This window comes from Strix uralensis, chromosome Z (genome assembly GCF_047716275.1).
Source record: "Strix uralensis isolate ZFMK-TIS-50842 chromosome Z, bStrUra1, whole genome shotgun sequence".
Classification (NCBI taxonomy): Eukaryota; Metazoa; Chordata; class Aves; order Strigiformes; family Strigidae; genus Strix; species Strix uralensis.
In genome coordinates, this window is record NC_134012.1 from 46,325,759 (window position 1) to 46,800,126 (window position 474,368).

Consider the following 474,368-nt stretch of genomic DNA (forward strand, 5'->3'; position numbering starts at 1 on the left):
AAGATATACACGGAAAATGAGAAAACAAATTGAGTGTTCTCAGAAGAAGTGACATTTATTAGAGTCCTTGACCGTCTCTTTCCTTGGGATCAGAACCCTAGTGTGCATTCCTGAACAAACACATACACAGATTTTGGGTGAACTGCTTATTGTCCAAGTACAACCTCAGTCCTCCTGTGTTTATGTTTAGACACAATGCTGCGTGTTCTTACCAAAAGCTGAGTCTCAGAGGTCTGGAGTGATGCACCTGGCTCAACTGATCAAATGTATTGTTTCAAAAAGAAACAGAGATTTACAAGCTTTTAAGCTGGGGAGGAGATGCCTACAGGTTGAATTCCAATTGAGGAAATAACATAAGGGTGAAGAGACCTACGGTAGAAAGGATGCCATGGCAACAAGAAAGCATCAGAGAAAGTAACAGTGTTCTCTTACGGAGGGGAAGGAGGAGGAGCATTGCATTCATCTGTACGATGCTGTAGATTAAAATACTATAATTTAGTTGTTTGGGTTTTTTTTAAGAATACACTAACTTCTCTTTGCAGTAGGTGACTTAAATTTAATTCCCAGGTAGTGGTTCCATCACCAGAATGCCTCAGAAAACCGCACAATGCAGTTGAGGATTGGGATTTTTCTGTAGGGCTTGTTCAGTTTATGTGTTCTAAACAAAGTGTGTACAGCAGAGATGAATTCTTACTCCTGGCAGAACCCTGAATGAGATTCAGGTTGCAAGTGTTTGGCCAGAAGTGAAAGTCTGTATTACTCTTTGATTAATCTAAATTCCCAGAATCTTTCTGAATGTATGAGCAACTTCTTCCTGTTATCTTCTCTAAAGTACTGAAGTGGTGTATTTATACTAGTGGATTTGCATTACGCTTAAACTACTAAATTCCATAAATTGCAGGACAGATGGGAATGGTTGATTCTGAGTGGGGTTTTTATTTGTTTATTTATTTTGTGTGAGTTTCTTTTATAAAACACTATTTTTTTTTTGTGAATGGGTAGCTATTAGTTTGTGGTTTTCTTCACTGATACACTTTTTTTATAAAAGAGCATAGGATTTCTGAAATCACATTTCACTAAGAATAATTCACTTGGAATAATTTTCCAAAGCAATGCCAGAACATACTAATCTTTAAGACATTTCCCCACCACCTTTCTTTTCCTTACCCCTTGCCCCCAAACAATCCCTGAAAAAAAGTATAATGTTTAAATCCTTTTAGCAGTAGCATTAAGGCCTTGCCCCAGTATTGCCTCCCTGTTAGTGTTTTTCATGTAGTAACTTCTATTTGTCTGCCACAGTTTACTTTCTAAATGTTGTCACTGGCCTGAGGAGGACTTTTGGGGGTCAATGCTGAAGTAGGAGGCCAGCACAACTGATGCTGTGCATGTGTATTTTTTTGCTTGTGCTTCTTCCCTAATCTTGCCTAATGCCATTGTTCTGGGGTCTCAGATGATTTCTGTGCTTTTTTAATTAAGAAAGGCTAGTTTTGGTCAGTGTTGTCTGGAAACTGGCCAGGATGTGTGGACTTGCTTTCTTAAGCAGGCTAGCATAACAGCCTTTTGTAATTTGCCTTAGGGGAGAGTACTACTGTTTGCAGACAGTTTTGAATAGGTGAAAGATGATGTGGGTAATCCTTCAGCACCTCCCTGAAAACTTAGAAAATCCATTCTTCAGAGTAATTTCTGGGGTTTAACCTATGGGACAAACTTTTTTTAAACTGAGATTTATTCAAAAGAAAACACAGACTAACTCGGGGGGTATGTGTGTGCATTTGTTTTGCACAAAGGTTCTCATCTGAAAGTCTTGCAGAGCTGTTTAGGGAGGTGGTCTTCTTCAAGAAAATGAAAATTCTGCATTTTGAAGAACTAATTTCCTCCCTACTATGGCTTGATTCAGATTTTCTGTCAAATGCAGAAGTTTTAAATTAGTAATTGCACATTGTGGTTAGTAGTGAGAACAGCTGTTATTTTTCTGCATCCTTCTTATCAGGTACTGTCTACCAATGTCTGAATTTTCCAACCTTCCTTCTCCTCACATGATTGTAGAAATTGCTGATCCTGATTTTTTACACTTTTCAATGAAAAAGTAACGGGTAATAATCCTAAAAGTTGACTTTTGTTTTATTTTTTCAATCATTAATTCCTGAAGAATAATTTGTAGTCTTTATTTCTTTACCAAAACAGGGGTTTTTTATTTTATTTAGCTTGTTTTGGTATTAGTCCTTAAGTGATAGAGAGGAAGTTGTTTTATTGGCAGGAGCTAAGGATGGGAAGGATAGTTGGATCATGTTTAATTTCTTCCCATAAAGAGGAATGTGTGGCTTCTCTCTACCAAGATCTTGAGTGTCATTTGTGCTTATGGCCTCTGAATTATGTGAGTTTTTCAACCCATTTTACCCAGGGGCTGCACAGTATAGTGTTCTAGTTTAGTAAAAAAGGAACTAAATGGCTATTCTGCTGTACAGTTCTGATTACAGCAACTTTTTTTCTTTATTACTCAAAGATAAAAGTTTTTCTTACTGATTTTGAGCTGAATTTTCCCCACAGGATATTTATGGTAGCTCAGAAGCAAAATGACAAGTGTGAAATGTATGAACCCAGGAAATAATATAACTTTATTTATATGTGGCATCAATGAAATTACAGCTGTGAACCCAGTCTGTGGTGCTTTCCCAGACAGTAAAAATCAGATGGGCTGAGGACAAAAGGTTGGCAGGGAGAAATCAGCTAATTTATGGTAGACCTGAGCTACAGTTACATGTGTATGTGGTTGGGGAACAATATATGCACAGTAGTTGTTACCCAGGGAGTGAAGAGCTGGATTTCAGAGCGACTTGTGGAGCAGATTAGGGGGCCTTGAACAAAACTTAGATTGCCTTCTGGGTTCCACATTTGTGAATTTAGGAAATCAGCTGTCATTTTCTCCTTCTCACTTCTTTTGGCAAAAGCATCTTTGCCAGGAAGCTGGCCAGCCTGGTGAGGAGACTGTTAAACTAGGAGTGACACGGGAGAGAGATTACAGCCCGAAGTTAAGTGAGAAAATGGTGGGGCAAGGGCAGAAGGCAAAAGTTCAGGGTGAAGGGAACAAGGCAGAACTGGGGTGTGTTAAAACAGGACAAATGGACACCTGCCTCCAGGGTGTGTGCACATCTGCACACAGCCTTGGAGTTGAGCAGGAGGGATGAGAGATCAGCATGTGGTCATAGAACTGCAGCATCGCTGCGATATCTGTGATGTGGTGGAACAGCTCATGTGGCTGGAGAGGTGCGACAGATGGAGATGAGACCTTCAGGAAAGACAGGCAGGGAAGAGGAAAAAGGGGGCTGCCCTCCAAGGGGGGAAGGAGCAGCTCAGATGTGTGGGGCTCAGGTCTGGGTGAGACCTTGTGGGTCAGGGCCAGAGGAGAGGTTGCTAAGCGTGACACTGTGGTGGGATGTGTTACAGACCAGGGTAAGGAAGTAGGTGGAGCTTTCTCTGAAAATCCTGAAGAAGGCTCTGTGTCACAGGCCCCTGTCTTCATTGGGAACTTTAATGTGTCAGGATGTCAGCCATCCAGAAGATTGCTGGAGGGTGTCAGGGATAATTTCTTGTTATCGAATGGTCCTCCAGTCCTCGTGCAGCACACCATGCAGAGACTGTCCATAGGAAGACTGACCCATTTTGCTCATTCAAGTTATTATATTTTCTTCCAAGGAAACATCTCTATTAATCTCTTCTGCTGGCAAGCAAAAACAATTTCTCATGAGAACTTCTTGCTACACTTTCAGATGAAGGCAAGGCGGTGCAGGTGGTGTAATTGCCGGTGACAAGTGGGAGCTGCCTGCAGGCTTCTCTCTTAAAATTAGTTGGCTGAGTTTGTTCTGCAGCCCAGAAATTTGTGTGGCACAACACAGCCTGAAGGCCAAGTCATATGTGCAGTGCAGCCAGGGTGTACTCAGGTTAACTGGTACGTGGATCACTGACTCCTTGATGTGCAATCGTCTCCCTGTCAGGATCACTACAGGTGTAGAAGGTGGTACAGCGACAGTAGAGACAGATAAGGCAAGTCCTCATCACGTTCTTTGTCGTCACCAGCAAGGTCTGGTTTGTTTCAAGGAAAATGTTTTTGCTTGCCTGTTACCATTCTTTTGAAGGAACTCTCTGCTGTGTGGACTGAGCTCTGTCTCATGATAGGAAAAAATCCATAATCCTCTGTTATTAGTATGAAGTGACTTTGAAATTGCTAAATTTTGTGCTGGAGGGAAAGTTTCAGATTTTGGATTTAAATAATTCTGGAAGATGCTTATATTAGGCAGCCCTCAGAAATCCCTTTCATGCTAAATTGTTCTGTGACTGTAGCTTTAGAGAGTAGTACTCTGTACCTGGTAGAGCAGAGTGTGGCATAACTGGCTGAAGTTACATGTGATGCAAGTCACTGCAGAGCTAGGATGTGATTTTTAGCACAGAAAATGAGGAAAAAAGGAAAAAAAAAAAAAACCCAAACCCAAATGAAGAGGGGAAATGAATTCTCATTAAAATGATAAAACAGAACAATAGTTCCATTTCCACAACTCTCATCTGTTTGTCTCCCCTGAAAATGCATCAGGTGTTATTATATTGAAGACATTGTGTGTAAGAAAATACCAAGGACTGAAGTTACCTTGCTGTTTTTCTTTCTTTCTTGTGGAGATAATAATCATTAATTATTAATGTACATTCTATTCTGTATCTGAAATCAAAGTACATGTATTTCAAAAGGAGGTGGAAGTTTAATAATTAGAATGATAGTGTCAAACTCCATGGGCAGAATTTGAAAATTACTGATAATTGGGGATTTCTGACCTTATCTCATTTACTTCTTTAGGGCCTGATAATTTTTAAGTGATGGCCGTGCTTTCTTTTTAATAAAAGATTGATTTCAAACTGAACATCCAAAATCAACAGACACCTTTTAAAATCTTGAGCACTTCTAATTGGATGCTGTGGATGAACTGGTAGTCTGTGAGTTGGTGATGCAGAGGTACTGTTGTTGCTGACCACCCAGCAAAAAGCTACAACAGGCCTCTGGAGGCATGCTTTCCTGTAGGACCTTCTATCTGTTATCTGTTCTGTACACTTGGTCAGGTCATCCCTGGAAGTACTGGATTTCATTAGAAAGAGAAAAAAGTTTTAAATTACAATCAATAATTTAGGAATAAGGGAAAACAAAACCAAGTGGTGTGGGGACTTGAGTGATGCCTAGGCCTGTGACTAGGAGCATGAAAACTTTTATCTAGATCAGGAGATGCTTTTACCTTCCATGATCTCTTTTGCCAGTGAGATCTCTGTGGTCTGTTGATTTGTGTGGGTTTTTTTCTTTTTTTTTTTTTTTTTTTTTTTTCCCCATTGTAGGGGGCAACTACTGTGAGGCATGCATGTAGGCTTTTGGAATTCACCTGAAGGTTATGGGACATTCTTCTATTCATCACAGTGTAATACAGACAAGTACTTCTCAAAGTATCTGAGATGTTAATATCAGTTAAGAAAGCAGAAACACATTTTTAGACACAATTTGCACTTTTAGTCTAACACTGGCTGGAAAGGGATACAAGTATCCTATTATAACCTATTTGCTATGTTTGTAGTTGAAAGCAACTCTTTAGAGACATATATTTAACACTTCTTCTGAAGCAGCACTTCAACAATCCCATCATATTTCAAAATGAAAATAATAAAAAAAAAAAAGTCATTCTTTTCTGGTACAAGGGTTTTTTTCAGTTCTTATGTTCTTTTTGCTTTTAGATGAGATATTTGCTTTAATGACGTAATGAAAGTGTTGTGTAAGGAATATACCAAGTAGGCAATCTTCTGTTGCAACTTTTTGAAGTTTGCTGTGAATTGCAGAGAAACTGTCTTGTTATAAAGCCCTGTGAATTGCAGTGACTGCAGAGGTGCAAGAAGAAAAAAATATCATGTCTAAATAAACAAGAAAATGAAAACTTTCTGCTACTTATTGCTAGACTTTAAGTGCTTACTCTCTGGAAATAAAATGTAATGCGAAAAAGTATCTGACAGTAACGTGCTAATTTATTATAGTTATTTATTCTGTCTTTATTTCTCATTATTTCCCCTGAATGGTAATAACATGGTATTTACTGTGACTATTTTATTAGTGTTTTACTCACATATTCAATTATCTTTTTATGAACACACATCAGATAATTTTTATTTTTAGTGACCGAGCTAAGCAGGTTTATAGATCAGCTCAGGAAAAATTTAGATCTTATGAAGATAGGTGAAGCTTCAGTGATGTCAGAGTATTTATGCTTAATCCTATTAGATATTTAAGATCAAGAATAAACGAATGGAGAAATATGTATATATATATATATATATATTTATATGTGTATATGTATTTCTCAACTTCCTGGAAAATGTTTTCCCAATCTGGAAGAAAGGCAGAGGAAGTTCCTGGGAACAGAAGCTTAAGTTTAGCTATACAAATATATATATATATATATATATATATACACACCATATTTCAAGTTGCTCATGACATTAATGTTGAAATATCATTCAGTCCATAGAAGGAGTGTTAGCACTGACCTACAGTGTATTCTGGCACAGGGCTCTTTCTTACCTACCTGTTGAGCTGTTATTCTTTTGAGTGAATGAGGTCATTTGGGAAGGTGAAGATGGGTCCTTGTACCCACCCTGATGCCTTCTTCACTGGACTGGTTGGTGTGCTGAAGATCCTAATGGGATCTTCTCTCTATTTTAAGAGTAGAACTAAACAGAATCTAGCCTGGAACGTTGAAATTACTTTCCTTCTGGAAAAGCTGAAACAGGCTATAATGTGTTTCACTATTTGGTCTCATTTTTTCTTTTCATTTCGAAGACAGTTATTATGGAGAACACAAATCTGCAGTAACTTTACTTCTTCAGTTTTCTCTGGTTCTCCAACATAAGCCAGCCTTTGTTGTCAAAGGATTCCCAGGCACCAGCGGATCTTCATGATCAGATGTGCTCTAGGGATTTGCATTAGGTATCCCTCAAGAGAAAGGGATACAAAAAAAGGGAATAAACCAGAAAAGGAAATGTGGCCACTGCATGTGACTAGGTGACTTAGAATTTCCAAAGGGACTGGTGGGAAGCTTTAGGTCTCAAAAAGTTGTCAGAGGAAAAGAGTAAGGCTGTAGTAATACCAACAGTTGTCAATGACGCTTGGGGACAAGTGAAAAGCTATTGAGGCAACAAGGCACACAACAAAGAAAGGTTTTAATGATCTCAGAAATGAAGGTAGATGCAGTGAGGTCCACCTCACAGAGGTGAGCATATTTATTCTCCCATTGAATTACCAAAATTGTGACATGGATGGATTTGATTCAATAAACTGTTCTGGAGATGATGACTTTTTGATTTTAGATGTGCATTTCAGTGTGAAGTAAACATTTCCCTAATGCTTAGGTATTAGAATTATTTTAAAAGCTAATATTAAAAGACAACAGAAGAACACAGATACTGTGTTGTATGAAAATACAATTTAATCAGAATTCAAACTCTCAGCCTGTGTGGACCAGGACTACAAAGGCTCAAATTCATTCCTGACACAGTGAATTTGAAGTTGGTGGAACGTGCCCTGATGCTGAGCATATAAAACCTTTAAATATAAGAATGTAGAAGTCTAAGGATACTAGAAAGCTTTTAAAAGGTCACAGTCTTAAAATTAGTCCATATAAGCCATTAAGAAGGCAAGCCCTTTAGTTATGATTGTTCTCTGTCAGTAAATTTGCAACCTTACTAAAACTCCCTGATGGTTATTTCTCTGAGGTATTGAGAGGACTTCAGAGATGTCCTATTTCACACTATTGCATCGAGTTATGATGCAGGTAGAGCAGTAACAATTTGTCCCTATGTCAGTGCTCAAGCGGGACTGTATAGATGCCAGTTCATGTTCCAAGTAGGGTGGCACTATGCAGACTGCAGAATGAGTTGGTGAAAATCTAACCTGAGTAATTAAGACAATACAGAATTCAGTAGGTGGATTGCAATGCACAACATTCTTAAATGATGGTGCAGTAGAAAGCAGTGATTTAACTGACACACAGTGCTGCTGATCACATGATTTTTCTGCAGTAGTTAACAGAGGGTACAACTAGCAAAATACCGAAATTACTCACTGAAGGATATTATTCAAAACCTAATCAAAGAATATTTTTCAATAGATTCTCAAATAAGCAATGAATTTTGAGTCAGTACAGAAACACACTCATGATTTTGGTTCTTCAATTTTTTTCTTATTGTTATGAACAAGATGCTTCTAGGCTACAGAGATGCTATTTTGGATTTTGTTTCAGTACAGACACAAGTTCATCACTGCAGACCAAATAAACAATGGCTATGAGATACAAACTAAATGTAAGTCGCTACTTCCGTCTCTAATCTACTGACTACTGCATTGCAGTTTAGTTGAGGTACCTCAGCGGGAAAGCCATGGCAAAGTGGCAACTGTGTAAAAATGTCTGTTAAAGCAGAAAGGTGCTTTAGGTATTTCTTCTGCTTTTTAAAAGGGGGAGAGGGTAACAACCAACATCCTCACTGGTGCATACTGTTGGAGGGGTTTCTCATTTGAAGAGAAACTTAGAACCCTTTAAAGATCCTTATGTGATGTGACTTAATTTGGCTTCAGAAAAAGTGCAGTTCACCCAGCTTCTGTAGATCGCTCTTTGCACTCACCAAAATATCCTTATGCTTCTCTTTGCCCATCGTAAACACCTCTTTGTCCCACTTTTCTGGTTTCATCAGCTGTGGGACTGTCTGAACTGCCCCCAGTCCAGTCTCTCTTTTGGAGAGTTAATTGTATCTAAAAATGTCAAATTTTTCTTGGAAGTCAGTGGTTTATCTGTGTGTGTCTTTCCTGGACTGTCCTCTGTGCGTGTGTTAACTGCTCTATTCTTTCCCTCAAACAGAGGCTTTCTGCAACACTGAGACTACCATCTCTGTGCATATTTTTCTCTTCCCACTCCAATTTTTATATATATATATGTAAAGTCTTTCTGAAAGTTGAGTCATAAGGATGTGTTTATATTGTGCTAATTTTGGAGAATGAGCAGAAGTACTATTATACTGAAAAGAGTTGACTTTTTCATTGGGTTTTCGACAAGTACAGGATGCTTGAAGCATGGTCTGCACCATGGTTGATTCCGTATCTCCTACCCACTATTTCTCTTTTGGTTCCCACAGCCTTTCCTCCTTTGTTTTTAATTCTTAGAAACAGCAGTGTAGTTAATATTATGATGCCCGAACTGTTACCTGTCTCTTTCTGAGTCAGGCAAGTTGGAATGTGGGCTGGAGCTTAGTGTTGTCTCAGACCCAGTCTGCTAGAATTGAAAGGGCTAGTGAGAATATCTGGTACTCCTCTAGGTAGTCAGGGGTCCTGTGACATAAAACAAACCATTTAATGTTGAAACTAGAGTCAAGGCTTAACAAAGATGCTTGTCCAAATATGTGTGTCTGTTTGGCTTTTTCTTTTCTTTTTTTTTTTTAAACTTCTGATAAAGGTTAAAAGAATGGCCTGGCAAATTTGTATAAGGACATTTTCTATACCATTTTCAGATGCTCATTTGGCATTATAACAGGATAGCGAAGTGATTCTGAAATGCAGACAGAGGCTGAGATAGTCTCTGATAGAATTAGTCTCACAGCTCGTTTTATTTAACGTCATTATTTTGAGGGTAATCTTTAGTCTCATGCTGAAAATATCAGGTGTATTCCATTTGCATAAAGGTTACAGTATTTTTCATTTCCTGGATGCAGTGACTCTAAATTAAAGAAATTATGCAGTCTTATGAGAGTGATTTTCTTCACTTAATAATATGGCACTAGAAAGCTGTAACTAATTGTGCCTCCTGTGCTAATGACCTTGCTGAGTATGATGTTGTCATCATAGGCAGCTAGGGGGATCACAGTTTATTGCTAGCGGCTGAGGTGTGTGTACCACTAACAGCTGCATATCTCATTGCAGAATGTGTTCTAATGGAAGGAATTCAAGTCAAATTAAGAAAGTTGAGGATATTTCACTGCTCCAGTAATCTGACTAGATGAGATGCCTATACCGTTATAATCAGACCTAGTACACTGGGTCTCAAATTCATTGTGTGAAAATCTGTAAATGTTTTCTTAATTTAATTCACTAATGTCAGAACTTCAGCTGCTGTAATTGCCAGGCCTCTGGATCTTGATGTTCCCTACCTAGAAATCACTGTTTTGCTGTCAGATAGGGAAGGACTTCATAAGTCTCAATTTTTTTGAGGAAAATCAGCTGTTAAAATGTTGATTCTGCATGTGATAGATGTGTATTCATGCACAAAACACTCTTAACAGGTGTTAAGGGCTGGTAATAGATATGTAGCTGGTTCAGTGCCTAATAAAGTGGATATGGAAACTATAGCTAACACGTATCTGGGCATTGTAAAGAAGTCCTCCACTTGCCTCCACCTGCCCCTGTTCAATGGGCTTTGTTGATTTTTCTGGTATTTTCTAGATAGCCCATAGCTATAGTTCCAAGTGTACTGCTGAGCATTCAGAAATCCAGGTATATCTGGTGTACATGTGCAGATGAGAAATCTAGCATGTGCACAGTAGATCTGATAAGTCTAGAAAATAAAAGTTTATAAAGCTTTCTTGTGCACGTGTGGTACACCTGGCATCTGGTGCACTTGGACTGCTCCAAGCTTGCACACATGGTGCATACCACATCAACTGTTTTCTTCTTGAAAAACTCACATTACAGGGCAAGACTTTGTCACAAAAGCTGCAGCTGAATTAATGTATTCATTAATGAACTAATCCACCTAGAGGATTCCCAGATTTCTAGATAGAAGAGTTTGTCTTAAACACAGTCCCCCAGATTACTGTGGTTTGAAAGCGGACTCTTCTGTCAAGGTGTGTCATTGGCAAAGCCTTATGGAAGAAATGGAATATGATCTTTATAGATTTTCCAGAGGTACTTGTCAGTATGGATGGATTTTTTTTTCAAAAGGAAACTTTGGAGATAAAAGAAAAAGACTTCATATTGAGATGAGCATGTTGGCTATAAATACAATTTTTTTAAAAAATTTTTGATAACTGTATAAGACCTTTGCATTTGATAAAATATGAGTATTGCAGTTGAAGAAAATTCTTCTATGACTTTCTCATACATGCCAGCAATGAAGTAACACATTTTCCCATGCGCAGTAGGGGACCTAGTGAATTTCTAAGCATATTTGGAACAAGATAGTATATTTATATGGAATTAAAAGCAAAAAGGAAGAAAAATCTAAACTTTGTTGAAAAACTTAAAGTGTTTGCTGCTTGACTTTTTCACCTCTGATGGATACAATGGCTTTTCACATTTAAATAAAATCTTCGTGCAGTTATCAGCATACTTATAGACACTGATATTGTCCATCTTCTTGCATAGAGAAAATCAAGTCCATACACTTCCCAGGATATTGGAGAAATATTCAAAATACCTGAAATACAGATAAATGGCAATGTCACAATGGTATGTGTTTGAGACACTTTTAAGACTATATGCTAAGTAACCTGGCATAGCAGTGATTTGCCAATAATTAAGAAATATATGGAGGTGAAATTGTGCCCTGGTAGTAAGAAATTCTTTGAACACATAAGGTCTTTCAAAACTAAACATCATCTTTGTTTATATCAGAAGTATGCCACTAAGAAACCTCTCTTATGACTGATTATATTTAAGGATCAACAGTGCTGAAGTCTGGAAAGATACAGTTCTCATTGAAGAAGGAACCTTTTGTTCTTTCCCAAACTGAATTATAAGCATTGACGTGGTATATTATGAAACGCATCCTATTGTTTACTCTAAAACTCCTGGTGGGTTGATGGTGATATGGAAGAAATAGGACATTTTAAAAGTGTCTTTAAGAAAGAGCTTTTTGAGGCTCCATTGCAACAATGTAGGCAACCTGAGCCTGCTCTTTTGATTTCTTAATACTTGCTCTGAGAGATGAGGGTTTTAGTAATAATTTCAGGTAGTTTAAAGATCAAGACAAGCACCATTCACTATTTTCAAGTTGCTTTTGGAAATGTTTTTTGCAGATGTCCATTTGCTTTTTCTTTGTCTGTTTTGGAATTGTACTAGGAATGTGAGAGGACAGAAATTCTGGCCTAATCATTTGCCTTGTTTTAGTGCAAGAGAGGTCAGCAGTGAATTGCTAAATTGTAACCTCCCCAGAGGTAAGATGAAATTTGGAAAGGGAATAATCATTGGAATATATTTTAAAACATAAAAATCCAAAGAGGATTTTTGTGGACTTCTTAAACAGTCAGTACATTTGAAGTGTGTAGATGTTACAGAAGTATATAGTATTTAATTAAAAAGAAGTGTTTAAATAAAAAGTCACTCTTGGTATATACTGTTGTTATTATGTAATTTGTAGTCTTAGAAATATTTATTACAGAATTTTCTATCAAATTTGAAACCTGTCAGCAAATGTCAGCAAGAGAAGGAAAAAAAAGTCCAATAAACTTGTTCTCAACATATAGTTAGGTCTGCCCTTTAAAAAAAAAAAAAAAAAGTACTGTAGCTTTTGGGAGAGAAAAGAAACATAAAAAATTAATCTTTTTGAAGGGCATATCTCATCTTCATTCTTTTTTCTCTCCAAAAATGGACCGAAATTTATGTTTAACATAGTCATCCACTTGCCAGACTTATTGTGGGATGTGTCTGGAGAACCTTAGCACTGAAATATTGAAAACTTTTATTGCTATTGTAGAGAAGCACACAGTTTAGACATGTATAAATGTGTACAGGCTACAGCCTGTACAGTAGTAGTTGTAGACGACTTTGAAATAAAAATTTTGTAATAAAAAAAGGACTCAATACTTCAAATATTCAGACTCTTCAATTCTGAATGAGAGTTCTTTATGTTAGAATGAATCTTACTTGAGTGTGTGCAGTGCAAAAGTGTAAATCTGATGACTTTTGTATATCACATAGAAATTTCCATTCAAATGTAATTCCATTTGACAGTATCACATGAGAACTGATTAACATGCATAGACATACAAGGTTAGATTAAAGCTGTAATAATAAATAGTTTTGTTTCAGCTGTGTTGGAGAACACCTCCTGCCTTGGAAATAAATCTTGAACAGAGTCCTCAGAAAGAGGACAGAAGCTGAAGATGGTCTGGCTAAGCTGCATGGGGGAACAAGTGTTAGTCATCTGGGTTTCAAGGGACTCTATGTGCGGAATATGATTTCAAAGACTATTTCCTATCATTTCTTCTGAATTGTTGGCTCTTAAGAGTGCTCTACAGGTGCTGGAGTTCCTGAATGCTTCATTGTGCTTTTTTCTTGGCTGGAGGTTTTTTTCTCAGGTTGTAATGATTGATTTCACAAAGTGCGGTGTGGCCACTGGAACTCTTGATTTAGCCTGAATAGCATGGGGTATTATCTGTGTGCTGTCATCTCCACAAAGTCTTTCTGCCATGACACTTGAAGAATTCTGATTCCTCTTTAGTTGTGTACTCAGTATGATAGTACAAGTCAGTGGGGTTACTTTTGCTCAGCCAGGACGGTATATGGAAGTGAAGCACAAGACTGGTATGTTGGTGACCAGGCAATTGGTAAGAGGGCCTAAAACACTCAGAAGACAGAAATCTAAAAATTACTTGCATTTCTGGATTTGGCTATACTTTTTGTTCTCTAATGTAGTTATACTATGTGACTATACAGTCTACATTGTACAAAACTTGCCCTTGTCATATAGACTAATCATGGCACTCTGTTAGGCATGTGTATCCTTGAATGCCTGGAGCTGTTCTAGATATCCCAACAGAATGAGGACTGGTGCACAGGAGTGTGAGAGAAATGCAGTCTAGGCTTTTCACTTGGTCTTGGATGCATCCAGTAACAATCTAGAGGTGACTTAGAAAATTTCTTATAATTTCCCAGTTCACATATAACTGTGCAATCAAGCTTTGGCAAATTTGTAGCTGTTTGTCATTTTAACAGCTACCCTGTGATTCAGCTTAGGCTCAAGAGCTCACTTGCACAAGCGTATTTTGGCCTGTTTGGAAGCTTCATTTAAGTGAATGCCTGTTATGGTTAGAGAAGTCCTTTAGAGGCCTGCTAAAGGAGATCAGCTGCTGAGAGCTTGTTTAATGTGGACAAAACCTCAACTTATTCCAGTGTTGACTTGTATGAGATAATAACTGTAGTTTTATGAAAGTGTTAATAAAAATGTTGCTGACTTGATTTCAGTTCTTGTGAGAAGAAAAATTTTAAGCATTTTTTTATTCTGTTTTTTAACATTTGAGACTAACATAGTCTTTCCCTGTCAAAACTTAAGTTCCACAGTTCAACTATGAAATCAAAGGGAGCTGGCTTTCATTTTGAAGGCTGTTTATGCCCTTATGCTTGTTGGCCCAGTGGTCTGCCCTGACACCAACAGGGGACCAGCACTCATTGAAAGCATGGAAGGTGCCTTCTGCTTTACTCTATCTACTTCCCCATTATTTTAAGTACTACCTTATGACCCTTCCTTAAGTGTATTGATAATCACTTTAAAAGCAGCTGAGTATTTTTCATGAAGTAGTTAGCAACTATTCTTCTCAGTTCTAGTCTAAATTTATTCATGGCCTTGTTGACCTATTTGTTCCTGTTTTGATGTCAACCCTTAGATGAGATGAGGTTTATCTGGTTGGTGTTATCAGTACATGACAGCTAGAAGTTAATCTAGCTCTCGTCTTCAAACATCTTTCTCCCTCAACAGCTCTTCTCTATGCTTACTCTAAAAGCAGCAAATTATTTTTTTTTTCGTATTTTTAAACATACATGGTTCAAGACTACAGGTTACTGCTACAGAATTCCAAAATTACTTTCTCTTCTCGGTGTATTTCCTGATACATCCTAGGATTTGGGGGAATATAGATTTATAATCTAATCCCTCTTGTCACTTAACAGCTGTTGAGTGTATGATCTTGCCTTTTGTACAATGAAATGATCTTTCTTTTGTTGCTGACATGGATAAGTAGTACAGGTATTTCTGTGTGTGACTGGTGCTTTCCAAAATTCTGTCACTGACAAATGTGACTGCTGTTATTGGGACAGTTTTTTTATGTTAAGGCAACTAATGAAGCTGTGGAATAGCACTGACCTCCAGAATGATAAATGAGGAAATCTGCTGGTAACCTCCCTCTTGTCCAATGCATTTTTATTCCTAGCTACTCTTTCATGTGGTTGTTTTGACTTTCTTTAACAATTTCATTCTCCTGTAGCTTATCTAATCACTTGCTATGTGGCAGTGTATCAAATGTTTTATTACAGTCAAAAGAGATAAAATTTTACTACACTTCCCCTTTGTTCAGAAACCTGGCTCTTTTTATCTAAGGAGGCTGTTTGGTCCATCTGACATGCTATGTTTTTGCCAAATTCCTCAGATTTTTAGTCCTAACATAATGGAAACAGCTAGCTATTCTTTTTTTTCTGTGCAACTATGAAAAAGACAGGGTATTTGTTTGGGTTTTTTTCTTGTTTGAGGGGAGGAGGATTCAGGAGGCTCAGGAAAACAATGTGTGGACTAATACACTAACAGCCAACAGCACTAGCGATGGAGTTTAGTTCTGCACTTAAGTGGATTAGAAATGTAACTTTATTAAAGAAAAGAACCAGGGAGACCAAAACAAGAATGAGATATGGCATTTATATTCTCCAAGCAGCCTTTTGATTGCGATTTCATTAAAGTGTCTGCAGACTCCCACATACATGTATCTTTTCTCTTAAGTCTTCTGCTTCCACTGAAACAAGTTATAATTAAAAATGAGTCTTGAAACCTGACATATATTTGGCTTGAATAAACAGTGCCATTACATAAAATGCCAGACTTTTTGTAAAGGCAGACACTGTCATTTGTCATACAAGTTTGACAACTTAGTTGAATCTTCATACTGAAACAAAGGTGGTAAGTACTGAATACATTTGACAAATAAATTCTGCTAGCAGAGGATGGCTCCCATCCTGTCTTCTGGGGAGATTGTGCTTTCCATTCTCCTTTCTATGTATGTGAGGGCTCCTGGAAAGATATCAGTGTCATTCTGGTGAGGGAGACAAAGAAAGAAGTTCGTGATGGGGGCAGATGAAGGAGTCCAAATTGAAAGAGCTGAACCTTCTGTGTAGCAAAGGAAGTCTATATGCACAAACTAAACAGAGGAGTCTTGCAAGAGCATTACAATACATGAATAACATCAAATGTAAGTATGTGACCAAGGGCTTGATATGTCGATCTGGAACAACACAGACCCACCTTGAGAATTGTGTGATGTGATTTAGATGCTGCAGAGGACACTGTGTGATACTTTCGAGGGACCACTGCATATCCCTAAAGCTATTTCCACAGGCCAGTCACTCACACCTAACAGTAGTTTTCTTTAAAGTTTTAGTGCTAACCAGGAACTCTAGATTTACCAGGAGTGTGTAATTTGGTTTTTGCTCTGTGTCCTGATAAAAAGTTTGGGCACATCAGAATTGTGTAGCCAGACACAATCTGTTTTAGCTGTAGTGCTTCTTCCTTACTGAAGAGTGATAACCATTTGAAGGTATCTTATATTTTATTTTTATGCAGTGTTTCAAAGTCTCCATAAAAAGGTAAGGAATGTCCAAATGACAAGTATAAAAATAATTTAGGCTTTTTGTACTCCATATATACATGGCAAACAGTATAATTTGCAGGTTTTGTCCTCATTAAAACTACCTTGTGTTGCCACAGGGGAGAAAGCAAAGGAACCACTTCACTGCTGTTGACTGGGCAGGACATTGCACATACCCGTGCAGCTCTTGTGGCTGGTGGTAGGACCTTCCATTTCAGGAAGTTGCCTAGTTGAGAGTTTGCTAAGTTAAACTCTTTTCCAGGTTCTATTCTCAAAGTGGAATATAATGTAGATCTTTGCTTCTGCATGGTTACCTCAGCCATACTGATAATGATCACAGATACAAACTGTGTAATACAAATTTGTAAGATTGCATTATTTTCCCTGTTTCTTGCAAATGTTTACCTTTATGTTGCTCACTGTCATAAATTTCCTTGTTAGGGCTCAAGCGTTCTTTTCTAACCAACAGTACAGTAATAATTTTGACCACTATGTAGAAACACTTCTACAAAACTTCTACATGAGGATTTTTAAACTGAGCAATCTTTAACAGAAAAACTGGCTGTGGTCAGAGGTTATTCTGTCTGGGTGTCTTTTTCACTGCATTGTTATCACTGTATCATTTGTGGAAGACTGGTGAGCAGAGTTCTCTCAGATAAGTATCCCATGAAAACTACTTATCTTACAACATTTCTCCCTCTTACCTCTTTTCCTTAGCCTAGCACTTTGCTCCTCTGAAGGGCACTTCATAATTTTAATGAAATGGTAAATAGAATTGAACTGATTTAATGGATGGAGTGGCCAAAGAACTGAAACTATGAATTAGTGCATGAAAGTGTAATCCAATCGAGTTGAGAAAAGTCTAAGATTCTTGTTTCAAAAGCTTCTATACTTACTAAAGGCCTACTTACTGTACAGGAGCTTTAAAATATTATATTACTATTTTAATTGCGATGCATGTGCATCGTGTTTTGTTATACATATCAAGCTACTATATAATTTGGATTAAGGATTTCAGAGGTTAGGGCACTCCTAATGTTTCATAAGCTTCTTCTCTGTGTCCACTTACAATCATAAAACACAGTAAATAGAAAATTAGTGTATAGTTAAGTATTGTTGTATGCTTAGCTTTAATATTTGTGCTGGAAAGTAAATTTATTACACAGTGCTTTGTGCAAGAGTGTTTAGAAGCAGTGTTGCTAAACTGCTTATAAACAGTCATACAGTAGCACTGTTTTCCAGAGCAGAAGGTCCCTCCTGAGGGCTAATCACAAGGACAAAGCTCATCAGTGCATTATGTGGTTTAATTTAACCATCTGTATTACCTTGACATTAAAAGTAATATTTATCTGACTTTACAGCCGATTTCAGGAAGCTCAGCTGCCAAGATACAGTTTAAAGTAATCAGATAGTAGGAAGACAAAATATTCCTCTAGGTAAGGAATGAAGGACAAAGACTGGGAAAACATTCTTTCAATCCTGTCGCTAAAGTTTATGTTCCAACACTGAAAAATATCAAAGGCAATTCAAGTATTGTTTTTTAAATATGATCCGATTACTCCTACTACAGTCCTTTGAAAATAACCTTTGATAACTAGTGACACATGTGTATTTACAGAAAAAAATCCAAACCAAAACAATGGAAAAAAACATAGCTGAAGGTTAAAACTATAGTATAGAAAGAAGTAGAGACTAGGTTACCTGGCGTGGGCAGTGTCTCTAAGCAGCGGAGTGCTGTAGTTATAACAATGTTGTGGTAATATTGCAGCTATTTTCAAGAATATGGAGGAGGAGGTGGGGTTTTGTGGTGTTTTCTTGTCTGACCACTGATTATTAAATACGAACTTTTGCTTTATGGAGTATGAGAGTATGCATTATTTATGTAACAGAGTGGGCAAAAATTCAAAAGATTTAAAATGCTGGCACCCTTCCGGGAAAAGACAAGAATCCTGACATGAAGCAGATGCCTTGATTAATTTTTTCCTACAAAACTGTAAACTTCATTGTTTGATGTTGTTTTTAAACCCTCTACAGTTTGACAATAGTGGTGATTTGGCATACGTCTTACAGGTCTGTGGGTTTGTTTTTTCCAAGGCTTAATGCACACACCAGTAATGCACACATGTATCCACTCATTCTGAAAAAAATATTTTAACAATATATTCATAGTTTGCATATATGATATAGATTGCTTAACCATATTAAAACCAAGGGGAAGAGGCTTAGTTATTAATTTTTTGCATTGTGCATTCTTCCTTATGATTTCCTCAGCTGGAATCAGATCTACCAGAGTCCTTGGGACCATTAGATCTCCACTCAGCACATGGCAAGAGGGAAGCGACGGCATGATTTTCAGCACTATAGCTCACAATCACAGCTGTGTTTAGACAGTCCTGTCTGTCATTTGTACTGTATGTGAACAGATTGGGCCCCTAAAAAAGTTTCTGTACTTCATTCTGCAAGCTGGCACTCCAGAAACCAAACCCCTCTTCATAATTTGATGTGCTGTTTCCCCCGTGAAGATCTTGTGGGAGGGTTACTCTGAGCTGTGCTGCAGTGACGTGTGCTTGTGCATGGGCTTCCTCTGCTGACAGCTCAGGAATCTCTGGAGGTATTAAGGGAGATAACAGGCCCCTTTGTGCATTTTTTATGAACTCATTCTACCTATGATATAATGAGATTCTGTACCTTGTCTTTTCTGCTGTGTCATATCTTAAACCACAGGAGTCACAAGGGCAGGGAAGACAGGCGTTATTTTAGCCTAACACAATTAGACTAGAGATGTTTTCCTGCCAAAAAAGATGATCTCTTTCAATGACTGGTTTTTATAAATTCTACATAATGGGAACTGGATTTTGAAAACATCCTCTAGACTTGGTATGGGAAATTGTGTCATTTTAAAGAGAGAGTTTTTGATCTTGTGGGGTCCAGATAACCTCCTTGAATAAATTGGGCTGCTGTTGAGGCCCTAGTCAGCTTTACTACGACTTAATCTTTCACAATACTGAACTTCTTATATGCTCCATAGTTTTTTGCAAAAGGACCTTCAAAAGCTTTATCTGGAAACACTGTATCAATTTATCTGTATCAAGGTTAGCCTTTGTTACAATCCACATGGGTGTAAAACGCAGGAATCTCTTTCTACCCTTATATAAAGTATAAAAATGGAGCTGACAGGATAGCTGGGTACTATCTTGCGCTCATTGTAGCTCTTGAATTTCAGTATTCTTGATGAATACTATTGGGCCAGCTTGCTTTCATAAGAAGTCAACATTTCCCAAGGGCCAAAGTTTCATCTTATTCTATAACTTTTTGACCAAATACAGCCCCTGACTTGGTTTGTGGGAATTGGTGAAATGGCTAAGGAAACAGTTTTGGTTCCTTTTCATCAATAAGTAATGAAGTGGCAGCAAAGTCATTGTGAGAGATCCCACAGCCACAGCGGTGTTGAGACTGGCAGGCAGCTCTGGAGATTGCTCAGTCCAACCCTCAGCTGAGCGCAGGGTCAGCTGCAGCAGGTTGCTTAGAATCATGTCCATTTGATACTGAGTATCTCCAAGGATGGACACATCACAGTACTTCGGTGGGCAAGTTGTACCAATGCATATCCACCATCATGGCTGAAAACATTTTTTCTTCTCTTTAAGTGGAATTTCCTGTATTTCCATGAGTGCCCATTGCTTCTTGACCTGTCACTGGGAACCACTGAGAAGATACTTGCTTCATATTCTTTTCTCTCCCCATCAGGTATTTATATATATGGATAAAATCCCCCTGAGCTTTCTCTCCTTCAGTACCAACCCTCTCAGCCTCTCTTCATATGACAGATGGTTCAAGTCTTTCATCATCTTCATGGCCCTTTGCTGGACTCTCTCCATGTCTCTCTTGTAGTGGGAGCCCATGACTGGACACAGCACTCCAGATGTGACCTCACCAGTGCTGAGTAGAGGCAAATGATCACTTCCCTCCACTTGCTGGCAACAACTAATGTGCTCAGGATGCCCTTGGTCTTTGCTGCAACAGCATGCTGCTGGCTCTTGGTCTTTGCTGCAACAGCGTGCTGCTGGCTCTTGGTCAGCTTTGTTGTCCACCAGGATGCCCAGGGCCTTTTCTGACAAGACACATTCCAGATGGTTGGACTCCAGTCTGTGCTGGAGCCTGGAGTTATTCTTCCCCAGAGAAACTTGGCATTTCACTTTGTTGAACTAAATGACGTTTCTGTCAGCCCGTTTCTCCAGCCTGTCAAGGTCCCTCTGAATGACAACACACCCATTTGGTCTGTCAGCCACTCCTCCCATGTTTGTGTCATCTTCAAATCTAATGACAAGTAGACCTGTACAGAAAAAATTGTCTTGCTGGAATTACTGTATGAAGGCAACTTTATATCCTTTCTTAAAATGCCTCTCTATTTATGATGTTGCTAGTCTGATTCTGCAAATTGATTTTGTCAATATCTTCAGCTCTGGCTGTTGGAGGCTATCACATTCCATGCTGAGAAGGACAGATCTTCCTTCCACTGTCAGCTCAGAAGTCTTTGAAAATATAATTGAAATGGTCAATTAACATCTGAAATTGTTAACGATATTAAGAGGATCCATGAGGCTGATATTCTGATCAGATGTCCCTGATACCAGATCTGCCTGATAACTGAGCTCTCAGAGCCTATAGGTTACCAAGCTGAGAAGGAGGTCTGATCTCTGTGGTCAGTAGCATGCCAGTGTGTTGCCTTCTTTCTGGGATTTGATTGCTTGTTAAACTATATCAGACTGTATGAAATAGCTAGGGTTTTTTTTTCTTTTCCTTGAAACAGGTCTTCATTCATAATTGTATGGAATGAAAATATTTTACATGAATGTGATTTGCATTTTTTTTAAGTAAACAGTGGAACAACCCTTAATCATCTGTAGGATGCACAATAAAACGAAATAAAAAAGGGAGGGAACATTTCTGGAGGAGAAGGATCTGGGGGTTCTAATTGACAAGCAGCTGAACATGAGCCCGCAGTGTGCCCGGGTGGCCAAGAAAGCCAACACCATCCTGGTTTGTATCAGCAACAGTGTGACCAGCAGAAGTAGGGAGGTGACAGTCCCCCTGTACTCTGCACTGGTGAGGCCACACCTGGAGTATTGTGTTCAGTTTTGGGCACCTCAAAGCGAGTGCAGAGGAGGGCAACGAAGCTGGTGAAAGGCCTGGAGAACAGATCCTGTGAGGAGAGATTGAAGGAGCTGGGACTGTTTAGTCTGAGGAGGAGAAAGCTGAGGGGAGACCTCATCACTCTCTACAACTACCTGAAAGGACATTGTAGAGAGGTTGGTGCTGGTCTCTTCTCACAGGTAATTAGTGACAGAACAAGAGGGAACGGCTTTAAACTGCAACAGGGGAGGTTCAGACTGGACATTAGGAAAAAATTTTCACAGACAGAGTGGTCAGACAGTGGAATAGGCTGCCCAGGGAGGGGGTGGAGTCACCATCCCTGGATGTGTTTAAGGGTCGTTTAGATGAGATGTTGGAGGATATGGTGTAGGGGAGAACTTTGTAGAGTAGGGCTGATGGTTGGGCTTGATGATCCCAAGGGTCTTTTCCAACCTGAATGATTCTATGATTCTGTGATTTGCTTGTGGTTTATCTTTAAATGTATTCAGATCTGTGGTTTTGGACAAAGGCTATTTAGTTTTGCTTAATATTGCTCATGCAAGAGGAAATGAAGAAAACATATCTTGCACTAATTTACTAGAAGAGTATGTTGCAATTCAGTTTGAGAGGTTTTTAACAAAATGTTTCTTTGTTTCTTCTTAGAAGTCAAAGTCTGCACCTCTTCATTTCAAATAAGCAATTCTAAACCAACTAACTTGCAGTGAAATGCTCATTGCATATGTTTAGGATGTGCTTCAGGGAAGTCTTTAGGTTACACCCTTCCTTTCTTTTCAAGATGAGAGCTATTGTATTATGAGTTTTCATTCTTTGAAAATCAAAATGAGATTATAATACTTAGTGATTCTAATTCCTGGTAAGGAAGAGAAAATAGTTTACTGCGTTGAACAAGCATTAATTTACACAAGTGTATGTGAAATTAGTCTAGGCAATTTTCAAGTAAATCCTGCTATTTAAATTACCCTTTTGTTGTGTTGGTCTTTGATTGCAGGATTCTTTCAAAGCTTAAATGAAAATGCCTGAAAACCTCCAGCTACTTTTATAATCAGTGTTTGCCTGCCTGCACTGCATGGCATTTTGGTTACAGACACATTGCAAATTCAGTATAAAATAAAGTAGGATTTTATGTATAACCAGTATTGCAAAACCGATGTTAGCTTTCCAGCAAAGCAGGCCAGAATGGTCTCTGGCCGTCATCATGTGCTGCAGCCAGTCTGCAGTGAAGGCTGTTACTGAAGTTCTACATTCAACCCATCTGAAGGCCAGTGTAACTCTACTGCTGGGTAACAGCAGCTCCCTTCACCCTGACCCCTAAGGGAGCACTGCAACCTCCACCCCCTCCCTGTGTTCTCCTCTTTGGACATCTTTGAGGAAACATCTCGACTCTGTAGGGTGCTTCCCTGTGCAACTCCTGAGAAATCTGGAGCCTACTTACATTTACAGACTGAGAATTGAGCCCTGAGCATGATTTTATCCCAGTGAGGGGCTGACATGTCTTTCAGCTACTTCAAGGGCCTGATATATTCCACCTTCACACAAACAAGAAATGTAACTTCAATTTTTTTTCAGAGCACTGAAGTACTGAATCCTGCTGACTGGTAGGACTGGAGGACAAGCACAGGTGGAAAGAAACTTCTGTTCAATCAGAGACTTCTAATGGCCTCATTGAGAAAGGTATACTGATGATTAATGAAGAAAGAAAAAAATGGGTAAAAAATCAGTCTGAAATGTAAAAAACTAGAGAGAAAAGTGTATGTGTCATGTTAATATATACACCAGAGAGGAATGAAAAAATAAAATATCTTAAACAAAATATACTGAACTGCAAGTATTTCTTGAAACTTTCTGTGTTATCAGCAGGTATTGGCAACTTGTGACTTCAAATATTTAGCCCTGTATTTAGGACATATTTAAGTATGTTTGTTTAAGTTGTTTGTTGACAGCTGTTCTATATGCAGGGGAAGAATGGCAAAAGTTTCCAGCTATGTGAGTATTGGAATAAAGGAAGGAGGAATACAGCAGTGCAAGCAGGGTGAGGGTTAGATACTGTAATAGACAGGGGCTTGTAACCGAGCTGTATCCCAGCGCTTTAAGGCAAAAAGGAGGAATTGGGAAAAATAACATTGGGGCTGTATGGAGTTGCAGGTAACAACCAGTGAGTGAAAGTTTCTCAATTTTGAAAGTTACAGTTGCAGGTTATTATTTTTTTTTTTTTCTCGCAAAATACAGATGTAGTTATTGTTGCAAAGATTTTTTCAGTGGGAAGAGCTGAGATATACACGGACTCCATGGTCATGGTCCTGATGAGATAAGTTAGAATTGCAAATGTCATTCCAAAATAATCATTGCAGTGCCCTTTCTATCTAGCAAAAGGGTCATTGTGTTCTAATCCCCCAAAGGAACATTATTGTCGTGAAGTTAGTCATGAAATTACATCGCTGGCTTTAGAAGCAGTACACAGAACTGCAAGCAATTTACTGGAGTCTGTGGGGAAAAAAGAATAGCTTTCAAATCCCTTGCTGTTTTATGCAGCATATTTTTCATAAAGGTAAAAGCAGATGTTTTCCTTTTTTTTTTTCTTTTTTTCAAATGCTACAGTTGTATTATGATGTTTAAGATTTTTTTTTTACACTCTGTAAACCAGATACACTTACCTTTAGGAGATACTTGTTTTACTCTGCTCTTATAAAGACATTATTACAAGACAAAATTAGTGTCAGTGAAGATGTTATACATTTTAATGAAATATGCTTCATGCTGCAGAATATGTGAATCATTGCAAAGTGGATGTAAATTGGGAGAACCATTTGCAGCCTACCAAATTTTCTCTCAGAATTAAGCAAATGGGTCAGTGAAGATGATGGACATGTTTTGTGTGCATTAATGGAGAAAGTAAAAAGTGGCATTATGTGTTCTTCTGTAATATAATAAAGGTGGCTGGTGCCATCTTCTGGAGGTGGCAGTGATGATTTAGAGCACCTAGGATTGTAGGCTGAAAACGTGGGGTTTTTAAATGTAGTTCAGGGTGTTTCAAACAAACAAAATGTATTAGCTAGAAAGCATTGAGAGAAGACATTGTGCAGCTTAGTAGCACTTGCTTTATGTGGGACATTTAGGGTGCTTTTCCAGTGCTGGTTTTCAATTTTTGGCAGCCCTTTACTCAAGATAGATGGAAGTGTTCATCTCTTTTTCACATAAAATGATCTCATGTAAGTTATCTAACATTTTACACTAAATGCCTGGGATTCTTAATTTTTCCTTTGGGGGTATATCACTGCTGTGGTGCCAGAGCAGAGGTCTAGACTAGTTTTCCCAGGAGCTATCGCTGTGTAGAAGTGGATGTGTGGAAAGCCGTGTGGGACCAGGGTCCCGTCTGCTCTGTGAGATCACCAGTTTTGTTGTTCCTGGCAAGTTCTGGTTTTGCTGCCATTGGACAGCTGCACATTTGCTCAAGTGTATCCTTGCTTGTTTGTTCAAGTGAAAAGATGCCACATTTTCCTTAAAAAAAAAACCATGTCCTGATCCATGTTTAAATGCTGCAATTTATTCCTCTTTCTTTCATTACCTCACTTCTTTGACAACTGAGAGGGATATTGTCTTCACGGTGAACCTTTTGTAACAGGGTCATGTAACTTCTGTAATTCAGGCCTGCTACTTGCATTAATGGGCTTAGGAAACAGAACAAAACAAAATAAACACCACAAAACAACAAAGGAAGACTGTAGAGGATGTGGCTATGAGTCCTGGGGTTTTTACGGTCAGAGAGGAAGACTAGTAATTTTCTAGTCTTATTTCAGGCTTCACTGTTTAAGCCTCATTTTTTAAACTTAACTGCTTTCTTAGAATTTAGAATTAGAATTTCTTAGAATTTAATGATTCTACCTTCACTTCTCACAGTGGTTTTGAGACACAGACCTTAAGCTCTCGATGGGGAAGCTACTGTGCTTGGCTTTTAGAGGAGGTACAGAGTGACTGGGGAAAATGCAACTGCAGAACATGGTAACTGGCAGAGGTGTTTATTTTGGTTTATGTTCAAGTGCTGCACGGAAATGCAGCCCATAGTTAATACCAAAGTAAAATAATAGGTGGATGAATTTTTTTTCCTGGAGAGCATAGCTTCCTAGTTACTTGTATGGTTTGGTTTTTTGTAATATATATTTAAAATTAATATGTAGCAGATAAAATCATCTGCTTGCTGTCTTCCCTTCAGTGTTGCTTGATACTGCTGTCTATGTTGGTTACTGGAAAGCTACTTAAATACAGGCCAGAGCATCTTCTGCAAGTTGCAGCAGGAATCCCACAATTACTTTTATTTTTGTAATATGCTAGTATACAACTGGTAATGTGCAGGTGTTGCTAATGGTCTTTCTAAGCAGTAGCATATCTTCTTCCCCCCCTAGAACACTGTGTGAGTTCCCTGTCCTTAATCTCACCTTCTCAGCATATGTTAACAGTGGCACAGAGCAGTATAGCTCAAAGCCCCCATGTTCATTGTTAACAAAAGCATAAAAGTCCCAGTAATACAGCTGAACTATGCACAACTTGGTGACCCTGTATGTCCTGTAGTGTAGGCTGATTGGGCTGTAAGGTGCCGAGAGACAGTTAAATGCATCTAATATTACTTCATTTAAAACTGTGGTCTGATTTATTTGTCACTTTCTCAAAAGGTAATCTTTTCTTCAGGTGTCACTGATATTGTTGAAAGATTGTATTATGCAATGATGTAGAAATTAAGTAAGGCATTGATTAAAAACACTGCCAGTTTAAATACATGGGGAGAAAAATCGCTCCTCTAATTTGAAACACAGAGAAGTAGAAAATGAAGCTTATTACTGATATGTTGAATACAGAGAAGAAAAGTTCAGATGTCATCTATGGTTGAGCAAAATTCAGTAAAACTAATAATTAAAAAATCTCCAATCAACCCACAGTTATAATTTAATATTCTCAAGAGAACACAGGGATGGTTGAGGTCACTTTTAAAATATAAATTCTTTCACTTTGCAGAAGAAATATATTGTTAGTGCAGAAAATTATCTGAAGTCTTGTAAAGTGCTGAGTATCTCCTGATGTTTGCTTAGCATCAACTTCCGTAAGAGATGATGTTGTTTATATGTATACATATCTACATATATATAATTTCTGCAGTGTGAAACCCATATGCAAAGCCATTTATAAGTGACATTAAACAAACACAGGATGAGGACTGTGGAAGGAATACCCTCCTGAGAAATGCTGAGTATGTTCAGTCTCCAGTGGGTAGATTTTGTAAAACTCGATTGCACTTTAATGCTACAGGTGAATATTGAGATGGTTGAAAACAGCATATCCTTTCATAAATTTGAAGGGGAGGTGAAAAGAAAGTTTCTTTCCTTTGTTTTTTGAGGGGGGAATGGGATCCCAAAGTGCTCATTGACTGTAATGTTGATGGGTGCTCAGATAGTGATGACTCTGTAAATTAATTTGTGTGAGATTATGGTATAATCAGAGATATAATCATATATGATTAAATAATTATAGTATAATAGAAAGCTACTGAAAGCTCAACAGTGTATGAGGAAAATACGAAAAATTACTTTGCTTAATGATTGACTTGCCAGCTGCTACAAATGCTGTGTATGCAAGGTACTTTCACATCACATGACAAGTCAAGTTGCTTCGTTATCTGTTGATAAGTATACGTGCATGGAGGAGCATCTCCTCTGTGCAGCCATACCAGGAAATTGTTCTAATTGCTCTCTCAAAATTTTCCATTAAAAGACATAATTAATTGTGTAATCAGAATATATTGAAGTATTTTTCTGGTGAATAGTGCATGTGTAATACAGTAACACAATTATACATACATACAATATATTTTTATTAAAAGCACATACCTTCCTGCATATTTGAATTGCTTGAGCTACTTTTATTCTTTTTATTTGCATCTTCAGAGAAAAATGTCACATTCTTCTGAAAATATACATTCAGTTTAATTATAAATGTAGTAATGGCTGTGTTTACTTGTCAGCAGCATTTCATTGTTTATTTAAGAATATTTGTAACTTGGAAATTGTTCCTACTGCTCATCAGTGAAAACTGTTCATTCTATTTATTTGCCCCAGTGCAGTCTGCTTAGGTTAAAATAACAGGTTAATTAATTATTGTGGCAATTCAACAGTCAGGAGGCTTCGCGCATGAGGTCATAATTTTGTTTTTCACATCTGTAACATGAGTTTATCTTATTGCACATGCTAATCTTGGTCTTTTCCTCAGAAATATCACTAAAGAATTTACCTGTTTGTTGCTTTCAGGAGCTCGTCTGTCTTTCATTATCCTCACACCTTCTGATTCACTCAGATTGTACATCATTCCTGTTTTTCTGTTCAAATGTAGTTTAACTGCTTAAATAGTTTTGTTTGACAAAGTATTTGGCACTACTCCTTTTTAATGAAATGAAGCACCTTCAATGTCATGCACAAATTTTTATAACTATCTCACCTGCTTACTTTTTATCATTCTTGCCCAGGACTCTTTACATCAGTAATGAGGATTGGATCAACTGTCTCCATTTCCCCCACAAATGTTTCCCTGCCTCTGTCTATGAGCACAATATGTTAAACATTATTCCGAAGTCAGTTTAGCAGGATAGACTTCAAGCTTTCAGACTTAACTGTAGTCTTTTCTCCAACTGGATCTATATAAATACATGACAGATCAATGCCTACTTTTATTTATTTAATTAACATCGCTCTTTTATTCTAACATTTTTCAGATTTTTTCTCTGAGCATATGTTCTGTGGGTAAGGACAATTAGCCCTCTAGTATTTATACAATATTTGATATTCGGGGGTTTTAAAAATAAATATGTGCTTGGCAGTGCCCACATGTAAGAGAAAAATCTGGCACCAAGCACCTGCAGTTTAATCAAAGCTCAATATGAGTGCACAGTGTGCTGCAGCGTCAAAGAAAGCCAACAGGATGCTGTTGCTGGCATCACCAGCAGAGATAAATAAGTCATTATCCCACCCTACTCAGTGCTTGGCAGGCCACATTTGGAATACTGTGTTCAGTTTTGGTCCCTGCTACACAAAAAAGATGTGGACAAGCTGGAGAGGGCCCAGAGAAGAGCCACAAAGATGATCAAGGGACTGGGAAGCCTGCCGTATGAGGAAAAGATGAGGGTTAATTGGTACAAATTACTCCTGGGGAGATTCCAATTGGACACAAGAAGAAAATTTTTCACTATGAGAATTGTGAGTCAGACACTGGAATAATCTTCCCAGGGAAGTCATGGATTCCGCAAGATGGGACGCTTTTAAGATTCAGCTGGACAGGGTGCTGGGCCATCATGTCTAGACTGTGCTTTTGCCAAGAAAGGTTGGACCAGATGATCCTTGAGGTGCTTTCCAGACCGATATTCTATGATTCTACGATAAATCCATTTTATATTTTATACTGAATTATGCAGGGACATGAGGCACATGAAAATGGAAGTAATATAGTCAGGATATAATACTGACAATCATTAAGTTAGCAATGCTGCACTCAAACAAGTGTTGCAACATACATGTAGTGTGTTTAAAATCATTCTTTTACAGACCAAGACAGTTTCTTGTCATACAATTCTGGTTGAAAATCTTCAGTACATCCGTAAAACCCACGAGAGTAATCCATGGAGTGGTGATAGCTGTCTAACAGACATCACTGTTGGTGATTAATTTTGGTATTAGATTTCCTGATTTCACTTTCAAAATGTTGTGTTTTGGGCATGTAGGAGTAGATGTTTTAATATGAATGCTATATGTAAAATATTTTATTGATTTCTAGATTAGTTCCTCTTTGGGGAAGGTGTTTAGGTCTGAGAAAAATAAACAATACTGAGAATGGGGCTTTTAAATTATTTTCCAGCGTCTTTGGAATATGAAAAGAAGTTAAGAGCTCCCTTGTAGGAGAATAAATCCCTGCTCTGTCAGAGGCAGCAGCTCAGGTTCTTGCATTAAAGCAACATGTTAGGATATGGCCAACAGGATTCAAGACCAAGAGACAATGCTGATGCTGTCTTGGCTTGGCCTAGGTTCATGAAGTAAGTATGTTGTCAACTCCTGATGGGCCAAGCTCAGAATAGCTAAGATCAAGTGGGCTTTATGTACAGAGAAGGAATTTAGTATTTCAAAGACCACATTCTGGAGTGTTTAAAAATGAATGACATCTCAAAGATTACAAAGTATAATTTCAAATTTATCTTTTTCTTTTAATGTCCTTTGCTTTTTAGCAGAAGCAGTGTCTCTGAATTCCATAATGAATCTTCATTTTTGTGGGATATGTAATTTCAACTGGAAATATTGACACAGCAAATATTCACGACTCAAAAACAGCGGGAGCAAAAATATCTATTAAATATCCTGAAAGTCAAAAGTAGTTTTCATTCCTATTTAACACAAGTTGACGTATCTCAATGAAAGTAGCAGAAAGAGAACTTCCTGTTACTCTTTTATTAGCTTTTAGTCATTTATGCTTCAATAACCCCCAATAAGTGTAATAATAATTAGAAAAAAAGAAACAAAACCTCAATAGAACAAATGTGGAAGAAAAAAAGCTGATGCAGAGGAAAAAAAAAGATAATTTTAATATAGCTATCTGTGTGTGTCTGTCATTAAGCCAGTGAAAGGAAAGCACCTATTTTCAGTGATGTTTTTGTGAAGATACAACGTAGTTGAGAATGGGCCATCTAATTACTAGGACAGGACTGAATACTGTTCAGTAGTTCAGGTAAAAACAAGTAGCTTCTTCCAACAGAGGAAAAATAAGAGTTTGGGTTTTGATCTTTTACCCCTAAAGTGTGAACAGATAAGTTGCAATCAAGAAATGTGTTGAGGTTTTGTACTGCTTATCAACACCTTTGTTAAAATCAGTGGTGACTTTAATAAATACATTCAGGTGATGTGCATATTCTTAGATTAAAAAGAGTGTTCAGTAAGTCATGAGCTTTTTGAAGGCTAATGTAAAAGCTAATTGTAAGATGATAATCAGAGTGAAAGATAATTTCTGCAAACTTTCCTGTCATTTCTAGCATAGGGAATATGCTAGGAAGTGCTCCGTTAGGCATTGATGGGTATTTAACCTACTGTTTAAATGTCACTGCTTGGCTGATGTTCTTGTTGCTTCCCCTTCTTAAAGGCAGGAGCAGTGTCTGGTTTTAGCTCTTTAGGAGCAATAACTAACATTAATTGCTGAGTCATATAACATTCTGCTGCAAGAAATAAAAGAGAGACTTAACTCTTCTGACACTTGAATTGCTCGCCTTCTAAGTATTTCCCAAGTTAAAGTAATCTTTCTAATAGGTAGTACAAGCATCCCTCCCCTGTTAATGCAGACTTCAGCTAAATTTTGTGTATCTCCAAGAGGCCTCTGTTACTGTGAAGAAGCAGCTTTCCTGTACTCACCCATCTAGCGCACACCTGGTGCAGCAGAGGGGAACCTTCACTGAACAACCACTTATGCAGGACATCAGTTAAGGTGATTGTGAGAGTCCATGCTCGTTTACTGATGTATGAATATCATCCCAAAGTTATTGGAAGGTTTAACCCTTCATATATGTTTAAGAACTTTTTGTCCTTTGGCTGAAGTATTATGAAGATGTAGTGGATTGCAGCAGTATATTCAAAGTCCCGATTAATTAAGACTTTAAAAGGAAAAGTATGAACATTGGCTAACTGCATGCCACACAAGCATCCTACAGATACTGTGTCTTTTGCATATCCAGGTTTTTAATCTATCTCAATTTTATTATTTGTTTACTTCTCAGGTGATACCATAATTTTAACTGCAATTGTATGCATCTACTTAGAATCTGATATCTATCTTCTAAAAAAATTACTTGTGTTTCTGCCATCTCTTTGCTATGTTTCTGATATGACCAGTCTTAGTTACATTTCTGTAACTTTTCTATAACTTTTTAAATACTGAAGATGGTTATCCTTTTGATGACTGTTACTTCTCAGATACATTGCTTTTGATGAAACAGTGCATTTGATTTAGTGAATTCTTAAAACAGACTTGCATCACATGCAGAAAGGTAAAAGACCTGAGGAATTAGTCTAGACTGCAGATTAGACTATCACACTCTTAATTAGCTTTATTAAAGCTGTTGTGACGGCCTTCTGAAACAGAATACTGACCTGTGTAGACTAAGATAACCTAGGTATTTGATCTGTTTTTTTCCTCTCCTATATGACACATGCTTGCAGGACAGCAAGAGTTTGTGGAGACAGTGCTCTTCTCAGCAGCGACTTTCCAGTATTCAAAACTTGCTGGATGTTCGCTGCTTCAGATGTGTATAACACGGATGGGGTATGTCATTCCTTGCTTAATCTGAGCCAGATGGCTGTGGAGTTTCCTGACTGCTTCAGACTTCTGTCTACTTCCTCCTGTAATCTGACATTGGTCTCCAGCTTCGCTTGGCAGTGGTGAACAGCCTAACTTTCTTTTTGTGCAAAACTTGTCAAAAGCAGGCGACACTACTGTTAAGAAATAAAGCAACAGCACAGAAGTTAGACTTTTTGAGGGAAGAGATTTTATGTGCTAATCTAAACTTTGAAGTTGGAAGAATAATAATTAAATTTTGTTACGACCAGCCAAAAAAGCTGGATGAACTGTTTCGGTCAAGGGAAAAGAGCAAAGGGAGCTGTATCAATGAAACTGGATTTTGAAGTCATAGGAATTTAATTCCCTTCTCCCTTTCTTCCCCTAGTTTATTTGGTGAATAAAAATAACTATTCAAAGATTTCTGACCAAGCCAGTCTTGGGTACAAGAAGAGCCTAAACACTAAGAACTAACATGTATATTTTTCATCCTTCCCATATAATGGGTTTTTGTAATAAAAGATAGGTAAAATGGGCTGTACTTGGCATCTTGGGAATGTCTTTGGCTTTCTCTAATGTCTTCTGTACTCACTCATAGTTATTGAATAATTCCTGATATATAGCTGATCACAAGCCTTTTTTTGTTTTATCACAAGCTTTTATTTTTACTAAGAACCACTATCAAAGGTTTGTTCCACCTCCACCTGAGACTGGGTGATAAATATTCCTTCTTTTTGTGGGACATGTGCTTCTATATGTTTTTTAAAAAAGAACCTGTGTCCTGGTTTTGGCTGAGACAGTAAGTTTTCTTCTTTTTTGAGCAATGTGTGCTCACAACCCAGAAAGCCAACCGTATCCTTGGCTGCATTGATAAGTGTGACCAGCAGGTTGAGGGAGGTGATTTTTCCCCCTGCTCCGCTCTGGTGAGGCCCCACCTGAAGTACTGTGTCCAGCTCTGGGGGCTCCCCATATAAGAAGGACATGGACCTGCTCAAGCGGGTCCAGAAGAGGACCATACAAGGAAGAAATTCTTTACTGTGAGAGCTGCCCAGAGAAGTTGTGGATGCCCCTCCCTGGAATTGTTCAAGGCCAGGTTGGATGGGACTTTCAGCAACCTGACCTAGTGGAAGGTGTCCCTGCCCATGGCAGGGGGTTTGGAACTAGATTATCTTTAAGGTCCCTTCCTACCCAAACCATTCTATGATTCCTAGTAGCTGGTACAGTGCTGTGTTTTGGATTTAGTGTGAGAATAATGTTGGTAACATATTGAGATTTTAGTTGTTGCTAAATAGTGCTTATCCTAAGGTAAGGATTTTCCAGTTTCCTGTGCTCCGACAGCAAGCAGGTGTACAAGAAGCTGGGAGGGATCATGGCCAGGACAGCTGACCCAAACTAGCCAAAAGGATATTCCATACCACATCATGCTCACTGTATAAACTGGGGGGAGTTGGCTGGAAGGGGTGGATCACTTATTAGCTCAATGAGAGATGTGTATCTCCATGGAAAAAAGCCATTCTATTTCATCAGGCCCCATATTACCTAGAAGAAATTAAAATGAAAACTAGAAAATGACCTGCTATTTCAGAACAGTGTCTCTCATCTAGCAGAGCAATTCATGTGCTTGCTCAGGAGAGTGGGAGAATTCTCTAACTTTACTGAACACTGTTATTCAGTGCCTGTAATAGCTGTACTTTAAAATCTGTGTTTTACAAAAAACCCAAAATGTTCTTTGCTTGGCTTCTGAATGTCTTCCTTTGTTTCTTTATCAGCATGATGGATCTCCAGAAGGCGAGAGTTGATCTTAGGGCACTGACGCCACAATTGAATACACTTCTATACTAAAAGCTATTGTATATAGGATACTAAAATGTGATTTGAAAGGGTTTAGAAGCATCTTTTTTTTTTTTCTACATTGCAAGTAGAATTGATGGAAGTACTTTTTTAGTGAAGAAAGATAAAAACTTTCCTTTCTATAGTCTGATTTTTGGAAATATTCTCATAACACATTCTCATATGTTATTATGGAATTATACTGGGTTTATGTGAAATGCACTCTTTGTTTCAGTAACATTTAACATTCAAAATCATAGTTCTTTTCCAATGTTTAATAGTGTTCTACAATGCCAGTTTTTTTTCCCTGCAAGATTTCTCTGATGAAATTATATCATTCGCTGATTCTGTGATCTTTCTGCAAGTCGAGCATGAAGCATTTTTTGAACAGATAAATACTGGTTTTAAATACTAAGCTTAAAGTGATTCACTCTGTGAAAAATCTTTTGAGCAGTCTACTCGTATTTTATACCATGCAGAACATGCTGGGGGCTTATCACAGTAAGAGGGGATAGTAATTGAATTTTAGAGAAATAAAGCATATTAAAAAGGAAAATGAGCAAAAATAGTTAATTTAGGATACAAATTGAGACAGCAAATCTGTTGGTGATGGATTGTGAAGAAAGAGTGGCAGTATTTCCATACATATTGCATCCTGAAAAATCTGTTCTAGTATATAGGGTTTTTTCTGCTTAAGAGTTTTGATGAAAACAAGAGCTCAGAAGGAATATTGGTAGTGTTTTAATCACTGTATTATTTTTCTTATCAGCAATTTAAAAAAAAAAAAAAGCTCCAAACTTACATTTTTCTGGGAGATGTCTTATGTCACAAACGTGTGGACTAAGAAATCCGTATTTCATCACTTGCACACTCTCCTTATAACAAGCAGTTGAGCTTTATTCTAAAGCATGCAACTTGTTTGAAAGAACTGTTTAACACCTATAAGCATACATAAATTTGATTGAGACTAACAGACCTGTGAGGTGATGCATGCTTGGTGATGCCAAAAGCAAGTTTTTGTAATGAAGTAGTCATTGTTTGAGACTTTTAGTGATTGAGTATCTTGAATAGCCTGTCACTTTTCTTAGTGCAGCTGATAGAGTGGGAAGGGTGATGCAGGGCGTGCTGCCCTGGGACTTCATGTCCATTTCTTGGTATGAGTTGTAAAGAACTAGCATGAACAGGAAACAATTGTGGAAAGTCAGGGGAATTAAAGGCCTGTGCAGGAAAAGGGGAAGTGTGTCTTGTCAAAGAAAACATAAACTACAAACAAGCATGAAGGTGGTGGCCATAGTCACAGCAGTGGTGTCTTCTGATTGTCAGTCAGTTCTTCTGAAAGATGCTGTGGCATGACTGCCTGCATGACTTGCTTGGCAAGAAGCACCCCTGTCTTTCCCAAGACCATCTGTATTTGTCTTAGGAATGCCTTTTAAGGTTTTAAACAAGTGTTGGCTGTTTCATTGCAGCTCTCATGCTTACATACCTTTCCCATCTTTTGTCATGGGTGTGATTGAAAGAATTAAAGACATGGGATTTAATTCTTCCTCAGTAATTTTGTGGATTTGTAGGTAGAAGAAACTTGACTATGCAATCCCCAGGCAACTTGATCTAGGCTTAAAGCTAGTCTTTCTTTGAACAGGAGGTTGGACTGGGCAGCCAGTGTCTTCAAATCTAAATGAAATAAGGTTATATCATTCCATAAGTCGTATAACTAATTTGAAGAAGGTCAGGCTATCTAAAATTGTATCCTGAGTACAGGAAAAAGCAAGCACTTGTATCTTAACAGCACTTTGGTATTTGTGTCTCAATTCAGCAGAAGAAAGTGAAATCCAGTCATCTAATATAAAATTGCAAAGGAGTTTTGTAAAAGCCCACAGCTGGAGAAGTTCTTATGCAAAACAAGCTGGCAAGTGTGTGTGTCTGAGTGTGTGTCTGAGTGTGTGTATGAGTGTGTGTGTGTGTGTGTGTGTTCAATTGCTAGCTCTAGAGCTACTTTCAGTATGCTCTTGTATTATATGTATATGACAAGAGTGAATTACTGATATTGTGTCATGCTAGTTTTGCTCATATTCTTACGGGTTGCTCAGAGAGAGAAAACTTTTGCTGCTAACATTTGCCTGTGTTACAGTGACTTGGAACAGTCATTACACAAGTATGCATTAATACTTTGATAGCTCTTTCTAATAGAATTTGGCTTATAAGAACATCATTTGTTTGGACTAAATGAGAGATAGGCTATTAACTCTTCGTAAATTTATGATTAAGTGCTTGATCAGTATTAAATGTTAAACATTAAGAGATGTGTTTTGTCTATCAAATTCTATTAATGATTTCAACTATGGTCTATTAATCTAAATATCAATGTCCTACCTAGAGACTGGCTGTTCTGGAAGTTTGTCTAGTCAAATAGACAGATAGATACAATCTAATATCATCTGAAGAATCAAATTTGGATGTCTTTTGACTCTAAATACACTTGCCATCAAATTATTCTATTAGTAGCAATTGCTGCCACTAAATTTTCACATCATCTTTCTGGGAGTTTTCTGTTTGGTCGTTTTGGTTGTGTAGTGTAATGATTACTTTGAAGTCCAAACTGGTTTGTTTTCTGAATTACAGCTCTTTCTATAGCAGCTGGTAGTGGTACTGTAAATGTTTTGTGCTAGGTTTTCCCATGCAGATTCAGACACATATGCATAAATCCTGCCCCACCCTCCATCAAACGATACATTCATCAGAAATTTTCTATTTCTGTATGTGAGCCTACCCTGAATGCTTTTATTCTGAGGGACATCCCTGTAGATTTCAAATAAGGAAAATAAAGAGCTACAAGAGTATAGATCTTTTCAAATGTAGCACAAAACCAAAAGACATTCTGTTTACATGGAGATATCTTGTTTTCTTTTTCAATTTTGATCAGAATTTTGTGTAAATCAGAACATGCTTTGAATGGATGAATTTTGAGACGATAATTTAATTTAATCAATAATTTAATTATTGATGTATTAATTTCTCTGTGTTACTGGGTGAGAGTAGACACAGTACATCAAAATTTGTAGCTGAATTTCTGTCATAACATAGTGTCTGGCATCCCCCCCCCCACTTCACAGTAAATTCAGTTCAGATTTATCATTCATAATCTTAAATTATAGAAGCACTTAATTCTGACAGCCTCTAAACATGGTTTTTTTTGTTTTCATATGGATTTTAAAAAAATATCACATAACCGCCCAAAGAAGGAAAATTTTTCATTTTGGGTTAAAGGATTTCTTCCTTATGGTAATTAATACTGAATTACAGAACATAAACAATTATGGAGGAACATTAACACCAGGGTGATCATTTGCTATAATTTGAGTCTCCAGTCTTGGTAAATAAGGAAATTGATATTTCTTGACAAACCTAATTTCTTTATCATTCATGTAATTTTTATATGCAAATATCTGCAAGCTAAAAGCAGCTGGAAAATTACCTTTTTAATCTCATGCATAAATGCTTGGTGTTGTACTACAGATGGTGTGTTTGTTGTTTGGTAAACAGTATGATTAAGTTCTTACAAACTTTAGAAAACTTCTATTTTGTGATGAATATGCTGATAATGCTGTTAATGTTTTTCTAGCTGCATTTAAAGTTTATGTCTAGTATATTTTTCTGCAAGTGGTAAAAACTTAAATGGTTTGGTAGGAAATATGTATACACTCAGAGTTACCCTGATCTTTTATGTGCATAAATCTTCTATGATTATTTTGCCATTTCTCTTGATAAACTAATGTCATCTTAGTGGAAAAAATGTGTTATATATTTAAATGGATAGGCTATACAGACTGAAAATTGGAAGAAAAACTTATCTTTGGCTTTGTGCTGAAATGCACCCACCTAGAAAATACGGACTCAATATTTTTCACTTTTGTATTAAGTCACTGAGGGACTTAAATTCAAGTATGTGCATTTCCCTGTGAGCCACAACACCTGTATTGACACTCACATACTTTGCAGCGTACAACAGTTTCAGTGGAGTTTTCACAGTGCCCCAGTTCAGAGGTTTCTAGAAAGAAAAGGTGCTTCTGACATATGTTTAGGTCCCATTGATTTTCCTGTCCCCTTGTGCCATTACATAGCAATACAATTTAAGCTCCACTGGGATGACCACTTCTCTCCACTGTAGTTTGCAGCACAGCAGTTCATGGCCAGTTCCAGGGTCTGTTTTGAGGGTAGGTTCGTTTTTATGTCACTTTATGATCATGACAAATGCCCTTTGAAATCAGTTTTGCTTATGATGTTTCTTTCTGATGCTGACACATAGGCCCCCAGCAGGATTTTAACTGCTCCCCAGTGTGTTGTAACTGAGGCAGGTGGATTTTTAGGGCACATGGCTGTTAAATTTTGTGGTGAGTTGAAATCCTGGCTCTTTTTTTGGTAGCTTATCCCTACTGAGTCAATCAGAACTAGCCACAGAATGCTTCCCCTGCTGCCAGTTGCACAGGATGTGCAATAATCTGCAAACTAGCAACGCTGTGTTAAATTTAGTAATTTAAGACCAAAAATGCATCCAGCTGATGTAGATCTTCTCCTCCTTTGTTCTGCATCGTAAACATTTGAGTTCACACACATATCAGAATGGAAATGAGAGATTTAAATAATTTCTGTTTAGAATTGCTCAGCATCTTTGAGAAGTTAAAATGATTTCCAAACCAGAAATGGGCTGTGATACAAATCTTGATTTTGTAAGGTAAAATGTACTTGTTTCTTAAATAGTTCTGCTAAGGAAATGTGTGGTTCTTCAGTAAGTTTTACTCTTATCAGGAACAGAAGAAAAGACTCATTTTATTTTGTACTTCTAGCCTAAGGGAGGATATTATTTAGCTGATATGTTATGATTACTTTTTGTGCATTTGATACTTCTGATGTGCTATAAGGGGTTTCTCCTAGGACATAGGCTCATCCATATCCATACCTCAGTCAATAATTACTGCTGATGCTCTGGGAAAATCCAGCTATGATTTTAAGGAGTGTAATACCCTTCCCTATTGTCTCTTTTCAGCTAACAAATTTAAAACTTTTAGCTGAAGCCATAATTGCATGCTGTTGATTCTTGAGGTGTCAGATTAAGTTCCACATTGATGACAACTAGATATTGTTGCCTGAAGAGGGGTTAGGGAAAGCAAAGTGTACAAAAGCAGGAGAGACACTGAATGAGCAGAAAAGTATCATGTTTCAAAGAGCTCGCTCAACCTCCTGGATGGGATTTGCTGGTTTAAATATCACCCATGAAGTCAGAAGCTAATGGAGCTGAGGAATTACACGTATATTAAAACTCCATAAGTAATAAATTAAGAGAAAATCCAAGCATTTTTATCAATATGTAATAGAATTAAACATCCTGAGGTATATGCTGCAGCATCATTTTTCGCCAATTATATGTTACAGAGTTTCTAGAAACCCTCCATGAAAAATGAAAAAAGTGGGGTTTGAGCTGATTTCTGTCTAGCATTGAATAGCTGAAGGAAATAAAACATGGAGATAGTCTGTAAAGTCAGAATTATTCTATTTCCTTAAGATAAATTTTTGTGAATATAAGGTAGATTCTTGTGAATATATTAGCACAGCAAGAGTTATTACCCTCTGTGTAGGGATGGGAAGTTTTCATTTAGGACTACCAAAGCCAGACTGATAAACCTTTGTCTTGAGATAAATGACGAAGCCCTGTTTGAAGCAGAGGATTCATTAGCTTCATATGGACTAATAATTAACAGGGAGGAAAGGGATATCTAGAAACAAACACAAAAAATCTTACAGTATTTCTAGTCATAAAAAATCATGCTTTAATTATGAATTAACCAAATAGTATCTTTCTGAGTTTACAGACAACCTTACAGATTAGCTCTGAGGGAAGTAACCTCATTCATTTAGCTCTTGAAACATAAATATTATTTAGGAATTTTACAGCTAGAGAGAACGTTGTAGCAAACAAATTAAACTTTGTAAATATTAAAACCAAGGAAGTCTTTGAGTGATTATTATATAGCAGCCATGGAGGCAGATAAGATTTTCCACCTCTGTATGGAAGAACTGGAAGAATTAAGGACTTATTGGACAAAATAGTCAAGTGATGCAAACATATTTTGGAAGAGGTACTACAATCTTTGCTGCCCAGATAAGAGGTTTAGAGAACTGTGCTTGCTCCTGCTGTCTTCAAATAAAGTCATTCTTTGTATATAAGCAAAAGTAAGAGCCTGTGGATCAAAACAACTTAGCTATTCATATTCCTAGAACTAACCTCCCTTATAATTTTTCTTGCTTACTTTTTTTTGTGTGTGTGATGAATTCTGAAGTGCTTACAATGTAATCCACTTTGAAGATTTTTGCAGATTTAGATAGATTTAGGTAATCCTTTAGCAAACTAATTGGTTTAAGCTAATAAATTTAAACTAACCACAATATGGCAGCTTTTACAATATAGCTGCATCTGGTGGAGTTTAATTATAATTGCATCTTGAAAACTACAGCTGCTGTATTTCATATATTAATAGAAATTATGAGGAACTAATTAATAGAAGTACACACACAGGTGGAAAGTTATATATAAACAGAAAAGCCTTTCTGAGGTGTCATAGCTTCACTCATAAGAATAGCATTCCACAAACATTTTGAATGATGAACAAAATTTTCAGCAATCTTATCTGGAAAACAAAAATTTTTTTTTTTTATTCTCTGAGGGACACAGTTTAAGAACATGAGTGCTAAACTTTTTGAGAGGAGGAATTTCTCCTTACATATTGCGTAGGACTGTCTGGATTGAGGTAGCGTGAAGAGAGATAACAAAACAAGGTAAAATTACCAAACAGTAATGTATTTTTTATTATTTGAAGGGAAAATAGAGATGTTACTGTAATATTTACCTCCAAGAGCTAAATTTTTTCAGTTAAAATTGCCAAACATCAAGATGCAAATAAGTAAGTTGAAGATGCTGCTTTACTATGTTTTTGTCTTGATGACATGCTAGCCTCTGGCATGACTCCCAGTTATTCACATTAACCTAAGACATTTACACAGCCACATGCACCATCTATTCCACTTAGTGAAGCATCTGTCACTCCCTGATCTGCAGCGTAAACTAGAAAGTAGGATTTATTATATTTCAACATCAGGGAATGTGCCATCACTGTCTATAGTAACCAGCAGGCACAGCAGTCTTAAATGTGCCTAATAGTGCGCTCAAGTATTTTTCTCTAAGACCTGTGCATATATATACACCATACTGTGTTCATCCCCTGCTGTTATTTCAGACTTGCAAATGATCTGAATTAGTATTCCTGTGATCCCAATGGTGTTTTCACAATTTTTGCTTTCTGGTTTTGAAACAATATAGTAGCAGACTGTTGTTAAGACTGTCTGTCATAGTTACAGCCATATATGAATACAAAAGAGTCCTAATGAAATGAACAATTTCCACTGTTAATGTCATAAATAAATTGAAAGTGTGCGAAGTTGAATTTAAATGTCTGCAGAGCAATTGTGAGGTTTGAGTTGCATGGATGAATTTTCATGGACAAGATAAAGGATTGATGTAAGTGATCAGCTTGGAGTCTACTGGTTGTTAAATAGGATAGCATTTCCTGCCACCAATGTCAGAAGAACACCCCATTTTAGCATGGGCTTCACTAAGATTGGTTTGAGTTCAGAACCCTGGGTATCTTCAGCAATATGGTTCTTTCTACCCTGAATCACCATGGTCAAACTCATGAAAGAGTAGAGGGACTGATGTCTCTGACTAGCAGAAAAACCAGCTGCACTAAATTGACACTTTTCAAACCCAAGTAATGGACTTATACTTTACTCTGTAAATATCAAGTTGATGTCTTGGTTAGGAAGAATATTTGAATTGGTTCAAAGCCTGTAATAATACTTCTGTCTTCAACTGAAAAGTTAATTAATATGAGTCTTATTTTGTCTACACTCTACTTTTTCCTTCCATACTACATTATTGTAAAAGCAGAAGACAAATAAAAGTGGGAAAATGCAAACTGTCAGCTTAGAATATCTGGATAAGCTGTCATTTTTAAACTGAATTTTATCTCAAAACAGAAGTATTTGCTGCAAATTGAGTCCAAAATGCATGTTTTCACAAATGACATTTGCTGACATCTTACAGCTTTATTTAGGTGTTGTGCAACTGATGCAACAACTGACTTCTGACAGACACTGATTTGCCTTAAATCCTAATAGGCTGTATAACCCCTTAGTAACTGCACTAGTAGGAAACAGCAAAAGAACATCTCACCTGAACTGAAACTAGCTTAATTTCTGGAATGGCTTGTTTCTTGAAGGCTAAGAACAGTTGTTTAGCAGGCCGCACCTTGATGACTGTGTTCAGTTTTGGGCCCCTCCCTACAAAAAGGACATTGAATGACTCGAGCGTGTCCAGAGAAGGGCAACGAAGCTGGTGAAGGGTCTGGAGCACATGTCGTACGAGGAGCGGCTGAGGGAACTGGGGTTGTTTAGTCTGGAGAAGAGGAGGCTGAGGGGAGACCTCATCACCCTCTACAGCTACCTGAAAGGAGGGTGCAGAGAGCTGGGGATGAGTCTCTTTAACCAAGTAACAAGCAACACGACAAGAGGTAATGGCCTCAAATTGTGCCAGGGAAGGTTTAGACTGGATATTAGGAAGTATTTCTTTACAGAACGGGTTGTTAGGCGTTGGAATGGGCTGCCCAGGGCAGTGGTGGAGTCCCCATCCCTGGAGGTGTTTAAGAGTAGGGTCAACTTCATGCTGAGGGATATGGTGTAGTTGGGAACTGTTAATGTTGGGTTGATGGTTGGACTGGATGATCTTCAAGGTCTTTTCCAACCTAGACAATTCTGTGATTCTGTGATAAGGGTCTATGAAATAAAATGCAAAATCTTTCCATTTCATATTCAGGCATAAGGAGCCTGGGCATGTAATTTAGGGCCCAAAATTTGATGGGATGTGAGTATCCTTCATTGTGTCCCAACAAGTCTCTCTGGTACTCAGATTTTCTGGCTCTGCTGCTTTTTACAGGCAAATGTAATGAAAAGTGGGACAAGTCAGCACTGTACTCTCATAGCTATGTGGGTCACTGTTGTGGTTTGAGCTCAGAGGGCAACTGAGCACCACGCAGCCACTCACTCCCACCTTCCCCACAGCAATGAGAAGGGGAAAATAAGCAAAAACACCACTCACTCCTTCCTCCCCAGCTCTGGGAAGGAGGAAAGCGAAGGGCTCAGAAAAATTGAGATAAGACACGGAGGGATGACATCATCCTTGAAGGCACAGGCAAAAAACAGAATCATTAGGGGAAGAAAGAAGGACCATAAATTTAATACAGACACTAACCACAACAGACAGAATAGGACCCTGAGAAGCATTACCACATCCTCAAAATACGTTCCCCCACCCTTCCCTTCTTTCCAGGCTCAGCTTTGCTTCCAATATCTCTCTCTACCTCCTTCCCTGCAGTGGAGCAGAGGGCAGGGAATGGGGGGTGCAGTCAGTCCTGCTGCTTCTTCCACCTCAGCAGGGGGAATTCCTGGCATTCCTCCCCTGTTCCAGCGCAGTCCCCCTCTCACAGGAGACAGTCCTCCACAAACCAACTCCAACATGAGTCACTCCCACGGGCGTGTGGGTCACCCCCACGTGTTGCAATCCTCCCAGCACTGAACTTCAACAGCGGGGGCTTCTTCCCACAGGGTCCCAGCCTTCTTCGGGTGAGACCTGTCCCAGCATGGGGCCCACCAAAGGCCACAAATCAGCATCTGCTCCACCATAGACCCCCATGGGTGGCAGTGGGGCAGCCCTGCCATCTCACCACGGGATACAGGGGAGTCTCTGCTCCAGCGCACCTTCCCTTGGCTTCTCCTTCTTTCTTCCACTGACCTTGGTGTTCACACAGATGTTCTCCTTCAAATTCTCCTCACAACTCCTCCCAGTTTCCCCTTCTTAAATACGTTATCACAGAGGTTCAGCCACTGTCACTAATTGGCCCAGCCATAGTGCAAAGATGGGTCTGACTTGGAGCCAGAGGAGCTTTGAGAAACTTCTCACAGGGGGCCACTGCTGTAGCTCCCTCCCCTGCTACCAAACCCTGCTACTCACTCAAACCAGGACAGTCACACAGGTGGCTTAGCGAGTGGTGAATGCACAATGACTTAAACTTTATTCTGCCTGTTGGTGTTCTGGGTGTTGGCCATTTCTCTTGTTCCTGGATTTGGAAATTTGGTAACCCGTGTCACTCATATCTGAAGATGTAGAAATCTTAAAGCAGAACCAGCCCAAAATCTGTTATTTATGGGCCTCATCTGCAGACATGCTTTAGGCATGCATGCTTTGGCAAAATGAAATTTAGAATGCTGTAGATGTACTGATTTTGTCATAAATGATAATGTTAGTTGTCTGGGAAAGTCTCAGAGTGAAGTAGTACAATTTTCTATGGGATTGTGTCCTCTAAGCATGAAAAATGGTGATGATGTATGTTACAGTCCAGTGAGGGAGTAGGCATACTATCTAATGTATGGACTCCTTAGCCAGCTGCCTGAAGGTACATGGATGCATTTTCCTTTGACAGTTTCGTATTTATTACTTGTTTAAATAATTACTGTCACTATGACTGAAAGACAACAATTATTTCCCTCCTTTTTTTCAGTTTATTTCTTCATGCATTTCAGAGAACAGCAGAGTATAACAGCCACACTTCTTAACTTCATTTCCATTTGTCCAAGAGTATCTGCTCTAAAAAGCGGAAGTCAAGACACTGCAGGCGCTGATGTGTACTGCAAGGAAGAAAAGGGGGAAAAGCATGCAGTTGCTTTATGCTGCACGCTTAAAATTCTTGTAGTCAGGGTTAACTGAAGCATTATGAATGTGTCCAACCTTAGCCTTACCCAGTATGTTTATCCATAAGCAATTCTATTGGAAGTACACTCTAAGATAGCAGTTTTCAAAGTGATTCATTTACAATGACCAAGGTCTGTGGATTTTGGTGTGTTAGAGCAGATAAGCAGTACAACATGATTGACTTTTAAGTTCTGGCTGAGTGACTTGGTCAGTATTTACAGCACAGACAAAGTAAGACTTGGAATTTAATCACAGATTTCAGTGCAAAGAATTTCTCTTCACCCATTCCTTGAAGGTGCATTGTGATGGAAATTAGGAAAAACTCTGTCCTGGGGATATCTCTAGATAAACAGAAACAGTTGGCTGGACTTCAAATCCCAAGGAATCAATTATTGCACCAGAATATGAAACCCTATTGTCCCTTCCTGCTTAATCTCAGTGGATTTTTTAGATTGAAACTTTGCAGTATTGTTTTTGGCCCTTTTTGTGTATCACTTGTCACTTATTCCATTTGCAGAGCACAGCAATACTCTTACTGTCAAAGAACTCTATTCCTTTGACTGCTGAAGAAAATTAGTCTGCAGTCAAAGCTAGAGCATGACACCTAACTTCAGTTAAAGCTTTAGCTGAAATAAAGAGGAATTTTAATTAAGTCTTTAGATTAGAGCATACAGGGAGCAAAACCTGTTTAATCTACAGCCATCAGATGAGTGATTTTTTTTTTAATGACATGACAGATTATTAATGTGCTGCAAGATTTGTACTAAGATGTGTAAGAGATGCTTATTGGTTAGAAGCTTGAGGCTCATTAGTAAATACTTTCATTATCAGTTGAATTTAAATAACGTGTTATTACAGTTCTGTTTTTATATCCTTGAACATTGTGTGCAGACACTTGCTATGCATCTATTTCCTTTCTGATTAAAACATAATTATGTGTTATGCAGCAAATATCTAGAGTACAAGAAAAGCATGACAAATTACTTAGTAGTTAGTATTCCATCATTTTATATATTCCCAGAAAACAATGTCAGAAGACATCTTAAAGACTTCTTATTAAAATTTCATGTGAAACCTAGTCAATGGTCTGAACACTTACCATATCAGGAGAGAAATGACATGGGGTGCTTGACCCTAATCAAGCTCTTCATCTATATTTGCACTTTGAGGGGGGAAATGCAGCATCCCATTCTCAACAGTATGTGTTTCCAGTTATTAGACATCTATCAACAAATGTCACTTCACTGTAACAGATGTTTCTACTTAACAAGAACAACTTTTTATTATGGTACAGACAGAAGAGTTTTCAGTTTTCTCTATTACAGATCTAAAGGTAATAGTGTTTTCTAGAAGGATGGTAGAATATTGCATAATCACTGACATCTATCTGCTTTTTTTCTCCTAAATGTGGACTTAGAGTTGCTGATTTGCATAAGCACTGTGGAGTAATTAGAATCATAGAATTACAGAATGGTTTGCGTTGGAAGGGACCTTAAAGATCATCTAGTCCAACCCCACTGCCATGGGCAGGGACATCTTTCGTTAGACCAGGTTCCTCAAAGCCCCGTCCAACCTGGCCTTGAACACTTCCCCGAAGGGGGCATCCACAACTTCTCTGGGCAACCTGTTCCAGTGTCTCACTGCCCTCATCATGAAAAAGGTCTTCCTTATGTTCAATCTAATTCTATCCTCCTTCAGTTTAAAGCCACTTCCCCTTGTCTTGTCACTACAGGCCTTGGTAAATGTCTTTCTTTTAAGCAGCCTTTATGTACTGAAAGGCCCCATTAAGATCTCCCCAGACCTTTCTTTTCTCACGACTGAACAAACCCAGCTCTTTCATCATGGGAAAGGTGTGACAGCTCTCTGATGATTTTCATGGCCTTCCTCTGGACCCATTCTAAGAGGTCCATGTCTTTCTTGTACTAGGGCCCCAAAACTCGATGCAGCACTCTAGATGGGAGTCTCATGACAGCAGACTAGAGGGGGAGAATCACCTCCCTCAGTCTTCTGGACATCCTTTGGGTTTTTGTGTAGCCCAGGATATGACTGGCTTTCTGGGCTTCAAGTGCACGTTGCTGGCTCATATCTAATTTTTCATCTACCAGTATCCCAGAGTCCTTCTCTGCAGCAATGCTCTCAATCCATCCATTCCCCAGTCTGTATTGATACCGGTGATTACCCTGACCCAGGTGCAGGACCTTGCACTTGGCCTTGTTGATCTTCATGAGCATCACATGGGCCCTCTTTTCATCCTGTCAAGTTCCCTCTAATGGTATCCCTTTCCTCAAGATTATCAACTGCACCACTGAGCTTGGTGTCATCTGCAGACTTGCTGAAGGTACACACAATTCCACTGTCTTATGTAACTGATGAACATATTAAAAAATACTGGTCCTAGTATGGACCCTTGAGGGACACCACTCATTATTGATTTCCATTTGGACATTGAGCATTACTGTAACTCTTTGGATGTGGCTGCCCAGCCAGTTCCTTAGACATCTAAGTCCATCCATCAAATCGTTATCTCTCCAATTTAGCAGCAAGAATGTTGTGTGGGACTGTGTCAGAGGCCTGACAGAAGTCCAGGCAGGTGATAGCAGCTGCTCTTCCCTTGTCCACTGATGCAGTCACTCCTCATCCAAGGCAATTAGGTTAGTCAGGGACAATTTGCCCTTGGTGAAGCCATGCTGACTTTCTCTAATCCCCTCCCTGTCTTCCTGTCTCTTCCCATGCAGTGGGTTACAAGGCGGGTAAATCTTTTGAATTCCTCGAGAGTCTGCATGCCGGTGGAAGAGCCGGTCTCTGCTCAGCAGAGCCTCAGGGCAGGTTAAGTCGTGACAGTGACTCACAGGAACAATTGTGCTGGTGACTTTATTAACTGACCACTTTAGTGAGTGAATGGAGACAATTTGGCATTAATCAACGGATAACCATCCAGGGAAGGAATAAAGGCACTTTGGTGATGAGACTATTTTCCTCATAACCCGTCAATGAACAACTGATCACAATTTAATTCGTACAAAACTTATATACATGAATTTATATAAGAAAGAGAGAGAGCAAAAAGAGGAAAGAGAAAAAAGAGGAGGAGTGGATAGGAAAAGAGGAATCACCACCCTTGGATCCCACATTGTTGTAGAGTAGCAAGCTTGGTCTGTAGGTGGTGGGTTGACAAAGACACACATGGGGTGTTGCCTTTATGTAGTCTTTCTTATGCATATGCAATAGGTTATTCCAGAAGGTTCTCATTTTCTCTGGCTTGCACCTGCACAGTTAAGCAAGTTCTGTCTCTGGGCAACAACAGTAGGGAGGGGAAGAGAAACGGCCCACCGCCCCACCTCCACAGAGCTCTCACCCCTTCTCCCCCACACACCATCCCTCTTGAGTTGTTTGAGACATCCTCTTTATGAACAATTTCTTGTTTATGAACAGTTTATGACACTTCCATATGTTTTGACATATCTTCCAGGGGGATCTGCTCCATGATCTTACCGGGACCTGAGCAGAGGCTGACCGGTCAGTAGTTCCCAGGGTCCTTTTTACCATTTTTAAGAAGGGGTGCAGTATTCCCTTTTCTCCAGCCTCTTGGGACTTTGTCTGACTGCCATGAATTTTCAAATATGAGTGGCTTAGCAACTACATCTGCCAGTTCCCCCAGGATCCTGGGATGCATCTTATCATATCCCATGAACTTGTGTGTGTTCAGCTTCAGGTTCCTCAAATCTTGCGATGGGAGGGACTTCATTCTCTCAGTCTCTGCCTTGAGGTTCAGGGACTTGAGAGATGTGGGGAGAGATAGCAAATGAAAACTGAGGCAAAAAGATTGTTGAGTACCTCAGCCTTCTCCATGTCAGTTGCCACCAGATCTCATGTCTTATCTATGGGAGGGGGGAATAACATTTTCTTTAGTCTTTCTTTTATGGCCAACATACCTGTAGAAACCCTTTTTATTATTCTTAATGCACATGAGATTTATTTCTGTGTACTCTTATTTGCAAGTGACCATTTGCCAGGCAGATATAAAAAGAATATAATCACCTTGTTAGAATCCCTTTGTTTGAAAATCTTAGGGCAGGATGCTCAGAAGGGTTAGTGTCAGGTTTCTTACTAATAATTTGGATTTTCTTGTCATATAACACACTTCAATATACATTTCAACAGTAATACAATCATTTCCAATGAAAAGTGAGACTATGTTAGGTTGCCTTCTATATACATGGATGAAAAAATTGACCACAGATATCAAAGCTGAATCAGTACAGACTTCATAGCTGTCTTTGAAGACACATCAAGTAATGGGATACCTTTGCATGCTGTCACTCTAACAATGGCTGGGAAAGACTTATCGTGACAGTTTCACAGCAATAGCTGTATTTCAGAAGACAGCAAGGGAAATATTTTAAGTGTTTGTGCTCTAACTGTAAGGGACTGTCAGACATGCCTTGAGAACTGACTTTCACTAGCAGACATAACTCCACTTATATTGTTAAATCCTTCAGACAGTGAATTTTTTTTTTTCTGATTCTGCTTCTTCTTCAGGAAGCAGTAGACATATAAATACATTAGTTCTGTGAAACTCTTGTTTTTGTAACAGTGATCTTTGACCCATTGTGTCCTGTGAGCAAGCTGTACTTTTATACTTTAATGCTGCTTTCAAATGGACATGGTATGTGGACTGTGTGGTGATTTTACTGCCTTTGAGGACATTGTCTTTGTTCTGCTGTGTCATCCCTGCCAGAGGTGAATCAACCTCAAGCTAAATGTTAAACAACTAATTTTGTTTAAGAAAATATTCCCCTAAGTTTTGGGGGATGGGGTGTTATTTTGTTAACATCACTGATATGCTTTAAAAGGTTCTTATTTGTTACACACTAAATTTTATCTTACATTGCTCCCTGGACATCATCATTTGGTAGTGTCGTACTAAACAAAAGCATTAAAATTGGGAAGACTGCTCCTGTTGTGAAAGCTTTTGGTTTATTTTTGGGTTGTGCAGTCTTAAATAAAGATAATCATTAACAGAATTTGATTACTTTTATTTTTTCTCTAATTAGTGAAAATCTTTGTTGTTGTATTTGTACAGTTTAACGTTTAATATCATGCTAGTAACAATAAGTAATTGCTAGTGATGGACAAATGAAGAGCATAGATAAGTACTGGTCATTTGTTAGCAAACTACTACTCTGAATTACTCACTAGTGCACTAGAATAATTACCTTGAATTAACTAGTCAGACATTAGCATTAAGTGGTGATCCCACTTAATTTAAGAAATATTCCCCTAATTATTGTTAGAACAAAACTTTCAGAACCAAAAGAAATAATCCACTTTCTTCTGTACACTGTTGCCTACTAGACGTACATGAGCTCACTTTATTATCTGGTTCTCAAAATAAAATCTGAGTACATTATAGTAAAATTCAGTTCATTGGTAATACGCTATTGTTTTCAGCCAGTACAAACCTGTATTTAACTGAAGACAAAAATATTTCCAAGAGGTGTTAAAATTTTATGTTGTTTTTCTGTTTATTGCATAACTTTAGTATTGCACATAATTGTGTGTTGCTTCTTTAGTAATGATTACAAAAATGTACAGTGCCTGTTTTTCTGTTTGTTTTTTTTAATTCTAATTATTTATTTTTATTTGTTATCTTTGCATATACTGACAGATCTAAAAATCAATTCAGTAGTGAAATGATTTGTTTTGGAACTGGAAAACTTTTGGGTCATACTTAGTGATATGACAAGCCCTAAGATATAAGATCCAGGGTGAAACAGAAGATGCTTTTTTTCTTCCTCATGCTGTGTCAAAAAGTAGCACCATTAAATGAGGCAAGTCCTGTTCAAAGCCCAGGGCAGAAAACAGAACATTTTTAAGTGGTTAGGGAGAATATTCTGAGCATCTAGTCTGTTCATTTTGGTTTTATATTTAATGCTTCTGAAGTAAAATGATAGAGTTCTATGCTAAGGCACTGAAAATTCCTCAACATCTGAAATAAGAAGCTATATCGTGGACTGACATGATCTGAAGTTACCATGTTTAAGACCAATTTGAAATACAGTTTTTCACTGTTTTTGTCTAGTTCTGTTCTTAAAAACTCAGCTGAAAACTAAAATAGAGAAAATAACTGCATTTTCCTTCACCTCAAGAACAGCTTTTACAGCTATTTTAACTTCTGATTCCCTCCCAGAATTATTTAGGAAACCTGCCCCAACTACTGAGTGAATTAATAGAAGGCAGTTTCAACAGCCAGATTTTGGGTTTTGTTTTGTTTTGTTGCTTTTTGAGGGTTGGTTTGGGTTTTTTTTTTTAAATGAAGATTTTATCACATATTTCCCCTACTGATACAGAACTCCTTTTTTCAGCTTGTTTTAAATTTGATTCTCTTATGGTAGCAGTTATATAAGACTCTTCTATCTGTTGTCCACAAAAAGTTGTTTTTTTTTTTTTTTTTTCCTTGAGAAAGTCCTCCTGAACTTTTGCAAATGACACTTGAAAAAGACGTTTGCTTTTTCCAAAAACAAATTGACAACAAAAACTGCAACAGAGGAGGTTCAGACTGGACATTAGGACAAAATGTTTCACAGAAAGGGTGGTCAGACAGTGGAATAGGCTGCCCAGGGAGGGGGTGGAGTCACCATCCCTGGATGTCTTTAAGGGTCGTTTGGATGAGATGCTGGGGGATATGGTGTAGGGGAAAACTTTGTAGATAGGGCTGATGGTTGGACTTGATGATCCCAAGGGTTTTTTCCAACCTGAATGATTCTGTGATTCTGTGAAAAAAACCAACAGAGTAATGAGAAGGCATTTGATGTATATAGTGATTTCATACATCTAACAAGTCGAGTGTCCCGTTTGGCATAAATATCCTGTATATGGGGATTGTAGAGCTATTTGTAACTTAATGTCATTCTAAAAAGCTCCTCCCATGCTTAATGCTTCACTGTTTAGACAAGAGGGTGACTGTTGTAGGTGATGTGAATCTAACTGGTGATGCTCCTGTTTCTTATATTTTGAAACCACAAAATAATTTAGTCTGGGAATGATACAGTCCAAACTCCCATTCAAATTAGGGCCAACTTTCACAGTTGAATCGAACTGCTCATGGCCATGGAGCTTATGCTCAGCAGCTTCATCTTCAAGCAAAATATTAATATCCTTACATTAAAGGAATTTTAAAATGGTGGTATTAGAGGAACCTGAGATACTACATACTACATGTGAGAATAATGATGTGAACACAAATAAATAAATGTTTCGTCTTAATGTGGTAAGACTTGCATTATTGGATTTCATGCGGATTACTGATATGGATGCTAAGTGAGGGAAAAAGGCTGTGTAAACTGTGCAAGTTGCTGCTCATATGCAGTTCCTTTTTAAAGTTCTATAACTTTTTCTGTTTCAATTTTATGGCCTGGAGATAACCTGCAGTTATATGTTTTGCAAATACAATCTATCAGATTTTTATTTTATGACAGACCAGTTGTATCATTTGAGATTAGAGACTGATCTAGCCTTGAGAATTTTTGGAGAGAATATAAGGTCAAATCAACCCTATGAGGACCATTCCTCACTGTGCTTTGTAAACTCCAATTGTTTGCAGCTTAGGAATTTCTTTATATGTATAATATTTTAAGAAATTTGTATGGAATATTTTTTAATTTTAGTGTTAAATGTGAGGTTTCTGTATACATCTCTGTTAGGCTTAAACTTCCACTTGTATGTGCAACTTGATTGGGTTTGTGTTATTCTTGTGCTTCATATTGGCAGTAAAATCCCTCCATTTTTAATGAAGTAGGTGTTTAAATCTGTGTATCTTTTTTATTTTTTTTAAAAAAAAGCTCTTCTGAAAATGGCTCCTTACTGCCAGAATTTTTTTTTTTTTCTGTTTTTCAGAGGAGTCGCTTCTGATAAGTTTTGGTAGTTATGTGTCAGTCATTACTTCGGTAGAGATGTTCAAAACCTCTCTTGATACAAGGAGGAAGCAGTAAATGCTGGGAGCTGTTCCATTCATGAGACTGTTCTTACTATCTTAAACTGCAAGGAATTGACCTCTGTATGTGAGGCAAGGTCTGCCTCTTTGAATGTAGACTGAGTATCCCAAAGTAGTGATAAATTTACCTGAAAGCTATTGTGTGCTCTGGGTTCTTGTTTTCATTTTTATGTTTGAAGTGGTAGTGTTCTTCAAGAAATTTGCATGGTTTATGTGGAACACTCCTGTACCCTGAAGAAATTCAACCTGTAAACCAAGATGCTTCAGAGACCAGTGAGTTTCCAGCAAGCCTGGACATTCAGTATTTTGATGTTGTCATAATGTCTGGAAATTGCCCACTGGGATGAGCAAAATTTGAGACATGATTCTGTCATTTTCATTTGATTGACAGTTGCTAATTTTTTTGGTTATGTTACCCTTTAGCATAACTGGATACTGCACAACATTTTCCTTCTAAATGAAGGAATTAGATACACATTGCCATCATATGTGCTAGCAAAACAATCCTTGTAGTTTGGGATGAATACAGGGCAGGGGAACAGGATAAGCTGCATTTGCTGAAGGCATCCATGATTCTGCTTTCACTGTATCTGCCTTCAAAATGGTTGTTCTTGATGCTTTTCCCTTTCCAGTCATTTCTGTGCCCTCTGTGTTTTAGTAACTGCTTTTATGGAGTTTCTCTTCTCTGACTCCATACTGAACTCCCCTTTCTGTTCTGGTAGTTAATGACTATCCCATCTCCTTTGGTATGCTCATCATCAAACCTCAAAATCAGCACAATTTGTCTGCTCGGGCTTTTAGCCAGCTTCACCTCAGGAGGCCTTGTGCCTTCTCTGAAGTCTCCTGGCTTGGTTTCTACAGCTCAGACCCATCCTTATTCACCTGATGACTCTCAAAACATTTTGCCTATATGTCCTTTTCTCCCAAGGTTGCTACCATGGGTCCCCACTTCTGGTGCCTCTCTCAGAAATTGCATTTGAAATCACAGTCAGTTCCTTTCCATGCCTGAATTTTAGTAAATCTCTCCCCAGAGTTTAAAACTTTGACCACTAGCACGGAAGAGTTTTCTTAAAAACAGCACTGTAAATCACTCTATTGCATTTTCCTTCACTTTACAGTAGGCAAAACTTATTTCTGTGATATTCAGCTGTCCTTTTCTGAGCTCCCAAAATTTATTCCATCATTCAAGAGATCTCCCTTCCTGTATCTACCATGAAACTCACATCATTTGACCTCTAGAGATAGTTTAGGATTAAGTAGTCCCAGCTGCAGTGCAATTGTACCTTTTTTTGTGCCATGATGTGTTTGGCATGCAGTGTATTGAATGGAAACACTAGCACTATGCAATTTCATTCATTTCTTTCCTTTATATGATGATTTAGACTCAGTGATATTTCTGGATCCATTTTCTTATGTAAATACACCAACTGCTTTTTATTATTAATGTGAAACCTTGGAAAACAACAGTTCCTAAAGAAAATGTTTGATTTAAAAAAATGTAAAAATTGTTTTTAAAGGCTGTATAAAACCAGTTGAGGAATCTGTTTCTTCATCTTTGCTGTGAAAAAGGGCTACAGAGTTTTGCGAGTCTCTTTTGTGGTTGAAATACTTGCTTGAGAAGTTGCCCATCTAAGAAAAAAGTTATTCTTAAAAATTTTACAGTACATACTTGTTCTAACTCTCCTACAGACAGCTAAGAATTATACTGCACCCAGAATATTTTAAATTTCCTTTTCTCTTTTAAAACAACAGGATAGCACCTTTCATATAGAACACTGGCTTTCTGTTGGAGTCATAGCAAGAAAATTGTGGAATTCTGCTTTTCTGTCTGGAGCGTTTCCAAGCAGATTTTCAAATGTAGAGCCTTTTGTATGCTGTTAATTTACCTTTATTATGGATGGAACTAGAGACATCTAGTGGTTCAAATGAAAAATTACAGGTAATTCTACAGAACTGAAAATTGCGTTTAGCAGTTATCAAAATAGCACTGCAAATAGCATATGCAAAATATCATAATATCAAAATTAGCACTGAAAAAATAACTAGAATGTTCACTCTCGTTGTGAATTAATGGATTTAGTCTATTCACTTATTTATTTTTAGCATAGCAAAAAGTTGCAGATTTTTTTGACCCGCCTTGCAAAATAACTGGAAGTGCAATCAGACATTACCTCAGGTTTCAAACGACAGATATGTTAGTTTCTTCATTTTTATTTCTAGCAATACAATAGAAATCACTTCACAGAAGAAAAAAAAATCATGTATTAGTACTTACCAGAATGGGTCAGCTGCATACACATTCATGTTGCAAGTCATTGTAACCTGCTTTTGCCTTAGCACTGCTCATGTTCAGGGTCCTCTCGAGGCCACTTCAGGGCAGACTGTGTAATAAAACTGCACACATCTTCGTTTTCTCCCTATGACTGAATATCTGTAAAGACAGGTTTTGTAATGTGCAAGAATAAAGCCATTTATTTCCTGAAATGCTTGGAACTTCTGCTTTATCCAGTCGTTACCAGTCATAATGCTGCAAGGAAAACCATATTCCCAGTCATTTTGCAAAGTGATCAGCTCCTCTTTGTTTTTACTGTATATGCCAACTCTTAAGAGTAATAAAGTGATTCCTGTAGTGTATATAATCTATAGTGTATATATAATTGTGGGTTGGAATTACTCAAAAATTATTTCAATTATTTTGACTAGCCAAAAATGTAGTTTTCTATGCCTTCAAATACTTTCTCTAAGACAGTTGCAGACAAGATGCATGTACTATCTTCACCTGGACAGTGGCTGGACAGTGCCAAATTGTTTAAGGTGAAATTCTGTTTGGATATTAATAAAAGATCTTTGCCATGAAAACAGTTAGACACTGGAATAGGTTTCTCTCACCTTGGACAACAGTCCATGTGCCAGGGAGGCAGTGAAATCTATCTTTATTTGTAGGTTAGTTCCAACTATTAAAAATGCTCAGGTAACTGCTTCCTTTTTGTGTACTGTTGGCAGTACTGCTTTATTTCTAAAGTATCTTAGCATGTAACGGGCTGCTTTGTGAGATTAATGATAGGTCTTTTTCCAGGTTTTGAAGATAAGGAAATTTGAATCACAGCCTTCAGGCACTGGCTTGTAATTCTGTGATTGTGGTTAACCTTAACTGTCATCCAAAAACAGTCTCTGTTTTACACCAGTATAAAAAAAAAAAAAAAACAAAAAAACAAACAAGGAACACTGGACTTCCGATGGAGTGCTGACACAGTTCTTCCTGTTGATGGAGGTTCTTTGTTTTGCTAGGAGGAAAATTGGCCAATTAAATCCTGCTCTGCTCATTCTCCTTCTCCCACTTGTTTGGTCCAAGATAATACTACTTGCCCTTTAACTCCTTAGCACTCTGACTTTTTTGGAAAAAAAACCCACCAAAATTAAGGCCTCCTTTGTGAATTTAAAGATACTGTCAACTCATTTTCTTGTATCTACTACGTGGACATGCCAAATGGAATGTAAGAGACACAATTTCTCTTTTGCAATTCATTACCTCACAACTTTCCACTGTAAGATTTCCTTCTGCTAACAGGGAATATTCTAGAGACAAATAGTAATTTTCCTGCTGCTTACATTAATTTCTTAATCATAATCTTAACCAGCTCTGTTCAGCATCAGTCCTTCATTAGCAATCTTACAGTATTGCTGAAGATTCTTGTGACTTCATCACTATCAACAGTGTTTTGCCATTTTTTTTTAGAACTGGTGGCCGATAGCTTATGGCTTCCCAGCTCAAAAGGAGGTCTGATAAAAAGACTGCTGACAAGATCAGATGCTGAAGTTGGATCGAGTAATGCATTTGCTTTTATAACCAGCCAGAGAAGCCACAAAGAATGAAAAATACTACTTGATGGCTCTTCCTCAGTAGGCATATTTCTTATGTGATTTAGTATGACTGTTTCAGTAGATGGGAAGCAATGCATAAAACTTGTTTTGTTTTGGGTTTTTTTTAAAAAAAAGAGCAGGAAAAACTACATGGTTTTATCTGAAATTTGATGGTGGATATGGCAACACAGTGGTCTGCACATTTTGAATGATCTGTTGCTGTCTGCTGTGTTTTCTAGCTGAACAGTTTAATACTTATCTGGTTATAAACTGGACCATGGAACTGACAGGCACTTATGACCAGGAGTTCTTCTGACATTCAATTTGATAACCAAAACTTTATCTGTTCTCTTGCACATCTATCATCAGCTGCAGAAATTCCATATGAACGTAGAGATGTTTGTTAGTTTTTAATGATCAGTTTAGCAATGTTGTCTATTTACTGAATTCTCTTATGTATTTTTATTTTCTGACTTCCCTGGAAAGTTGCTCTGTGCCTAGAAGAGTGTAATATTCTCTGTCTTGCAACTGTAATAAATAGTTGCTCATAACTAGTGAGAAGTTGAAAGACTTCGTTACCTCTCTCAACCTTCTAGAAGTCTTTGGGTATATGCCATTTGAAATAGTGTATCAATATATCAGTTGCTCTGGACAATTCTCCTCTTCATTGATGAACCAGATATATTTTCTCACTTAGCTTCTCAGTAACCTTCCTTAACTGATGGTATAAACCTTTTTGAAGACATTGATGTTACAGATCTTCTTGTGTCCAGCATTTTCTGTAAAATACCTTATTTGTTTCAGCACAACATTTATCTGAATTCCAGCTTTTGCTCTTCTAATTTTGTTTACCTTTGGGGCTGCTATTTTCTGGAGTTTGAGGACTTGACTTCTTCCTGATAATTCAAAAATTTCTACAGGGAGGCTACAAATGAAAATCCAGAAAGAAAATCCACACCCTAGGGATACTGCTGTAATCCACTTGTTTATTCTTTGTTTTGTTTCTGCTTCTAGCTATTATTTGTGGTTTATCTTTGATAGAACTATTGTCAGAAAATGTTCTCACATCAATACTACTATGCTCTGATCCAACTGCCTCTTCACTGTTTCATTAAAATATGATTTTAACAATTGGGTTAAAATTATATTCTTCTATGGTGAGCTATAATTAGCACTGACTAAGATTTAAGTGATTTACAAGGCTTAAAACAAAAAGAAAAAAATGCTCTGCTCCAAAAGGGTGGGTTTATTTTTTCAGTTTTTGTGCAGATGGTGCAACAGATGTCTCCTGTCAATAATGTCTAAACTTGCAATTCTGCTTTGAAATTTTCTACATATGTAGATAAATATGCAAACAGCTTTGCAGTTTTTTGGCACAACTTGTATTAGGGAAAGACAGTAATCTATACAGGAAAGGTGAAAGCTGCTTTATGTTTATAAATTATTTTTGCTGCTACTTTACATCAGCTTGCCTGAAACATCACTGGAAGGTGCAATGCCATGGCAAAATATTCCAGGAACATTTTAAAAACAGTCTGTCAAAGCTTGCTTCAGAGATTGAAAAAAACAGACTGTTTTCTATTCACTGAACAGGTTACCCATGATGTGATTTTTGCCATGTTGTATGGTGATACAGCTCAGACTGGAACTCCAAATTCCAAATATATTTCAATTTGTTCATTTTCATAAATGACTAGTTCTGGTAAATACAGTTAAATTTTGCACATCCTGTAGGTTGGATAAAACTTATTTGATAAATCAAGATGGTTCCCTGTAGGCGTTACGGTACCTGTGTTGACAGGTGGGACTTCCCACGTGTCTCCTTTGTGTTGGAGGAGGCAGGCACCTGTCAGCAGCCTGGTAGAGATCCATCTGCTGTCTGTACCCTAGCCCTGTCAGCCTTGTGTGACCCTCCAACCAGGGAAATAGCATACTCCAAAAACATATACACAAATACTATCACTTTAAAAATATTTTAGTTAGTTAAAATCACAATTGTTCAGCTTTTTTCTGGGTCTAGATTCTCAAAAAATGGTTGTGTGTGAGCTTGCCCAAACACAGCTGAACTTGAAAATTACTTACATGTTTAAAGCTAAGTGTCTGCATTTGAAGATTTTTTGTAAGTTCAGAACTAACCTTTTTTGTTAAACTATTTTCTTTTTTGGTATTTCATTAGTGATTTTTATAGCAAGAATGTGATGCTTGCCTCCAGAATTTACTCTCTATGTCTAGAACAAAGTCAACAAAGTGTAGGAAAAGTTGTCGACAGGTCGGTACAGAAGGCTTCAGGATCCTGTGAGAGCATCACTGGGTAGGGTACCAGGGTGCTCCTTTTGCTCTTTATGAGAAAGCAGTGATGGAAATCACAGGAGATGATAGTACAAAGGACACAGTAGTGAAGGAATAGGAGGTGAATGACTATGAAATGAAGCAAGTATTTAGCAAATGGGAGCAAAGAGAGTAGTTCTAAGGTCAAAGCTGTGTGCTCCAAAAAAGAATACCTGAACAACATTTCAAACATAAACAAGCCAACAAGCCAATCACTAAGTAAATCTTTCTTTTGGTGAAGCTTTGGTAAATTGTCTGGTGTTACTTGTAAGCTGTTCTTAAACGAGAAATGTAAGACATATGGCAATTTTAATTACTACCAGGTCACTTCTTATTTGACAATAAACTAGAGCTGTGCAGAGGACAGCAGTTTTATTTGATGAAACTTTACCATTTTTCTTCAAGTAAGAAACTCCAAAGTATGAAATGGTTCTTCTTAGATTACATTTGTAGAATTCCTTTCAATCATTGTCATTATGTAGAGGTAAAGAAAAAATATTTTCCAGAAAAGAGATTAAAATCTTTTCCTGATTTTCCCTCTTTTTTCTTCTTTCTTTTTTTAAAATTTTTAAATTTTTTCTGTACTTTCTCCAGCACATTGGTCTAATGGTATTAGGCATTTAAATGTTGCATGCAACCATTCATGCACCTAGCTTGCTTTTAAAAACAGTGAACTAACTTGCTTTTCTCTTTGTCAGAGATTTGAAGAATTATGCAGAAAAATGCTTTGATGTTATGCTAAAGATTAAAATAAGAAAAAATCAATTACAACTTAAGCATCTAAACTTGTCAGAAAAGACAAATCCTTTGAATTTACACTTACAAAGAGAACGATGCCCTGCATTGTCATAAAATTATTTGCTGAAAGAAGACATTTCTTCATATTTTTCCATTAAATATTATTGAAGTACATTGGGGAGATGCAGAATTTTCTGTGCTATGTCAGCATTACCTTTTAGGTTATGGTAATGTGTGTACTCATTGTCTCTACAACTAACCTTTGAAATTTTTTCTTGGAATATTTGTTCTGAAAAAATGTGTATCTGACTACATATGGGTAATAAATAGAGACAATTTCATTCTTTATAAAGGTAACAATGCCTGGAGCATAATACCTTTGTTGTCAGAGTTGTTAGTTAAGAGTATTTTCTATTAGAGATGCTATCCAAACACAGAGTTGTTCTATGATATCTATATATATCTATCTAAAAAATTTGAATCCTAGTTGGACTTGTGACACTGCTGCCCAGGCACATAATTTGTTCTTAGTATTTCAGAGGTCTTCACCTTCTTGCCTGGTCACATTCTAAGTGCAGTTATTAGTAAAAAGAGTTTTCTTGATGTACACCTGTCTTGTACATCTTGATGTACTATCTATCAGTTTTTGTTGAATTTTTTGAAAACTGTATACTTGCAAATGATTTTCAAGTCAAAACAACTCACAGTGCATTATTTTATTTATTGGTGTTCTGCCATGCACCTTACTCAGTAAATAGTGTCAGCTCTTTATGTGGAGTAATACTTTTATTGATTTCAGCAGATTTTTGCCAACTTATCCTACTTCATAAACTGTTTCAGTCTGCATAATGAAGAACATTTGTCACATTAACTTTTGTATGTGATTTTTTTTTTTGAGTTAGCAAAGCATTTCTGTATGCTTTTCCAAGCATGATTCCTCTCCATCTCTTTGTTTTTTCAAAGAGAAGGTTCAGTCAGGTATTCTTCCATTTCCAAGAAATCTTTTAAAGCTGGGGTGTCCTTCCTCTCAGATAAGCATAGTTACAAAGAGAAATAAATTACCCTAAAATGGAGGAAGAGCTTTTTTGCATGGTGATATGTAATGCTTAGAAAGATTTAAACTTAGTATTTTCAGAAGACCGCAATTTTACATACTAAATACTGTAATGTCTTTCATAATCCATAAGCAGGATTATACGACCAGGATACTCCTCCTTTCCTCAGCAGGTGGATTCCCTTAAATGGATGCAATTGTAGCAGCTCTTGGGGAGCTCCTGTGGCTGAGCCTTCCTGGTAGAAATTTAGAGGTGGGGTGATACTCAAGTCAATACTCCCAAAAATTAATTTCTAAAGGAATAAGAGACATGGCAAAGGGAGATTTAATTTGCAGGTCTCTGACAACCTTGGTAAATCTAGGCCATAAAAAAAAAAGGGAAAATGTCGAAGTGAGACATTTCAGGTAAACTTAAGAAGTAGGGAAAGAAGGAAACAAAACCAGGAGCACTTTCTGGAGGAGTTGTTTACTATATACTCAACCCTTCACTGCTCCATTAGTGGGCCCACAGCTAGTCAAGAAATTGAACTTTTAGTCTCATAATGTGCATGAGTCCTATCAGTATTCGTATTTTTTCTAATAGAATAGACTTACAAGCAGTTATGCTCATTTTAAGTGCATATATAATTACTTACGATGTGAGACTAACAATAAGTGGCACAGTATTGGACAGTTCAGGTATCAGAACATTTAAAAGCTACAATATGAAATGAATATTGCAGAGAATATATTTAGCTTTGCAGTAAAGATGCAACCTAAACTTTTGACAGCAGAATGCAACAGTAATACAGCTGGCCAAAAACTTCAAAGAATAAAGTTAAAAATTAAAAACACGTTGGAGTAGATATAATATAATACTGTATCACCAGTACTTAAAGTGGACTTTTTTTAAAGTGCAGTACTTGAGATACTCTGACTTTAAAAAAATCACTTTAATTAATTTAATTTCAATTTAAAAAAATGGAATTAATTTTCCTGTCATAGAATTAATAATCTTTGACTTTGTAAGAGTGCAGGATAATTCATCTTTTTGCACTGTACATAATCCCACTGAAATCATGAACAGAAAGTTTTTTATTTATTGCACTGTACAGAGCAATTTATAGTAGTTGAATATAGTAAAGTACACAAAATATGTAGGCTTCATGCAGGCTAACAGTCATAAAAATAAAAGATCATATGCTTCTACTAAGAATGCCAGTATCATTCCACCTACCTACCTACTTTGCTAAATTTTAGGAGGAGGTAGTCACAGATTATAACAGCAGCAACTGTTTTCATCCATTTAAAATTACAGTAATACTTGAGACACAAACACTCAGGGAAAGTATATTTTATGACTAGGAAGGCTAGCTACAGAGACTAAGCTTTATTTCTGGCCAGGACTATTTATTTTATTTTACCACTGAGGAAAAAAAATCTTTATGCCAAGAGAAGAAGAAATTAAAAATACACTGTTGCTTAGTGCTAAAAATGAGTAGCACGAGAACAACCTAATCATACACAACCACCTTATTATGAAGTTTTAAGATCCCAAAACCATTACTTTAAATTTTTTTTTTTTTCTATAAGCACTTACTGTAAGAGAAATATGAATAGAGAAGCACCAAGACTTTATAGATAATCATCCAACAAATATATGTTTGTAGGATCATAGGATAATTAAGATTGACAGTGACTTCAGGATGTTCTGTACTCCAACCGCCTGCTCAAACCATATGAGGCAAACCTGTTTTAAGGTGTATTCCAATCTGAGAATAAGCTAAGTCTTGGAAATATTTCTTTCTCTCCTCCTTTTCCAGAAGAAAAAGAAAACTCTTTCATTAGGTTTAGAAAATGTTTCAGAAGAATAATCAGCACTTAGCTTTTAATAGTTATTTTGAATAATAATAATTCTTACCTGTGACTAGCAAGAAATATAGTCAGGGCTTAAGAATGAAATGTATGTTACTGAATGGCTGTAAAGATCTCATTTGCTTGCTATTACACTTTTAATGGTTGAGCATATTCTAAAATGATGGTATTCCTCTACTCAAGATTAAAAAATTACATTGGTGAATCCATCTTCTCATACAATGTTTGCATTGTTTTCCCTATGTCTTATTAATCTTTTTATGTTACGTAAGAAAGATATTACCAAATACAGAATAAGCACTTGGTAGAAATTAAAAGAAGAAAAAGTTCTTAACTGCCTGTATAAGATTTCTTTCTTTGGAGCCGGAGAAAATTTTCAAAGAATTTCCTAGGAGTGGAAATACAAGGAGCAACAATATGTTTTTCCCTTCAGGAAAAAATGTCCGTGTTACTAAGTGGCTCTTTTCCTTTTGCAGTCTGCATCGTTTATTGTTTTTAGTACTACCCATCCCAGGAGTATTACTTGAATCACAAGACCATATGCTGTTAAAAATGAATAATTCTATTTATTAGAAGTACATTAATTAATTCCATTCTGTATTAAATTCAGTAACTATATTTGCAGAGATATTTCTGCATGTCTAAGGATCATAGAAATTTTTGAAAATAACCCTTCTGCCTTAATCATTGATCTTTTTTGTCCCTGGATTATTCCCACTATTTTGGTAATTTTCAACAACTTTTTTTCCTCCTTTCTCCAATTCTTACTACCTTCTACAAAGATACTTTCCTTTGTGCAATGTCCCCTGTTAGATCTTGAGAATCTGTTGATAAGTAAGCAGCTAAGTTATTATGAAAGACCTATGGTAAAACCAAGCAAGCAACAAACATTTGATGGCTGAGCATACTGGATTTCTGATTTTGGGGAAGTGGAAAATAGGGAAGGACTGTGTCAGTTGTTTGTTTGTTTGTTTTCCACAAAAGCCCTATTCTAGATGCCTATTATTACCCCCTTTTTTTTCCTGTTCCCTCACCCAACTGAAGCCATGGACTGAAAACAGGTCCCTGATGATTTCTATTTTTGTTCTGTCTGGGAAACAGCCTGTATGCCACTAGCCAAGTGTGTCACTTTTATGCTTTTCCATTTTTTCTTATCTTTTTGTATCTCATTCAGTATAAATGTAGAGATAATGCAATTAATTTCTGTTGTCCTAAATTTTTACAGTGAGGTTGAACCACTGGTTAGCTTGAAGAATTAGCATCAGAAAATGCACATAGGTTTCCTGCAAGATTTGGCATATACAAAACGCTGACTCTCTGGCTCATATGACTAATCTATAAATAATATTTGTCTGAATACAATACAACTTTTTGTGGCACCAGCAACTTCCAAGGTGGTATTTCTAAGTATTAATCTCTTTTATGTGCTTGTGTCACATACGGCTCCCTATTGCTCTTGGGCTGAGGTTGAAGGATACCTTAGACTGCTTAAGAACTGCTAACTTTTTTTAATAGTTGACAGTGGTCATGCTCAGAGAAATAGGTGTATTGAGATGAGAGAGCTAAATATAGAAGACTTTTTAGTTTTTCTGAATAACTGACAGAATAGTGCTGAGAGTAGGGAAAATGAAAACACTGAAAAATACCTAAATCATTAACGCAATCGTGATTCACTTAACATGGTACGGTGTTGATTCAGTAACCAGTATTGCATTAAGATATATGGTTTTAGACTCTGCTTTTTTGTAAGTGCAACTTTTTGTAAGTGCTAGTTCTATTAACTCCTATTAACTTCTGCAGCAGCTTTTATTTGAATATTTCAGGATACTGACATTAACAATTGGATTTCCTGTAAAACTCAAAGACTATGTAACGATCACTTCAGTGGCAACTAAAACATTACCAGGGAAATAGCTATTTAAACAATGCACAGCAGTTTAGGAAATGTAGAAGATTTGACTAAGGCTATTCAAAATACCTATTTTTCCTTTAAAAGGGGATTTCAGTGGTTGCAGTTGCATGGATTACTGTATTGCATGCAACGTATGCATATTACTGTATTGCATGGAAATCTATACCATTTTGTCGAACATCCACCAGCGTTTTAGTCATAAAATTGAACATTTGAATCTTCACTCAATTAGTATGTCTGTTCAAAATCTTATGTTCATACAATAAAAATCATCTATCAGTGGAAAAACATATTGGTGTTAAGTGTGATTTTTCAAAATCCTTTCCATCCACGTTATGCAAATGCTCTTATTCTGATTTGTAAACATTTGTAACACTGTCTCTTAATATACTGATGAAGTAGCATTAATCTTCATAAAGGTATTATTCAGTGCAAATAATTTCTTTCTCATTTCTGGTCCCCATATAAAAACTGAAGCCCCATTTGACACTATGTAGTTCTGTTCTTTTAAAAAGCTGAAGTTCTAATTAGAAGATGGATCCCTCAGGCTACTTTTCTAGGTTACTCACGCATAAGAATTTATTTTTTGTGTCTTAAAGATATTTTTATTCTGCTGTTACTTTCAGAACAATATTTCAGCAGCATAATTACTAATTCTTTTCAATACCCAGGATATTCTTTCTGAAGAAATCACAAGATGAATGATTAATGTGAATAATATTTTGCAGAAAAAACAGTAATACTGAATGGAAAGTGGAATTGGGGCATAACCCTCTCCAGTTTCTGCATAAAGAAAATTCAAAGTCAGCTTTTTCTTAATTCATACTGAATTAATATACGCACTCAATTTGCATATGAGAGACTTGGGTGGGTGTTGCATTTTAGGCAGAAAGAACAACTTGTTCTGTTATCATGCAAATTGAATTTTGCTTTTTGTCAAAATGCTTCACAGCCAGATTTTATCTGCCTATTCTAAGCCTTCGTAAGAAAAAAATACACCCACTCTCTGCTAAACTTTTCCCAAGAGTTTTATGATATTTACCCCCTCACATGCTCCCACCTTTCTAGTCCATTGTCTGTGTGTTGCACTTTGTGGCAAAAATACCTTTACCTGGTAATGAATTGTAGATAGCTGGATAACATTGAGTAGTGGAAGATTTTAAGAAGGCACCTAATATTTATTTAAGGAAAATTATACAGGTATTACAATTTATTGTACTGGAATATATTTAGAACTATCAGTAGTACTAAATGATTCTTACTATATCAATTTTCTTGCTATTTTAACTTCCAAATTCACAACTACAGAAATTAAATTAAGCCTTTTCATCTGGTAAATACATTTAATGTACTTTGACTCTCAAACTGGAGTTCAGGAGTGGAGCTAGTCAGAACAACTTTGGAAATAGGTTGCTAGTTGTACAATGCATGACATTCTGGTAAAATTAACATTTGGAGTGAAAAGGACTGGAAAAATAGTCCTGATGATGCCAAATGTTCCAGTTTAACAGTTTAATGTAACAAGTTCAGAAACTATTTTTTATATAAAACTATTTTTTTTAGTAATGTGTTTTTTCATAGGAAACTGGGAGTTTTTCCCAGTGAATAGTTTGCAGTAAATGAACTCAAAGTTACCCTGTGTGCTCTCTGTGCTGAGTTAGAGAATGGACTTGGGTACAAATGTTTATAGTTCTTTGGAAAAAATAAATCACCTTTGTGTTGATTTAAATCCCAAACAAACTGACAAACCCCAATTTGGTACACTACTACAACTTTAACTTCTAAGAAAATTTTCTTTAAATTCATACTACTTAGACTTGAACATTTCTGTAAATAAAAAGATAAATAGTTTAATACAGGGAACAGTTACCTCTGCTGTCTTTACAGCATGTCTCAATACAGTCAGGAAACCATATGGCACAGCTGATGTTCAGATAACTATCTTGTTTATATATAGTTTGACCTTTTATTAATAAATGTTGCTCTGCCAGACTGGAACAACTTTCGCACTCAAAAACTGGCCCACAGAAGTGCTTTTAGATGGCAGATGGGGTCTGGCATCAAGTTCCTTTAGCAAACTTTTTACACATTTAACCTGTTTAATATAGCTAAGGATTTCTTAGCTGTGAAATCATGCTGCAGGGTGCACTTCCAGTTAGATACACAGATTCTCAAGTCCTGTAATTAAGCATTTATATTAAAGGTGATCCCCTTACAAGAGAACTGCTTTTTGTATGAGATTGCTTTTCTACAATAGTGATTGATTTATTTGAATAATACAGGTTCAAAATTCCTATAATATTAACTGTATAGAACTGTGTGTGTGTAAGCTAACTGAAGTTTAGCTCAACAAAAAACTGTTACTATAATGGAGCCATTGTTGGATACCAGGTAGTTAGGGTGGCCAAACTGTAGGACACAGCGTGTTTGTGCTAAAAACTATATCCCCTTTTTTAAAAAAATCCTCCCACCCCTGCTACTCCCTCATTCTTACTCTAATCTTTTTCTCCATTCTTTTTCTGTATTTTCTGCATTTATTATATATTGAGTTTGTCCTAGACTAAATTAAAAAGAAAAAGATATGTACATGTGTATGAGTATTAGTCTTTCAGAGTGAACATCAATGACCAATTAGTTATCTGTTATTCTCCAGTCTGTTTATCTTACTATTATTTTTTATGAAGATAATGTTCTTACTCCCATGTTTTTACAAGCTTGACACCTAAGGTTGAAACTACATGGCTCCTCCAGGACTTGGTTCATAAATCAGCTTCTGTTCTTTACATCTCCCATATTTCAAAATGAGATCCACTGCACCTGCAGAGCTAAAGTCTGGGTCTTTTCAGCATTGGGTCATTGGGGACTGCTGCCAGTGATGCCACATCTCTCAGCAGGAAGGCATAGCCTTCCTCGTTACAATTTAGTTCTTTATTTGCACAGCACTTCAGCCCCGTGATGTGTTGAACAAACACTGTAACACATGTTCAGTTCAGAGACCTATAGTGGTTGATACAACATGTACATAATTTGTACAAAATATATAAAGCCTATAAGTGAACACAGAAGTTACCACTTCAGTTAATATTTATCTTAACTGAATAATGCTTTTCAGAGTACCTTGGTACTAAGACTAGAAGACTTTTCAAAATATGAGCTCTCATTTCTCTAGGATCAGTATCTGCCAGGTCCTTTTTTTACTGGCATACAGTGTAATTGATACTTGAATTGATACATGAAATAACTAAGATCTAGCTCCTGTCTTGTGATGGAGCTTTTTAAAAGTTTGGTTTTTTTTTTTTTCTCCTTTCCCTCCTTCACATCTGGTGAGCTTTCACTGACCATGGTATTCTTGGAATCTACAATACCTGCATTGCATCAACTCAGCCTGATCTCCTCTCTTTTAAGGCTTTTATCAGAAAACTAGAATCAAAGGTATGCAACGGAAGAAATAATATGAAAGAAATAACATGAAAATGCAAGAAATAATGTGAAAAAGCTGTACCCAGTTACTGAATTCATATTTTAATATAATTGATTGCAAGTAATGTACAATGACTGTTTCAAACTTCATTTATGAGAGTAGTCACTCTTATTAGTACAACAAAGTTATTAATACAAGAGAACCCATAGGATTCATGAACCAAGTAAGTTACCTTTAAATAGCTTGTATGACACTTAGCTTTACAAGCAATATTAATTTAAAAGCCACTGGGGTAACAGAACTGTATTAATAATTTCTTTATTATTTTTACTTTAAAATATTTTTTCTGAGTAATAGTGTGGTGGTTTGACCTCAGCTAAATGCCAGGTACCCACCAAGTCACCCTATCACCTCCTCCCCTTCCCCTTTTTTTCTCAACAGGGCAAAGAGGGGAAAGAAAATAATATAGGAAAAAAAACCCCGACCCTTGTGGGTAAAACAACAGCAGTTTTAATATAAGCAAAGAGAAGCAAAGGTCCACGTGCGGAAGCAAAAAAAAGAAAACAGATTTATTCTCTACTTCCCACTAACAGGCGATGTGGGGCCTTCTCAGGAAGCAGGGCTCCAATACGCGTAGTGGTTGCCTCGGAGGACCAAGGGTGACCCACCCCCTTCCTCCTTTCTCCCAGCTTTATACTGAGCAGATGTCATATGGTATGGAATATCCCTTTGGTCAGTTCGGGTCAGCTGTCCTGGTTGTGTCCCCTCCCAAGACCTTGCCCACCCCGTCCCACTGTGGGGGGGGGAATGTTGGAAGGAGCCTTGGTGCTGTGTAAGCACTACTCAGCAGTAGCCACACCACCAGGGTGCTATCAACACCCTGCCAGCTCCCAACATAAAACACAGCACCATGAGGGCTGCTACAGGGGAAAACCAACTCTGGCTCAGCCAGACCCAGTACAAATAGATATTCAGAATTACTAAAAATACTGGATGATACACTATGCCATGTTTTTAAATGAAAATTAAATTATACAACAGAGTTACCCAGGTGTATTTTAAATCATACGGTGGATTAACTTGTATTTGAGTTAAATTTAAAGATAGCATTATTAAAACATCCTTTTTTAGATCTTTGATATGTTCTTTGATATGTTACACCACTAGGTGTCATTGCAGTTGAATCCTACGGCGTTTTATATTTACTCTGTTCTGCCTTCAGCCACTAGGTGGCATCTTTCAGTTGTTTTTAGGTACAAGGCTTTTTAATAAACTGATTTACAGAAAGCAGATTATTTTAATGCTTCATTTAATGCTACAGTGCCTCTAAAAGACTATGTACTGCAGACAAAAATTAATACGGATGTCTGAATTTTAGATTTTTAATGAAGTCTGGAAAGACAATACTCGAAAGAGAACTGAGATGTACTTTTCAGTAGTTATGCAATAGTTTTCCTTGAGGGGAGGTTTTTGGTGGTGCAGTTTCTGTGAGGGTTCAAGACACTGTGATCTGAAGAATCCTTTGAGCCTCATCAGAGAAATTTCAGGTTTATTGGAAAGAGCATGCAGTGTACTGTGCTTAGCATGGTGTTGAAAAGCATCTGTGTACTCGCTGATTTGGCATTTACCTAGCACAGTAAGTGTAATAAAACTTCTTTTAGTACTGGAACAGGTAAGAAGGCATAGGCTCTTATGCAAGTATAACCTTTCAGCAACACAAGTGTTTGCTAAAGCATTGAGAGTTTGGTTTTGTTGAAGGTTCTAGGCCTTTTCCAGCGTGGATCTCTGCAATTTTTTCCTTCACTTCTCCTCACTCCCTTTACTTTCCTGATCTCCTGCAAGCTCACCTCTTGAATGGTACCAACAAGCTAACCAGGAGACCAAGACTCCAAAGCCTTCCTCCCGCAGTCCTGGCCCCTGCCCCCAGCTCTGGGTGGGACATTTTGGCTTAGCTGTGTGGGTAGGTGTCCTGGTGGTGCCAGATGTGAGTCACCTGCAGGGAGAGATTGTTGGCATCCTTCGCATCTGCAAGCAAAACCCATCTGTGCTGAGGGTGGGAAGAAAGGCTATGCCAGCTCCTTCCTCCCTCAGGAGCCAGAAAGGCATTTTCTTCCCCTGCCCTGGTTTCCCTGTGAATCTATGCTGCCAGTTTATATGTTTGATCGTAAATAAAGCCTATGCATAGCTGGGTGGAGATTTGTCACGTTGCACAAGGGATCTTTCTTGGGCATCTTGCACTGCAGTGGCAGCTTTGCAAGTGCTTTTGCTTCTACAAAATTGGAGGCAGATGGCTACTGGGGCTCCTCTTGAAGACCCGTGAGTGGAGGCCATTATGCTGATGGGTTGTGACTCCCAGCAAAGGTGTACAAGAGGGGTGTGCACTTCTTTTATCTAAAATCTCATCTCTGCTTGTGGAGTTATTTTGGTAATACTCTTGTTAAAAAATAATTTTATTTGTTGTTTCATATTACATCAGAACAATTTTAAAGCCCGTTGAGATAGGGGAAGATGGTGCTTAGGTCTTCACACAGGCTTTAACAAGTCCCATGGGCTGCAGTGCTAAATTCAGTCTAGCTTTTTAAAATTAAAATTCAAAGAATCTATTGGTTATACATCTGTATTTACTTCACTTACCTGCAGGGGAATGTTAACTCCTTCCTCCAAAGAAAGAAATTCAACTTATCACTTGCCTTCACATATACATTGCTTTAAGTGTATTTATAAAATGTCTCTAAAATATCAAGAAATTTCATCTCCAGTGTGAAATTAATCTTCTTGTGAAGTTAATGTTGATACCTACTAAAGGTGGGTGTTTGTTCTAATTAAATAGGAGTGTAAAAAGTGTCATATGCAGTTTGGTTTTGGAGACTTTTCTTACAAAAGGAATTAATAGAAGCAGAGATAAAGCTTACAGACTGCTTGTAAACTGGCACAGGTCTGTATTCTGTTAGCTTTTTTACATTTGAATAAGCCCAAAGCACTTGATGGTTTTTAGCATACATTGCTGTGTCGAGTGTTTTCAGGCCCACCCTGTGTGTATGGTGCATTAAACCAGCCAGGGTTCCAGAATTCAAAAACAGTTGGAAAAAACCCCACCCTGTTTTTGTGGGCTGGAAGACTAGTGTAAGATCTTGATGGCTGATCACCTGCCTTTAAAAAACAAAACAAAGCAAACTCCTTTTGGCCACTGAGTAAGATATACTTTAATCCATGATCACATCCCTGGTTCTGGAAACCAGGTATTTTCTCCACAGAGTAATCACCACCTTGACTTCCTTTGCCTAAGAGTTAAAGTGCGGCCTATTCTGCAATGATTTGCATGTTACATGTAGAAGCAGAGGAATACAGTTAGCCTTAATTATTGACAAGAACACATCAGCATACTTAATGGGAGAGGTATGAACCTGTCAAGTACATCTCTTCATATCTGAACAGCAAACATAATTGGGAATACCTGAGGAAACAAGAGGAATATTATGAAGCCTCAGTGGAATGCTTTCAGCAAAAACATTTCAGTGAATTGAGTGGATTAATTAATGAAAGGTTAAACGAGCAGACTGAATCAGCAGTTCAGTCACTGATCACTCTAGTCATAATGATAAGATTGCAGTGACTTAATCCACTAGTTTATACAGTGTAGTGTCTACAGCACTTCCAGTTTATCAGTAATTGAACAACAGTTTGCTAATCCAATCTCATACTAAATCTAAAGGTATTTACTTTATTTTAGGCTGTTTGCTGTCTTCATTGTGAAATATTTTGTACCATGACCCGGCAATTTCCTCTGTGGAGGGAATGACTTCTTAAGTTCTCTTTCTGCGTTCTGTTTTAACATGGCCACTACCTGCCCCTCCAGCCACACCTGTGGCTTCTGTCCCTCGGTGCAGACTTGTCTGCAGTAACAGTCACAGGTAGTGTTGCACTGGGCAATCACGAAGAATTACACAGCTGAATCTTCTAGTTCTTGTTCTTTTGCTCCTCCTGGCTGTGTTGCTATAGCACCCAAGGACACCATTCCCATTGCTCTGAGGGCCAAGTTCTTCTTATTTGTTTCTTTGACATGATCAAGGTATATTTAGAGTGATGTGACCTTTCAATACCAAACTCTTTTTGTACTGCTGATGACTCTTCAGCACAGGTAATTTCAGCCTGCTGGTTTTTCTGTTCCTTCCCATATTTCTAAAATGCTGGTTTGTACCCAATAAAATTGTCTATATTCATTTCACTGACAATTTTAGATGGTAGGTTTCTTTTTTGGAGATTGATTTCAGGAGGAAATTACAAGTGTCCAAATAAACTCAGAAAGGGCCAGAATTTTACCTGTTCTGCTTTACTTTTACTAACTAGTAAACAAACTGTTAAGCACAATAGAAAAATAACACTTTTGTTGAGACAGAGCTTTCAGTCAGTGAACTGAACTTACTCCATATTCGAATTGTCTGTGAAAGTCTATTCCCTGCGGTACAAAATATTTTTTTGGCAGCTATTATGCAACTGCTCTACTACTCTGCCATAAAGAAAAATACAGAAGTACTATGTGAGGGAAAAAAACAGCTGTGTTTAAAATTTGGGATTTTAAAAGATGGGCTTAACCCTCCTGAACTCTCCTGCTTTCTAAGAGTTTTCAGGAAATTTTAAGGATGTAAAGCATACTTTTACTCCTGCAGGAAACCTTTAGGTAAACTGAATTCCCATCCACTGTGCAGGATTAAGAAGCATAAGGATTTTTAATACAATCTATACAATTTTTAATACAATCTATTTAATACAATTTAATACAATAATTGTATTGAGGGAATCCAGCCTCCTCAGCAGAAGACAGAGACTGGGAGAACGACCACCCCGCAATCCAGGAGACAGTCAGTGACCTACTGCATCACATAGACACACACAAGTCTATGGGACCGGATGGGATACACCCAAGGGTGCTGAAGGAGCTGGCTGGGGTGCTCGCCAAGCCGCTTTCCATCATTTACCAGCAGTCCTGGCTGACCGGGGAGGTCTCGACAGATTGGAAATTGGCCAATGTGACGCCCATGTATAAGAAGGGTTGGAAGGATGATCCAGGAAATTACAGGCCTGTCAGCTTGACTTTGGTGCCTGGGAAGCTGATGGAGCAGCTCATCCAGAGTACCATCACACAACACATGCAGGACAACCAGATGATCAGGCCCAGTCAGCATGGGTTTATGAAAGGCAGGTCCTGCTTGACAAACCTGATCTCCTTCTACGGCAGGGTGACCTGCTTATTGGATGAGGGAAAGGCTGTGGATGTAGTTTACCTCGACTTCAGTAAGGCCTTTGACACCGTTTCCTACAACATTCTCCTGGCAAAACTGGCTGCTCGCGGCTTGGATGGGCACACGCTTTGCTGGGTAAAAAACTGGCTGGATGGCCGGGCCCAAAGAGTTGTGGTGAATGGAGTTAAATCCAGTTGGCGGCCGGTCACGAGTGGTGTCCCCCAGGGCTTGGTTTTGGGGCCACTCCTGTTTAACATCTTTATTGATGATCTAGACCAGGGGATCGAGTGCACCCTCAGTAAGTTTGCAGATGACACCAAGTTGGGTGGGAGTGTTGATCTGCTCGAGGGTAGGGAGGCTCTGCAGAGAGACCTGGACAGGCTGGAGCGATGGGCTGAGGCCAGCTGTAGGAGTTTCAATAAGGCCAAATGCCGGGTGCTGCACTTGGGCCACAACAACCCCCAGCAGCGCTACAGGCTTGGGGAGGAGTGGCTGGAGAGCTGCCAGTCAGAGAGGGACCTGGGGGTGTTGATTGACAGCCAGCTGAACAGGGGCCAGCAGTGTGCCCAGGTGGCCAAGAAGGCCAATGGCATCCTGGCTTGTATCAGCAATAGCGTGGCCAGCAGGGACAGGGAAGTGATCTTACCCTTGTACTCAGCACTGGTGAGGCCGCACCTCGATGACTGTGTTCAGTTTTGGGCCCCTCACTACAAAAAGGACATTGAATGACTCGAGCGTGTCCAGAGAAGGGCAACGAAGCTGGTGAAGGGTCTGGAGCACAGGTCTGATGAGAAACAGCTGAGGGAATTGGGGTTGTTCAGTTTGGAGAAGAGGAGGCTGAGGGGAGACCTCATCGCCCTCTACAACTACCTGAAGGGAGGTTGCAGAAAGCTGGGGATGAGCCTCTTTAATCAAGTAATCAGTGATAGGACAAGAGGTAATGGCCTCAAATTGTGCCAGGGAAGTTTTAGACTAGATATTAGGAAGTATTTCTTTACAGAACGGGTTGTTAGGTGTTGGAATGGGCTGCCCAGGGAGGTGGTGGAGCCCCCATCCCTGGAGGTGTTCAAGAGGTGGGTTGACATAGCACTAAGGGATATGGTGTAGTTGGGAACAGTCAGTGCTAGGTTAACGGTTGGACTAGATGATCTTCAAGGTCCCTTCCAACATAGATGATTCTGTGATTCTGTGAATCTGACAATGGAAAGGTTGAATCATAGGAAATTTATAACTAAAAATGAACACTTCAATTTTCATTCAGAGAAATCAATTAAGAGCTCCCTATGAAAAAGGGAAAAAGAAAATAAATCTGGAACAACCCATTATGTAAGACATGTAGTTTAAAGGTCATAAAAATTGCTTTATTGTAGTAACTTCTTTATGTGTAGGCCCTGCTTTCATTTATTATCATGCTATTTGATGTGCCTCCCACAGGACTGCAGCAAATCAGTGTCTTTATGAAGCCAGTGTGTTGCCATACTGAATTATACTCTAGAAAGCAGCGGAGGTAAGGAGCTTTCAAGCAGCCTTTACTGTTCTGCCATGTTCTTATGCACTAATTCATAACAAGACACCCTGAATGTATTCCATCAAATTTGATTTTATCATGTTCAAACATGTTTGCTGTTATAACCTTGAAATGATTCTTCATGTCGGTTGTAAAGGCACTTGTGGGTGTTGTAACTGACAGGTGCTGCCATATTAAAACAGAACCAAAAATGCTTTTGCTAAACAAATAAGACGTATAAAAACAGTTCTACCATTTTTTTAACAGTATCTGTGATTTACAGAATTCCAATTATTGCTGTAATATAAATTATGTGAGAAAGATTACTTAACTGTTTTCTGGTGCCTTTCAGAGGAAGAAATCCATGATCTTTAGCTGCTAACTAATAATTAAGGAACTAGGGAATTAAGTTTCTCTTTAAAATATGCAGAGAGGAAAGTGTATAATTTGCATTAGTCTTTCATGTTTAGTATGACTTAAATAGTAAGTGACAGCATGATAGTAAAAAAACCAAAACAAGCCACACTCAGAAACTCAGCAAGTTTATTTATTCAACTAGGTTGTATTCCATATATCAGAAGTTCTTTTTAAAGAGAAAGACATTGAAGCATTTTTGTCTGACAAGTATCTTGCTAGGTAATTCTCTTACTACATTTGTAGAGTTCCTCTGTTTAATGACTTACTCTGCTTTAAATTTACAGAAAGCATCTTTACACAAAATCTTCCTAAGTAAGGCTATAGGAGACTTAAACTTCTTGGCTGTTAAGAGAGTGCCTGTTTGCAAAATGGTGTTTCCTTTCTGAAATCTAAAGGCTTTCTTAGGTGCATACATTGACTGACTTTTATGTTTTTAGAACCAGGGCCTAAGAGTGTAAATTAAGCACCCTGGGTCAGTGTTGTTACTTCATAATGACTTTCACTTATTGAAGGACTTTGTGTGACAGTGCTTAGGGTCAGAAAAGCACAATCCTTCTTCCAGAGAGCTTTTAGTTTAACATATAAGGCCTGGCTTTAGTGCACCTCATAGTTCTGCAGTGAACGTTATAGGTGCCTTGAGCTTCTTGGTTTTACACATGATTCTGTTGCAAGTATTGGCTGCCTTCTTTTTAGGAATTTCATGTATTTGATGCATTCCTGACATGTAAAGATTTTTTTGCCACATAAATACATTTTCTAGCAAAAGGCGATGTTGTATGATGCTTCAAAGATGTGTGCTGAAGCTTTGCTTCAGTATTGGCAACTGTCAGGATTTGTGGGTAAATGCTTTCAAAACCAGTGACAGAATATACTTCATACAGACTGTTTTGAATAGTTGCTCTCATGAGGTTGGGGAAATGTCTGTTTCAACTGAGCACTTAGCTTTCTGATTCCTTAATTTAACTGCAGTGCAGGTTTTATGCATTTATAATGCGGTTAAAAATAGAGGAGCAAGAACTAATGTTGTAAGAGTGATATATGCATGCAAACACTGTACCAACTCAACTAAGAACTAAAATAACATGTCAAAAATAGGTATTGTTTCTTGTGGAGGATATTTTTCCCCTATGCTAGAATATAGAGTGACATTAAAGACCAGGGAGACACTATACCACGCAGTCATCTCAGAAAGCTCAATCCAGCAGCTCCTCAAAGAGGAGAGTTAGGAGGTGCTTTGATCAGTGTCAGCACACACCTGGTAAGATGACATTATATTCTAACAGACAGAATCATGGATGGAAGATGGCAAATTTTAATCTAAAAAAAGCACATGCTTGCAACAACCACAGCACTGTCCATTACAAAAGATAAGTCTTTCCAGAAGCTACTGTTTGCTGGCAATTTTAAAATCAGAATTAGATGTTTTCTGTCATGTATGCATATGCATTCAGCAGTGACCCATTCAAGAAAGTGCTGCTGTTTATCCACACAGGAGATTGAACTAAACAACCCTTTCTGACATTTATAGATCCGGTATGAGTCTATCTGTACAGCAAGGTATTTGTGCGATGCTGGTTGATTTCATTTAGTTGCACTTAAATTTACTATTGTTGCCCACTTTTCTCTCTGCTGATGTGATTCAACTTTTCTTAGCCAAGATGTTTATTCACTGGCATGACTTGATTACTTCTCATGTTTTTATGAGAGTTGGTTCATAAGCAATAGGGTTTTTTTTGAGGAAAGCCGCTGTACCCATGATGCAGTAGGACCAGGTCCTGCTGTGTACTGAGGGAGGCTGTTCACTACTTCTGCTATGAGTATCACATTCACACTCAACACTGGGAGGATAAACTGAAGTCGAGTGTCTTGTGTTGGGTTTCGTGTCTTGTGTTGGATGAAACCCTACATCAATCCATAGGGCAGAGAAGTGATGAATGAGTTTGTAGAGCAAAAGTCAAGCACCTGTAGACATGCTTTTAGGTGGAACAATTGCCTTTACAGATATAGTTACTCAACACATATTATGCTTTCATGGATAGAAAATGTAATTTTACAAGGCAATAAAAATAATCCTTTTTTTAGAATACCAGCTTGAATGCATTTTTAAAAATATGCGGATGGAGGGAAATTCTAAGCTAAACAGAAGGATAATCCTCAGTGATTTCAGCACCATTTGTTTAGAAGAAACAATACGAATAATGTAAGAATTTGAGTTTGAATGGATACTATTGTAATGCAAGACATTTTTAAGCTGCTTAGAAATTCCCTTCTGTATTAGTTTTCTGGATCTCTATCATTAGGATTGTACAGGACATTTATTTTAATAATGCATATTTTGTGCACAGTTGTCATGTAGTTTATAAATATTTATGAACAAGTTTTTGCTGTAGTAGATTAAAAATTGTTCAAACTTGCAGGTGTCAAATTTTGGGAGATGGGCCAACATGTAAAGGGATTCTAAGTTTTGCTGTTCAATTAAGGGTAGAAAGACACTTGCAGTTCTGATTTTATTTTCAGAAAGGTTCTGATTTTATTTTCATTTTTATTTTTTGAACCTTAGAGAAGATCAAGGGTGAAGAAAAATGCAATAGATAACTTACGGGAATTGTAAAATTGCAATGGATGTGTCCAGGTTGCATGTAACTATTCAACATAGTTGTTAAATATGCTACTGCATTTGCTGAGAAAACTGCATTTTCCTGGCCCTTTTCAGTGGCTAATCTACCAGCATTATTTATTTATGCACAAGGATGACAGAATCATCCTATTAGCAATTACAAACTACAGGAAAGCATTTTTAAAAAAACCTCATGCTTTTCCTCAAGTTTCATAAATATTTAAGGGATGTGGCTAGTTTAATGTACTCATTATCTGTTTTGGCTCATGCTTTCACTTTTTCATTTTTTAAAGAATATTTACTGCAACTTTTCACTTTAAAGGTACTGGAAACTATTTATATTTAAAAAAAAACCAAAATATATATTCCACCCTTCCCCAAATATTTTGCATGTTGAAATTTGTCTCCTCGTTCATAATGCGTTGTTTCTGGTTACGTAAAGATGAGATAAGAAGGAGTTCCCTAAATTTTCTAAAAGCATAAACTCAGTGCATACCTCCAACATCTTGCAATAAGCTGGATTTATTTAAGCACCTATATTCTAGTCAGCAGTTTTGTGTTTTCTTTAGCTACTGAGATATTTGCTAATTCTTTTTCAGTTGCCTCTAAGATTTTATTTTTAGAATACAAACATGATTCAACCCTAAGAAACTGACACATTGTGAGATCTTAGAATTGAAATTACTGATGCAAATTATTGGTGACTGAAATGCTAAATGGACACTGTTTCTGTGTAGTATGTATGTTTAATACATATTGATTGTTCTCAACATGAAAATCAGTGTACGGCAAATTACTGTCAAGGTTATTCCAAGTACAATATGATATCAGGATTTATCTGTTGTTGGTAATCAGGAAAATGGAAATGGTTTGGAAGATTTCGGGATTCAAGCTCCTGTACGAAATACTGAATTTATTATCTTTCCTATTGCTACACTTCTTGCAAGCATAAACTGCTATATGGCTATCATAAAACACTTTGTTGAAGAAACACACAATTTTTATTAACATCATGTGTCTTACATGTGGAAAAAACGGGCATGTGTTACTAGGGGCTAGGTGAACAGGAGAATGTTTCTCAAAGTATTTTAAGATTCTTCATGACTGTGTCTGACAGTGCATGGTGATTTGTCTTTTTGTTTTTCTTTTTGCAGTAACATATTTGATGCTTGCATCTATTGTGAGAATGAGATGATGCTGAGTAGGCTGTTAATGTTTTATAAATTACTGTTAAAAAAGTGACACTCATGCTTTTCTAACACAGCCTGGATTCCTCTGATGGCATACTGTTTTGAACTTTTATTGGAGATTAAAGTACTGGTGGTTTAGGAGAGAAAAAGGCTGTGGAGTTTAAAAAAAAGAAAAACAAACAACCAAAGCATCCCTTTTACATCATATAAATCTTCTGTATTGTTCTGCTAGTCACTATAAAATTAATTTTAGTCTAACTCTTTACAGCTAGAATACTAGGGCAGCATTAGTTACCTATGGGAAAATTGAGAAAATATAGGAAGTACTGTACAGAATCTCATTTACAGTAGAATTAATTTAATCTCAGACTTTAAGTAGAGCATATCGGTAAAGCCTGATTTCCCCAGTATAACTTAAACACACTTCTTTCTCAACTCCTAAAATAACATAGTACTAGTGTGATACAGTGACACTGTCCACTGAACATATTTATGGGTAATAAGGTTCTGATTTAATGGTACTTTACTGATTTAACAGTGCTATACGAAATGTACATCTTTTTCAGTGGAAGAGGGGAAATGGTACAATGCAGAGATGAATCCCATCTATCCTCTCCACAGAAACATAGTACACTCTGAACTTTGCTCTGCAGAATTTGTCTTGTGAATCAAGAAACTCTGTCAGGATCTTCGTGGGTGGATACATACTCTTCTAGTATACATTGAACTGAATGACAGATGTACCCTATTTTGTGATCAGCTTTTGAAACCATTTACTTCACCTTTTCAACAGAATTACTGGAGACAAAGATTGCATTCACAGCCAGCCATGAGTCTCCACTCAGTAGGTGTTTCCTTTTGTGCCAGCAGGATGTCTGTGGCACTCTACAGATAAATTTTGAATGGCAAACCACTGAGTGAAGGAACTTGGCAGACTCAAAACAAAGTGATGCTTGTCTCAGGAAAAGCTGAGGCATGGGATGAATGTGGTGTGAACATCTGTATGTATTACCCAAGTATCACTGTTACCAGGGTAGTCAGAACATTTCAGGTTACTTTTGTGTTCTGTTTGCAAATTAAATAATAGGTGAAATAAATACAAGTTATCCTTCTGATCCACATACCCGTGGGTCTCTCCCACAAGTGGTTACAGTTTAATGTTTTGAGTAAATAAGAAAATACAGCATTGAAAGCTGCAGTTGTGCAATTAGAACTGTTGTTATCCATCCTCTCATCTTAAATGAAGCAGTGAAAATCTCATTATTGACCTTTATGATGAAAATAAAATCTCTTTTGTTTCTCTGAGTATAATTTTTTCCCACTTTCATTTATCTATGAATTTGAGTTTCAAAGTTTAGTGACTCTGTCATACCTCGTTATGAATAGATTTTGCTAGTGATCTCAAACTTACCTGGATTATAGATAACTGGCTCTTTCCATATCTAATGAATCTAATTTCCATCTCTAAAAAGGGGGCTATGAGCGTTCCTCTCTGCAGTGAGCTCTGAGAGCACAAAGAATAATTGTGCCCTGTCTTCTGGACCGCAATGGGACTTAGTCTTCCTGGTGGGCAAGAGGACTTGATAGAAGAATTAAAAATGTATGGGAATAGGGGCTTCAGTGTTATGCCTTGCTTTGCTTCTTTCTCTTTAGCATTTCCTGACCTTCCTCCCCACTTTCTTTGGTTTTCTTTCTTTTTTTGCTGATTTATTTCAGTATGACCTTGCTGCTCTTTAGTTTGTTGTATTTGTATTAAGTTACTGTCTAAAATCTCCATTCACAGATCTTGATATTAGCCATTCAAGTTAGCGGGGGATAGAAGTTGTTCTACCCCTGCTTCCCCACCCAAAACCCCAGAAATTGAGGTGAAATGTAATGAAGTTTCAGAAGACTGAAAATATGAAGTGAATGAGAGAAATAATTAAGTGAAATTAAAGAAAATATATTATTTCTTAAAAAAAGGAAAAAGGGAAACAGAGTGTTAATGGGACAACTGTAGTCAGATCAGGAGAGGAGCTACCTGGAAGAGGAGAGCTCTGAGGAGTTATTTAAAGAATGCAATAAAGAAGCTTTAAAATTGTTAGTGAGAAGGTGCATCCATGTTTGCAAGCATCAAAGAATTAAAAAAAAAAAAATAGTAAATGGGGAATGAAGTCTAGTGTCTTAACTGACACAGATCAAAGTGTGGTAAGTTTATGCATTAGGCAGTGATTGCCTTGGAGTGGACCAGCACACAAGAAGCAGAAGTGTTTAATATGGCAGAGATAATCTAGCCTCCCACAAGACATTCACAGTACTAGTACCAACTCTTTAATTTCTTAAAATACTCAGAAACACAGTTCTGTGGCATTTTACTTGTTTTTAAAAATTGAGAGTTTCTCTGAAGAGTTTAATAGTAACATTAAGCTCTGTTTTTACTAAATGTATTTTGCTGTATCTACTGAAAATTTATATTACGTAGACCTATATTTTTGCTGTAGGTAAAAATCTTTTATCATTGCCGAGCACAAAGCTGATACATAGGTTGTAAAAAGGGATGTGCGTTGCATTCATATTGTAACTTTTCAGGTCAGATGCAGCGAAAAGGTAAATAAATAATATAGATTTCTTTTTGTTTCACCCAATATTGTATAAAATATCAGTTCCCAAACAAGTTGTGATGTGAGCTAAACAGCAATATCTTGAGTATAAAAGATCAGGAAAAAATTATTACTTTAAACAGACCAAGTTAGTGGGCTCTTTAAAAAAAGAAAAAGAAAAAAAAAAGAATCTAGTAAGAAATAAAACATTGGCAGACTTATTTCTTCTAACAAGATCATTCTGAAGCAAAACTGAGCAGATTGAGACTTTTGAGCCTTAGCTCTTTGGGCATGGATGCAAGCAGTTAACCCCCTAACTATGGAAGAGGTGGTGACAGCAACGTTATGCTGTGTTTAAGGTACCACTAAGGGAGGGGAAGGTGCCAGGGTCTGAAAGGCTTATTGGTGTGAGAAAGGCAAAGCTGTCTTCAGCTGGAGGTAGTAGAAGCAAATGAAGTTGTGGAAGCCAAACTCCAAGTTCCCAGGTTCCAGACTGACACACGATGAACAGTGGATATGGTGATGTCTTTGTCTAAGGATGTGTTGGCTAGAAATTTCCACAGATTCAAGGAGAGACCAGAGAGCATAGTGGAATAAAACATTTAAAGAGGGTATGTTAAATAATCTCCAGCCTGGAAGACTGCTGAACTTGACAGCAGATAGAGGATGGAAAGTTACTTATAGGAAATCCCCAAAATGCTGACTCTTCCCAGGGTCTCTGTATCTCCCAGTGAGAAAAGAATGTTGGGCCAAATAGCGTGAGTCAGCATGTCTATTTTTGGGGAGGGGTATAGGTTTAGGGGAACAGAAGTCTGAAACTCTCAACCCCATTGCTGCATAAGGTTGCCTGTCATGTTTTATGCTAAAGACTTTCCAGTCCCAAATTCTTTATCCTTTATTAAAGGCTATATGCAATGTTATATTTCATGATTATTGATGTCCGCTGTTGAAAGCTCCCTCAAGAAGCTACGAAGCTTCTCATGTCTCTTCCACTCCATGTCAACACTTATATCGTATTCCTTGTTTTCTGCTTTAAAATCTGCAACCTATACTGGTATGATTGGAAAATTTGACTGAAGGTGTTTGAGTGTTTTGAGACCAGTGGGGGATCCAAAGGAGAGGGAGAAAGTGAGCTGTAATGACAGAGGGACAAAGAGGTTAGAGGACACTGTGGTGGAAACAGCAAGGAAGACAGGAAATTATACTGAAGCATGCTTGAAATTGTTTGTCTAAAGTGCTAGTAGGACTTTGGAAAGCCTACAAATTGGTTAGACTTTCCAAATGGAAGTGGTAAAGACTTTCCAAATAAAAAGTTGTTAAAAAAGAAGAAAATAACAAGGAATAAAGGTGCTGAAAGTCTGAAATTGCCCGTTCACTTAGGACTTATTGTTCTGGGTTGTAGAGTTGTTCTTAAATATTTTTTTAATTCAAGGAACTTCTTCAGGTAAGACACCTCTGTCAGTAATTATGAAGGATGCCTGCCCTTCAGTAGTATAAAATGTGTAATTCCTCAGTTTCTCTTTATTTTCAGGTTTGGTTTTCTTATCTGTGTTCAGCTGTGTTTTCTCTAAGAAAGGGAAAGGAAAAACTGCTCTGATGAAGGATTATATAAGGCTAAAATACTGGGCACAGTAAGAGTGGGCTCAACTTTTAAATTCAGTTGCTCATGATGTAGCTTTACCAGTGACTGTATTATAAGGAAGGCATTTTGTAAAAGACCTGTCTGATGCAGATTCAAGTCAAACAATTATCCCTCTTAGTGGGTTATGGATGATGTAGGAAGTGGCAGACATTTTTACTGTCTTGACAAGTATTTTGTACCCTAAAAGTTTTTCTTTGCTGATGAAACCTCTCTCTATTTTAGTCTTCTGTTATTTCTGACCAGTATGTCTCCCTTCTCCTTCCTTATTGTGAGTAATAGTCTCTGCATTATAGCAAAGTGGCCCTGCATTTACAGTCCTTCTGGGAGAGCCTTTGGAGTTCCCTATTTTAATGTTTAAAAAATATACAGTAGCATCTGAGTATTATCATTTCCATTATAACTCATGGGAGACATATCAGACAGCTGTGTTTACACATTCAAATTGCAGTTTAAAGTCTGAGATTTATGGTAATCCTTCTCATCTAATCAGATACTTATTCCAGCAAGAATTAAAACTGTAGAACTGTTTAGTCATTATCATTATTATTTCAGTAGATATCTATACAGCAATTAAGTAGGTTAGGAATTTTTTAATGAAATATCTTTTGGGCAGACTGAAAAGTTTCAGTTAATTTAAACCAAGACTGACTTTTGTTTTGCCTGCACTGGGTTCAGGAAAACATTTTTCATAAATGGTTACTTTAGTTAAAGTAGAGACCTGAAACCCCAGAGCTGTCAAGGGTCAGGTAATGGCTGAAGTGTTCATTGTAGATGCAGGAGATCAAGCTGATGTTTCTGTTTTACCTGATTTACAGCAGGATCTTGAAATTGCATTTTCAGCATTGCAGATTGCTATTCTGGTCAAGAGAGTGTAATGATACTCTACTATCAACCTCTTACTGGCTTGAGGAATATTTCACAATTAAACAAAGAGGAAACACTCCAAACAGGGATAATGGCAGGAGTTACAGGAAGAAGAAAATCACAATAACCATATTGGGAAGGGACAATCAGCTGGTCTGTGGAAGACGCAAGTAAATATCTTTTAAATAAATTTAAAGAAAATGCAAACATTTTTTGATCTTGTCTTGATATGGAATGCAAATGGGCCGTTCTTTGTGTTGCATTTTTAGTGTGGGTTTTGTGTTTTGGTTTTTTTTGTCTGGCTTCTGGTAGCCCATTGTACAACTTCTACTTTAGCTACACATTGAAATACAGTATTAATGGATATACTTAATGGGATACATTAACAGACATAAGATATCCTTCAGTGTTCATGTGGAATGAACGATGCATTTATGATGAATGATTGTTACTAGTACTTTCAGCTTCTTAAAATACATCTCAGTGTCGGTGTACAACTTAATTGGATAGACTGCAGTGACTCTAATATAGAGCTATAGTATTTTGAATAGTAAATCCCTTGTCCTGTGACTCAGGTTGATTCATAAATAGAGTGATAATGAGTAATAAGAGATTAAATGATAAATACAGAATTTTGAATTAATTTGTATCCTTGCATATAAAAAGTGTGAATTAGAAAATAAAGTGGAAACAATTTACATGTATGTCTTAACATGCAAAAACATTTTGTTTAACATGTCCACTTTCCTAACCTGCTTTTTTCAAATAATAGAAAAATAAAATGCATCATTTTTTGTAGAGAATTTTCACTACCAAGAAACCACTAGTCAGCAGATGTTTGAGAAGTGAGCAAAATCTAGGATATGCTTAGGTTTGAGAAAAAATAAGTATTTTTAAAGTATCTCTCTCCCTTCTCCTTTTGTTATTGCCCTCCCATGAAATTTTAATTCAGGCTGCTCCTACATCTATTACCCACTCCACTCCATCTCACCCCTAGAGGAGTTAACAACCAGGTAATGCTTTCTGCTTCAGAAAAGTTTAGCTGGTTATGTTTTGCCAAAAAAACAACATTCAGAGTAAATACTGATAAATGATGAAAAAAAAAATTCGTGTTGGTTTGCCCTCAGGCTATTTTTATTTAACTATGTAATATTTTCTGAATAATGTAATTTGAAATGGATCTACTCTGATGTTATTTCAGCCTTAAAAACCTTAAACAGGAAAAAGCAGTTAAGCGTGCACTGGTTAGGATTTTGAGAGACCTTTCCAATAATTTAGTATCAAAATTGCTCTTAGGCTCAATTACTAATTTTATCTAAGAAATATATATTTAACGTATTCCTACAAGTTTGTCCTTAAACTGCACTTGTTCAAAAGAAGAGCAGCGGCAGCAGGCCTGGATTTCAGAGCAAATAAACAGAGTGCGAGGAAGCTGCTTGCAGTCCTATTTTCAAATATGCTGAATATACAGCTGCAACTCCCAGTGTTGTCCAAAAAGCGGATTTGTCTCCCGGTGTGCAATAGATCAATAGTCATGCACTGAGGAGAGACATTGCTTATTTATTTTAGGGTTGCACAAGCCTAGGTGCTTGGTGGTTTCCCACCAATCAAGCACACCAACAGGACTTTTTGTGCTATATTTATACGCAAAACTTGCAGAGTTAGTAATTTTCCAAGTCCAGCCTCTCTATGATGATTGGTTAGTAATTTATGTACAATTATAATACTGCTGACACAATACTTCTACTACTTCGTATGCTCAGGGGAAGGGGCTTCACCTGGGCAAGGGTATTCTTGACCTGTAGGCATGATTTTTAGTATTATAATGAGGATAGTTCAGCTAAGGATACGCAGACCATGAGTTTGCTTGCCAAGCTGGTGATGTGCCCTCTTCAAGGTCTAATTACTCTGGGATGTCCTTGCTCAAAGAAGGCTATCTACTTGTTCTTCTGATTAGGGATGCCTTTGGCTTTAACATACAAAAAAACCCCATCTTTCTTGACCTAAGCACAATATTGCTACCTTGTTCTAAAAGTTTAACCTTCAACACCAGTGCTTTAGAGCCTGGATGTGAGGTTGCAGCTGAAAATCAGGCTGTAAATGAACTCCAGAAACAAAAGGGGAAGTAGTGTTCACAAACTCTTGTTTTCTGTTTTAGTAGGCGTTGATATTGTGCCACTAATTTTTTAACATACTGCTTTAATTAGCAGTTTCCTGAGGCCTCCTGTTCAAGTACTTATTTTTGCTACATTTACATAGACAGAAGGTAATGTTTTTCTCAAGCTGAAGTAGAAAAGACTACTGTGCATAAGTAGCAAATGTCTTTCTCAAGTGTCAAAAACAAACCCCCAAGGCTAGGGATGTGTGAAAGATGTTTCTTTTTAACAGCTCAGACTAAGCACGTCACTAGTTTCACAGCGAACCAGAGCACTGTGGAAAAGGATGCACTTCTAGTAGATGTGAAGACAGTCAAAAGCTTTCAGTAATTGCAAATGATATTTATTTCATTTTGAGCTTAACACAACAAAGCTTGGGGATACAGCTGATGCATACGGGTTAAGTGGATATGTTAAATGAATATTATTACCCATCTTCCAGGAAAACACATCTTATCTGAGGCTATACTAGCATCAGTCAGATTCAAGTGTTTTCAAAATATTTGATGTTAACAGCATCCTGTGACCCAGAAGGAATTATCTGATAAGGACCCAGCTAAGAGAAGGTTTGAAGATAGTTATTAAAAGAAAAAGTAACTATTAATTTTCAGTTAAGATACACTCTTACTTTAATCATGAAGAATCAAATCCTAAGCACTAGAAGCATCTCAGGTAAAAGCCTGTTTGGAGTTGGTTTAGACTATATAGGATGAATAATCTCTTTTTCACCTAATAATTTATTATTCGAAGAGGTGGTGCAAAAAAGTTGGCTTTTGAAGTATTTTTTGCCTAGATTTCTCAAACACAGTACTAGGATGGAAGCATTATTAAGATACTGTTCAGAGTTTAACAACAAGAAACATATTTCAAGTGAACACATGGATTTTCAGGTTAAGGTGATATGAATGAAGAGCATGGGGAACTACTGCACATGTAGAGAAGTCTGGATGTGATGGTGCCTCATACTAAAAAGCTACTGCAGAAATCAGATTTCTATGTAATGATGTTGAGGAACTGAAAGCACTGATGGGTGTTCATAAGCATATCTCGAGTGCAATGAAGTTAGCGTCACGCTTCTGAAATAGTACATACAGATGTCATGGAAGTGGTAAAGAACCAGAGACTTCCTTAATCCAGAGTAGTGATGGAAAGGATAAAATTGTCCAGTACAACCCAAGACAGACAAGTTCATTGGCAGCTAAATGACAGCAGAGTTTAGCTTGCACTGGATGGGCTTCTGCAGATAGAAAGCACTGCCAGCATCCATAAGGAAATTCCTTTTTCGTTTATGTGGTAGCAAGAATGATTTCAGATTTGCATAGTATAGAACAAAGCAGAAGGATCAAAAAATTCTTCAAATATTCCATGTTAGTATTAAATAAACTGATTTAATTTCATGCTAAATTGCAGTGGAATTTGAGCAGCACTCCAAGATGATGTGTTTGTGATTTATCAAAGAGTTAAGGTACATAGTGCTCTGTAGTTAGTTGGAAACTCCTGGTTTTCAGTGACATTGATGGGTCATATGATTCATGCTGCTTTCAAAAGGATTGGCAAGAATGCCATTTTTTTGATGTTTCCCTTTCTGAGTTATCACTGGAGTTGTATTCCAATCAGGCAGATCTTTTGAACTTTTTGTAACTTCACATATGTTTCTAATAAAATGACTACTGTGAGTGTAACTGTTTTCTGACCAAAATCATTCTCAGCTCCCTTTAGTTCTGCAGAGTTAGTGGGGTAGTGGAAGAAAGGCCTCAACCAATTCGTAAGGTAACTCAGACTTGGGAAAAATTGTGATTGTGAGAGGCCAAATAAGAGAAAAAAGTTCCTGGATTTCTTTTAAGTTACTGCCTAGGTTTTTAGAAAAATAATCTTTTTATTTACAAACAAGGTGGTTTAATATGAGAGTCTGTAAAGGAACATACATTTGAAACAATGGTCCTTTTTCATTAATATTTCATACTATAACTGTGTCCTCAAAGCTCTGTGACTGTGATAGTAATGATGATGGGAAAACTGCACAGGTTGTTAAAGTAACATGTCAAAAGTATTTCTAGAGGGGCCTGAGAAAAGCGTAATCTAAGCTTTGAGAAAAGCGTGGATTAGTTTTAGATAACAGCACCAGTTAAGACCATATAGATGTAGAAAATAGTGAATTAATTATAGGGATTTTCATGCTAAATTTTCATTGGGTACCTTGATTTGTGCCAGTCATAAATTAACATGTTACAATTTCTGAAGTAATTTGGGGTTCAGGAATGAATATAGATTGCTGCAAATTTGTTGATTAAATCAGGAAAGTGGGACTCGCTAACTGTGCAGCAAACACCAAAACTCACCTCCATTCACCGTGAAGCCTCTAAAGAAGGAAAAAGGCATGCTCATAGATGTATCATATGCAAAACCAATCATTAAACCAACAAGAAAGCATGTGGAAAATACCTGGATTTTTTTGAGGGCTGCACAGAATTCATTTTTGGCATCACCCATCTCAGTGGTTGTTACAGCAAACACTTAAGAGAGATTATGAGATCCATGGAGTTTCACAAATCTCTCATAGGAAAAAAGCTCAGCCTACCATCACAGACTTTAGAAGCAGAAGAAAAAGTACGGCACTAGGTCACCTACGCTAACCATGTTTCTATTAACTTTCTTGTGAGACCACCCCTATTTTGGTGTAATTCACTGTCCAAGAGGGTCCACTTGATAATTAGTGAGTTTTTACACTTTTAAACTTCATCACATTTCTCCTGGTTAATTTGATTTTATTTCTAAAAAAAGTTTTGCTTATGTTTTGTGCCCTTTTCACCAAAAAACCCCACAACAACCCAGCAACAAAATAGTCTTTCTCAGGCAAATATATCTATTGAAGTTTTAATCTGTTATCATTGAATAAGGGCAGATTAAACGAGTTTATCAGGAGAGATTAAAGGACTTCATATAAGAACAGTGTGTGGATTTGCGTTATCACATTGGATCTCAAACTCGTCAAAGTTACTGCATGTTCTTATGTGAAATACAAGACCAAAATAAAGCAGTGATATCATAGCTTTCTCAGTAATGCACAAGACATTGAAAGCAGTAATCATGCAGGCACACAAGAACTTTGACTAGTGGAGATACTGATTTTCCCTTAAGCTCCATGAATGTTTGATCACATGACTAGAACTCATTTTCCTGTCAAACCTGAATGACGTCTGCTCATGGCTGTCATCTGGCTGGTTTCCACACTGCTGCAGCATCTCTGAGCTGCCAATCTGTTTCCAAACTAGCGAGGGAAATGGTTCTGCAGAAAAAAACTCCATAAAGCTGGAGGCTCCTGGCACACTGCATGTAATCCAGGACAGACGGGTCAAGCTTTGAATTAGAGCACAAACACGGGAAATCTACCCACAGGAAATTATTATTCATTCGTGTAGTAGTAGTAGTAGTACCAAGGGAGGCTCATTAGGAATCTGGGTTGGTTGTCGTAGGAACAGTATGCATAATGATTTTTAAAAGACAGAAAACACTTTAAATCATATCAGAAGCAGAAGAGCTTAGTGATGTGAGGACTACTTATTAGTTGCATATCTGTTTTCCAGGGTGTTTTCAAGGAGAAATTAGGAACTATCCTTTCCTCTACTCTGCCAGAGAAAGCCAGAGTAAAAAGTGAAGGGATAAAGTAGGGAAGTACAGGGAAGACTTCTGTGTGGGAGCCACACTTCTCAGTAAAGGTGCCTAGCACACAGGTGGAACGGAAAAAGGCTGACATTTTTTAGAGGCACTGGGTCTACTTCAGTACATATTTAGCATAGTTCCATGTTTTTCCTACTTGCTGGTCCACCTGTTAGATTTAGAGATCCATCTGGCTGGTTTTCAAAGGTCTGGATGACACATGCTGCCAAGTCCAAAATGAAATGGAAAAATACTCTGAGTAAGAGATGGGTGTAGTTTAAAAGCTTCATTTAATTTGAAAGTCTCCCCAAAATGTCATAGCACTGGATGCTGGAATCATTTACTCTGCAGGAAAATGGCACTAGCAACAGTAGTCAACAGCTGGTTCTGATACTATTGGTGCTTAGGTGTGTTTTCAGTAAGGTGGATAAGTGAAACTGCATTATAGATACTTTAGGAATTTATCTCTAATAAAGTGCATCTGTATAAAAATCTGAATAAGCTTTTGAATGTATGTGAGGTTAAAAAAGGGAGACAGAGTGGATCAAAGTACTTATGTCTAAGAGGGCAGTCAAAAATTTCTGAAGGCTAAGCTGAATGTCTGATGAGAGACTAACTCCGGTTCAGACTGTGGGATAAAACATTCAGTGAGAGAGGCCTTTGTGGAAAAAAATAAACCAACCAACCCACAGCATTTCACCAAGCAGGTCCTTTGACATTTTTCAAAGCACAGGCTGATCAATTCTGCTTGAGACTGTATGTACTATAGAGTTCTAGAAACCAAAATCTGAACAAGAACTTATTTGGACACCACAATACCAGTACATGAAAACAGACAGAGTCAATCTATGGCCTTTGGGCAAGGCAAGTCCATTTTGAAGCAGATGCAAGAACTTACATCACTTTTGGGACCTGGCAAAACCAGCAGGCTCTGCACAGCATATAGAAAGAGCACAGTATGGTTAAAGGCATCTCTGCCAACTCTCTGGTGTAGGGAGAGACCAGAGACAACATTGAATGATGCACTGTGCAAGGGGACTTGCACCAAAATCAACCACCACCTGAGACTGCTGCTCTAAAAAACTCACTGTGGGAGGTGATCCAGATGAATGGGGTTTGAGAATCAGAAAAAACATCATTAGGCAAACTTTGCCAAAAGGGATTAAATTAAAATTAAAATTAAAAATGTGTGTTAATATACCAAATTAGACAATGGGGGTTTTAGGGTTTTTTTTCCATTATTGTTATTTAAGGGTGGATCAGTGTTTAGAAGAAAGTGACCATAAAGCACGTATACACAGCAAGGTGCTAATATGAATGTTATTAGCAACTTCTGTTATATTTTGCAGTTAGTTTTATGGAAAGAAGGAACAAAGGGAAATATAAAAATCCTCTTTACAGCCCTTTTGTATGAAATTATTTTCCCTTTGCTAATTGCCTAGTATATTTGACTTGAACATTGCAATTTGCTGTCTGCCCCTACCTAATGTGCCTGCTTGTTGCTGCCTTTAAATAGTCAGATTTCCCATAGGTTCTTATCCCAGCCAGCTTCAGAAATGCAGAATCAGAGTTTACTTACAAGCCCATTGGGAGAAGAGTTAGCAGGAGATGTCGTATGACAATAAGGCAAGTGCTCATAGACAGGCTAAATTACATTCTTTCCTGATAAATTACATCCTTTTCTTGCAAAGTATGACAAGGCAAAGAATTGTATATAAAAGTTGCTTTATTTCATATGGTCCTCTTTCTCCTCTGACTTCTGACCCTTTGAATAACAATGAGTGCTGCACAGAGCACAAATCCATGGAAACTAATCAAGTCTATGCTCTGGGTAGTCAAAGGAACAGACAAGAAAGCCTTTGGAAAATTGCTAGTGTTTCTACACTTCAAAAGTTCACGCTAAAGGTGATGTGAACTAGAAATGTATATTATCTATAGGACAGATTTGTGTGGTGCTTTTATGATTAATTGGAATAGACTGCTGCAGCCTTTCTGCTCTGCTTGTGCTAAACTGAAAGCTAGGAGTACTTAAGTAATACTATATTTATGTTACATATAAAAGCTGTATCGTTACTAATAATATAATTTTGTAGCATATGCACTATCTTTTTCTAAGGTATAATTTGCAATTCTTCTGTACACTGTAACCCAGGTGAATTATACTGTTGGGTAAAAAGTCTCAATGCATTTATTAAAATTTTCTTGTAAAAATGTAATATATCTTAACACAGTCTCTGAAAGCTTTCAGTCTCAGGATTTTTTTGTTTCTAATGATCTTTATACCCAGAAGAACTGTCTTCCACAATGAACAAATTCAGTATGGTAGGTAGATACAGAAAGCTGTGGATTTTAAAATGTACATAAGCGTTATCAATATTATATATGGGACAGGGGTTTACATGACTTGCCCACTGTTGGCTAGTTGGCAAGCATCTAATGTATGTGTAGGGAAATCCCCCAATAAACTATTTTTCACATGCTAGAAAACACACTTCTCTTTCCTCATTAACTGTAGAAAGAGCCAAGGTAACTACCTGAGATGTGGTGCCTAGCTAATATTATTGTTACCGTCCCATTCTTACTTCCTGCCTTAACTTAATTTTTATGTAAGTTGCTGCTTTGTTGCTTTGTTATTTATCCTTCAAATGAGAACTGTCAAAGACAGCATTAGGGAGAAATACAGTATACTTTGGGCTTGTGGTTACTCCCACTGCTGCTACTTCTGCTGCTAACAGAAAGAAGACACTGGATTACATGGAACAATATATGAACTACTATGGCAATTCATAAATAGGTGGTCTTGCCTACTGAGTTTGTTTTTTCCTATTTTTAGCCTTTCTTTTTTTACCCTGGGCATTCTGTAATCATCTATTTCTTAAATATTTTCCAGAGGTGAATTTTCAAATAGTGAAAAATATTTGGCAGTCATTATTTATTTATGTGGTGGAACCTTGGTAATGGGAACACTTAAAATGAAGTATTTTTAGTGACATATTTCTGACACAACATCAATATCATTCCTTCATCACAGACTTTTAATCTTAATTGCTCTTAATATAAGCACTTTGCTATAATCAATTTTTAGTCAGTGCCACCATGCCTGTGTGTGCAAAATTTATACATTTTGATACAATTTATTAGAAAACAGTAACAAGGAGCTTTAAAACCCATCCTGCCTTTATTTTCTGACACCTGTGAAATTTTCAAGACCTTCCAGATTAATTCTCTACCTGGGTTAGAGAGATGTGCATTTGCTAAAAAATAATACTGTCATGCCTGTGGTAAAGTTTCTCACTAGACCCTCCTTTAGTGCCGTGTTTACCATATCGGAGTAATCTAAGGTGATCTGGGATGTTATTTCTCTCCGTCAGTATGTGTAATGAATATTAAGGGTCCTCCAACATCTTGGTTAAGATCTTTAAGGGATATAACTCCATTTGCTTTTTGTTTACTTGTACAGTTCTACTTGGTAGGATATTATTTACTTTTTTATCTTCTGTATTATTCATCTCCTACTTGTTATTGCATTGTGGGGTTTTTTACAGCCAAAACTAAGAGAAAAATATTTTTAAAGTATAGGAAGTATAGCAATCTAGAAGACAAGAGGCTCACAGGCATCTGCAGTATCTGAGATATGTACACAGAGGAACTGAGAATTTTGAATAACCAGCTTTAACCAGACCTGAAACTTGTTGCTGAAATTAATGTTTCCCTGAAACTCTTATCTTACAGATTTTTCAGTGGGCAGCTAGACTAGGTTGAGTCAAGAAGAGGAGAAAAACATGTAAGTTGTAGAAACCCAGGTCTGATTCACTGTTTTTCATGATCCAAGACTGAGCCTCCTACTCATTCCACATCACAGTTAAATTTCCTGATCGGACATTTCTGTTCCTAAATGAGCCATATTGGTTGTAATTTGTTTACAATAAATGGGAATTTGGTGGCTTTCCCAAATCTGTGTTTTGATTTGTGATAAGTGTATTTGTCTGTGACAACCCTTAGTAGGCTTTAGTGTCTTGGTAAAATGGTGCTGTTAATGCCCTTTCTTTGACATTCTCTAAATATAATTTCCAGGTCCTTTGATACCTGCATACATGATCTGAATCATTTTGGTGTGAATCATGACTGCACCTTGTCTTGGCCATGTGTGGTGGTTTAGTCCCTGCCGGGGTCCGAGACCACGCGGCTGCTGCCCCTCCCCCACAAAGGGAGTGAAATATAAAGCCCCGGGGCTGAGATAAGGAGAGGTTTAATACAGCAGTGCAACAGCGACACAACAAACAACAATAACAATAACAGTAATAACAATGAACAGAGCAAGATATGTACCGATACAGCAGTGAGAGCAGAGAGATGGCATAACACACGCGCTCACCGATTCTCCCACGCTCCTGTGCTTGGGCGCCAGGAGGTGACGTCAGCATGGTATTGAATAACCCGGCTAGAGCTTCCCCCCACTGCTGGGGAAACTTAACCCTATCCTAGCTAAACCAGGACATAATCCACCCCTTTATTCTATACCATCTGCATCACGTCCAGCTGCCATTTAGCAATTAGCAATAACAAAGAAAAATTAATAAAAGCACAGTATAATTCACGGTGTGTTTTCACCCACAATCAAGTCCCCTTGTGGTACGCATCGGACCTCTCCATCCTTCTGCATCACCCACCAGGTGCACCCAGGTCCTTGAGCAAAAACAATTCCATGGATGGGTTTGCCTTTGCCCGGCGCAGAACTAACCCAGACCATTTTTGCCAGCAGATCCCTCATGCGCACCACAAGGACTTTATCCCCGTCTACAACACGTGGAAGTTTTGACTGAGCTGGGCCAGCTCGATTGGCAGATCCTCTTGTGTTGACGGCCTCTCTGGCGTGCCGTGTCGCCACAGGACTCGGTCTTCAAGGCCCAGGATGGTGTTCCGGGTGGTGGCGTGGGACACTGGATAAGTTTCGAGCCATCCAGTGGTTGCTTCCACCATTGTGAGCATGTGGCGCTTGCCTTGGCGGGTCTGTGGCAGTGTGATGTAGTCGATCTGCCAGGCCTCTCTGTGTTTATATTTCATCCATCGATCTTCATTCCGCTGAGGCTTCACCCATTTGGCTTGTTTGATTGCAGCACATGTCTCACATCCGTGGATGATCTCTGCGATGGTGTCAAAGGTGAAGTCCACCCCTCGATCTCGAGCCCACCTGTATGTTGCATCTCTGCCTTGGTGGCCCGAGGTCTCATGGGCCCACCGGGCTATGAACAGTTCACCTTTACGCTGCCAGTCCAAGTCCACCTGAGCTGCTTCAATCTTAGCAGCCTGGTCCGCCTGCTGGTTGTGTTGAGGTTCATCAGTGGCTCGACTCTTGGGTATATGGGCGTCCACATGGCGCACCTTCACAATGAGGTTCTCCACCCGGGCTGCAATGTCCTGCCATACTTCAGCGGCCCAGACGGGTCTGCCCTTGCGTTGCCAGTTGCTCTGTTTCCATTGCTGCAACCACATCCACAGGGCACTTGCCACCACCCACGAGTCAGTGTAGATATAGAGCCTCGGCCACTTTTCTCACTCAGTGATCTCCAAAGCTAACTGGGTGGCTTTCACCTCTGTGAATTGGCTCGATTCACCTTGTCCCTCAACAGCTTCAGTGGTTCGTTGTGTGTGATACCACACTGCAGCCTTCCATCGTTGATGTTTTCCCACAATGCGACAAGACCCATCAGTGAACAGGGCATATCGTTTCTCTTCCTCTGGCAGTTCATTATATGGTGGGGCCTCCTCAGCACGTTTCAACTCCTGTTCTGGTGACACCCCAGCATCTTTGTTCTCTGGCCAGTTTATGATCACTTCCACCAGTCCTGGGTGGTCGAGGTTCCCTATTCGGGCCCGTTGTGTTATCAACGCAACCCATTTACTCCACGTGGCATCTGTTGCATGATGTGTGGAGGGAGCCTTTCCTTTGAACATCCATCCCAGCACTGGCAGTCGGGGTGCCAGGAGGAGCTGTGTCTCAGTGCTGACCACTTCTGAGGCAGCTCGAACTCCTTCGTACGCTGCCAGTATCTCCTTCTCAGTCAGTGTATAGTTAACTTCAGAGCCTTTGTATCCCCGGCTCCAAAAGCCTAGAGGTCGGCCTTGGGATTCCCCATCTGCTCTCTGCCAAAGGCTCCAGGAAGGGCCATTCTCCCCGGCTGCGGTGTAGAGCACGTTTTTAATCTCCTGCCCTGTCCGGACTGGCCTGAGGGCTACTGCCTGGGTAATCTCCTGCTTAATTTGTTCAAAGGCTTGTTGTTGTTCTGGGCCCCATTTAAAATCGTTCTTCTTGCAGGTTACGTGGTAGAGAGGGCTCACAATCAGGCTGTAGTTTGGGATGTGCATCCTCCAGAACCCCACAGTGCCCAGGAAAGACTGAGTCTCCTGTTTAGTGGTTGGTGGGGCCATGGCTGTTATCTTGTTTATCACCTCCATTGGGATGTGGCGACGCCCATCTTGCCATTTTATTCCTAGGAACTGAATCTCCCTTCCAGGCCCCTTAACTTTCTGTCACTTGATGGCAAAACCAGCCTTCAGGAAGATTTCCATTATCTTCTTTCCTTTCTCAAAGACTTCCTCAGCTGTGTCCCCCCATACAATGATATCATCAATGAACTGCAGGTGTTCTGGAGCCCCACCTTTCTCCAGTGCTGTATGGACCAGTCCATATCAAATGGTGGAGCTGTGTTTCCACCCCTGGGGCAATCGATTCCAGGTGTACTGGATACCCCTCCAAGTGAACGCAAACTGTGGCCTGCACTCTGGTGCTATTGGAATGGAGAAAAACGCGTTAGCGATGTCAATTGTGGCGTACCACTTGGCTGCCTTCGACTCCAGCTCATACTGGAGCTCTAGCATGTCCAGCACTGCAGCACTCATCGCTGGTGTAACTTCATTCAGGCCACGGTAGTCCACAGTCAGTCTCCATTCGCCATTAGGCTTTCTCACTGGCCATATAGGGCTGTTGAAAGGTGAATGAGTCTTGCTGATCACCTTCTGACTTTCTAGTCGATGGATCAGCTGATGGATGGGGACCAGGGAATCTCGGTTAGTGCGGTACTGCCACCGGTGCACCGTCTTGGTAGCAACTGGCATTCGCTGCTCTTCAACCTTAAGCAACCCCACCACCGAGGGGTCCTCTGAGAGGCCGGGTAAGGTGGACAATTGCTCAACCTCCTCCAGGGCAGCTATACCAAAGGCCCACCAGTACCCCTTTGGGTCTTTAAAGTACCCTCTCCTGAGGTAGTCTATACCTAGGATGCACGGGGCATCTGGGCCAGTCACAATGGGGTGCTTATGCCAGTCCTTCCCAGTTAAGCTTACTTCAGCTTCTAATAGGGTCAGCTGTTGGGATCCCCCTGTCACTCCGGAGATGCAGATGGATTCAACCCCACTGTGGCTTGATGGCATCAGGGTGCACTGTGCGCCAGTGTCTATCAAGGCCTTATACTCTTGTGGTTCTGATGTGCCATGCCATCGGATCCACACCTTCCAGTAAATCCGATTATCCCTTTCCTCCACCTGGCTGGAGGCAGGGCCCCTCTAATCCTGCTCAGCATCACTCACTTGTCCTAAGAGTGATTCCTGCAAGAATGACTTCCTGGTCTCCTCAAGAGGGTCAAGCATACTGCTGGCCATTCTATTCTGTCTGGGGGATTTCCGACTGGACACTGGAGCTACGTCTCTCTTGGAAGACTCCCCTTTCATGGTGGTCTTCCCTTTCAGCTGCTGTACTCGTGCAGCTAGGGCAGAAGTGGGCTGTCCATGCCACCTCCTCATGTTTTCCCCATGGTCATGGAGGAAGAACTACAGGGTGCCCCGTGGTGTGTGTCTTCCACTGCCCTTCTCTTGGGTGGGGAAACCCCTGCTTCTGATGGCTGAGATATCGGCCCGTGCAGGTGGAATGTAGGACATGTCCTCTTCCACTTTCTGGAGCCTCTGAGACAGTTCCTCTACAGCTGAAACCCAGGCATGTTGGGAGGAAGGGAGATTTCCCTCATATTGCTGGAGCTGGCCAATCACTTTGTCCACTGTTTGAGTCTGGGTGTCTCGCCACCAGGACGCTACTGCTAATGCTTTGGAATGTGCCTCTGGTCCACTTTGCAGGAACTTCCGCCACATTGACTGTGTGCAAGGGGCCTGATCTGGATCCATTGGTGATTGCTCATCATTCAGATCACCATAGACCATGTCAAACACAGTCATTTCCCTGAGGTTTTGAATGCCTTTCTCCATGTCGGTCCACTTGCGTAACCGACATAGAGCATCATCCTTGTAGGGGTACCTCTCCCTCACACGGAGCAGGAGTCGCCTCCAAAGGCTGAGGGTTAGAGTCTATTTCCCTATTGCCTTGTCAATACCAGCCTGCTTGGCTAAAGATCCCAGCTGCTTGGCCTCTCTCCCCTCCAATTCAAAACCAGCAGCTCCACTATCCCAGCATTGGAGCAGTCAGGTGCAAATTTGCTCGCCTGGAAGGCAGCTGAAATCCTTCCGCATATCTCGCAACTCACTCAGGGATAGAGATCAGGTGGTTACCTCCGGCTCTCCCTCCTGTTCTTGTGATGGGCCTGGTTCATCACCACCCTGTACACTGCAAGGGGATTTCTTGGTATATTTGGGTTTCCGTATCAGGGCAACTGGTACTGGCACTGCCTGTCCCCCTGGCCCAGCTGCTGTACCAGTAGGTTCACTTTCAGACCCTGCAGCCCTTTCTCCCCCTTGAGGGCAGTGATCAGTGTTAAGGGCGATGCGGTAAGCATGGGCAAGCCCCCAGCACATCGCAATGAGTTGTGTTTCCCGGGGTTTGTCAGATTGGCAGCACACCTTTTCCAGATACTCCACCAGTTTATCAGGACTCTGCATTTGTTCAGGAGTGAAATCCCAAAGCATTGGGGGTGACCACTGCCTCAGGCACTTGCCCATCTTTTCCCACACACCTTGCCATTCATAACTATCTGCCCTCGGGGCAGGTTTCTGGGTAGTGCCATTATTGGAGAAGTACTGCATGGCCCAAAACAAGATCTGGCAGACATTTAGAAAGCATTGTGCTGTGAACACTGGCCAGGATGCTCCAGGGATAGCTGAAACTCTCAAAAACCGAGAGGATCTCTTCCCCTGGCTCACCCATAGCGGGGGTGAGACCCCTAACAAAAGCCCAGGCAGCAAACAGGTACAGGTTCACCCCCACAAGCAGTGATACAAGCACAGTATAAGCAGTCAGTAGCCAGTACAGCAAAACAAGACCCTTGACAGACTTTCCACCAATAACAAACACCAGCACTAGGAGCACACAGTGGATATAAGGATTAATCCAGCCCCACCACGCAAGCAAATTGGCCAGCATTGCAAACATTTCTTATCAAACAATACAAATAAAAACAAAAATTGCACCTAACAGATGACTCTAACACACCTTCTCCTTTTGTCCTTATTTCAGCCCTCTCGCTGCCCCACGTTGGGCGCCAAAAGTTGTGGTGGTTTAGTCCCTGCCGGGGTCTGAGACCATGCAGCCGCTGCCCCTCCCCCACAAAGGGAGTGAAATACGAACCCCGGGGCTGAGATAAGGAGAAGTTTAATGCAACAGTGCAACGGCAACAAAACAGACACAACAATAACAATAACAGTAACAGCAATAACAATGAACAGAGCAAGATATGTACCGATACAGCAGTGAGAGCAGAGAGATGGCATAACACACGCGTTAACCGACTCTCCCACGCTCCCGCGCTTGGGCACCAGGAGGTGACATCAGCATGGTATATGAATAACCCGGCTAGAGCTTCCCCCCACTGCTGGGGAAACTTAACCCTATCCTAGCTAAACCAGGACACCATGTGATTGGCCTTTTGATCTCTTCTAATGTTTGTCAGTTTAGCCTCCCTATTAATCTGAAAAACACTCCAGCATGCCAGAAAACACAAGACAAACTCTGAAAGTCAGTGTCATGTCCCGCTCAGATGAGGGAGACAAGTGAGTCAGATTCACAAATCCCAACAGAGTGGACAACGGTGAGACAAGTCTCAAAGTCCAAACATTTATTAACTACCCACAATGTACTAATTGGACTCACGATAATTGGCTAAGTATATAATGAATTGTGGCAAGCAATACAGTATGCCTGGCACTTCTTAATGGTAGTGAAGGAAAAAGGGGAAAAAGGAAAGGGAGGGATAGAGTGAATAGAGGAACAGAGATCACCAGTCTGAGTTTCTGCGTCGATCCGGCCAGTGAGGGTTCCAGGAGGCATCTGTCTTCTTCACTTCACTGCACTCCCCGGGCCTCCCCCCTTTTTCTCCCCCTCAATTTATACACACTTGCCTTGGGTCCATCCCCTGGGTTGACCCACATACCTACATTTCCCATATATGGGGAGGGGTAAGGGGTTTCATGGGATGATGTAATTAGCATGATCATGTTAGTCTTCATTAGTGTATTGAGGGGTGTTAACTTTAATATGCATTTTGTGGATAATGAAGCAAAGGTCATTCACCGGACAGATGGCCCTTGAAATTTGTCCAGGTGCCCCAGAGGAGAGCCGTCCTGTCTCCACAAGGCTCCCCCCTCCAGCTGCATCCTGTATTTTTCAGGCAGCCTTATCAGCTTCGACCTCCACACCATCCACCCCGTGACTACAGATTCGCCTTGCGAGTGTTTGAGGCATTCCTTAGCTCGGAGGACTTCAACTTTTATCTCTTTCTCAGGCTGTTTTTCTCAGTCTGTGTTTCTCACAGGCCTGGTTTTTCATCTCTCACACAGAGTTAAAGAACAGCCCTGCAGATACATGCTCTGGCGAAATGCCAGTTCAGGACAAGTCTGTTTGGTTTTCAAAGCAAAATCTCTTGCAAGAGGCAGCTATGTCTTATGAGAACAGCAACTTTGCTGGGAAAAAATGGTAGTCCTTTAGGCACATTTTGTATACCTGTGACCTCACCTGTGTTCTTTTTGACATGCCATTGGTCTCAGGCATCTCCTAAAGGATATTCATTTAGGATAGCGGGATATACTATACTCAGAAGACAATGTGTTATGTCTACCCTACTGTCACTTTGCTCCATCTTGTTTTGGGCCACGACAGTCTGGCAAACTGAAGACAAGGGCAGTAGTGGAGCTTAGCACTGACAGTTCTGCTAGGGTTACAATATTGCTAGTCTCTGTTCTGAAGGCTTGTGATAAGTACCTAAGTCTTTATTAAAAAAAACACATATTAAATGATACATACCAGCTTGCAGCAAGTAAGTTTGCAGCCTGTTATCCCACTAATAAGCCAAGGGTTGTGATATGTTTGTGTTATGCAGAAGGAAGTATGCAGTCATTGTGTAAATGATTTTTAAGTTGCTGTTAGAGGCAAGCCAACTTTCTGATTTATCTATGAATACATAGGATGTGTTAGGAAAAATATGTTCTCTTCCATCTTACCTCAATACTGCTATCCTCAGCTGATTGTAGCTTGTTACATGCAGATATAAAGTGAGTATGCTTAGGAAATTCAATGCTCAGGCACTCACATTTTTCTCACTGTGCAGTTTTCCAGCATTTTGCATGAACAGTGAAACTTATTTGTAAGAGGTGAGTGGAAGAAGGTGTCAGTTTTAGTTTTCTACTGAAACAAAATTGTGCTGAAAGCTGAGAATGGCTTAAAATTGCATAATTTCTAATGAAAGATGGAAATTTAATGTGTGATTCAAAATATTTCCTTTAACTTTGTTGTTGACTGATGCTATGTTACAATACAGCAATCCTAAATTACAGTAGAAAGTAATTACATTTAATGGAGTATAGAAACAGTTTAGATCCCTCTAAATTATATGACTGGACTTATTTTAATGGAACTGCATATTCTAGCCTCCATTGCTAACTATCACTTACTCTCAGAAGAAACAGCTAATAAATACCTGAAGTATATAAAGCATAAGGAAATGCCAGTATTTCTACTTAGGATCAAATTCAGCTGTTACTCTTCCTAAGACTTCAGTATATGGTGTTCATAGTGGGCTTAGCTATAGATTAGCATGATAGATTTTCCACTAGATATATTTTCCTCCATTAGGAACTATGCTTTTCTGCCCTAGAGAAGAATTCATGCACAGCTGCTTGCTGATAAACTTTTCTCAATTAGAAGCTATTTTCATGGTATAGATCCTTTCTCATGTTCCCCAAGTCTCCACTCCTACTGTTAAAGCATTAAAGAACTTAACAAAGTGGGATATGAAAAGTCATTGCCAAACAGTCAAGGCAGCTACAAACAACCTTCAGTCTAACCTGCAAAGCCATGAAAATGAATTTCTAAGCCAATGAAAGTCTAGCCTTGCTACTCCTCTCTCTAAAGGGATGCATCACAGAATGTGCACCAGAAACCTAACTTCATTCCCCTCATCCAAGGGTGCTTGCTCTTCAGTCCTTGCATTTTTAGGTGCACACCTTTACTTTCACAGCACAAGTTGTTAAGCCAAAATGGGTATGTAAAATTGGAATGCATGAAGAAAGGAGGAAAATTTGAAGTGGCAGGTTCTGAGGAAGACTCTGGCATAAAGCAGATGTGGTAAAACGCCTCCCAGTGTGCAGGATGGTAATAAGGGTATATCATTGGTGACGACTTTGTTTTTTCACTTTCAGTGTCTTGCAACAAGGCATATGTAGAGACTTGTCTGTTCCTAAAGTAGCATATCATATATCAATACTTGCATTGTATATCAAATTATATTACACACTACCCCCAGCCACTAACAGCTGCTCTGCTATGTGCTTCTGGTGGTGAATGCTTCTGTAGCTGCACCAGAAGGAACAGGGTCACAGTGTTTTATTGTAGAGTCATGTGTATGGGAAAAAAGGGGTTTATTATATAGCCCAAGAAGCTTTGTAATTAAAAATGCTCTTGGGGATTTGCTGCTGCTTTAAGCAATATCACATGAAACATGGGCTTCAGATGCATCATTTATCATTGTTCTTTCTAAGCAAACAGACAGGATGAAACAATACTTCAGACATGACTTAAATTTTGCTACCTCAGTACAATGAATACAGCTGAAGTAACAGATACAGTATTGGCAGAACAGGCTGGACACTTTGTGAGAGATTTCTTGCAAGAGTATTTTAACTGCGGGCTAAAATACCTCTTATTAAAGGAGAGGAAAACCCATCAGCATAAATGGCTTATGTCACAATATTGTGTAGATATAGTGTAATTTGTTAATCTTTTTCATAGCTCTCTGAATGGTTTTATTTGGAAAGCTAATTTGGCATGGTCAGGGACTGTGACCTTTGCTGTTCACACCACACAGGCTTCAGTGACTTGATAGGTGCAGATGCTCCCCCTGTGCAGCCTAATGGGACTACTCATATGCCTTGCACTACTCATGCACAAGTATTTGCAGAATGTAGGCTTTTATCTCCCCCTCAGCATACTTAGGCATTCAGACCACTATGATTTCAATTTAATGAATGCTTCCACTCCCATTTAAATGCTGAAGAGAAACGTGTGCAGATAAAAATTAATTTTTACTGCCTAGACATGAATACTGTAGACAACACAGTGTTCCTCACAGAGGAAATGTTGAGGGTTTGTTTCGTTCTTTTTTGTTTGCCTTAACAATAAGTGAAGATAAAATATTTTTTTATTATTCCAACTATTCTTTTAATTTTATTTTTACAGTCCTCTCGTGCCCTCTACAGTGTTCATTTACCAATTGTTCATTCAGTGATTAAAAAATTATCTTTGAACTGTATAAAGTTCAACAGTACTCCAGGGTTCGATATTCATGGACATTTCTGCATATCCTTTCCATATGACATGCTAAGCTAATGTAATCCTCCTACAATATTCAAGAAATTGTCAAATAAGCATTTCATTAAATAGATCAGTAAGTCATCTTGATTAAAACCGTAGACTTAGGCCTAAATCCTTCTCATGGAGTGAGATTCTGCATGGAGTGACAGGATGGTTTGATTATAGCAGAAACTCAGTATTCTTGAACCACAGGAAAGTCCAAGATAGTCATTTATTGCTCAAAATTAGAATAAGAAATAGTTGCTTTAGTTTTCTTTGAAAAAGAAATAGTAAAACTTTGAATCTTCTACAGATCTTTATAACGTGTTTTAATTTTTCATTTTAATGATTGTTTTTATTTTTTTTAGTTGTTCTAATTCATAGTTCTTTTGGTCTAGGTTTACAATCCATCAGTGAAAGTAGCATATTTTATCACAAGTGTTACATTCTGACTTTATATAAGGCATATTAAAACTCAGAAATACTGCTTTATTCATGACCTTATGACCTATGTACTATGATATATTAAAAAATGAAAACTATTTAATGCTGGCATTTAGTATGAAACAATACCTTAAAATTTTGTTCATGTTGAATTCTAAGTGACAATGTTTCCACTTTTAAAATCTTTTTTACAGAAAAAACATGAGTTAAATAATACAATACAGAAAAAACAGCTTAATGGGAGACAAAGTTCTGAGGTGGATTTTGGATTTAAATCATGTGATTTGGTTTATAATGCATGCTACAAGAAGGGAAAAGGTTATCTAAGCAGTATAATGAAAGTCTAGGGTTGTATAAGGGTCTCATACTTAACAAAAGAAGTAGTTACTATCTTGACATGTAGGGTTCCCTTTCTGCCATTTTTTGTCTGTTTAGAAACAATTTAGGTTGCCAATATAGCGTATGCTTTAGCATGCTCAGTAATATGCTTCTTGCTATGCACAGTTGTATTTTATGGTTCCTTGGTGGATTTTTTAAATGAAACTAAGCTCTATAACACCACTACCTGGTCCTGTCTCGTATGTGCATTCTTAAAATGTCTGCTTCACCATGGAATAATATTGGTGTTTGTGCAGCCTTTTTACAGCATGAGCTCTTGAAGTATACTATAAGTATTGATTACTTAACCTTTTTGTACAGAAAGGCATCACACTGGGAAGTTTGATCCTGGAAAGTGTTGAAGAACCACAGAGATGATAAACCCTTTCAGAGTCACAGAGCTGATTCCAGCAGCTGTCTTTACTCCTGCTGCTAAATGCAGGATATTCTGCTTTTGAATGCTGCAAGTGTGCTCTGAAGTGCTTTGCTAAAATGAGTGGCTTTTAAATGGTTACAAATGAACAACTGTTCTTTTAATTTATCTTCATCTTCCTTTCTTCAATGGAGAAAGAAATGTAGGAGGTGGAAGGAGCTAGCAGGGATGTAGTTCCATGCCTCTCTGAGGAGAAATTTCAGAAAAATGAGTGTGATGAGGCTTGCAGTACAGAGCCATAGACATTGGCAACAGGACTGGATGCCAAGCTGTAACCTCCCTGAGTCTGTCCCCTGTCCCTTAAGCTGGCTTGTGTTTCAATACCCACATCTAACTTGTTGCTTTTCTCTGCCTCCCTATGCCTCTTGTTTACCGCTTCAGCTTCCACCACCTTCTAAATCTGCTAATGAACTCCATGCACTTCATTCCTGAAAAAACTTAGCCATAAAGAGTTTAAGCATTTGCATGGTCTGTTTTCTTTGTTTCCTGTCTCTTGTCTTTCTCATAAACACACAACTCTGCAGTCGTATCTGAAAGAACTGATGGTGGGGCAAAATGAAAGAGGACTGTTTGCACGTGAGGAAAAATGTTGGGAAAATTGGGTAAATCTCTTTTGGTTGTGACTGATAACAAGATGTTGGTCACCAGGAATTTGAAAAAGAGGGCCAGAGGCAAGGAATTCCTTCCAAGTGCAAAGAATGGCAGTAGTTCCCTGTTGAAGTAGCACCATGATTTTTAGGAAGATTTGCCCTGATGATATTTGCTGAAGATTGACCCTGAGGAAGCTAAAGAGATTTTATTAGAGAAGAAAAAAATTAATTTGCAGAAGTTTGCCGGTGTTTAATTGTATTGCATCAGTAGTCTAAATTATATTAAGATAAAAAGAAGCCAAATTGACCCAATGTAGTCATGAGATGAGAAAAATATTTTGGAGAAAAATGTGATTTTCTAAAAATATCAAGAAAATATTTTAGTATTTCCCAACATCTTTGTATTCTCTTTCTGTGTTCTACTTCATCTTTTCAATCTGTTCTAGATATAACATTTAATTTTATAATTTGTTTTCTAAATATGTTGGGTGAGCCTTTCTATAATATTAATCATTTAAAATAGGACTCCCTGACATATTTGTTGTTGGGTGCTCTTGCCCAGTAACACCCTCTTGAAATATTTAGCATCAGTGAGGCATTCATTCTTATTTTTATTTTTTAAATAAAACTCTTGATGGTGTACTTGTATTTATTTGTTTTGTCATGTAGGACAGTAAATTCAACTTTGTGCATAATCCAATTTAACAGTACCTATAATAAGCCTAATGGAGTTGCAGGTCAAAATAGGTACTTTTCCATGACTTTGTTCAGTTCTTGGCCACAATAAATCTCTGGAAGGAATTAAAAAACACAGGCAATCCGAAGTCATTCATCTTATATGCATTATTGCTTAAACTGGAAGGAAAGAACACAATGTGTTTGCAATTACTTGCTATTAAAAATGCTAAGGAAATTATTTTGGTTCCGTTTCCTGTGTGCTAGAGATGCTATAGTCATGATGGTCTAAGAAATGAAGCTCTGTAGGAACAAAGCAATGGATTTTATTAGATGACTATTTTTTTTTTCCTTTGGAGGAACAAAGTTCCCTGATAGGATGAGAGGATTCAAAGTTTGAAGACTTATCATCTAATTTTTCTGAAACAGTGTACATTTGAGTGAAAAAAAATAGCACCTTTCCCTATATCCTTTATTAGTTTATCATTAGTCTGTTTTTTTCATTTGTTAATCTGTTTTGATCTATAGCTAATACACACCCAGTTCATTTAGAGATAATTATTGATAACATTCAGAATTCATGCATTCAAGCATGATCAGCTCGTTTTTTTTTAGGAAAAGACAAAATGACAATGTTGTGGGGGCAGGTTGGAGGGGGCTAGTGCAGATTGTCAGTCTGCATTGATTGTCAATCAATGAAACAATACCTCATGTTGAATGTCTACTCTAAAAATTGATGATAAAAAATACCTACTTATACATGTCTGATTTCAACAAGCAAGTGAACAGAAGTTTGGCTACAGGAACCAAAGTCAAAAAATATTTATTTGTTTGATTTACAGTCATTCTAATTAAAAGTCTCTGTCTGAAGGGTGATTTCAACATGTTACTGAAGAGATGACTGAGGATGACTGAGGGAACTACAGGCCAGTCAGTCTCACCTCTGTGCCCAGCAAGATCATGGAGCAGATCCTCCTGGAAACTATGCTAGGACACATAGAAAATAAGGAGGTGATTGGTGACAGCCAGCATGGCTTCCTAAGGGCAACTCATGCTTGATGAATTTTGTGGCCTTCTATGATGGGGTCACAGCATTGGTGGATAAGGGAAGAGCAACTGACATCATCTACCTGGAGTTATGCAAAGCATTTGACACTGTCCCACACAACATCCTTGTCTCTAAATTGGAGAGACATAGATTTGACAGATGGACCACTGGGTGGATAAGGAATTGGCTGGATGGTAGCACTCGAAGAGCTATGGTCAACAGCTCGATGTCCAAGTGGGGAGCAGTAACGAGTGGCATTCCTCAGGGGTCAGTATTGGGACCGGCGCCATTTAACATCTTTATCGGCAACATGGAGAGTGGGATTGAGTGCACCCTCAGCAAGTTTGCTGATGACACCAAACTGTGTGGTGCAGTTCACATGCTGGAGGGAAGGGATGTGCCATCCAGAGGGGCCCTGACAGGCCTGAGAGGTGGGCCCATGCAGACCTCATGAAGTTCAACAAGGCCAAGTGCAAGGTCCTGCACAGGGTCAAGGCAATCCCAAGCACAGATACAGGCTGGGCAGGAAATGACTTGAGAGCAGCCCTGAGGAGGACTTGGGAGTGGTGGTTGACAAGAAGCTCAACATGATCCGGCAATGTGTGCTTGCAGCCCAGAAAGCCATTTGTATCCTTGGGCTGCAACAAGAGAAGTGTGACTAGCAGGTCAAGGGAGGTCATTCTCCCCCTCTGCTCTCGTGAGACCCCACCTGGAGTACTGTGTCCAGCTCCAGAGCCCCCAGCATAAGAAAGACATGGACCTGCTCGAGTGGGTCCAGAGGAGGGCCACAAAAATGGTCAGAGGGCTGGAGCACCTCTCCTATGAAGACAGGCTGAAAGGGTTGTTCAGCCTGGAGAAGAGAAGGCTGTGGGGAGACCTTATAACAGCCTTCCAGTACCTAAAGGGGGCCTACAAGAAAGCTAGAGAGGGACTTTTTACAAGGACATGTAGTGATAGAACAAGGGGTAATGGCTTTAAACTGAAAGAGGGTAGGTTTAGATTAGGTGTAAAGAAGAAATTCTTTACTGTGAGGGTGGTGAGGCACTGGAACAGGTTACCCAGAGGAGTTGTGCATGCCCCATCCCTGGGAGTGTTCAAGGCCAGGTTGGATGGGGCTCTGAGCAACCTAATCTAGTGGAAGGTGTCCCTGCCCATGGCAGGGTTTTGGAACTAGATAATCTTTAAGGTTTCTTCCAACCCAAACCATTCTATGATTCTATAATTCTATGATTCTATGCATATCAAAATTTTAAGCCTAGTTTAGTACTGAAATATTTTCAGTTGGTTCATAGGCGTGACCTTTACTTGTACAGAAACATTTGAGAAGGAAAAAGTACTGACTTAATATCTGAGATATTTTGATCCATTTGATGCTTGTCATTTGATGAACAATAGTGTCTGTGGTGAATATTTACTTTCACTTCTCAGTGGCCCTTTCTCAGATAGGCAGTCAGCTTGTCTGATACAATATTAGCCATGGGGATTTACTGAGAGTGGATAACACTGTCATTGCATTGACAGTAATCCTCCTTAATTTCAGCATTCAGAGGGAAAATGCCACTACATTAAAGCTGTTAGTAACTGTAGATAATTATAGATTCATATCTAATTATGCAGTTAAAACTGAAAACATCTGATAAACTATTTAACATCACACACATACTATAATCTGCAAAATAAAGGTAAAATAAAATGTTTAAATCCCAAAATCCAATACCTCTTCTGTTCATAAATAAAAGATGTCAGAACAATAATTTCAATCAATACTGAATTCTAACACAATTGGTTAATGCTATGGGACTTTACTCTGAAAAATAGTATGTAAAGCTGCTTATCTCTTTGCCTTAGAATTTTAAGTGTTTCCCTCTGCAGGGATTCCAGCTTGCTCTCCCCAGATGAGGAGGGGTTTCTTGCAGATATCTGCAGTACCAGAGTGGAGAAGCAAACTGAGAAAATTTCACTGAGATTATGGTATTCTTACAGGAACACAAACAATGTCAAAATGTATTTTTAGCTCTTCAAAATATCACTCATAAGCTTCATTGGGAATAATAACAGAAGCCTGTGTTTATCCTAGGTAAATCTTGCATAATCCCCAAGGTATTCTGCATGCTGCAAACCATGGAAATGGCATTGAACGTTTCCTGGTGTCTGGTTCCAATCTATCTCCACAGAAAGAAGGGTAGATAACCTCAGGCATTTAAGTTAGGAACTGAGCAAAACAGGGAGGCAAAAAGAGGCTTAGAGAAAGCAAGAAGATCACATGGTGTGGATAAGGATTCATTATGGATGGATGAATGCTCTAAATAATTTCAGCTGTGAACAGATTTCAGTGCCATTGAAGACCAATGGTAATAGTTCTCCCTCTAAATAAAAAATGTGGAAGTGCATTTACTTCTAGCTCCAGCAGGTGAAATCACTTCAGATTGGCTGATACTGCATTGCTCACAGTGATTTTTTTCTTTCTAACCTAGTATGTTTATTTAGCTTTAAAGCCTATTTTTTTCCCCTGCAGAATAGACTCCAGCATTACATGGCTTCATGCTTTAAAAATAAATGCATCGGGTTTTATTTATAACAGAACATTGGGGGCATTTTTTAGGTTATTCTTACTAGAATTTCTTCAGTGTATGCTCTCAGCATAGAAGTATGTACATCTGTGTTTCAAGTAAATGTGGCACATGGCACTCCATAGGAAAAAATTAATTCTCCTTGTTAATGAAATGGTGAGATGACTTATAAAAGCCTGTACAAAGTGTACCATCTGAAAGAGTTAGTCTTTGTTGTTCTGCTTTTACATCTAAATCTATTAAAATTGTAAACCACTTGTTACAACATAAGTGTAACTTCTTTCAAAATATTTATACAAGTAATTTCATTTTGAGAAGAATAATGTCAAATATGAAATATAAACTGATAAAAATATTTTTCCTCCACACAAGGAGCTATTTCCACATAGCTGAAATAATGCATGCAAACAACAGTTTTCATGAAGCTTAAAAAAAAAAAAAAAAAAAAGAAAAAAGCGTGAGGAAGCTTATGTAGGATCACAGTTAGCTTAATCAGTATTTAGACCTAAGAGATTATTAGACAGTCATAGAAAGAAGTATATTGTCAAGAGCATTCTTTACTGCCTACCACCAGTATAACATGGCTGGTATTGACCGGGAGGAAGCCCTTTACCTGGGATTGCTGTACAGTACAACCTTTCATTTTGGAATTGTACTGTAATTCTGTGGAGCCTACTTATATTGCTTCCTCTCTTATTCTTTTTCTTACCTTTATATTACTGGACTGTTTAATATTTTTTGTTGTTTGTCTGATCGTGGTGGGGAAATGTTAGGCTTTGAGTGTTGTTTTTATTGAGGGAAGTGGAGAGTTGGCCTTCTTTACAGCTGTCTTCACATAAGAAGATATTCCACTGTAATTTGGGCATTAAGTCCTATAGCTTCATAGAAGGAAAACAGAGCAAAATAAGTGTGCAGAGAGAACAGAAAATATAACAACAGAGAACTGACATGGATATCAGAGAGCTGTATGTGCCTTTAACTTACAACTTTGTCATAGTTTAGATAGTTATAAGTAGTACCTAAATTTTTTTACTGAGCAGGGCTTGGAAACCACAGAGAGACATGAAATGAAGATTTTCAGAACAGACAGTAAAATGTATTTCTAGCTGGAATAAAACAGAATTGTCACAGTTGCAGAAATAAACTTGTTTTGCACTATTGGATCAATATTCATCTTTCACTTTTTTGCTCTTGCAAATTCAGATTCAACTTATGACGACAGTACTAGGGAGAAGAAGATATCTTTAAAAATCTAGTTATCGGTATGGCATCTATTATAGAAATGACAAGATTGTCACGTTATTAGAAGGAAATCCATGTATAGTTCAAGTATAAGCAGCTTATTGCAAAAGTTATGTTCACAACACATAATGGAAAAACATGAACAACTAAAGATACTCAGCCTTAGAGAAGCATGGTATCTAGGATGCTCTTACCATTCTCCCAGCCTGCTTTGTCTTCCAGACATCAGTTTGGTTTTCTGACTCACTTTGCAGCACTCTTCCTGATGCTTGAGATGCATTGGAGCTGCCTTGCTAAGCTTGGCTGAGAGCTGTGGAGTTGGAAGTCGGCAAAATGCTGCAAGGTGCCCTGAGGAAAAGCACTCATCCACAGCCTTTCTTTTTAAACATACTCTTGCCATATTTCAGTCCCACCATTCCCATGTAAACAGTGTGCAATGTACAGGAATTGCAGCGGGATGTATGTCTGTGTTCTCCTCATGTGTGACACATGCACCTAAATAATTATGGTAGCCCTAATGTCTACCCACTGTACCATTAAAATCTGAAACAGTGACCTGTACTTTTCTTAGTGGTAAGCACAGAGTCTCAGCAAAACAGGGATAGCTCATAAAATCATCCAGTGACTGCTTTCTGTTCACTGCTGTCAACTTGTAAATCTTCCATTGCCTAAAGAGATGTCTTTGTCCTTTATGCAGACTCCAGCAGCAGAATGTGTGGGCAGTGCAACGTTCCCTGATTTCAGAACTTAGTATTTGGGTTCTAGTTTGAGCCCATAGCACTAAGATGTCACTAATTAAAATGAAAAGTTAAGCTTCTCAAAGGCTGTGAGAAAAATCATGACTTCTGATTCAGCCTTATTTCTCTTATATACCCTGTTCATGTCTAACGAAAGTTCTTACTCCTTTCAGGAATATTCCTTCCCACATGTTATCTGGGGACAGAAGTAGCAGTAAGCTACCTTGCACTGATTTTGCTTTAAACAATAAACCTAATAAGGTCCTAACATTCTGTGGGCACAAATGCCAGAAGTCATTACAGTGGGACTCTGCGGTCATTCTTACTACCATACTAGTAGCCACTTCCTACTCTTTCAAGATGCAGAGGCAAATTTACCATGGCATGCTTCCCTGGGAGAAGGGAGCAGAGCCTTTTTCTCTAGGGAGGCTTTTGTCATAAATAGTCTGTACAACTGCAGTCCAGAATGGCCAAGAAATATTTCCCACAGTCCTACTTTGGAGTCAGTTGTCCAGGCTTTGGGACAGTCCAGAATCCTCTGTGAGTCCTTTGGCTTCAAAAATTAGCATCTGCTCTGAACGGCACCAGCAGAAGTCTGCTTTTGTGTCAGCTGCTCCATTTCACTGAGTAACCAGCCAATGACTAGTGTTTGTCTTGAGGATTTTCTTCTTAAAATAATGAAATAATCCTTTATAAAATAGATCTTGTGCCAAAATACTCTTCTATCCACCCTTTTAATCATCCATGTATCCTATCAAACTCATGAGCTGGTTTTGTAATCAAGGAAATAAAATTCACATTTCACAGGGCTCAACATCTGAAGGACCTTAAGTAAAAACCTGGCTATATCCTGAAATCTGAATGTTCTTTTTTAAGAATATTTGCAATGAGTTTATACTTATCTTCTGTTTTTCAGAGTAAGTCAGGTGTTTCAAGAGCTTTAAGGGTGATACTGCTTAAGTCAGCCTGTTAGCCATGGCTGTCTATCGCCAAAGGAAAGAAACTTAAACATATCAATTATTAAATGCTTTCAAATAGATTGTTCTTAAAAAATTTCAAGGAAATGTAGGTGGTCTAGACCTGACAAAATAAGAAATGGCCTTTAAACAAAATGCTATCTGAACTAGAAACAGACTAGAAATAGAGAGAAAATTTTCCGCCTATGAAGGAAGTTCAAAGGAGAGTGTTGATGTCTTCACACCTTGCTAGAACAAATTGTATTTCTATATAGCTGTAATCTATATGGACAAATTCTATATAGATGTCTATCAAAGACATCTGTTAAACAAAATAAGTGAATCATTCTTGTGGAATAAAACTATGTTTAAAGCTACCTTCTGATGTCTTCTTAGCCTCCTTTATCAATGTGAAAATTGAGGTCATAAAATCAATCAATGCAGTGTTTTTCCCCTCTAATTTTGTGTTTGTGTGACATTTCTCTGGCAGCATTACTAGCTATTCTGCGGGCTTCCTGAGCCCCAGAGATCAGAAGAGAAAGACTACAGAAGTACTCTCAGATTTCAGTTTCATGTTAGTGTTCCTAAATTATTTTATTCCCTTCTATTTAGATACCAAAAAAAAAAAAAAAAAAAAAGGAAAAAACCAAAGTAGACTTCAAACAGAATTCTATTAAATTATGAAACAAATTCATTTTCTGTTACTAAGCACAGATGAAAATAAACCTGAGCCTACTAGCATTTCTTTGTTCTTCATTTGTGTGCAATGTGGCAGAAGTAGGGTAGTTTTTTAACAAAGAATATGAAAACATTCCTATTATATCTTTCAGATGGCCAACACAAAGGAAATGATGGAGTGGTGAGGCTTACATCCAACCTGCTGTTTTTCCTTTTTAAAAATTTCTTTTGATCCAGTTATTTTGACAACTCTTGCTTGAGAGTAAGGATATAAATGCACAAAAGACAGAGAAAATGGCTTGCTAATTACACATTTGGAGCTGAAATGTAAAATGATACACCGTGGATTCAAGACAGTGTAGATTCTAAGTGGTAGATTCCCAGTGATCCAATTTTCTCAAATACAATTTCTGTTGTAGACATTTTCATTGCACAATGTCAGACACCTTTCAGATGTCAGTCAATTACCCGCTTAGTTTCCCTCTTACCTGTACTGTATTTATATTAGTCAATTTCCTGGGCATTGATTTGTAGGACAAGAATTTTTTTCTAGAAAAAAACCCAAGTGAATAGATGAATCCAATGAAGCTTTTCTCATTCTTGCATATGCAGATGTTAATTAATACTTTATAAGTCATATCCAGTGAATGCTGACATCTCCAGGGGTTTGGAAAATCCTGCCACTCAATTTCTGAGTTTGGGAGGTGAGGATTCTAATGGAGAAAATCCTATTTAGCAAGTTTACACATTCAATGTGCAACTGTGCCTTCAAGAATCAAAGGGAACAAAGTGCCTGTAGACTTCTTATGAAGATGTTAAATGCCAGAGAACCTGCACACCAGTTTTTCACTCTTTGAAAAAACCAGCCTCCATAATTAGTACTGTCCTCGCTTTTCAAAGAACTGTTGGTGCATGCTCTATTATCTTTCATTAATTTTATTTGTGTGCCTATTTGCAGTGTTTGCTAGACAGAAAATTCAGTCTTTTATGTGAATATACAGAATGCTGAAAATACTATTAATTGGATACTGCAATGTTTAAAACATTTAAGTTTTTCTGCAGTCCTTGCATTTGTCCATAATACTAACTACATGAATCAGTGAAACATGATCGGCATGAGTGCATGTATCTAAAACTTGAACTTCCTACGAGCATTTCTGCTTTGTTTTAATGGATATAAAGCATTATATATCTCCACAGGCCATATATCTTGAACTACATATATAGAGAGCAAATCTTTCTAGTTGTGCTTCTGTGGAATTTATAAAACATATACACAATAAATTCCTTCCTTCCTTCCACTGTGAAGGCTTACAGGGCTATAGATGTATGAATAAAGCTAGTTTTGTGCTAGTGCAACTCCAGTCTTGCTGTTATAACTACCAATCTAATGGAAACAGCAAATAACCAATGTCTGGACAGTGCTTTTAGTCATATGATTTAATTTTAGGTAGTCCTCCAAGGAGCAGGGAGTTGGACTCAATGATCCTTGTGGGTCTCTTCCAACTTGAGATATTCTGTGATTCTATGAATATACCAATGTGAAGTACACAATTATGTGGGAGAAGGGAACGTTTATCTTGGTTCAGGCATGCTTATTAGTTCCCACAAGTAACTTCTGTGTCTCTGTTTCTCTTCACCTTGATAATGCTGAGCTAGAAGGAAGAAGCTGAGAAGAAGCTGTGGGACAGCACAGCAGTTTTGGCATCCCATTCACTCAGTGCAGTGTGATATACTCATTGTCATGTAGCTATGCAGCTTATACACACACATGCATGTGCGCATAAATGCCGTTAACATCAGATGAGATACCGTGAAGTCTTAAGGTTTGCCTTGGTAAAGTAGCAGTGCTTCCATCATACTGCAGGTCAGGTAGTCATTAGTGTTGAGACTTAAAAAGCTTTCAAATCCTGTAACAGTCTCACAAGGCATCTTCAGCTGCCTTATCCATCTGACAGTGTCAACGCAACTGTAGTACATTTGGACAGCCAATGATTCAGATACTGAGGAAGGCAAAATACTCCATTAAATAAAAGAGTTACAGACCTCTGATAGCAGAGGAACAGACTCAGTGACCCAAAAGGTCCCCTCTGATTTGGTGCAATGTGCTTCTATTGTCAAGGCAAAGATCCCTTTCTGTAGCACATCCTGCCTGCAGCTCTTTTGTGAAGTTGGAAAGAAATACAAAAGTTTCTGCAGATGGTAGCTGTGGTAATACAGCATGGAGAAGGAAACATTCTCTTAAGTAGTGAAGTATAAAGCTATTTTACGTTTAGGTTACAGTCTTAAAATCCACCCAGGTAGTAACAGGAGACTCCTGGAGATCACAGAACAAAGTTGGTATATGCTGTCTCTCAGAGATGTACTGCCAGCAAGAAGTATTCCCATATTCTGCACTGTTTTAAGTCCCTCAGCAGATGAAGTCTATTGCCTCCTCTGATCTGAAAAGGCTTTTGAAAGCCACAGTTTTACTATCAAGTTTGGATGTGAATATTCATATGTTAGTGTGCTTCTTTCAGACTCTAATACACAAATTATTTTAGTTCTAATTTGTATTCTGTTAATAATGACAGATTTTACAGTATGTTTATTTTTAACGAGTCAGTGCTATGATAATTGTCAAGGTGTCTGACCAAGGAGAGCGAGGTCCTACACGTAGGAATGGTGTTATGTTGTGCAACATGATGTCTGTAAATTGTAACACCCCAATGAAATTAAGTATAGTGCACAAACATTAGAAACTTGATTATTACCATGTCAACTCATCAAATTAAGACAGATTCCACAATCTGCTGAAGGGGACCTGGGCAAACTGAAAATGAGCTTTCCTTCCAAACTGCAAATATAGAGGGATATGTAATTATAGATGCTCTGAACTGTGTTGCTCCTTCTAAGTCTTTTCTAATGCCTATTGAAATCAAAGGGAGTACTCCCCCAGCTTCAGTAAGCTTTAGGTTTGGCCTTTGGTTATCTTTTTTTGGTTGTGTTCTGAAACCATGTAATCAGCGGTGGGATGTAGGGTAACCTGCTGTAAATTCTTCTTAATTGCATTTAAAAAAAATAGTTTCTTCTGCAGAACTTCCTTTTCACTAGGTATCTCATAATGAGTAACAAATTATATGTGCTTTTGCAGTTTTATTTAGATTCCATTTTTAATTGAAATTTACCTTTTCAAATGTTTGTGACGCTGACAGTTAAGATAACATACATACACTGCACAATATGTAATATAAAGACGTATCTGTGTATAAATAATTTTCTTTGCAGTTTTTTCCCACTTTTTTACAAAGTTCAAGCTTTTTTGTTATTTGTTCAAAGTTATTAAACTTCACAGTAAGGTTTTTTAGGTATCTCCACAACTTATCCCTTAGCCAAATCACTGGGATTGCATAAGTATTTTCAGGACCCTGTTCTGGAGGGTGCTGCTGATACAGAAAGGCTAAATGAGTTCCATGGAAGACCGGACAATGCTCACAGAACAGAAGCCACCTTCAGGGTTGCTAAGGACTTACAAACCACCTCAAATCAAGGAAGCTGTAAATTTATGGATGCTAGGACACCATCATCTTTCACCACTGTATGTGTGCATTTCCTCTGTTCTTACACTCTTCCAAAGGCACTGTCTTTAGCAGATGTTGGGAGACAGGACACTCTGGTCTGACTGTCTTTCTGTTCTGATGTTCTTCATATCTGTATGCACATCAATGTGGTCAATGTAGTCTCTACACAATCTGTAATGACAATCTGTTGTTTTGTAGAAAAATCCCACTTTTCAGTTGTCATCCTGTAAATTTGACATGCTCTGTATCACAGTAATTTCAGAACGTTGTAGAGTTTGTAGAGTGCATGTTAACACTGGTGTTATTTAAAGATGCCTGCTCAAGATATGGAATACGAAGAGAGTGCATAATCAAGCTGATTATTTAGCACAGTAATATTATTTTGATACTTTAAATAGTTTCTATCTATGAAAATATTGCAACATTAATTAATTGGACAATTTGTCTTTGATATTTGACAGCAGGGAGGAGTTAGGGGAAAAAGAAGTTATGTCAGAAAAATGGAGAAAAGATAAAAAGAAAAAATTATACCTAAGAGTGACATTTCTCTGAATTATACCGGGTTGTCAGAAAGTTATAACATAGGGCTGTGCTGACATACAATTTGTACTGAGTACAAATGCAAAGAATGTGAGTAAACATTTTTACAAATATCATATAATTTTCATAAAAGCTAGGAAGAGTTATTTGGTACATTCATGTATTGTAGTTCATTTTTCTTAGTGCTCTGATAACCAGACACCACTTACTTCCTTCCACAGCAATTTCATATGTGTTGCGCATTCTTCTATTTCAAATGTTGTGTTGTTATTCACAAATATTCTTGTGATAAGTAGAGAATAAAAGGGAGAAAACCAAGCAGCAATTGTGCATAAATGTAGAAGAAGGCTGAGAAAGTTTCTCAGCAAGTACAGCATCACCCTTATTTTGAACTGATTTCTCTGACAAAGGTAGTCCTAAAATGGTGCAACCTTATTTTCTTGGCTATTAAGGTGATGATCAGAACTTTTTCTCAAACTAAGTTCTTCTCAAACTTGGTTACTGAACAACACTTTAAGCAAAAAGCTCCACCAGTTATCTGTTAGATATAATCCTTTCTTAGTGAGAAATTGCTTTTACAATTATTTTAATAAATCGTTAATCACAAGAAGGCAGTTAAAGAAAAAGTTAAGAGTACATAAATGATGTAACAGAGATGCATTATGATTCAGCAAGGAAAAACCTACTTTTCAAGAAGTATCAGTCTTCCTAAGGTTGTCTGACTATGGTAGCTGTCACACTCATAGCAGAAATTTCCTAAGCTTGCTGTTATGCAGGTTGCAAATAAATTTTAATGGCACTGGCCACTGCAAATCTCAGAGCTTTACTCTAACACTGACATTTGAGAAGTTTTTACTACTACAGTGTTGTTTAGTGTGCCCGTATGGTTGCCACAGTTTCCCATTGTTTGTGGTTTGTAATGTAATTGTAACCTACAGTTCCATCAATTAGTGGAAGAGATGGAGTGGGGAAATATTTCATTCCCTATGTCGGCAAAAAGCTTTCAGAGCTTTTCCTTCATTTTTGTTCTTTTAAATCAGCATACTGCTCAGTGGGTTTTTTTGCTTGAATATTGATATGGCTAGAAATTTCTAGACCTTTTAAAGGCAAGTTTCTACAGCAGTAAAGGTTGTGTATCCTGAAATGTTTTTTAATAAAGGTTAGCATATCATGGCTAAGAACAGTTTCTTCTATGTCAGTCCCAAGGTCCACCCACACCATTTGTCTGTCTCTGACGTTGGCCATTAGGGAACACTGAGAACAGGACAACCATACAATAAGACTTATTAAGGACACTCTCCAGCCTCCAGCATCTTGGCACAAAGCCATTCAGACCTAGGTATGTTCTCTCTATATTTAGCAGAAGTAGATGGACTTTTTCTTTCCCCTATGAATTTGTTCAATTTCTTCTGATATCCTAGTGCCTTCTATGTATCTGTGATGTCCTGGGATGAAGCATTCCACACTGAGTACAGGCTGTGCAGAGGAGGAGGTTTTTTGTTTATGTTATACCAGCTAGTTTTCTTTAATATCTGTTAGTTCTTGTAAAGAAAAAAGCCTGAATAATTGTTTCATTTTCACTTTTGCTATTCCATTTGCAATTTTATGTCTTTGTCATACCTGTTCTGCTTGTCTCTTTCCCAGGGCAGTAACTCCTTGTTAGCCTACTTATTACCATTTATACTTACAATTATCAATGTCACCTTCCTCAGAACTTTTCTAGTCTATATACTCTTTCAAGATGAAGAATCAAATCCTACACAATGGTGAAGATGAAGTATAGTATGGATTTATGTAGTAGAAAATATCATTATGATGTTAAACTTTTTCTTTTCCTAATAAATCCTAGCATCTGATTTGCTTTTTTAATCTCTGCTGAGCTTTTAGATGACATTTTCATGGAACTATCTGTTATAGTCCTGAAATCTCATTTTTAAGTAGTAAAAGCCACCTCAGAGACTATCATTAAGTGTGTAAAATTAGGATTGGGGTTTATTTGTACGAATTACTTTGTCTGCATGAAAGTTCATAATTTTATCAGTAAATTCAGTCTTGTAAGGTCTTTCTGCCTTTCTTCATGTTAGGGCATCATCTTTAATTTTGTTGCCTAAGAGCAAAAGAGCAAAGTAAACTTTGTTGCTCATTATTTTCTACTTTTCTAGGGCATTCTTAAGTCTGATGAATAGCATGAGACCAAAATGCACTGTGGAATATTGCTGACATTTCTCTGATGCAAAAACTTGTTCTTCAACTCAGTTCTTTGTGCTGCTAGTTTTCCATTTAAACGTTCCTGGTTTAGTTTCTTTAAGGATTTGTAATATGAAATCTCTCTCAAGTGCGTTTTGAAAACTCAGATAAGCTGTATCAACCCCACTGTCTTCATCCATGTGCATATCAAATATCCCAAAGAACTCTTGTGTTTGCAAGAATATCTTTCCTTCAGAAAACCATGTTGATGGCTTTACTGTATCTGTATTTCCACTGATTCTGTTCTAGAGTAATTTGTCTCACAACTGTGTGAGGCTTTCTGGCCTTTTCCTTCCTGAATCTTTTCCTGAACAATGTAAAAATTTTGCCATCAGATTTGATGTCTTCTGGTTTTTCTGATGTCATGCTGTTTCAAGCCAGTTTAATTTAAACTGAATGTAATCTGTCCTTAGTGTTATATTATTGTTCATTTTGTCAATGCTTTTACTATTTCCTCTGACTTCACATTAAGGCAGAGGGAATTCCTCAGAAAGGATTCCAACATGAGAAACCTTCTTCTGCTGTCCATGGTGAACACAGCTATGAAAAATTTGTTTGCTTTCTGTTATAGCCTTATCTTCTCTGGGAGATCTTTAATGTTCTGTCAGTCATCTGCTGGCTTTACAAACTCTCTGGCAGACTTCCTCCTCCTTAATGTGCTTAACTATGTCTGCAAGTGCTTCTCAAATTCTCTTTTTCCTGACTCGTGTTTTTAACCTGCCAGATTTTATAAACCTTTTTATTACACTTCCTTAAACATGACTTTGGCTTTTTAAAGATGCCCTCTTATTTCTAACATCCTCTTTTATCCTGTAGTGCCATGCAGACTTTATTTTGTTCTTCCTTAAATCTTCTCAGACGGGTGCAGTGCATTTGACCCAAGATGCTAATACTTTCTATGCTGTCTTCAAACTTTTTTCTCTTTCACTTGTTCTTCACTGTTTCCTTCCACAGAGTTTCCTCTCTAAAGCACTATGATAATGAAGTTGTTGGCTGTTTTCCCTCATGCAAAGAAGCTCAATCAAAGTATACTTTTGACACCTCGGGAAAGCTTTTCACTAGAAACATTTTTAATAATGACCTGTGTGCTACTCCGGATAGCTTTTTTCCCCCTAGGTTCCCTGTATAATTCTGCCTCAGCATTAGGGTTTGTTTTTGTATGGATTGAATCTAACCGGAGGTAGTCACAGTCTTCTGTTACCATGTTTCTTGCCTTCCCAGACACATTGATCTCCCTAAACAAATCACAGTCTCTGTTGCTATCTTGGTAAGATGATAATAAAATTGTATATGCAAAAAAGTTACTTTGCTTATCTTAATTTTTACAGAGATAGGATTAATGTTACTATCAGAATTTATCTCACTCCCAATAATTTAAAATTAAATCTAAAAAATTATATTTCAGGACACAGTTGGTTCCGTCTATTTGGATATCAGTGATTTACTAAGATAAAATAGGCAGTAGATTTGGAAATTTAAGTAGAAACAAAATTCTCCATTTAGCACACTTCTTTTATTCCTATTTGTGAAATACTAAATACGCATTGCTATTTAAGCATGTCTTCAGTAGTATTTTATTACCAGATAATAACTCAAATGCTGAAGCATATACCTGCTGGTCATTTATCTTATGGATAAACAACACAGAGAAATGCTTATAAAGGTCACGGTATTCAAATAGTGGCAGACCACGGCATTCATTCTGCTGGTTCTGAGCTTTTTTCACAAACTGCGTGTTCACACTGGAGCCTGACTTTGCTCCACATGTTCTCATCCTTGTGCACAGCAATACTGCAAAACTAGCTCAGCCGTTGCCACTGATTTACCATATACGGGTCTGTGTGCTGCTGCTGGTGATCACTTCTGGTATAATACTCCTCCTCACATCCATGAGTTTCTCAGCTGTTAAGTCCTTACTTGTAGAATACAACTGAGAGATAAAACAGAGGTTTGAATCTAGCTTGCAGGATTATAGTGGGTGAAGGTCCCTTGTGAGTGGGCACATACTAATGCAGATAGCTGGATTACAGAGGCAAGATCACCTGAGTACATGCTCTGGTAGCCCTGCCAGACATGGGCTACACTAATATGGTGAGTGGTGCATGGGAATGAGTTTTGTTTACAAGAGGTACAGCTTGTGTACTGGGAATGGTCTGTAACTCCCAAGGAGCTGCAGAGCCAAATGATAATCAATCCAAAACTGGGTAGTTCTTAGGTAGCTATTTCAGTATGAATATCTTTTCCTTGTTTGAAAACATGAAACACCATATATAAGGCAAAACCCCACTTTTTACAAAACACCCTCAGTGACTATTTGAGATTAGCAAACAGAAGAACCTCCACAATGACAGTCTGTTAGGGCTCAGATGTTAATAAAATAATAAATATTATTTTTCACTGTATACATTTTTAATAAAGTAGTGCTTAATTGTAATGGCAATTTTATAGCCTCCAACTTAGACTTATTTAGCCTAATTCTTCTCCTCAAAAAAGTCAAAGTGCATACAATCCTCACAGGTCTTTATTGCCTGATCGCCATTTAATAAACCACAGCAATCTCTGATATTGAAACCTCTGAAAGGTCTTAGTGTGGCTGCATTGATCCTTTTTTAATCCCGGTCTGCCAGGAGAGTGGTTTGTAGACCTAGCATGTAAGGCATAAGCAGAAGTTCTACTGTGTAGTTATTTATACATTTCACAGCAGTCTCTTAAGAGTGTCACTACCTTCACCATTCCTGTCTTGGGTAAGTATTTGCATGCTGTTTATCTCCCATTTATAATGCACTATGGAAGAGGGTTTATCTACTGGATTCATTTCCTTTCCTATCTGTTGCGTACAGTTGCTATGCAAAGCTAACCAGTCATTCAAATCCTATGGATGAGTCTGCATTTCAGTGAAAGGGGATGTGAGATGATTAAATAGGGCTTTTAAAAGGTTTAAAATTGAAATTGCTCAATTTCTAAATTTTTCAGGATGAAAAACGTTGTATGAACATAGATTTACAGCTAGTAAAGTGCCACTGTCAATTAAAAATTCTATCATTCTTCTTTTTCTAAAAAGAAGTTGCTGTAAACCAAACCAAACCCAAAAATGTTCTTATGTAAAACACTTACTTCATGAATTGAAACGGACTTTGTGTAAAGTCTACCAGCTACAAAACATGGTTTTAGTTTGTAAAATAAGAACACCAGGGCTTTGGTGGTATGAATGTCCTTGACTGTATCTCATCTTAGAATTTACAGTCCTGCAACAGTAGGAGAGAAACTAGTCCAGGACTCAGCTACCAATACTGTGAGCCAAGGAGTATTTGTTTGTCTCCAAATGTTCATCCACAGACTGAAGGTGTGAAAAGACTCAGCTCCTCTCTGTAAAAACTGTCAGCTTCATAAACAGGAACAGATTTGTTCTCCAAACATGGGGCATGTACCTCTTCCTGATCAGGAAGGAGTAGTTGGGGCCTACTTCAAAAATTGGAAAAAGCTTCACATTCACAGGCCTTGGTCCTCATGAGAGATTTGTATCACACTGATATCTGCTGGAAGGGCAGCACAGCAAGAATGAGCGATCCAGGAGGTTTCTGGAGTGCTTTGGTGACAACTCGATGAAGAACTAATCAAGGAGTAAAAGAACTCCCCTCTTTGCAAGGAGTTCTGTTCTGCTGAACCTCATACTTACAAACAAGGAAAGACTGGTCGAGGATGTGATGGTCAGGGTCCACCATGGCTGCAGTGACCATGGGATGATGAAGTTCAGGATCCCAAGAGGAGGGAAAAAAGCAAAAAGCAGGATCACAACCCTGGACTTCAGGAGCACAGAGTCTGGCCTGTTCAGGGACCTGCTGGAAGACTCCTCGGGGAAATGATCTTGGAGGGAAGAAGCGTCCAGAAGAGCTGGTTGATTTTCAAGGTGATGCACCCCCAAGATCAAGAATGGTTTGCTCCTGACAAGCTGGAAATCAAGCAGGAGGCCTACATGGATAAACAAGTTCCTCCCGACAAAATTCAGACATAAACCAACTGCACAAGAGGTAGAAACAGGGTCAGGTGGCCCCGGAGGAATTTGGAGACACACCCTGAGCATGCAGGAATGGGATTAGGAAAGCCAAAATCCATTTGGAGTTGAATCTGGTGAAGAAATTGAAAGGTAACAAGAAAGGCTTTTATGGGTGTATCAGCAAAAAAAGGAAGAATAGGAAAAGGGGGCCCATTGGTGAATGGGGCAGGGAACATGGTGACACAGGAGAGAGGAAGAACAATGTACCTGGTGCTTTCTTTGCTTTAGTTTTTACTTGACCAGCTGATCAAGTAGACATATGAAATTTTTCTTTAAAGTATTATTGTGCTTTAACCCCAGCCAGTAACTAAGCACCACACAGCCGCTCACTCACTCCTCTGAGTGGGATGGGGAGGAAAATCAGAAACAAAAGTAGAACTCGTAAGTTGAGATAAGAACAGTTTCATAACTAAAATAAAATAATGATGACAATAATAAAATATAATAATTATAATAATTGTAGTGAAAAGGAATATAATTTTAAAAAGATAAATAAACCCCAGGAAAACACAGGTGATGCACAATGCAATTGCCCATCACAGAATGACTGATGCACAAGGAGCGATCTGCCCCCCAGACAACTCCCCCCAGTTTCCCATGCATTACTGAGCATGCCGTTCTATGGTATGGAATATCCCTGTGGCTGGTTCAGGTCAGCTGTCCTGGCCATGCTCGCTCCCAGCTTCTTGTGTACCTGCTCACTGGCAGAGCATGTGAAACTGAAACCTTACGGTAAGCAACAACTAAAACATCAGTGTGTTATCAACATTATTCTCACACTGACTCCAAAACACAGCACTGTACCAGCTACTAGGAAGATAATTAATTTTAGCCCAGCCAAAACCAGAACAAGTATTAATCAATCCCTTTTAAATTTTGCTTTTTGTCAATTCTAATTATACATATATATATTAGTTTCATATTGTTCCTGAAATGTGTGCTTGCTGATATTCCAAAAGCAGCTGTATGATTTAGCAATATTTTATTTGGTTTCATGAAATGTATCCTAAATGCTTAAAAATGCAAGCTAATGTGTGCAATGATATGCGTGGAAAAGGTCTTTTTCCTTCTCTAATTAGAGTTGCTTAGTGGCATTTCAGGTAGAGCCAGATGTAACTTCACTGAGTTGGTCTTTCTAACTCAGATGAACGTGGAAAAGCAGCACCAAGGCAAAAGACTGGGCTCTGAAATTTGTACTAATAACACTTCATTTCCATTTTACATTTCATTGTGGCCAGCCCTTGTCATGTGACAATGTACAAGCTTGCTTCATAAGAACTGTTAGATGGGAACCATATTTTAAAGTGGTCTTTGAAAAATTGTAACTTTCAAGGTCATTTTTTCTTGTTATTGAAACAGTGCAAAAGAAAAGCTTATTGTTAACTGTGTAGAGGATAACTGCAGATGAGATATAGCCATAACTTCATGGTATCTAAATGTTGGTACAAAACTGATTTTCTACTGCTCCATGTACAATTGCTTGACAGTCTGTTTAATCAACACCAGACGAAACCCATCAAATAAGATTGCTTAATAGTTTCATTATTGAATTTAAATTGCACAAAATTTCATGTAGCATCACACTTGCATTGCATGGCATCTGTTCTAGGTTTTAACCTTTGTAAGTCTTTATACATGACGGCCTTCATCCATTGCTATTTGCACAAAACCAATATGCATCAATTGTGCTGGTTATGGGCGAATCACAGAATCATCTAGGTTGGAAAGGATGAAGCTCATCCAGTCCAACCATTAACCTAGCACTGACAGTTCCCAACTACACCATATACCTAAGCGCTATGTCGACATGTTACATAATATGTTTAATGGGCCACAAATTAATTTCCGTGGTAGACCACTGGGTATCAGAGGAATAGATTGTTTAACCAGTTACGCTAAACCTACCATCTAAAATACGAAGAATAAAAGTTGCATAAACATGTTCTAAAATTTTCCTTTAATAGGATGCTAACCAAACATCTAGCAATGTGTAACCTTTTTACCACTGAGAAGTTTATTTACCATTTATTATTATATCCAACTAATAACACAACTTTAAATATAGTTACTTTGGTTTTGTGATGCCTTTCTGTATGTTTTTTGATACAGGTTTTTTGGAAAGGTTGACCTTTTCATTATAGGTACAGGTGTCTAGTTCAGTCAAGTTGGGGCAGGACAGGACCTAGGACTCTTGAGATTTTGTTGTTACACATGTATGAAGTAGTAGCATTCTCAAGACTTTTAGTTACGTTCTCAAGAATTTTAGTTAAAATATCATTCTCTGGTAGACCAGTCACTCAAGTGCTTTCTATTATACATCATGGGAGCTACTATATATTTGCACATTATTGTCACAAAATTTCAGGAGAGATTATTAATGCTGATGGCTCTTGATTAAGGGATTTCATTTCTCCTGCACGTTTTCTGCTCTTTCATGGAGAAATGAAAGAAGCTGAAGTCAGACTCAAGTTTGTACTATATTAGTTATGATGGAAAGTGTTGAGTAGTGTCTATAAATGACGTTTCATTAAATGTGGTACTGGGCTGTAGAAACTAATGTACTGTAATATGCCAAGAAAAAGAAATTCAGTGAATGCTTTATATGTTTATAATGCTATTTTGTTACAGAATCCTCACCATAAAAGCTTTTAGTATCTTTGCCTACTTAAGACTCTTAGAGTACTACTGAATTGCATGAACTGTGACTAAAACTACGTTTGGCTTATACAAAAATTAGTCTTCAGGTTGCCCTAACACAGCTAGAAAAAAGAGCAAAGGGGCTGCCAAGACCCCCTCAGTTCTTATGTTGCACTTTCAGGCCATTGTTCCAGATAAAAAGGGGGAGCCATCGAGTTACTATTTCTCACCCTTCAGGAAATGAGGGAAGGGACAATAGGTCACAAAAGGCCACAGTGGACCAGCTGCAGACACATACAGGATAAATGTCCCTCTCACCTGCTGATTCTGCTTCAGGACCATGGGCTGCAAAGCTCGTGCCACCCCAGTATCAGCCTAACCTCTGTTATTTTTCTGTGGTCATAAGAGAAGTTTGCAAAGCAGAGCTCACTGCTGGGTTGCAGTCCTTGAAGCCTGTGCATGGGGCTTACAGAGGAACTTTCTGTTGCTGCATTTGACGGAGGTATTGAATTTCACTTTAATCTTGTTGGGCAGCCCTCAGCTACATATCTCTCTGCTGGGGACACCCCATGAACAGACACCCTGAGGCCCCAGTGTGGGTCTAGAAATAATGAATATGACCAGTGCCAGGCTGCCTGTCAGTGTGTCACCCAAGCATTGCATTGCTGATGTCAAGAACTTTTTCTCTTAACAGAAAGTTCAAGGGAAGACTCTGTTATGAGCTTGTCTGCTTTTCTGCTTTCCTGGCTCACAGTCTTAGAGCAATTTTCATACAGACTGTAGTTGTTAACAGCACTTGAATTCTTAGCAGCATATTAAACTGTTATTGAAATAATTGTATGTCTCTTCCCTCAAATTCTCTTTCCAAGGTAGATAATACATTTATTTGACAACAAAATGCTAGGGAAGTCACTCATATTCATTTTGGAATATCTCATGAAGTATCTTCTCACTGTTTCCATTTTGTAGTTGGAAATTGCCTACTGTGTTAATCTATTATATAAATAATACACTATGCCTCTCAAGTCAAATGCAAAAAGAAAGTATGTATAACAGAAATGCAATTTTAGTAATGCTCGGTATAGTGAAAGCAGACCCTTTTCCCTAGGTAAAAGAGAAAAAAAATAAAATATGTTGCCTGTGCCCAAAGCAGTCCAGATGGAATCCCAGTAGGCAGCATACTAGTATAAATGAAAGGAGTTTTATTTATTTCAGGCAATGTATGATTCATATTTCTGTTATGTTTCTTTGCTTTCGCAACTATGGCATGCTAATATTCAATTACTAAGTCTTCAGGGATTTTTTAATTTCCAGTGTGCATTGTCATAAAAAGCGTCTACATTTTCCTTGTATTAAAAGTATGTTTACTTTATGACAAGACTGGTTTCAAACCACTGCGCAATGCTTTTGTTTTCCTGTATGCTTCAATATAGTTGAAATATTACATATTATGTCAAATAAAATACCTCAGGTAGCAAACCATCTTATCTTGTTACATTCTTTAAAGTAATTTATGTAAGCTGTGCTGTAACAACTTTCTGGAGCTCAAAATATAAATCTAGGTTGTCATGGATACACGCATGAGAAGGCTTTCTTTATAAATATGTTATGAGTCTGACAATTTATTTTTAGTACATAAAAGTAGATTTTTCCAAAAAAAGATATAGTATATAACAAAGGTCATTATTGGTTGCTCTGATTGCACTTAAATACAATTTGGTTTATTTCCTGTTCATCAAAATATTTTTAAACATTGAGGTCTATGTGGACGTCAAAATGGCTGATGAGAGCCCTGGGCTTTTCTCTCACCTGTTCGACCTCGCTTTGTACCAAGTATGCCTGAACTGGAATTTGTATATTCGTTACCAACAGTTAGAAAGTTAGGCTTTTTTACCTAGCGCAGGGTCCAGCAATGCTTTCAGGTCTGAAGATATTTCGGCTGGTGTTTTTGTCTCCCAGTAGTTAAACTGGATACAGTAATTATAACATGTAGCTGGATAAAATAAATAATTCATGGCACTTTCAAGTCAGTAGATACCTTCTGGTATCATATGTTACATTTTTCTCCCCCTTCTCTGCTACATCAGTAGTGCAAGAGGTAACACCCTAATATGTGATTTTCTGTTACTGGTGATTATAAAACAGAAAGTTATAAGGCTGTGATAAAAACTGATAAGCTTGTGATGAAAAAAAAATAAGAAAATAGATTGCTGATAATAATTCACAGTAACAAAATAAAAGTATACTAAACAAATGATACTTTTAACACTTGTGACCTGTAGATTTTTATAGAACACCAGCGGAGATGCTAGTTTAGAGCTCTCAAACTAGGTGTGTCTTGATATAAAGTAAAACAAATAAAACAAAGCAAACCCTTAAAGAGGATAAATGGAGGATTTCCATAGAATAAGCAAATATATTAGAAAATTGTTAATTTTTCCAGAGTAATAACTATTAATCTCCTGCTTGTTTAATGAACTGTGGTGGAAACCAGCTTGTATTTAGAATTTGTGCAGTTCTTTTAATGGAAACATTATGTTAACTAAAAATTTATGAAAAATTCCACATATGAAAATATGCTCCCAAGAGCTGACTTGTTTGAAGTTTGTATCAAACATCAAATAATTTTCAAAGATAGATATGAAAGATGTTAATGCAAATACTTGTACAGATGTTCATTGTTATTTTCCAGAAGGCTTTTCTCCCAAGAATTTCTAACTTGCTTATGTTTGTCCAGCTTCAATAGTCAGCTTTCATTTTTTTCTCCTCTGAATTAGCTTAACAGCTGTAGTAAAATGATACATAAATCATATCCATAGCTGCTCTGTTCCATTAAGAATCAGAAAGACATTTTTATGCATCTAAAAAATAATTCATGACTGGTGTCCTAAATATAACAGATACTTTATACATAGCACAATAGAGGCATAAAGTCTAGTGCCAACAAACCAGGAAGAATCTGTTTGTTTGCCTTCTGGGACTAAGACATAAATCACAAAGCCAAAATTTCTGACCTAGTATATCAAGAAAGTGCTAAAAGCATGAAAGAGAGGGTGAAATCACACAGTCCGGGAGAGAATCTGTCATTTGTTAAGGCTGCCAGCATCACTATTGTTTGATGAAATAGAACATGGAATTACTACATTAGGAAATTGCTGTCTCTCAAATTTATTTTCAGGTTCTTGTGGTAGAGAAAGGACCTAAAATACAATATACATGTACTGTCATTGCTTGTGATTTGAAAATCTTACTAATACAGATTCGTAAGTAGGAGTAGAATTAGTGGGATTGTACAAATCATGGGACTCAAATAACAGAGTGTTTTAAAAATAACTAATATACTATGCCTGTTGGATGTTACAGGACAATCTACAATGAGGACATTAACCTGATAAAGACTTGCTAGGTATGCCAAAAAAGCTCCTCCAGAAAAGCCTTCCAGCAGCTCTATATTGCCAGTGGGATCTGTCCATTTAGTATTGGTATGAGTGGCTAGAGTTTCACAGTAGTGATAGGGGAGGCATGACCACAGTGCAGTGTTAGAAAATGCATGCTTAAAGGCTATTGCAAAGACCAATTGCATAACTGAGTGACACTTTTAAGAAAAATAATCCTCTTTCCTTTTCTTTTGCTCTGTTTTCCTGCTCCTGTGGATTCTGCTGTTGCTATGTCTGAATAGTTATGTGTATTCTCTTTGGAGATGTGGAAAAGCATGGGCAGCTTGTCTCCTTAAATAAATGAGTAGTTAGTCTGTCATGAGTAGTACTACAGTTGTGCTCTACCAAAAAATATAGATTCTTTTGCAGTGCAGTTTTCTATTTCACTTCCATTCTGCTACCTGGTTTGAGTTTAGAACTGTATGAATAGGGGACTATTGTTGCTACTCACTTATTATGGGGGTTCACAAACAAATATTTAAAAGTGTGTCCCGTCCCCCCCCCCCCAAATAATACAGTTTGAGCAGGCATTTTTGGAGTATGAGTGACGGCTTTTCAAACAGACTGATTTAATTAATTTGTAAATTGTGAAACAGATGCGAAGCAGTGTAAAAATAACAATGAAGATTTAGTTTCTGGTTTCCTAATTTCTGTGGTTTCTTTTGAGCAAGGAACTAAACTATGCTTTACATCTGAGCAGGAAGAGGGTTTAAATTCTGTAACAACAACAAAAGCAATTTAGAAAAGACAAGCAGAGTTTTCTCTATCTTTCCATGAAAAAAATTACTCAAAAATGTTTCCTCCTGAATGAGCAATTTTTTTTCAGTAATTTCCCAGGTATCTACAGTCACAGGCTTCAGAAATATATAATTTATATGCAATATCAGACTCTAGTAATAAAAGTGCCTGTAATATAAGACATTATGAGAGAATGTCATGTTTAATGGTGGTATATGTGCTTGATAGGTTTGAGTCTTCTGTCAGAGCTAGAAGGATTTTTAGTAGCCAGTGCAGACCATTTGTCTAGTTTTTACAGGCATCTGCCTTGGTGCCTTCAAACAGCATCCGCAGGAAGTGTAAACTGAGACTACAGCTTATTGTGAAACAATTGCTGCTTTTTTTTACTGTTGCCCTCATCTGGCACTTTTTGTGTCACCCATCTGTTGTGTCTGGGTAGGAAACTGCTTTTCCTACAGCTTTGATCAGGGATCAGTCTAAAACGCCCCAACTTTGATTTTGTCCCCAGTGTGCGACTGAATGCAAATACATAATAAATGCAACAGACACTACAGAAAACACCCATATCAGAGTTTGTCACTGTACAGATGTGCTTATAATTTTCCCAGTGAAAATGTAGGTGTAAAATTGCAGGTGTGTGTGAGCACAGGATATAACAATGTATGTGGACTTCGTTTGTGACTTTAAAAATAAATCAAACCAAAACCTGTAAAGTTCTAAAAATAGACTGATTAAGGTGGTCAGTTTGAAAGTGTATTTTAAAGTAGACCACAAGTCATTTATATGTATTTCAAAAGAAAAGTGTGGGTTTGAATAATATTTCTTGTTACACAACTTGGCCCAGCTTTTGCCATTCCCCTTTAATTTAATGAAGAAGCCGGTCTTACAATTTCCTTGTGTTATTCTTTAAAACAAAATCACAAATCGCTCAGGGGATGCAGAGGATCAGCAGCTCTGCAAGTCATCTTCCCATTGCCTGGTAGAATATATTGCTGTTCAAAATGTGTGAGGAAAAGATACAAGTCTTGTGCAAGCTTTATTTTCCAATAAGTGTGAAACTTCTGTGAAAGATTTCCTAATCAAAGTTCAAGTATACAGTTAGTTCATAGCACCTCTGTAATAATCATAATTTTAGCTCTTTACAGAGGACTTTTTTGCTGGTAGTGGCTAGCACTACACCTGTTTGTGTTAAATTGGTTTGACAGTCTTCCTGCAGCTGCTTCTGTGGTGCTGCCTACTGTGTCTTACCTGTTCTGGGCCATCAGTCACTGAGGTGTTTCCTTGCGAGTGTAGGGGTGACCCATTATGGTCTTTTCCCTTTAGTTCTGGTGACTGAACCATTCATCAGCAGACACCCTTCACCATAAGCACTTGGTGGCCAGATTAGTTCCTCAAACCATTATGAATACTGGTACACAGCTAACTAAACAGCTGGTAAAAGTACTAAAGGCAGTGCAGGATTAGCTGTCTGCACTGATGCATGCTGAAGATGATAAAAACTTGGTGGAAGGGAATTCTCAGGAAAGCAGATGGATCAGTAATGAAACACCAGATGTGCTCAACCCTCTAAGTCTGAGCCAAGTGATTGCAGTAGGCTTAATTATCAGAGATGGTGTCTGCTCTAGGGTAAGGCCTTTGCCTTTGGGATGAGGGTAAAGCTGGTGTTGGGGATGCGTGGAGATACACAGCACATGGGAAGAATATAATTTGGTTATCTTGGTTCTTCATAACCCCACAGCAGAAGGCATTAGAGATTTTTGTAATTCTTTGCCACTTTCAAAGGATACTTTTCAGTTCTGGAGGACTATGAGCTGAGGTGAGAAAGATGCTCTTGTTGGATACTGCAGCTGTCTGCAGCAAATTAATTGCCCCATTGCAAGATAGTTGCTGTGCAGGGTCTTTGTCGAAATGCTTAACAGTCAGGGTGAATTTCTCTCTTTCATAAAGTTTCATATTTTTTTCTGCATTTTATTTGCCAAGATAATCAAGACTAGAAAATATTTCCCATTTATCTGTAGGAAAATATTATACCAACATAACTCAGTAAAGTTGATATCTGAGCTGGAAATAATAGAGAAAATGAGGTTACAGGTCAAAATTGGGAAAGCATTAACACAAAGCTCAACGGTGTCAATAAGAACATGATGGCTAAGATGGAGAGAAACTTTTAGCATAAACAGAAACCTGAATGTTTGAGCAGCCTAACTTCTGTCGTATGCTGTAGAGGTTACAGAACTAACAGCTTGCCTACACTTGAAAGTCAATTTAAATTAAGATAGATTGTAATTTAAAATGCAGTATTTGTTTCTAAGTAACAATCAACCACGGACATTTCTAGTCCCAAAATAAAAGTGTTATATGCCTGAGTGTTTTAATCCCTTTCGAAGATAAACTCTAAAAGGCTGCAGACTGCGATTAAAGAGGAATGTGTGGTGAAATACACCATTCAAGCATACAGCTTCAATAATTATGGGTAGGCAGAGTTACAAGTACCTGGAAAGCAGCTGAAGGTAAAAATGGTGCAAATTACCAGGTCTTTCTCCTAGTAGCTGCAGAAGTGAAACTACTAATAATGGTGAAGGCTGCTTGTGACATATCTGTTCAAACTTCCATTTTGTGTTTATAGTCTGACACTGACCCTGCACTTCCACTTGCTTATTTTGGAACTGGGAGCAATCTAACAGGTTCTCTAGGAAAATACCTCTGGCAAGGGAGCATTGGGTGTGACTGCACTGCCCAGATCACCTGCTGTCTTACAAGTCCACTTCCCTTGGTTCTCAGCCATGGCTGTGTGCTGTGGTACCCCTGAGATCTCTTGTGGTAGCCTAGCTAGGTGCTTTCCCAGGCAAAAGCCAGATGCAGATCAGTTAAAGGTGACCTCAAGGTGGTAGTGAGTAGGTGTATGAAATAATCATATTTGATATTCATCACACACCTATAAAACTTAAGATAACAGAAAGAATACCCTTTGCCAAAAGCCATAATTTATAGTTACATACAGTAGTTTATATATGTGCTTGAAACCATCTACAGAATTGTCTGCATCTAGGACAAGTTATTTAACATTTAATAAGTATGTAGACATTACATTAATATGTGTCTGTGTCTGGGGGAGAGGGAGTAATGGATATGAGCATGTGGCAGAAGAACTGTGAAATACCTTAGCAAAGATAACAGCAGAAAAAGCCACCTCAGACATGCTGTGAATAGAAAAAATGCAAGACCAGTGCAGAAATTTTATAAATTAATTATCAGTTGAGCTAAGCTTCAAGAAAATCTGGGTCCACTAAGATGCTATGGCAGGCATAAAATTAAGCATAGTTTATCCAAACTTTAGAACATATACTTATTTTTCTATTCTCTGATTTTTGCAAGAAATCACACAAAATAAAGGTAAATTGAACTATGAGTGTATTGAAAAAAAACGCTATTGCTATTATAAAGATAGGCTTCTGTTCACTGATGTACTCTTCAATATTGTTTAGCTTACAGACCTGCAAAGTGACTGGGTAGTAAGATGACTGACACTTCTTGACTATACCTGTGAAATGCTTTGTTAGCTCTGACTTTTAAACAAGAGCTTCTGAATTACTACTTCTTTCTCTATTGCCATCCTGCTATTTCCTCCACAAATTCAGATGGCCAAAGTGTGTTATGAAGAGCTACCACCTCTGCTTCAGCATGTCTCCATAGTACTCCCACGATGAGCACTGCAAGCAAAGGGGCACAAGGGTAGCTCTGTTCTTTCTGGTATTTGCTACCCCACTGGGCAGTGCAAGCCCTTGGGGAGGCAGGAAAGGTGCTCCAAGAGCAAGGAAGCCTTGGCAAAGTGGCTCTATAGCTGCACTGTGAAGAAGATGTATTTTTCTTCTCACATCTGTTGATGTACACAGGAAAAACAGGTGTGATATGGGAAAACTCTCCTGCCTCCACGTGACATTTGTCCCCAGTTAGGCAGTGGCCACACAGAAGAGGTTGCTTTCTACCATGCTGACTAACGCATCTTTCTGGTTTCATTGTCCTGCCCTTTCTGCTTTTCATTTATACAGCATCTCTTATTTCATAAAGGAATCGTTAACTGGGCAGGACAGGAGAGCAACGGCTGTGCTTGTAGTCCATAATACCTTTTTGCTAAATGTTTGCTTTCAGGTTGAAAATGTTGGACATTACTGGTGTGCTAAGAGTGGTCTGGATGTTAATGGGCTTCTCAGCAATTTTTCATTCTGTAACATTCCCAGAAGTGTTAAAGTTTACTGTATCAGAGCCTTCTAAGTGTAGGATTATTGTTAGATGGCAGGAATCTACAAAGAGGCACTCTTAAAAATGTTTTCCATGAAATATAGGCTTAAGAAGAATAGAAATTTCTCTGTATTGCAGGAATCAGTGCAATTTGCCTTCCATTTGCTATGCTTTCCTGTGGTACCAAAGGTGCTCCTTGGCAAGAGACAAACAACTAGATGTGAATACTGATGGTGCAGTGAGCAGACTTCAGGGACAAAGTGTTTTAATATGAAAGTGGCAGCTCTATCTTTTAGCTCTAGCAAAGTAGGAACTTAAATCCTCATGGGATTGCTACATCTTTGCATCTCCTAATGGGTCTCAGATTGTAGAAGAGTTAAACTGATCACTTGCTTTTTCCAAGAGGATAGAATAGGAGATTCAAACCCTGACTTTTTCACTGAAGTGATAAAAAGCCCCACAAAACAAACAAAAACCAACATCTTCCTAATCTTTTACTGTATTATTAACCACCGTTGTCAGCATCTCTGTAAAAAAGCTTTTCAGAATTTGCCTATTTGCTCCCTAACCTTTCACCATTTACACTTACCAAAAATTGGTGGAGGCTGCTGCCAAGGCAAAGAAATCTCCTTGCTTGACTTTTCTGAAATTTACACTCAAGAGCCCCCAAATCACCGCAGTATTGCTAATTGATAAGAGACTGTCCTGGTTCAGCTAGGAGAGGGTTAAGTTTCCCCAGCAGTGGGGAGGGAGCTCTAGCTGGGTTATTCAATACCATGGTGACATCACGTCCGGGCGCCCAAGCGCGGGAAGAGCAGAGATGGCTTTTTTCCGGGTCGGTCCCCTCAGTGCTGTATCCGTGCAGTATATCTCTTGTTCTGTTCATTGTTATTACTGTTATTGTTATTCTCATTGTTGTTGTTCGGTTTGTTGCTGTTACACTGTTGTATTAATTTTTTTCTTATCTCACCCCAGGGGTTTGTATTTCACTCCCTGCCCCGTCCAGTACGAGGGTCGGGGAGGGGCAGCGGCAACGTGGTCTCGGGTCCTGGCAGGGCCTAAACCACCACAGAGACATACATTAAAGTTAAAATGAATTAAAATAAGGCCAACCAGGGATTAAATGATCTATCCAAATGCAACCAAGGACTTTGTGGTGGAATTGAAGATCCCATGTCGTGGCAATGTCCTGTCTGTCAAAGCTTCCTTGCTGCCCCTGTCAGAAGTGAGTATTCTTGCACTCACTTTCTGCAAATATAAATGACTAGACAAGGCACAAAGCCATGGAAAACAGGCCTGTGAAAGAAGGTTGTTGTGTATTAAACACTGCAACATAACAGCTTTTGTCCCTAACGTACTTTTTGCAGAAGGCGGCAATGATAGAGTTCATCTCAAAGATGGGAAGCCCTGTGGAAGCTAGAAGATACATTAGGCTCACTATTTTTAGTTTATTAAAGCTATCTGTTATGTTTCTTTATTGTCTTCAGCTCTCAAGGCTCCTCAGAGATTTGTTACTCTACTCATTGAAAAGAAGGGCAGCATGATATGATTCCTCTAGCACATAGGCTGAACATTTTGGTTTATGGCAGATGCCCAATGCAAAACCTATGTAAAAGGGTCAAGGTAATGATGAAGTTGCTACCTTCCCAAGAAACTCTTTCCTGATCTTAAAGGATAAAGGAAAGTTACCAGCATGGCTTGGGGGGTGGGGGACAGGGGAAAGGCGTGGTCTTGGGAATGTTGGGAGTCCTTGTTTCTGATTTGTTTGAATCTTTTACTTTCTTTATAATGGGAACCCCTAAAGCTTAATCACTGGATATTACTACCTTTATAGCAGAGCTAAGTTAACGTGCTGCACGCATTCTAAGTTATACGCTATTTAAAATCAGGATTATTTTTTTCTACCTCCTTAGTTTTGCCTCTTTAATTAAGCCTTAGAAAAGTAGTTTCAGAAAATCGTATTTACTTACTCATGTTCCGTTTCACTGTGAACAGCAAGGTTTTTGTCTTTTTATAAAACAAATACATTCATAGCTCAAGCAAGAAGACATTTAAATAGGTATAATTTAAACTAGCTGCCCAGTCATAACCAGAAATTCATCCACACAATGTTTGTCACAAGGGAATGGCTCCTGGTGTTCTACACATTCCGTTCCACAGACAACCCACGGTCTGGTCTCTGCACCTTTTAAGTTTTATAATTATGCCATGTACAGTGGGATGGAACAGGTCAGAGTGCTCTTCTGGTGCATAGTAAACCTTGCACTATGTTCTGGAACATTATATTCTGGGCAGAATAATTTTTTATCCAACACTGAGATTGAATAAGAACTTTCATACAATTCTGGAGAGGGTACGGTGAGGAGGAGCTGGCTGGTATGAATATGTTCAAAAGAAGCATAAAGGCACATGGCCTACTTTCACATGGGCCCCGATATATAGGCTTTGGAGAATATCAATCTTTGTGCAAGGTCAGGACTTCCTTTGGAGAGGAAGACTGGCATGTAAACACCAATCCTTATCCTACTCTACTGGGATAACTTCAGTGTTTTTAGGATCCTCCATTTCCCTTGGAGGATCTGATGGTATTCACCAAGGTACTGAGTTTCCCTGTTCTCCCCAGAGTTGTCTGTCCTGAAACAAAAAAGCAAACCAGGAGTATTGTTTCATGTTAGAGAGCTTTAGATTTGCAACCCTACTGCAAACCATTATAGAAAGTAATATATAAACCAGGCAGATTATAGCATAGCCTCATGGAAACAATATTCTTCATCTCTTTCCCCTTATTTGAAGAATTATTCAGCTTTTGCTGATGAATATAGACACAATAATCAGAATAAATTACAAATAGAGGAGAAAAATACGTGCACTACAGGTATTAAAAGGACTTATGAAAATGGCAGATCAATGAACTCTAGCCAAGTAAGTTGAATGTGTATTTTCTAACCTGAGTTCGAGAGATTTAAACTTTACTGAGAAGTGGCTGTTTTCCTCCATAATCTGAGTAAAGACTGGCCATTACTAGCAAAACAAAAAATTCCCATTGATTTTACAGGATGTTTGCTAACTCACTTTCTAACTCTTTCCTCATGTAATCTTCATTCCCTCAGAAAAATAGTGGGGAAAAGGTATTTCTTCTTTAGCTGGAGAGCTGGCATTAAGAATATCTTCATTAGCTGGGAAAGCCAGTTCCTGCCCCAAATGGAAACATGCTTTGCTATACTTGAATTGCCCCAGCACTATTACCTCATGTGTTTGTGTGTCTTTAAAAGAATTATTCTGCACATAGATTTAATATTAAAGTGACCTGAATTCTGAACCTGGGGGGTTTTGTGTTGGTTTTTGGTTTTTTTTTTTTTTTTTTTTTTTTTTTTTGCCAGAATGTACGTGTATACAGAATGTATTTATAGTACAGCTTCTAACGGCTGCCGCTTGCCGCTAATAGGCCAATACTATGCCAGATCAATGAGACTATGCTTTCTAGGTCCATTATATCAGTAAATCAAGAGTGAATTAATTTTTTCCCCTCTCAATCTTTGCTGTCTGAGCGTTGGCCCCTCCCCTTATGCCGGTTTTCCTCTCCTCGCAATGCTTCGGGAAAGAAAGTGCAAGTACCCCTCCGCTTGCTTTGTTTAAATTATCTCCTTTCTGCCCTGCTTGTCGCCCAGGGAAGCGGAGGAGCGAGGCAGATGGCTCAGTCTGCCTGGGAGAGACTAACCTGGCTGCTCTCTGAGGAGGGCAGGAGGGAGAGAGCGGGAGCAGCAGCTCTCACTGCAGCCTGTTTTTTTATGCGGGCTGCCCCTTTCCGCTCAACCAGTACCGCCTGCCCTGAGACGCGGGCTGGTCGCCTCCATCCCGCTGCATTTGGTATGCATGAGCTCTGCCCTTCCCACGCAGGCGGCTGCTTTCTTAAGGAGGCTCGGTGGCCGCAGACGCGCTGCTCGCTCGCCCGGCCCAGCCCAGCCCAGCCCAGCCCAGCCCTCTGCCCGTGCCGGGCCAGCCCTGCCCTGCGGCTCCGCGGGCGCGGGCGGGAGGGATGCGCCCGGGACGCCCGCGCCCCGGCGGGCCGGCTCCGCGGTAGGCGCGCACGGGTCTGCGGCTGATCGCCCGGTGGGATTTGCGGAGGGTCATGAATCAGACCGATGCTCCCCGGCCACTCAACTGGACCATCCGGAAGCTGTGCCATGCCGCCTTCCTCCCCTCCGTCAGGCTCCTGAAGGTAGGGTGACAGCCTGCTTTGAGAACCGGTGTCGCCGCTCAGCATCCCCCCGGAGGGCTGCAGACGCCGTTGCTGGAAAGTTAATTCCGAAATAGTCCTAACTTTACTGTTAATTAGCTTCCCTGCTGCCTTTGAAGCCCCTTGCGAGTACCTGAAGGTACCAGAATTGTCTATCCTTATTCCAGTTCGGCATATTTATCTATCAAGAAAGGTCTGTGAGAGGGGTGAAAAGGGAGTGAGGGATGGCTGGATATCACCTGTGCTTCTATTTGCCTTGTCATAAAAAACATCAAGCCGTGAACTTCTAGGGATGGAGGAATCCGTTTCTAAGGTGTCTTCCTTTGTGAACCATCCTCTGCTCTCTGTTCTTTGGGGTTACTTAGTCGCTAGGAAATACTCGAGGGTCCAGTACCACTCAGACCAACTTGTAAGTGGAATGGTATGTGAGTGGATAAAAATCACTGTGGTTTGTTGAAAGATGTACATAGGAACAGGGTCAGTTAAAGACTGGCAGTGCAGGCAGCATCAGTGAAACTTCCAGATGATGAATTTTTGTTTGTTTGTTTAAACCAAGTGGCACAGTTTTAAAGGTGTTTTTAAATGTGCTTTCCTAGGAGATAATTATGAATGATTTGTAAAAATTATTTGGGATTATAGACAGCGGAGGGCTCTTAATCTCAGCGTGCAAAGTACCACTACTGCTGATGTCCCACTGAAGCCGTTTCAGAGGCATTCGTAACTGGAAAGGAAAATATCTCAAACCAACTTTTTGATGATAAAAAGGTTACATTAAACTGAGAAGTCTTCTTTGTTCTTGGAACTTCTTAATTATTTGGATTATACAATGAAAATTTAAATTATATAGTCAGGTCCCTTTAGGCTTCTGCAACTGTAATATGTTTTATAAAATGTTGAAATCACGACACTAATCGCAATCCATCTTAGTACTTAATAGTTTGGCTCTGAAATATGCAACCGGGTAAAACATGGCTACTCTAACAGTGTATTAGAAGGTAATGTTTGATATAACCATTTGATTTTGTGTAGGTAGCTTTGAAATTAGGTCAGTCCTTACTAATGCAACATATTTGAGCAGTAGTGTAGTGTATGATAGTGCACTTAGAGACATATATTCCACGTATAGTTATTGTATGTATCATGCACAAGTGACCATACTATGTATCATAACAGGTATTTGTCACATCCTGACAGGAAGGGGCTACTGCAGAAAAACATTTCTGTTTCCAAACCAGATGTATGGCTGCTGGGAGGTACATTGAGAATAGAAAGAAGATAAAACCTAGATTGGTGAAAAATCAAAATATAATTAAATACAGACAAATCAAAAAGTGGTGTTGATTCTCTTGCAAAGGCTTCCCGCCCCAGAAGCACACATTAGAATATCCATATTCTACAAGTCAGATGCATTTAAAAAACCATGATTTTTCCTGAGGTGTGAGAACTCAGATGTGGGGAACATTATTATCACTCTCAGTATCAGGAAAAGAAAAAGAAGTCTGTAATATTTCTTTTTTGGCAGACAAATGTTGCCCCCTGTGTATGGTTTCTCTTCATTGCATGTTTTAAGGATGAACATTGCGATTAATTATTAAAAGAGCTGACTAAAAATTATTTTCTGAAGCTACAGCTATAACCTTTTAGGGCCAGATAGGGAGTGGACTCTGCAGAGTTAACAAGAGCAGGGCAAATAATCAGAGATAAGCAATCTCTGCACAGAGAGGGTGTGTGAGGTGTGGGAGAGACCACGGAAAGGAAGTGGGACTCTGGCACCTTCCTGAGCTGATGAGAAGAGCTCGTTGTTTGGAGAGGGAAATGCGTATATCAGCATCTTCAAGGCTCCCAATCAGCTTAAAATTTTGCTTCCAGTATATACTTCTTATCTTTGTCTTTTATTATTTAACATGCTCAAAACAAGTGATTCATGTAAGAGCAGGACCCCATTGCTACTTCCCCAAAAGATAAAAAAGCCAACCTGTAGGAATTCTCTTGTCATGAAGAGCTATTAAGGAAAGAGTGTGATAACAGCAGCATTAAGTTACTAGATGAGCAGTATAAATATTTTCCTGTTTTTCCTCAGAAAATTTGAAAATTTTTATGTATACAAATTCCCTCATCAGAAGGGTGTTTGTATTCTTTTGTCTTTTGTATCTTTCTTGAAAAAATAAACGCACGCTTCTTTTTTCCTAAATGAAAGGTACTCCTGTAAATCCAAAAACATTGGAAAGACAAGTGCAATAATCTAAACTCATTTTTTAATTGCCCAGTTTCCAAATGGATTAAGTGGTTTTAAGGGCTAATGCAATGTTTTCTCGGTAGATATCCAGAAGACCCTTTTTTTATACAGCCTTTCTCTGCAGAGAATGCCCTCAGTAACAGAATAAACTTTGCAAAAGCTGATATGTAATGGCACATTTTTATTATTATCTACTTTATCTATGGCTGACAAACTCTTAATAAATTTACAATGTACATTGAAATAGAGTAAGAGAATAGAAAATATTGTGTCTTTGTCATTTCCATGATTTATTTTAGTCTACCAGAACAAAATAACGAAATGACATCATTAAGTTCAAGGATACACCTTTGCCTGAACTTGTAAGAATGAGAGATAGCAGAGATTTCCTGTTTTACACATGAAAAAAATCACTGTAGCATGACCTGGACCTTTGTAATAAACAGCACAAACTTTTCAATAAACTTCTCATTGAGAAGACATGGCATTAAATGCCCTTATCCTATGGATATACTTTTAAGTGTAGCATCAGTGCTTTCACACTGATGAATCTAAATAAACACTGGAATCTAGGACTTGCATGGAGGTCTCGCACTTTGTGTTACTCACTAACAAATCTGTAGGATTGTCTTGAAATGACTGTTTTAAAATAAATAATAAAAGATGTTATTCTGCAGGTAGGCTATGCCCTCATTCCGTTCTGTTGAAATGGTGTGCAATGCTCAGTTGCCTGAACTGACATTTGATATCGCTCTGGCCACCAGTGAATTCATTTGATTTAGATAAACGAAGATCATTTGCAGATGCTGTCCAGCTTTGCTCCCTGTGCTTTTCTTCCAGGCGTGTGCTCATGTTCTAAGTGTTCTAACCTATTTCACTAATACCCTCATGTTTAGGTAAGGTTTTATAACCCTGTTTTCTCAGTTCTCCATTTTCTAACAGGCACACAGAGTACTAGGAGCTGTATTTGAAGTACAGATCAAAACAAATTACTGGAGAACATTTTTACAACTGTGTCATTGGCTCATCCTTCACTGCTCCCATTTTTTCCCCTACTAAATATTTTCTGTAGCACGTTCCATGCTGGTATTTTTGTAGGTGTTTCAGTATGCTTAAACACACACTAATGTACCGTGTAATGCCTTCCCATCAGAAATAAGAAGATTAAGGAGTGCCTTGAGCACATGTGCAGAGAGCGTGGCTTTGTGCAGAGAGGGGAACTGTTATTCTCCCGAGATGGTCAGGTTACTTTCCAGAGGTGGCTTTCCAGCCATGGCTTGTGCAGCTTCTTTTTTTCTACCCAAGTTCTGAAGCTTGTTTCTTTGTGTGTTTGGCCAAGGTCTTGCTACCTTGATACTTTTTTAATTCTTTTAAGGAAGCATTAATATTAGTGGCAAGCAGTCCTGATCCACTTTGTGTCACTGTATATGTAAGAGCTATTGTTCCAGTTGCAGAAAGCTCTGGTGGTCACATTAATGTTTGTTTTATGGTGCAAGAGAGTTTCTGAGTCTCCACATGCTCAAAGAAGAGATTGCCTCTCAAGAAAGGAAGCCAAGTCCAAATAGCAGGATTTAGAGAAAACAGACAGTTTAGAACAATGTGTACTCTGACAAAATCAATGAATGACATCATACTAAAGACTTCACTCAGAGGACCTTGTGACCTAGGAGAGACTGCACATGTTGCACTTCTGCTTGGAACAGATATGATACATGCCATGGATCAAGGAATGAATAATACTCTAAAAAAAACCCTAAACTGAGAGTAGACAGAGGACTGAAAAATAAAAGGTCTGTATTGTGCAATAAGCTTAACACCACAGATTGAGACACATGCATGTGTAGAATACTGTACTAAACATTTGGAAAGCAACAAGTTACCCAGTCTTTCTTAATAAGACTACTAAAATTTTTTATCATGAGTTTGAATTGCATGTCAGTAAGTAGACTGGGAAGGCAGAAACTTTGGAACGCCAGAGGAGAGGAAACAGGGTGAATTAGAAGAAACACTGTAGAAAATGTTTTGGCTAATTTTTCCTAGCATATAGCTCAATAAAAATGCCTTCTCAGCATTACCAAATAAATACAGAGAACATTTACCTAACCTGGCCAGCAGCCTAATCTAGCTCCAGGAACTGCTGGAAGCTTAAAGAGATCAGACACTAAATTTCTTATGAAATGGTGAAACTAGATCTTATATTTTAAAATAATTTTTATTTGATTGCCCGACCAAGAATGCATAAGGGGTAACACAAGAGAAAACTAAAAAGCTAAGAAATGGTTCATTAGAATGAGACACAGTGTCTTTTAAGTGTGAGAATATATATATATGAAATTCTGGCTGGGCTGAAATAGTGAAATAGAAGTTGGACAATATTTCTTCTGCTACAGAAAGTTTGGTTATGACTATAAAGGAGGTATCTGCAGGAATAAAGACTGGGGAGAATGTGGCAGGCTTTATTAAGGTGCATTGTGAAATACCACACTGTTCAACAGCTTAAGTCAGCTAAAATCTCATTGTTATTTCATTACCAAATACAAAGGATACTTTTAAAAAAATCTGTTTTGGTAAACAATGAAAAGTTTGCTTCTGCAGAATGGTTGAAGAATGAAATGTGTTCTTTATAAAACAGTAAATATTTATGGTTCTGAACCCTCTACTATGAGAAGAAGAGGCTGTAAGAGAGGAGAAAGCAGTATCTTTTAGAGCTGATTTTATTCCTCACATGGATTTGAAGAAAAAGGTTCTTGGACTGATAGAATACTCCTGTAACTCAGGGAAGATACTTTTGATAAATAATTTTAAAAATTATTTGTAAGTGGATTTGTGTACCATAATCATGAGATAGTAATGTTAGATTGTATTACGATCTTCAGAAAGAGAACTGTAAATTTTTTATGCTATGTTATTCACTATCAATGAGAAAACGAGCAGAAGTCTAGACACAAAGGCAGTCAAAATGTGTAGATCCTTTTAGCTAGTCTTTGATGTCCAGTTGACAGTGCGGTCTTCTAGCTTCTCAGTGTTTAATAGTTAAGAATTGATTCTGATTATTATTTTAGTTAATTTACCATATCCACCTTTCAAACTGCAACAAAATGAGAGGATAGGTTTACTAACTCGTGATTGAAAAACTGAGATACTTGGAACAAATCCCAATCCATACTGTTACCATTAGTGAGCTGGCACACGAAATGTTTCTGCAAGTAATATGCACATTACTGACAGTAAAACGAGGGTAGTAATTCACCTGTGCCTGCACTCAGCTGCTTACTGACTTAAACTGTAATAAGGAATGAGCCACCACTATGCTTCCTTCAGGAGGATTTGATGCATTCTGGGAAGTATTGACAGTTCAGCTCTTAGGATCAGACTACTTAAAACACAGGCATGTAGAAAATACCAGCCAATGTAACAAATGTTCTTGTAAACTCTCTAATAGAAAAACAAGTCACACCTCTCAGTATGGTGGGATGCTTTATACAATATGAATGACAGATGAGTTTTAAGAGTACATATAAATTTCGTTCATAAAGAAATTATTTGATAAACAAACTTCTGTTTTCCTGCCAGAAAGATCATGGTTATATCTATTACAGTTGCAGTAGATGTTGCATGTTTTTGACTCTAATTCACAGATTTTCTGGGGTGCATTATTTGTCCTTAGAAGCCTGGAAGCCATATTACCAGCAAAGAGAAAGATCTTGTTTTCTGTGTTCTGCTCCTGTGCTATCAGTTTCATCATATAAGGATGGCAAGAAATAGACCTGGCTAGGGCATTGCTGCGTCTTTGCAGTCTCCTGCTTTATCACCAAGAAATTCATTTAACACCCCAACTCAGGGGAGCAATGAATGTTCCAGTGTAGCTTCATAGCACCTTTGCACAGGTATGCTTCCATTACTGCTGCTCAACTGTTAGCTGTGCCTCTACTACTTCACATTTTATAAGCAAGTAATGGCAGCATGGTGAAGACATTTTACAGCTGGGATTGAAGAACTGATGATATGCCTTTTGGGGGTTGCACATTCCCAAAAGCTGCTTATTTCCTGAAGTCATGCATCTCACTATTGAGCTGATCCCTCTCACGTGGCAACTGGGCATGTTCATGTGTAAGGAGTTTTTGACAGATTATGTCAGTTCATTTCTTCTGAAAGGGAAGGAAATGTGGAAGCTGATAGTGATTTTTCCTTTTTTATATACAGAAGCAGTCACTTTGTGTGGTTAATTCTTTCGTCCAGTGTACATTTTTTATGTGATCTAAGGTGAATCAGAGCTTGTTAACAGTTTGCCTTGTTGACTGAATGTTTTCCGTGAATATGACTCAGGTTGGTGACCACTGACTTGGAAGTGATATAGCAGCAAATCAGTTTCCACAACAAGAAATATTATCCCAATTAAGAAAAAAGAAAGGGAGAGATCAAAACAAAAAGCCTTGCAGTAGAAATCATGTTTCCATGGGATAGCCTACATGTAAAAGAGGTAGACACATCAGTGCGATTTTGAAGGAGGAGGCTGTAAGTCTAATAATTTCACACAGAGGGAAAAATAGTTTTGATTTTCAGGTTGGAAAAGGCTGTGTGAATGCAAAGTTTCTTCTTTTAAACTAGAGAATTTTGGAAAAAAATGGCTTTTCTTTCTAGGCCATGTGAGTGCTTCTCAAAAAGAAGTGATAGAAAAGGTAATATTAGGTTTTCAGTCTTAATGCACAGCTACGGTACAAAAACACCGGCTGTTTTAAAGTAAGGATCCAGTAAAAGCTACAGGTTTTATCCTTTTGCATGTCAGTATTATTTTGCAGTGCTTTCCCTAAATCCAGCTGTTGCATTAGTGTCTTTACCTTCATCTTAGAAAATACAGTAGGATTTTGCCACCTTCTGTGCCTCATGGCCAGTGGGCTACAGTGGCAAAGGTGAGGTATCACAAGGAGTCATCCAGGGTTGTCCATGTTTCCTGCAGGCAGAAGGACTTGGATCATAAATGATCTCTGCTTCCCTTTTAAGATTTGAATACTTACAGGAGGTCGCAAGTGGCCTCAATTCCTACTGGCCTTAGTAAGAATTGTTAATATATGAAGCACTGCACTAAACTTGCCTATCAGAAGGTAAATGCAAGTTTACTAATTTGTGACTGCTTGAGAGAAGCTTTATGGTCTTGTTTCCAGAGAAACTAAAAAAAAAAAAAGGCCTTTTTTATGTATATTAACTTGTCGTGGTTTGAGCCCAGAGGACAACTGAGCACCACGCAGCCATTCACTCACCCTTTCCCCCAGCGCTGAGAAAGAGAAAATGAAGCAAAAGGCTCAGGAATTGAGATAAGGGCAGGGAGGGATGACTCTCCCAATATGGTCGTGAGCAAAAAACAGGCTTGTTAGGGGAAGAAAAAGAACATCACTTTAATTCTAAACACTAACAACAACAACAACACTTAACAGACAGCGTAGGACCATGAGAAGCATTACCACATCTTAAAAACACCTCCCTCCACCCCTCCCATCTTCACAGGCTCAGTTTTGTTCCTAATATCTCTACCTCCTCTACTCAGCAGTGCAAGGGCAGGGGATGGAGGGTACAGTCAGTTTACCACTTCTTCCACCAGGTGCGGGGGAAGCACTCTTCTGCATTCTTCACCCCTGCTCTACATGGCTCCCCTCTCATGAGAGACAGTCTTCCATGAACTTTCTCAGGTGTGAGTTCTTCCCATGGGCCACAGCCATTCTGGGGCTGCTTCAGCGTGAGTCACCCCTGTGTGTTGCAGTTCTCCCAGCGCCAAACTACAACAGCAGGGCCTTCTTCCCATAGAGACCCAGGGGTCTTCCACAAGCCACAGGTGTATCTCTGCTCCAGTGGTGACCCCCCATGGGTGGCAGGAGGGGGCAGCCCTGCCATCTCACCACGGGACACAGGGGAGTCTCTGCTCCAGCACACCTCCCCCACCTTCCTCCTACTTCCTTCCACTGACCTCGGTGTTTGCATAGGTGCCCTCCTTGCAACTCATCCTCACAGGTCCCCACACCCTCCCAGGTTCCCCTTCTTAAATACATTATCACAGAGGTTCAGCCACTGTCACTAATTGGCCCAGCCTTGGTGCAAACGCAGGTCTGACTTGGAGCCAGAGGAGCTTTGAGAAGCTTCTCACAGGGGCCACCGCTGTAGCTCCCTCCCCTGCTACCAAAAAATCCACCACAGAAGCCCAACAGAATAGATAACAATTAAGGCTGGTTCTGAACAGACATATTGCTTAAAAAATAATTGTAAAATGCTGCTAAGTACAGAAGTCCTACAAGCAAGAGGCTACAAATACAATGCTGTTTAATGTGTTAGTGGAATCCTGTATTAACACCATAAGATTTTAATGTTGTTCTACAATACTGTTCCTTATGTTTGAAAGGGTGCCTTGTGAAAAAATCAGGGCACAAGATCATAAAGTGAAGCTGAGTGGTTTTATTCCACCTGAATTGCTAACAAGACTATGCTACAGTGTAAAAAGAAATGCCCTTGGGGCTCTCTGGAAATTTATGTCAAAGTCAGTAATAAAGCATGAAATAAAATCACTTCATCGAAAATATCTTTCATCCCCCAAATAATATGATGACATGAAACAGTCTGACAAAGTGTTTTTAGCAGCTTCAAGGAAGTTACTGAAGAAAATATCAGGATTCTTATAATGTAATTAAAACAATCATCAGACTGATTTTACATTAGTGAGAAGGTGATTGAGTGAAAACATTGTCTTTCCGTTGCCTTTTTTTTCACCTGCTGTTGGTAGATGCAGAGGGCAGATGTAGTAACTTTTACTGAGCCATCATAATTAAGAATTTAAGGAGGATGCACTGCATTGTTTTGTTACAGAAGGATTCCATTTTTTGAACTCTGTGGTTTACTGAATTGGCATGGCATGTTGCTGCAGGGTCTGTTGTAGTGCAGTATCACACTTCAGTTTCCCAGTGCAATGACTCGATGTTCATCTTTGCATACAGCCAGAAAGACAGACCAAAACTACAACTGGATGAACTAATTACAGGATATCCTGAGGACCTTCCTGACTTTTCTATGATTGTATGTAGAATTTTCTGTTTTCTGAATCACAGAAGGCATTTTCCAAATACATTCTTGTTCAGATTTTGGGTTCAGTACTTCAAATCACTAGGTGGTGTCTTATGCAGGAGGCCATATTTGATGAACAGTGTTTTTTCTGGGTGCCGATTCTGTGTTATCACATTAAAACTGTGAAGATCTGCACAACCTAGCCATAATACTACTGCTTTTCTCAGGTTTTTTTTTCCTATATTTCTCCCCACCTACCTGCTGGCCCTTTTCCTGAGCTGTATCACTCAAAGCAGTTTTCTGACATTTAGCTGCTTAGGCTGTACTCACAAAAGCAATAATGGTGCCAAGTTACGATGGCAATAATGCTAACAAATAATTTGCTACGTGTAGTCCAATGACTGAGCCATCCATGGAAGAGGTCAATTCCCTCTGCCTGAAGGATGAAGGATCAGGCATCAAGACTGCCCAAAATGCAATAACATCATGAAAATAGGATACATCATGGAAAGAAACTCCCAAAAGTTGCTTACTGTATCCTGCCACTAGCAGGACGACTCCAATAGTTTCTTACAGGTGTTTGTCTAAGTTCCTAAAGCCATAACCCTCAGAGGCAATCTTTTACAATGACCCTATCTGCCATCAGAAATATTTTTCTGTGGTGTCTGCCTGGATCTTTCTTGCTGGACTTAAAGTCTATGATTTCTTGTTTTGTCCACTATGAGCAGAGGGGACAGATGTAGCAACCTTTTGTGCTTAAAAATTCTTGTGTTGTGTTTGGAGATTGGCTAGTTTAATAGATCCACTCATGACATATGGCTCTTTGTCATCTTTGAACATAGATTATTTATTCCACTGTTTCCTCCATGGAAGTTAGACTGAGATTCCCCTGCTGCTTCCTTTTTTCTCTCTTTCTCTAGTCTTCAGGTGTCTTACTGGAGAGGCCAGCAGAGACATGAGGGAATCCTGCTCAATCTTCCATGCTAATCCTAACGCTATAAACTGGAGAAGGGTTGATAAGGAAACAGAAGCTTTCACAACCCTCCTTCATTTCTGTCTCCTGAAGAGACTAAGTAACATCTCTGTTAAATTTCCTACAGAGTCTTTTTGATTTAACTGACTTTATAAGAACCTGAGGTGACTAAGTCTTCAGGGAGAGCTTGGGGGGGGTACAATCACTTTCTGTTTGCATGGTAGAAATATTCTTTTTGTTTCTTTGCATAGTAGTAAAATCAGTGGTTTTTAATGGTTGCATTAGCAAAGAAATTTTGAAACTCAGTGTGGGGGACAATCAACAGCAGAGTACTTATTAAGACACTGACCTTCAAGCATACATGCTACCTTTACAACATACAAATGAGGAAATCTAATGTTTATGTGCATTATTCTGGAATAAAAAGGTGATTTTGATCCTTCTAACACAAATTGGGGGGGTGGACACAAAAAAGATTTTCAGACATAGCCTAGTGGGAAGTTAAATGTGATCAGGTTATTTTATCTTGATACCTGTTAATATTTAAGAATAATTAAAAGATACAGATCTGATCTATCAAGCTGAAAATACCCTATGCAGTTTCTTATTGATGGTAACTGTGGGAACTTTAGCTTATTCAACATGGGAATAGTAAATTTTTCAGAGGATTGCTTTCCCTTAGAAGCTACTGACTCTTATTACTGACATCCAAGGGTAAGTTTTTTTCTTTTGGTTACTTTTATTTCTTAAGTAGTGCAAATTTCCAGTTTTATTTAGTGTTCAAAAATTCTGAAGCATTACGAAAACATCCCATGATAAAATGGATGTCTGTAGAATTAGAACAAATGAGAATTACTTGTTCACCCAATATTGTGGTCTTCCAGGGGTGTGACTACAATAGGAAGTCTTTAAGTAAGTACTGAAACTGAGCAAATTGTTTGCACCGAATTATTTGACAACTTTATCATCTCAGTGCATTAAATGTGTTAGCACAGGTAGTTTCCATTAATTTATTTAGGACTCATCTGAAATCCAGTTGAATCAATGGAGACACTTTCACCAGTTTTTAGGGGGTGTGATCCTTATTTGCCAGATAACAGAGCTTGAAGCTTGAAGCAGAAACAATAGTCCAGGATATGTATAATGGACATTACATTACTTTGATTCAAGACTGGGTATGTGTTCAGGTATCTCTGCTACACATAGATGGGTGCATAACTAACGCAGCAAATTTGTTTCATATCAAATCCCAAGTCTACTCTCTCCCTGAAATAAATGAGGGCAAAAAGCTGAAGCAAACTACTTATTACAATTAAATAAATATGAGTAGCTGCAGAGAAATGGGTGGAACATTTATTAATTAAATTGATAAGCAGCATAGCATAGGAAAAAAAAGCTTTTCATTTTCTTTGAGGAATGAGAATATGCTCGCTTTCCATGGCAGTTCTAGCCCTTGTTTGCATTGGTGCAATCACAAAATGACATTTTATTACAGTTAAACCACATTAAGGGTGGAGTGTTTTCTCCTAGTGTTACGGAATTGCATAGAGAAGTATTCTACTTTAGCTTGTTTTATGGAATATGCTTTATTTCAGTATCAGTGTGATCACTTAATATGACATTGCTTCAAGCCTTAGTATCTAGATTCTTTGTGACAGTCATCCCAACCCTAATTCTACTCTTAGCTCTTGTTACTAAATGCTTATTTGAAAGGCAGAGGTCATTTCATGTCAGGAAGGATTTCTTCCCTGTGGTGGTTTAAGTTTGACTGATGTGGCAGTTGGACCGCGGTTCTGGGACACTCTCTTCCTTGGACTTAGCCAAAGCAAGGTTGATACAGCAACACCATCTGAAGTAAGCTGGCCTTTGTCTCTTCTCCCATAGCATTTCCTCCTCATGATAAAATGCTATTGCATGCACTAGATGTGTATGTATAGTCTAGAAAAATGTATCTTGCAGATTAAAAATCCCTGTTTGGAAGCACCTGTTAAGTATCATCATGAGTAAAACGAACATTGACATTCTCAAAGTTGCTTTTTAATGCCTTATTTTTGTGTGCTCAGAATGAATATCCCTTGACTCTAGATTGATTTTTCAGAAACTGCTGAGGCAACATTCTCTGGAAATAATACTCCCAGTACAACCATAACAGCCCATTACCTTGTTTCCTGAAGCTGGAGAACCCACAATTGCTAAAATGAGGAATTAAAATGTGTCTGTATCAAAACTGCTCCATCAACATCTTAGCTCTTTCTGAATTTACTGTTCTGTGCTTCCGTGATGCAATAGACTATGACTCTGAATTTCATGTTTGAGGTCTTCCGTGGATGTTCCAGTTAGCTGTTATTTAAACACTCGCTTCTTGCTGTGGGGGCTTTCAACTCTTCACTGGGAGGCCACAGGCAGCATAACATAATGCACTTGTTTCAGTGCAAAAAAAGAAAGACTCAGTGAGGAATGAGATACCCATAATTAATTCAGGTAGTTGATATGTGATCTGAATACTCTGTGAATACATAAATGGTAAAACACATTACACTTAAAGCAGCAATTATTATTATATCTCACTTGTTTTGATTACGTACATATTAGTGTATCTCTGCTCATACTAGATTTTTTTCAAATTCTATTCATGAAAATGGGTTATTTAAAAATGAAAACTTGAAGTAGGTTAGCAACAGAAATTTATCAACAAGGTGTTATAAGTAAAATAAAGCAGATGAAAATAGAAAAGTTAACATTAACACAATGCCTTTGAACTTCATGCACAGGACAAAATACAAATACGCTTTAGAATGTTGTATTACTAATAACAGTCTGTTGCAGAAAGTTTATCTTAACCAAGTTAATTCTTTCACTAGCTGGTGTTTGCTGTCTGCTTCCTGATCTCATTCTGGAGATGACAGATTACTAGTCCCAGATCTGAACTGAAATTAGTTAATTTATCCATGTATACTTAGAATCATAGAATCACAGAATATCTAGAGTTGGAAGGGAGCCATAAGTATCGTCAAGTCCAACTCCCTTCTTCTCTCAGGACCACCTAAAACTAAATCATATGACTCAAAGCATTGCCCAGATGGTCCTTGAACTCTGGCAGGCTTGGTGCTGTGACCGCTTTGCTAGGGAGCCTGTTTCAGTGTCTGACCACTCTCTCGGTGAAGAATGTCCAATGTCCAATCTGAACTTCCCCTGATGCAGCTTCATTCCATTTCCTTGTGTCCTATCACTGGTCACCAGAGAGAGGAGATCAGCACCTCCCCTTCTGCTGCCCACCTTGAGGAGACTGCAGACTGTGATAAGGTCCCCCCTCAGCCTTCTCTTCTCCGAGCTGAGTAAGCCAAGTGACCTAGCTGCTCCTCGTAAGTCTTGCCCTTGAGGCCTTTCCTTTGATGTGCTTCTTACATTGAAGCACCCAAAATGGCACACAGTACTTGAGGGTGGGGCCACACCAGTGCAGTGTAGAGTGGGACGATCACCTCCCTTGACCAACTTGCCATCAACCCAAACCCCTAGATCTCTTTCTGTAGGGTGCTCTCCAGCCTATCATCCCACAATTCAGTAAGGCCTTTGACACCATTTCCCACAGCATTCTCCTGGCAAAACTGGCTGCTCACGGCTTGGATGGGGACATGCTTTGCTGGGTAAAAAACTGGCTGGATGGCCGGGCCCAAAGAGTTGTGGTGAACAGAGTTAAATCCAGTTGGCGACCGGTCACGAGTGGTGTCCCCCAGGGCTTGGTTTTGGGGCCACTCTTGTTTAACATCTTTATTGATGATCTAGAACAGGGGATCGAGTGCACCCTCAGTAAGTTTGCAGATGACACCAAGTTGGGTGGGAGTGTTGATCTGCTCGAGGGTAGGGAGGCTCTGTAGAGAGATCTGGACAGGCTGGAGCAATGGGCTAAGGCCAACTGTAGAGTTTCGATAAGGCCAAATGCCGGGTGCTGCACTTGGGCCACAACAACCCCCAGCAGCGCTACAGGCTTGGGGAGGAGTGGCTGGAGAACTGCCAGTCAGAGAGGGACCTGGGGTTGTTGATTGACAGCCGGCTGAACAGGAGCCAGCAGTGTGCCCAGGTGGCCAAGAAGGCCAATGGCATCCTGGCTTGTATCAGCAATAGCATGGCCAGCAGGGACAGGGAAGTGATCTTACCCCTGTAGTTGGCACTGGTGAGGCCGCACCTCGATGACTGTGTTCAGTTTTGGGCCCCTCACTACAAAAAGGACATTGAATGACTCGAGCGTGTCCAGAGAAGGGCAACGAAGCTGGTGAAGGGTCTGGAGCACATGTCGTACGAGGAGCGGCTGAGGGAACTGGGGTTGTTCAGTCTGGAGAAGAGGAGGCTGAGGGGAGACCTCATCGCCCTCTACAACTACCTGAAAGGAGGTTGCAGAGAGTTGGGGATGAGCCTCTTTAACCAAGTAATAAGTTATAGGACAAGAGGTAATGGCCTCAAGTTGCGCCAGGGAAGTTTTAGGCTAGATATTAGGAAGTATTTCTTTACAGAATGGGTTGTTAGGTGTTGGAATGGGCTGCCCGGGGAGGTGGTGGCGTCCCCATCCCTGGAGGTGTTCAAGAGGTGGGTTGACATAGCGCTGAGGGATATGGTGTAGTTGGGATCTGTCAGTGCTAGGTTAACGGTTGGACTGGGTGATCTTCAAGGTCCTTTCCTACCTAGATGATTCTGTGATACTCTGTAAATTTGTACATATATCCAGGATTACCCTGTCCCAGGTGCAGAATCCCACACTTGCTCTTGTTAAATTTCATATAGTTGGTGATTGGCCAAGCTCTCTAGACTATCTTAGATCTCTCCGTAAGGCCTCTCTACCCTTGAGGGAGTCCACAGCTCTTTGTAGTTTAGTATCATTGGCAGGCAATGTACATTCAACTCCTGCATCCAGATAATTTATAAAAACATTACATTACTTGACTTCCCATTTGCTATTTTACTCTAAATACTAGAAATAGCGGTGGAAACTGCAGTTCATGGTGGACGGCAAGGTTAAACATGAGGCAGCAGCATGCTCTTCCAGCAAAGAGGGCCAGCTGCATCCTGCATTGCATTAGGACTGTAGCCAACAGGGGTCAAGAGAAGTGATCCTTCCCCTCTATTTGTGAGACCACATCTGAGTGCTGTGTCCAGTTTCTGGGCTTCCCAGAACAAGGAGCATATGGACATGTTGGAGTGAGTGTGGTGGAGGCCACTAGACAAGTCAGGGAGTTTTTCCAACTCTCTTGTATGTCATGTGATTTATTCAACCATAGGAAGGGAAGGTGGAGGGGAAATCCTATTTCTGGCTTTCTATACCTAAAAGCAGGGTACAGAGCAGATGAAATGAGAGGTTTTTCAGAGATGCAGGGTGTCTGGAAAAGAGTAATGGAAAGAAGTCATCATAAGGGTGTTTAAGCACTGAAACAGGTTGTCTGCAGAGGCTGTAGACTTTACATCATTGGAGATGCTCAAAACTGAGATGTATGGGCCCTGAGAAGCCTGGAGCTGCCTGGCAAATTGTATTTTCCTGAGTTGATGTAGTTTTCAAAATGGAGCAAAGACTGTTAATCTTCAAAGAAAAAGTCCTTGGTTTTGCAGGCATCTCTTCTGTTTTAAATGTGGGCAGAGATATATTTTTAACCACTTTCTTAAGCAGTGCAGAACAGCACTGCAACTGCTAAGCTGTTATCACAGGAGCTTCTTGAATTCAGTTGTCAGAAGAGTCTTCTGAATTTACTCTGAATGCTTGGTGGCAGCAGAAATATCAAGGGTGAAAGGTGACAAACTGTATGTATTCTGTGGATGTGAGGCAGAGTGGTTTCTAGGTACACATTACATTGCAATTATGTATTGGAGTTGGTTTTGCTGTAGCAGCTTTGCAGCTGAGTGTCTCACAAATTTTTTTGGATGGCTGGTTTTACCATGATCGTAGAAACTGATTTACAGCAACAGGCAGCTTTCAGAAAGTTCAGGCAGCCATTGTGTCTCTGACTATTTAGCATGCTAGCAGTTGAGCTAGCAATTTAGATCTGCTGTGTGCTGTCAAGCTGTTTGTTATCTGTGACCTACTTCATTTCAAATTGAATATTTACTTGTTTATGCACAGTTATTCACGGTGGGGCTTTCAGTCATTTCTTTGGCAGGACTTGTTTTGAGAAGCCTTTATGAATAGGGCTAGGCACCGCTGGCAGCTATGGTGGAGGAAGCATCCCAAAAGATCTTGAGGCAGGATTTTGTCTCCAGGCTCTGGCTATCTCCTTCCCAGACAGAGGCACAAGGGTCTTGACTGTCAATGAAGTTTTGCTGCTGCAGTCATGCCCACATGGATGATAGGAAATGGTGTGCAGGGTGATGAAGGACGAAGTGCCTGGGCTCTCATGTGTTATGGGTCCTCTTTGGATGATCCTGCTATCTACAGCAGAGGCAGTGGTTGATGTGGGGCATGACTGGGTAGAAACTGAGGCCTCCTGAGTAAATTGAGAGGCCACGAAACTATGGGACCAGGTCTGACAGAGGCCCCAGGCTCTGGGGCAGGTTAGCCCTGGTCATCTCAATGGAAGTGGCCTCAGTCAGCCCTAAGCCGTAGTGGGATCATTGCCCCACACTCAGTTTCCACAGACAACTTCATGATTTATATGGTGGACCATGGCCATGGACAGAAAGTCATGGTCCCCAGAGAACTGCTCCAGGGCAGTGCATGAGGAATAGCAGACAGGGATTACGGTGGGGACAGGAGATGTTACAGAAGCTTGCAGGGTTATGACCTGCCTCTGTCAGAGCTGGCCTTGGGTACAGGCAGCCAAACTCCCAGGAGCTAGAGAAGAGAGTTTACATTGGAGGATTGCATAGAAAGATGGTTTGAGGCCGGTCAGAGAATCAAAGCTCAAGGCCTTACACAAACCCTTGCATGGGGATGCAATAGTGATCAAAATTAATCTTCTTTGATTTTGGGGTTTTTTTGTTTGTTTGTTTTTTGAGAAGAAAGGAAGAACAGAGCACTGAGAGGTCTGTGGAAGATTTCTAGTCTCACTTGAATCAATGTGTCATTCTGAGTGTTTACTTTGCAAAAGAATTTAAAGCAATCTAGTAAACTTGATGTTTCATTAATTCCTGTTATCTTTCCCATTTTCTTTAGATAGGCAATTTAAACACCATTATTTGTACAGGTTTATTGTACATGTACACTCAGCTGAAGCATATTTTGGAAAAAAAATTTTTTTTAAATCTGAATTGTATTTTACAAAGAATTTTCACTTAAGATATATAGTATTCTTTATGAGTAAATATTCCCCCTTGCAGAGTGTACTGATATGACCAAATTTTCAGGGTAAACCACTAAGCAGCCATTAGACTATGGCTTTTTCTCAAGCTGCACTGTATTTGAAGCATTGATCAAGGAATTAATATGGAAAATACAAGCAAAAGTTTTTCTACCTTAGTGAAAATAAAAATTCAGTATTTTTCCTGCACTCCCAACCTCACTGTTCCTTTTTCAAGAAACATCTTTCTTGAAAGTTTAAGAATTGTTCCTTCAGTGCTGGTATTGGGACTCATACCCATCAGCTGCTGTTTGTTTGTAGGGCAGGCCTTTTTTTTTCCTGATTGTTACACATTCCATTGCCTGAAGTAGTTTTCTCTTAAGCTTACTGTATGTTAATAAACCAGTGCTGTGGAGGAATCACTCAACTCTAGCTAAGCTGGATATATTCACATACACGCTCATACATCTCATAGTCATAATGCTATCTAGGACATTGCATCTTAGAATGATGGTGGGTACAGTTTGAAGAAGACTGTATGATGTAAGAGATTGCAAGTATAGCTATTAGTCTTCTATTAGAAGGATAAGGAAAATAAAATCTGTATCCACTGAAGGTATGTTTGCACAGCAGAGGGAACAAGAAGTCTTCAGAAGTCTCCACCCTGATTATAGCTCTGTACTGAGATACTGAAACTCAAACCTTCTGAGTCAAAATGCTTTCAGATGCTCTGAAAGAATTATCTCCCCCTCCTCTTCCCTCCCTCTTGCCAGGAACTGTTCAGAGGCTGTTTTCCTTTTCTTCTCCTCTCCTTAAAAGATGAGCTAGTGACTGTACCTGGAATCAAAGTATCAACTCACAGTCAGTTCTTCTGAAGGATCCTGAAGGATCCTTTCTGAAGTACTGTAGTAGCAACACCTGCGTTTTTTTTTCCAAAGCTAGAAGATCTAGTGAGATAATTCCACTTCTGAAGCATGGAGGATTAATCACCTGTTAAGGTTATGCAGCTGTATCCAGCCAGATGACATACGAGTTATTCATCACTTATTCATTGGGCCTTGGGCATCGATGATGCTTTGAACTCTGCTGTTTCTTCCCTTTGACATATGACAAAGGGTTTTGTGAGGATTGAAAGTGTTTTAATTAGAACTAATTCAGCTAGAGATATGCAATATACTGAAGGTCAGATCATTTCTTTTCCAAGTGGCTTTGAATTCTTTAAAAATATTAGAAATGGATCTCATTTCTCTTTTTAAAATATTTTCTCAATGGGAGGAGGAAACAAAAACTCAGCGCAGTGAATTAGAAGGATGGTTTCCTCCTCTTTATTTGAAGGAAAAGACAGAGAAATATTATTTTTCTTAGTAAATATATGGTCTGGTTTATGACAAAATATAGCAGTTCTGGTACAATTCAGGTAAAAAAAATAATTCTTGGATTCTTAATTAAGTTACTGTTTGGATCACTCAGTGTGTTTAAATATGATGTGCTCTATCAGTAGTCATTATTCCCATTGACAGTTAGATGCATAAGAAACATTGTATTCACCTCTCAATATTTTACAAACCCATGCTTGAATTTGTACCCAGGAAAAGTAGTGGGACCCCAGAACAGTACCTTCTCAGTTTGTGATGCTTTCATGTTGTATGAACCAACAAATTTAAGACTGATAAATTTACCAAGAAATCTTCAAAGGAAACTCAAAGGAATAAAGAAGGTAGCATTAATGATTCAATATGTCATTCAACGAGTTGATTCAGTGAGCTCACAGAGCTCACAGTGAGCTCACAGCTCACTGAGCCAGTGAGCTGAACCAATACTTCAGTATAGTGTCAGGTGGACTGTATAGCTTTTTCTGATGGAACGTAAAAAGTAAGGTTCAGCTCATTCATGTAATCACTAAGAACCCACAGTTATGTCTTGGGCAAATTTACTGTTTTGCATAACTTGGAGTGGGTATGTATTTGTCAGATCTGAATGACCTGTATTTCATTGGTAAGAAAGTTTACCTAATCATCTGCGTATTCCAGCCAAGACCCAATGCTTTTTTGTGACAGAACACACAGTTTGCACAGATAATTTGTTCTTTGCTCAGGGTTTTTTTAATTTTTTTTTCCCAAACCTTCACATGTGAAATATAATAAATGTTAAGTTACTGTTTCCAAGGCACGCAGAATGAAGATATAAATATATGAATAAACTATTTATGAGGTATGAATCTCTAGCTAAGAAAATGAAGAGTTTCTGATATAACTACCTTAGATTTTTTTAATATGAAAATTAGATACATACTTATGAAACCTTGATTAAATTAAAATTGTCAGCAGAATGTAAGACCATTAATAATAATAATCTGCCTATTCTTAATCTCTGCAGCATGATACATGTAACTGATCTGAATAAAACAAGATTCAGTGTTTTCCATACCCAGTATCTGTTCGTAAACAAACAAATAGAAAGCAGTCTAAACGAAATAAGCTTAATCTAAACTCTAATTTTGTCCTAATCGTGTAATTGCTGCAAGCAATTACCTGTTAAAGGAAAAAGAATTAAGAGAAAATCTTGTTACTTTATTCAGAATGGCTTTTGTTTGGAAATGGTTATGCTACCCCAATAAACATGTTAATTGCCAGATGCTGAATGCTTGCCCCTTTGTCTCACCCCCAAGTCCTGAGAGACTTCACTGAGGTACATACACAGACAGCATGGAGACCTATTGTATCAGAGAACATGCACTGTTTTAAGTTGCAACCTTGGCTGCTTTTAGCTCAGGTGGTAGCATGTCCTCATTTTCTATTTTATGGTCCTTGCATCTTTCCTTACTGGAACCATATAATTGCAAAACAAATTAGGGGAAATTAGGCCCAGAATTCTGCCTCTATTCTTCTCTAGACTCTGGGTTACCTCTACCTATGACACAAACGTTTTGCTGTGGTGCTGGGATATGAAGCTATAAAATGAATTCTGTTGTAAAAAAATGTATGGTGATTTGAAAATAAAGTTCAAGAACAACTTCAGCGAAAACACCAAAGTAGGTAGTTTTTTAAAAAAGTAGATAATGCAATGCATAGCAATAATCAACAATATATTGATTGCTTTTCTTTGTGCCCATATACATAACACAAATGATAGTATTTACTCAAAAATATAAAACAACAATTAATTTCTTAAAAAGCAGATAGTGATAACAACAGAAAAAAAACCCAACAAACAACAAAGAAAAAAAAGAAACAAACCAGAACATCTGATAGTACTGAAATTTGGCAAATATTTGAATTCTTTTCATTAATGCATGCACTTTAAAAGATTTTTCTCCAAATTAAGAATATCCCATCATTTGCTATGAAAGATAATGTCTGCTTCAGGAAGCTGAAGTATAAGGATTGCAGACTAAAATTAAGGTAAAATAGTAAACCTGCAAGAGAAAAGATTAGAAGGGTGATGTTGAATTAAATATGATACCTCTGTAAACACCATTGCATACATTCTTCATATAGTAAATCTACACCGCACATTCAAATTTACACTACTCATATGGTAATGTATCATATCCAGGTTTTCAGCTGCGGAATAGGAAATGTTTCCCAAGCTGCAAGACAGATTTTTACAAAGTTGATTCAGTTTTCATTTCTTATTGAGATTGGTTATTTTGGCTCGCTGTAGGTCATTTGTATAAGTATGTACAGTGTTTTTGTTACTCAGTTGTCTGAATTTTCATAAATTAATAATGTACCAACAAAAATCATGAAGATGTACTTTTTTTTTTTTCCTTTGTGGTATTAGTCTATAAATTTCATTTGTTCTTGATATATTGCTGTGGGGATGAAGAGGCTGCCTTTATTCAGAATAATATCGTTAGTCTGATGTGTTTGTGTGGTATCTTCAAACATGGTTGGATCTGGCAATATTTCATCACAAAATCCTAAATTCTATGGAGATGGTCAGAGAAGGTGCCTGTACAGGCTATGCTAAGACCACACTCAAATGGCACTAATTTTTCAGTCCCTCTACCTGGATTATAGACAATTCTGCTAAGATGTAGTGTCTTATTTTGTAGAATTAATGTGATCTATTTTTGTGTATTTATATGCAAATAATTTGTGATCAACTGAAAACTCTCACTTTGAGCTACTAGTGAAAAATGTGTCTCTCACGAGTCTGCTATGCGTTATTTCACAGGACACATGGTATCATATTTTCTTAGTGGACTTCCAACATTCTTATCCATTTGGTGCATTAAAGTATATGCTATCTTGAATTCACCTCAGTTACGACTATTGCTTGGGCGTTGAAACTAGCAAAGACAAGAAGGCTTCCATGATCCTTCTATGATTTGAAACTCAGGTTTCGAGAGTGATGCAATTTTTTTCAGTTCTCTTTTGAATAAGTCTAGTCCAAATATAGTGCTACTGATCTCAACTGGCAAGTTTTGTAGGTCTTTGGTTATTCATGCACTTCATTTATAAGATACGTGCTTCTGCTCAAATCAGTTGGCAGCCCCAGCTGTGCTAATTGCACACTGTTCTGGAGGCTGGCAGTGATTCCAGTTCATTGGGTTGCATATAGCATATGAAGATACAGTTGACTTCTTTATTATCACTTTATGGACCATCATGAGGCATCCCTTGAAGAAACTCATTTTTGTTTGATTGTCTTACCTACCCCACAATGTGAAGATTTATGACATCTGTTGACAGTTGATTTCTGCCTTTATTATAACAATGCAAATCTCCACAAACCCACAGATTTCTATTGTACAGGACATTTGCTTTTGTGTAGAATGGTTTACTTTTACAGAGCATCTTTTCCATCTGGGTGACTTGTCTTTTCATGTTACATGCACTTTGTTGCACATTCACAGTTTGCATTTATTTTCTTTAAGGCCTGTAAATCAGGCATTCCTGGTTGTCTGCTGTGTAACATGAGATCTATAAGGCAGAGTTTTGTCCTTGGCATGATATCATAGTTTATATGCAATAGAAATGTAGTTATTTTTTCAGATCATCACTTTGTCTGTGAGGCTTACCTCTTTTGGCCTTGATTTCCAAATATTAATATTCAACTAGTAAACCAGCATTAGGTTGCTTTGTCGATATATGTTGGATGTGATGAGCTGCCTTTGAGTATAAAATGGCTGGCTGCTTCTTCTGGTGCATATAGTGTATGTTCTGCTTATATTTTCTGGTGCTTCTTTTCTTCTGGTATTTTTCTAGCATGCAGCTCTTTATTGTTATAGTCCTCAGTAGACCTGAACAGAAAATAATTTCCTTATCCTGCCAGAAGCATTGCGATTTCATAAATTCTTTCCTACTCCAGAACAAACGTGAGATCACTAACCCTTCCCTTGATGACTCCTGAGACATATAGGAAACCTCAGTTCAAAAGGTCCTCTAGTCAATATTAAATTATTATATCACCTTTCTTTATTGTGTGTTCCAATAAGTAACTACTGGTAAACTCCTGCAGATAATGTAGGTGGGGTTTTAGTAAATTGCCTGTTATTTAATTAAATAAATTTTTCTTCATTGTAATTAAAACATGATGAATTTTTAGGACTAATTTTCTTCTTATTTAAAAATATAAGATTCTTATGTAATTCACCAAGCAATTTAAACATCAGTTAGTTAAAAAAAACCCCATAAAATATTAAATACTTCAAATGCCTTTTTTTTCCCTGTTTGAGATGAACCTATATTTCAAGAACTACTATCCTTTACAGGGATCTTTACCAATTTCCAAAAACTAAATTAAACTCTTATTTATTAAATGCAAATTAAGAATTAGTAAATGATATTAAGCGAGTACTTTTGGGCCCATTTCAGCTTAGGCAGAGCAGAGACGAGGCCACAGGTGTTTGTGGGCATGTTACACAAGCCTTGTATTTGACATAGGCTGCTTATTTTTTCTGTTACCCAAATTCTGTGCCCACTCTCATCTTGATGAGTGTTTCCTGTTCAGCAAAGAGCAAAGGAACAAAACATTCCACATCACTTAAAATCATTTTAGTTGATTCTTTCAGATCAGACAACTATTTTTCAGCCTCTGTGGGGAAACAACTTTTTAAAAAGTAGGGACTGTCTAATGGGTTTTTTGGGTTTTTTTGGGCTTTTTTGTTTTTTTAAGGAGTCCCCTCATGAGTGCTTCACATCTAGCCCTGCCTGCTCTTCTGTTTTGAAACTAGTGTCTGTCTCCCAGATGCCCGTGACACCTTCTTTTGTAGTACTGAGCCAGCAGCTTCTCTTAGTCTTTTAAAAATGACAATGCATTTTGTTTACGTGTCTCTACAAGAGATCAACAGGACATCTTCTGCAAGACTAAAAGGGAAAATACTGGAAATAAATTTTGGAAAACAGCAGGATTTGGTTCAAAGTGATTTGTGTTTGAAAAAATACATAATATAGCTCACAGCCCTTTACCAGCTTTCTTTTATACATCTGATTTTAAGCTGTCAAAAGCTAATGGATGTTGAAAGGGGAGAACCTTTCCTGCTTCTTCAATTTGGGGCTTTTGCACTCCTTAGCTTTCTTCTTGAGCAGCAGCAATCAGAAGTGATGTTGACGGGATCAGCAGGCACGTTGCTGTGGTTGCCCTTACTTGTTCATTGTGTCAGTACAATTCATCAGTCTATTTTTTTTAAATTTTGACCTGACTTTTAAATGTTTCTGAAAACATAGTCCTTAACAGGCCAGACTGTTCACTGTCTCACATTAGTCTTACACAGCTAGCAAGTCAAAAACACTTGGTGTTGGTATTTGTATACAGTGCAGCTTCATGACAAATACATCTAATCAATTTTAAACCAGCAAACTTTTACACAATATTTTTTGATGTTTCTTCCTTAATCTATTTTTATTTATTGTGAGTACAAAGGGTGGGTGCACGCATATACATATATATATTATGCAGTTTACTTGTATGCAAGTTCAATATGTAAATGCAATTCATTCTCTATGTGTTTTATCAGTAGTGAAAATGTTAACAGGAAGACTGAGACTGGATAAGTAATGATAAACAAATGCTTTTCTCTCTCTTTAAATCATCTTAAATTGTGACCTGCAGGAGGATCAACAGTGGTGCTGGTTATAAAGTAAGCATATGGCAGATGTTACCATGATTTTGTTAGAGCAGTTAATACTAAGACATCACTGTCTTAAAAGATCCTGGAGACAAGTAATTATTTCAAAGGGAGAGACGTAGAAAGGCAGGTACAATAATGACTTTATTTCCATATGGCTTGCAGTGAATTTTGTTTTCTTTCAGATGGAAGTTTTTACCTTTGTCACTATTCCTTTCTTTCTCTTCCATCCTCAGTAAATCTTGTTTAAAAAACAAAAAGATCCTTCACTAAAATCTATGTGACTTTGTACAAGCCATTTACAAGTACAGATAAAAATTTCTTCACTATGCTGCTTCAATATGTGCCATTTTATCTTCCTGTGCCCTTTTTGAAAAAGTACAACCTAAGGACCTGAGGCTCCTAAACAAACCTGAAGATGATCAGTGTGTTTTTCTATATTCTCATAGGAGTTGAGAAGAGTAGCCCAGTGTTAGAAAGTACAGACAAGGAGATAGATTCCTTGTCTGCGTCCAGGAATGAGCTACCTAGTCAGGGGGAAGTATGAGCATGCAGGCACAGTTTTCTGTGTGGTGCTAGAAGAACAAGAATTCTATAAATACTAAATTCTTGGTAGGAAGGATGGTAGCCACTGGAAAACGCTGCTTTTCTCCTGAGAAAGAAGCATTTGGAGCCTTCCTTATTCCATTTCTGGCCCTGAGGAATACAGGGAGAGATCTCTGAAAATACTGAAGGTCCTGGGGAGGAGAAGGTGTGACTAAGGGCAGTCCTGCAGTGCATACCCAAGAATGCTACAAAGCTGAATACTTCGGGAATTTTGTAAGTTTTGAAGGCTGGGGTTTGCAGGCAGGTGTTCAGATGTAGTTCTGCATGGTAGCTGTTTTTTTAAACACTAATATAGTAAAAATGCATGAAGACTACAACTCAGCGGGATGTTGTGATAGGCATTGTGCAAACATTATATACTAATGGGTCTAAAATTATTGCGCTGAAAGTATCAAGAAAAAAAACAGAGAGATCAATGCATAAATTGTATGTTTATATAACCCATACCACAAGCTGTGTCACAGGGAAGCACAGATGAATCCTGCTGCTTCCTCTACTTGTTTGAAAAGTTGGTGATTTCTGGCTCTGGGGTAGCAGTACTTGGTTACTAGGAAACTTGGAACTGGCTGCAGAACTGGTTCACTTAAAAGTACCATAGCAAGGGTTTGTCTCAAAATGAGGACATTATACATTAAATTGAATAGAATGCTTAAACTATGTTTTAATGCTCACTGTATTAGTACTGGTCCAGTTTTAACAGTTGTTACTATTACTGTGCTGTTACATGTCATTAAAATATTTATTAAAATATTTTACTTAGTATCTGTTGTGTCCAGTTATGCTTGCTCTCTGTATTTTAAGTCCTATGAGGAACAGATTCTTTGTAAGTTCATAATCTTGATGGCCTTGAAGTGAATTGGTCCTGAGTTACCTGCAAAGAGGTTTTCTCTTCCACAGTATAAGGATCTCTGCCGAGTTATCCGACTTCTGTTGTAACTATGGTGTATCTATAGACTGTAGAAAAAAAGACAAATGTTCTCAGAACAGTCTGGTCTTTGAACTTGTTGAATCTCTGCTCCTCTGATCTTTCCTGGTGAAGGGTTTTTCTTTAAATCCCCTCAAACTTCCTTTAATGTTGATTTTTACAGGAGTTTGACATCTCATGTTAGCCAGTCTCATGTGAATAAGATGATATATATAATATAATATAGTAAATGAAATAGTGGTGAGTTTCACCTACTGGAATATAGAAAAATTATTGTGCATCTTTTCTGAGGAGAAAAAAAAATGTTGATTTGGTATTTAATATGTTCAAGTCTCTATGAATTTGTAGTACTGACTTTGAAAAGTAAATACAGTGGTATACAGGTGTTATCACTGAGTATCATTGTGTTACCTGATGAGAACAGCCCACGTATTTTGAACATCTAGATATCAGCTTATCAAACAATTAGAAACCAAGACCTGAAGATCTCTTGTTTTGCATGTGCAGAATACACAGAACAGGATTTAAAATATGGTTTGAGTGAATGTAGTGAAAGAAGTCTACCCAAGTTATGGGGTTTTTTTTTGGTTGAACAGGTAGTTAATGGCTCCATTTCCAATAATTATTTCTTTCAGATCAAATGTAGGCTAGAATAGTTTCCATAGATCTCAGCTATAAGGAAAACTGTGCAAAATATCCATAGTAGTGGAAGTCATATCTCATTTAAAAGGTCATCAATCTCTGGCATGGCAAAAAGCCTATAGCCAGTAGCCCTTAAGCAAAAATCACCTCTTATCTCTCCAAAATTTGACAGTACTTCTTTATATCTATCGAGTTGCTCAGATCTCACATATGTTTATAACAAATCAGAGATGAAACAGTTATCCTTCATGTATGTGTACTATGTACAAGCAATATAAAGGAGCATAAAACAGTCATAATCTACCCATGTTAAATTCAAACATACCGAGCAGCAAAATCCTCAAAATACCAGCATTGTCAGTGAGTTAAAAGCACTGGGAATCTCTGCAACAACCTGTATAGGTTTATCAGGGTTGTCTGAAAGCAAATTTTTGTTCTCCTCCATTGAAATGCTGTTGGCTTCAGTAGATATAAGAAACAAGGTGAAGCAAACTCAGAGCACTTTACTTCTCCTGAGGATTTTCTCTCCACTGTCATTGCTTTAGTTAAATAAAAAAAGATAGTACTCTAGTCTCAGAGTGGCAAAGTCTGGGTTATCTAGACACCTTTCTACTATTATTATTTACTGCCATTCCACATCTTTCTTATATATGTGGGGATTTTATCACTGTTGCAGATAACAGGAGCTCTATTTGCATGTTGGGTGAGGCAGCATCCTTTTTAACATGGGTCTTCTAAGAACTGAACTGTGACTTCCTCTAGGGAGATGTCATTAAGAGTACCTGTAAATTTATCATACAGGAAGTCCTTGCTTTCTAGTTTCATGTCTAAAATGAAGGTTTCTCAGAACTACATACAATTTTGAAAGTGATGAAATGGATAAAAAATATACTACTCTTGTTACAAAGTAGCATATTATGACAGCTTTTTGTCACCTACAGCTTACCTACGATAATGCGTTAGTTCTTTGACAATGCTAGTGCTATGTCAAGAATTTGATGCAAATTTCCTACAAATATAGGGATGATTTTTATTCTAGGAGTCAGCTAGGTATTTTACTGTTCATATACTTACAGGTCCATGAAGTAGTGATATTTTAATATATGCTCTTTAATTATAATTTTTAGCAGCACAGGTTTTCCAGCAATATTGAATTTATTATTTTATTAGCATTTTTTAAGAGAGTCTTTCTGGTGATATTTTGACTTGAAGCCAGAGCAAAAGGGCTTCCTTAGAACCGAGGTTGTATTACTTAACGTTGCTCTATTTCCTCAGTGATGAAGCTGGTTATATGTGTTAAGGGAAGAGATGCACATGGCTACCTTTTGAGTTACTTTATAAATGCAACATTTAGTTTAAAAGACAAATTTCAGTTTAGGTGTATGAACATGGAAACAGACTCTCTACCAGAACACCTATTTTTGTGGAAATGAAGAAAGTTATTAAAAACCCCACAAATTAACAGCACATAATTAGATTTCAGAGGAAGAGGGATTGTTTCTCATTTTCTACTGCAAGGCAACTGTAATTTGTAGATAGGTCATAAGTCTTCTGATTGTTTTTTTTAAATTTATTTTTCAAATTACTGTGTGCTGGAAAGGGGGAAAAGGAAAGAGAGTCATTGATAAGATACCAAATAGCTGAACAAAAACTTGACATGGGATTTAGTTAATAGGAAACTGTTTCTGGTCAAAGCAAATGCTAGTCTCATGATTATTTAAAGGTCTCTCTCAATTATTCTTGCTGGATCTGGTCCACGCTGCATAGATTAAGTCATTATTGAACCAGGACTTAAACCTCTTTCTTGTAAAGGTGTTACAGCCATATCCACCTACGGATATGTCAGGAGCAGAGACGGTAGCAGAGAGGAAGGCAGGCAGCTTCCAGAAAAGTCATATGCAGTCTAGTAGTTATACGGTGGCAATGAAAATTTTGCATAAACAAAAAATCCCCTATTCCGTATTTGTCATCTTCCCTAACCTATCCATTTTTTCCCATGTATGAACCACTTTCACTGTAGTAGTGGCTGATTGCTGAGGAAAGAAGTTATTTAAGTAGAAAATAAAGGAAAACTCCACTCATTATATGCCACAAATTATTCCTTCTGTATGCACAAATCTTTCTGTTTCCATCTATAAAAAGAAACTCTATTTTTATTTAATTGACTTGTATCCTGTATTATAAATCTGTCTGCTTGTTAAACTCAAGCAGAATTACAGTGGAATTTAGTACAGCAGTAGCTATTAATAATCCTCAGAATTTAGTGCTTAGTATTATCCCAACTAATGCCTACCAGACAGAATAATGATATTTTTACAATATTAACAAGCTGTAAAACATTATCTCAGTGTTACTCGTGCTAAGAACCTAATTTGTGAAATATCCAGTCTGTTCACTCCTGCTCTGTTCAAATGTGTGTTCACATCTTCCATGAAGATGTGAAGAAGGATAGGATTTTGCAAACATAGACAGACACAGTGTGCTGTACTGTGAGCAGCTGTACTAAATCTAGGCGGTCTAGGGTTTTAGTGGAGCAAGAAGCCAGACAACAGCTGTTAAGACCATAAATGATCAAACTTCTCATTGGACCTGTTTGATTTTGCACAAATACTCATCTGCAGTGAACAATGTGGCAGGAACAGTGTTTAAGTCAGGATGTGAAAATACAGACCCCGACATGTCTTTCTGACCTAGGTGGGAGGTACCTTTGCTCTTCTGAAAAAGTCTTGGGGGAAAAAAAAAGAATGAGAGTATGAAATCTGGGACCATCAAAAGAAGTTAGCATGGAAGAGATGCAGAAAAAAAAGTCAAAGATTATTTTTAAAAGGAGGAGTTAAGGGAGAACTGCGGGAAAGACAAGGCAAGGGAATCCAAGTGAAAGACATGAGCAGCTTTTTTGTCTCTATCATGGGTACAGGGAAGAAAAATTAGATGTGCAAGTCAGTATTGTGAGGAGAACATGTTGAACATTAGCTCCCCTCCAGCTGTAAAAGAGGTTCTAATGAAAGCAAGTCTAAAAATTGCTTTTAAGGTCTGTTTTTCCAAGCTTCCTTGGTCTTTTATTACAGAAATTCTTCCTTCCCCTCCTGCCCCCCTTCACTCAAAACCTAATGATGATTTCATTTTTCACAGAAATGAATAAAGGTAGTGTCTGTTGTAAATATGTCTTTTACAGAAAGTTAGGGTACTTTTTAAAAATTACAAGCACAGGAATGTTGGTGATTTTGTTCCCAATTGAAACAAAAAAAAAAGTAATAACAAATATTTCCAAGACATGTAGAAACAGGAAAGATATTTTAAATGTTTGTTTCATGACTGAAAATTAAATCCAGAGCCAATGTACAAAAAAACAGGTGGAATTAGAAATTAACAAAGCACTGCAATCTGCAGAAATGACCTTCATATAAGTGTATGCATCTTTCATGATCTCTCATAGCGTGAAATTCATATAGCAGCCAGCAATCATGGAACATATCCTTCAGTCAGCCCACCTCATTTCTACTGATCTCACCCATATCTTCTTCTTCTTTTTGGGGGGAGGGGAGTGGTGAGAATCACAGAATCACAGAATCATTCAGGTTGGAAAAGACCCTTGGGATCATCAAGTCCAACCATCAGCCCTACTCTGCAAGTTCTCCCCTACACCATATCCCCCAGCATCTCATCTAAACGACCCTTCAACACATCCAGGGATGGTGACTCCACCCCCTCCCTGGGCAGCCTATTCCACTGTCTGACCACTCTTTCTGGGAAACATTTTTTTCCTAATGTCCAGTCTGAACCTCCCCTGTTGCAGTTTAAAGCCGTTCCCTCTTGTTCTGTCACTAATCACCTGTGAGAAGAGACCAGGACCTGAAGAAGACAAGCTGTGTTGTGTAAATATTTTATTTTTCATTCTCATTCTTTCATGGCATTCTGAATAACACAAAGATTCTGTGAGTGAGTTGATCACAAAGATATGTGAATGAGATGGCCTGATAGCATATTGCTACCTGATGTCCTTGGTGGACTCTCCGGTAGTATTCTTGCCCTCACACCAAACGTACATGCACTGGGGTAACATCTCCATCTCAGTCACTGAAGGGGTGCTGCCTTCTGCAAGACAAGCTTCCCAGGGAGGGAAAGGACATTGCCCTAGTTTTATACTCCTTTTTTTCACTTTTGAAGAAACTAGGACGCCAGCATTGGTTATAACTTAGAGCATTTATTCAGCCAGCACTACAGGCTGAATACCCCTTGCACCGGAGTGAAATGACTGTGTATATCATCTCCGTTTATGCATGCACAAGAATCAGGCTCAAGTGGATTACGATATCTCTGCTGTGTAGAGTACCCTGAGGATCCCTAGTGCTGCAGGTATGCTCATTGACAAATTTTGTACACATTTCTAGGAATGACTGTTTAGCATATAAATATCTTGAAGGGTTGTTCATAAATATCCTGCATTTTTCTTTCTTTCTTTGCTGTTTGCAAAGGGGATCATGCTGAAAGTTTGGAGCAGGGAGTGAAAGTACAGTACAGATGTCCTAAACAGACTTGGGCATAAAGAGGCTTAAGTTTCTGAGATCTCTTAACCTCATGATGTTAATCCTATGCCTTTGGTAAAGCTAATGTATATGTTCTTTTGTTGTGAGCACAGCTTGTGTTTGTGAAATTTCCTTAAATACTGAAATGTATTGTGAGTCTGTACAGAGAGGTGCAAGTTGTTGGCGGGAAAAAATAATTTTTTGGCGGGAAAAAATACTTTTTTGGCAGGAAAAAAAATTTTTGGTGGGAAAAAAAAATTTTTGGCAGGAAAAAATAATTTCTGGCGGGAAAAAAATAAATTTCGGCGAAACCAAATACTTTTTGGTGGGAAAAAATAATTTTTTTGGCGGGAAAAATAAATTTTTGGCGGGAAAAAATATTTTTGGTGGGGAAAAATAAATTTTGGAGGGAAAAATTAATTTTTGGTGGGAAAAAATATTTGGCGGGGAAAAAAATAATTTTTGGCGGGAAAAATAAATTTTTGGCGGGAAAAATATTTTTTTGGTGGGGAAAAGTAAATTTTGGCGGGAAAAATAAATTTTGGCGGGAAAAAAATAAATTTTGGCGGGAAAAAATAAATTTTGGCGGGAAAAAATAAATTTTGGCGGGAAAAAATAAATTTTGGCGGGAAAAAATAAATTTTGGCGGGAAAAATAATTTTTGGCGGGAAAAAATAATTTTTGGCGGGAAAAAATAAATTTTGGCGGGAAAAAAATAAATTTTGGCGGGAAAAAATAAATTTTGGCGGGAAAAATAAATTTTTGGCGGGAAAAATAAATTTTTGGCGGGAAAAATAAATTTTGGCGGGAAAAAAAAATAAATTTTGGCGGGAAAAAATAAATTTTGGCGGGAAAAAAAATAAATTTTGGCGGGAAAAAAAATAAATTTTGGCGGGAAAAATATATTTTGGCGGGAAAAAAAAAATTTTGGCGGGAAAAAATAAATTTTGGCGGGAAAAAATAAATTTTGGCGGGAAAACATAAATTTTGGCGGGAAAAATAAATTTTGGCGGGAAAAAAATTTTGGCGGGAAAAATAAATTTTGGCGGGAAAAAAATAAATTTTGGCGGGAAAAAAATTTTGGCGGGAAAAAATAAATTTTGGCGGGAAAAATAAATTTTGGCGGGAAAAAAATAAATTTTGGCGGGAAAAATAAATTTTGGCGGGAAAAAATAAATTTTGGCGGGAAAAAATAAATTTTGGCGGGAAAAAATAAATTTTGGCGGGAAAAAATAAATTTTGGCGGGAAAAATAAATTTTGGCGGGAAAAAATAAATTTTGGCGGGAAAAAATAAATTTTGGCGGGAAAAAATAAATTTTGGCGGGAAAAAATAAATTTTGGCGGGAAAAATAAATTTTGGCGGGAAAAATAAATTTTGGCGGGAAAAATAAATTTTGGCGGGAAAAAATAAATTTTGGCGGGAAAAATAAATTTTGGCGGGAAAAAATAAATTTTGGCGGGAAAAATAAATTTTGGCGGGAAAAAAATTTTGGCGGGAAAAAAATAAATTTTGGCGGGAAAATTAATTTTTTTGGCGGGAAAAAATAAATTTTGGCGGGAAAAAATTTTCGGCGGGAAAAATAATTTTTTGGCGGGAAAAATAAATTTTGGCGGGAAAAATAATTTTTTTTGGTGGGAAAAAAATAAATTTTGGCGGGAAAAATAAATTTTGGCGGGAAAAATAAATTTTGGCGGGAAAAAATAAATTTTGGCGGGAAAAAATAAATTTTGGCGGGAAAAAATAAATTTTGGCGGGAAAATTAATTTTTTTGGCGGGAAAAAATAAATTTTGGCGGGAAAAAAATTTTCGGCGGGAAAAATAATTTTTTTGCGGGAAAAAATAAATTTTGGCGGGGAAAATAATTTTTTTTGGCGGGAAAAAATAAATTTCGGCGGGAAAAATAATTTTTGGTGGGAAAAAAATAAATTTTGGCGGGAAAAATAAATTTTGGCGGGAAAAAATAAATTTTGGCGGGAAAAAATAAATTTTGGCGGGAAAAAATAAATTTTGGCGGGAAAAAATAAATTTTGGCGGGAAAAAATAAATTTTGGCGGGAAAAAATAAATTTTGGCGGGGAAAATATTTTTTGGCAGAAAAAATAATTCTTGGTGGGATAAAATAATTTTTGGCGGGAAAATTTTTTTTTTGTGGAAAAAAAAAATTAGCCGGGAAAAAAAATTTGGGGCGGGGGGGGTGTAGGGTGGGGTGGTGTGTGGAAGCGGGGGGGGCTGGAAAAAGGGCAGGGGGCTAAAGGGCAAGGGCAAAAAGGAAAGGGCGGATGTACCGGGTCTGGCTGAGCCGGAATTGGTTTTCCCTGTAGCAGCCCTCATGGTGCTGTGTTTTATGCTGGGAGCTGGCAGGGTGTTGATAGCACCCTGGTGTTGTGGCTACTGCTGAGTAGTGCTTACACAGCACCAAGGCTCTTTCCGACATTTCCCCCCCCACACAGTGGGACGGGGTGGGCAAGATCTTGGGAGGGGACACAACCAGGACAGCTGACCCGAACTGACCAAAGGGATATTCCAGACCATATGACGTCTGCTCAGTCTGCTCAGTATAAAGCTGGGAGAAAGGAGGAAGGGGGTGGGGTCACCCTTGGTCCTCCGAGGCAACCACTACGCGTATTGGAGCCCTGCTTCCTGAGAAGGCCCGACATCGCCTGTTAGTGGGAAGTAGAGAATAAATCTGTTTTCTTTTTTTGCTTCCACGCGCGGACCTTTGCTTCACTTTGCTTTTAAACTTTTGCTTTAAAACTGCTTTTGTTTTACCCACAAAGGTTGTGGGGTTTTTTTCCCCCGTATCTTATTTTCTTTCCCCTCTTTTCCCTGTTGAGAAAAAAAGGGGACAGTGGGGGAAGAGATAGAGCGACTTGGTAGGTACCTGGCATTTAGCCAAGGTCAAACCACCACAGCAGAATAAAAAGAAAGGGGTGGAAATCAATCTCTTTCTTGCATGTTTGTGCATACACAAATTTGTTGATCACTTTGGTCATAATCACAGTCCCAACAGGAACTGCTGAATTCATGATTCCACCCATAAAGGTGAAAAACCCAAGCTTTTGGACTTTGAAGGTTTCTCCCACTTGATTCAATTCTCCATGATGACTTAGCTGCCTATACAAAATTTATGACAGCAGAAATTCAGTTCCATGTCTGTGCCTAGCAGGGATGCTGTTCTTTCTTGTGTTTGCAAAAAGTGGTAGAAAAAAAGGAGGATTTTTTTTTTCACATTGGCTGACCACATGACATGTTTGATTTTTTAAACTCTGAAAGAAGGTCCTCTTATGGCAAAAAAAATGAAGCATGAAGATTTGAATTGTGTCTAAGTTGATGTTTTATGAGTTTTTCAGAGGAATTGATCTAGCTCAGTAGATAATGCAGTTGAAAATGAACCATTTCACTATTCTAAGCAAGACCTGAAATATGAACTGAAAGTATCATCATAAAAAACTGAAAGTTGTTGTTCTCCTAGTAAACAGTGGAGTCTTACTTCCTTCTATAATGCTGTTTAAAACCAGAGAGGGAAAAAATTCCTTTTAATAGATGATAGCTATTTTCCAGTGATGAATCAGGAGAACATACATTGTTTATTTGCTAAGCATGAACAATGTAGTCAATGTTGCATAAGGCATAAAAGCAGTCAGTGCATCGAAGAACATTTTAATCTAACAACACAGATGTTGAGTAGGCAAAATATGCCAGAGTCCCCATCAGTAGATAATTGGTATTTTTAGTCAAATTTGTAGTTAATATAATTTATTCACTGTTTCTGGGCATGGTTGAAAAGGTCTTGACTAAATACTCACTGACACAAGAATCCATTTAGTAAATGTAGGAAAACATATATAACAGGAGAAGAGGTTGTGTAATTTCAGCTGGCGTCAAGCAGATCAATGAGTGACTGAACTACTGCTTTGCAATTTTTTGCTTTAATCAAAGCATAAGATAATTCTTTGTACACGAAGAGGGAATGATATTCCCTACTGGAGACAGCAATTGATATTGAATGTGAACTGTTGCTGTTACAAATTTCAACAGTACCTTCTTGCTGTTACTTTCCCCTTCATACCTGCACTCCGTGCGACTAGCAATATTGAGTATTTGAAGTCAAGGGGACTACCTGTTGGCTTCCTTGGATACAGATGTTTGGGATATGAATCCAGAGCAGAATAGATGAGCTGCATTCTCCATGGGCAATGAACAGCAGCTCTCTCTCTACCTGACTTGAAAATCTAGGCTCTGTCAGGCAGAGATGCAGAGCCCTTGCAGCTGCAGTCAAAGGAAAGGAATGTTTTAAATAGCAAAGCTCTCTCTCTGATGTGAAGTGTTCTAAAAAAAACCTAGAATGTTTGCTCATTTGAGTGCCCGAAATTAGAATGTATGTTGGCATGAATCTGTCTCTGGCAGACAGATAATGCAACTGCTGATTTCACAAGTCTTGTGAAAATTGGTATTTGTGAAGCTCTCAGACATCAGCAAAGATAGATGCAAAAAATCATTAGCATAGCCTGTTTCTTCATTTATAGTCTTATGCAAGAGAGGAGAAAATGTGTATCTACTGATTTTTGTAAACAGTTCTTGTGCATGCAACTCAAAAATGGCTGTGTGCTGAAAGGCTGGATTTTCTTGTAACTGGAATTTGCTGAGGATCAGAAACTTCTGGAACTCTAAGGATTAGGGGTGAGAGGAGTAGTTTCAAAAAGAGACTGAAAACCAGCAGCAAGTGGTGACTGGCAGGGCTGAGGCAGAGCCTCTCCCAAGCAATAGCAAGGTGCTCCCAGTGCAGCTTCTCAGGGCTTGCACTGAGAGAACAGAGTGGTGGAGGGGGACCTAGATTACCACTTCAGTTTAAAAAAAATCAGAAATAATAGGAGTGCCAGGAAGCTGGACTGGGTTACATCCACCCCACCAAGACTAATAAAATATTTTTTCACATATATGTGACTACTATTCTGGGTTCTCATCTTGCTCTCCTAGCCAGGATTCATGCCACAGTGATACTGCTGTGATGGTGAGAGAGCTTAAGTTTCACCCAGCGTGAAAGAGGCAGCTCTGTGGTAATACAAACACGTGAGTGGTTGGTGTTGAGTGGGATGATAACCATGTACATAAGTCTTGTCCTGAATGCCTGACAGTTGATGGATGCAGTATTGGCCACTGGATTTTGTAATATAATAGAGGAGTTCATCTTCAGGACAAAGAAATTCTTCTGTTCCAGTAGTGGAAATGCAGTCTCCTTCAGACATGTCAGAATCCTTGCATTCTCAATGCAAGAAAGGGGATCTGCTTAATATGCTAATGATGTTTAATTTGTTTCTAATTTTATTGGGTTTGTGCCTTCTTATGATGAAGATGATTGCCATAATCAATTGTTCCTTTGAGCAAAATGTTACTCTTGGTGGGTATTTATTTGATATTTTTAAATGATTGATATTCTTTGAGGTAAAAGAAAACAGGACAAGTAGAGAAGTTTAATGGCATCTAAAGAAAAAAACAGGTTTTTTTCATCCTGAAAATAAGAGATACTACAAATTATCCTTCAGCAACAACAAAAATATCTTTTAAAAGGGACTTTTAAAATAATATCTTTTGTTTAAACACTGTGCAGTTTACTTGAAGTAAGAAGTACTTTGCTTCATGTAAAGCCATTCTTTATTACATTCTTGACAGGATTAAAATGAGCTGTAAGCAACAGTATTATTTGATTAATTAGATGTTATTGTAAGAACTGAACTAACATGGTATTAGTTGGAAAGCCAGCACTTGTGAATCAAAATCTTTATACATCCTCTGATCCTGCTTCTTTTGCAATTCTGTTTTCATGCCTACTACTAGTATCAAATAAATAAGCATAAACGTAAAGTCATTTAGAAAATGGCAGTGAAAAATACATAATTTGCTAAATACAAGTGTAGTCTTGTATAGAACCAGCAAATGTATTTTAAATCTCCTCCAATAGCCATTACAGTAATTTCTGAATCCAGTTTAGCAGTTCAGTTCATGTCACATCTCATTTTATTGCTTGCATTTTAACATACTGAAGAGCTTTCTGATGATCTGTTTATGACTTTTTAATTTCTTCAATTGGTAGATGTGTCATATTTATTTAAAATGAAATTTCATGGTGCCAACCACAACCATTAAATTTTTGAAGTGCAACATATAGCAAATTCCAGATTCTGCTCAGTCAGAAAGAGATAGGAGGTATAGTGAACAACATTAGTAAACAGAAGATGGCACATATCCAGATATTTTTATTTATGATAGACAGTTATCAAACACAAACTTTGGTTTCAGTTAGAAGGACATGGCTAGTATTTAGCACTTGGATTCCCTTTATTTCAGTAAAGTACTGTATTTATACAGAACACATACGGTGTCTTCAGAGCTGACACACAAGTTGAATGGAAAGCTGTGGTGTGTCCAGCACAGAAGCCACACATAAAGTTTGGGGTTGATGCTTCTCTGAACCATTCTTGTGTCTGAGTAATCTGCTTGACGCTGCAGCACAGGCATAAACCAACAAGTTTCACAGCCAGTTTGGAGTAATCCTGATGGTTTCTGCAGCTATAACTATGTCAAAGTACCTCACGCTGCAGATCTATGAGGAAAGGGAATCAGGATGTGTGCTTTGGGATGCTTGATTTGACTGTTGGCTGTGGCTCTGGAAATTAGAACTAGAAGCAAATAATTAATCTCAGGGTTGAGGACTGAACCCTGAGCATCACGTCACAAATCAGGCTGGTCAGCAACCTTAGTCCCTCTGCAGGCAAGCAGAAGAGACAAATATTTTTCCAGCTGCTTTGGTTTTCCCTTTCTGTTCTCCAAGTGGGTTTGCTCCCTCCCTGTTCAAAAAGCAGTTTACTTCTGTGTAGGTATTACTCATCATGTTATGAAGACTTTTCTTGTTTGTGCCTTGTTTGGCAATGTTTTTAGTGTTCTCCTCTTGTTGGAATCCTGTAGGAGCTAGGACACACAGAACAAGGCAGTAAATTCACCATCTGTGGCAGTAACCTGCAGCCTTTACTGTTTCTTCCTTTGTAAATTATAAGGAATTTATCCTATTTTTCTTTGGTTTGCTTGTTTTGTTATTGTTGCTTCCCTTGTTGAAATAGTGAGCAGATCTCATCGCTCAGGAGTTTGAATCTCACTGCCAGAATTAACATGTGTTCTCAATGGAAACATGCCATTATAGGAAATCTCTGCTGTTCAATAAGAAAGAACATCAATGCTTTGGCTACTTTTAGGAAAAACAATTTGGTCAAACTGTTAGCAATAAACAGACCATTCAACCACTTGGCACTTTTGTGTATATATATTTTTTATAGGTAAGATACTTATTTACATGTAACAAGTGAAATGAAGGTACTAGGTAAGACAATGTCAGCCAGTAGACTGCTTGGTAGTGTTCCATAGGAAATGCTCAATAAGCAGTCAGTTTAGATACATAATAGGATTTCTGTTCTTTGAGGGAAGAGAAAGTGAATAAAGAGGAAATGGAGAAGTTCAAATTACTGAGTCTAATGTTTTCATTTGAGGTCCAGCTTTGAGACATTGTGTCAGAAAAATAGGGCTGGTAGTATTTTGGAAACAAATTTAAATAGAATTTTATCTTGCAGTGAGAAATACAAGGTAACACGCTGTTATATGATGTGTTTGGTATTTCTATATATTGGGTCAGCCACAAAAGGAATAGTCTGTTCCACCTGTTTCACTTAACCTCTGGCTTCCTGCTCATTTTTCATGGTTCTGGTTGCAATGAGTTTGGTCACTTACCCTACACAAGATTACTGATGTACTGAGGTGTTTAACCCAGCCATCATCATCATCATCGAATAATACTTGCAGTGTGTTTGCTAGGAAAGGCTTGGTCATATTTTAGGTCATTGCTACAGTTAATTGAACATTGTTCAATCTGTTTGCTATAAGCAGGAAATAGGAGAAGATACCAAACGTCCAAGGACAATGCTGACTCTTTGGGAGGCAAGGTACTACCAGCATTAGAGTTTTGTCTTTATATCTGGTACATCTATTAATGCTCCTAAATGACCTGTGAGCTTTTGACGTGAATAACTACTAGGCAGTTGTGGTTTCAAGTCCATTCTTTCTGAATGCTGATAATAAGACTTTTCTTGCATGCAGGAAGCAAGGAGTAGGAAGCTCTATGATTCTAACAGACTGATACTGATGCAGTGAATTTTCCCATAAATGTCTGCAGTACCCTCAAAATCCTTTTCCATTTTACAATATCAAAGCTAAGGCTGAGAGAAAGCCAGAGGAGAAAGTTGTCTTCATACACATTTTCCAGAGTCAGATTAGGTCCTATGATGAGTGGTTCCCGTGGCAGTTGCTGATACACAGATCGCCATAAACACACATGCACGCAGAATAGGGTCTCTTGTCCAAGGGAAGAGTTAGAAATGGGGTTTAATGAGAAGACAAGGGACACTGCACTGAGCAGGCACGGTACATGGATGGCCCTTTTTATCCCTCTTTTTGTCTGTGCTTATTCCTCCTCCATTCTCCTTCCTCCTCAAACCACCATTATCCCCCCTCATTCTTCCCCTAAACATCCCATAATAAGTTTTGTACAAGCCCAAAAGGCTCTTCCTGTCATAGTGAGTCCCATGGCTCTGTTGGCCATAGCCCTACAGTCTGTGTGAGAATGAAGGGTCAGTGGGCTCCAAGATTGCTAGTGGGGCTAGCTGGTCTCCTGCTTTCACATGGGAAGCCCAGCCAGGGGCTCCTGGAGGAGTGACCAGGGATCCCCACCTGCTGTTCCGTTGCCCTCTTTGTGTTTGTAGAGACCAGACTTTAAAAGTATAGCCCAACAACAAGGAGAAAGGAAATTTGGATTCTTTATTAAAAATCAATTCCATGCAACACCCAGATAAATAATGGACTACTAGCATGCAAGGTGCTCTAAAAATGTTGTGAGAACTAGGGCCTGAAGTAGCAGGAAGGAGAGAGGGATGTAGTTCTTGATACTGCAAGGCAGCAGGTGGCTGGGTCCTGCTGAGGAACCATCCGCTGCTGATTAGCAATCCCTGGCTCTCCTGAAACAGAGGTCTCCTTCCTCATGTCACCTCATGTTACTATGGGAAGTCACTCTAGAAAATTTCTCAGAGAACTTCTCCAGTATTTCATAAGTAGACCTTAGTAAATCTCAAAACATTCTATACTGGCATTGTAACCATTATGTTTTCAACACAATCCAATGAAGTGACTGAAATGAAGTGAGAAAATTGAATAGGATAGAGATTTTGATTTTCAACAGTATTTTTCATCAGATCCAAAACCTATAGCATAATTCCATTAATATTTTACTTCTAATTCTAAATATTTACACTTCTTAAAACTGGGAATCTCTTCTGCCCAAAACTGTATGTTATTTATAACATAGTACAGAATAATATAATACCATATACTACCATAGTATTATAAAAATTATATTTATTTGCTTGATTATATGCATTGGTCACAGTACAAAAACAATGCTTCTCAGCGCCAGATCTGTTTTATTAGTTCTTACCATCTACTAACAATAAAAAGAGTGGTTGCATTTTACTGGTGTTTTTGCAGGGTGGGAAACTGAGGCAAGGTCCAGGAATAATTTAAGGAGGATTACTCAGGAATTTACTGTCAAAGCAGCAGTTTCAACTTTCAGTCATCTCTCTGAAGGTCCAACGATGCTGCATCTTGGATACAGTGATAGGAACCCCCAAAATTTCCTTTTGCCAGAAACACACTGTTAATGTAACTATGTTTAAGTTAAGAGTGACATCCAGTGGTCAGATCCATTTTAATTCCAAGACTTCGTCCCTCTGATTAAGCACCAGTAGTCTAGGTACAAACTAGATAAATTTAACCCCTCTTCTTTTTCGGAGCATCTCGTGTGAAAGACAGAATTTGAAAAATGTGTGCTGCTCAAAAAGATGCTCAACAAATTATGTCCATTTTGGCATCAGGACCACTTTGAAATTCCTTGGTTGCAATTACTGCTTTATGTCTCTGCTAATCATAATTTATAGATTGTATTTTTGGATTGATGATCAAAGCCTCACAGTGCTAAGATCCTTTTGCTGGATGTCTCAGACCTGCTGAAAACTTGCAGAATGAGATGAGTAAGTGTGTGTCTGTGTGTATCTATGTGCATACTCCAGTACTCCCACCAATCTTTGTCTGTGATGCTTCACTTTTTCCATTTTATTACACACTTTGGGAGCAAAACTTCATCTAGGGAAGACTGAAACATGTGACTGGAAGTGACCGCATATGTCATTAAATCCACTCTGCTATGGACAAGCATACTCTCTAATGCCTTTCACAAATGTCTCACAGAATGGGTGTCCACAAGGAAAGGACAGAAATACAGTTCTATCAGATAAGCTTTTTACTCCTCTAAATATCATTAAATATATCTTCTGCTTTTTTTTTACTCAGATCTAGTCATTGCCATACATATCTCCTAGGATCTCAGTGGTTTTTCTCTTATCAAGAAAATCTCCACAGAGCACATACATAAGAAAACATGCTCCTCAAAAAATGCTAAAATCAGGCAGATGACAGGGGAGGGGATAGGACTTACAATAAATACTGTATTACGCATTGATAATCATCTTTTATCTCTGGGGAGCAAACTGATGACTGAAAATGCATATGGTAAGAGAGGAAAGTGTTACAGAATTGAAGTGAAAAATAGAAATTCTGGTATTTTTAGAGCAAGAAAAAAGCTGACATTAATTCTTCCAGTGAAGTAGCACCAACCTATGTATTTAAAGACAGGTTTTGTGGTTTTTTCTTTCATTCTAGGTATGAGAGTTACATTTCATGCTTTTTTATTCTTTATCCCACAGCTGCTAATTAGTGTGTAAATTATTGCCTGTTACCAGGCTGATGCCACAAACTCAACTGTTACATATTCCTGTTACAAAAAGTATTTGGCAAGTTAATAATTCACATAGCTTCTAATCCATTAACATGCGGTCAGTCAATGAACCAGATTTGGACTAAAAGGTAACTGAGTCACATGATGTAAACAGGCTATTTTATTTTAGCAATTAAGATCTGGGCTGAAATGAAATTACACTTCAGAGAGGTGACATCAGTGTTCATTTAGTCCACACTGCCTTTTGTTGAGCTGTATCTTAATAATATATTCTATCTCACAATGAATTGCAAACCAGAATCTTCTTTCTTAGGAAAAAAAAACAAAGCAAAACACTGTACTGAAGTAATAAGGTATTTCGTTTGCAGCAAAATTATTTTGAATATTTTTATTACTATTAGTAGAAAACAGCTCTTCTAATGGAATTCCCATATCAATTTGTATTAAGATAGTGGTATCTCTGTTTAAGACATTACTTTATTAAAAAACCTGCTGTTTCAATTAGGTATATAGAAAGGCATTCTGCTAGGTAAGACTAGCAGATAAATATAAAATTTAATTTTTACTATAGTAGTGAAGTCAAACTATTCATAAAAACAGAGGCCTAAGCTTGGATATCCAAGTTACTAATGTACCTAAATTCATATTCAGAGGGTGTAGTTAAGGGATTTGTTTAGTTTATTTTTGATTCTTATATTGGGGGGGGGGGGGGGGGGGGGGGGCGGGCATGGCATTGTCACACATTTTAAGACTTTGTTTCAACTTAATTCAAAGTAATTTATTTTTGTTGATCTTCAGAACAACTGGAGGGGCAATTTCCTTTCCCTGCTCTGGGTGAGTTGCCTTCTTAGAGAGCCAAGCACTGGCTAGGATAAATTGATTTTGAATTTTATATTTGTGTATCTATTGGTTATATTAATTTTTTGACTGGCTTCTGCTGGGTCACCATGATAATAACAGAAATTACTGTCTTGTGTATGGGTGCATTAAAACATTTGATCCATTTTTCTAGGCTTGCTTTAGCAATTATTTCGTTTTATATGTATGCCTAGAAAAATCAGTGCTCTTCTTTTTGGAGGGGACTAATGCCCTCAGGGAAGTACAAAAAACAATTTTAGTCTGCTGTTTTTGTCATAAAGAAAGTTAGAAAAGATCGCATGGTAAGGACTGATTATTATTTCTGCCTGCAAGCCCAATCTAGGCTTCGAGACTAAAATTTTTTGCTCATTGCATTTTGGGGCAAAGTAGTCATGTTTCATGTACGGTAGTAACAATGTAAGCCTAATAACTGCAGTGACAGAAATGTAGTGTTGCATGCAGTATTCTGTGTTCATAGAGAACATTTTATCCCCCAAAAATGTCAGTGCGTTTTACAAACTAGGTATGTACTAAGGCTATATTCATCACTTAAGTGGGAAGATACACATAGTCTGTCACTAGTAGCACATATCAAAAGCCAGCTCACCAAAACCAGGCCAAACACGTAGGCCTTTACCACTGAGGGTGATGGCAGAAAGTTACCTCGAGTGGCATGTTGCAATGCCGTTGTAAAGAGAGGAAGAAACTGGTGATATTTGACTTAGGGGTGCTAAGTAAGTTCTCCTTTATAGTAAAAATATAATATAGATTTTTGATATTTGAGATGAGTAGACATAGGATTTCATGTGAAAATTTTTTATCTGGTGAGACTGTGGAACTTGTTATGATTAATAACAGTAAAGCAATTAATTATGTACAGTATGAACTCAGAATCCCACAGACTGAATGTCATGCATTGAAGAATCACAAGATTCAAAGCCTTCCTTTCCAGAGCTGATGTTATCTTTCATCATTGATCAGAGAGGCTTAAAATTCAAACTGAAACACAGATAAATAATTGCACTCACCTCCTTGGTGAACAAGTTGTTCTCGTTTTCAGTGTCATAAGCAGCAATCCAGGCAAAGCTTATATTTTAAGGTACCCCTCACTTGACTTGGTATGTGCAAAATCAAGGACAGAAGGCAAAGTGTAACTGTGTGGACATGCAATGTTTCACTTCCTACTCCTGGAAGTCCTCATGTACTTTCAACACTCCCCTTTTTCCTTTAAGCTCAGACAGGATGAAACATCTCCCGCCCTGTTAGCTTATTCACTCTCTCACTAGGTTCATCTTTGCCTTCCTGGAGTCCCCATGCAACTGTTTCTCCAACACATTTCTAGTAAAGGTTAACTTTACAGATAATTTTACTTCTCCAGTGAAATCCTAGTCTCCCTTCTGCTTCCCAAAACATACTCCAGTGGCTTAACAGAGATAGCTGTGATATGCTATTTCATTTTCTTTTTTATGTGCCTGAAAGTGGTTTGGGTTGTGTTTGTGGGAGGAACTGCTCTCACTAGTGTAGAGATGCTGGTTTCTTAAGGCTCAAATCATGAGCTTATATAAAAGTGGAGGAGGGGGAAAGGGATGACTGCATATTGGGTCACCATACATTGTACAACTATCTGCCTCCTGAGGCATAATGTATAGAAACTGTCAGGGTGGGGTCCTTCAAGGGACTCTGAGGCAACTGGGACTCTGCATTATGCATTCATATTTGCATGTGTTGCTTGTTACAATAGGGGTTTAGAAAGAAGAGATAAAATAATCACCCATTTATAACCTAGTTATACTGGGTTTGCACGTCAAGGTTTTGGTAGTGGGGTGGCTAATGGAGTGGCTTCAGTGAGAAGATGCTAGATGGTTACCCCATGCCCAACAGAGCCAGTGCTAGCCAGCTCCAAGACAGACCTGCTGGTGGCCAAAGCTGAGCCCATCGGTGACAGGGTAGCACATATAAGTAACATATTTAGAAAGGGGAAAAAACTGCTGTACAACAGCAGCTGGAAGAGAGGAGTAAGAATGTGTGAGAGAAAAAACTCCGCAGACACCAAGGACAGTGGAGAAGAAGGGGGAGGAGATGCTTTAGGTGCCAGAGCAGAGATTCCCCTGAAGCCCGTGGTGAAGACCATGGTGAGGCAGGCTGTGCCCGTGCACCCATGGAGGTCCATGGTGGAGCAAATATCCAACTGCAGCCCGTGGAGGACCCCACGCCACAGCAGGTGGATGCACCTGAAGGAGGCTGTGACTCCGTGGGAAGCCCTTGCTGGAGCAGGCTCCTGTCAGGACCTGTGGCCCCATGGAGGGAGGAGCCCACACTGGAGCAGGTTTGCTGGCAGCACTTGTGACCCTGTGGGGACCCACCCTGTAGCAGTCTGTTCCTGAGGGAGTGCACCCCATGGAAGGGGCCCACACTGGAGCAGTTCATGAAGGACTGCAGCCTGTGGAAAGGGCCTACGTTGGAGAACTTAGTGGAGGACTGGCTCCAATGGATGGGAGAGGAGCTGAGGAGAGGGGCTCCGAAGAGGAGGACAGTGGCGGGGGACCCTCCTGAAAGCATCAAAAACCCGCGGCAAAGCCGCAAGACGAGAAGGCAGAAGCCCAGAGAAGAGGGAGAGCCTCAAGTCGCCTCCCCCCTGAGCGGGAAGAGTGAGCTGCGACCGAGGGCAGTGGGGACTCAGAGTAGGTGGAGACTGAAGTGATGACACCGACGCCCCTCACGTACAAGAGCAGCCCCCAGGGCCACAGCGAACAGGGTGAGGCGCGGCAGAAGGGCGTGACACAGCACTTGGCACAGGCAGGGCAAGCGGAGAGGGCACAGTCCCTCTCCTGGCTCCAGAGCTCATCTGAACTAGCTGTCATCTTACCGTCCTCCATGAGTAGACTGAACCATGGTCTCCACTCGCGTCAAAACCACCACCAGAAAGAACGTGGCGACCCAGGTGGAGCTGCCAGGCAAACATGCAGCGGTTTGGGTCCCGGGCTGCAGGGAGTGCCTGAGCCCGTCAATCCTGACGGAGGGCAGCAGTGACAGCACCTGTGTGCACTGCGATCAGCTGAGTGACCTGCTCAGCCTGGTGGCGGAACTCAGAGAAGAGGTCACAAGATTAAGTATTAGGGAGTGTGAAAGGGAAATTGATTGGTGGAGTAGCACCTTAGCACCCCTGAAGCAACAGGAGCAAAGGGAGGCTCCAAACGAGGCAGGTAATCCCTCATCCTTTTGCTACCAGGCAGAAGGAGGGGACCTAAGAGATGGGGGAGGCTGGAAACAGGTCCCTGCTCAGGGAGGCAGGAAAATCCTCTCCCAACCTCCCCCACCCTCCATTGTGTCCCTTCACAATAGATTTGGGGACCTGGGACTTTTGAATGAGGAAGAGAAGGAGTAAGAGAATGAGACAAACAAGGAGGAAGACCAAGGTCCACTAAGGCCGGGTCGTTCTGGACCAGGTATTAAAACCAGTTCTAAAAAGAACCCCAGAAGAGTCATTGTAGTGGGTGACTCCAATCTGAGGGTTGTCAAAGGCCCCATATGCAGACCAGACCCACTTCACAGGGATGTCTGCTGCCTCCCTGGGGCCCGCATCAAGGACCTCATGGCAAAACTCCCTGCTCTAGTGAGACCCAAGGACTACTACCCTCTCCTGGTTTTTCAGGTAGGTAGTGACAACATTACCAGGAGAAGTCCTAAAGCAATGAAGAGAGATTTCAGGTCCTTGGGGCAAGTGATTAAGGGGTCGGGGGCACAAATTGTGTTCTCCTCCATCCCTTCAGTTGGGGGGATGGATGAAAAAGAATACAGGAGAACTCAACAGATGAACTTGTGGCTCCAAGACTGGTGTTACCATCAGGGCTTTGGATTTTTCAATCATGAGTTGGTATACAGGGCACCAGACCATTTGGCATGAGATGGAATGCACCTGTCCCAGAGGGGGAAGAGGATCCTGGGGCAGGAGTTAGCTGGGCTCATTGACAGAGCTTTAAACTAGATTTGAAGGGGGAAGGGGGCAAAACACCAGCCCATCTGAAGTGCATGTATACCAATGCACACAGCATGGGTAACAAACAGGAGGAGCTTGAAACCATGATGAAACAGGAAAATTATGATGTTGTGGCTCTTACAGAAACATGGTGGGATGTCTCCCATGACTGGTGTGTGCCAATTGATGGCTACAAGCTCTTTAAGAGGGATAGACAAGGAAGGAGAGGTGGTGGGGTGGCGCTGTATGTTAGGGACTGTTATGATTGCTTTGAGTACAAGTGTAGTGAAGACAGAGTGGAGTGTCTTTGTGTTAGGGGGAAGGCCAACAGGGCAGATGTTGTAGTGGGAGTCTACTATAGGCACCCACCCAGGACAGAGAGGTGGATGAAATATTCTATAGGCGTTTAGGAGAAATCTCGTGATCGCTTGCCCTTGTTCTTGTGGGAGACTTTAACTTCCCAGACATCTGCTGGAAATACAACACAGCAGAGTGGGACCAGTCCCGGAGATTCCTAGAACGTGTGGGAGATAACTTCCTGACACAGCTGGTGAGAGAACCGACCAGCAAAGGTGCCCTGCTGGATCTCCTGTTTGTGAACAGAGAAGGACTGGTGGATGATGTGGTGGTTGGAGGGCGACTAGGGCACAGCGATCACGAAATAATAGAGTTCTCTATTCTTAGAGAGGCCAGGAGAGGGGGAAGCAGAACTGCCATCCTGGACTTCCAAAGGGCTGACTTTGTCATGTTTAGGCACCTGCTTAGGTGCTTGACAGGATCTCTTGGGAGACAGTCCTGAAGGGTATAGGGGTCCAGGAAGGCTGGACACTCTTCAAGAAGAAAGTCTTAATGGCTCAGGAGCAGGCGGTCCCCAGGTGCTATAAGAGAAGCCGGTGACAGAGAAGACCACCCTGGCTGAACAGGGAGCTTTGGCTGGAACTCAGGGAGAAAAGGAAAGTTTACGGCCTTTGGAAGAAGGGGCTAGCGACTCACAGTGATTACAAAGATGCTGTGAGGCTATGCAGGGCAGAAATCAGGAGGTCTAAAGCCCAGCTGGAAATTAATCTGGCTTCAGCAATCAAGGACAACAACAAATGTTTCTGTAAGTATGTCAGTAGCAAAAGAAAGACCAGGGAGAACCTCCATCCCCTGCTAGACGCAGGAGGAAACATGGTAACAAGTGACAAGGAAAAGGCTGAGGTGCTTAATGCCTTCTTTGCCTCAGTCGTTAATAACAAGACTAGTTGTATTGAGGGAATCCAGCCTCCTCAGCCAGAGGACAGAGACTGGCAGAATGACCCCCCTGCATTCCAGGAGGAGACAGTCAGTGACCTACTGCATCACATAGACATACACACGTCTATGGGACCAGATGGGATACACCCGAGGGTGCTGAAGGAGCTGGCTGGGGTGCTCGCCAAGCCGCTTTCCATCATTTACCAGCAGTCCTGGCTGACCGGGGAGGTCTCGACAGATTGGAAATTGGCCAATGTGACGCCCATCTATAAGAAGGGTTGGAAGGATGATCCAGGAAATTACAGGCCTGTCAGCTTGACTTCGGTGCCCGGGAAGCTGATGGAGCAGCTCATCCTGAGTACCATCACAACACATGCGGGACAACCAGATGATCAGGCCCAGTCAGCATGGGTTTATGAAAGGCAGGTCCTGCTTGACAAACCTGATCTCCTCCTATGACAGGGCGATCTGCTCATTGGATGAGGGAAAGGCTGTGGATGTTGTCTACCTTGACTTCAGTAAGGCCTTTGACACCGTTTCCCACAACATTCTCCTGGCAAAAATGGCTGCTCGCGGCTTGGATGGGCACACGCTTTGCTGGGTAAAAAACTGGCTGGATGGCCGGGCCCAAAGAGTTGTGGTGAATGGAGTTAAATCCAGTTGAAGGCCAGTCACGAGTGGTGTCCCCCAGGGATTGGTTTTGGGGCCACTCCTGTTTAAAATCTTTATTGATGATCTAGACGAGGGGATCGAGTGCACCCTCAGTAAGTTTGCAGATGACCCCAAGTTGGGTGGGAGTGTTGATCTGCTCGAGGGTAGGGAGGCTCTGTAGAGAGATCTGGACAGGCTGGAGTGATGGGCTGAGGCCAGCTGTAGGAGTTTCAATAAGGCCAAATGCCGGGTGCTGCACTTGGGCCACAACAACCCCCAGCAGCGCTACAGGCTTGGGGAGGAGTGCCTGGAGAGCTGCCAGTCAGAGAGGGAGCTGGGGGTGTTGATTGACAGCCGGCTGAACAGGAGCCAGCAGTGTGCCCAGGTGGCCAAGAAGGCCAATGGCATCCTGGCTTGTATCAGCAATAGCGTGGCCAGCAGGGACAGGGAAGTGATCTTGCCTCTGTACTCTGCACTGGTGAGGCCGCACCTCGATGACCGTGTTCAGTTTTGGGCCCCTCACTCCAAAAAGACATTGAATTAGTTGAGCGTGTCCAGAGACGGGCAACGAAGCTGGTGAAGGTTCTGGAGCACAGGTCGTATGAGGAGCGGCTGAGGGAACTGGGGTTGTTTAGTCTGGAGAAGAGGAGGCTGAGGGGAGACCTCATTGCCCTCTGCAACTACCTGAAAGGAGGTTGCAGAGAGCTGGGGATGAGTCTCTTTAACCAAGTAATAAGCGAAAGGACAAGAGGGAATGGCCTCAAGTTGCGCCAGGGAAGTTTAGACTAGATGTCAGGAAGTATTTCTTTACAGAATGGGTTGTTAGGCGTTGGAATGGGCTGCCCAGGGAGGTGGTGGAGTCCCCATCCCTGGAGGTGTTTAAGAGTAGGGCCGACTTTGCTCTGAGGGATATGGTGTATTTGGGAACTACCAGTGCTAGGTTAACAGTTGGACTAGATGATCTTCAAGGTCCTTTGCAACCTAGATGATTCTGTGATTCTGTGACCCTATGCTGGATCAGTTGAAGAGTGTGAGGAGTCCTCCCACTAATGATGATGGAGTGGCAGAGACAACATGTGATGGACTGACCACAGCCCCCATTCCCCATAGCCCTTCACCGCTTGCAGCGAGGAGGTAGAGAAATTGGGAGTGAAGCTGAGCCCAGCAAGAAGGGAGGGATGGAGGAAAGTGTTTTTAAGATTTGATTTTATTCCTCATTACCCTACCTTGATTTGATTGGCAATAAATTAAATTAATTTCCCCAAGTTGAATCTGTTTTGCCTGTTACGGTAATTGATTAGTGTTCTTTCCCTGTCCTTATCTCAACCCACAAGCCTGTCATTTTATTTTCCCTCCCTTGTCCAGCTGAGGAAGGGGAGTGATAGAGCAGCTTTGGTCATCCAGCCAAGGTCAACCCACTACACTAGCGAAAAAGTGCAACTGTTCCTGACACATTCCTGGTCTAATGTTGCTGAAGGCCTTGGATAGAGTCCTACTCTTCAACCAAGCAGAAGCTAATTTTTTAAGTCTGAGGATATGTTACATAACTGAAGAAAAGAAAGCAAATCACTGTCTTTGCTAATTACTTTGTCCATACAAATAAAGGAGAATCAAATATTAAGAGTTTTGTTAGTTGTTGAATAAATACAGTTCCATTCTTAAATAGTTAATAAGGGTTAGTATTAGCTTTCAGAAAATCAGAGGTATGGTATCTTGAGGCCTCTTAGTTACCTTAGTTACCCTATCCCTCAAATACATATTAGTCACAAGAAACCTTAGATTTTATTATTGTCATTTTATATAGACAGATTAACAGTGAAGGCAGAAAAGAGGCATAATCAAAGGCTGTAGTTCTTGTGACCTAGAAAACTGATGAGAGATGGTGCATAGGTTTTGTCCCACTCTTACTACTTTAATGTAATCAGTTACAACAAATTAAAGAAAAGTCACTACAATAACATCTTCCATCTAATACAGTTTATTCAGTGTGGTGAGTGTGCCACCACCTTTCAGAAAAATGATCAGTTTTCAAGGAAAGTCTTATTGCAGTTATCAAAAGACTTCCAACAGTTCTGTTGTAAAATTATTTCCTTTCATAAATAGTATTTCCACTGTAAATCGCTGAGTAACATCAAGAGAGTAAGCAGTGCTTAGTGAAATTGAAAATTAGGAGATGTGATTTGTACTGAAAAGATTAGTGTGGTGATATTGCAGATGTTTGAAGTGCTGTATTTCATATACAGATAAATAAATGACCTCTCTTGCTTTTGGTTTAATCACAATTAAAGAGGAAGTGGTCAGAGACCTGCTACACCACTTGGATGCACACAAGTCTGTGGGACCGGATGGGTTACACCCAAGGGTGCTGAGGGAGTTGGCAGATGTGCTTGCCAAGCAGCTTTCCATGATTTACCTGAAGTCATGGCTAACTGGGGAGGTCCCACTGGACTGGAGGGTGGCAAATGTGACACCCACCTACAAGAGAGGCAGAAAGGAGGATCCAGGAAACTATAGACCTGTCAGTCTGACCTCGGTGCCAGGGAAGGTCATGGAGCAGGTCATCTTGAGTGCCATAAGTCATATAATAGACAACCAGGGGATCAGGCCTAGTCAGCATGGGTTTATGAAAGGCAAGTCCTGCCTGACAAACCTGATCTCCTTCTATGACAAGATTACCTGACTATTGGATGAGGGAAAAGCTGTGGATATTGTCTACCTGGATTTTTGAAAAGCATTCGACACAGTTCCCCATAGAATTCTCATAAAAAAACTGGCTTCTCATGGCCTGGATGAGCATACGGTCTGCTGGGTCAAGCACTGGCTGTATGGACAGTCCCAGAGAGTGGTGGTCAATGGGGTTAAATCCAGCTGGTGGCCGGTCACAAGTGGTGTGCCTCAGGGCTCAGTGTTGGGACCGTTTCTGTTCAACATCTTTATTGATGATCTTGATAAAGTGTATCATCAGAAAGTTCGCAGATTTCACCAAGTTAAGTGGGAGTGTCGATCTGCATGAGGATAGGGAGGCTCTGCAGAGAGACTTGGGTAGATTGGATCGGTGGGCCAATGTTAACAGGATGAGCTTCAACAAGGCCAAGTGCCAGGTCCTGCCCTTGGGCCACAACAACCCCCTGCATGGCTACAGGCTTGGGGAGGTGTGGCTGGAGCTGTCTGGAAGAGAAGGATCTGGGGGTTCTAATTCACAAGCAGCTGAACATGAGCCAGCAGTGTGCCCGGGTGGCCAAGAAAGGCAACGGCATCCTGATTTGTATCAGCAATGGTGCGACCAGCAGAAGTAGGGAGGTGACAGTCCCCCTGTACTCTGCACTGGTGAGGCCACACCTGGAGTATTGTGTCCAGTTTTGGGCACCTCAATACGAGAGAGATATCAAGGTGCTGGAGCGAGTGCAGAGGAGGGCAACAAAGCTGGTGAAGGGCCTGGAGAACAGATCCTATGAGGAGAGATTGAAGGAGCTGGGACTGTTTAGTTTGAGGAGGAGAAGGCTGAGGGGAGACCTCATCACTCTCTACAACTACCTGAAAGGACATTGTAGAGAGGTTGGTGCTGGTCTCTTCTCACAGGTGATTAGTGACAGAACAAGAGGGAACGGCTTTAAACTGCAACAGGGGAGGTTCAGACTGGACATTAGGAAAAAATTTTTCACAGACAGAGTGGTCAGACAGTGGAATAGGCTGCCCAGGGAGGGGGTGGAGTCACCACCCCTGGGTGTGTTTAAGGGTCGTTTAGATGAGATGCTGGGGGATATGGTGTAGGGGAGAACTTTGTAGAGTTGGGCTGGTGGTTGGACTTGATGATCCCAAGGGTCTTTTCCAGCCTGAATGATTCTGTGATTCTGTATATCACTGCAATCCGGATCATGTTGTTTTATTAGAAACTGAAAATGCTTGCTTACCCCGACAGGGTCGTTTCGATACCCCTTAGCTACACTTTTCCAAGTTTCAAGATCAAAGGAAGTGAACAGGACTTTTATTCTGACAGGGCCTTCCAGCCCTACAGCCTCTCTCAAAGGAGCCTGCAACACCACTTGTTTCTCCTGTCTGGAGTGTGAGAGGATGTGGGGCTATGAGGCGGGGAGCCTGGCTCCTCTGAACTTTCACTCTCCTGCTGCCGGCTTCCTACCAGTGGTTTATAGTACTCTGATAAATCCTTTGTCTCACCCCTTTCTCTTTCGCCAGTTTTGTGCATCTGTCCTATACTGCATGATGAACAACGTCTTTTCAACTTCCCTTTCCCTTTCTTCTTATTTTCTTTTTCCAGTGCCAGCACTAGTGGATCTCGTGGGGGTGCCAGGCCACAGTCTATTTGATATTCAGGATGGTCTCAGAGGGTGAAAAACATGTCTGCATAGGAAACTTCATCCTGCTTCCCTTCCCTCCATAAAAACAGCATCAGTTGTAGCAGGGTGTTATAATTCAAGGTCCCATTAAGGGGCCATTTCTCCCCCTTATCCAATTTATATAGGGACCACCACTGATTGCAATATTTTATCAGGGTCTTTTTGTTCACACTCCCATCTGGAGGTCCCCCTATCTTTTTCCATTGCATTAGAATACAGCCTAGGGGACTCTTTCTGACTATTCGTCCACTTTGACCACTTCCCATCTCATCTATCTTACCAAAAAAACTTAAATAATCTCTCACTCAGGCAAATGGTACAAAGGTGCACTCTTACCACAATGTCTGCACCCTAACTCCAAACAACAATGAACAGAATTATTGCCTCTCGTTAAAGGAGATACCGAGCAAATGAACAAGCAAGCAGCACCGATGACAAAGCTGGGGGGCCCTAGGATGCGCTCTGTACTAAGGAACATTAACTTGTCCTGCCCATACAGTCTCAGACCTCCATTAAAGGAGTCTTTTACTGATTCCTTACACTATCTAAATTTCCACAAATTACTTGTATGAGCTCTCCCGAGCGCTCTATTCTGTCCCAATCTGACCAATTCTTACAATCTTCACACCAAAAATCATCCCTAAACCTAACCCAAACGTAATTCTTACAACTAAAACACTCAATAACAAAGATTGGGTTACATGAAAAATCCCAACACCCGTGTATAGGACAGCAGCAGTTGACAATATGTTCAGTTAACACCATTACAGAGTCTGCCTTGCACTTTGTTCCTCTCCGACCACTTCCCTCACAGGATAATGGAACTGCAGATCAGAGAACTCTGCACTCACTTTGCAGCTGGGCTGCGTCTCACGCACGCAAAACAATCACACAATCACACAAAGAGGCCCCTTACACTTATTATTCACACAATATAAAATAACGAATACTCCAAGCATCAAAACTCCAATTATAACAATTTCCAAGCTCGCATTTCCCAGCATAAATTGTAAACTGTGAGCCGTTTGCTGTTTATCATTCACCACAGATCCACACCTAATCGATATCAATTAATTATTATAAATGGTACCAGATTTCATAGTTGATGGTAATAATGACAATGCCACACCACTACCCATACTTCTGTACCAGGAGATCTAAGATTCCAGTGTGGTCAGAGTGTCAAAACCACGCTGACACCCACGGGCCCACTACCACTTGGGAACTCAAACCGCAAACCCAGGGGCGAGCCCAAAGGCTCTTTACCTCACCTAGGACGTCTCCTCACAATTTACAGGTTCTCCCCTTTCTCCAACGTACCTGGTCCGCTGATGGATGGTCCTTGTCTGCCTCTTGTGGGCAGAGACAGAACCGGCATCAAGATATCTTGATTTCTACTTCAGTGTGATAATTGGCAGAGCTATAAAACCTTCGAATGTCTGCAAGAAGAGTGTTTTGTGTGAGAGTGATAAGCAGCAGTAGATGCAAAAGGAAAATATATTAAAATTAGGGCAACTATAAAATTATTTTCCTTTATATACCCCTCAAGCTTATGGTAGACAGCAGTTTGAAAGGTCATTCAGGAGCATCTTCTAGAGCAGTATGTTTTAGATACTTTGCTTAGAGACATTGATGGTCTTTTTCCTTAAATTATCATTTTATTAATCTTTTGACTCATCCATCTTTAATTAATTCCTCTAGCACACGGTATCAATGTGTTTCACAGTTTAAATAATACTGTAGCTGAAAGAGGTTTTTTGGTTTTACACTTTCAGAAAAATTCTTAAGTCCTAACTGCTTTTATGAGAAATAGGAATTACCATTCCCTGGTCCATCCCAACAATATTCATAACACTTTAAGCTTTTTACCTTGTTTTCCCTCCATCTCCCCCCTTTATTTGTCTCAGGTGGAAATGCCTTGTCCATTTAGTACTACAAAAGTATTTCATACCTGTAATCACCTTTGTTGTCATTCTCTATTTTTTCATAATTATCCTACATCTTTCTTAAAATCAACAAACTAGAGCTATATAACTTTTTGTGTTTTGTTCTCAAATCCTTTGCCAATAATCTGTAAGGTTCTCTGACTTTCTAATGATGCTTGGTGCTGAAATGTTTTCTGGGAATTATCCATGACAGTTTCAAGATCTTTTGGAAGAGGGAATGTCTGAGTCAAAAGTTATACTTATGATTTTCCCTTGGTGTTACTGTGTACTTTCTATATTACATTTACCATTTTATTGGCAGTTTATTTAATGTTATTGAAAGTCTGTATTTCCTAGTTGTCTTTAGGAATTGTGTGTTCTGAATAATTCTGTGTCATATAGCATACCTTTTTCAGATCATTTTCCAGTATGCTAAACTGTTCACAGTGCCTGTAACCTTTCCCACATTGTGATGTCTGCTTCATACCTCAACACTTGTGAATCTGGAGACTCCCTTCCACTGCATGACGGCTTTGTTTCTTTAAGAGTCTTTGCGACAGACTTGTTACAACTTCCCACAATATTCCTAGACACTATCAGCTCACCCACCTGCTCATTGAATCTGTCACAGAACGCTACCATATTTTTGAGACATTTTTATCTACAAAGCTGTATTGATTTCTCTCCAATACAGTTTCTTTATCCTTTAGCTTTCTGTATTTCATCATTATAGTTTCTACTAGTTGCCTTGGTACAGATCACAAGCGCACCAGTCTGACTTATTCCAGACATGATTTTGCAACCTTCTGTTGTTAAAACCTTGCTGATTGCACCAGGCCAGGATTTTACTCAGTGGTCATTATGTCAGAGAGGCTGAAGGTACCAATTAATAACGTTTCACAAACATGTTCAGATATGATATGTGTGAGATGCCTGTTTCAGTAGACTAATGCTTGATTTATTTCCTTTGGCTGTCTTAGCTGTCAGTTCTGTTTCATGAATTATTGTTACACCAAATGCCACAGTATCCAGCAACTGAGACTGCACCTGCTTCTCAATCTGACACATGGATGTTTGATATTTAAAAAAAAAAAAAAAAAAAAAAAAAAAAAAAAAAAAAAGAAGAACAAATTCAAATTAGAATGTTCCCTGTTTTTTTAGTATCAGCAATATTTTGCATTGAAACATTTGGCTTATGAACAGACAGGAGATAACATAAAAATAAGAGCATTCCCAGAAGGTTAAAATGCAACATGTTAATGAAGGAAGCAGCAGCATGCATGTTATGTGGGATTATCTTTAAATATTGCCATAACAAAGTTCAAAGGCTTTGCAGAGCTTCAGTTAAATCTTCCTTAAATAACTTTGCAGTTCTAGGTGTTTGATAATAACACCTACAGCATGCCAAATGCTTACTGTAAATGCACAACCAACTTTTCAGCTGTAGATACTGGAGATTTTATTTGCAATTAGGAAAGTTCTCGAATACATTTCTTCAAAACTATGAATAATATTTTATTTTCACGGCATTTGTCTACATTTGTGTATTTGGCACTTACTAGTAGCACACATATGAAATGAGTGACTGCATCTGCTTCAGTTAATTTTAGCAGGAACAAAGCCAGGTCCTGAAATTGCAGGACACCATCCTTGATTTTAGGTAAAACTTGAAAATTTTGTTCCTCATGGTTTTGGGGAGAAGACTCAGAAGAATGCTTGTTGAGTCTATAATCTTCTTGGAATCGGGACCCAGGCTTTTCTCAGAGAAGGATTATTATCTTTGCAACATGCTGCAGTCAACACTTGCAAATTATACTGTGGCCTCTCTCAATTTGACTAATTTTTAATTGTGTCCATGATGTCTGACAACTAATTCTAGAGAATTTTTTTTTTTTTTAATAGCAAGAGGACCTACAGAAAACAAAAAAGGAGTGTATACATCATAGGAGAAGGCTATTGGTGGTTGTCCTGTTCTTTGGAAGTCCTGTTATGACATCTTACATAATCAGTATAGATTTCTACATAGAAAATAGCATTTTACAAAAATCCAGACTAATTTTAATTCTTATAAAGATAGAAGCCAATATGTATCTGTTAATTTTATTTCAACAGATATTACTAAACTTTCTGATTTCAGGTTTATCTTGTAGAAGCTTGTTTTACATTTTTATAATGATTTTTAAGAGACCTTGTTCTTAGATCTATCTCCATTTAAGATATAGTACTCCTTTGTTTCTTTGTACTCCTCTTCTCAAGAATCACCTACAGCAGTATAGGTTACATGAACTCTGTTGCTACATGAATCCAAAATTCAAGATGTGTAGGACTGTCTGCTACAGTTTATGGGGCCACTGTGCTACGATGGTGCTTCTGTTTCTGTACTCGCTTCTAAATGCTTTAATGATAGAGCTTAAATGTAGAAAGCCATAACTGGTTTTGAGCCCTGTGTCCTAGGAAACAACCTCTCTTCATGTGACACCAATGCAATTTCAGTCAGTATAGAGATGGAGCAATTTTCACTTTTCATTTGAAAGAAAACTATAAAAGGTCAGTGCCTCCGAGGTCTCTGAGTTTACACTGCTACCAGGAGAATTCAGGTATAAAAACTGTCAAGACACTTCAGCAAAAGTTATCCTTTCTCCCTTACTGGCAAGAATAATTTGAGGTGTCTAAATTGCATCTGATGACTAAGCAATACAGCTTTATCCTGTTCTTAGCTCATGCTTTTAACGTTGCATCTGACAGTAGTTATCAAGCCTAGCTCAGCATTCTTTACGTCAGGCCAAATCATCTATGGGAAGATTCTTTGTACCTGGGGAGTGGGATTTTGTGCTGTGGCCTGATGAGTGGGTGTGTGGCTGTCCCTTTGTACCTGCATGAGGTAATCTAGTGTTAGATTAGGTAGAGCTGGAAACTGAGCATATGTCTAGAATGTTGCAGGCTCTTCTGGTGCAGGAGTCTAAACTGTGTACAGAAAGCATTACTAAAAGTTAGTAACTGACAAGTCAGTTAAGCCAGTCAGTGTCAGCTTCAAGGCTTTGTTTTGTTTTCTTTTTTTTTTTTTTTTAAGGGATAGCAGAACAATGTGGGTGGATTTTCAGTTTTTTTAAATTGGGACATAGAATCACATGTCTGTTCCTAAATAAAAAAGCTTTGATTTTCTGAGGCAATATATGTTGCAACACCTACTGATTGACTCTTTGAAATGTAAGATGTTTTTTAAAAACTAACTTTGGGTTTTCAAGTTTCAAACTTTGGTCTTTCTTTAACTTCAGAAGACTCTAGCATGCTTATACAGTATTAATGCATGAAAATAACCATTTTACCTCTCTTAGAATTGCAAAATACAATACCAGCAATTGGTGCAGTTTCTTGACTTTTGTATCGTATTTCCCCTTTTTGATTTTTTTCCTTCCTTACCCCCATTCCCAGTACCATTCCACAATCTTCATCCTGATACATTTTTCTCACAGCTGTATCTCTCTTCGCTGCATGTATTCATCTCCCTTTCTCTCTCTTTCTTTTGTAAGCAAAGTAATTTGTCTCCTTGACCCCAACCCCACATACTTATGTAGCTCACTCTTTTGAGTTTTTCCATATGGGGCAACAATTTCCAGCAGTAGAGGGTAGTTTCTGTTTGATTTTTCTCTTCTCATCAACCCGATGCACAACTTTCCCTTGAAGTATGCAAATGAGTAGTTATATAAAGGAAATTCATTTAGGCATTTCACAATGATTTATTAACATCCAGATTGAAAAATTCATGCTTTCAATCCTACAGTTCATACAGTCTTTCCCAGCAAAACATTTTTAGTTAACCAGATTGAAGGTATTTTTCTATGTGGAAGTAATAACAACCCCTTACCTTTTAGCAAATATGTTTTGAATAGAAGCACAGCACATAGTGACACAGTGTGTTAGTGCATCCGTATTTTATCTGAGAAGATTAGAGTTTCTAGTTCAGACCATTAAACAAAATGAATTTAGGGAGTGTTCCCATTATCTTAAAAGTCAGCTGCAAGATTTGAGTATTTCATAGTATTTCAAGGGTGTTTCAAGAGCTGATTCAAAGATGGGTGCTCAGTGCAGCTTTAGTTGTTTAAATAATTAGCTCACTTCTTACAAGGATTGAGGATGCAAGGTGGAAGACTTTGCCCTTTCAACACCCATTTATGTCACAAAGCCAAAAGAGAGCAGTAAGTAAATCTGAAGTTCTAGCAATGTTTGCCAAAGGAAAACCTTAAGATTGGTACCAGAAATTGCAATTCATGTCACTTGTCAACCTTCCTGTATAAACTTACATAGCACCCACCTGCACATTCAGCGTCAGAAAACACTGACTTTCCCTCACTTATATAAACAATGAATTCTCTTACAGAACACAAGTGAATTTGAGATTTCTGCCCAAATCACAGAATCACAGAATCATCTAGGTTGGAAAGGACCTTGAAGATCATCTAGTCCAACCATTAACTTAGCACTGACAGTTTTCAACTACACCATATCCCTAAGCGCTATGTCGACCCTACTCAAATACATTTATATAATATGTACTAGAATATTTATGACCAATTTTGTAAAATCTGAAACTAGTAACTCCATTTATTTAGAGACAGAGATTCAGAGGTAAAATCAAATAATTCTAATATTATTTTCAGGGCATCATGTAAAGGGTCATGTCTTGCCTAATGTTATGCATGTAGAGATAGTATTTTAATGGTTTTATGCACCCTTTAATATATTTATGTGAATAAGGATTGAACTAATCAGAGGTATAATCTGTGTTGTTACACAAAAAAATGAAAACCAAAAATAGGCATCCCTATTGTCATACCTCATATACCTGTGTTTTTAAAAAAGCATATTGAAATATAGAGCTGTGCCAAATACTATCAATTTTATTAGTGACATTAAATTTTATTAGAAGCTGTTGATCTGCATACATTTTTACTTGGACTTGTCTAAATTATTTTTGTGATTATTATTTGTTTAAATTTTCTCCAGACCTAGGATGAAAGTTTTGAAATTCACATTTGATACAGAATCAGTCATCTCCATACTTCTTTAATTTTCTCTGTCTTTAGTGTCTGACATGGAAAGCAGCTTATATATACTGGAGTTAATATACATTTCTTTCTGTTGATGGAAGAAATTTTACTTAACCATCATGTTCATTTTATTATGAAACTGCATAAGTTTTCATTGTTTGATCTCCAGCTGTAACAGACAAGCTCACTGACTGTTTAAATACAATTCAAATCCAAAGCCAAAGTTTCAGTGCAGCTGCAATACTACTGCTGAACGTTTTTCCATCATTAATAATTCTCTTTTATTTTGAACTCATTCGTTTAAGAAAATACTGGTAATAACCTCACCTTGCTGATGAACAGTCTGGTGATAAATTAACAGATACATTTTGTTTTCAGAAATAGTGAATCTGTTATCAACGAATAAAGTGAAAGGTGGAAAAACAAAAAAAAGAGGAAGGGATTTCCAAAAGTCCCTGCTATGGCATAGAGCTTGGCTGTTCTCATCACTGTGCTGACAAAGAATATCATGATTTGAACTGTAAACAGGATAACTGTATCCTGAGCTTTGATACAGTATGTGGACTCACTGCCCTAGTCTACAATACTTAAAACTTTACAAACCATACAGATACAAGCTTCAGAAAATCTCATCTAACTTCTCCTTGTGTTACTCTTTGCCATGAATACACTGGAAGAGAATACACTAAGAATTGTATTTATGAAGTCCATGTGCTATGTATAAGTGAGATCAGAAGATGGCAGAAAATATAACAGTGAAGTGTTTTGAAAAACAGTAAATTTAAAAGCTATGCAGCATTTAAAAAAAATTAAAAATTACAGCCAAAACCTGGTTAGTTCTTTGTAGACCTGTAAAAGACCAAGTGCTGGTTTGCTTTATTTGTTCTTGGATACTTTGAAAGCACTTTTTATAATGTTTCCTTGGTGAGAGGAGAGTGGAGACCCAGATAAAAAGGCCTGTGTAAAGGCAGAGAGACACTGCTACAGTATTTCTCTGGGAATTAACAGAGCATAAAAATGGACAAAGATTAATCTGATAACAATGTCCTTAGGGTCTATGTAACTGTAATGTATCATCAAAGTAGATTTTTACAAAGTACAAAAAGGTAATTTTTTTTTTTTTTTTTTTTAAAGCAAATTGAACAGAGTTAAAGATAGGAAAAATACTCTGTAGAAGATATAATCAGAGGAAGCAGCATGGGTGATATAGTTTCTGGGTAAACCAGAGAACCTCTTCTTACATTTTCTAAGGGCTTAAAGCTTTAGAGATCTATACCATCAGAATTTAGTGCTGTTACCTTCACCTATACCAGAAGTTCCATTAAAATCTAATGATGTGAACAAGTATTGTGATATCTATCCATCAAAAAATGCTAAATCTTTTTTTAAAAGGTAGGTCTTATGATGGGTGTTCCAATAAAGTGCAATTAGGCAAAAAATGTCAGTAAATGTGTATTTCATGATTGTATCAGTATAGTGACTGAGGTTCTACAAAAATATGATACCTAAATTTGTAATCTTTTATGTGAATGTGTGTTCACTGAACTAAATGACAGTTATTTGCATAAATAACATTACTCATGTACATAAATTTCTAAATAGGAAACCAAGAGTATTGTCATGCTGAAAGATTTAAAGTAACACTTCTGACCACTTTCTAAGTAGAAAGATCTTCTTCAGTCATCTGGAAGACTTTCACACTTTATTACAGCAAATTGCTTTTAGTAATGAAAATTACCAACTCCCAAAAAGGAATTTATATTCTTAAAATAGTTACACTCTAAAATTTCGTAAAACATTAGATATTTCTTACTTTCTCAGCATCTCTGTTTGAATCCACAATATATACTGAGGTTTCTCTGAATATTGTCACCTTCTTGCTAGCTAGAACTGAAACAACTGTGACATAAAGCTGTGACATTACTTTTACAACAAATTGTTTAATATCTTGAATTCTGTTACAAGGTATACTGAAATTTGAAATTTTCTAGATGATACGAGTCATATTCAGAGATTATATAAAAGTCATGAGAACATAGTATTTTTCATCCAAAATACTTTGACTGTGGAGGAAAACCCCAAACATTTTTTTTAGACATATCTACTCTGTTCTTTCTTCCATTCTCAGTCCTTTTGCTGACTTTTCTTGCAGCAGGCTTTCCACTTGTATGAAGACAATTTATACAAGTATTGCCATATGCTAACAGTGATTCACTTATGGTTTTTCAGTTGTTGAAGTTGAAAATCAGAGAGACCAGTAGTAGATCAAAGTTTTTGGAAATACATTTTTGCTGGAGTCTATGCAATGGCTTGTAACGGGCTTGTTCGAGTTTCTGCTAAAGTCAGCATTGATAAACAACATATAAACCATTACTTTAGATTTTCTTGTCCCATGAATTGACTTGGAAATATTTTGAAAAATTGACAGAGTTAATTAAAAAGAACTTATTTTGTTTCTCTTTCGCATTCAGTGGATGGTTTTTTTCTGGTTCGGTGTTAGTGAAGTGTGCTGTGCTAACATGAAATACTGACAAAAAGCCCAGCAAATGTCTTTCCAAATTGTCACCAGGATCTGTCTAAACAGTATGACAAATGTCACGTTTCAATCAAAAGATAAATGGTTCTGTCCTGTAGAGGCAGATACTGAGCTGATGAGGTTCATGTTATTTTATATGCCATATACAGGGCAGGCTCAGGGAGTAAGTAGCTTTTGTGGATAATTAAAATGACCAGAAATTCTGGCTAATTGTTCTTCCTGTTTTAATTTAAGAATGTCTACCTGGCACATTCATTTTTAAGGATGGTAAAGTAGAATTTCAAAATTTATATCTAATTTTTACATACCTAAGTGTTTTCTTGAAAGAGCACAGAAGCTCTTTAGTCCTGCTTTGAGTGTACTCATACCCTTTTCGATGTCTTTGCAGGTTTAGGTTTGCCCATTCTCTTCTCTTGCAAGATTCATTTTTTGCCCACTTGGAGAAAACTCCAGTATAAGTCTCACTTACTTCCACCATAAAACATGTCTGACAACTGAACTGACACCTCCAAACAAATTTCACACATTGTAGGTAGAGCTTGCTGGCCTCGTGTGACCTGTAGTTTAGGAGACAGATTTTGGTGGTGCTCTGTCAGCACAGAGTAGGACTGAGAAATTGAAAAGTCAGGTTCCTTTCAATATTTATAACTTTTCTGCCTAGCAGCAGTGATGAATAAAGGTCCTTTGCAGATCCAATTTTTAGGTAGATGGGTTATCTTACAAACTGAAGTCTTGTCTTCTAGAACCTACTCTTTTTTCCAGTATGACCGCCTGCAAGATGTTCATACTGAACTAACTGAAGTTGCAAGGAGGCTGTGTGTTACTTGTATAGGGTCCATAGAATCATAGAAGTGTTTGGGTTGGAAAGGACCATCGAAGATCATCTAATCCACCCCCCCCGTACATATACAGGGACATCTTTCACTAGATCAGGTGAAAGGTATGAAAAATAACTCTTTTTCTCTGCCCATGATAAAGGCTAAATTCCTGTAAGCTTTGGTTATTAAAAAAAAACCCTATAAATATAAGACTATGATAAATAGATTGCCTTACCAAATATTAATGATTACAAATATAATTAAAATCCAAACAAATTCAGTGATACCTCGAGAACTTGGATCCACAGAAATCTTTTCCAGCCACTACTGTACCAATCCATCCCTACAGTATCATACTCAGGGCAGTGTTTGTCCAAGTGTGGAGCTAAATGTCTCCAGTAACCACTGTTGCATCTGTTTTCCTGTGCAGCTTTTAGGATGTTGCTAAGTTTGATCTTATTATGAATAGTCTGAAAAAAACTCCTGTGCTTTGAGCTTGCTCCAGCATGTTAGCATATATGCATGTGCTCTGACTCACTCCAGACTGTGATGCTGACAGATTATCATTTTAGGTTTTCAGGTATCAGTCATATCAAAATACTTTTTCATTATGAAAATCTGAACCGTTTGACTTTCATAATTCAAAAAAAAAAAAAGTACTTCAATAATGATGAACCATTTTAGATTACACTTTACTTTTCATGTTTGTTTGCTCTTTGGGATTGAGTATATTTTGCTTGGACCAACTGGAAACAAGTCTAGGAACAAAACAGCTGCCATGTTGGGCACACATAGAAAGAAATGTAATATTTTTATGTTCAGAAAATAAATAGCATCAGACTTTTCAAGCTACATGTGCAAAAATACTCTGAAAACACTACAGGAATGTGAGAAGAGCAAGAGGAATGTAACCTACCCTATCTTCACATGAAAAGAAATCATGTCATTCACAAAAGAAATCAAAACAGTTAAGTAGTTTTACTAATGCTGCTCTTAAATCTGTGTATGTGTCAAAAATGCTTTGAAACTTCCAATATAGAAAGTAGATGCAGGATTTAATGGAACAATCAAGCTCACAGAAGGTTGTTGTGGGTTGGATATGTCCAATCTCATATTAATAAACACCTTTCTGAAACAGAGAGATTTGGAGGTAACCAGGTTAACCTTTTGGAGTTGTTAAGATAACTTCCAGTGCTTATTTTCTTCTGTTCTGACTGTGGGAAAAACTGGAGATGGTTACTGTGGTACTCCAGGACTTATTCTGGGAGATCAGGTGGATATTAATAACCAAGAGGCTTTTTCAAAAAGGAGGACAAGAACAGAGATGGATTGCTTTTGGTCCATGTATGAAAGCAATGCAGACTTCTGGATACATTGAGATTAGTAGGAAGAATGGGACATTTTCAGTTTTGCCACAACAGCACACGCAGCCCAACTGACTATAGTTAAAAGTCATTAAAGTCTGAAGGTCTTGACCCAGCAAGCATAAAACTAGTAACTTTGCCATATTCTAATGATTACAGAATTGATTTTCCTTCTTTTTTTAAGATGAAGCCCAGTACACTCTGCAGTCACCTTCCCCAGAAAGTACAGGTGCATGCCACTTCTGAAAATCAGGTATTAAGCGTACATTTGATGGCAAGAATCCTGCCCCATCATATTACATTGCATCTGTTCTGCAGAACTCAAGACCTGACTGACAAGAGGTTTGATAAATCACCCTGCTGTCCCCAGTAGGGCGGTATAGATGCTTATGCTTGCATTGTCTCTATTACACTTCTGACAACTGGGGTTAGAGATCACTCTTAAAAGTTGTCATGCTCTTTTTTCCCATGAAGAAGAAACTTACTCAAGCTCTGTCTCCCTTTTTCCATTTTTTGTTGTAGTAGATGGTGTCAGTCTATTTTTAGCATTATCCACTTAACTCTGGCCCTTGAGACATCTCATTGAAAAGAGAATGACAATGTGAAGATAGCTACTGATGACAAAAAGTAAACGGATCATTTTGCCACTCCATCACTGATTTTCAAATCTCTAATACTTGGAAGCCTTTTGGGATCCCCTCTGGAACACTTCCCACCACAGTACATTTCCTGAGGGAGGGGAGTGGAGTACTTCTGCTAAAAGAGCTGTCAGTTTGATAGAGAGGAAACAGGTATTGTGTATGTAATGAAGGCACAAACTTATTTTGGCAGAAAGTTGTAGCACTTTCAGAATATTCTACATTTTGTACAATCATAAGCCTCTAAGAAGTGCTTTTAAATGCTTTATTGTTGTTGTTAGATAACTTTGAATTGTTTTGAGATAGGGATATCTGCATTTTGAGGTAACCCCATTTAGTTTCTTTATTTTTCTCTCTCTGTGGACATTTGTTCCATTATTGGGACAGCATCATTTAAACAAGTGTTTCTGCAAGCATTAAAACCAGTTTCCCAAATTTGCCTTTCTTTGATGGCTGACTTAGGTGTTTCAAATGAGGTAAAATTTAATTCAGACTTTTCCTGTTTTGAGGGCATTTCTCTCTTTGTCTTTTTTCCTTCTCCCACATGGATCCACTGTGCCAAATAATGCATATGCTGCTTCTGCATTTTTCCTACTGTTGCCAACACCTATGGGGTCACTTCCTTTTTGTCTACAGGCTATTTTAGGACCTTGCTTCTCTGTGACCTCTTTTATCCTGAGTTTGGATAAACTAAGTCAGTTGGGTCAAAAGTCTTGGATGTTGGGAATAGAAAACATGAGTGCATGAGTCTGAGAAGCCAAGCTAAAAATAGGAAGAACACTTGCCTGACTTACTTCTGGCAGGCCTAGGTCTGAAACTAATGGAAATTTTATAATGGGATAATTCAGGAGTTTTTAACAAAATCCACTCAGTAATAAGTGACATGCCGGTTCCAGGTCTATTGAGATGCTTTCTGCCACATTTCCACTAGGAACATCATCGTATTTTTGCATTTGAGGCTCTGGAGACAAAAAAGATGCTGAGAAATACTGAATTTTCCACAGGAATGTGGAACATCTTACATCTGAGATGGTAAGGAGGTTTAGACAAAACTTATTTTGGCTCCATATCCATACTGGAGACCATTGTACAATTAATGGTTATTGACTTCACATATTCTGTACCTGAATTTTACTGAGATTATGATATTGAACCCTGTACCTTGTGCTGAGCTTAGAAACTGGTTTCAGAGTCAACAGGATCTGAGGATTTGGCAAGAAATAGATAAAGAGGAGGGGAAGTCACTATAATGACAGATTCTGGGACTGAGAGTTCCTGTGAGATAAGAGTTAGATCAAAAGGGTAGACACAAAGTCAAATGAAATTGTTACCTCAAAGATATATATATATATATATAAAAATATATGCCTTGAGGATATATAAAAATAAAACTGAAAATTAAGACTCAGTTTCTAAGCCTGTGGAAAAGAGGAATCAGTAATGCTGGAGTTTTGGGTGAATGGTTGAAGTCCAGGCAACATCCTAGCAACTGAAAAACTCTCTTAAAATAAACTGAAGTACTCAGTCAAGGTATCTGTCAGCCTCCTGAAAGAGAGAAATGGGAGTTTGCAGGATGGAAGGATGAAAGACACTGAATCACATTTTTCTTTGGCAATGGGTATGAATGAAGTTTTCCTACCACCTTGGGTCTGAGTGTCTTCTTCAGGTGGCAGTAAGACATTCAGGGATGCTCTTTGCTTCCTTCAGTATCTCTGCCAGCACTTACCCTGTTTGCAAGTATTTTTGTATGCATTTGACCAAAGAGTGAGAGAGACCAAATTCAGTGGTTACAGTGCGTCCACCTAGGAGATGAGTGTCTGACTGCAGTGAACACCTATGTGTCTGAGAATATAAAGTTGACAAGAGCGTAGAGTATCTGATCCCATAGTATCATGAGTCAATAAACAACAAATTTAGATTCCAATCTCCTTAGGCTGAGGAGGTAAGTTGGGTTCTTCATTTAGAGAGGTGAAGTCTCTTTACCACCATAGTTCTGTGTGGATATTTTTTCCATCTGACTGCATTTGAGAAAATCTGGCCAAATTCATTAACAGTTTTTGAATAGCTAGGGGTTGTTTGTCTGTTTGTTTGTTTGTTTGTTTGAATGGCTAAACTGTTACCATATTATAAGACTGGTAATTAATGACTGATGTATTTCAGTCCTCCCATTATCTACGTTAATGGACTATCCTCCTTGAAAGCACATATGTAGTTTTGATTTGGAAGTAAAGGTGTCTTAATGAGGATGGTTTTTACTTGAGGGTTGAGCTTCTTCATGTTTTAAGATCTTCTGCACCAATATCAGAGCATGAAAGAAAGTTTGTGCTGAACTCCACAATCAGATGCTGAATATTTGTGTAGATGTGCCTGTAATCAAAGACCTGTAGAATTTGGTTACTTCGTATTTCCATCTGCAAATATCTTAAGTCCAGAAAGGCTAATGGAAAGGAAGAGTTTGGAGCAGGAAAGAAATGTGATGAATGAGAAAAGGAAATAGTAATAGAAAAAGCTAGATGAAAGAAACAATGTGATGAAGGGGAATTCTACGGAGATGTATTAAAAAGTCTCGTAAACAGGAAAAGCTGCAGAAGGGAAGATTTCCCAACTAATTTTTTTTAATTGAAAAGTTTTGTCAACATGTAAGTGAAAAGAGAAACAATCAAGTAGCAAACCAATGGCAGTCATAATGCACTCTACAATTCCTTACTTTTCTTAAGTAGGTTAATAAAGGTAGTATGGCTCAAGCAAAAAGATTGTGTAGAGCCATGTAAAAATGTTCATGAAAAGATAAGAGAGAAAAACAAAAGGGAAAAGAAATCATATAAATTGTTTTCAGATGGTGTGATGGTTTAGTCCCTGCCGGGGTTCGAGACCACGTGGCCGCTGCCCCTCCCCCACAAAGGGAGTGAAATACAAAGCCTCGGGGCTGAGATAAGGAGAGGTTTAATACAACAGTGCGACAGCGACAAAACAAACAACAATAACAATAACAGTAACAGCAATAACAATGAACAGAGCAAGATATGTACCGATACAGCAGTGAGAGCAGAGAGATGGCATAACACATGCGCTCACCAACTCTCCCACGCTCCAGCGCTTGGGCACCAGGAGGTGACGTCAGCATGGTATTGAATAACCCAGCTAGAGCTTCCCCCCACTGCTGGGGAAACTTAACCCTATCCTGGCTGAACCAGGACAGGTGGCTTTTTGTTGTTTTGTTTATTTTTAATTTTTAAGATAACATGGTTCCAGATAATTTTTTTCTTTTTAGAAAAGACCTTAATAATTATTAACTCTTCCTGGGATTCATCATCACCAGCTGAATCAGCTGCTTACTTTTACATCTGTCATCTTCTCCTTTACAATATGAATTAAAGACTTGCTGTAGACTTTGATAAAACAGGGCAAGGGAAGAAAATTTACCAGTTTTCTTGCTAACTCCATGGATGCTCCCAAGAGTCATTGCCTTCAGAGCGGCAGCTGGATGTTCATTGTGCTGAGTCAAGTATAATGAAAATAGAAACTGTATGTACTTCTCTAGCAATTGCTCTGGGAACACCCTTGAGACATTCTCAGCCCAGTAATCTCTTGCAAAAGGAAAGAAAGTGAATCCATCAGTTCTGCTTACATACTTACGAGAAGAGGCTTTAATTGTTGCTTGATTAGATTAACATTTTATTTACAGTAGTTACATGCACAGAATTTCAGTTTATCTGTACTCTAACAGAAAAATTCTCTCTTACTCAATGGTGGAATGGGTTAATACCTACCTGACATTTACTTTCCCCTACTCCCTTTGTAGTCTTTTCCTAGTCATTTAGTGTACATTATCTGGTGAATTATTTTCAAGGAACAATACCTTGTGAAAGGCTACATTGTATTTGGTTCACAGGTTATACTATTAAATGATGATAATTTCCTGAAAAGTTCTGTAATATTTGGTGTTAGTACCCTGAAATAATGCTTCTGGTAAAATTGATGGTGTAAAACAGTGTTGATTTTGGAAACTAAGTCTGTTCTGCCTGCAGTGTAACAGTTAATTACAGTGTTTCATATACCACAGATAACTCTGCCATCAGAAAAACTTTCTTTCAAATCAATTTTTGTGAACCCATTTAAATATAATTTCTAGAGAAATTGTAACAGTAGGTGGATGCTTAAGGAAATAGTAGAAGCCAGATTTTTTTTTCTTCTAATGCATGTACTATGTTGTTTTAGAAACTAGCCAGTTGCAGGATTAATTTTACTTTTAAGGTATTTTAGTTTTTATAATTCTTTTATAAAAATGTGCTTGGGGTTGAAGATGGGACAAACCAGTTCTGCTACTGAGGACATTCTTTATGAAACTGACCTAAGAGAATTCATTATGTGCCTTAAATAAAGAATCAATATTGCAAATTCCGTGAAATAGCAACAAATCTTCACTTTGCCATACAAAACAGAGTCCCATACTAGAAGTTTCACAGATGTCTGCTACTTGGTTGAAGGAATACCTGAAGAGAGACACTTTTCCCCAGTCCTACCTTGAAAAGTTGGTGTCCTATGCTTATATTTTTAATTCTAGAAAATGAACAATAGCATAGCACTAAAAGGGAAAGAACAGTGTCACTACAAGAAAGTAATTTATTTAGCTCCAGGCAAAAAGCATTTCAACAGAAGGGTTTTTAAGTAAATGTTATATTTAATTCATACTTTGGTTGTGCTGATGAGTTTCAGTTTCCTTTCCCTGGCAACAGTGTAAGTTAAGAATTACTTGATTGAAATCCATTGAGTTTCACAGACACAATAAAAGAAGAATCTGACTGGATAATGATTATTCATAATAAATAAGTTTAATACATGGACTATTAAAGCTGATTAAAAGTGGAAGTCCTAAAAAGCCATCTTTGCAAATAATTACTGGATTTTGAATTGGAAAAGAAGACATTAAATAGCCTGGGTTTTGTTTTCTTCTCCTTATTTTCTCATTGAAGGAATAAAAGCAAGGAAGAAATAAGGGGTAGCAAAAGAGAGAGTCAGAATTCAAAAGAATTCCTTTGTTCTGCAGTCTGAGAAATTTTGGTTACTGATGCTGTTGTTTTTTTTCTGTTTTCAGTGAAAAGCTGTTGATGTTTGTATTTAGGTGCAATAAGGGCTACTAGTCATGATGGAGGAACTGTTTTCACTTCATCTATGCTGGCCCATCTTTCTGTTCTTCCCTACCAGGCAGTTTCTCATGGTATCCACTTGTGAGTTTATAAGACACAATGGCATATGGATGATATTGTTTACATACTGTCTGTGAAATGTATACACCAATCCACATATTATAAATTTAGACTTGAATGAGAATAGCTTATTTTTAGTATACGTGTAGCCTCTAAGAAAAACATTAGTGGGCATTATTGTACGTTATCATTCTGATCTACCTAATGTATCCCAAATTTTTTCTCAGATTTGCATTGTGGATTTACAAGTCAGGAGAAGTATTTGTAAATTTCTGTGAATGTGAGTGAATAGATTCAAAGAATTAGCCGTCATATAATCTTGGTCTGAAAATTTCTTTTTGCAATTGGAAGGATGTGTTTAAAGTAGTTTGGGAGGACAGGGAAATGGGAAGAAATATGTATTTTAAAACCATAAGGAAGGATTGCACTTGATGTTTTGTTTTAAGTAGCCTGAGGATAAACGTATGAAACTTCAAAAATAAAATAGCTGCATACTACTTAGCTAAGTGGTTCAAACTTTTGTGTGATAGGAAGGAAACATGATTAAGACTGTATGTAGGAGAATCATCAAGAAAGATAAATACAAGTGTTGGACATTGTCCCTGACTTTTCTGTTACCGTCTTGTGCAACAATGCTTGTGAGACAATACTCATGGAGTTTTATTTGCTCTTGTCTTGACTGACATCTCTTCATTTGAGTACACAAGTGGAAACATAAACTTTGCAAAATCAGATCACCAGCATGTTGTACTAGCTTTCCATTTGCAAAAATAACTACATGAAATGTTAGACAACTGATGAATTCCCTCTTTATTTGTGAAAGGATATGCTGCTGGTCTGGCAAGACAAGAGGGGAGGAGAAGAGGGAGGAAGAGTTGTCTGTTTAGACAAAGGCCCTTCCCAGAAGTCCAACATGTATTATTTAAATGCAGAATCTAGAAAAAAGTAATTAACCTTTCTCATCTCTAGAGCATTTATGTTCTTTTGATTAAGTCTTTTGCAGTGGGCTAGAGGGAAGAGAAAGCTCAAAGTGTCTTCACTGGTGGGATTCATTAGCAGGATGACTTTTCCAAGTTTGGCAGGTGGTAGGAACATTGTGACATTTGTGTCTTAACACTGGAAGAAAAATCCTGTGTTTCTCTTCATGTGTGGGAAGCGACTGTATTACTATCAGCATATTTTTGACAAACTAACAAGAAAAATTGCTGTTTCTTAAAGGGAAGGGAGCACAATGTGACGTGCTGTGTCACACTTCTGTGCCACGTTTTCCTCCACGCCCCAAAGGACTCCCATAACTGCCCTGCCTTGCCAGCATGAAAAGAGATTCTCTTTATTTAAGGATGCTGTGGGCAGGAATGAGAGCAAGACCTCCTTACATGCTTACATCTTTATAATACTCTTCAGGAAGTATATTTTGGAAAAATAGAAAGCCAGGAAGGATGGAAGCAGTCCCCAAAGTTTTCTTTAACTGATGAACTGAAAGGACATTGGAAGTTTAGTATTCATTCTGAAAACTAACTTTCCTGCCCTTCTGTTTGAGATATGATTTCAATTCTGTTAGAAGAGCTTTATCTTTAGATTGCAGATTAGATTGCAGAGCCAAAACTTCCCAGAGTAATATTACAAAGGACATACAAAGGAAATGAAAAAATATTGGATTCAAGATGTTTGTTTTCATAAATACTTCAGTGCAAGACAAAACAGTGATTTTTTTTTTACTCTATGAAGGTGTAGAAGAATATTTTTTGAAATTTGATGAATTTGACAAATCTATCAATTGTCTCTTTGTAAGTAAGGGACAGTGAATTTCTGTAATTACTGACACAGACTCACTACATGAAAGGTCTTTGTTTTCCCTGACTGTACTGAGCTGCCTGTCAGACAACTGCAAAATGTGGCAACCACTAGTGTCTTGAAGGCTCAGCTATCCAAATTCAAAACAATATAAACCCAAAACAGTACCTATTTCAGATAATACAAACCCCTAGAAACTTTGTAAAGGTTTATAACACACTTTGTAAGGGGATAGTGATGCCATCTGAAAAATATTTTCTAAACTCTAGGCCTGATCCATGCAAGTTCTGCACATATGCCTGTGGTTGTATATGAATACATAACTAAAGATGTCTCAAACAACTTGAAGTTCAAGACATCTTTTTTCAGATGCTTTAGCATCAAAGTTGTCCAGGAAGTTCTGCTATACAAATCCAGTTAGTGACATGTTGTTACAAAAACAAAATATGTAATGTACATTTTGAAGAATTCTCAAGTTTTGAGAGAGTCTCTTCATGTATTTCTTATACATTTCTGCTGGTATGTTTATACACAAATGAGTGTATATAAACATGCCAGCATTTTTTACAAGAAACATTTTGAGTCCTATTTTATTTTTGGAAAAATGTCTGCATATATGTATCATTAAAAAATGGCACAATTTTATATAATGGCATATATTTATACATAATACATGCTCTTCTTGAAAAAATGGTTCAGAGGGAAAAAAAAAGATGAAAATCTGATAGCTCACAAAGCACTGAAGTTGCACAGCAGCCAAGACATAATGTAGTCTCAAATTCGCCCCAGTGGATTCACAGAATCACAGAATGGTTGAGGTTGGAAGGGACTTCTGGAGATCATCTGGTCCAACCCCCTTGCTCAATGAGGGCCACCTAGAGCCAGTTGCCCAGGACCATGTCCAGCTGGCTTTTTAATATCTCTAAAGAGAGTGACTGCACAACTTCCCTGGACAACCTGTTCTAGTGCTCAGTCACCCTCACAGTAAAAAAGTGTTTTCTGACATTTGGAGGGAAGCTCCTGTGTTTCAGTTTATGCTCATTGCCTCTTGTCACTGGGCACCATGTGGCTCCATCTTCTTTTCACACTCCCTTCAGGTATTTTATATGCAATCATAAGATCCCCCCTGAGCCTTCTCTTCTCCAGACTAAACAGTCCCAGCTCTCTCAGCCTTTCCTTTCCTCATAGGAGAGATGTTTCAGTGCCTTCACCATCTTAGTGGCCCTTCACTGAACTCTATCCAGTATGTCCATGTCTCTTTTTTACTGGGGAGACCAGACCGGACACAGGACTCCAGGTGTGGCCTCACCACTGCTGAGCAGAGAGAAAAGATCACTTCTCTCGACCTGTTGGCAACAGCCTTCAAATGCAGCCCAAGATATCATCAGTCTTCTTTGCAGAAAGGGCACATCGTAGGCTCGTGGTCAACTTGGTTTCCACTAACACCCTCAGAGCCTTTTCTATAAAGCTCCTTCCCAGCATATACTGGTGCATGATGTGGTGTGCAGGCCTTGGTACTTCTCTTTGCTGAACTTCCTGTTTCCTGTCAGCCCATTTCTCCAGCCTGTCAAAGTCCATCTGAATGGCAGTATGACCCTCTGGTGTATCAGTCACTCCTCCCAGTTTTGTGTCATCTTCAAACTTGCTGAGGGTACACTCAACCCCATCATCCAGATAAGGATGTTGAGCAGGACTGGACCCAGTATTGATCCTGGGGTACACCACTAGTTACTGACCTACAACTAGATTTTGTGCCACTGATCGCCACCCTACAGGCCCAGCCATTCAGTCAGTTTTCAGTCCACCTCACTGGCTCCTCCTCCAGTCCACACTTCATCAGCTTCTCTATGAGGATCTTATGGGGGACAGCGTCAAAAGCCTTTCTGAAATCTAGGTAGACAGTATCCACTGCTCTCCCCTCAGCTGCCAGACCAGTCATTTAATGAAGAAACGAGAGGTTTATTGAGTTGGTCAAGCATGACTTACCCTTGGTGAACCATGTTGACTACTACTGATCATCTTAATGTCCTTCATGTACTTGGAAATTATTTCCAGGATTAGCTGCTCCATCACCTCCCCAGGGACTGAGGTGAGGCTGACCAGCCTGTTGTTCCTTTGCCAGTTCTCCTTCTTGCCGTTCTTGGAGATAGGAGTGTTATTTGCTTTTCTCAGGTCCTCGGGTACTTCTCCCAATGACCATGACTGATCAAAGATTATTGAGAGAGCCTCACAATGACATCAGCCAGCTCCCTCAGTGTTTGTGAGTTCATCCCATCAGTGCCCATGGACTTACGTGTAACCAGTTTGCTTAAGCATTTATTTGCTGACCTGATCCTCTTCCACCAAGGGTAAGTCTTCATTTCTCCAGACTTTCACCCTGGTCTCTGGCACCTGGGATTCCTGAAAGTCAGTCTTGCTACTAAAGACTGAGATGCAGGAGTTGCTCAGTCTTTTCCATGTCCTGTGTCACCAGGGCCCCCGCCTCACTCAGCAATGGGCCCACATTTTCCCTAGCCTTCCTAGTCACCTATCTACTTACAGGACCCTTGCATATTGCCTCTGACATGCCATGCTGGATACAGTTACAGCTGGGCTTTGGCTTTCCTAATGTCAACTCTGGATGCTCAGCTGATGTCTCTGCATTCCTCCCAGAAGGTCTCCATACACTTTAAATAGCTGCTTCCCCATGCCTATTCTTTATTTGTCCATATGGAGACTATCAAGAGTAACGGAAACCTGACTAAAACACAGTCTCTCTGTATGATGAATACTGACTCAGTAGTGAGTGAAACACCCACTCCATGTTGTAAAATTTCTGCCATAGATAGCACTTCAAATGTATTTACATATTCTTGCAGAATACAGTAACCCTCAAAAATATGTTATTAGGTTTACATACTTAAAAGGTGCTTAAGTGGTTGCTCTTAATTTCCTTATTTTCGTACATTTCATATAGATATCCAAGAGAAGAGAAAGTGATTTTAGTGTGGATTTGAGCTTATTTGAGCTTTCACATAGGTGAAAGACTATAGCACTGTGTTGTACCATCAGGGCAATACGTGACATGACCTACTCAGCCACTCCTGGGTTTCTGTCTCAGAAATAACTGATGTTGCTTTCTTGAGGGAGAGCATATGCTGCTCTGCATCAATATTTTTGTATGTCTCAATCTACTTATTTCAAGTGGCAGTCTGTTCACCACTGATCTGGTGGTAGGTCACACGTTTACTCTGACATTACAGATAGTTCATTTGTGTCTGGCCTTCTAATTGTTTTAATGCAGTCTGTTTAACTGTTTTTGTCCTCCATGTCACTGTCAGCAGTGTAGACTGTTTTATTATTTGATACTCTAGCTCAAAACATGCATAAGGTGCTGGAACCATATTAGGAACTGATTTGGAAAGAAATTAATTATGGTGCAGGAATGTATACTGAGTTTATGATACGAAAATATATCAGAGGGCTTAATCCTGAAGGGGTAAAATGGTAGCCATAAAATGTTCTTTAAGTAACAAATTATGCTCTTATGTATATTGTAGTACTTTTTAAATAAAGGTTGTCACTCTCACAGTGGTTGTGCTCAGTTTGTTCAATAATCAGCTCTAGCAGCAGAAGGTTTTTAATTTTAAAGACACATGCTTGGAGCCTGTGCCTCAGTTCAGGGATCTGGTCATAATTACTTAGGAAATGTTTTACAGAAAGACAGAAGTATATCTAGATTATTTAACAAGCAGGTTCCACTGAAGCAACATGCATTTATGTAACACACTGTGTGTTGTCACAGTTCTGGAGAGCCATTCACGGCCAACTGCTTTGCAGTTCCTGTTATGTGCAGTCATAGTCATAGCAGAGGACTGCATGGTGTTTAGACCATGTCTGTAATTTACTCATCATGACAGGGGATCCCTGCTTATGTGCAAGGTTAGAACAAGTATTAGGCAGCCTCTCTACTGACTCCCTCCATGTGCTTCTCTTGTTCGCTCACTTACTAGGAAGTACTTCTGGGCTGCAACAGATATCATTCCTCTTGTACTGACTCTTTAGAGGGTGGCCTTTTCAAAGCAGAAGAGACGGCTTCACTAGGGTGGAAAACTGCAGAAAGCAAGTGTTAGAGATATGTATTTTGATAGGCTTAGGAATGGGGTTTTTTCTCATCAGTTTGTAAGAGGATAACTGAGACTTCTCTGATCTTGTAGGCATAAATAAGACCTTAGGTTTAAATGCTCACTGGTTCATGTTTCACCTCTGAATCCATTGTCTCTTGTTCTGGTTCCTTTCTTTGAGATTATATTGTATTTATCATATTCTAATTTGGTTTCCAGTAAAGTATCAAATGTAAAGATATGGTGAAATAAGACTGAAGCTTGACCTTTTTTGTGGCACCTGAATTGTGGTAGAACTCAACCTGCTATTTCTCTGCCTGGCCACTGTCTTGTCTAAGATAAGCCAGTGTCATTTTCATGGAGGTAGCAGTACTGTGAGTATGCATATTGTTGGCTCTGAGCAAGAAATGGTGATGTTAAATATTGATTTGTGGCAGGCTGGTATCTTGAAAAAGAAAAGCACGCTCCCAGAATTCAAAGAAAAATCTCATCATCATCGAAGGTTCAGGCTGTAGATCTCAGGATGTGTCAGGGAAAAGTGTTTGTATTCAAGGACTGTCGTAGACAGATGTACCTGTTACTAAAGAGCTGTGATGCCATGAAATGAAGTCTGTCTTTATCTACTTTTGGCTGCAAGTCTGCCCGGAAAAAAACATTTATAAGGAGTAGCTGATGACTAACTTTTCTAGAAAGATTAGTGAGCAAATATAACTGACAGTAAACAGGTAATTTCAGACTGTGATATGTCTGCTTGGGTATTTTCAGTAGTGGAGTGTGCTACTAACTGCTTCTTTAGTTGTCTTTTTCCATACATGACTATGGTTGAGGTACACTTTCACCTGTGGTGGCATCTCCTCCTGCTCTTTTGGGGAAAACAAGAGAGAATCTGGCATCACCCTACTACCAATTTCTAGATTGAAAGGACTGAACTAACTTGCTGAAATCTCAGCTATGGTAATCTGCTTCCTCAGGAAGACTGGACACATAATTGTCTCTTTTATAATTTCACAAAAATCTCTGCAGATAGCTCTCTGGGCGCTGTTGCAGTCTGATTATCTCAGAGCTGTCTGAAATTTCCATCTGTCTGCTTAACTTTATCAGCATTGAATTCTTGATCTAAACCAAAGGTTGTTTTTGAGGACTATTTGCTTTATTTTGTTACAAACTGTTGAAACATCTTTAGCCTTTGTGTGCATTTGGGAATTACTCTTTTTTCTGTCCTGCTTCTGTAATATCTGTAACTATATTAAATGTGAGATGTGCTTTTAGAGGAAGTGTATGAAAGAAGCTCCGCTTCTGCAATGCTCAGAGCATGCGTGGCCTGCTGGACTCATTGACCTTCACATCTGTGCTTTTGGTGTCATTAGCATATTGCATATATTATGTTCCAAGAAGCACTAACCAGGGAAAGAAAACATTGTATGTGATGAACTTTAAATGTTATGCCCTAATTTCTCTCTGATGGATTATCTTGGTTTTCTAGCATTGGATGAGAGAGTGGAACCAGCTCTGGAACTGAAACAGTGCATGTTTTGAAGCAATCACAATCCTTTTACATCATGTTTATTTTTTTGTCTATTTTAAGTTCCCAATGGCCTTTACTCTCCAACCCCTACTCATGTTTCACATGTGCTTAAATATGGAGGTAAATCTCCTACTGAGTGGCATGTCTTCATGAGATCTTCCTAAATCAACAAAATTATGGAACAGAGAGAATACAATATAAAAGAGAAGTTTATTATTTTTGTTGCATCTGTTTTTCTGGTGAGGAGTTGGGAGCAATTACGTGAGAGATCAGAATGTCCCACAGTGCAAAAAAACCCTGAGATTAGTGTGATTTTACTGAACCTTTTCAGGTAAAATTTTCATGTTTCTTTCTTAAACATCTTTTAATCAATACACACTTCATTTTTCTTTATAAAGAAAATGAGAGTTGTAGATGTGAAAGACTGTGTTCCTCTAAGGACACATCCCATTATACAGTAAGGGGATTATGTGATACAATGTCTGTATGTACACAGAGCCTAGGAACAACTGGATGCTTCAGTCACTGAGTCCTGTTCCCTGTCATGTCAGCAAACAGATGCATTACTGTGTTACTGGAGATATTCACTGGTTTATCCTCAAATGGCTGGTAAAGGATCAGATGGGTTTTTGGATTACGTTATCAAAAATGCAGGAAATTATACTGGCAAGTTTGCTTAAAGATGGCTGCTGAGGCCTTTCCAAGCATTAATCCTTGTGAAAATCAGTGCTAACCAGATGTGCAGATCTGAAGGGGCTCCACTAATTGGGCTGTGACTCCTTCAGTCACCAGCTGGTCTGCAAAGTCAGCCAGCAGTTTTCTAAATCATTATTTCCCAGGGTAGTCAGAAAAGTGTTACTTCTTGGAGGAGCTGTTGTCAGACCTTTTTAGGGGGGAGGGTATTTTGTTTATTTGTTTTTACTTTGAGATCAATGAGTTTGTGTAGAAATAGTAATTCAGAATTCTTAAATAGTTTTGTCTGAATGACTTTGGATTGGTGCTCTGCAATCCCTTGGGAACAATTTTGTTTAATCGAATTGATGACACCAAATGCCTGCAGATTCTTCCATGGTGTAGTCAGGAGTCCTTATTACTCAATTACATGCTTCTACATTCATTTTATGTTAATTCTCCTTCCATCCACCACACATCTGCCTCCACTCGTTTCTGTTGTTTTTGTTTTCAAGCACTTCAGATACTCTGCTTGGAATTTCTCTTGTAGATTTGTGGTCTTAAAATCCCTTTCTTTTATAGTTGACTTTTCTTCCGTGTAATTGTACGTCTTTATGGTAGGTCAGCATTTTAACTGTACAAGCTAAGACAGACTGTTTAATCAAATTTCAGTCTTAAAAACTGAGGCATCTACAACCATGAATATAATACTTATTCTGTTGACAGGTTTCATGAATGTTTCCCTCTACAGGCTCTGCTGACAGGACAAGTAGAAGCCTGCTAATTACTAACTTTGTGTCTTGAAAGTTTGGGGCTTGGCTTAGTGTCTGTGTGCTTAGTGATGGTTCATCACACTTTTTTTTTCCTCCTTTAAGATATAAGTATTTCTCATTGACAAATACATAAATTTGTACTGAAAATAGTAAGAATATTGTGTTTTATTTGCCATGCAAATCTATAAAAATCTCGTGTTGTAGGCACGCATCTTCCTTTTTTTTAGAACACTCTGGACAAAAAAACCCATCACAACACCTGCATAGGTTTGAAAAAGGATCTTTGCTTCTCAGCATTACCCTTTTCATTGACTCTTTGTCCTTCAATTTTTGCATTTATACCAAAATAAGAGATCCTTGAAGTCTCTCACAACACACATGAGTATTCTTCAGGGTTTTAATTTTTTTAAACCTTTTTCTTAAAATTGCATCTTTTCTAAGGCTTTTTCTGCACCATCCTTCATTTAGCAAATGTCAACAGACTAGACAGTTGGAAATCTAAATAATCTGTGACATTACTAAGATATTACACAATCCTATTTAGCTTTCCTCCTGTTGTTATTTTCCATTCCTCTCCTCCTCTGCTTCTTCTATGTGTGCATGGGCTATTTAAACTACATTCTGAGAGTGAGAAATCTCTTCTTTATAACTATTCATAAGACTCCCTGTGTTTTGCTGGTGCTACATAAACTTCACATAGTACCAATATCTAGCCATAATAAAAATCTGCTGGAGTGAATATGAAAAATAACTTTAGAAAGAACAATTTCAACTTTTTTTTTTTTCTTACAGTGTGTTCTGCTTTTATTCCACTTTACCCATTTACCAAAGAGGAAATTATTCAGGTGTCTGTTATACCACAAAAAATCCCTAATGGAATTGTCTAGGGCTTTGTATAAGCAAGTGTACAATCTTTAAAAGACTTGTTTACAGTAATTCGTGACCATAAGTATACACTAAAGGTCATTCTTTGAATAAATTCAGAGAAGTTATCAGTTATGTGGACTCTAAAATTTAATTGAAAGTGATCAAAACAGAGTGGTAAGAAACAGTGTTTGTATTTCATGAGGTCTAGCCAGAATGTTTTCAAGAATGCATGCTATCTCACGTACAGAAAAAACACAAATTACTTTTTGGCTATTCATGGAAATTTCTTTTTGTGCTGCTAGTTGTGATCTGTAGATAATTTTGTTCCTTACTCCTATCCTAACTCCTTAATATGTAATTTTTTCCTTTCTTTTCTTAAGCAAAACCATGTTTTGAAGACCAGTTCAACAGGTGCCAGCTTACCTGATTTTTTCTGAGCTTACATCTATAAATTGCTTTATATTCACCTTCAGATCCTCTCCATTCCCATAACTCCTCTGTCCTTAAGCAAAAGATTTAGTCAGAGGAAATTCTGTCAAACTTCCTCACACATCTTTCCAGTGATCTTATCTAATTCATCTGTGAGCATCCAGTAGCCTAATCAGATACCTTTGCAAAATCTCCCCCTTTGACTGACCTCAAGTGATAAACCGCTGTTCCTCCTAATGTGAACATAACATTTTCATTTGAAATCTACCCGTAGTCATAAAAGGTCCATGTCAAACATGTCTTCATATTGCCTGAGAAGTGACTTCAGGTGATCCCCTTTCTAAAGCACACCCACTTTGGCACTTTGCTTTGTGCAATCTCAATTAGGGGATGTGACACTGTACTTTTGAACAGTATTCAAAAGATCTTCTTTTGCAGCCTCTTTACTTTAGCTGTAGGTCTCACTGGTTGTCCTTGTTTTACTGCTGAAAGCAGACTGATGTGCCATTAAAAGCAGCTGAATAGTTTACATGCACTAATAATGTATAAACCATGCAGCCATTTTAGGGACAACTCTGAAACAGGAGACAGATGGAGTACACAACAAAATATAGTATTTTCAGGGGCGAAATAGCCAAAACCAACCAAACACCACCACCACAACAACAAAACAAACCCCAGAATTTTGCACATCTGTACAGAACAATGAGCTGCATATTCCCAGTGTGGACCATTACAGATTACATGGATAGCCTCAAACTGCCTGTTCTCTCCCTGCACTTACAGCCATACTCTTCCAAAAATAAAATGTGGATATGCACGTCTAAATAGAATACAGCTTTTAAGAGTGTGATATTATTTAAAAAAATGCTCCCTTTGATGACAGTTCACACCAATAAAACAGGTTTCAAGATAAAAATAGGTACATTGGTGTCCTGTCAAATGATTAAGTGAATATTTTTGTTTAAATATTGCACAATTGGCTACTTTCTGGTCTTATATAATAAAATGATCCATTGCTTCCTAGTAATTCTTATATCAGAAGTAGGAAGAAATTTTGCATTTTAGATTATTTGGAAGGACAGACTTCCACTGTGTGAAATTTAATATCCAAAACCTTAATTTTGTTTGAATGAATTTTCACAGAAGGCATTACATGATGAGATTCTGTTTCGGCTTCTACACTTTATTTCTGTGGCAATACTGATAATTAGTTAGATACAGTTGAAAGACTGACAGGGAAGAAATTAAGTGGTTTATGCAGTTTCTTTTTCAACTGTGTTACCTATTACTGAGCTAGTAAAATTGCAATTAAATGTAATTTGAAGAGTTCATCACATTGTAAATTTTCACCAAGGCCTCTAGCAGTTTTATTTGTGACAAATTACTCCATTGTTCAAATTATTCTGTTTTCAACCAAATGTTTGTCTGTTAACATGTTTGTTCTGTTCTGTTAGCATATGAAAGAGCAATGTATAGTTGAAAAATGTTATGAGAGAAGGTAATTTCCTTCTTTTTTTTTTAAGCAATATAAGTATGGGTAAATATTCAAGTATCTCAGCTTATTAACAGACATACCTTCCCCATACCAGCCACTGCATATTGTACAGGTTTGTGGCTAAATGCCAGGGTGAGCTCACAGGGTGTAGTGCTCACAGACAGCTCACGACATCTGAATAGCATTTTGACCTTGCTGAAACAAGAGTCCCAACTAGGCACCAGCTTGTTGGAAGCTGAGACATCACTGGAGATCTGCATGTGGAGTTCACACGGGGTTTCAAGGTGGCAGCAAAGTTAGAGAGGAGATATTTTGAAAATCAGCTGGTTCTTGGCATCTACTTGCATTCACAGGAAGCCTACAGAAAGAAACATATGTGCACAGCCTGCAGGAGAGCCATGTCGTATGGACTGTCCTATGTGAGCTTGGGAGCTCTTGTGTCTACAGGCAGCTGGCACATTACCAAAGGAAATTAGCTGCGGCTGGTATTACATAAGCAAATCCTTAAATAGGAAGCCGCTGCTGCAATGGCTCCTGCAGTCTTCTGGCTGGTCACATGGTTCACAGGGGAAAGGAGGTGTTGCCAGAACATCTTTGAATCGTGTTACAGATGAATTCAGAGGCAAGAGGATCTAGAGAGCAGCTGTATATCCGAGGGAGCAGAGTGGTCCCCTACCTCCTCTCCTGGCAGCTGCATTGAATGTTCTTTCTAAAAATCAGGCCAGCGCTGTGTCGCGGATGAGAGTTTTGACACGGTAATGATTTAGTAGGAAATCTAGATTTATTAATAACTAACAGCAATTTATCATTTCAAAATAATTCAGAAGTGTTGAAAGAAAGAGAAGTGACTTATTTACAGATTCTAAAATGACAAGATTCACACTAACTTACTTAATGATACCTTAATTTATACATACATACACGTGCATACATAAAACGTACAAACACACACACAGAGACAAAAGTATCTGGATCCAGTAGAATGAAGTATGTACCCAAACACCAATAAGCAGAGAAAGAATGGGTGAAAGAGAAGCTAGCTCAAAGAAAAATTTCCTTCTTCTCAAGTTTACGGTAAATACTCACAATGCCTTGGCATTCCTCAACGGGCGATAATTGAGACTCGAGCGGGTGGACTTCCCCCTGGCCTTCCGTCAGCTCTGGCAGCAGACGACACCTGAAGGGTTTGGTACCTGAGAGGCGTCCCAGCTCAGGGGAGGTGCTGGTCACAGGCCCGCTGCGATCCAGGAGAGCTCAAAAGGTCTCCCTGGTGGCCGCCATTTATAGGGTCCAAGATAACTGACTTTTGTCAGATACCTTCTGGTGCTTTCCAGCAGTTGCACAAGAACTTGATGAATGTGCAGCTCTGTTATTGTTCCCATTTGACCACATCCCAGGCACAGGTGTGCCAGGCCATTAGGAGATGATGGGCCGTTATAACTATTTCCGAGCAATCGGGAGGGGCAGGAGCCAGGCTTTAGCAGTCCTTGTCTCCACAGATTGGTGTATAGCTCACAGGATGTGGGTGGAATCACACCTAGCACCAAGCAGCGCAACAAGGAGGGGCAGGGAGGGGTGAGAATTGCACCACCACAGGCTGCTTATTTGAGATGAGAAGTCATTATGTGCAAGACAGAAGCATACATCTGTTAACTACTCCCAAAAGTATTTCTGTCAAGAATCCTCAAATTTCCATATTTTACAAATGCTGTTTTTCTTACCACCCTTAAACATCTGGTGATATGAAGCCTTTAAGTACAAAGAATAAAATGCTGAAGAATCTTTTACAGACTTTTTACACCATTACTTAGAGAATCCTGCTTTTGGCTTTTTTTTGGCTTACAGGATTTTTGATGTAAAATACACAGACTTCATGTATCACTTTGGTTTCTGTTCTTGAATACTTCGTAACATTTCTCTATTCCTGTTAAATGTTACGTTGAAAATTGTTTTCTGAATTTCCCCTGAGTCATTTAGAGTTCCAGATAAATGTGGCAGCTTTATATGCATCAGGATAATGAGCTGTTCCGTGTTTCATGTTCATGTTTTCATGAACCTTTGTAACTGCCAGTTTAAGTGCTTGGGATGCTAATTAGTGGGCCCAACTAACATAAACAAGCAAAGGTTTTGTGGCTTTTCTTTACTGTGCCATCTGAGAGGGGACATGAGATGGAAAATGAAGAGAGAAGGGAGACTGAAAACTTGTAAAATCATGTGAAAGAATAGGAACCCCTGCTTGGAGTATAGCCTTTTATAACATGCACAAAATCAGTGGTGTTCATCCAAGTTAAAATAATCACTCCGGATGCTTGTGTACATGAAAGTGAATCCATAAAGCCTCAAGGTGTTTCAAAGAGCAAGATAGAAGAAACTGACAAAGCCAAACCTAGAAGTTGGTTGAGGAGAGAGGAGAGCAGGAAATAGTATTCCAGTTCTTCAGCAGAGTTTTCATTGCTTCTAGTATTTTGAGATCACCATTACTCTGAATAATCAGGTCCTTCTCTGGCCCAGTGAGTGATGGACATATGCACACCATATACAGACCACTCTGAATCCTCTCTTGCTATAGTTTGCAAGCTTTGGGTCCTTCCCACTTACCCCCAACCTGCTCAGGTTAGCATATTATACAGCATATATCCTTTTTTCTTTCTAGTTATATTTTCTAGAAAATAACATATCTACACTTTACTTCTCATTAACTTCAGCTGTTAAAACTACTGACAAATCAGCAGACAAAACTGCAGTATATTGTCTTAACCAATGCTGATATCAAAAGTAAGGAAGTTTTGATTTTTTTTTTTCTGAAAGGAACTGCTCCAAATACTCTAAACTGATAGATATGGATCTAAGTACGGACTTTAAAAAGAAATTTGCCAGGATAGTTTCTGCACAAGAGCACTTTGGAAAACTGTAATCGATGATATAAAAAATTGTTTCAATATTAATTTTGAATACTGTGTGAACTATAAATTGTTAAAGATTCTCAAAGCTCCAAAGCGCTGACAAATAAGCCAATATTAACAAATATTCAGTAAACATCAGTCATTTAGAATTTGGGGATTATTCATGAACACATTTAACAATGCTATTGACAATATACCCAGAAGAAATCAGTGCAGCAGAGTTTTAAGAGAGCTGCTATCATAGCCATTTATTGATATAGTACAGATGTAAGTGGGCTGCACTTAGAAACAAATGGAATAGACCATGCCTCACTGAAGATAAGTAATTGTTAGCACTTTTAATGCAAGGCTCTAATCTTAATTCAAAAGACATTTATTTAGAGCATCTGAAGCATCTGGTAATTAAGTATATTTAATATTTAATTGTAAATAAAATCTTGTGTGTGAAGGAATTAAACACATTTTATCACATCCCCAAACATTATGCAAAGGACATAGTATGTGTAATATTAATGAAAAATGAGCATTAAAAGATTTAGCTTTCCTGGTGATAAATGTACTTTTAAGAAAAGCTGGGTGAAGTGAAATGATTTCAGGAAAATAGACTGCCTTCTATAGAAGGAAATAGGAAAGTTATGAACAAAAAACAATTATGAAGAAAAATAAAAGCAAATCAAAAGGATCACTACAAAGGAAATCTTTATCAAAAGCAGCAATTTCCCTCAAAAATTTCTGTTTAAGATTTAGAGATACAGTTACTTGTCTAAGGGCTTTTCAATAATTTCATGTTTCAATTTTTTTCATGACAAACACTTAATAGTGTAAGATCTTGTACTTAATAAGCAAGTGTTAAAAAGTCAATATTTAAAAGTGTACTGCATAGTATTTGCTTTGTATATTACATTAAGTTGCTAAGATTTCACTGGCTGAAATGAAAGCATCGTCAATGTCACCAAAATTACTCTAAAAAAATATTTACATTGAATGTCACTTTTTTTTTCTTTTTTCTAAGTAGAATAAAAGAAAAAAACTGGCTTTGTGTTGAGGAAATTATTCCATTAGACTTAAGGTGAAACATATTATTGCTGGCAATAGAAAGCCAAAGCAAAGTAAAGGCTGGGACCACTCCTCCTGCCTGTCTGCTGGTTAGATTATTTATTCAGGACATGGAAAACTAGAAGTCAACATTGGTTTATTTTGTCTAAATAATTAAGTGCTTCTTGGAGTGAAAACTGTAATTCTGGTGTCCAATTACTGTCACCCTTGAAAACTGTCCAAAGTTTCAGAAAGCCATTCTGATTATTATTATCTGTTTCAGCACATCAAATTTTATACCAGAGAAATAGACACACTTGCTCTTCAGCATATTTTATTTGATGGATAGAGGTGAGGGAACTTTTTTCCAAATTTTACTCTCACTTTACATCCATGACTAACAGAGTGCTAAACGTACTCTGGAGGAAAAATACTTGGACCGCTGGTGAAAGCACTCTCTGGGCATTAGCAGCACGGCGTTTCTGTTCTCTACATCAGCAAATGTTTGCATATGCAGAGAGGAGTTGTGTCAGCCGGACAGAATGGGAAAACCCTGCTCCTAAACACGCTGTTGCTTAGCAGTCCTTCTCTGGAAGGTGGGAAATGTAATTCAAATTCACCTGCAGCCTACATTTCCCTTTTTGAATAAATATCATGATCATGCTCAAAAGTTTCTGAAAAACACTTCCACTATAGAATAGTATTCATAATTCCTCAATATCTGTTTTTCTCTGTATCTACCACCACCTTCTGCTTTTTTGTTGTTTTTGGGGAGGCTTTCTTTTAAGCATTGTGTCCCTTCATTCCATGGACAACATGTCAATCATATTAATTATTTTATGGTCTATTTTTGTTTTACCAGGGTCTTTACTATATTAATATGTATTTTTCTTGACAGGTACAAAATCACCAGAGGGACATATACAGTGAATTGAAAATTTTCTTAATTACAGGAATCCTTTATAACATGCTAATTCAGAATTATTGTAGCCTTAAACTGGCCAAGGAATTAGCTAAACCATTAATTATTGACTAAATATTGACACTGAAAATCATAGATAACTAGTGAATCAGAATGCTATGTGAGGTTTCCTTAGGTGTAATCCCCCTTACACCAAAAGACTAAGCAGATTTGAGTGTGCTATACCAGAATATACCCTGTTTATTCAAGTTCACTTCAGTGAAAATTCAAAGAAAAAAGGAAAATTCAAAAGTGAATTTATTATTCTTTGGATATGGTATTTTAAATATAAATATTTTTACACTGTATTACACAGAAGTCTATGGACCTCTTTACTGCAATTGGTTTTGCAATCTTGCCTCAGACTCATTATCAGCATAGCAGGGTTTTATATTTCAAGGTCTGTATTCCTGCCATTCAGTCACAATAGCAACGATGCCATAAATTGCATATATCTGCAAAATGCAAGAGCAGTTGGTGAGGTAATATTGACTCACTTGTAACTCCTTTTTTACAAAATGCTCCTTTATAGGGTAATTCTGTCTTGTAAGAAGAGTTCCCACTTTGTCTTGTAGAACTCTTTATTGAAGAAGTTAATCTTGTCTTGAAATTATTTGGCAAATGCAGTTACTAAAGTGCATGCTTTAGATAATTTTACTTCTGTTACCTTGTTTGTCCAGAAAAAAAAAAAACAAACAATTTTGTTTCAATTTTTTCAAGGTTTCTGCACACACCACACACTTTCTGATAAACCAGTGTTACAACAGCCTATGCTTCTCTATCAGAAATACTGATCTACTTATTTCTCGTGCACTATAGGTTCACACAGAGAGGGTTCCATAGTACAGGTTTCACACTCATGTTCATTTCTCACTGAGAAATTTCATATGCATTTTTCTGTTTCTGTGTAACTCCATCTGTGCTACGTGCAGTGAATTTGTAACATGGGGTGTGCAAAGGAAGAACTGCTTTTTTTACTCTTTAATGGAAGCGTCTTCCATTACCCTTACTTCTGGAAAAACTGATGGTTCACTTTCCTAATGTAGAAAAGTTTGAGCTCCTTAAAATTCAAAACCACACATCTGAAACTAGTGTGATAGAGCATCCCTCATTCTTGACTGGTTACTTGGATGGAGTACTGTGGACAATTATCTCTCACTCAGTGTGTGTGCAGATCAGGTAGTGCATTCTGGCAAAGGGCTTCTGCCTCGGTGTAAGAAACCTTCCTTACTATTTCCATGCAAAGATTTTTATCCCTATCCTAACATCTTCATATTATAATTCCATAAGAGTTTAAGTAAATTCTGAAATACTTTTTCATTAAAAGAAAAAATGTATTTGCATTAGCATTACAAGTGGTTTGTACTTGGCTGGCTGCAAAGTGGTGGGTTGTACTTGACTGGACTTGTGGTGGGTTGACCTTGGCTGGATGCCAGGTGCCCACCAAAGCTTCTCTATCGCTCCCCCTCCTCAGCTGAACAGGGGGAGAAAAATACGATGACAGTCTCGTGGGTCAAGATAAGGACAGGGAGAGATCACTCAGCAATTGCCATCATAAGAAAAACAGACTCAACTTGGGAAAATTCATTTACTACCAATCAAATCTGAGTAGGGTAATAAGAAAAAAAAACAAATCTTAAAAACACCTTCACAGAATCACAGAATCACAGAATCGTCTAGGTTGGAAAAGACCTTGAAGATCATCCAGTCCAACCATCAACCCAACATTAACAGTTCCCAACTACACCATATCCCTCAGAGCGAAGTCGGCCCTACTCTTAAACACCTCCAGGGATGGGGACTCTACCACCTCCCTGGGCAGCCCATTCCAATGCCTAACAACCTGTTCTGTAAAGAAATACTTCCGAATATCCAGTCTAAACCTTCCCTGGCGCAACTTGAGGCCATTCCCTCTTGTCCTATCGCTTATTACTTGGTTAAAGAGGCTCATCCCCAGCTCTCTGCAACCTCCTTTCAGGTAGCTGTAGAGGGCGATGAGGTCACCCCTCAGCCTCCTCCAGACTAAACAACCCCAGTTCCCTCAGCCGCTCCTCGTACAACCTGTGCTCCAGACCCTTCACCAGCTTCGTTGCCCTTCTCTGGACACGCTCGAGTCATTCAATGTCCTTTTTGTAGTGAGGGGCCCAAAACTGAACACAGTCATCGAGGTGCGGCCTCACCAGTGCCGAGTACAGAGGCAAGATCACTTCCCTGTCCCTGCTGGCCACGCTATTTCTGATGCAAGCCAGGATGCCATTGGCCTTCTTGGCCACCTGGGCACACTGCTGGCTCCTGTTCAGCCGGCTGTCAATCAACACCCCCAGGTCCCTCTCTGACTGGCAGCTCTCCAGCCACTCCTCCCCAAGCCTGTAGCGCTGCTGGGAGTTGTTGTGGCCCAAGTGCAGCACCCGGCATTTGGCCTTATTGAAACTCCTACAGCTGGCCTCAGCCCATCGCTCCAGCCTGTCCAGATCTCTCTGCAGAGCCTCCCTACCCTCGAGCACATCAACACTCCCACCCAACTTGGTGTCATCTGCAGACTTACTGAGGGTGCACTCGATCCCCTCATCCAGATCATCAATAAAGATGTTAAACAGGAGTGGCCCCAAAACCAAGCCCTGGGGGACACCACTCGTGACTGGCCTTCAACTGGATTTAACTCCATTCACCACAACTCTTTGGGCCCGGCCATCCAACCAGTTTCTTACCCAGCAAAGCGTGTGCCCATCCGAGCCACAAGCAGCCATTTTTGCCAGGAGAATGCTGTGGGAAATGGTGTCAAAGGCCTTACTGAAGTCAAGGTAGACAACATCCACAGCCTTTCCCTCATCCAATAAGCAGGTCGCCCTGTCGTAGAAGGAGATCAGGTTTGTCAAGCAGGACTTGCCTTTCATAAACCCATGCTGACTGGGCCTGATCATCGTGCAAGGGAAGAACTCTGAAAGCAAAGGAAGAGCTGTATTCGTTGTCAGGAGGTAGACACAGAATTTTTTTCCAGAAAAAAATTACGTCATACCCTAACACTCTTTAAGTGCTAAGAGTCTTCCCCAGTAACAGACCAGCTACGTAAAATGTTAAATCTGAGACAGCAAGGGATATAGGTTGAAAGTGATGCATCATTAAAAAAAATAACCAACTTGTTGCATAGATCTGTCTTAGAAACAAGCTTAGTATATTCAGTAGGTAAAGGATTCAAGAGTCTAGTTCAACTACCATAAACAGGGTCATACAACACCCCTCAATGCTATAAAATTGTGTTTTGACTTACCATCATAGCCTCAGAGTATAGCAGTTTTGATGCTTTCTGAGAAAAATCCAGTGTGTTGTCTGTGATGAAGCATCTAGGGAGAGAGTGCAAGAAAATAATAAGCACTGGGTGAATGCACTTGGGTGTCTCTCATACGTGGCTGGCTGGAATGTTACTCTTTTGGGAGCAGAGAATTGTGGAACGGCTGTTGTTTTGTCTCAAAATTTCTGTCAAGAGATGACTATGATTAGTTAATAAATTAATGTCTTCCTGTTGTGAGTATGCAGAAAAATGCCTATCAGTTACAGCTCATCCTTGAATTAGAGTAAGCAGTCCAACTCTGTCATTATTTTATGGTAGCACAGCTAAACTACAGGTCCTTATGAGAAGTAACGGTTGGTAAGAAGCAAGCTCATTTCTACTTATCAAGTATGTTGCTTTATTTCACTGTTTAAAATCTCATTTTTTTCTGGCATACTGCTATAATTACCAGATAGCAACCATAAATGTATGATCATAAATATATAACAAAGTCTTTGAATGCCTGTGAATGTGTCACACAGTTTCAGTGGCATTCTATGTCTTGTTCTGCCATATATTTTCTTTGCAAATGTTGTAACATTACTCTGCAGAAAAATATTTCTAGCTTAAAACATAAACAAGGCAAATAAGTATTTTTGCAGGAAAATCTATAACCATGTGTTATATTCTGGTTGTACCACCTGGCCTACAGACTAGTGGTAAGTATTAGAAGGTTAACCTTGATCAATGATCACTCCCCCTCAATAGGGTATTCACTTTTTGGCCTGACTAAATTTTGTGCTGGAATCTCTGCTGCCATTGCAATCAGTACTGACAGCTTGATTTAACTGGAAGCACTCTTGATTATTTAGGAGAATGTACTGGGAGCAAGGCAGATACAGAAGAAATGCAGCACATCAAAAAAAAAAATTTAAAAAATTACATAATTTTCCAGGTACTTCACAAAACAGACACAGCCAAGCTTATGTAACTCAAAGACTTTCTTTTGTTGGAAAATGTTGCACAGTTATTTAAAATTCGCCATCTTGTAAACCAGCATTTCCCTTTTTATACTATTTTGTGGCAAGTTCCCTTTCTATTTTTAGCATTTGAAAGCTGTGTTTGAGAGTGTTTTTTGTAACAGCTGTGTTTTGTTAAAGTAAGGTGAATTTCCTTTTAGGTCAAATAGTGCCTAAAACTGGAACATGTTTATCAGGAGGTTCCTACAGAAAATATACTGTCATCAATATGTACTAGCACATATTTTGATGTGCAGTAGCATATCAGAAGCTACAATCTCTTGTCTTGGTACTGAGTTTCAGATCCATATATGTCACTGAGGTGAGATCTGAGTGCATTAAGTGCCTGACAGGACATTGCTTGCTATATAATGTCGGTAGTGATTCAGTTAGTAAAAAGCTAACAATGTTTTCTCAGGCCATGTGTAACAAAAATACCTGTCTGAGTTGTGATATAAACAGATATAAATGAATAAATGCTGTTACTTCCAGGATAACACTAAAACTTTTAAAAAACAGGGGAAAAAATGTTGTATGAGAGTGGATAGGAAGTAAATATAGTAGGTAATGTGAATTGCATATTTCAGCATGACAGCTCACTAGGCAAATCGTAGCATTAAATAGTCTCAGCTTTCCTTTTAGCTAGTACTGAGTTAATAAAACTCGTATTGATCTAGCTGTGTGTTGAAAAACTGACAAAAGAGGATGACCATACTGAAAGGAAGGAAGATAAAATTTTAGAGTAATTCAGGTAAGATGGCTCTGTATGGAAAAGAAGATAATTCCTTTTTCTGGCTTTATCTTCTGCTGTGCTACCTCAATAAGGAAAAACAATGTCCAAACTGAAGTTTAAGAAATACGAACTACTGTACATATTTGCTGTGCTCTAAGCAAGAGTTTGCCTGAGCAAAGGAAATGTTTTCAGAGATATTTTACAAACTTCAGACTGGTTCTTCTCATGCTTTATGTGAAGTCTATTGAAATCCTAAAAAGAATCACTTTGAAAGCTTGAATTGCTTTAATTCCTGCCTTTACTGTACAGATGGCCTGGTACTTATAGAAAATCAGCAGCACTAGCCTGGATTTTGAGTAGTGTCTCTATAGAAAGTTAACCATAGTAATCCTGCTGTGATGATAGAGAAGTTTTAGCAACAAAGCTGGCTTTAAAATAAGCGAGGATGCTGGACCATAAAATGCGGTAAAGAACAGCTTTGGATATAAGGAAGCATCTTAACATGGTGCTGGTCCTGAGTATCTCATACGGTTCAATCATGGCCTTGTAATAACTGCTTGGTAAAATCTGTAAAACTGTTTAAAAATTAAATAAATGCATTAGAAGAATTCACCTGTCCTTCTCTCTGCATAAGCGGAAGCACCTCTGCTCTGAGTTTAACCTGTTTATTAGGCATCTCTGAAAAACATCCTCTGTGTTTCAGTCATGTGAAGACACTAAGGCTTCTTTTATCAGAGTCTACAATGATAGGCTTAGGTGTAGGGCATATTGTATGCTGCTATTATTAGGACTTTCAGTGGATTCTGACATACACAGTCGTAATACATTTTCTTTCCTCATCTACAGCATTTAGGAAGCTGTTCTAGTGTACTTTATTTTTTTCTTTTTTTCTTTAAACTTCCCTCTAGGAATTTTCCTTTCCTCATCTAGGCAAAATTTCTCTACTTAAAACTATCACTGGAGTTGGAGGAAAATTTGGAATTTTCATTCCATAAAAGCTTCAATACTTCAACACTTTAGAGAGTCTGTGGTCTCCAAAGAAGCAGTAAAACCATGAAAGTCTTAGAAGGAAAAGGGGGTGAAAAGTTTGGTTTAGAATTCCTGTGAAATATAAAGAAACTGAAGCAGTTGTAGTTTTTTAAATTGTTACGTTCTTACTTTCTTGAAGCTAGCTCAAGTAAAAGATTTTGTGTCTTCCAGGTTACAATTTTGATATACCTAAAGTCTGTATTGCACTTTAGGCATCCCAAGAAGCTGAAGAACTAAACTGAGGGTGAGAACAATCTACTGTGAATCACAGAGTAACTTTTTTTAATAATAACAAATGCTCTTGGATAGGTGATATTCAAAACTATTACTTTCAGCTGTGCTGAACTCCCTAGAGTTGTTTTTGAAGACTGGGCTCTCAATCAGGTGTATTAATTTTCTTTAAACTGTTGTATTTACCTCAAGAAGCAATTTTTTTTTTTTTTTTTTAAAGGAAAATGTATTTATGATTTGCTGGGAGAGCTTGCCTCTTGCAATGAAAAGGAATTGCTTGAAATTCATTGTTCTCACTGTTGAAAGGTGTAGCATGTCCGTGCCCTAGCTAAGGGTGATTTTTTTGTAATTTATATTATTCCCAGCAGGAAAAAATGCTTCCTTGCATTTTCTCATTGCTCAGTGAGACTGGGTTATTTTTTAACAATTGTGTCTTACTTGTAATACCTTGATGGAATCTATGCAATTTGCATCTGCTTTTTAGTCTTGATAGGTGTATGTGCAGAAAAAAAATGTATTCTTTCTCAAGTGCTTTTTTTAGTGTTTGACAGCTCACAAACAGTGTTTTAGTAAATGCCTAGTGATATCTGACACTGCCGTTTTCACAATGTATTTCTTAAATATAGCACAGTCAGGCTACATTTGCAAAATATTTGGTAATTTGTTCATGTAAACATCTGCTGACTTTTACAATTTAAAAACAATTGGCATTCACAGAAGGTGTTCTGCCTGGCAACCTTGAGCCATTTTTTCTCAAACTACAAAGTGTGAAATCCCTTCCTGAAACCATGCACATGAAGAAGGAGGCAATCGTATTGTGGAAGTCCAAGTGCCTTCTACACAGTTTTGTTATAAAGACCAATAATAGCACTGTAGTGCCATCTGCTGAAAAGTAGTGAGGACCCACTGGTATGTGAGCAGAGTTTTCTAAATGGCCTTTTCTATCTTGGATGGCAGATTCTCACTTCCCTCAAACTTCTCTGCCTGTCTACAATTATCACTATCTTAACTTTTTTTCTTCTTATAGTGAATCTCATTAGGGTTCTCAATCATAAAACCATCTCTGCTGCAGTGTTCTCACTTCAGTGGTGTTTATGTAGCAAACCCAGGAAAGTTAAGACAGAGGCTAAAAATATTTCATATTAATCAGCCAGAAGATTTTTTCTGTAACTTCACTGTGCTCTGAGATCCCAAACATAGATTTAGAAGCAAATGGACAATGTAAATCAAGAGGTGGTCTCTGTTTTCAGGCCCCCTGATTTTGTTATCTAATACCACCAGTTTCTTCCTTGGGTTGGTTTGGTTTTGGGGTTTTGTCTATGCTAGATGAAAGCATTATCTACCTTAAATAAAAGGTCTGCATCCATTTGTTTTATAGCCCTTGCACTTACGTCTTGCTCCCCTTTTCTTTGAACTGGGCTCAGCTACCTCTCCTCCAAACAATGTAGCTAATAGCCTGAAAGGAGAGCATGCAGTGCAACATCAGGAATGGCAGAGCAAATCTGGGTATGGTCACTGCCCTTCTGACAGAGCAGGGGCTGCTGTCCTCCCTTTAAATAGCCTCTTTGTCAGGAAGGTAACAACAACCATCACCAGTGGATGGTGGATGGCATAGCTCTAAAGGTGTCTCTAAGTCATGATTTTTAGTGGATTGCCAAACCCTAAAGACAATGATCGCTTCAGTGCTGTGCAAGCAGCTTCAGGTTTCATTTATTCAGAGCTTTGAAAGTTGTTTTAACAAAGGGATTCCTAGGCATTGTTCTCGCTTGTCATGATACCTGTCATGATATTCTTTTCAACAAGATAACTTTCTCTTAATCAGTAGCTAGAAAAGTGCTGAAAGTGGACTTAGGTTGTTAATGGCTGCAAAGAAACAGAATGGAGAGAAGTATGTGCTTATAACAAAATGCTAGGTGATATATTTAAATGCTAATGAGGGAAACTGAAGGTCTTAAAAAATATAAAAATCAGTGCTTTTGCTACTCATGATGTGACACTCAATCTGTTAGTCATAATGGTTTGCTTCTCTCTGTATTAGTTCAAATGAATATATATGTAAGGAAAACAGCATTGCAAATCACTGTTAAAGAGGAACACAAGGCTAGAAGTTTGACTTTACTGCAAAAAATATCTTTTTACCTCTTTGATAACAGAAATTAAAGCAATAGGTTTTCAAGACTTTTACATCTGTAAACTTTTTTGATTAAATGTAATAGTGTTAAAGCAGACGATAAATCATAGCAAGAACATTAGTATAGAAAACAATGTAATGTAAAAAGCAATCAAAAGGACAGTAGAGGTTACAAGTCTGATGGCCAAATACATATATTTTAGGACCAGAAAACAATGTTCCATCTATTTGGCTGTAATAATAATAATAATATTGATTTGAAGTTTGAGATTCTCCTTCAGTATATGGGCAAAGAGCAAGATCATTGATTAAATATACTAGTGTCTTCTAAGGGTCTGAATGAAGACTAGATGCACAGTGGTGCAGAAAGTCACAAACAGAAAGTATCTGTAGAGATGGATCAATAACCATAGTGGAAATGGGTCCCTTGGGGTACTCCCTATACGTGCTGATGCCTTATGAAAGGGCACGTTTCATGTGAAACAGACTCAGCCTTTCTGTAAAGGTGCCTTTATGGCTCAGTCTGACTGGACAATTGTGCTCTGGTTTCATAGTAGTTTGCAAGTTCCAGATCTCGGTTTTAATCTGTTTTAGACTGGGAGAAATATATTTTGTTTCCATAAGCATAGTAAGTGTATGCTGGCATCAACCCTAGTCATGAAGGTCCTGGTTCCTGTGCTAAGCAGTGCATGTTCACATCCTTTCCCTATCTGATTTAAGAGACAGGAGGTGATGAAGACAGAGAAAGCTGTGGGCCTTCCTCTCACCCATTCCTTGGTGAATTCACATCAGGTCAACCAGATTCCAGGTCACCTTTTTGTACTGTCACCTGCAGAACTGAAGATTTCTTCTCACACTTTCCCAGCAGAAGTTACCAAAATATATCCATGAACCACTATAGCATTGTCTCAATTTTGACATGGCTAATTTTAATGGCTATGTCAGCAGATGGTCACTGTCATTTATTTTGTTTTAAGAGCCTAGTATTTTTGTGGTGCTGGTTCAGTTGTTTGCATTGGAATAATACTTCATTTTGCTGCCCAGGGATCCATAAAAATGGATCACTGGAAAGAATTTCTGTCACATCAATAGGCTCCTTATCTAAACTCCCAAAATCTTTCTAACTCAGACTTCTCAGGTGAAGTGGTAAGCCTAGCTTAGTAACTTTGTCACCAGCAACTTAATAAACAACTAAGAAAAGAACAGTCTCAAAATCCAAACTTGATATGCTACATATCCCATTCAGCTGGAATCAATTAAACAATCAATTTAACCTAATTAAATTACCATCTAATTAATAAAGGAAAAATAGCTCCATAAGAGACAAGACTGTCCATTTTAACTTCAGACCCTAATATTAGGGTGGCCAACTAAGTTTACAAAATTCCCTCTCACTGATCAAAAGCTGTAGTTTTAACAGCAGTTGAAGAGGCCTTAGGTGAGAGTGGTAGTACTTGATGGGTCAAAGTGCTTATTTGTATGAAGGTGTCACTTGGTCAGTTTTGATAAAATACATTTAGAAACCTTCCTAGCTAACTACTAATCTTTTATCCTTGCTCACTTTATATGCAGATACATATACTTTGCTTAGTAAACTTACTGAGTCTTTTTTCTGAACATTTAGATAGTGGAGAATTTTTGTGATGACATTTTCTTAACGACAAAAGTGCTTGCTCATAACTGATAAATGATGTGACTGCTTTCCAGAAGCAAGGCATCTACAGAGTTGTTCCTTCTGTACTTTTTCAGTTGCCATCCTTATGTGACTTTACTTTTCAGGCACATTATGATTCTGACTTTAAAATCCATATTGTGCTACACGGTCAGTAACAGACCTCTGCATCCTGATGTGTTTAAGGATAACTTAAAAATAAAGGGAAACAAGGGTTGTTCACTTCAATTTCATTGGTTTTTACCAATTTTGGCTTTTAGTTTCTATTCAGGTTTTAAATTTTATTTTGCTATGACCTGTGAACTTCTTATAGCAGTTCCATTTTGTTTTCTTCTCCTTTTAGTCAGCCATTTCTGATATCTGTAAGAATGGGTGTTTTGCTCAGGAAAGCACAGTGCTGCTGAATATTTGCAGCACAATATACAACATAAAAATTACTACTGGCACTGTTAGCTGTGGAAATACAACAGTTGAGATTTAAAATATGTTCAATAATTAATGATTTTGCTTACAAGGTGGTTCAAATATTTTCTTCTGGTCATTATAATTCAGGAGCAAAATACTTGATTATGTTCTGAAATACATTTCATATTTGAGATGTTTGTGTTTAGAGAAGCATTTGGGTTGATTTTCTTCTAAAAACATGTGATTCCTTATGAAAACACACAGCTGTAAGTCTCTAGGAACCTTGTGTACTTGTGCTACAGCAAATAATTTAGTCCTCAGTAGTAATATAGGTAACTTGAGATGTCTGTTGTGAAGGGGAGGTGTTTAATCTAGGTAAGTAATTTTGCTGGATCTAAAAATAAAATTTATATGCTGTGCATCTCAAATCTGAAATGTGGTAACAAGTGAGATCTACCTATCCAAACTGAATAAAAATAGTTATGATAGGGTGAGAATAAATGCATTGTTAATTATGAAATTATATTCATTTATTGAATGTTGCTGTATCATCAGCTGTTCAACAAATAGTTTAAGAGAGTAATAAAACTAGAATTGACTTAAACTTTTTAAGATGGTCAAGGAAACAATTCATATAAACAAATGTGCATACATACTCTTCTACACATTTTGATAAAAGTACTATACACAGAATTATATTTGTGACACTGAATAGGAAAAGGCAAAAGTTTTAAAATTATTGTTGTATTTGGCTTCTGTTTGTCTGCTCAAATAGGCAATTTGAAATAACTAAAGAAAATGTTGCCTCATCATGGGACTACTGAGCAGAGAGATCTTCCTGAGATATGTCTCTACTAGAGCTATGTCTACATTAGGAAGAAATGTGGTGCTGAGATCCTGCATTAATGTGACATGCACGTTGGACATTTTACTTCAGCCAAACTTTAGACCAGTCCCCTGCATACAATGTATTTGTTGAGAATTGGGTTGAAACTGAGCAAACAAAAATTTTTCTCTTGTCTGTGAACCCTAAGTAGTCCAACATGTCCATACTGCCCTTTCTTCTGTCTCCTGCAGATGGTGGTACATGTTACTGCAACTATGGTAACATGACATTTATATTTGTTCCTGCTTAGTTTCTCCCATTATTTCTGTTTGTACCTGCTTGTTTCCAGGTGGCACCACTCAGTGGCCTGAGTCTCCTGCTGACTCTGAGGAGGCCAAAGAAGAATGGTAAAGAAAAAGGGGAGCGAGGCAGGCAATATCCTAACACGCAGGTACCACTTTGGCCCCAGGACATTGAATAATCAATGGTGGGTTCAAAGCTTTCAGATGTAGAGCAACACAGATGAAACCTTGTGCCAAGACCCTGTGCCTTGAGTTTGCTACTGTTGATGAAATTTTGGGAGATTGCCCAAATCTGTGTTCAAAAAAGCTGCTATCACCCTGGTGGGGAAACCTTGGCACTGTTGGACCATACAAGTCAATGGCTAGCAAGTTCAGGGTGGCCTGCAGGTAAGAAAATGGGTATTGTTATGCAGGCCTTAGGAGAGCACCAAGGAAAATTTAGGGACATTTCTACTGCCTGTGCTGGAAGGACTCATGACACCTGTGTTGTTCGTCGTGCTGGCTTTAAAAAAGGATGCTGACACCTGCTCTTTGTGCAGTGGCAGAATCATCTAGAAAATGTAGCTACCAATCTATGTTCTGGCAGTACTACGTGATCCCACTGCACCTTTGGATTGTGAGGGAATAATCAAACCATGGTGTAGCCCTGATGCTGAAGTGCTACTAGAAAACTTCCAGGCCCTCCTACCAATTCTCCCCATTCTAAAAATGTGTATAAAATACTTATTCTGGAACTGTGATCACTGGCACAGGAGGTTGTTGGCATGAGCTGTGGCCAGAAACACACCACAGAGGTGTTCCTGTCTGACACACCACAGAGAGGTGATGCAGAGCCAAGGAATGAAAATCCCAAATGATGAGATCTCCTCCAGGCTTTCCCATATAATGAACCTGAGACTGTGGTTGTGAGCACCCAGGCATGTAGCAGAATCTGTAGTGTGCTTATACCAAAAGATCTGTTCAAGATAGCCACAGCAGGGGCATATCTCCAGAGTGTGGCTATTGTCCCAGACTGTTGGTTCAGTGACTTTTCTTGTCTTGAATTTTGTTTATAATTTATTCTCTTTTTTTATGGTATTGCCACCAGATTACCTGCTATCACAGAAGCCTTAGACCTTTAGACCTTAGCCTTAGACCTTCTTTTGACACCTGTTTATGAATTTTGCTGTTTCCTTAGATCCACTGACTGCATCAAACTCTATCTTTTAGGAGACCAAAGAGACTAACAGGAAAGTGTTAGGAAAAGAAAGATTAATAGAATGACAATAGATGAGTTGTGGGGATGGCAAGAGTAGGTAGAGTAGGCACGTAAAGCAGGAGAATTGTCTTATATGTATGTTTATGAGATCTGGGCCTTACAAGGGGCTTGAGATGCTGTAGATAATAATATGAAATAACCAGTGCAGTTTGGCTTGTTACAATGCACTACCACCTGTTTGTTGTGGCAGTGGAAGCTTTAAAGACAGTCTGTTGGGACACACACTGTGTATTATGTCCTGGAAGACCATGCTGGTACAGCCCACTCATCAGTCCTGTGTTGCCACTTGAGGCTGGCATACATTTGGAAACCACAGAGAAGAAGTCTTCCCATATAGTGTTTTCCAAAATGAATCTAATTCATACTCACTGTAACTGGTTCACGAACCAAACTAGCGAGGGAAGTAATATGGGGATTCACTTCGGGAGCTCACTACTGGTATTGATGCTAATGTTGTCATGGTGTGTGTCTCAAAATAAGGAAATTTTGCTGTCTTTTGTGTTTGATTAGCACTTGGTGTTGTTTTTAAAGCTATCTGTGAACAATGCAAATTTATAGAAAAATCAATAATGTGTTTTTAAGTTTAGTAATCAGATGGTGTTTTATCACCATTCTCCACACTAAAAGGGACTAGAGGCTTGCTGTTTGTTAGTGAAAACTAAAATAAAATGTGACATTGGTAGGATTTCAAATGAGTTGAGGAAGGTACTTTTCCAATGGTATCATGAAGTCCCAAAGGCTGTCTCTGTTGAAATTGCTAACAGCATGGGAGGAAAGTTATTTTTTCCAGCTGTCATACTCTGATTTTCTTGCTTGAACTCAAAGATCCAATATTGTTATTCATCCATCAGTAATATACTGAAATCATGTTATTTAATGTTTGTATTTCACTTTTCATCTCCAGAAAGAGGCTATGTTTTGCAGCCTCAATAAGGAAGTAGAAGAGAGCTACTGTGAAGGAGAAATTGCACTTCCCCTCTTGTCTGTCCTGGCAGATACTGCTTTTTTAATACCCAGACAAAGGAATAATAGGGATGCTATGATTCAGAATTGACCCATACTTCAATTCTTCAGGGTAAACTTATGTGAAAATGTGTGGTACTTAGCATAGTGGATCTCCACCACTCAATCACAGTTAGTTTTTATAATAATAGTAATATAGTTGTTTAGTGGTGTAGAGGGTGCTTAGTAAAATAAACAAATTCAGAAATTCAGAATTTCAGAAATGCTTTAGCAGAATTTTTCCCTCTTTGCTTAAAAATATATAATTATTAATTACTTACATTTCTTCAAAACCAAGTATTTTTCACAGTGAAGTAAAAGCTTACAACTATTAGCAACACAAAATCTATAGCTGAACTCCTTTATGCTTTCTGCAGAATGTTTGATGGGTTTTTATTTTTGCCTGATGTAGTCTCTAAATTATTGTTATACTTTGGAAAAGTGGATGCAAACAGTTCCATTTATGGCTCTCTTGTGAAAGTTCAGGACTCATTATTTTAAATAACCAAGGGTAAGATAAGATTCTGTAATTTTAGAGAAAAGGGAAAGACTATCACTGGGCAGACTAGTGATCAGAACCCAGCTCTCATTTAGACTCTGGGATACATTTCCCCACCCCCCTCCCTTTTTTTTTTTTTTTTGTTAAATGGTGCTGATTTGTCCCATACATATAATGGCTATAATCCCCACAACCAAACTTGTCAGTCATTCTGTACCATAATAATGTGCTGAGATTTTAAAAAGGCTGGTGATGAGTAGGATCTCATTTAAGCAACAAAGAAAACTCAGATAATTGTTTCAAGTGCAGAGCCCTGCTACACTGCAGACTATATCCAAGTCCTCCGCATTGTCCAGGTTCAGTGACCTAAAAACAAGAACTCCAGTACTAACAGAGAGACTTGAAATGTCAGGAGTTTCAATGTAGAGAATGGAAGCTAGTAATGGCATAGAGCTTTTCACATGTAGCTTGACACTTACATTTGCCTTCCTTTAAACAATCTCCAGGAAAAAACTTTTTTTTTTTTTTTGTTCCCTCTAAGGAATCATCTAGTAAGGAACAGCTTTATAAGGCAAACTGAAAGAAAGTATTAAACTACAGTAAATGGGCAGTTTTGAGGTTTCTTGATATGCATTTCTCTGTTTTAAAGCCTCAGACTTAGAGCTGGTCTTTATTCCTGGTAAGCATTGGAAGAGAAAGTTCGTGAAAATTGCTGACCTGTAGTTCAGATGTCTTGACTCTACATATTTGCATGCTGTAATAAAAAGGCTGATTCAACACACGCTGATGCATCCAAACTTGCTTTTTGCTAAGTAGTATGAGTGCTGAATTTAAACCAGCACAAAGGTTAACATGGGTTAGTGCTTGAGTGTTTGGTCAGGCTCAGTTTTGCAGCTCATGCTTTACTTTGGTTTCAGTGATTATGGGACTATAATACCTGAGTTTGCAAACTTGAATTTTGCTTTGTACTTCTGCCTGCTGTCAGGCATTTGGCTGTGGTAACAACATACCCCTAAACTGATTCATGGTGGAGTAAGCTTACACTCCTGGAGACCACTGCATGTACCTCAGTCAAAATATTGGCCCTGTATTGCTCCTTTCACCACAATCCACCAGTGAACATTTCTTCCTTGCAAAGATCCACCATGGATAAATTTCTGAGGGTCTAATAGAGTGCCTCAGCCTTACAGACTGCTCTTTATTCCAAGATATTTGGTCTTGCAGAGCTTTATCTATCATGTCAGGATGATTTCATGCTTTATCCAGAGAGGTGATGATATACAATCAGTGACCTCTGGAGAAGGATACAGTGAGATGTATTGTGCCTACTCAGCAAGCGCCCCCCCCCCGCCCCCCCAAATAGTTGTGGGCTCAAAGAAGAGGAAGAAGAAGGAAAAGAAAGAAAATTAGCTAAATGGCCTGAAGTCTTCTTTAAATTATAACTGTTCTTACTGTGCTACAGAGTTTTCTTCACATTGACACATGAGAAGCTCTGTTTACTAGAGAAACCATTCCCTGTGATGTCATAGAAGAGCTCTTATCACCCTGAAAACTATATGACACCCTTATCACATCACCAGTTGTATCTATGCAGATCTGTGACAGTCGCTCCAAAGCCTGAATGTTCCACACACCCTGTGCAACTGAGCCAGGTGGATGAAATAGAGACACTTCGCAGAGTAAGCACCAATGTACAGAAGTTAAGGAAGAATGTTTGCTTTTTATGGAATCACAGAATAGGAAAGCTTGGGAGGCACCTCTGGAGATCATCTAGCCCAACCCTCCTGCTCAAGCAGGGTGAGCTACAGCAGTTGCTTAGGTCCATGTCTAGCCAGGATTTTAATATCTCCAAGGATGGACACTACACAACTTCTCTGAAAAACCTGTTACACTGTTCAAACACAGTAATGTTTTGTCCTATGTTTAAATGGCGTATACTGTATTTCAGTGAGTGCCCATTGCCTCTGGTCTTGTCAGTTAGCACCACTGAAAAGAGACTGGATACATCTTCTTTACACCCTCCCTTCAGGTGTTTACATACATTGATAAGATCACCCTGAGCCTTCTCGAGGCTAAACAGTCCCAGCTCTCTCAGCCTTTCCTCATAGGAGAGATGCTCCAGTCCCTTCATCATCTTAGTGGCCCTTCACTGAACTCTCCCCAGTATGTCCATGTCTCTCCTTGTACTGGGGAGACCAGAACCAGACACAGGACTCCACGTGTGGCCTCACCAGTGCAGAAGAGAAGGATCACTTGCCTCAACCTGCTGGCAACACTCCTCCTGATGCAGCCCAGGATACCATTAGCCTTTGTTGCTGCAGTGGCACATTGCTGGCTGATGTTCAACTTGATGTCCACCAGGACCCCTGGGACATCTTCCTCAAAGCTACTTTCCAGCTGGTTGAGCCCCAGCCTGTGCTGGTGCCTGGGGTTATTCTTCCCCAGGTGCAGGACTTGGCACTTCCCTTTCCTGAACCTCAAAAGGTTCCTGTCAGCCCATTTCTCCAGCTTGTTGAGGCCCCTCTGGATGGCAGCACATCCATCTGGTGTATCAACCTCTTCTATTTTTGAATTGTCTACAAATTTGCTGAGGATGCACTTGGTCCCATCATCTAGACCATTCATGAAGTTGTTAAACAGTATTGGTCACAGTATTTACCCAACTGGTCTTTAAACCACGCCTTTCCTCCTTCCTTGGTAACTTTAAGTTTCTGCTTCAAAGTAGTGGACTCCACAAAGATTTTCAGATGCGTAATTGGCAACATTTTTTCCATGGACAAGATTTGTTGAAAGATTTTAGTTCAATCTTCAGAAAAGTCTTTCTATCATGTTTGGGTTCTGAAGCTACTAGGTTTTTGGAAGCTGCTCATTTTTTTTTGGTCATATTTTATAACATTATCAATAGAGGCCTTATCTCCCTAAATTTATTAAAGATCAAATATAAGATGATATCTATGACCATAAAGCATTTCCTTTTCACTTTTTCTGAAGAAAACTTTTGACCCCTCCCTCCTTTTTGCCAATTTATTGTCCTTCTGTTGCATTTCAAAGTTTTTGTGTTAGACTGATGCTACGTAAAAAGTGATTTACCAGATAAACAGCAATGAATATAACGCAGTTTAAAACTACTTGCCTCCACCTTTTCAGCTCAGTTGCTGAGGAGAGGGGCTCTGAAGAGGAGGATAGTGGCGGGGGACCCTTCTGAAAGCATCAAAAACCTGCGGCAAAACCGCAAGATGAGAAGGCAGAAGCCCAGGGAAGAGGGAGAGCCTCAAGTCACCTCCGCCCTCAGCGGGAAGAGTGAGCTGCGACCGAGGGCAGTGGGGACTCAGAGCGGGCAGAGACTGGAGTGATGACGCCCAATGCCCTCACGTACAAGAGCAGCCCCCAGGGCCGCGGCGAACAGGGCGGGCAAACAGGGCGTGACGCAGCACTTGGCGCAGGCAGGGCGAGCGGAGAGGGCACAGTCCCTCTCCTGGCTCTAGAGCTCATCTGAACTAGCTGTCATCTTACCGTCCTCCATGAGTAGACTGAACCATGGTCTCTACTCGCATCAAAACCACCACCAGAAAGAACGTGGCGACCCAGGTGGAGCTGCCAGGCAAACATGCAGCGGTTTGGGTCCTGGGCTGCAGGGAGTGCCTGAGCCCGTCAATCCTGACGGAGGGCAGCAGTGACAGCACCTGTGTGCACTGCGATCAGCTGAGTGACCTGCTCAGCCTGGTGGCGGAACTCAGAGAAGAGGTCACAAGATTAAGAAGTATTAGGGAGTGTGAAAGGGAAATTGATTGGTGGAGTAGCACCTTAGCACCCCTGAAGCAACAGGAGCAAAGGGAGGCTCCAAACGAGGCAGGTAATCCCTCATCCTTTTGCTACCAGGCAGAAGGAGGGGACCTAAGAGATGGGGGAGGCTGGAAACAGGTCCCTGCTCAGGGAGGCAGGAAAATCCTCTCCCAACCTCCCCCACCCTCCATTGTGTCCCTTCACAATAGATTTGGGGACCTGGGACTTTTGAATGAGGAAGAGAAGGAGTAAGAGAATGAGACAAACAAGGAGGAAGACCAAGGTCCACTAAGGCCGGGTCGTTCTGGACCAGGTATTAAAACCAGTTCTAAAAAGAACCCCAGAAGAGTCATTGTAGTGGGTGACTCCAATCTGAGGGTTGTCAAAGGCCCCATATGCAGACCAGACCCACTTCATAGGGATGTCTGCTGCCTCCCTGGGGCCTGCATCAAGGACCTCATGGCAAAACTCCCTGCTCTAGTGAGACCCAAGGACTACTACCCTCTCCTGGTTTTTCAGGTAGGTAGTGACGACATTACCAGGAGAAGTCCTAAAGCAATGAAGAGAGATTTCAGGTCCTTGGGGCAAGTGATTAAGGGGTCGGGGGCACAAATTGTGTTCTCCTCCATCCCTTCAGTTGGGGGGATGGATGAAAAAGAATACAGGAGAACTCAACAGATGAACTTGTGGCTCCAAGACTGGTGTTACCGTCAGGGCTTTGGATTTTTCAATCATGAGTTGGTATACACCAGACATTTTGGCATGAGATGGAATGCACCTGTCCCAGAGGGGGAAGAGGATCTTGGGGCAGGAGTTAGCTGGGCTCATTGACAGAGCTTTAAACTAGATTTGAAGGGGGAAGGGGGCAAAACACCAGCCCATCTGAAGTGCATGTATACCAATGCACACAGCATGGGTAACAAACAGGAGGAGCTTGAAACCATGATGAAACAGGAAAATTATGATGTTGTGGCTCTTACAGAAACATGGTGGGATGTCTCCCATGACTGGTGTGTGCCAATTGATGGCTACAAGCTCTTTAGGAGGGATAGACAAGGAAGGAGAGGTGGTGGGGTGGCGCTGTATGTTAGGGACTGTTATGATTGCTTTGAGTACAAGTGTAGTGAAGACAGAGTGGAGTGTCTTTGTGTTAGGGGGAAGGCCAACAGGGCAGATGTTGTAGTGGGAGTCTACTATAGGCACCCACCCAGGACAGAGAGGTGGATGAAATATTCTATAGGCGTTTAGGAGAAATCTCATGATCGCTTGCCCTTGTTCTTGTGGGAGACTTTAATTTCCCAGACATCTGCTGGAAATACAGCACAGCAGAGTGGGACCAGTCCCAGAGATTCCTGGAACATGTGGCAGAGAACTTCCTGACACAACTGGTGAGAGAACCGACCAGCAAAGGTGCCCTGCTGGATCTCCTGTTTGTGAACAGAGAAGGACTGGTGGATGATGTGGCGGTTGGAGGCCGACTAGGGCACAGCGATCATGAAATAATAGAGTTCTCTATTCTTAGAGAGGCCAGGAGAGGGGGAAAGCAGAACTGACATCCTGGACTTCCAAAGGGCTGACTTTGTCTTGTTTAGGCACCTGCTTGACGGGATCCCTTGGGGTCCAGGAAGGCTGGACAGTCTTCAAGAAGGACGCCTTAATGGCTCAGGAGCAGGCTGTCCCTAGGTGCTGTAAGAGAAGCTGGTGACAGAGAAGACCACCCTGGCTGAACAGGGAGCTTTGGCTGGAACTCAGGGAGAAAAGGAGAGTTTACAGCTTTTGGAAGAAGGGGCTAGCGACTCACAATGATTACAAAGAGGCTGTGAGGCTATGCAGGGCAGAAATCAGGAGGTCTAAAGCCCAGCTGGAAATTAATCTGGCTTCAGCAATCAAGGACAACAACAAATGTTTCTGTAAGTATGTCAGTAGCAAAAGAAAGACCAAGGAGAGCCTCCATCCCCTGCTACATGCAGGAGGAAACATGGTGACAAGTGATGAGGAAAAGGCTGAGGTGCTTAATGCCTTCTTTGCCTCAGTCTTTAATAGCAGGATTACTTGTACTGAGGGAATCCCGCCTCCTCAGCCAGAAGACAGAGACTGACAGAATGACCCCCCTGCATTCCAGGAGGAGATAGTCAGTGACCTACTGCATCACATAGACACACGTCTATGGGACCAGATGGGATACACCCGAGGGTGCTGAAGGAGCTGGCTGGGGTGCTCGCCAAGCTGCTTTCCATCATTTCCCAGCAGTCCTGGCTGACCGGGGAGGTCCCGACAGATTGGAATTTGGCCAATGTGACGCCCATCTCTAAGAAGGTTTGGAAGGATGATCCAGGAAATTACAGGCCTGTCAGCTTGACTTCGGTGCCTGGGAAGCTGATGGAGCAGCTCATCCAGAGTACCATCACACAGCACATGTGGGACAACCAGATGATCAGGCCCAGTCAGCATGGGTTTATGAAAGGCAGGTCCTGCTTGACAAACCTGATCTCCTTCTACGACAGGGCGACCTGCTTATTGGATGAGGGAAAGGCTGTGGATGTTGTCTACCTTGACTTCAGTAAGGCCTTTGACACCATTTCCCACAGCATTCTCCTGGCAAAAATGGCTGCTTGTGGCTCGGATGGGCACACGCTTTGCTGGGTAAGAAACTGGTTGGATGGCCGGGCCCAAAGAGTTGTGGTGAATGGAGTTAAATCCAGTTGGTGGCCAGTCATGAGTGGTGTTCCCCAGGGCTCGTTTTTGGGGCCACTCCTGTTTAAAATCTTTATTGATGATCTAGACGAGGGGATCGAGTGCACCCTCAGTAAGTTTGCAGATGACCCCAAGTTGGGTGGGAGTGTTGATCTGCTCAAGGGTAGGGAGGCTCTGCAGAGAGATCTGGACAGGCTGGAGCAATGGGCTAAGGCCAGCTGTAGAGTTTCAATAAGGCCAAATGCCGGGTGCTGCACTTGGGCCACAACAACTCCCAGCAGCGCTACAGGCTTGGGGAGGAGTGGCTGGAGAGCTGCCAGTCAGAGAGGGACCTGGGGGTGTGGATTGACAGCCGGCTGAACAGGAGCCAGCAGTGTGCCCAGGTGGCCAAGAAGGCCAATGGCATCCTGGCTTGCATCAGCAATAACGTGGCCAGCAGGGACAGGGAAGTGATCTTGCCCCTGTACTCGGCACTGGTGAGGCCGCACCTTGATGACTGTGTTCAGTTTTGGGCCCCTCACTACAAAAAGGACATTGAATGACTCGAGCGTGTCCAGAGAAGTGCAACGAAGCTGGTGAAGGGTCTGGAGCACAGGTCGTACGAGGAGCGGCTGAGGGAACTGGGGTTGTTTAGTCTGGAGAAGAGGAGGCTGAGGGGAGACCTCATTGCCCTCTACAACTACCTGAAAGGAGGTTACAGAGATCTGGGGATGAGTCTCTTTAACCAAGTAATAAGCGATAGGGCAAGAGGGAATGGCCTCAAGTTGCGCCAGGGAAGGTTTAGACTAGATATCAGGAAGCATTTCTTTACAGAATGGGTTGTTAGGCATTGGAATGGGCTGCCCAGGGAGGTGGTGGAGTCCCCATCTCTGGAGGCGTTTAAGAGTAGGGTCGACGTAGCACTTAGGGATATGGTGTATTTTGGAACTGTCAGTGTTAGGTTAATGTTTGGACTAGATGATCTTCAAGGTCTTTTCCAACCTAGATGATTCTGTGATTCTGTGAATTTCACTTTGCATTACACAAGTGAGACACAATTCAAATCGTATAAGCAAGAGCCTTTATGCCCTATATACCAGATGGGAAGGGACATGTCTGAGAGCAATAAAAAATACATGTGTTAGCCCAAAATAAATGTCTTTGTGTGTGTAGTAGCTGGTCGTACTGTGCTATGTATATGATGTTTGTAAACATATTCTGACTAAACTGTGGGTGTTGATTCAGTATTACATAAAAGCAATACGTGAATGGAGATGAATTTCTGATCATTGAGACAAAATGTCCAATATACTCTGTACTTGTTCTGGTAAGAATGATGACTGAAGGAAACATTGAATTGAAGTATCCAGCTCGCTGAACTTTTACAGACTCTATACTTCAGTGGCAATCTGCTGCAGCATAAATTTTTTAGAGCAGCTGAGTTCTACTTATGAAGAGACACTAACAAGTGAAAAAACAAGATGCTTTTAGCTAGAAGCATGAAAAATAACTAGACACTTAAACAATCAGTGAGACATATCCACTCCTAGCACAGCATGTTAGCAGATTTCTATCTGACCAGCTTGCTTAGTATTGAAGAAAAATTTTTTAACTATCAAACTGTAAAAAAGCCATACTTAGCAGTGCATATTTCTGATATTTCACATGGATACGTTTCATGATGTGGGTGCCATGGTGTGGGACCTGAAGTATCTGTGTGAAACATTTCCTGCTACCAGTGAGGTTCCCGCTGTAGATTGAGCTCTTGCTATGCAGAGCTCTGTTAAAATAGCAAACGAAAGAGTCTATTAGTAATGTTTATGTGTGCCCAGGACATAAACATTAAAGATGTTCAAGGATCATACTATAGGTCCCTGAAAACTGGCTGTAACCCCAGGCCTTTGTCTAACTTAAGATCTTTTATAGCCTAAGAGAGCTGAGCTAATAGGAATCCAATGCCAAACCATGGGATAAATGAGGGCCAGTTAGAAATAAACTATGTGGATGGGTGTGACTGAGTGTTTGTTAAGGGGGTGAATGTCTGTAACAACAAACAATTGTCAGATATCAGGGACTGGCAAGAAGAAAGTAAGGTTCAATCAGAAGAAATTGAGAGAGCTAAGATATATCCAAAAGAGGCTTTGGGAGACATATTTGTGGCTATGGCTGTTAGCAAAATCAGATTACAGGATACCATTTTTGTAATAGAGCATCTATGGAAATATATGGAAACCAAGTTCTAACGTCCATTTCAGCACTGCCAGTGCAGCCTTGTGTTCCCACTCTCCACCTCTGCTTGTGTTTCCACTCATTCACTGTCTAGACTAGTCTGAGCTCTGAGTCTCTGAATTTCTATGTGAAGTGCCTGCAACAATTAGATTCTGATTTCAAATGGTGGTCCTATGAGTTAGTGCAGTATCAATTATTAATAATCCAATTAATATTGCATAACTAAATTCATACACTTTAGACACTATGTTTCCTGCCTATAAGGCTTTCAAGTAATAGTATTCCCCAGCTTACTGAGAAACAAATGGAAGCAGGGAGACAAACTGGTTTGCTCAGTGTAGCATAAGAAATCAGTCAGCAAAACTGGTTCTCAGCACTATTATGTGAGTGGCAAGTGGCACAGATGTGCTTTTCAGAAGGTATTGCTTCGTGTATGTTCCTTCCTTGACAAGGCTGCTTTAACTTTGATACAGTCTAAAAAAGCTAGAAAAGTTTCTTCTTTTTTCCTACTCTTCTACTTTGTTGATTCTTAAATTCATTACTTTCAGGTGTGAAATAGTAGCTGTAGGACCAAATAGCACTAAACTGTTGTCATAGACCATCGTCACTTTCACTAGGATGTTCCAGGTGATGATGATGATTAGAGTGTTATGTACTTTAAAGTATTATTTGAAAAGTTTGTAATTTTTTTAAATCATCTGAGAAGAATGATGGTATGAGGTACACAATTACAAGAAAATAAAACAGATGTTATGAGGTTTTTTCGTCCAGAATCTCTCATATTTTGGATTTCCATTTCAGAACTAAAGGAAAATTATTTTTATCACCCCAAATTCCACATGCTATTTGCAAATTGTTATGTCTGTTTGGTAAGGAAGGAAAGCACTGAATAGTTTCAAACCATGAGGGTTTACTAGATGCTTTCTTAAACTATTTTTTATGGTGCATGTATGTTTTGCTGTCATCTAATGATGTGTGTATAAATGGAATCTGCGAATGGAAAGTGCAAAGGAAGAAAGGTGAAGCATTCTCAGCTCCCTAAGCACACTGACAGGGAAGAAGAGAAGTAAAGGTCAACTATATATGAAATTCTCATATACGGTTTTCAGTTTGGTTTTGTTTGGGTTTTTTTATTAAAGTATTATGTCGATTAAGCATCAAAGGCACTACTATTTTATATACAATGAGAAGGACATGATCTTAATTTTTTCCAGTGCTGTGGCCATGGTCTTTAAAATGCTGCTAATTCTTGAGGCAGGAATTACTCATAATTTTCAATGACAAAAGCAAGAAACTATGGATTTACTCAATATAAGAGTGCTAGTGTTTCAATAGCAACTAATGATAGATTTTGTTCAATTAGAAAATTCAAGAAATGAAAGATATTTCAAGTGAACAATTTCCTGATTTTTCCATGAGAAAGGATTTATAGAGAAAACAAGTAAGGTAGACATACGGAAGAAGATGGGGAATGCCACACAACCTGACTTCAGGTAGTGAAAATGTCATAAAAACAACTCCAGCTTGATGATATTTCCCTCATCTGCAGTTTAAATAATGGCTCTTATCATTTTAGGTTTTTTTCAGAAAATTAGTCTTGACAAAGATTCCAGTCTCTGTACCAAAATGGTACAGAAAACTTGAAGACTGGATGGGAGAAATCTTTCCTTAGTTTCCAGTTCCTCCTTCTACTTTTATACACTTTTGGCTGATAGAAGCCATTCAGTTTCCACTTTCTTTAGCTTCTGATGTGACAGGAGGACACTTTGCTAGTGATGAAGTAAGGGACATTTTTTGTAAGGGTGAAGTGTTTGCAGACCTGAGTTTTGTCAACTGTCAAATCAGGAATGATACACTACTATTGGAAAGTAAACTTCCTATGAATAAAAAGGTCTGGAAGCAGATAGTGAAATTGTCACTGAACAGGCTGTCACGTCCCACTCAGACGAAGGAGACAAGTGACTCAGATTCGCAAATCCCCAGTGGAGCGGACAACAAGTCTCCAAGTCTAAACATTTATTAACTACTGACAATGTACTAATTGAACACACGATAGTTGGCTAAGTATATAGCAAGTTGTGGCAAGCAATATAATATGCCTTGCATTTCTTAATGGGAAAGGGAAAAGAGGGAGATAGAGGGAATGGGGAGGGAATGGGGAAATACAGATCACCGGTCTGGGTTTCTGCGCTGATCCCGCCGGCGAGGGTTCCAGGAGGCACAGGAGGCATCCGCCTTTTCACTGGCATCCATCTTCTTCGCTTCACTGCACTCTCTCGGGCCCCCCACCTCCTTCCTTCCTCTTGATTTATACCCACTTTCCTTGGGTCCGTCCCCTAGGTCGACCCACATACCTATGTATCCCATGTACGGGGAGGGGGGAGGTGTTTCATGGGATGATGTAATTAGCATGATCATGTTAGTCTTCATTAGTGTATTGAGGGGTGTTAACTTTAATATGCATTTCGTGGATAATGAAGCAAAGGTCATTCACCGGACAGATGGCCCTTGAAATTTGTCCAGGTGCCCCAGAGCAGAGCCGTCCTGTCTCTACAGGGCTCCCTCCTCCAGCCGCATCTTGTGTTATTCGGGCAGCCTAATCAGCTTCGACCTCCACCCTGTGACTCATAGTTTTGTCTTGCGAGTGTTTGAGGCATTTCTTCGATCAGCCTCAACTTTTGCTTTCTCAGACTGTTTTTCTTAGTTTCTCGCAGGCCTGGTTTCTCGTCTCTCACACAGGCAAGAAAATTCTTCCAGAAAGCTGCTGGATTTTTGGTTGTTTTGGTTTTTTTTTTTTTAATATATCCTGTAAAGAAATCTTGAGTGTTGTTTCAATAGCATCAGTTCTGAGTTCTCTTTCTCTTTGCCAAAGAAATCCGGAAAAAAACCTTTTACTTGAAGACATTTGACTAAACTACTATCATCATCTTATGTCAAATATGTCCTCCAGCTATATTTTGATACCTTCCAGGAACTAGTTGAGGTTGAAGAAATTGTTTACAGTAATTGATACTATTTGTAAAAGTGACATTTATATTGTAGTTCTTGCTGCATGTGTGTTTATCTCAGGATAGGTCATGGTAAAGTAAAGAAATCCAAACTACTGTTAACCACAGAGATATACGTGTGGTGGGACTTACCAAAATAATGGAAACAACCCTATTCAGTATTTGTTATTGAGGCCATTAAATCCCATGTTTCAAGCTAAGACTGAGTTAACAATTACAGTGTTTGTGTCAGCAAGCTGCTGAACTTCCAGAAGACTTAAACCTCTAGGCCTTTCAGTAGCCCAGACTGATGGAAATGTAAAGATTTTTGCCTTTGATAAGGATGAACAGAAGTGTCTTAAGTGGTTCTTAGTAACTAAGAAATTACTTTTGCAGTTAAAGGAGCATGCAGTCTTTTATATTCTTTGGATCAGAAACCCACTACAAAGCATAAACTGGTAATGAAGACACATGATCTAGTCAGTCTAAAGAGTGGGCCTAACCCTTTCCTTGTGAGACTCCTGACTGCAGGCAAAAGTCCTGGTGATACTTCTGAATGCAGTTCTGGCAGACCAGTATTGACCAAGTCTGGAGCTGAGGACAAGATAGTCCCTGCCTGGGGGAAGCAGGTAAGCAGCCACAGAAACCAGTTGCTTTGAGGTACCAGTCCAAGTAGGAAGGGGAGCTGGTGCTGATCTGATCTGATCTGAGCTGAGAGGAGGAGGGCAGTTTACCTTCCCAGATGACAGACCGTAGCAGTGGGAGCAGAGCTACCTAGTAGTTGTTTTCATCATCTGATTTTGCCAAACGGAACTAACTTGCCTCAAGCACAGCAGGATAGAAGCCTAATTGTATCAAGACTATAAACACATAGGAACTGAGTGGGGTATTCTAAATTTTGAGTGATGGATGTAGTCCAATAATCAGAGTATGCTGGTAATGCAACACAACATAATATGGATGGTGATGCCACAGTTTGTGTTTACTAAATGTCTTCAAACTACTTTAAAGTTACCCTATCTTGTTAGTTGTATTTCTTCAAGTAATGAGTTCTACAAGATACTCTCAAAAGTAAGATGCCTTTAAATCTTTTTTATGCAGTATGTGTATTCATGATGTAGTGTCTTTGCTGCATTACATCAAACCCAATAGCTACCTTTGTGCATATCCCTTAAGAGGTCAAGGACTACCTGTCCATGGAAATTCTGCTTAACAAACAAGTGACAGTTACCTTTTGAATTTGAAGATTCTTTTGTAATTGGTCATCTTTGCTAATGCAGTATTCCTCTCCTGCAGTGTAATAGAAGCCCTCACGCACATAGTGCTGCTCTGTGCCTAGATGAGCGTCTGCATCCCCAGTTATGTTAGGTAGGCATGAAGATTCTGAATGCATCTGCATCATCATAGAAAGGTTGGAGAAAAAAATCAACAGGAGTGGATTGCCGGCTATCCACAGCAGATGAAGAAGCACCAAGAGTTGTTGCCCTAGCAAAACGTTAGCTGTGTATTGCCAGAATTCTGTCTACTGTGTTCACTTAGTAGGAGAGTATATTGCAATCCATAAAGTAAGCAGCAGAGCTATGATAATCCATATTGACTGTTGTTCATATAAAACTTATCTAATTTTTATTTAATCCCTCCCCTTTGCTCGTCTTCATGTTTGTCAGTGAACCTAACTATAACAAGGCTTAAAATCCCAGATTTGCTTGGAGGTTGTTTGTTTTGCACTCTAATCAGTTGATTGGTTGAACTACCAAATGGTTAGCTTCTGTCCTCGAGTGTATGACTAGCTCCCACAGATACACCTGTGGGTGCTTTGTTTAAGGTGGTGATATGTATGCTTTGAAGGCTGAATTCAGTTCACTTGCATAATGCTGGATCACTGTAAGCCTTACTTGAGTACTGATCTTAGATCCTGTTATTGTTCATTGTTAAAGGTTGTAATTATGTTGACTAAAACAAAATATTTTTTCTGAAGGGGATTAATCTAGCTGAACCCCGCCAACTCTATCTGAAACACCATCCCTGGTGAAATCTAGTAGAACAACTGCATCACAGTAATTTTCCCATGGAAATACACTGTTCAGTTTCTATCTGCACAATGGAATAGTCAAATACTGCAGATGGAAAGGGTTACCTTGCCTGGAAAAGCAGAGCAAACCTATGGTCTGTCAGATCATAAGCCTGGAAACAATTAAAAACAAAATGGGATGGATAAGGTATATTACATGATTGCATCAAATAAATCTGACTACCAAAATAGTTTTCGGCTCTTCCTCTTCCCAGGTAAACAGGGAGCCTGAAACAATATCTCAGGGAAACTAATCAGAGCATCCAGTTTTATTAAAATACAGACAAATTATGGGGAATAGCAAAGAATAAATGTAAATATCCAATGCAAACATCTAATTTGCAATTCAAAACATTTTTGTTATACACTGCAATGGCAGACAGCACATTATGTCTGATCTATTTTAAATTTTATAGAACTGAAAAAGGAAAGAGAGAGAATAAGTGTTATGTAAAACTATTGGAAAAAATCAGCTGAATAGTACTAAGGGTAATTTTAAAGTTGTCCTTTCTCTGCTTAAAGATTAAGATAGAAAATAGTCTTCAAAACAACTGACATTTTAGTCATGAAGAGCACAGACATATTCTTCAGGAATGATTTATCCAATTTAAAAATTCCCTCCCCTAAAAGACTGCCCTTTCATGCAGGAGAGATAGATTGACTTAATATGAGTCTTTAAAGATTGTTCATGAATCTTGGCTTCTGACTGAAACACTGAGCACAACCTCTTATGCACCAAGCTACTCCAGCCATGGATTTTAAATTTATTTGACATACTCTCCCTCACCAACAGGATGTCAAAGAGAAACAACCAGAGCACAAGCTGCATTCAGTCCTTCAGCTTGTTGCTGAGAGAAACAGACCCTTGGTTTGCTATTTATTTTCATGTGTGCAAAGTTAAAATCTGCAGTGTGGTCAATGGAGGCCAAGAAGGGCAGTTGGAAGACTGTTGGTTAAAGAAGCTCTGATAATGCAGCACACTTACTTTCTTTTACATGTTATAGGAGAAGCACTGCACTTCCTTCATATGCTTCAAATAGTTTATTCTGTTTGCTGCCTAATCCCAAAACCCTGGTTCATGTTTAAATACACAGTCACTGGTAAAAGTCTTGCCCATGTCAGGACTAAAGGTTAAAGCTACCAAGGTCTATATTTATCACATTAGAAAATATCTACTGTTAAAAATGAGGAGTTATTAACATCGCAGTATAACCAGCCTGCTTTAAGGAAGGTGTGTTCTCCACAAAAATACATGCAAGGAGGGAGACAAGTTTGTAGGTAGGTACTCCGCTTTCCAGAGTAAAATTCTGTTACTGTTTTACATGAACAGTGCTCTTTTTGTTGGTTTGGCTGTCCTGTCATTGCATATCACCAGTGTTGGTCTGATATCATTATGGACTTCCAACCCAGGCCTGACTATGCTTGTTCTCCATGGCTTATATTGGAAGCTGTTGATAGTTGAGGCAGCATCTCTGGCAGGTGATGTTTGTTCTTTATAGCCCCTCCCACGTGATAGAATCACAGCATGTTTAAATACCTCTGGCCTAATGATTTCAATATGAAAGAGCAAAGAGGTTGAGGTTGATGAAAGTTGAGAATCCTGGAAGAAAACTTGTGCATTAGGGATGATACAGAGCTGGGTTGCCGCTCAAGTTGTAGTCTTACTCAGCACTCATGGTGTACCGCCATCATCCGTGACAGTCATTAGCTAAAGCTTTGTTTTCTGGCCTATTAAGTATTCAGTGAAGCCTCCTAACCCACAAGCAGTTGATGCAAAGTATGACCAGGAACCACTGACTAGAGGCAGTGCTCAGCCAGGTGCAGACTGCCCATGTTGCCAACTTCGAGGCTGACAGAGAAGGTTAGAAAGGAGCAGAACAGTCGCAGTGTGAGAAGAGTTAAAAGAAAAGGTAGGTAGAGCAACCTAATAAAAGCAAGTAAAAGGAAAGCAAAAGAGATGCTGAAAATTATCCAAGTAAAGATGAAGTATGATTTATTAGAGGGAGGGCAATGAATGAAAATCAGGAAGAGGGAAAAATGTTAATAAGAAATGCATTAAAGAGAAGGCTAGCTTGGGATCGTTGATTTATTACAGAGTATGTCAAGCAGTATCCCACTCCAGCTTCTCTAAACCACGGAAACGTGGTCAATGGGGAAATCACCAAAGTGCTAGTATTTTTCAAGCTTGTTGCTAGGCAAGTTGGTGTTGGGTCAGATTTAGATTTTGCAGCAATACTTTGCCAGATTTTTTCTGGAAAAGCTAAAGAGTCAAATAAGGATGCTTATTTGTTTCTCTATGTGTCTTTTCACTTTTTATTACAGTTTGATTGTTCAGCATAAATAATAATTTTCTTATGGCATTAAATTATTCCGCTGTCTAGGAAAAGTAGTTGTTTCCCTCCTTTCAAATGATGTATTTGTCTCCTGTTAAAGCTAATTAGTGCCTTTTAAAAGCTGAAAGAATTTATAAAATCCAAGACTGCATTTACAGTATTGCTTAATGAATCTGGCAGACTGAGGCCTTAATTCAACAGAGCATCCCTATTTGGAAAAGTATTTAGGTAAAAATAATTATATTGTTGAGGTTTATATTTAAGAAGACATGACTATTGAATTTGAATGTCTACAAATGCTCTGACAAATCAAGGCCTAAGAAACAGACTTTGAGAACTACTCTTTGACTCAGCAGAAGGTTTTTTTGCTCTCAGAGGAAAAACTGCAAGCCCATTTGTTCTGACAAAGATGAGACACGAATGTAATCTATACATCTGGTGTGTGGAATAGCAGCCCCCCCACATGTCTTCTGTCTTTTCACTGGAGATGAAAACTTGTCTCAATGGTGAGACTCCAACCCAGTGTTTATGTGATGGCTTATCTGTGTCACACTGGAAGAAGTAAGAGCTGAAAACCCAGTTCCATAGGACACAGAGTGACTACAACACCCATGTATTTCAATGGGAACTGAGATCATTCAGCATTTTCCAGACCAGGATCTGTAGGATAACAAAAGCAGTGACCCTCCAACTAATCTCCAGTATTATTTAATGTTTATATCAACATTACATACTACATAAAGTTGACTCTTATATTTTATGAGCATCATAATTACTGCTACTGGATGAGGGCAAAATTCAGTTAACAATCTCACTTTTGGCTGCACAGAGCTTTCTGAAGTCTGTGCCAGAGAGAATTAAAGAATGATTCAAATGGCAGTCTCTCAAGCTTTGACAATATCTGTGGGAAATAAGCTGTTCAGATGTCCTTTACTGCCATAATGTATTAGAAGTGACATTACTAAAAATGGTCTCATCTTTCTGGTCCAGTAGAATAATTGAGGCATTCAAATTTTGCAACCAATGATTGCACAATTGTTGGCATCAGTTCCCCCCTTACAAGGGCTTTGCAGAAAGCCCTATAATATTATGTGAAAACTTTTAATATCTGTGTTTCACAAGGAAAAACCTGTGAAGATGTTGAGAATGAATGAGAAAGATAAACTAAGGGATGTGTTTTGACCGTGTGTTTGAGACATACAAAAGAAGTAATTTTCACATACTGCTTACTGTAACCAACTTAAAGGAAAAGTTGCAGTTGGTGAAAAAGAGATCAGCAGTAAAAATAAAATCCCTGACTTCCAGTGGTCTTGATTTAAGTTTGGCTTAATGATTGTTACATGTCTAAAACTAGCCTTCTGGAGTGACAATTTATGTTTTGCTGCTTAAGATCTTTTACTTTTATTAGCTATAGTTCTGAAGTCATTCATTTAGCAAAAAGAGATCCCTGATTAATGAAGATGCTTAAGCATTTAAAATAGCCCCATGTTCAGAAATTCTACATGTTCCTTTTTACCTATCATAGTTTTGGTTTAAAAAAAGCTTTGGCATCCTATATACTTGCATGCACCAGTCCAGTACTTCAAGGCTAGTTACACAGCTGTTTGATCAATATCTATCTTTCATAATCCAATTAGGTTTTCTAGAAGTGCTCTCCATAGTGTCCATTAATTATAATTTGCAGCTTTAAAAAAGCAAGTCTAGTATCTTTATTAGAGTCTTTCAGCTGCTGGCTGATTTTTTCCCCATTTCCTCTTAATTTTTCTTCAACTCTAACAGAATTTTAATGTCTTACAATAATTTGCTTCATTTACATTAGAGTTTATATTAAATAATCTTTTGATATAGGGAGAGAGAGAAGAGTGTGAAAGATAAAAGTGCTTACAACATAATCACTATAATCTGTAACTCAGATCTCCACTGAAGCTGAAAAGCAACAAACATGTCTTTTTGCACTCACAACAATTTATTTCACAAGCCTGAAGTTTATCTGTATATATTAGATAAAACATCCCGCTGTCAGTGAGTTTTAAGCAAAATCTATAATATTATTTTCTCAGCTTAAATTCTAACTTGCTTCTTTTTCTCAAAAGGCTGTTGCTCCCACCTACAATAAGTTTTTAAGTTTAGTGATGAAAAATTCAACTATCAGCAGAGCAGTCTGAAAAATCAGAGAACTTTTTTCAGTGTGTGAGTGAGACTGTTAAAATAAATGGCAGGGCTGTCTTATACAACCTGCAGTGAGGACATGAGGCACTGGTGATAAAATGGAGGTGAGTTAATTGCAATACATTACTGAAATTGTTCCATACATAATTCTGTAAAAGCATTGCTAAAACAGGCTTTTCCTGTAAGAGATGCCTTTGTTATGATTTCAGATGAGATCTTAAAGTACCAGATCATGCCGCAGTAATTACATTAGTGTCAGTATTTTCAGAGAATTATTTGCAGTACAGTTCATTTGTAGTAAAAGAAATTGATGTGTCCTGTGGCTTATTTGGTAAATTATTATAGGATGGAGGAGACTGGTGGAGGGAAATAGGGGGAAGCAGAAAGGGCTTGATATCCATTAAAGTCTTATGTGCTACTGAATTAATCTTAATGCACAGTACAAGACAACTGAATCCATTTATCTAAATTTGCATAGCTGAGCAGGTATGGACAAAGCTTAATGATTTCACCAAATTTGCTAGACAAATATAGACCGTGAGGTCAGATTCTGTTACTCCATTTTCACAAAGACATCAGGTTCCTTTTCCAATACATGAGGTCACCTCCTCAGCTTAGCTCCTGTGACCAGCAGATCCCTGCTGGGTGACAACTCTCCCTCCCTCTCACCTGGTGTCCTGGGGCAAGAGGGAGCTCCAAGCCCTTTGAATGGTCCCCGTTGGGCATGGCACAACAGGGCACAAGAGTATGAGGGTCTGCCATGCACCTACACGTTGCCTGGAATTCAGAAGTGAGAAACAGGGCAGAAACCACCCTGCACAACTGGAAGAACTCTCTGCCTTCTTCTCCCTTAACCCTAGCAGTGTCCTGAATTAGCTATATCAGCTGCAGAATCTCTACTACAACTTACTGATTCTCCAGAGATTTTCTGTGTGAAGTCGGTGGCTTTCTAAAGGATCACCATAGAAGAAAGACTGCACAACCTTGTTTTTTTTTTTTTTTACTTTTTTTTTTGTTATTGTTGGCTGCTTTCTAGATGCTGTTTTAAAAATGTTAGGGTAAAGAAAGCTAATTTTAAAAGTACTGGTGTGATTTACAGAAAATATTTGGAATGTGTTGACTGTGGCAGAAACATACCTAAAATAAGCTGAACTATAACCAGAGCTAAAAAATCCCAAATATTTTGGTGCTTGAAATATTGAACCAGGTTCAGTAGAGGAGTTACGTTTATTTTTCATCATTCTAAACTAACAAAGTTTATTTCTATTCCAGAAATGGTTACAGACACATGTTCAAGTTGCCCTCTTGCAGGGTTTTCCACTATTCCCTTTGGATCTTTCCAGCAATGTGTTGAAAGTGTGCTAATGCGTTTACTGCACATCCTGGAAGTGAGATCCCAGCAATTATAGAACACAGGGCCAGACCTGACACACCTTGAGTCCCAGTGGAAAAAGACATTTACCCCATTATTAAATAAGCAATGAAGGTTTAAAAATAACCTTCATTTTTCTCCCTTGACACAAACACAAAGAGATCATTAATTTCTGACTGCAGGTATAATAAATGCGTACAGCCTTTTTCTTCTTTTTTCCAAGCAGATTACCTGAAAGGCCCTGCACAAAGGCTGCATGAATCATTCATGTTGTAACTAGGGCCTGAAAGATTTAACACAGCAGGAAGAACATTGTAGATTTGGTTGCAAAGAAAATTAATTTTGCAAGATATTAAGCCTCTCTTGGCAAACAGTTTTGCCTTGTGTATTTTGGATCAAATTCACGTTTGATGTAACCACACATCTCACTTCAGTCAACAAAGACTGAAACTGAATTTGACGCACTATGTTTAGATCCAGATGCCAGTCATTTATACATTTAGTCACAAAAGAAAACCTGCAATTGAAGACTGAGGATAGCTTTACAGTCTTCTGATTGATGCTGATTGGAAAGCTGTGTTTCTTTTGGAAACTGATGATAGCAGTAACAAACCTCTCCATGTTTTCTAATTAACAGTGAATTGATATCTGAGGTTTTTAAACTTTCCATATTGCACTTAGATTCAAATCATTATATGAAATGTTTTTAAAATGTAGTGAAATAAATAACTAGCACAACAGAACAAATATTAGCTGTTTAACATAGTTGAAGCTAGAGCCTGAAGTTGTCACGACTAATAACTAATTATGAATTTCATATTTAGTTTCAAGCTTAAAGAAACTGAAATACATCTGAAAGCAAGAAATGGTAGACTCTTGCCTTCCTTGTGCATTGAAATGTATGACAATTAGTGTTTTGGGAATACAAACTTGGATCACCTATGGCTAAATATGTATGCAATAAATATGCAAAACCCCCCAAATTTTATGACATTCAGAAGCATACTGTGTGCTGCCATATAGTTAATGCTCTGGCAGTGATGTTCAGTGATAGATTTTTCTACATTTGGAGACACTACATGTCTTGAAGACTTTATACTATATATAATCATCTTCTTGTAAAAGGATAAAAGAGCAAAAATTTAGCATAAGACCAAAAAAAATGTTTCTCATACAGTGTGCAGCTCAGAATCTAAGTTTTGTTTTGTAACCAGGATCACTATAACTATAAACAAATTTATGGTCGCTTAGTTCTAGGATAGAACTATTGTATCAAGCCAAAGCGCAGCTAGAGCTCAACCTGGCTACAGCTGTTAAATATAACAAAAAATGTTTCTATAAATTCATTAACAACAAAAGGAGGATGAGGGAAAATCTCCCTCCTTTATTGGATGCAGAGGGAAACAGAGTAACAAAGGATGAGGAAAAGGCTGAGGTGCTCAACGCTTACTTTGCCTCAGTCTTTAGCAGTGGAACTGGCTGTTTCCTGGACACCCAGCCTCATGAGCTGGGAGATGGGGAGGGGAAGCAGAGTGAGGTCAGCACAGTTGAAGAGGAGGTGGTCAGAGACCTGCTACACCACTTGGATGCACACAAGTCTGTGGGATCAGATGGTTTACACCCAAGGGTGCTGAAAGAGTTGGCAGATGTGCTTGCCAAGCAGCTTTCCATGATTTACCTGAAGTCATGGCTAACTGGGGAGGTCCCATTGGACTGGAGGGTGGCAAATGTGACACCCACCTACAAGAGAGGCAGAAAGGAGGATCCAGGAAACTATAGACCTGTCAGTCTGACCTCGGTGCCAGGGAAGGTCATGGAGCAGGTCATCTCGAGTGCCATTAAAAGTCATATGATGGACAACCAGGGGATCAGGCCTAGTCAGCATGGGTTTATGAAAGGCAAGTCCTGCCTGACAAACCTGATCTCCTTCTGTGACAAGATGACCTGACTATTGGATGAGGGAAAAGCTGTGGATATTGTCTACCTGGATTTTCAAAAAGCATTCGACACAGTTCCCCATAGAATTCTCACAGAAAAACTGGCTGCCCATGGCCTGGATGAGCGTACGGTCTGCTGGATCAAGCACTGGCTGGATGGACGGTCCCAGAGAGTGGTGGTCAATGGGGTTAAATCCAGCTGGTGGCCGGTCACAAGTGGTGTTCCTCAGGGCTCAGTGTTGGGACCATTTCTGTTTAACATCTGTATTGATGATCTTGATAGGGACATAGAGTGTATCATCAGTAAGTTTGCAGATGACACCAAGTTAAGTGGGAGTGTTGATCTGCATGAGGATAGGGAGGCTCTACAGAGAGACTTGGATAGATTGGATCGGTGGGCCAATGTCAACAGGATGAGCTTCAACAAGGCCAAGTGCCAGGTCATGCCCTTGGGCCACAACAACCCCCTGCATGGCTACAGGCTTGGGGAGGTGTGGCTGGAGAGCTGTCTGGAAGAGAAGGGTCTGGGGGTTCTAACTGACAAGCAGCTGAACATGAGCCAGCAGTGTGCCCAGGTGGCCAAGAAAGCCAACGGCATCCTGGCTTGTATTAGAAATAGTGTGACCAGCAGAAGTAGGGAGGTGACAGTCCCCCTGTACTCTGCACTGGTGAGGCCACACCTGGAGTATTGTGTCCAGTTTTGGGCACCTCAATACGAGAGAGATATGAAGGTGCTGGAGCAAGTGCAGAGGAGGGCAGCGAAGCTGGTGAAGGGCCTGGAGAACAGATCCTATGAGGAGAGATTGAAGGAGCTGGGACTGTTTAGCTTGAGGAGGAGAAGGCTGAGGGGAGACCTCATCACTCTCTACAACTACCTGAAAGGACATTGTAGAGAGGTTGGTGCTGGTCTCTTCTCACAGGTAATTAGTGACAGAACAAGAGGGAACGGCTTTAAACTGCAACAGGGGAGGTTCAGACTGGACATTAGGAAAAAATTTTTCACAGAAAGAGTGGTCAGACAGTGGAATAGGCTGCCCAGGGAGGGGGTGGAGTCACCATCCCTGGATGTGTTTAAGGGTCGTTTAGATGAGATGTTGGGGGATATGGTGTAGGGGAGAACTTTGTAGAGTTGGGCTGGTGGTTGGACTTGATGATCCCAAGGGTCTTTTCCAACCTGAATGATTCTGTGAATCTGTGAAAGATTTATGATCAACAGAATAGTGATTTGAATGCTATAGAAAGTACCTATTTTTGTGTCCTTTAGTTGAATTTAGCTCATTATAATATGAAAATCACATCTCTATAGATTGTTACCCACCTCTTCTTGAAGCCTCTCACCCTTTGAGCATGCGTACATTATTAAGTAGATACTGTGACTTTAAATGAAAGCAAGGAATAAAACTAGCCAATAGATGATATTGTGATAAAACACTGATCAATAGTTATCTATAGAGGCGTGCGTTTGTGTGTTCAGAATCAAATAAATACAGTGTGTGCTTGTAACTTGGTGGTGCTTGCCACTTTGGATGCCTGTCACCCTGTTCTGCTCAGAACTGTAATAAATACAAATGTCTCGCCTCTGTGTGTTAATTGGCTCTTTGCACACTGGGTGAAAACCCCTGGTTTTGGAGCAACAATCTCATCACCTTCCATGCACTTGTACCTGTACTGTTGCATTTTACAGTCCTTCAGAACCTCAGGACTATAGAAATTTACTTAAAATAGCACTTTTCAAGCTGTGGGTTATAGTCTTTGAAAAAGTTGTGGAGACTTCAGTGAAGGTCATATTGGTCTAAGTCTTAAGAAAAGTCCTTTTAGATATAAAATTAATTAACTTTTATGTTGACTTATTGCTAACAGCAGTTGAGCTCCTCCAAGGACAATAATAAAAAGCTATATTATTGGCTGCAAATGCTTGAGATAGCTAGGAAATGGATAGCTACCTTTAATTTCTGACAGCACTTCAACTCTGTAATGTAGAGTTGTGTGTGTATCAACACCTGCAGATAGTAATCATAGCTTTGATCTTTCTCCTCCCTGTGCCATATAAAACTTAATCACAGATTCTCAGCCAGTTGAAGCTGATAACAAGATACTCTCTCTGATGACATGATCAACTAATTATACAGCAACAGCCCTTACAGAGGTATGCAAAATGTGCCCTCTAAATATTGACAGAATATTTCAGGGTGAAAAAACGTACTTGGTATTAACAAGCCCAGCTAGTCAAAATTTCTAAATTTACATCAGAATCAAGATTATTCAGTTTTGAAAAACTTGGGGGAGTTTATCTTTTTTTTTAAAAAAAAATATGTGAGGGTTTTTCTAAGGGAATAAATCCCTAAGTGTCTAAATACTAATAAAATCCCATTCATTCATGATGAAGTTCACCATATATGGGTAGGGACATTCTCCAAATCTGTGATATTTGTCATGGTTTGCTTTTTGCATTCATTTCCATTAAGGAGAATCAGGTAGACTATGCTTAATTCTAAGGCATCCTGGTGTCTGAGGCTTATACTGAACATCGGTAAGTTTATATCTTCACAGAGAAGGGTTAAGTTACAAAACCTAAGTATTCAAAAATCTGCAAGTTACTGGATTTAAGTACCACATAACTACAGATAAAACTCAAAAGTTATAAAAGTTAAATGAATAATAGCAGAGTTGATTTATAATTATGGAGTGAGAACATGTACTTTTAATCATTTCTTGCCTTTGGAAAGGTTCAGATTAAACAAAACTCCCTCACACTACTGGGGGAATTGTTCTTTCTCCATTGCTGCAGTAAGAGAGAAGTTGAATTTATGGGTAATAATAAGAAAGGAATCTTCATAATGAAAACTTGCTTTACAGTTTACCATGGGACACATGGTTTGTTATTAAAAAACTCATAGCTGATCTTATTTTTCTACGATACTGACATGGGGAACATGCTTAACAAAAATATAAATAAGCTTGCAGATTACCATTCAAAAGTATTCTCTGACTCAGTTTGGAAAGCTCACAACAGTGGCAAGAGGTAGCCAGCATTAAGTAACTTGCGAGTTGCAGCTGAGAAAGGAATGATGCATTTAGGAAAAGAGTATCACTTCCAAAGGCAGCTGCTGAAGAGAGGGTGAAAGTAGGTTTTGTAGTTGTGGTGTTCACTGTCCTCTGCAGCACAGAATTATTCCCACTGAAACAGTAGCTATGGAGTGGATGAGAACTGGTGACCCAGGATTTCCCGAGGAAAGGTTTAAAAGAGAATACAGGATTTATTTGCTTTGCTTTCCAGAGATGAACTCTATCCCACCTTAGCAGAAAGATATTCTGGGGAATGCTCTGCTTTTGTGCTTTGAGCCAAAAGATTTTTTTCGCCTGGGAGATCCCTCTGGCATGTTTACTGATTTAGCTGTTTTTCAAGTATTGGAAACAGGGCATTTTCTAAGTCATACATATGTATAGGCCACCATTCAGTTTAGCCCAGAACTCTCATAAGTAGCACCTGTTCTGTACTAACAGAACTAACCCTTTCTTAAGCTGTTGTCGTCGGGAAGGTCTGCTTGATGGTGGTCTCCAAAAATGCCAGCACTGGATCCTTCCCTTGTTTTGGTGTCTTCAGCTCTGTTAGGTGAAAAGTTAATATTACAATATGTATGTTGTGGTAAAAACTTCAAGACATCATCAAAAAGATAAACTGAGAACAAATTGTTCTTATTGCAAATGTTACATTACAGAATAATAAGTCTGTTGGGCATCTCTGTAAAAGATCCTCTTTTCCTCTTTGTTTCTCTGTATTTTTCTATATTTGAATGACTTTTACAGTTGAAGTCTGAGACACTAATGAGGAAGCTGTAGGGGAAATGGAGTAAGAACAATCTGAATGAAATATTCAGAAATTTAGATATATTGTAATAATTTTCAAATCCTGTGGCATCCTTTCATTTTTTATTCTGTGCTATAGTTATTTAACTCTTGCAATTTGTTTCCCCTGTAAAAAATACATTTTAAGTCTTTTAGCTAGCTAGCTGTCTGCATATGAATGTAATGCAAGAAGCTGAGTGACCTAGATCCTGTTAGCATTGCCATACAGAAGGCAATAGTCACATTCTTCTGTAAGTTGAGAGAGAGATATTTAGAGCAATAGGCAGTTCCACTCTGAGCCTGTGGCTTCCAGGTTTTAAACTTACTGAATTCCTATGACCATGGAGTTCTTACAGGTATCTTAACTTTTTTGTTTGTATGATATAAACTTAGAAATCCAATTTTATATCACAGAATCCAGCTATCTGTGCAGAAAAGAAAGTCTAAAAAGAAGAATACTTTGAACTATTCTTCCAAAGCATTATAGCTGCTATTTTACATACATTTGGACAAGGAAATGGTCCAGCAGGATTCAGACTTAAAAACTGCAATTTAGTGAAAAGAGGCACATAAAATTTCAGAGTCTTGATTAAGTGACTTCACAAGCGGGTAACCTGGAGATGAGCTTTTTTCATAAGCAGAGCTTGTGCTTCTGAGGCTTACAGTGTGATTTTCATAGATGCAAGTTTCTGATTCCTCCTTACCTTGAGCCTTTTGCAGAATTGGACAGACATAAAGTACTGACACTTGGAACAATCAGTGGGGAACTCTTGTGGGAAGGCATTTAGACTTCTTCCTTTTGGTGAAGGACCTAGCTTTCAGAGGTTGATCTGAAATGTTTGCTTTAAAAAAATACTTCACTTGGAGATATGGTGCAGAATTATCCACATGTCTTCTTGGTAGAATCATTGGTGTCTGAATTCTGTTCTCGCTTTGAGAAAGCTGGTCCACTGGGGGCTGATGGGGTCCATCTGTCAGAGAAGGGGAAGAGCATCTTTGGCCATACGCTTGTCAAGCTGGTGAAGACAGTTTTAAACTAAAGTTGCAAGGGGAGGGGAACCTCAATCCATCCCACTCCTACCAGCTTGATGCCAGTGCCAGCAATAGATGCCCAGAGCCTGGAGAGGGATCACAGGTCATCACGAGAGCACCTGAAGAGCAGCACAAAGGAGTTCCAGTCGGTAAATCAGCTTCATCAGGGGCCCAACTTAAATGCCTCTATGCAAATGCACGTAACACGGGGAATAAACAAGAGGAGTTAGAGACATGAGGGTGTCTGCAGGGCTGTGATCTTACTGGAATCACAGAATCACAGAATTGTCTAGGTTGGAAAAGACCTTGAAGATCATCTAGTCCAAACATTAACCTAACATTGACAGTTCCCAACTACAGCATGTCCCTAAGCGCTAAACTCTTAAACACCTCCAGGGATGGGGACTCTACCACCTCCCTGGGCAGCCCATTCCAATGCCTAACAACCCATTCTGTAAAGAAATGGTTCCTAATATCCAGTCTAAACCTTCCCTGGTGCAACTTGAGGCCATTCCCTCCTGTCCTATTGCTTATTACTCGGTTAAAGAGACTCATCCCCAGCTCTCTGCAACCTCCTTTCAGGTAGCTGTAGAGGGCGATGAGGTCTCCCCTCAGCCTCCTCTTCTCCAGACTGAACAACCCCAGTTCCCTCAGCCGCTCCTCATACGACCTGTGCTCCAGACCCTTCACCAGCTTCGTTGCCCTTCTTTGGACACGCTCGAGTAATTCGATGTCCTTTTTGTAGTGAGGGGCCCAAAACTGAACACAGTCATCAAGGTGCGGCCTCACCAGTGCCGAGTCCAGGGGTAAAATCACTTCCCTGTCCCTGCTGGCCATGCTATTGCTGATACAAGCCAGGATGCCATTGGCCTTCTTGGCCACCTGGGCACACTGCTGGCTCATGTTCAGCCGGCTGTCAATCAACACCCCCAGCTCCCTCTCTGACTGGCAGCTCTCCAGCCACTCCTCCCCAAGCCTGTAGCGTTGCTGGGAGTTGTTGTGGCCCAAGTGCAGCACCCGGCATTTGGCCTTATTGAAACTCCTACAGTTGACCTTAGCCCATCGCTCCAGCCTGTCCAGGTCTCTCTGCAGAGCCTCCCTACCCTCGAGCAGATCAACACTCCCACCCAACTTGGGGTCATCTGCAAACTTACTGAGGGTGCACTTGATCCCCTCGTCTAGATCATCAGTAAAGATTTTAAACAGGAGTGGCCCCAAAACCGAGCCCTGGGGGACACCACTCGTGACCGGCCACCAACTGGATTTAACTCCGTTCACCACAACTCTTTGGGCCCGGCCATCCAGCCAGTTTCTTACCCAGCAAAGCGTGTGCCCATCCAAGCCACGAGCAGCCATTTTTGCCAGGAGAATGCTGTGGGAAACGGTGTCAAAGGCCTTACTGAAGTCAAGGTAGACAACATCCACAGCCTTTCCCTCATCCAAGAAGCAGGTCGCCCTGTCGTAGAAGGAGATCAGGTTTGTCAAGCAGGACCTGCCTTTCATAAACCCATGCTGACTGGGCCTGATCATCTGATTGTCCCGCATGTGTTGTGTGATGGTACTCTGGATGAGCTGCTCCATCAGCTTCCCAGGCACCGAAGTCAAGCTGACAGGCCTGTAATTTCCTGGATCATCCTTCCAAACCTTCTTAGAGATGGGCATCACACTGGCCAATTTCCAATCTGTCGGGACCTCCCCGGTCAGCCAGGACTGCTGGTAAATGATGGAAAGCGGCTTGGCGAGCACCCCAGCCAGCTCCTTCAGCACCCTCGGGCGTATCCCATCCAGTCCCATGGACGTGTGTATGTCTATGTGATGCAGTAGGTCACTGACTGTCTCCTCCTGGAATGCAGGGGGGTCATTCTGTCAGTCTCTGTCTTCTGGCTGAGGAGGCGGGATTCCCTCAGTACAAGTAATCCTGCTATTAAAGACTGAGGCAAAGAAGGCATTAAGCACCTCAGCCTTCTCCTCATCACTTGTTACCATGTTTCCTCCTGCGTCTAGCAGGGGATGGAGACTCTCCCTGGTCTTTCTTTTGCTGCTCACATACTTATAGAAACATTTCTTGTTGTCCTTGATTGCTAAAGCCAGATTAATTTCCAGCTGGGCTTTAGACCTCCTGATTTCTGCCCTGCATATCCTCACAGCCTCTTTGTAATCATTGTGAGTCGCTAGCCCCTTCTTCCAAAAGCTGTAAACTCTCCTTTTCTCCCGGAGTTGCAGCCAAAGCTCCCTGTTTAGCCAGGGTGGTTGCTGACTTCTCTTATAGCACCTGGGGACCGCCTGCTCCTGAGCCATTAAGACTTTCTTCTTAAAGAGTGTCCAGCCTTCCTGGACCCTTATACCCTTCAGGATCATCTCCCAAGGGATCCTGTCAAGCAGGTGCCCAAACAAGACAAAGTCAGCCCTTTGGAAGTCCAGGATGGCAGTTCTGCTTCCCCCTCTCCTGGCCTCTCTAAGAATAGAGAACTCTATTATTTCATGATCGCTGTGCCCTAGTCAGCCTCCAACCGAGCATCATGGAGATGGAGTGAGATGACTCCTATGACAGGAGTATTGGAATGGAAGGATACAGGCTCTTTACGAAGGACAGGCAGGAGAGACGAGGAGGGGTTTTTGCCCTCTATGTCAATGACCAGTTGGAGTGCATGGAGCACTGTCTGGGGATGGATGAGGAGCCGACTGAGAGTTTATGGGTCAGGATTAAAGGGAGGGCAGGGACAAGAGATATTATAGTGGGGATCTGCTACAGGCCACCCAACCTGGATGACCAAGCAGATCAGGTACTCTGTAAAGAGCCTCATGTTCACAAGCCCAGGTCCTCATGGGGGACTTCAACCACCCCGATATCTGTTGGAGGGACAACACAGCAGGGCACAAGCAATCCAGGAAGTTCCTGGAATGCATTGATGATAACTTCCTTCTCCAAGTGATAGAGGAGCCAATGAGGAAAGGTGCTTTTCTGAATCTTGTTCTCACCAACAAGTAGGGGCTGGTGGGGAGTGTGAAGTTCAAGGGCAGCCTTGGCTGCAGTGACCATGAAATGGTGGAGTTCAAGATCCTTAGAGCAGCGAGGAGGGGAGGGTGCGCAGCAAGCTCACTACCCTGGACTTTAGGATAGCAGACTTTGGTCTCTTCAGGGATCAGCTTGGCAGAGTGCCCTGGAATAAAGCCCTGGAGGGAAGAGGGGCCCAAGAAAGCTGGTTAATATTCAAGGATCACCTCCTCCAAGCTCAGCAGCAATGCATCCTGACAAAGAGGAAGTCAAGTAAGAATGCCAGAAGGCCTGCACGGATGAACAACGAGATCCAGGATAAGCTTGAACATAAAATGAAGCCTATAGAGAGTGGAAGCAAGTACAGGTAGCCTGGGAATAATACAGAGAAACTGTCCAAGCAGCCAGGGATCAGGGTAGGAAAGCCAAAGCTCTGATAGAATTAAATCTGGCAAGAGACATGAAGGGCAACAAGAAGAGCTTCTATAGATATGTCGGTGATAAAAGGAAGACTAGGGAAAGTGTGGGCCCTCTCCAGAAGGAAACGGGAGACCTGGTTACCCAGGATATGGAGAAGGGTGAGGTACTCGACAAATTTTTTGCCCCAGTCTTCACCAGCAAGGACTCCAGCCACACCACCCAAGTCACAGAAGGCAGTCAGGGACTGGGAGAATGAAGAACTACCCACTGTAGGGGAAGATCAGGTTCGAGACCATCTAAGAAACCTGAAGGTGCAGAAGTCCATGGGGCCTGATGAGGTGCATCCACAGGTCCTGAGGGAACTGGCAGATTAAGTGACTAAACCACTATCCATCATATCTGAGAAGTTGTGGCAGTCTGGTGAAGTTCCCGTTGACTGGAAAAGGGGAAACATAACCCCCATTTTTAAAAAGGGAGAAAAGGAAGACCCAGGGAACTACAGGCCAGTCAGTCTCACCTCTGTGCCCAGCAAGATCATGAAGTGGATCTGGGAAACTATGCTAGGGCACATAGAAAATAAGGAGATGATTGGTGACAGCCAACGTGACTCCACTAAGGGCAAATTGGACCTGACAAATTTGGTGGCCTTCTATAATGGGGTTACAGTGCTGGTGGATAAGGGAAGAGCAGCTGATGTCATCTACCTGGACTTGTGCAAAGCTTTTGACACTGTCCGGCATGACATCCTTGTCTTTAAATTGCGGAGACATGGATTTGACAGATGGACCATTCAGTGATAAAGAATTGGCTGGGTGGTCACACTCAAAGACTTGCAGTCAACAGCTCAATGTCCAAGCAGTGATGAATGGCATTCCTCAGAGGTTGGTGTTGAAATCAGTGCTGTTTAACATCTTTGGTGGCAACATGGACAGTGGGATTGAGTACACCCTCAGCGAGTTTGCTGACAATACCAAGCTGTGTGGTGCAGTCGACGCACTAGAGAGAAGGTAAAGAACAGCTTTCACCCTTGCCAGAATCCCACTGTGCTGCAGTCAGTGTTGTATAGACTGTATCTGTTGTGTGCAGCCACCACAGCAATCTTAGCAGTTTTCAAAGCTAGCTAGAGCTCTGTGTTAAAATCAGAGGTATCCCTGTATCATCTGAACTGAGCCTTTCCTCACTGCCCCTTTTAGTTTAGGAGGAATTCTTCTGCTGGGTGAAAACAGGAGCAATTTTGTTATCACATCTCTCTCATAGAAGCAGAGGAGTTTTTCCAGGTGTTTTAGATACAGTTGCTTTTGGTGAGTTATTTTCTTTCCTTTAATCACCTTTTTCCAAGTCTTACTAAGAATTAGGTTTTTTTGTTTAAACAAAGAATTTCCAGTGTAAATCAGTCACAGACTAAAGCAGACAGTATATTAAAATTCACATAACCTATTATTTTTAATTTAATCTTAAATTATCATTCCCTAAAAAGTCAACAGTGAAAAATAATAGAGCACATCTTCACTTAGAATATAAGGTTTTCTAAATAATCTTTTAATAAATTAGTCTTCAATGAGTCAGTGACACTCTTTAATGCGTCACTGACTGCAGTAGGTACAGGATTATTCTTTAAATTTTTATAATCTTTCTTAATATTGCTGTTCAATTTAGAATAAAGTTGTCAGATAAAAAACTGTTTACAGAAACCCTTAGGAAAAAAACTAAAAATAAGAATTAAAAGTGTTCCAGCACATACTTAATTTCTGTTTTTTTCTTTTCTGATCAGAGAAAACAGTGCCAGAGTTTAGTCATAGATTTGGTAAGACATTCTTGATGGTGGCCTTAATTTATTCTTTATTAAAATTAAACCAATCCAAGAGAGTGCTATTGGGATCAACTTAGTTTCTAAGTTTGCTGAACCACAGGCATCTCTGTAAGTTAGAAAACTGCCAGTTTAAAATATGTAAGCTAAAAGCCTATAGTAACGTCACCCTCAGTAGCCCAATGGAAAAGCTAATTATTTCATTCAGTATTATTTTTTTGTGTGCGAGAGCAACAAATTAAAACAACTAATCCACTTCACTGAACAATATTTAGCAGAGCCCGGAGGCTTCAATTAACCACAGTTTAATAAAGGTACTAATCTGCATTAAATGAAATCCTTCAAGGGCTCACATTGAAACAATGCATACGTAGTAATCAGCAAGTCATGACAGAGTGGTCTACTGGGGCAGAAAGCTGGAATGTGCTGTGTAATCAAATTCCAGGAGATTTAAACCCAACAAAAAAAGAGAAATTGCTCAAACCTTTTTTAAGTAAAAGGTGTTTGGGTTTGGTTTTTTTTCCCCATCACTAGATTTTAATATCCAGCATATTCAAAACTGCATATTCTAAAAAAATGACATTAAAATACTTACTTTAAAGTCAAGTCAAAACAAGTAAGTTAAAAGCTGCTTACATGCCTGTGCTGGTGAATGACCCCGTTATACAACTATGCAAATAGTAAGACTAAGCTCCTCAACTGTTTTTTTTTCCATCTCTGTACTATAAGTATTCACTAAACTCAGAAGCTGTAATTAGCTGCAATTTGTGTGCTTAAATACTTCCAGAATCCTCTAGAATATTGCAAGCTGCACTCAACATACAAGGCTGGAGAGCAGCAGTGATTTTTATCCTCAGTCATATGTACATTTATGTGTATGTAGAATTGAATAACCTTGTAGTGTTACCGTAAATTCGGTCCCAAAAGAATGTCCTAAGACTTAGTTTGAAGTTTTAGAAGGCAGGCATTCTTTATTGCAGTGCTGGATGCAAGGGGGATCATTTCACCCAACGTGCATGCCAAAAGACAAAGGCATACCCATTATATACAATAAAATAAATTAATATTCATGTAATTTCCAAGAAGTACACACCTATTTTCAGAGGATCTAATGCATATGTTAATGCATTGCACAAGTGTACTAATATTTGGGGAAGGGTCTCTGAGGGGCTTCCATGGGGGTTTTCCGTGGTCTGTGGTGGTCCCTGGTGGTTGTTGAAGAGGTGTCTCTTAGTGCCCTTTCCATGAACTCAGGTTTTTTCCATATAAGGCCTCATCTTGGCTCATTGCTCTGTCTGTAAAGTTTCTCAGCTTTCTTATCTTTGACTGCCACAGGTGTCTGTTGGTTTCTCTGCCCTCCCTGGGATGTACCCATCACAGTTGCAAAAATGATGTCCTTGGGTGCGTTCTTGTCTGAGGCCTCTTAAGCAGTTAGCATCAACTGCTTGCAGGCATCAGCTGGCAGGCATCAGTAGAGTTCAAGATGGTTAATATTAGCAGTATATTTCTTTTAACAGACAGTATTTGATTTGTATTAATCTAATGAAAGGCCCATATCACCTTGCTTTCCAAAGTAGTTTCCGCACAAGGAATAAGGGTCTTCAGACATGGTGTGTTCTGATTTCTGACACTGCAGATCTTAGTGCAAGTCTCATAGCAAGCAAAAAAAAAAAAACCTTAACAAAACAAAAACCCAAAAAGGCATTGCCTATTAGAAATGTTCATGTCAATCACTTTGTGTCTAGGGACTCAAATTCCAACTTTGTGATCAGTGGATGAACAGACTGCCAATTTTGCCGGTCCTGTCTGACCCCTCAGCAACGCTGAATTCCACCTTAGTCTTTGTGGACTGACAGAGTGGAAATTGCACTTCCCATACCAGCAGTGTTAATGTTTTACACTACATGGTCTAAGCTATGTCTTACATTGCAACTCCACTTTCTCTCACATACCTTTCCAAGTAAAAAGAGACAGCTGTGACTACCTGGACTGACCAGCTGATAGGACAAGTCGTAGCAACATTATTTCCTTGAGCCTATAGCTTGCAACTGAGGTCAGGATTGATTTAAGGAAGTCATTTCACCTTTATGAGGGAGAAGGAAGAGGGATTGACTAGCCCATAGAAAATATTTCAATACTTCATAGAAAGTGATTCCACAAAATGTGTCTATTCACATGAAAATATTTTACTAGCTACTGGAGGCAAAAACAGAAGATAAGATCTACCAAAAAGAAGACAGCTCTCTTATGCCCATCTTCATGTTCAAATGCCTTCACAGTGGCTTGCCAGGCTGTTTCCTTTAATGGTGCAGAAGTTGTAAGCTAAGTCCTCGGCTGGTGGATATCATCCATCAACATTTCAAATATGGTGGGAGAAAGAGACGTGGGGCTCAATCCCAGAGAATGGGGTTATTGAGTGATGAAGGTTTACAACATTTTGCCCATGAGTCAGAGCCTCTTTCCAAGGCTTCACCTAGTGTATTCATGCTTGCTCTTTATTTCTAGACTGGTGTAGTAGAGATCCCCCACCCCAATTGTGTTTTATGTTTAGACATGTATATATGCAGTTGCAAGAATTATTGCATGTAAAGAACCATGCAATGGCAGTATGATTTTCTTGTTGAGACTATTTCTGGCAACTGGTACATGAAACTAGTACACAGAATCAGCTGACTGTTGTGGCTAAAAGCACAAGGAAGTATGATAGCAGTGTGAAAGCATGGGGCTTGTTTTCCTCATTGCTAGGCTCCAGTCCTCCAAATTTTCCAAAGTCATAACACTGTAGGTTGCCCACGTAGAAGAATTTGCAGGATTTAAGATTTAATGAGGCCCACCCAGGTTCTCTATAAAAGTGCAATCCTAATATTAATTCAAGGCTTAGAAACAAAACTGTAGGACTGGCTTAACAGTCTCAAGTCAAAGCCAGAAGAGGATGAAAGAAGGCCTTTCAGTAAAGCTTTCAAACATCAAGCAAAGCTAAATCCACAAAGTAAAACAGGATAGAAAATCTGAGAAATATTTTCTATTATATATAATGATGGTCATAATTATGTGTTGATACTCATCGTGATTAAATTCTGATATAGATCACCTTTAAAGTTACTTATTACACAAGAATTTAAAATTAAAATCCTGCTTGAGTTTTTATATCATGTCTTTCACTTGAGAAATTCAGGAGATTGAACCAAGTTTCAAACCTCCTGAGATACTAGCTGATTTTTTTTAACAGTCCTTTTAAAGACCCTCTGTTCAGATCAAACAAGAAACACTCGAAGCACCTGCTTAATTTATATGTCCTGTGATTTTCTTCTTTTCTTAGTCTGTGATTTATTAAGAGATTCTGTCTCAAAGCTATTCTTTTCCTTCTGCTTTGACCCTGAAGAAAAGTCATGAAACTTTTGTTTCTTTGTTATTGAAGAATACTATATGTTTACTTCTGTTTAAATCACATGGTTAGGACTAAACTTCAGGGAGAAAATAGGAATAATGGATTCATGTGCGCAAAAAGAAAAAAACATGCCATGACTTTTATTACACTCATCTTGGAAAAATGTTTGTGCTTTTACAGTCATACTTGAGTCACAGAACAGTTGGAATTATGATTGCATTGAATATAACTGATTATATTCAACTTCTTTGCCAATTAAGAAAGTGCATGGCGATGAACAACTGTGAAATTTCACACTCCATAGGGAAAAAAGACAAATAATTATTGTACACATGGAACTATATTGCAAAAATACCTTGCATCATGCACTTATCTACAATTGGGCTGAAAATTTTAGTGACAGAATTATGCACTTTTTAATTTTATGTGTGTGAGATTTTCCCTTTGTCGGAATGTTGTAGGGGTCTTGAATTAGGTAGACTGACTGCTTTCATCTGATAGGGGGCAAGAGTCAATAGCACTAGTCACAGTGATGTTTATTTTTTAGTTGAAGTTGACAGAAAGAAGGAAAAAGCAATGTTTCAAGAATCAGTGGTCAACACTGGAGCACACAACCTGCACGAAAAATATTGTAGAGTGACAAAGGTCTTCAAGTTCTCAAGTGTAGTTATGATTCTGAGTCAGAAATAATAGAAAGAGAATGAAAATTCCTTGGCATAAAAGAAATAATGCATTGTGTCTTGACTGACAGATATGTGCATGACATGAAATTATTATGGGCTAAATAAGATTAGAAAACTTTAAATATTCTGCAAGTTTTTGCATGACTGATTTTTGCATTGATGCAGAAATGTATGTCACAAAATAATACTTGATCTGAACATTTTTTAAAAAACAATGTTGAATTGCATAATGCTATAAACATTCAGTGAAGAAACATACCTAAAAACAGCGGTATGAAATCTTTGTAGTTCTACAAGCGACTGTCTAACTATTTCAGATTTGCTGTACTATGACACTTTAAATGTGGTGCTTGAATCATTAGAGAATTACGTATGCTTCCTCCATGACAGCATCGTAGGTTGAAAGCATAAGCAAAGTGCATAAAAACAGTTTCTTGCACTGTTCTCAATATCTTAATCAGGGTTTATCTGACAGTGTTTCAAATTGATCATTCACTCCAATGGCTTCATAAATGCTCATGTTCTCTAGATGTTTTCAACATCTTCACTCACAGTTATGCAAATATGCTGTAGATATTACAAGAAAACAATATTTTTATAAGGAAAAAGTATCTATAAGGTATTACTGTACTCCTGATTAATTCAGGAATTTAATCTTTAGGTTATACTTTAGTTATGTTTTTCTTAATTGTTTATTCCTGAACGGAAACATTACCTTAGTTGGACAATTGAAACTTGGATATTATTTTTCAGGAAAATCAAATGTCAACAATCTTTGGGTACTTAACAGAAAAAAAAATACTAACTATACAGCTAAGCCTAGATTATAATAATGCCAAAATATTATAATGCCAAAATCCCTCAGAAATAAAATACTATAATGCCAAACTTCAGAGAAGTTTTTTTAAAAGAAATGTAACTGTTAGTGCAGGGAGCAAGTTTCCTTTCTCCGAAACAGGTTTATAAGAGCCACACTTGGATTTGCTGTGTTTGCTAAAGCAACTGGACTCAAGATTTTTTTAATGAATAAAAGATTTTTCTGCCTCCTGCCCTCCACCTCCCCAACAACAAAAGCCAGTAAGTATTGCATGGGAGAAGATCTATCAGGCAGCATAGGACTTTCTCTAATGTTTTCCATTGCATTGTGTCAGGCAAGGTAGAGAAGAAGGGTCTGCATTGGGAGAAGAGGAATAACTGTTCATGCACTGATATGGAAGGGTCCAAGCCTTTGACAGTGGAGTGTTGAGGGAAAGACCTGCTGTACTCCCGGCTGCAGGAGTCACTACAGAGTCTGGAGGGCTGCTCTCTCTTCCCCTGCTCACCTACCTGCATGGTGCTTCCAGCTTCTTCCTGGGAGTGCATCTTCTCTCTTTGTTCTGAGCAGACATTGTCAGGTACAAGCAACACAACTGAAAAGAAAGCATTTACCTCTTGTAATGCATTATATGTCTGAATGCTTTCTCATTCCTGCTTAGTACAAATGTCAGACTGTGACTTGGATGCTTCTCCTTGGACTTTTTTGTCCTGTGTCTATTCAGTGACAGTGTTTGTGCAGGGAGCTGGGGTGGCTGTTCCTCCTGCCCAGAGACTAACTTTTACTCCCTCATGCTGTGCCAAGCAAAATGTAAGAGGAGAGTTATCAACAGGACAATGCATAGAAGGCAGCATCATTCTTGCCCTTGGTTTGGTGAATGAGGGTGTTTTCAAACAGGATGACCCGTAGGAGGTACCTAAATGCAAAGAGTGTCCAGGAGAAGATAAGGGAGGAGATGGTGAAAAAGCACAGAGGGATGTAGAGAGGGAAAAGGATGTTTCCCTGACCAAAAGAAACATCCTCTGATGTTTCGCCTTTTGGGTGTTTCAGTGGGCTTCTTCAGCTGACGGAAACTTCCCTTGCTTTGCATCTGAGAAAATGATGAGTTTGGCTCAGCAGAAGAGGAGGGAGACAAAAACAGCTGATGACAGAACGTTGTGTCATCTCTTATAACTGGCTTTTCTTATAACTGGCTCTTCTCTTGTTCTATTTCTCCAAAACGGTGTCTGGAGGAAGGCTAGAAGGTGGTGGAACCAGGATCTCAACTGAGGTGTTCTCGCAAAGGATGCCTGGGGGCTGCATCACACAGGAGGCTCGAGAGGGACTTGTAAATAACTGCAGGGCTGGAAGATGAGATAAAATGTGAACAGTGGTGTATAATTGGTCCATTTGAATGTTTAGGCTTGGGGAACATGTGGAATCCCCATTCCTTCAGGCCCTTTCATACAATTATGTACAATTTGATTTTAATTGCTTCATCAACTCAGCACCCACACAGTGGGTAGCAAAACCACCTCACTCTAATGAAAAAGCAGACAATGTTATAGCTGTCATACATTTGTGGGGTAGAATAAGCAATTTAGAATTAAAGTGGTTCAGACCAAAATTATATTCAGTGCAAAACTCCTACATGTGCATTTTAACTTCACAATTTTTTATTAGAGAGCAGTAAGATCCGTCTTTAATGTGAAGGTTATTTTCTTTCCTTATTTTGAGGAGTTACAAATAATGTTACACTTTTTTAGAAGCCAAAACCTGGTTTAAAAGATAAATAGTCTGCCAGCACTGAGTGGCAGAAAAATATTTCCTGTATATTCTACTTGCTAGTTACGTATATGCATCTATAGACTTCTGTGATGATCATGTTTCATTATGATTTGCTAAGCTGCATTTGACATAAATTAGAGCTTCATAGAGGTGTATTGCTGTTCTGTCAGGTCTTTATTAAAACAGCTTGATTTTTCTAACAGTTCTTTACAATTAGTATAACAAATTCTTTACTGCGCTGGAGTGAAATATTGGGGTTATACTAGATACTTCTGTGGGAGCGTTACCACAGTGTTCAGCAGTGGTGACTGAGAAAACAAAAAAAAAAATTTATAGGAATTTTTGGGAAAGCAATAGATACCAAAACAGTGAATGTCTGCTTGTCCAATACCAATCTGTAGTTCACCCTTTGGTGCACAGTTCTGGTTCCTCCCAGAAGGAAGGATAAAATTCACTGGAAATGTTTGGAGAAGGGCAGCAAGGATAATAAAAGGTAACAAATGGTTTCTGTATGAGGAAATACTTGGTAAATGGTTAATCTGGGTCAAAAAACATAATTAAGAATGTATCCTGAAACCATGACAGGTATGAAGAGGATACATGGGAATTGACTGTTCACTGCCTCTCTGTTATAAACATGGGAAAGCATGAGGAGTCACATTCAAAACAGAAAGAAATCATTCCCCCTACAGCAGGGAGAAGGATGTTAAGGATGCTGAAAGTTTGCATGAAATCAGCAGACACATTTATGGAGGAAAGCCCACAAAGGGTTACAGAACGTGTAGAAATCACAACAACAGAGGAAGTTTATGAGCAGAAAATAGTTGTTAGCTAAGAAGCTATTAAGAAAAAGCGTTATATACATTTGACATATTTTTCCTTTTTTCTAGCACCTATTTATGGCAGTTGTAGAGACAGGACAGCAGGCTAGATGAACCCATCATCTGATCAAGTAGGGCTTTCTTGCTAGAAAAGGTTTATTTACTTATTTAAACAATTTTAGTCTCATAGCAGATTTGGTGAAATCATAAATATTTCTCTAAAGAAGCATCATGAATGAAGTCAATAGGCTTAATTCTTCCCCTCATATGTCAGTATCCATAAGAAGGAAATAGGGGAACTTTTTGAAAATGTTCTTTACAATACTTCCTTCATTTTAATAAGCGGTTCTTTAAAATTTTGCCCTCGCACTTTTACTGATCTTGAGGAAGTCTGTAGGAACCTGGAAGTCTACATCAATTCTTGGATCATTCTCCCTGGTTCTTTTCAAAATGTCTGTTAATCTTTCCAGTTAATTTATCAATAGCATGGATAACAATGACTGGTCATGTATGCTTGGTCTATATAATGTTTTGAAAATACATAAAGCATAAATACAAATTTGCATAGCAGCATTAACAGAGACAATATTTTCATTTCTGTTACCTTACAGTAAGAAAAAATTCAGGTTTAATGGTTAAAATCATAAACTATTGAGTGAAAAGTACCCAATTATTTTTAAAATACTCTTATTTCTTCTAAGTACAGTATAAAAATTACATGTGGTAAATAATGCTAACAGATAAATTCTGTAATGTACTGTAGTAATATATGACTGTATTCTATGCCCTCCTACTCTGGACTGAATACAGCTTGATTTTCAAGACAATTCAACATTGTTCTTGGAAGAACTCTAATGATAAAGTGTTTGGGAAATCAGTTAAAAGAAAAAACCATACAGAAATACAGCCTCTTTAAAGGGAAAACCCTCTAATGGCCAGCCTCTATGATGCCACTAGTAATAAACATCTGTTAGAAAATGAAACATTTGGGCACAGTCTAATGATCTTAATGTCCAGAGAGGTCAAATCCTAATGCTGCAAGCAAGACACAGAAGTGCTTATAATGCTTATAGCTGGGCAATGCTGAAAGGAGGGGTAGAAACTTGTCTTGAGCACACTTAGTAATAAGGTTATATTAAAGCATTGCCATCCTTTCTACTAACCTAGCTATAGAAGTTTACAGATACAGGGTCTTTACTCAGAGACAGAGGGATTCACAAAAGTGCCCATTTGGTTAAGGAACACTAATCACATCACCTTGCAATAGCACTGGTGCAGTTCAGTCACCAGATGCTCCTGCAAATACCGTCTGTAATTTGCTTCAGTAATACTCCATTGCCTGTCCAGCTACTCTGCCCCTCTACAAGGTAAAGAAAGGCTTTTAACAACACCTCTCTTGCACCAGTGAAACCTGTTTTATAATCTGGTCACTTGTTGGAGATAAACAAAGTTGGGAAGCAGAGGGTTAGAACTGCCTCCAGTTTGGCTCTGCCACTGAAATTGCAGGTTTCTAAAATTGTCACTCTTGGCGCTCTTTTTAAAATAATGTTAATTCAGAGGTCAGCAGTTAACCATCCCAGCTACATAACATGTTAAAATCTGCTAGAATTTATCTTCCTAAAAAATTTCTGTTCTTGATTATTTTTTAATATTTGCTCTCCTCTTTTATGAGGAGTCAGTACTGAGCTCATTGCTACCTGCTGTTTGAGAGTTCATTTCATTAACAGTGAGCTGGGTTGAAAATGTAAATAATGTTTATGTTTGTAGCATTAAATGTGCAGCATCCACCTCTTTGAAAGCACTATTGTGCAGTTGCACCATATTGAAAAAAACAGTATCGCTGCTTATTGGTTGTTTCTTTATTACTTCTGAAAATACAGGAGTATCTATGGCACTGGTAGTTTCATTACCAGAGAGTCATAACTTTAATGCATCTGTGAATGAACCATGGCAAAGGCAGTTGTAATCTCCTGTAGCATCAGTGGCATATGCCAACTCTACCTAAGTCCCTATCTAAAAAACATCCTTCACAGTGCCACTGGGTGACATATGCAAGTGAGTATAACCATTGTGCTTGTGTTGATTTCTTAAGACAAAAGATGTTTCTGAGCCAGGTTACTTTGCAAGCTGAAACTGAATCTGGGAACAATCTCCAAAATCTTGTCAAGTCTACGTACTGAAGTTTCACTTCAAAGTCAGATAGGGATTTTTACTGAGTTATCTCAATCATGTGAAATATTTCCTTTCCTCCACCCTCACGCTTTCTCCACCGTATCAACCAAATCAAATTCCCTTGTGTTAAAATGCAAGTAGTCTTTTCCTGCGGACTCTTCACCTCATTGAGCTGTTTACTAACTGCTGTCTTGACACTGCAATTCTTCACAGATCATCTTTGGCCTGATCCTGTGCTAAAGAGATCTCACAAGATGTGGACATGATCTCTGTTGCTCTGAACTGTGTGGTAGAGAAATCTCACAGGTTGTAGCTTTGCTGGAACAGTGTGTATATATGTGCATACAGAGTGTGTATATGGACATACTTCATATATACATTACATAAAAAATACCTGTGTTTATGTATGTAACAAAAAAACCTCAGGGAACCAAGCAAGTAAAAAACCTCATGGATTAGCCAGCCTAGCAGAAGCTTCTCAACATGTGTGATGGTATAAGAAGTTTAGAAGTTGATGCATATGCTCAGCCTTGCCCATCCTGGGCCCATCAGAGCTAATGTACATGCAGAATACTTTAGTGCTTGTGTATTCATCAGTGCCAAGGGTGGACAGAGTGTTTTCCATGCATTAGATGCAGGCTTATTGGCAAAGAAAGGAGGGTATGTTATGCATATGTAGGAGTAGAGAGGAATTCATCCAAACTTGGGTGGGTGCAGGGGGGAGAGTAAAAATATTCTATATTTGGAAAACTCTTGAAGTAAGTAATTCAACACATATAATTGCTATCTACTAGAAGAACCTAAGTATTGTTCCTATGAAAAGTTGTTGTTAAGTATTGATATCAAAACGGTTCAGTAAAGAAGCAGTCCCCAAGTTTGTAAACATTTAAGTTGTGGTTTAAGTTACTAACTTTTAATTAAGCTGAAAACAATGCAGTTGCTTGTCCTTGAAAGACAAAGGTTTATGTTTATGACTTTCTGAAAAGTTACATTCACTACAGTAGAGCAACTGTGGTGAGAAAGAGCGACAAACCCCAGCTTCTTTGGAAAAATGCCATTGTTGATTAATTGCAATATATTTCAACTGTGTATAGATTTCTCACAGTTACCAAATAAACACACTGGTTTCATTCTTTGGAGAGTAACAATCTCTCTTGTGTGCTCAGGTTCTTTCCAGGTTAGTACAGTGTTTCTTTTGAAGGATTTGTTTTCCTGGGTTGAACTGAAGAACTCAGAGCACTTATCACACAAGCTCGGTCTCTAAGGCGGAAGAAGAGGAAGGAAAAAAGCCCATCAAGGCTTGTGCCAGTCAAATCCAACCTGTCAGGGGATTTGTTTTTCTTTTGGCGTCAGATTAGATGTTCAAACCGAGCAGTGTTGTGGGCTGCGTGTGAGCGTCCCCTGAAGCCTTAACCAGGCTAATCCCACAGCAAAGCACATTCCGAGCTGCCAATGGGTGCGAGGGCTTCGCCTGCTCTCACATCTCTGCCCTACGGATTAACTGAGCACTTGTTCAGGGGGCAGACACAAATGTGTTATTAGCGATGACCAGCAGCAGGGAGACGTCAACAGCAGAGTTTGCTCTGGGACAGACTTAAATGCTAAATTTGATGCTCAGGTAAAAAAGAGGGGGAAAAAATGTTCTTTGTGGGGTTTTGCAGCTAGGTTAATGAAGAAAGCCTTAAGCTAGAGATCTAAGCTATCAGTAAACTAAATCAACATATAAGTATGGCATGTACTTTAGGAATTCATTGTGCACTTTAAATTGTCATGTGAATTAATACTGAAGGAGTGTTTATGAAATAAGAGAAAGAGATGATAAGCTTCTTGTTTTACTATTCTTGCAAATGCTTTGCTATACTTTTCTAAACTTGTTACTACTTTATTAATTTACATTATAAACAAGAGTTTAATGCAGACTGTTTTGTTATGAATGAGTTGATTTCCTCAAGTTATTCTAATTTTGTTATGAAGACTCTGTGGCAAGTAACATAATCTATTATACCTCTGAACCTTGTATTTCATTGCAAATGGTCTCTGTCACACAAAGATAACAGGCATGGAGCAGTGAAACCAGATGCTTTCTTTTTAGTTTGCAAGGACAAGAAATTATGAAATGAGTAAATTGTGTATTTTGGCAGTGTGACTCTGTTGGGTATGATAGTATATAGTTTGAGATCTAAAATCTGAGAAGTCTTTTTCTCCTGATGTGAATAATACTTTAAATTATTTTTGCAGTATTACAGTTGAAGAAGTATAATGAATATTCAAATGCAAATTATGATATTTAACATAACTGGGTTTCTTTTCTACTTGAAAAGACAGTATGAAAAAGAGTAGGAAAACAAACTTTAATTGTCAGTTTCTTGGTTTTTGAAAGCCTGCTTGTACACCTAAAGAAAAATGTTTTCAGTGAAGTACCTGCTATGGCACCTTTGTGTATTGGATCTTGAGGCTTAGAGAAATTGAATGAGTGACCATCTTTACAAAAGATACATTGGGTCTATGTAGTAAGTAAATTCACTGAGGTAAATTGTTTGCAGAAGAGTATGCAAAATTTATGAAATATATTAAAGGATATTTTTAGGGAGTCTTGGCAACATGAATGAGAATCATACACTATGTAAGCTCTGTGGTAGGAGCTGATTTTGGATGCCAGGAAGAAAAGTTGTCTTACAAAAGATTTTCATGCTTTCTAGAGAAGATATTGTGGCACATATTTAGTGTTAAAATAAACAAGCATGAAAATAAGACTGGCATTATTCTGTAAGTGTTCCTTTTTTGTCATAAAAGTTACTTTATATATATATATATAACAAAGGTGATTCATAAATCTGCAGCTTCTTATCAGTGTGTGTCTTCTTAAGGCAATATAGAAAGCTTTTGTTACTCTTGGAGCTCAAAGGGGAGAAATTTCAAGAATGTGTGGTCCACACAGTAAAGTATGTAATTTCAAATGTTAGCATTGCAATCTGAATAATAGTTGTAACTTACTTCCTTTCTCTACAACACTCTCAAAAAGAAAAACCCTAATTTTCTGATGTAGTTTAGCTTCAAAAGTTCTGCAGTAAAAGAGGCAATGAAGTTCATAAAGTTCACTCCGGATGCCTTGACATTTCTAGAAAGCTAGTTTATAAAAAGCCTTTCTTTGCCTGAAAAGACTACTAAACTGAGAAATTACTTAATGAAGCACTAGACTTCTAAACGGATTTGACTATAATATAAATTATTTTGATGATGACAGTGATTCTTGCCTGCATCATAAGCTTGTAAGCATTTAGAATTGATAAATTAGAACTTCAAGGTAATCTCTCATCTATAAAGTAAAACTCTTAGATTTTCAGAATTTCTATTGTACTGTCCTTTGCTTAAACATGAAACAAACACATTCTATAGTATATTAACTTTCTGTTTGCTACAGTAAGGAAGAACAATCAAAGTTCTGTTTAATGTTTTTAATAGGCTTTTCTTTTTCCTGACTGTAAAAGTCATGTTAGAGTGTCTACCATTCCTACAAAATATGAAGTCTAGCAGATTTTTCAAATAAAAATGCAAGTAGAGCAAAGACAAAATATTGTTACATATCATGAGTGACCACTAAGGGTATCCTTATAAGGAATAAGGGGATCCAATAAGGGGTTATCTCCTGTGAAAAAGGCAAAATAATTACTTTTTAAGTACTGAGAGTGATAAGTAATGGATGTAGTTAGAAATTCTTATTATGGTACTTTATAGTTTATACTAGTGACATTCTTTGACTCCAAGAAATTTGCACACTCACAATGATTTTCAAAAGTCCCAGAAACATAGGTTTCTGGATTTAAACATGAAAAACGGGATGCAGACTGAGTTGACAAAAAGGTAACATTAGATAGTTAGCAAGGTAATATTAGTTAAGGTAATATTTAGATAGATTACTATCTAACCTTACATAATAAAAGGTAACATCATAACGTTATAGAGGCAATTTAATATTTTCTCTTTTTATAGAGTCAGGATGCTCAGACTTCCTTTGAATTCATTTCACATTACTTAACTCTCAGATACCGTCATAGTTCATAGGTTATAGTTCTATTTATGCTGTGCAATTAAATAGGTAATTTTATTATTTAAATACATTTTATAAAATTTATCTGTTTGAAATGAATTTTTAAAAGAAATTAAATTAAATAATTGAATTTTGTGTGGGGGAAAGTTTTAGAGAGCTTGCCAGGATTTGTATTATAAGGAGCAAGGACTGTCTAGATAATTAAAAAGATTTTAGAACTCTGAAAGTCTCTTGTTTGCTTTTTTAGTTGTTTTTTTGTTTGCTTTTTTTTTCTTTCCTACCCATCTACCTTTCTTTTTAAAAAGATCTCTTGTGTATCTGAAAATTAAAGACTATGCTGAGAGAAATTATTTGCTTTCCTGCAAATATTTGGGGGAAGATCTTGAGCATTATGAACAGGCATAGCTTCTCTGAACTCAGTTTCAGAGGCTACATCAGCTGGTCATCTGACTGTTACGTATCAAAGTTTTTTGTGTCTCCTTTCAGAAACAAACCTTCCTTTTTTTTTCCTTCCCACTAATATGTCCACATATGAAACTGTATTTTCTGGCTCCATGTTAAACAGCACTCTAAGTACTTGTATAAAAAACTTGCACTGAAATCATAGTGTTATAAGTTTTATTGTGAGATACTTATTTTCTATTTTCTGAGTTTGTGGGTTTTTTTAGTTAGAGCTGACTTAGTTGTATCACTAAAATGGTAATAGATTTTTTAAAGTCTTTTTAATGAATAGGTGTGGTTTTTCTCTACCATGCAGAAAGCTTTACAGTTTGAATTATTTCTTCTCCAGTGATTCCTGCTATGAGAACATAGATGACAGCATCAAAGTCATCTGACTAGTGAATATGAAAACAATCTAAAGAGCTTGTGTTGGGTGCTTAGCTCTAGAAGGCAATCATAGTTCTAATGGAAAACATTTGCTCTGTGCAAAATGTGCACTGTGTATGTGCAAAGAGAGTGAAGTTTTCTTTTATGTTTGAAGTTGTTCTTCAGTTGTACTGTAAGTTGTGTTTAATAAGCAAACAGAGCTCATGGCATTTCCTTTCTCTCTTTTAGGCACAGAAATCATGGATAGAAAGAGCATTTTACAAGAGAGAATGTGTTCATATCATACCCAGCACCAAAGACCCCCATAGGTAATTGCATGCAACTCATGAAAAATGAGTCAGTTACAAGAAAATGTCTCTCTATATAAGTGTGCATATGTATATACATGGATATAAATAGTTTGTAAGGACTTATTTGATCAGAAGGTGGTTGAATTACATCTGGAGTAATAGATTCCTGTGGGCACTATTTGTTTACATTTCAAAACTTATTAAAAAAAAAATAAAGATAAGTCAAAGGTGGATCAGTATCTATGTTTAATTTCCTTATCTTCCTAGTTCAATATTCAGTGCCTTGAATATTTACCTCAATTGGATGCATGACACACAATACTGTCAAAAGAAAATAATTACCGTGAGCTACCAATTTAAACTATGTGCTAGTCCATGCAAAAGCTGAATATTTGGCCTGATGTCATCTGAAGACAGAAACATAATTTTGTACATATTTAGAACAAAGCATGATTTTATTGAAATATAGGAGAGTCCAAAGTAAACAAGATCACGGAAAGAAAAGGTTATATCTGTACTATGTTGCTTCCACAAGTAGAGGCTTCAGATAGCAGGAAAGTGGTCAGCAGAGTTGAAAAGGGTTTTTTTTTTAAAGATTTTTAGGCCATTTAAGATAGTTTTTTTCCCTGTTCAGTTTGTATATACATGTGACTCAAGTTTTCTATCTGTTTAATGTGATAGGTGTTGCTGTGGGCGTCTAATAGGTCAACATGTTGGACTGACTCCAAGCATCTCCATTATTCAGAATGAGAAAAATGAAAGCAGGCTTACTCGCAATGACATCCAGTCGGAGAAATGGTCCATCAGCAAGCACACACAGCTCAGCCCGACGGACGCTTTTGGAACCATTGAGTTCCAAGGAGGAGGCCACTCCAATAAAGCCATGGTAACCATGTTTTTCTCTTAGATAAATAATGCTGCTACCTCAAAAAAGGCATTCACAAAGAATAAACAGCACTCTTTCTTAACTTCATTTTAAAGTATTATTTAGTGTAAGACTGTACCGTATGTTTTTATGTATCATGTGTCAAAGAGTTGGTGAACAAAATTAACTGTAAAAGCTGGAGTGCAGCATAAGAGCATTATGAAGACTGAAGACAGGCTAACATGCTGCTATGTCAATTTTCTTCCAATGGCTATCCATCCCTCTTTTTCTGAATACTTTAGAGTTCAGCTATGGTTTCCAATTGCTGGATGTGTCTGCAAGGCTGAAAAATGTGAAATATACCAAATTTCTTTTAATATTCCTCCAGACATATATCAGAGCATAGACCAGTTAGACTTACTGGTTCATCTTTCAATGAAATAAGAGTCCCAGTAGGCATCTAAGCTAGGAACTCAGAAATCCCTATTCTGCCACAGATTTTCTTGAGCAAGCCACTTAATTGTAATACACTGCTATGGAACAATATTGAAATATATTAATATGAAGGCATTGCTCCACTAAGTTGGAGAGATGTTTCCAGCACCCGCGCTAACCCATGCATGTATTTCTTCTATGTGGCATTACATGAAAGGAAGAATCTCTCTGACTATATCTAAACTGCAGAACCTGGAACTTTGGGAAGGAAAGATGAGTGTGTAACTTGCACATCATGGCCAAGACACTGCTTTGGGCAGCAGTGAGGGCAGAAGCAGAACCCCTGGCTGCTCTGCAGAACAACCTGCCCAGCAACCCCGTACCATCTTCTTTGCCTGAATTCTTCCCAACAGGTCTCTCAAATCTGTCATGGTACAAGATGGATTAGAGACAATTAAGAGCTCAGGTACTATACTAGCAAGACTCAGATATTTTCCTCAAATACATATGTGCTGGAGATGGAATGAGTACTTGAGTGGATGGTTCTGTTTGCCCAGATAGATGGCTTCCTTTGATAGAAACCAGAAAACAGTTGCACCAAGAATCAGATAGAAAATTAGGTCATTTCTCTGAGAGGATCACACACACCTTATGTTTGGTTGATAACCAATCACCTAAAAATCTGCAAGGCCATTGCTAGAGAGAGACTGATTCAGTAAATAACATTTGTTAAGTGTGAATAAATTGATGCCTCCCTCAGCACTGAAACAAACCAAACCATGTTGCTGGTATCTTCACAAGGAGTGGGAAAAAAACAGAATGCTTTTCACCAAAACTGAGAAAGAATCAGAGATACAATATCCGTCATTAAATTTGCATTAAATCTGATATAATATCCATCCATTTGCATTAAATCTGTCCTTATGAGAAAGGGCAATTTCTAGAGCTTTTTGAGTGATGTCCTTGAACATCACTATAAAGCAATATACTGCCCTGCCCAGACAAAAGTAGTCTTGGGCAGCCAAGAAATTATGAATATTTTAGGGAAGCTGTTGATACCAGTTTCTCTAGAGGGTTCTTTGTTGGGATTCTGGTGTAGTGGCACAGTGCTGTAAGAGAACAGGAGATGGTCCAAGGTATATGCTGTGTGCTCAAAGAAATATTCTTGAAGTGGAAGAGTGAAGATAAAATTGGAAGTCAACATGAAGGAAAGAAAAATCCTGTCACAGAATGCAGTCAGGAATGAAACCATGAAGAATTTAAGAAAAAAGAAGACAAAAAGGGGTTAAAAATCTGAGAGATCTAAATGACAAGTTAAAACTTAGGGATGAATACAGACAAAACATTTATTGCTGGAAAAGCTTTGGATTTATTTTGATAGTACTAGAATTGGCAAGATAGTTGCATCTGCCTGATATTCATAGTCATTAAACTCTACGCAAAACATGGGTACAACCAAATTCTTCATGAATTAAATAAGTCTATAAAAGCTCCAGATATTCAGTCATCCCACTAGTGGGGAAAGTGCTTCAAATTAAACAATTCACTAAATATCTCTTTAATGGGTGTCCTGCTTGGTTACCACCTATGAGAAAAAGATCTTTCATATGACCAAAACACAAATAAGATTTGCATAATCAGTAATTGTGCATTTTTAAAAATGGAAACAAAATTAAGAGCTTTGTTATACTATGGTGTATTCATCACTGAAAACAGTATGAAGGTGTCCTTATGGTCATATTTCCACTCCTTGACATTATTTTAGGGTAGATTATAGTCAAAGAACTGCCTAAGTAGTGGTTGCAGTTTTATTAATAGAAAGAATGAAACTCCTCTCTGACTTTACAGGGTACAAGGTCTTTTCCATAATAAACAAAACTTACCAAATCAAAAGCTTTCTGTGAAAGCTAAGACTTTCCTCAGTCAAGACAACCAACCAATTTTGCCAGCAGAGGAGGGGAAAAAAAGAGCATTTAAATTATCTTAAAAAATAAGATTTGGATAAAGGAACAAGTACATAATCCTTGGAAACATTCTTGTTCAGACAATACATTTTCAAACCCAAAAGCAGAGAGACTGGCATATCAACAGGGGCAGGGGGAGAGAGAGAAAAGGGAGAAAACATGATAAATGGACATTTGTTCTTTTCTAAAATTATGCTTATTTTCTAGCTACTGGATATCAAATATCACTACAGCATGCAAGCTGGTGTTTGCTGACAATCATGGTAGCTTAATATTGTGCCTATTGGCATAACCCTACAAAGCAGCAACCATCATCAAGGAAAGCCTCAGGCAAAGAATTTGGCATAAAATTCACCACCTGTTCCTTACTTTATTTCATGGAAAGGATGCCCACACATGAAAATCATTAAGCAAGAGAAACACCAAACTGAGTGGAATTGTCTTGGTCTGTGCTAACAGCAAAATTGGTGATTTTTTCTGAATCAGGCTGCAAGGAATGAGATGGGATTTATTAATGGAAACTGTAACCTCAGATTTATAATTGAGAAACTGGTAGTTAATTAATGGAACAGATTACTGCGTGTAGGACTGACAGACAATTATTTCCACCATTGGAAGTAACAGAATTAGATTTTAATAATATATATACAAATTTGATAGTAAATATATGTAAATTTGCAAACTACAAATGCAGTGGTATAATATTATATCAGTTACTACCAGACAATTAACAGTGGCAGCTTTAGTTGTGAAAATGAAAATTACACTTAAATTATAATAGAACATGTGGATTTGGAACAAAACAGAAAAGGTGATGTAGGTTTACATACTGCCAATAAAACCATGACATTAATTTCATTCCCACAGCCACATAGAACAAAAATTCTCAAATGTCCTGAGTTTTGCTAATACCATTGAGTTCTTAAAGTATCTTCAGTGGGGCTGCACTAAGCTACTTAAATTAATTATGTGAATAGCTGAGGGTGCAGCAGATTGTATAGAAATATATAGCCAAGATTAGATAACGTTGGTTAACAGGATCAGTTACTAAAGAGGCCTTTCTTTCAGTCTTCATGTAACCACAGATGATCTTGCAACAACACTGTGGTTTTTAGATCTCTATCAATCTCATATTTTCTTTACAAGTTGCTCATCCCATTAATGTTTAAGAAACAGATTTAACAGTTTTCCTGTTCACATTTACATTGTTTTTGTGGCAGATTTTTACTTTTAACAACTGTATAAAGGTCTGAGAGGGATGTGGAGATGTGTAAGCTTTATTAAGAGCTTTTGCAATAAATCAGTGGATTAAAAAAAGGAAAAATTAATAAAATGTGTTCTGCTTATATCAGTGGGCTCTTAATAGTTCAAGAAAGAACATGGCTGTATTCATCTAATTATATACTGGCAATCTATTATCCTAACTCTGAGAGCAATTATCAGACTAATGAGAGTGATTCCATTCCAATTATGAGCAATATTCTGACCAATTTCAAAATAGGTTCTGGTCATTAGTGGACCAGTTAAGACAATCTTGCTGTGGTGCATTTTGCACTGAACTTGTGACCAAACTAAACCAATTTTTTAAATTTATTATCTGCCTTTCCGCACACAAAAAAACCTCTTGACATTCTTTCATTAATTGGTATGCCTGGATTCCATATCAACCTTTTTTAAAGGACCACTCTTTACAGAACTGAGATTTCTTTGATCATGGTTTTTCAAGGTTAGCTGGAAGATGGCTGTTTGAAAAGCTTTAGTGAGTTAAATATATTCCTCCTAATTGAATGCATTCCAGTGATACATTTAATATACACAATAAAAAGCTAATATATGTTTGTAGCTGTACAAGAAATAAAGTTTACTTCAGCTTACAAGCCTAACATTTTTTATGGTGCATGGAAACATGAAAGAACATCAGTAGAATTCCAGCGTACATAAACCATTTCTTAGACAGACTTTCTAATATTCAGATCCTCAAAACATTATACGTTATTAAGGATATTTGGAAATCAGCCAATTTAAAGTTACATTCCTGCTTTTAAAATATATTAAGTTTTATCAAAACTGTGTAAAAAGGATCTTAAAAGCCATTAGTGCTTTTGAGAGAAAAAAAAAAGAGAGATAAACCTATAACTTGCATAAACCATGAAAAAGGCAGCCAGCCTAGTTTTTGTTATAGTAATAATACTTAAAGAACATTTACAGAATTTGAAAGATAGTGTCCTACATGGAGAAAAGGGGAAATAACACAGGAAAGCATCTATTCGAAGCCCATTTAAATCAATGAGGGTCCTTCCACTGACTGTTTAGTGGAACTTGGAAGAGGCCTTAAGATGTTAAGTGTATTAACTTATGAGGAACCAGTCCAGTTTCAGTATAAGTGACAGCTTTTCTGTTGAATTCAGTGAGAATTACATCAGGCCTATTTTTTATGTGAAGATCACACTTTGTGGGAATAGGTCTTTAGCTTGAAGTGTCTTCAGTGATGGAATCTTATTTAAGGTAGATGAAGTAGCCACCCAGTACCTGCATGCATCAGAGAGAAACAAAGGAGCGACATTAGACTGCAGATCATAAAATGTTCTCTGAAGAGATTTTTCTTTGAAGAAATACAACAGAATTCTGAATCTTTCTATTTTATTCACTGAGATTCTCATCTGCAGTCATTCAAATGTACTTTAACGAAACAGTTGTGCTTGATTAACAGAGTAGTAATTTTACCACTCAAGAACTTGACTTTTGCCCCAGGGCATTGGAGCCCAACATGCAAGCATCTGGCTGTTTGACTGATGATGGGCACAGTTATTTTTTAGGAAACCACTTGATAAAACAGTGAAACAACTATTGGCATCATATAGCACCCTTTCTGACTACTTGTGCACTAGTTTAGAGATCAAATGGGCATGACAGCTTGAACTTGGTGATTTGTCATTTCACAGCATTATGCTGATGTGAGTCAGATCAGTCCTTAGGTTCTGTGGTTCAAAACTCTACTTTTGCTTCCGATCTTGCCCTGCTCTGCTGACATATAACAGCTGAAGTCTTGCATCCTATCTATAAACCACTCCCATAAAGAAAGGATTAAATCATTTGCCATTAGAACTGATCACTTCTACAGCTGACACATACAACAGACATGGAATTTCAGGGTAATAGAGCAGTAGTTTAGCTTAGATTTACATTTCAATTTTAAATTTATTTCTGTAGGCTATAGCAAAAGAATTCAGGAATGGCAAATATTAAGATTCGAAACAAAAAATGAAAAGGCTGAATATTCTGCTACAAGACTGAAACAAATGAATTTTTAATATGGACAAAAATGGCCTTAAAAGTGTTTATTCATAATTTAATGCATACTTTGAAATTGATGACAAAAGAATTCTCTTGTACTTACTAGTTAACATGTTAAGTAATGGCAAAAGAGTAATCCCAAGCATACCAAACTAAAAATGGCCTCTGTAAGAGCAAAAACGAGTCAGACATAAAAATTGATGTCTATGCACAGAAGAAAAATCATGATGTTTAGCACCATTGCCCTTCTCAAAAGACTTCTAAAACAGTAAAGCTTATCCATGATGGTTTAATTTTTAATTTACAGGAAAAAAAATTCAGATTTATTTTTGCTTAAATTTCCTCTTTATAAAGTAAAATGAATTCTTAAGTACAGAGGGGCCTTGCCTGCTGCATAAAGAACAAGCAGTTGTTTGTAATAAAAAATGTCTACATTTCAAATAAATGTAAGAAAATATTTCTTCTAACTTTGTGATTCCCTATATAGATTTATGTTTATTGAAATTTGGAGGTCTTAATGGATAAGAAAGATATTTTTGCCAATTAATACATAGGCTTAAGAAGGTAAGGACAGTGAAGTCATACATTCTGGGCTATAAAAGAATGCTAAAGAGTCAAAAAAACAGTCACTGGCTGGATTAGGTAATAGACATCTGATGCCATTTGTACCTTCATCTTAATAACATCTCAGATGATGCAGTGGCCTGTTTTCAGCAATTTTTTATGGCCATTACTAATATGAATTCACTTTAATTATCTTCTTAAAACTCCCAGTCTGTCTTCACAAAAAAACAAATAAGGTACCAGTGCTACCAAAGCATAATCTCTGTAGTTTGACCAGCAGAGGTTTCGTCTAGGCCCCCTAAAGGGTGTTGCGTTGTCTGTTAATGCCTGCAGTGTTAACTGCATTGCCCTTTGCAACCTCAGCTTTCCCTAAGGGCAGAGCAAAGGGAATAAGGATCAGTCTCCTTACAACGCCTCTGGTGTATTAAAACTTTGACAGCCCTCGAATCCTAATCAAAATTTTTAGCTTTACCATCTGGTCAGTGGGATCAGATGCCATGCAAGATTTTCTCAACTCACACACAGAAAATTGAAGGGGTAGCTACTGAGGATGCAGTTCATGTATATATAAGCTCAAGGATACATTGTGCTCTTGCCAGGCATGAATATTGCATGTTCTGTGTCCATTAGCTGTTATGAATCTGCCTGGCTGCTGCAGAGAGCATTACTGATGCAGTGGGGTAAATGTGCATTCCCAAGTTCTTGATTAGCTTTCAGTTCGGCTGTGCTTCCCTGTGACTATTTGTCCAAACAGGCTTCTGCTTCAAAAAGTGTTAAGAATGGCTGTTCACTGTGCAACAACCCATTCTTGCAAAGAAACCTGTCTGTTAGCAATTCCTTCTGAAAAAAAGTCAGATCCTTATTTCTTATTCAACTAGAAAGAAGTCCAGTATACTGTCATACAATTTACTAAGAAAGAACAATCTTTTGGCAAGTAATACTGGTTAGACATGTTAAAAGGTGACAAAATGATTGCATAATATATGTGGATATTATACTACCTGACATGTTAAAATAAATAAGGTAGAACTAGGCATTCCTCTGACTGAAAGCAAAGGTGCCTGTGTGGATGGCTGTGCTGACAACCCATCAAGGGAAAGACTACTGAAGTAACTTTATGCATTGGTTCAATCAGAAGTTTGATAGATGAGTGGCTTTCTATACCCTAGTTTATTTAGTTAAGAGGGTCTTTCCAGATCTTACCAACTATAGAAAGAATTTTAACCTCTTATAACCTGTTTCTACTACACAACTAGAATTTTAAAAAGTATCATCTGCCCTGTCATGGGCTTTGTGGAACCCTTCATACATCAGCAACAGAAAGAGCAGGAGAAAGACCCCAGAGAGAAAGGCTTGTCAGGAAGAAACAGGTATGTGTGCAACATGGTAGTGCTGCAGAAAATTTGAAGACATTTGTTATCTTTGAGCACACACAGATGGGCATGATCTCCTTTGGGGCAAAATGATGCAGATGTAGCACAGAAGAGTCAAGAACTGGAAATGTGTAAATGTCTTTCAAACCACTTTTAGGGTCCTGTGCCTTGTTAAGGAAATTCATGAATCTATTCAAATCAGTCTGTAAGTCATAAGTTAGCATTTGTTCATCTGGAAAGTACCTGGTTAGTAGTCTTGCTCAGTTTAAACTTATGTGTGCTTGAACAATTTAGCTTGTCTGTTAGTTCCTACCCTTTGGGAGTTTGAATTTGTTAATTTGAAAATAAGATACAAGTGAACACACAGCTGACTCTGACTACCTAGGTCATCTTTGGCAGACCACTTAAATTTTTACTCTAGTTTTTGTGTCCATAAGTTAAAGACATTTATCTTTCAAGAATTGCTAAACATATTGAAATAGTTAAAGATTTAATTCCCTAAATAGAGGAAAATTATCCAGCCTGTGAATTGCAAGTGTTCCATTATTCCTAGTTTCCTAGTTTCCTGACTTTTGAAAAATCATCAAGTGAGCAATTAATTAGTGCTTTTGTCATAAGGGTTGCCTTTTTTCAGTGATCTAGTGGGCATAGATCATATGTATTAGGAACCAGTGAGTATAACCAATCTTTTTTTCTCTACTACTGCCCTTATTTCTGCAGTATGTACGTGTGTCTTTTGACACAAAGCCTGACCTTCTTCTGCATCTGATGACCAAAGAATGGCAGCTTGAGCTCCCTAAACTTCTCATCTCTGTGCATGGGGGCCTTCAGAATTTTGAACTTCAGCCAAAACTCAAGCAAGTCTTCGGAAAAGGCCTGATTAAGGCTGCTATGACAACTGGAGCATGGATATTCACTGGAGGAGTAAACACAGGTAACAACAACACTGAAATGAAAGCACAGTGGCATCTAGAAGGTTTCATCACAGAAAAAAATTACAAGTGATGAGATTAAGAAGCCATTCCATGTTTTATTTTATTAGTGTTGGCTTTACTGTGTACAAATAAGAAAATGCTAACTTCATACCAGCCTGGCAGCTACCAGGGAATAGAAGATTTGCTAAAGCATAAAAACCACACTGGAGAGCTGAAAATAAAGCCTCCTCTGAGGCAATTATATTAGTATATTGCCAGTGAAGATTTTATAAGATCAACAGTAAGCACAGGGAGGGACTACTAACCAGAAACAGCGGAAGTCAAACTCTTATTACATAAAATAGAAAATGTTTTCATCCAGAAAAGACCTTTATTTTATCTTATAAGATGATCTGAAGTATGAAAGGAAAAAAGGTTCTGTTTTGTGCATGTGGTGGAAAGCTTTATTGTGAATAAGTATCACATTTTCCTTTCTTGTAGGCAGTTTGACCTAATTTTTTTCTATTACCCCTGCAGCAAGAGCAATAACATTGCCATTTCTATTCAAAGTTAAGAACATCTGTAACATACCATATGGGTGTCCTAATGACCCAAGATAGCAGCTGGCCCAGCTCTGCTGGGAGACAGCCTCTAAGTTTTGGGAATAAACTACAAAACATAGTTCCCCAGACAAAAAAGATTGGACAGTGGCTTCCTAGACACCCTTCCTGAAACAGGTAGAAAGGAGGAGAGAAAGTCACAGGAAAGTCAAAGCGTTCTGCTAGAGATAAACGCAAAATGTTTTGAGCTAGGACATGTACTTGTAAATTCCTATGTCATTCTCATTTACTGCAGTAACAAAGCTATAATTTATTACTTTAGTAATCCCACAAAATGTATCCTCTTTCTGTATATGGAAAACATTGTAATTCCACTGTCATGCATTAATTATAGTGCATTGTGGATCACAGAATCACGGAATGGTTTGAGTTGGAAGGGACCATAAAAATCATCTAGTTCCACTCCCCCTGCCATGGGCAGGGACAGCTTCCACTAGATCAGGTTGCTCAAAGCCCCGTCCAACTTCTTGAACTCTTCCAGGGAGGGGGCATCAACTCCTACACGTTTGAATATGAATGCTTAATAGAAGTCTTGGGCCTTTTAGTTTCCAGAGCATATCAGATTTAAAACAATATTCAGTTTTATCACAGCAGCAATACAAATAGCAAAGAAGCATAGCTTCTGGAGTGTTAGACGGATAAATAGACACACATGTATGTAATATCCCCTACATCTCTGCAGAACAAGGAAGAAAATCAGGTTAAATGTTGACCTGTGTACTGTGGTGATAATAATTATGTTAGTTGCCAGATACTCTTGTAGTGACAATGGGAAAGACAGATATAAATTTTAAGTTAAAAGCTCATTAGAAAACTGTAGATATTGTGCACTCATTGCAGTGGATTACCACAGGAATTGCAGAAATCGAACTATAGAAATTCTGTAAACAAGGACTGACTGTAACATTTGCGTTTGGTAAATGCACAACTACTTCGTAACATTTTTCAAATCATTAGTTGCAAATGGCAAAACAATAAAAATTAACCAGGAAAGTCAACACAATTACTACTGGAACAGATTCTTTTTCCTGTAATCAAAAATTACCTAGACAAAACAATGAAGTTCAAGTTGCTGTGTGTTCTTTTAAAAACATATAATTCTAGAAGTAGTTCTGCATTATAAGTTACATCTCATTGCTGGTTTTGATTTCTGGAGAAAAGTACTTGATTACTCCAGGGCTAGGTTTTCACACTGTGTAGGTGAAGATTCAGTGTTTTATCTGTATGTGAAATTGTACAAATTGAGGATTTCAGACTACAGCCTGCTTTGTTGATGATGACTTTTTAAATCAGATTTCTCTTAAGGAAAATTATAATTGAAGAATCCTGAAATACTGCTATTGAACTGAGAATCAGTGATATGACAAGGATGGTGCATACCTGGCTATAACCATGACTTTTAAATAACTTAAACTTTAAGTTGTTCTGAATATTCATGTCATGCTGAGAGTTGATTATTCTAAATAGCAGAAGTTTTTGCAGTCTGGACAGATTTTCTGCTTTGAATCCTTTGAGATGTTGGATCATACCTGATTGCAGGTACAGGTTTTTTTCCTTCTTCCACCACATGAAGGAAATCAGACTCCAGGACATATAGGATTTGTAGGTTGTGACTTTTTTCTTACTTAGTTCATTTACAGTGCAGAAAAACTACAGCTAAAATCACATCTATTGTGTGACTGTTGTACTTCCAATCCAGTCACCTTGAAATTGTGGAATTTGAACAAGAAGCAAACACAGAAACTGAGCAACACATAACATCTGCAGCAAATCCCCAGGACTGCTTCGGTGCAGTCACATCACAAAATTAGTTATTGATAAACAGGTTAAAAAAATATTTTGTGAAAAGGAAGGAGGAATGGCACTTGTCCTCTGCACAGATATACCGCTGAAACACTGACAAAACTGGCCTAAAGAATACAAGGACTGTTATCAGAAAGCACTTGAAAGAGAGCTGGGGAGCACTCATTCTCTATGTACTAATTTCTGTTTTCTCACTGATCCCCAGGGGGTTTTCTAATTCTCTGCTGGAAGATATCTCAGGTGACTGAGTTTGGAAAGAATGGTAGAATACCTCACCACAGAGTAGTGTAATGATGTTTTCACATTTCTGTCCTTTATTCAGACAAAAGGGAGCATTTGTATGTGAGCTACACTTTTAGGGGGGTAGGGAGTGGTAATTCCTGTCCTTCTTTCTATGTTTGGGAATTCTTGTTTGTGAACACAAGTGCAGATGAACAGGTTACAGTCAGATGCCAACATTTCCATGCTTATTTCTAGAGCTGTGTAATTTTTTTATTGCTATTTTATTTAATATTTTTTAGATTAGATAAGATGGACTTACAGTATTACTGTAATAATAATCAGTAGGGATATATTCATAGCTTTACTTAATTGTAAAGATATGCATAGGTGTTCCCTAAAAAATAATTCTGTACTAAATCCATACCATAATGAACAAAAAGGGCATAATTTTTAATTTCTGTTTTATGCTGTTTCTCTCCCAGGAGTCATTCGGCATGTTGGAGATGCACTGAAAGATCATGCCTCAAAATCTCGAGGGAAGATCTGCACCATCGGTATAGCTCCCTGGGGGATTGTGGAAAATCAAGAGGATCTGATCGGCAAAGATGTAAGCCCCATAGATCACCTCCAATATATATATAAATCTTCCAGTTATTTTTCCTTTCCTCTCCATCCCTCACTTAACAATTCCTTACAGAATTAATGTCTGCAGCAAAACATCAATACATACACAGGTTTTCCATTATGGTTGATACCAGCTTTGACATGGCAACAATAAAAATTTCTGCACTGTACATTCTTTAAAAATAAATTATGAAGAAATTTCTTTAAATACTATTCTAAAGTTTCATCCCTAGAACACTATGAACCCTGAAAAGTGCCTAAGAAAACACTGATTGCAAAGCTTGAAGTCTGATTTATTTTGAAACAATACTATAATACCTAGGTTAAATTCAGATTTGCAGACTGCCCCCCCTTTTAATATAGTCAGTCCTATACATTTTTATTACTGCAGTTGTGAAGAGTCTTATAAATGTATTGGACATGAAATCAGACCTCAAAGAATCGTTACTTCAGTCACCTTCTGAAGGGCGGAGTAGGTGTTTCTTGTACTCTTTCACATCATTCTCCTTTAAACCTATACTGTCACTCAGAAATATTACCCCTCTGATTTTAAATACATGAATAGTTTACTTACACTGGTTATGTGTTACCTGAAGCTTTTCTGAGCCCTATTTTTAACTCACCTCTGGTTCATTCCCAAGCAATCTGCCTGAGAACCAGTGGCTAACTTTGAGTGGAGAAGAGATATAGTCTCCATTCTCCATAATGAATGTTTTTCTTCTCTACATTACTCTAAGCCATTCTTCTCTGTATTTTCATCCATTAGCAAATTGAGGAAGGGAAGAGGTTCAATTATTGGTTAGGTCAGAAGGAATTGCAATGAGTACGAAGAAATCGATACAACTGGAATTCATTGCAATTCACTATTAAAGTATAGCCATTAGGCAGAATTGTATTACCATGGGTTTTTGTACTCTTAATACCACCAGTGCTTGTGTGATAGGGTCACCAAGATATACAAACAAGCAGGATGGAACTCTGAAGCAGTAATTCTGAGTCACTAATGAACTCTTCTGAGATGCAGCATGAAAGGTGACTAGAAGAAATAATCACAAAGATGAGGTGCATCTTGTTAAAGAAGTGTAATGTACACAACAATTTCAAATAAGTGGTCTTTACTGACTATGCATGGAGTTCTGGAAGCATAGTAAGAAGAAAGAAGGCAAGAAAGGACATCAAATTAATAATGAATTTTGAGACATTGTTATTCCTCCATTAGTTATTTCCACATGTTGGAAAGCTGCATACCTCTATACTCAGCTAGTCACCACCTGTGAAAGGGACTCTGGAGCCTTCTTTTACAGAAAGAGCTGAAGAAAGAAGTTGGTTCCCATGTGTTCCAGCCAACTGGAACAGCCCACCCGATTTCTGATTTCTCTAAGAGACATTTTCCTCTAAATATCTTTCCAATTTAACAGGAAACAAAGAAGTTGTATGCTAACTTTTTTTTAAAAAAAAAAAGCTTTCTGGTAAATCAAAAAAGGTTAATACTTAGTTCAATTATCAAACAGAAGGTGACAAAAGTTTAAAAAACAGTAAACAAATTTATCTAAAGTCTTCCATTAATGCAGCCACAATTATACGAGTAGGATTACAATTACAGGATCATCACTAGGTATAAAAATAGTTCTGAAATGTATCTGTGATAGACAAAACTTTTCTTCCAAACCTCCTGGTCCCTAATATTTTCATAAAATGGCATGATGCAATGATGAAGCACTTGTGGTTTTATCCATCTCTAATGCACATGTAATGATACTGCTTTATGCTTACCAATATTGAATTTCATCTTCCATTTTATTGCCTAGTCAGGCTGCTTTATGAAGACTTTTTTTAACTCTTCAAAGTCCACTGAAATACCTGTAAGTTTTTCACACTCTTATTAACCCCAAATCCCTTACAACTGTGTTGAACAGAACATGACCCAGCTGGAGGTAGGCCACTTATGTCACTGAATCTTCTTAGTAACACTCAGTCTTTGCAAAAATTAACTTTCCCTTCTTACTGTTTTCCTGCCCTTCCCCTCAGCTTTTCCTTACTAATCCCTCAAAGGTCTTTCTCTGTTATCCAGTATGTGCAGTTTCTTTAGAAGCATTTGGTGAGGAACCTTTCTGAAAGCTTTTTGAAAATCAAAGTGTACTATATTGACTGGCTCATTAGTGGAGAATGCTGTGAAATGAACCAAGAAGGGGAAATATAAATAGTACCATAAGCATGTAAAATGAATCATCATGAAGTGAGGAACAAAGGCCACAAAGGATTATGTGGGGGGTGGGGAAAGTCAACCAATAGTAAAAGGTCTGCCAGACTCCAGCATCAATGCAGCTTTATGCCTACATGCACTATGTCTAGTTAAATTATGATCAGAACTGGATTTGTCAAAACATACCCTTCCAGCATCAGACAGGTAGAGAAAATTGTCTTAGTCATGGGATTTGGGGAGTGGAAGGGGGATGGACGAGTTACTGCCATTGCACATGTCCCAGCACACATTGTCTCCCTGTGCCTTGTGTCAAGTCAGCTATGCTCAGCAGAACTGCACCTCTGCTAATGCTCCAGCTGTTGCCTGGCCTGTGTGAATCTTGAAGTCATAGCTGAGGAGTATTATTACATTTACCAGTACAACCAAATCAGTCAGCTCTTGAGAATCCCAAGGGTGTTCCTGAGAGCCATAAAGAGAACTGGCCAAGTTAAGCAAAATGTTACTGTTGTTTGCTATTTGTTATATTGTGGTGGTTAAAGATCCCTAAAGAGACTTGTCTTACTCCAGTACCATAAAAGCAGCATAGCAGAAAACAGTGCCCCTCTTAACACACTTCTAAACTATTCTAATTTAGAAACAAGAGAAAGGTAATTGCCTTATTTTCAATTTCCTGATAGAAGAACTGAGAAAGTAAGATAACTTGCTCAGTCTGGTCAAAAACTTGGATTATGAACAAGTTTCTCGCTACATACAGAGCCATTCTTCCTTTTAAAAGAGTGTGCTTTATGAGTCTTTGTAGCATACACGTCTTTCCTTCCAGAGTCTGTTCAGTCCTCATTTGGGTTTAATTTCTAGTCACCTCAATAGGAACAGTGCCTGAATTACAGAGAGAACACTGATTTTAGTGCTCAATTAAATAATTCAAATAAGTTTCATTTTTAGTCCAAAGAAGCTAGTATTTGAGACTTAAATCAACAGACGCTTTTATTGTGCGATTCAGTGAAAACAACATTTCCAGCACACGGTGATATGTCGTTGATGAGTCAAGATGCTGTAATATATAACCTACTAACCTAAATAGAATGCATTTTTTTAGTAATTAAAATTTTGAGAAAAAAAAAAAAACAAGTTTCTCTTACTGAACTACTTGAAACTAAAATTGAGCTTCTGTGCTGCTATGCTGAATCACTACAAAACCCATGACACCCACTCTTCCATGCCTGCTATAAAAGTCCTTCCATACTGGATCCAGCAGGCTGACATAAGAAGAAATTGCTAACTTGTCTCCAAATTTCTTGGGTTTTATTTGTCTCCCTTAGAGTACTGTTATAGTCGTGGATTATATAGTGTATTTCTCTCCCTATATTACTTCACTGATCGTTTGGTTACTTACACTCAGCAACTACAGTATGTCAAAACTGAAGCTCAGCAGAAATTCTAGAAAAAGTAAAATGTGTATTATTTTTAACAAAGGCTTTACCCAGTGAAAAGGAAGCAATAGTGGTCAGCTTTTACCATTTAGTGCTGCAGAATGCACAACCCCAGATATAAGCCTAATTTGTAGACTTGTGCATAAAGAGATGAAAGTGATACATAAAAGCAAAAAGTGTTATCAGAAAGAAAACTACTTTCTCACAGCAAATTTATGTTGAAATAATAAATACATATTTATTATACAAATATATATAACTTATATATACTATAATATCTATTATATTTTATATGTATCTTACATATGCTGTATATTATATACATTATATATATATCTCAACCCCTTTCATATACTCTGTGTTCCAGAATAAATTATATTTTTATTTCCTAGAACTCAGATGTTGGAAGCATGATCATTGCCAGTTGTAGATGTTCTTCGTGGACTTCCCTAATAACAGATGCCTGTTCTTTTGTACTGCTCAGAATATTCAGGAAAAAAAAAAATTAATAAAACTCAAGCAATGAATATACTGCTGCTTGCAACCTACTCTCCTATACAGCTGAAATAATAAAAATATTGTCCCTTTTTATATAGAAGCTAAATTTATATTAGACTAAACATAAGTTGATTGAACTAGTTGATTCGACACAGTTCCCCATAGAATTCTCACAGAAAAACTGGCTTCTCATGGCCTGGATGAGCGTAGGGTCTGCTGGATCAAGCACTGGCTGGATGGACGGTCCCAGAGAGTGATGGTCAATGGGGTTAAATCCAGCTGGTGGCCAGTCACAAGTGGTGTTCCTCAGGGCTCGGTGTGGGGACTATTTCTGTTCAACATCTTTACTGATGATCTTGACAAGGACATAGAGTGTATCATCAGAGAGTTCGCACATGACACCAAGTTAAGTGGGAGTGTCGATCTGCATGAGGATAGGGAGGCTCTGCAGAGAGACTTGGGTAGATTGGATCGGTGGGCCAATGTCAACAGGATGAGCTTCAACAAGGCCAAGTGCCAGGTCCCGCCCTTGGGCCACAACAACCCCCTACATGGCTACAGGCTTGGGGAGGTGTGGCTGGAGCTGTCTGGAAGAGAAGGGTCTGGGGGTTCTAACTGACAAGCAGCTGAACATGAGCCAGCAGTGTGCCCGGGTGGCCAAGAAAGCCAACGGCATCCTGGCTTGTATCAGCAATAGTGCGACCAGCAGAAGTAGGGAGGTGACAGTCCCCCTGTACTCTGCACTGGTGAGGCCACACCTGGAGTATTGTGTCCAGTTTTGGGCACCTCAATACGAGAGAGATATCGAGGTGCTGGAGCGAGTGCAGAGGAGGGCAATGAAGCTGGTGAAGGGCCTGGAGAACAAATCCTGTGAGGAGAGATTGAAGGAGCTGGGACTGTTTAGCTTGAGGAATAGAAGGCTGAGGGGAGACCTCATCACTCTCTACAACTACCTGAAAGGACATTGTAGAGAGGTTGGTGCTGGTCTCTTCTCACAGGTGATTAGTGACAGAACAAGAGGGAATGGCTTTAAACTGCAACAGGGGAGGTTCAGACTGGACATTAGGAAAAAATTTTTCACAGACAGAGTGGTCAGACAGCGGAATAGGCTGCCCAGGGAGGGGGTGGAGTCACCATCCCTGGATGTCTTTAAGGGTCGTTTAGATGAGATGCTGGGGGATATGGTGTAGGGGAGAACTTTGTAGAGTAGGGCTGGTAGTTGGACTTGATGATCCCAAGGGTCTTTTCCAACCTGAATGATTCTGTGATTCTGTGATTCTGTGACTAAACATAAGTTAGATATGTCTTTTGTTAAAAAATAAAGCCTGGCTTTCTCAGTCTGTTTCTAGATAATGCTCCTGCTTTATTAAAGACTGCAGTTTCAGAGTAACCAATTTATATGTTAGTGCATTTGCTAAATTTTATAACAGGAGGTAAGTGTATGTCATCAGTAGAGTTTTCTCTGAGATGCTCAATCGGTACAGCAGAAATCTGCAGTCTTGTTCTACTAACTCAGTTATATCTTCAGCTTTTTTGGATGGTGGAATAAGGAGGAAATTTAAAAGCTGGAAGATTGTATGCACTTTGGAGGGCAGGGTCACAACAGAGAAGTTGTGGTGGCATGGTGCAGGTGCTGGCATGAACTTCTCAAAATCCCTGGAAAATAACAGGCTAGACAACTTCAGGAGAGGTGGGGACCTTCCATGTTGTAGTGGATCACCAGGTAGTTATTAATAGTTAACAACTCGACTACATCACAACTCAATCATGTTTCAGAAGGATGAGTGTTATGCTGGAATTTAGTAACAGGGCTGATATACAACCTTGGAAATCATTCAGTTTTACAGCACTGGGCACAGGTGAGGACAATGTCTAGTTATAAGACAAGTCAAGCAAATAAGAGCAAACAGAAAGTGCAGAAAACATAACCAATGAGGAGAGCTTAAAGCTTAAAGAACTGGAATTGCTTACTATATATTACAGGTAAAGTAACTAAGGCTTATTTTCATCAGCACACCAGGTCCTGCCCACTCCTTTCTCCATGATCCCATCAGTAAATGCTTCATTATAAAGGACTTTACTCAGCCAGTACCAATTCCCTTCATTTTCAGAATACCACCTACCTCGTTGATATTATCAAAGGTTATCCAAACCATAAAAAGTGGGCATTCAAGAATTAACATCATCTTAGAATTAGTGTTTCCTTACCATTCATGTATATGAACAAACATCATATAGCTGTCAAGCTTGATAGGTATGTAGCCAGAACTCACCACTTTAAATGCGGTCTTTAAAACACATTCCAATGAGTCTTATCAGGAAGACAAGCATTCATATTACCTGCTCTGTAAATGTGTACCAGACAACACATACGTCAGACTGTCAAGATACGCTACACGTTTTCCTTAGTTCCTTCATAGTAATCTGAATAAGAGTATTAGCTTATAGCATGAGACTGCTTCCTTCTGTCTCTCATACTTCTTTATTTTTAAAGTGTCAGAAAGATTATGTTTTGCTTTAATTATTTTCTGCAGGTTTCAAAATAACAATAAAATTACAAATCTCAGGCAACATACTAGTAAGTGTATATTACTTCGTTGTTATTGGATTGGTTGTTTCCAATTTTGACTTGGTTTTGGTAGGTACTTTGCAGTTATCTTCCAGAAAGATGTTCTTCTTGGAGAATAAATTGAATTGCTGGGGAAGAAAGAGATCACAAATAACCATAAATAGTTCACAAGTTTGTTTCATTGTAGCTTTTATCCAGTGTCAAAGTATCAGTGCCCCCATTGCAGCCAGGTCGGGAAATAATTACTCTAAGGGCAGGTGTAAGGAAAAGAGATTCAGCTCCATCATTGCAAACTACAACTTGGGAAGCAGGCCTGGGGTGAAGCTGAGGACTGGCGTATTTGTAGCATGTACGGAGAATGTGGACCATGATGCTTCCAGGATCCTCTAAATTAAACCAGGAACCACTCTATTGCCTGGCGTACCCCAGAACAGTGAGGCTGCAGAGGAAGCTTAATTTGAACAACAACTGTATTCTTTTTCTGCCACTACTCTGAACACACTAAGTTTGTTGCAAATTCTTTGCCTTCCCTTAGACTGCTTAGATGCATGTGTTGGATCACATGACACACGTGTGCTTATTGTCCGTGGTGAATTACCCTGAGAGATTTTTCAGGTGCTCTCCCTATGTTGAGTGTCCCACAGGGACACGTAAACAGGGTATAACAGTGCTTTTAGTTCAAGCTTGCTGCCACCTCAGGGTGCAAAGGCAACTACTGGGGTTAACTAAACTCCTCATCTATTGACAGAATGCTCTCAGCCCATGCAGCATGAGTACTGCTTCACAGCATGGCTGCAGTCACGTTCATTAACCTATATTTAGAGGGGTTGTCTTGAGTATAAATGCTTCCTTTCAGCTCTGCAGAGGAAGATGCCAAGGGACATTATTCCCTCCTCTCAATGCATGACGACGATGAGAAGACATTAAAGTCAAAGTTTTCCCAACCTTTTAACTAGCCTGCAAAATGTAAGGGATTGAAAAGAACAAAGGAATGGGAACTGCGAGAGTGAGAAATTGAAAATCTGCTGAGTGTTGTGGAAAAGCAATTTACCTCAAGGAAATAACCTCAAAGCCTAGGATTTTCTTGCCTTCCTGAAGATTTGGCTTATCCTTTAATCAGGAAAAGGGTCTGACAGTGTGGTTTGTGAAATTTATTATTAAAAAAAATATTTCAGCTGTTGAACTGTGCATGCTGTGAACACTTCATCTTAAAATTATTGTATTTTCATTTTCACAACTATAAAATTTGTTAATAATAAGATTGACCTTGTAGCTAAACAGCAGACACAGAACCAAAGCATAGCCTTCTAATCTGCCTTGCAGCAGCATTACTAAATCAATGTGTGAAGCCTTTGGTGCTGCATTAGAAACATAGATCAAGCTGTCACCGTTAGAAAGTTTTGAGCTATGTCTCCTGGGGACAAGCTACAAGCTGTCGGTAGAATTGCATGCACAGAGGCTTGCAGTCATGCAATGAATGGGCGATTCAAGTCATTTTTCATATCAGATCTTGCTGGCCTGTGCCCTCTGTATATTGAGAGGTGGGACAGGTATCAGTTTTAAAAATCTGTAACTGTTTTATTTTATTTGATTCTTAGGCATGGAGAAAGAACCTTTTTCTTTCTGACTGTGGCATGGGACACAGGGATTCAGTGTCTGTAGAAGCTAGTTAATTAACATGTTCCAGCAGTGTATTGATATTTGTTAAGCTATATGCACCTGTAGAATAAATGTTTTATGAATGGGGCACCAAAAGAACCAGTATAAAAGAAAATTGAGTCAGAAGTATTACCTGTTCTCGTAGTGGAGTGCACTACCTTGCTGCTGGCCAATACCCTCTTAGTCTTCTCACACCTATTTCCTCCCTTTTACAAGATGAACAGCTTACAGAGTATCTTCTGTGTGACAGTTTGTAACAGCACAAAAAGTCTGTGGGTTTCATCTCGACATGCAAGTGTTGACCACAGTGCTGCAAGCATTCGCAAGTGAAATAATAGAGAGAAATATCTCTAGCCAAATAACTACTATCATATTTATAAAGAATTATGTCTCAGTTAGAGAGCTCTTTAGAATAACAAAAAATGAGAGAAGCTTAGGAAGAAATTAATATTTCTGTGTGCAAGCATTTTTGTCAAAACTTGAGTGTATACTTTTGTGTATTAAAAAGCACACAATTTTGTTAGATTTGCAAAATGAAAAATGCCAGAGCTGTGAAGAAAATTCCTTACAGATGAAGTATAGCCCAGCTGAGTTTTGTAACAAGTCACTTCAGTATTTCTTCAGTATTTCTTCAGCTAGGACTTCATTTTACAAATTATCGGAAGTTTTGTCTTTCTAGAAAACCAAGATGTATGCAAACAATGCATGGAACAATATTTCTAGCAAATGTCTCTGAATGATCAGTCAGGATCCCTTGACACAACACCGATTCTTTTGCCACATCAGTGCAGTCTTACTTATGTCTCAGGAGACTCACCAAAAGTAGCTGACAGCCAGATGTAGCCTAGAGCTATTATTTGGACTGACTGGGGGCTATGAGTGGGATAATGCTGCAATAATTTACTCTGTCTGCAGAAGTTTCTCCCGACGAAAACAAATCAAAGGACGTGTAACAAACTCTCCACTGAATGGAAACTTTCTAAAGCTGTTGAGAACACAAGCAACTGCCTTTGTAGTATGCTAAGAATGGGCCAATATTTTTTTCCAAGGAAGATGAAAATGTGGTGTAAGATCATGTGTACACCTCTCCAAGAGTGGAGCTCACCTGTATTGGTGTGTCTACAGAGGGCCTCCTGTGCTGATGGCTCTGAATGAGCTAGAACAAGCGGGCATGATGCTGGTTGGCATCCATGAAGGAAGAATCAAAGATTTCAATCAGATGAGGTGAAGGTTTACAGCAACACTGTTGAAAAACAGCAGCAGACAGGGTGTATAGTGTGTGCATGTAGTCATACAGACCTCTGGAGGACAGACCGTTAGATGTACTTAACACTGAAACAGTGGCCATTGGTGCTATTGAAACAGATTACCATGGAAAACCCTTTAAGCAGTGTCTGTGTCTAAAAGGTCAGTGTTTACAAGAGGTGGCCACACTGGTTTAAGTGCTAAGGTTATTTTCTACTTTACACATTGAAGACAGAAGTACTCGAGCGCAATACTTCAAAAAATTTTGAGTTTTTCTTTTGTATCATCTTGTCAGCTGGTGTGTTGCAATGTATTTAGTTCAGAAGATCTTTTCTGTTTAGTACTTTTTCTTTCCTCTGTGTCTAAAATGCAGGTGGTCCGACCATACCAGACGATGTCCAATCCCATGAGTAAGTTGACAGTGCTCAACAGTATGCATTCTCATTTTATTTTGGCTGACAATGGCACCACTGGTAAATATGGAGCAGAGGTGAAACTTCGTAGACAACTGGAAAAGCACATTTCACTTCAGAAGATAAATACAAGTAAGTAACATTTACTTGTATTGTTTTATAATTGCAATTATATCAAAGATACTTTGAGTTTAAATAGGCAATAAGGTCTATATATTCTGGGGAGTAGTTCTACTGTCTAAAATGGTAAGCATGAGCTAATAAAAGCAAATAATGGTGAACAAAGATGAGAAAATTTGATTTTAGTGTACTGTGAGTAAGGGTGCAGCACAAATAGCTGAATTTGTTTCAGACAATAGTTTCAAACAGGTTCAACTTAGATCTTTGGTACCCCCATCTCCTTAAACTGTATACAGTTCTGTTCTTCATTGGCAAAGAATACAGTGGAATTAGTAAAGATAGAGAAAACGGAGACAAAAAGTAAGAGAGCTTTTATTGATAAAGACTTTAAAGGTTGGAAGAGAGATGAGTGAGATGTATAGAGGTATATAAAATCCTGCATGGTTGGACAACTCAAGCAGTCCCAGAGCCACTGACATTTAGAGGCAGAGAGAGTATCCCATGGAAGTGTTACTATATGTTTGCACTATATTTATTAGTTTTTCCTAGGCAGCTGTCATTAGCCACAGCCAGAGGCAGAATATGAAGTTGGTCCTTTCACTTCATCTTTTACAATCATGATGATACATTGCACATCATGATCGTGAAGCCCCAGTTTTGTCTCAAAGTTAAAATTTTTTTTCTCTTGTATGTACCACTTTCCTACATAAAATGAAAAGTAGTCACCTAACTAAGCACTTCTGCTTGGATTAAAAAAAAAAAAAGATACCTCAATATTGGTATTATTATTTCTGTAGTGTACAGATGCTTGATTTAGATGGGGAGTTAATTTTTTTTTTTTCTAGATATTTTGGATTTTTTTTCACTTCTGTTTACAATCATTTAATTTCTAGAAACTTAGTGCTATCAAAAGAAAAAAACTATCAGCTCTAGAAACTGAACCTAAGCTGTATGTAGGGAAGAAATCTTCCTTTGGACCTTAACCAGGCAGAAATTTTTTTAACCTCACAAACAAACCTGTGTTGTACCTGTATAAGCTGCCTTTAGGAATGAAAATAGAACTCATTTTTCAAAAGAGATCATATGCACAGCCTTTCTGCAGATTACTCTCTGTAAACATGCAATTTTGAGGCCAGGAACAGTGACAGTTTTGTGATATAAGCACTTGAAACTGGAATGAAACTAGGAAACACATTTAGACTCTCGGTTATCAAATGATAATGAATTACAGACAGACCCAGTGGGGTGAACGTAAACTAGCAAGTTGATCGTGCTTGACAAAGCTTTCTGCATGACGAGTATAGTCTGTGCTTAAATTAAAATGGTGTGCTACTTACACCTTTCAACACCACTCCATGAACTACACACACTACAGGCTTGTTGTTTTTATGGTATCAGAGTATATATTGCTTTTTCTCAGGGAGCAGTGTGTAGGTATGCAAAAATGTGTGTGCATCCTGAGTGGTGTGTGCATACCTATACATTTCCTTAGGAGATGGAGATAGTGTGATCTAGTCCTAGGTTGACCAGCAACAAAAATTCACATTTGAAAATTACATATATGATGTAATCAAACTGTAGAAAACTGTGCTGTAAATAATTATTTTGAGGGCATTTATAAGAAAAAAGTGAGCCTTTGCAGATTACAGCACAACATTATGTTGGGGAAATCTTTATGTTAAAAACCAAATCTCCTTAGAGAGATTTAATTTAATTCAGGTTTGGACAAGAGGTTTATCTGTTGAAAAGTGATTGATGGATGAACCTCCAGACTTTGGTGGTTCAAGTCTGACCTGTTCAAACAAGTACAAAATGTGAAGGATTTATCTTCTCTGGTTTCTTCCTGCAGCAACACCCCCCTGCCCCGCAGGAGTATGTATCTGCCTTTTCTCTTCCCTTTTCTCTGTAATAGACTCTCTCTATCATTTAACCTCTACCTACCAAGTCTCTCTTATGAACACAAAAACACTAGGGTGTCACAACCTCTGAAAAATAGAGAACTACTAAGAAGGAAAGTTGCTGGTAAGATTTGTATGTCTTGTTCCAGTGACATCCACAATGTTTCTGCCGTGTTTTGTTTTCCTTTGTTTTAAAACAAGGTGACTGAGTCCTGACCAGCCTCTAGTTAATAAAAAGGTGACCATATGGATGAGAGAAGGACCACCTGCCCTGTTGGGTCAGCCAAACAGATGGCCACTTTCTGGTGACTTTCCTTACCCTCATTCCTAGCTGAGCAATGGAGATCCTTGGCCCTGTGCGTGCAGGGGTGCTGCTGCAAAGTGATCTTCATCCAAGTGGGAGTGTGTGCAGGCATGCATATGGGTCCTTACTTAACATTTTCCAGTAGTAACCATGTGCAGTGGGGAAAAACACTGACAACATTAGATTTCTGTTTGCTGGAGAGTCAGAAAAAGGTACAATTTTTAGTTAATCGCCAAACAAAAGAGCAGAGGGCTAGAAAACAGAAGACATTTAGGAACTAATAAACAGTTGGTGACTTCTTATTTCACAGCCTGTCCCTGGACAATAGTGTTCAAAACAGATTTATTCTTATTTTGAAGCCTGCCTGACTTTTACATGCTAGGCTTGTCATTTCTTCTTGTTTGCTTTGCTTTGCTTCAGCTGTATCTTTCTCCAGTGCAGTGATAGCTCTCCTGGATGTTTGCTATTATACACTATGCACAAAGGGAAACTTCAAGCTTGTGTTCACCTGTTAAAGTCACAGAAAATGGTATTCCCTTCAGATAGATTAGGACAGTGGCAGTCTTTTTTATAAAATTTAAGATTCAATCAGGTCATTAAATATGCCAGATAATTCTGAAAGATTCAGCTGGTTTTGTTCCTAATATGGCATCACTGTCAGTCATTCAATAGTATCTAATTTCCTGAATGAGTGTACTATTAAATAATAAAAAGCTTGCCTTATGCTCCCTGTGAACACAGAGAAAAGATTTCATTGAATACTCTGTTTCCACTCTACTTTCTTAGCTTTTACCACTTCCATAGCTCTTGTTTTGTCCACAGCAAATATTCATGAATTAAAAAATTATTTCCAGGCAAGCAGAGAGTACAGTTGCATTTGTGGGTCAGTCTGAGTCTGCAAGTTCAGGACAGAGTCACTCAGTTGTGGATTTAACTAGAGGTCAATTTGATGCTTCAGTGCTCAGGGCAGGTCTTTCTTATTTTCACAAGTGAAGACTATTTTAACACAGCTGAGCCACTATATCTTGCAGTGAGCCACAAGTTGTCTCAAACTCATGAAGTTTCAAAGTGCATAATTTTGTAGGACAAAATGTTGAAAGTAAGATGAACTTTTCTAAAACTGTTTCAAGATCAAAAGGAAATACTGAAGGTGATCTGATTGGAAATGTTTCTGGTTTCTAATTCACACAAACATTTAAGTCCTGGACTTTTTGCAGGCAGGGAGATCACCTTAAGATATGCTCTGGAAGGAAGGAAAAATATCTTTCTGACCATCTCTGCCATATCTTTTGTTTCTACAGCATTGTATGGATAATTCGACAGCTCATGTAAAAATTTTTACATTGAAATGTGGAGTTGAAACTGTTTTAGTTTATCCTGTTCCAAAAATATTGCATTGATGAGCAGAATGTTTTCATGACAAATGTACAGAGATTTTAAATGCAATAAAATGTTCCAGCTCAAAAGGTGTGGTTTTTCAGAGATACAGTAAAATGGACTGCAGCTGTGTTTCCAGCTGTGATGCTATGCTTATATTGTTTCTTGGCATGCAGGGATCTACAGCATGTCAGACTGATATAATTCGCTGATGCCAGTTTACTGATTTCTGATTCACTGCAGAATCAGAATCACAGAATCATCAAGGTTGGAAAAGACCTTGAAAGTCATCTAGTCCAACCATTAACCTAACACTGACTGTTCTCAACTATACCATATCCCTAAGCGCTATGTCAACCCAAAACTGCTACTAGAAGTGCTCATAATACTAAACTCTGTCTCACTGCCTTGAACACAAGAGGATTCACAGCTATTTGTAGAATGATAGGTTTCATATGTGCTGGAACAGACTTCTGAAGGTCCCCAGTCTGAGTGTCCTCTCTCAGAGTAGGCTATTGTCAATGCTAGATAAGTTTGTCTGTAGCTTTGTTTAGCCAAGTCTGAAGACCTCAATAATAGATATTCAACCATCTGTATGGGCTCCAGCAAAATGTTTGGAAACTTTCCTCAACCCACCATCATTACCTGATCTGAAGACCCCAAGTCACTATTTGTGGTGATTGTCCCTTCATAGGACCAGGCCTTAGCAAGAAGAGTATGGCTCTAACACCTTTTTAACACCCCTGCAGATAGTTGTAGGCAGGTATTAGATTAGATCTTAGGCTTCTTTTCAAAAGGTTAAACAAGCCCTGCTGTCTCAAATTCTCCTCTTCAGACATATGGTCTAGGCCACTATATACCTTAGCAGCTTTTCTCTGGATACTCACCAGTTTCTCCTCATCCTTCTTGAAGTGAACAGCCCAAACCTGAACCCAGTACTTCAGATGCAGACCCACTAGTGATAAACAGAGTGGAAGTGGGACAAAAACTCACAACTGACACACACTTCTCTAACATAGCACAAGTGCATGATTTGCCTTATGTACACTGAGAGCATGCTGTTGGCTCACATTCAGATTGACATCCACTGTAACCCCAGATACATGACATACGGATATAGTTATATGATTAGAACAAAAGCTACAAGTTTTACTCTGAACAGTCAAGTAATTTACCTTGTCAGAACCCTTTTCCAAGAATGAACATAGAGAAATTGCAGTTTATGTGGGATTTTTCAAGTTTGGACTTCATTTTCCCAAAAATCGCAAAAGTCCTTATTGTCTTTGAGTGTTGAAATGACTTTCAATTTAAAAAAATGAGGTCTAATTGACTATCTTTATAACTAAAAGTCATTGGGCATTCATTCTCAAGAGATAGTCTGCCATAATAATGTAGACCTAGCATTTAATTAGTCTTTTTCTAAAATTCTTGTGCATCCCTCAAGCTCCTGTTAATTGCAGTATTCCTTGAGTAAAGTCATTCTAAAGTCTTATATTTCAACACTTTCTTATTCAGAAGGAATAGGGATCAATGTATCCTCTAAACCACTGAGAATTTCTTTCCTAGAATCCTATACACAATACATTCCCTGTTCCCCCTGATGCCTGGAAAATCTTCTGCACATTGTAGATTTTTCATCCCCTTTTCAACTCCTTTTTCCCAAATACTATATCCTTATACCTTCTTTCCAATGTCACAATGGTGCAAAGAAATGTTTCAAAAGAAACTGTTTAAAATAAAAGAGGTAGAACAATTTTCACCAAAAACTGGTATTGGCATTGGAGTAGAAATCAGTTAATATCTTATGATCCCACAGGATGTGAAGGTGCAGCTAGTCCTTTTTTTCCATCCTGGGAAAATACTAGTGGCCAGTACAGAAAGAGAACTTAATGTATGACCAGATGACGTAATCTGTAAACATAGAAAGGAAAGAAATTAAGCATCTAATTACTAGAGATGACCTATTACAAATTCTCCAGTTATGACATTCCTAGACAATAACAAAGCATTTCTGTGAAGTGTGCTAGAATGGCCTGGCCATTTGCTAAGATGTACATCATTACCACTTCTGCAGAACGTTGCTGAGTAACAGAATAGGTACATCAGTCTTGCTTCCAACTGGAAACAGAAATCTGTCTACAAAATGTGCATTGGAAGTTACAAGTCATAAAATATTCATTCCTGCCACTCCATAGATGGATGTAGCAACTCAGTTAATAGGTCTGATCTGAGGACGGTTAATCACTTTCAGGCAAAGTCACTGCAATAGGTTGACATGCCATGGCTTTCACCCATTTTATGATTAGCCAGAGCAATGCTTCCTCATTAACAAGTGTGGTCTAGAATTACTTCATATTACATAAAAAAACCATTTACCAGTACTTACAGAATATTCAGAAATCCTGTGCCTAAAGTTTCCCCCTTTTGTCTCTGCAGTCATGTTTGCATTTTTATAATATGCTGTTCATTCCTCCTGTTTGCATTAAGACCTTCAGTTCATGTGGTATAGTTGTTGCTTATAACTACATTGTTACTACTAACTGATGTATTTTCAGATCCTTAAAGAGCTTACAGCATGATTGCCAAGCACTTTCATCACAAATGCCTAATTTCGTTCATGTGAATGATCTTACTAGAGCAGTGGAGAAAGACAAGGACACAAATTATACATAAGCTGATAACGCATAGACTATATAAAGTTTTAAATTTGAATGAAAGAGGTTGTGAATTAATTAGGAATGTTGTAAGTTTTACTTTAGAAGAACATGCATAATTATCTGTCAGCAGAATCAGAATCTGGACATGATGCAACGCATAGCATAGCATAGCATAGCACAGCATAGCATAGCATAACAGCATAGCATGCACTTACAGCATGTTCTTGTGTATGCATCACTGTTTTGGGAAACATACAAACATTTTCTTTGTCTTGCGTGTATCAGCACATATGTATCAGTAATAAAATTTGTGTTTGGCATGTATTAGAGAGGAGTAGTATGCTTTCAGTAGCCATTGTTAGAAGGGCAGAATAAACTTCTGTGTGATATTTGCAAATCTGACAAATGGCCTTGAAAACATATTCATCATGGGCTAATGACATTTTTCTTTTAAATCCAGACATCTTTCTTATATTGAAAGCTTCATCTACCAAAAGATTTAAATCTTGGTCAGGATACTGCCAGAACTTTCGATTCTCTGTAACTATCTGACAGAGATTTCACATCCTTAAAATATGCTTTGGAAACAGGTGAAGTCCAACTAGTGAGGCAATGGTATTCAAATTGGGTTAACAGCTACCATCATGGATTAAAATGTAAAAAGATCTAATGTCTGCTACAATGTTTTAAAAGAGGTTCATTTGTTTGTCAGCTTGGACTACTTAGATTTCTGCCATTTTGTAGCATGAGACATAACCTCAGAGAAGGAAAGAGTAGTGATGAGGCAAAAGGACTTCACTGTCATGAGGAATGAAGATAACAATGATATATAATGTCACTTAGACAGCAGGAGTCCAGCCTTTGCTGATGAGAGGGGAAGACATTTTTCACAATGAAAATTCTTTATTCTTCATAAAACTAGCTATCACCTTCTTCTTTGGGAACAGTTATGCAGAAGAAACAAATCCCTTTTTGAGATTTTTAACAAATCTTTTTCCAGAAGACCAGAAATAAGGTAAAAATGAGGATATGTAACTAAAGACATATTTGAAACCAGGATGTTAAACCAGAAGACATAAAGACAATGCATGTTTAATTGCAAGTAGACTCCTTCAAAAAATCAGAATGTTTTGAGTAGTTTATTTTGTATCTTTTATAAACTCCTTTAACAAACACATTCTTTTAGCCTTTTTGAAGCTTACAGATCCAGAAAATGGACAAAATTATTTCTTCTTCAAAGGCAAATGTGGGCTATAGATCGGAAGGGATTCATCTGCATGCAGTTGGCCACCCTTCTGGAATAGGCTGACTGTGTCACAAGGCTTTTAAGAACAAGCTGTACATTTATGTTAAAGCTAAATGTCCATTTATGTTAAAGTTGCCACAACAGTCATATATAGTGAGCCTCAACACTGCTTTTCATCTCCCACTCTCCTGATGCAACACTAACACCTTAAATGTTATCTCCATTGTGCTTCATCTTCTCTGCAGCGTGTGAAAACAATAGAAAAAAATACATATTCTGTACCATGGTTTTATTAAGGGCTGGTGCCTTATCCTCTTTCATAGAAACTCTAGAGATTTCAGTATTTCATTTTTTATTTCCCTCAAAAAAACGGGAAAAACACCCAAACAAACCTCTGTGTATTTTGCCCAAGAATCACCCTGCACTGCTCAGTCAGTTCCACATGCTGAATGATGGTATTTCTTAAAAAGATTACCACATCAAATCCTTAGGTTGTGTAGGTTCACCTTGTGTTGTTCTTACTCTTCTTTTGATTATTACACTTCTGGAAGAATTGTCTCCTAGACCACGTAGGGTTTCATGTGAAACATTACTATTCAATATCAATCTGCAATTGTTCTTAGTTTACACATGCTGTTTGGTGCTGAAGGCTTGCTCTACCTCTGCAGTACTTTGTTTGTAAACAGACAGACCACAGGCATTGGTACCTGTGTCCTTGGATTTAATCTTCTTTATAAAGTCGGTGAATGTAGTTCAGTTTTGGTAGGCCTATGAGAAAAAGTTACCTTTGAGTAAGGAATTGATGGGTAGAGTTGGGTGATCTAATTGGGTAGAGAAAGCAATTTGGAGAGGGTAATATGTCGACAGTATCTGTTCATGTGACCCGTGGACTTCCCTTTGTCATCCTATGCCTGAGAATATATGAAGGGGGCTGGGAAGGCAAAGGGACGTTCAACTGTCATCACTGGCATCTTCTCTGACCATTGCACCATCATCAAATACATTGGAATCCTCATTTGTTTCAGATTTTTCCTTCATATTCTGTGCAGCCCTAGATGCATTTTCATAACTACATAGCTGGGAAGATTTGGGTACTGACTTCTCTCGAGGAGAGGAAGCCTGCTGCAAGTTTGACTTCTGTGAAATCCGAGTAAAACTCAGAACTGTTTGAAGCTTGAGTCATTTCAGATTTTGTTAGAGATCGGAAACTTGATCCTTTTTCATCAAAAGCATCATGATGTTGGTGGATCAGGCACTGAAGACAAAAATATCATCTCAGACAGGGCTGAGAAAGCACATGCAGTTTAAAAATTGTTCTTGAAGCAAAGATAAATACGCAATTGATTGAGTGTGAGTGGATCTATAAATTCCTCTCATGGACTTAACTTTCAACAGATGAGTTTGTTGAAAACATAAGTGTTTTCATATGATTGACATACAAGCAAAAGAACACGGGTCATTTCAGCTCTATAATGGTCAGACATTTCAGATGTACTGAATTCACTGTAAGAATCAGAACAAAGTCATAAAACTAGGAAACAGATTACTTCAGGGTGTATCCTTTTTCAAAAAATTTCTGCTGTTCTGTATCTCACCTGTTATAGTTTTTTAGAACAGGTGAGAAGGGAGGGATATTTTCTGAAATTATATAGTCTCCAACGTGTTGAAAAATATGCAAATTGTGACAAGGAAAAGCTCCTCAATATGTAATTTGAGGCAGTGTAAAAGTTGGTTATGTTACTGTGATAAGTTTTTTAAGTGCTGTGGTAGTGCTCACACCCAAAGAGAAGCAGGGAAAATACCAAGGAAGATCAGACAGAAGGTGAAAATTACTGCAATTGTAGTTGCTCCTGAGTCTCTCAGGCTGTTACCTACAGCTGATGAGCTCCAAGAAGAGCGAAACCAGTTAGGTCCTGTAGTACTGGCCTAATAAACAATTGATTACTAGGATAGATAGGGTAAGTTGTGACTGAAACCCATGAAGGTTCTTGTATGCGTGTCTTTGAACTTGAAGTGCCAGCTTTGAACAATGTATTGCCATCCTGTAGAAAGTAACCAAGTAGGTTGTTACTGGCTTGTGATGCTCACAAGTCCCAGCATTTAATCTTACATAAACTCTTCCCATGCCTTGCCTGTTCTGAGGACTCTCTAAACTTTTGCAAAGACAGGTATGAAAATCAAAACAAGATACAACAAATTTTTCATCATGTTTTCTTGTTACCAACCTTGATGTCCTTTAGAGAAGTTTTTAGGATCAGTCCAATGTTAAATGAAGGTATGGTCCAAGCGTCAGGTCCACAGTTTTGTCTGGCAATGCCACATCTGGTAGGATGGCAAATACGTCACTAGGTAGATTTAGACGAATGAGGAAGGAACACTGAACAAATAAAAATGAAAGTACTGAGATGAGGCAGAAGAGAAAGGAGAACAAGCTGGGACAAATGAAATGCAATCATACTCTTAGTAAAGAGAAGAATTAAAAATAGAGGAGATAAAAGGGGATTATGGATTAGACCCAAGGAGACAGAGAGGAGGTGAAAGTGTGATTGGGATACCAAAAAAGAAATTAGAAAGATGAGAACGCAGAATAGAAGTGACCATAACAAAGGAAACACAGAGAATGAATGCAAACTTTGAAGGAAACAATAAAGCTGAACAAAATAAAATTTATAATGGTAATTTTAAACTGGTTGAGAAGTGTGGGGAAAAAAAAAAAAAGGAAATTATAGCAAATGGGATTTAATGAGCCTATAGCAGAAGAAAAGTCACAAAATAAGTTGAAAAGCAAAAGTAAGTCCAGTGGTTGTGAGCTTTCATTTATTGGTAGTGGTTCTGTGTCATTCTGTCACACATAATCCTTTAGTTCTGTGAATCTGAGAAAGACAGCAAATATTCTTAGAATTTATTGTATTGGCTTACCAGGTCACTTTGATTTCTCTAGACATAGGGCATGTAATGAGCCTCCAAACGAGTGGAAGTTCCACTTAATTTATGAAAAGAGAAAAATGAGTTTGGGCTCCTTTTTTTTTTTTTTTTTTTTAAATCTGTAGATTTTTCTGCTTTTACTACTGAACAGCCCTTTCAAGAATTAAAGGAAGTATCTGTCTCATGCCATATCTGGAATAGGTAGTAACTGGTTCTGCTCTGGGGAAGATACTGGAAGTAAGGGGTGAGGAAAAGGGAGAGCTGACTATAAGTGCAGCTATATGAAATTAAGTTTGAGCTGGTTGTGGCATCTGGGGGATGTTCCTGTCTCTTTGGGTAATAAGATCCAGCATCCCTCTCCATCATCCTGTGAAGGCAAGACACATTCTCTTTTTTCCAGTCATGTTCACTTAGTAGTTAATAATGTAATTGTTCTGGTGGTAAGCATACCACAGCTGTGATTTGCAGATCTGGGGGAAGCAGATGGTATATGCAGGTGGTCTTATCTATTTGCTATTGATACTGATATTTTAGCCAAAAGTTTCATACACATCAGGAGGTGTTTCCAAAACAGCCTGAAGGCTGAAAACAATAACCTGGAAAAAAAAACTGTGATGTTATTTAAGTGTAGCCTAATAGAAAGGATCTGAATGATTTCAGGATGTTCTCTGTTATCACTTAGCCTTTCTGAGGCAGTTGGGTCCATAAACAGTACCACATAGATGTCCAGAGGTGAAGCAGACACATTTGTGTGGGCAAACTTTTTAAAGACTGTTGTAAATCCAATACAATTTTAAATCTATTTAAGCAGCACTTACCCTGTGGTTAGACACACTATTAACAACCAATGAGCATTATCAGTTGACTCTCTATTACTGTAAAGCAAATATTACCTCAGAAATTAAAAACTACTTTCCTCAGACTTTTAAGCTCATGCTGGGTGGACTTTTGTTTATTAAAATTCCAGAGCATATTTAATTGTTTATCCATTCTGTATAAGTACCTCTCACTAGGATATCCAAGTGCTGCACAAACACTTGGACCAAAATACCTCTGAAAGCCACAGGCTTTATGTGCTGTGTTTCTTTCGGCCTTTGCTGATGCAACACACGGCTACATACACTGCTAGCCCCATGAAAAATAGCAACGGCCTGGAAGTTGGGACTTTTAGGACAGACTTCTTGAGCTAAGGGCTTCCTTTGGTTTTCTTTAAGTTCCCAGAACCTCCAAGTTTCAACCTGAGTTTCAAGACACCATAAGCCTCAAACTGCAAAAAACTCAGAAATGCTATTTTGCCCTGTTTTAAATATGAATGATTAATGGCTATTAGTTGATTTCCACTCAAAAATCATAGTTCATCTCACATATTTAGGTTAAAACTAAGATCAGATTTGATCAAAACATACTTGAAAAACTGTCAGAGCTTGTAAGCACATAAACATTTTTGTTGAGCTTCACACTTTATCAGTCTTCCATTGACAGTTAAATGAGATTTTCCACTAAATGCCACTGATACACAATCCTTGCATTCAAAAGTCCTGAACTGTAACCTCATCTGTTGAATAAATAGCCTGTACCTGTCATCTGTTTGATGCAATTAAGGATTTGTTACACTGACACTTGCTTCAGGATTAGAGGTCCACAGGTGCCAGGGTGGTTTTGGTGTTTGTATTCCTAGTTAGAATCACATGCATAAATTTGTAATTTCATGAACTTTTTGTTCATTTTTCATTTCAATTCAGTAAATATTTATCCACATGGCATTCAAATGCAGTGTAGTTTTGTTTCAATTGTTACACATCCAAAACATTTGTAACAATCAAAGAAAACCAGACCACAATGTACTGGTCAGGATTTACCAAATTAGAGTATCAAGACATCTGTTGGTAATGGAGTTGTAGTAGGTGTGTTCGCAGTGCATTTGTGTTAGCATTAAATAAACCTCTGAACCCAAGTTTTACTTCAAGGCCAAGTTGCTATAAACTTCTATTTATGAAGTTTCTTGTTTTGATCATCATATTGTACAGTCCTGTGTGAATGTATATCATGAATATCATGTCTGTAAGGGGAAGGATGATTACCTTCAGTACTCTAAAATAAAACTTATTCCTACTTGTTTTACCATGATTTGTGAAACAACCCTGGAGCTCAGCGAGTTTTTAACTCCAGAGGTACAGATAGCACAAAGTTTGTGAAGTCATATGTGCAAAGGAAGCTGTGGTCCAGATCAACAGGCACTTACATAAAAGAGCAGAGGTCAGACAGTATTTTTTCTTAATATCTTTTAAGAAAGCCTGGTGATTCATTCCTTATAATAAAGGGGCATTTTCCATTTAAAAAAAAACAAACAAAAACAAAACCCCCCAAAAAAACCCAACCTAAAATCCTAAAATTTTCTCCATAAAGCAGTCTAGGAAGGCAGGAAATCTAGAAGAAACGGGTCTCTAGAACACTTGCAGGCACACTAATATGTATGTATCTGTTGATTTATGTTTTTGGACTTCTATTTTATGACTGTATTTGTCAGCCACTGAGAGAGCACTGAGTTTACCCCTTACAAAAGCCATTGTCCTAAAAGGTTATTTTCCAGGTAGAACGGTAGCTGTTGCCCACAAATGGTAGACCTTTTGCAGGGCATACACAAGTTGGAGGCCTGAAGCAAATCTAAAGCCTGTCATAGAAACTTTCTGCTGCTAAGAATCCATTATCTCATTACCTAGGATAAGCACTTGACAACTTGTGACGTGATGACCAGTGGAGAAACCTGCTAATTTATGTACCCCATTGTCTGTTGTGGGAGGATATTGGACCTGCACAACTCTATGAGAGTTATAACAAGCAAAGCCGTTTATTTTTCCAATAATACATACTTATGCTCTCGCCAAAGCTCTTACTTCATAATTAGCAAATCAACAATTAGACAGTTATCAACCTTTTCTCCTATCAGCATAAGGCCACTCTAACACGTGCTGTGCTGACCAATCACCTTCTCGTTCACGCGCTGTTCACACGGCGGTAACTCCTCACAGTTCAGTACTTTCCCACAGCTCAGTGTTGCAGCTGAACGTTGTTTTCCTCTGCCACCTTGGCACAACTCAGCAGTTTCTTATCTTTCTCCCAAGGTCTGTTTCTCATCAAAGCCTAGCTTTTTCTCAGAGGCTGTGCAGGGCTGACAGGCCAATGCCTCCCACAATTGTCCATAATACATCTAGGTCCAGGGAAGTTTAGTAACCTGTGGACCTGAAAGGTGGTGCTGTGCAAAACTGTAGAGGCCCCTTGATCATGCAAATATACTTGCTTTCATGAAGAGAATGATAAGCCATTCCAGCTCAGTGATGCCTTATACATACATCCCTGAACATGCCGGTGGTAGGTTCAGGATTTCTAGGAAGAGTGAGAATCCTGTTTCCACACTGCGCAGTGTGTGTCTCATTAAGAAAAGACTTTGAGTTGTCTGGCTGACTGCACATGCACTGTGTGGAGGCTTGTGGAGGCTTACTCTCCCTACCCTTTGGGGCAGTTTGGACTCACTGGGCATGTCCACAGTGACTCTGTCTTATATGCACTGTAAGCCTTAAGTTCCTCCATTACATCCAGCTTCTGGAGAACTTGCTGTAGAGCTGCACCTTCTGTGGGAGATATGACATAGATTTCCAGCTGTATGCCACTTCTGTGCCAACTACTGTGCAGTATCTCCTTCAGTGCAACAGCCAAGTGCCCCAACATCCCAAACAATCAAAATAATTACCAAATTCTCCAGCCAGAATTTCCAGGTAGAAAAATAAAATGAATGAGGGGAACCCACACCTACATGTCTGACCTAATAAAGGAGCAAAGGTGGCCAGCAGAAATTGAGCTCAGATGCACCTACCACCAGCCAGTGTTAAGATGCAGAAATTAGAGTAATTTCTGTCAGAGATAGTAAACTAGAGCCTCTTAGTTTTATTTGCGCTGATCTCAGGGGTGAACTTAGAAATAGTACACAACATACTGATATGTCCCAGTTACTCTTATAAGCATACTTAAAAACATGACTAATAAATGCATTTTATCATAAATGAGGCATTTTATTCACTTGTTGGTCTAAAAAAAATGGATAACTCATGTTTAGCTCTTCTTAAAAACAATTAGTAATAATTTATGACAGTTATAGATTATTTATAAATATACTCACTGTATAAAATATTCATGTTTTTCGAAGAACTGAGGAAACAAAGTAGGGCTTCTGCAAACCATGGTAGATTTTTTAAAATCTACCTTTCACACAGCATAGACATTATGCAGTTTTTCTGCCATCTTTCTGCAGATTTTCTGCCATTTCCAAATTCATTCATTTGTTGTTTTAACATACATATTCATTCACTACCGCTGTGCCGAGAGGAAAATGGGATTATTTCTCTGTATAATAACATGAAGGCCTACAAGTTGCCACTGGTACACATCAGGACAGATGTTCTGGTACATACATACCTTCCTGGAAACACAATTGCCAGAAAGTCTCTCACTGGCTCTGTTGCTGGCCACAAAGGCAATTACACAGTAATGAAGCTTTAGGTTGTCTGTATAAACCTTTCACACAATATTGCAGTCCAATTTACAATATTGCACCAATATCCACAGTAGCTGACACTGTGAAACACTTAGCAATCTAGTCTACCCTGCACAAATCTATGCTTATTGAAATGCTCCAAATGCAAGTTACTGTTTTAGAAATTAAGATAATGATGAGGCTCAGAGAACTGATTTTAACTCCCAGGTCTTTGGTACTATTTCTTCTTCTTTTAGGATGAATCATTATATCAAATGAAAATAAAACCACTGTTTTGTCTGTATTCTATTAACTAAGCCATGAGAGACTACCTGTCTTTTTGCATTTATAGTGGGAATGCTAAGGCTTCAGTATGTGAGATGGAGACCTTATTAAATGAGAAATAGTAATATACAAGTTTGTGTGAGATATTTCACACATACCTGCTCTTGAAAATCTGAGAAAAAAAATCTCCTCTCTGGACAAACAAACTATTTTCAGTACCACAGCATAAAATTTCTGAGACCATTCTTAAGTAGGAATACCTTTGATTTTGCGATCAGACCTTTACCACCTTGAAACTTAAGTGTAGTTAATCAAGTGATAAACCTCACAAGTGATAACCCAATAATCAGCATTTCCAGCTGTTCTCAAGTCTGCAGATACACTGCTAGACAAGGTTTCTCTGTCTTTCAAAAGGAAAAGGAAAAATATTTGACTAAACCAAAACTCATCCTAGAAATGCTGAAAAAACAATAAACTGAGTAAATTCAAAAATAAATCCTCCATGTAATTATCAGATGGCTGGAAAACACCATAATTTTTCAGATATCTAAAGATAATTCACTTGAACTTAAAAGAGGATGATTCTTTCTCTACAAAGGATATTAAAAAGCCCTGAGTAATGTCATTTACTATCTTCTGAGAAACAGAAAAAAAATCTAGATCTGTGAAAATTAATTGGTCTTTTCCTATGTTTGGAAACCAACAGCAGTGATCGAGAGTCTTTCCTGATAATAATAGTGCATTGTCCTATACTGATAAGGGTTATCTGCAATTTCAGAATGAACAGCATTTTAGTGGAGTGTATTACTGCTACTCTTTCCAGTTAATAAAATATGAAACACACTATTTCTAAGGTTGTATACTTTTAGAGTACTTAATGAAAACATCAGTGTTGTTCAAGATAGCCCAGCAAGATGAGTGCTATCCTTAGTTTTGCTCAGACTAGGGCAAATTTTTGGTAAATTCCACAAGAAAACATGAAGGGAAGACTTCTCGCTTGTTGATATATTGGACTGTCCATTTTAATGCTTGGCACAAAGTTCCCACCTTCTGGATTTGTGCTAGGAGACATCAGCCCTGGTACTGTAGTCCAGAGTTTCTCATCAACGTGGTTTTATCTCAGCATTACCTCCTTTTCAACAATCTCAAGCAAGAAACTTTTTTTATCATGATTATGTCCTTGGCTTTGTAAGGAATGTATTACCTTCAGATTTAGCATTTTGCCTCCCGGCTTGACATTCTCTTTTGTAATGAAGTGGTTGAAACAAGAGGCTCCCTGTGGATATATCAGGCACTTCCAGCCCCTTCTTTGCACACTATTGTATCATGTGCTGATACAAACTGAAACAGTGCTCTTGCAGAGAATTCCTGACTCTTGCATTTCTAAGGAGATACAGAGATCTAAAAGGAAAAATATTTTGATTACCTGTCCATCCGCTACCTTTTTCACAAAGTCAGAGGTTCTGTCTTACTAGCATCACATGCCGACTTTTTCACAGAATCACAGAATCATTCAGGTTGGAAAAGACCCTTGGGATCATTGAGTCCAACCATCAGCCCAACTCTACAAAGTTCTCCCCTACACCATATCCCCCAGCATCTCATCTAAACGACCCTTCAACACATCCAGGGGTGGTGACTCCACCCCCTCCCTGGGCAGCCTATTCCACTGTCTGACCACTCTTTCTGTGAAAAATTTTTTCCTAATGTCCAGATTCAAATTGGTCTGGTGTTATAGTAAAAGGCATGGTCAGTTCTCAGTTTCACAGGTGCAGAATTGTTAGCAAATACACTGTTACTATCTAATCAGAAATAGTCAATGTCTTCCTACTCACTGAAATTTTTCTATGGACCCTCTGCATTCATTTCCAAATTCCTAATATTTAGCAGAAATATGCATCCAGAATTTTTGGTATCAAACCATGTAAAAGTTTAATTCAAATCTGCTCTGTGTTTTGCCTGAGAGCTATTGAGATGCAGACTTTGGTATAAGTAGCTAAGCTTTTATTCTGAAACAAATATAATGTTACAAATAATTTAAATGTGATTTGGAACATCACAGAAAACTGAGAATGTGATAATTCCCACTTACCCTCTTTTTCAAATTTTAAGATACTCAAGCAGACATGACTTTTTCCCATGTCTATAGACTTCCTTTTGCACACTGTGGATACCATCAGTGATCAGAAATTAATCATCACAAATCTGGAAAAGCTCGTAACATTAGGATTCAGACAACTGTAATCTAGAGAGCTTTCCTGAAAACCAGAAGTGGTTATACTCTGAAGAAATATCAACAAAATATTACTAACTGATTTAAAAATATTATATCTAATTCCAGAAATGTACTTTCTAATTTTCCCTCCAATCTAAAGAAAAAATAAATTTTTCCAAACCAAAATTATTTATGGAGAACAATGAAAATTACAAAGAAAAAAATTCTATTTGCTGAAACTCAGGGAGGATTTCCAAAAGGAAAATGAGATGTAGAAATCAACTTTGTGTTTTAAATCTTTTCTGTTTCTAAAGAAATCTACCACAATAATTGAAAAAGTTGCATATCAATCTGGAACTTAATTGTATATGATAAATTAAGGTTCACGTGAGCTTCTTTTTTAAACTCAAAGCTATAAAGTTTCATTGGAGAGTGGGTTTGAAGAGAAGTTTTTTTGTTTTACTAGCCTCAAATTAGAGGATTGTTTCCATGCTGGATGTGTTTCTACAGGATCAGGGAAGAGAAAAAATGCCATCTGATTAACTGCAGTGAAACACAACTGGAACACTTGCAGAGAACTGTTATATGCCATGCAACTGTTGTGACTATAGTAGTTTAAATAATTAAAAACAAAAGAGAAGGGAAAGGGGGAAAGGGAAAGGGGGAAAGGGAAAGGGGGAAAGGGAAAGGGGGAAAGGGAAAGGGGGAAAGGGAAAGGGGGAAAGGGAAAGGGGGAAAGGGAAAGGGGGAAAGGGAAAGGGGGAAAGGGAAAGGGGGAAAGGGAGGAATTTTAAAAACGCTTTCAAATGACCAATTCATTGGCCCAAAAAGACAAAAATAGTTAAACTATATAGACTCACCATCATTATTTATATTATTAGAATTCCATAGCTGATCAATATCCAGCAGAATACACTAAGACTAAACAAACTTCTAGTAGACTGAAGGAACCTGCTTTAAGAAAAGTTTGAGATAGATAATGATGGCATTTATAATGATTATTGAGCATCACTCCAAACTCAGAAAGTTTTTCCCTTTTAGTCTTACTAGAATGCTGTGAAAACTTCATTCCTCTGATAGCCAGAAATCTTCTGAACTCCATCTAAGACTATAAATGGCAAATGTATTGTATGTCATGGGGATATTCAGCAAACTGTCTCTCATCCTTCAATTTGCTAAGGAAGATAAGCCGAACTCATGGAATCTTGTTTCATAAGATGAGGTCTTGATTCACCATATACTCCTTTGGCTTTTTCCTCCATTCATTCCAGTTTGTTCTTTTTGAACATGGATGAGCATAGCTACAGACAGTATTTTGCATGGAACTTCATGAACGGCTTGCACAATGACACTGATGTGCCCATATTTCCTACTGAAAATGCTTTACTGTGTGTATTCCAGGATCATACCTGCCTTCCTCATAGTCTTGCTACACCAAAGACTTAGTTCTCCTGTGATCAGCTGGATCACACCCTGCTCTTTTCTAGTATTTCCTCCTAATGTGTTTCAAATTTACAGAATAATTTATTAATCACTGAGTAAATTACTTTCCATCTTGCACTGTGAACTGTCTCCATTTCTATTACTCAATCCTTAATGTCATCCAGACCCAATTTGACTCATTACTGAGAATACTTCTTAATATTATTTTATCAGCAGATGTCAGTACCAGTTCTACTTCTTGGAAGTCATTAATAATAATAATAGGATCAGGGTAAGTTCTTCGAGAAACTCCATTAGTACTACAGTTCCACATACAGTGCTACCTATTAGTTAATTATATACTTTCAAATCTGTGCACTTATCTTCAGCTTTGCTAACAATTTCATATATGTCATTGCATCAAATATTTTACAAAAGACCACCTTTGGTAAATGTTAGGATCAGGCTTTTAAACACAATACTGGGAGGTTTTTTGTTCATTATGAAATAAAATTGGCCCTACCAGCCAGTTTCCAGAGGAGGATCCTACACTGCTGAGGAGGAATGCTGATGTAAGATTTCAGTGAGTTGTGGGCCTCCTAGTCAGAGTTCACATTAGATCTCCTCTGTGATCAATCTTTTGATCAAGGATGACTGAAACGAGAACAGTGAAGGAAATCCTTATTCAACTACCAAGACTCATGTCTTAAAAGAACTACCAGTAGAAGTAAAAAAAATGAAATTATTGGCTATACAGTGTGGTATAAAAAAAAGCTACAGAAGAAGCAGCAAGTACTGATAGACATTCAAGAAATTTGGTAATGTTACATTAGCCAGACCACTAGAAATTAAATGATAAAATATCTCCTTCCAATTCTGTATTAAAATTTTAACTGAAGAGAGTCTCTTATCAGCCACCATGTGATTGTGTTGGGAAGTATTGTAAAGAAAAATATTCTGCACAAAGAATTTCGGTTTTATTCATCTTCTGATAGCAGTTGTCTTACAAAAAAAAATATTCTTGTACTAGATGTGACTATAAACAATATTACTTTTGCCACCTAGTAGCAAAGGAAAACCTGGGCAGACTTGTAACATGAGGTTCTCTGCTGCATGCTCAGCTGCAACAGACGTATCATATTACATGTACTGATATGGGGATAAAATCGTATTATTTATAAGATTCTCAGAAAAAATAGGGTTTTATTGCTAATATGTGCTAATGCACTTTTAAGGATGAATTTTGAGCATGATTAAAATGATTGTAGGTAAATAGCACAAATTTGACAAACAAAATTCATCCTTAGCTTAAATCCCTTAAAGTTAATGGAAGTACATGTGGGACAGGTTAACCCATTAGACTTATAATTCACTCTCTTAAGCAAAGTTCTTAATCTTCCTTTCTCATTTAATTCCGTTCCCCAAAACTGCTTTTCAACTAAGACCTTTGAAAAGAACATAACCACCAAAAGAACTTAATGATTAGGTAGAGCAGCAATTCAGGGAGGTCCTTAATATTAATTAAAAAATTAACCAGTGAGTTCTGTGCAAATCATTCTGTTAATCACCTTGTTATATTCTACCCTTCTTACTCTCTTTCATTAGCCTGGAATTTATAATTCTGTTTATCATTTTTTAAACATAAATAAACACCATGCACTTGTATAATAAAAGAGCCACAAACCGACAGTAGATAGAGCCATAACAAAGCATGCTGAGAGTCTCTTCAGGAAATACAGTGTTTGTTTGTAAAGTGGTTCAGGAGGTGCTTACAATATTTTGCTGTTCTATACAAGAACTGGGTTTTTTTCTTTTTTAAAGAACAATTCATTTTTTGACACTAATTCAGATCCTTAGAAATGTTCAACTAGTTCTACTGCCTAGGTCCTTTTGAATGTTCCCAGTCTCAACTAGTCAAGAAGTGACAACCATAAAAGCTTTTTCAGTCACATTAACACCAGCCTGGTGTCAGATTGCCTTTCTCTAAATCTGTAAGACTTTTCTGGCAAAGCCTGTGCTGAAACCTTTGCAGAGGGCTCCCATCTAATTATATCACAAGAATTGAAAATGAAGATGCCTCTCTTCTGGTTCAGCACCAGTTCAGGTCTCTCTGGATCAATGTCCCCAGTGTGGGAGCTACAAATCAAGGAGTATGCTGCAAAATTTGCTGAGAATTCAGAGAAAAACTGAGACCAACTAGAATTCAAAAACAAGTATTGCATTGACTTGTAACAGAATACGTTTAGTTTATCAAAGAGAATGTTGAAGGGCTATTCAGCTGCAACCTTAAAATGCAACTAATACAGCAAGAAAAATATCATAGAGGAAATTTTAAAACAGCAAGCAGAGCTACTGGAAGACCCAATGATTGGAAGCTGACACCATGCAAAATCTAGGTTACAAGCAAGCGACAAAGTCGTGGCTCTGAACATGTTAAGAAGAATGGTGGTAGCTTCTCTATGCTTTCAAACCAAGATTCAATCTTTTAAGAAATTTGTGGTCTATTCCAACCATAGCTGTTATATTTAAAACAGAAAATAATTCTAGAAAATCCTGGTTTATGCATTAGAACTGACAAGATGACCACACTGGTCCCTTCTGTCCTTAAAAATCTATGATTTTCTGAATGCCATTTTCTCTAACATATAACTGTGCAGTCACAATGCAGTAATTTCAGTCTGATTTTTTTTTCTGTCTTCTGTTATGTTTTGTTTCTTTGCTGGCTTTGCCTTTTTTGTTCCTTTTCTTTTTTGTTTGTTTTTTTTTTTGTTTCCTTCTTTTTTTCCCTCCAGGAATTGGTCAAGGGGTTCCAGTGGTGGCCCTTATTGTGGAAGGAGGTCCCAATGTTATCTCCATTGTTCTGGAGTACCTGCGAGACACTCCTCCTGTTCCTGTTGTGATATGTGATGGCAGTGGCCGGGCATCTGACATCCTTGCCTTTGGTCACAAATACTCTGAAGAAGGAGGGTAAGTCATTCCCTAGTGTGTGTTATTTCTCCATCCACAGGTTCAATTTGGTGATAAGATAGAGCCCAGGAAATTATTGGCAATATCATGCAGAAGCAATACCTTCCTCACATGGCTGTTTCCATCATTGATATGGGTCAAATACTGAAGGTATCCAGAACAGAAAAAAAAAAAAACAGTTAAAGCAACACTAAGGAAGGTCTACATAATAAAACAGAGGTGTAGACATTGTATCATACAGTTACTTGCCATGACATGTAATACACTGACAAGCACAGTGTATGGTATCTTGCAGTTACAGGTCAAGGGATTAAAATCAAGAGGCACAGGGAATTATTTTCATTGACTTAGATATGCTATTTCATTATAATATACTGTACTGCTGTCTTCAGCTTTCATTTACCTCTGCATGTTCATATAAGCTAGTTTGTATCTGCCTTGCCTATTGGGCATGATTCTGCCCACCCACCTATGTTCACACATGACTGCTTGTGCAGTTTTGCAATGTCCCACCTTTCTTTGCAGACTCAAGATGAGGCAAGGATAGTATTTAGCTTTTATCATAGAAGATTCAAGCTTGGTTTTGTTGAATCAGGCTCTAAGCATACTTTGCAAGTTCCAAAGTACATATTATTACTGAACGCCCAAGTCTTTAATAGTCTTTGTTTTTCTCCTCTACCCCCAAAAATATGTCAACAACCATAGAATCACAGAACAGTTGAGGTTGGAAGGGACCTCTGAAGGTCACCTAGTCCAACACTCCTGCTCAAGCATGATCACCTAGAGCCAGTTGCCCAGGATCATGTCTGGATGGCTTTAGAATGTCTCTAAGGACAGAGACTTCACAATCTCTCAGGGCAACCTGTGCCAGTGCTCAGTTACCCACACAGTAAAAAAAGTGTTTTCTGATGTTCAGAGGGAACCTCGGTTATTTCAGCTTCTGTCCATTGTTTCTGGCCCTGTCACTGGACACCACTGAAAAACGGCTGGCTCCATCTTCTTTATGCCCTCTTTTGGGGTATTTATATACCTTGATGAGATCCTCTCTGAGCCATCTCTTCTCCAGGCTGAACAGTCCCCGCTCCCTCAGCCTCCTCCAGTCCCTTCATCATTGTAGTGGCCCTTCACTGAACTCTCTCCATCATGCCCATGTCTCTCATGTACTGTGGAGTCCAGAACTGGACACAGGACTCCAGGTGTGTCCTCACCAGTGCTGAGTAGAAAGGAAGGATCATCTGCCCCAATCTGCTGGCAACACTCCTCCTAATGCAGCCCAGGATACCATTAGCTATTGTTGCTGCAGTGGCACATTGCTGGCTCATGTTCAACTTGGTGTCCACCAGGATCCCCAGGTCCTTTTCTGCCAAGCATCTTTCTTGCTGGGAAGCCCTCAGCATGTACTGGTACATGGGGTTGTTCCTCCCCAGGTGCATGATTTTTCATTTCCCCCTGTTGAACTATATGAGGTTACTATCAGCCCATTTCTGCAGCCTGTCAAGGTCCATCTGCCAGAAGGCAGCACAGGCCTTGGGTATATCAGCCACTCCTCCCAGTTTTATATTGTCAGCAGTTTGCAGAGGGTACACTCAGCCCCATCTTCCAGATTATTAATGAGGATGTTGAGCAGGATTGGACCCAGGATTTGTCCCTGGAACACACCACTATTTGTTGGACTCCTACTAGACTTTATAGCACTGATGACAACACTCTGGGCCCAGCCATTCAGCCAGTTTTGAATTCACCTCACTGTCTGCTCCTCCGGCCCATACTTCAACAGCTTCTCTGTGCTGATCTTGTGGGAGACAGTGTCAAACACCTTACTAAAGTCTACACAGACAATATCCACTGCTTGTCCCTAATCTACCAAACCTGTCAGTTCATCACAGAAGGTGATCATGTTGTCAAGCATGATTTCCCCTTGGTGAATCCACAATGACTACTCCTGATCATCTTCATGTGCCTGGATATGGTTTCCTGGATTAGTTGCTACATCACCTCTGCAGTGATCAAGGGGAGGCTGACCAGCCTGTGGTTCCCTGGGTCCTTCTTCTTGCTCTTCTTGAAGATAGGAGTGATCATTGCTTTTCTCTAGTCCCCAGACAATTTTTCCAGTTGTCATTATTGTTCAAAGATTAGGGGGTGGTCTTGCAATGACATCAGCCAGCTCCCTTAGCATTCATGAGTGCATCCCATCTGTCCTGATCCAATGTCAAGGGAGGTTTCAATATGATCCCAAGAGTGAGATTAAGACACGAACAAGGTCAAATGCTGTACCCCCAAAACAGTTTTTTATTATTAAAAGTGAAGAGGGATAGCAATAGAACAGAATGGAAGGAAAAGACAGAAATCAAGCAAGCATCCAGAACAGGGTCGCAAGAATAGTCACCACCATGGATCCAGCAGCATCCTGTTGTTCCTCAGTCTTCAGTTCTTCGGTGGTGGTGCACACTGAGCAAAGTTCTCTGTTGTCTTTTAAGCTCATCTTATCAGCTGATTAGCCTATCTGCCCACCTTTAGTTTTTCCTCTGCTCCCACAGGTTTTTGCTGACTTCATGCTTCTTGAGCAATCATCCAGCTTCTGGGGCAGAAACGCTCACCTCTTATCAGTTCAATGGCAAAGGCGCAAAGTCATTAGCAATACAATAGACCCACAAAGTATCAGGCTTATACAATGGCCAGTGGTCAGCAGTCCTTGTGCTTGATGAGAAACACCTGGTTTCACTCAGTCCACCTCTTTGAGGCTTATCTAAGGAGTTTGTCAATACAACTGCAAGGGAGTGGGAAGCTGCATCCTTTGATACAATCCCACTTCCTTGGGTGACATTCCTTAGATAATTACAAAGGGCACAACTAGTCCTTGATGAATGGTCGAGGCATTACTGACACCACCCTGTGACTCAAAGCACACACACAAGCAAGCTTTGAGAAAATCATTTGACATTTCAGTCTCTCACACCATCAGGGTCCATGGACTTACATATGTCCAGTTTGTTTAAGCATTCCCTGACCTGATCCTGTTCCAACAAGGGTATGACTTCTTTCCTCCAGACTTTCCCCCCTGGCCTCTGGGTCCTAGGATTGAAGAAAGAACTCAGTATTTCAGCCTTTTGTATGTCCTGTGTCACCAGGTCCCCTGCCTCATTCATTGAGCTTGGAGATAGTGATACTTGAATATTAACCAGCTTTCTTGGGCCCTTCTTCTCTCTTGGTCTTATCCCATAGGACTCCTCCAAGCAGATTCCCAGAGGCCAAAGTCTGCTCTCCTCAAATCCAGGGTTGTGAACTTGCTTTTTGCCCCCTCCCTCCTCTCAGAATCCTGAACTCCACCATCTCACAGTCACTGCAGCCAAGTCTGACTTTGACCCCATTGAGTCCCTCTTTGTTGGTGAATATGAGGTCCAACAGAACATCTGTCCTTATTGGCTGCTCTGTCACTTGGATCAGGAAGTTCTTGTCAATGCACTCCAAGGAACCTCCAGGATTGTTTATGCCCTGCTGTGTTATCCCTCCAGCAGATATTGCAGTGGTTAAAATTCTCCATAAGGATGAGGGCCTGTGAACATGTGGCTGCTCCTAACTGTCTGTGGGGGGCCTCATCCACTTCCTCTTCCTGTTCATGCAGTCTATAAGCAGACACCCACTTCAGTGTCACCCTTACCTGTCTCCTTTTTAATCCTAACCCATAAACTCTCAATTAGCTCATCATCCATCCCCAGTCAGAGCTCCATGCACTCCAGCTGTTCTCACATAAAGGGCAACTCCAACTCCTCATCTTTCCAGCCTGTCTCTCCTAAGAACTTGTATCCCTCCATTGTAACACCTCCAGTCACAGGAGCCATCCCACCATGTCTCTGCGATCCCAACAAGATCATAGCCCTGCAACTGCATACAGGTCTCACTCATGTTTATTCCCCATACTGTGCACATTAGTATACACACACTTTAGAGAAGCACCCCAGCACACTAATTTCCCAGAAAGGACTTTAGGGATTTCTCCATAATGATGCCCTGTAGGCACTTCCTTGCTTACATAAAAATGGAGGTGAGTCTGCTTAAACCCTGTGGATCCCACCTCTCACAAGCAGACACTGGTCTGCAAGGAGGGTCCCATGGTCATAGAAGCCAGAACCATCACCAACACCAGCTCTGCAACCAGATATTAACTTATATTATCAGTGTCCTCCTCCCAACACCCTTTGCTCTGACCAGCAATATCGAGGAGAACACCATGTGGGCCCTCATACCCTTCACTACTACTCCCAGAGCTCTGTAGTCACTTTTGATACTCTCTAGGTTTCCCCTTGCAATATCATTGGTGACCATGGGGAAGAACAGCAGGGGGTAGTAGTCAGATGGTCAGACAAGCTTTGGCAGTCCTTCCACAATATCCCAGTTCTGGGCCCCAGCAGGCAACAAACCTCTCTAGCTAATAGGTGAGGACGAATGCCTCTGTCCCCTGCAGCAGGGGGATATTATAATCGCTCACTGCTTCTTCTTGGTGGTCTTACATGGGTTAGAGGCAGGTGGCACAGATCCTTTGCTTGTAGGCACATGTGTCTCCTCTTCAACTTTGAAAACAGTGAACCTGTTTTGTAGTTGTAAGCCATTAGGTGGGGCAGGTGCCTTAGTCTTTGTGCCAGCAGTCACCAGCTTTCATCCTTTGCCTTCTCCAGAGGTTGTACTTACCTAAATACTAGGTGTGGACACTTCCTGCATCTATATTGCAGTTGGGGTCTGGGGTTCTTCAAGCTGTTGGATCTCAAAGATCCTGTCTATTTCCTTTTCATCTTTTCTGATGCTGCACAGCCTGTCCACTTCCTTCCATAACTTCTATGCTTGGTGGCACAACTCCTCCAAGACAGCAGACCTACAGGAAAGAAAACCACCTCTCCTGACATCATAGACCTCATAGCCCAGGACTTGGAGAGCTGCATCCACCACCCAAAGCACCATCTGCATCAAAGCCTCTGCTCCAGCAGGGGCAGCTACTCCAGCACCTACCAGGAAAATTACCCTGTAGCATGTCACCACTACACTTGATACTACTTACACTAGAACAAATTCAGCTAAGCTCTCCTTCTTTGGACCCTCTTGGCCTGGTTCTTATATAGGCCTCTCCTGAGCACCAGCTAATAGGTGCTTGACCCTCCCTAAATAAGGGGTCAGTTACAAATAAGGCTACAGCCCTGGGTTAAGGACTCTCATCATGCTAATTAGAAAAAGCTGGCCCCTTCTCAGGCTCATACCCTCGTGGCTGCCCTTACTTCATCCTTACCTGGCAGCACCACCAGGCACCCTCAGAGGGTTTCTGGATGTTCTGCAATGATAATGGACCTTGTGCCTAGAAGCTCCCAAAGCAGAACTCAGAGTATGCTGCTCAGAGTAAGAAATAACAAATAAGGGAGGACCTAATAATTTGAGACCAAAACCCCCTTGAATTCTTACACTTAAGAGCTATTTCATGCTTTTTTTCCAAGTAGCTGCAGTAATCTTCCGATCAGGATTCATGGGGAAGGGACTCATTTTTGTGTGTGTTAGAATATGTGAAGATACATCTTAAGACCTACACAGACTTATGCAAATAATAAAACATAAATCCGTAAACACTGAGCTCTAGACCAAGCATTATTATATATTACTATTTTTTAAGAAGTGTGATCATGATTTACTCAGCCTAAAACTCCTACTAAGAATAAGATAGTTTTCCACAAATATTTAATTCCATTTTATATTCAGGTTCATGTGTAGTCCGGTATTGCATCTGGGATAGACCTGAGTGTGCCAGGTTTCATCTGAATCTTTGAGAAGTTGTTTTTCTGTTTTCAGTGACCTCACTATTAACACATTTAACAGAACCTTACTTAAATATGTTTTATCCCTTTGTTTGTTATGTACCTATACAATTTCCATCTACCTTGTCTGTGTTCTGATGTCATTATGAAAAGGAATATAGCAAGAAGAGAATGAATGCATTTTATTTCAATATATAAAGGTGGGTTATAAGAAAGAGAGAAAGAGAGACCTTTTACAAGGTCCTGTAGTGAGAGGACAAGGGACAATGGTTTTAAATTGAAAGAGGGTAGATATAGATTGGGCATAAGGAAGACATTCTTTATGATGAGGGTGGTGAGACACTGTGGATGCCTCCTCCCTGGAAGTGTTCAAAGTCAAGTTGGGTGGGGCTTTGAGCAACCTGACCTAGTGAAAGATGTCCCTTCCCAATGCAGCAGGTTTGGAACTAGGTAATCCTTAAAGGTCCCTTCTAACCCAAACCATTCTATGATTCTGTGATTGTAATTAATCATCACAAACTGCTGCCTGTAAGAAAGGCAAGTGATAGAATCACTTTGAGGCAGAAGAAGCAAGTAATTTCTTACCTGAGATGCTCAAGTCTGGCTTTGTGAAAGCTATTATTCTCCTTACTATGGGTCTTCTTTTTGTGGTGTTGCCATTCCAGGTGCTGCCTACAATATTATAAAATAGCTTTTTTTTTCTTTTTTCTGTTCACCTTGCACTAAATTGAATGCACAGACTATGAAATTTGTAAAGCTAACTAGTGGGGATTCCTGTGTGTTTGCCCTACTTCAGAAAAACATCAGTCTAAAATGGAATGATATTTTTAAGAATACCGCAAGTGAAACACCGTTGTTATTTACATTCATAAAAATATCTTACCCAAATGCATTAGACTTCAAATACAAATTGGGTATTTTTCCCCCTTTGTAGCTTAGTTTTGAGTAGTGCTTAGCAATATGAGGAGAATACTGAATAATTGGCACATTAACTGAGTTCAACTACTAGCTTTTTCTTTTGGATGTAATCTAAGTAGGTTATACAAAACTGTGTCTATTAGACTTTTCATCAATGTGGCACATTCAAATTTCATGCAGAAATAAGTCTGCAATCCCCTGTGCAATCAGACTATAAAGCCAAAACCTATTTTAGTTGTGCCTGCTGGCTGCAAATCAGGGTCTTCTCTGAGACACAGCATATCTTCCAGCTGCTATGCACTGGATAGCTGATCTAAATCACTCAAAAACCACATCATTCATGGCAGCAACAGACTCAGCACTTGCATGTTGATACTATCATACTGCTTTTTCAGTGTCTTGAATTCTCACCTATTGCAGACCGATGTGAATTAATTTTCTACATATAAGAATGTGTGGATGTGTGCACTAAGCACTGCTGTGAGTTTTTAAGTTTATTGGAAACTTTGTTTCCTGAGGGAAAAGAACTATGTCTGGAGGTGAAGGAGGACAAAATATAGCTCTCTGCTTGAGTTTTGATCAGTGTGGTGCCAATCCCTCCTCTCGGAGAGATCCTTAAGAGTGTTAGACAATTGTGTATCTGCCCAACAGGTCCTTTTGTATTGGGTTTCACAGAATTGTGATGTGCTTTCCTTCCTTCCACATTATTTATCCTTCCTAACTGATTTCACATAGCAGAAAGCAGAGATTTCACCCAGCTAGGGCAGTCTTTGAGTGCATATTGTAACCATAAGCAAGCTGAGCTGCAGTGGAATGAGGCTGCCAGCACAACACAGAGAGCTGTGTCTGCACTGCCTTGCAGGAGGTGTTGCCTGCAACTGTGTGATGTGCCAGGAACAGGTCAGAAGGAACTGTGAAGCATACCTTGAAGTAAATATGCCTCTGGAGCTAAATCAGTTTTGAAGCCTCAGTATCTCATCCATCTCATTGAAGTTTCAGGGGGAAGGCAAGGCAGATACGCAGTTTCCTACTGAGCTGCGGTTTCAGCATTATGAGTATCAGATACGCAGAATTCACACAGGTGGGTTTTTTTACGTTTGCCACAACTTCAATTTCAGGGACTACATATTGCCTTGGTCTGAAAAGTCTTGAACAGGGTATTAAGAATGTACAAGTTGGCTACATTTTGCTACAAGCAAATAAAATTCTTGGTAGTAAGCTGAGTAAGATCCCAATACCTTTTACATCTTAATGACAAAAAAGCTCTCTACACTGGATAACCTAAATGAGAGGGCGGCTTAAATGCAACTTTCCCCATGTGGTCTCTTGGAAGAATTCTTTGGCTGCTCATTGCTATTGCCCCTAATCTAAAGGTCAGGTTCTCCAGGCTCTGAAGCACTTAATTTCTCATTTACTTAAAAGTTGAAAATGTGTTGAAAAGCGTCGAGGGGTAAGAACATAAGATTGATCCTAAATACCCAAATTCAGTCCCCTACTAAGCCCTAAGTGAATATCCTAGTTGTTAATAACTCTCCTCCAATAAAGCCAAAGTATTTTTGACTGTATAATTGAGGATGCCTTCTCATTTCATTGTCTTGCATAAAAGCACAAGCTGGAAGTAAACAAACTGTGAAGTGCAACTATTTATAGGATCATTCAGTAGTTTTTAATACTCAGAGATTTTTTTAATAAATGCTGAATTTAAAGTGAGAAAAATGAAACACTAGGTTATTCTTAGACAAATATTTCCTTACAGAACGGGAAATGACTTGTAATATTTGAATGCAGTCTATAGCATGTTAACTACTCCATCAGTTCTATTCCTGCAAGCATGAGAACCTTAAGGACTTCAATTCAATGCCATAAAAATGTACTTCTTGTCTAATTCTCTGTGCTTTAAATGAGCATCCTCATATGAGAATCATTAAGATTGCCTTTGAATTGATCTGTCTTTGCATCTGCTGTAGCATAGTTTTTAGAGTTCATAATTGAAGTATATTACTTAAATCTCTTTTTTTCTAATAGGGAAAATATAGGGATTTTATACTTCAAACAAAAGAGATCATAATGTAGGTATGATGTGTATCTTCTGTATCCCCCATGCTGTCTACCACATCATGGGGGATCATGGGTACTATCACATCTGAATTATTTTGTAAGATTGCTTTCACATTGCATATTTTGATATCGTTACTTTTCTCTCATAACAAAGTACTTTGCAAATCAAAAGCTGGATAGAAACAGGTCATTTCTTTGTTGAAATACAATCATCTCTCTTTTGGTGAAAGCACAACCATTTAATAAACACAGTCAGGGAAAAATGGTGTAGAACAACCACCAATGGAAAGCTGTAAGTTAAGCTGATTCCTCAGAAAAGCACCCAGGAATCAGCCGTGTTTGAACAGAATGAAGGAATAATTACATTTATTTTCTGTCTCTTCTCATAACAATACTATGCAAAATGTGTGGATTTAATAAGTGTGAGAAATTCAGGCAGTCCCACAAAGTTGTACAACTGTGTCTTATTTGTAATTCCAATGGAAGAAAATATCAGCAGAGCCTCTGGTCATGTTTCTTAAATATAGTGTGATTGTCTGAAGTGCAAATCATAATTAAAACAGAAAATTCCTTAAGCTTCTTATAAAGGAGGGCAGGGAATAGTTTTTCACATCACACTGATATTTTGTGGATATATTGTCTTTATCCTGAATAAAAAGAATAATTAAAAAAAAGAATTCACAGATGAAAAGTTAGAAACAGATTATGTGCAGTTCATTGAATGAAGTGTTTCATTTAGAGAATTTCAAAACTTTTTTGTAACAATAAGTTTTAAAAAAATGTAATGAACTTGCATTTTTAAATTGCATTAGAGCATTATCTTTATAAATAGCTAGTATATTGTACAATTCCAATACTAAAAATCTCTGGAGAAAAAAAACTAAATAATTTAGGAAGTTGGCTATGGGCCAGATCTTTCAAATCCTCTCCAGTGTTCACTACAAAATCATATGCCATGAGTTTGAAAGGCTGTAATGTTACTGAGTGGAATGTCTATTATCTACTCAAATGTTAGGCATGACTTAAAGAACAATTTCTTTCTGAAAAGGGAGTATGTCAAAATGCTGTCATCTGTCTCTTCTGCGTCAGCCAAAGCAATGAAGGGAGTTCTGCTTTGCTGTTTAATCTTCCAGTGTATCTTGGACAGAAATAGAATGTCATTTTATTTACTTCGTCAATTCATGGTTTTAACTGGCATCTCCTGATGGATCCAAGACATCTGTCTCCCTTTTGTCCTGTGGTAAGGCCATACAGGTCAGTTCTGGTAATCTGTTGCATCAAAACTAATGTTGGCATCTTCTAAGGAAGAAAAAAAAAAATCACTCTTAGTAACAATTATGAGTAGATTTTTTTCTCCTGAAACTAAATGTAGATGTGTATATTTCTACTTCAGATGCCAGATTTTTAACAGTCGGTATCTAAATTTCATCAGCAATCCAGCTCCACTGGAAAAAAAAGAAAAATAGTTGGATATCTAGACTGGTGGGAAAATGGGCTTATCTTAGGTATTTGGGGAATGAAAGGACAGAGTTGAACTATGTGGGGAATGAGAGAAATGAACAGGTTAAATTGTCCTTTTGTAGAACATTTTGTTTAGGCGAGAGCAAGTTACCTGCGGTTTGGTTTCTGTGGCACATTAAGTGGAATTCAGGAAATCAGGAAATGGGCCATCAAAATGCCCCAAACAGGACTTTATTGGTATGTTGCAAAATATTTTCCAAACTGAAGCCTAGCAGAAAGGTGAAAAAAGTACTATCTTCATCTGACACTATCCAGTTTTCTTAGGGTGGGAGTATGCTGACTTGGAAGGAAGTCACAACCGTAGAGTTTCAGTCAGTAAAGTGAGCGGTTTTATGCCTATGGAGCTTTATGCATATGAGGTTCATAATCCATGACAGAGGCTGCTGAATATATAGTGTTCCCAAGTCAGTGGACAAGAATCTCCTGTGTTCTAGGTTAGACCTAATCACAAGGCTCAAGGAGCCATCTCTTTTCCCCCCGACTCTAAAATTAAGAATCTGATTTTTTAAAATGTGTGCTAAAGTTTTATGTGTAACAGATGTGGCTGTGATTGCATAGTGGATATATCATCACCCCACCTGCAAGTTCCAGTTATTTTGCTCACAGTTCCCTGTGAAGTCACTTGTTTTACATGCATTGGATTTGGTGAATGCATCATAGATTTATCCTTTAATAGCCTGGCACAGTTTGTATTTGTCCCAGATGGATTACATAATTGGGAACTTTGATCTGATACCTTCTAACATTTATAGATTCCTAAGGAGTAAATGTGTTACAGTTTTGATATGATTGATTTTAATTAACACAAAGCTTAACTCATCTATGATTACTCTATCAGAAAGCTTGCCATTATTGTTGCTATTTCTGATTACAATCACTTCAAGTTTTTCATCTTATAACAGACTTGTAGAACTGCAGACCAATGAGGTGTTAAAAAAAATAATAAGGCTAGAAAACCGCATAAATCAAATGATAACAGGAAGTTTCTGAGCAGTGTTACATCAACAGATGTGTACCTCTGTAGTTAGGGAACGACTTCTTGATACTTTTTTTTAAAAAAAAAAAACTCCATATCCTTCACATGGAGTTTGCTTTACATGCTGTTTAAACTTAAGATGTGATACAGTTAATGATAGCTTTAATTCAGGAAGGAAAAGTGATGGCTGCTTCTGAAGCTTCAAGACTTAATTCTGCTTTCAGACAATGCTTATGAAAACAAATTTCTCTTGCTTTCTGTGTGTCTTAGCCTGAGAGAGAGCTCTGCTCTGCTCTCAGAGCATTTTTGAAATGAAATTTTAAGTTTGGATTCTACCCTTTTTTAAAGGAAAATTAAATTATGATGAGAAAACAGGATGGTTTTCACCCCAGGATCTTTAGAAATGTTTTCTGAAGTTCTCTAATTTCAGATTCTTCCAATTTCATGTATTTTTAATATACTTCATATACTTTTCATACTTTTTCATGTACTTCACTTTCATATATCATTTCCAAAGGAAATTAGAGCTTTAATTAAATCTCTTTTTAGATTGTCCAGTTGATGTTTTTAAGAAACTTGTTCTTAATGATTAACCCCTTTTTTCTCTCTTAGGTTGAAGGATGGAAAATTGCTTAGTTCTGAAACACTTATATTTACAGTTATAGCACCATTTTGTTAAGAACAGCCTTCTTGATTAAAGCAAATTTCCCACCAAATCTTTTTAAAGACCCTAAAAAAGGAACTTCATTATATCAATCTGCAACTCAAAGTATGTTAGTACTTTTCAGGATGTCAGCCTTTCCAAGTTGATTCTCTTTAACATGGAGTGAATCTACATTTCTACATGTGCTCTGACATCTTGTTTCATGTTCCCATGTGCTTGCAACATCCTTGCTTCTATACAGAAGGTCAGGTTACTTTTCTTACAACCTCAACACAGAAGGTCTTGTGCTGTCAGCTCTCACTGCTGCCCTCCAAGAGGGTTGGAGGTTTTAACTCATTGTATGCTGCCTTTTTGTGAGGGCAGCAGGTCACTCTGCAGGGAAGGAGTGCTTACTTAGTGAGTGAGCAGTAAATGCAGTGTTGTCACCTCTTCACTATCCCAGGAGAAAGCACATCTGGGGCCATACTGCTCCTCAGTGAAAAGAGGAAGTGCAGACGTAGACTCTCCATTCAAGAGGAGTCTGTAATAAAGTAGAAGACAACAGGAGGAGCCAGGCATAGAAAGACAGTGATCCACAGCATGATCTAAAACCCCATGTAAACTCATTTTAATTCAAACACATTGACATATGCCTTACAGGCTTCTTTGTGAAGTGGAAGTCCTACTCAACAGGGATATTTACAGTCAAAGTCAAACTTAGAGACTAGAGAACATATGCACTCCCTATGCCAGGCCTTCTATATTCTCCTATGCACCTCTATACCTCTTTCCCATTCCCATTTGTTGTCTCTTCTAACGACATGTTTGCTGTAGGTATAAAGACTAGATAGTTAAATCATATTTGAAATTCAATTGCGTAATGAATATCCTGCAGTCTCATTTGGGCTTCCTTGCTGCAGAGAAGTACAGACAACTTTTACCAATAGTATGAAATAAACAGGGGTTTGGTCATTGTTCTCCCAAAGAAGCTGCCATAAGCTGACAATGACTTTTAGATACTGTGCTGCTTCTGGTAATTATTTACAGTTGCTGCAGGGCTAAATCTTTGTTTATCTTCTGTCATAAAATATGAGTCATAAAGATTCTCTGATTTTCATTCCCCCAGATGATCAGCAATTACTTATCCTGTAAAACATCTGACTCAGCTAATTTGAAACACTCAGTTACAATTTTTAAGTGGGAAAACTGCTATGGTGTAGAAGCTTTCATACATCAAAGGATACATGTTCTAAATTAGAGCCCACTATTTTGTAAGACATTAAGAACAGCAGTGTTTCACCCAGAACAGTCCTGAGGAATTGGCTTTTTGATATCAAGTGGTAGGGTTCAAGTACTAATATTCCATGTAATATTACTATTTATTTCTGCTGTTGGGCCACTTTCTGAGAGTACTAACATTAGCACTGAGGAGGAATATAAAAATGGTTACTCTTCAAACTCCTGGAAGATGAGCATGAACAAAAGCAAAATGGTTTCTTTGAGTGCACTCAGGAACAGAGAAATTATTTTTGTTGCTTTCTTACCTGGTCCTGTGCAGCATCAATTAGGTAGGTTGAAACTGTTAGGAAAATCAAAAACTCTGACAACACAAATGCTTGCAGTTTCATAAAATGAACCATGAGTTGAATTCTACTAACTCACTGGTAGAAAGGGGTCTTCAGTTTGCCTTGAAGTGTTGGTGTCTGTCAAATCCAGACTGTCACTGTGGTTCTTGTTTTTGTTAAGAAATCCCAAAGGCCTGATAGTTTGAATGATCTTCTCTCATGCAATATGTAGGAACTGAAATAAAAACTTTAGAGATGAGGGACTGCAACATGATCAATGTGTTTTTCTAGAACAGTGTTTTCCAATTTGTTTTCCAATGGTTTCAGCAATTCCTGTCCTTCAAACCTGCCCAAAACAACCTGCAGTGATTTGTTGTCTAACTCTTATTTGTTTGACCTTTAGCTGAAGTTGCTATGTTCCCTCATGTCTGTTTTTCTACTTCATTTTTTCTTTTTGAATTTCAGACTTATCAACGAGTCTTTGAGGGACCAGTTGCTAGTTACCATACAGAAGACTTTCACATACACCCGAACCCAGGCACAGCACCTTTTCATTGTCCTCATGGAGTGCATGAAAAAGAAGGAGCTGGTATGTTCACACTTTCTTTAGAGGCAAAGAGAGAGCTCTATGCATTGTTTTGATCAAGTTTTTCAGGTGCCTATTGAAGGATTTCGCAGATCTGATCACTGTAATCCAGGCTTTAAAAGGATATTATATCATGCTGACTTGTGTTTGATTTAATCTATATTTTCTCATTTAAAGTGATTAATCCAACAAATCTGTTCCCTTTGTAGATTCCTCTACATTTCCTTTGACAGGACAAAATCCAACTAGTAGCGTATGGATATTACTACTTTTCAGTCATTCTCAGGCATATCATAATTAAAACTCTACCTCATTCAACTACAGAAAACCTCACAAGGAAGCATAATTGTTTATTGGTCACTTGGATCATATTTTAAAGGTGCTGTAGAGTTGCACAAGTATCACTAGGGCTATTATTTAGTTAGGGAGATGTATGACCAGAAAAGAAAACAGCTTGTCTCCAAGGCTCCTATTCTGCAGTGGCAAGGGTGTCCCTTTAACAAATACTTACACTGTCTTGAGGAATGCAAGATCTTTCAACATTGCTGGGAGCTCCACAAGACTGGTTTTGCAGAAGCATTTCTGAAGCAAACTCACATTGTTAAAAACTTGGGGTTCAGTACCAGGGATTTTTATTTCTTACAAACTGACTGAATACACATGCTTCAATTTTGTAACTTAATCTTTCTTCTAAGCTTTGTTTTCAGTTCATGTCATAGCTTCCTGGAATTCCAGGCTGATAACAGTCTGCAACACTTTGTGTAGGGTAACACTCGAAAGATTGACTCAGTTGTTTTACAAAGGTTTCATTTCTGAAACTGAGTTTTTTTGTGACTTCATCCTCTGCAGTGCCTTTTAATTTTAGTTGAAAATATGCCACAGAGTAATTAACACTGGAGGGGAACAGGGAAAAACAATTAGGAAGTGTTAATAAAAAAGGCTGCTCTTCTAGACAGAGTTTTGTAAAATAGAAATTTCTTTACATGGTTTAACTTGCCAAAGCACAGTATTCTGTTTGGTTTGTGTATCCATCAAAAAGTGGTCAGCATTCCTTATGCATAACGTGTACCACAATCATCTGGCATGTACCTGGGACAATGGTAGAGAGGAGAGGATCCCAAGGACAAATTTTTTGTGAAGACATAACAGCAACATGCAGTTCCATTATGCCATTGCAATATAAATGATTGATGAACTGGACATACAGCAGTCCCTGCTGCCTTCTTCCTCCCACAATCAGAATTGAAACTGTATAGCAGACTTTAAACACCCTTTAGCTATTCACAAGCAGTCAGTGCTTCATTCACAGTGCAGCCCATAAGGTATAGTCATCCTTTTCCTAGGTGAACTACATCAAGCCCAAAATTAGGTGTTCTGAGTTTGAATGTATACCACTACCCTAACCATATGTAAAGAGAATACATTAAAACAAGTGTTTCCCTCTGGTACTTCAGTTGTACTCAGAGGGTTAATTTTAACAGTAGTATGCTAGAAAGATTTTATGTCTGAGGTGTGGTTGCTAGGCTAATGGTGTTCTTTAAGACTCATAATCTTCTATGTGAATGTAAAAGATAGGTGATACTCATAGTGATGAAGACAGCATTACCAGAGGAGATGGATGACCTTGGAGATGTGATGTGTTCCCAGGAGCAAGTGGTGACTTCATTGGTTCTACAAAGCCAGATGTTTCATATTTCCACATCTGTCACAGCTCTTGTCCTTCCTCAGGCTTGACCTTCTAATTTGGCTGTGCATAAGGCAAAATACTGCTTGATGAACTGACTTCATCATTAGTCTAATCTCCCTTCTCCATAAAGAAACAAATAGAAGAAAGATGCAAAAGATTGTCTCAGAGAGCTCAACAGCAGCCAGATTGGTCATGGCTATTTCCCCTAAGTTCATGGTCAGTGTGCCTGACTGACTTTGTGGCTGGTGAATTCGTAGGGAACAAAGTAGACAGTGCAGGAGAGGTTTGTCATATTACAGTGTGCTGCTAAACAATTAAGTACAAACAGTACAGGCAGGAAGATGCTCTTATAGTAAAGTACATAAATACAGATGAATCACGGACATGGAGAGAGAAAATAAAATGCAAGTTAATCTCTGGAAAGGAACAAAAAGCTATCTTTGAAAAATTTTTTCCTAGTCTACCTACTTAGAATGTGTAAAAAGACTGGCATCTCTTTTATAAATTTGACATAAGTGTGGTGGCCAGGGAAAAACCATAATCATAACAAAAATTACCCCTTTAACAGAACATCAGATTTTTCAAATTCTGACATTTTGGACTTCAGTCTTAAAGAATTGTCTCTGAATTGTATGCCCAGAGAGCATCATTATTATGATGTGCAATGTTGCATTTATTTGATAAAGTGTAAGTTTGTTTGTTGTATAAAATCTGAGTACACAAGCTGAATGATAAGGTGAGGCCATATCAGAGGAGAGATCTAAGTCTGTTAGGTTTGCAAGACAGAGCAAATTCTACTTCTCAATTTAATGAGTAGGTTTTATTGGATTGTAAACTTAGCAGTGTTGATACTGCAAGCATCAGCATTTATATTCAGAAATGTATTTGGACCAAGGTGCTTAATGAGGTCTGTGGTATAAAAATCTATTTTAAATGAAGTAGACTATACAGGTCTCTATATATAACTGTAGATTACAAGGTCAGAAGAGTGTTTTGTATATAATTAATAAATTATCTACTGACACATTTACATAGAATTCTTAAAAAGTTTATGCTAACAAGTTCCTAAAATAGGAGCATGAAGGCTCACCAAAGCTAAGTAGGCAGGAAGCAGTATTGCAAACTCCAGTCCACACTTTTTTTCAAAAAGAAACATGAACATTTTTTCTACATGTTCCCGTCTCTTGCATGAGGCTCATGAGAAGCTAAAACAGCCCATTTGATGATAACTTGCCTGTCACTAAAAAAGAAAAACAAAAAAAAAAGGAGGGGAGGGGAAATTTAAGAAAAGAAAGAAAAATTTTTTGCTTAGGGCATTTGCATTCCATATCAATTAGTCCAAAGCTACCATAAAATGGAATTCCATAAATGAGGGAAAAAAAAAAAAAAAAAAAAAAAGTACAATGAGACAGTTTTTGATCTTCCATTCTACTGCAGTTACCTTGCTGATCTCAGAATACAAAGAGCAGGTGAGGGCACTGCCTGAGGACTCAGCCTGACAGTGACATTTCTTACTGGAGCCCCAGCTTGGCTCCAGAGTCAAGTGGCAGCAAGGAAGGGAATCCCTCAAAACAGCAGATTAGGAGACTTCACTTCAGATAGTCCCTGAAAACACGTTGTGTTAGATTGTAGTTCAGAAGTCTGATTCTAGCTGTGCAGAATTGTCTTCTGTCTCAGTAAATAAATTAGCCTTATTATTTTCCCTTAAAGACACTAATTCTGGTGTTTGAGTTTTCTGACAAATATAGGCTGCTCCGTTCTTTCAGTAATACTTAATCATTTTGTTTAGACTGGCATGTTACTGGAGTGCTTTGTTCACAAATCACAATGTGAATTTCTCAGAAACCAGAATGTGCTTTCCGACAAGCTGTATGGATCCATCTGTGGAGCTTCTTTGGGCAGGAACTGGGAAAGGCCACTTTGTGGCAAGCCAGAAAGTTCCATGTCCCTGAAAACAAACATACTTGTTGCAGTGAGATACATTTTTCATAAAACTAATGCTTCCAAAAATAGTGTTTTGAGAGTGAATAGACCTAATTTTATATCAATTTAATAGAAAAGGCAATTGCCGTGAATCAGGATAGATCCAATCTTAGTACCTTAGTAATCAAAAAATGGCACATTAACACCAGCAGTAAAGACTGTGTACCGCCTGCTGGTTAAGTTTGTTTTCTTATTAATACCATGACTATTTTCTGCTAAATTTGCTTACTTGAATATTTGAAGATTCAGTTACTACTTTAAGCAAACTAATAGTGTCATTGCCTACCACTGCACTGCCAGAAAGGTTTGCAGAACGAAGAGTGTATGGACGGTGGGCGTAGGTTTGTGTGCATCCATGAATTCCAGGATCTCGTTTCCATATAGAGGCAGCAGACATAATTTAATTAGCTTCTTGCTAAAAGAGAATCAATAAAGTCCCATCTCTTTCTCATGTCAGCAAGTAATGGATATTTTTTACTTGTCCCTCCTTTTTTTTGTTATTCCTGTACCTCAGTGTATGGTCACTGTGACAAACATAATGGCTGCTTGGGGATAGTGTAAACCTTACTTCTACTTTGTGTTGCTGAGTGTATATATATGGTAACAGATCATTTCAGATGACTTCATGACTAACTTACAACTCTGGTGATGTCAGATTAAACAAAGCCAGTGTCGTGCTGAAGTAGCTGCGTGCATTGAGCTGAGATCAGGACAACCTGCATCATGAAGGTGCTTGCTACTTACTGTGTTCTTTCAAACAGAAATGGATTGAAATTGTCCAGAAACGCATAGTGCGTGAGCAGGCTGTGTTGCAAGGCTAACATTCATACCCTAATATTATCTTACTAATGAAAGTCTTTGACTCAGCTTATTGATTATTGACCCAAAGTACTGGGAAGCTATTGAGTGATTTAGCAGTTTCTTTTGTATTTGGACTATGAATAAGACCTATTCATCTTCAGTGGTTTCAGTTTTGTCTGACTGAAAAGGCTGGAGCAAACCTGTCCATGTTTCTGGGAGAGTTTATACTGGGAAGAGCTTGACTTGATCATATATTGACTGCAAAAAGTCGTGTTTTCCAGCTGGATGTGCAGGGTCAGTGAATTTCTATGCTAATTAAACACCATCTAAAATTGTTTATTAGCATACACATAGATATGTTCTGAATTCAGTATTAGCTAAATCAGATGGACTTATAAGAAGTTACCGGCATATTGTCAGTTCATTCCTTTGGCCCTTCCCAAAGGTTGAAAAGTTCATTCAGATCCATTTTTTAAAACAAATTTGGCTTCAAAACCAAATTATTTCAGCTAATATTTTTTAATGCTGATGGAATCTTTTTTGTAGAGGGGGCAGAAGAGGCGTTGACTTCTCAAACAGTAAAAATCAACTGTAGTTCTGGCAGGAGTATAGTTGCTGTGAACAGCATGGAACTTGACAGTAGACATCTGGATCAGGAAAGCATCATGTAACTACCAGCCTGCTGGTTGCTGAAACAACTCTTGTGTCTCCCATGGAAACACTGTGAGATTTCCTGTGTAAAGTGTACTGACCCTAATTCGTCCTCTGCATCCAGATGGAGATGCCAGTCCTCTTCAGCGGTGACTGTAGCAGCTATCCTAATTTTAATGAAGGTTAAATCTCCTATCCAGTCAGTGCAAATCAATAGGATTAGTCTAGTATGTAGGCCTGACCTCTGTAAGTAAGTGTAAAGATGATGATTACAGGGTCGTTTTAAATTCTGCAAACCTCATTTGATATCTTTTTGCTAAAGAAATAAAACCATATTTTGTTTTTTCAGCTGCCAAGAAGTCAGATGAAGTTAGCTGGACTTTGCCATTGACTCCACAGAGAACAAAATCTAATCCTCGATCTGGGTTTTTTTGTTTCAGTAATTCAGCTAACAAGTTCCACCAGCAAAGGAGCTATATACATTAACCAAAAAAAAAAAAAAAAAAGCAGCTGTTGTATTACACTGAAACCTTGAAAAGCTTTTGATCCTACCAGCTGCTTTTCAGCTGCTGTCAGATGAGGTAGGGCTTCTGCTAACAGAAAGCCAAGAATGTCAGACCAAACACTGAAGCAAAAGTGTACAATTTAGGCAGTTATTTAGTCACAGAATCACAGAATCATCTAGGTTGGAAAAGAAATTGAAGATCATCTAGTCCAAACATTAACCTAACACTGACCGTTCTCAACTACACCATATCCCTCAGCGCTATGTCAACCCGACTCTTAAACACCTCCAGGGATGGGGATTCCACCACCTCCCTGGGCAGCCCATTCCAACGCCTAACAACCCGTGTAAAGAAATGCTTCCTGATATCCAGTCTAAACCTTCCCTGGTGCAGCTTGAGACCATTCCCTCTTGTTCTATCACTTCTTACTTGGTTAAAGAGACTCATCCCCAGCTCTCTGCACCCTCCTTTCAGGTAGCTGTAGAGGGCTTTTCTAGACTAAACAACCCCAGTTCCCTCAGCTGCTCCTCATACGACATGTGCTCCAGATCCTGCACCAGTTCTGTTGCCCTTCTTGGACACGCTCGAGTCATTCAATGGCCTTTTTGTAGTGAGGGGCCCAAAACTGAACACAGTCATCGAGGTGCGGCCTCACCAGTGCTGAGTCCAGGGGTAAGATCACTTCCCTGTCCCTGCTGGCCACGCTATTGCTGATGCAAGCCAGGATGCCATTGGCCTTCTTGGCCACCTGGGCACACTGCTGGCTCCTGTTCAGCTGGCTGTCAATCCACACCCCCAGGTCCCTCTCTGACTGGCAGCTCTCCAGCCACTCCTCCCCAAGCCTGTAGCGCTGCTGGGGGTTGTTGTGGCCCAAGTGCAGCACCCGGCATTTGGCCTTATTGAAACTCCTACAGCTGGCCTCAGCCCATCGCTCCAGCCTGTCCAGATCTCTCTGCAGAGCCTCCCTACCCTCGAGCAGATCAACACTCCCACCCAACTTGGTGTCATCTGCAAACTTACTGAGGGTGCACTCGATCCCCTTGTCTAGATCATCAATAAAGATGTTAAACAGGAGTGGCCCCAAAACCGAGCCCCGGGGGACACCACTCATGACCGGCCGCCAACTGGATTTAACTCCGTTCACCACAACTCTTTGGGCCCAGCCATCCAGCCAGCTTTTTACCCAGCAAAGCATGTGCCCATCCAAGCCGCGAGCAGCCAGTGTTGCCAGGAGAATGCTGTGGGAAACGGTGTCAAAGGCCTTGCTAAAGTCAAGGCAAACAACATCCACAGCCTTTCCCTCATCCAATAAGCAGGTCGCCCTGTTGTAGAAGGAGATCAGGTTTGTCAAGCAGGACCTGCCTTTCGTAAACCCATGCTGACTGGGCCTTATCCCCTGGTTGTGCTGCATGTGTTGTAAGATGGTACTCTGGATGAGCTGCTCCATCAGCTTCCCAGGCACCGAAGTCAAGCTGACAGGCCTGTAATTTCCTGGATCATCCTTCCAACCCTTCTTATAGATGGGCGTCACATTGGCCAATTTCCAATCTGTCGGGACCTCCCCGGTCAGCCAGGACTGCTGGTAAATGATGGAAAGCGGCTTGGCGAGCACCCCAGCCAGCTCCTTCAGCACCCTTGGGTGTATCCCATCTGGTCCCATAGACTTGTGTGTGTCTACGTGATGCAGTAGGTCACTGACTGTCTCCTCCTGGATTACAGGGGGGTCGTTCTCCCAGTCTCTGTCTTCTGGCTGAGGAGGCTGGATTCCCTCAATACAACTAGTCTTGCTATTAAAGACTGAGGCAAAGAAGGCATTAAGCACCTCAGCCTTTTCCTCATCACTTGTTACCATGTTTCCTCCTGCATCTAGCAGGAGATGGAGGCTCTCCCTGGTCTTTCTTTTGCTGTTGAAGTACTTATAGAAACATTTCTTGTTACCTTTGACTGCTGAAGCCAGATTAATTTCTATCTGGGCTTTAGACCTCCTGAATTCCGCCCTGCATAGCGTCACAGCGTCTTTGTAATCATTGTGAGTGGCTAGCCCCTTCTTCCAAAGGCCGTATGGTGGTCTCCTCTGTCGCCAGCTTCTCTTACAGCACCTGGGGACAGCCTGCTCCTGAGCCATTAAGACTTTCTTCTTAAAGAGTGTCCAGCCTTCCTGGACCCCTATACCCTTCAGGACCATCTCCCAAGGGATCCTGTCATGCAGTTGCCTAAACAATCAAAGTCAGCCCTTCTGAAGTCCAGGATGTCAGTTCTCCTTCCCCCTCTCCTGGTCTCTCTAAGAATAGAGAACTCTATTATTTCATGATCGCTGTGCCCTAGTCGGCCTCCAACCGCCACATCATCCACCAGTCCTTCTCTGTTCACAAAGAGGAGGTCCAGCAGGGCACCTTCTCTGGTCGGTTCACTCACCAGCTGTGTCAGGAAGTTATCTCCCACACATTCCAGGAATCTCCATCCTGGTCCATCCTGAACCTCTGCTGTGCCATCTTCAGCACCAGTCTGCAAAGACCAATATTCCTTCCATTGCTTACATTCAGTAAGTAGACATTTTCTGTTTTATTTCGTGCATACTGCCTGCACAATTATCACACATAGAGTAACCTAGGAGATACTAATGCTACTTACTACAAATCTCTTCCCTTCCTACATATTCCATGATTGCAGCTACAGAAATTAAATGTAGCATGTTTCTTTTCCCTCTAAAAGTATAAGCTTGTGAAAATATCCATTACCCCATTCACACTATTAATAAGTAATTCTGGGAAATGCACTTTGAAACATTATACAGCTCTGCCAATTGTCCCAGTAATGAAAGTGAAGGCAAAACAGTACTGTGTGACACAACGACTTCCACATTAGATAATATAGACCAATTTTTGCAACAAGGGAATTAGAAAGGGTTCAATGCAGTTTATAAACTTCACAATAGTGTTCAGAAACCTTTCTTACTCCCTGGGCCTGTTGTGTCTGGGGAGTTGTAATTTCTTTTGCCTTTTTAAAAAAAAATGTAATTACTCTTTCTGTGACTTCAGATGGGGGATGCAGACCGATTCATTACTGCTATAATATCTTAGTCATAGACAAGGAGTTCACTGTATAAGATGCAGGTTCTGTGTAGATACAGCAGTAACTGCAAATATACTGTCCTATAGGAGTATCTTACACTAAGTGAGCTGTCTTTTCCAAGTATTACCAAGTATTATTAGTCTCACCATCAAACAAGCTAGGAAACTAATGGGTTTTTTTTTTTGCTGCTTGATTTCTGTGTTACCGTGACTTTGTTGTCAACCTAATACAGAATAGGCCTAAGCCTGCATCATCTATAACAAAGCAACCTGGGCATCCATGTACTGTCAGACTATTTGAAAATATGTTGCAAAACAAAACTAGAAATTGAAGTTTAAGATGGAGTGAGTTCCAACTTTAACACCCTTGCCACCCAACCAACTCGCCATACTTCCTTCTAAGGTCAGCATTTCTAGTTCAGATTAGAAGACATATGTGTGCATATAAGTTCTGCAGACAACATTTTTTAGGGCAATGACTTGCAAGGCATAATTTTTCAGTATACACAGCAGTGGGAATGATCAAACCGAATTCTTGTTCTCTTAAAGTAACAGAATATTAGGTCCATCCATCTCAGTGATCAGCTTTTTATATCACTTGTGGCTTTTTTATTAAACTTTGCCTTGAAAAACAATTCAGTTTTAGATTGCTTAGTATTAGTGAGCAAAAGATGGGTTACAGGTTAAATTATCTCACTAAAAGCCCAGAATGACATTAGCTTGCTTGGCTGGTTTTTACAGAAATTGTCCTACCCAGGACTGTTACTTTAGCAGGAGAGCGGTCACATTACAGATCCAAGGTTAGGTGTCAAAAGGAGCCCATTTATTGAAGAGTAAAACTGTCTAAGGCTGTGATTTGCTACCAGTTCTTAGTTTTCCGGAGTGAGCTAACAGGACTTGTGCGGGAATACCCACCCACATAAAGACCAGTGATAAGTGAGACTAAATGTAAAACAAAGCTCAAATCATATGCACAGGGGTCTTACTCAGAAGATCAGACGCATATAGATAGAAGTTGACTCTAACCCCTCTAGTCCATGACATGGATGCCTGCTAATCTGTCAGAAGAGTGCTTTCTGGGAGAAACAGACATTTGATGGGGTTACATAGCAGCTAACATCTCCTTTAAGACCATTTTTTCAGGCTTCTCCTCTGTGCTGGAACCCATTAATGATTCTCATATCAGCACCACTGATGTTTGTGGATAATAGCTGCTTTGGGACCAAGGGGGTTAACAAACTCCTGTATACTAGGTTTCAATTGGTCTTAGCTCCTATTGCTTGGGATTCAGATGTCAGAGACTTCTGGGTGATAAAGCTTCATTATTTTATTCGCTGTACTACTCATGTCCCTTCTTATCTATTCAAGTCACTTCATGTTTTTAGAAGAAAATCTATAAAGGTAGTATCTTGTCAATACGTCCAAGAACCCTCCCTACAGTAGAAGAGATGGAGAAAGTGAACTACATCATATTTGCTCCACATTTCTTTCCTGAATCAGGGTGATGGAACAGCTCAGATTACACCAATGTTTGAATGAAAATGCCTATCTCATCACCCAAACCCATTTCTCTCTTTGTGGCTGTTCTCAACCAGTTCCAATGCCGCAGGTCTACATGAAAACACATCTGTGTTTATCATCACAGTCTGTTGATGTGCACAGCCCAGGGATTTAAAGGACAATGTCTAATTTCTGTTCCCCTGCTTATATGCTTTGTGACTTACAATTTATATTTACTCATGTTTCTTCAACTTTAAAATCAGCGACTGGTATTTCACTGCCTGAATAGAGTCATAAATGGCCTAATGTAACAACAGTATGAAACATGTTTTACAAAGGAAAAGGATTGGTTTTACGGCCAAAACTTATTTTTGGTCATTTATTCCACTGGAAGATATGCATATTCCATTCCAAAATGTTGACAGTGCTCTAAGGCTTAAAAAGAATGTGCACATTATAAAATATAAAGTTTTTTACATGGTACAGAGTTGTGAGATTTTCATAGACTTTTCAGTCATTAAGGGGTTGACACAGCTGTCTGAATCTGAATCAAAAGCTACCAGTTACGGGAAAAGCCAAACATTTACAGTAATTTCTGCCAAATTATTTTCTGTGCAGCTAGATGGCTCCTCAATTGCAGAATTGCTGCCTTTCTTGTAATCACTGATTTTTTTCTTTGTTTTCTGCTTCTTACCAGACAATGAGTCTATGGCAAAGTATTGGATCAAAGAAAAATGTGAAGTGTTGCACTATTGCCACAACACAAAAAGAAATGTAACATGTAAAAATTTTACAACCAACATTCAAACATCTCCCCTCCCATCAGTGCTGCCTCTTACTTCCTCATTTGGAATTCTTTCTTACTTCTCAGAATAGCAGACCAATTAATTTAGGTTTTCCCTAAATGTAATTCTCTCTCATCTTGCTACTTCTGAATTTCCTCTCACTTGGCCATCCCCTTTCTTCTGCAGTATTATCCATTGACTCACCTGCTCACTTTGATCTTTGTTATGCCTCCACATCAAGCAGCTTTTCCCCTGAGTTAAACAGGATTATTCATTGCAAGAAAAAAGGAAATGCTTTCCCCCATTATCTGAATCATTTTGAGGCTTTGCATAACTGACCTCCTTTAATGTTTTGTTTTATCAAACTCTTATTTTTCTCTTCAGGGTAATTTTCCTGTGAAATATTCAGGTAGGCCTAGCTAAATTATGAATGTCAACATGTACTCTGTAAGGAATTGCCTATTATGCTGAACCAACCCATGCTCTCAAACAGGAGTTTCAGGTTGTATTTGCAACTGCATCTGTTTTTTTGTAGAAAAAGATGTTTTTTTCTGATTTACGTAACCAAGATGCATACAAACAATTTGTGTGTTTGTCAGATGTGAGATTTAACGACATTCAAAAATATTCTGGAGTTGGAAAAAAAAAATCACTTTGAATGAATTTTAAATCGCCATATATTTTCTCTTGATGTCATAGTGAAGTGATGGTGAGAAACAGTTGTTTCTCTAAAAACATCTCTAAAAGCATGAATAATTTGCAGCATTCTTAAAATGCTATGAATACAGTATGTAAATAAAGCACTCTTGGCTGCTTCCTCTGCTCTGATCACTGTTTTTTTTCCCCTTTCTTCAGCTATCCATTCTCTAGTCAGCAGGCACTGTCAATCTAAGGTGTAGAGAATGATTTTTCTTCTTCATCTCTCGTCTCCTTCATGACAGAGAGTAAAATGCCTTTCTGTGCAGGTGTGCACTGCGTTCTCCCTGCTGATTTGGTGATGTTTCATCTCTCTCCAGACAAACACAAGCTAAAAACCTGAATATATTTCAGATCAGTCTTTATACTCTGAAGTGGTTGAGGTTGACCTTACTGTAAAAAAATAAATGTTCACTTGTAATATAATATTTTGGAAATACTAAGTACAGCCTGGTGCTGAATAACTATTCAAATTCAGTCCTGGGCCCTTATACTGGCCTTGAACAAAAGAATCTCTTCTACCTCAGTAGAGTTTTCACAATAAGTGCTAGAAAAAAAGTGGTGTGGTAGGAGGGAAGGACTCACTTTTTGGTTAGAAAAGTCATTAAAATAGGAACTGCATATGCTGGTATTTGGGAGGAATTTTTATGTCCTGTGATTTATTTCCCCAAACACTGTTTTAAACTATTTTAAAACATTTTTTTACATTAATTCCCATCCTATGACCTGGCAAATCTGCAGTTACTGATTACTGTGGCTGCTGACTCTACCTACTGCTTTTTCTTCTCATCCCAGGAGTAAAATCAACTTTGTCCGTGTAGAGTACAAACCTGTTTGCAGTGTAGCAGCTTATACTGATGAAGATTTATCATCTATATATCCAGCTAGGCCTGACTTAGAGAAGACTCTACAAAGCAAAACAAACAAATTTTTGTGTCAAGGAATTTCCTACAGGTCTATATGACTTGCTCACCAGGGCACTAGAACTGCTTCTGCCTGTCTTCTTCACAAATCCTGCCCTCTCCACACATGATAGGTCTGCTTCACCCAGATTAGTGAGGAAGTGTGAACAGTTATTGACAAACGAGGCAGGGGAACAAGTTGTAAGAATTCAGAAATTTTACGATTAGAACCTGTTACAACCTATTACAACCTGCTCCTTGTCCTAATTATCTCAGTGCTCCTGCCACTTCAGGGGTTGTCTTACCTATGACTTCATTTGCTTTCCGTTTGACCACATCTTCCCTCCTCAGCATCTATGTGACATATCCTCTTCTTAGCTGGTCCTTTAAGTTGGCAGCTGCCATTAAGGAGACCACACTGTGTACACATCTATGGACAGCTGTGATTTGTATTTCTAAGGTTACCCTGCATTTATATGCATACAGAACTTGAGAAATCCTAAGTGGGAGTGTAATACCTGTGTTTCTCAGTGTGTGAATAATTTCTGAAAATCTGTTTGGTATTTGCTGCTCTCAGGTAAGACAGTATTACCTGACTTTGCCTATAGAAGTGCAATGCAGTATCAGTGTAAAGGCAGGAAAACAACAGAATGCATCATATTAGGTTAAACTGACCCTGCTGAGCCAGAAACTATGTAGAGGAAAGAGAAAGAAAAAATAATCTGTCAAACAGGAATGGAGCTGGTGCTAAGCAGAAAGCAGAGCTGTTTTAAAATGAAAGCTTCTGATAGAGTCTAAAGTCAGATAATCTCTTCCCCCTGCTCGTCCCAATCCCTGCTCCCCACCTCTCCCCACCTTGCTTTCTATCCTGATGCTTTTTTTCCCCCGTCTCCTTGGTTTTATACCTGATTTCTACCTACCTTGCCTGAAAATGAGGTTTCTACCTGCTGGACTGTAATTATTGCTGGCAAGTACCACAGTGTGCTGCAATCATTGTGCTTGCAGAGAATGTCTGTTTTGGCTCAGTGAATTCCCAGTGCATTTTTCTAGGAAGAATTAGGACACAGCTAGCTTTTTTCCTGGAAGTTAATCCTGTTCACATTAAGATACTTCAGTAAAATCTGCAATGAAGTAGAGGGAAGACCTTTCTAGTTTTGGGATGAGAAGGGTGTCTTTGAGTCTTTTCCTACTTTTAAGGGCAAACCTCATGCATTTCACTCAGATTTTGTGGAGGCAAATGAGAGGTAGTCTTGTGACACAAGGGTTTGACTGCGGTCCCAACCATCTCCTCCTGAGAGGAGCCCAGCAGAGCTAGTGGTCCTTGTCCAGCTGCCCCCAGAACTGAAAAGTAGCTGCTATCATCTACTGTACTTTGCAAGTAGATCACTATGGGCGTATCAAAAGAAATGCAGATATTAGAGTTACACTTAGCAAAAATCTGGATGCCTGTCAACACTGTTTTTGCAGCTAGTTGATGCAACTTTTATTGGTAACTCAGAGGCATTTTTGTCTGTTTCAGATGTGTTTTCATCTGAAGATTTAACTCTTTCTTCACTGTGGTGCAATACAGTTTTGTATTTGTAACGCATCTTAACATCAGCTTCTATTATATTTGTAAAGAAGAAAACGAGAAGAAAAATATATTTATAAAAAGCTTGATGTTGGAAGTCACAGTTGTTCACAGAGGTGCCTTAGGCAATTACCTGAAAAAGTCATTTCAAGCCAATAAATAGTATGAACACTGAGGAAAAGAAGGAGAAAATCGAAAAAAGACCAACCCCAAAATACCCAAGGTGGTGGCAGGGGAACAGAAAAAACTGTTCTTTTAAAATAATTGAGTTTAACACCAACAGTTGAAACTACCAGCTACATGGAAGTAATAATGTGGCCCAGATCCCTGGGAGAAAAAAGTATACTTGATTTTTGGATTTTTTTCTTCTTTGAACATAAATTGTTTTTCATCTCAAAAGAAATAGCTGAGTAGGGTAAATGGTAGTTTTTCTGTCTAATGCAATTTCATTATGCTCAGAAAAATAGAAAACCATTTTATATATACAGTTTGAATCAGATCAGCATAAAGAAAATTTCACAGTTTAAACTAATCTTCCTTTTTTCACAGCAATGCAAAAGACTGACTAGTGATAGTCTAATAGTCCCCCAGGGCTCGGTTTTGGGGCCACTCCTGTTTAACATCTTTATTGATGATCTAGATGAGGGGATCGAGTGCACCCTCAGTAAGTTTGCAGATGACACCAAGTTGGGTGGGAGTGTTGATCTGCTCGAGGGTAGGGAGGCTCTGCAGAGAGACCTGGACAGGCTGGAGCGATGGGCTGAGGCCAGCTGTAGGAGTTTCAATAAGGCCAAATGCCGGGTGCTGCACTTGGGCCACAACAACCCCCAGCAGCGCTACAGGCTTGGGGAGGAGTGGCTGGAGAGCTGCCAGTCAGAGAGGGACCTGGGGGTGTGGATTGACAGCTGGCTGAACAGGAGCCAGCAGTGTGCCCAGGTGGCCAAGAAGGCCAATGGCATCCTGGCTTGCATCAGCAATAGCATGGCCAGCAGGGACAGGGAAGTGATCTTGCCCCTGTACTGGACACTGGTGAGGCCGCACCTCGATGACTTTGTTCAGTTTTGGGCCCCTCACTACAAAAAGGCCATTGAATGACTCGAGCGTGTCCAGAGAAGGGCGACGAAGCTGGTGAAGGTTCTGGAGCACAGGTCGTACGAGGAGCGGCTGAGGGAACTGGGGTTGTTTAGTCTGGAGAAGAGGAGGCTGAGGGGAGACCTCATCGCCCTCTACAGCTACCTGAAAGGAGGGTGCAGAGAGCTGGGGATGAGTCTCTTTAACCAAGTAACAAGCGATAGAACAAGAGGTAATGGCCTCAAATTGCGCCAGGGAAGGTTTGGACTGGATATTAGGAAGTATTTCTTTACAGAACGGGTCGTTAGGCATTGGAATGGGCTGCCCAGGGTGGTGGTGGAGTCCCCATCCCTGGAGGTGTTTAAGAGTAGGGTCGACATAGCGCTGAGGGCTATGGTGTAGTTGGGAACTGTTAATGTTGGGTTGATGTTTGGACTGGATGATCTTCAAGGTTTTTTCCAACCTAGACAATTCTGTGATTCTGTGATTCTGTAATACTGCAACTCTTACCCCTTGTTTTCTTTTGACAGGGTACACATGTCTTAAGCATGTATTACTTTTTAACCCCAACCTCTTGGGTTTTATTTTTAAATAATTATATATCCTGGATTTCATATACACACCTTGCTATGTTGTTTTTCTTCTTATTTTTTCACTAAAGTTGTACAGAGGCTAGGACTCAACAATAGGCTTAAACGGGACTACCATAGGTCTTCTTAAAGGTGAATGGCTCTTAGACACTGTCTCTTCTTTTCCTTTAAAGAAAGGTTTTCTTTTTAATTGGTAATGAGTTATTAAGTGGGTTTATAAGTCTTTAATTTACTGTTACTTTTGCATGTCAGTGGCAGACATTCATCCAGCAAGAGGTAGCTGGGAATAGAGTTTACTGACCCAGATATTTTCCTTTAGCACAGCAGTTTTATATGGATTAGTGCAATAGCATCTGTAGTCCATTCTAACAGGGCTCTGGTCAACGTCCTATTTTAAAAGCACCAGTGTGTTGTTTCTCAGTTCTCTGCAGTGATTTACCCACCAGAGTACCTGTAAATGGCAACTAGCAAGATGTCAGATACAATGACTCTTGAAACTAGCTGAATATTGCAAAATTCTTACCTGTTAATTGGGGGAAAAGAAATCACCAGAAAAGCAGGTCTCCAGCAAAACAGACAGTACGTTTTTTGAGACCTAGAGGTATTGAACATTTGTAAGTGTGAAGTCTGCATAAATACTTTAGGATGTGTCCCTGTTCCCTCATGCCTCTGACTGCAAAAATTAAAGGATACTGGCAAAACTACAAAGGCTGTATATGTAAAGAAGTAAATCCATATTTTAGGAAAAATTACTGTCTCTTCATAACCGTACTCATAAAATGCAGAAACAAAATTCATGCTTTCTTTCTGGAAAGGTGAAGAGAGCCTTTAGCATAAGGCACTTTCATCTCATCTAACAACAAATTGTATGCTTCTCTGCCTCTCTCAGTGTTTTACAAAGCTTGTTTATTTTCTCTTTTATCCGCATTTAAATGTGAGAGGAAAAAACAAAGGGACAGCGTTGGGGGCTGCATTTCCAATAGAAGTTGTGAGAAAAGTCAGGGGGAATGTGCAGCTCCCTTCACTAACGAGTCATTCAAGCACAACAGCAGTCTAACATAAAGCTGCATTGGATAAGCAATACAGGTCTGCTCGAGATGCTCAGGGTTCCTTACAGGCTGCTTGTCTGGAATAGTAGCAATATTCCTGCAGTCCTGATGCCTTGTTTCTGGATCATTAATAGTTACTGAAGGAGAAAAAAAGCTGCAGCTACGTGGTTTGATAATGATCTGGTTTTGACAGGTAAAACAGAAGTGGTGATGATACAAATGCATGCTGCAGCTTTAAGCCTCATCTTCCAAAATTCGTTTTGCAGAGCCATGAGTGCTGAAATATTTTTCTTTAGCCATTTAAAAATAAATGTCACTATACTCAAATACCTCTGACATGCAGTAGTGAAAGAAACGAACACATCTGGCAAAGATACAAGGCAAACAAATTACATCTGAAGAATGCTGCAGATCCGGATGAAGATTTTATCAGCAGAGATAAATATTTTATCAACAGTGTGACAGAGTTGTCTCCTTGCCTAATTACAGTGCAGTCCTATTTTAAATCCTCCACTTTGTAAATGAACAAATACATTGGTCAAGTTTTAGCGCAATAGTGAAAAGAAACAATCCATCTTCCCAAAACCATGACAGGGCAAAGACCTGCCTATGAGGTCCAGATTGATAAAAAGCTGTTGCACCTGGTTGGGAGGCAACAGTTCAAAGGATGACTAGCTGTGAAGAGTTTCTCAAAAAAACTTCATAAAGTAGTAAGGTGTTGCAGGTTGTCCAAGATCATCTTCAGGACCTGTGACAGGAGAGTGTCACAGGAGATGAGTCAGAGATCACTCAGACAGATCTGATCTAGTAGTTAGTTGAGTTCTGATCAGCAAATTTATGTATGTAAAGCGTTTAATAAGTACAAATGTATTGGTGGTCAATACTATTTACTGCACTTAAAGTTAGTATGGGATACAAAGATTATTGCATAAACTTACTATACATATCTTAAATGTTACATGCATGCAAAAAAATGTCACCATCAATGTCTGGTGTCAGGTAAAGGATCTCTCAGCCTCGAGGGGTAACCTTGACAGTCGTCCCTACTCAAGAGGAGTTCGCCAGACAGCCAGCTGCTATGGAGGGAGAGCTCAACGGGCCCTGGTGGCTGCAGAGATTTATAGTGTAAAGTGGTTGATTCATAATGGTTGATTTTCTGCTGTGTTCATGCACTTTCGCCTGCTTATCAGCCTAGTCTCCAGCCAAACTGTTTTTTTGGATTTAGTGCTGTGTTCTCACTGTTAGCCTCACACAATAGGATTAACTTTGGTTAGGCCTACTTGCTGAGCATCTGCCTGGACCAAAGTTCAGTTAGTTCAAACAGGAGGAGCACATTCGTCACAGAGGGAAATCAGCCATGGATAGTTACAGTTAACTGAAACCATAAGGAGAGGCTGAACATATCTGTTTACCATCCTAAATGATTTTGTACATTCAGAGCAGGCAAAAGTCCACAGTATCAACTGAGTCTTTGAGCTACTAAATCACAGCATTTTGAAATAAAGTATCGTGATATTTTACTTTGGCTCTGTCTAAAATTCTAGTTCAGTCTTGAGCATGACCCCCAAAAAGATAATAATTCTGGTATGAGTCTGAGCACTCTTTCCATTTCCATCTATTTTCTCAATTATTTATCTTCTTTATTTTACTACTTGAATTTCACTAGACCTCTTAAAAGTAATAATAAAGTAAGTTACTGTGGAAAGACAGCCTTTTTATTTTAATGTAACTAAATTACCTAGTTCTATAAAGCAGCAATTTGTTCAGCTGAAGTGGGTTTATTTTTCTGAGGCATGCAGGGAAGAGAAGTTGGAAATTTAGGGTTATATGTGACCAATACCTGCAAAGTGCTTCCCTTAGTTTTCCTGTGGTGGTAAACTGTTCAATGCTTGCAACTTATATGATGCCTTTTAATTAAACTGAGAATTCACTGAGCATGTGTTTAGTTTCAGATGTACTTTGTTCTTCCACTGAACTCCTGTTCAGGAATTTTAGTCCCTGATGTGCAGACTGCTTCACCCTTATCTTTAAAGGAGAAGGGCATTTTGCCATGTGATGGTGTCACAAGCCCAGTGACATAAACAAGCATTAGCTGATCTGCTTGCCAGGCTGTCATGCTTCCCTTCAGTGCTATGGAGATGCCTTGTTGCTGCAAAATTTGTGTAGGAAATTTCAAAGGATTTTGAGGATGTTATGATCAGACTGTTACGTGGCAACACTGTATTCACCCACCTATTGTCAGCACCTGCCAGAGCTGCCCGTTGAGAAGGGAGCTGTTTCTCTTTCCCACTGGGTAAGGGAGGAAGGTTTTCTCTTCCTTCTTTCTGCCTTCTGACCTGTCTGCCTGGCTGCTAACCTCTGTGGCACAGTTCATCATCTGTGGCATGGGAAGTGCATCATAAGCATGTACAGTAGAGGGGCTGATATGATTCACTCACATTTTAATTGTGTTTTGAGATGAAATGTACATAGAAATGTGTATTTCCTCCCACATTACCTGCGCTCTACAGGTCAGAGGAGCAGACTGCCTGCACTGCAGGGAAAGCTTCCTTGCCAGTCATTGAGGACATATGAAAAACAGTATGAAAAACATCAGGAAAAGCATCAGGGAACACTTCTTTACGGAGAGTGTGGTCGAACCCTGGAACAGGCTTCCTAGGCAGGTGGTCAATGCCCCATGCTTGTCAGTGTTTAAGAGGCATTTGGACAATACTGTCAATAATATGCTTTAACTTTTGGTCACCCCTGAAGTGGTCAGGCAGGTGAACTAGATGTGCATTATAGGTTCCTTCCACTGGAACTATTCTATTCTACTCTGAAAGTTGTGGTAGGGGGATACATATCAAGTGGTTTGCCAGAAACATCTGTAGATTCCAGGGGAAGAGAGAAAATAGATCATTAAAGTATCATTTGCAATATTTATGCTTTGTCTCAGGAACACTTTGAAGAGTCAAACTAAGTCTAATTTGAAAACAGTCTACTTCCCAGAGGGGGAGGACAGCTAACATAAATACTTTCTCACATTAACTGTTTTAGGCATCATCTAAATCAACTGACTGACTGACCTAGCCAGTTTCCTATTACTTCATCCAGTTTGCCATTTCAGTCTCTAACATGCTGTGCTACTGTCACTGATGCCAAAGTCTCTTACCTCCCTTCAAAACTGCTAGAGCTCTAAGTGTCAAGTGAAGGTAGAATAGGTGCTACATGAGGTCTGCACTGGATTTCTTGGGATACACTTTGCAGGGCTATTTCAGCTGGCAAACTGAAGCTTGTCACCAGTGTTGTCTTAGCCTTGACCACTTTATATATCTCTTTTGCCCATCACAGTACACTGTTCTTTGTGCCCTGATGTTTGCTGACCTCTGTCCCAGATGCTGCTGCAATTCAGTGATGTTGTATGTGTAGGAATCTATGAATGTGGGAACAACATATGCTGCTGAATATGAATGTAAAATATGTTTGCACAATTCATAATTAAAAGTATTGCTTATTTAAAAAAAAAAATGAGGCAGTCCATACTGGCAAAGGGAAAAAGAAAAACAGATAACAGGTATTCAGATCATAATTATGAAATAGGTTTCATCATTAGTAAAGGAAAGGCACTAATAAAAAACTGCAGTCTCAATTGCTTCACAAGAAGCAGAGGCCCAAGAGCAGCTATTGCCATGGCAGCAAAAGAAGTGAGGGGATTTACACTTCTATGTTTCAGTGCAGTCTTAACCAAGAGTGAAGCTGTTTGAAAGAACAGCCCCACACATCCATTCTTATTCTTTATGAATTATGTATCTCATCTCACTGCCTCAAAGCTTATATCTTACAGTGATAGGTCACCGACGACACATAGCTAAAGATGTTTCTGAACCTGTTAGAAGCCTAATTCTTGGATTATTTATCTAACTTTCTGCTATATAAAATCATGAGTTTGAATAGGTTGCTCATTTCAGTTGAAAATATTCAATGCCATATGCCATAAATTAGGTCCACAATCTATAATACACCTAATTCCTCCTAGTAATGTATTGGTAAAATTAAATCCAATGTTACTTTAATACAAGAATATTCTTCATCTCTAATTTCACCCTATAAGTATCACTGAAGACTTTTCTTCCATATGCTCATTAATACAATTTCTATCTTTAGCAAATTTTATCTCACAAAAAAATACTGTTAATCCTATCTGATAAGCTTCTCATCAAATGTATAAATTAAGATCATCTTGTAGCTATCAGAACATTTTGAGATCCAAATGATACTACCCTGATTTAATTTCTTTTAAAAAAAATTACCCTGGTTTCAATAATGGTATTGTCTGTTAACATTTCAGATCACAGTATTTCGCATGGGATCAGAAGGACACCAGGATATTGATTTAGCTATCCTGACAGCATTACTAAAAGGTAATGGAGTTTCACTCCACAGTGACTCTGTATTGATCCAGATGGATTAACTTTGTGTCTCTGCTGTACTGAAACCTGCATTTATTGACCATATCTACTGTATCGAGACAGTAAATTTCTAACATGAAATTGAAGTATACTTTTTGCTCTAACCGCTTTATACAAATCCAGCTCTTTCTTTACTGCTTAAAAAGCTACTGTTTTTCCTTTCTGAATTTTTATTCTCCACCTACAATTGCTAATGCATCACAAGAAACATCAGTGGTGACCCCCCACTAGTTATCTGAGAAGATTAGTACTCAGAAGAAGATAGCCAAAGAACTTCTCAGACTTAGATTGTCTTGGTGGCTAGTAGAACATCCAGAAGGATGTTATCTCCCTTTAGATAAAACTGGCACTATTGTCAAAGTAAAATGTTACCAGTAGTCATCCTAGGAAAATCTGGGAACTGTGTGGGATTCCTTACAGCTTCCACTGGTAGAGCTAAGAACTCAGCTATTGGGGTGGTAGGAGTTTTAATCTTAAACTTCACAGGTAGCTAAATCTTTCTAAGCCATTACATGTTACACTTACACTCTTAAAAGATTGTCTTACAATAAATCTGCTGTTGCTACAATTTATTATAAACCCTGGTCTTGCAGACACTTACACCATTTAGCTCCCTTCAAAATATTATATTATCAGGTAATTTGATATCTGCTTGCAAATACAGAAATGTGAGATTTTAAAGGCCCTGAAGCACATGTACTTACCTGATGAAGGGTCAAGGGCTGGGAGGGTCTAGCCCTCCATTTGTATGGTATTTCCCCAAATGGGATTTTCACAGATCACATGTATCAATCACCATGGTCATCTTATTGCTGTCTGGACTGTTTCGTGCTATGGAGTACAGACCATACTGATTTTAAAAACAGAGAACAAGACATACCAAACAATTTTAAAGAGAAATCTGAGAAATACTAGGGAATGGACTTCCAAAGGTGATGGGAAAGTTATACTTCATGGGCTCATTAGCAGTTGTCATCATGCTGTTGCCACCCCCACACATGAATAAGAGCATACATAATGCCATGTAGCAGACCTGAATTAGAGTAATGACAAAAAAATAATTGTTTTAGTGGGTATTCAAAAGGTAGTGGGAATTATTCTTGCTCAGCCTTCTTCTCAGTTTCTTCCAGTGCAGATTCACAAAAGCTGTATGAAGAGAAAAGGGAGAAGGTCTGACTTCCTAACTTTCACCTAACCAAGGAAAACAGTATTTTACCTTTTACACAATTATTAATCCCATTTCAAAAATGTTAAATTTCAAACATTTCAGCTAATTTCAAACATTTTAAACAAAAGTATGAACAGGAGGACTAAACAAGCACTGGGCACTTCAAAAGTATGATTGCAACCTGATAGCTACCAGCCAAGGAAATTAGCTGGAATTATTTTGCTCCAGTAGCTTTTGTTTCTTTAGGCTTGTATAGTATTGCTTTCTCCACTTCTTTTGCTCATTTTGATCAAGGTAGCAGTTGTTTGTCCTGCATGTAGCATGACTATTTTGCTGCTACCTCTGCATAATTAAATCTCAAGGCATTTTGAACATCTTCACTCAGAAACAATATTAATCAAGGTGAAGAAAGGAAAAATAAATTAATTCAAAGCAAGGAACAAGAATTGCATCCATCACCAAATTCCTCTTTTCCATCCTTCGGAAACATTTAAATTGAGGATTTCATTTTTATCTTAAATATAACTGGATCCTTCATTATCTTCCATGTAAAGTGTATTGTCTTCACATTTGCTCTTAAGACAATCACTGAAACTACCGCTCTTGATTTCTGTTAGTAACATACAAATTGTTTTAAAATTGTGATTCCACTTTTTCTAGGTATTTTTTCAAAGTTTGAATCCCAGCATAGATCCCTTGAGAGTCTTTTACCACCTTGAAAGCTGCTTCTTGGAAGCTGAAGAAAATAAATCGTAGGCCTGGGAGGGATTGTTTTCTGTTTGAAACGTTCTTTTGCAGTATTTTACATGAGCAACTGTACTATGGTTGCAGTCTGGGTATATGAGTAGTCCTGTCTGAGCTGGAACATCCATTTTGCAAGTGCCTAATTGGTCCTGTCATCTTAGTAAAATAAAATTACCTTCCCTCTTCCTAATAGTAGTGCAAGACATCATAGTGAACTTCTGTTAGCTCAGAAGGTGTCTGGATGTGTGTAAGTAATTTTGACATTTCCTTTCATGCTTGTCTGACAATCTTGATTTGATGATCTGCTGATGGCTTGCTCAAGAGCCAGAGGAACTAAAAGTAACACCTAATCTTCCCTGCTCCTCAGCACCTTGTGACTATGAAGGTACTCAAGATTAGATTTATCAGATGCCTCTTGTTAATCTGAGCTTTCTGATCACAGAGAATGAAATTCCATGTAACTTTTTAATCAGTGTGTGCAAAAATGAGCTCTCTTGTCTCAGGCAAGTCATACCTTATTCATAGCATGTCTTTGTATAAAGGTTCTGGCCCACCCTGAAAGAAATAATGCCTTTCTGTAAATATACTCCATCAGGCTGATCAGTAGTTGGGTTTTCCATCGAATCAAGAAATCTAAGGTAGCAATGCTGAACCACATGTCTGTTGATTTACTAGTAAGCAGATCTGAAGTCTGGGTCTGAATTATCCTGAAATTTATAAATTTAGATTCAGGAATTAATCTTTTTCACCTCTTGAGCAGTGTATGAAAAGGGGGCAGAGAAAAGTATGAAATTGGTGAGTGATTATTGGTTACTTTTTCTCAGTCTCACTTATGAGGATTATACAGTTCTTGCTAGCTGGTGTTGAAGGTGCCTACCAGCTAATTACCAATCCCACCCTGGTGTAAGTGATTTGTTCTGGGAGCAGGAGGAGGACAGGGATTGGGAAACACAAAGTATCGTTTCCTGCTGGCTGTGTAAACTAACTCTTTTTAAACCAGCATCAGGCACACTGCCAATGCAGGAACTCTCCTGGAAAGGATATTCTACAAACCCCAAAGCCTGCACTGAATATGAGAGATTATTTTCTTATTTGTTTTTATGAGTCACTTGTTTAATCTTGTCAGCAGATCTATCTTTCTTGGAAGTCATCTCCAATGAAATAGGGAATGGCATCCAAACTGGTTATCAATTTACATTGCATGGATGTCACAACAGCATATGGCTTGTGAGTTGGTTTTTTTTTTTAATTTTGAGAGACTTGCAAATGTGGGAAGCAAATTTCCAATTGTGTGAACTTGTAGCAAGTAAGTTTATTGATACAGTTTAACTGCGGTCTCTTGAACAGTTGGAACTCAAACAGTAATGGATTTTGTCCTTTTGCAGCTGCTAATTGAGCAGAAGGCATATGACAGGGAAGTTAAAGACAGCATATGGAGATGTTCTAAAATATAATTGCTTTGAAGCGGCATCAAAGATCCTAGTTCACGAAGCTGTTGCAATGTCTGGAGCATACTAGCAGCACTAGCCATGTTTCAGCTGGTGCTCCAGAAGCTTCCTTAGTGCAATTGTTAGCATTGGGAAGGAGGTGCTGTGTGGTATCTGCATATTGTAATATTACTGCCATGTAACCATCTGAGATAGGCCATGTTATATTAATGCAGATCTGATGTCTCTGCACGCTTTCCAGCCTGTAAGTCATGATTCATACTCACTGAACAGCCATCATGTAGTATGAGGTGGTCCTGGAAGGCAGTGTCTGCCAACCATGAAATCACTGACACAGAAGGATTTCAGAGTTAGGCCAGATATCTCGTTACTGCCCTTTCAGTAGTTGCTATCAGCTTTGTTATTGTCAATTGATTTGCTAAATGCGAGGAAGATATTTGTAGCAAATGCAGTGGAAACATAGTCTTTTCACCAAATAGCTGCTGAAACAGAAGACGGCGTAAGACCTGCTGAGATGCAGAGCAGAAAGTTAACTTGCATTGCTCTTTTCCCTAATCTAATTTTTTTCTTTAAATGGTGATTCAAAGAGGACTCTGACATACTTAGAAGCAATGTGGAAACGAGTCTTCAACAACCATTTCTGTCTAGATAGATCAACTCTGTGTCATTTCAGCTTTCCAGATTTCTGAGCACTAAGTATCATAGACTATCCCAGGAGAATCCTTTAGAGGTTTACATTGATCACAGTAAACTTTAGCTAGTATAGAAAAGCCTGTGGTCTATCTCTTCAGTAATCTGGGATCCTGTGAGGGCACAGGTCTGATGTGTACCCTGGCTCTAGGATACAAAGCCAAGTTTATGGTCACAGACTTTATCATCAAGGAGTATTGCATTTTTGATCCAAGATATTGGATAGATCATCTGATTTTTTACCAGAAGAATCTATGCAAGGGATCCAAGCACTCCTGGATGGTCACCTAAGAGCATAAAGTTAACACCTGCAGGGACTAACAGCCATCCCAGATCTCCTTCTTGTTCATTCAACTTCACACCATCCTTGTATTGTCTATGTATATCCAGCAATATCTATAGTGAAATAAAATACTGCCCAATCAATGCATTGCATCCCAAACTTTTCTTCTAGGAGCAGACAAAGGGAAGGAAGAGTCCCACTGCAAGCATTAGTCATATTGTCTTAAAACATTCTTTTGAAGAACATACCTTAAGGTCAGCCAGACACCAGGATACTGAGTAAATATTACATAGACATTAGTCGTATTGCCTAAAACCCTATTTAAAGCAGTAAGTGTACGATGATAATTAAAATAATACAAGACCACTAAGCAGAGGATCTTTCCATGAGATGGGATGAAACAGAAATGCAGCAAGAGGAAGTGCTGATTTCTCACTACTGACAGTGCTAAGGGCCTAAGAGGTGGTTCCCATGTGATCCTGGTATTGAGTTGATGAGATCAATAGGCTATTAACTCTACCTTATTTTTTAATTTCCCAAATATCCTTTGGCTTTGATTTGGGTACACTGCAATGACGTTCATGAGTGAGAGGAGTTCTCGAAAGGTTACTTTCTGGATTCTTCTTACTGACTCAAATCCATTCTCTGTGGCACCGAATGCAATCAAGGAAATGATTTAAAGGAGACAGTGTCTTAAGAAATCCCACTTCACATTTGTTCTAGGGAGTTTTTCTTATATTAATGGAATTATTTTTACTTCTTAATACTGGATAGAATTCCACCTGAAACAGCCTGACTACTTCCTTTTTCATTTGAGTCAAAAGTCATCAGTCCATCCTGGAATAAGATCGATTAATCAACATCTGCAGCCCATATGCTGCTCTGTATAAACTTCTATAGCTTTTATTTTTCTTCTCCTCTTATGTAACACCAGTGTAATCCACATTCACGTGAAAACCACATAGGGACAACAGGAAACAGGAGAAGGGTTCAAGGGCTTTCCAGCAACAAACCTCACTCTGGGAGCAGCCATCCCACCATGTGCATCAGAGCTCCAGCATACAGACATGTGCTGCCCCGTCCATACCCTATCTGGTGGACTGGTTTGGACCTGAAATACAAAAAACACCTTGAGAAACCATACTTTTCCTTCAGCTACCAAACTGCTCTGTGAGACAATGAAATGAAGCATTATAGTAAAAAGCACTGAGAAGAGCATCATCTCCAGGAATGCACATGCACTCACAGGAAAACTTGCCCACTGCTGGCAGCCTTAAACACCATGGAGGAAGGTGGCAAGGACAGAGACTGGACCATGGCTTGCTTTTCCCTCTGCTCAATATTTGGAGCAATAAGCATGCTCAAAGAAAACAATTCCGATGAACTGCTGGGCTTGGGGGCCTTTTTGGAGATGCAGCCACTGCCTCATGCACGTGCCATTTGCTCTTTCACATGATCAGATGCACCAGAAGGCCCTGTGTTCACCCAGCAGCTGGGTCCTTCCTAAAGCACAAAAAGGTCCATGAATGCTGGGTCACCCGACAGAAACTAGGGAAGTCTCCCTGCTAGGGGTCAGAAGATGTTCACCTGGAGCCTCTATGGTTTGGCCTGGGTTTTGGCTGAAGTGGGAACAGTGTAAGTAGCCTACTTCTTTTCCAAGTCCATCTGATCCACTCGATCCAAAATGGTTTCTAACCAGGCTGCACCCCTGGCTACCCAGACTGTAGGCTGCAGTCAGTTTAGGAAAATCAGGAGGTAGAGCTCCCCCATCACATGTGCAAAAATAGCGCAAGGCTGCAGGATCCCCGTCACTGCCCCTGGGTTTTGGAGTTCACCCATGTGCCTTCTCCAGTGCTCACCAGAGAGCTTGCCTGAGCACCTGTTGAAGCTCTCGCTTCTTTTGCAGGCACATGGATGGGAAGGAGGAGATCCAATGACATTGTGAGAAAATTTGTGCTTCTGTGAGAGAAAGAGGGAGAGCATTATTTGTTCTCTATACTTAAATTATACTATACTTAAATTATACTATAACCACTGCGAGTAGTTTTTTTCTGTTTTTATAAACAAAACTAGAGACCTTTTTGCCCTTCCCAAAGGTAAATATTTTCTGTTCTTGAATGTTGCATATTGCTTGTGTAAGAAGCTCAGAAAGGTTCAGATGTTGTTGGCAACCCCCATGAGGTCACTTGTGAGGGCTTTTGTCTGTGTCATAGTATATAGCAATGAGAAACTGAGTCTTATGTAAGTCATGTTTCCTCTGAATTATCCTGAAATTCATAAATTTAGATTCAGGAATTAATATTTTTCACCTCTTGAGCACTGTATGAAAAGGGGGCAGAGAAAAGTATGAAATTGGTGAGTGTAAGTATGTTTCCTCTTATTCACAGAATGGTCTTTTGCTGTTTTCGCTGTTTTTTCTTTCTTCATTTCTTTCTGCTCCTGCATCACCTACCTTTTTATCAGAGCTCATTTCTGTAATAAACTGAAAGTGATCTGAGTGATCAGATGGTCCACCATCTCCCAAATAATTGCTGTAGATATTGCCAAGTATTTGGCCAAGTTTCATGGCAGTGAACTGACTGCAAAGTTGAGTTATGAAATTAAACTGTAGGCTAAGCTTCCCAAAGGTCTGCTGAACTGATCCTTCACAGAGAATTTCATCAGCCAGCATGTTATGCTGTTTTGTGTGCCTCCAGTTTCAGAGTCCACTTTCAGTTGAAACAGTATATGATTTTGAATAGTACTGAAATGGGGACAGAAATGCTTTGAAGTAATGAAAAGCTATTGTTTGTCCTCACTTCGTGATATCAGTATAAAAATTAATAAAGACAAGAAAACAGTGGAGGTATCAGGCCTTTAAAAAATGAGCCTTTATACAATCACCTGATCACTGCAAGCAGCTTTGTAGTTAAAAGTCAAAGGGCCCTTTATTTATTTGGTTGATCAGTTCATTCAAGCCAGTTCTTACTGTGACACTGAAGTACAAATACAGTTTTATTATTGCAAATCAGCTAATAACCATGAAATCCTTAGTGAAATATTAAAAAAGCACAGCAGGGTGGGAATGTCCCACAGTGTCCATTAAAACTACAGGGAAAAACGTACTCTCCCTTCCAAAAAACAAGCAGCTCCAAACCCATGTTATCATCTGCATAGTTTCTTACTTAATTTGGATATATTATACCTTGACACCAGCTTTAGAGCATGCTTTCTTACATGAATACTGCATGTGTGAAGGGAAATCTGTCCCACCAAGACCCCTCAGTACAAGTAGAGAGAGGAGAAATTCCTATGCTTGTACACAATCCCCACCTTATCAAGTGGGAATGCATAAAAGATGTGCATCAAATACACGACCACTGAAATTGGTGGTGTCTGCGTGAGTTGAACCTGTTTGTAATTAGTAGATGCACATGTGTGTATATGTGTGCACTTGTGTGCATACGTGTGTATGTGCATATTCCTGCAGCTGGATCAGCATCCCTCCTGGCTTCTGCTCTTACTTCCCATCTGAGAGGAGGGAAATCATTTCACTCCACTGCAAGTTACATCTGCCAATATCATGTGTACCTACTGTATTTTTCAAGGGTGATGTGAGTAAATAATTTTGGTTATGAGAGAATCTGAGAACCATAGATTCACATTTGAGAACCAGTATTTTATTACAGGGACAATGGAAGGTTTGGTTTTGTTTTAATATGAGATCAGCTGCAGAAATTACATGGACATCTATCTGTAAGGCTTCTGACAAAGAGGAATTGCCATGGTAGTCTGTTGACTGAGTCTAAAGTATGTCTTGTTTCTTTTTTCTCCTCCTCTTCTCCCTGCACCCCTGTCTGTATACACAGGAGCTAATGCATCTGCTCCCGACCAGCTGAGCCTGGCCTTAGCCTGGAACAGAGTAGACATCGCCCGCAGTCAGATCTTTATTTACGGGCAACAGTGGCCGGTACAGTATATATACAGCATCTTCTACTGAAAACACTTTAAACCCTACACAACATTAAATCCATTCTGTTGGCGGCAGTGGTTTTAACAGTTTAAAATATACTGAGTCATGCTCCCAACCAAACACAAACTTCCCATTCACAGCTACTGAAGGAGGGCACGGTTACAAAGATGTTATATGCTCTCTTCTTCAAGGAAATGGTGACATCTAGCGATGCCTTAACACTGAGAGACCACACCCTTAAAGAAACGGGAAGCAACACATGTATACTATCAAGCAATGATTCCACAAGCTGAGAAAAACAAGTATCTGTTTACAGTCATGCTACAATGTTAAGCTATAAATTAAAGGAAAGGCAAAACTTCTTTTTGCTCTTCAAGCAATAGGTTTTTATATACAAACACAGAATTTGATGATGATCGGACATCAAAAATATACTGCACAAATGTTGGAGGTCATCAAGTGGACCACAAGAGCGGATCAGCAATGTTACCACAGAAGTGCTGTGGCTCCAAACCTGAGCTGGTGTTAATTTCATGCCCAGTGGTGCTCTGCATCAATCTGCCTGCTTCGCGTCCACCTCATCCTAGGCTCCAGCTGCCACCTGTGGGGACCAGCTCCCTGGCCAACACTGTTCCCCTGGGGGGCACCGTGGGCAGAGACTCTCTGCAGGAGTGGGAGGGCTGTAAGTAGAGGGGTTACTGAATGCTGTGTGGGGCAGAGGAGGAGTAGTCAACTCCCAACTTGTGCTGTAGTTTTTACAGTGGTAGAAATCACCCACAAAAACACAGAAGTACTCTGTCTCTACCTGTAGCTCCTTAAAACTCACCATATCTTCATTCAGAAGGTTTAATTGCATCACAATATTCATTACTGTGACACTTGTTTTGTCACTGTCATGAAAATTTCATATGCTATCATTACATAAGCATTTACAACTCCCCATGGAAAAATTATAACAAAAGGAAAAGCTTCTGCTTTCATACCCTTGTTTTAAATATAATTTCTGGAGCTTCTTGCCCCTTAAAGCTAGTTTCCACTCCTTTTTCAGTTATGGAGTGAAGAGGACTACTTATCTTGTCTTCAATATTGGGCACAAGTATGCATCAAAACATAGGAGGGATTTTAACTGTACTAAACTGTGCTTATTGTTATCTCTCCATCACCACATTGTAGCAAAAAATTTGCGTAAATTCTGCAAGCTGCAATCGTTTTGCAAGCTAAAACCTGAAATTACGAGATAATTTCTCATACTTCTTACTCCCCTCAACCAGCAAGAGATAGAAAAGAAGAGGCTTTGCATATGATGACCTCTTGTATTTGGCTTTTCAAAGAAATGCCAATTGTGAAGCTATTTCTGCTCTTAGGTGTCAAAGTTTCCCTGAGTTTCCACCCCATGAACAGAGGAAAAAGCTAGTAAAGGCAGAATCAAAGTGAATATGTGTGCACATAACAAATATCACAGAATCACAGAATCACAGAATCATTCAGGTTGGAAAAGACCCTTGGAATCATCGAGTCCAACCATCAGCCCTACTCTACAAAGTTCTCCCCTACACCATATCCCCCAGCATCTCATCTAAACGACCCTTAAACACATCCAGGGATGGTGACTCCACCCCCTCCCTGGGCAGCCTATTCCACTGTCTGACCACTCTTTCTGGGAAACATTTTTTCCTAATGTCCAGTCTGAACCTCCCCTGTTGCAGTTTAAAGCCGTTCCCTCTTGTTCTGTCACTAATTACCTGTGAGAAGAGACCAGCACCAACCTCTCTACAATGTCCTTTCAGGTAGTTGTAGAGAGTGATGAGGTCTCCCCTCAGCCTTCTCCTCCTCAAGCTAAACAGTCCCAGCTCCTTCAATCGCTCCTCATAGGATCTGTTCTCCAGGCCCTTCACCAGCTTCATTGCCCTCCTCTGCACTCGCTCCAGCACCTCGATATCTCTCTCGTATTGAGGTGCCCAAAACTGGACACAATACTCCAGGTGTGGCCTCACCAGTGCAGAGTACAGGGGGACTGTCACCTCCCTATTCTGCTGGTCACACTATTTCTAATACAAGCCAGGATGCCGTTGCCTTTCTTGGCCACCCGGGCACACTGCTGGCTCATGTTCAGCTGCTTGTCAGTTAGAACCCCCAGACCCTTCTCTTCCAGACAGCTCTCCAGCCACACCTCCCCAAGCCTGTAGCCATGCAGGGGGTTGTTGTGGCCCAAGGGCAGGACCTGGCACTTGGCCTTGTTGAAGCTCATCCTGTTGACATTGGCCCACCGATCCAATCTATCCAAGTCTCTCTGTAGAGCCTCCCTATCCTCATGCAGATCGACACTCCCACTTAACTTGGTGTCATCTGCGAACTTACTGATGATACACTCTATGTCCTTATCAAGATCATCAATAAAGATGTTGCACAGAAACGGTCCCAACACCGAGCCCTGAGGAACACAACTCATGACCGGCCACCAGCTGGATTTAGCTCCATATACCAAATATAAATAAATATAAAATATATAAATAAATATAAAATATATAAATATATTTATAAATTATATTTTTATAAATTTATAAATTTATATAAAATATAAATATACCAAATATAAATAAAATGTTCATCAGGAAAATGAGAAATAAAGATATTAATGAGATGGTGAATAGTGTGGAGGAGTGGTCACCAGTTTCCCAGGTTCCATTTCCATGGTCCTAATCTGGATTTCCAAGAGTATGTTAATCTTAACATTCTGATATTAATTTTTGAAATGTTGCCCTGAATCAGAGAAACTGATATAGACTAAAACTGTGATTATCCCATGTTAAGCTTAGCAGAGCAACCCTCAGAATTTTGTCAGGATTCCCTGCTTGTGCCAGGGTGATCAGACCAGCCAGATACAGCCTGCAATGCCCAGGAACAGCCTGAATTAATCGCTTGCTTTGCAGGTGGGCTCCCTTGAGCAAGCAATGCTGGATGCACTGGTGTTGGACAGAGTGGATTTTGTGAAATTACTCATAGAAAATGGAGTAAGCATGCATCGTTTTCTCACCATCTCCCGGCTAGAGGAATTGTACAATACGGTAGGGCCAACCTAAGGCAAATTTTCTATCTCTATATTCACTGTTCTAGCTCTCACTCATATTACAACGACATGATGGTGCACAAGGCAGCCAACACCTGCTGCAGAAATTGTCCATGTTAGAAGTCCACATTGTCTTTTAGTTTTGTCTCTCATATAATGGAACACGCTGTGTCTTGCCCACCTAATCTGCTGTATGGATTTTGTAAAACATGGGTTAAGCCCCACACAGTACCAGCTGATTTCTGGTCATTGTAATTCCAATATGATAGACCTGAGATTTAGACAGATGGCACTGTCTGGAAGACAGTAACTGGCAAGTTAGGACCTGTAGGATGGTGATATATGATTCCTGACAGTATGGAAAAATCCTGCAACTGTTAATGAAACTCAGCCACTAGAAAACAAATAGAAGCAAAGTTCTTGAGATAATATTCTGAATTTGAAGGTGAAATCTGATGATATCAGGAGGTCTATTTACCGTGAAGGACTTTCCATGTCGTCCTTGAATGTTCCAAAAATTATAGTTTTGACTTTTAAAAGCCTGTTGCAAATTCCGTATCTTTGCCCTTAAAATGAACCTAAAACTGCACAGGTTAAATTGCTTCTGAGCTCTCAACTGCAAAACACATTCCAGCATTCGCATCATTATTGCCTACCGAAAGAAATCAGTAAGTTCAAATTGCTTAAGTGGTATGGAAAAAATCTTAAAGCATTGTCTAGTTCTTAGGATTGCTAGTTCTGTCTGTTGGAGAGAGGTTGTGATATAGTGCATAGCCCTTTTCAAAAAGTGTTTTTTCTGCCAGTGCTTTTCAAAGCCCTGCCATCATAAGCTGCCACCCTGGGCTGTTATCCAGAGATGTTTCACACTGATGGTGACCAGAAGTCAGCTTTCAAAAATATCAAACATGAAAAGCATTCATTAAATTTGTGCAAAATATAGAGGAACAGGTACCTGTGCCACCCTTGAGACAGATTCCCATATGATCTTTGATCAGCTTAAACTATGCCTGTAACTAGCATCTATGTATTAAGAACAGAAAGCCTATGAGCTTTCTTGCTACAGAGATAGACATTTTAGTTCTTGTACCAAAGCCAATTTTTACAGGGTAAGTCTGAGGAGAGTCTTCAGTTCTACAATTAAAAGAAGCTTTTTTGAACAAATTTATTGTGAGCTATAGAAATCACCATAAATTATTCATGCAAGAGTTCCAAAAGAGCCAAGTTGTGAAATACCTAAACTACCAGTTATGATATGTGACCTAATGCAGCCATAATAGCCTTAGCACAAAAAAAATTACAAGGCCATTTAAAAAATACCAGATTTCAACATGAGCCCTGAGAGTGAGCTGGGAAGCTACAAACCAGTAAATCTGACTTCTGCCATGGCAAATTTGTAAAAATGCAGTAAAGCATAGAATTAATAGACAAGGGGATCAATTTTGTGTCAAGAAAGAGTTTACCCAGGTTCTGTAGGAAAATATTAAGCCTTAGAAATCTATTACCATTTCTGAAGTCAACACACAGGAGAATAAGGTCCACCTGCTTTTGCAAAACCTGTTTGACAATATTTGAAAACCTCTGAGGCTATTAAAGAAATTTAGCTGTCATGTCATAGAAGATAAGGGGCACTTGTGGTTTAAAAACTACTTGAAGGATGGAAAACAGAGAGTAGGAATATATGGTCTGTTCACACCATGAAAGGACATTATGACCAGTGGTCCCTGTCCTGGGACCACTGCTGTTCAGCCTGATTAGAGATGATCTGAAAAATAGTAACTACTGAAGGGACAATGTTTGCAGGTGATTTAGCATCACTCAGGGTAGGCAAATCTGAAGCAGCATATGAAGAATCACAGTCTTATCATGCTCAGTGATGGGGTTACATAAAATTAAGTGTTGGCAAGTGCAGAGCAATGTACATATGGAAACACTGACTCTGCACATATGCAGTGGTCTCATCTATCATTAGTTACAACCAAGGAGACCTCCCATAAAAGTCTCTTTAAAATATCAGCAACAGTAAAAAGCACAACAGAAAATAAAGTACTTTTCCACATAACATTTAATTGAAATTGTGGGAGTCTGCTGCAGAATGTTTTGCTTGTCAGGTGGAGTCAAAAGAAGATTGGACAAATTCGCATGCTGTTAGTGGCATTCAGATGAGACAGCCTAGATGATGCAATGTCAGGCTCAGGGCCTCTCTGAGTCACCAGTGGTGGAAATGGAGATCCTGAGTGCAGGAAGGCTGACACTTAAGCAGCTGTTTTTCTTTCCACTCTCTCCCAAAGTCTGTGCATGTTGTTCTGGGTTCCTGCTTTGCCTAAGACAGGAGCCTAATCTGGTATATAGGACCTTAGTTTTCATCCAGTATGGCATTTCTTGTGGTTTTCTTACTGGAGGGTTTTGTACAAAAGAGAAGTCAGGTGAAATGATGTTCTTGCAATTGATTTTCTTTTTTTTTTGACTGATAACACTGTACAATTGAAGTGCTCTCAGTTGCCTGATTTTTAAACTACTAATGTGAGAAAGCCATTTCAGCATTTACATCTTGAGGGTCTTCTGACAATGCAGAACTATTTTATTCTTATTTATTTGTCCTTTGCAGAGACATGGACCATCCAACACTCTCTATCATCTTGTCAGGGATGTCAAAAAGGTAAGAGTCCAATAGACGGTATGTTGGAGATAATGCTATGATTGCTTTTTGTAGCTAGATACAATCTCTGTTTTGCATGAGCCGTCAGTCAGAGCCTTCTCCTTCCCCTGCCATTACAGAATGTCCTGTTTGTATGTACCAAATATGAACTTTTTTTCATACAGAGCATAATTAGCAAGTTATTTGTCTTGCTTTCTCTGTGGTTTTAGATGCTTGGGTAATAGTGCTTCTGCTAGCATAATTGTAGGCTCTTACATACTGTGTGGATTTATGCTGTTATCTGTATTTTTCCATACCTGCAGCTATTGACAAAGCTAATTTTCATGTTGTTAGTTTACTTCCAAGCCCATAAAATACCCTTATCCTTGCGGTATGTCCTAGTTTGTTGAAACAGTTCCTCCTTCTGTGTTGTGTGGTATATTGTAGACACCTTCCTCAGCAGAAATATACAAAAAGAAGTGATGTGACTTCCACTATGATGATCCAGGAAATTACAGGCCTATCAGCTTGACTTCAGTACCCGGGAAGCTGATGGAGCAGCTCATCCTGAGTACCATCACACAACACATGCAGCACAACCAGGGGATAAGGCCCAGTCAGCATGGGTTTATGAAAGGCTGGTCATGCTTGACAAACCCGATCTCATTCTACAACAGAGTGACCTGCTTATTGGATGAGGGAAAGGCTGTGGATGTAGTTTACCTTGACTTCAGTAAGGCCTTTGACACCGTTTCCCACACATTCTCCTGGCGAAACTGGCTGCTCACGGCTTGGATGGGCACACGCTTTGCTGGGTAAAAAACTGGCTGGATGGCCGGGCCCAAAGAGTTGTGGTGAACGGAGTTAAATCCAGTTGGCAGCCGATCACGAGTGGTATCCCCCAGGGCTCGGTTTTGGGGCCACTCCTGTTTAACATCTTTATTGATGATCTAGATGAGGGGATCGAGTGCACCCTCAGTAAGTTTGCAGATGACACCAAGTTGGGTGGGAATGTTGATCTGCTCAAGGGTAGGGAGGCTCTGCAGAGAGACCTGGACAGGCTGGAGCAATGGGCTAAGGTCAACTGTAGGAGTTTCAATAAGGCCAAATGCCGGGTGCTGCACTTGGGCCACAACAACCCCCAGCAGCGCTACAGGCTTGGGGAGCAGTGGCTGGAGAGCTGCCAGTCAGAGAGGGACCTGGGGGTGTTGATTGACAGCCGGCTGAACAGGAGCCAGCAGTGTGCCCAGGTGGCCAAGAAGGCCAATGGCATCCTGGCCTGTATCAGCAATAGCATGGCCAGCAGGGACAGATAAGTGATCTTGCCCCTGTACTGGACACTGGTGAGGCCGCACCTTGATGACTGTGTTCAGTTTTGGGCCCCTCACTACAAAAAGGCCATTGAATGACTCGAGCGTGTCCAGAGAAGGGCGACGAAGCTGGTGAAGGTTCTGGAGCACAGGTCGTACGAGGAGCGGCTGAGGGAACTGGGGTTGTTTAGTCTGGAGAAGAGGAGGCTGAGGGGAGACCTCATTGCCTCTACAACTACCTGAGAGGAGGTTGCAGAGAGCTGGGGATGAGCTTCTTTAACCAAGTAACAAGCGATAGGATAAGAGGGAATGGCCTCAAGCTGTGCCAGGGAAGGTTTAGACTAGATGTCAGGAAGTATTTCTTTACAGAACGGGTTATTAGGCATTGGAATGGATTGCCCAGGGAGGTGGTGGAGTCCCCATCCCTGGAGGTGTTTAAGAGTAGGGTCGACATAGTGCTGAGAGATATGGTGTAGATGGGAACTGGCAGTGTTAGGTTAATGGTTGGACTAGATGATCTTCAAGGTCCTTTCCAACCTAGTTGATTTTGTGATTCTGTGATTCCCCTCCCCCCTTATTAATTCCAAACATCTTGAATTATAAAGAACCATTAGGAAGGCAGGACAGAAACACAGAAAGGTATAGTGACAGGAAGGAGATACCAAATACCTTTAGCAGTGTGTTCAGGATTAAAAGTGTTACAGCAGCAGCAGTGAATGAAAATCCCTTATCCTCTAACTATATGGATCAAGTAAGGAGATTGAGTCTGCAACTGACCTCATCAACTTGAATATTCTCCCAAAGCATGTGTAGATTACAACCTTGCACATTGCATAAGTCAGACCTCAAGGGTAGCATACTTGAGAAAGGAGATTTCTATACACCGGACTGGATAGAAGATTGAAAAAAGAATGGAGATTTTTTGTAAGAGCACAGATTTTAGTGGTTTCTTCTGTCACTGACAGCTGAGCAGAACCGAAGGCAACTACAGGATGGGAGTTGCAATGCTGCATATTTCATCTTTCTGTTAAATAATGCTACAGAATAATCAGTAGTTATGTTTAGGAACATTTCTTTAATTAGTGTGTTACATGGCATCATCATTGTTCAATTATATATAGTATATTAAGTGGCCATCAGAAAGTGTGAAATGCCTACATAAGAAACTGAAACTTTTCTTATGCACAAATCCCCTTGGATGGAGCAGACTAAAGCTAGAATGCATTTAGACTAGCTACTTCTCTTGAAGTCCAAGTTACCAGAGTATTATTTTACTAAATATGCAGTTATTTATGTGTCTTATTATAAGAGTTCGAAGCAAACTTCATCTGTCTTCTTTAAAATATATTATTTTTCAAACTCCTCTCCCCAGCAGCATTTTCAAAGTCCTTCTTTGAAGGCATAGCAATTTGTATGTAGAGTGACTCAATAATATCTTTTTCTGAGTCCCTAACAAAAGGTGTATTTTTAAAGGAGCTCTTGAAAAAAAAGCATCAGAATATGCAAAGATGATCAGTACTCATAGGTATATATGGATAGACATTGGTATTAATGTCATGGATGAAAGTATTGACACGGTAATGATTTAGTAAGAAATCTAGATTTCTTAATAACTAACAGCAATTTATTATTACAAAATAATTCAGAAATACTGAAAGAAAGGAAAGCGACTTATTCACAGATTCTAAAATGACAAGATTCACACTAACTTACTTAACGGTACCTTAATTTATACATATATACATGCGCATACACAAAACGTACAAACACACACACAGAGACAAAAGTATTTGGATCCAGTAGAATGAACACAAAACGTACAAACACACACACAGAAATGAAAGTATCTGGATCCAGTAGAATGAAGTACGTACCCACGCACCAATAAGCAGAGGAAGAACGGGTGAAAGAGAAGCTACCTCAAAGAAAAATTTCCCTCTCGAGTTTAGAGCAAATACTCACAATGCCTTGGCATTCCTCAACGGGTGATAATTGAGACTCGAGCAGGTGGACTTCGCCCTGGCCTTCCGTCAGCTCTGGCAGCAGATGACACCTGAAGGGTTTGGTACCTGAGAGGCATCCCAGCTCAGGGGAGGTGCTGGTCACAGGCCCGCTGTGATCCAGGAGAGCTCAAAGGGTCTCCCTGGTGGTCGCCATTTATAGGGTCCAAGATAATTGACTTCTGTCAGATACCTTCTGGTGCCTTCCAGCAGTTGCACAAGAACTTGATGAATGTGCAGCTCTGTTATTGTTCCCATTTGACCACATCCCAGGCACAGGTGTGCCAGGCCCTTAGGAGATGATGGGCCATTCTAACCATTTCTGAGCAATCAGGAGGGGCAGGAGCCAGGCTCATTAACATTCTCAGTCCTTGTCTCCACAGATTGATGTATAGCTCGGGGGATGTGGGTGGAATCACACATAGCACCAAGCAGCCCAAAAGGAGGGGCAGGGAGGGGTAAGAATTGCACCACTACAATTAAATAAACTTACACTGTATTTAATGACTTTATTTGTTCCACAGTGATTGCTAAATGTTAGGTGATAGTAATTTTTTCATAAATTCATCTTTCTGTCCTCTGTCCATAGCTAAAGTCGCCAGTAATTCCCACTACATGAAGTCAATGTGTACTCATTAGAATATAGTTAAGGGCTTTAAAAACAAACAGTCTGGTACAGCCCTCTAGCACCTTCATCAGAAAACTGAATCTGTGGGGCTGTATTTCTCATTTAGTCAGTGATGAGGAACAACTGTGGTTCACCTGGAGAAAAGTGACAGCTTGCCACAGCCCTGCCATCTGAGCAGATCCCTTACCAGTCAACCAAGTTGCGAATCAGCCAGCAGATTTGACAACAGTTTAAATGAAAACACCTCCTTGGAAATAACTTCTTAATGGACATCACTATTTGACAGTTAAGTGACTCACTATGAATGAAAACCAGACCACACTGCTGATGCTTGGTTTTTTGAGTTTTTATATATTTTGATACCAGATACCTAACCTCTTGGATTTAATTACAGTATCACAGAATATAAATACAAAAAATGTAGTATGTCACCTTGAGACAACACTTAAAGGATATGCATACTCTATACTTTTTATGCATACATCCCAGTTTTAAAACCTGCACTATTTAAAGGGTGTATGCTATAAAAAGTTATTTACATCTGCATCCATCATTGTCAGTTCTCAAATAGAAAATGGATGCTTACATATCATAGAAGCATTATTTAATTTAATACTATTGTATTACATAGCTGTATAAATCGCTAGGAGGTGTTTTTTTGTTTGAAAGACCACCCTGCCTTCTTAATATAGCAAAGGATCTGAACAACAGAGGTCACATTACTGCATCCTGTTTGTGGCAGCTTACAGTCACACACGTGCTCACGCATGCGCACATGCACAAACATGTAAGACAACAATTTATTTTCTCTTTGGATTTCCAAATATCACTCTGAAAACTGTTAGCCTGGGCAGCATATTGTAGAGGCCTGGAGACACGGTCTTAAAGAATTTACAATAATCAGAGCACACTTAAATTCTGCAGATATTAAAAAGGCAAAGTACTTCTTAATGACTCTGCTTTAGCAATAACTGTGCTCATCTTTTCAATCTTTTCAATTCTATAACTACATACCGGGACAAATCGTAACTGCATAAGTCTGCATCGCTTACATCGTGGCCTTTTTGACACCTCCTGTCAAGGATACAGAATTTAACGGGGTTGACTTCCTTCCTTAGACCTTACGAGCCGATGCATCCAGACTAAGCTGGAAGAAAGTGTCTGTACTTGACATCCTGTCTGTAAATGGAGGTTGCCCTCTAGAGGTTGTTTTTAAAAAATCCTTCCCTGACTTAACTAGCTAATGAAGATGAGTAGAAATTAACAGATTAATTTTTTCTTTAATCCAAAAATTGTATATAATCAATATATCTTAATCCCGCTCTGGGGTAATAAAATTTTTCAAAGTTTTTTATTGTGGACTGCCACTGTATGTCTACATTTCCAAAGAACTCACAAGCAATATACAGAATTTTAAAAGTATTATTTTTTCCTCAGCATACAAAATCAGAGGCTTGGTACCTTCTGAATATTAAAATGCACTTGAAGTGAAAAAATACTATAACTGATTAGCTACAGTTTAAAGTTGAAAATTATTCAAAAGAATAATGCATTAGCACTGAAGAGCTTGTCCCAACATTAAAAGATTAGTTGATTATTAACCAGGGTACCTATCACAGCCGAAAATCAAACCTTCTTCTCTGTCATCCCTGACCACCTTGGCTGTAGTATAATTAGCCTATCCAAATTTTTGCTGTTCTCAGAGGAGTTCTGGCCCACTTGCACCACTGTGCTTCATTTACAAGCAGACTCACTGCTGCCAGGGTAGGTCAAGGTATCTGCTGATACAGCAAATGTTTTGGCACAGGCATAACTCCTCTCACAAGGATGGTCCAATTGGCTTTACTAGGGCTGCTCACTTCGGAAAGGTAATCGTGTGTTAACATGGAGCCATACATATGTGTATGTCTATAAAATTTCTGCTGTGAATTTGTGAGTTTTCTTTAGTAAAGTGTTACAATATTATCTGGGAGGTTTAGATGCATCTTTCATTAAAGTTACTCTATTAAAACTTTTTTATCTAAATCCATTTATGACCTCTCTAGATCAGAAGAATTGTATCAAGAAACTCATGCTTTTTAACACCTGCAGCACCCTGATGCCTGTTGTGCTTTCTTAATTGCTCAAGGTTTTTTTGCCACTTAATAATATCAAAGCATTCAATTTTAGTGTCTTACGTTAAGGCAGCAGGAGTCTGTTGAAGAACTACAACTCTGTCTTGGAGCTACAACTCCCACTTTTGTCAGTGCCTTCATCCTTGTTCTAGTAAAACTGTCATTGCCTTAAGCATTCTGGGGAGAGAAGAACATTTTTGGGGAAAAACAAACAACAAACAAACAGCCTAGCATGATTTAATTTTTAGATTTATATTCTTTTTCTTTAAACAGTTCAGAATAAAAATGATTGGGTTCAAATAAACTAAGCTAGTATGCATTCCTGCAAATCGTAGTGATTCCCCTGCCCATCAGATTAGCAAAGAGTAGGAAGCATGTAAAAATATGTGCCAAGGGACATTACTGAAAAATAGTTGGTAACTCAACTTTTGCCATTAAATTTGCTTGATCTTCTGTCCCTTTGAATGCCAGCCCATTGCTAGCCATGGTACACCACAGCACTACCTCCCTCTCTTCTTACTCAGCCTTTGAGAGGGCTGTTTGTACCATGATGAGCAGGGAGGGAAATAAGCATTGCTCCTTCTGGCTGAAGTAGACAAGGAGGGAGGATCTTTGCATACATTTTGTCTCTTCTGCAGAACCAGTTGCCTTCTGCTGTCCATTAGTGTTTCTCTGCTCTGAATCTAATAAGCACATCGCAGAGAAGCCAGGCAGATATCTGCAGACATGCCAATATTTCCAGCAAGACATGGCAGTCATAAAATTTCTCCGTGCAAATTACTAATTTTCATTTGATGACTACATAAAAAGAGCTACAAGCTAACTGTAATCTGTGCTGTGTATCATTATAGAAAATGTGATTATTTTATTACAGTGCTCTGAAAAAGTTTGAAGCTAACAATTACAATTTCCTGGTCCTTCTGCAATGTTGATTATACAAGCTAATTTTTTGCTAGAGTAATTTTCTCTTTTTCCAAGGCTACCACTCACAGTTCACAGAAGGATAATTTACCTCTCTTTCCACCTTTAATTTGTAGTTGCATATCTTGCACAATGACATACAGGACAGAGGGTTCTGTAGATCTACAGGGTTCTTAATGAGATCTCTACATCTGGGTGACATATTCACAACTTGATGAATCATGCCTTCTTTTCTGGTAGGGAACCGCTCACTGAACCATAAACTGTCATCCAAACAATTCGGAGACCGTGATTTAGAGAAGGAGGCAAACTTTCATTTGGGGGCATTCCCTTCCTATTAGCCCTTTCCTCCTGTAAAGGGATCGGAGTTTTCCTTGTGGAATTCCCAGGGGGAAACAGAAGAGCAGATGTGCCCATGCTGGGGTTTTGTTCTTCTATCACCAGAGACCCCCAAGAGCACATCTGTGAAACCAGTCCACCCTGAAATTGTCCTGGCCTGCTAGGTGACACATCAGGCTTACTACTGCTGGAGAACAGAAATGCCCAGGTAACTCAAAGGCAGACTCAGACTCATATGCAGTAAGAGTCAGTCTGTTACTGACATCTTTCTTCATACCTTTGCAAGCCCTAAGTATGGAGAACTCATAACCTTAGTGTTGCCATTTTCAGGCTTGACAGTGAAGATAAGGAAGATATGTGCAAGGGGATTCACAAAGTGAGGGCAATAAAATGTGGACATATTTATCAGCCTTTCTCCCTTCGAAATAAAAGGTGTACACTGAAGACATTGTATATATATATTATTTTTAACAAAGGGTAAGAAAGGAGAAGAAACAGAAGAGCAAGCATGTAAACGTCTTTTCCAGGATCCTGCTAATGACCTTTGCCACAAGCACAGTTCACCTGTGGGAGACAATCTCCCTAGCGCTGCTAGAAATTAGGTAGTAAGATTACTGCACTTAGAGGGACTTTCAGTAAAATATGGGAGTTCTAGGAAAAATGCTAGGCCTGTAGTTTACTTCTTGAACAAAACCCCAAAGAATTAGCCACAGATATTTTGTTTATTACAATTTTCATTCTTACTTTCATACATACAGATGCTTTCCCCATACTGGGTGTGGAATTTAAGCAAAGATACGTGTTTATTTGTACATAACCCCAAGAACAAATGCTAACAGACTCTCCTTGTTTCTAACATCTAGCAATAATAATATCATGCACTGTGTAAGTCCTGTAGAGTAAATAACTCTTGCCCCCCTGCCCTTCCTTTCCTTGAATATGGGAAGGAAACACTGCAGGATGGGAAAATCACATGCAGGAGCTGGTTCCATGTGAACAAATGATATCGCATGATGTCACTTCACCGTGCCTTGGCAGTGCAGATGAGGCAGTCCAAATTGATGCCAGCAGAGACATGAGATGCCAGGACAAGAGTTGTGGGTGACAGATGGTGCAGAAGAGGTGCTATCTTGCAGGACTAGAGTCCAGCAACTGTGCCTGACCTTTCAAGTGTGCTGATCCTCATGCTTTCTGTTCTGCAGTCATGTTCCTTGTTTCCCCAGCTGAAGAATATGAGCACTGTGTACTGACATTATCTATTACTTCCAACAAGTTCTTCACCTTCTTATTTAATTTATGTCTTCTTTCCAAGTGAGAATATCCAGGTTTCGGTTGGATCTATTTTAAGTTGAATTAATTAACCAGCATAAAAATACATTCCTGTTTTTAACTATTTAATTTGTTTTATTCTAACATCATTATAAAGTATATTTAATAGCATCAGTAATAGCATCCCTCTCCCACCATTCTTCTTATTTTCATTGCAGGGAAACTTACCTCCTGATTATCGGATAAGTCTGATTGATATTGGTTTGGTGATAGAGTACCTGATGGGAGGAGCATATCGCTGCAATTACACCCGAAAGCGGTTCAGAACACTGTACCACAATTTGTTTGGGCCCAAGAGGGTAAGGAGCAAGTTGTTTGCCATCTATATGACTGCACCCTGCACTGGCAGAGATTACCATAGCTTCTTAGATATCTGTTTCCAGGCTGGGGGGATCCACATGCACACGCCATTCAGTCTACAGATTCATTTCTGCGATGTACTTAGCACCACAACTCACCACAAGCGACCCACTGGAACAAGCTACATTTTTTATTAATTTAATGAAAAAGTAATGGGTTTCTGCTTCCCTGGTGAAACCAGGACATGAAACAGTCTCCTCTGGCTCTAAAATCTGTAATTATGAGTTCCCACAGCTTTTGAAAGACAAGTATTTTGACCTGTACCAATAAAACCATAGGGCACCCAAGTGAAAAAACTTATATCTTGGTAGACACATTTCTTATCTCATGGCTTCTCTTCTTGATTGTGACCTGAAGGTATCAGGGCAAAGAAACCCATAACTCAAAATTGGCTTTATTGGCTGGACGTGGCTCCAGCAGAGTCTGTGGGCGCATGGGAAAAAAACTATTCAGTATTTTTGTGGTTTTCATGTTTCATAGATTACAATACTGTGAATCTAAGTTTACTACCTCTCTAAAACATGAAAGATATTTATTGTCATCCGTAATGCCACTGACCCAATCCAGCATGAAGAAAAATCTGCTCAACTGCTCCCAGTAAGATTTGTAGTTCGTTCTTTGACTATTTTTACTGCACATTTTAATTTCCTGTCTCAGTTCAGATTTTAGCAATTCACACCATTGAATATTGTTCTAAGTGGCTATAAAGAGCAACAGCTCTGTGAAATGGTTACAACCAAACATCTGAAATGTGTTTGTTTCCCCACACTTTCATTTTTCACTTTTGAGAGGAAAGGTAGTAATGGTAGCTGCTGGGAGAGTCTTCCTTCCCTTAGTCGCTCCATCAAGAAAAGCATTTGAGTAGCAATTTGAAAGATACTGAGTCAACATACAGAGCAGCTCCACAGCATCAATATTTGTGCTAGGGGAATGGCCAAAATACTGATGTACTCCGGAGAAATCCATTCATGCCTTAGCAGTAATTCCTATCTCTTCTCCATTAGAACAGCCCCAAACTAGCTGTAATTTGTACCGGAATGCAGACGTATGTCTTCTGTTGTGTTTTTTTGGTGAAATAGGGTCAAACTCAAGGTTGAATTAAATATATAATGTAATTATTTGGTTTATTTATATATATTTATTATATTACATTGTATTGCATTACTTATATATGATCTGTATTATATATTGTATACTCTATATATGTTATACATCACTGTTACACATGCATGTATTATGTGTACACTTATAGTTGTAATTTTTCATCACCCTTCTGGGAGAAATAACATTTTTCTAACTTTTTTGTACAGCCAAAAGCCCTGAAACTGTTGGGAATGGAGGTAGGCAATCTTTGACAAATATATGCTATATCAAGATAATGTTTAAATTCACTGTAATGAAGGCACCAATAGTTGTTTTCAAGTTTTGTATGAGAAATATGCCACACAAATTGTATTTATCATCCAGATAACTTCTTTACTTCTTAGATTAAGAAACATTTCTTAATAAAACCCTAGCGATAGACAACAGGAAAAAAGGCTCTGCCCCCTCTGTGCATCATTTTCCTTTCATGAAGATTAAACAGAATAAGGCCTTCTCAAGGCTAAGCAGAATTTCAGTCAGGTAACTATATAACTTTAAAATGTGTTCAGAGAAATGAAGCAATTGCAGAGAATGATGCAGAAATCTTTACATAGGCCAAATTTCTATCGGTTTTGTTGACACTTTTGGCTACCCCAATGCTTCAGGTAGATAGTAGTATTTTATTCTTTGTTTATTTTATGCAACAACTTTCGTTTTGCTGTCCACAGAAGTAACACAGAATAAGTCAGCTCATCTGATAAAAGCAGTAGGGTAAAATGTTAAGAAACTAAAGACAATAAAAAACAACAAAGAGCTGGAGAAAGGAGGGGTAAACATCAGATACAAAGGCAGAAATGGGAGTGAAGAAAGAAGATTCCTACTCTTGTGAGAAGATAAAGGGGAAAATACAAGAATAAACAGGGAAACAGTCCAGCAGACCAGAACGTCCGCTGGTGACATGGACAGTGGGATTGAGTGCACCCTCAGCAAGTTTGCTGATGACACCAAACTGTGTGGTGCAGTTCACATGCTGGAGGGAAGGGATGTGCCATCCAGAGGGGCCCTGACAGGCCTGAGAGGTGGGCCCATGCAGACCTCATGAAGTTCAACAAGGCCAAGTGCAAGGTCCTGCACAGGGTCAAGGCAATCCCAAGCACAGATACAGGCTGGGCAGGAAATGACTTGAGAGCAGCCCTGCGGAGAAGGACTTGGGAGGGATGGTTGATGAGAAGCTCAATGTGACCTGGCAGTGAGTGCTTGCAGCTCAGAAATTCAACTATATCCTGGGCTGCATCAAGAGAAGTGTGGCCAGCAGGTCAAGGGAGGGGATTCTCCCCCTCTCCTCTGGTGTCATGAGACCCCAGCTGGAGTACAGTGTCCAGCTCTGGGGCCCCCAATATAAGAATGACATGGACCTGCTTGAGCAGGTCCAGAGGAGGGCCATGAAGATTATCAGAGGGCTGGAGCACCTCTCCTATGAAGACAGAGAGTTGGGGTTTTTCAGCCTGGAGAAGAGAAGGCTCTGGGGAGACCTTATAGCAGCCTTCCATGGCCTAAAGGGGGCCTACAAGGAAGATGGGGAGGGACTTCTAACAAGGGCATGCAATGATAGAACAAGGGGTATTGGCTTTAAACTGAAAGAGGGTAGATTTAGATTAGATATAAGGAAGAAATTCTTCACTGTGAGAGCAGTGAGGCACTGGAACAGGTTGCCCAGCAGGGTTGTGGATGCCTCATCACTGGAAGTGTTCAAGGCCAGGTTGGACGGGGCTTTGAGCAACCTGATCTAGTGGAAGATGTCCCTGCCCACCCCAAGAGGGGTTGGAACTAGATGATCTTTAAGGTGCCTTCCAGCCCAAACTGTTCTATGATTCTGTGATTCCATGATTCTATGATTCTGGATGTGGAATGAGGTGGATGCATTACAACAGATGTTGTATTTTGGAGTGGACTCTTCATTTTGATTTAATGGTGGATTTTCCAAAATGGTTCTGGATATTGTGTGATTGTGCTCTGTGTTCTTAGGGAGAAAGAACAGTTCAGAGTGATAGTACAAAGCTCTTCTTCCCTGTGTCTAGGTATGGGGTTACTGACTTCTTAATTACAGTGCATGGACAAATACTTTTTCATCATTTTCCTGTGTTAAATATTTTGTCCAAAAAAGCTGAAAAGGCTGGCCTGCAGGGAAGGTGTTTGACATCTTCAGTGTGCTGTGTGAACTAATTCACTTCCTTCACTGGTGAAAAAAAATTCTCTACAATTCTCACAGGATGATGTCCCTTTGAGGCGAGGAAGGAAAACAACAAAAAAAAGAGAAGAAGAAGTTGATATTGATTTGGATGACCCTGAGATCAATCATTTCCCCTTCCCATTCCACGAGCTGATGGTATGGGCTGTGCTGATGAAGCGTCAGAAGATGGCCCTCTTCTTTTGGCAGCATGGGGAAGAGGCTATGGCTAAAGCACTTGTGGCCTGTAAACTCTGCAAAGCCATGGCCCACGAAGCATCAGAAAACGATATGGTGGATGACATATCCCAGGAGCTGAACCATAATTCCAGGTGAATTTTCCTTCATGTATACTTTCCTGGGGTTAAAAAAAAAAAAAAAAAAAAAAACCAAAAAAAAGAGAGAGGCTGCTGAATCTGCCTGAAATTTGCTTATCTGTACCTTGCTTTCATTTCTACCCTGTAAGGAAAATCCAGACCCTTTAGAAAATGGCTTTTAAACAATCTGTCTGCCAGAGAAGCAGAGTTGCTAGCAGTATAACTTCTGAAATGAGAAGATGTCAAGAAGTCAGTGAAATATTTATATTGTCTACATGTTCTCCCTGAGGCCTCAAGAATCAGTGCTTTTTCAAGACACTCTGTTCATCCCAAACAGAACAGTTGTTGAAGTCCTTATGAACACAATATTCAGGCAGAAGTGTTAATTAACCAAGAGTTCATGCTTAGGTGAGCAAGCCAAGATACAAGATTCCATAATAATCTTTTCTGATGTTAAAAGTCTGAGACACAGAATTTTAAAAAGGGTATTGGACACTCCTTTTTCCAGGAGACTTGACCACAAAGCCATGGGCAAACAGCACAGAAGCAATCCTCAAAGCTGCATATAACCAGAGGATTTCAGCTAGAAAAAGTCAGGGAGGTGGGCAGGCAGGTGGGAGCAGACAGCTGGTAGGTGTGGGTGCTCATCACTGCTAAGTCAGGGCACTTCTTTATATGCCTACCATTAGCCACTCGCATCTGAAAATGTGGGTTTCCATGTGTACAATCAACATAACGATTTGCTTGATGGAAAGTGATGTCTCCCCTTGCAGAGGCTATCAGTTGAAGAGGGATGTTTTCTGGACCAGGCTGCTTGGGCTAGTGGGAATGAACGAATGTCCCTCTGTTGCAGGGACTTCGGCCAGTTGGCAGTGGAGCTGCTGGACCAGTCATACAAGCAGGACGAGCAACTGGCAATGAAATTGCTGACCTACGAACTGAAGAATTGGAGCAACGCCACATGCCTGCAGCTTGCAGTGGCAGCCAAGCACAGGGACTTCATTGCTCACACTTGCAGCCAAATGCTGCTCACAGACATGTGGATGGGTCGTCTCCGAATGCGCAAAAATTCTGGCCTAAAGGTCAGCACTGTTTTAAAATAAAATTAACAGTCAGAGAAGTTCTAATAGATGGTAACAGTGCTTGCAACAAATCAGTAATAACTGGCTCAGTTACATATTTCAGGTGATTATTTGTAGTGACATTAAGCAGAGTATATTCTTCCTGTGTTCAGTTTTTCGGCAGGGAGCTTATCACAAACCAAGTTCAAAGTACGTTACTTAGGCTTTTCATCATCTTTCCCAAAGCTCCCTGCAGCATCAGAGGTATCAGAATAAGAATTGAGCCAGGAGGTTAGTATGTCACCCTGCCTAGATACTTGAGGAGTTAGCCAAGGTTTTTAAAGATAAATAGAGAAAAAGGATGTATGAGTGAATTAACCTCTAGTGAAAGGTGTGTGCTGATACAACCTTCCCCAGAACAGGCCAAAGCAAGCAGTACAAATTTTCTTGCAATCCCCTGCCAATCTTCCTGATGACTGACCTGAAGGGACTACCTTAGAGGATCTAGAGGATAATTCAATTTTTGAAGCTGTTTAAGCTTTACTTCCACAGCTAGCAAAACTGCTAACAGAGCAAGGTGAGTTCTGAGAGGTGAATTTGTGTCCATGGGCTGGAATCTCTTACTTCACCAAAGTACTCACCAGTCAGTACATAACCAGGAATTGCCTCTTCCTCCCTGATGGCTGAGAAATATTTTCAGTGAAGGAGTTCTCTCTCCTTCATTAACTGTGTGTGTGAAAAGTGGTAATTGGTCTGCTGTTTTTCTGTGTAAAAAGATGTTTTGTAATGGCAGGAATGCTTATGAGTACGTGCGTCGTTATCGTACTGGGTCTAGTCCAGTGACAGTGATGAATGAGAATAAGTGGCTGATAACTTTCTCATCATCCTCCTGTGGGAACTGTGTGTAAATATTGTCCTGCATACAGATAGAAAGCATTCTCGCATTTGGAGACATCTTTACTATCTATTTTTCTGAATCAACTCACAGGCACATTGCCCTTCAGAAGGACTGCTGCTTTGTTCACTACTTGACTTTGCAGATATTCAGCATGGGTAGATGGGGATTCGGGCAGCAACTCTTTTCCCACTGCATGCTTTCTTCTTTGCAGCATCCATCTCTTAAGCCATAAAATAGACTTTTCCTTCACAATGAATAACTGAAGGTAACAGGCTCTGTTTCCTTTCAGCTTCTTGTAGCATCAGGGCTTTACAAGGATCCTTTACTCAATTTCTAGTCTGTGTTTTATTTCATTAGCAGGGCCTGTTTAAAGCTAAAACAAGCTTCAAGCTACATGAGCAAGAGGCAGCATGGCAAGGAAATAAATTTGCAAGCATGAGTCATGGATTATTTCCCATGAACAATTTTCTCCCGTCAAAACTGGCAAATGACAAGAATGCTGAATGTAATTCTTTAGACTCTCGCCAGGGATGTATAGCACCAATGCAAGACAGAGAGTCAATTGTTAATCCTGTTTGTTCTTAAAAATAGCCTCTCTGGGAAGCCAGGTATGCCTGTAAGCCCCTCTCCCTGGACACATCCTTTTGCAACAAGCCAAGTGCAGGAGCAGTGCAGGCAGCCTGGTGCTCAACTCTTCTGAGGCTGGGCACAACATTCATACACTCTAACTGCACCTAATTGTGGTACTTTCAATGGTCTCAATAACACACATGCTGTCTGTTGATAAGACAAGCACAAGCAGTCAAACCATCCTGACCTGCCAACAAGCTAACTGTCTGGTTTCACTGTCATTTAGGGAGAGATTTGTAACAAAATCATTTTCCATGAGATTACAACAAAACCAGGAAAAGCTATTGTCCTTGTGAATATAGACAGGCCACTTCTTTTTGTATTATTATGATACCTCTTCAGTTATACTACTGATTTAACCCCAAGCATTATTCATTGCATATATCCACACAAGGTCATTTTAATGGTTTGTGCACTCCCACATCATAAGAGAGGGAAGGCAAAAGAAAGAGCTAGCATTAATGTGAGCATTACACAGCTGCCAGGTTACTGCAGCAAAATCTAAGGGCACCACATAGTTAAACACATCAGCATTTGTTATTGCTGGCTTTGCCTTGTCTCCTCAGATCCACACACACTTATGCCTTGACTACCTGTGTGCTTTAAGTATGGACACAGAGAGCCTCAGACCTATTAACCTCTCTGTAGAAATTAATACTGCTTGTGTGTCATTTACACTGTTACTGTCTATCGTTTAAAATGCAGCAATTTATAGGTCCAAGGTCTGAACACCCCTGTGGTCCCACCTGCCATTGACCTTGTGCAATATTTTGTAAATATATTCTGGTATGTAACAATATACATCTGATGGGCAAGCAGATAAAATATTCAAGAGAGGCACTCACAGCAATGCTAATAGAAGTTACTGCTTTGTTTCACTATGGACCTCTGATATTACCCCAAGTGACAAATACTCAATTGTCATAGAAACTCACATGCATGCTTATCTTTCTTTTCCTAAATGTCCTGAGGGAGTTGTTCCACTTGATGCAAAGTAACCATCATGACTGTAATCTGTTTACTGTGATGATTATTGTTATCATTATTATTGCTTTAGGTAATACTAGGAATTCTACTTCCTCCTTCAATCCTCAGCTTGGAGTTCAAGAACAAAGATGATATGCCTTACATGTCCCAAGCCAATGAGATCCATCTTCAAGAGAAGGAGCCAGAGGAGCCAGAGAAGCCAGTGAAAGAAAAAGAGGAGGAGGACATGGAACTCACCGTAAGTGCTGACAATAAATAACCAGCCTCAGTGCTGTCAATTTGTTATTCCCACCTCTGTGGGCATTGCAGGCTGTCTGATGACTAAATTTAGCAGATGATAGGATACCACTCTTGACACTCACCTCTCCTTGGTGGGACTCAAACCAGACAAGTTGGCATCATTGTGTCTCAATGTCGAAACTGCATGGTGATGCTGAAGCATCATGTTGTGATGTAATATTCTCATATTTTGATTCAATTTGATGCTGTGTTGTCTGAAATAAATTTATGAGATTTCAGAATTGAAAGCACTCAGCCATGATAGATGAGCAGGCCTCTCTGGTAGAAAAGAATCTCACTAAGTCTTCCTTTGGGTGGAAATGCCCAGATTCATAGAAGCTAGAGATTATTTTTTTTCTTTTGGTTAAAGAGGGTACGTAAGTGTGCAAACAGGCAAGAAAAATGATGAAAGCGTTGTTCAAAATTCTTCATGAATTTGCAGTCATTGCCTCTCACACATACACACATGCAGTTTTTAATCCACTGAAGACATTAGCAAGCATCTAGACAGCTCAACCCTTACTAAGAGCTTCTGCAGCTCTGCAGCATTGTGTAAGGAAGGACTTGTCTGTATTAGTAACCTATCCTTAGAGGAATAATTTGCACAAAAGAGAATCACATAGGTAAAGCTCTGAAAACTATACAAGTCACCTACTTACAGTCTCTTGTTCTCAGACTTGTTTGACACTTTTTGGGCAATTACCATATGAACTATCAGACCTGTCTTAGCTTAGTTTGGTTTCCTTTGTTTTGGGTTTGATTGTGGTGTCTTTGAAAGGCTTAAAATGCAACCCCAGTTGTTCAAGGTCAGGATAGAGGCATGGAAGTAAAAGAGATTATCCTGGTTAATTTAACAAAAAACAAAACAAAAAAAACCCAGACTGTTTCCCACAGGCAAACAGCAGGAGCTGCCCACAGGACCCCGTCTGCAGGCAGGCAGAAGGACCTGCCTACAGGACCCAATATGCAGGCAAGCCGAAGGAGCAGCCCACAAGACCCACCTACAGGACCCGTTTGCAGGCAAGAACCTGGCCGTTGGGAAGGACCAGAAGCCAGAATAGCAGCAATGGGCCATTCTCCACTCATTAGCTGTTAATTGCAATTTACTATCCCTGGCTTCTGATCCACTTATGAAGTGCCTGTTCAAATCAAATAAGCACTTTGCAAGCTGCCTTTTTCTTGGCAATGGGGAGAAATTCGGGGAGGAAGTCATTTCCATCTCTCTGCAGTTATCCCAGCTCCTGGTTTCTTGTCTACAATACTGTGTTTCCTTTTTACCTTCTGACTCCTGTTACAAGGAAGTGATGTGTGAACTGGATCTGCTTTTCCAGATGAGTCTTAGATGTTCCCTCCCTTCTCCCTTCCATGTGCTGACAGTCGTATTGCTCTTTCCTGTCATTGACTCTGCCCTTAATTCCTTCAAATTTGATGCATCATTCTAGTGAAGTTTCAGACACTTGTAGCCTTTTCTATAAAATAAGAACTGTTTCTGTGGAGTCCAGCAAGTTTAGAAATAATATATTTGGTACACTAGTTAATGTTTCTGTATATAATCTATACTGTGCGTTAGGACACCTTTGCATATATTTCTGTGGTTAGATGCCATAGCCAATTATATTTAGTCATCTTCAGGCACTGTGTCAGGAAGAGTGTTCCTACCTGACATGTTTTAAATACAAGAAAATATTTTAGATTAAAATTTTCCGTTGTTCCAGCCTCAGTCAAATGGTCTGGCTTAAATTAGCACAGGTCTCTTTTTCACTGATGAGAGGATGCCTGCAAGAATGTTTGGGAAGTGCGTTTGTGAAGTTTCCCTTTAGCCACACACTATGGATAAGGATACCTTATTCATAACTGAGATTAATAATATATTGTGATATCCCAAATGTTTATTCAATTGCTGAACTGGCTCAATAGATTGGTCACTCACCCTAACCATAGCTTGCAACTGTTGTATTCAGGATGACCTGCATATTTTTCTCCACATTCTTCCTTTCAGGACAAACAAATAGATTTTTTTTGTGATTACTACAGTTTTCTTTTATTCATTTACTCTAATTGGCACATGATTGTTTAAAATATTTTGAAAATTTTTCCATGGTTTGGGTTTCTGAGCTTTGTTCTGCTTAAAACTTAAACAAACTAAATTGATGAACTAAAAATCATTTTGGTCACCTCAGAAGTCCATTTCTGGCAAATAATGTATCATCCAAACAATCTATCTAGCTCTATAATCATTCCCAGTGAATATTTCTCAAGTCTCTGTAGTCCTGTAATATTGCACCCATATGCATTTTTATAAAAGTATTGCTAAGATAAAGAAATCACACCTAGTCAAGGTCTGTTCATTAATTTTTCTTGAAGTCTTGTGTCCCCTGCACTGCTAAATCCAGGTGACTAGTGATAGACCAAAAGAATCAATTTCTTCCTCTGGACTGCTCTTGTGCAGAGTGGATGAGGTGCAGGGCCACAGTGATTTTTGCACTATTTTACACCTCATTTGCATAGAATAATGTGATCACACAGACTACAGCAACAGTGAAATAAGTCTCTGCATCTATGCATCTGCATGCAAGTATGTATTTGTTTCATGCTCCTCTCAAAAGATCTGGTGGGGAGCTGAACATTTGGATATACTATAAAGATGTAGCGTCTATTCACTGTAAACTACTTGTTACTCACACCTGCTTTCGGCTTTGTAACAGATATATGAGTGCTGGGCACACATTTCTTTAACACCTAGATGCTAGGCAACAGACTTTCCTTATAGCAGCTACTCACAAAACCACACTTGAATACTGCTCTCATCACGGCTCCCTCAGCACCAAGGAATTTACCACAGTTTATGTACAGAGCTGCCAGTCATTAATCCTGAATATTAGAGGAGTAGGAGGGCACTAAAGTCTAAAGGCCAGGGACATTTTGTATTTGTACAATGTCTTGATGAGGATATTAATTAGTTGCTGATATTTAGGTCACTCAGAAACCCCAGAATTCTCTTCTCCTCCCAGAATAACACTGATTCTGGAAAGCCATAACTAGGAGCATCCTTATCCCTATTCAGTGCCTTATTGTTTGGATATTAGAGTTCCCCAGTAAATGGTCTTATTTCAGAACAGAATAACTCATCTAAGTCCTTCAGAAAATGTTTCAGTTGTTTTGCTCATTTTGTTCTAATTTTCCACAGCAAATAGGAAGTTCAGCTTTCCAAGGGCATCACTAAGAATCTGAGTTAGGACATTTCAGCAGCAGCAGAGCTAGTTGTATTGGTCTCTGAGTTCACATTATCTCATCTGTAGTACATATGCTTGGCCTTTTCTCCATGGCAAGAACTAACCAAACATTATATCACTAAAAATACAATTCTTAAGATAGGAGAGGTTGAAGTCTACTGTCCTTGTGTCCCTGGCTCAACTCACCCACCCCACTGGGAGACGTTGCGTGCCGTATTTCACATGTCAGCAGCAAGGCACCCCTTCAGCTCATCTGGAAAACAGTAGTGAGAGACACTGCCAGCGGTCACATGGCAGAAGTGCTTGCCCTCTGTGTAAGGAGGGATTTCCCTCAGTTTCTCTGAGGGTTTTGGAAACCCCCCCATACTACCACCACACAACTGTCCTGGCATGCTCCATGTCCTTCACCATGCTCAGCAGCCAGGATGACTGAACTTGAGCTCCTGGTACTTTAACCCTGCTTCTCTGTATTCACTTTAAAGAACTACTGAGCACATACAAAATCCAGTTTTACACACCTGTAACTCAAAGGCATTAAGCCTTTTTTCCCAGCAATATTTCAAGGCAGAGGACAGTAACCCTAGAACAACTACCATGGATGCAGCATTTCCATACATAATATAGGCTACAGTGGGGTATGCAGAGAGAGGTATAGCATGTCCTCACAGCCGTGTTCCATTTCCACACCAGTTCTGTGTGAATATGGGGTAGGTCTGTATGTGGCATGTAGATTTTACTAGGGGTAAAATTTGAAGAGCCTATGATCATTCTAGCATGACTAAAATTCCTGTTGTTTAATTATAAAACAGATAGATATATTATAGGATAATTAACATTTATTAATGCAAAAATGCACAACCCAAAACTGTCCTGATTCCCTATCAGTTAACAGTCCTCAATTACATAAAACAAAATCTGGCAAAAAAAACCCAGAAAACCAGAATCGTGATTAGAAAAATCTCCATGTAAAAACTATGCACACATCAATCGCCTCAGGCTAAAATGATGCAGTTGTACTGTACTTTACAATGTAGTTGAGCTGCTGTCAGGCTTACCTTGCATGACTCATGGTGAATCATGGACGAAATTTTGTATTGGAGAAAGAGATGCCGCCCACACAGAGCAGTGTCTTGAGTTATTTCCACCCTATTGCTTCCCCCTCCATGGGAAAACACATTTGTTCACATTCGACATTGCAGCTATTCTGTTACACAGTCACTTCAGTTATTTCTGTATGTTTCTAATGAGGAGGCTTTTCAATTTGTTAATACTGTGACATAATTAACAGTCGGGGACATCAGGTCAAATCTAATCCCCAGCCATCTCAGAGCAATTCCCCATCTGTAGCATGGGGGAGGGGAGAGGTTAGTATTATATGATACAGTTAATTCAAAAAGAATTATAACAAGGTAAAATTACAGCATCATTAGCAACAAGAAAACAATAGCAAACAGGAAATCAGCATCCATGAGCTGAAGCGTAAATCCAGGTACTGAAAGAGCATTATCCTAAAAACATCCACAACTCACTGATTCTGGTGAGCGCTAAGGGTGTCTCAGAATTAATAGATTTATAAAATTGTGAAGGATTTAAACTCTGTAAAATAATCCTTTTTACTAAAACACGGCACTGTTCATTTGTTAAAGCTGCCAGCATTCATTTTCACTGTGCTGCGAAATTCTTGAGCACCAGAGGACAGCAGAGACAAAGCTTTGGGAAAAGCTACAGAAAACTGTAGCACCAGATGGCAACTTTCCCTAAAACAGCATCAGAAGGTAGAGAGAAGCAAAGAAATTAGTACCTTCTTGGGATATAATTTTCCCAAAGCATTCAGATCATATTCCACTTTTTTTCACAAATAAACAATCCCTGATATAGATCAGGGAATCACTTTGGTTTTGTAGACTTCAGCTAATGATACCTGGGGTTCTGTGAAGGTTATGTAATCTCTGCTACTATAGTTATATTCAGTAAGTCTCATGTTCTTGCATACTATCTGCTTATCTAATAAGAACCCTTCTCTGCTTGACAGCCACCTCATCTTTTTCCTTTTTTCTGAAACACTTGATGAACTTCTAAGGGGTTTATGTGCTCTGTGAGAATCAACAGGAGATATATTTAATTTTTTTCATATGCATTGTTTTATCTACATGTAAGGCAATGAAATTAGAAATCTGCAGGCGTAAAAAGGTAAAGGAAATAGGTAACTTCATCAAAAGGATCTCAGCAGGTTAGTTTCAGTGCAGTATACTTGTGTCCTGAATCTTTATTCTATTTTATTAAAAATGTGCAGGGCAACACCTGTGCATAGTCAAATTCAAGAATATAAGGAACCACGTGAAAAGTAATAATACCAGAGGAAAAAACTAACTACATAAATGAAATGAAAGAGGAACGTTAGGCAGGAGCCATCTAAGCCATACATGGTCCTAATAATGTTACAAATATCTACACTGGTTGAAAGAAAAAAAAAATGTGGTCATTTTTTTATCATTGCAAATTACTATTTTACAGGACCAAAGACCTATATGAATAGCTCCACATGAGGCCTAGAAAAAGGAAGAAAAGGAAAGATTGTGATTCTTACTTTTAAATATGTGAAAGTGCATCCCCTGTTCCTGCAGGGCACTAGAACCAAATCCAGTAGCTCACCTGAAGCTGATTAGTTAACATCCTGTTGAATCAGAGAGCACAGAGATAGATGAAAGAATGACATTTTTATTGAAAGACAACATGTTTGACATCTAACTGTTCTCTTTAGAGGCTTAGTTCCCATGTTTTTAAGTTGCAGATGAGAACAATGTTATCTTCAGGATGGTGAAAGTTTGCTTCAGTTAACATAAAAGTACAAAAGTGCTTTGATCTACTTTTAGAAAAACATTATAGAAGCATTTAAATAAAAGCATCATCAGGCAATCCCTGCATACTTAGATAGGACAGTTGTATCTCAATTCTTGCACTTGCTTTCGTGTGCAAGGAGTGCTACAATCTACAGGTGCTGCCACAAACTAAATAGTAAGAACTTGTTCAGGTCACAGTGACCTAAAATCCACTCTTAGTCTATTATTCACAAAAGAGTTGTTTCAGAAAGAACATTTAATAGAGCATGCTGTACTCTAAATACAAAGGAACAGCTTCTTTTAAGCATTAACTTCAGTGAGTATATAGTTCAGTCACTCCTTCCACTTCTCTGCAGCTGACCATGAAGTTAATAAGAGTAAACAAAATATTACCATCTTTTGCCTGTTAGGTTTGCACTTATAGATGAGGACTTCTTGAGTATGTGTTTCTGGAGCTCAGTGTAGCTCTTCAGTGAGTCTGAATTGCAATGGTAACAGTGAGATCAAGACTAACAGAGGCAGTGCATAGCAGTCTGGAACTTCATTATGGAAGAAGCTAAAATCACCTAGAAGGATCTTTCAATCCAAGGCCTTAATGCTGCAGTGAACTCTACTGGTCAGTCCTCTCCATCCACGTGAAGTTCACTGTGGGATGATCGCCTGTGACAGATCCGATGATCAACTTAAAAAGAGTCATTGGCTTCATTGCTTCCAGTCCAGCAACTGCCAACTCATCTTTCCCCCTGTTGTTCTCTCTCAGTCTCAGCCTTATGAACTTCTCTCTGTTTCAAACCAAAACTTACCTGTTTTCTGTCTGCATCTGTTTACTGTATAGAAGTATGCCACAAAAAGCTGTTGTCAGGTAAAAATTTGCTGTCCATAGAGCAAAAAGGAGCAATATTTTCCACATCTCATTTTTTGTTCACCAGTCAAGGATTTCACACTGGTGCTGACAGTTGCTGCCAAAGCATTGCTTTTTTCGTTTACAAAGTATTAAACAGCAGCTTCCCTGCAAAAAAGATAATCTGAGGACAAAGCATTTTTATACCTAGCTATGGTTCCCTAGTTTTGTCTAAAGATCAAGAAATCGGAGAAGTTTTGAATAGTTTCCTTTTGAAATTTAAAAAAAAAATAGCTTAATTTGTCACGAAGAAAGATACACAAAAATGTTCTTTCTTGTAGGCCATGCTGGGACGAGGGAATGGAGAGTCCTCGAGAAAGAAAGAGGAAGAGGAAGTTCAGACCAGGCACAGACTGATCCCTGTTGGAAGGAAAATTTATGAGTTCTACAATGCTCCCATCGTTAAGTTTTGGTTTTACACAGTAAGACATCTTTCCTGTTCTGTTACTACTGTTTGGACAAATACTGAAATTGGATTAAGGTCATCTTGTGTGTTTCATTGAAAGTCTGTATCTGCATGCATTGCAGGGCTTACCCATATGTAGTTTGATTAAAATCTTTTGTGGAGGTCAGCTAGCATGTACAAACCTGTCTAAGACTTTTAAAGACTACCATTTCATTCGGGAAGTTAACGGTTAAAATTGAATGACTGTGTATGTTGTTCTTCAAATACAATAATAAGTGGCAGTTTGCTACACTCAGTGCTCCCAAGGAATTCCTTATAGGAGAATTCCTAACAGGAGAGATCCCAATAGTAAGCCCAATGGGAGGCTGGCCTGAATTGGGATATCAAATTGTATAATAATTGATGAAAAAAAGAAGCAGTTAGAGCACATCTTGGAACATTTTTTCTTTGTTCTGTTTTGACTAGTCTGCAGAGTGTCTTTCAGAGAAAGTGTAAGTATCCACAAGATAACAAAGACATGAGTAGCAGCTAATGTATATTTTTCAGGGACAAATTACGTCAAATCAGTATAATCTCCCTCAACAGACCTCACAAATGGAGCAGAAAAAAAATTATGTCATATATTTTGACTCAAGTAAGAGAGTATCAAAAACTGTGGAGGGTATTCTCACAGATAAATTAGTAACTGCTATATTAAAGTTACTATATGGATACAAAGATGTTTGGTGATTAGTCCTCAAGAGTAGATATTAATTATTCACTATCAAGCTGGAAGCTGGGATTCCATTAGGGTCTCTCCTACATCAGGTGCTATCTGATATTTTAATTCAAAACTTGGATGATGGAGTCGACATTAGTTATTAAATTTAAAAATTGCACTAGGATGCAGAAGAATGAGATCAAAAAGAAAAATGAACACAGAAAGTAATCCTTTCAGTCTCCTTGGCTGGAATATTCTATCCCAGTTCAGTTTCTGCATCATGTGACGAGCATGGACTGGTTTGAAGGACACAAAAAACAACAAGAAAAATGTTTCAAGAGGTCTGTAAAACATGACATAAGGGGAAAGATTTAAGGAAATGAGGTTGTTTTCTCTGGAAAAAAAGAAGTCTACAGAAGGAATACAGTAGTCTTCAAATATGTGTAAGTAGCTGCAGAGAGGAACAAAATAGAATAATCTCCAAATCCTTGCTGAATAGGACAAAAAGTAATGGTTTAAATTGCAGCAAGGCATTTCTAGGTAAGATGTTAGGAAACAGTTTCTAACTGCTCTGAAAAGTACTGTGATAAACTATGTAATGAGATGGGAGATTTTCCATTAGTGGTTTCTATCTTTTCAAAATATATGTCCACTATGGTACACTGTAATTAATCCTGCCTCAGCACCATGGAATTGGCCAGATGATTTCAGGTGGTCCTTCCCAGTTATATTTTTCATCATTCTGCTGAATACACAGCAAAACACAAAAAATGCATCCTTCTGTAGATGACTTCTTAGAAGAAAAATTGCCTTACTGAGATCCAGACAAAACATCTACAGACAGCAGGAACAACTCACAGGAACAGAGACTAAACTGTGGTGGACAGTTTATGCTAGCAAATAGCTGCACTTTGGCAACTTGCAGTAACTACTTGCTGAATTGTGTGGCCATTAATCAGTTAATCAGTCCAATGAGTCTAGAAATTGCTCATCAGCATCCTAGACTCATTATCAATTGTAATATGTATTATGCATAACCAGAAAAGTCTTTACACTGTAAACAGAAAGAAGCGTCCTGGCTCTCCCTGTTAGTTCAGTTCTGAAATGGGAGAAAAAGATCAATATTGCATTTCCATTTAAACCTGTTCCTACAGTTTTATGTCCTGAGGCAGGTCTCAATCAAGGTCACTTATTAAAGCTGGATCTTGGCTACAGTGAACTTGAAGAACAAATTCAGGTGAATTCTGGCTGCAGTGCTTGACCAGATGGGTATATTGAGTAACTCCTGGAGACTAAAAGCAAAGCATCTTTCAGATGAGTGTTAAAATTGCACAGCCTATCACACTTTTTACAAGTACACAGACAGAAATACTAATCATATATTTCAAAAGAAATCCTCTAAACTTTATATTACACAGTCCAAAATGCAAGAAAACTGACTATACTTATGGCTATTGTATGCCATTTAAAATAATTTGATTATTCTATATCAACCTACCTACTATTACTCTATAGCTATATCCACCTTCATTCTTGAAATACACAAGAGTGAGTAAAATGTGGGGATGTTTGAGTAAGTAACATTTTGGCTCAGCAGATGAGCCAAAATAAACAGCTTTTTCTCAACCAAAAGAAGTTTAGCCTTTCTCTCTGGATGTGCAGGAGTTTCAAAAGTCAACTACTCTGTTCTGTTTTGTGGCTGTTGCATTGAAAACCGTGACTCAAAGGTTTCATCTCACAGATTGCTGGAGGAGAAGAGTATGGCCTTCCTCTTTTAACTACAAGCTTTAGACTGAGATGCTAGTAGGATATAAGAAGCCACATTTCTACCTCTTCTGAGGAGGAATAGCAGCAGAGGGAATTGAACCCTGAGTAAGAGTCATCTTCTAAACATCAAAACAGCTTTGCCCTAAATTTTGCATTTTGGGACCAGTTCACTTTATGATCATTTAATTATTGCAGTCAGTGAGAAAAGGGAGGGTATTCTCTCTCCTGAAGCACTCTCCTGCTGGTACAATTTCCAGGTTTGTCCCTTACCATAATGAGTATTGGAGTATTTTCTATAGAATGGAACAGCATCTATAGCAGGGCAGGAAGCAACCCACCCTAGAAACTTCTTAGCAGGTATTCCTCTCTTTAGTTTCTTCAGGTACTGTCCTCAAGGGTGAAAATGGCAGCCCCTAGCTCTCTGTCAAGCCAAGTAAAACCAACAAAAAGGAGGTTCAGTTACTTGTGTAGTAGCACTGTCAAAGAATCTTGAGTACCAGCATGGGCAGCTGTACTGAGCTTTGATCACAGCGTGGGATCAGGACATCCTCGTGGAAGGCAGGAACAAGTTACAGGTCTGGGGAGAGAGAAGGAGAGTGTCACTCACTATCTGAAGGGCCTGTTTCTTGGGTTAAAGTGGTGCGGTTTCAGCATCATTTTATTCTTAATTCAAGATACTTTTTTTTTGCTAAGCAAAAGTTTTCAGCAGTTTTCAGTAAATTTGAATTGACAAAAAAACCCAAAAAACCCCCCCAAAAAACCCAAGCCAAAAACCCCCAGCACCTCAAAAGAAAACGAAGAAGAAGAAAAAATGCCTTATTACACTGAGGGACTTGTGGTTTCTGTCATCTTTGTAACCTTAATGTCCCTGTTCTTTTGCCATGCTAACAGCAAATGTTCACTAAAGCATGCTGAGCAAGGCCAAATCAATAAGATTTGCTGATAATTAATAATCGGTAAGATCTAAGAGGAGGGGTGTTACGTGACAGTATCACCTGGCTTTTTGCACTATAGTAGATGTTATTTCAGCTAAGGAGGTGTGCATCCAGTTCTGACTGCCCAGACGGAGTTTCTGCTAACTCAGATGGTACCCCAGATGCTGATCTAAGTCAATACAAACAAAAAATGTTTCTATAAATTCATTACCAGCAAAGGGAGGATTAGGGAAAATCTCCCTCCTTTGTTGGATGCAGAGGGAAACAGAGTAACAAAGGATGAGGAAAAGGCTGAGGTGCTCAACACCTACTTTGCCTCAGTCTTTAGCAGTGGAACTGGCTGTTCCCTGGACACCCAGCCTCATGAGCTGGGAGATGGGGAGGGGAAGCAGAGTGAGGTCAGCACAGTTGAAGAGGAGGTGGTCAGAGACCTGCTACACCACTTGGATGCACACAAATCTGTGGGATCAGATGGTTTACACCCAAGGGTGCTGAAAGAGTTGGCAGATGTGCTTGCCAAGCAGCTTTCCATGATTTACCTGAAGTCAAGGCTAACTGGGGAGGTCCCATTGGACTGGAGGGTGGCAAATGTGACACCCACCTACAAGAGAGGCAGAAAGGAGGATCCAGGAAACTATAGACCTGTCAGTCTGACCTCGGTGCCAGGGAAGGTCATGGAGCAGGTCATCTCGAGTGCCATTAAAAGTCATATAATGGACAACCAGGGGATCAGGCCTAGTCAGCATGGGTTTATGAAAGGCAAGTCCTGCCTGACAAACCTGATCTCCTTCTATGACAAAAAGACCTGACTATTGGATGAGGGAAAAGCTGTGGATATTGTCTACCTGGATTTTTGAAAAGCATTCGACACAGTTCCCCATAGAATTCTCACAGAAAAACTGGCTGCCCATGGCCTGGATGAGCGTACGGTCTGCTGGATCAAGCACTGGCTGGATGGATGGTCCCAGAGAGTGGCAGTCAATGGGTTCAATCCAGCTGGTGACCAGTCACAAGTGGTGTTCCTCAGGGCTCGGTGTGGGGACTATTTCTGTTTAACATCTGTATTGATGATCTTGATAAGGACATAGAGTGTATCATCAGTAAATTCGCAGATGACACCAAGTTAAGTGGGAGTGTTGATCTGCATGAGGATAGGGAGGCTCTACAGAGAGACTTGGATAGATTGGATCGGTGGGCCAAAGTTAACGGGATGAGCTTCAGCAAGGCCAAGTGCCAGGTGCTGCACTTGGGCCACAACAACCCCCTACATGGCTACAGGCTTGGGGAGGTGTGGCTAGAGCTGTCTGGAAGAGAAGGGTCTGGGGGTTCTAATTCACAAGCAGCTGAACATGAGCCAGCAGTGTGCCCGGGTGGCCAAGAAAGGCAACGGCATCCTGGCTTGTATCAGCAATAGTGCGACCAGCAGAAGTAGGGAGGTGACAGTCCCCCTGTACTCTGCACTGGTGAGGCCACACCTGGAGTATTGTGTCCAGTTTTGGGCACCTCAATACGAGAGAGATATCGAGGTGCTGGAGCGAGTGCAGAGGAGGGCAATGAAGCTGGTGAAGGGCCTGGAGAACAAATCCTGTGAGGAGAGATTGAAGGAGCTGGGACTGTTTAGCTTGAGGAAGAGAAGGCTGAGGGGAGACCTCATCACTCTCTACAACTACCTGAAAGGACATTGTAGAGAGGTTGGTGCTGGTCTCTTCTCACAGGTAATTAGTGACAGAACAAGAGGGAACGGCTTTAAACTGCAACAGGGGAGGTTCAGACTGGACATTAGGAAAAAATTTTTCACAGACAGAGTGGTCAGACAGCGGAATAGGCTGCCCAGGGAGGTGGTGGAGTCACTATCCCTGGATGTGTTTAAGGGTCGTTTAGATGAGATGCTGGGGGATATGGTGTAGGGGAGAACTTTGTAGAGTAGGGCTGATGGTTGGACTCAATGATTCCAAGGGTCTTTTCCAACCTAAATGATTCTGTGATTCTATGAATATTGCTCTCTGTTTCCTTTAGGATTGTTAAGGGAAGACCAGTATCTAGATAGACCTGAGCATTACAACCCATCATCATGCACAAACTGAAAGACAAATGAGACCATTTTCTCCTCTCTTTTATGTAGACAAGAAGTAGTGGTTCAACTGGCTGTCTTCTCTGTACTGACAGTTATGACCAATGCAAAGAATTCAGTCATGTTCTTCAAACCAGCAACTGGAAGAAAAGCCAGAACCCTGTGGCTTTTACACAGAGCGGAAATTATGTCCTCGAACAAATACAACAGGACTATAAATCGTGTTCTGTGAGGTGCTGAATGCTGAAGTAATCCTACCCAAAAGTCTCAAGCCCCTCTGTGGTTGTTTCATCTTAAGTCTGACACCAAGTACACAATAGTTGTGAGTAACATGCAGTTGAGAGAGAAAAACTGTATTGGATACAGATGTATGGAATAAGCTTTCTGCCACGATGACTGAAATGTTCATGCAAAGAACTGATTCATCTTTTCTATGATTTAAATTTGGCTTAAGATTCATTTTCTGGTAGGACTGCTGTTTGAAAGGCAAAGTAGACAGGCAGATGGATTCTGGCCACCACAAATCCCAGCCACAGCCATTCCCCCTTGCTACAGCCCATGCTTCAGTGTGACACTTGGGTTTCTCTGTTTTATGAACTTGATGATGCAATTTGTCTGTCTTGTCTTTTTTTGACTGACCATTTCATTACATTCAGCATGTAGAAAGAAAGAAAAAAGAAGTTAAAAACATAATCCACACTTTCCACTGTATCAAAAATTAGGCCAGAAAGTAGATATATTTGAGAAGGAAAAGCAAAACAGTTCTGTGTAAAAACTTGCAAAAAATATAACACAAATGAATGCATGGCTATTCCTGGCTACTCGCTGTAGCAATGTGAGTAAGAATAGCAGTGTTTTGGGGAGGAATCATGGTATAGGTTTGGTCGGTACTACACTGGGTATGAAGACCTCTACAACACCTAGGACCTTCTGGGCTCCAGGCAAGGATTGTGCAAAAAGGATTTGTAATGCCAGAGTCAGCCTAGGCTAGGTGAACAGGGAGAAAAAGCACAGAGGAGCCGTGTTAGAGGAGTAAAGGGTGTTAAAAGCAGATGAGGGAGAAATCTTCACATAGGTAATGTAGTTTGGTAGTTGGCATAATGGTATCGGAGTTCCCATCACTGTGGGATGATCCAGGGGGACAGCATTAATAAAATTTTGTTGGGGAGGCAGATGTAACTGGAGGAGAGGAAATTTGTGCATGTATTTTACAGAATCCACACTGTATGTGATTTAATGTGAGCTTTTTCAGACAACCCAGAACACTGTCTGATTGTTCTTTTGTCTGTTTAACTCTGGTTACAGTGGAATTAGGAATATCAAATCATACCCAAGAAACTTGTTCAGTCATATAAATATAGTGACTACTGATACTCATTTTGTTTCTTTGCAGCTGGCATATATAGGCTACTTGATGCTGTTCAATTATATAGTGTTAGTGAAGATGGATCGTTGGCCATCTACACAGGAATGGATTGTCATCTCGTACATTTTCACTCTGGGAATAGAGAAGATGAGAGAGGTAAAATCACCTCAACAAAGAAAGACAGAGTAAAAAGAAAAATTAGCATTTTTTTTCATTTTAGTATCTGTTTTTATTATTTTTCTCAGGATAATTTTTGATGAAGAGGCTTGTCATAAAATCACTTTTTTTTGCAGAAAAGCAGATGGATTGTTAAAAACACAGCACTAAAACATCTATCTTCCTCCATTTTGAAATCAAGAATCTCTCTCTTTCTCCCACAGAATTTCTCTGTTCAGATTTCTGTGTCATGCACATGTAATAGCATTCACAAGTATGGGGCAGTCTTCTGACATATCTTAAAGCTCGGCTATATTCCTTGAAATGTGGCCCAGAAACTGAAGTTTGTTTCAGGGAGAGGAAGAGGAGATATACTATAACAGAACGGACATGGAGACATGGTGATAGCATGACAACTGAAAAGCCCATGTTTGAATCCCCACCCCACCCCAAATAGAGTTTTGTTCAAAATTTACAGCTGTTCTGTCTGTCCAAGTATCTCATGCAAAGGCTTTAAATAAAACCAGCCATAACTGGGGGAAAACTTAGATCCAAATTGAATATTACAGCATATTTCTAATAGGATTTCCCCCTTTTTATCTTGAAAATTTTTGCTAATTATGTCAAGCAATAGCATGCATCTCCCTAAAGATGCTAAAGCAGACACATAGAACAGAGACAGAGCATTTAAGGTGGCACTCAGTCTATAGGCTGAGTGAAGTTGTGCTGCCATCCCCTGCCCCTCATGGTCTCTCCCACCTGCAACTATTGCTGTGCCCTTTTCACTTGGCCAAATGCACCTTTATTCCACAATGACACCAGAGGCCTAATTCAGCCCTGACGTGTGTGGGTGCGAGTCCTGTTGACCTCAACTGAAGCAGCACATTTGTACCCCTGGGCTGAATTTATTACCATCTAAATTTGTATTTTCTGCAGCAAATGCTTTTGAGGACTAGACTAAAAATGGTCTTGCAACAGCTGCTTAGATGTCAAAAATTAATTTCAAACACTGTACAGTAAGCTCTACATTATTGATAAAAAGAACAGAGGAAAAGACACTACTTGTGTGGCCTATAATGAGTGTACTTCACTAACGAAAAGAAAAACAGTGGCAGTAGCCACACGAGGACTCTGCAACAATGATGAAGACAAAGCACCACTGGCTCAGTCGGTGGGAGGCTGCCAGCAGGAATTGTATGTGCCATTTTTGTCTAATCATTCACCCTAAATTGTCCTTTCCACAAAAGTTTATCAAGAACATTTGTCGTAATGGATTTCTAAGCAGATGCTGGTTCACAGAAGATGAGCCTAAAATTCATTCTGAAAATGAATTATAAGAAAATTATAAGAATGGCATTCATCTTTTTAAGGAACTGTATGAGTCTGCTCGAATGTTCTCAGCCTAAATATAGAAAACTAAAACAAACAGCTTGTTAACTCACTAAAAGCTAGGAATTATTCATAGAAATCACTTGAGGAATAGTTTCAACAGTAACTTGGGAAAACAGTCAGGTCTCACAAATGATCTTAGACATATAGAATGACAATAAATTCATAAGCTAAGATTAATTATTTTTCCGAATTGTATTCTCAGCTGTGGAACTTAATTTCCAAAACCAGGTCTAAGTAGTAGCTAGTATCTCTCTGGATTAAATTCCAAATCCAGATCTTTATGGTTATTACTTATTTCTTGACAGTTTGATACACATTTTAGAATCATTTTCTTTAAATCTACAGCTTCTTTAAATGTGAATTTTCTGATGAAATATCTCTCTATATTTCCTCCTCTATTCCAAGACTCTAAGTATGGTCAATAAATTTGAAAAACAGAAGGATATACATATATTTCTTCTGATTTCATGGGGATTTTAGAATGAGTGAGGTTTTCATCCTTTTTCTTTTAAGTATCTTGCACATAGATACAGGCTAAGAATGGTTGAAATGGAAGATTTCTCAAAAAACAATAGAGTACATAAGATATTTATATGATAGGAGTCTATCAATCAGCTTTGCTTTTGGCCTGTGTGACATATATCTGTTTACTATAGATTTCTTCAAGCTTAAATTAAGTCAGCTTACTTCCTTTCCTCTCCATGTCCTCTGTCCTTCAGATATTGATGTCAGAACCCGGGAAACTGTTACAGAAAGTAAAAGTTTGGCTCCAGGAATACTGGAACGTTACTGATCTCATAGCTATCCTCCTGTTCTCCGTTGGGATGGTGCTCCGTCTGCAAGATCTGCCACTCCGGAGCGATGGCCGAGTGATATACTGTGTTAACATCATTTACTGGTATATACGGTTATTAGACATCTTCGGAGTAAACAAATATCTGGGACCATATGTTATGATGATTGGGAAAATGGTAAGAGAAGTTGGTGTACTCCTTCTATGTTTTATCAGCACGTTCTGGACTCATTGACTGATTGTCTTTGGCCAATGACATCACTGCAGATTTATCTGTATTTTTTTTTTTACATACTAGCATTTTCATGTAAGCTAGAAATCAGTGCCTTGTTGATTCAAAATCTCAGCATAGACCCCCAGAATCAAGGATTAGACATTCCCAGTTCTGTTAGATAATGTATTGCTTGTCTTTCTCTGAGATCTCTCTTCAACACCAAAGCCATCCATCCTACACCTCTGTGCCTCATTTTCAGAAAACACAAAGGATGCTAATTCTCAACTAGTTGTAAAGGAGGGTGGATCGTTAAGGTAAAAAAAAAAAAAGTGTTTTGTACCTTAAGAATCTCAAAGAAATGTGTTGTCATAGGCGTGATATGTTCAAAACTACAATGGCTATGATTAAGACTAACCTTTCTATACTTTGCTCCATATCCCTATGTTCTTCCATCTTTCCTGTTCAGGTGTGTCCTTGTGAGATGAGAAGTCCATCTGCATAACTGCAGCCTCTGTTCCATGGCCACATCACATGTACACAACATGGCAGGAGTATGAATAGTTTATGTAATAGTAAATGCATACAGAAGGAACCAAGAGATATTTGCAGACAGATGTATAACTTCTGACTTTTTGGCTTTCTCTTTGTACTTTTCAGTAGAAATGTTGCATTAAAGCAGCATTTTGCTTGTATGGGTTAAAGAAAATGTCTGAGTTTACAGATACACATGCACATGTCCTTGATATTTGAGTAACTGCACATGTAGCTAATATACATGCTTATGTTTTATATGCAGTTATCCAGGCTTTGTTGTGTGAATCATGGCTTTTTCATGCATTCTGGGTTTTAAGATTTCTTTTTAAAAAAATAGAACAGAAAGCCTTCAAAGCTGACATTCAGTAAAAAAAAGTAAACTGAGCATTAACTTTCCTAAATACAAATGTTACTGCTGTCTGATTGCTATGTGGAGAATAATCAACAAGTCTCTTGTGTTTGCCTTACCATGGTCCTTAAGGAAAAGACCCAGCCACCCTTCTTCCCCACCATCATAGGAAAAGGGGACATATATGAATGCATGGACTACAATCCCTCCTTGATATTACATTAGTCACAACAAGTTCAGTGATTCTAAGCAGGTATAAAACTGAAATGCAAAATATATGTCCAGTCAGGCTCCCTATCTAACAGGTGACCAGAGAACCATTGTTTTATCCCTTTAATTTGCCAGCTTTCAAGTCCACACCCACAGTGCTGTGTTTGAAAAAGAAAGAACAGCTTAGGAAAAAAAACCCACAAAATATAGTTGTTGAATTGTTATGCCCTGCAAACAGGATTGTGAAGAGGGCTACTTTTCTTCAAGGAAGCCAATAGGATGTTGATGGGATGGGTTTTGGAGAGCTCCAGAGTACAGAGGTGTACTTACAGCACTGGCTGGAGGTTGCTGTAAAAGGACAGCAAGACAAGAGAAAGGACCAAAGACCAAAGGGAAAACACCGCATTATCATCTGTTTCTTTCCTGCCCCAACTGGACTATGTCCTTCCATCAGGGAATCTGGTGGTCTCTGGGGCTTACACAATAGTCAGTGTACAAAACTGCAAAACAACTACCCTCCTACTCTGTTGTATTCTTCAAAGGTGCTGTGCACAAACAGTTTCAGAGCTGTGGTTCTAACAGAGGCAGTCTGAAAACCAGTTCAATAATAAACAGATTGGCCATGAATAGTGAAGTTCTAGTAGTCAGTGTTATGGGTGGCTGATAGGAGCCTAGCTTCACCAATAGCATAAACATTGGTTTATTTTTCTCCTGAGGTCAACACAGAAAGGAAGTGTTTGAAATCAGCAAAATAATATAATTTCCATTCCTTTGTCATTCTCGCATGTGTACAACAAGGCAAACCTCACTCCACTTTCTGTGGAAAACAAATACAGGAAAATCACTAGCCTCTGTAGGCTCAGCACCCACTCAGAGCATGTTGAATTTAGCTACCAGAGTACTCTGAAGGTGTGTGCAAGTGTTGAAGGAGGGAAGTTTTTTATTTTGTGCCTTCCTGTTATTTGCTTTTCATACCTCATCCAACCTTCCATGCACTCAGCAACTCTGACACACCCACTTTGCCCATACATGCAATGCCCAACTAGTTTGTGTACAGAAATTTGCCTTTTGAATCTATTTTCTGGCCAATTTACTCCCCTGTGTAATGGCCAGCCTATTTATATCATGCATAGACTTCCCTGGGAGTTGCACCTGCTTGCTCCAGGCTGCAGTGGGCTCCCTTGTGTATTTTTGTTTAAATCACATGTCCATTTACCTCCTTGAGTTCTGTCTTTTTCATTTCATGGTCTTGCAAGTACCATTCAGTACTATGGAGAACATCAAGATGGTTATATGTATTTCTGCAGAGTAAGCCCATCACAGCTACTGAGTTCCTCAACAGACTATATTCATCTCCTGAGCTTTTATCCTGAGCTGTTGTGAGTAAGTTTTAGATTGAGGAGGAAAAAGATTAGTCTTTCCATCTTTCCAGTGTTAAGGAACTTTCTTTTCACCTGTCTCTGCATTGTATCCAACAAAATAGCTGTAATAGGTTTTACTTCTGGGCACTGTGAACAAATATGCAAGTGAAATTAAGCAAGGCCCAGGAATGGCCTTGAGTGTTTTAAAAGCAGTGGGCTAAAGCAAAGGTGAAGATAGGAGGAGGAAGCTGAATAGCCAAGTTTATTATTATCTACTAATTTCAGTAACAGAATATGTTTATTATAATGTGCTTTTCTGATCTCTGCACAGTGATAGATTTACTCCCCATTTATTTGGGAATGAAATTAAATCACTGTGGCATGTCAGTAGAGTAAGAGGTATATCAGTTCCTTGCTGTGTGGGAATGTCTACATTTTCTTAGCTTCACTGCAAATAAAAAAGGGGAAAAGGAGCCAGCTTATTTATAAAACTGCACCAACAGTTCCTCATTTTATCACTTTTAAATAGGTAACTAATGAGGTCTTCAGAATGATTGAAATAGCCATTACCTTGTTAAAATAAGAATTGTAATTTGACCCTACAGGCCAAAGGGCCTGCTACAATGCCCATTAGAGTCAGTGGAAACTTGCCCATCTATTTCACTGGATTTCAGACAAGCTACTGAGGTTTTAGAAAGATACCCAAGGAGGCAAGGAGGCAAAAGCTCATATACAGCTTTTAGAGAATAGCACTGAAAATTTTACTTCTTGCAACATAAGGTCAAACATGTATGATTTCTGATCAAAAACACTGGAAGCATTTAAGAAATTGTCTTAAATTTCTACCAAATACTCATTATGTTATTTGCTTGCATGACATTTTGAAATAGGTACATTATCATAACATCGTATCATGTTATGTATTTCAACCTGAAACAAAGTTTCATCAGAGAAGAAAGGAGGAACCAGATTTTGTCTCCAAATTCCTTCCCTAAAAGCAGTAAGAAATAAATGAAATTATGCAGCATTCCCATTTCAGGATGCTCTCTGAGGTACAGTGATATGGAATTCCTCTTCGATCAGATTTTCTTGAGATTAATGCTCTGAATAACATAGGAATGTTGGTGATTTACTTGCCTGTTTTTTAATTTAAGGCATTTATTTTCCTCTCCCATGTCCCCAGGTTTTTTTTCTTTCTTGTCTGCATTTGTTATGGACCTCAAGACTTTTGTTTTCCCCTGCTTTTTTTCACTTGTCCCCAGTGCCTTCTTTCCAGCTCCTTGAGTATCTCCTACCAGAGCCCCACCCCACAGGTGTCTCTCCTACAGCCTCTCTCTCAGTAACTAAGAGGAAATCCTTTTCTGTTTGCTCCCCTGTATCCCTCTCTTTTCTTTGTTGATACTTTCCCAGTGCTACTTTGACCTCAGGTCTCTCTCCTTGTGCTTTAAAACTGAAGAACCCCCGCAGCAGTGCCAGATCCATCTGCTGCAAATGAGTTCCCTCTTCCACCAGCTCTTGTCATGAGCAACCCTGCTTTCGAGCTGCAGCAGGTCCCCCATGGAGTCACCATTTGAGGTGCAGGTTGGTTGCATGCCTGCCTTGCAGGGAAGGCAAGAATGCAGATGATCCCAAAAATGCAGAGACTGAAGGGATTAAAACTCATAAGGTTTAGAGGAGTTTTGTGTCGAGTTTTGGCTGGAGACAAACGTTACATCCAAAGCTGTGAAAAACAGCTTGTGTAATAACAAGGCTTATAACTAAAGACCTATAAGTAAACTTATAACTAAAGGTTTTTAAGGGATCTTACAGAACTCCCATTTTCTTCACATTCATTTTGGGTTATAAAGCATGTCTGCTGTACCTGCTTGATGCCATTGCTCTGCTCTCTGGAGGGTCTTTTCTAGCACAGCTCCTGTTCTAATCTTCAGCCCCTATTCAGCACCTCCTAGGATTGCTGTCCCACTTTTTCCAGGAACGTTTTGAATGGGTAGGCACTGTTTGCAAGCACTAATTAAACTTGTGCATATGTTAATGAGGCCTTCCACAATGGAGAATAGGGTTGAGTGTCTGAGTTATCTACATTTTTTAAAATATGGCCTTTGTCAGACTCCCCCATCAGTATCACAGCTGATTGCTAGTCCAGCCAGTATCACAGCTTTCCTTTCTCACTGGTTACCACCATGGTGTCCCTTATGTTGCAGTAACAGGCTGTTCTGCCACCCGTTACTCCTTATGTTAGATGCAGCTTTCATCCTTTGCTCCAAGACAATGACTACCAGCTAATAAAATAATCCATGTCAGCCCTTTTGTTTTGGTGCACTTGCCACTAGGTGCCTATAAACAGTACACCATCTCGTGACCCCTGCCCAGACCAGGCTGCTGATTCCAGTGAACCTGTATTCCTGTTCAGGCAACAACTGGTGTGACCAGATGTTATCTTGTATTTTCAAGGCTATTCATAACGTTTAAATTGTTCTTAAGAGCAACACTGGCTAAAACCAAGGACACAATAATACTGCTTCACTTCTTTGAAAATGAAATTTGTTATGTGTAAAACTGAGAATGGCTTTTCAAAATTTGTTTTTGAAAAATCTGTTTCTAAGATTTACAGACTTTTTTTGCAGCATATAATAATAGGAATATGGACAAATAAGTTCCTCTAATTCTTGTCCCTTCTCTCTCTTTCTCTCTCTTTTCCTGTCATTACATTCAGATGATAGACATGATGTACTTTGTCATCATCATGTTGGTGGTTCTGATGAGTTTTGGTGTTGCAAGACAGGCTATTCTCTTCCCCAATGAGGAGCCCTCGTGGAAGCTGGCGAAAAACATTTTTTACATGCCTTATTGGATGATCTATGGGGAAGTGTTTGCAGACCAGATAGACCGTAAGCAAGTTTATGATTCTCATACTCCAAAGTCAGGTATCCAACTTTGATCAGACGATGTCCTATTAGATCATGTGTGTGTACTCAATAAATGGCTCAGGATAGAGGAACTCCTTCATCACAGAGAATGGTCACAAAAATGTTTTTTCAGCTAATATTGGGGTGTCAGTTTCAGAACATACTTCTGGCATCACTTCACAATTATTTAACCAGAAATCTGTAATGCTAAATTATCTTGCATGTGAAGAAAGTTTTAAATAGTTCCTTTTTACCAGTTGGGTGACAGGGATACCCTCCCAGGTATCCACCATGAGTTTGTTGGTATACCTGGAACATAAAAAGTCACTTATTTTTTTCTCATCCATTGGTTTGATTTTAGACCTAAATAATTTTTACCTATCTTCATACTGAGCATCAAGTCTAATAATACTGGGTTAGACCTTCAGTTCCTGCACTTCATGAAGATCTGATCCAATGTGTTTTCTCTGTTACCTACTCACTGCCACCACCTTTATGCTAAACCATGTGATGCAATTCTTTGGGGACAGTAGATCCGTTATTAGAATTTTGCTCTATTTATTTATTAGAAGGCGAGACTGTGCTTACGTCAGTGCAAACAGAACGAAAGCCAGTATTTCATATACTGTCTCCTCAGGTTTCATTTGGCTGGTGATCAGGAAAATCCGAGTTTTCTATTTAAATTAAACCTTCTGGTGCCACACGGTGCATTACACCAAAGGAGAGGTGTGGTCATGTGAAATGATGCAGTAGATGAGCAAACTAAGAATCACAAGCAATGTATCTCTAGCAAACACTAACATGTAACTGATGTTCATCATTCCTACTTAAATATGCATAAGCTTTGGCAGCATTTAGAAGTGAGTATCTTTTCCGGTGGCAGATGGCATCCATTAAAGCTCTGTTTAGGTTATTCCTTTTTTTGTTTAGGATATTCCTATGTAGCACCTTAGGAAAGGGCAGTGTTTTCATAATTTATCTTTTGCTTGTTCAGTATTCACAAAGGTTGAATGGAAAAATGGTCCTGATTTTTCCTGAACTGGTTAAGGTAATAAAGGTATCCGTATCGCCAATAATCCCCCCAACTTAATGGAGTTTTGAATGGAGAAATGTATACCTATCACATGGCAGATATTTCAGGTTCATGTTCATTTCTTCTTCCTGATTAGCACAGAATCTTTACTGTGGATACAGATGAAACCTCTTTTCATGTTTACTTCCCCTCTTTGTTTTCAGAGGCAGCATGGCATGCAAGGAGGTAAACAAATATCTAAAATCACAAAGTTCCTCACTGAATTTAGCTTTTTACCTGATTCCTTCATTTTTATCCTTTTTCCTTTTCTTTTCTTTTTAAAAATTCATTTCATTCCAAAGACATAATAGCTGGGGGGATAAAGCTTCATCTTTCTCCAAAAGCATAATAGAGGGATAAAGGTTTATAAAGTATGACTTCCTTCTACAAGCAGAATTTTGTCTGTCCCTCTACAAGTGGCCATTTATTGATTATTGTACTAAGTAACTACCATAGTGCAACAAACATGGCAATTGGCTGAATAAAATTTCTTGGTATTTTTTTTAACGAAGTGCTGATTATAGTTTAGAACCCCAAAACCTGAAAAACTAAAGTGTTCTTGAAATGAAGCATGGTTTTTAAGTATGAAAAGAGGGTGGCAGGCTCCATACCCTTGCATGAGGATTTAGGGATAGTCTTGTGTGTTATTCAGATGCCCAGTATTTAAACCTTGCAAAAAGATGCAGTGTAATTACTTCTTAGGCTTAGGAAAAGCAAAATTCCTAATGGTTTCAACTCCAACTATAAGCACAGACATGTTGTTGTTCTGTCTGTGTCAAGGAAACTAGGAGTTGCGGCAAAAGTGGTGATGCCAGAATGAAAAGCAGCACCTAGTTCCTCCTTCCTGAGAGACAGATGATGCAGGGAATTAGAATCTGCCACACTTTCAGCACAAAATATGTGCAATATGTCATGTCTGTCTGAGGCTCAGTTGTCTCAAAAATGTTACCTCTGAAATAGACTGGGAGTATGAGCAAATGGTTGGTGATGTTGTTATACAATCAAAATGACCTGATAGGCACCCAAAGGGTTTTACTAGTATACTTACATTTTTTCACTATTTGGAAATTTGTTGTCATATGTATTTTCCAAGTTGTTCTAAGCTAAATCAGCCACTATATTCATGTTAGAGTACTACAGTGTTTGTACTTTCTCAAATAAGATAGACATATTCTAAAATTATTATGCTACATCTAAACTGCGAGTGAACTTTATAGCTTGGAGCAGATTTTTTTATTACTATTATTTTAGCAAAGCAGAAGTGTTTCTTTGTGGTTTTCTTTATATTTTCATGTTTAATGTTGCTACATTATTTGCAAGTTTGGGATTCAGCAAAATTGCTGATCTTGGAAGTGCATATACATTTGAGCCACTCTCCTGGAGATTATCCTGGTGTCTGAGAAATGTACAAAAAAAGTATGCTACTCTAAAATTTCTAACTTACTTGGGGTTTTTTTTGATTTTCGGTTGATTTCTGAAGCATGACACTAAGGCTGACCAAATATGATGTCTGGATCCATCTCATCAGCTGGCAGCCTGTCCATCCAGTGGTCTACTCTGATTTTTATCTCAACATACTGCCCTGTTAAAACACTAGCTAAATGCCTTGCTCTAAAATAATGCATGTCATATACATTTACATTTTTTAGCCATAATTTCTGTTTTCATTTCATTTTTTAAATACATAAGTTAACTGGAGTGTGCATTAGTGTTGTGTTGACATGCAATCTTATCTTCAACTCAAAAGTGGGGACAGAATTATATCCTCTCTTCTGGGAGTATGAATACACTACTCAGTGGTGTTGTTTATTATCAGTAATGTACATAAATACTATATTCCTACAAATTCCTGACTGTCAACCAATTGTAAAAGGGGACAAAAAAAAAAAAAACAAAAAAACAGAGTAAATCTTTGAGAACTTTGAGTGTTCAAATTTTCAGGTAAATTCAACAAAAAGAGCAAAACCAGTCTCAAAGTAGTCCCTCTCAGACCGAGAGTTCATCACAGCTGCATTAGGGGGGGAGGAAGAGGACCCAGGTTGGGAAACTGGTGATGGTATATGCAACTGTCTCACTTTTAGGCTGCCTTTCCTAATCCATCTGAGCCTTGTGCTACCTGGTGGGATCCGTGGGGCAGCAGCCAGCCACTTAGGTGCTTTAGTGAATGCCTGTTGTAAGAAAATCCACAAACGCTGTAAAATCTCTCCCTTAGTTCACCTCAGTTACTTTGGCACTATTGCAGGCAATTTTAGCCAAAAAATTCACAAGACAGTTGTCACATGCAAAGAACTTTGCTTTCGTGTTACCAAGCTATCTGCCCCTCCAGAATACTATGGATACAGAAGTATATAAGAAATACTGAAGAGGAAAGGATTCTTCGGGGAATGAGTTTGCTTGATAAAAAATATAGATAGATGACATAAATGGCAACTTGAGAAGTGGCAGTCACCTGTAGAAAATCAGCAGCAAACCTCACATTTTCCTATATTCAGAAAGCAAAGCAACTGAGAGTGCTGTTAGTCAACACGGGTTTTTTGGTTTGGGCTTTTTTTCAGATTTGCCTGGTGTCTCACATGTCAGATTTGCATCTGGATTTTGTTTCCAGCTGACATTATTTCAAGTGCCATCTGGAATCTGAAGATCAGTCTGAGTCGTGTTTGTTCCCTGTGCCTCCTCCCTTATTTGAAAAACCTACATAGCTTAAAAGAAAAAGATGGGGCCTCCTCTTTCACTTGTATTGGAGGAATGCCAAGTAACCAGAATGCAGTTGTTTCAGAAGATGAGAGATGATTATACACAGGTTTTTACTATCCAATGAGCTTAAGAGGAAAGTAGAATTACTACAAAATATTTTTTTTTAATTCTTTAAATTTCTTAGTCTGTTAGATTTATTTTTTTTATTTTAGAGTTCTTGAAGGTTTCTTCATATAAATGCAAATTTTATATGATGTTAGAGGTTTCATGCCTTTCATGTCTCCATAGGAGCTTTCTATAAAGGCTATCATTTCATGGATCATTCTGGAATTAGAAAAAACAGAACAGCTTTTCACAAAACAGAATAAATCATACCTACGCTTTTCTTTTGCCCTTTTTTTTTCTTTATCTGTATTGAAGCTCTGCACCACAGGCAATACTTTTAGCATTGTTAGGCAAAGGCAGAGGATAAAATTTGTGCACAGAGTACACACGATTCTGAAAGTGTCTCTGGCTGAGTTGCATAGTGTTCCCCTTCCTAGCACTCCTCTGAGGTTATATTTTAGGTTCCATTTGGTTGGATAGTTTTAATGGGGGAGGGAGTGGAGGAGGGAGAAGGCACTAGAGAGAACAAGAAAAATTCCGGGATTTACTATAATTTATGATTAAAATACCAGTAGATCGAAGAGACACTTCAAAATAATTTTTGATGTGGCTGAGGGCAAGAAGCAACATGTAAGGTCACGATGCTGTAGTTAAAGCAACTTTTCTGAAGTAATGAGACACTGTTCAATTCCCTGGATGTTTCTGCTGAGAACAGAGCAATGGTGTGAGATTCAGAGTTCCCAGAGTTCAGTATTTTCTCTGTCAGTGAGGAAGTGAAAAGCCCTAGGCAGCTCACTTAGTCTTTTTTCAATATTTACCAGACTGGCAAGCTGGTAAGGTTGCTTAGACATTTGATTAAAAAATTATAAAATGCTTTCACATCCTTTGGGTTCAGTGCAGATAAAAATTGGAAGGTGCCTATATACTCATAAAGAGGGTGCATTTAAAATGTCCAGACTTGAATAAAAAAAAAAAGATGGGTTGCTTTGTTGGTTAATATGCACTCCTTGGTTTCCTTATTCTTTAGAACTGTGATCATATGAGCCGATTCTGCAGTTTCCTGTGATTTCAAACAGATCAACTTGTGTTGTAAAAGTGATATCCATTTTTACATGAGAAGTTTTCATCAAAAGCAAAAAGCTATTTGGTAACAAAGTAGTTCAGTTATGCACTTTCCTCTCTCCATTATTTCCCACAACTACTTTGGAAGGGTGAAGCTGGGGCAAGAGTCACGACACAGAAATTTGTACGTGTTGTCTCCCAAGCCCTCCACCCAATACACAGTAAAATTGAGCAGTGGCCATGTCCTGACGGTAATTACAGCAGGGCAACAAATTCTTCCTGAGCTCTGCCACCTCTTTAGGCCTGAAACACACAGAGGCATGGGTTACTGCTGTTTGCATTGCAACTATTTCCTCACTAGAAAGGAGGAAGGATTAGGTATGTAGCAGGAAAGGCCCATACAGGAAACTCTAAATGGGAGCCAGGAAGGAAAACTAAGCATAGGAGGAGATTGTGAAAAAGGAAACAAGAGATGCAAAAAATACGTACATCCACAGATGTCAGGATGCAATATCTGAAAGCTGAGTGAAGTTAATGTGTGTAATTAAAATTAAAACTCCAGCCTTTTATTATTTTTTAAAGCCTGAGTTCAGGATGTAATGACCAACCTTTATCCAATGGCCTGTAGGTATCAGACTGATCAGGTTTTTCAGTTACCTGAAATAGTCATACAGTTATACTAACAGAATTTGCTTCAGCAAAACATTTCACTAGAATTACGTAGAATCTGTATTTTTTGTTAAAGCAAGGCTGTAATGTAAAAAGATGAGTATGTTTTCATACATGTTAAAATTGTGCCTCAGAAAAGCTTGTTATCACAATATGCTACTGTACGTAATATAAAAATTACTGCATTTCTCCAAACATAATTTAAATGGTCAAACTGTGTTACACATGAAAGGCAGGTGCAGATCCCTGAGGGATGAGGCACAGCACTCAGTGAGTGAAAACTCTGGCTTTATGGAAAGCATGGCATTACCACCATGGGAACCCCAGGACACCACCACTGATCAAACTGGGATCCAGTGCAGTGGAGCCCCGCTCAGGAGTGAAGCTCAAGCGAAAACACCACAGGGATGGATAATAAAACTTGCACTGCTTAACGTATCATACATACACACTGTCCTGTTTTGCTCATTAGCGAACTCGCTGATGTAACGCAGGTGCTGTTGCCTGAATTCTGAGATCTGCACCTGGCTGTCATGTTGACATCCATGCACAGTTATGTGCAGATGGGAGGGAAACGAACTATCCCAGCTTACCCTAACAAGGAGATCAGACGTGCTTGGCACTCTACATACTCGGATGGGGGAGGCGAGCTGTCCTAGGTCACCGTAACAGTTTTCTCGCGCCCTAAAAACAGAATTCTAATTTCTTAAATGTAAACAAGTATCTTCACTATCTAAAAAGAATATCATTGCTACTTTTAGCCTGCTGCCAGAGTCTTCTGTCTTTTTTCACAGAGAGAGAAATTTCTGGTTCTGGTTTCCTGGAAGTAATTATTTTAAACAGTTTATTTAATAATGGAAAAAAATTCCTTTAAAGTTAATGTTATAGTTTAGAGATGGAAGATGTTCAGTGATGTGCAGTGAACACAGACTTCCACATTTTGGACACACATCATACATTTTCTCATGCAGCTGAAGATGTGAAGATTAAGTGGTGGCTTAGTTCTCCATGAAGTAAGGCATGAGATTAGTATTCCCTTGTTATTTAAAAACTGTTCCCGCAACAGAAGGTGCAAAAGAGAAAAACATTTGAAAATCTTCAGGAAAAGCTGAACATCTATGCATGTGTAGAATAGGCTGTGGGAACTTGTCTTTGTAGGAAGTCTAATTTGACCATTACTGCATGGCATAAACTGGCAGGGATGCATTAATGGTATTTTAAATACTCTGTTGTAAGCAAATAAAGCTGGAGAAATAATTTTGTCTTGGTAGTTGTCAAAGCTTATTTTCTTTTTTGATTAAATTATCTTTTTTTAATAGAAAAAATGGGATAATCGAATTGTAAACAGACTTTAAGCTGAGTTTTTGGTCTCATTGGTCTAAGGTTTAAAATATGCTTTTCACAATATCTCTCATTGCTACAAAAGGCATTATTTCCTCTGTTCTTCAGCACACAAAAGGAAAACAGGTTTCATCAACTGATAGAGTGATGGTTCCATTACTGGTGAAATCATGATGGGTTTCAGTACTGTGTTGTGTTGGACTTTGTAGCTCTAAATCAACATGTGAGCAAGTTAGTGTTTCAACACAAACAGAAATCTCACACTGAGTGCTGAATGTCCCAGTTTCTGCTGGGTGAAGGCTGAGTGCACATAGCCTCACACTCATAGCAGCTCACAGATGGCATTTTGAATGTCTAAATGAAACCGCTGCTTGGAGCAGTGTGGGAAGCATGAAATCAGCACTAACTTAAAACAATCTGCAAGCTGATGTTTTCTGAGAAATAAAGAATGCATACTCTCAGCCTGTTCCAGTAATAAAATGTAATTTTGTAAGTAGGAAGGACTAGTGACACCATGGGTCCAGACACAACAGAGCTGCTTGTAGAAGTAGTATTGCTTGTATCTGGCTTTGCTATTTCTTTCTTCATGAGTTAAATATTTTGAGAGAGTTCTTGTTTGAAGCTGAAGTATCATGTATTCTTCTGTCCTATATGACTATAATATTTCTATATGTAATAGCCTAACACCTGTATGTAGTGCCCAAAACCCAAGTACCCAAATTACACGTAATATCGTATGATTGCCAGTACAGACACCCACAGTTGAATCCCATGCTCAGTGAACTAAGTTCAGAGGACCTTTTTGATAGGAAGTAATAGTTGGTATTGGAAATCATGGATTTATTGACATACGGCATTGGCAAACTTTGCTGTCCATGAAGTCAGTGGGAAACACTCATTGGTACCACCAGGAACTGAGCCAGTGCTGAGCACTTTGAAAATTACTCTCTTAAACTTCTTTTTGATGCGGACAAGGGGAAGCTAGCTATAGTGCTGCACAAAATTTTCTAAGATGGCTTGTATATGTAAGCTGCTTCTTCAATTATTTTCTTGAAAATCTGATTACAGAGGTACTTAGGGCAACTAGAACTGAGGCTAGAAAGACATAAACTGAACCCACACTTGCAAATGCAGACCACCCACAACAGCACATGAAGGCATGTAAAAAAAATAAGCAAGGAAAACTATTTCACGTTTTCTCTCCCCTTGCTTCAGTTCTACAACATTAATACTGAGAACGTTTTGACTCCAAAGCATCTGGGGAAGAAACAGGTGGCAACTGTGCTGCCTACATGTCCCTTTACCTGATACAGTAAAGACTTGATCATCTCCCCAGCTGTTCCTAAGCATGCAGTCAAAAGTCCTTAATAGCAGGGGTCATTATGACTATGTCCCAGAGAGGGTCGGGGCAGTGCAGTGGACAGCAAGAAATGTCTACTCTTTAATTTACTTTTGGGTACTTTTTTTTCCTTATGCTATTTATCACATCCCTCTCCATCAATCAAAAAAGACAAGCTTTCACCATTAAAAAAATAATACATAAGCATTTTTCTGGGATTAAACTTTTTGATAATTTTATTTGCACAGCCGCTAATTACTACCAGAGTACCATGATATTTTAGCTGTATGCAACCAGGCAGCTTACTTACACCAAGCATGTCTCCTGCAATTTATGAGGGGAATATCTTGAATTTCATGGCAAATAACACACAGTAACAAGAACTGCAGTTTGTAAAATCTGTGATAGCAAGTGCAGACTTCTTGGGGGGAACATCAGTGCCACTGTTACTTGGAAGATATTGCTTTGGCAGGCAGACCTTTGTAAATATTTAAATATTTCTGAAAAAATAAGATTCATTCCCATTTTTTTTCTTTCTTTTGCATTTTTGTTCCAGCTCCTTGTGGTCAAAATGAAACCAGAGAAGATGGCAAAATAATCCAGCTACCTCCCTGCAAGACAGGAGCATGGATCGTTCCTGCCATCATGGCCTGTTACCTCTTGGTTGCAAACATCCTTTTAGTGAACCTCCTCATTGCTGTTTTCAAGTAAGTGACACATTGCAATGTGTATGGACTTAGGGGGGAATAATCACAGGCTAAGAAGGCTGCTAAACTGAAGATTTTGTCTGAGACCCATTTTCAGAAGATGCAAGGGTGAAAGGGAAAGAGGCAGTAGCTTGTCTCCAGGGAATGAGGGAAATGCCAATTTCTTCACATTGTCTCATTTCCAAGGACAGACACCTGATGGAAATCAGGTCAGAGGAGCCAAGAAATTTAAAGTTCACTTATGGCATCATTCACTCCTGATATGGAAAACAAAAATAAAAATACTTTCCTGTCTCCTTGGGTTGTGGTAAGACTCAGTTCCACAGAGCAGACGTACACAGGAGTAAGATACTTTGAAATAGCTGATTGCCAGTGTGCTTTGCTGAAGCACAAACTTACTAATTTCTTTTGTTCTTCTTTTTGCAACAATTACTGAAATGTGTCTAGTTAAGGTGCTGTCATACCATCTTCAGCAAAGTACCCAAAACCATTTCAGTCTGATGTTATTATCCTCTTCTTGCCTTCTAGCAATACATTTTTTGAAGTCAAATCCATATCCAACCAAGTATGGAAGTTTCAAAGATATCAGCTAATCATGACATTTCACGAAAGACCTGTTCTCCCACCACCTCTGATCATTTTCAGCCATATGACTATGATATTCCAACACCTCTGCTGCAGATGGCGGAAGCATGAAAGCGACCCAGATGAGAGAGACTATGGATTAAGTAAGCCTTAGAGAATTTACAGAATGGGACTTTTCAATACCTTTCATAATATCTAGTGTTTGACATGAATGAAGGCCAAGTCCAGTACTGTTATAACCTTTCCAGCAGAGAATACCTTTAACTGCAAAAATCTTACCTGCATCAGTTAGTCTTACCTGTATTGCCCAACCCTTAGTTCTCCTCCCAGCATTAATGAGGCTATGTTTTTCTGGGATTTTTAAGGGTTGTTCCCCACTTTGTTCCTTCAAAGCAAAGGGGTTTGTTTTGCTGTTGCTAGAGGTCTGTTATTGCTAGAATTCTCACAGTACATCGCACTTTCAGATCTCAGTTTTATTTCTGAAAATAGAGAGAGAGCATTCCTACTTTTGGAGAAAACAGGACATAGTTCCCCCCAATACACTTTTTACCTAGATAGGCTGAGAGATGGTTGAGAAGGAATTATTTTGTAAACACATGTTCTCTCCTTGACACTGACTCAAACTGGAGGAGTAATTTCTTCAGGCACTTTAATATGAAGTCCCATAGCATGATGGAAAGCCTGTCAGATTATTTTGATAACAGTTTCTCTCCTCTTCTCTATCTGGTTCTTCAAAGTAGAAGATCTCCACCTCCCCTTGTGTATATGCCAGAGACAGAGAGCTAAGGGATGTGCATCTCTTCCCAACATTAGCCCATGCCACAGCCCACTTCTCTCTGAGGAGGGAGCTGGAGCCATGTGGTGGCCCTGGAGATGCAAGTGTGACCAGACTGCTCTTCTCCCACTCACATCACACTGTCTGCCACAGTCCTTGCTGCTGCTTGTGGATATCAGCTCTTTCCATATCAAATAGACACTCTGTACTCTCAGACTCCTTTCCTAGCAGTCTGCTAATTTGATTATATTTGTATTAGGTTACAGGTGGGCTTTGGCTCCCACCGTGTCTCTAAGACCTGACCAGCAGCTGTGTTTAGATCTCATGCAATCAAAACACATTCATGTTTGCTCAGCATTTGCCTGCTTAAGTGTTTCTGTCTCCAGAATCATATGTAATTGAAGCCACTAATTAGGTAATTAGCTGCACCTATCTGCTTTCATACCAAAATGCCAGATAAATTTGAAGCCTGCTTTTGAAAGTTTAGTCCATGAATTCCACCATAAGAAGAATATAGTTCATTTCACATGTTAATCTTTGCCAAATTCAATTTTTCCATTGTTTTCACAGAACTTTTCATAACTGAGGATGAATTGAAAAAAGTCCATGATTTTGAAGAGCAGTGCATAGAAGAATATTTTAGAGAAAAGGATGACAGATTCAATTCCTCCAATGATGAAAGAATCCGTGTCACTTCAGAAAGGTACACTTTTTTTGTTTGTTCTCTCACAAGTTGATTGGAAATGTGCTTCTGTTGCCATTCTCATTCTTCCTTTAATTTTCCTGAAAAGGGAAACATTTGAGGTATTTTTTAGTAGGTGGTGAATTTCTTTTCTCCATTTTTCTTTTTTGCTAAAGCAAATGTTCCTCAGAATTCTATAAACATGAATCTTTTAACTAGTTATATTAGAACACAACTGACATAGAGAGAAACACAAATTATTCTTGCATTTCAGTTCTTAAAGCAGAACTTTAGGGCACAAGTGGACAGAACATAATGGGAGAGTAAATGAGAGTTCCTCAGTGAAAACTACAGCTTTAGTACTGACCTGCTAGCCATTCAGATAAAGAGCGAGCCTTGTTTCAGGATGGCCTTCCTAGGTAAGCTAGTTTCATTGAGAGCAACAGGGATCTTGCCATTCATTTAAAAGGAACTAGACATTTCACTTACAGCAGTGAAAGGCACAGAGGACAAAGGTAATACGTTAATTTAGTGGAAGTTGCCAGTCTTCAAATTAATCAGTCCTAAAAATTCATAAATCTGTTAATCTGCTGTGGTGCTTATATGCTTTCATCACACAGCAGAGGAGCAAGCATTAAATTTTGAGGACAGTGTTGTGTGATTCATAGCATTGTTACTGATAAATATTTTAGGGCAATATCCTATCAGATATTCAAAAAACTTATGAATCACTGAATACTCCATTCCCTGAATACTCCACTTTAACTTGAATAACAGGTCAGGTGAGCTGTCATTTTAATCAATTGCACAGATATACTATGCTTTTCCTTACACATAGTCACTGTCCCTGTACACATAATGCACTGCCCCTGATGCAGCTATGCCTAAAATATGTTTTCTATAGGCAAGGAAACATGCTTTTAATTTGGTTTCAAAATAAACCTATCCCAGAACAGGATTAGCAGATATAATATCCTTTAGTTATCTGCATTACTGAAAACAGCACTCCTAAAACACATATTTTAGAAAAGGGTATTAGAGGGGAAGTATGGTAAGTCATGGTATGGCTTCCTCATAAAGAATGGCCAAGTAATCCAACTCTACTTGGTCTGGAAGAGACAAATGAGGAATGAAATTATAAAGGTCTATGTAATTATGAGTGCAAGGAGAGGGTGAGTAGAAATCAATTGTTTGCCGTCTCTCCCAGAACAAGATATAGGGGAGCAACAGATTAATCTAACAGGAGCCCAGGTTCAAAACAAACAAAAATAGGTGACTTTTTCATGCAGTAAGTAGTGGAAGAGAGCTGATAAGGTCTAAAAGAAGCTGATTATGACAGCTACGTGGGTTCAAATGGAGACTAGACAAGCTTATGAAAGAGAAATTCATGAAGGACTGCTAAATACATAGAGCAATATTGAGCCCATGATGTGCCTGAGCCTGGAGAATATAAGCGGGGAAGAATGACATATGCTTCAAAGTAAGACAGTGGGCTAAACTGATCATGGTCCAGCTGAGTACCATTTTTTCTTGTGTTCTGATAGTCCAGTGGTCAGAGAACTAACATGAAAATCATAGATGCAGGTTCAAATCTCTGTTCAGGCATAGCTTTCCTTTTGGTGGTGAAGGAAGTAGAAGGTATGTTTGAAGCCTCTGTAAATAAGAATTAGTCCGGCTGGGACCTCCTCCACATAGGCAAGTGCTCTAAACCCTTGAAAATGAACACATAACAGTCTGCCTTTGCACTCTGTGCTGGCCCTGTTTTATAGGAAAGAACCCCTTATCTCTATTTTAAATAAACAGATTAAAACACCTTGTTCCAGATGAGAGTTCATGATTATGAATCCTAAATGAAGACAAGCACCTGAGCCCCACAGAGAAATAGTACTTTAAAAATCCATTTATGTTAGCCAATAGTGTAGTGTGGAAACCAGCATGACCCAGCTTTGTAAGACAGACCCAGGTAGTGATCCCATGGGATACAGAGGCCACTTTGGGACCCAAGCACACTACTAGGACTTGCAGCAATGAAATCCTAGGTGAATGCAGTTCTCATCTCCATAATAACTCTTCTCTCCTTGCCAAAACAACTGCAGGGCTCTACCACACAAGGCAAGCACAAATACTTCAAAGTCTGAGGAATACTTTAAAGATATTTGAGGAATCAGGCCTGTTTAAGTGTTTTAAATAACACACATTTTAAAAACTGGATACCCAGGTCTGTCATTTTGCCTGTAATTATGGCCAGGGAAGTATCCCTTGAAATGTTCTTAATCTAAAACACCAAACTTCTTTTTTCTAACCTGTGGAACATTCGAATATTTAAAATCCAGATTTGCACTTCATAGTTTGTACATAGAGATGTCTTTGTACAATTAACAAGGTGTAAAGCAAATTAAACGGAGAAGATACAAGAAGTCCTGGTTTCAGCTGGGATAGGTTTAATTTTCTTCCTAGTAGCTAGTACGGTGCTGTGTTTTGGATTTAGTGTGAGAATAATGTTCGTAACACACTGATGTTTTAGTTGTTGCTAAGTAGCATTTATACTAAGTTAAGGGTTTTTCATTTTCTCATGCTCTGCCAGCAAGCAGGTGCACAAGAAGCTGGGAGGGAGCATGGCCAGGACAACTGGGCCAAACTAGCCAAAAGGATGTCCAGTCATTAGCCTGTAGTAGTAGAGCAAGCACAATACCTACATTATAGCCATAAGATATCAGCTTAATCATCTGTTCAATTAACCCAGCTTTACATGGTGTAAAATTGAACCAGAAAGCCCTGCAAATGTGAATGAAGTTCCCCCTGAAGACCCTCTGTTTGCAGGAATCTGATGATGCTGTTAGGCTCAAGGAGAAGGAAGGGCAGTCTCCTAGACCTGGACCCTCTCCTCTACACGTCTGTGATATGCTCACCTTTTGCTTGAGCAGCTTCCGCTTGCAGCTGGATTTATCAGACTGCCCTAGGTCCTGCTTGGAGGAACAACTGCACACCATAGGTGCAAAGCCCAGTACACTTGGAAGAGGGAGTAGGGGGCCAGCACTGGAAGGGAAATGGGAGATGGGAACAGAGTCTTGCTTTGAGGCTCAGTCTAGGTGCGTCCCAGAGGCAGGTTAGGAGCTCAGGAAAACAAAACAAGAGATCTTGTTTCTTGCTGCGTTGATCTGGGTGTAAATGAATGATTTCAGCTGAGTGGTCAGTGGCTGTGCTGAGTCAGGACCCCAGTGTCTTGTCTGACTCACCTACAACAAGCTGCAGTCTCTACTCTCGCCTTGGAATAGTCCACCCTGGCATTCTGTGGGGCCTGTCTTGGTTCAGCAATTACCTTACTTCTCTTGTAACAAAGAACACCACAGAGGTGTCCAGATTTGATGTCACCACACAGAATCTCTCCTTTACCTGATCCTTTCACATTCAGAAATTGAAAGTGTGAAATGACACTTGATGTTTGTCCTTCCCTGTTCCCAGGTAATAAGTAACTTGGAGGAGTAGCTCACTAGCTAGGATCTCACACAGGCACATGAAAGTAGCAGCGGGTTAGTGATACGCATCAGAGGAAGTGATTGACTAAGCAGAAGAATACAAAGCAGTACAAAGCTATAAGGTGTTTCCATTAACTGCATTTATCAGGTTACGCAAATCTTGGTGAATCTCTTGGAGACCCGTGAGGAAAGCAAAGTTGAGCAAATTCACTTCACTGCAGCAGAAGAATCACAACTTTTCCTGGAGAGCCTTCCTTTCTAATCACTGTGAAACTTTCAGTGGCACATTTTGACCAGCACAGAGACGTGCATAGTATGATCAAAACAAGACTATTTTTCTTGATCTGGCATGAAGCCCAATCTCTTCGGTAGGCATTTTTTTCTATATGGACAGGTCTTGACTCTTTCAAACCCAATGCAAAACCTCTTGTTGATTCCAAAGAGAGCAGGGTCACATCCTAACAGTAATAAAAAGAAGATAAGCTGGTTAGAGTAGATATAGTATGACATCTTTGGTACTATATGGTGTCCATTACTACAACACCTTAATACTTTATAGTCTGAAACACAATTACACTAACAGCATCTGTGTGAATGAAGACATAGTCATTATCTTGATTTCAGAGGTGACAGGCTGAAGTGCACAGAAAATAGGTTTGGGTTGGTAGAGGGGCTGCTACTGAGCCTACCAGATACCACCACACATGCAGAGTGACAGTAGGAAAGGTCTGTGAATCTGGTGGCATCTGTCTGTCGTCACAAAGAGTTAAGTGGTCTTAGGCTCCAGATGGGAATGCAGCCAGGACAACCCAACAGTCCTTAGCCTGCAGAAACCACCACACCTGGGAAAATTGGCTGGCCACTTGCATCAGCAATGTTTTATCAAAAGATGTCAGGCAAAGTACCAATAGCTGTTACAGGCTTGGGAACTGCTGTCTATATTTTATTTAAATAAAACCATTCTACAGTCACCTATAACAAGCAGGGTGGATACCCTTGTAAGTGATTTTCAGTGTCTACAGTCTGCAGCAGTTGAAAAGGATTTTGAAGTACAAATGGTGTCTTAAAAATGGACATAGGTCCACAAAGGGACTTGTGAACCTAATTCTAGCGTTCAGTTAAGAGGTCTACTTCTGAAGAGAGTGCCTAACTCCCATTAAATCATTACTTCAATTAAATTACTGATGAACTGATGTGCAAAGGTTAAAAATAAAAATGAACAAAATGCATGCCAGTAGAAACCATCATCTCCCAAACCATAATTAAAAGGCTCTTTGCCAGGTTCCCAGTTCTGGCCTTTTGTTTTTTTCCTGGCCATTGAATATTGTCCTCAGGTAGTCCATGTTTGTTTCACTATTAGAAATTTTTGAGCTTCAGCAGAACACACTTGATGTACATTTTACATGTACCCTCCTCTTTTTCTGTTCTCATTCCCATCTGTTAGGATGGCTTGGCACCTTCTCACACATTAGATAAATCTTGCTGTAAGGAAAGCACAGGTGCAATAGAGGCATCATGCATGGATATTGTGAGATTTGCCGAAAGGTTTATACTATCTCCAATATCCATGGAAAAAAGATCCAAATAAAAACTTGGGCATTCTTATTTTGAAATAGTGTTTTAATTCTAAACTGTTCCTGAAGGAAATGCAGCTCTAAGCTGTCTATTCACAGAGTGCAAGATCATCCAACAGTATGGGAAAATAGAAAATTTCACTTATTAAAACATTTTAAGGACTGTATTTCTCCAGAACATATCCTCTTATGTCCACAGTGTTTGGCTGATGTGATTTTATTATGTTTCTAGTAGGATTACTCCCAGAGCATGGTGCTGTTCTGTGTGATGAATGATTGCAGAACTGAACATTAAATTAATATAAGAGAATATCACTAATTAAAAGAATAAATACTTGTTATTTGTTAAAATATGTGGCCATATACTATATATAACAAAAATTTACTGAATTCAGCTCATAGCTTTGGATTTGGAGGAGATCATCATCACTCAAACTTTCTTTTTGTGAATAAAATTATATAGCCCATCCAGTGTAAATACATGTCTGTACTTCTCAGTTATCTGTGCAAATCTCTGGTTACCCCTGGTTTCTGAACCCAGATTGCACTATCCTCATCTTGTTGAGTTTCTATATAAATTTCCCACTTCTATCAATGCAATCACATCTGTGATTACTTCCATAGCACCCAACAGACCATGTAACTCAAAAGTGTCTCTTCATCTCGGCCAGCAATACCGCCAGTCTTACACTCTGTGCCTCTGGCAGTAGCTAATAGATCATGTTTTAGGGAAGGCAGGACAAATATATGAACATGTACCAACAAGGTATGACTTTAGGTTCTTCTTGGGATGCAGTAGCAGTAGATAGCCCTCACATGAATGCAGAATGCAAAACATTTCACTATGGACAGTTCTACTTATATTCCAGATAGAAATACGTAACCAAGTGCAGTAATCCAACTGGCTATAATTGTATTAAAAATTATTTCACTTGTGTACCTCTCTTAAAGCAAGGAAAAAAAACCCAAACAAACAAAACCCACAAGACTATCCAGTTAGCTTCCCAGAATGTAATAAATTCATTCCAGTTCTTGGGTAACTGTGGGGTGAATGTTTTTTGTTGGTTATAATCTGAGCATTCTCAAGTAGAATCCAAGAGTTTCTCAAATTGTTCCATATGTCTGAGAGTACTAAAATTGTGATTTATATCTGTTCATCATCTTGGAGCAATTGTTACACAATATGAATGTGTGACAAGGCACTCAGTTATTAGCTGATAAATATTTCAAAAATATAATTGTTTTTATAAAAAGCAGTTCAGATTACTAGTAACATGAGGGAAAATTCAACTGATTCCCATATAAGCTGCTCTCACTATGGAATTATGTCCTGTGCTTGCAATGACATTGATCTGTTTTGTTGGAGAAGCTGGTAGAACTAGAAGTTAACTGGTGCCTAAATGATAATGAGTAGAATGAGGTTCTTTGAAACTACCAGTTCATTTCTTAGCAGTGATTACTTGATCAGTAATTTATTGAAGTCTGATGAAAGCAATACAATTACTGCTTCAAATTGATTTGCTCTGCTTGTGCTTTCAAAATTCACAATCTTCAAGAGAAAAAGCCCATATTTCACAGGAATGTGACTTGCTATAGGGAGTGGTGTCACACTCCTCCTTCTCCTCTCTTGTGCAGGCAGGTTGCTCTTGCTCATCACCAAGAGGTAGTCAGACTTCAGTGTTTCACCAGCTAAAGTTCTGTGCATTAATTAACAAGGTATTAATGCTGCCCGATACTCATTCATTGCTAAAATCTGGTTTCCTTCTGGGCAAGTAAGAGTGTTTATGGTGTTGCCAGTTTCCAGGTCACTTGTCCTGTTGGAAATTCAACTATCAGGAGTAGAAGATTATATTTATCTCATCAGAAATCCTGGATATGATTGACAGGGCGCCTATTAACATTTGAGTATGAATTGCACTAACAGGCAGAGAGTAAAAGATTTGTGAAGAGAAAAGTGTGAAAATTCTACCATGTGGTATTTGTTGCTTCTCTGTTCATTTTTCAGTGTCAACAGGAATGGGGAAAACCAGAATTGTAACCTTAAAAACCAGACAAATATAACTGTATAAATGTGTTGCTTTCAATATATCTTTGGCAGATAATGTAGGTCCTTGATCTACCCTAGGGACTACAGCCAGAGAAAATAATTATGAGAAGTTTCATATGTGCTAAAGGCAATACCATTATGTAAAATTAGAGGACTCCATATAAATCCTCCAGTAGAGAGATTTTAGAAGCTGGAAAATTGAAATAGTTGAAAGCCACCAGCATAAATTAGAGCACAATTCACCTTAAAGTAGAAAACATTTTAAAATTAGACAGATCAACAGTGTAGAACAGATATACTGAAGTTTAAATTAGGATCATACATTCAATTATTACCTATTAATACTTTAACTTTTTATTTATATATTATGATAGGTAGCTAATAAATAACTTTAAAATCCATCATTTCAATCTCTAAACTATTAATACAGTCTACCCAAAGCACAAACACGGTAATGGAGCCATCTTAGTGTGTGTACCTTATTGTAGGCTGTATTTGGTTTGATCAGTGTTCTCCTTCCTGCAGCTTTCACGCATAGTTTACTTGATATTACCTACATTCAATACAGTAGCTGATACCTTTTTTTTTTCTGTATATCTGAGCGGAAAAATAATCCAACAACAAAGAAACTATCTCCTTAGGTCTACATAGCACTATTTGGTGTAAACCTGGAGCGAACACCAGAAAAAAAAGGGCGTGTTACCCACCTTCTATGGCATATTGCCCACTTTCATTACTTCATTTAGTTCTGCAGTTAACTGCAGTGGTCCTGCCTGTGGCACAACTGGGGACAGCATCATGTGGCATCTGCTCTAAGAGTTATTCATTCATAACAACTTAATTAGAAGTTTTGGCAGCAGAGAGGCAGCAAATCATAGTAACATTTCCATAATAAACCCTGCCCCATTTGTTCCCAGTTTTTTTGGTGTCCTATTAGCTGAACATCACTGTTTTGCAGAAATTAACCTGTTTAATTCTTACCATTTTTAAGGGTAGAGAACATGGCCATGCGACTAGAAGAAGTAAATGAGCGAGAGCACTGCATGAAGGCCTCTCTGCAGACTGTTGACATCAGGCTTGCTCAGCTGGAAGATATGATGGGACGAATGGTGACTGCCTTAGAAAAACTGACCGGCATAGAGAGAGGTGAGACAACCAAGATACGATCCAGAACCTCATCCGACTGTACTGATGCAGCCTACATTGTGAGGCAGAGTAGCTTCAATAGTCAGGAAGGAAATACTTACAAGCTTCAAGAGAGCATAGATCCCACAGGAGAGGAGTCCATGTCCCCAACATCTCCTACAATCATATCCCGCATGCGAAGTCACTCTTTCTATGCAACAAATATGAAAGACAAGTGTGGGTTGGAAAAGTTTGAAAGCATTTTTAAGGAAAGATCTCCAAGCCTGCATCGGGCTATCAGTTCCCACTCGATAGCAAAAGAAGGAAAGGTTCCCTTAGCCCCTACCAGCACTTTATCAATTGCCCCAGACTCCAGAAGGCCTTCATCTTGTATAGACATTTATGTTTCTGCTATGGACGAGATGCATTCTGACACAGAGCCTCTCGACAGCTCCATAAATATGCTTGGTACTGGAGATGCAGCTCTGCAGGCTCACATAGCCTCTTCCATTTTAGCTAACAGTGCATACATTAGCAGTACACCTGGTGAAAAAATTTCTGGCAGGAGTCTTGATTACGAGGAAACCTCTGGAGTAGAAACAAGAGCATTTTCTTCAGACTATTCACAAATCACAGATTGCCAAATCCCCTGGGATTCAGACCCTCCCTTGTATCACACCTTAGAGCGATCTAAAAGCAGTCGTTATCTGGCTACAACTCCATTTATTCTGGAGGAAACGCCAATTGTGAAATCTCACAGTTTTATGTTCTCTCCATCTCGAAGCTATTTCAGCAGCCTTGGTGTCCCAGTCAAAACAGCAGAGTACACAAGTATTACGGACTGCATAGACACGAGGTGTGTGAGTGCTCCCCAGGCCATCGCAGAGAGGGCCAGTTTCCCTGGAAGTCTTGGGGGAAAAGTGGAGGACTTGGGATGCTGCCACCCAGAGAGGGAAGCTGAACTAAGCCACCCAAGCTCTGATCATGAGGATATTGAGGCCAAAGAGAAGAAGGGGATCCCCTTATCTCCTCAAGATGTCAATGCTACAAGAACTCTGGCCAACAGCATCCCACTTCCAAAAATAGAGCGGGCCAACAGCTACTCTGCAGAGGAGTCAAACATGTTGTATGCACAGCACACACGAAAGAGCTACTCTATCAGCGACAAACTTGACAGACAGCGAAATGCAACAGGCCTGCGAAACCCCTTCCAGAGGAGTAAGTCCTCGAGGCCAGAGAGCAGAGGGGACAACCTGTCCATGAGGAGACTGTCAAGAACGGGAGCCTTCCGCAGCTTTGAAAGCAAGCACAGCTAGGCCTAGACAAAGCTCACCGGCAGTCTAAGGGTCATCTGCTCTCCAGTCCATTTTTCTTAGCAGAATTTAAAAAACCTCACATCACCCTGTGTCAACTCCAGTTGGCATTAGCCACCGGTCAAGGGGGAGCACATTGTCAGTCTCAGCATCGCCCACTGAGTTACTGCATCTTGACCCAGTTGACATTTGCACTTAAGGAAAAAGGGAGGGATGAAAGCTTTACAAAGACTTCAGTAAACAACAGGAGTAACAAGTCCCCTTTATAAAGTCACAGGAAATAAATGAGTAGGTTCAGAAATCTGCCTTTTATTAGAAGGCATCCTAAGATCTTTGATCATTATTCAAGTTTTTAGGATGAAGGAATTAATTGGCAGAAAGAGATGTACAAATTAGATGTTCTAAACTTCAATCACTACTTCTTTTTCATCTGTTTCACCGTTGTGATGACTGATGAAAAGCATTTGTTATTTCTGTATGAACTGGCAGCAAACAAACCTAAAGTCTCCCAAATCCCTTGCATCCCACACTTGTGGAAATGAAGAAAGATGAACAAGATAACAACCACAACGTTCACTTGTCTCTTTTTGTAGCAACTCCTAGTGCCACACAAAATTTATATTTTCAAGAGCATAAGGGAAATGAAATGCATTTTGTACTGCAACTTAAATGGAGAAAGAATTTATGTTAAAATATCAGGTGATTTCCTGTATAAAACAGGCATTCTAGATTCTAGCACAGCTGAGCAAGCTCAGGATGAATGTAATTAAGCGGAATAGTATATATTTATTTTTTTACCACATTTGTCATCAATATGTTGTCTCACTAAATCAAAGGATGTGATGGAACAATAAGAACAGGGTGATCAGAGTAGAGCACGGTAATATTGTCGGCTTCTCCTGCTCCGTTTAATTACATGTACAAACTGGGGAGATTTACCCACCGGGCTGCTACCAGCCTCTTCTTGCTGTTCCATTTGAGCTGCCGATTTTTCACATCATTCCCTCACCTAAAAATACACACCTTTTTTTTTTTTCATGAGGACATGGCCGTATTTGAACATTTAAAAATATACAAAATTTATCAAGCAGTCTGAATCCAGATTAATGCAATTAGACTGAAGTTACTTAAGCGAAAATGTTATTGGCAGAGGACTGGAAAACACTGAGAAGAATATATGCTTTTAAGGTAAGTTATAGAGCCAAAGTGAAACTGCAGATGTCTGTAAACAGCAAAAGCCATCAGTTGCAACTAGGCTACCACTGTTCAGCAGCATATCACACAACGTGCATTTTAGTAGGAGAAAGTACATCTGAATGGTAGTGCAGTTACGGGTTTTGGTTGAAGACAGTCGTAACTCCACTGACCCCGTCCACGTTCTAAGGGTCAGCAATGTCAACCAGTTTCAAACTTCTCATGAGAAGATATCACAGTGGTCACAGGTGTAAGGGTATGCAGAAGACAGGAAAAGGGTGGAGAAGCATAAACTGCAACTGGATCAAAATTTCACATATTTTACGAAGGCACAGATTTTAAGCTTTTAAAGAGTTGAAGCTAGTGCTGTCAAAAATTAAAACAACTCTACAATGACCAACATCTGTGTAGAACCAGCTCCTTTTTGTTATCAAAAACGAACACTTGCAAGTGGGGTACAGTCTTCCCATTATTTAAATGGGAGTTACCTCACAAATCTCTAAGGCAGCTTTGAAAATGCAGGCTGACATTTTCTTACTGGAATGTCACCCTGGAAGACTCTGAGCACCATATGAGAGCTAAATCTGAAAGGCAACAAATCCAGACATAAAAATAATCATCAGCCTCAAGAAAAGAGGCAAAGAAGGTGAAAACATTGAGGTACTGAGTCACTGCGTTGGAAAGTTCAGGAAATAAAGAAATGCAGCATGGGGACTTCAAGTACAGTGTGTTTCATACTTCCTGCACCAACGTGTTCCTTGCTTTCTTCTATTTGATCAGGCTTTCAATGAGCTAAACTCCACCAAGACACCATGTTTATGCAATTGCCTTGCAGTCCATGTGCAGTGTTATGGTCACATGGCAACACCAAGAAAGGTCAGAAACCTTTCTGTGCATTATGAAGCATGCTTGGGACAGGCTGATTGTTGAACAATAGCAAAATGTCCAGGGGAAAAGGAACTTGTGTTTAACAATCTGCTTCAAATGTGCCAACTTTTGTTAGCAGCCTTCTCCTAAGGCTTCTCCAAATCTATCTATCCTTGGTGAGTAGAGGGGGATATTCTCACTTTGTTTTCTTTGTTACTTATACGAATGTCTGCTAAAACTGTTCATGGACTCTTCCACCATCACCATATTACTGGCCTACTCTAGAGGAACTTCAGATTCATTAGAAATTCCTCAAGAGCGCTTAGTGAATTAGTTCAAGGCATAGGGCTCTCCTCTGGGGTAGATATCATTGCTTAGTTTGTCAGGGTAAAGGAATTTGCCAAACCCAGAAGCTGTATAAATGTTTAGGATACAGCACTTTATTGATCTGGAGCACATATTCCAGGTAAAATGAAACAGGACACTTTATTTACCTCTTAAAATTTGCCATTATATATAAAATGTAAATTCAGATGTTAAAAGTGTGATTGCAAGATGTCAGAACACTACTTTTCCTGAATGTTTCCCATTTATTCTACAATGTGGTGTCTATAGAATATATTATGATAGATGTTAGATTATTTTATCTTCACCTGTTTTTTTACACACTGCATCAAACTGCTCTTTTTTGAATTTGATGGTAAAATACCCATGCAAAGGGACCAGATTTCCCACTCTCAATATTATGACCATTTAGTGAGAGTAGAAGTCTTGTCATCCATCATCATGTAGCTATAGCATGTGCCATATGACATATTCTGTATCAAATGATAGCTTATGAAATAGATATATATACACACATATATGCATATCTCCCATATATAAACCAGTATACTTGTGACATGTGGTAATATTAGTGAACGTTACAGGACAGTTTTAATATCACATTATAAGGTCTTGTCTGTAAATCTGTAACATTCAATAAAATAGCACATGTTGCATTGAGCATTAAGTTCCACTATCCAATTATTAGCTTACATATGGAATATGCATTTCTGGTCACAGTGTGTAAATTTGGTATGTTTCACACATTTCTCTGTATAGCTCCACTTAAATGTCTGTATGAGCTGACGTATAAACTTCTAATGAGCCACTGTGGGCTGTGACAGGTGAGTTGTGATAGTGTGAAAGATGAACTGGCATGTTATGCAAAAGATTATAACATAAATGAACTTTAATAATATTTTGAAACTCAACTGAATTTAGCTGTTTGTTTACATATGCTGGCCGACTGAGGAAGCGGTATACAGTATTTTATAAATATTTTCCTATAGTAATCCATTCTGTTGTTTCCAGTTTAAGTGATGCTATTCTACAGTTCGGGTATACACTTGTCCTAGGTATTGGATTATAGCACATTATTCTTTCACAATAACAGTGTGATATGACTGAAGTAGTTTCTCTTCCTTACAGTCCAGTCTTCTTTTGTGTCAATGAAAATGCATGCACTGTTCCATGAGTTTCTTTGGACTATTATGAGACTTAACATTTTGCTATTGCCTGCCTGTAAAGATGAATCCAGTTAGGAATGAATTCAAACTTTTGGATGTTTACATTATTTCCATTATGTTTTAGCAAAATAAGTGATTTTTTATTATTTTTAAATGACAATTGTATTTTATGAAATTGAAATATTCAACACAAAATGCGAACCTACAGCAGTGCTCAGACATTTGGCTCTCTCTTTTTTTGGAAGAGATAAGGTGCTACTTTATTGTTCTTAGCACAAGTGCCAGTTAACAAATGGCAGTGAGGGGATAATTTGAAAATACAATGAAAAACCAAAACATCCATTCATCCACATAAGGAAATCCCTCTGGGTTCCAGATATAGATTGCTTTTTTTTCATTTTCCATTTATAGATTTTTTGGTAAAAAAACTGATTTGTACCTTTTGTGGAATGGATAGCCTTTTGTCAGGGGATAAATATCTTAGTTAGGTATATTTTTTTGTATGAGAAGAAAATGATTTGTTTCTTAGAAACTGTCAGCGCATGGAAAATGCAACTACACAAATAACTGCTCAGAAAAAGTGCTGGTAGCAGCACACAGCCTTAGTCCAATGACTGCAGTTGGAGCAAACAAGTATCTGTCCTGAGAGCAGAAGTTATCAAAGGTATTAGCTTAGAGTGAGACAGTGAAAAAAATTTCTCTGTAAACTCATGGTGCAAATTTTCAAAACAAGCATAAATGTCTTGTTATGTTGCTCAGGTTATATGCTTAAGAAGATCTGATAATCACCAGAAGGGAAAATGTGAGCTGGTCATTCCTGGATTTCCCTAGGAATAGATAAGTAGTTGTGATGTCTCTCCCCTGCTTAAAAATAATAGTATATTTGCATTTTTGCACAAATATGCACAATTGTTTCAACAAAGGCCACATTTTCAGTTCTGTTTAAAGATGCCAGATATAGATCTTCAAAAGAAATGGGAAAGCTTCCTCACATGAATTTTCCCTCATCCACCTCAAATAACAGCACAGTCCAAACTGGGCAGAAGTGATGGGGGGGTGTCTGCTTACCTAATGAAAACCTTCACTCCTCCAGATGGTATTCACTGGCCTTGCCACACGTTGGTATAAAAGCAGTAGTGTTGAATGTGGAGGGACTGAGTTTCTGCACCCCAGTGAGAGTTATCCTGCTTTATAGCCAATTACAGGGTGAACACTACAGGTCACACAGGCTTCTCTTCTCTAAGACTGACTACGATTATGGTCTTACTGATGCTGGTGCAAATCTGCAGAAAATCCACTGATTTCAGTGGAGTCAGAGGATGGATTTATTCTGCATTTCTAACTCTATATTACTTTGAATCATGGCACAGATCCTAATCCTAATCCTAACCCTGAATCATCATTAAGTGGGAAGTCTAATGACTGAGCCATTGAGCCAGACTGGTTGTGAAACAGCTTCTGACCTTTTAATTTTTTCTGTATGCTTTCAGATCTCTCGTAGAGCCACACAGTACTTATTTCAAAAAGCTATTAGGAAAAAATGTTTCATTATGAAATTGCTGCTGTTTCTGCTGCAGGGTAACTCTTCTTTATTTTAGTATTTGGTAGGGAGGGGGAAGGGACAGAAGTGGGAATTGGCTGTGAAATATAATTTTATGCCTGCACAAGAGTAAATTGTATTAAAGTTATATCCTTATTCCACCACTGCAGTTGTTGTACATGAGGAGAGTCTATATGCTGCTACTGCTGTCTGGAACAGTGTTTGCAATATACTATACTAATAGCTGTTTAATCGTTTATTATTTGGGCTATCATTTGTAAGTGTATAACAATCATTTATAAAGGGAGATAAATGATTAAAATGTCATTTTAAACAAATTCCTACTAATATGAAGCTTTTCAAGTATGATTTGTCTAAATGTATATCATTAGGGAAAACGGTCCTTTCCAAAGGTCTACTGGATTCACAATGCACTTTTAGACTGTGTTTAGATACGTAATAAAAAGCAGAAGTTGGCAATTACTACAGTAGAACTTTCTGAAATTTCTGTAACAATTGTTTTGCAATAAAAAAAGAGATGTAGTTCAAAACATCTGTTCTTACCGGAGCATTTATTTATGGTCACTTGCTTTCAAATCAATAAAGCAATGATGCAGTGGCAGCTGCTTTTCTCTAAGATCTCTCACTACTCTAGTTCTAACTTTACAGCTTTAAAGAAAATCAAAGGGTTTGCACTATTACGCACAGGCATTTTGAATGTTGTAGGTTATTTCCATCTCCGAGATCAGGTGTCATTCAGGTGTCCCTTATCCTGGCCAATATCAGACCCCAGTTTGAACCAAGGCAGACATACATCTTGGTGTGTTTACTTAAGAGGTGGGAATAGTTTCTTTTATTTGAAGCTACCATTTCAGCAAAGGGGGAAACATAAGCATGGATTGCAGATCCTCTCTAAATTGTTTCCACATAGACTGGAAGAAGCATGCTCCTTTGTATGGCAGTCTCCCCACATGGGTGGCATTGCTGCCTCTTGTAGCTAAAGAAGGTTCATTAAAAACAAAAGGCACCAAGTAATCCAGTAGTACCTACAACTTCCTCTGAACTGGTATCTCACCTTCCTCAAGAAAGAAGTCATTGTCTCTTTCTTCATGCAGCTACAACCAGCTCCTGATACTTCCCCACAAAAATGTTGAAAAAAAGGGAGTGACACAAAATAAGCCAAGATCAGGATCTGCTGCCTCCATAAATCAGCCTTCACAGAGATTATAATGTCTTTTAGCTAAATGCCAAAGAAACACAGGAAACATCCAATTGAATAAGAAAGATAGCAGATACTCAAAACAGTTCTCCACAGATCAGTCACACTTCAGGAGAGGAATAGTTCAGAGAGATGTTCTTTATTTCAGATTTCTGAGAAGGAAATACTAAATTCCTTAATCAGATTTTATCTAACCCTTTCTCAGGAAAGGGTTATGCTTCTTTTGAGATAACACTATATTTCAGGTCTCCCTGGGATTTTTTCACAGTAACAAACTTCACCTCAATTCAGCCAAAGCAATATCACCAGCCTTGATTTTCATTCCCATGAGCTGCAATATTGTAGCCCTTAGGGCAGTGGTCTAGTCTCTTTTAATCTCTTTAATGCATAATAGCAAAGCACTCCATTTAACATTGACCATAGCAGTCAACCCTGATTCATTATCCTCATAACTGAATACAGCAAGAACTTACAGTTACAGCAATCCTCACTGTCTTTGCATATCAAGCTCAAATTTCACTTTGTTTGTTTCTGGAATAACAAAGAACTTGTAAAACCCCAGGATTTCATTATTTTGAAATTTTCAAATAACTGATTGCAGGCATAAATATTGTATATTTGGATTATACTTTTGGGAGGCAATAATGACAAGCATTATCTGAAAGGTTACTGCAGTTTGTTTATGGGAAATAACAATAGTAGCCCATGAATAGTTACAGACATCCCACTGCAGATGATACAGGCTACTGTTGTAGAGAACTATGAGTGGAAAAAGCACAGCTATGAGAGGACCTGCCTTTGTAGTCTGGATTTCAAAACAAGAAGTTCGACAGCTGCACAGACAGTTGGAGAGACTGATAACGCTCCTACCACCTTCTAAAACTTAAATATTTTGCTACACCTTTCCTCACTTAAACATGTAGCCAAATGTTAAAGTCACATGCACACCACTGAATCAGACTATGGAGATGATGGAATTATCCTCACAAAATATTCCAGTGTTTTTCATTCACAGTGTGCAAGATGAGAATTTTCTGAACAAGCTTGGAAAAATAATATATCAAGGCTCTAAGGACATTACTGAAAATGTTAACACATAATCTTTTATTTTCCTTTATTTGAAAAATGACAAAAGACTCAACTACCAATGTAGCATTTCACTATTCACTAATGAAAATCTCAAAACTAAAATTGCATCTTTAGCAAAAAATCAATCTTCTGGAAATACCAGTAAAAAATAGAAAATCCAATTGAAGAATTACTTTCTTCAAAAACTCCATAGAAATATTACTCACAAATCTGAATTCTAACCCATAGCTGCTGAACTACAGTAACTGCACTGTAATTCAGGGAGGATGGGAAGCAGGCAAAGGGTGTGCAAATGGGGAATGGGGAAAGTTGGTCCACTTAAAATATGAACAATGAACTCTAAAATTCACACCACTCTTACACTATATGGCTAGATCCCACTTTTTTCCAGAGTGGATGCTTGGGGAACTATACCATAGCTCTGCAATTAGTAACAGGACTAGTTTGTGATAAACCCATTTCTACCATGCTATCTATTTTGCTAATATTGTGGTATGTCCCTCAGAGAATCATAACTTTGACAAACAACTTACAGCAACAATGGTTAATCTGTGCTTGTTATGGAATAAGTAGTCCCCATTTCAGTAGAGTTTGAGTGGTTTTTTATGAATATCTAAAATGACATTCTGTCTCTTTGCTCCAATCTTATCTGAGAGATGGTGAATAGCTGCCCTGTTGCAAGAACGGGCCAAAGATTCAGAAAATGTGGCCTGGTCCCCAGTTCCTCAGAAGATTGCTTTGTCCCTGAAGTGTTTGGGCTTTCTAATCAGAGCAGATTGCCTTCATCTCCACTCCAGTTCAGCTGCATCAGAGAGGAGCAGCAGCCACCATGGGAAGTACAGAGCAACACAGGGACACTCCTTTCCCTTTCCTCTCTGTGCAGAGGCATAGCTAGGGCCTACATTACCACTGCAGTCCTTTAAACATTTATCTGAAACTTTTGTATACTTATTTGATTTCTCAATGTCTACAAAATAAACTAAGCCTACCTTAGTCCAAACAAAATCTCTTCTAAAATGTCTGGGTATTTCCAGGCAATAAGGCACTGTGGACATTTACGGGGAAACAAGTTCTCTTTAACAGTAGCTGATCCTACTCACTGACCACTGATGATGATAAAAAATTTCAGCCGTCTCCATTTTTTTTTGAGATGGAGGAAACAGTGCCTTGCAGCACCTCCACAGTTGCAGAGTGGGGCCCTAGCCCTAGAGTAAGTTGAGCTGGCCTCTACACTAGCTCTGTGTAATGCATGCTTCAGTTTGCCCACACCAGCATCAGGGATCCACTAGGTCTATTAACTTCAGCATTGAGCTGGTAGGAGAAAATGGCACAGCTGATAGAGGGAGGAAGAAAGAACGTGGGCAGTTTATCACCAGTTTACTCAAGACAGGCTTGACAGTAAGGCTGGGAGACAGACGATTATCTGTATCCCCATTCTCTTGTATTCATTCCTTCCTGAGATGTGATGGAACTATGTCAGTATGTGTGCCATAACATATCGGTCTACCCTAGGTAAGTCCTAACAACACATTGCAGTCCAAGATACAGATCAAGGGTGGGACTGCAAAAAAACTCGAGTGCTTTAGGCTTACAAATACCATAGTAAAATAGTATATAAATAAATAAAATCAAGTGCAGATCCTTATATACTTAATCAACATACACAAGGGATTTTAGTGGCCTGTTGGGAGTATTCACCTCAAGTAATCACTGGAGAACAAAGCTGATTCCTGAGTCTCCCCTCTACGAGACAAGTGCATGAAGCTGCTGTTTTTAAAGCCATAATTCTTTCCTCTCCAAGAAAGTGTACACATTCATGTCCTGCAGATAAGGCAAAGCAGATAAGCAGCTAATTATGGATCCAAGCAAGGTTTAATGTAATGCAGACACTAAGGACTCAGTTTTACTGAGAACTTAGTTCTGGGTGCACCAGGAAGTTAGCCATTAATTTTTTAAGTTCAGAAGTTGCACAAAATAATTTTACATTAAAAACATATTAGTCAAGAAAGGAAGACTACTAACATGAGTTGCTATTCTGTTGAAACTTAGCACTGGAATTTCTCTTTTAAATAAGCATTTTCCAAAATGCTTACATTATTTGTTAAAACTGTTCTGATAATGCTTTCATTTGTAAGAAAGGACCAAGAACTTTATCTTGCCTCTACAAAAAGGGAGACATTTAATAACTGCTCCTTTCTGTTCTGGTGGAATTAACCCTACAATCAAAATACTACTTTTTAACATGTTTTAATAGAAGTTATGATCTAAGATAGTTGAGGGAAACCATTTGTTCTTTGCACTGAGTACTGAGATAGGTACAGAAGCTAGCAATGCATTTGACCCAGGAAAGGTTGGGCTTATGCTGCCATATCAGTTCTTGTTCCCACACCCCTATGTCTATGGGAGTACCCCCCTTTTAAAGATACATTCAGAGTTGATCACTGTGCCTCCTAATGTGACATTAAGGGCAGAGCTGTCAGACCTGCCAGGTTAGTACAAAGCAATCAGACCTCTCTACCATACTGAGTAGATAGGATCCCAGTTACATTTTTGGTAACATGGCACATTAAGTACTGCCATCTGTGAATTTAGATAACTTCCTGATTTGAAAGGGATGTGTCAGTTAGTTTTACCTATATCTAAAGTTATTCATGCTGAAAGCCAAAGGCATTCAAAAGCCGAATGGAGGGATACTGGAAGACATGTGTTCTGCATGGTTAGGAAGCACATCATTTCACACCTTTTTCCTTTGGCTTCCGTCCTCCCGCAGGCAAGGGTGAGGCTCAGCCCCTGCAGGCAAGTAAAGCTCAGGCTGCACTTGGCATTGAGTGCTCTGCCTCCAGCCCAAGCTGCTGCCACGCTGCCCCACGCACGCCCTGTGCACGGCGGACCATTCCCTCTCCCTTGCACATCGTTACACCGGTTTTATGACATGATGTCATTTTTGCCAAAGTGGCCGCTGGATGTCACTGTTTCACCTCCGAGAAACAGCCACGAAGACATTTCTCTGGCTTGAAATAAGGGAACTGAGGTCCTTAAGAACAAAAAAAGACAGAGCTTCCCAGCCTGCCACAGGACAGCTGTTTGAAGCATCCCTTATTGAAAGAACAGGTGATACAGGAGCACCAGGGGACAAGCAGACCCCCTGCTAAAACAGAGGTGACACTGTGACCCTAAGATTGCTGACTGAACCACAGTGAACCTTGGTTGAAATATACTAGCAATTAAGGATTATGAACACCAACAGGATGAAATGCGAAGCCCTCTGAAGTAAATTCTTGGGACTCTATCTAGACCCTAAACTCTTGGGTGGATAGAAAGCAAGAAGCTTTGGAGGAAAGAAAAAGTGGAGTGCCTGATCTACCTTCATTACCCGTGCTCATCACAATTTTTCTTAACTCCAGGATGAAAAGTATTGCATAAATAGCATAACTACTTATGTGGAAATCATCTTCAATTTGAAATTTAATTATATAAAGGAATGGTAACATTATTTCTTATATAGGGAAACATCAGGAGATCTTGATTATGTTTTAATTGTTCAGAATTTTGCTAAAAATTGCAGCCTTTAAAGTTGAAATTTCTGGGCTGATTCCTGGTTGGAAGTAGAAGTAACCAGGGAAACAAATGAAAGTTTTTTCCATGCTAAAATATTAATAATAATATTCATATTTGAATTTTGCATGCATACACTAAAATCAATTAGCATCAATGTTATACATTTTATCAACTAAAACCCATGGAGATTTTACTGAATCATAGAATATCTTGAGTTGGAAAAGGCCCATAAGTATCATCAAGTCCAACTCCCTACCCATGATACACATAGAGAACTGATGAGGACTTATTTACACCTGCAACACTGGGATATGGTAGGTCATTTTTGGACCAGCCATCAAAAGAAACAGGAGGTTTCTCACTTCAGTCCTTTATTAACTTATCTCTCATAACAGAAATCTGCATAGCAGATACACAGGTTTCCACCTTGCTGTTGAATCTCCATGCTTGAAGGCTGCAATTGAGCATTCAAAGTCTGGAAGCACTAGACTAAAAGTAGGTCTTACAACCTTGATTTGTTGCTCTGGAGTGTGAGATGTAAAAATTTCACAAAACTGTACACCACTCAAGCCACAAAACCTTTCCTAGCAAAGGCCTGCCCTGGCTTTAAACTGGGCCTGACACAGAAAGCCTGAAAACTGAAAGACTGTCTCTATGAGAAGTTTTATTCCATCAAGCAACCTTTGGACATCTGTCAAGAAAAGGAGTTTGTTGTACTAACCATGAACTGGGCAACTGGCACCTATATTGCGCTGTGGCACACTGTCCTTGGGGGTGGTTAATCAGAAAGCAACAGCCGTGAAGAATAACAAGGTGATATGACAATTGTGTCCTCATCTTCTGAACTTTTGGTACCATTTTCTTGTGTGCCATAAGGCTGAGCACTCAGGATGGATGGAAGTCAGTGGGAGCTGCTCTCTGAGCAACTCAGGAGGACTACAAAGATGTCAGGAGGTGAGGCATGGAGAAAATTAGAAGGGCCAAAGCCCAGCTAGAAATTAATCTAGCTACTGCTGTAAAAGACAGTAAGAAATATTCCTATAAATACATTAGCAACAAAAGGAGGGCTAAGGAGAATCTCCATCCTTAATTGGGGAAACACAATGACAAAGAATGAGGAAAAGGCTTAGGTATTTTATGCCTTCTTTGCCTCAGTCTTTAATAGTAAGTCTAGTTGTTCTACAGGTACCCAGCCTGCTGAGCTGGAAGACAGGGATGGGGAGCAGATTGAAGCCCCCATAAAACAAGGGGAAATGGTTAGTGACTTGCTACACCACTTAGACACACAGAAGTCTATGGGCCCAGATGGGATTCACCCAAGGGTACTGACGGAGCTGGTGGAAGTGTGTTACGGAGGCTCTCAAATAAACAACCAACCACGAAAAATAAAAAAAATTTAAAAAATTATTATTCTAGCTCTCCATAAATTACAGGTTCAAATGTCTGAGAGAGGAGAACAGAACAACTTCCTAGGGTTTAACGGCAACCTAAAACGCTTCATAAAAAACTCTATGGGGTTTAATGACAACCCAAAATGCAGAACAAAGCCTCGATCCCTAGGGTTTAACAGCAACCCAAAACGCTTTATCACTCACCTGATAAGTGAGGGCTCTCAACCTCGAGGAGCTTCTCAGGGCAGTGTCCCAACCCAAGGCACCTCAAGGAGTTTCCTTGGGCAATGTCCTAGCCCAAGGGGAGAGTCCTCGACTGCAACGTGCTGCTTCAGGGGACAAGCTCAAAATGGCTCCCCCAGGGGACTCCATTTATACCCAGGACGAATCTGACCTGTAGTCAATAGGGGGTCCCATTGGCCAAAGGTCCCAACTGCTGCGAGACCTTGAGAACAAAGACAGCCAGAAGCTGCCACACTTCAGCAGCCAAGAAGCTCTGCTTTCATTAGGCGGATGCACCTGCCACAAAGTGTTCACTAAGCCACTTTCAGTCATCTATCAGCAGTCCTGGCTAACCAGGGACGTTTCTGGTTGACTGGAAATTAGTAAATGTGACGCCCATCTACAAGAAGGCCAGATGGAGGAACCAGGGGCCTTTCAGTCTGACTTCAGTGCTGGGGAAGGTTATGCAGCAGATCATCTTGAGTGCCATCACAAGTGCCATCACATGGGTGAACAGGCCCAGTCAGCATAGGTTTATGAAAGGCAGGTCCTGCTTGATTAACCTGATCTCCTTCTGTGACAAGGTGACCTGCTTACTGGATGAGAGACAGATGTGGTTGTTGTCTACCTAGACTTTAGTAAAGCTTTTGACACTGTTTCCCATAGCATTCTGTGGGAGAAACTGGCTGCTCATGGCTTCAGTGGGCATACTCTTTGCTGGGTAAAAAAATAGCTGGATGGTGGGGCCTAAAGAGTTGTAGTGAATGGATTTAAATCCAGTTGGTGACTGCTCACAAGTGGTGTTCCCCAGGGCTCAATATTGGGGTGAGTTCTGTTTAATATCTTTATCAATGCTCTGGATGAGGGGATGAAGTGCACCTTCAGTAAGTTTGCAGACAACACCAAGTTGGGCAGGAGTGATGATCTGCTTGAGGGTAGGAAGGCTCTACAGAGGGATCTGGACAGGCTGGATTGATGGGCCGAGGCCAACTGTAGGATGTTCAACAAGGCTGAGTGCTGGGTCCTGCACTTGGCTCACAACAACCCCCAGCAGTGCTACAGGCTTGGGGAAGTGGCTGGAAAGTTGCCCAACGGAAAAGGACCTGGGGGTTCTGGTCGACAGCCAGCTCGATATGAGCCAGCAGTATGCCCAGGTGGCCAACAAAGGCCAATGATATCCTGGCTTGTATCAGAAATAGTGTGGCCAGCAGGGATGAGGAAGTGATTGTCCCCTCTTACTCAGCACTGGCGAGGCCACACCTCAAATACTGTGTTCAGTTTTGGGCCCCTCACCATGAGGAAGACATTGAGGTGCTGTAGTGCATCCAAAGAAGGGCAACGAAGCTGATGAAGGGTCTAGAGCACATGACTTATGCAGAGTGGCTGAAAGAACTGAGGTTGTTTAGTCTAGAGAAAAGGAGACTGAGGGGAGACCTTATTGCTCTCTGTAACTATGTGAAAGGAGGTTGTAGTGAGGTGGATGTCGGTCTCTTGTCCCAAGTAACAAGGAATAAGGCAAGAAGAAACAGCCTCAAGCTGCACTAGAGGAGGTTTAGATTGGATATTGGGAAAAATATCTTCATCAACCCAACCAAAAGGGTTGTCAAGCATTGGAACAGGCTGCCCAGGGCAGTGGTTGAGTCACCATCCCTGGAGGTATTGAAAAGATGTGTAGGTGTGGCACTTAGGGACATGGTTTAGCAGTGTTAGGTTAATGGTTGGACTCAATGATCTTAAAGGTCTTTTCCAACCTAAATGATTCTATGATTCTACGTGCACTACTGTATAGTGCCAAAAATCTTGAGAAAGCAGGTCACTAATCAGGACCTAAATCTCCCAACAGAGCATTTCTCTGCCCGTCCTTCTGCTCCCATATACAAGAAGTATGAGAAAGTGTGTTTATACTATAATCACCCTTCAAGACCAAGAACCCTTCTTTTTACAATACTCATCCAGGACATGGAAAAATTGGGTACAATCCCTCCTCTAAGTCAAATTTGTCTAAAACAAATCCCTCTCTCCCACCTTCCCAGAGAGCAGCTAACCACTTTTCCATCTGTGAGTATTCTTGGGCAATCCACTCTCAGTCAGGAGACTCATCGAAACTGTTCATTGAGCCAGAGGGTTCCAAAGCCCAGAGCAAAACTATGTTAAGGCATTCCCCTGCTGCAATTTGAAGAATCTCAGACAGAGAAGAGGTTGTAAAATGTGGGAAATCTTTCAAAGTTCAGAGTGCTTTTTATATGCTGTATAATAGAAGGGGACACCAATGACATAACCAGCTGTTTCTCCTGCTCCCTGTTTTATTACGCATGTTCAGAGTTTGCCTATTTTAAGCCTCATGGGCTCGGAAAGCAAAAGAAAAAGGCAGAGGGAGAAAAACCTATTTAATGATTCCTTAATGGACTTCATATATCAGCCAAGCTCCTGGCTGTTTGTGAAAATCATGCATAGAAGGTACTGGGTACATCTCCCCCAAGAGACTTTGGAAAACATGGGCTGTTATGAACTTTAGGCATTAGGCATTAGTCAATGACTAGGCAGATTTATCAATCTAACTTCTGTGCTTAGGTGTTTCAAACATCCATGATAATACACTGTTTTGAAGATCCAGTGCTAAATCACACTCTCCTTCAGTTCCTTGTCTGCCAACAGAAGTACTGCACAGGAGAAAGGATAAAAATGGTGAAGACTAGTATTAAAGGTTTTAATCCCCTACTGTGGCAATATCATGCCTTCAACTAGTCTCTAAATCTGGAATTTGAGAGAGGTCTTCTGCTACCATCTTTCTATTCATATCTATTTAATGCAGTGCAAAAGCTGAACCATAGGAAAACTTGACTACTGCATCCACCCAAGCAGATAAACTATCACAAGACTCGCAGGTTTCTTTCAGGGCTCTGAGCAGCATAGGACCACCTGTAATACACCTGCTTCTGCATCCAGAAAAAAAAAAAAGGAGACTATCCAGGACCGCAAAGAAATCCTGGCAATCCCTGATCACCAGTCTATACTTCTGTCTAAGACCAGCTCATTCCATTTTACAGCACGAAGTTGGATAGCCTAAAAGATACCAGTTTTTCTGCTTTGCACTTTGAGGTTTCCTCAAATATATATCAGTCAAAGCAGGGAACCAACTGTCAAAGTTCTTCTGAGTACTCTTTACACCTCATGTCTTTCTTCTTTTCAAGTCAAAATATTAAAAACTAGTACTAAATGAACATTCAGAAACATTAAGCAAGCAACACCTGTTATGCTGTTGTGAAGCAGTTTGTGTTCCCACTATGGTGAGTAGAACAGCCATAGCTGAATGGAAATAGGAGCAGAACATACAGGTCTGGGTCAGGAGTCACTTAGCACTATGGATATACAAATAACAAATAAATCTTTCTGAAAGTAGCCACCTGACAGGAACACAAAGATCAAAATCAATATTTTACTACCTAAATAAACCAAAACTTTCAGAAATAAACTCGTCACAAACAATTGCCTTCACATAGAAAAAGAAACATCAGTGTGCTTTCTGAACAGAGTATCAAAAATGCAAATAGAAGGAGAAACAGATACTTTGAAGACCAAAGTCTCACCTTGGTTAAGTCCAAACTCGTCAACTGTCTGCTCCACTGAAGCAATCAAGTTACTCAAATTGGGCACTTAAATAACTAGCAGCAAAACTCAGCACAGCAAATGAAATCAACAGTGCATAGTGTGACCAGGGATGTTGGCTCTCTGCTTCGAATAAAGGAGCATCTAAAGTCAGATGATTAAGAGCTGCCTCGAATTTTTCTTAACAGGATGTATCAACCTTACTTTTCTTATGGCTTTCTACAAAAAACTCATTTCAGCCCACCTCTCTTATATGCCTGTGGTTCATAAACCATGTGGGGTACAATGATTCATCAGAATTTACATAGTAGCTACATGCAAGGTTTTATCTCCTTTCAATAAAGCAGGCCAACTTAACATCTCTGAACTTCTGTGTAAAAGCTGCCATTGCCCTAGCTGCCAGCACTACAATCCCAGTAATGAGGGCTGAAAGAAAGACGTTTATAATTATCTTTTATTCCACTTACAGCAGCACACTGCAGGCATATATTTCTATAACTCCCATTATTATTGGTAGCCACATTTCCAAATCTAACATCAGTTTCCTCAAGCCTACCTGTGCCCACAAATTTTAGCAATTCATAACTGATGATTAGTCAGAGTTGTAATCAATGAAAAGTTAAGATTAAAAGTCCCTTTTATCGCCCCTTTCAGTCAGCATTGTCAAGAGATTTCTCCAGCCAAATCTTGGAAATAAAAGAGCTAGAGTATTTACCTGTTGACGCCGGCCAGCCCACTGCTTCCACACATACACAGATGGTACACTGATCCAAACAGCAACTCATGAGGGCAACACAGATGTGCAGAATGTGCTAGCCAGCTGCCACCCTTCCTCCTGGCAAATTTAGGTGACACAGGAGATGGGGTGTGGAGAGTGTCTGATTAGGCAGCCTTTAGGTGAAATTGCAGCTGTAGCTAAGCACAGTACAACAGTACAATAATTTCACATCACCACAGCAATGCTTAGATACAAGACCTGTAACTATCCACTTAACACACATCCCAGCCATCCAACTCCCAGAAAAGAAAGGTTAAGTCATCCCAGAGTAATGGCTCATCAGCTATGCCAGGAGAGTGCATGCCACAAATTGATACTAAGGTGCTGTAGGGCATGAGAAGACTTTGTTACAGTGACTCAGGACAGTCCACCTCCCACATCCAAATATGTAGAGTGCCAAGCACATCTGATCTCCTTATTAGGGTAAGCTGGGATACTTCACTTCCCCCCTGTCTCTGTCTGCACATACCCCTTCGCAGGCATCAGCATGACAGCCAGGTGCAGATCTCAGAATTCAGACAACAGTACCTGTATTACATCAGCAAGTACACTAATGAGCAAAACAGGACAGTGCATATGTATGATATGTTAAGCAGTACAAGTTGTACTATCCACCCCTGTGGTGTTTTCCCTTGAGCTTCACTCCCAGGCAGGGCTCCACTGCATCAGGTCCCCATTGGTGGTTGTTGGTGTCCTGGGGCTCCCACAGCAGTAATGCCACGCTTTCCATAAAGCCAAAGCTTTCACTCACCAAGTTCTGTGCCTTTTGCTCATACCAAGTGCGATTAAGCAAGCTGGGGGCTTCAACAGGTAAGGCTCTGAGGCGTTCACAGGCCATTTGCTATAAGCTTTATGGTTGCTGCTGTCCTAAGTGAAGGAGTAACATAAACCACCATTTCCTTTCAGTGGGGAAGTGCCTTAGAGAAAAAAAGATCAGCTTCCAAACTGGAGGTCCAGAGGCAGAAACTGAGATCTGTAATAGAAGGGCTAAGCATTTGCTAAGGACAGTGTTTTACTAAGCTGTATCTTGTAGGTACACCCTGAGATTAGCTTTTAGATGCAATTAGAGTCCCATTGCTTCAGTCACCTATCTTTGGGTCATAGGCAATCTTTGCAGGTCATTTCCTACAATGCTGTTGATTAAGATGCATTCATTTGTTTCAGAGCCACTAACATGAACCATCACTTGTAGTCCACCACAGGGCCTCAGTAGGCAGGTTGCAGATTGTCTTTCTTGGCACAGATTTACATGAATTTGATGTACAGAAGGAGCACAGTTGTGTTGAGTGCTTCATAGGCCACTAACAATGTTATAACTGTTGTCATCTGCACCAGTATCTGGTACAGGTATGGTCATGGGAGGTTTTTGAGCTTTGTACCTTTTTCTGTACAGATGGTGGATTGTAAACACCAGCTGAAAGGGTCGTACTGCTCTCAGATCTCACCATTCTTCCCTGCAACTTTCTGTTTTCATGTTAGAAAAACATTCTGCAGTGCACTCACCCCAGACCTACTCCCTTTCCCCTAAAAGCATTGACATGTCCATGCATTTCTGAGAGCTTCTTACCTGTATTTGTATACCACCCACCCCCCCCAAAAAAGCACCCCAAAGTTAAATACAGTGATAAAATTGATCCTACAGCTCGAAAACTTTCACTTTATTTTTCTAAAAAAGCATTGGAAAATAGGCAAATAACTAAAAAACAGAAAGAGCAATGTCCTACAAGTAAGTAAAAAATTCTGAAGTAAACTTAGCATGGTTATAACTTTTGAGGTTAGACTTGGCCAATATTTTTTGTTAATACAGTATTTTATTTTTACAAAGTTCACCTCTGTTAGAAAACAGTACCTGGACTAGTATTAGTCTTTTCAGAATCACTCTGCTTGAATGATCTATCAAATATCCGCAAAATGCTTTCTTAGGTTTTGACTATTTGCAAGCAGTGCATTCTGTCTGACCAGATAATAAAAGAACAGGACATTTTAGATTCTCTGAAAAACCTAAGTATATCCAAATCCTTTTCTGTGAAATAAATTCTTGCACATATGAATTTGAAGCATGTTTTGTAAAAGAGTCTGCAACTAGCACTTGATACTGCTGCTTCAATTAAGGCTACAAGGAAAATCCATTTCTTACAAAACATACAGTCTCTTAGATGGCAGGAAAAAGCCAGTCTTCTCCCCACTCAGGTCTAGGAAACCAGAAGTTAATATTTCTACTTCTATTTAATTAGGCTGTGACACAGGATTAGATATTTGACGGTGTTTAGCACTTAATTCTTCATGGGTAGTTTAATATCATGTCATAGAATCATATCACAGAATGGTTTGGGCTGGAAGGGACCTTAAAGATCATCTAGTTCCAACCCCCCTGCCATGGGCAGGGACACCTTCCACTAGACCAGGTTGCTCAAAGCCCCGTCCAACCTGGCCTTGAACCCTTCCAGGGAGGGGGCAGCCACAACTTCTCTGGGCAACCTGTTCCAGTGTCTCACCACCCTCACAGGAAAGAATTTCTTCCTTATATCTAATCCAAATCTACCTTCTTTCAGTTTAAAACCATTACCCTCATTGTATCACCACACTCCCTGATAAAGAGTCCCTTCCCATCTTTCCTGTGGGCTCCCTTTATGTACTGGAAGGCTGCTATAAGGTCTCCCTAGAACCTTCTCCTCTCCGGGCTGAACAACACCAACTCTCTCAGCCTGTCCTTATAAGGGAGGTGAAAATGTTCCAAGAGCTGATCTTTTCTCCCTCAGTCAAATAGTGATTTTGTAATTGAATTATCAAGGTTGTACAAAAGGGTCACAGACTCAACCACAATGTTACTTAAACTGTAAATAGGTATTTATTGACATTCTTCAGCTATCTGCTTCGCTCACTACGAGATCAGCACAAAAAGCCTGTTTTAATATGAGCAGTTCAACAGTTTCTACACAGCTTTCAGTCTTTCAAAACTGTAAGCAATAAAATGAACACTAAAATTCCCTTCTTTGTGTTTTGAAAGTACAGGGGACTCTAGTTATAAACTTTAGTTTCTTTGTACCTTATATTAAAAAGGATTATTGAAGTTCCAAAGCCCTAAAAAGTTAGCAATCAGAAGGTCATCTATGCATTCCCTTTCTGCACAAAATGATAGATTTATTTACGTATTCAAATATTATTCCCTCCACCACCACCACCTACCCATAGGATTGGTTTAAATTAATGAGCAACTATGCTGTTTTCTCATCAGTCCCTGTACAACATTCTCAGCCTGCTCTTAAAGATCAACTTGTAATTTCATTATGACTTTTTCTGTGTTAAATTATCAAGGGGTTTTGCATATTTATGAATTAATTTATTTCCACAACAACTTTGACATGACTAAGTGTTGATAATCTCAGTTTACAAAAGGGTCTGTAATTGTGGAAACCCAATTTGCAAAACTTGTCATCCAAACTTCTAGCATGTTTTATACTGAACGTTATCCATTTTAGGTATTTTTGGTGGCTTTTTTCTACAGCTGTAAACACATACTGCCTTTGCAAATGGCCTCAAGTCATGTATCTGGAAAACAAGGGATATTTGGTGACTGAAAAGTTTCATTGAAATGTCTTAACCAAACCATCAGAGCTTTGTGGCAGCAGCAGGGACAGATCCCAGTCCTTCAGAGAAAGACTTCATCAGATTTTCTTTCCTTTTCCTGGAATCCCATCTCATTTATGACCACTGACTGGAAGCTTTCCACGGGAAGGTATCTTGTGACAGAAAATATCCGTTTAGAAAATTAAGATGTAGAAAAACTACAGAAGCAAAATCGTCCTTCTTCAACAGCCCAGCAAAAAGCAGACAATTTTCCTCCCTGTCTGAGCACGCTGACATCTGTCTGTTCAGCTGCCACAGCTGAGCTCACCTCCAGCCTCCTCCACCTCCTCGTGAGCCAGGCAGGGGAAGGGAGGCTTCACAGTCCCCCCCATCTAATGGCACTAGGGCTGGAAGGGCCTTATCATCAGTTTGTGCCTGTGGGAATTGTCAAAATTAAACGCAGGCATCCAGGAAGCCAAAATGGTATTTCTGTTCCCTGATAACTAGATTATTCTTAAAAAAAAAAAATCTCTAATACCCACATGAGAACAAAATTTTCTAAAAAAACACACCAAAATCCAAATGCATTTTTCCCCACAAGGAGTTGCTAGAAACTTACCAGCTTTATTCAGACTTCAGAAAGAAATGAAATCTGACTCCTGCAAACAAAAAGCCTTCTTTGCTGCACACCTCTTATTCTTCCCCAAAACAATTTCATCCTGTGCACAGACTGAGGCAAAAGCCTGTGGATAAGATGGTATATAATTAAAGACTGCTGAACACACAAACCACATGGGTCTAACTGGGGCTATATGGAGACCTCCAAGTGTAGCCTTTCTCAGCTTGTGAATGTGCAACTTCCAAAGATTATTAGTAGTTTGAGACATTTATATTATTTGCATTTTTCTTAAAGGAAGAAAACAACCCACCCACTCACCCTCACCAGATATTCCTCATATGTAATTATATCAGACCATAGCAGAGATGGAGCTTGCACCATTGCAGCTTTGTGCTTGAATTAATGCAGTGTCTCGTTGCAACTGGTGTCAACCTCCAGGGTCGGTGGCTGGGAGGGGGTGCTTCTCCTGTCACAACCAGCCACAGACAGGCTACCAGCTCCCCACCACCGGTTCCCCCATGGCTGCCCTTTCCTAGCTCCCAGCCCCATCTCTCTCCTCCACTGCACATTGTTCATCCTTTTCCCTACATCCTGCCTCTCAGACATCAAAGAAGGCCGGGCAGCTGAAAGATGATTCTCTGAGCAATAGTTCTGCTTCCGAGTCTCAGGCAGTTTACTTCAGTGGCTAGAAAGTGAAGGCTCTCCATGTTGCCAAAAATATGAAAGAGAATATGCCTAAAATGTCTCTTTCTTACCTTTTACTTCACATCAGTTATATTTTATTTCTCTTCAGCAATATTAATCCTGGCTTACCCTCAGATAAAAAGAGACCAGAATTATGCCAGTGTTTTTATTTGCATTATACACAGACTCTAAAAGGAGATAAGCAACTCCAAGTCTAGTTTTTGAACAACTGAAATTAATTTTAAATACTTTCAGTAGCTCCCAAGTGCCCCTCACTCCTGAAATGCTGTGAAAGAGCCACGTAAAACCAACACAATAACCTGAGGAAAAAGTCAAAGGGAAATTAATCTAGACACTACGTGTAATACAGAAATGTTAACAAGCAGTGCAGCTGGTGCTGCAACTGAAAGAATCTTGTCTTTTATCTGCAGCAATATGGAAAATATGTCAGAAAGAGAATATGACTTTCAAGTTGACTGTGACATCTTTAATTTATGACCTGGTTTTAAAATTATAGCCCATCCTGAAAGCATCTAATCTTATCCATCAGCAGCACTGGGGGCTGCATTCTCCTCCAGTTACTGGCTGTACAAAATTATAAACTTCAGTACCAGAGTGGATAGGGAGAGAGTTTAACTCCAAGACCTTCTAACCAAGCCGTAACCTAGTAAACTCCAAAATTCCAATGACCACAGTGGACAACAACCTGTTGGACTGAGCCACCTTTGCCTCACTGCTGATGTAGACTCTCAACAGTGACCAACAATCAAAGGAGAGCAACATACATTGCAGATATGACTTCCCAGACATGACTGCCACCCTCTCCTCTAGATAATGCATTTGTTTTCCATGTCATGTCCCTGCCTGTTCTTTGTTTCTCCAGTCAGTCATGATGCCAGCCTCCCTCATATGCTGCTTTTCATGCCTGGGAAGGACTCCCAAGGGTTCTCATTTCTCTATGAGAATTCCTTCAAACTCCTGAGCAAGGCTCAATGCCTACAGAAAACATATCTGGTCAGGTTGCTGATGGGGTGGTATGGTGCTGTCAAGTTGCTTCTTTCTACTTGTCTCTGGTTTGCTACACTCTCTTATAATATAGGCGTGTAAAGTCCATGTCTGTTTTTTTAGCTGCTACCTGCAGACCAGCCAACACAGTGAGGTCCTCCTCTCTATTGTGGGCTCCCCACCTCTGTGCTGACACAAGCACAGAGTAACCACAGCAGCACTGCTTCACCCAGCGAGGTGGCTGTGAGCAGCAACAGCCTGCAATGCTGCTGTGTCTCTCCCTGAGAGGACTCTGCAAGAAGCACAAGCCCATGCAGTCTTTATTATCCACAGTTGGGACAAATTACCTGGTATCTTGTTTTTGTCTTCATGTGGTATTTGAAATAAACAAGGACTTCTATTCTCCCTGTTTGTCAGCTCTCAGAGGAGTTTAGTACAAACTGTCTGGTTCAAGTGGTACTGCAGAAACCTGGGTGTTTAAAAAAGCAGCTTTGGCAGCCACACAAAAAAGAATACCCAAATATATCAAAATTAGGCATAAATCTATCGAGCATTCTGTTCTTTTTCAAGCATACTTTGTCACTTCCTCTCTTTACTGAGTATATCTGGTTAATAAAAGAGCTTTGTCTATTGTAGGGCGTGACTGTTACAGAGGTCTTAATGACTCTTCTTTGTTCTCAAAAAAATACCAAATTAGTTTCATTTTCAGGGACAATCATTCTTTTATCTGCAACTGCAAATGATTATAAAGTTATTGGACTGCACTACACAGCAGGAGAAAGAAGGAAAACGGCCAGAGTTAGTCTTCTGCCTTCTATTCCCCACTTCTGTGATGCTGCCATAAAAATGTCCTCGAAAAATGTCCTTCCACCTTGTGTCACTGTAAAGGCATGATACAAATCTAGTAGCCACACTTGTAAACTATTACTACTTTAACATCTGGCTTGGCCAAACGAATTCTAAAAAATATCAAAACTTCTCCTGAATGATCTATAGCCAAGAGATTTTGTTAAAAAAATAGTTCCAGGTGATTGGAACGTGATCTTTTAACATATATGGTTTTGCTAAACAAGTCAAAGATTATAATCACCCATAATCAAACATCTTGTTCAAAGTTCACGTGATGCTACAGATACACAGCAGTGATTGTAAAAATTCATAAACTAACTCACGGCCAGAGATTTTAAAACTATGCATCTAAATTCACATTCAGACATTTGAGTGAGTTTCCTGATTTCCAACACTCATTGCACCACCACCACTAGCAGTTCCTACCGATTCTTTTGCAGCCTCTTCTCAGGATGAAGAACTTGTCACAAGTAAATTCTGTCTTGCCAGACTTGTTAAGTCTGGTTTCACATGCATTTCACAAAATATGCGTTATATATTCAACAAATCTGGCAGAGATGAAAAGTGTCCCTATACTCATATCCAGGAGTGTTTTTAAAAAAAAAACAATGATAAATGTATTCAGATGAAAACATTTCAGTCAGAGAATCTGCCGAGAAAATATTACTTAATACAGTTTTTTAGAGTACAGTTTGAACTTTCAAGTCTTCAGTAATAGCAAGAAAATTAGATGTTTTATCAAAAAATTCTGCGGTAATTTAACTTTTAAATACAAATACAACCATTTTAAAATAGGGTTACAAGCTCTGATGCTTTAGTAGTACTGATCCGTCATTGTAAATACACATAACAGTTTGAAAATCAATAAATGTATGAGTCAAAAAATTCAACACAGAAGTTCAGAAAAACAGCCTTTGCTCTGATACATCTACATGCTATCTTCATCACTCAGTACACACATATTCCTAAAATACTGATGTATTCTCAAATCACAGATTACATTCACAACATGAGTCATATCTTCTGTATGTAAAAAAACTAACCAAAAGTAGGCCCACCTCCAACTCAACAACTTTTAAACAAGCAAAAATCAAAGTACTCTTTCCTGGCATCCAGATCTGTCAGGGGTTGAATGTCCTCTGCATCTAGTGACTTCCCCATCCTACCAGAAAATTTCCATAGCCATTCCCACATATATCCACGGGTCTGCAAAACCCATCCACAACACCCCATTGTAATACATCCTGTGATGGCAATGGGATCTGTTTGCCTTCCCACTCCAGACTAGAAAGATGCTTTGTTTAATTGATTTACCCTTTTCAGTGATCTCCTACCACTTCCACTCAACTAAATGAAAGTTCAAAAAAAAATTTAAAAAAAAAACCCTAAAACTAAAAAAAAAACTAAATCAGATTTCATTGAACTGCCAAACTCAAAGTCAGCCTTGGAGATTTCAGAACTGGATCCCAAACCAGACATGCATTTTCTAAGTTAGCAGCTAGTAACACCCCAAAAAGTAGGTATTCTTACAGCATTTTGAGCTTAAAATGTTCAAATAATTTAAGTACAACCTTTGATCTCAAATCTTACAAAACCAGTCCACAAGCCTGGAGTGCAGTAGAATCCAGGTCCCCCCTGGAGGGTCTAACATTTAGCTTCTAATGCAGGCATTAAACCCAGTTCCAAATGTACATAGGGATCAGAACTTGAATGCTACTTTTTTTTTCTTCAGCCAGACCTATATGCTGTCATTAAGGCTAAAGATTTTACACTAAATCTAAGGCCTAAGGATGACTGTAGGGAATGGATGCAAGAAATGGAACAGTTGTGAATAAACAATAGTAATGAGGATTAGTGAGCCATTCTGACAGGCTAATTACACCAGAAGCTTTCATAGAGTCATCAACAATAGTCTCTCAAAAAACTTGTATATGTAGAGAGAGATGCAGCTCTTTTATATCTATATATAACATATATAGGTATGCACATATATGTATGTGTACACGCATATATATTTAATATCTTAATATGCTTTTTGTGGTTTCAATGCATATATTCCCTATTACAGAAATTAATTTTCTTACTGTCAGGTCTTGGGGGAACTTGTTTATTTGGATCTTTCAAACAAAACTCAAGGTGGAGGGGGAAAAGCTGTTGATAGCTATCAGTGCCTCACTTGCTCCTACAGCAGACAAGGTTTCAAAGGATGGAAAAACCGGGAGAAGGGGTGGAGAACACTATTATTGATGGAAGCACTGGACTCCCACCAGGAGGAAGGCAGGAGATGACAGAGCAGAGCTATGCTGGGGGAGGAAGGACACAACACTCTCATCTCCAAGTGCCATCAAAGGAGACTGCACTGTGCACTCCCCCAGGATTCCTGATCACAATGCCTCTGTCTGGGGACTGCTGACAACATACAGCTGCTTCCTCCCCTGACACACATGAAAGCCTCACTTCTAAAAAAGAAAAGAATTACAACCTTTTCATTATTTTACATCTGTGGACCTGCAGATCGAAAAAGGAGGCAAAAGCAGGCATTGATCATCTACCCTTTTCTGCAATTCTCACTCCTGTCTGGGGTTTTTTTTTTATTTATGCTGTAATACATGGAAGGCAGCATCGCCCTCTCCCTCCCTCCCTGATCTGGAGAGCATCAGTTGTCATCACGATAATGATGACTAACTCCAAGTCATGGCCTACCCTGCAAGATCTACCTCCAACAGGGCAGAGAGCAACACAAGCACTGAGGAGGTGTTCAACCCATGCGGCTGGAGGCTCTGCCGTTGGAAAAAATAACAGCTTGTTGTGAGCCATCATTATCAACTGAGTTGATCACTCCCTCTGCCTTATACAGTAACCTAAGCCCATGGTGGACACTAGGGCTATTCTCTTTTTGTGCCAATTTAGTAATGCACAGTCCCAAAGACAACTAAAAATGGAGAAAATAAAGTTGCCTGCAACTTCCAGACTGGAAGGCAACTTGACAAAATTGCCAGTAATAGTTAAAACACTTCCTGTTATTTCTTAATACAGTGGTACTGAAAGAAAATCATTCAGAATGAGATCTTCCATGCTGCTGCATGCAGCAAGCCCAGACCTATTGGACACCTACAATCTACTCCCATGGGTGCACAAAGAAAATCACAAACTGCTGGAAAGGATTATTCAAAAAAAAGTGAGACTTCTGCTGCCCATACAAAAGAATTCACTTGGAGAAGGAACATTTTCTTTGAAGTTCCAGGTGCCACATTACCCTAATGAATAAGACTACGTCCTCTGAATTTGAACACCTATCAAATGGAGTAATTAGGGATTAAATTAGTTTGCGGTGTAGCTAGTGGTCAGGTCAGATCAAAATTATTGTAGCAAATGGCCTTGGCTCTCTGAAGAATATTAGATCTTTGCAGGGTTTGTGGAAATTGGGATTCTAAGGGGAAAGTATTAGTGAGTGTTGGAAAAACTGAGCCCGTACAGTTATATGTGCACAGAAGGACATGAAGGCAGAGCAGAGGGGGTAAAGAAATGTGCCATCTCTTGGTACAGATGTGAAAGCAATCTCTCTGATGAAAAAAGAAAAGCTGTTTGTAAATAGCAGGAATACCATGAACGTAATAAAACAACTGTTTTGCAAGGGCATAACCCTGTTTTCAAAAACTACAAAGACGCACACAGAAGAAATAAATACATGAATAAATCCCAAAATACAGTTTCATATATGTAGCTAGTGGGCAAGTCATGAAGTAAAAAACTTCATTCCTAGACATTTCTAGAATTCTCATTAGAGTAAAATATTAACTTCCTGGAGAGCAGTGCCTTCAAATGCAGTATTACCAGTCATGATCTAGAGGGACACACATCACATAATTTTAGAATGGAAATCCCAGCTTGTTTCACAAAGTGGTGAAAAGGGCTGCAAAAAAACCTCTGAACTCCTAGTTTTTGTGCCAAGTCTGCACCTGTGTTATGCACACTGCCCTGCTTTGCAATGCATGGAAAACCAGGAAGCTTTCATAAAAGCCAGGAAGCTGTGTTAGGTGCCAGGCAAGTAAGATTAATTAGCAAACACTGAAAGGACAGGTGTGTCTTAAACCCTGACCCTGTCCAGGTCTTAGATTCAACACTGACTGGTACTGGAAACCCAAATTTATGACCTGGAGGCCAATGTGTCTCACCAAAGAGCCTTATCCAGCCCACAGGTTCATTCCAAGTAGGTCTGTATGTGTTAAGATACATAGGAAAAAGAGGCTGTGCCACCTCTGTACACCGTAACTCCAGCTCCTCTCTCCCCCACACCCTGTGAACTATGGGCTCAGTCAGATCACTGACCCAATCCAGTAGAATAACAACCCAGAAAAGACCATTTTTCAGACATATCAACTCCCTGATCCAAATCAGCTTCACAGATGCTAGAGCAAGAGTCAGTGCACATTCAGAGGAGGGAGAACAAGGCTGTTGTTTTTCTGGAATGTCCAGGACACAGCTCGGGTTCAAGTGACCACGGGCACAAAAAGCCCCAGTGACTTTCTGGAGCAGAGTACCTGCAAACATGACCCATCTGCCTCACCCCACTGTGAAATTACCATGCCCTGTTGCTCAGGGCATGGTAACTGTCCATAATACTGGCCCACAGGCTACAAAAAGTAGCTTACCCCTGTTTCACAGAAAGGAAGAAACCTTGCCTTACTATTGGATGGGTCTTACAGAGTTGTGGCACAACAGCCTTGCAAAACACAAGGAAAGTAGCTCTCAAGGGCTGTGGATAAGATAAAATGCCAAGGCTGTGAAACAGACACATTAACTGATAAGAAGCAGGGGCCAGTGCAGGACTAGTGCCAATGTCTGAGAAAAGCCAAAAGGCAGGGCAGCTGGAAGATAAAGGACAAAAATCAGAGGGAGAAGATATCGATGGGACAAAGGCAAGAGGTGTCTTGAAGTGAAAAGAGAATGAGGAAAACAGATGTGTCTCCACAAGGGAGCAGACTGCGAGTCCCCTTCTCTAGCAGGTGAGGAACAGGTGAGGCAGGACCAACATGGGCCCCCCACCCAAGCATAGCCCTGCAGCCTGCAACAAGGCTACACAGCCCCCAGCATCTTAACCCACTCCAGCGTGCCTCCTCTCTGTCTACCCTCCTCCTGACCCATGTGGTGTCTCAGGTCCCAGCGCACTGCGGGGACCAGCTGGCAAAGGGCGCAAATCAAACCAGAAGGGTGCTGCAGGTTCACCCGCTTTTGGACCAAGGCCTGGAGAAAATGCTACCTGGGAGGTTGCTCTTGCACTTGCTGGATGCAACTGCCAGGAGACAACCTGCACAACTTTTAAAGGGGGCATGGTATAACCTATCTCAGAGTACACAGGAGATGAACTCCAGAATGAGAGTGCCAGGCTTTTTCTGCATATTTTCGCATTTGAGAGGCCAGAGGCTTATCTTATATTTGGGACAATACAGTAGTAATACAAGGGAAAGAGGGTCCTTGCTCACTGGGGTTGAACCACAGACTACAAGAGGGTGCATCATTTAGCTACTGAACAGGCTACAAAAATTATTATGAAAGGATTTGATGAGGTGCTTAATGGCCTGGGACATGCCAAGGATATAACACATCGTAATGATCTAAATCCCAGTTTGCTACAAACAAAAATATATGTAGATGGCATTCAGTCAGCCCTGAGAAATAAATTAGAAGCCAGTTAAACTGGACTAGGTGGTCAGATTAGCAACTGTGAAGAATACACAGACATTGAGTGAGTGGGTTAATCCCCTGATCTCCATAATGAAACCAAATTAGAGAAAGGCAGAACATCAAACAATGTGAATGTGTGAGGCCTGCATGAAATATAGGAAATTATACAAAAGCGGTACCAAAATCTCTTGAGATTCTTGATTCATTTTGATTCAAGATTGGCACAGAACTGATTGCACTCAATAAGAAAAACGCTTAAGTGTGTTGCTAATCCAGAAGTGTGTTGCTAATCCAGTCACTCCTTTTAACAAAGCTTTTACAGAGATAACACATAGTAATAGTGCATAGTACATATAGTAATGCAGTGCCGTAGTACATGCACATGATGTCAAGGCACCGGTGCTCCTGAATCTGCTGACATGTTTACCTGCTGCAGGCTGAAATTGCTTGATTTGTTTCTTTACACAAAATCACAGAATCACAGAATCGTCTAGGTTGGAAAAGGCCTTGAAGATCATCCAGTCCAACCATTAACCTAACACTGACAGTTCTCAACTACACCATATCCCTAAGCGTTATGTCAACCCGACTCATAGCCCATTCCAATGCCTAACAACCCTTTCTGTAAAGAAATACTTCCTAATATCTAGTCTAAACCTTCTCTGGCGCAACTTGAGGCCATTCCCTCTTGTCCTATCGCTTGACACTTGGTTAAAGAGACTCATCCCCAGCTCTCTGCAACCTCCTTTCATGTAGTTGTAGAGGGTGATGAGGTCTCCCCTCAGCCTCCTCTTCTCCACACTAAACAACCCCAGTTCCCTCAGCCGCTCCTCGTACAACCTGTGCTCCAGACCCTTCACCAGCTTCGTTGCCCTTCTCTGGACACGCTCGAGTCATTCAATGGCCTTTTTGGAGTGAGGGGCCCAAAACTGAACACAGTCATCGAGGTGCGGCCTCACCAGTGCCGAGTCCAGGGGTAAGATCACTTCCTTGTCCCTGCTGGCCCCACTATTGCTGATACAGGCCAGGATGCCATTGGCCTTCTTGGCCACCTGGGCACACTGCTGGCTCATGTTCAGCCGGCTGTCAATCAACACCCCCAGGTCCCTCTCTGACTGGCAGCTCTCCAGCCACTCCTCCCCAAGCCTGTAGCGCTGCTGGGGGTTGTTGTGGCCCAAGTGCAGCACCCGGCATTTGGCCTTATTGAACGTCCTACAGTTGGCCTTAGCCCATTGCTCCAGCCTGTCCAGGTCCCTCTGCAGAGCCTCTCTACCCTCGAGCAGATCAACACTCCCACCCAACTTGGTGTCATCTGCAAACTTACTGAGGGTGCACTCGATCCCCTTGTCTAGATCATCAATAAAGATGTTAAACAGGAGTGGCCCCAAAACCGAGCCCTGGGGGACACCACTCGTGACCGGCCACCAACCGGATTTAACACCTTTCACGTAATATTTTGGTCCTGACAGCCCCACACGGCCTTGCCTGAGAAGTGCACCAGAGTGACACAAAACTTCTGAGAGCTACCACCATTGAAGACATACTCTTAAAAAAAAAAAAGCTTGTGGGGATGAAGTGTTCGTCAAACCTCTGGCCCTTTCTTTCTCAGGTGGGTCAGTGGCACTTTCCTTTGGGAAAGGAACTGAAGCATAATGTTCAGGGCAGGCAGGAAAGCAAAGGAAAAGTACTTGTTTAACAATGGCAGGCAGTCAAAGAAACAACAGTGCCATAAATCTATTATTATAAAAGCAGGTTTGCCGTGTCTTTTCTTCTTCTCCATCTTTTCTCAAAGTATGTTTGTTCAGGGATGCTGATTGCCTTGCAGTTTTTTGTTTACCTTTTTTTCCTTACTTAAACCAAAAAACAAACAAAAACCCCACAAAATATGCACCCTAAGGACTTCTGATGAAACAAACCCTTTGGTAACTTTCTTTTCTCCACCTCTCCTGCTTTTCTTATGCTCTCTCTCCTGCCTCCCCGGGTGTATCTGCGCTGTCCCCAGCGTGCTGGGGAAGTTCAATCCCAGTTCAGGGGTGGACAGGGAACATTCTGTACTCAGCACGGCAGTCAGGGCAGCTGTAAAACACTATCAACAACAAGATCACAGCAGGAGCAGCAGCAGCAGCGGCAGCAGCAGCGGCAGCCACCGCAAGTGCAGCAGCAGCAGCCCCAGCAAGGAGACGTTGTCAGTGTTTGAGGGTCCCAAGCACACCCAGTCTGGGGCAGTGGGCACTTGAGCTCCCTTGTCCTGCAGGTAGGCATGGTCTGGCTCTGAAGAGACTTCTCTTTCCCATCTACATGTGAACACTGAGATTTTTTCCCCTCATTTTAAAATAGGTGGGGAAGGTCCTTTCCTTCTCCACTCCAACCCTCACTGAGTTTAATTATAGCAAAAACATTTCCAAGAGAACGATCTGCCCTTCTCACTTCCCCATTCCATCAAATGCGGCTCAGCCAGGGAGTGGAGAAAGCATTTTTGCATGTCACCAGCACCCCAGGTCTGAGGCCACAGACTGGGTTTGTCACTTACTCCATCTGACTGGCCTCAGAGGGAAATGACAGAATAAACAGGGAACACCTTCTCCCCCCACAGACCTGCAGGTTTCACTGGAGCCAACCAAGCCCTGCTACATCTTTCATGGGGCAAGGCTCCCTGTGTGTTGTCAGGCTTCCTCCCAGCGATGAAAAGTGTGACCTCCTCATCTCACAACTTGTTACTGTTTAAAAGGATCAATAATAGGAACGTATACGTATCGGGCTGGATTTGCCAAGAGACAGCTGCAATGGGAGTAGTAAAGGAGGGTGTTGATTGAAGGGATGTTTTCAGCTGTGTGTGGATGTCCTCTACTGACCTGTATACGTAAATTATGGTGATTCATTACTTCAGCAGTCACTGTGTCTTGTTATGCTTTAAATATGGAAAAGTGAGACTTGTACTATACTCTCATCATATAATCTGACTTTTTTTCCTGTTTCTGAAGAAACACAGAGAACTGCAAAAGCTACAAGCATTCCGCATGTATAAGACAGCTGAGGCTTATTCTTGCATGATAACCTGTGATGAAATCTGGATATGAAAAAAGCATGAGTTCTTACAAAAAAAAAATAACCCAACACTAACAAACCCCAGCTATACTCTTCTGACAGTCGGTTCCTAATGTAAGAGGATGTCAACAAAATGCAACCAAAGGTCACCAGAAAGAAGGCTGAGAGGGAAGAAAGGCCATGAAGAAGGAATGCTGCTTGCCTTTGATAATGGAGATAATAATTGGAGGCTAAAGGTGCCTGATAGGGGAAGGCAAGCAGAAATTGAGAGTGTGAGCAGAGATGCAGTCCAGGCCACTGTGCCATGGGGAACCCTGTACAGAAGCAGGCTCAAGCAGTGGTATCACACTGTGCTGACACCTCCAGGGCACAGGGACACTTTCCAAGGTGTGTGTTAAAAAGTTTGTGGTACTTACCGTCTTTTCAGTCTTACAGAGCCTGCATGTAAGCAGCTTCCTTACTGGCTAGTAAATGGAGCACATGGCAGACCAAGCTATCTCCAGCTTTACCTTAGACTTACCAGAGTCATTGCTAGGCTTAAAAAAAAGCAAATATTACTCATTCCTAGTATTTCCTTCTCTAACAAAAATACATCTATGGAGACATATGAACATATTATTTCTTCATTCCTTTCCTCCAGGACTGAAGTTCTGGCTCATTGGTGCATGAGCTTCAGAAAGGGTGGAGAGAAACTGTGAAATGAATCATGAAATTTACAGCCAAAAGAAAATTTACAAAGTCCAACTGCATAGATCAAGCATTGGCTTTCTCACTGAGCGAACAGGCCTTGGCCATTGTTACCATTTTATTGTATGTGTATTACTTTTACATTGTGCTATTTTTATAACTGCAGTTCTGAAATCTGAAAACAACTGGATTCCCACAGAGTCAGATAGGAGATTATAGGGAAACTGAGAGTTTATTATTTTCTACAAAACCGTGCAGAATTTTTGCATAACCTCCAGTACAAGTTCCTTCCATTTTTTTTTTTTGTATGTTTGTTCAGTGTTTAATCTGATACCATTATTTATTTTAAACTGCCACCGTTTTTGCCCCCTCACTGACTGTCATCTGTCTCCACCAATTTCTGCAAACACACAAAAAGACTTTGATCATTTTAAGATGGAAGAATATTCCTCCTCAACTCATCCATGCTTCCCTCCTTAACTGAATGGATTAAAGTCTCTATGCATATTGTCAATGCGTTAGTATCCAGTTTTTCATGATTAATCTCTGGGTATAACTATGTTTTTATTTCAGCTTCGAAGGAATGATTTCACATGGCTTTTTTCTGTGTCTTTTATTTTTCATAGCTAATATGCTGCCCCAATTCTGGGGCAGTGGTGAAATGCAAGGAGGGTCTTCAAACCTTTATGTATTGGTAAAAAGAGTGCAGTGAACATGAAAGACAAGCACCTACTCTTAAAATGCTTTGAATTGTTGCTTTCACATCAGATAAATTTAGAGATTGATACTTACCAAACTATAGCAAACCTTCTGTATTATGTATATCAAGTTGTG

At 39.2% G+C, this 474,368-nt stretch overlaps 1 protein-coding gene and 1 non-coding gene across 2 annotated transcripts; one reads left to right on the plus strand and one right to left on the minus strand.

The window, feature by feature from the left end:
* Window positions 1–138,659: 138,659 nt before the first annotated feature.
* On the plus strand, window positions 138,660–446,083 carry TRPM3 (transient receptor potential cation channel subfamily M member 3). The gene is made up of 25 exons (XM_074855487.1): window positions 138,660–139,038; window positions 287,179–287,258; window positions 287,922–288,126; window positions 296,456–296,669; window positions 299,777–299,901; window positions 309,896–310,067; window positions 331,705–331,879; window positions 345,818–345,941; window positions 367,128–367,200; window positions 375,430–375,530; window positions 378,464–378,598; window positions 381,206–381,256; window positions 390,035–390,175; window positions 391,547–391,576; window positions 393,589–393,878; window positions 394,717–394,945; window positions 397,510–397,677; window positions 404,974–405,114; window positions 411,965–412,093; window positions 414,205–414,456; window positions 419,660–419,834; window positions 428,691–428,841; window positions 429,370–429,569; window positions 430,772–430,904; window positions 438,972–446,083. The coding sequence occupies exons 1-25, from the start codon at window positions 138,949–138,951 to the stop codon at window positions 440,419–440,421; spliced, it is 5,034 nt and encodes a 1,677-aa protein (XP_074711588.1). The 5' UTR covers window positions 138,660–138,948; the 3' UTR covers window positions 440,422–446,083.
* LOC141938439 (small nucleolar RNA Z122) lies at window positions 341,173–341,266 on the minus strand. Its single transcript, XR_012627285.1, has one exon. It is a non-coding gene; the product is annotated as a small nucleolar RNA Z122 (small nucleolar RNA).
* Window positions 446,084–474,368: the final 28,285 nt, after the last annotated feature.

What these genes read in the sequence shown, in the direction of transcription:
- TRPM3 (XM_074855487.1), top strand. Translation starts at nt 138,949, where the DNA reads ATGAATCAGACCGATGCTCCCCGGCCACTCAACTGGACCATCCGGAAG. An exon ending in TTGTCAGGGATGTCAAAAAG is followed by an intron (nt 381,257 to 390,034) that starts GTAAGAGTCCAA and finishes TTTTCATTGCAG; the next exon opens with GGAAACTTACCTCCTGATTA. An exon ending in TGAGAGAGACTATGGATTAA is followed by an intron (nt 429,570 to 430,771) that starts GTAAGCCTTAGA and finishes TTGTTTTCACAG; the next exon opens with AACTTTTCATAACTGAGGAT.